Below are 576716 nucleotides of genomic sequence, written 5' to 3' on the forward strand. Positions count from 1 at the left end.
ATGCTGACTATGCATGGTAGTTTTTTTGTGAGCTCACCATTGTGATTATAAATTTAGCTGTGCTGCCAGAGTGGGAAGAATCCAGATGTCCTTGGAGTGTTTGTCCTCTGAACATGATGGTGTTGTGGTAAGGGGTGTGGCTATGTGACTGGGCTCCTGCTTTGGCAGTAGCGCTGACACTGTTCTTCAAAATGACATCTGAGGGAGGGACCTTTCACCAAATGCATCACAGTCTCATCAAGTGTTGGAGTCTGCCCAGATTAATGGGGCTGAGAGCTGATTATGCAGGGCTGTACATCATGTCTGTCTAACTGCCTGCTGCTCTCCCTGCCTGTCAATGATCCACCCTCCTATATCCTATCCTTCCATGGAAAAAAGCAGAAAGTGGCAGTCGCCCTCAGCAAGAACGACTCCCATGGTTTACCCCCAGACTTAAGCAATATGATGTGGTTGAGCAGTTTGTCATTTATCTCTGCATAAAGTACAGGTTTGGTGAAACATCACCACTACCCCGAGTACTATACTCACTTGTAAAGCCATCAATCTTTCTGTTGGCCTTTGTTGATACAAACACATACCTCATATTAATGAACTATGCTGAGACACAGTGTACAGAGGGAGCATGTATGAGGAGTCATCTGTGGAATGTCTGAGAACAAACAATATTTTTTAAAAATGTGCAAAAAAAGTCATAATGCATGGTCTGTGTGGCAGCCTTGTAGTTTTAATTCATGACAGTGTCAGACTGTAAAGTTTAAAGTGTAATTAAATGGATTGGAGCTGCTATTATACAGGTATTTTACAACTCCTAAGGCCTAACTGCTGAGTTGGGCTACCTGCATGTGTAAATTACCTCTGTCGCTGCACCCTGTGAGCCCAACCCTGTGTGGGGGATGGATTAATCTTCCCAGCACATTATTGAATGTGTTCCCTTGCTTGGGAGCAACCGATAAATTGTGCTTGTCACAATGGCCCTGCACCTGCTCTCCATAGCCTTGGAATTTCTAACAAAGCATCACATTTCTGAACACAGCACTCGGGGCTATAAAAAAAATAGAGTCACAACATGGATAGAAAATGCGTGAGGAAGCTCTGGTGTGGTGGGGGTGGACTAGGGAGGAGGAGGGGTAGAACGCAGTAAAGAGAGGTTTATTGACCCAGTTGTTGCTTTAAATTGTATACCACACCTCATGCAAACACCTGCGCTCCAAAGCTCCCCTTCAAAAAAGTGTTTACAATTTTGAAATCACCGCTGATCAAAAAGGATGATCAGAGTAAATGAAAAAAACTATAAAGAAAGGTCCTATAATGACCTGCAACAGATTATACTGGTGTACCTAATAAAGTGGCTACTGAGCACAGCAAGAACATGCTGCTTTAACAATTTCCCATCTTAGCTAAGAAAACTATTATACAATTCAATATTGAAATAGCTCTATTAATATTACACATGCACTTTTGTATTTGCCGACAAAACTGCTGTGCTTCTGAGCTGTGGGAAAGAAATGGTGCCTGGTAACCAATATTTGATTGTGTTGCAAAGTCCTCATTAAGGTTTGAGTAAAAGAGATTGCATTGCATGTTCAATGAATCATTCTCACGATGAAGTTTTGTGTAAGCATCTAGTGCAATATTTGATTTTTACATCTAAAATGAGCCTTTCTTAAAAACAATGTTGAGTGTTTACTTCTAAGATTGAGTTTCTGATACAAAGCTCTAGATAATGATTTTATTACAAATGCTGTATTTAGCTGACTCTCTTATCGAAAGTGTCTTACAATGAGTGGGAGGATGGCCTTTTTATGTCTTTTGTTTGTTTTTGTTTTTATGTTCGCAAGATACTTCGGTGCGACTTGGCTGTTGATGGGACTGAATATACAGATGCCATACAGCCTCCTGCAGTAGATACCCTGGGCATTGCAACTTTAATGGTTTCACATGATTCTCATAGAAGTGAGATCCTTGGCTATTAACAGCAATGAACAGTCCACTGAGCAGAATTAGGCAGGCAGTTCAATCTGATACGCTTAAATACACATCCACTATGAATATTTCACATCTGGAAACAAACACAACTGAATCAATGGACTCCCTTTACATCCTTTGCAGTGTTCAAACAGCTCCTGCAAGCTTATTTTTCAACCAGTCTTCCCACACCATTTCAATGCAATTATTGTCATCCAAATCAATATTTTGTACACTACACTGAACTCACTAAAGACTATTGAGTTCATGAAAATGTTGGAAATCTGATCTGATTTCCCCCGCTTTGTTTAGTTGCTCCTGGACTCACAAACGTCCTCATATACAAATCATAACTTATAGTTTTTGCTGAATGGGTGTGTGAGCCTAAGATGCTCTGTATATGCATGCATGATTTGTACAGAGGTATGTGGCGTAAAAGTGCTTTTTCCACTTTCACCAATAGGGGGAGCTTGCACACTTGTCATCACCTGCTCTTTTTAGTCTTCATCATGCATCTTTATTCATGCTCCACCATATAGCCCCTTTACAGCCTTTGTTTTACTCTCCACCTTAAAAGGTCATGTGCTGTACATTTTCATTGCTTTTGTGTGTTTTGTCACATTAGTTGTCAGTGATTTGCAGTGTTCACACAGCAGTGATTAGTCTGCTTCATTGTCGAGTCACTGAAAATATGGGTTTTCTTGAACAGGACCATTGACAACAGTTAAATGAATTTCACTACATCTCCTACTCCATCTTCACCCTCGTCATTCCTGTCTCTTTGTTTTCACTCACTCACTTCTCACTCTGTCTTTGCTTCCTCCGCCAACCACCATCCACCCCCACTCCCCACCCTGGCTGCACTCATGCAGTTTCATCCCCAGAGGTGAAGAGCAGACTCCTATAATTACCCAAGTGTCTGTGAAATGAATCATTGGGCGGCTGATTGAGCTGCATGATGGGAAACATCCATCCTGAGTAGTACGACTGAGTGTTCTCAGCCCTCTACCCCATCTCTCTGCTGAAGCCCATGGCTGGCACATGTGCATACTCAATGCCACTGCTGAGAGAGACAGGGTGTGGTCTGCAACCACCGCGTGCTGTAGCAGAAACCATGACAGCTGACAGGGAAATGTAGTAATCATGAACACTGTTACATAAACACCACCAACATCACCTGGATTACTGTTCTTGTACAGTAGTAGCGCTCAGAACTGCCCCACCCTACCATGAGAATGGCACACCTTTGCCGATGTTGCAGCGCATTTGTGCCGCAGCGTTACATCTGCTACAGTATAATGTTTGTAGGGGGCACTCATCTTGCCCGCAGCTTTGCCACAGACTGTAGCATCGTGTCGTGGGATGTAATGTCACATCACACTGTATTAAGATTGTACAGTGCACCATCAGCACCATCAAGTAGCTGATGATCTTTAAAAACTGCAAAGCGCATAAGACGGCATGTGATCGTGGTTTAATATAGTTACCACCAAACAATGTAAAATATTCTGCTCTGCTTGTAATAGGAGGGAGAGGAGAGGCAGAGATGGCTATCTCTCCTTCCCGCAGTGGCTTGTCGATGTGAAACAATCAGGACTAATCAATTTAGCAGATTAACAAAGCACATTAGAATCCATTAAATAAATGTATACACTATGTGTAAAATGTAAACTTTGTTTTTTCTCACTGACAGCGTGTCACTGTGATTGTGTGTGTTCTTGTATTTGACTGGACTGTTTGTATGCTGTTGTATTTCTTGGATTGGTGTGTCGTTGCTCCAGACTGTGTGTTGACTGCTGACTTCAAGGCTCTGTTGAAATCAGGATGGCCACTTGTTCTGCATCCTGAAATTTCATGCAAAAGTCAGGGAAATATTTTAAATTTTTTGTGCGTGGAAAAACATGTGTGTGTGTCGGCATCAACAGGGACAAAGAGACAGTCCATTCTCACCTGTTGCCTGTCTTTTGTTTTTGAAATGCTAACGGCTGCCTGTGGAGAAGTTCTGGGCAATGGTTTGAGGAATAACTAGACTTTAACCAGTGATGGTACACTCATCACATGTAATGTGATGAGTATACCAATCTGGCACAGAACTACTAAACAGTTACTGTGCACTACACCATTCATGGCTGTGGAAGCAGAACAGGTGCTAAACACCAAAGCTGTGTATGAGTCACAGGCATGCCTTGTGGAGGCAGACAAGATAAATGGCATTTTGGAGGCTTTCCAGATAAACACTGAAGATTGGGAAAGGATTTATTTTAAAATTTGAACAGTTAGCATCCCAAATGTTTGCTGAGTGTTGTTAAAAGAATAGGTGATGTAGCACTCCACAGGCAGAAGCGCCTTCAGTGTTATCAGTGGATTTTGGCCATCAGTGTTTCCTTTTGTTCAGAACAGACAAACTCTTTTGCGAAGAATCACATCTCCAAAATCCTGTACAGTGCACAGCTGGCAGGATGCCTTCATGGTTGTATGCTTATCTAAACCATGTTTTGTATTTGTTTAATGATGAAATGACTATTGACAGACTTTATTTAAGGGCCAATATTTTGCATGTCGACTTGTTTGCTCTGGACTTCTCCTTGTATACCGCTAAATGAATGTGCCACCCGTGAACCTATTTAGAAATTGCTCCCCTATAGTCCTTCAAAACCATAACATTATTTATGTGAGGCATGTGACTTGTTGTAAGTAAATGTTTCACAACTTGACAACGTGATCAACCTCAACAGGAACTGCTCTCACTGCTCTCTGAGCCGACCAGAGCAGATCGTTCTAGAGTTGCCTGATGATTTCCCATGAGAAATAAACGACAGGACTGTTTACATGATTCACTGGTTTAAGTTCCTGGGGACCATGATCTTAGATACCTACGGATGTGATAACGCCTCCATCTTCAAAGCTTCATGAAAGATAATCAGCGGATACCCAAATACAAATATTGAACTGTTAAAAATGGCCACAACATTTTAATGCGGTTCACTTTCATGCCACCTTCCCTACTTCATGATTTCCATATTTAAAGAGCAGCTCAACACTTAGTCTTAAAGCACTGCTTCATACAGTGATTGTCCAGGCGTGCCAGCGTAGAAACTGTCCACAGCTAAGTATGTAAGTTTGCATATATACAAATGGGACAATGTGAAAGCCTTCCAGGAAAGACTGCCCAAAGTAAGTTGTGCTTCATGATCTCCATTTGAATGAGTATTGTCTGACCTTGTTCATGATGTGTGTCTTTGGGTGGGACCAAGCTGAACAACTATAAACACTTTTGACTTCCAACATCATCAGTCGAAATGTTCTAAGGACCAATTTGTTTAGAGTATATCCACCTTTACTTTTGGAACTTTGACTCCTTCATTTTAACTTTACATTTTGTTTTGTTCAGATAATACCACAATCATTTTCAGTGAAAAGTTAATTTTACACCAATTTAAATATTTCACACAAAGTAAGAGACAGTTTAAGAATAATTACAGATCAAAGGGGACACATTAAAATTATATTTCTGTTGTGATGCAACTTGAAACATACTCTGTAATTTTCTATAACCTTGGTAACATTGATATTTACTGTGGGTGATGTTGTTATTGAAAGCTATGTGGGAATTGTTTATTTGTTCCACATGTAACATGTGGAACAAATAAACATGTGTATCCTGTATCCTTGCAGCCTGTTTTGAGTAAGTCCTGTGCTAAATCGTTAATTTCTTGCATCCACTACATCAAGAGAAAGTCACTTACAGACACTTTCAGAGATGCAAGTCCGCAATACAACTTCAGTCATATTTGTGCTCAGCAGTTTAGCTTAAACTCAAGACTCAAAGCTTTGGTTTGCTCTCTCAGAGCTCAGTACGCCTGCTGCTTTGATGCTGACTCTGTGCTCACAGAGACGAAGAGAGATAGGGGGACAAACAGTGTGTGACAACAGCCCTTCTCCCTGGCTGGCATTAGACATGGGAGTTTATACTGGGGAGAGGATGAGTGCTGTGACAAAGTCAGTAGGACAGAGGGGGAATGGGGACTGCATGGACTTCATTGTTTAATTAGACTTTACTTCATGGCATGCCAAGCCAAATGAAAAAAAGAGGAAAAAGGGATTGAGGAAAAAAAAGCCTGACATTCTTGGCCAGAACTCATTGTCACAGACTGTGATGGGCTCATGAGATTCTGGTGAGTTGCCGATAGTGTTGTCATTGTAGAGTTTGCAATTCTGTTCAAAGCCGAGACTTTGCACACAACAATGTCAGTTTTTACATTTAATTTCATTATTTATTTATTTATTTATTTAAAACTTGCTGGTAGAGTCATTCAATATGACACTGAGCATTTCATTTTCCGTGCTTCCTTATGTCTCTGAACCACCTCAGAAATGTCACTCCTTGGTCACACCCAGATCAAAGAAGTTATTAAGATATCAGATTTTAGAGCTCCGCAGTTGTCATTTTGGGGTAAGATGGCAAAGCTTATCTATTTTTTCATGAGTTAATCTAATTTTGTTGTCATTGAATGCTGTCCATATCACAGTGGCGAGTGTGAGTAATAGAGATCCTGCTCAGTATCATCTCTTTGGCCAGTAAGGCTTCAGGTATGACTGGAGGCTCTGACATGACTGGACATTTTTGTTCTGAAAACCTCTATGCAGGTGTAATGGGACATATGAGTTTTCCTCTGGTCTTATGAAGCAATGTAGATGGTTTCATAGTTGATTTTTGACTGAAAATATTGTTCACTGTCTGTTAAGGGATATTAAGAACAGTAACAAACCGTCAGCTGAATGTATGAATCTTTTACCTCCAGTAGTTCAAGATCTGAACTTGTTGCAATGATGTAAACTCTGGATGTGTTCAGGACAACCAGACGACATTGTTGGATGACAGTCACACTGAAAGTGAAGAGTGCCTTTTTCTAATTGATTCCAATGGGTTTGAAGCTTTAGTGCTCTGTTAATGTGCTCTGGATGTTGCACATTTTGGCCACCTGGCATATCTTGTGTTTTTGGTGGAGGGCTTCAATATCTTGAGTTGAAAGGAGGTAAACTAAATCTATAAACTCTCTATATCACAGTTTTTTTTCCTGCTGTCAAATTGAAAGAGTACAAGGACAGTCCTGCCCAACTAAACCACTAAGAACAAGAGGGCAGGTGGGAGGCTTGGAGCTCTTGTGGCCATACCAGTCCATATTGTGGTTTAGAGCTGCTAAGGCATAGCAGTCAGTCTTGCTTTTTGACATGCAGTAGACTTGACATTTTGAACTAGAAAATGTGCAGAATGTATATTTGAGCCTTGTGTCAAGTTGTTCTTTGACTTCCATCGCTCCACTGCACATTACTGTATGAAAAGGTAGTAGATATCCCCTACAGGCTTGTATCCATATACTGTAATTCACTAGCACACCTGATTTGCAGTACCACTGATTGAAGAGCGATTCCCACCTGTCTTGAGAAATTGACAGTGCGGTGTTCTGTGACATCTGTTTGCTGTTGCTGGGTACTCTGGGTAATCCAGTGCATTTGTATGGAGTAGCATCCTGACAACTGCAGTGGCTCCCCAGCAGCCTGAGAGGGATTATGACTGTGCAGTTGATATACCTGACTATTGTCAGAACCAGCACCTCCACCCACGCACACTTCAGCACAATGTCAGCCAGCCATCACGTCAGGCTGAAGAAGAATAATCTCTCAAAATATTAAGGTCCTTCTTGGCTTTATCGTTTACACTCTTTTTTCATAATTTCACGCTGTTCCCAAGTCTGCATCCAGTGAACATGCATACTTCTTTTCCGAAGGAGATAGTGAGAAAAAGGATGGAAAATGTTAACATCAGCTTCCATTTTAATTAATTTGTGCTTTTGTTGACTGGTATACACAATATTTCTGTCCTCAAGAAGGGCCATACGTATATTAAATTTTTCATATGGATTCTGCTCTGAAACAAACAAAATATATTACTTCTAGTTTTTTCTATGTTTAATGCATTACTTCTTGAATATAAGTGCTTATGAGGCCTGATAAGGTCTGTGATATGTGACACAGAGTGTAATATCACTGCTGTAGCCATCCCTTGACTAGCCAGTGTCTGAGATTGGGACAAAATGCCTGCAAGGATAAGCTGCACAAGGCAGTTTGAGTGTGATGGCGTGAGAGAATTGGTACAGATTTATTGAATTTTCAATAGAAAAGGGACAAAAACACTCAAATAAAATCCTACGGGCTATTTTCCTATAGCGTGGTATTTATGACTTTTGTGGAAATGTGCCCTCAATAAGAAGTGAGTGGCATAGATTTGTGCATTTGTCTGTAGGCAGTGTTGTAATTATGAACCCCCATCACCGTGCTAAGAAGGGTCTGAGAGAGGGCCAGTCACGCTGCATCCAAAATGACTTCAGTGCTGCCTTTATTCTCCTGTCACACTGAAATTGTTATATTAAGTCTTTCTTTCCATTTGCTTCCCTTTATTGCAATATGATTTACATATGCTGTGGTTTGCAAAGAAAATTCTGAAGTGATACAAAGGAGTGAAATGTGTTCAGAATATGTGCATTGTTTCACATGTGTGGGGGTGGGATGTATTTTATGTCTGGGGATGTATTTTGTGAGTGTAACATAATGCAAATATCTGCATTCTTACATTGTTACATTTTAGTTCTGGTCTGTTTTGTGTTTACAGGCTCAGACTGAGAGGAGTAAAACAAGTATTAAAAATAAGATAACTCAATGATTGGACCACTCTCGTGTTATCCTGCATCATTAGCGTTACATGGACCCATGTGGGGAAATAAATTTCGGTGGCTGACAGCAGGTCGTACAGCATTTGCTTCTTATCTGTTTATCTCCTCTGGTGTCAAACAGAGCTCATGAAAAAATAACAGATCATGAGCATCATTAGTTGAGACTGTAGCTGGCTCATAAGTATTTAATGAGGAACTGCCAAGATAGACAGAGTAGGACACAAGCATTTGTTTGAAGTCCTTTTCACTCCCTGATGTATGACTGTATGACCAAACTATCCACATAAATGCTGCTTGTCCAGATCACTTATAAGATCACTTCCTTCACAAGTCACAATTGGCAAATGTATTTGATAGTACTGTACAAAGTAAAATCACACATCTGCATATTGCAAAATCTTGTTGCATTGGTGTCATGCCACAAACAAGCTGCACCAGAGCCCACTTAGAAACCAGACCAAGACCCACCTTTTCGCTGTTTAGTCTAGACCAGAGTTTGAGCCTGACTTTTTAAATTAGCCGATGAAATGAACATATGTATATATTTGAGCTTCTGTACCAGAGTTTCTGAATGCTCTTTTTAATATTTTCCTCTTGATTCCACCATTATTCTGATCTAGACCTTATAGAGTACAACATTTCAATTGGATAACAAAGCCCCCCCCCCCCATAGTTCCTCTTCTTAACAATGGCAGCTCTAATCACCATAAATTGATATTTTAAATCCCAAGTCTGGAGCTTCATTAAAGTGGTGTCAGGGGCAATAATAAATATCTTTAAAGTAGGAACAAATGTCTTAAGTAATGGCTTTAATCCAATTCATATCATCATGTTCTCTTGTGGAAGCTATTAAATTATTGTGATTGGCATATACCTCTTTGTCTGGAGGCTAAAATGAGAAACAACCCATATTTTTGTTAAGCATGATATGAAAGCATTAACTCTTACCAGCAAACCTGACAGAACAGGGCTCCTGGGGGCGAGTTAATACAAAATGATCACATTTTCACTCATAATCAATATTGGTCAGTGACAGTGGTCCCCTATTTTTCATCCCGCCAGTTGTCTGGAGAGAATGATATGTGGCTCTTTCCTGGTAAAGGGCCCTCTCAGCGACTTGGAGATGGAAATGGCATTTTTAACAAGTGGCCTGGGAAGCTATTGATTTTGGTGCCATTTCTGGGACTGCAGTTTCTATGCCCTGAGAGCCACTCAAACCATCTATGCCTGTTGGAGTGAAAGCAGGAATATTGAAATTGTGTCCACTGTTGTATGTTGTTTTGTTTGGAACATTTACTGTCCATTTATCATGATGCCACTTTTTGTTGACTTTGTCTGACTGCTGTCGTATGTTTGTAGTTTAAGTTGAGCTACCTGGGCAAATACATAGAAATAGCAACTGTTTGTTACTAAAGTTGTGTTGTTCTGCCTTTACATATGTTTACATATTTGAAAACCTCACAAATACTGTGCATCTGTTTTTTCACGCAGCTGGTGAAATTAGTGAGCTTAATTGAATATTTGCAGTCTTTGTACAATCGTTTTGGACAGCATTTTAGCTATTGTGGTTCATGATAGACAGGATATGGAAAATTGTGTGACCCTTATCACTAGTGGGCTTCCAGCTGTCAGAGATATACTTTAATATACAAGGTATTTGTCCAAGTAGGACATAAATTGGGACAAGACAGCATCTTCAGGTGCAGCTGAGTATACCTTCAGAGCCAATTAAAGGCAGGGAGGACAAAAATAGGTAGTGAAAAATGTAACTTTTTTCAGTTTTGATTCTATATTATCCTCTCACATCATCAGTTATAAAATAACAATGAAATCAGACAAAACTGATGTCGTAACTATTGTATGACTAGATATGTGTGTTGTTTTTTCACATTTCAAAAAAACTGATCAAAAGTGGCCTTTTCTTATACGATGGATGCTACAAATCTCCTGTCATGGACTACATTGAAAACACTGCTATTTAAAAGATCAGATTCTGAGAGGTAATACGGGATTCTGTCTGCCCTGCTCATAATTTGTAGGAAGGATATTCTGCACAGCTCCTTGTTAAGTTGACGACAGGCATGGCTCACTTTTGCAGCTTATTTCCCCTATGACATCTCTCACTCATCGCTCCCAAGCCTGCTATATAATCTTGTATCCTTGAGAGCAGAAGCAGTCTAGTAGCTCAGCAGCATCAGCAGCATAACAACCCAGATTGTATTTGCAACCTTGTAGGTCATCACCCAATCAGAGAGTGGCACCAGACGCTTAGGATGTCCAAAGCTGATCCACAGGACTGGGATCTGGGCCACTCATGGCATCAACCAAAGAATAAGGCTGCTATTCCTCTGTATGTTTCTTATTGATTGTTAGTATCAGAAACACAACTTCTTTGAGTGAGAAAAAAATGTACAGTTATTTAAATTTAAAAAAGTCACATGTATCTCATATAAATGTAAATGTAGCTCCAAGTATTGTTATTATCGGTATAGAAGAGTTTACTGGAGAGAAGTCTTTGTAGCGCTTAAATTGCTGACTGTAGGCTCCACAAAACCCATACCTGAGATGTTCTGCCTTGATACACTTACCCAGTTTTTTATGTAACTGATGGTTTAATGCAAGACAGAAGTTAGCATGAACTACCTGCTGGCACACATCTCTTTGCCAGATGGTAGATTCACCTGGGTAAACAGATTTGCTGAGTCTGATTGTGTTATCCTGGTGTGAAGGCCCGCAGAGACACAGCTGGCAGGGAAGAAAATTGTGTATTTGATCTGTGGCTCGGGTGTTAAAATCTGCATTAAAGGAGGTGGGATTTGCCATCATAATAAACTTATTAACAATTATATGTGTGATAAGGTGTTGAGTCTGTAGCAGTTGTATCTTGAATGTCCATAACATGTCAGTATAAGTGGTATTTGACTGAAGAAAATATGGATGTTCTATGCCTAACACTGCACAGGAGGCGTAGCGTGAGCAGCATGTTTGCAGAGCAGCAGCCGCAATAGCATCAGTGCTCTGTACACCGGATGCGTTTAGGCACAGTTTTGAGTATAGGTCACCCATATTTTGGCAATGCTCAGAGCTCAATACACAGTCACTGTAAAATAGAAGCATATCTGTTCTGTCAGACGTGCGTGAGACAGATGACTGAAAAACATATCTGAAACTCTGTCTGTGTAGACACCATAAGGAGGTTCCACTATATGTTCATTAGTCACGTTTATGTCATTTTTGAAATGTCAGATTATCCAGCCTTGCACATTGATTGTCCATAGTACATGGCCTGTCACAGGTTTGTTGGCTTACGTTAGTGAATGATTATGGCAGTGTTTGGTTATGTGCTGGGCATTTTCAACTCCTGTCTGATAGCTGTGTGTATCAGGAGTTTTTGGGCAGCCAGGCATATAACAAGAAAGTTGACACAGAAGATGACAAGACACAATGTGCAGTCTGATTTCTATTCTGCAAAGTTTTTTGTTCAGTTTCACAGTGTCCCCCTGTCATTCAGTGAGAGCAGAGACAGCCTCTTTTAGTTGGGCTGTCAAGATTTCATAGTGAGATATAATTATGTGCTTCTAAGTCATTTCTTTAACAATTTATTTTTCAAAGTTTTTAAACAAAGAGGAAATAAAGTATAATAATGTCAGACACAAAAATAGAGTTAAAATATGATTACAGAAGAATAAAACTCAAAACTCTTACAATGGAAATATAAAAGGTAAAATGAATGGAAATGACACTTTCTGTAAAAATATGCTCAGAGGGGTGATGCTAAAAATCACATTGCAGTCAGTCACCTAAAATGTAATTACACTCGGATTTCTGGCCTATTCAAGGTTTGGTCTAAATCTACATTTGAACACTGGTAACAGGCCAGCCCTGTGCTAATGCAATAGCCTCTTGAAACTGGGTGCTAGTTGACAGATGGGGTACAGAAAACTACCAAAATGGCTGAACAGATGTCTTCAACCACTGCTGCAGTATATTCACTGCTCCTCTGTCCATCCATGCTTTCAGTATAATCCAAAGTCACATTGCTTTAACTCTTAATTGGAAATAGCATTTTTAGCCATATATTTTGATCTGTTTCAGCTCCGTATGGTTATAACCTGTGTTACAGCCTTTTGACTGACAGGAGAACAAGACAGGACAGTATGAACATAAAGTGAACAAAATCTTGCAGGTTCACTCTTGGAAAAAAAAAAAAAAAAAAAAATGTAACAACAGTAACAATAAACATGTCAGACGTATCTTAATATTTAAAAGTAAATCTTGAATATGGAAATAATCTCATATATGGAGTTAACCAGGAAGATATAACTGAACTGATGTAGAGATCTGCTCAGAGCCAGTGCTGTTTCTGCAGATTTAATTACATTTTGTTTATTCTAGGTTTTACTGCCCTCATACAGAGCAAACAAGTCCCTCCATCATAGATGGACAGCAAAAATGTACATTTTGCCTGTCAAGCTTCACAAAAGCATTTTCTCTGATCTTAGGGTAACTCAACATTGTATAAATGCTTACAGAAGCATCAATTTTCATTGCTCATTAATTACCTAATTACTTCCCAACTGTCTTTGTTTCAAATGATGGCTTACTGACCAAGAGGGCAAGTCCACCAGCTGGTGTCTGAAAACAACCTATTAATCCTTTGTCACCGCAGTGTTATGCACCTGCCAACAATGGTGGCCGATGCAACTCTTATCACAACTCTTATCACAGCTTTGTTTTTCAGGAAGCAAATTGTGGAGTATACTATTAAGTCATATAGGATAGTATAGTCACTATAAAACAACACAATTCAACACCTCTTTTTTCAGCAAACACTGAACATCATAACCTTAATGGAAGTAAAAAAAGAAATGTAATCAAAAATTATTTATAGATTAAATAACCAGGTGGGAAATACCAGTTTTTTTTTTTCCAATCTAGTAAACTGAAAACTGGACAAATCAAGGTACTTCATTATGTTGATGCAAAAATCCTCATTCATTATTTACCACTTGCACAGACTAGCTTTTGTGTAGCTTTTATTAGCCATTATCTGGAAGGAAAATTTGATTTAATCTGTGGCCTCTACAGTGAGGCAAGTGTTTGGGTGCATTTTGGATTTTAGAATCTCTCGGGGAAGGTAGGGTGACATGACTCATACAATATGCAAGCTTTGGAAAAAAGAAGGTGAGGTATTTTAGGAATACTACAAACAGCAGGTTTGCATCATATGGCATCATCGACTAATGTTGAGGTGGCGCAGCAAACCCCTTTATTAGCAATTTTTACAGAGTTTTGACTGGTGCCAAGAAAATCGCTGCTCTGTAGCCTGTTTTATTTCAGTAGACCAGCGCCCCATGCAGTAGGGTTGTCAATGAGTGATTTGCACAATTGAGCCAAGTCACACCATGCCCACTCCCTGGCTTTTAACTTAGAAAGCAGTGATGCAGCTACACTGGGAGACATGGGAACAAATCAGGGAAGCCTTGAGAAGAGCCACCAGAGTAGAGTAGCAGTCACCTGTGACATGTGAACATCATGAACAACTCAGTCTTTGTCACCTTTACTTGTTAACAAATGACTAGCAGCTTGAATCTCATGTTCTGAAAACTATAGTAATTTAACAATGCTAAACAGATGAAAAACACGAATTAGTTGTTTCACACTGTTGCAGATGAGTCGCAGCTTACAACATCAGATCACTAATAATGCTGCTAACATGCTAGGGGCTGCACATCTGGACAGCTTTAAAAACATTTAGTATTTTACACATATCCTCAGCCTAGCTGCTTGGTGAGTTCTGCAGCCACCTTCTATGTCACGACTGCTTGGAAGGATTAGGCGAATCACCGCAGCTAATCATGCCCTGGAGGAGAAACGGGCCACTGCAGTTGCCACCTCACATGTCGAAGACTGATGTGACCATCAGATGGAATAGCGTCTTCCACATGCTGGACAGATTCCTCAAACTACCGGCCATTTGCACTCCTCTCCTCTCTTTGCAGGTGAGAATAAGTGCAGTTGACATTTGCACACTAATCCAAATTGACATCTCCAAAGCATGATAGGGAGGGGTCTCAAGATACTGAGAGCAGCAGCTATCATCATGTCCACGGAGAGGACACTTAATATTGTCAAAGACTGCACCTCTGCTTCATGACAGAAAGAGGCTTTGGTTGTGCTGACACACCCGTTGTTTGGGAAATTAAACAGGGGATGCATATAAAGTTGGCTAAGAGATGCACCACTGTGCATGAGATGACCATTCTCCACACAGCCTCTTTCCTTAACCCGAGGTTATATGCTCCAAGGTGATTGCTGAGATTTTATCTTTTATCTTGGGGGCGGGGGAGAACTACTATATATAAAAGACATTAAGACTTAATCTGGAAGTGTTTTTTTTTTTTTTTTTTTGCCTGTCTCTTCAACTGCTGCAGGAGACGATGGGGGCAGTGCTGAAAAATCAAATCACCCAAGTTCACGTTTAGATGAAGGACATGCCCTGAAAAGAAAAAGTATCTGCATTGGCGGATTTAGTGAGTAAGACATTCACTGAGGTCAGAATAAAAGCTGAGTCTGGCAGCAACACAGCAAAGGAGCTGAAGACGTTCATGGAAACCTTCCAACTGCCACTCTTGGACAATCCCATCAGCTTGCAGAGGTCTCAAGAGGCAGTCTTTCCCCGAGTGACCAAGTTATCCAAACCGTATTTGTGCACCCCTGATACTTGCATTGCAGTGTAGTCGTATATATTGTACACTGTGATACACTGTGAAAGGAGCAATCCAGAGTGTGTGGACCAACTTCTGTATCTGCAAAAGAATCCAGACATTCCAGACATTAGTGGTGGTCAGTAAATTACACTCCCATCAGTAAGTTTAAAAGGCAGGAATTGTATTTTTCAGCTAAACGGAGCACAGTTCTTGTCTGTTCAGATGACAGAACATTATAGCTAAATGGAACAGTCCTTGTGTTTGGTTTATTTGTTTTTTCCTGCTGCAGTTCTTCATTATTTTTCTATAAACACAAGACTGTAACATGTTTACAGATTATTGCAGTAAACATTTTCAAATAAGAAGCTGAGCAGTCCCACCCTTTTTTTCTCTGCTTTATTTTTTCCATCAGTGACCTTCATCCAGACAAGTTAGCTTCACTGCCAGTTATGTTTTTTTTATGCCAGTTTAGTGGACTAAACACATACAGTGGACTAAAGCCAGACAGAAAATAGAGCTGCTTTTTACATTTATTGGATCCAGAAGCCATTCGGAATAAACTCTTTAGATTTCCAAACACTCCTACTCATACTCATCTGCCATTTCATATCTTTGTACAAACCTGCATATCAGGATCAGTACAGATGTAATGAACAGTGAAGTGAAATGCTATTCTATGTGAGCACCAATGCATATACAATGTAATTTGAGAGTCAGCAAGACTTATGTGCACACTCAGCCAGGAGCCGTCAAGTGTGAGACTAAACAGCCTTACGAACAAAATCAGCTTTTTATGATTTTTCCATAGCACTCTTTTCAAAGAAATATTAGATACTATTGATGCTTAGTGTGTGTTTGAACAATACTATTATGACATGACATTAAAGGCTGTGGAGTAACAAAACCAAATTAGGGCACTTCCACAGACCCATGGACCCATCGCTTCTGTTAACCCTGTTACCATGCGAGGACCATTGTGTCAGAAAATATACCTAAAAGAGATCATTTGCAGTTGCAGGGCCAGATTTTCTTTTCCCCGCGCCATGGATCTACCTTTCATAAAATTATATTTTACTTTAATAGTTTAAATCAATGTTTTTTGTCATCACAAACCTTCCAGAAGCCTTTCAGATTTCAGATCCAGATAATTGTAATTGCATTCAGATTTCAAGCAGTGCTCATTCTCAAAAATGATTGACTGTGGCAGCATAGCAACCACTTGACCATCACCATGGGCGAGATGATAATCACTCTCGTGTCCTTGTGTCCTCTGTTGTTGTTACATGTCGCTCATTAAAGTTGCTTAGTGTGGGGCCGGGCCACAGCTGTACATGTGCGGCCATATGCAGGGATCCTCCTGTCCTTTCTCCTGTTTGACACATAAGCTCTGCTGGTGCCAGATGAGCTCTCACTGACAGCTGGATGTAGGCTGGTCAATCCTCACGGGTTCACCTGTCAGCCTGTGTTTCTGTTTGCCTTCTAAAGCAACGCTGACACTTCCTCTGTCCCTCTCCTCTACTCCTCTGCTGTCACTCTTTCTCCTCTCCTTCACCTTCTCACTGACTCACTGACTTCTATCACCAGTACGGGGTTAATCATGTAGCTGCATGGCTAGGCCACTTGTCTTTCCAACATATCAGCTCCTCCTACAGTGTTTATCTGTTTAGCTTGTCTGTATCCCTAGTTCCCCTTATTCCAGCGTACGCTCCTTGTATGACTTCTGCTCCAAAGGTTTATATCTCTAGTCGCACAGTATGATAGCTGTCTCGTCACACAGGATGTTTAGGCTGGTTTCTGTCTCAGCAGAAATGAGATAAGAGGATTGTTGACTAAATAGTCATCAATGTGCAGTACAGTAATTGGTTTATACAGTTTATACAGAACATTACATACACAATTCATATTTTTGGGGAGCAGTGATATAGGCAAGAAGTTGTTCTGTGAAAAGTAGTCTGTAGCCAGGTCAGTGGCCATTTATGTGAAGGGCTAAACCCAGAAATTCATTGCCTCATAGCTCACATGGTTGTGAACTTTTCTTTTGTCATTTGTCAATGTTAAAAAAGCCACTATCGGCTCACTCAGTCTAATTTCATCTTGGACAACAGATTTTTATATTCAGCCACTACTGGCTGTCATGCTGTCAGATCAGATTTGTCTGGAAAGTTGCTTTGAAGTGTATTTCAAGCCATCTAGCTATGTACAAAGTTTGGTGCAAATTGGACAGCAAACAAAGAAAAGCCTTTGGTCAAAATTGTTAATAACTATATGGACCAAATTAGACAAAATTACTTTGAGTGGTCAGTGAAAATTGTAAATTGAACCAAGAGTATAGGTTTGATGGCCTTTGAAAGACAGAACCTCTCAAAACGTGGATCACTGTAAATGACCTTCTTCATGTTAAGAATGAATTAAATGTAAAATGAAAGGGTTGCTTTGTTGCAACTGTTTCCAGAAGTCAAGCTCTGACATGATGATTGTACACTACCTGGCCAGTGCAGAAATGACAGACCGCTAAAGGCAGTTATGTCCCTTAAACACATGCAGTATATCCTTAAAATATTCAGGAACATTTCCTGAATTGGTTTGTGTGTGAATGAGAACAGGTATCAATATTCAGGGAAATCCATGCCGCCAATTTCCCACCTCAAGACCCAGTGGAAAATGCTAATACAGCCATGTTGTGAATGAAAACAATAACAATGCAGGGACAAGCACGTAAAGGGTAATGTCTGTGATGAAAGACACGTTCATGTGGAGCAAGGGAACCAATCACATGACTCCGCTGATGATGAATTAGAATCTGCCACTTGTTGACAGTTAGGTCACAAATATCTTACTTGTCTCACAAACTTGATTCATATTAGATACATGACAACAGTACAGGACAAAAGCAGCTCCTCGCCTGCCATGTTCCTGAAATCAATAAGAGACGTCTTGTGCTGCGTACATGTACATCTAGTTATATACCATGTATCAAGACTGAGTCCCTACATCAGCGGCCAAGGTTTGATTCCAGCCAAGGCCATTTGCTGCATGTCATCCCCTCTATCTCCTCTGCTTTTCCTCTCTCCCTCATTTGTCACCATTATAAATAAAGCAGAAATTAGCTATTAAACATTTGACACATATATTGCTGGGTATGACATGCTGTTTGTACACAGTCTTTTTGATCACATTGCATTTGGTCTTGTTTCATTTTACTATTGGGCCATGTTTTGTTTGCTTAGTCTCAATGTTTTTCATTTGATTTTCTTACCTAACAAAATGTCATAATAATTAATCTGTGTATCTTTTTCATCTTAATTTGATTAATTGCTCTTCTGCAGAGTTTGTATGTGAACAAATGGCAGAAGGACACGTCATTTATCAACAAAATCCGCTTTGGGTATTAAAGTTCAAATAACAACAGCATGAGAATGATTAATGCTGCCAACAAAGTGTAATAAGTCACACCATAAAAAACAGAAGAAAACCTGCTTGTCTTGTTTATGCACACTTTAACTACACTGTATAGCACATACACAGTGTGAAACTTACACAAATACGTGGACACATCCTTTGGGCTAACTCTTGTGAATGTAGTGACAATACATACAATCTGCCAGTAGTGTGCATTTTGCTATGAATAGCATTTCAGGATCTTTAGGAAAAGAAAAATCAAATTAGAAGAGTTTTACATTGTGGGCAACAAACACACAGCTTTATAGATTTGAGGGGCACAAAATTTTAACCATGCGGTGGAATCAATCAGCCAGTGTTTAACCACACATCTGCGTGAGAGGAAAATTAATTCACCTGTGAATCATCTTTGTGCATCCTTTTCAAATGAAGCTTGCCTTCTCAAGCAGAACAGAATGCAAGATTTGATCATAAAGCAAAGGGCTAACATTTTTGTCACAATTTTACTAACTCTTTTGGTTTATTTAGTCCATCTGTGTGACAAGGATTTGAAAGCAATTAAGAGTTTAATTATTGGTACTTGGCTTGAAATTACTTGTAAATAACAAATCTCACAGAATAGGAAATGTCTGAAGGTTAATGCAACAGAAACGACTGAATTAAACAGTATACGATTATTCTCTTATTGTAGTTACACTAAGATTCACTTTTCAGATACAGTGTTCCACCTCTGTTATCACTGTATCTCAAGCTCATCTTCGATTTCCTTGCCGGTATCCTGGCGTTAATGCTAATTGTATGCCGTATCAGTGGAGACAGTAAAGGTGATGGCTAGCCTGAGTGGACTTCTGTCCTGTATAAAACCCTATCTCCAGATGGGCCAAGGAAGATTTAGTGACGAGTGAAGGGGTCTTTTAAATGAGTGAGTGCTGGAAATGTGGAGACACATCTCCCCACCCAGCCATTTGGACTGGAATGGCAGAGAGGTGAGCACTGAGGTCCTGTCCATTTGGAAGACTGACAGCGCGATCAGAAGCGTCTTAATCACATCTGGTTGTCTCGTTAATCAAAGGAAGTACTATTGTTAAATGTTATGCCTCTGTCCATCAATGCACCAGTGCATTTCCGTTAATAATTTGGCTAACCTTCAAGGAAAGTTCTTTCAGTGAACACATGGAAGGAAAAGCTTGCAGTTGATCTGCAATCCATTTTATTTTTTAGTTTGCAAATCATAAGCCAACATTTTCAAGTGCTAAGACGGGGGCAATTATGTGGTTTAGAGTTTGACAGGTTTGATTCAGATGACATTGGAGTTTTTGAAGCATGAATATTTTTGTTAAATGAAAGTGTCCAGAACCAGTTACTGAAAATGGTTAACCCTTTAAAGTTACACAGCATTTATTTGGGGCATTAGTATTGATTATAACAGAATCCAGCATAATTTTTTACATGGAATTTTGTCACATACCAGTCAGATTTCCAAAGCAATTTATTGTTTCCATGTAGTGCTAAGTGTTTTTAATTGAGGTGCTTCTTCATTAGAAATAAAAAACTTGACCTTTGTAAAAAACATCAAAATAACCAAATACTGTATCTCAAAGTAAATGCAGCTGAAGCAAGATGAATGTCCTATATTTACTTATTGAACTGATATTAGATGACAATTCAAAAATTCCTTCCCTCCCTTTGTTAGGCCTTTGCTGTAGGATAAGATAAGATAGAACTTTATTAATCCCATGCTGGTGAAGTGAAGTTGTTCACTTCCAGCCAGCAAAGTATAAAAAGAGAGGCATAGAAAGATCAAAAAGGCTTTTGTGGTAATTTTCCCTTCCAGAATATTTCTGATAATGTACATTTCTACTGTTATTATCAAGACTGGATACAGCATTTTGAATGTTAGCTGGAGTTTTCTCCTGCAGCTCATGGTATCGCACCAAGAAAGCTCACCACTGAGCAGTAAATGGCGATTTGCGGACATGGTTGGACTCCTTCTATCTCACTGCAATGATCTTTCCACTCTGTTACATTGCACTCATTTCCATAAGACTTCATTCATCTTTCTAACTGCTATGACCTTTCAACTGTACAAGGCTAGGGTCCTGAACACCTGTCCACTTACTAGCCGACTACTCAGAACTGTGGCACTGAAGACCCCTCCTGAATGCCTTCCCCTTTTAGCTTATGGTGTAGTTCAATCATTGCAGTTAATAGACAGATTTCTCTGCCTAGGGGGGCAACAACATAAATTCTTAATAAAAAATTGATTCACAGAATCAATAATCACCAATCAATACATTGCAATGTAACACTGGCCCTTGGATTTAGATGTGTATTTTATCAGACCCTCTTCTCTCTTTCACTCTGTCTTGCTCCCATTCCCCGCAGCATAATATTATGTTATTATGTTGACTGAGAAAGGCAAACAATAGGTTGTTTTCAACTAGTGGAAACATGTTGACATCTCTGTACAGTAAGTTGAGGTTCAGCCAAAGACAAACAACCAACACGGACTCATGATGAGCGTCGGCATGCAGCCAGCTATGACCAGATGACAAGCAATTTATCTCCGAAACATTCATATTCAGCCTTGCATCATCATTGCAGTCCATGTGATAAATGCATTGTGGTCAGCTTTGTTTCTGGCAGCTTCTTTCTCTCAGTGCAATTTGTAGACTAAGTCATAGCTTTGTTTGGGATCAGGTTTTTGTATATATAAGCTTTTTCATTAAAAAAACCATGAAAAATAAAAGCCCAATAAGAAACAGAAATGTAAAAACCCACATTTGCTGGTGAGTTTCAACCGACTTTCTGCAACCTTCAAGTTGGACTCATAAAAGCTGGCTAACTGTCACCCCTGTCAGCACAGTCTGAGAGGTGGACGAGACATGTCATCTCGACAAAATTTAAAATGTGTTTTGAGGCCCCCTAGCTGAGTGGCTGCCACTCTTTCTCATCGGCAGGCAGATTTAATGCCCAACACTACTCCCGAGAGCAGTGGCCCAACCCCAGCACATCAAGGGGTGTATTTCTTTCTATCTCTCTCCATCTCTCTCTCTGTGTATCTGCAAAGGGACCCAGGTGGGGATATTGTGGAGCTGAACCTTGAATTCCCTCCAGAATGTTTCTATAGGTCAGAAGTTTGACCTCTCTGCTTCCCGTTGAAGGGATCTGAATAGGAATTATGTGTTATGAATGTGTTTGCTACAGCTATACAGGAACCAACACTAGATCATAATAAACAGTGTCTGCATCCACTGGCGTGATGGTGCTCCACATTCTCAATTGTAGTTCAGTAGCATAAGTTCATAGCTTAAACAACTGTGTATTATTATTTGAAATCTAACATCACATTTCAGAGAAACTTACATCAAGCAATTGGCCATTTAGAGCAATTACATATGCATGTAGATTTGGCTGAACATGCTCTTCTCTTCCCTCAACAAACAAACCGTATATGAACAGTACACATTAGTGATGTAAAACATACTGAAAAAAACTGCAACTGCAAATGAGGTTGGTATGAGGGCATGTACACTTGTGTGAGTATGATTGGATGTTATTCGCTAGCTGGTGGGTGAACACATGATAGTGAGGCATAAATGAAGCTGCTAAGTAGCTGAAGAAGGCTTGATGCAATATTTCACTTCTGTGCTGAGATAACTGATCGATTAGTTGATCAACAACAAATTGATAACCAATAATTATGATAACGGTTGAGGAATTTTTGGGTTTTGGTCATGCAAAGCAAGGAAAACAACAAAAATATTAACTTAGTACTGGAAACTTGTGAGTGTCATTTTTCACTATTTTCTGTCATTTTATAGACCAAGTGAGTGCTTGATTACTCGAAAAATACCAACTGAATGTTTAACTGATAATGAAAATAATCCACAGTGCAGCCCTTTTCCGTATTGTTCACTTCATTACTGAAGCTCGAATCTCAAAATCCTTAACTTTGTGTATGCTGCCATCCTCTTCGGCTGCAAGAGATTATGTAAATTACAGCAATGATCAGGAAGCCATTGTGACAGAGACAGTGTGGAAGTCTGTTTATTTAAATAAGCCAATGCAAAAGTTAGAAAATGTGCCCCGAGCTAAGTGTGTTACCACTGTCCTTATGCTGTTGATTTTACACATGGGAATACAAGCATGGTTTGAAATACTGCCAGTTTACTGGCTCTGAGTATTGGCAGCGGGCAGTGTTGTCAGTCAGGACAGGAGTTTCCTGACAGTCGATCAACATTTTTCAGTAGCAAAATATAGATGTACAATAGCAACTTGCTGGTATTTATCAGTCAGACAAACATTTTCTCTTGCACCAGTGTGTTAAAAGCAGACACATTTTCAATATACCCCCTGTATGTGTGAATAAGTGAAGAGTAGTAGGCTACATTTTGCTCCCCATATGAAAAGTGATCCCATTTTCTGGAAGAGAGCAAAAGAGTGTGGGGCAAAAAGAATATCATTATGGAAACACCTGACTTCAGTCTGAGTGCATTTCTCTCCTGCTGTTATTTCTGCATAGTCAGGATAGAAGGGGGTAGATTTCATATTGACTGGCTTATTATACTCATTCAATTTGCAGTGATCAAAAGTGTTACTGAAATGGAAGGATGAGCTGTAGGCTTGGGTGACTGTATGGATGCTGGGCTGGCAGCTCCAATAAAGCCTGAGGGGGCTCAAGTCTACCTGGAAGTGTCTGGGAGATGATGTGATTGTTGCTGATGATATGGGGTAATGGATGTGTATAGCTTTCAATCTACTGCCAGTCTCTCCTTCTCCTCTGTCTGTCGCCGGGAATCCTATTTTGTAAACACCTCCAGAAAGTTAGTCTGAGAGACTTGGTGTCTCACTCCGTCTATCTGACTAAATACCACTCCCACAATGCTTTGGGTGTGTGTTTTTACAATGACAGCTTCCTATGCTGATCCCAGACCACCTTTTGGCATTTCTGCCACAGTTATTTTGTGCTAATAAATAACCCCAGTGAAGTTGCTTTATATTCGTAGAGCAAACAAGCCTCCAGACTCTATACAGCTGATGATCGATTGGCCAACAGTCTAGTAGTTTGCAAATGTACAGTATTCAAATGAATGAGACTGTGCAACAGCCTGAAGCTAAACTGAGGTAATGATTTATGTCTTGTGGCACATTGACTACAGATAAGTACAGCCCATTTCTCACCTTTCCATAACATTGACTATTTTGGTTCTTTTCTACTTGATGCACCAGTTTATGATAGATACAATGGGTAGATGTTGTGTACATATGTGCAGTGAAATGATAAAATTCATGGCATCAGTGTTAAATGACAGATGGTAACAGATGTAATGGTTATAACGTGTCAGACTGAAAACAATTATTGATGTATTCTTAACTACTGATACTGATGACTGAAACCAAAATAACTGAAAATATAATATTAAGTGCTCTGATCTTGCACTGTACATTGCAAAGAAAGTAGCCATAATTGAAGGTAAATGTAAAGTTATGCTCACCTACACCTGAATTTCCAGACAACTTCAAGTGTTGTTTTCCTTAAGATCAACAAGCAGTACTACATGATGCTTGTTAAGACATTAATATCATCAAGCTTCAAATTTTTACCTGGAAACCATCGGTTAAATTGACAAATGTCATCAGAAAATTTCATTAGCCTTTAACAGTACAATTAATTGAATTTTACTAGATCTGAATATAGGCACATGTCTCTATCAGTGTGTAAAACTGTATCGTTAGCTCAGCAGCCAAAGTGGAGATTTAGAGCAGTGTAATGTGCAGGCTGTCAGATATCTTTATCTTTGATAATGTCATGTGTTACTTTTTTGGTAGGTTCTCATTGCTGCCGTAAGTAGGCAACCACTTTTGAGTGTCATTACAATTACTTTTGAGAGCAATTGAAAAGTAAAGTCAAGTACCGTCACTGACGTAGCGAACTGTTCAGCAGAACCACAGCTCCTTTGAGGGTGGAGACTGTGACAGCTTTGGTCTACTTCTAAGGGTCTACATCATCACAGGCTGGTGAATTTATTCACAGGCTGCCAGCTTTCAAGTTGCAATGCTTTTAAAACTTTATTCGGCTTTTCTATTTCCCCTTTGCTTTTTCCTCCATTTTCAAATGAACACACTGCAGCTTCATTGTACAGTGTCAGTGTAAATGTAGATACCTGCTACATAACTGTAATCTCTGATAGCTTTATCACAATCATGTGTTCTGTAAAATGTGACAGAGATGCAGGTGTGACAGTGTCATTTTAATAGCATCATGATACCAGCACATTTCAGGACATTGTTATTAACAAATGAATGATTACAAACTAGTATTGCTGCATTCTAGTCATGTGCACTGAATACTGAAAATGGAAATTTCGTTCTGCAGACGACAGTTGAGAGCGTAATTGAGATTTTATAGTGTTTTGAGATATGAGAGCGACACAGAGAAAGAGGAGGAGTGAGAGTTGAGAGCTGGGACTGTTGAAATGTGTTATTTAATTGAGTGTGTGACACAGAGCATACAGTGCTGTTGGCCAGAAGAGCTGGTGACCTTCACCGGTGACACCTGTGATCGGGTGGAACTCTTCAGCCAAAATGGGGAGAGGAACTCTGTCCACATATGTCCATGTACTGTTCCTCTCCACCCCACTAATGGAGACCAGAGTAGCAATAAATTGATTTTTCTCATTACAGGTTCATAATTCACTTCAATTGGTCATTGTGATTGTAAACAAACATTGTTTGTGCTGTAATGGCTTATAGCAGGGTACAAATTATTCCTGTTAAAGTCTGCGTCACCTATCTGCTCTGGTTGCAACAGTTCCCCTGAACAATAATGTTACTTCTGCCTTGTTTTTCTTCTATTTTATCCCGTAGGTGTGACCAAATTTAATTTTACTTGGTTATTACTTGTTGTTGAACCCCTTTGTTCACTAACACAGTCAATGACAAGAAATATAAAACATGTTGCTTATGTTTTGCTGTATTTTCTTGATCACTTCAAAGTAATTTAGTAAGAAAAGCCATTACAACACAATGTTAATGTCATGCACCTTTGCAATTATGGTGTAATCATACTGACCCTATTACCCCATTAGTTACCATTAACTAACTAATGGGGTGATAGTTCCAGTCTCATGCTACCTGTTGAAAGACTTTTTCCAATTTACTGATGTAGAAACACGACGATTTTCTAGTGTAAGATCACAGTATTAAAGGTCCTTCATACCTGTACTATGACACAAATGTTTTTATTTTATGTTGCTTGTTTTATCTCTACCTGGACTCAGTTGAATTGTACAGACTGTTTTAGTTGATAAGTCCCTTACTTTTCGTAGCTTTATTGCAGCTGCTAGAGAAAGGACAAATGACATCTTTATCATTCTTACTGGTACATAGTCGGGTGGCATCATGTAATTCCCACCTGAGCTCCACCTACCTGCGACCTGAGCAGAGGTCTAATTAGCTGCAATAATTAAAAACACTGGTGTGGGTGTGCAGGGCCCTGAAACGGTGACAGCACTGCTGCTGCAGTAGTAGTGTGTTACATGCACCATTATAAATGAAGAATGAATATTAGCAAATCATTGCTCCTCAGACATCGAGTACACTGCAAACATAATTAATGGAAAAGTAAATAACACAAAATAAATTTTGGTATGTGAAATAATGTAAAACTACAAAGACGTATATTATATATCGATATGAAGTTATGTGACATTTATGTAAATATGTGAATATTAATTTATATATATTCCTCTACTTTAATAAGTTCTCAAGTGCAGTTTAAACTAATCTTCTCTAGTTTTTAAAAGGCACTTTCATTGGATTATTAATATTCCAATTTTTTTTTTCTCCCTGTTAAAAGGGTTTTTTTGGGGATCTAAGGACAGTTTGTTTTGTGCTGTTCAGGCTTTAAAGCCCTTTGAGTCAGATTCTGATTTATTATATTTGGCTGTATAAATAAATTGAGTTTACTTGACTTGATTGATGATTAATAATGATGTGATGTCACTGATCTTGACACCAGCCATAAAAATCAAATGTGTTCAAAATAATCTCAGTGAAAGCAACAGCAAACAGTTGGATCTAGAGGCAAACACTTCAATATGTGTCCACTAATAATGCCATATTTTACGTAACATTTTTGGCCATAGTTAAAAAGCCTGATGCCATTAATACGATTTGCCATTTTCAGTTCCAGCTGTTGAGAGGAGAAAGTTGTTTGGTGTGAAGGGGAACAAGTGATTGATGCTTATGGAGACAATAGAAAAGCTCAGCACACGGTAGCAGTTTGGGTGGGTCTCAGAAATGGAGGAAAGCCTCAGGCTGGAGCAACGCTGCCACCAGAATACCATATAAGCATGACACTGTTGCTTTTTTTAGCACCTGCTTTCCAGTTTGCAATGCTCTATTAGACAAAATGTCCATCTGCCAATATATTCAGAATGCACTATGGAGGTTATTAACATGCCCTTGGCAAAAAGGGTTTAGCTCTGTGGGGCAAGAATCTCCATAAATCCCAGCAGAGGCAGTTTTATTACAGGTTGTAAATAGAAGCCCCTGCCATATTTTATGACAGCCATCACTAACTCATTCTGATTCTTATTACCTCTCTGTTCTTTGACTTGCGGGACCATTCACAGACACATTCTGTGCACAAGTTTATGCGGTATAAAGGATTGATTGTAAAGGAGTTTATTCCTGATGTAATTGCGCCTTCAGCTTGCGCCACACTTTTGACTCTGACTGCTGTTTTCATGTACATTATAACAAGCCCAGCCTGTTTCTGAATGGTAACGTATAAAATTTACATATGGATGCCTGTACCAGCAGCGTGATTGAAGAGCTCTTTAGTGCAGCATGTTATGAAGGTGCAGAACACAATACATTTTTGATTAGCTTACAAAATTAGATCATCCGCAGTAGGTTTTGAAGGAAGCACATACATTTGCTTTTCAGAAATACAGCAATTGTTAAATTCTAACTGATTTAAAAGGACATTACATATCAATGCATTGTATAGGCATATGTATGTAGTTTTGTAAAGAAGTGGCATGACCTGTAATCAAAATCCACCTGCAGTATATTTCTTAATGGACATTGCTTTACCATTGCTTTAGCCGTTATGATTTCCAGGTCTCGCAGTAATCATTCATCTGACAGAGCAGCCAGGCACATGTGTACAATGCAATCATATTTACTAATCATCTTCTACAAGCGCCGCTCATTTCCAATCTGGCTTGTTTACTTATTCGAATTGGCTGACGGAGAGTTAATCTGCTTATGATCTTTAAAATTTGGTTGCCAGGAGCCATACTGGGAGTAGTGCTCTATTCAGGTATTTTGCTTTGTTGTCCATAATCTATACATTTCTGTATTAAAATGTAAACACAAGCAAACAGACTGGCATGGCTGTCCTAGCCTTGATATATTTGCCATGCCAATGTTGGTGATTTAAAATTCAGGGAAAGACAGCATTCAGCTGCTAATAAAAGAAAGGCTCCACACTGATTATTTGGTTGAAAGTTGCTGGGCTCTGATTCTGGTAAATTATAATTAGAACGTTAATCATTACCCAGAGATTAGCATTGCAGGAGAAATAATCATTTCACTGCCGCACAACAGTCATTTCAAGAGAGACAAACAACCAAATCTATTCCATTATAGACTTCCAAACTACACCCCTGTCCTGTGCTGGGACACACATGGGCGGAGTGAATGGGGATGGATGGTTGGATTAGGAATGCCGGGAGCGAGTAGATTATCCAGTATCTGGGCAGGCAGATGCGCAGAGGAGAAAACGACTACACAAAGAGCCAGATCTCCATCAGGGGATCAATTCATGGTGCTCGCTCTGTCACTTCCTGTGAAAAAGCAAATTTCATGGTGTGTTTTCAGGAGGGCGGTGTCGGAAAAACATCAAGAAGACATTTTCTCTCTCTCTGTCTCTCTTCTTTCAGCTCTCCTCTTTTTTTTCTCTTCTGCTCTTCAGCTGTTTCCTCTCTACACACACACCTACTCTCCATTTTTGGGTTCAGTTTAAAGACGTAAGTGCAAATACACTGTCTTCTCTCGCACACATGCACAGTTACACTTAAGACATGAGCGCATGCAGTAACCTATATTTGCTGAGTATGGTGAATGCCTATGTGTAAATTTTTTAAGAGGTTTAGCCAGTGAGAGCTGGAATGAGTGTTGCTGTTGGCTGAGTTTCTCAGCCCGGGGCCCCCTTGCCTCGCTCCCCCATTTTGCCCAGTAGAGCTTCATCCTTATCGCTGTCCTGCACCCCATCACTGCTGAAGCTGGGCTCCTCTCCTGCTTGACCACATTTATCCAAGGGGCTCTTGTCTGGGGGTGATAAGCTGTCAGACTTACCAGTATGGATGTAGGGGTTCCCACATCCCCTCTTCACTCTACTCCACTTTACTCCTTCCACAGTAGTAGTGACTGCTTGGTGACAGTCAACAATACTCCTGTGCATGTTTTTTTCTGTACATCTGCCTTGACTCTCACACAATGCACAGGTTCCCGTCTTATCTCTCTAATCCCCCCCCCCCCCGTCTGTATCTTGGTATTGTATTAAAGAGACGGAAAGTGTTTTGAAGCAAAAACAACTTTGAATGGTTAGTGTAATGGCCTCAAAGGGACCTTATACAAAGACAGTGAATGCTAATTCCAGCTACCCTTCACCAGATTTATGTCTGTGTGAACTAATTTTACACAAGAGGCAGCAGGCATCAAAGTCTGTCCCTTTTATCCATTGATGACACACACACAGAGTTTGTTTTTGAAACATCTGTGCTGTTTTCCTCCTTCTGAACTTTGTATTCAGAACTTTTCCCACATAATTGTTAATATATCTTCCACAGATTCATGTGTTGTTGTGTTATTTGGCTGCTTATTAGAGGGGCTCTGATGCACACTAGCTTTTAGATTAGCCTTGGTTTGGTAAACGTAAAACAGCTCTCAGCTCTTTAATGTTGAACTGTGATAAATTTAGTGCTCACTGTGGGAATAAGAGTTTTACCTTTTAAGGTGTAAATGAACACTGTGCACTAGTTGCAGCAAGACTACTGCCATTATAACAACGATTGTTATTTTCAAGGTTCTTGCTCTTCACCCGTGGTTTATGAAGGAGTACAGCCATGGGACACAGACTGTAACAAGCTGTCACTGTAGACCACTTACTATTTAGCACAAGCTGCACCACATGCTCCATGTATTTTCAGGTTGTCCTCCACTAACTGCCTGCATCTAAGCTATTTGGTGCTTAGCCTTGCCAGCATCATTTAGATGTGGAGCCCAAGGTACCACGCCAGGCTCTTTATATGCAAAAAGAATAAGCTCTGAGGTTTACTGTTAAACAGAAAAAGCTCCAGGCTACTGATGAAAAACTCCTACTTAGAGGTGTAGACATGCAGGAATATACATGCAGGATATATTGTTGCATTCGCTTTGAATTTACCTTGTCTTGTGCAGATTTGCTTTGTAATTTTATAACTCAGTTAACAGGGGACTGTCATACTTCAGAATTACATACTTTAGCTATAGCCCAGAGAGAAGCAAACATTGTGCTTGTTTATCAGTCATCAGAAATGCGTATTGCTGACAGATGCTCCTGCTGGTGTCTTAGAGAAAATACACATCTCTTTCTTCATGTGCAGAAAGCTCAATTATACTTCCTGGTGTAGTTGCTGGTTGTTACGAAGAGATAGCAAGATAACATGAAGGAATTGTCGGGGGGCAGGTAGTAAACGAGTGAAGATTATGTGCATTCAAGATATTAATTTGTGCTGCGTATAAAAGATTATAGACTTGATCATGGGTTTCCTCAGGAGCTGTAATTAGGACATTAAAGCCATGGTGTGTGTACGAGACAGCCTGCTCATACTCCCTGCTTGTGAAGTACCTGTTTTATGAACTTAGGAGCATAACAGACTTGGAGGATCGTTGGAGAAATGTGGATGGTATCTAGATGAAGAGTGGGCCTTAGAAAGTCATGGCGGTGTCAGGTAATCAATCAGAATATGCATTTTTTAATTTGTTAACGTGTTTATGTTGGTTCTCTTGTCTTGGAGAAGCTTTTCAACAGCTTTTAACGGTTTTCTATTGCAGCGCAGCCACAAGCACTAACTTGGAGTGACTGTGAGGAGGTTGTGTTGTAAGACAACTACTGTAGTACGAATGTGGGATATGTGATTGTTCTTTTCTCTGCGGAGTGTAGAGCTGATGTGATTAGTTGATAAACAGAAATTATTAACTGTGCTGATAATTGCTTAATTCATCATTTAACAAGCGAAGAAACTAACTACTCTCTGGTACCAGCATCTCAAATGTGAACATCTGCATTCGCACAATTGTAAATTTAATATCTTTGAGTTTTGGTCTGCTGAAAAAAATAGAAAATGTCAGCTCAGGCTATGAGAAATGCAGTTTTCACTATTTGTGACTTTCTATTCGCAGAATAATAAATTGCAGATTAACTGACAATAAAGATAACCATTCTTTGCAGAGCTTGTGGAGTGACATGACTTCATTAGCTCTCTAGCTGTCCACAACAGCTTCAAATTGTACTGTTATTGGCATGGCATGGTCTCTGATCCACAAACATGACTTATACCACATTTTCTTTTAGTTCTAGCTCCAAATGCAGATATCAAATCACATGGTAGACTACACTTTCTCAAGTCCTGTAGAAACAAATATTTGTACGTTGTACAGGACAAGCTCTGATGTTATCATGTTAGTTCTAAAATGCAGATGTTCCAAATAAACACATCTCTCCACAATGATTTTGTTTGACTTTGTGTGCACTGGTTCAGGGATATTTAGCACACTTTTTTGACCATGAGCTGTCACAGCAAAGGGGGGTGGGGGGTGGGTCAACAGGCGAGAACCCTACAATTTTCTCACCAGAGTGCTCTTTTTTGATCTCCTACTCTTTTTCCAGCCCTCTCTTTCTCCCTCTCTCCTTGCTCCATTGCCCCTCGTGAAGCCTAGCACCTTACTTTGGCAAGAGTGGTGCAATCTCCATGCACCTCTTACTGATAAAAACATCTCTACAAATATGGACCTTGGCTTTCCTTTACTTTGCTCACCAACTGCCTGTTATTCTTTCTTGCCTGTTTGTTGGTTTACACTACCAGGCAGCCTCAGTCCAACACACCCCTGAAGAATTATTTCTAGAGCGTAGAAGGTGGATTGCGCTACCACCTCTCGTCTCCTCTGTGATGTGAAGCTCTAAGCGAAAGACAGAGCTCAGAGGAATGAATTCCCTCTGAAACCCAGAGTTAGGAGGGCAGGAAATAATTCAGCAGCTCCAGCAGCAGCATCGGCATCAACAGCGGTGGCAGCAGTGAGCGTGAGAGAGACGGAGAGAGAGGGAGTGTGTGTGAGTGTGTGAGTGTGTGTGTGTGAGAGAGCTTGAGTGAGAGCGAGTTCCTATGCACTGTGCCGAGCGTAGCTGAGCCGTGCCGTCGCGTGGCAAGCTGTGTGTTCCCGTTTGGTTCCTGTGCGCTCTGGTGAGGCAGAGCTTACAGAAGGGAGAGATGCAGCTTCCCTCGGAGCTCCAGCATCAGTGAAACACCAGCACCCAGCCGGGGCGTCACAGAGCAGCATGGTAGGACTAGAGACCCACTGCTGACACCAGCGTGACTGACGATGACAGCCCACGCGTGGGTTACCATGCGCCACAGCCGCGCCACTCTAGGAGGAAACACAGCCATGTGAAAGTGACTCGGCTGCCAGCAACTCTTGGACATGTTTTCCAGGGCAAACTCTGGATTTCTTTCTGTGTTTGAACTTGTTTTTTTTCTCTTGGTGCTGTCTGGCTGTCCCGAACTCACCTATCAGGCAAGGACTAAAGGCAGATGGAACAAGGGGGGTAAGTGATGATGGGCAGCCATGGTTGATGTTTGTAATGTTAAATTTGGGTTTGTGATGTTGAGCTGCGCTGTAGCTGTATGTTTTTAAATGGGCTGAAGATTTGATGGACATTTTCAGGTGATCGTGGGGCGGGACAGCGTTAAAATTTTGGATCATACGTTCTCATCACAGATTGACCTTGCCTAAAAACACTTTTGGATTTGGATGTTTTGTGCCACCGTATTTAGATGCATGTTAAAGTCTGGACTTCCACATACTGTTCATCCTCTGGTATGCTGTTGTCTCTACATTTATGACTCACTGTGGCAGCTGAGGTGTGTTCAAAGAAAGCTGTTTTGAACACTGGAGGAAGTGATGACCACTAACATCCACTGAATGTTTTTTTCTAACTTTTTGGTGCTAGCCAGTGTATGCCTATCTAACAGTGAACGCTGAAGTTAATGTTTTTTCACAGTTTGTAGGTTTTTCATCACTCTTGTACTATTCAGCTGCTTTCTTTTAGTGCTTTAAGGGTAAATTTTGAAAGCTTTCCACTTACGTTCTCTCTCACAAACACACACACATACACACACACGCACCCCCTTCCCTGTCTGTATGGCATAGTGTGTTGATCGAGATCACATTTATACGTGTGCCTTGGAATGTTTGGTTGGCAGGACATGCCACCAGTGTCTTCAATCTGTGATATTTGGTTTAAAGACTTAGATCACCAGTCTTGAGGAGAGGTGTTAATAAATCATCTCAGCCCCTCCGTGGGAGCGGTCCTCTCACCTCTCTTGTAGCATTTAATCCCCTTTGTCGGATTAAAGGAACCTCTAATCTTAGTGCTAGTGCACAGTGAGAAGGCTGAGAGATGCTCCCTGCAGCCTATCGGCATTGTTAGCACTCGAAGCTCGCGCTCTGTGGGATGTGTGTGTCTTCAAAGAGGCAGTGTGACCGCGGTGATCTATTTAATGATTCCTTGCCACTTTGCTATTGCTCTTGTTCCTCGCCTGTTCTCTACTTTACATTTCTTCAAATGGACCTCTTTTGCACCTTCCTTTTACTGTGTCCACGCACTTCTCACCAACACATCATTACCACACAGAAGTTCTAACATAATGACTTGGACCACGCTCTTAGATTGATATTACCCACTCTCAAGTGTAGGGTAATGATAGAATTTCTGCTTTGATGTCCATTTCTGATCTTACTTTAATAAGTTCATATGTGTATAAATTGTTTCAGTTCACAGAAAATAGAAAAAATAGGTCATACAAATTCACAATCATTTCGTTTTCTAGATTTTTGCTGTCACTGTGACAACAACCTGCTATACGGAAAAATTTCAGATGGAACGAGAGAGGACATAAAGTTTCTTTCTGCCAGAGCTTATCAAAAACAACATGCATTTCCAACCCAATTTTTGAATCACTTGAAATGATGGATGAAATGTGTTCAAGGTTGGAATTTGATGTGTTTGGCGCAAATATGAATCAGAATCTGTAAACCAAGGGTAAAAGCGGATACTGTATGAAATCCCAGCGATCACTGGCCTCCTGTGAAATGGAGGGCAGTGACCTCCCTTGGTGTAATTAGGCCATAGACTACATCCCTTTCTGTGCACAGTTGAACAAATCATTCCACACCCATACTCTGAATCCTAACCTCACTTGTTTAATTATGGTTTTGTGACATGTTTGGAAAGACTAATATTTCACATAATTAAGATAAGATTTGTGCAGGGTTGACAAATGTTAATGGATCCCCTGTCATTACCTATAGAAGATATTGGGTCGGAATAGCTATTTAACATTTCATTCGCCTGCTGGCATAGTGACATTCGATATCTGTCACCAGCGGCAATTTTCATTGACTGTAAATTGCAATCCATTATCACATTTAACAAAATAAATTTCATGCTTGTCATTTACAACTGCACAATTTTAGCTAAATTATCAATACTGTGTGTTCTGTTATTATTTATGTAATTAAGAACACACTGGAGGTGTGCATGCAGAATGCATAGCTGCTTGGTAATGCTAAGTTGTTAAAGCTCAACAAAGGACGTCACCTATAATTTTCCATAAACGTGAACCATGGATTGAAGCGATTATCCATGCAAAATCAATGGTTTTAATATCAACATTTACCTTTTATTTTCTTGAAAGATGTCTGAACATCTTTTCTCACACAAAGATCAGCGGGTCTTGTCATCTTGAATTTCTGCCAGTGAGCACATTTTCCAATGGTGACCTGGAGGAACAATGATGAACAGAACTTTGTCAGACCACTTGTGCAGTCTAAATAGGCTTGTTACCATCCTAGAAGCTTCAAGGCTATAAAGTTTTCACAGCTACTGTACCTGTCGAGCCTACAGGGGATTGGGTGATTCTGGGTGGAGCATTACTTCAATGGTGGATGTTGAAAGCCAGGTCATATTTAAATCACTGAATTGCAATAGACCAAAAGGTTGCAGTTTCACATAATTATACATGTATACAAATGTAGACATACATGCATTGGTTGGATGACATTTTTTAAAAATTAAATACCAGAAGATTATGTAACTTTTGGGATAGGAGGTCCATTATATAAGATGAAAGAAATTAGCAATAAAAATTGAAGGTGTAAATTGTGTTTTCTAAGATCAGAAACATGAATGCCTAAATATACATATATAGACTTACAAACCCTCCCTTAAAACACACCAGGAAGGTTCAGTAAGACATGGAAAACATTACATTTTAGGGTAAAACCAGCATATACAAACAGAGTTTTAAGTTTGTACAGATGAGTTTGCTGTATACTTATGATTCTGCGTGACCAAACCATGTTTCACTTTGACTTTCAGCCAACCTTGCACAGCCTGATGTACTGTATGCTGACTGTGGGTAGTCAGTGGATTAACACCAGGTGTACCAGCTGTGGTATGGTGACAGTTGCAACAGAACGTTATTTATTGTCCTCCCATCTCTAGAGAGTGGAGCACGAATTCTGAAGGTCTTGTGATCCAGAAACAACCCACTTACTTCCTATGCATGATGTCTGACATCACCCAGAATCCAGCAAATTACTGTTCCTTTATATTCTCATACCACCCTGCAGAGAGAACCTCCGTAACTAATATCACACAGGCGACTGGATCAGGGGCAGCAGAGATTGAAGGGAGCCTGGCAGTAGGAGGGAAATCCAATTGGATGTATAACAATCCCACTAAACTACAATAAATGGTAATATGAAGACAGTACCAGGTGGAGAGAAGCCTGGCTATGTTTGCACAGAGCTCTGAAGACAAACGATGTGTGGAATAGCAGAGGTTTAGAAACAGGGTCATTTTTTGTAATGTTCTCAACATCTGATTTACTAAACAGGGGCCCACTGAGGCAGTCAGTGAAAGAGTAATGGTAAAGAGAAGTGACCAACACCTATTACAGAAATACCTTTCACACTCCTCTGTCTCCCACGGCTGTGTGTATCTGACCATCTGGGATGGAAGTGAGAGAGTATCAGATTTATAGACCAGGAGAGGAGAGCAGGAATTAATATTACCACTCCCTACTCACACAGGAATAGTGTAGCCTACTACACATCAACAGCCCACATTGCTTACTTCATCACTGTGTCTGCACATGCTCCATAACTGTGCAATTAAGAAGAGCTATTCAGGGCTGCTCAGATAACGAGAGAATAAAACAACCATCTTCAGTAGGCTGAAAATGTTCCTTAACAGCATTAACTTTAATACATTTATTGAGAGTGCCTGAAATGCATTGAATTTGCATCTCTTTAAATAATTAAATTCACTATTTAACGATGAAGTCATGAAGTTATTTAAATAGGGGCCAACCCTAACTTTGAGAGACTTGTAAAAGCAAGTCAAACATGGCCAGAAACACAAGCCGTCAGGCAGTCACACAGGTTTTAAACAAACCACAGCTTAGCAAAGATTATTTAGAGGAGAAAACAGAGGTGAGCAGAAAATATTATTCCCAAGCCATCTGTTGATAATATCCATCACAGTTTACAGAACTTTCTAGTTCACTTTTAACCTACTTTATTTGCTGTAGTCATTCGTGCACCTTGTTCTCCTGTGTCATGAGGGATTATTGAAGTGCTCTGCAACATAGTTTGTCCATTTTTCTTAAGACTTAAGTTGATTGTTTTATGAATCAGTCCTCTCTTTATATAGAATTACTCTTAAAGGTTGTCATCTCCACCCCCACCCCAACATGCCACTTGTGCCCTGGCCATTGCAGAAAGGCAGAACTAGCTGCAGGGATAGAAATATTATACAAACTAATGGGGGGAAAATTAGGCAACAGCCTGACAGAAAAATTAAATCACTGTCATTACTTTCAATTAATATGTTTTGACTCATGTCTTGGGGCAGGGAGCGCAGCAATGGCTGTCATACAGCGAGGGAAAATCGCTCACTATCTGTTCCTGTGACGTTTCGCTGACATACTGTGACTCAGTTTGGTTTCACTGGTGAGAACTCTTGAGAGCAGCATCCCATGTATGCTAATATACAAAATGTAGGCTGAATTTTCAGTCCTTCCGAACATTTGATTTCATGAACAAAATGTTTACAAGACTGCCAGCGAGCACATTTATAATGAAGCAGACTTTGCTCTCCCATAATTACTCAATCATGATGAAAAAGGCTAGAAAGGCAGAAAATGTGCCTGCTGTTCCCCGTTCAATCCAATTTGATCATTAAGCTTTGTGCCACTCCAAGTTGAGAAGAATCGGTTTCTCAAATGTGCTTGCCTTAATTTTGTACGCCTACGCCTTGTTAGAAATAAATGTAATGTGTACAATCTGAAGTGTGGGCGATATTAGAGATGCAGTGGTAACAAGATTGTGTCAAGATTAGGTAAATGTTGTCACTACCGAATTTAGAGCGGCAGAAAGATATTATCAAATCCAGTGCTAAGAAAATAAGTATTGTGTGATTTGTGCTATAGCATTGCTTGGCCTTACTATAAGGTATTGTAAAAAAAAAAAAATCCTGATATGCAGCTTACATCCATGTAAAGTAGACACGCTTATAAATATTGAGAATTCAGAGATCATAATTATCATAACATTAACATAGAATTAGTTGAATAGAAAGAAACATATTCTTCTTCTGTACAATACTCATAAGGAAAAGACAGTTAACGCTCTCCAAGATGTGTTCACTTGATGATTGAGTTTAGTTTTCAGACATTTTGACTTGTCATAGTAAGAAATGCACAGATGTTGCTAATGGCATTACCTATGTCCCTGTAAATGATGGTGGTTTGACAGTGAGCCAGCATGCACAACACCAGGATCCTGAACCTCAGCAGCTAAATGGAATCCAGCCATCATTTATTTCATTATTTACACCTGTGCTTTCCCACTGCGACGTGTCACAGTATTCATATGAGCTGGTCTTCAGCCTCTGACTTTCCGTGTGTTTGTTCACGTCGTTTGGCTTTCTGTGTCCGTCTGAATAATTTTACAGCAGGTTATTGTGTGAGGCTGCCCATTGGGCATTTGTCTGAGCTCTCTTTGTCTTGATGTTACTATTTTGATGTCCAGTTCAGCAGAGTAACCTCTTAATTGATTTCACTGATTACATTTGAATATAGAGCCTGAACCTATTTAACCTCAATGATCTTCACCAATTTCAAGATAAAGTTGTCTTCAAGCCAGTCAGCCTGAAGGTAACTGAATGTAAAGATAACACTGGGTGAAAGTGTGAAAATGTTTGTAAATTACTCCTATTGCAACATATTTTATTTCTGTTATTGGTATTAATATTAATAATAATTTGGCTCCTTTGTAACAGACATTTTTTCTTTAGTAGCTGCCAGTCATAATAATAAAGATTCCACAATACAGCAGGTTAAATATCCTTGATGTCATACATTTAAACAAATACATTTTATTTTAGCACGTAGCTTTCCTAATCCTTTACATGAGGGATTTATCATCTGGTAAAAAAAAATTAAAAAGAAAGAAAAAAGTTGTGTATTGGATTAATCTGAAGACAGATTAGTTATTGTGGGCAATTAGAGACTGAGGCTGTGAAATAACTGATTCAGTAAATTGGTGAAGTGCCATCGCTGGGTATTGCACTTCCTCCTCTTCACCACCCCAACCCCCAACCCTTATACAGTGCAGCTTAATTGCCACATTCCAGTCGCACGTCCTCTAATGAAGCGGATTTCTAATTGCAGTGGAAATTAACACTTTACAATAACAGTGTTTTATGGGTGAATTTCAGACTGTAAATATGACATCTTAGCATGATGGATAGATGTGGGTGCGTTTTACTGCCTGGGACCCTTTCACCCTGTCATTCCCTGACTTGGCTCCAACCAAGTTGCAGAGTATCTGCTTGATCACATGTGAGGTTGGTCCATGTGTAATAGTGTATGCATGAATGCCCAACTGAGTTACATATCTTTCCAATTTTGCTTCTCTTGCTCTCATTTTCTCACAAGAGATGGTCGTGCTGATGATCGTGATGGAACACAATTTTTGCTGTTTAAATGTATGATTTGAATAGTTGTAATGCAGCAATAGCACTGAAGTAGTGTGCAGAGGAGAAAATGTAAAGCTTCTTCTTTAACTTCTCATCCAAGGCATTTGCTTTTGGGGAAATTTTTGTTATTTCCATGTGTCAGCAGCTAAGGAAAGAGTAACATCACAGATTCTCTGCCCAATTGAATTTTTCTGCTGTTGCCAGGAAGATGACGCTGTCATGGTCAGAAACAGGAATCCTTCACAAAGCATTCACTAGACAGAACTACATCTCCGTAAGCTTTTTTTTTTTTTGTTTTGTTTTGTTGTTTTTTTTTTTTTACCTTATCTGTGACTCTCTGCCTCACTCTAACTCACTTTCTTTTCACATACCTCCTTACCTCTCTTTGCTCTCAGCAATAAAACTTTAAAGAGATAAGAAGCTTTTTTCTATTTCAGGGTCACCATTAGCCTGAATAATGCATTGACAAGAGAAGAGCAGTTTGAGTTCTATGGAGGATAGAAGCACAGCCTTCAATTAAATTATACATCATTATCACAGCTGGTAAGCCTGGTGCGACGGTACCCTCTCCATCCTCCTCTAAATGTTCCATGTTACTGTCTTGTCCAATATTGTGTGTCAAGCAACCGCCTCTTCCTGAGCCAGCACAGAGCTGGGAGGCAGATAAGGCCGCCTGTGCTGGAGGTGCGCATTAAAAAAACGGGAACAGTCTAATGCCAGGGACATTGCTTAAAGGAACATACTGGTGTTATTCTGACTTCCTGTCATTAACAGAGATTGTCCCTATCTTTAATAGTCACCGTCGTCTGGTGTGATGTGTGTTTAGTGGATCGCTCATTAAAAATCTCAGCTCGATGTTCAGTCAGATGGTCACATAACCTCATGTGAGAGCCCACAGGTGAACAAATCTTGAGAGTTGAGAATTCTTTTGTCAACATGTTTCCAAGGTCAAGAGTTAACTTTGACACATAAATTTCTTTCTCTTTAGTCATGGAATCTATAAATCTGATGGACAGATTTAGTTGGAATACGTGCAATGAAAGTCAGGAGTACCACTAATTTTACAGCATGTCATAACATACAGGAAGTTACTATAGTCAGTCCTCTGATGGCCAACTCGAAACAGTCAGGTTCTGCCATCAAGGCAGTTTTTGTGTCGTGTGGATAAACTACATTTGAACTTGTAGTATCTTCTTCATGCTCAGGTTGTCTAAATCCTGACCAATGCTTCCAGCTATAACGGATCCACACTGATATCTGATAACCATCAAATGGCACCAGTATGGTTCTTTGTAGTAGCTGTAGGGAGCATGTTAGGTCAGATGTGGATCCATGGAAAGTAAAGGGGGCTATGTTTTGCCTCCCACCCGTGCAGTAGCAAGTATGTCCAACCAGATGCTGAATGCCGTTTTGGACCCCAGGAGATGCAACGAAAAGCTCTGGCTTAATATGTCAGTGCAGTATTTATATGAAGCAAGGGATTTTCACTGCCAGATTAAGGTGTCTACAAGGGCCCTCTTTACATTTTGCATTAGCCTGCATCTTATCCAGAGCCTTCTCTTCCCCTCAGAAAGATGTCATCCAAATTGCACGTTCAAAGCCATTTTTAAAAATGTGCCTTTTGGGTGGATTCTTGTATGTTAGCTTATTATGTTAGCGTATATTAGCTGTGCATCCATGGTGATTTTTGTCATTAAGCTCAATCGATAATGTGAGATGTTGGGTCAAACAGACTCCTGGGCCACATCCTACAGTAGAAATGTGAGCATTTGGAAACATTAACATTTGAACTTTGTTGTCTTGGCTTTCTGCTTTTGAAATAGTCATCAATAATTTAATCGTACTAATGACTAATTATCTGGTCCTCCATTGCTCATTTCTAGTAGAAACAATTTTTCCACTCAGACAATGGTGAGGAAATTCATCAGCCAGTGGTGTTAGCAAATGTGTTTTGGGTGATGAAGCTAAAATCTTATAATCAGAGAAGGCTGTCATTCATAACATTTGAATAAACTGTAAACAGCTATTCTGCTTATTTCAGGGTGGAGGAGGTATTTTTGTTTATTGTGTTTAAAGAAAAAGAAGGGAGTGTTGTGGACAAGCTAATGCTGATCAAAGTAAAGCAGTTAATGTCTGTTCTGAAGAAGTCATTGTAGAAAAACACAACTGTCAAGATACATCTGCTGTATTCTCAAAGAACTGAAAGCTGGAGTTGAGAAGGACATTCTAAAGTGTGTTATTACCTGCCCTGTATTAGTGCTGCATTATTAACATTGTCCTTAGCCCACTGGTTAATTAACCCCAAAGACCTTAATTTACTGACGAATAATGCATAACAATGGATTAACTTCCTGTTCTCATTACTAAGATTGATTGATTAAAATCACAGCTGCTTTATCGGTCATGTTTAAATATGACCATATTATCAGTGAGTTGCCATTATTGAGTTACCACCAGCAGTGAACTCAAGCAGCACAGTTTCAGTTTTCTCAAGTATTCCTGTCCCTCATGCTGAAAGAGCAGACACATGCATGACTTGTTGTTTCTACTCAGACTTGCTTGTAGTTCCATCTTTGTTAATACATTTGATGCACAGACTTTGTCTTGTAGCAGCCAGTTTGTTGGAAAAAACGTTCAAACATTTATGAAACCACAGTCTTGGGTCGTACAGTGAAAGTAGAGGAAGAAAAACTTGGTTAAGGCTTATTTTGAATCCTGTGGTCAATATTTGTTTTCATTGTTTAGATATTCTCCCTAAAATACATTATTTGATGCAGTTTATTTGAAATGAGAACACAAGAGGTTTTGTGTCAGGTACAGTATGTGCAAGAGAATTACACATTTACTTAAGATGATCTTAATTTACTTTACAAAGGAACCTTTGTCAGGGTTTATGCCAAGATTGTTTCCATCATACTGTACATGCTTGTTTCTGCACCAGCACAGCTGAAAAGTGGGTGAAAGATCTTAAAAGAAGCTAGTATCAGCAAGAAAAAAAACACATTGTACAACTTCTTCACAAATACAGATATGACTGGGAGAAAGGCAAGAGTGGTTTCTGTGGTCTGACTATATTGAGATTAGAGATGTGGATTTTTCAAGCTCTGGAAAACTAACTTTTACACTTGTAAAACAGATTTTTCATTATTTAGTAGTAGTATATGTATGAAGGCTTCTAACGGCATGGAAGCAAGTTATGACATGATTGTAGACATTTGAAGTTAGGTGTTCTTAGATAAGGACCATTGAAATCAGCCTGTGCCAGAGTAATTTGGTTGTTGTGATAAGAGGTTTGTTTTTACAATATTTGGAATTACCCCTGCTGTGGATGTATTCCAGATGGATTTTGAGTTCCTGCCTTTTAACTGGACCTCCACTGACACAGCAACCCTGTAAATGTCTGAGTCAGACGTTGAATGAAGAAAAACCTCTCAAAGTACCTGCAGAATATGTTTTCCCATTTTGTGTGTTGTCAATTTGAGAAAGAATTCGAAGGAGTGTAATGGCTAATGGAATGTAGGGTGAAAGAAAGACCTTCATTATATTCGTAACAATAAGAAATCCAACTGTTTGGGCTTATACTCAGCTGTTACGCCGTATAACTTTCAATTATAAAAACAAGTGATTGTATAATAAACAGCTGCGTGTTAGTGTGACCATGATATTCTTAGTGAACGCTGTGCTCCTGTGACTTTGCAGGTTGTCACTCTAAAGTCATATTTAGTGCAGCATTATGCCTCTGTGCACTTTGTGTAGCTGGATTAGACTGTTTATTGTCCAATTTATCATGTTCAGTTTGCCTGCCGTGAAAAATATCTCCCTATCTCTGAATACGTAATGGCTCTGCTTTGCAAATACAGCTAGAGGAATATTAACAAGTGATCTTGCAATCTTCCAGCTGATGCCCTGCTAAGGTTCGAGAGCACGCTTTCCTGCTGAGACTAAAATAACTTCAAGAATATTAACCTGAAGGCAATGAGCATAAAACAAAGTAATTCTCAGGACATTGCTTTACCTGCCAAGGATCATTTTCTGCTGAAGCCTATAAAATGTATGAAATGAAAAATGTTGAATCACTATGAACTTCAATCTATGGTTTCTTCTGTGTTGTAACCCTTCCAGCAGAGGTTTCTCACCTTTGCTTTCGGGCGTAATGGGTGGCTATGATGCAATAGCAGCATGAAGTAATATAAGGGCATGGATGCTTTGAAAGATGAGATGGAAGTCTGCACACTGAGGCTGGATTAAGAGTTTAATGACTGGTAAAATTGTGGCATTTCGTCCAAGGTGACCCCTGTGGAGAGATGATCATGCCAAAGCTAGATGAAAAGTGAAGGTAATCCTTTCTTCCTCATTTCTAGATAGCTGTCACCAGCACAGGCTTTGTCACCAAGGCCCAAGGCATGTAATTACACTTTTATTGGCTTTTGGGAGACTGCATCATTCATTTAAAGAATAATCTCACTTGTGAGCACAAGCCACAGTACAAATAGATCATACCTGCATGAAAGCCTCTTGTTCTGACTCGCTGCAGTTTAATGGACTTTTATGAATCTAAGTTTGATGCATTGTTAATAGTGTGCAGGGTGTTAATACCTGAGTGTTATCCAGAAGTCATCCCTCTCTCCTCTTCAGTTGGGCGTTTTGCGAGTTGAATAGCAAGGCCATATGAGTGTGACAGCAGCAGCATGCGAGTGTCTGGGTCTACTGCCAACCAGCCTTGACACCATTAGCTCCGGTGACACATTAAGGTTCTGTTTGCCTTGTAATTTGTTTTGTCTGTCAGTTTGATGGATGTCTTGTTTGCCGGCACTTCCTCACACATTGGAAAACGGTGGCTCGAGGACATTGTTAAACGAACTTCAAAAAGAGAAGCAGAAGGCATTTGTTTTCTCCAAACAGGTTTTTTGTGTTAATGGGTGTGTGCAACATTGTCTCGACTCTGTGCCACGCCAGACTCTGGATAATTAAAGGTGAAAAGCTAATTTGAGGAGAAAGGCAGGGAGGGTCCAGAGGCTTGACTGAGCTAGAAATAGAGATCCCAGTGACATTCTTAGTGGAGTACATTTCTTGGTTTATGTCGGGGTGGAAATCTTGGGGCTGGCCACTGCATGGCTTGCAGTTAAAGACAGTAAAACCACCATAATGTCAATTTCATCTGCTCTTTCTTGCTCTAAATGAATGCTGGTACCCCGGTACATTATTTCTACCATGAAGCAGCCACCACTAATTCCACTGCATATCCTTTGTTCACACTATTGACCTCACCTCTGTGACTGAGCAGCACCGCAATATCCATAAAACTGCAGTTAAGCACACTTGAAGAGGTGTAGAGGTGCGACAAAGAATGGCTTCACCTGTTTCTGCTCAGATGACAGGCCAGGCAACCGAGAGCCACTTGCCTCCAGCTGTGCAGTGTGGGAAGCCATCAGATCCCTCCACCCAGACCGCTCAGCTGAGGAAACGTTACAGCTCCACCACCGGCTCAGCTTAATGAACCACCTCACCATTACCTACAAGTAATGCCCCAGAAGGTGTGAGAATGAATAGCACAGCCCACACTTTACTTGGTGCTCCAGTCTAAGCCCTTTTCTGACATGGGAAATGTAACATTGCTGGCTTCATGTGTTTAAATAATGGCCTTTGGTCATTAAGACACAGGTGAGTTCAAGCAGATGTTTCTTTAAGCTTTATTTATTCAGACATGACAGGAGAGTGATATTTGCCACTGGGAGCGTAATAGTGAGCAGTGTCACTGCTTCAAAACAGCTGGAGTTGAACAGTAATGATCATCAAGATAGACAGATAGATATGATGGACATTCCGGTCTGATTATTGTTGGTCTATGGTTTTGTTTTGTTCCTCTGCTTCTAAATTAGGTGGAAAACAATGTGCATCTAATTTCTCTCTATATTCAATTGGCTTATTCAGGCTCGTAGTGACTTCTACAGTACTTAAAATTCAGTTGGACACTTATTCAGGGGTGAAGACAGACATGAATGTAAGGAGGAGCATGTCTAAAAGACACTTTCGTGTGTTGGCATGTCATCATTGGTGCATACAAGCATGGTAAATATGAGCAACTAAAGACACTATAAACATACGGAGATGATGAGACTTTAGCCCTTTTTGTTCCAAAGTGCAGAAAATGCAGATGACAGCGCAGAATACAGTCAGGTGGCCATCTTCAATGCATACTATTATTAGTGGAGGTAGGGAACACTGTGTGGTGGGATATCAGGTGCCACTATAGTCCTTTGTTCTGGCAGCTCCAGTTGACAGTGTGAGAAAGCAGAGACCATGGAAGCAAGCTTACTCAGTTTCAAAACTTGACTGAGGTATGTAAGTCCTGTGTGTCATTGCTCTTGACTCTTTTCCCCCAGTGGTTTCATTTGTTACCACAGGCCTTGAAATTTGAGAGACTGTGAAGAGCAGTGTAAGACTGTAACAGACATATCACCGTCTCAAAGCCATGGCTTCCTCTCCTTTTTTTCCACACGTGGAGAAGATAATATGTTACAGCTGAATCTTTTCACTGCTCTAATCCGTGGAGCAGGGGATGAAATCTTATTTAGGGATCAGCACCAGTGCATCACTGCCATGATAGCAACAACATGCAACTCTGCAAGCTCCTTTTAAGAGCATTAGATCCTAGGAATGAATCAGTCAGCAAAAATACCTCTTGGCTCAATTTTTTTCAATTAGAACAGAAACAGCCAAGATGCTGCAGTCGTAGAGTATGTTACTACAATGGCCATGTCTTAATCTCTCCATTTATTCACAGTATCATCCATACCAGCCATTAAATATTTCTATACATTAAACGCCTACTTGCATTGCCATAGCAAAAGTATTTGAGACACAGAGCCTTGGATTATTCAAATACAAAAGCTTTGTGAATGAGCTTTGATTTTGTATGCGTTTGTTTCTTTTTCTGTCCTTTTGAATCTGAAGCCAAGCTTGTCTCAGTAGGATATGCAAATTTAGAAGAAGAATGGCTGTCTGGCTCCCTGAGAAGCTCTTATCCTTGACTGTAGCTTCAGTGCTGAATAGAGGAAGAAGATTTTAATGCTCTATAAGGTGTTGTTTGGACAAACTTACATTTGTGCAGTCAAATAAATGTTTGTTTGCTGTCTGAAGAACATTACTGGACCCTTTGGTAGAGATTAAAGTGTTTGTGTGTCTCTGTTCTGTTGTCGATGGTCTGAATAACTTTGTCTAATCTATAAATAGTCATCTGTTATCCCATTGTCTGTCAACTCTCTTATCGTCATCTTATTTTATGTCCTGACGAGCAAGTCTTAGTTTGAATAACACCTGCTCGTACAATAGAAAGGAGGGCACCTCACTTCATATCGTGCAGAATCATTGGAGGCTGAACTTGCTACTCTGCTACACTTGCATAGCAAATAAGGGTCTCCAAGGAGCCATGAAAAGCTGGTGGAAAGTGTCACTGCCTGTAAACGGGAGCTCAGGAGAGGTGTTACACTGCAAAGAGCCGAGAAGTAAAACTGCAGAGCTGCAATTTGACAAGCAGGTTCAGTCTTTGTGTGACTCAAGTAGCTGCTGACTGTGATTGTTCACCACAGAAAAACTCCAGCGGTCTCACTTTTGTTGTGAATAATGCTTGAAATGTTCCCAGCACTTATTTGGACAGCTTCTGAGATTCAGCTATTCAGTTTGTCGATCCTGACAAAATCTTTTTGCAGTCAACATGCGTTTGCGATTAAGAAGACACCATTAGCATATTGGAGCACTGTTCCAATTAATGAAGATAATTTCATCCATGCCCACACATGCCCCAGATCTGTGCTCAGTGGCAGCCTACAGTACCAGCTGAGAGGATAGACTCTGACTCTAACAGATGAATGAGCAGATGTGAGTTGACAGTCTGCGACCAGAGGTGAATCTAATGATGGGGATATTATTAAAAAAAAAACAACCCACTTACACCCCAAAATCACAAGGGCTTCACTTCTAACAATTGAATGCTTTATTCTGATATGTTTATCAGCTACTTATAAGCCAAGATATTGTATTTGTTTTAATATGGCTATCTTTTATTTTCTGCCAGCTTCTATCTTTTTGACTAGGTTTTAATTATATATAATATGAATGTTAATTCAAAAATGTACAACTTTAAACAAGGTAAACCATGACCTATTACTTAAGAGTAATTGATGAATATCCTCGCCTCTCACTTTTAGTTTTTAAGCTCTCCACAGGCACCCAAGCAGATGCAGGAGCACGATACATATTCATCATAGTGGTACTGTAACTGTGCATCTACTGTGGCTTAAATGCACTACAGATTTCCAAACAGATGGTAACAGAGTGGCTTATTGTGGTAGATGAGGCCCGAATGTTCTCAATCCACTTAGCTGTACTGTACAGTGGCTTGAATGAAGTAGGTGCAGTGCTACTGTAAATAGGCCATCATGATCACATATGAATATTTTATTGTATGTGCTGTAATGGGTTACTTCAGTGAGCCTCGAGGGAAGAGCATTTTTTAAACTGGACTTCCTGGTACACAGCAACCATGGCTGCTCTGTACGTTTACCCCTTGTAAATAATCCTGTAACTATTAATAATTGAAATAATTGTCTCGACCCAATGTTTATATAACTGTGGACAACGACTACTAATATTGACCATGTTTGTGCCATTAGTAGAGGAGTTTTAGTGTTTTGTTGGTTTTTACTTTACTCTTTTGTTCTTTCTAGTCTTGAATTGCCTCACATTTCAAAAATAAGTTACTTTTTGGCAGCAGTTTGAGAAAGCCTTGCTGAGCATGAGCCTGTGGTTGAAGACATCTTAAACATATTGTAAACTCATTTGAGTTGCATAATGACGCATGCATTGTACCGTTTATGTTGCTAAACTGACCATATAGCATTTCTCTAGCCTTACCAACCACTCAAAGCCCTTTATAACATAAGCAAGTATTAACCTGAGCATGCACACATTCATACACTGGTTGCAGCGGCTGCCATGCAAGGTGCCACATGCTCATCAGGATGCTCATCAGGAGCGATAACCATTCACATGCACCGCTCTTGCCCAAGGATACTTCGACATGTACACTGCAGGGGCCAGGGATCAGTGGTTTGATCCCTGAATCCTGCAGTGAATGATCGCTTTACCTCCTAAGCCACAGCCCCCCCCCCCCCCCAAAAAAAATGGGCACAAATCCATTTGCTGGCTGTTGAACATGTTGGGCAAATGCTGTTTGTTTGAATTTGTACTTGTTTGTCCATTTTGTGATGCCAAAGGGTGGGTGGAACAGCAATATTTGTACTGGTTACATCAGGGAATTGCTCTTCTGTCTGCTACAATTGGTGCCTCTGGTCATCAAAATTAGACAGAATACTTGACTACACCCATGCACTCTGGTATCCCGATTCTGTGGCTGTTGTTGCACTTGGTTTCAGGTCCAATTGTCATACCCCTTCACCTGCTACTGCTACTCATCTTCAAAGCGAGTGAAAGTACAGAAAATGTCGCTACATTTTGCATGCATGTCTTTCTTAAGGAAATGGCATACTATCCGAAGAAGACAAAATGATCACCTTTTGTTGCCAATTCATTTCCATCAGAACTACTCTTGTTGGTTTAAGTCCCCGACTCAGTAAAACCAGACAAGAGGCAAAGGGGGTGGATTTATCCTCAACCCCGTCCCATTGGGATGACGAGCTGTCTTTGTTATCTTACACCCAGCATCAAACTCCTGATCCCAATCATAGCCTTTTTTTTTATCTGTCCATGCTCTGAGAGCACACTACTCCCCCACGTCACCCCAACTGCTCCAACATTGCTCCTCAGATTAGAGAACTCGCCAGCTCTCAGCTTTATCTACCACTGTTCCCAACCAAACAAAATTGGCTCCAGAGGGTAGTGGGAAGGAGAATCACGAGGAGACGAGACAGGCTGGCTTTATCTTAATCAGCAGCAGACATTAAAAAGTTACACAGAATTAGTTTTTTCTCGCTTCTCTCTGACTAGGGTCATTAGGGTTAACTCTGTAAAGAAAGGATGGGGTGTAGGAGAGATTTGTCTCAGTATGCTCTGACTTGAAGTACAAGGCTTCAAGGACATCAGTGAATTGAATACACCTGGTAAAACATGGTGGGATAAGCATGAAAAGAATCAATATGATGCTTAACAGCAGTTTCTGTTTTGGTTCTGATGTCAAGGGGCTCCTGAGGAATGTCTAATGCATAATCAGTTTTTCATTATTATCAAATGTCAGTTTCATAACTTGAAAATTTTGCTTTACACATAGTCTCACTGCAGATTGTGTGGGCGAACAATGCTCTGTTCTTAGATGTGTCAATATCCTTTAACATTCATTCTTGTGCAGAACTCAAGAGATATTCCCATTATTTTCTTGGCATCTGACTAGTGCAGTACATAACACACTCTCCATCCACTGTGACCAATGGAAAACTGATACAGTAAATAATAAAGTGATGGAGGCTTGGTAAGCAGGTTGGATATGTGAAAGATGTGGATAGAATCAGCTGTGATAGAACTAATGGTGTACACATCTGCTTGACCAAGCATCAAATTTGAACCCTACCCTAACCCTTTGAAGGAGGTATGGGTATGATTTGATCTTGGCTAGATGTAAATGCATTCTGTATAGTTTGACCATGTTTTCAAGATAAAAATATGCCTAACAAGTTGAAAGGTCACCTAGCGCTGCAAGCCTAGCAGAAAGCTACTGGTATTAACTAGTATGTCTTTTTTGAAATGAAGTTTAGGTTAAATTGGATGGGAGCCATCTAAGGACCAAGGAGGAAATATGTTGCTTAATAGCAATAGATATTTTCACTGCCCTTGACCACCAAATCCAGCAGCTCCGTCTATCTAATGTGCAAATTCAGATCCAGTCATAATGCAGGCAGAATTGTGATAACGAGGACCCTTATTAATACCAAGACCCATGATCAGACATCATTATTGAGATAAAGCACCCTGACACAGACCACTTTTCAGTCAGAGACCACATTTTGATAGCAGGTGGAAAGCTAACAAAAAGACTAAAAGTCTTTTGCTTATTTGGAGATTATATTACAAATCACGTGTCACTTTACTACAAAAGGTTCTTAAATGGGTGTGGGGCTGAATGGTGCATTAAAAATGGACCTATTTTACATTAAAGGCTCTTTTAAATAATGTTTCTCATTCTTGTCAGTTCTCACATAATGGATTGTCCTGGTTTAAATCGTTTAAATCCAACAGTCACTTACGATTTAAATGTGATGAAAAAGTCAGTGCAGTAGTGTCCCTGTGGCCAGGATCCAAAAAGATGAACTTCAAACATGACAGTGAAGGGCAGGGGTTATGGACAGTACCAAGTCCCTCATCAAAATTTTGATTGAAACCATAAGACAGTGACAGATTCACTGTGACCTTGACCCGAGCTGACATGACTGGGGTGAGCCAGTCAAAATGCCTCACCCATGACGAGCTCTCAGCTCCGTCGAAGGGCTGACCTAACTGGCATGTTTCTCTTTCCCTCTTTATCATTAGCCGAGACACAGCCTTGCTGCATCTCCTCCACTCATCCTCCATAACTCAATTCTCTGTAACCCTTCACATCAGACCTCCCATTTGGCCTAATTTTCCCATGAGCTGCATGTATTAATCAAGCCCAAGGCCTGATTGACAGGAGTTATCACCAGTGGATCAGTTCAGCACTGCCTATCTGGGCCTTTCCGTCTGACTAGGAGACTATCAGAGCTTCTGCTATCTCTTGCGCCTGCAGCCAGTGTCTACCATGAGGAAGGGCTGCTACTTTTGTGGCTCTCTCTTATCTCTTCCATTTTTAAACATCCCACAATCAAATAGCCTGTAGCATTTCCTGGCTAATTGCCAGAGGATAATAAATTGCAAAATCCCCCCAGCAACCCCCATCTTCTTCCTTCACCTCCATCTCTGGAACTCATTGGCAGCAGGTAGCTAATAATCCGCTTCATTGCCACCGCTCGTATTCACCTGACTGTAAGCACATCCAGTGTTCGGTTACATGTTGAGTGACCCACTTTAATGGAAACTGTACCTGAATCCGTGAAACACATCAAACAAATGGAAAATTATCCTAAGCATCATTAGGCTACACTGGCACTCTGTCTGCCAAGATGGAAATTTGGAGCACTGGGGCTGAGCTGGAGTTTTCATTTAAAGATATTGGTCTCTCTCATTGCCCCAATTTACAGGATTACTATCTTTCCATTATGAGCCGGTTATGTTAAACCAGATTTACTGTATTTAAACAGATGGCATACGAGGGTGTCAATTTTGCATGACAGGATTAGGTTCATCTCGCCATTTGGGTGTCTTTTAAAAAGCAGCTGAATATTAAAACACGAGAGCATTAGGCAAGATGCTTGCATGCAGTCTTGCTGAGTGTAGTGCTGAGGGGTGATAATTACGGGGGATACACCCTTGGTCGTAATAATGTAAGGCTTAATTATTCTTTGAAAAAGAAATGTTGCCTTTGGGCGACTGATGATCTCAACTCCAGCATTTAATCTAAGCCTTATCTAGATTCCTATAGTCTTTAATGGCTGTAATTCAGCATTTGTAAGCTTTCGGATATTAAACAACATTGGCCCATTGAGATTTATCTGTGTCAGGATGTTCTCTCTGATTATCAATTTAACACAAGCAATCTTCATTTTGATGCAAGTGTGACAGTTTGTTATTAACTGTATTAACTCATTTTGTAACCCCCCACACGCAAAGCCCTGTAACCCACACATGCACTCAAGCATACTCTATTTGTTTGAAATTTCCACACTGAGGGGTGGTAAAACATTGATCTAATGTTTTGGCATGAGAAGTGAAGGGTTTTTCATGTTTTCTATACAACAATGTGCCTCAGATTATGTCGGTGTTTGGATTATACACTTTTGAGGTCTCCAAGATTGGCACCAAAATGTGGATTGTTTTGAGCATCATCTCTGTTTGACTCATGATCAAAGCTGTTGTGAAGCATTTGATGGATACATACATATAAACTGGTTACAGCTGGCAATGAGCCTTTGTATTTGTGATTAGAAAGCACTTTATTTGGTTACTTTCAAATCTCATAGACCAATAGTTGAGCTGTTATTTTTTGCAGTAATATTGCAGATTAGTTTGAAGGTTTCGGGACATGAGATTCAGGTCTTTGTTACTGTAGATGAAGTGACAGTATTAGCATGGTGCAGTACAAAAATTAATTTCTTACAGAAAGTTATTGTTATGCAGTTACAGAGCCGCTAAGAAGAGTTGTCAGGCTCATTGTTTATTTTTGTTCAGTCAGTGTTTGTGATTATGAATAACACCTGGGTTATTCATGGGTTGACTGAGCATGAAATAAACTGTCCTGTCTCACACTCGCACCATCTCACACACACACACACACACACACACACACACACACACACACACACACACACACACACACACACACACACACACACATGTGCAACCACAGTCTCATACCACTATCTACTGAGCAGCTCCACTGTAGCAGTTGGGGATAAAAGCAGAGTGCCATTTCAGTGCAGTTACAGTGCAGAAATAAATAGCCCCAAATGTAATATAAGGCAGTGACAACTAGGAGAATTTTACCTTTGATTTAAAAGAACAGATGTCGGATCTTTCAGATGTTTGCTGCAGATATGAAGTGTACTGAAACTAAAAGCTGCTTCAGCAAGCTTTGTTTAAACTCTCAGAAGAGTATCCAGACCAGCTCCGCGTCATTTCAAAGATTTGTTATACAGAAGCTGAGCTGAGATGTACAGCATTCTGCTAAGAAATGAAGTTAGCAATTAAGTAACTAAAACCAATATTAGAAAATCAGTCTGTTGATGCACACGTACTAGTAAGAGTGCATGAAACTGAGAACTGAAGTGCACAAAAATTGTCTGATTGGTCATTGATTAGTCCTTTTGAGGAGACCTGTGAGTTATTATTATTATTATTATTATTATTATTATTATTATTATTATTATTGTTATTTTGCTACATGTTGATGTGATAACTCTAAAAAACAAACTTGTTTTGTTTACTTTAGGCCTGTGAGAAACAGAGTATTTGGAATTTCAAAAAATACCACCCGTATAGTCTCAGAGCAGTAACAATAACATAATACTTCAGAGCAAGAACTTCATCTGTGTTTCAGTGGTGTGTCCTCTAGAGTAAGTACTATGCTGTACCTGTCATTAGGGGATCCCTGTTGTAACCCCCCAGTCATCCTTCTTACCATTGCTCCGTCCCAGTTCCCCCTCCCTTTTTCCTCTGGGTGCTAATTAATGTGTGGAGGAGGCTGAGAAGTTAACCAGCAGCCACATAAAGCAGCATCTCTGTGTCTCCATGGCTCCTCCCAGGACAGGGGATGCTACTTTTGAATCCACCTGAACACAGACCCACATGCAGACACTGATGTTCACACTGGTCTTATCCTTATTCTCTCAGCTGTCGTTTGTACTCGCTTTATTTTTGATTTCACTTATTTCTCACTCACATACACATGCTGACACACATATACAATATATATTCTTCAAATTATAATTTACCAAATGCAAAGCTAAACCATGTGCCTTCATAAGGGAATAGCTGAAACCACTCTGACTCTCTTCCTACAAACTTGATACTTCGGTGCTCACATGCTATCTCTGCTCTAAATCAGGTCTTACTCAGCTGGAATAGGAAATGTCATTACTTGGGGTCACAAAATATATAATTGAAACCTATTTCTCAAAAGTCAAACACCACATATTTCATATAGTCAAATGTTTTAAATTATAAGATTTCTATGATACATTTTTGTCGCAGTTTTTGTATTAAAATGCATATTTGAGAAGAATATTGTCATAGAGCACAACTGCTCCTTATCGTGTGAGAATGAGTTTGCTTTGAGGGGGCAGTGCTTGAGTCAGGATGTAGGCTGGAGCACCTGCTCACATTCACTTGCCTAGCTGTTAATGCTGAGTCGTGACAATGTCGCAGAAGTGTGTCTCAGCCATTTTAGCACACACAATTGAGTCTGGTTTCTTTCATGCCTTTAAAAAGCAAAAATTTGACAAACCAAAATTCATTCTAATCCATCTTTAGCTGGCTTTACAAACTTCATTTATTTGACTTGATGCATTTAATTGTGGAAATACTGTCCTTCCCTGCTGACAGTACTTGTTTAACATTCATAAAAATTACTTGAACAAAAAAGATGATACATGCACAATCCAACTGATTAATAAAGCACATAACAGTAATGGACAGAAATGTTCTTAATGAACAGCCTTTTCCATACTCAGTGGATACCAGCACTTATTTTATTAAGTGACCTGTAGTGTGGCTTCAGGAAACCACATAATCAACATTTTAAATGCAAACATAGCCCTAATTATAAAGTAAACATGCTTTGGACTGGAGGCTCGATTTAGACAAGCAAAATGACCATGTTTTCTGCCACTGATAGTATATTATTTGTATCACAGAAATTTAAAGTATAGTTTAAAGTAAGTACAAGTACAATTTAAAGTAAAGCTTAAATGTTCTAATGTGTGTATGTGGAGTTGGTGCATGTGTAAATGTCTGTTTGAGGTCACAGGGCTAACTATTATGGCTAGCTGGCATAATAACATTTAATCAGTCTTAATAAGAATTATGAATAATTTGTTTGGATCATGGCAGCTTCTGGAAGGAATATATAGAACATAAAGAATGCAGCCACTTACAAAGGAAGTTATTTGCTAATGTTTGTGTATAGCAAGTGGTGGATGCATTATTGAAGTCTTACCGTGCTGCGTGTAATAAATCCTCTTGACTCCTATTATTCATTGCATAATGGCTTCCATTCATCATTGAAAACATGAGGTAAATTAGTTGCTGGAACCTGGTGTTTGGCTCGAAGGCTTCTCTGAAAAAATCTTTCTAAGTATCTGTCCATTAGTTAATTTCTGTAAGAAAAGACAAACTTTTATTATGTATAGGCCTTTGTAGAGACTGCATTTGCACTTGAACAATATGATATCTCCATACACTGACATATGGTGCAACTATTGAGATATTTGCCAGACCTCACACGTTGTACTCATGAGATAATCTCACATTTCCTTCTCATGAATGCCGTATTCTTTTTAGATCATCACGTTGCTCAGATGAAATATGTCCGTCTCCTCCCATTATATTCAACCCTTCCCCCAAAATGATAATTAAACGAGGAATGCGTCAGAAAGCCTAGAATTAAAGCACTTAATTATGCATCCTTCACACATTAATCTTTCATGATTTGGGAATCAACATTCTTAATTATTCAAAACTGCAAAATGTATGAAAAGTTAAATGTGGAAAAGGCAGAACAGATGAATACCGGGATAAGAAAAAACAAAATGCACACAGAGGTGGTGAAGTAAAGGTCTAACACTGCATAGTGTGCAGCAAGGTTTGTCTCTCCCCACTCATCATTCAGTCAAAAATGTGCACCAGGGAAGAAGACCAGGTTTTAATTATCTGATAAAAAGTTAATGCAGGGCAGATGAACAGAATTACCTAAGTGGTGCAGAAGAGATCTTTGACCTGGAACAGCAGTCCAGCTGGGGACTTAGACCAGTGGGGACAGACAGAGGGTCTAATTTGGCAATCGTGTTGGATCAAATTAAAACTGAAGTTACAGAAAGTGAACAGAGTGTAGAAAATGAAAAATATCCATGGTGTTTTTCTAATTTGATCTGTCCAGTTACTCCAGCATCATATCTAGGATGGAGAGTAGCCTTTATGCAGTGTTTGGAATTGTTTTATGTTGTTTGACATTAAATTGTTTATTCCACATAATGTGAGAATGAAAATTAATTAATTAAATCCCTTTTAAATGGTTGCAAAAGATGAAAGGCCACATTTTATTCCATCCATATTTCAACAAAGACAAGCCCTTTTATGTTTGTTACAAGGTCACGCTAATGCTGCATATGCTCTTTCTGTTGATTTGTGTATATATACAAACAATGAATGCATTTCCACACCCCTGTGTTGTGCATGTACATGGGTTTCAAGTTTATGTATTCTGAAGGTCCATTCGAGGGTAAAAGTGGAAGAAAACATTGACCTGTACTTCTGAAATCTTTTGTAGTCTGACAGTGACTGTAAACCACTACCCCAGGAAAAGAGTTGTTACTGTGGCTGGAGGTCACCCAGGCAGGTCTGTTGGGGTGACACAAGGGCTCCCAGCATGATTTCTGGCCACTGCTGCTTCTACTGCAGGCCACCATAACAAAGACACTGGCCCGAGCCAGCACTTGGCCTCTCTCTCTGGCCCTCGAAGGCACTCACAAACACATGTGCACTTGTGTACGTGTGCATATACACATAACTGTGCATGAGAGTTGACCAAGGTTCCCCATGAGGGTCTTGGCCTGTCATCTGACAAAGCCTAACAATAGCAGTGAGCAGATGCCTGGGTTCCAGGGCCAAACAGATGGATGGGCCAAGTGGCTTTGGATAAGAATCACCCTCCTAACCCATAAAGGCAGCTTGGGGTTCTGGCTGTCAGGGTGCTATGTTTTTAGATAAATTAGCACAGCGAGAGGAAAAACAGTGGGCTTTGCAAAAGTCCAGGAACAGCTTGCAGGAAGGCAGGCATAAAAGAAAGGCTTGCTTAGGGCCCAGATTCCCACCAAGTTTAATCCCTCACCCATTGCTTGGAAGGCTAGAAGTGAGAGCCAGTATCTCTCCATGAGGGACTGAAATATTAGAGCAGTTATAAACCATCAGGGTTGTCTGTACCATGGCTGACAGGCCAACTTGAAATGGCCACTAGATTTAGGGTGCCACGGGCAGTGTGACAATAAAAAGACACATCACAGGACAGCGTACCTGATTAAAAGCAAACATAACAGCCTCTACCACCTACTTGCTGTTTGTGAATTCCAGCTACTCTTCCAAGCTTCTGTTTTTGTTTTGTTTTTTTGCTTTGTGTGCTATTTCCACATGTGCTTTACTTTGTTTCACCGCATCTTCCAAGGCATAGCAACCATAAAAACCCTGTGATATTTGGAGTCCAGTGTAAGAGAACCTTCCCCTTCAAGGAGTGTCAGTGTGCTGCTGATGCTACACTGCAGGCCTATGATGAGGCCTGTGTTGGCAGGGAGCTGTAATTTGAGGAAGAGGAGGTGCTTGCTGTCTGACCCCTGGCTTGTCAGGCAACCCTTGCAGCATGCACAGTATTGAAACTCTGGCAGTCACACAGGGAGGGGCAGGCGGCATAATGGCCCTGAGTGGAGTGGGAAAGGGTGCTTAGCCAGGGTAATTTAGGAGCAGGACATACGGATGGGATTGGGGGCAGAGAAGAGACTCTGCAGGGCAGCAGTGATTAGACAGAAGGGGATCTCTTGAGTGCCGCAATGGAACTTGGCCACCATGTTAGAAGAGGGGGAGAAGAGGGGAACCCACCTTGTGACTTCATCAAAAGGGGTGAAAATGGAAAGGGTGCTGACCGTAGAGTTTGGGGTTTCCATAATCAAAGGGCTCTTCTGAAGTCCTAATGACACTGCTGATCAGGCTGTTTGTCAAAAAGCAAGTAGGACACCAGGTTGCTACGCTCAGTGAAAATGTCGCCTGCGGTCAGCAATGTACAGTAAAGGTTTTCCCAGAGGATAAGGATACGGGAAGGTAAACTATGACAAGCCAAGTACTGTAATGCTACACTGCATCATCAGGCCCTGATCACACACCATCACAAGAATTAAGAAATAGGACAAGTCATCACACAGTGGAGCTACAGAGTGGTTAAATAAACACTTTGAGGTTCAAGAGGTCAGTGTTGATAACGTGAGGAAACAATGAATGCGTGGGAATTTACTACAGGCGATTTGACGGCAGGATGTTGCACACCTATCAAACCCAGCAATGAATACACAATGCCTGCAGTCGTTGAGCCCCCTGGCTCTTATTTATCTGAAGGTAGAACATAAATGGAAAACTGCAAATGGCACTGAGTAGCTGCCTGCTGCCCATGTCTGTGTGGACATTAAGTGTAATGAAAGCCACACGTCTCCTGTCTGGACGGGTTGGAAATGATGCAGCTCAAATGAACCTGCCTCTCAGTTAAATGTTTTCACACTTCACACTCCATTATGGTGGTGCTGTTGTGAGCGGCTCCAGGTGAGCAGCAGGGATGAAGGTTGTCAGTAGCAGACAGGGGCTGCGGTCCTTAGAGTGGGAGTGGGAGAAAGGAATGGGAATGGAGCCACAGCTCATTGGGAACATCAGCCTGCTGCCGGGAGGACAGGGAACATGACTCATTAGGTATGGGCCTCTGCACTTTCTATACTGAGCTGCATGTTAATGTAGGGAAGACATGGCTGAACTGGGACTGTGGTCCTACAGATGACAATGCTAGAGAATTGAAAAATGTTGTGGCTATATTGTAGCATATGGTGGATTTGGCATCACACACTGCAACCTTCTAACAAACTGGTGGTTATAATCTATTGAACAAAAGCATGACATCATGTAATGTCAACCGTTTGATGTGCTTTTATCTGAGTTTTACAGGGAACATTTACAGGAAAGATCACATGATTGATTTGAATAGTTAATGAGAAGAAAGTCTTGGATCAAATACATTATGACCATTGAAGAGCATGTGAGCCCTGATGGACATTGAAGGAGAGTGAAAACCTTTATCATACTAACGAGGGATATTATCCATACTTTCCAGGCTCTAGAACATTGAAAATTTTACACTTGACATTAATTGCCTTTCTCAAGCACAGAAAACCTTTTTTTTTTTTTCTTTTTTTTTTTTTCAACCTCAAGAGTGTCATTATATGAGGCTGAGTTAAATATCAAGGGGGCTGGTAATGAATGTAGACAGGAGTCAACCAAAAGTTTTCTATCTACAAGGTTGAGATGTCAATAAGAAGCTCTTGTGATGGCATTTGCCATTAAAGAGACAGACACACACCATTCCTGTGTGTTATGTAGGAATGCAGACAAGGCGACATCAATCCAGTCACATTACGAGGAATAAACCGCCCTGTAAACGATTACTCCCCATCAAATACATGCCGGTGAACTGTGTTTAAACACCACAAAACAAATGAGAGCTTGTTTGCTCTTGAATTTTCTTTCTTTTCTTGGCAAAGACTAATTAGATGCTGGAGGATACATCTGATTAAACAACACGCCACTCTCACAATTAAATGTCATGTGCAATTACGATGAGAGGAGTGACTGATCCTCATACCACGTAGCCCATTTGCATGTATCTTTCCATCGTCCTACCAGCTCTTCTTGTTTAGCTTCATCTTGACCTTCGTAAAGGCAGAGATTGTGGAACATGTCTGATTATTGGTCAGAGCAAGAAACCCTTTGAGAATTTAGGGCACTGTATACAGCACGTAGCATTTACAACAGTGCAATACATTTGGCATTTGATTTCACGTTTAATCATAACTCAATTCATGAGGACTGAGTGCTAACTATTCTCTAATCTTTAAGAATAAGGCAGAATATTCTTTATTTTTCTTATTTTCAACAAATCCTGTGCAATCCTTGTGCAATTGAAAATGCGTCGCTCATATATATGATCCTAATAGTTTTGGGTCAGTAATAGAGATCTATGGCACAGCTACATCAGGCTTTGATTGCACAGCAAATACTTTTCATTCATTGTTGGTTTTGGTCTTTTCATAGGATCTACATTGAAAATAAAGAATGTATATTGTGTCACCGGGCTTGTATTTTAGTTGTACATTAGATAGAATACTTTGTGTTGCTGATGATCCTATATTCCAAGCAGAGGTGTCCCAGTTTTAAGCAGATTTATGTAAGGTTTACAGTCCCCAACTGAGGTAGAAAGCATTCCCTCCGGGCAAAACTCCCACTCACTCACACCAAAGTGAACAACAACAACAACAACTAAAAGTGAGGTCCCTTTGCAAGTTGCCTCGAGCCTTGCAAGCTTTCCGCTACATTGTTGTTGTGTTTTGCTTGTTTCTCACCTGCAGTGATCATATTTTAACGTTATTCTTAGGGTGTCTCAGTTGTCACAGTCTCTTCTTGCACCGCAGGCTGGGAGTTAGACTTAAGCCACAATGCCAGGAGCACCTGGACTACACCTGAGTCTGCTGCCTTATGGCATATTTCATACATATCGTATCATTTTGTCCCATCTAGAATCCTTTTGAAGAGGCAGTTGCTACTGAGGTGCTTTTGATTTGACTCACATGAGGTGACCGTTTCCTTTATCACAGTCTATCCTGCAACAGTTAATCTCAAGAGGGCTCCTTTAGATTCCCACCCATCCTGCTGCACCGCTGTGATCAGTCACCTGTTCTCTGTTTCACACAAAGCTTGCGTGGGCCGGGCAGAGTGTTCATCCCTAGCACTGCCATATCGTTGGGAGAGGGTGTTTTCCCCAGAGTAATCCTGATTTACTCCTCCATAGAGCCGGCACACTGCTGCCTCGATGGCTGTGGAGTTGTAGCATACAGCTAGATCCACCCTTCTCCTCCTCTCTCTCGCACATTACCCCACCGATGGTACATGCTCTTCATCTGTTTCCAGAGGTGAGATTTGGAATCGGGTGGGAGTGTGTCCAATGGCATTAACCCACAGTGGAGCTTGAATCACAGATTAGAGCAGAGGAGGGACTGTGCAGAGTGGGGCTGGGTGGGAGGTGATACAGTGTTGAGATGGGGCTTCGGGCGCCTGGGGAGGGTGGACAGCTCTCATCGGGGCCAGCAGGGATAGAGAAATAATACAGAGATGTGGGGCTTGAAATCCAGAAAGGGATAGGCTTAAATCTTCTGCTATTGAGATGGAGCTTTGGGGCTAATAAAGGATTCCCTTGAAGGAAGAGTGAGAGCTCGGCAGCTTCCAGAGTTTGTAGTGTCCCTGCTGGTGCCAGAGCAGACCAATTTATCATCTGTGTTCCCTCTGAAAGCTGCCACATTCATGGAGGAGGCAAATTTGCCTTCATGTCTGTGTAGTTTTGTCACAACTTATACTGACCTGTCAGTGTGTTCTCAAATGTGTCTCCTTGAACCAGCTTTAAAGTGCCATATTGAGACGTACTGAAGCACCTAACTTGAAGAGCTCAAAAAATGAATATTATTTGTCAGTATTTTGAGATAGATCCTCTTTTCCTCTCCTCTCCTAACACTAATAGCAGTTTTATTAATGCTAGTCGCACTTCTTGTTGCTGTTTATCTATTTGATTTGACATGATTACTGTGATGAGTTTTCAAATATTCCATTAGGCTACTGCGAGGCAGCTTTTATTACAACATATATGATGATCTGATACATGAATTTGCTACAAAGAAGAATTAGAACACAGTTAAAAAGGTTTAAAGAAGTAACTTATGTTTTGTGTTTTGCTGTTTTTATGTCCAGTGTCTTTAAACTATGACAAACAAAAACTATATTGCTTAAATACATGGATCACTTGTAGACAGAAATCAATAATCAGTGTATCATTATTTTACCTCATGTCATAGATCTGCTGTTGCACATGCTGCTGAAAACTAGTTGTACTTTCACATCCTCTGTTTCTTACAGCGTTAATGTTAGTCAGGAAGAAAAAAAACAACCGTACAGACATTATTTACATTTGGGTGAACTTTCAAAATGGTAAATACATCAATCTTGTAAGTCCTGCTCTTTGTGTGTGTGTGTGTGTGTGTGTGTGTGTGTGTGTGTTTGTGTCTGTGTGTGTGTGTCTGTCTGTGTCTGTGTCTGTGTGTGTGTGTCTCTATGGGTGAATGAGTCCATCAGTCTTCTTTGCACTCATTAATAAGAGTCAGGTTCATAAATAACAGGACTGGGAGGGGCTGGTATTTGCATGGCAGTGCTACCCTCATGTCACCAGCACATTAAACCCAGTGCAGAGTCTGTTTATACCTGTCCACAAGTTACCCCACTGCAAACTGAGAACCATCAGGAGGTCTGGCAATAAGGAGGCACTTGAACAGTATAAGCAAGCAATTCAAAATGTGTAATTTTTTTGCAGCTCAGAAACCAAAATGTATTCAATTTGCAATGGTAATAAACAGCCTACATTTTAATTTTTTTGCTTAATTGATCACAGCTTGTGTCAAATGAATTATAAGAACTGTTAGCAATTAATTTTGTTGATGGAATAATTGATTAAGTGACAAATCATTTCAGCACCAATTGCCATCGTTGTGTTTAAAGTGCTATGATTGCTCTGCTTTATATCATTATAGATTGAATACTTCTTGGATTTGAACTGTTGGTCAGATGTCAGATGGGCATTTCACATCATTTTCTGACATTTTATAGGCTAAGCAAATATTTAATTAGAAAAAAAAAACAATCAACAGATTACTTGATGAACAAAACAATCATGAGTTGCACCCGTAGTTTGAATCTCATCTTCTTCACACCACCTGGCATCAGCATTACCAACAGTTATTCCTTAAGGAGCCGAACCTGTCTCCTAACAAGTACTGAAATTAGGACAACTAGCCTGCACCAGCCAGTTATTTACACTGCACTGAGCCAAGTAGTCATTATTATTCAAATTCATTCAATTGCAGAAGTGGGGGGAGAGTGGTCTTATGAAGATGAGGAATTGCAGATAATTAGCAGGGAGGCATTTTGTTTGAACCCAGCCACTTCGACTTGGGATGCGCTACGAAGGTTGGGTGATAAACAAGCGATGGAAAAACACAAGGGGGAAGAGAAAAAAGACAACAAGCTCTTTCATCTAAACCCGCACAGAGATAAGTCTAAGGAATAATCAACTGTTGTGTTGCGAGTAGACAGCTGTGGAATTAGCCATCTCCAATCTGATTGTCCCCAGCACTTTAATTCCTAATGCAGATAAATATGGCTCTGAAGTCCCTGGGAGAGTGTGGCTGCAGCAGCCCTGGGTCTGGCCATCTAACAGCTTCTGTCTAAATGGCTTTGACTGTCGATGAAACGAGGCTGTGGCAGCGGCACTGATGTGATGTTAGCTCGCTCCCTGTTTGTCTGTCTGTCTGCTTGTTGTTCGCTATAGGTATCATTGTTTCCATTCCATTTCACAGCAATCGGCCTTGGTGAGGGAAAAGTGCTTTTCTATCCTTGAGCTGTGTCTTTGTCATATCAAGGCCTCTAGCTTGAGCTGCAGATTCTTTATAAGCCATAGAATGTGTGTGTGCATGACCCTGTGTGTGTGTGTTTATGCTTTATCTACAGTATGTGCCTATAGTTGCTGCAGTTTAACTCCATGGTGCATGGTTTTTTAATGTGTGTGTGTGTGTCAGTGTGTAAAATGTGCTTGTGTGCACTGAATATATTGAGAATGCTGATGGATCTATTTTAGGCTAAAAGAGCCTCTGTCAAAAGGAGTTGCATTAGTATGACAACAGACATTCAAGGCTTGTTGAAAGCACAGTCACTGGAATAAAGAATCTTTTATCAAATCCAAGCCAGCACTTTTTACAAATTGTATGCAAACACCTTTCTTGTGCTCTTTTATTTTTCAAAACTGACAAAACATATTTTGTGTGGCTATTTGAATTGCCTGTTTTCTTTGGGTACATTTTTTTGATGGATGCGTATTCAGGTAGCTGCTGATAGTGCCTGGTTTTGATTTAGTGAGCGTGTCCTCAGTAAAGCAAAATTTTATCCAAACACGTTTATGCAACTGTACAACTCTGACAATGTTTCCAGTTGATTCCTTTTCGGCTTTAATTGCATCCTGATAACCAGGGTAGGACGGTGCTAGAAGTAATTAATCACACACCCCTTTTTGTGAGTACATTTATAACACACGAGCAGACCCACACAGACGCACACACACACACACAGGGCTGTGGCAAGGTGATCAATCAACCTGCGACAATGTTCCAAACACACCATCATTCCCTCCATGGCTGCCTTTATCAACAGGCTAATTTGTCTCACTCTGTACCTCAAACATCATGAGTCCTCACACATTTAGCCCCACACCTTTCCCTTTTATCTTCCTACCCACCACTTAATACAGCAATTAGAGAGCTGTGGAGGTTGCAGCTTCCTATTAACTCTTGCCAGCTCAGCCTAGTTGCCACAATCACATACTGTAACCTGTAGCCTGCTGTGACAGCTACAGTGTTCAGCTGACAAGTCGATAGCTACCTCGGATCAGTTGTGCTTCCTCTACCTCCTTCTCTTCTTTTCACAACACAGATCTCCTTGTGACATTATTTCTTGCGTGCTAGGCTCATCGATCTTCCTGCTCACAATTCTACCATCTCATATGCAGTCTCACTGGGTTGATAAAGCAATCAGCACTACAGTAGCATTTAGTAGGTAAACATATTAGCAGTGCTGCTGTGCTCTCTCTCCCCCTCCCCCTTTCTTTCCTTTATAGTTGCCCACACCTCGTTTCTTGGCTCCACGTTTCTCTCCTCCGCTCTGTCCCTTGCTCTCGCTTACTTTTCTGCTTTCATGTGCTCTCCTGCTCTTGTTCTGCCCTCGTACTCCAATCTTTCATGTTGATTTCAAAACTGGCAAGTCCACAGATGAAAAGTGGAAAGGAGCTGGTTGAAGAGAGCCAATTTCCTTGTCTCTTGTGAAGATTAGCTGAGGCTCATTGGAACGTATGCTTTGTGTTAAAGAGTTTGCCAAATGACAGAACACGGTTGGGGGATTCATAATTATCTTTTCATTACTGTGCATGTATAATGACTGCCCCCATTATAAAACTCAAGACTATGTACACAATTACATTACCCCAGACAGCGCTGAAACAGGTGCGTCTATTGTACATTACAGAACGTGGTCATTTTCTCTATTTGTTCATTTGAACGACTGACTGACTCAAATGTGATGTTTTACAAATAACATTGCACACATATACAGCATGTTCGTACACGACCGTAGCTTCAAGGACAAAATGAAAGCAGTTTTCTTGATCGAGGGACCAAAGCTGTTTGCAGCATTTACCATATTATCTGAATTATGTGTAACTCTGAGAATCAGGGAGACCTGATGGTGAATAAATACTTATAGAGGGTAGGGTATCTGTTCTGGCATGTAGCCTCTAGGTGTTATGAATTGCTGTAGATCACCATACAATGCTATAGCAAAAGTGTTGTCTTCTTTTCCTGGTTTACCTGCTATTGCTGTCTGATGTCAAACAAGGTATGAAATACATGCATGTTTTTTTTAATCTGAATGAAAGTTTAACAGATTTGGCAATCACAGGAGAAGCAGACTGATAAGCCAGGGAACCGTCCATATGTCAGCATTACGTTTGCGCTTTTGCAGTTTTTTACGCTGCCTATAAAAAACAAAAAATGTAAATTCCCTTCCTGTTGGTCCCAATCTTACAGATCTTGTGCATTACATTGGGAGAATAATTTTTGGTTTGTAATTGTGTTTGTCTCGCTGAGAAAATGTGAGCCAATGCAAACAGACTCGCCATTTGAGTGCACGTGTGCACATACGTACACATGCTTCTGCCCATAGTGCCAAGTGGTACAGATGCGAGCGAGGACTGGGTTTATGGGTTTTTGAATGAGGATGGGATAGAGCAAATGGGTGGTTTGACTGTAGTATTTCTGTCATCGCACCACAAACAGAAAAACAACAGGACTGCAGGCTTGTGAATAGACTCCGTTATTAACCCCATAAATCACTGGGCTGCTGATGGTTTCCATATATGAGACAATTCATCAGATTTTCTCCCTCTCTTTCTCATTTGCAGTCACACACACTCTCTCCGTCTCTCTCACTCACTCGCACACACAAACAAGCGCACACATGTACACATGTACAAACACATAAGCTTGAAAAATGGCCATTGTTGCAAATCTTCGGCACAGTAGCATGACATTGCATCTTGGTCACCATCACTGTTTTGTTCGATTTCATTTTCCTGCATATCCACACTGAGAGGGAGAGTTTCTCTCAGAAATCCATCACACTCTTGCTGTTTCTAACTAATGGTGTAAGACAAGGCATTTGCCACTTGGGCTACTTGGCTACTAAGATAAAAGATACTCTGCCCATGAATAATCCTGGTGATTCTCATGGTTCCTCTGAAAAAATAGAGGGTAGATAAGATTATTGGTAATGAAGAGGAATGGATTGAGGCAAAACAGAGGGAAGTGGGAGGGGGTCTTAACTCCATGACCAGCAGCTTTGTGATAGTGATTTAAGAGGTCAGAGAAGGAAGATAAAGGCTTGTGCATTATTAATGCTGAAGGGCTCTAACTGGATGTGATTGGAAGTTTCTGCTGGCGTTCCTGCTGAAGAAAAACGAAAATTCATCAAAGTGCTGTGTGTGTATGTGTGTTCCCACACACTACCTCATGAAATGATATATTTGAATCTTTATTTGAGTCCCATCCTGTGTTGCATAGTGCAAAAATAGCACAAAGCTAAGACCTCTTTATTTTTTGCTAGGTGTACGTGAAAAGATCTAAATGCATCAAAATGAATTTTTAAACTCAGTTGTGCAGAAAGTGAGCCTTTGTTTTCTCTGCTGCCTTGATTTCAAAAAAATAATCACTTCTATTGGTGTTTGTGGAAAGGGGGAATGTTTATCTCCAAGTGAGGAAAGTTTGTACACGGAGCGGCGGTGAGATGGCAAACTGTGTCAGTGGAGCACAGTCAGGTCCATGTGCGTGTGGATTGGTCCTGTGAATGTGTGGGTTCACCTGTGTGTGCTGTACATATTTGTATGTGTGTTTGCGTGCGAGATTGAGTGTAAGCTTGCGGTTAGCTGTCGCCCCCGGTGCAGATTGATGGTTTACAGACAGGTAATTTATGACCTCTCGGTTTGGCAGGAAGAAGGGTGACACGCGACTTTCCCCGCAGATAAATAAGCGCTGCTCAGGGGTCCACATCACCTCACCCCTGCATGTTTGTGAGACCAGATTTCGCTCTCAGTCTTTTTTTGTTTATTTATTTTTTGTCTTCTCAAACAAGTCACAGCTTTTTGCTGGTCTTCTCATCTCGCTTTCTTCATTTCTTTTCTTTCATTCTCCACACAATTCAACAAGTTTTTTTTCCTCTGTGCCCCTCTTTTAATACTGTGTACCCTCCTACCCTTTACTATCCTGTTCCTCTCCCACCTCTGCTTGTCTTTGTTTTGCCCGCTCTCTCAGCAGGGAGCTGGGGACTTTGACACGCCAGCCATCATTTACAGGAATATGGTGTGAAAATCGATCTCATGGACAACCCTGCTGCAACAGTAAATTTGGGAGCGAGGGCTGCAGATTAATTTCAAGGTCTTTTTGGGTGAAACACATGGCCTGTCTGAAATGGGCAGAACATATGAAGGTGTGATATCATATTGTAATTTATCATGTGGCTATAGTCTCTGCCGTCCGCATGTCTGTGCCAGAGGTTTATTGAGGGGACAAGACAGTTTCATTTGAGCTGAAATAAACATCAAATGGTGGCCTAGCTCAATCAATCCCTTTGTCCAGCCAAGTAATTCTTCCCCTGAGAGGGAAGCTGTAGTGAGGCGGGCAGGAGCAGGAAGTTGCATGGCAGAAAGGGAGAGAGATGTGTGAGCAGAGGTTGACTGATGGATGGGGAAGTTATTACACCGCTGGGAGGACGTGTCATTTATTGCCAGTTGCTTGTCTCGCATTGCCTCTTGTTTCTTTTATGGCAGTGATTACAGAGCGGATGCATGGACAAACAGCTCCCCCAGAGATCCCCATCAGCCATATAAAACACGTGCACACAGGCACTCACACAAACTAGATTTTAACCTTCCACAGCAAGCCGAGCCACAGTCAGGACGGTCACGACAGCGTGCGGGTAGAGCGAGGAAGTCATCAGGAAAAGTTACATTTGTCAGGTCTGCTACAGGACCTTGTCTGTCCCTGTTGTGATGCCGTGCTAAAGCTACAGTCCATCAGACCTTGAACAAGTTCTGCTTCACTCTACCAGGGACTTGTTAACAAGCACAAAACCTGTTCGGACATGACGCATTAGTGAGCCTGTTGAAGACCATGGCTCTTTCCCAGATCAGTCAAGCAAAATGTCTATAGTGGAGCCGGATGAAATAGCAAAAGCATGATGTGTTTCAAAAGTAGAGATATTAATCTACAGTATTTGTGTATTTTCTCTACCAAGTGTCAATTCTTTAGCAAGAGCTATTTCTTGTCAGGATAATAACATAATCAGCCTTTACTAAATGTGTATTTGCTGTGATCTGTACATATATTTCACAAAAAATCCTAACTCAAAAGAGACACCACATCTCATCGTCTTCATCAGCAGATGGAGTTCACTCACTTGATAACAGATGTTCTTATATTGGGAGTCATAACACCCATCTCTGTTCAGAGATGATCTTGTGCATTGTCTGAGGTCAATATAAATTAAAATAATTTTAGTATTAGAAACAATTTCCTGCAAATTATGTAATGCAAAGCAAAACTTATTAAATCTGAAATGTTTCTAAACACAGGCAGCTGTACAAAAACTTTGCCTACACAAACTAAAGTCTACGATTGGCCAAATTATGATTTCTAAATGTCTGATTAAAGAATGAGTAAACAATATCATGAACATTCATGGTCAGCTATTTGACAGTTTTCAACTCTTTGTGCTAAATTACACATTTCAGTTGGTTTTGAGGTGTGGTACAAAAGCCTTAGTCGAGAAAGACTGTGCCACACACCTTCCCTCTGCTCAGCATCCCTGAGTAAGTGACCACAAAAGGCAAATCGCTGGCTATGGCTGCGCTTCCTCCACGCCATGGTAACAAGAGGGATGCAGCAGGACAGATGCAGCCTGAATGTACAGCCCAACCCAGCCCTAATTTTCTATCCAAGGACAATGGCAATTTAGTAGTGGCTGTTTCTGACACTGTGCCAAGCCATGCTCTCCTTTGTTGTCCTATTTTTCATAATAACACTTTCTTCCAGGGCTAAACAATAACAGAAGGGAGGGACTTTAATAAGCCTCCATCTCAGCCCTGTGCAGCTCAGGGGCTTGTGGCAACAGTAAGTGTGTGTATTTATTATTGATGGCTAGCACCTTGGCCCTGTGTTTGCAGTGGAGGAACGGAACAGGAGAGAAACCAGGTCATCTACTGCACAATGCCGGAGGCCCAGCTGACTCACCCAACCAGCTTTATTGCATTATTATTGCATTTCTTTCATTACTGCTATCGCCTGCCTTTTCAATACCTCTGGCTTGGAGTCACAGTTCCCATAGAGTTTACCTTATGGCCTCATGGAGAGCCACTTCTCACTACTACATCTACTCTATTACACACACACTCATGCCTTACTGTTTCTCTCCTCTCAATCTTAACATCCCCCCACCCGTCTTTTTTTCTTCCCTCCCTTCTCCAGAGTTATTTTTCTCCTCTTTGAAGAACAGCGATAACGATTTGCCTTGGAAACACACCACTTCTTTTCACTTCGGTTAAGTTGCTTCAAGCCATAATTTGCTGAATCAAAAAGGGATGTTTTGCTGCAAACGTTTACTCTTGGGTAATATTCTGGCCTAGTGGATGATTATTTTCCGTTTAACAGCCTGGTTTTACACATAGGTCTGTGTTGTGGGTGCAATTACGATGGACAGAACATTGCTGAAAATTATGTTTTGAGGTCAAACACAAAGTAAACACCTCAGATAAACCACATTGACCCCCTGTGTGTAGTTTATGTTTTAAAGGGATACATTAACTTGTGTTGCTGGAATTTTATTATATTACATCTAACACCCACATGTTTCAGGTGAGTTCATTATAATCTGTGGGTTGAAGAGAATGATCACCGAGTTTGTAAACACTGAGGCAGAGCATTTTTACCCCAGTCATAGTACTCTTTCTGTCTCAGAGAAGGCAGTCGTGGGTGTTTGATCTCATTAATGTGGTGATTAAGTGTTCATTGTCTCGTATTTTTCAACTAGAGAAGATTTTACTCTTTTATGTGCCCGTGAATTGTGAATGTAATGGTGCTAAATGATACCATCACGTCCTGCATGAGCCATTACTGTTTCAGGGTAATTGTGTTTCCCGGAATTAGCAGTAGGTCAGCCCATTGTATTATTACACCCAGTGATCATGGAGATGAATACTGCACTGTGAAATGCTTCCTTTTCAAACATGTAAAATTCACTCTCAAAACAGAATAAATGCAGCGCACTTTGCTCAACCATTCCACCTTGCTTTGCAGTCATCCACAATTTGATTTTGTGCTGATATTTATGTTCTTGACATTTGTCATTGTTGTTGTTTAGTACTGTGTATTTGTACTTAATGCAAGGGAGTTTTTTAAGCATTTTATTTTTTTGGCATTTTGGCTTTATTTGAAAGTGATAGTAGAGAGAGACAGGAGAGAGCACAGAGAGGAGATGATACATGGTATGTCCTCGGCCAGGTGAGCTACTTGGGTGCTCCAGCACAAGGGGTTATGTTGGTGATGATTGCAGTCCTGCTGTAAATGTGTTGGACATAGTTTTGGGTTTATAATTCAATGCTGGATATCACCCCTTGATACCGTCACCAAACCAAACGGACGTATCGTACATGATTAGATAACGTACTTTAGTGATATTTCCCCAAGTTCTGCCTGCAGTCTTTTGACGATCTTAGTGTTTACGGTCTTTCGTTCAGATTCTGATGTAGAGAGGATATTGAAGTGTTTGCCTTGTCCTAGCCATTGAAAAGAAAACTGCTGCCTTGAAATCAATGGCCGAAGTAATCATGTTTATGCTGTCTGTCATTGTGGCAGAGAGTGGCTAGCAGCAGGTTTGGGAAATGGAAATGGCTTTGCTCAATGTGTTGTAATGAAAAGGATAAAATTCCTTTCTTTAACTTTCTTAATGTCATAATTGTCATCAGTCTCAACTGGCATCAGAGGCTTGCATGAGAAAACTCAAGCACCCCAGGAAGCCCAATCACAGGACTTGCAGTCTCTTCATGGTATCTGCATCTTTTTCCCATGTGTAGTTTACTTACTTTTTAGAAGGTGCATGTCAGCCACCGGAAAGCGTTTACAGGCTACATGCTTAGGCTCCATAGCTACAACACAACTATCTGTTCAGCTTGGCTACATCAGAGCACATACTGATCAGGCAAGATTAGTGCTCAGGACGTAGAGCCAGTGGTCCACATCCGATGGCTGTGCAATTGGTATATGTGTGTGTGTGTGTGTGTGTGTGTGTGTGTGTGTGTGTGTGTGTGTGTGTGTGTGTGTGTGTGTGTGTGTGTGTGTGTGCATGCGTGCATGTGTGTGGGTGAGTGGTTAGTAGACTAGAAAAACGGGATATAAATGCCGTCCATTTACAGGATCTTTTCTCATCGAAAATAAAATATCCAAGGCCAATCTATCTTTGATTAAAGTAAAAGTTTTTATCCAAATCAAAGCCAAAATTTATCAAAGTTTTAATCCTGTGAATGATAGAGACATTTGCCATACTGTGAAGTACTACTGGCTCTCATGTTTTTCTTTATTAATAGCAAAGAGTCATTTTTGTAGCCATTGGTTTTACAAGTGGATATGGATAAAGTATGAATATTAGTTGGGAGTATATGTCTATCAATTTATTTGGGAATTTTACACTATTTTCTTATATTTACGAAACTTAATGATTGAATGATTAATGGAAAAAATAATGAAAAGAAGAATCAATAGTGAAAATAAATGTTAGTTGCAGCCTGAATGAAGTTTTCAGTCCATATCTGGAATGCTACTTTGCCAACGGCCAATTTACCCAGGCTGTCTATGCTCATCCTGTGGCCACTCTCTCTTATTTATTTTGAAGTGTATGTGTGTATGCTCCGTCTCATAAACTGCTCCATCCTGGCTGTGTTTAATGGAAGAGCCAGGGCCACTAGAGGCCATTCAAGGCCAGAGGTGACCAGCAGCCACACGTTCCTTGGGTCAGTCATAATTAGCCGGCCTGCAGCCTGGGGGCTCCATAAAAATGAGATAGGTCATCTCAATCTCCGGTCGTCTTAGCCAAGCTTTTTCCTGCGCTAGTTTTAAATGTGTTCAGTGACCTCCAACCAAGTGCTTCCATAAAACACCATGCAGTGTCCCTGGGCAGTCAAGACTCAGTCATGTTGTTTTTTTCCTCTATGAATGTTTCCAAAACTACTGATGCATGAAGCTGCATGAAGGCGTCAACGTAATATTGTGTCTGCCCTGTTCTCCATTAAATATTTTAGACTCTTTCTGAATCATCCAGGCACAGTCGTGTTCCCCTCATTACACCAGCACAATGCAGTTCATCTTTATTACAACATAGAAACCTGCATACCTAACTAATAATAATGAATAGTCTCACAGCAAGCTTTGATCAGAGGAATAGCAATTGAGGATTATGTAACAAAAGCACTTTTCTATTTCGTGTGTTTAACTTGCATCAGGTTGAGTTCTGGGGGAGATGTCTTGTTTTGTATTGTGATCATTAAGGCTACGATTATGACCTGTACATAAGATATAGCTGACTCTCTTTTAATTGCAATATAGTTCTCATTTACAGCAGTCAGACTGGAGGATTATGGGCTCTGCACAATAAATTGGCAAGACCAATAGCAGAAGAAGATGCAAAAGAGGAAAATACAGGATATAATTATGTTTTACATGTCATAAAATTGAGGTCAGAATATATCTCGGTGTCAGTGGATCAGGGCAGCGAGGTTCACATTAGCAGTGAGAAACATGGCTTTTATTCTCAAGACTACACGCACTTGATGAAACCATCGTTGATTTGGTCCCACAGTGTATCCTTTTGAAATCTTCCGCTCTGTGTTGTCTAGCACTAACTTGCTCTCCTCGTGTCATTTTTAACTTGTCTTGCTAAGCTCATCATTTATTTTCAGACTCCCATAATATTCAGACAGTGATGTCTTTTATGGCTATTATTAGAAATGGTGTCTGTCTTCAGAAGCTGGCACAAAAGTGTGAGTGGTCCCTTGGGCACTGTTTCATATCAAGGTTAACTTGTAGTGATTAGGATAAGGAGATGAGTAGTTGCCATGGGGATGAAGGAAACGGCAGTGGAGAGGACGATAAGCCCGGAGTGACAGAAGTCTGATGTTTCTTTTGCTCTGTATACAACAAAGCTAATCTGAATGCTGCTCATATGTACTATTTTCCCTCAAAACGTTTTCCTTGGCTGCATTAGTCTGATTTGATGACGTAAACAAATAGATGCCTCTTACATAATGATCGTAGTACAAATTACCAGTGCTGACGTGAAATAATAATGGTATTAAACACAGTAGTATAATAAAAAGAATACATGTTTTTGATCATCTAAAATACATGCACTAAAGAGTAATTTCATCAATGCTTAAGCAATTCCATGATTGTTTTGGGAAATTTAACAGCAGCCTGACAGATCGTTCAAAACCAATCAAGGCTCTTATTATTTTCCATTCACTGATGAGTTTTGGTTGGCCGACTGATCTATAGCTTTGGGAATTCAGCCATCTGTCATTGAAAAATATGTTGTTCGGAACATGAGCCACTTGATCTAGGTCAATCTTAATGACATTCAAACATTACTGTGCATTAAGCAAATGTAATTGCCCTCTGATACTTAGTGAAGAATACTGTATGTACTGTAGTGTAAGCAATGAGAAGATCAATAATCTAAAGCCTGTCTTGGATGTGAATAGCTATTCTTTAACTCATTTTAGTGACTGTTAAAGGGTCTTTCTGTAAATCCCCTTTAAATCATAATCCCAAATTATGTAAAAACCCTAATCGCAGTCTGTTACTATCAACTGGGTCATCTTCATTCATTAAAAAAAAAACATGTATTAGCTAAGAGATGGCTCTGAATGATGCAGTTTTAAAACAAATATTTAACTATTTTTCATTTTGACCATTTGTATAATGTCATGTAGGCTGAGTCGACTTTCTCATGGCACCTACTCCTTCCATGGAGTTGATCCGAAATCCTCTTCAGCATACTTTTCCCTTGGCAGTGCCCTGAACACTGCGTGGATAATCCTTGGAGGAGAGGGCTAACGCCCCCAGATCGCCCCATGAGAGGCCCTATCCTCGCATCCCTAAAGCAGAGCTCGCTCTCCTCCCTGGTGCCATCCCCAGCAACACAATAATTAATGAGCTCAACCAGCCTATCACTGCAGAAACCTCCCTCCCCATTCTCCATTATCCACATCATGCAATGATAATTTGACTTACGTAGGTGCTAATTTCATATAAGTTAAAAGGCAATTAGGAAAATGTGTCTTTTTGACGGGCAGAGGGATTAATGCTAAGCTGTGATGCCACCAGTCTTCAGAGGGTGCGGGCTTATAGTGGGTATGAAGGCCCTTGCCTGGCAACATCCATTATCGGTCATCACATTAATAACCCCATATTTCACATCTCCATTTGATGTGCTACATTTAATTAAAGTGCGAGGTTGTGTGACGAATTAATGCCTAATTGGAAAGCACCTTTTGAACATTCCCTTTGCCCTACACCACATGTGGTTAGTTACGGGGTGAGAGAAGTTGTCTCATTTCTTTTCTTAAAACAAAATTCAGCCTACTTTTGTTAATGTTTCCACACTGCTAAAATGGACAAATTTTGTAATAAACACATATTCCAAGAGATGCATTTGCATCACCGTACCAATATACAATATTCTACATTTCTTTCACATTTCTCAAAGAAAGCACATGCCCTCATTAATGCTGCAGTGTTTTCTAGTGCCGTGTTGGTGCTAAGTTTAGAAGGCATGTTACATGTGAGAATACCAAATACACACACCCAGCTCACCTGCCTGCTGAAAGTAAAGGTAAAAGCCCGGTCTACTGTCATTGATATTACACATGATTTAAAATGTGGACAACTGGCCTCCATCTCCTGTTTGGAATCTTAAACATCTGCCATTCCAGATTAGTTTAAAGCTCATAAAAATGTAAATCTACCATACAGGGGTGGAGTGTGTGTAGGAAATGATTTATAAATACCTCAGACAAACTGTATATTTCTCATGCATTTATTTCTCCCTTTGATGGGTGGAGGCTGAGAATTGGAGCTAATCTGACATTTCATAAATCTCCGACTATTTAGGGAGATATGCGAAGATAGCGGTATTATTTCCTCAGCATTCCCATAGCAGTGGGAGAACGATTATCATGGATTTGTGGAGAAGTGGTGTTAACGAGTTTACTCACACTGTTTAGAGACTAAAAAGCAATTTTAACCTCTGCAATAACCATGCAGGTTATTGAAATACGGTGTATGCTCAGCGGGAGTTCCTCGATTCTACATATTCCTGCAGACGTTTGGCGATTGTTTCACCTGATGTTCTGTTTATGTAAATCCAGTCTCTCCTGCCTGGACTGTTGGTCTTTTGTTCTGCTCTGAAGGAGATCTAACTAATTAAATTTATGTTTAAGTGCACCAGGCAAACTAAGTCCCATTAGAAACAAGTTAGCTCCATTGACTCTCTCGCCTTGTGCCAAATTGAAACCTCACTTCAGAGTCACACTATGCCTGTCACTCCGTTAGATGTCACGACAGTCATGTTTTTCCTGTGTGACTGCGTTTCCTGTCCCACACCCAGCCTGCATCATGCCCTCATGTCTGCATTTTCTCATCATTTGTACCTCACGCTGTGTAGTAATGACTCCCTGGGACTTGATTAATGGAAGTATTGATTTTATTGTTAAATGTGAGATTAGATGCATGGACTCCAGCACTATTCATCAAAAATCACTGGCATATAATTAAAATGTCTGTTTATATTTTATGACTGTACACATTTATTGAACTCATGTTGGTATTATTTTACCCACAGGACAATGATACTGTGTGATAACAGAGCGCAAAGGTTGAACACTGATATTCATCTTTGGTGGTGAGGTTTATCTGAAAATAGATAAGATGTGGCTGATAGGAAGCATACAAAATGTTTGTGTAAAATAAGTCTTTATTATTCAGATGCACAAAGTGTCACTAGCTACTTCAGCTTTTTATTTTAGGAGATCTGTTATGGGTGTTTGTATATTGCTCTCATTGCAATACATCATCCCCATTCAAGCTCCGTCTGTGACACAGACCTGAGATTAAAAAAAAGAAGATTCATAATAAAATATAACTTCCAAAATGCTCAAACGGGCTTGAAAATAAAAATATAAGCACTTAATGTTTTAAGGAAACATGGGTCACTTTGACTCTTCAATTGAAGTCGGGTGACATTTCCCTTTGTATATTTAACAAAAGTGTTACTTTAAGAACATAATCTTTAACAGAATTACAAAAGCTGAATTACACAGTAAAAGCTAATAACCTTTTGGGAACTGCCTCGTTTTTAGAGTGCGCCATGCTTTTATCTCCGAGTGAGTCACCTGATCCACTTTCTCTTTCCTGATAACATCCTCCACTCTTGGTACTTTCTCCCTTGTCCATCATCCCTGCTACAGCTATAAAAAACCCACACATACCCACCCCCACACATACACACACACACACACACACACACACACACACACACACACACACACAGAGACCATTTCTAGGTACTGGGATTATGGACTGTGTCCCAATGCATCCATATTTCAGAGTTGTATCTCTGGTGTCACTCTACATCTTGTCCGTGGAAGCAACATGGAGGATCCAGCTCGTGTTTAAGCGTGTTTATGTTGCTGACCCAGTTACTGGGTTCTCGAAGCGTTGGATACGTGAACAGGGTGGGGCAGCAGCGTAGGCATCATTTATTTCAATTTAGCTCTCCATTGCAAAGTGTGCATACATACATTGAGGTGTACATGGCAACAAATGCACACACTGACACAAACACCTCTACATGCATGTGCATCTGACATGCGCTTTGCAGCTTAACGAGGCCTTGGGCTTTTCATGTGATCCTCACCATAGATAAATGTATTAAATGTAAATGTATGCATTACTCTGTGCTACACACTAGGCATGCACAACTATCAGGCTTCTATAGATGCTGGAAAGTAGCTACACGGTTATAATACAAGTGAGTTCATGATTGATGGATAATTGAAGACCTAAACTGTGCAGAGGAAGTGGTTGGATAACCAGTGGAGGATAGAACCATGAGGAATGCTTTAGCGTTTCATTTAAAATCCAAGGTATTCAATAATGTAGAGAGCCCTTTGAAAGCTCGGTCGAGTATTCAAGTACAGAGGTTGTCAACAGTGTTGGGAAAGTTAAAGGCACAGCTTGTACCGAGCAGTGTTTGTAGCGGGTTTGGAAACCTGTGTGTGTGTGTGTGTGTGTGTGTGTGTGTGTGTGTGTGTGTGTGTGTGTGAGAGAGAGTGTGAGTGTGATAGAGCAGTGTATGCCATGGTAGGATATGGTGAAATCACATGAAATAACAATGTGGCATCTCCTTATGTTTAAGATTCCTGGTGCTTTTGCATTTCTGTTGCGTTACCTGCCACGATGTTTTTTCTTATTTATTCCTTTAAGACCTACATGTGACCTGCTAAAATGTAGCTACCATGTTTCCTAGAAATACTGCTCCATCTACAAACACTCAGTAGGTCATTTGAACAATCAAGTGCATCCGTCTCTGATGAAGTCACCATCAGTTTTCAGACAGTGTTCATCCATGTAACAGGAATATTTGAGTTCCTGTGTGGTTTGTTTATATCTCTTTACATTTCTTGCACTACACGTCATGTGAATGATGTTTGAATTTCCGAGTCCTGCTGTTTTGTCCTTTAAGTCAGGGTGAGTGGACTGTTGTTCCCAAATGTTCCAGCGTGTTTGTTGTACTGAAAATGTAAAATGCATCACTTCAGCAGGCCTCCCCTGCTGCGTGGTTATAACAGAACTTTGTTAACATGAACTTAGTAGAGGTCAAATCAGTATTCCGTTTCATCTGTTGGTGGTTAATTAGAAAAATAAGCAGATTTCATCGATAACAAAAATAATTGTTAGTTGCAGCCCTAAATTCATTATCCTCAACTTTTGAAAGAATCATATTGTGATAAGATGATCATATAGTCTTCTGCACAGCAATGCAGTGAACTCAACACACTCCCAGTAAAGGTTTAACACAGTGGGTCCCTTTTTGTGTGGGCATCAAGCAAAACCAAAGCTTTACAGTGAGGCGCAGACAGTCTTCAACTGCATCCTTAGGAGCACATCAACCATACAGACATATACTAGGTTTCAACTCAGTCTTGTTAATTTAACTGTGGCAGCTTCCTCCTGTAAAGTGCCCTGCTAAGTGTTTGGACCCATAATAACCATCCTGCGATACTATCGTTAAAAAAAAGACCCGTCATTATGCCGCCTGTGCTTTTTTACACAGGACCAAACAACATTGGCATGTAGCGATTCTGACTCACCCTTTTCGCACAGATGTTACTACCTCTGCCGGTGGCTTAAAGGCAGACCAACAATGCCCCCCCATCTTGTGTTTGTACGTGTTATACAGAACAGTGAGGTGTAATAACGGTGCAACATTCCCGCCTTGAACAGGCTGTGGAAAAGGGGCTACAGACTGCTGGAGCCTCGCCCAGGAATTAGCCATATCATCACATGTGAAGAAGCTACTGACTGTTCTCAATAGAGACACTCTGCTGCATTGACACCCCCACCGCCTTCACACACACACACATCAACACACACAGGCACAGCTCATTCACCATCATTGAGAATTGTTTTTCTTAAGAGAGAGATGTTTACTCTCTGTTGTATCAGCAACAGGTGTGTCGCCTCACGAGGAACAACTGTATCTTTCACAACCTGTTTATCAGCTTTAAGATGGTTTATCATCTCCGTCTCACTCACACAAGTCTGTGCAGGTAATTATTGAATGATGCATGCTGCATACTTTACCCTTGATCTCGCTGACAACACATCCATCTGTCTGTCCTTCATAATCCTGCTGTCACTGAACCTGTGACACCACATGTCCTTGCTATAAAGCTTGTTGCTCAGTCTGTATTCTGAGATTGATGTATTCACAAACCTTTACTGATGTCTCTCTGTGCGTCTCCCCTGCTAAGCTGGAAAGTCTCATTCTGCAGGAGTTACAGATGTTAAGAATAGTACTGTCATCAGCGGGTTGTGTCTCTGGGCCTGTGTTCAGGCTCCTGTTGGGTCTCTGCGGTAATTGTCATGATGGTCTCACTCTGAAACTAAGCCAGACAGCTGACATCATTGACCAGCTCCTCTCTCTCTCATCTGCTGTCAGGATGACACCATCCCATCCCTCCTTCCACACGTGGCTCAGCAGAAGACCAAGTGAGTTAGCTGGTCTTGGCAGTGTTGGCTGTGGAAGTAATTAGAATGCACACTTCTTAGGTCTTTACATAGATATGCTAATCCACTCCATTAATCTTGTCCCCTTGCATGTTAACGTGGGAGCCAGATGCTGCACCAGTTGCTCCCCACACTCTGAACTGTTAATGCTTCCCTGTTTTGCTAGGGGAGACCAATCTGGTGGAAAATAATCAAGGCTGCCTGGCCAGGACATCACTATGGTAACTTCCCATGACCCCCCAGTGCGTAGGATCAGAGCTATCTGTAGATTAATTAGGCTGACTGCTACGAATCCTCCCCTTCCCATCGCCCCCTGTCAGTGGGCTTCACTCTGGCCGCTGGTTATACAGTGACTCATTGATTGGATTGGTCCTCCCCACTTCCTCTGTAGCAGTACGACAATTTACAAGTCAGTTGTTTATCTGAACAACAGTCTGAAGTGAATGAATTGAATCATATTGCCAAAGAACTGAATCGAACGTTCAAATCTCGGGGCTATATGATTCTGTGCAGTTCAAAGTGAGCATGTGAGCTTGTGATGGAGTTGCTTGCTTCAGAGAAATCATATTAAACTGACTCACTCACATTTGGCAGCATCATATCAGTTCATGTTATGGACCCAAACTTCCAAAAAGTTCCGATCTTGGGCTCAGTAGCAGTGTGAAAGTAAGCTGCTGAGCCACTAAATCTTCCAGAGCTGCTCATCCAAAAAGGTTGTTACACCACTTTTCCCTTGTAATTTGTCATCTCTTCATAAATATGTTAGTGCGTCTCATAATTATTTTATAGGCTTATAATTCAAATATACTTAATTCATAAGTTCATCATAGGCTTTATTTTGAGACTTTCTCTCAATGTCATGTGAATAATGATTTTTAGTATTACCCAATTTTGCAAACAAAGCACATTGTCTAGCCTGGAATAATACATTTATTTGCGCTCATCTACCTGTCTCATGAGACAGTAACACACAGTAGATGTGCAAAATCTGTTCATTGTATCCTCTAATTAAAAAATGTTACACCTTAATTAATGTGCAAATCCATCAGAGATATTAATTGAGGTGAGTAACATCTAACTATACTTAATATATAATTGTATGAAGATGGTTAAATTTGTCATTCTTTGAAATGTTCCAAACTGATCCTGAAAAAAATCACGCAAAAAAAATCTGTATCTTACTTTGAGCAACAAAGTACCCCACAGTGGCTATTAGAAGTGATGTGTACTTTACACGCCTGCAGCTACTTCACAGTAAAAGCCTTTCATTGCTGCCAATGACTGCTGTGCTGCTTGAATTCAAATGTAATGCCTGATGGGAACTTGTGAATTTCTTGTTTCCTACACGACAGTAAGTAATAAACGAACAATACAGTAGTATGCAATTAACTGCTCAGAGTCACAAAAAGATGAGTCACTTCATGTTTATGAAAGATGAAAATGTTACATTTTTATCAAGTGAAAGTACCACCAGGATGTATATTATTGTGTTTATTAGTTTTTTTTCTTGTTGTTTTTTTGTTTGTTCTCTCATCATAGGTTAAGAAAATACATTGGGCCTAGGTTTTCTTACAGACCTCTTTGGAGACCTAAAATAATTAAAATCCTTACATAAACAAATGCAACATAAAACCAAAGAAATATATACAAGAAAAATGGGAATTGCTGCTTCTGAATGCACAGGCAAGATTGTGGGGTTTACCGTACATAAAAATTCAGACCATAGATGAAGAGGTTTACTCTGGTAATTAAAAACTGCTCAGTACATAACACACACTGCCCTACTGTTTATCCACTGTGTAAATTCATGTCAGCAGTAGTCGTATAATTTGTTTTGCCAGCTGCAGTTGGAGTGTTCTGGGGATTTACTTCAGTAAGTGTACATTTCCCTCCACGGCATTGTAGCCACTGTGGACCACTGACCATCTCTGCAAGCCGATCAAGCCACTTTATCAGCTTTTATCAGGTGATGTGCTGTTTCACCGGGTTGGGGTGGGGGAGAGTGAGGGAGAGGGCTTGTTTTCTTTTTTCACTTCATGCTTTGGTAGCCACGGCTTTGTTGACCAGGGTCTGTCTGCATGTGTACTTTGGACTTGACATGAGGACAGTGCAGGATCAGTGGGAGAATCAGTGGAACAGAACTTGACAAGAGAACATGAAGGTTCCCTTTGGAGGAGGTTAGACAGAAAAAGACTCCCTGTGGGGGAAACATTTCATTCAGTGTTTGTTTTATCCTTTGCTAGTTCTTGTTTTACCTCAGTTGAGTCCTGATGCGTGATTGCAGACAGCCTCTCAAAAGTCTCTACAGCCGTGTTTCCATCAACGTATTTTTATGCGCATTTTGAAGTATTGCATTAGAAAAGGTTGATGGATACTGCAAAATTAGATTGGTAAAAAATTATTTAATTTTGCAGACAAGTTTTTATGCTCGCTTCAGGTGGCTTTTGCCTTTTTCAAAAAGGTGTTAATGCGCTTAATGGAAGATGGAACACCTTTTCCGAATAAGTTCTGATGTTAGCGAACGTTTAACTCATATGACTGATCTGTTTTTTCTGCTCCGAGAGAGAAGAAGCTGAAGCTTTTTGTCTTGAGTGTAACCACTTACTTACGGGGGAACTGTACCCGTGCAGCTCATTAACTAGAAAATCTTAACAGAAGTTTTGCATTACACAGGCAGTAATTGTATAACTTGTACAATCGATGGTTTTTGTACTTTGCACAATATCACAGACTGAAAACACTTAAAAAACACTTGGCCACCAACAAAAATCGTTTTATTGGCTGCCAAGAACCATCAGACCTGTCAAAAAGATCAACAATTGAGAAATTAAAATCAGTTTTGTTGTGGTTCAGGTTGTTTGGCCACTGTTGTGTGATGGCGAGCAGACAGTGCAGCATCCCATCAACAGAAAATGAAGAATTAATGTTGTACAGCTCAGCAACGCTAAGCTTGCTTCATTGGAGAAAGGGACCACAAAAGAACACAAACAACAGACTGTTTTTGACATCAGATCAGAGGCAAACAAAGAGCAGGACATTTGTTTTGCTATAATATACACGCCTTTGTTTTTGCATTTTTTTGGGGGGGATATTTTCAATGCATGTCTATAGGATCCTTACAGTTGTGTTAAATGAAAACAAGCTTTTGCAAATATGACAAGAGGGAACAACATGAAAATTGGCTATTTACAAATCATTTTAAACAGATATTTCCTATTAAGGCTTAAATAAATGAATACACATCGAGGTGAATGATTCACATATCAGACTGGTGTAATATAGGGGCACAATGTTGATGTTGGTCTTGATACTGTTAAGGAATCTGTGTGTAATACTGATAAGCTTGCCAATACACAGTACAGGTCACTCCTAATTTGGGAATATTTTTCCACGACACTATAAATAGTAGCATGACCATCTTTGTCCTTATTAAGGGATTTCATAAGATGTCATTGACTGCTCCTGCAGTGAAACAGGATCATTACTAGTTTCATATTCAAATGATGATTACCTTTTGAAAGTTTACTGACGTGCTCTGACTACAGAAACACTGTGAACATTGACGTGTGTGTAAATATATAATCTGCTCTGCAAACCCAGATTTGTCACTTGGCTGCAGGATCCCTTGCATGGCTGGCAGTGTCACTGTGTGAGATGGCTGCTGTTGTGATGGGTAGTTGATTATGGCTCATCTGCCTGCCAGCACCCTCAATCAACATCCACAACTAAAGGGATGAGGAAGAGGGATGTTTATTTGGGCCTGGATTCTGTAAATGCCAGTGTGGATACATAAGCCCCGTGCCTTATTTCCAAGCTCAACTTTCTCTGCTTTCTCTCTCCCCGACTCCCTCTTTCATGCTCCTTCTCATTCTCTCCCTGTCAGCTTTCTACTCCGCTTCCCCTTCCTCAGTCCCTACGCCACAATCAGAGAGAAATGTTTATGAGCCAAGCTTGAAATCATGACCCAAGCCACCCTGTCCCACGTCTCTGTCACCTGATGTATTTTTCTCCAACCTCCTGTCTCTGTGCCAGAGTAAAATTGGCCAACCCTTAACATCTCCTACAGCCCCACCAGACAACCTCCTCCCTTTCCCCCTAGCCTGGCTCAACCCAGGCTGCCAGTCTGCTGGGCTGTTCTGTGCTCTACACGCTCCAGTGCACTGTCGGCTGGTGACAGGCTATTTGGGATTTACCCACTGCTGCTGTGCCTGTCTCTTCATCTGCAGCCTTTCATGGCAGTAAAAAGCAGTCTCTCCTCCCCCTTATCCTTTTCCTCCTGTCTCTTCCCCCCTCACCCTTCAGCTCAACTCATTCCACCATCCTCCCGCTGCCCACCCCCCCTTCCACTCCCGCCATATCTGCTCCTAATCCCATCCTGCTAAAGACTGTAATTGAGCAGTGCGGCATGCTGGGATTAGGACTGTTATTGGGGATATTCTCATTGCAGGAGAAATTTGGGTGAAAGTGTGGGCAACTGGAATCTACTGACACTCAGATGTGAGCAGATGGTTAGGGAATGTGTCGTGTAGCGGGAAGGGAGGGGGGTGAGTATTCAGAGGCGGGGTCGGCCAAGGAAACTGCCGTCACTGGACCCCCGTTCTGACAAGGTCGATCTCCAGGTCACTGCTGATATCCAACAAACTGACAGAAAATCCATGAAACCATAACGCTTAAACAATAAAACATCAGCTCCTACAGCCCAATTTGACATCAGATCACTGAACAATGATGGACATATAGTATTCTCCATATAGTATCTAACATTTAGAATTACTTTTCGCCAGAACTGTGGAGGCCATTTGAGTGATTGATGGCTTTTAATAGCAATCAGTATGAATCCGTGGCATGCCATCTGATCTGCTAGGAGCAGAGAAAAACTTATGGCCTGGCACGACTGGGTCTGTGGTGGAGATTTACTGGTTGGCAAGTAGCAGTGCTGGTTGTTTAGATGTGTTTGCCAATTCCTATTGATCAGGTCTTTGGCCCTTGATCCTGTATTTTGAAGCAACCCCCTTTTTTATTCTCCATCAGGAGATAAGATAAAAGAGGCTACACAGAAGGACTGATACGGAGTTGATTTTTCCCTTGCTCCCTGAGTTAATTGAGGGATTTGCCATGACCCAGATGAATATTGATTCCTAATGGAAACCAGACTTCAATTGGCAAGTAGGTCGTGCAGGCCATTGAAGTAGTCAATGAAAAAAGGGCGTTGATGCATCTGGCAACGACCAAACCGGTTGAATGTCTTTCGTAACATGTGATGCAAACTGTACATTTGCATTGAAGCGTGCATTGGCCAAGTTGTCATGTGGCCAGCATGAGGTGGGATGTGTGTTTAAACTCTTTAGGATTTAAAAAGTCTTGCAAACTGCTGTGGAATAATCAAGTTTATTTCCCTGTACTTTGTAAGCTGCTTAAGTCCTGTGCCAGCTTAGCATTGCCATATTAACATCACCCAGTGAGACAGCTCTGACAAGCTCCCTTCCTCCACAGTTGCCTCCTGCTCCTACTGCCTGACTGGCACTGTGGAACAAAAAAAAAAAAAAAGAAAATCTTATGAAATGACACACACAACCACATGAATACACATGTGCACACACCTTTTGCCACACACATGCACACACTTAAATACACTTTAATCAGACGTGGTTTTATGTACTTTACATCGAAGCTTTGCATTTTGATATCAAGCAGCACTTATACAAATGCTAACGGTGCCAAAACTAGGGTTTTTTTTCTTACCTAAATGATAGGAAAAAAATCTAGCTGAGGTATGTAAATGTGATGATTGACAAAGCTTAATGTCATGTTACCGGCTGATCAACACCATTTGTCTCCCCTCCTGTCCCTGGCTGAATTCCCTGTTTCTTCGCTGCTGAGTTTGTACTTCTGTGCCAGTGTAAATGAAGGGATGTGGAGAGGGAGGATTAAAAAGTCACTGTTAAGCAAACACACAACGCAGTTTAATGCATCAGGCGATTAATTAATGACATGTCATGTAAGTAGTTAGCATTACATGATCTTGTATGAAACCAGTTGCCCTATGCCTTTGATGAGTATGCTTGTTAAGTTTGGAAAGCTGCTGAACAGTCGCTATGAATGTAAATACTGTAAATACTGTTGTGGCTTGGATCCCTAAATGAACATGTAGTGGTGCTTATTTATTATTACTGTCTGCTAGATGTGGTAAAACAGTGGTAGCAGCCGCTTATGTGAAAGAGTAAGTTACAGCAACATAGTGTGACACCTGAAGCTGTGGAGTGCCGCTTTCACCGGATCTGTGCGCCTGTCTCGACAAAGTAAAACTGACAAATGATGTCAAATGTCTTTTGTGAGGTGTAAGACACTGTTGCTTAGATGTTCAAGCTAAATTAAACTGTGTTCGACCGAGTGCAATTATAGCAAATGTCAAGTGTGTCAGGGCGAGAATGGTGTGGGTGAATACTCTTACAGAATGGTATTAGGTTTTGTTCAAACTATGTAAAAGTTATTGATTTGATTGCTGTCAGGTGTAGTTTGGGCCCCAAGGGCATTGAAGTTTGACCAGGTTTTAGGAGGTAAAGAAAAGAATGAAGACGAGGTTTGTTTGTTGTTTTCATATGACGGCACAGTGTGAACATGAGCAATTTCTCTCTTCTGAGACATGATGTGAACATGGGATGAGCCTCAGCTTATGACAGGTCCAGCCTTTTGGCTCCTCTCCTGTCAGTGACTAAATTTAACATGCATAAGCCTCTTACCAATACAGAGGCAAACAAGATGGACTTGTTCGTACAAAACAAAGGTATCATTATTATTGCTTGAAGGAATATGCCCGCAAAATTATGTCTGCCTGTCAAACTGATTTCAGAGGCAGTGTAAAGCAATAAATTTGGAAAGTGAAAATGTAATTCTATTCATGACATTCTATATTCCCTCAATATTGTAACACTATATTATGTGCCTGGCTTGTTTTCCTCTGGAGGCTCTCTCGTCTCAAAACCTTCTTTTTTACATAATATAGACATTATAATGGTATAAAGAGTACTCTACATCTTCATATTGCCTTCTACCAACAATTTGCCCCTTTTAAGCTATTCCTATTGCCCACATTTGAACATAAAACCAAATATTTACAACAGTCCCCATCTTTTCTCAGCGAATGATGGCAGCAGGAATGGAGCCTAGCGTTACTGTGTAATTTATAATATGTAATGTATGATTTGTCTGGGTAATGAGAACAGAGCTCTTTTCTAAGCTATTCCACCCACTGAATGCCCTGATTGATTAGGACCCGGCGACGCAAACTCGGTGGGTTCTAATGCTTTGGACCTAAGCTGGAATATTAACGTAGATGTATTACAATAAAATATTCACCTTCTTGTGTCATATAAATCACAAAGTGGGCAGAGATTACAGTGAATGTGGCACTGGTGTGATCAGGGTCAGCCCATTTTCTCCTTTCTCTCGCTGCTTCCCCTCCTTCTCTGTCTGGCTCCCTCTCTGCCGAGACAGTAGGAGCATGTCAAAGACAGACCACAGGGTGGGGTAGGAGGACACATAACCAGCCATATGTCTTCACTCTGCAGCACAGCAGCCATGGGGGGAGATCAGGCTCCTGCCTAGTCCATCACACAGTTTGTGTACGAATGGACACACTGCTTAATTAATATATGTATATGTGTGTGTGTGTGTGTGGCAGACATACACATATACACATACATGCATAAATATACATACACATACACACACACATATATATGATGTGGAGGGACTGTTTTTCAGGGATAAAGGTTTTGCTTTACAGTCCTTTGTTTGATATTTTCCTACAAGAGAAACATTAAGATAAACAAAATTAATGACATGCATTATAAAACCGAAAAGACATGCATTAGTACTTAATAGGTTTCGATACCCATATGCATTCCCTTTGTGTAGCAGTATATCCCATCATGTGGGCGCTATACTGTGCCCTGAGGCTGTACTGTAGGTGAGTAATGGGGGTGCAAATGTAAATGCTGGGTTTGGGAAACCGTTCAATCATGGATTCATGCTGAGACCTTAAATATTCAACTGGAATTTCAGTTTGACATAAACTTTCCAAAAACTGACAAGAGAGACGTATTAACACAGCCAATCCCAAGGGTAAAACAAAAGGGGCTGAACAATGCCTAAACCCACACAGACACACAGACAAACACACACACACACACACACACACATACATACATACATACACACACGCACGCACACACACACACACACACGCTCTAGACAGGAAGACAAACAGTTTCCCCGATCAGCGTGCCACATTAATGCAATTTAGAGATGAGTAACAACGAGAAACAGACAGCATATTATCAACTAATGGCTTTGGTTTCGCAATCCATCTAACAGCAAATGTGCACGTTGATATAAATAACATTACCAACCATGCTTGAAAAAAAAAAATATGTCCACAGCAAAGAAATTATCGTGCAACATCAGATGCAAAGAGCAGTTTGTTAAGAAATGAATGAAATAGGTGAGGTTGGGCTCTGATGTTTAAATTGGACAAAGCGTAGACATAAAACATGGACAGCTTGTGTTTAAACTCAGACTTGCTTTAAAGCCGTTGCCAGTTGTATGACATGACATAGACAGCTGACATCAAAACAAGAGCAGCATAATAAGGTTTGTGTGTCTCTGTGTGTCTTGACAGCAGTCGGATTCATCAGTCAACAATATAAATCCCTCGAGTTTCCCAGAGTGACACATTTTATTGGTTCCTTACAACTTTTTTCCTCCGTCACCAAATACTGGTGTCAGTCAAACATGTTCAGGTTCGATGAGATCAGTGACTGAAATGTGACTGATGATGGCAATTATAGCTTAGTAATCATGTTTAAATTGTGCTTCTTATCTCAGGATTCATCGTATGTTCTTCATAAATTGCGCTGATTCACAAATTGTCTCGATCCAGACAGCATATTGTCACAAAAAATTTGTCTCACTGTAGGTAAATTGCCAGAAATCTGTTATTTTTCTTCCTGACAGCAATATGGAATTCTGCAATACGTGATCTGGTTTTCTCTCACTCAAGGATCCAGCAATCAGCAGAATTCGTTGTGCTGTGCTCGACGACCATTAAAAAGAGCCAGGTAAAAATACAGAGTTGCACATTAACAAGAAGGAATGAGATGTAAGTTTCACAGTCTGACTTTCAGCCTGCAGCAGTGAGCATTCCTGAAAATGACAGCCTGAGTGTCTGTGGGTTATTACTGCGCCCGTCCTCCCAGGATGGGTGCTGGTGGCAGGGGCTGCTCAGAGGTAGAGGAAAACTAACAGGATTAACAACTCCATCCCCCACTCACCCACTTTGGCCCTCACATGTGCATATAAGAGGCCATTTCTATGGTAATGCACTGTTTACATGAATGTGAAAAATCTATTATTTGCCATTTTAGCCATAAAAGCAAATGACACATTGTGTGTGTGTGTTTTTTTTTTCTACTTCACCAGATTCCTATCAGTTTTGTGCCTGTTTTTAGTTTCCAGCGGAAATCAAATTTATGTCCACACTCTTGATAAAACAGACCCCGAGGATAGTAAATAACTGCAGTGCAATCTCACTCCCATCTGAGGAAGCTTTCCCCTCCGTACAGCTGGCTCATCTACAACATCTTTGCATTCATTCATATTTTTAAAATAAGACATTCTTCTTCTTCCCCAGTTCATCTTTGAAACATTACTTTTTTAAAGTGGTTTCCCAGCACATTTACAACAGTCCTATTCATGATATTCACAAAGAGGGAGCTAGAATAACAACCGCTAACATAATAAACAGCTGTAGACACATGGAATACACATGGAGAGTTATTTTCAAACCTCTGTATGATGAACTGGGGCGTCATGTGGAAAACATGTCTGACCAGTAAGGTGTACTTCCTGGTCAGACATTTCTTTCTAAACATATATTTTACTTGTCACTGAGCCACATCTAAATAGTGTTTTTGTTGTTTTTCCACACTTACACGTTTTTCAAGCTGTCCAAAGTCTAAATATCTGTAGGCTAACACATACAACACAGCTATACCCCGATGACAGCTAGAGAAGTTAAGACCTCAGCAGGGTGGTGCTGTTTTCTACAGAGATCCTTCACTTAAAACCCCAGTGTAAAAATAGTAAAAATGTTCCAGCATCTAGACATCTGATGATGACATCTGCCATCTTTCCAATGATTCTGCCATATAAACGTGTGGAATATTTTACCTCTCTTTTGTTTACAAAAGTACAGAAGGTTGTCCAGCTATTTTGTCAGATAGTGGCACCCACTGAAATGTGTTCTTTGTGACTTAACAGAGGTCTGTTTTTGTGCCTCCACCTAGTAAAGCCACCAAAATTGTTCCTCATGCTTGGGCAATAAGAGGTGGTCTGTGCAGCAGCAAATACAAATTCAATTTCAGAGCAAACAATAAAATTGCACGTTGCTGCGATCTGCATAAACACAACCTGCCTCAGCCACTCCATCCACCTTAGTGCAAGCAGTTTCCTTTGGAGCCGTGACATTACATACAAACCATGCAATCTTGGAGTGGGCACAAAAACATGACTTGTGTCAAACAACATTTGTTAATGTTACCACCAGCTTTGCACCAGTATGTGCCATTTGAGGCCATTGTGTTTTGTTTCCTCTCTGTATTGAGTGAGGCATTTATTTTGTTCAGTGTCATGGCTAATGTGTTCTTCCACGAAGCAGCGTGTCAGTTAATTTACACATTGTAAATATTCTGCATATGTTTAAATGCATACTGAGGCTACAAAGAAATTATAATGATCCTTAACTGTGTCACAAAACCCAGTGACATTTGTCATCATGTTTGAACGCGTTAAGTTGTTGGCATTGACAGTGTCTTTACCAATTCTGATTTTGCTCTGAATGAGTGCATTCCCTCAGTTAATGTTCAGAGTGTCTGCGTGTTGGTTACACAACCCTGAGGGTTTAACTGGTTGGCATTGCTCCACATGGAGGGGAGACTTGTGAGTTGGCTGCTGTCATGTCTGCTAATAAAGACATCACATCCAATGGGCACGCATGCTCACATCCTTGGTTGGCATGACAAATAAAACCATTAACCCTACATCCCAAAGCAGCCATTTTGATTGATGCGCGAGCAAAAGCGAATCAAGCGTATGCGTGGATGTTTGTGTGCATGTGTGTGTTTAGACCCACAGTGGTCTTTATTGCTGTGACCTTTCTCGTCTGTATGCAGCTGGTCAGCATTCCAATTAAAAATGGAAATGTTGCATGAGATGACAGTGGTGTCGAAGCTTGGATCAGGTCTTTGTTTGATGGCTCCACAGATTTACAGAGCAGTTTTAGTGCATGCACATGGGGTGCTCATGATATATCACCAGGTGGCAGCATTTATGTACAGAATAAGCAGGAGCTGCAGTGGATCTGAATTCCTGCACTCAACCCTGTAGACCCCTGTAGCTTGCAAAGATATGGTTTTGGATTTGATGCATTTCATATTATAAGTAAAAAAAAAAAAAAAATCTAATTTCTGAGGATGAGCTACCCCAATGTCTCATAATTAAAAAATGGAAGACATTTAATGTGGATAAAAATTTAATGGCTCATTCATAATTTACAACAACAGATGGGCATTCTGGCACATGGGATTGGATGCATGTGAAATGCTGTCACTTTGCAGGCGTTGTGTGCTTTGTATGATTATAAAGTGATGGGGTCATTTTTTTCTGTTTACCCTGAAAATTATCTACTGTCCTCAGTATAACTGGGGTGTGTTTTTGAGCATGAAATAAACAGTTGCTGGAGGTCAGTGGTCACTTTAGAAATTATGAAGTAAATACACATGATGGTTGCTTTCATGCAGCAGTCAAAGGAACTGTGCTTTTCTTTCTGGTACCAGCAAGTTGTCCAACTTTCTCATCTTTTTTCTGTGTATTTCGTACCAGCAGGGACTCTCTTATTTACTGCTTTAATTGATGCGGAGCACACTCGCCAACAGCATTAATGATTTAGAATGTTCGAGTGAGTGTGGTGCCAGATATCAGTGTAAGACAGTTTAACTCTTGTTGTTAGATCATGCTCCAAACTGACAGATGCACTCACACATTTATTGTCCTTTTTACCAATAGAGAGAGTGAACTGTGGCTATGCATGTCACCATTAAAACTGTCATTAAACAGATTGCCAATTACACATCTCCTGCGTTTCACCCCTACTGGCTCCCACAACTCCCTTTCAGATTGCCCTTCAGTCTGTAAATGCTGTGTGACCCACAAGCACTGCACAGGACTGAATGTGTATCTGACTGTTTTAATAAAGGAAATTGCAGTCAGAACACTCTGGACCCAAATCAGATTTGAGTGATGATGATTTGACTTACGGCAAGACATGCTGAGAAGTCTTTGTGTCCTGTGCTGAATGTGCGTGTGCGTGGGTACGTGCTCGCACACACACACGTACATACGTGTGATTTGTTGGGCTGATTGCATTAGGTGCGAGGAGTTAGTCCCTGTGGAGGAGCCACATGCTCGTTGTACCCCAGCTGTAGCCGAGATCTAATATTCCTCCACCAGCACCATTATGTCCTTGATGGGCCAAACCCAATCTTCTGCTTCTTTGTGTCTGCCTGGCAGGGTGGAGAACAGAGCGAGACATTGTGTGAGAAAGCACATCATATGCAATATTCATTTCTTATGAAGTAGACTTGCAGTCTTGGCTGGTAGGGAACTTAAACTGAACGTTTTTCTGTTTCTTATACTGTCATGTGGGTTCCTGAGAGGTCAAACACAGGTCTGAAGAATGACACTTTAAAAGATGACTGACCAAGGTTTGAATCACGGTCATATAGTGCACTCAGGTTTTTTTTCTTCTATTGTGTTTCGTCTGCTGAGGTAGACAGCTAACCTCTCGGCCACTGTTTTGTTAATTCTCTCAGTTCAGAGGATCGCGGTGCATCCATTTCTGTTTGTACTGTAGCTGATGTGTAGTTGATGTTTTGCCTGAGGCTTTTTGCAGCAATCGTTGCAGAGGCAGGGTGTAGTGTGGGTGGGCCAGACAGAGGGCACTGTCGTTACTTCTCTTAAAATGTCCACAGTGAAAGCCCCCATTAGTAAGCATTCAAGTTCTGCTCAATAACTCCATCCACCCAAACAGCAGCCCTGACAAACAGAGAAGCATCGTCCTCACTCTGCGCACATCAGTTTCAGTCAGCCAATTCGGTCTTCATTTTAATATGCCCCACCATGCCAGATGGTCTAAGTGCAAGTTATATTCCCTGTACAACAGCTGTTGCATTTGTCTAGCATATAATGAAAAGACTCTGTCTATTTTAAGAGACACAGTCCTTTCTGATCCCTCTGTATGCTTCTGTTATAAAGGAGAAATTGCCCTTTTTAGTGTGTAATCTCACTCCATTGTTTCCACTGATTTCCATTATTGTCGTCAATTCATAAGCAATTAGGAGGGTGCCATGTTAGATTGACAGTAGCAAGTGGAGGAGCAATTAACAGCAGCAGCTGGTTAGAGAAAAAGATGGAGACTGTGTCATCTGTGAGGGACAAAAAGCAAACTCTGTCAGTGCAAATGCTTCATCTTGGTACAAGCTGATGCTGCAGTTGCATATTACAGAGTGGTATACATTTTTATATTTGCAGTAGTTGAAGTGGTATGTTATTGTATTGATACTGTAGTTGAAATGAAAGTTTAGTTTTTTAACTCGATAGTAAGCTGATGTTTAGATTAGATTCTTTTCTTCAGATAAAAGGAAATTTAGATTTACTGTCTTTACGCTTGGATTGGAGACAGTTAAAACATGAACAAGTGACCTTACACGTGTTTGGATTGTGGAAGAAAACCTGCAAACACCTCAGGTGAAGAAAAATCATAATTAAGTGCAGTTCTACGTAAAGTGAGTCTTCTTGAAGGTGTATAATATCTTCACCAGCAAAGTCATCTCATCCTGATATTCATCCCCTTCTGTATGTGTGATGATATGATGCTCTGCTATACGTGTGTTTGACGGTTTGATGAGTCGTTTCATCCCCTACAGTTTGTTTTGGATTTATCTTTGTTTGCATGCTGGTCGTGTATTTGCAGATTTTTGAAATAGATATTTATTTTCTAAAACAAGAGGGACCATTACGTTACATCAAACACCTCTATCAGATATGCCAGTGCTTCTGGAGAAAATATTTGGTTATTTGAATGATTGGGCAACTGCTTCCCCTCATACTTACTTTGTTGCTATGGTAACGCTTCATTCTGGCACTACAGCGAAGGCTATTGAAGATAAATTGCCCATTTGCCACATGTTGGCTCTTTTGCCATATGTGCTCATTTCTGACACCAGATTTATGTGCACATATGAGCAGCAGTTAAGATACTATTTCTTTATCCGGAGGTGCAGATTCATTTCACCGATGACCTGCTTGTTTACCAACATCTGCTTAATTAACCTCCTGCCTTGGCTGCAGAGGAGCCGTCCCAGCAGAGTACCAGGCGCCATTCCCCAAACCCAAACAGCTGCCAACTGGCCGGCAGGTGACCGCATAAACCTCTGGACCCAGGACAAGATTGATCACTCCGATGGCACCTCAGAATTCAAATGCGTGAGATGATTGCTATAGTGATTGGACGCCGCTAATAAACAGCGGGCTATATTCGGGAGAGCATCTCCCACTGGGTCATTTAGAGTCCACCGCGTCCAAACATGGCAGCTCTATAGCCAGATGTTTGATAAACAGACTCACTTCTACTGCCAAGTGTCTGAGCTGTAGTAGCCTTAAAATTATTGTTTAATTAGTGAGCCCAAACATTAATATGTTTCTGTGGCATTCTGTTATTTATAGGCTTTTTCAGACCCATGCATCTTTTCTCTCCATTGTTTTGTGTTTTTTTTTGCTTTAGGGAATTATATTCTTTTACTTTTGTGGTGTTCTCACTTTTGAAGTTGTTTAGATGATACGGCTCTTTTTCTTACAGTCTGACAGCTTGTGTACATTACTCTGCTGGATGCGGTTGTAGCGATGTCACGACTCGCCCAGACAGTTAACTTCACGAGGAAAATGTTATTGCACCTGAAAGGAATGGTGGAACATAATTAAATAAAGCAACATATGGGTTGTGGATGCCACAGCTTGCAGTAGTTTTCTGGCCACACTGATTTTTCATACATCCGACCTCAGTGTGGTTTTAAATATCACATGACCTGGTGCTTTCCTGCTCTTCTCTTTGGTCTTCATCACTTTTAAGTTTCCTTACATTTGTTAATAATGTATCTCCTCCACGTCTGGGGTGGAACAAACGAAATATTTATTCAGAAACTTGTGTTTCCATCAGTTTTGAAATGTCAGTTTGACTATTGCAGCTTTGTCATCCTGATATGTTTATCACTTTGATTTGGACCAAGATTTAATTTGATTTTGATTGATTACTTGTTTGGTTGATTGGATGGATGATTGAATTGCCTGTTGGTGACATTCATGGACAAATTGAGGCTGAGATGTGGACATTGTCAAGTTCAGTGACGTTTGTGCCATTTGCTGCAGTCTGCTGTTTCATTTGGCCTCATCAGACCCTGCAGGAGTTGAGATGACTGTAATTATCGACACATTTGCGACTGGATCTGGAGTAGAGAGATGTAGCCTGTCCAGTTTAGGCTTAGGTAGTGAACAAATAAATCAAATAGGAGAATTCTGACACATCAGGATCTTTAACTCTATAAAATGTATTATTTGTGAAAAGCAAGGGTGTTTAGTAGAAGGAGAAGTTGTCATCAAAGCAGCTGGTTTGACGGATAAACTGGGTAGGAAGCAGTAAACCTGATTTATTAAGCTTTTGTTTTTAATTCTACCCCTCAAATATTCTGCATCATGAAGCTTTTTGAGTCAGCACACGTGCTTCACCCACTTCACCCACATCTTTGCATCTCACTAGACTTCATGGCTTCATGTCATGACTAGATATGACCCGATATCTATCCATGTAATAATAATGGTATGACAAATCTCTTATGGATTCCAATCATGAAATATTAAAAACTGCAAAAAGTGATTATTGAGAAATTACATTGTTCTCAATATTCACTTCATGTGCTGGAATTATATAAAATGTTTTATTGATGTAATTTAAGCCCCTCTCAAATGTTTTGAACATGGCTTTAGGACATAGATGAACTTGTGCTGATTGCGAGAGAAAAGGCAATAAGAACAAAGAGGTGGGGAGTAACCTTTGAAGATGATCTTCTTTGTCACCTCTCTTTGCCACCGGCGATGTTTCTAGTGAGGCAAAAGCTAATTTCATTAAGACATGGGGGATGGGTTGTGTTCGCCTCAGAGTTGAGCTTGCGTTATATCATTATAGACTTCATCAGTGTTTCGGCGAGACGAACAGAATGATCAATATATAGTTCTGCAGACGCTCATACCAAAACAGGCTACCTGGCTAAGTAAAATCAAATGCATGCGTGCATGATGCAACCACTGAAATCACACAGGGATTTGGAACCTCACTGGTTCAAGGTGTTTGTGTGGGCAGTAATAGGAGTGAGAGCTTCTGCTTTCTTTAATCTACTTTCTGCCTCTCCTGCTTCTATCATTGTCCTCCCAGCACTTGGGTGAGCGGTGCAAGGTAGACTGGAAGGGTGAAGCACTCAGAACATGACTTTATCTCTTTTCACCAGCTGCTCTCTGCTCCCATCTATAGAGGGAGCAGGGGAGGAGATTGCAATGCAGTGCAGCGGTGCTGTCGCAGGGCTAACCCTGAAAAAAGGCCTTCAAATGAGTCACAGTGACACTAAGTCCCACCGCAATGGAAACTGGGGGGTGGGGGGGTGGGGTTACTGCAAACCAATAATTATGGCTTACCTTTACTTTGTGCCCCAACATGGCTGATTGAGCTGCAGTATAACCTCAGCCAGTGTCACTATACTGCATATTTTTATGTTTACCCAGGCATAGTCCTCCTGCTGTACACACTAGTGATAATGATACTGATGGAACATATTAAGTAGCGAAAGGGTGCGGCTCAGTCTGCCTTAGATTAAACTTTAGGCTTTTTATTTAACCAGTTTATGTTTAAATTAAAACTTGACTAAAGTGCACATAATGTAACCGTGGTTGTGTGTTAACGTGTGTGTGTGTGTGTGTGTGTGTGTGTGTGTGTGTGTGTGTGTGTGTGTGTGTGTGTGTGTGTGTGTGTGTGTGTGTGAGATGCAGAGCGAACATAAGCCTGAACAGGGGGAGGGGAGTAACGGTGCCCTCTGCTATTTCTAGTCAACATGTTAATTAAAGAATTATTAGCACTGTTCTGCATGTAGTCAGACGCTGGTGATTAAAATGAAAAGCTATGTTCAGCCTTTTTTGTTCTAATCTATGAAGCTGAGCCTCTGACATGTAATCACAGCTGTGGAATCATTTAGATTGGAGTTCCTCTTACATTAAAACATCTCATTTAAATACTGCTGCCATCGGATCCAACTTAGTATAGAGCAAAATGCCTTGGTTTGAGCTCACCTACTCTAATGCCAGTCACAGCGGAGGTAGATAGATGGTAAACTCTGGTATGCACAGAAATACGTGAAATCTATTGATTCACTGATAAAGTGGATGGAGATAAAGTGGTCCCCTGAATCACAAGTTGAGCAAAGCATTTGTTACCAACTCCTGATTCAGCCCAGTTGCAAGAGTAAAATGCTGGCATTCGCTTCTGCAAACCACAGATATGTTAAATTTGTACGTTTCATATACATCATATAAACTTTTCCACATAGGTATCAAAGCAACGTAGATCAGGTTACCAGTACATGAGCTGAGTTTCTCATTAGGAGGAGGAGATGATGACAGTGATTGATGATTTTGTGGCTACAAACCTGTGTATTTTAAGCCAAAACATGATCTTTTCCTAATTACAACCAAGTGGTTTTTGTGTCTAACCGGACCTTAACCACAGCATTGTCACAGCATAGAATTTAAATTGAAACACAAAGTTTGAATGTAAAGAAATGTAATGTCGCAGTATATCCACGGTTTGCAGAAATCTACAGTGGCAGCAATGGGATTTACTGGTTCTTCTTTCCTTTAGATTCAGCCATAAACATCCATTTGTCTGACTGTACATGAATCAGGATAACTCTTGATGAAAATAGATAAAAACACTGAGCCTTTATACAGTATGTGAAGGGCAGTAGATGTGTAGGTAGGCAGTGTTTGGGTGTGTGCTGATTTTCAAACATAAAAAACCGTAACATACAACACTGTCGGCAGGCTTTTGGAGTAAAAGTGACCCCAAACAGACTTTTGATTTGGATATTCGATAATTGAAGTGCTTGAGTTGACTGGCTGGTGACAGTCCAGATTTTAGGATCCTATTTCCAAACAGGGTTTTGGGAAATAGAGTCAGGAGAAATGGGATCACAGCGCATTATTACTGCTTTAACATTACAGGATTTGCTACTTAGACTAAATGCTGGATTAGTGCGGGGAAAATGCCAGTAGCTTGCAGATATTTCCAGGAATGCAAACATTTAGAAAACATTATGTGCAGACATGGAAGCATGCATACCTGTTTTGCAAATGTTTTTTGAACGGGTGTGTACCTGTGTGCATGGATATGTGCGTGAACGTGCACATGTGGCCTTGTGTCTCTCCCGTACCTGTGTCGAGGCAGGGCAGCCTTGCTGTCTTGTTTGCCTGGCCATGGCAGAGCAGCAGTCGCTGCTTGGCTCACACACCAGCTGCTGTCACATTTCAGGACACACTGACTCACTCAGTTTATACCCTTCACTGCCCATACACCTCCTCGGGCTTTTCACCTCTCTCATGGGTAACTCAAGTGACATCACTGAATATGGAGATAATAAAAGGGCTCAGTATACAAGGGCTTCATTTTCTCACAACAGTCCTCAACAACAGTTGTTAACGTCCAGAGCTAAAAAAAAAAAAAGAACCATTACAGAAATTCAAATGGTTTGAATTAAAGATCTCACGTACTAAAACATGTTATATTAATGCTGCTGAGCTGTGTAGTGTCCACCTAATAAATGGAAGTCCAGTGTTCACTTTAAGCTTTGTTTTGGTCTCCACCAAACAGTGAGAAAAAGCACCGGTTCTTTAGCTTGATAGATGCTCGACTGTGCTCACCAGCTAGTCTCTAATGTTGTCTGTTTGCTGTTTGGTGTCGCACAGGTGCTGCGCAGTGGGTTCATTATTGCTGTTTGTCAGAAAAAAGCTGCCTGGTGCTGCTGGAAATGAGGTCGTGGAGAGTGGAGTTGTGGGCTGAAGAACCAAAGCAATGATCCAAAGTAGACCAAAAGGCTCAAGGGACCCGTGGACTAAACAGGACTGTAGAGTCGAGTAATAATTACAAGCAGTCTTGCTCAGATTACCAACTGTAGTCATTAGTTTCATTGTTAAAAAAAAAAAAATATTGATTAGCAAAGCTTGCACTGTAGGCCTGCCTGTGGTTAATTGTTCAGTGTGTTTGTACATATTGTCTGTTTGATGATGTTATTTATGTCACTGTTGCCTCTCACAAGACTTCAGGTTTCAATGAGTCAAATAAACTTTGGAATTTTTGTCCACAAAGAGAGGGACAAAAACCAAAATCTAGACATATATTGCTTGTTATTATTAATGAAGCTGCAGGGATTTGGTGACAATAAGCAGGCTTTATTGGTATACCATGTCTTGAGCTGGAGTGTTAGAGGTTATTCAAACAAACCCCCTTAAACCAAACACAGCTCTGTTTCTGTTTACCAGCGTTAATGCTCTGTTATTTAGTGCCACGGGCCCACAGGGAGCAGGGTTCGTCTGCGGGGTGAATATTCATTTGAGACTGACACCTGAGACTCACAAGCTTCTCACAGAGCACATCCTCATTCTTCATTAGCGATGTGATGGATGCACGGTAGTGAGTGCATTTCAGTGAAATATCCACCGTCATCCACACATTCATTATTCACCACTGTGTTTATTCCATTATTCCACGTTATTGTCTGTGTAGCTTTGCAGAAATATGCTTGATAATTAGGAAATGCTGTTGTTTGTAAAAGTGACACGGTGCAAGGCAAACAGCGTGGTACTGCGGTTAAATATTTTAAATGCAGCAATACTGTCGAGGTCATGAGAACAAGGTTAACAACAAAAGTAACACTGTACCACAACAATGTGTTATACCACAACATTTAGATTGAACAGTGTAATTTCCCATCATGTTAGTGCACTGGGAGGCATAGAATTGCAGCGCCCATGCTTTTGAGCTTCCCCAGAATCTCTATTGTGTGGAATATAATGAAGGCATTGAGTGCTTCATGAAATCCATTTCCCTCTAGATCAATCTGGCCTAATGTCATCTGTCTCATTCACATCTAACTGCCCAGGACTGTATTAATAATTGCATCGGCTGTATTGATTTCTATTGACCGTCAGAGTAGCCTGTGTGAAACACTGTAGTCTTCAAGCGGCCTGACCCTAAATCAAGTGACATCTCATTAGAACAGACAGTGGCTCTTAAACAGATCTTTTCCAGCTATAAAAATGGAAATGGGAAATGGCTACTAACATAAAAGCAGATTGTTTCTTCATTCTTTGCTGATATGTCATTTACCAAGTAAGTCAATATGTCCCCTCTGAGGTTAACAAAAGGTGTCTTGTTCATTTTTTTTTTTCTTTTGTTATTAATTTACCTGAACACATTTTTTTCTTTTTATTATACTCACTGGCAAATTTACAAGGGATACCCACCTTGTTTTGCATTCAGACTAGACTGGCTTGTGTCACTTATTGATACCATGAAGTAATGCGTTTTTTGCAGATGTTGTGGCCAAAACATTTGTCTTCTGGGTTGAGGTTGTTCAAGCTATTGTAGTAAAATTAAACTGCTGTCATTTTCCTGGAACGGTGTAAAAAAATTAGCTTATTTGGCCGTTCTCCTCTGAGGTCTCACATTGACAAGATATTTGTTTGTTCCTACAGAGCAGCTGCTGAATGTTTTCTTACTTTAAGTTATGGCACCATTCTGTTAGCTCCACATGCTGAATTGTGTGGAAATCTTGGGAGCGTTTCTGTCTGAGATACAGAGACCAATGCATATGGTCAAACATCAGTCAGACCACATTCAAAGCCATGTAGTTCACAGATCTCTATCTTGCATCCCCAGTAGTTTAAAAGGGTACTCCACTGCTGGAAAGATGTTTTATATATATATAAAATCGGTGTGGCTGCCTTTTGAAATTGGTGCCGCATGACCAGAGAAAACAGAGAAGAAGGGCTGTGGCTGTGTGTGCTAGCTGGCAAAAGTCGTGATGAGGCAAAATGCATCATCTGGCGGATATTTGCAGCAAATGAGCAGGGAGGTGTGGGTGCAGGCAACATGGAGGGAAGTTTAACACTGCTCGTTTGTATATGCTACTCACATTGCAATTATGCAATGCCTGTTAAAAATCTGCAAAGTTGTGCTTTTAATAGTTACTAGATATTTTGTTTAAATACATTACAACGTAGAAAGTAGAGTTTAAATGGAGTGAGTAGTTCTTATAATTTCAGCTCTGGTTCATGCTAACTTTGCAGTCGCAAATCCAGCAAAACATCATACATGGCAGCAAGCAGTGCGTGTCCTCTAAAGCTTTCAGAAGCATCAGTCATTGTAAATGCTACTCAGAGAAAGTAGAGTCCTGGTTGAGTTATTGTCACTAACTGCGCTGGGATCTACTTCAAGGGAAACATAACAAACTAGCTGTCTGTTCATCTCCACACAGCCGTTTGTTTGCATGTGTGAGGCTGATGGTGGCTGTCGTTTCACTGTGTGGTTCTGCTGAAGAAGTGGTGGCAAAAAAAACCTTGTTTATGTTATTGTCTACTGAATTTGCCTTTAACAACCTTATCATACCTGCATAAATATATACTATTTATGTGTACAATATATATCATTCAGTTGTTCTATGGTGTATGTAGCCTAATTTTCTCTTTTCCTTTCTTGTTTTGCCTCCGGATGACTCCTTCTGCGACCTTACCCCGACTAGGTAAGTGCACGAATACATTTACATTTATCATATTCCGTTGCAGGAATTGATGTGTGTAATAAACCAAAGGAAACATTGGAAGGTGTCATCAATTGATCAAACATCACAGTGGAAAGAGGGCAGGACCTGTGGTTGTGAGGACTCATTTCTTTCTCAGTATAATGAGTCGCTGCTGACTGACTGCCACCACAAGTTAATCTTCTTCTTTGGTCTTGTATTCACTGTAAAACAAAACAACAAAAAAACATACCTAACTTCACGTTGAATGGTTCATTCATGTCTTGTCTACTGAGTTTATACCTTCTTTATTGTCACAACACGTTCAGTGGAGTAGATAACTTTAATAATGTAGGCATGTCCTGTCAAAGGTAATTAATTTCATATTCATATTGTTTTAAACTTGATACTTTCGGACATATTTACCATCTTAAATACCTTATTTCACCCCTTGCATTGAACATAAGTTGAAATTATATAAAAGACAAACCACACGTGCCACTGAAATTGACAGAATAGATGTTTAAGACTTACCAGGATTAACAGTTGAGACAATGACCCTTTTTTTTTTTTTTACAGTGCAGCTCAGGCCAATATAAAGGATAATCTGTGACTGGATCTGGTGCTAAATGAGTGCTTTATGATTCTGTGCTGCTCTCTCATGGCTGAGCTCGATTCAGTAATGAGTTAATAATGAAATTTGGGTTGGTGGATGCTGGGTAATGTGGCTAAGCAATGCACCGTGGTCCATGGCGTATGCTCACTTGCCTGTTGGGCCCTGGGCTCTGATGAAACCCCCACAGGTTTTAATATTAGAGCAGAGGCCAGCATTGGGGAGTTGGGCTAACGCAACCTTATTGCCTTCTGATAAAAGAATATTGACAAAGGATAGACATTTCCCACATCTCAGCTAAGGTGCACATATGTCATGATTAATGATTAATGAGATAAATAACCTATCTAATGTCTCTGTAATAATTCTCTCTAATTTAACAATATGGCCATTCGGTCTCTGTGCTCCCCTCTCGATCACCTCCCCTTTACATTCCAATCTTTCCATCAGACCGTTCTGCTGAAAGCAGCAAAATGAGAGCGCTCGTTTTCAAGTTTAATAGTCATTAGATTTGTAACAGAGTGACAGCTTCATGAATCCAGAAAGCTCCTTTATTGTGTTAGTATGCTCAACCTTGTAAATTCTTTTGTGACTCTTTGTAAATTTAAAGCATCAATTACACCGTGTAGTAAAGATCCGAGATAAATCTGCGTGGTGAAAGCGTCGCTGTGTGTTCACACGGAGATTGCGGTTGATCTTGCACATATCCTGAACCAGCCATGCATTGGAAAGAAAATCTCACCGTGTTGTCAGTATGTAAATGCATTTGTATTCATCTCACTACTTTCATGATTGATTGACTATAAAATGTAAATGCGCGTCCCCAGACAGTTCATCCTCAGCATAATTCCACGATGCCGTTGAATACGACTGCATCAGACCTGAAATTATTGCATGAACGTATGTATACTAAACACTGTTTCAATAAACAATCCATCAGCCCTCTAATGTCACTTGAAATGAATATGTTGCCTCGTTGGAGTTTCACCTTGGTCTTTGCTCGGCTTTCTCTTGCTTTTGAGGATAAGAAGCTGTTTATGTGGGAGTCAAGCCAATATAGCTACCATTGCCTCCACAATCTTTCCCTTAGATATAAGCCACTTTCCTGCACTGCCCGAGTCAAGCCCACCTAATCCACTGTGTACTTGCCTGCCTTCCTCCTTTGCTGCAGCAGCGGCGGTGACACTGGGCATGTATACAGCACGGGGCCACATAAAGGCTACCTCCACCTAAGGGGAAGAGGAGCCCCTGTAATGACTAGTTGAGAGAGGTGGATGAAAGGAGCGCAGCAGAGAATAGAGACCAGAGAGCGAGCTCGGCTGACCCGAGGATCACGCTCGGGTTTGGCCCCTTGGGGTTTAGATCACAACCAATTGTAGCAGCCCCACTGCCCGGGCCTCACACACACAGCATGTTCTGAAGAGGGCTGTTCACAACCCCTCTACAACCCTGCTGCTACCTTTCCATAACAGCCAAGGCGGAGGGTCTACAGGGATACGGCATTAAGAAAGAATTAGACCCTAGTGCGCCTTAGAATGCCCTAGGTGATATTACTATTAAAAACTGCCCTTTGTATTTGTCACACCATTAGAGTCTAACTTATTTTCACTTTACTGTAATGTTTCAAAGGGTTTTCCCCCTCTGCCTCTGTTAATATGCCCTGCACTGTCAAAGCACAAGCAACCCTAGCCCCCAACAGTTTTCTGTGAATCTCATTTAAATGGAAATTGTACAATTATAACCCCTGTGAAACTCTACCACTGTGATGGGAGAACTAAGACTTTTTTATGTCAAACATGCATTTTTGGTAATGCAATTAGCGATGCTGAGTTTCTTCTCTCTTTACTGTCAGGAGGGGAGATTGCTTTAGGTGTGTTTTCCCTCTAAATGCACTATAGCAAAGATAATGGCAGCTATCAAGCTTTTTTTTTTTTTTTTCCACGAGGCCCACACACAGGGGGCTACGAGACAGAGTTGTGGTAGTAATCTTCTTTCCTGCATGACTCCCACCTTTAACTGGGCTAGGTATGGCCTGCTGGCACAATAGCTTCACCACTTATCATAACCACCTGCCATTTACTCTCAAACACAATCTTATTGTCTGACTAGGTAATTACTGTGTTTGTTTCCACATTGTTGTGTCTCCACCATGCTGATAGTCATGTCCAGAGATGACAGCTACTGCTGGTTCTCCATAGACTCTGCAGCGATGTGCCATATGCGCCTCTCCAATATTATTTATCTTTTTGCTGAATCCAAAGCACCCTGAAGAGACAAACATGTATCACATCTTGTTTTTATGCTTATGTGCAACCCACACATCCCGTTTCTTTTTATGTTTTTCTTTTCTGTAAATTGAGTCAATGAAGTGGTGGGGGCTGTCAAACACTGAGCGACTCTTCTTCCATTCGAAACACAGGAAGACTCCTCAGGTACGCTCGTGAGCACCGAGATGGGTTTCATGACCTGTCTTTTTCCCAGCATGGCTACAGCTGCAAGATGTTTACTTCAGGCCTTTCCATAAATACAAGGTTTCTCAACTGACCGGGATTAGCGCTGTGGGGAAGGGAGGTTCTACGAAAGGGGATGGGAGTGGAATGCGGTTTTTGGGGGTAAAAAGCAGCTGTTTGAAGACCGTAAAAACTTCCATGATGTAGGTCCTGTGTACTTGATAATGATGACCCTGGATCCCATTACTCCAGAATCAGGGAGTCAACATCTATGCCCTGCAATTTAGAAGCAGGATTCCAGTCTGTAATGAGAGGCCCCTGGTCTCGGCTGCACGGGATAGTCATGTGATACAGGAAGTCACCCCGGCTCCAGGTCACACAACAAACACCTCGGTGTGACAGTTACACACTGTCCATCCATTACGTGTATGGTTGTAGACAGGTCTACAGCAGTATACAGACCTTAAATTATAGTCGAATATTATATTTAAGGTTAAAATCCTTCAAGTGGAAAAAACGTCCATGGCTTAGTGAGCGATTGTGAAGTACCAGATCTTTTTTTGACACCTGAAGATGCAGCTTTCGTAGTTGTGGTTGAATTTGATCTAGAAGTGGGTCATGGTGTTGTAATGTTTTTAAAACACAATCATAAAATTTAAGTTACAAGGGATAGTATTGTTTTTCTTCTCTTGCATTAAAAGAATCATGACTGAGCAAATCATCTCTACTTTTTTCATGTTGGGGTTTTAAAATATTTATTTTAACAAATATTAAATCTGGCTTTCAGTCCTATAATCATTTGTTGTCTTAAAAAGCAGGTAGATTTGAATGTATTTAGTCATTTAATGATAAAATATTGTACATCTGACTGATGTTGCAGAAGCCAATGGATTATATTATGACTACAATTTGAAACAGACCATCAGATCCACGTAGTGAATGTTATTTTTAAAGTAACCTTTCTGAAAGTGAATCACAGTGCGTGATGTCAGGAGGACAGCCTGTATCGCTCATCTCAAGGGGCAGCTGATAAAATAATTTGAAGGAAGGACAATTGGTCTCTACTGAATTTTAAAACTCATTTACTGTCTTTTGCCATTTTTTGACAGATGGAGAAGTGGCAATTTTGTTTAGCTCCCCGAAGACTAAACAAATGAAATGTTGGGGGGGGGGGGTTACTGACGAGCTTCTGTGACTGAATTAACACCACCCTTTCCATAATTGCTCTCGAGTAGGTGCTGTAGGTTTCAGCTCGATAGACCCTGCCATCTTGTGCACACAGATTTAGCCAGACCCTGACCCCTCACAGCTGTAATTCACATCAGGATTAGATTTCTCCTCATGCTTCCTCCATATTTTCTTCTGTTATATATATATATATATGAAACTCCATTTAGGTGCTGGCACTGTCCTCACTCAGTTGATAATACAGTTTATTAAAACCCACCATGGTGGGTTTGGTGGAATGGAGGTCACATAGGAGACTCTAACCTGTGTCATCTATAATTCATTGTCAGAATATGCTCTTCTTAGTGGGATTAAAGTTTAATAACTTGACAGACTCTGTAAATACCCCTTTGTGCAGGGCTAGTGTCTTGCCTTGTGAAGGGACCGGTGCAGGAGCTAGATCTCGTGCTGAGTAGGGGGCTGGGAGAGATGGGGAGTATGTGCTGGGGGAGAGGAGGTGCAGTAAGCCCAGGTTAAGCCCTGAGAGCCCACCGTCAGCAGGCCGGTCTCCTGCATAAGGACAAGCCCCAGCTGAAATGTGTTTCCCTGCAGATAAGGTCCAGTCCAGAATAGGGGCATGGATGAGATGTGGCCCCTATCTGTTATGGTTCTTATTGTGTGGGCGAGAGATTAGGTTAGGGGAAATGTAATGCCTCTGTGAAGGAGTTTTGCTACGTCTGTACCTACTGTAGTAATTTGGGTGAGGTTAGACAGGGTTGAGGACATACTGTCTACAGTTGTTGGGAGTCATAGAGTTGGAGTTTTACAATCTAATCATACAGAACAGTACATTAAGCTAAACTGCATATCATGTGCAGCATAAAAGTTTCTACACGGCACGTGTCTTTAGAGCACGACCGAAGATAAATACATGCTTTTATATATTTTATTGTAGCTGTTTTGGATTTTACAGTCTCGCAGGAGTCTGTTTTGCAGCCTGACTGTCATTGGCTGGCCCTGTCATCATTATTAGGTCTGTCTTGTTTATGGCTGCATTTAGCCAGTGGACTAGGTGGGGTCACAGAAAGGAAACAAGCTCTATTTGGCCATCGCTCAGTGCTTGTTAAAAATAACAGCTTCGCTGCAGCACCAACCCTCAGTGTTGCTACAGTAAAGTAAAGCTCTGCTATCAGTAACTGAGTTATCAGTAACAGATCTCTGATGTGGCTGGACATCATAGCACCGCTTCAGTGTAATGACCTTTCTCCTGCATCCTTTTGCACTTAAGAGGTTCATGTTTCGATCAGGCTTGTGGACATTTGCCAGTGCCTGATTGCTAAGCAGCAGTGTTTTGACATTCCTAGAAATCTCTTGAAGTACTATAAGTCTGATAGTCCAGGCTCAGATTCAGCTTTCGTTGGATGTGTTTGGCACCAGACCAACCAATTAACCTCCCTAAACGGCAGGCTGGATTGTTTGAAATCCTTTTCGTCACATTTAGACCCCCTGTGGTTTCTATCAGGGAACAACGAGTAAGAAGTGATGCCTAGTATGGATGTGTGTGTGCATGCAGGGTACTACTGCACGGAAGCAAGGAGTTCAAGGTGTAGTGTCTGAGCTATGGCCGCATAATTTCGTTTTCTCTTTAATATTGCTTGAACTCCCTTTTAAAGCTATGGACATGTAAATGTATTTCTGCCATTTTCCCCCTCGGTGGCCCCTCTCTTTCAGGTTTATGGAACACATTATGGTCTAATTGCTTTGATTTGGATCCCGCTTGTAAAACCAAACCTTGTGGTGGTGCTCTTTACACCATCTCCTCACTTCAAAGGAAAACCTTCTATCCCTCCCAACCCCCCTATTTACAGTTGTGGCTAGGTGAGCAGGAAGAAGCGGTTCCCTTCAGACCCATCTCCTCTGATGTAGGCACTAAATTGCAATTATTCATGATGGACGGGTCAGAAAAGCCTTTCCTTCCTCACAAAACTCAGTTCACCTCCACTCTATTGTTGTCTTTCATGCAAGTAACATGAATGTATGTGTTCTCCTAAGTGTCTCTCTCTCTCTCTCTCTCTCTCTCTCTCTCTCTCTCTCTCTCTCTCTCTCTCTCTCTGTGTGTGTGTGTGTGTGTGTGTGTGTGTGTGTGTGTGTGTGTGTGTGTGTGTGTGTGTGCGTGTGTGCGTATGCATGCTGTGGTGGTCTTGTGATTTTACCACATAAAACAACTTGTGTTCTGGGTCTCTTGGGGGTTGATCCTTTGACATAGAATAGATTAAATGGTAGAAGAGTGTATGCTCCGTGTGCTGCAATGGGCAAGTGAGCAAGCAGTACAACAGCCAGGTAATGCTAGTGTAATGCATTCCCACCACACCTCTGTTGCGACTCTGAATATATGGCCAATAGCTACACTGCAGCTCTGAATGAGCCTTTAAATGTTGCCTTGTAATTTGCTGCAAGCCTTGTGGCTTGTGTTACAGTTCAGTGTTGGGTAATTCACACAATACTAGCAGAGCTGCTTAAGGAAAGGTGAAATACTGTGCTTGTTTGTGTCACTGTTATTGCAGATGAAATGTCGAAACCCAGTCATGTATTTTCAGTCATAAAAAGCTGTTGTTACTTCCTCTTCTAATGCAGTTTTCCTGAAACTTGCAGGCTCCCACTATTCCAAAATCTATCAGAAACAGCCTGCAGAAACGATCTGCTGGCTGGACTAACATACTAAATCATGTAGATAATATATTTCAGTTTTTAAATACATGGTTTTATCTTTCAAGTCCTCGTCAAATTAGATGAGGACTATTTTGGGACAGTTTGCGTAAGTTCTGTGCTTTTTTTAGCTCCCGATGCAGAGAAGACATGAAAGACAACTTATGTCACGAATGACAGGAAACTTTGTGCAGCTTTATCCTTAAATTAATTTCAGGCATAATGGAAGTAATTATAATACAACTGCAGCAGCAGTGACTCATGTTTGGATAAAGGGAATTATGCTCATTCTTCAACATGATGTACTCTATTAGTCAAAGCACTGATATGGCTCTTTTACCTGTTACATGCTTTTTATAAACTGTTTGAAACCGGGCAAACATAAAGTGGGAACAAAAAGCAAAATCAGTAAAATAAGTATGGAACATTTATTGGCGAGTGTAGATGGTCCATGGGCATTAATGTCAAAAAACTGCATTAGTTATTCTAAGTAGTGTACAGCAATATGAGCACTCTAAATTATAAATGCAATGCATTCACTCGATTATTGATTTGATTTGATCTATTGATTTAGAGGTGATGTAATGGGACTCTTTTGAATACTGGCCTCGGTTTGCACAAATTTTAGCCTTTCTTCTTAACCGAATTAGAGTCCTCTCTTTGTTCTTTTGGCTGTAGGATTGTTTTGTGCGGCCATTTATCTTCATTCAGAAAACAATTGCGGTGTAACCAGGATGCTTCCTGTCTCCATTGTTTTCCCCAGTTGTGTTCATTTGTCTCAGATATGAGCACTTTTTTCAGAGAACATATTATGTACAGTTGTACAAATCCAGAATATCTTATTTCCTGACACCCAATCATAGATTCATACAAGAAGAATAGAATCCAGTAATTTCTTACCATCTGTAGTAGTAAAATGTGCTCTGCTCTGTGGCATCCTTTGTAAACATTACTGTCAGAATCCAGTAGAGGGCACATTTTGCTAGTTGCTTGTCTCTTTCAAATCACTTTGTTTTTAAATGTACCATACACCCTGCTCTCTCTTACTCTGCTGTGACTGAACACAAAATAAGAGAGATATTGAACTCACATCACAGAAATGACTGGATGAAAGCATTGTTGAACACTTAAACCTACCAGTAGTTTTTTTTCATTTCCACATACTGCACAACTGATTGATTTTTCAGACTATTTCTGTTGTGTTTTTCAGTTTGTCTCTGCTGGGTCAGACCTATGATTTGAGCTGGAAGAATGAGCCATTTGGTATCTGTGTTAAGTAAGAAAAAGTAGAAAGAAAAGTAAACATTTGGCCTCACGGTTTGACTTACACCGTGTTCTTACACGCAGAGCCTTTCCTCAGACCCCACTTTAAAGGCCAGACTGTAAATCATCTGCGGTGTACCTGCATTTAAGTTAAAATATGAGAAGCATAGCGACTACCTTGGCCAGCTCTCTGTTAAACACACACCCAATTTATGACCACCATCATGGCAGTCCAGGGAGAAGAGCTCGGCATTGTGGCTGCACAGCAGAGGGAGTGTGTACAGCAGTCCCAGTCACAAAGGCCTTCAATGCTTGAAATTCAAAGATCCATTTTGAATGCCAAACTTTGAAATCCTCAGAATACATCTATTTTAAGCCTCTTGAACAAGCTGAGCATCTGGTTTCTTTTAGTATCGCTGTGTTGCTTTTCATAGAAGAGATATGTCACTTCGAGATCACGGTACTGAGAGTTCATGGCACCATTAGAGGAGGTTCACTGTGTGGGTTGCTGCTCTTCCCAGAACTGCAACAGCTTGCAAGGGCAGATGTATTAAATACCTTTCCGTACTGAGATTTTGATTTGTATCATGAATGTATGAATTGATTTATTGCTCTTTTGCTACATTTACAGCAAATAAGAATATCAGATCACAGCTTGTGTTACTCAAATGCATCTTTTCTTCAGAGATGTTTCTGCTTTTGTAAAAAGTGCCATGACTGCATTCGTGTAAACATAGTTTTGTAAATAGTAGTAAATCTTGACTATACTTCTTCCATCTGTATAGCTGTGTGTCATGGACAAAACTATCTTGATATAGCAGTACCTAAAGCAGCAATTTGGTGATTACAGATTTTCACAAAATCATCCTTAAAAAGACGCAAGAAAACCAATATTGTGTAATAAAATGTAGCACTTGTAATGAATACATTTGAGTATTAGTGGAGAGGTGACTATTCAGCACTGTAGTAAGGAATAGTGGAGAGTTTGAAAGCCTGTTGTGTTGACATACTTCCTCACAGCCTGTGTAATGTCACACATGAAAGACAACCTGCTGTTAAGAAGACAGAGCGCAGCAGATACACATCAGTAAAAAAAAGCTCTAGAGATGGTGCCAAAAAGACCTACTTGAATGGGAAGCAGTTTGTAATGTGGAACATGTCCAAAACATTTTTTTTTCTAGACTGAGGTATCCAACATGAGGTGAACTTGCATACTCACTACCCAGCAACTGCATACAGCCATTAATGTGTGTGAAGAAGGTGTCGCACTGCATGAGATTGCAGTGTTGGCAAATGGTGGTTACACCAGATACTGACTCAAAAAAAAAAAAAATATCTGTAGGACTCATAATGTGAAGTTCATGTTTTAGAATGACCTTTTATCAAAACCATATTACATAGAAACCTATGTAATAATGATGCTGTTTAATCTGCGTCTTGATATGCCACAGCTCTCAGGTGGATGGATTATCTTGCTTGAATCACAGCACAAGTGCCTGCATGGGAGCTTGAATCCTACTTCAGTTAGTACACAGTGATCTTCCATATACTGTAGACTTAACCATGTATAAGCTTAACACATAATTCTGAACAGTGATGAAGCAGTTTTACTGGAAGAATCGGATAATGAAAAAGTGATGGGCCTGTTTCATCCAAAGAGAAGTGAGAATTCATCCAAGCCACTCACTTCTCTTATGCCCCCTATGTTCATTTCTTGGGTATCATTGTTAGGTTTAGCAGGCTACAGGACCCAAAATGCCAAACTTAAGCAGAGAGGACTTGAGATCGGCAAGGTAGTTGCTTCTGTTCAGTCAATGTCAGTGATTTTCCAAACGTGAGGAAGGCTTGAAGAGGAGTAGTCCAGACGAGAGTTCATTCAGCCTTTTCCAAGGAGGCAGATAGACAGGGCATGGACAGAGACAGGTGAGGGCAAGGCACCTGACCACATACGAAAAGCAAGAGTCAGGAAGGCCAGCAAGCAGGCAAGGTAAACAGAGCAAAAATATACTTAGGCATAGTTTCAGGAGTCTCAGTCATTACCATGTAGCATAACAGACCATTAAACAAACACTGAGTGGAGAGCTGGTGCTTAGATACTGTGGAGGTACGTGAGTCTTGATTGAATGAGTGCAGCTGCGCTCAGGGGAGGAGGAGGCCGAGCCCAACCTGTCAGCCACGCCCTCCAGCAAAACTCACACCTGACAGACATGGGAGAGACAGACAGGAGACAGAGGGAGAGGGGACACACAAGGGAAAAGGAGGGGAAAATGTGGATCATGACCAGCTTCTCAGGGACAGAAACAACAGCTCTTACTGTAGAATAAATGACTTCTTTGTAGCTGTCCACTTATTTTCTTTAATTTTTTCCGCTTCCCTCTGATAAAACCCTTTATAAACCAAAGCAGCAGCATGATTCTCAGCCAATCAAATGATCAATGATTACTGATTTCTTTTCGTTTCCAGGAACATTTATCTTGAGAATGGCAAACAGCTCCATTTTCCACTGCGAACAGTCTCCTTTTCCAAGTCAGATCCTTCTGTCTGCATCATGGTCCAGAACTCCATTTACACATGTATCACATCATACTATTTCACCTCACATCGCAGTGGCAATAATGCCACTTGTTAGTGCTTGATTATATCCTTAGGACAGATCGGACAGTGACCACCTTCCTGCTGCAAACTAATCAGCTCCAAAAAATTACTTATTGATCCCAGGCCAGACCAAGGAGGGGGATTTAGTGGTGGGGTCAGTGGGAGGGCCTGTGTTGCCTGATTGCCAGGCAGCATTTCTGAATCATGAAAACACACACAAATACATACACATCCATGCATGTGTTGTGCCTGTTCACGTTTTACCCAAAATGAATCAATTGCAGCCCTAACATGTGCTTCTAATAAGCTTTCATTTCATAAAAACATCACAGATATGACAGTAACTGGATCTGGTTTCATATGGAATACTCCCTTGGCACAACATGTCTTCCCTTTAAAATACATAAATTGGAAATGGATTTTTTCATATATGCTGTGCATGACATTTAGCTCCGAAAAGTAATATGATGGGACTGGAATTGAAAAATCATCTCCAGCAGGAATGCTCACTGTATGATCCTTTTGAGTTTTGTAATAGCTCACTGTGGGAGTTCAGACATGTATTGAAGTGCTGAAGGGTTTTTATATCAAGTCTGAACAACATTTATTTCTATGCTGCATTTTATTGATGTTACATAGTAAATGCGTTATCATATGCAGTTAGAGCTCACCAATATACTTTTCAGGTACAGCTTCGCACACACTGTTTGACCAAACCATGGTCTGCATGTTTTCCCTGTACTGTTCCCATGGCATGCCAGCTCTCATTCCAGACAGCATTGATCGGATCTTTTAGAGATGAATGGATTAATTACAGGCAGTGAGAGGAGACGAAATACAGTCTGGCGTGGGGACGAATGGAATTGAGGGCTGGGATTGAGAAAGCCATTAAGGCAAATTGAGGGCATTAATGACTGTAACACTGCCAGGGGGCCCCAGTGGCCCACCCTTTTCCCTGGCACCGTGGCTGTGTAATGGCTTCCTCAGCTGCTCTCTTCTGGCATTGGCTGAGCAGTGGCAGTGTGGCTGACAAGATGTTCTTTTCCACACCTCTGAGACTTCATGAGGTCTCAAAGAGGCCGCTGTCAGAAACCACAAGAACCACCTGCACCACACTGGAGATGCAGTGCAGGTTGTGATTACTAATTACAGTATATTTAACCACGGACACTGATGATTAATACTGTTTATGAAAACACTATACAAATACCATCATTTATGAGAAATACAGTGATGTTGTGTGGCTTATTCATTTCTGTCTGATAGAGTGGGCAAATAGATCATGTAAAGGAATACAGCAAACTCCACAAAATGTAAAGCCCATGCCTTGCAGTGTATCATGAAGCACAGAAGACTTCAATAAATTATGAATAGCAAAAGGAAATATGGGCCTTGTGTATCTTATTAAACAACATGAAATATGAATAACAATCAATTATGGTGCGCTTATAGACTTAACACACCACCACTGTAACATGGACATAAGTCTCTTCATAGTCATGTGTGTGATTTATAATTCACAATTCACCCACACTGATATCATATAGTTGCATCTGAGTATGCATTATGCCACCAGTGAATGTTCTGCACACGTCATTGATGTAAGAATCAATAATAATAATTAATATTAATAATAATAGCTCTGTGCTCCTCTTTGTTCTTCTCTTGTAAGTTTGTTTCACCCTTCTCAATGTCTAGGCCGTTTAAATCTAATCTAGCTGAACACATTACTCTGCTCACACAGCCCCCAGCTGAATGTAGCAACTCATAAAATCCCAATATTTCAGCCATATTGATTCCTCTGGTAAAATTGGTCTGAGCTATGAATGTGCTGCAGCACTGTACACTGAAATGTTTTGCAGCCGTGGGGGAAAAGAATGAGGGTGACCTTGAATGTTTTTTTCCCCCCTCTCTTACTTTCATATCAGTTTTTTTCATTCTCCCTTTTAGCACTGTTTCATGGTCTTTCTGATATCCTCATGCACGCTGACCTACGGCACAGTATTCACATTCTCTTAACCTGAATTACACTCTCTATTCAATCCTTCTCAAAAGAGAAAAATATTTGGATTTGTTCCTAACTTTGATCGAGGAAACGACATGAAGCAGTTCTTGTTTGATCTCTGGTTCAGATCATTTATTTGATGGTTTCTCTGCTTCCTTTCATCTTTTTAGCTCCTTCAGCAAGAGTTCACTCAGATGGAAAGTACGTTATGTGCTTGTACGTGATCCCTGACCAGGATTTCAATAGTACGCTGCTGCATTTCTCTTACAGCACACTGACTATACACTACGCTTTGGTGATATGGAATGTAGCATGCAGAGACAGCCTCTCATAATGGAATAACCTTACAATAGTTTTAGCTTCACTTGCACTTTATCCCCCTCTTCACTTCATGAGTAGAGACAACTGCTACAGCTGGCTGTTTACTTTTTACAGACATCAATGAACTTTATTAGCACCACAGCTGTGGTTTACAGCCAGCACAAGGCATGGGAATCATTAGGATTATATTGATACCGCTGTCAATACATGTTTTCTTTCATGGGATACTGCTAGCTGTTCATGCAGAGAGAGAAAGAATTAGTGTGTTAGATCTAGACTATGACTGTCTAGTTTGCGCATGATTGTGTCACCATTGTAATAAACATACACGTAGTTTTAGCTGTGTTATCTTTAGCTTTGCTTTACAGTTAGCCTGATCTGCAGAGCCTTTTAGCCTGTCACCTTTAACTGCAGTCCACATAATATAAAGACACACTCATCATTACTGTAGAGATACAGGCCGCAGTTTAATTCTGAGAAAACCGAAGCTTTAACATTCTGACTGAAAAATATCTGGCAGCAATTAAGGCCTGATCTTCAGCCTAATTAGTACTGATAGGTGTCATGCAAAGCATGTGCATGTGTATGCATGTATGAGTGGCAGGTGCATTCCTTCATTATGTCCATGTCACATTGTAACCTCCGTGCTGATGGCTGTTTTTCTCTCTATGCATTGTTTGTCAAGTCAACCACTCAGTGCATTTCAGTTGCAGAGTGCCCACAGGTTTGACAGTCTAAGTGGACGTAGCAGCGATACAAAGTGTTCCTCCAACTTTTTTCTGGCCACAATACTTGATTGTGATTTGGGAAAAAAGAAAAGTCCGACCAATTGTAGCGGTGCACTAGCGGTCAGAGTTATAAGTCTAATGTTGAACTGTAATAAAGCAAAGGGGTGAGACCCAAACTCAGTAGAGACTGATTGAAGGAAGTAGGAAATTGCGTGCCAGGATCTTCAGCAGCAGGTCCATTGTGGTGAAATTCTGCAGCCCCAGAAAAAAGTTCCACCTGATGGAAATAAATTGGCTGGGGGAGTCAGTGCTGAGCGGGAGTCTCTAAAGGCAGACCCAGCTTCTAAATGGCTCAATTTAGCTTTTGTGGGAGCCAGGAACCAGAGCAGGTCACTGCCCCACAACCCGCCACAGTGGAAATCAATAGGTAGTTTCAGAACAAGGGGCCTTATTAAAACAGGTCCTTCTCTGTGAGGTGTTTGGATGACACTGTCTCACAGAAATCATTAAGCTCAGCTCAAACTGCTCACCACGTTTAAATTGTTGCAATCCCTTTTGACCCACACATCCTCTCTTGTTTTCTCTTATGTCCTCTTCTTGATCCTGAAGATAGTGGGAGTACAATTACAATCTGCTGTAATTGTGGCATACCAGAGACTGTATAGACACTTCCAGTTTATAGCTAGCACACAATGTTGAGCACAAAATAAATTCCCCAAATACAGCCGCAATAAATATCAACAAAAAAGGATAAAAAGGGAGGAAAAACAATATGAATGGGTTCAGTTACAATGCCACAGGTAATGCTTCGAATAAAGTTTATTTTGATGCTCCTTATCTAACAACTTGTACATCTTTTTGTGTTTAAAGTTAGCAAATATAGATGTTTTCTATCACCTGCTCTCTCCCTCTTCTATCTTTGTCTCTCTTTCATTGTAAAGGTAACAACCTCATGCTTTCAGAGCAGAGATGACCTTTTCCATTTTATGTGTCAGGCAGTAATGGCACACAGTAAAGTCTCAAGGCCAGCAGCACTGCACAGCAGTGTAGTAAAATCCAAATAATGTTCTTGACCCAAGGCCACATGCCCACACACTCATTCTGTTTACTTCATCGAGGGCTGTAACACCAGCCACAGCAACAACGGAAACACCCTGAACATGGCGAATGAGTCTTCAAGCAGCTAATTTCTGTCTTGATCATTTTTAAATGTAGGTTATTTGAGTCCCAGTGCAGAGCTTTTTCTCTCCCATGTGACTGCATCTGCATTGTGATTTTGTTTGTTTGGTTTTACTTCCATTCTCAATTTAGAATATAATTCACTCCTGCAGGGAGTGCATTTATAATTTACGGTTGTGTATTGTAACATGGTTGCATGTTCTCGCTTCTGTTTTGTTTTGTGTTAACTGTAAATCAAAACAAGGAAAGAGGACGCATCAAAGTGCCAAGCTAGCGCATTAAATTAACCCAAACACAAATATATGCAATGACAAATACGAGCACGAACACATGCAAATACACAACTACATACAAAAATATAGTCTCTACATTGATTTGTGTACTACATCCATACACGCTGTCTACTGTTCTTTTTGCCTCTGTGTGGCAGAACAGCCAAAGCAGGTCTCCTAGCATCACTGCAAGAAACTGTTTCCATCAGCTTTTACTGCATCACGTCTTTATGGATGATTGTGTCTGCTGTCTGTTTCAAATCCGTGTTGATACAGTATGTACAAATGCAAAATGCACATGAAAACAGTTTGATAGATACGTGCTTATATTGAATAACAGCCTGAATACCAAAGATAAATATGCATGCAAAATGCACTTGGTTTTTGATTAAATCAAGTATCTGAAAACTCGGCCTCTGGGGGGAAATGGACAGGGAACTTGAAGGGGGGGATCATGATGGTGAAAGAGGAGTAGCTTTGATGCAGCTGCTAATCAGTAACCAACCACCTGCCAAACGTAAATTTGAAATCATTCAACTTTTATGATGCCAAAAAATCAGCAGGCAGTTCGGAAGTGCTTGGACCATCGCAGTCGAGACTCAGTGTGGGTCAACACTGTGAAGGGAGGGGGAGGTTGTTACTCAGAGAGGCACATAGAGATGGTGCCAGAAACCAAATGGTGCTGAGTCTGGTTAATGTTGTAACAACAGAGAGTTATCCAGAGGAATCAGCATCTAATTTTATTCGCCCAGATGTGGCCTTCTTGTAGTTTCGTGGTAAAACCAGATGTCTGTTTTCTACTCTTTCTGTAGCGGTAATTTACTTTGCACTGCTAGCACAATTGAGACCCACTAACCCATTTTTATTAATTACTGAAGAAAATAATTTATGCATATATAACATCATGTTCTGAACAGATTCAACCTACACTTGTTGGACACTTTAAACTAAGCAGTCAGATACAAAAACTGTGCATAAACAATGGCAGATGCACTGCTCTGGCTTAAACACATTCTGCTGCTGTGATGCGATGTGAGAAATCATCTCAGGTTCTTACAGCTGATGGAAATGTGAATATACACACAACTAGTAAAATGTAGATTCAGTCACTGTAGTAAGCAGAACAAATGTTTGAGGCAGAATTTGTAATGTGTCTGGAATAAAAGAGAGAGCGAACATCTAGTGTCTGTTGTTACAGCTTAGAACTGAATAAAGAGCTATTCTTGGAGAAGGAGACAGTATGATACAGCGTGGCTTGAAAGTAAGCCAGATTAGACAACAAAGGCAACGGAAAACAGTAATTTAGTGCTGCATTAAAACAGATTATGGAATGCGCAAAAATGCTCTTTGATGATTGCTTACAACTTTGATGTTTACCAGCTTCAGTGAATGTACGATGTACAGTATCTGAGAAAAATATCATCTTTGATGGATGGTAGGTTTAAGCAGAACCGCAGTCTCGCTAAGCTTCCCATTGTTTGGCCTCATTCTTTCACCTTTTACTGCGCTCTGCCGCACAAATAAATGAGCGGAAAACACAGCGTTACCTTTCCTTTGTGCAAACCTAGTATGTAAATGAGGAGTTTGACTAATGGAGTTTGTTTTGTTTTCCAATTAGACATCCCATTGCTGCTTAAAACACCCAAAGTTTTGCAGTACCAGTCAGCATACGTTGTGTAACATGTTTAGAGTTGTTTGCAATATTTGAAATAGAATAAAACACCATAAATAAAGTGAAATTATGATTAAGATGCCATGTAACCATAAAGCATTTTAAGTACCAATGCCGCATTTTTGTATTGATGACATCATGGATTTATAGGCTCCTCTTTGAACAGCCTTTGTGTATTCATAGCTTTCAGGTCTGTTTGGCTTAATGTCCCAGTGCTGCCAGCAGTATTTGTGGCACGGTGTGAAAGCTGACTTCTTCGGTGCTCAGACTCGGCCTGTAATGGCTCTGTTGGGACAGCGTGAAAGTGCTTCTTCAGCGCTCATTAATGGAGCAAATTGAACAGGTCTCCCGGCCTACCTCTATAATGAGGGCCCCCTCTTCTCTGCCCCCCACTCCCACCATCATCCTGCAGTCTATTGTTCACCTACAGTTAGGGTCAGAGCTGCCGAGCAGTAATTGTATCACTCTGACCCTCTTTTGGTTTTTATTTTGTCACAGGGACCTGCTCTTTATTGGGTGCAGGCCATCCCTCAGGTTGTAAAAGCCACGGTGCCCCTCCTCCAGTACCTAGGGACAGGGGTGCTGCCTGCCTGCCTGCCTGCCTGCCTGCCTGCCAGCGATCAATATGCCACTGTCGTTAACTGGATTTGTTGCTGTGGCGCTTGCTTATGAGGCAGCAATTAGAGTGTGAAGTGGCAAGGCCAGGGTATGAGGCTGTGGCCGAGCGAGGCTCAGCCCTGGGGGGTGGATGGAAATGTCAGGGGCACAAGCCCGGTTTCATTAGGGCCTGAAGAGACTATGATGATCCATACTGTCTGTGTAATTCATTTGGCCGAAGGGGGTTAGAATTATTTGTGGGAGACAGTTAGCAAACACAGAAAGAGGTCACAGGTTAGGAGTGGCTGTGGAAACTTGCTTGCTGTGAAATCCACTTACACCCTGTGGAATCCACTTACATACCTCCATTGTTTTATTACCGGATCAGTGGTCGAGGGGAGCTTAGCCTGAATGATACAGCTGAGCTGCAGCCTCTTGTCATGCAGCAACTCATTTGTCATTTACAAATCAATCAATCCATCAGTTAGGTGTTCAACATACAGTCTGTCCTGAATGTTTTGTGGTTACACATTTTGCCAGTCCTGACTTAAACGTCAGCACCTGCTGCTTGTAGGCCTGTTTTGTGTTTCTGTTAGTGTGTGCGTGAGTTCATACCTAAAAATAATTACAGGCTTGGACGGTCACTTCCAGCGTCATCTGTGTCAGACCATCACTCAGCTCAGATTGGTGACATTGAGACATTTTTGGCGGTTGGGGTGCCTGAGGGCCCCCAAGTGTCTCACCCCAAAAAGGGTCATGGTGTCCCTGATCGAGCATGGGGAAGGGGTGCCCTAATGTGTCATTTGGGACTGACTCTGACCTAAGGCTCTAAATCACTTTCCATTTTGGGGGACAATTAAGTTTGAACCTCTGATGTGCACTGCCCTCAATTGATTTCTGTCGATAGCACTCAGCATGCAGGGGCGGGGCTGTCTGTTTAAGTGGAATACCCCTCAGTTTTAAAGTCGATGTCTTTTATTCAAGGCGGTGGTCATGGCCAGTCCAAAAGGCATTGATAAATGAGAGACTAGACATCTAAAATTCCCATTTGTCAATTCATAACAGTGTATGGTCAAGCTGCTTTGGTAAACTTGCTTGTACTTATGGGATCAAATGAGCTTGCTGCTACAGTGTGACTATTCTTCATTTACAACCACAGCAAGTCATCCTGGGTAGTGTCACAGTGCTTCATGGAGCTCTACATAACACCATCGCACACTAAAGCCTGCAACAAATTTCAGTTTCTGGCAATAGAGGACAACAGATGTTCAAACTGTCCCAGGCCACAGACTTACCAAATCCAAATATTGAAATTAATGTCTCTCCCCTTCCTCACACCTGAGTGGAAGTGAGGAATAAAGCAGACAATTGAAAGGCCGCAAGGGGGTAATATTGTTTTTCTAGTCATGATTACAGCCAGTTTACAGTGTACAGAGGGGACAGGGCGATTGAAAAGGTTTAAGTAGGGATGAGATAAGTGGTGAGAGGAGCAGCTCTGGGCTCTGTTCCAAAAGTGAGTGCATAGTTGAGAGTATAATGGGGTTCATATTTAGAGTTTAATCTTGACTGTGGAAAAAAAAAAAGAAACAGCTTTTTAGCAGATTAAAGCAGAGTTTTATTTGTATAAACTGTTTGTACACATTCATATTCCCAGAAAATGGGGTTTTGTTCCAATAGCTACATTATAATGTTCAGTGTTAAAGTTTACACTCCATCACACTGAGTTCAGAGTGAAACTGTATTAAACATAATGCTGTATTGGATATATCTGATTATTTGTAAGAGAGAGACACATTGTTTGTACATTAGTACATACAAATTGTTGTACAAAGTCTGATGACAGTGCTGTTGAAGGAATCAAAGTGGAGAGTTGGAAAACTTTGCCCCTTTTTTTACTTCCTGATACTTGAATCTATCTAAGATTGCAGCCCAGAATCTTGCTATCATCCAAGTCCTCCATCACAGTCCTCACGGCTGTCCGCTGCAGTCTAAAGTATGTACAGGAGAATTCAATTCAGTTCGAGACTTTTCCATGACTGAGTGAGCTGCTGCTCTGCAAACCACGTATTTTCCATCTGCGATCTATAGAGGGCAGGCAGAAAAGAATGAGCACCTGTAAAAGGCGAAGCTATCCGATATCTAATGTAATGCAGTACAAAAACACGGCTTTTAACACAGAGATACTACCTTTGTGAAACTTGCAGTATAATGTGATTTCCACTGTACATTTGCTAACTGCTGACACAGAAAATAAATCACATGACTTCCAACAATTGAATAGTTTAGCAATCCCTAAATACTGTTTATTGATCGCATGCCACCACTACAGAAGGAGGTTTAATTAAACTCTTATTTCATGCTCACACCCACTCTGCCTCCTCTAACAAAGAATAAGAAATATTTACCGCAGCTAATACGAGGAGATATTCTCAGTGATATTAAACAGGAATATCTGCTACGCATTCAGTAAAAACCCATTTTGGTAACAGAGAAATTCATATTTATAGTATAGGCTACAATAATATACTGTAGAGGACGTGAGAGCAGTAATGCAGATGCAATAAAACACAGTATGTCAACACAACCAGTCATGGATTGTGCATGATATGCTAGCTTGAGGCAAAGTGCTACTACCAGCTGATCTGAAAACCTTTCCAAATCTCATTCTCCTCTCATTAAAAACCCATTTATTTAGTTAAATTTGCCAGTGGAAATAAACTTTAGAATGGGACATATTCAGTGCATATGTCTTTTACAAGGATTAAATCATGTGAGAAACTCACCGGTTAACAGTGTTATATATAATAATGATTAATGATGGTATTTAGAATTAGTTAGATATTTCAATGGGCTGTGCTTCCCTTCTTGTAAAGTTTTATTCTCCTCAACAAGACTTGTAAATTCTTGTGCCATGATTGAGGATGCTCATGCCAAGTCTGGGGGAGACTTGATGGTTCTTTGCAATAATGTTCTTAATGAGGGCGAAGGAAATTACTATGAATAAATGATGCTGATGGCTTAAATAAACCCATTTGTTTGGGTTACTTTGGTGTTTATGAGACCAGCTGTGCCATTTCAGGATTTCCTGTGGGGGTAATGAAAATACATAACTTCCCATTTTAACGCAGACCATTGTATATAGAAGATTGACACAGTCGGTCTCTCATGCCAAATATGAAACCAGTCCTCTCACTCTTTATGGTCTGGTCAGTTGTGCAGGACCAAGGGATTTACAAACCAGAGGCTCAGAGCCTTGCTAATGATGTCTGTAGCTGTGGGTCTGAGGAGGAGGACTGGAGAGAGGAAGGACAATGTCTTAACTGATAATGAGGTTGGAGAGATACTTGAGAAGCTCTTGTCCTCCCTTCCCGTCGTTCCCTCCCGTCTGACTCGTCACAGCTCAAGTATTCACTTCTCACTCATTAGCGGCTGCTGCCCATCGTTCACTGGAGCAAACTGTTTACCCTGCCCTGTCATGACAATGACTAGCACCCTGTTATCAAGGTCTACCCTAGATGGGGGATGACAGCTGAGATGAGTTTCCACAGAGGCAGATTAAGCGGCTGTGTTCAGGAAAAAAGCAGGGCAGCTAATTAGCTACAGTTCTCAGGACCCTGGGAGTGGGCTGTTTTTCACCTAGACAGGGAAATACCATTAATGACAGGAATGTGGTAGAAGGAAAAGGGCTGGAATACCTAATAAGAGTGGGAGGATGACATAAAATGGAAAAATGGAAGGAGGAGACAGATCATCCTTGAAAGTTTGCTTTGGATTCCCAGCAACTGAACTCTTAGTGTACTTTATAAATTCTCTTTTGACATTTGTGAGTTTCTTCGTAGTGTCTTTGAAATAGCCTTTTCAGGGGAAAATAGATGAAACCACTGGCGAGGCTAAATATAAAAGTTCATCTGCTGTAGGAATTTTTGTGTCATTGCATTGATAAGTTGTTGCACAGTATTTTCTTTGCTGCAGCATCATCGTATTTCATTTTGCAGTATGGTTGGCTAAAGAAGAAAATATGAAAATCCCTGAAATCCTTCTCAACTGTCTCTTATTATGAGCTGTGGGATCTTATGTGAACGCACTTTTTTTTCTCCTCTTTTTTTTTTTGAGTTTTGGTTATTTGACAAGTGGGTGGGGCTCAGTTGGAAAAAGGTGATGTCATATATTTGCTCCAATCAGAGTTAAGCAACATTGTGATCAACATGTTAAGTGTTCTGGGGTCATTCCATTATGTTGCCATGAAACTGCACCCACAGAAACTGATAGGCTGTGTTTTATCTAAGGAATGCTTGTTTTCCCGAATTTTGATTGCTGCTTATTTAGTCAACAAGAAACCAAGATTTCAGGGGCTGTAAGGTTTTTATCTAGAAATTAGAAACCCAGAAATTGCCTTGTAGTTGCTGCATGTTCACATAAATTGACAAACAAAATCACACACAGATTGCTAGTTTATTCACTACTTCACACAACATGAACGTGAGAGAGAGAACAAGAAATGACAGAGCTGAACTCAATGTGAAAAGCAAGAATTCCTATACAGTAATCCCCAGTTTTGCAACATTTGATAGGGTGCCTCTATCTCACTTCCTGTGCCTCTCACTTAGCGCAGAGGAAGACGGGGCGATGCATTACATACAGAGTTTATGTCCTGCTGATAGAAGCCTCTCTCCACGTCGAGCTCAGGTGTCATGTCCTCCGTACTTCCTCCGTCTGTCCAGCCTCCTCCTTAAGCCCCTCTGAGGGAGTATCAGAGAGTCCAGAATTTAACGTGTGACACTGACATCCATTAAATGTTTTATTGCTCTGAATGAATCCAGATCTGCTGTGTTACGTCTCCAAAAAACTTGGGTTCTTGTAAATGTCTCCCTGTTCCATGTATCATTTTAAAGCCACAAGCCTAAATAGCAAAAGCAGTCCTCATTTCTGAGACTCCGCCAGCACTCTGGGTGTACGCGTGTTCAGAGACTTTGCTGAGTCCTTACTCAGTAGCCATATAACCTTTTTGTAGCTGCGTGAATATAATTCGCTCCTGAGCGGAGTGATTTGCATTGTTGGACAATGCATCATCGTGAGGGGTTTGTCACTTTTTCAGCGTAATGTGATATTGGGTTGTGTGTATTAAAGAGTGGAGAGGAGGGAAACAGAGATATCTAATAGATCTATGGACTCTGTGTCAAGCTGGAACTGAATCTGTGAAACTTGCTAAGTAAGAAAGTAATATTTCAGCAAATGTTAACGCGCATGTAGTGATGTGTTTATGAGTTATGAGTGTGCTGCACTGTGTGTGTGTGTGTGTGTGTGTGTGTGTGTGTGTGTGTGTTTGTGGCTGTCACTGCTTTGTATAGAAATGATTGTGTCAGGGTGTATGCCTATGTGGGTGTTATTGCCGAGGATAGTGCGCAGCAGAGCACAGCTTAATATCTATGTTTGACATAGAGGCCCATTAATAAGGGCCTGATCCGAGTCCAGTGACAGGACTGCTGACAGAGGAGGATCATGGGGAAGAATCATACCCTGCTGAGGGAGCCTGGGCTGCAGGTAGGCCCATTCTGCCTTCCCCAGGTGTCATTACGGATGCTGGGGAGGGAGCACAGGAGGGAGGGCCGCTACTGACATCTACATTAATCACCCCTCCACACATCTCCCTCCCTCTCCGCACGCAGCCACCCCCCACCTCCAGCTCCTAATCATCCCCACACAGAGACCCAAACCCAGTAAGGGGATACTCAGCCATGAAAGATATCCAGCTAAGAGCTCCCCAAATACCACTCTGATCTGATCATGAGTGATGCTGCTACCTGAACCTCTGACCTGCCTCACAATTAAAAACACTTTCCTCTTTCTCCCCCCGACACGTACATAGAGACAGATGCAGCTCGGCTCAAACTGCACATTCTGTCACTGTCTGCGTTTGATTCACAGTTTGCATTTGAATTGGATCTTAGTTACATGCTATTAAAGTGCAGAAAATGTCTCTGCTGGAATGTGTCTCCAAACCCCCAGAGTGTGTGCTGCTGCTGTTGTACACACTCGTGATTGTCTGGAAGATATCACACTCTCCACTTGGGGACCCCCTATTGATCCTCAGCTGTGCTTTTATCTCCAAAAAAATTACAGCACTCCAGCACTTTATGCTCATGCTGCTTCACTATAAACTGAGGAACTGAATAAAAGATCTGTAATCATTTACATGAAAAATTAGAGGATGCAGTTTTTAAAGTCAGTCTTCGATATCAGTCCTCAGTGAACCGCTGACAGTGTCTCTGTCTTGTTGTAAGCTGTTATTTTGTGTGTTATATATCAATAGAAGAATTTATTTCACAGATTTTTCCACAAAGGTCAGTGGATTTTGGGGATCAGCTTGACTGATTTAAGTCATGTCACTTGAGCAGTGGATGGGGATGGATGTGGGTCACGCCAAACAACCTTCCTAATGAATGGTTCCACCCAGGATCCATCAATGAGCAGATGTTCTGAGGACAATAATGGGAAATTATCTGATTGATTATTAGTTTTGATTCAATTAAAAACACATAATTGCAGAAAAATGTGACAGTAATTGTGGCGTGATTAGTTTAGGTTAAAACAAATGATCCATTTCAGCATCTGGTGGTGGACTCAGATCGTCTTTGCTGAGATAAAAAGGGGTCGTAATTTCCATGTTTTTAATATCCTTGCCTTCGTCTGTGTTGTTGATATAATCGTTCCGAAGCACCACTCTTGCTTTGCTTTCCCCTCAGTGACGTCACACTTATTTATGTGTTTACACCTCATCTGCATGCTCTCCGTTTTTGAAATGAAAGAACTAATCAACCCAGCACACCCTGTTTGTCAGTAATATTACGAATGGCACCCTAATAGAAGATCTGTGATGTTTTTCCAACTGTGGAATGAAGCATAAGCTCATATTATCGTGTCCGTGAGTTATCGGTCCGTGGCTTAACCATCTCATTTTTATGTAACATGCCTTGCCCTGAGTAAACACAGCCTCCAGTTTAATTAAAATAAATCCACTTTCAGCTGATATTTGGAAACCGGCAGAATATCACTGCCTCCACTACAGATACAGTGATTGAAAGGGGGAAATAAAAGGCTGAGCTTGAGGAAGAATTATGCTCTACTTACTTTTCCATCAATGGAGCCATACACTCCATTGTTTATGTTTGAAGTGTGTGTTTCTTCTTAGTAAATTACCTTTATCCAATTCCCTTTTTTCTCTCTTTTATTTGCCTTGAACCCTCAGCAACACTGATGACACAATAAATTTCTATTTCACTGTGTGTGTGTGTGTGTGTGTGTGTGTGTGTGTGTGTGTGTGTGTGTGTGTGTGTGTGTGTGTGTGTGTGTGTGTGTGGTGTTGCACGCCTCTGGTGGAATCTAGGACACTATGGAGGCACTGAGAAGACAGCATTTGCATGCAGCTCACAAACATATTAAAATATGAAGACAAATCACTGTGTCTGGCCAGCTGACAGCGCCGCCTGCAATGGGAGCAAGCTCGCAAACTTACAACATGTCGCAGTTCCCAGTAAGGACTTTATTGGGCAAGCTTGAACATGAGGCAAACAAACAGGGGGGGGGAGAAAAGCATGAACAGTCAAAGCTATTATTAAAGGCAATAGAAGTGGTTCCCTTTGCCAAAGCCATCCTGTCATGGTGTTAGCCTCTATAGTTTTTTTTTTTTTTTATTGGGAGAGTATGGTTTTCACAGACACCTTCAGGGCACATACTGTGAGTTCTGATGGCTTTGTTCTATGGCTGACTTTGATGCCAGTCGTAAAGTGGGAGATCCAAGCCTTTGGTTATGTTCCTTCTAGTTGCTCTTCAGGTAAAAACAAAGGGGGCAACCTGTTAGATTGATCTTACATCTCTTCATGTTTGTGGCCATGCTTTATTTTTCTTATATTTCTAAATGTGTTCATTTAATGTTGCAAACAGCTACAGTATTTACATTCTGGCAGTTATATGAGTGAAATAGTGAAGCAGTTTCCATTTGGTGTGCTCTGTGGGGAAAGAAAAAGACAATAGTGGCTTCTTCTTCCTATTTTTATTTTTCTTATTATTATTTCATTTACCTTGAAGCGATGCTGTAATTAAGCTTTATGTAGTTCCAAAACATACCAATTATTTAATTTTTAATTACTTTGTGCTGAATGAGCTCTTCTGATGTGGTATTTATCAAATCTGCTTCATTCTCTTGCTGAAAGTAACACAAAAATGCCTGTGATGCCACAGTTATCTTTTATCAATCACGTTGCTTTATTAAAATATTCCTGCTGGCGCTGCATATGCTGTCTCCTGCTTTTACACCACTTGATAGCGCAGTATTAAAAGGCCTTGTGACAAGACGATTGCTATAACTGACACCAGTAGGGGGAGCTCACAGCTCATAGCTCACTCTATAATAAACTGGTGAGGCAACATGAAGAAGGTTGCTGGGCAGGCGTGCAGACCACATTTCAGAGCCCCCCTCCCTTCCATTTCTGAACCTCAGCATGTCTTTGGTCCTGACTGCTGTGTTCAATCACATTACCTAAATTTGTTCTTAAAAATTGGATTTTTGTGATTTTCTTGTGTACTGTCTTTGTCTACAGCCTTTGCCCTGAAAAACACACACATGTATGCAACATTGGTATGCAGAGAGGCTGCCTCTCCCCTCATCTTGGCGCAGGGGCTCGGTCAATCAGTCATTGATTTCTGACAGAGATCATATTTACAATTCCGCTTCAATATCTCAATACATTAACATTACCGTGCTGTTCAGCATCTTCTTTCCTAGCTGCATACATACAAATGTGCAGCCTATTGATTAGTAATTTTACCATAACCTGAGATTGTGAACTATGATTTCTAATCAAATCATCTGCCTTATTCTCTTTTTCCAAACGATTTTTCCATATGTGATTCTATGATATCTGTTGGCTTTTCCCCCACAATTCCCCACTAATGTTGTCGTAAATAAGTGGGTTCAAACAATCCAGATATTTTCAAATAAGATTTATTCTCCAATATCATCAGTATAGTGCTCACATTTATGTGAAGTACACAGAGTTTATGTGGGTTTATCCTCCACTCCAGTACATCTGTTTAAGATGAGGATCTTACCTGTAAGACGGCTCGCTCGCCTATAGTCTTCATTTCTTCCTAACTACAGACGGATTTGGAGTGAGATCCAAGCCCTCCTAGACTTTTCCTTCCCCTCAGTCTACTTCTCTCTACCCTTATCGCTGCTGTCTTCCCCCACCGGTCCGTGTTTGGTGCAAGTGTGTCAAGCTTCAGAGTGGTGGGCTGCGGGGCTGTGCCGGGTGCGCGTCGACCGTGCGCTCCTAGCGGCAGCGCTGTAGAGACCGAACAGCAGAGACAGAGAAGAGGATGTTCAAGTGACTTGTAGAATGACTGTACATTTACTGCGCTTTATCCCATGCAAAGCACATGGGTCTTTTGGGAGCAGCTTCCCGTTTGTTGGCCTAGTAACACAACTTTTTGGGAATGCGCCGAGAGCTGAAGGCTGGTTTCCAGTCAGTGTCAGCCGAGCCATGTGTTGAACTGTGGAGACATCGCTGAAGATTTGAGAGGTGCCAGAGACGCGTCCTAAGGAAGCGAGGACCTGCGGAGAAGTGCACTGCCAACGTTTGTTTGCCACTGTGGACTTCTTACCTCGCAGGCTCTGTGGGCTTCAGCTTGTAGATCATCTTGGAGAATTAGCAGAAATTGCGGATGAACTCGCGGGGCAGGCTGGGGTGATACTCAAAGACCGAGAGTTTGGTTTCAAGGTTTGGTGGATATGAACACCCCGAACAGCTCCCGGTGACCTACTGTGAAATGGATCCTCTTCATTTCTGGACATTGAAACTGGCTTTTGTCAGTAACTAGGACCTCTCCATAAGTCCCAAAAAACACGGAGTAGCTTTGCGTGTCATTTTGGACATATTTTTCTGCAGTGAATTCGAGGATTTGCGCGCCCGCCGTGGATGTTTAATATGCTAGTATGGGTCCGCTAGCGTTCATCCTTGTTGGTGGATTACTGTATTTTCAAGTTGATGGTAAGTTGCCTTGCGTGTGTCGTTGTGCTAAAAAGAAGCTTTTTATATCAGTTCAAATAGTTCTGTTTTGCACAGACTTCGCCAGACACTGCCCTTGGTACCCAACTTGTCATTTTAAACCAGTTTTGATTTGTAAACAGTATTATAAACGTATGTTGTTGGACTTGTTTTGCAGGAAAAAATAACATTTCATTACTTCATTGACTTTTGATTACTGAAGACAGTTCGATGAACGTTGTTCATCTTGTGGTGTTGTAATTTAAATCAGTTTCTAATCATGGCAGCGATTATTTTAAATGATATGTGAATATATATTTGTTCTTTTAACACAGCACACATGGAAGTAAAAGCCTGCGTGAGCAAGCAGCTGAATTCAACAGATAACCCCAGTGCAGCTAATATTTGCCTTTCAGGAGGTTAAAATTAGGGCAGAGATGAGTTGATTTTCTTTCTTTCTTACTGTGCAACAGATAGAAGGAGCAGCGTTCAGCCTGTGTTTCAAGTTGTAAATATGATTGACAGATAATCATTTATTGTGACAGTAAGGACCAGTTAGAAAATGGGTTTCCAGTGCTTATTTTTCCTCTTCCAGTCAGTGTAAAGCAAAAAACTCCGAGCATGAATGATTCTCAGGCTCTGCTACAGTGGCTACAGGTTATCTTTCAAATGCAAATGTGGACAGCATTTTGTTCAAGGTTTCTTTTTTATTTATTTATTAATGGCAAACAAATCCCAAATATTTGTGTGTATTCAGACGGCACAAATTAAAGACAAAGTAGTCTAACACAACAGAAAGTTCAGTCCTGTGGATGGGAGGGTCACTGGCTTGCAGGTGTTTGGCAAAAGTGCTGTGAACGCCCTGTCTCTGCACTGTAGTAGATGATACTGCTGTGGTCTTTTCGCTTTCGGATTTCAGTGCTGCAATTGTGTGGTGTAAGCCGGCTTAAATCCAAGATGGGACAGTGCCCCGCTTTATTATTCCCATTTGTTTGATTAAACTTTAATAATGATGCAAATGAGATTGGTACTGTTTAATTTCTGCAGCCAAAAGCCTCGGTCCTCTCCGTCCAGTCTGCTGCTGAGTGCTAAATCAGCATGTTTTTTTTTAGTGATTTTACAAGGCTTCATGGGATTCTGAGCCACTGACCTACAGGAGGACTGGTTTCACAGAGGAATTAAAACAGCTTCAACGGCAGACTTAATGTGATGACTCACATCAATCATCAAAATCGGAGAGTAGGAGGGCGTAGATGACAGAAATCGTGATTTTGTCCAACCTGTGACTGGTGGAATGATGACAGGGATCGAGATGTATTGCTTCTAAAATGCATGAAATCTTTGTGTGATTGAATTTTTAGTGCTATTTTTGAATTGGACACACCTTTTCACCTTTGTCTCTCTCTCACACGCACACACACGCACACACCTGCACAAAGAGGGCCTCATAATCATAGAATGAGGAAATAATTTTTCTGACCAGTCACACACACACACGCACACACCGAGACATTATATCAGCACCACGATGTGAGCGATGATTCACACGTGTTTGCTCTGTATTGTTTGTACAACTTAGCAGAATGTAAGGCTGAGTTTTTGTTGTCACTGAATGCAAGAGCCTGCAAGGCCCCATTTTTCTTTTCTTTCACCTGTCAACTCCCGCTTTTGTTCTTCACAGCTGCGAGTTTAGGGTCTGAAACAGTCCTCATGCCTTCTGCAGTTAGCAAATCAAGTCCCTTTTCTGCTGGGATTTGAATATTTTCCTTTTACCTTTTTTTGGTGTCTTTCACTGTGTTCAGCCAAACCCACTGGTTGCTAAGCAGTGGCTGATGGCATTGCTGGCTGTCCAGAGGGAGAGGGTGCACAACTCCCAGGGAGCACTGGATCTTCCCAATCATTTGCTTGTCACCCTCCACCCCCCCTCCTCTTTGCCTCCACCTCCATCCCTGCAGAGCCCACCCATCACCCAGCCCTTTTCAGAGGTAATCTGAGGGTCCTTGGAGAGGGAGGAGCTTCCTCTAAGAGTCCACTTAGGCAGACAAAAAGGTCTGGAGTTGTATTCACTGGGCAGCATTGCCAACAAAGCCAAGCCTTGTGAATGGCGTCAGTCACTGTTTAGTGTGGTGTGATTAATACTGCTAGTGTGTAGGAGAGGGGAGAAAAGGTGAGATGGAAAGAGAGTCGGGGGAGAAGCTTAGTGTGTGTTGGGTGTTGTTGCCAGGGTTGGAGGAGAGGGGATTGTTCTGAGACCTGAGAGAGGACTGCAAGAATCTGATTGATTGCATTAGAAGACATTTCCAGGAATACACCAGTCAGCAGCTGCATGGTTATCTCTTAAACTGCTCCGTGCTGCTTTTGAAGCTGGATTAGAACATACTTTGCATAGTGGACATGCACTCCTGACCCTGTGCTATTCTGAGAGCTCCTGCATGCTTGTGTCTGATGTAGGAGCTGGTGACATCACATCCATCCTGGGTGACACACTGGGAGGTGCTGAAATATGGTCCAACTTGAATCTGTCTTAGAGGCCAAGGAGACGGTCGCTTGGGGTCTTCGGTGGTGTAGACAGTGTGCAGCTCTCTATCTGCCGGCAGGGTTGTGGTTTCATCAATGCTGAGCCAAGAGAAACTCAAACCCGGAAAGTGGTTGTGTATGTGTTGGGAGAAAGGAGGAGGGGAGGGGGAGGTGGAATGACTGTAATCAAATGTAAAAATTGAGAGAAGAGTTGTTTAACAACACAATCTTTTAAAGGAAAATGGTGAGATGAGGCTTTATTACCAAAGCACCCGGAGACTAACAGCTCTGTTGATGGTCATGATTGAATGAGAGAGGTTTAAAGTACTGCCCTATAATGGAAAGTAAGCCCAGATTAAAATAGTCTAGGTGAATGATGAGCCAGGCTGAGGTCATTGTGTAAGAGCCATTGTGATGTCTCGCCCCAAATGTGATTGTTCTGCTTGAGTTGGCAGCGTTTAGGCAACGTTATTGTAATTGCGGTTCATTTGCTGGAATGGGGCTGCTGTAATGATGAACCCTCATCTGAGATCTACAGGAAGCTATCTCTACTGTCTCCCACGGTCTCATCACTGTCAAGGCAGCGAATTGCCTCTGCATCAAAGAGCGCTGCTGTTTATTCTGTGATTAACATCAAAAATGAGTGCAGAATAAAGACAAAGGTAGTGATGATAAGAGGAAGTGAGTGAACAGGGAACAAAGAATGAGGTGAACACTTGTCCAATGAAAATCAGCTTACAGGCCCTTGTGCGTGTGCGTGTGTGTGTGAGTAATAAGTGTTACTTGACCAGTGATGAAGGCCTGTCAACTCATATGATATTTTAACAGCCAAGTCTGGCTTCTCTGTGGATCACATTTCAGCAGCCATCAACTCCACAAGCTCAGGATAGAAGAGAACAGACTCTGAGCTCTGCATACTTCTGTTAAGTCCAAAGTACTGATCTGTGATCACTCAAAAATAAAAGGATTCACAGCTGTTTTACATTCTGGGATCATACTGGTTAATGCCTCTACATTTTCATAGTGCAGAAGTGGGAGAGAAAATGTCAGCGCCAGGCAATGCACATGGCTGCTTTTGCTGTAAAACCAGCAGAATTCAGGGGAGGTAATACCACTTTTCCCTGGTTTACCTCTGCTTTATTAAGTCCCAGCCAAGCATGCTGCTGACATTTACAGAGCAGAAAAAGCCCTAATGCCTTGATGCTTTCGCCTAAAGAAACAAAGACAAAAATAAGGATGAGAGATTACAACAGGAGGAGACACAGGTTGAGCATTAACAGGTAGGCGGCAGTAAAGGATAAGTATCTGTCTTCATAGATTTATATTTCCAAACTTCCCCGCACCCGTCTCGTTCACTCATCTCTCACTCACACACACGCTAACTATCCATCGCTGCCGTTGTCCATGAGGGTGGAATTCAAACATTGAGTGGGCTGTTGTACACCTGCGGTGGCAGTATAGTGGGTGTGTGTGTAGAGGCAGGGATTGGGGAGGAGTGATGTGATGAATTGAGCATGCTGACTATAAGGATAAGCAAGCAGCCAGGGCCTTCACCTGTCTCACACACCTGTACTTACAGAATACACACCTGTGCTTTCCCTTCTGGGCCCCTAGACACAGATATAATCCTTGCTCTATTCCCTCACTGCCTGTGTTTGCCAACAGCCGATTAAAGGTTTTAGGCAGGCCAACAGACAGAAAACGTTAATCTAATTACTGTTATATAATCCCTGATGATTAGATGATAGGGAATGAACCTTTATTGATCAATGGTAAATACCCAGCCAGCAGTTACAATTCAAACTGCTTCTGTGTAGGAGTGTGGATCTGATGAGTATTCTTATCTCTGCAAAACTTGATTATCTTAAGAGCATGCCAAAATGCAGTGAGAAGAGAGTGCAGCACAAGCCTGTGATGCCTTAAACTTGCCGGAAGAGACAGAATGTTGTTGCCTTATCAGTGTTTTTATGTCACATGCTACGCTGAAATGACGTGTTTGGGGAAGCATCTAATTACTCTGTATCCCATTGTCCTCACTCTGCCCTCTGGTTGGCTGTCTCGCAGCAACCTTCAGATAAAAGGGAGGGATGTCAAGGTTGAAGGACTCACAGAAGTACATAACAACTGTATAACTACACATGCTCACGAGTGTGAGCCCATGTGCACACTGTAAACACACAGAGAAAAGCACAAATGCATTCTGTGGTTGCTTTGCAAGAGGAACCAGTAAGGAGACAGGACATACATTGTGTTGTATGTACCTGTTAATGGTGTGTTTCTGGCCATGATCATATTCCTTCTTTTTTGCATTTGCAGTCAATAACAGGCTGCCTTGTTCTTCATTGCCAAGAGTTTGTGTGATGGTTGTACCTGAGCTGAATGTGTCTCACCAGTGAGGTCAGGCCTGGTGATAAAAATGCATGAGCTGTCTCTCAGTGTGAGATGTGTGAAGATAGACAGCTAGAGCATGACACTCAAGCACACATCTGTCACACACAGCAGTTGTCCAGCGCAGCTGTAGTGCTGCTCAGAATGGTGGAGCCAGTGAATAAGTGTCTTGTTCCACCATCTTCATCACCAGCCATGGATCACCCAGCCATGACAGCTTGGTACCTTTTCTGCCCTGCAACTAACTGGAGAATCTCACCGTATCAGAGTACATAGACTCCTCACGATGCACCATGACTTACCAAACCAGTGTTTTAGTGTGAAAACTATAGTGACCCGGAGATCATCAGAAGAGGCTGACATCTTGTGAACAGACTGATGTCTCCTTGCATGTCGATGAGGCCATCTCAGCATTTTCAGTACTGTCAAGTTGGCTCCCCAGCCCAATATATGAGCACTGATGTGCTCATATTGCTGGGGCTTTTTATGAATTACAAAAACTGTGTGATGATTTTGCCTTATTTGGTTACATAGTGTTTCCTGACATCTATTTCTAAATAACCCTGTTGTGTAATCAGTCTGTCTACGTGCTAAAATGTGCTGTAATATGCTAAATTATGTTAACAGTTCAATTGCAAATAATGACTGTCAGGCCAAGCAGCCTGATTTCACAGCATTCTCATTATAAGATGGAAGATGATCACATTAATACGTACATAATAATTTGATAAGTAGTACGACTTGTATGTCAGTGCTGTGGAAATCAGTTCCTGTTGTGTGCCTGCTGCACACACATGGCACCACACTGCTTTGTAAGCTGATCCACCATGACCAGGCGTGAGTTGATTTACTGTATATAATGGCTCCTGGTGAGACTGGCTTTGTGGCTGAAGTCTCAGTGTGGAACACGGCACAAGCCAAGTGTCACAACCATTGCGGCGGATAGGAAGAAAGCCTTAATCGCATCCTTGAACGTTTGAACTCTCCTGTTTCACTTCCAGGATGGTGATGATTTTTCTGGAGAGCTGCTCACAGACATTTGTCATGTAGAGCCCCGGTAACACCCAGCCAGTGGTAGAATTATGAAATGTAGTGAGTGCATGTGTGTGAATGTGTTTGTGAGCACCATTAATAACCATCACAGCCCATTGTTTTTTGTGTTAACCTGAATTTATGGGGCTGAGTAAATTGAATAAGTCCTTCATCCACTTACTGCTTGCACCCTTGACCCTGTCACCCTAAGCCAGACCAGATGAAGTGTCCCATGGAATAGAAATTTCATAAATCTTGACTTGGTATGCTGTACCTTAAAAAAAACCAAACACAAACAGTGAGCTATGAGGGCCATTTGATTACCTCGCTCTGCTCTCTGAATCCATCACTTGAATGGTGTGTGGTTACAGCTCTTATTCCTCATGTTCTCATGCAGGGCTAAAGACCAGTGAGTGGCTGGAGGTGGTGACTGCCCTCATTGACATGCAGGGACACTGCAATGTGTTCACAACAGGTCAGCACCCATGGTGCACCTCCAATTATCCACTCATCTCTCAATACAGTGTATTGTGGACACCTGAAGGCCTCGTCCTCCACCCTCCCCTCCCCTTTGCCTTCATTTCTAAAGCAATAAAGCGCTTATTTATTTTGCCCTATTCAATGTGCTGAGCCAGCTCAGCAATGCAGGTAAAGAGATTACAATGCTTGAGGGAGAATCAATTGATGCCGTTCATTTCATTGCACTTCCCTCAGTAGGAACTGTTTAGAGTAGCACAGGCTTGAAGGAAGTGAACTGTTGTGAAAGTAAAATTTTGTGCCCAGCTCACAGACACACATAGACACAGATATGTATTTGGAGAACACCAACATAACAAATTGCTGCTTGTTTATCTGATTTTATAGCACATTTACAGTGATTAAAGTGATCATAGAAAAGTGTGCTCCACTGCCATGTTTTTCTATTGATGACCACTGCTGGACTGGAGCAAATGGACATTAACTTAAGTCAAGGGCTCCTCTGCAGTAGTCTACGAGGAAGGGGAGACTATTCATCATTCAATTCACCTCTTTAATTTTTACTTCTTGTTCTGGGATTTGAATCATTGATTTTCCACACACACGAACACATCTTCAATAGCAAGGTTACTGCCATAGTCCAAAGCAGAGGCAGGTAAGAACAGGCTGCTCAGAGGGATGTGCAGGAAAAGAGAGACAGCTGAAGAAGGTGGGGAGGTGCAGCGAGCGACATGCTTGAATGGCCCTTTATTGGAAATCATTTAATCTGCATCACACAGTTTAGTGTCTCTACCAGTGGCCTTACAGTCCCACAGAGCTAGAGCTGTACTCCTTACACTAATCATACCATATAAAGAGAGCAAGCAGCACCCTTATCAACACATTGCACTTCACCAAAGAGGTCTAAACTGTCCCTATGTCTCACTCATTTCTCTCCTCTACTCTCTTCTTTCAAGTCTCAGCTCTTCTGAGGCATCTTGTCTGCTGAAACATCAGCCTTTCTGTTCATGGCTACTAATGGTATAATGACGAGTGAGGATGAGAGTCGTTTAGAGAGAAAAACAAGGGTGAAACTGCTTGAAATGCAAGCTATGTGAATCGGCCCTTTGCAGCAAAATCAGATATTCTATTTCCCACAGCAATCTATTTATATATTCCAACTGCATGGGGGAGAGAGGGCAAATACACAGATGCAGAGTCAATATGACCCCAACACACCACTGCCCGAAATACACTCAGAGTGGAATTCTATCTGATATTTGTTGGGAGGCCAGCATGGATGCAGTGAGATGTTGAGAGAAGCTCCTAGAATTACCCTTGTGTTTGCTTTCAGAGTATAGATTGTAGCTTGAGAGAGGAGGAGGAGGGGGACAGTAGAGTAGCAGAGCACTGAGGTGGAACAGAGCCCATCATGCGAGCTTGCTACCTAGCTAGCTCCAAATCCCCTCTCTTGCAACAGAAGATGAAACAAAATAATCTGCTCGCCACCTGTGAACACCCTTTATTTCACTTTCTCTGTCTTCACTTTGAGGACTTTGCTGGCTGGCTATATGCGGTGGGCTGAGATGGATTCCCGGTTGTCTTCGGCGACACCTCACTGAGATGAGCTATATGTCTGGCGTTGCGTTATAGTGTGGCTCATGTGCTGTGACGCCACTGACAGCCCACCGTAAAGAAGATGAATCTTGGGTGCAGAACGGGCCGCTTGCAAGTGTCACGGCAGGCCAGTGCAGAGGCGAGGGCGACCAGTAACATCATTCTGTCGCCACCCCCGGTTCCCCCCCGCTGCTGTCTCACATTTCCCTTTTGATGACATGACGGATATGACTGTGTCACCCTTGCAGCGAGGGGAGGATGTAACAGGACAGGGAGCAAGTGAAGGAGACAGAGAGATATTGGGGAGGGGGAGGCAGAGATATATAGAGAGCAGGAGATGGAGTGGGAGGTTGAGGGGAGGTAGAGAGAGCCAGGAGAAGAGGGAAGCAAAGGGGAGAATATATTTCAGAATGGACAACAAGGATCTAATGCATAATTCATTCCTTCTGAAATTTCTTTCAGGCTCTCATTTTTCTTTTTTGTTTTGTTTTTGGTACAGTTTTATATTCTCCCAGCTCGCCGGGTTTCAGCACTTTCTGCCTGAAATGCCGCTGCCACTGCAGTATCCACATCACAGTGTTGCTGCGTCTTGGCCCGGACCCTTGGTTTTCATGTTTGATGTTTTATGGAGCCTCAGCGACTGGAACTTTTTTCGCCGTGGTCTGAGGTTGCCGTTGGTTACCTGTGATCAGCGCACATGTCTGTTGGCAGAATAACTAATATCTCTTTGGGGAGCCCTTCCTTTTATGCTCTGGCTGAGACTGGTGTGGGTATTGATTTGGTTGGTGGGCTAGAATTTCTCCTGGGAGCTAATAAAAATAATTACAGAAAGATCATCAAAGGCCTGACCTTCTGTTGCACACATGAATAAATATGTGACAAAGATAATAGAAAAGACGCCTTCTATGTGTGTGGTCAGTGGGATATGAGGTGGAGGAAGCTGTTATCATAGTTCAAGTGGTGTTTTTATCTTGGATTTCACCAAGTTTGACCTATTTTTGTTTAACTGTTAAACTTTTATATGTCTCTCGTTATTTGTCAGTGATAAATGTGAAGTGTGATATCTGGGAGATAGAAAAAAACACTACAGAGTGAGATAGCATGCTGCAGAACTACACTTTTCTTGGATAGCAGTGTTGGAAAATTGCATCCGATTTCAGTGAAGCTGACATAAGCAGACTGAAAGAAAAGGCAGAAAAGAATCAGCTTCTGGTTCAGTAATCCCTCTCTGATTTCATTCTCTGCCTGTGCGCTTGTTTGTTTGTTCTCTGGTTCCTGCTTTCCTTCAGGAGTGGATGACTGCGCAGCAGTGCTGAAAAGTAATGGTGGTGTTATTGCAGACAGGGGGAAACACAGCATTTTGATTGGAGCGTGTGCCCTGAGACCCAGTGAAGTGCACTCGCCTCAGATCAGAGAGCACTTGATTGCACAGCACCAATGATCGCATTAAAAGGGCAACAGAAAGCCCATTTACTGCAAAGAGAGTGAGAAAGGGGGCCCAATAGGAAGCTGAAAATTGACTTTCACTTCTTCAGGAGCTTGGTCTGATGGCCGGGCCGTGGGGATTTACTGTACATGACTCTTTTTATTTGATCTTTTTGGGCAGCTTCTCCAGGACATGGGAGCCACATGAGGCCACAGTAAAACTCTCTCTCACACACAAATGAATGTACAAACATTTTAGTTTGTGCTTTTGAAAGTGAAACTTGCCCAACAACAGGCTGGGTGTCCATGTTGAGGTTAGCCAGCATTGAGATTGATGTGCCTCTTTTAAAACACATTCCATGGCATATGGATGTGCCTTTAACCTTCTCTACCTGTACACCTGACTACCTCCACTCAGGAAGGACACTGACCAGTCACGTCTGGCCCTCTGTGCACCCGGCTCAGCTTTTTCTGGCAGTGAAAGGACAATTGTAGAGGCATCTGCTGTGTTCATTTCCACCGGAAAAGGGAGAGCAGATGGAGACTCAAGGTTTAAGTGATTAGACGGCAGTAGATTGGAATACAAATTGGATTTAAAGAAATTAGACTGATATAAATCGAATGGAGTCGCCCCAGTTTAGTGCTGTGCATGCGCATTGGCCTTAGTGAAAAGCCACCGCAGGGTCTGTGGATTATGAGCGAAACAGATGCTCCAATGAGATAAGAATAAATGTGCATTTGACACTCCATCTGAGGGAGATGGGGGTCTCCATGTCCGTCCTTTATCTTCCCCACCATTTATCAATGTCACAGTGTTAATTACTGCTTCATTTATTTAGTCACTTACTGCCAGAATACAGACTTGCCCCTCTGCCCCTGTGCTGACAGCGAAACTGACTGCTTGCTAGATTTCTGTTACCTGCCCACTGGTGAAAGTAATTGGGTTAAAAACTGCCAGCAACACAGGTTTTTGTTCCACCACCAATTGTGCATCTTCAGTTTTAATGCCATTAAGATTAGATCATGTTCTCTGGGAGCAGGATATCACTGCCCCCTCAACTACAAACCCCTGTCTGTAGCCCCACTTAGAGCAAGACACTAGGCCTGATCACTAATCAATGACAGGGAAATGGAGGGAATTAGCCCAAATTAGGAAGAAGAGAGAACAGACTACCTCCTGTTCAGGGGTCAATATGCCACTGTCTGATGCCTGATCCCTTTTAAGACAAATGGTGGACGAGTACACATTTACACAGAGTGTTTTTGCATGTATGTGTGTGTAAATGTGTGCACACACATTCACCACACAGTCTTTGAAGTGTATTTTGTGCTGATCAGTGGGTTTCTAACTGCGCCTGTCCTTCTGCCCAGAGACTCTTGGGCAGGAAAGACCAGGGTACAGCGTGCCCTGGTTTCCCCTGGGAGGTTTAAGTATAAGGGGTAGTGGAACATGTGCAAACCCAGGCAAACAAAGAGCTGGAACCTCTGCTGTTTTGCCTCCATCCCATGTTGAAATTAGTCCTTACATAAGCACAAAGGCGTATGTGGTACACTGCTCTTCTGTGCAGCAGGCATCGTCCTATTACCCCGCTGCACTGCCCCGGGGAAGGGCACAGTCATCAACTCAGCTCAATCACATGCACACCTGCAACAACTAATTTTAAGACAAAGAGCCCCGCGCTCTCCTTAAAGCAACACTGACTGGTTAACATTTGGCTGCCAACTGAATCAGAGTTATTGATGGGGTATTGAATGCGGTTCAAAAGCAAGAGGATAAAGAAAGGGCTGTTGGAAAAGTTTCCCTTATTCCCCATTCCCCTTACTGTGTCTTTGATTGTTTGATGCTGGATCAAACTATTTGATTGTTGCATGGTTCCCAGGGCCTCTGTGATGTAAATGCATGTGTGTGGCCTACAGCATCTTATCTCTGTGGTTAAGACCTGGGCACAGACACACAGAGCACCCTGACTCGGGGAGCATTATCTTAGCTGCCAGACTCCCAGGGCTCACCCACTGCAAGCCCTAATAAAAGGGAGTGGGCCAAGGTTTTCAGCCACAGGGGATTAGCATTTGACATCAATCTAGACCCCGGCATTCATATTCACATCACATGTACACTTCTACAACAGTGGACTCAACTGTTTTACTTATTTGCACCCCACTGAAAACAAAATATATAATTTGGGTGTGTGTATGGCTCAGATGTAAACTGACTGTACGTCTGCATTCACAGTTCACCCATAATTCCCCACAACCCTTTGCAGATAGGGTTGAGAAGATCAGATGGCTGCTATTTGGCTGGCCTGAAATGGTGATTAAAGGGTCCAATACATGTTTTTTTTACACCCGTCTAACCTAAGATAAGCTGTGCTAACTATTAGTTAGAGTCATCCATGTCTGGATATCAGTGGCAGTAAGCTACGGGAAAGAGCTCTTATGTTCTTCTGCCCAGCAGTGTTGATTTTGGCACCTAATTTTGAATTGATATTTTTCACATTTTAGCAGAGCACTGGCTGTTTTCAGGATTTCTCCCAGATGTTTGGCTGTCTGCTTTTGCACTGTTTCATCTTCAGTGGGATTGTAGCAATATTAAGCTAGTCCATACTTCATTTTTGTAGTTGTCCGTCTTTTGCAATCCTGGTGGTTTTTATGTCAAAGTGAAAATTGTAGTATGTCTTCATGGTTTTGTTTAGAAATGTTACTGTTTTTTTTAGTTATGTTATTATATACTTATTATTCTGCTATATATTATGTATATTTTATGTCATTTTATTTGTTATGGAAAAAAGGTCAGCAGCAAATATTTTTTGTGACAGTTTTCATTGATAAAATAAACTCTGGAGCTGAGCCACATCCTGTAGTTCCTGTGGTATCTTGAGGCTTTTCCCAGCCAGATTGGACATGTGATCTGTTACTTTTAGTTGTGTTTATTAATTTAGCCCACGTTTTCTCTATTTTTCAAATCTTGTTCTTGCTGGCTGTTATGTTAATGGAAGCGGCTTTTGACTTGAGCAGGCCTTTTTATATTCAAATATCAAGCTAAAACAATGCTAAAAGTCCATATGCTGTTCCTGAGTGATTAATCGCATCTCCTCTTTCTCCCCCAGGATCCCGTCTGCGCCAGGAGGACTCCCCACCCCGGATTGTGGAGCACCCCTCTGACCTGATTGTCTCCAAAGGGGAGCCTGCCACTCTGAACTGTAAAGCAGAGGGACGGCCAACCCCGACAGTGGAGTGGTACAAGGATGGAGAGCGGGTGGAAACGGACAAAGATGACCCACGTTCCCACCGCATGCTGCTGCCCAGTGGCTCGCTTTTCTTCCTTCGCATCGTTCATGGACGACGGAGCAAACCGGATGAGGGAGCCTACGTCTGCGTGGCCCGGAACTACCTGGGAGAAGCTGTCAGCCGTAACGCATCTTTGGAAGTAGCATGTAAGTCAGGACTCTGTCCTATCTCTTGTTAATTTTTCCTCTTTTAGAGATACTAATTGAACGTGTCCTGCCGCCAACAACTACAATCTTTTTTCCCATTTATGCATAATAGAAAATTAAATTCTCTGGGCTGGAGGGAATAACAGTAAACAAATCGATGCTTAAAATAACACTATCTTAAGAGCTGATTTGATCTTGCTTTTGGTGTTCCCTAAAAGACTATAATGATTTCCTGTAGGTCTTAAAGGTACAGTTAAGTTCCATTGTGATCTTACTATGTGTGATATTGTTTGTTGGCATAATGAGTTGTGCAGAATGAGGTTTGCCTTTAGCTACTGTCAGACTATAGGCACATGATGGCATGGCAGACATGGGTCTCTCACAGGTGGGTGGGGGTTGAACATCAGGCACAGATCAAAGTCCTGATGGACACTTGACACAGGCCGCCTGGCCTGTGTTGGTGAACACTGACAGGCAGAACCTGAGCTTTGGGTCAAATTACCTTTGAAGATGAGCCCCCAGCCCCCAGAAGTCTCAGGCTGGCCTTCCTATTCAGTGGCTCTCAGGAACCTCAGCTGCCCATAATTTGGAGTGAAAAGTCTCCAAGTGCTTATGTTGTTTCAACTGGTGGTACTTTTAGTAACATAGTCCTGGGTTTCAGACACTGTACTATGTGTTTTTAGTCATATTCACAGATGTTTTTTGGATGCCTCACTTGATTTGTGTGATTTGGCGTGAAGAGGAGACTTTGAATCCCATATCCTGAAACTGAACTCTCAAGGCATTGTAGCGTTAGCTGTAATTAACTTCTGTCAGCAATTAAACTGAATGTGAAGCTCTCATTCTCATTAGTAAACATAAAACAAGTAATCCTTTTGCGAATTAGATGTTTGACAATGAGCAGAAGAGACAGCAGAAATACTATCTGCCACACAGTAAAGAAGACCTGTAACTGTTTTTCCAATGTGATTACAATGATCAGTGGTAGTAGAATGAGTAGTTGGTTTGTGATCCTTGGGAAATGGACTTTGTGTGATGGAGAGGAGGGGGTTGGTCTCCACCTCTGATCCAGTCCCCTGCCTCCCTGAGGGCCTTCCAGCAGCCCCCAGGTGCTAACTGCGTGACCGAAGCTTGATCTATCGATTGCTGTAAGAGGGCTCTCCCAGTCTAAATGAAAATTCATGAAAAATTGATAAAGTCTCCAGATTATTTTATTTTTCCCTTCTCTCACTGTTTCTTCTTAGTCTTTATTTTGAGTGCTCTCTCTAATTTAATGTGGGTTGAGCAGCAGAGGGGGTTGAATAGAGGCACTGACTGCTTGAGTGGCTTAAAGGTTGATGGGTGACAGGTCAGGAGGCCATGAACGAAGGGATAAGGAAGAGCTTGCAAGGTGAAGAAATAAGAACACACATATGATAGGGTGATACTGGGGTTGAGAGAGAGAGGTTCAGGTCAAAGCCTCAGGCCATAGTCTGAGCAAACAAGGATACAGATCTGTACCTTGTACCTACCATTCTGACACAAAAGTACACCATAATCACTGGACACCACATCGTACTCGCCAAACAAATGTGCATATATACACAAATAGCTTACCAGTCAAAGATGTCCTACGTGTGGCCTCTTGGCATTTAATAAGCTTTCTCACTGGACTTCCTGGTTAGTTTTTCATCTGTTCTGCTCCAATACAGCCAACCAGGAGCATCTATGTGCATAGACGAACCAACCAGTGGGGAGGGGAACATTTTTAAATGAGTTCCAATGACCCCATCTACATTTAATAGTTCACCGAAGTGACGTTAAACCTTCCAGTACCATTTATAGGTAAACTGATACTGGCCCTATGCTAATTGACACAGTTTTGCCGACATTGACGTGACCTGAGACACTCATAGTTTGAGAATGACAGCAGTGTTGCCCTGATCGAGATGGTGTGTGGGTGTAGGAAATGGTTGTGCTGCTGCCTCGAGAGCAGTTCAACAGGGACAGTCACTTGATTGTGCTGTGACATGTGCAGGGAAGTTTTATTAAAGTAGAATATTGTTGATATGAATTATTTCATTATGAACAGATCAGAGCCCTCAGAGCTACTTCACAGCTAATGGAGGAGATGAGGAAAAAGAAATAATACGCAGGCAGGTATTATAATAAGACTTAATGACTTGTTGCAACTTTAATGGCAAGTAATCTAATGGATATTGAGTAGGAATGTCCCAAAGCTGATCTGCAGGATTGGTGTCTGACCCAATCAAGTGTCTGGCCTAGAGCACCAGAGTGGACAGAATCAGCACAGCTCCATTATTGTTTTGCCATCGTGCTATTTTCTTTGTTTGAGTGAACTCTCTCTTCTGCTCTCTTTCACTCCATCTCCCTTCAGTACACAGTAGTATTTGTCTGTCTTCTTACACATAAAATAGTAATGTTCCAATTATTTATAAAATTTATATAAATAGTAAGTATTCAGTGACAATAAAAATGAGGTAATGACCAATTATACAATTGAAAGATATTGCCATTGGGAGTGTATTTTTCTCCGTGTATTTTTATTTTCCTAGAAATAAGGCAATCAGACATCCCAAAGTGAAGAGAAGGCCATTTTGTGGAGCGCTTCATGCCCGGTTTGTTTTGGGCCCTGGGCTTTCTTGGCTTTCTCTTTCAGTCAGGTCTTCAGGGGACTGGGGGAGCAGAAGGGGGTGGGGTGCTAAATCCCACTGCATTGGCTTACTGCAGTGATTAGCTTTATCAGGTCCTGACATCCGTCTAGTGATTGTAAAGCCATAGCTAATCGCACAAGAAAAAGCAGCATTTAAATCTATATCCATGTTGAACTGGGCTTGTGTGCATGATATGTCTTGCCCCCCCACCCCACCCTGAGTCTTCTACCTCCCTCTCCCCCTCCCTCTCGTATTGAACACACCTTTGCCCCCCTTCCATTCACGAGTGGTTGAGCAGGACCCTGGTGAGATAATTGAATTGCAGCTCTGAAACAGATTGAACTCAGTGTCCACTGAGCAGAGTTGCGCTGCTGCATGCTGGACATCAAGCTGGGCAGCACTCACCACTCTCTCTGTTTGAGGAGGAAAGGTGGAGCAGAGAGGAAGAGGGGGAAGAGGCCTCAGAGAGGTGCCTCTGCATTATTAATGTGGGCCAGATTGGGGGGACTTGTGCGGTTACACTGCATAGTCTTTCAAACATGCCTCCTTTAAGTGTTGGATGTTGAACACACATTGTTCACAAATGGGGGGGTAAGAGCATGAACTGCCTTATGTTATAAGTCCACGGTGTGTTTGCGGAGTGTGAGGATAATGATCAGACATCACTTTACTGCATTTGGGAAGTGATTTCTTGATAGTTGTTGTTCCCTGTCCTGTAGTGCAGAAGATAGAGAAACGTATTGCCCAGAGGGTATCTGAGCAGTCTGAGCTTTGTCTATTTTATTCCTCTGCCCGTGCTCTCCAGAACTGACTGCAGGCCAGCTCTATGGGATGGATATGCTGCATATACGATGTGCCCCCTTTTCTCTTTTCAGAACAAACTGGGTCAATGAGCAGGTTCATAAATCATTGTGAAGCCTGTGTCAGAAAAGCTAGCTGCAGCCGCCGCTGAATAAATTGCTAGCACTGCGGATATCTGTGTATATGTAAGTGTGACAAGGCACACCTGGGGCGATAGGATTCCAAGGAAAATGTTAATTGGCCCCATCTTTTCAGGTGGATGGGTAACACACATGCATAGTGCTCCAGATAGAAGCGTGAGGAGTGAACAGTTGCACTTCTAATTGAGTGTCGAATGTGACTCTGGCCCTCTGACATGTATGTGGTTGCATATGTTTTAAATGTGTGTTATCGTCTCAGGGGAGAGGCATTGCAAAGGAATGAAGGCGCAGAATCTGTATCCATTGCTACTTCGTTCAGTTTGTAACCTTTAAAAATGCAAATGACACCCAAATGAAACAGATGACTTGGGTTTGTTCTAAATGCCGCTTGGAATGGGATTGAATGACTTTTAAAAAGGTCCTTTGATATCATCTAATGTACCACTTCTGCAATTAAGTGAATCGTTAGGTAGCATTTGGTGCTCGTACAACAAGGTAATTAGCAGGAAAATAGAGTTGGGAGAGGTGTGAGTGGTGAAGAGAGGAGGAGGGTACCAAGCTGTTCCTGTTGTGTCCAGCATGAGGGGAAGCTAATAAAGGGACAGGCCAGGAGGAGCAGGCCAGGTGGGGAGTCAGGAGCCGCACTGCAGAGGCTTTCACAAGCTCATCTGGACTCATTATTCCATTTCAGAAATGAGAAAATGGAGTGACAAGTGCACACAAACAACAGACACACACACACTCTCACACAGAAGTGTACACAAACACCTGCCCTCACGCTCGTATAAACCCCGGTAGGCTGAGGTTTAATCTGCGCTGAAGTCCTTGAGAAATAATGAAGGGTAATGAAGGAAGCAGCAACAATGCAACCATTATAGCACATTAATGATGCATGCTGCAGTTAGGAAATAAAACACAGTCTCAAAAACTGAGCACAGTCTAATTTGTATTTAAATACGTTTTACTGTCACAGCAAATCTCAGTGTGTGTGTTTACGTGGTGGGAGTTGAGGGTCAGTCCTTAGATTTTTCTGCACCTTGAATGGCTCAGTTTAGCAAAGTGTTTTTCCCCATTCTGTATTCCCATTTTAAAATTTCTTTAAACTATATCCTCAGTATTACTGAACATAAAACCCTAAGACTCTTTCAGATGCCGTAATGATCTGATAGAATTATGTTACGACCCCCAGTTTCACAACGCCCATTGGGACACTGTGTAAAACATAATTAAAACAGAACGCAATCATTTGCAAAACAACTGTTTATCGACAACAGTTTCCCAAACTGTTCCTGAACCCACGTAGTAATATCCTTCATACAATCATGTGCTCACAAAGTGGTGAACCTCGCTCCATCCTCGCTTGTGAGTGACTGAGCCTTTCCAGGATGCCCCTTGATGATACCCAGTGATGATACTATGACCTGTTACCAATGAACCTGTTTACCTGTGGAATGTTCCAAACAGGTGTTTATTCCACAACTTTCCCAGTCTTTAGCTGCTCCTGTCCCAGCGTGCTTGAAACATTTTCTGGCATCACAGAGATGCCAGCAATTTATACATGAGAAATCACCTTTTGTCTGTTATTTTGGCATGGCAGGTGGGTCTAAATGCTACAATACCCATGAGCCTCAGCTGAGGAGAGGCCAGTTCCGCCTCTTTACATTTTGATATTAAAAAAAAGTAATCAGAATGACTTTTTTCATTAATTACACAGCACTTTTGATATTTTCTTGCTGAAAGTGGTCAAGTTCAGTGCAGAAAGAAGTAATGATATGGCAGAGGAAAAGCAAAAAGTGTAGATACAGGAAAGGTGAGAGTGTTGTCGTGCGATAAGAGAGATGGTGAGAGCAGGCGAGGGTGTGAGAAATACCTTCCCCTGATAAACTGTGAGAGAGGGAAAAATCCCTGATTAAATGTGTCAGCTCTGTGTCTGTGCTGCTGGAGTTTGCTGACCTCTGTGAAGAGGTGTTGTTATCTGTTGGGATTTACTCACACGATTTCCAAAATGCTCACACACAGTTCTCACCAGCCATATGCAGCCGCATGCAGATTGTTCTCCCCTTTATCAGCCGCAGATGGCACCAGCAAATGAGGAGCTCCCGCCACAACCCAACTCCCGTGCAGTGCGTGGAAAGAGAATGGCCTGCAGAAATGGAACAGAAATTTGGAAAACTCTCACAGGGAGATAAATCATAGGAATACATGACAGTCACTACCAGGACTCTGACCTTTCACTGTCACACACACAAACTAGCACATTCACACACACACATGATATATCCTGAGACTGCACTTTTGCTATCCTCAACGGGCCTTGTGTCCCAGCTCTGACCTCCCCAGCTCCACCAAGGGAAATAGACTGCCTGTGTTACCTTCTTACCTTCAGAGGAAGAGAGTGTAGTGCTGAAGATGGGAAATATAGCACACCTTGACCATGGTGCTCCGTGGCTAAATAATGACAGCTATAATGGAGGAGTGCAGCAAGGGCTGAGGGCAAAGATGGAAAGTGTGGTGAGAAGGTGCATGAAGATAACAAAGAGGTGGAACACTTAATGAGATCCAAGTTTTGGATGACCTTTGACCATCTTTCCCTGCCCCTTATCACTCTCTTGCTCCCCCCTTCTCTCACCCTCCACCTCTCTACTTCCACCATTGTGTCACCTTCAAGTGTATAAACTGGATTAAACAAGTGTGTGGCGCTCCGTCACGGATGCCACGGCCCGTCAGCAAAGGAGTGAGCCATCAAGCAGAGAATGCTGAGCCAGCCACTTCTCACGCCCATTAGTGCCCGGCAAGATGAAGCACCCGTCGCACCGGGTTTTGTTGTGTTTCTTTTATACACCCTACTCTCGCTCCTTCACTCTCTCCCTCTTTCTCTCTTTATAGTGACACTGTTATTGATGGCCTCTTCGCTCTTACAATGCGGGGCTATTGCTTTGTCTCTCCTGTCTGCCTGAGTTTTGCTGCCTCTCTCCTCGTTCTCCTTGCTCCCTCTACCCATGTCTCATCACCCGTGCTTCACACTCTGGGTGCTCGCTCCGCAGTGACTGAAAAATAAATCTTTGCATTAACATCGAGTCCCTAAATTGTACAAGCTTGGTGGCATTGTTGTAAAAAGTAAGCACTTTCAGACAAGCACATTCTCTAAAATGAACTTACCTTACCTTGCTGCTTCTTTTATTCTCATCAGACAGTTGTAGATATAGACTGAGCTGTAAATTATTGAAATCTGTCTGCAGGCTGATTATTGATCAGCCCTAAAACACAGACAGGCTCAGAGGCTCCTGCTTTCATGGGTGGATTACACTTTGATTTCTGGTTTAAAATCGACTTATGGTTGTAATTTATTCAAGCCCCGCGCAGCTTGCAGTTTTTAGTTAGCAGATTTATTTTGATTATCATCAACATATCTTCCAAAATGTACTCCACTTTATAAGTCTATTAATCTGCTCTCCAGGCGGTGTGTAGATAACCTAACACATGGACTTTCCAGCTCTAAGTCTATGTTAAATTGTTGTGCAGGAGTGTTATTTACCAGCATAGATGAATATGTCTGATACCACTCTATTTGCTGTCAAGTGAGCGAAGGGACAAGTGAGTGATAATAATATTAATCGAAAAATTTGACCCTGAGTGAAATCCCTGTAGACTGCTCCATTCTGAGGGTGGCTTGCCATTGAGTCCAGCCAGGATTGGATCCTCTGACCCCTGGAGAACCCTTTGCCCTCTCCTATCCACCCCAGATCTCTGTCAAACCATAATTCCTTAACCCAGCGCTCCCCTCCGATGAATGTGTCCCTGTAGTGACTGACCTCCCCCACCCACCTTCCTTGCTCTCTCTGAGACCCTCTGAGACTGCCAGAGATGGTAATCCATCATACGGAGCTGGGGAGGAGGTGACAGGGTGGAGGGCTGAAGTTCAGCCGCTAGCTGATATGGGTTTGAATCGAATGCCTCTGAAATTGATTCACCCTCTGGTGTGTGGAGTGGTGTGTTGTTTCTGCACTGATGTTCCTGGTTCAAATGCCCATTATTTCCTTGGTTACTTTCACACACACACCCTTAAACACACATTCATTCACACGCATACATGCCTTTGCGCAACACTGTGTGGTGCACAATGCTGCTGGGGATTGCTCTTGTGCAAAGGTCACGACTCTGCCAGACCCAAGATTTAGTCTGTTTATTTTGGGTTACGACTGTCACACTGCACACTGGCACTCTGATGGATATGTATTGCATACTTACACACAGGTACCCAACACATACTGACACAAGTGCACTAGCTCACACAAAAATACTTCAGGTAAATTTCTTTTGTGGCTGTTTTTCTAGTTGTACAAACATTAAGGACAGTCCCTCCTTAAAGTAGCCCTTTGGGAACATGGGAGAATTTCAGCTTCATTAGATTCTCAACTGAACTGTGTGGATGGAGAGGAAGTAGGAAACTGGGGGAAGGGAGAATGGGAATACATGCGCCACAATTTGCAAACTGGCCAATGGAAGTTGAAAGTTTGTGGTGTAGAATTTTGTCGGCTTTTAGAAAAAACAAACTAAAAATATGAACATTGTGTTGTTAATGAATAATTATTATTTATTCTTTTATTGCTGTCCCTTGCACTGTTACCAGGCTTCGCTTGACCCTGGGCTGTGGCAGAGTTATGGTGGATCTGGATGTGTTATGACTTGATGATCTCTCAATGGCGTAGACAGATATTGTGTTTGGCTTGGATTACATTTGCTGTAAGGGACACCTATGAGCCACCAGAGCCCTCAACAGCTGCAGGCCAGAGTTGAAACCTGATCATCCAGTTTCTGCTGTCTCCCTCTCTCCCCGTCTCCCACCCTCTATCGCTCTCTTTCCTCTTTCCCCTTTTCCACTCCCTCCCCCATCCATTTCCTTTCCTGCTGTTTGAAAGTGATACTCAAAGCGTTTTGATCACTTTCAAAAGTGAAGGGAGACAAGATCAAATGTTTAAGTGTGGTTTCTAAGACAGCTGTGGTTGCATTCCATTTTACAGAATGACCTTAACATGACTGTGCCGCTGCATCCATTGGGCATATCAGCAGAGGAAGTTGGGTGGCTGCTGTGTCTAGTTGAAGGTGACCTTGTGTGTTGCAGAGTTAATGGCTTCCCATTTTGATGTGGAGTGTGTCCTAACTGCTGCCCCTGCCTGTTAGACTGTTCTGGGATCTGTCCCAGGCTTGGCCGAGGTGAAGGAGGGGACGCCGAGGTTTGATGTTGTTCATTCAGCAGCCACCCGTTCACTGTAGGAGCCACTGCATCCCATCCGTTAAGAAGTAAACGTCACAGGCTCTCAGCTTCAGGACCGGCAAAGACATGATGTGATAGAGGGAAACAGGCTACCTCAGTAATGTGTGATGCAGTGTGACCAGGTGCAGTGAGATGACATCACATGGTGAATGAGACTGGGAGCTGCGGTATGTGTGACCACCTGCTTCTGCAGCTGGGAGGATGATTAGCAGCTAGCCAGGCTGATTATTAACCATCCAGACACTCATCCAGCCAAACGGACAGACAGACAGACTGGACCACTGACAGACATTCCACATTGCCAGATATGAGCTTGCACATTGGTTGGCACAGTAGAGACCAAACAGACTTGCCCAGACCACTTAAGCACTAGTGTGGCCAAAGGCCAGCTGAATAGAAATCAGAACATCCTATTCAAATGCTAAGCAGAATCTTATCTCAGTGCCTCTTGGTGCTGGCCCCTGTGCTCTACACTGTCCCGGGCAAAGCTATTAATGAGCATGCAGGTACTTCCCCTGTTTGCTGCGTTTCATTGTGGATGAGTTAAGATAGGTGCATGGTCACTTGTCTGTATGTTTCTCTTTGCTTGCTGTTGAGGAGAAACTCATACGGTGTAGTATTTGGGAAGATACTGCTTGAGTAAAATTCAAAGAAATCTAACTTGTTGTTAGCGCATCTCCAGTGATTACTGTTGATGTGTTAAGTCTTAAGTCAACAATGCCATCCACAACAGTACCTACCACCCAGTGTGACAGAAATGAAGGCAGTGAATCATCTTAAGCGTGGTTATAATTGCAGGGATTTGTCTTGGATCCACCGAGATCTTCTTATTTCACAGGAAATGAAATCTAAAGACACTGAGTGATCACCAGGGGGTGTGTGGCTAACTGATGAGCGCGCTCATTTGACTCCACCGATCTTTAAAAGCCATTAACGCTCTCCTGTTTCATGCACAAATTAGACCTCCACACACAAAGGCACACAGGCACAGCAGCACATAGATGTTTGGAACTCGTACACAAGACAGGCACATATGCACGTGCCAAAACCCCCCATACACACACATTTTGTAACAGACTCCAAACTCCCTCTATGTCGTCCAACTTGCATGATAAACGTTTGCCCATTTGAAGCCTAAATGGCACAGTAAGGGAAAAATGAACCCCAAGACGCACGGGACGCGTTGTAATGGAGCTGAAAAGAACAGCTTAATTGGCCAACATAAGCCATGCCCAAGCATTAACTGTGAAATTTACATGTTTTTTTTTCCCGTCTTTCTTTTAAAGGTCCCCGTGGTGTTCATGTGGAACAGACACATGAATTACGACTCTGACACTTCATGAATATCGATTTGGCTGCTGTTGCTGTGCAGGAGGTTATGGAAAACCATATTATTCAAAACATGTTGAGTGGGATACATCTGCAATTAGTCAGTTGTTAGTTTATGCAACTAATGTGTTATTAGTTTAATTGCTTGTTTTTGGTAATTAACTTCTCTCTCACACACATCCTTGCTCTGTGAAAAACACCCTTAACATTAAAGCTGAACTATAATTAAGAAATATTGTGGACACACTGTTAATTATTTTCATGAGCCCTGAATCTAAAATGTTAAATATGAGGATATGGTAAATTGCTCTTCCTAACAGAATCTCAGACTTCAAGCAGAAGGGAGGTGTCCACATGATTTAGCGCCATTCATGTCGGTACAGGGGGTTGATAGGCCAGTTATACCTCTGAGTCCCGATATGCTGACCTTTGGCCACCTCTGGATGTGACCCCTGACTGACCATCGATTGACCATCATCTGACCCCATAGCTTGAAAACAGAGCTGCACACGGGTCCATTTGGCAGTCTGGAGAGCATCTCTAGCATGCGCTGCTAATACAGTTACCCTAGTGTTATTGGGAGATGTATGAAAGGAGAAATAGCCTGGGAAGGAAGGGTTATTCCTGTGTCAGAGGAAGAAAAGCACGGCTAATTCAATTACAGGCTAAGGGATATGAGCATCTGTCAGTTAATTCATTCTTATAGTACTCAAGTTCTGTTGTTATTGCAGTAACCTCAAAACTAGATTGCCACCAGTTTTAACTCTTACTTAACTTAAATTGAGCCCGGATTGGTATTTTGACATATAAAGACCTTTACCCCCTTTATTTACTATGCGTTTTATCATTTTACACAACAAAAGGTCTTTTCTGCTTTGTGAGACATTTTGTGAAACCAAACCCTGCACAATCCCTCTACATTTGCTGGGCGCTCAGACCAGATTCTGCTATCTCTTCTCAGCATCTTGCCATTCTTCAACCCCCATCCCTCCTCCATTTCTCCCTTATCCCCTAAACTGCTGTTCCCTAACTGTCTGTAGATGATAGCATTTTCATCCTAGCAGGCAAAGCGCCCATACCCATACCCATCCCCATCCCCATCCCCCTTCTTGCTATGAAAAATCAAATAGCAACCCTAGTGACTGACTGCTAATGAAATTATCAGGACTTCTCATAAACCTTAATAAGTAACTTGACTTGATAAAGGACACTGATGAGGGCAGGAGGCAGCAATGAGATTGGGAGGAAAAAACAGGGGGATATATCATTTATCTCAAAATCACTCGACGGTGCCAACCGGGGTGTTGATTGTCATAAATATTCTTGGACCTTCAATTTTCACCCACATGCCCCACCCCCAACTCACCCCGCAAGAGCATCTCACCTCCTCTGACTGCATCCATGTGCCAGCAACACCACCCTCAGTCCTCTCTGCCTGTCTGTCTGTCTGTCTCTTTTCTCCAACGCAGCAGGGGGATGGTTGGCCCAAGATCGTGGCATCATTAACTTTGAGTGGCAGACGTTAGACGTGCGGAGGGATGTCCTGTCCCACCCCCTGCTGGGTGTCCCTCAACCCCCATCACTCCTTCCTGTCATCCTCCGTTTCTGCGTTTCTTGCCTCTTCTCCCCCAAGCATCCATCCACAGATTTCATACACTTGATGCTCAGTCAAGGGTGAATGAGAGGGCGCATTAAGGGATGCATATCCAATTTCTCCATCATGGGTGTGTCGTATGATTGTTGACGTTCATGTGCACAATTGGTATTAGACGTATTCATGTGTATGTGTAGTGGTGGGGGTAGAATTGTTGACATTTATACAACTGTCTAACTATTGCACTGTTGTGACTCTGGCTCTTTGTAACAGTGAGGAGAGTCCACTACCACACAGTGTCAGGAGTATTTGTTGTTACCACCAGTGTGGCACGTGCTGCTGATCTCCCTGTGGTGCAACGCCCTGTCTCATTAATCACAAGCCCTGTGCTGGAGCCTTGACAACCCACAACCTGGTGGCCTACCACCTCCCCTCATGTATACTGGGAAGGCTCTGCACCATTATCTGCTCACAGGAACAAGGCAGCACAGCAATGACAGCTGCCAGTGGTCATTTGAACCAGCCCCCCTTTTCAGTTGAAACTCCTCACTTCATGTATCCCCCACCAAGCTTTTTGGCTTTCTCTCATCTCGGGTTCACAAGTTTTGAACCACCGGGGCAAAGGTCAGTGGATTTGCCAGGTCGTCACGGCAACTCTCTTCAACATCAGATGTCAAGAGAGTTGGCTGACCATGACGAAGGCAGGCAGAGAGCGCTGCTTGGCCCACCGCTTCCTTCTGGAGATCACAGGAAGCAGGACAGGAGGGAGAGAACAGTGTTTTTGTTAAGCATACTCTCTCCCTCTTCCTTGGCTTCAGTCGCTGTCTGGAGTGCTGAGGATTGTGGCAGAGAGGTATATAAATGTTCATGGGGGGAGTGTTAAGGGCTTGTTGGGGTCCAAGTCAGGCTTGTACTGTGGGGTGCTGGGGCTCAGAGCGGTGGCGTGGTCTAGTTGTGTCATGAGCATGTAGCTGAGCTGTCACTTGTCTCTAATTGGCTTAGATCAGCTCACGAGAGGCTCAAAGCTCACTGACCCACCCTCTCCTTCTCCATCTCTCTCTCTACCCCTCTCTCATTAGCTTTTGTTCTTCTGCCAAGCTAAGACAATGGTCTCCACATGGTCCTTTCCATTGAACCGTTCAATCCAAAATCTCTCTCTCCTTCCAGCAGGCCTGTCGCTTTCTCTGCCTTTGTGTATGTCCTGTTCTGAAGCTAAATCTTGCAAGTAGCAGACTACTAAAATGATGAGAGAGGATGCAGAGGGCATCTTGATCTAATCCTGATTGGAGACCTGATTGATCTTGGCCCTGGGGTCGTCACAGGGTCAATACATGAACTGATGATAACATGGTTCATCTTAAGGGAATAAACCAATCATGGCATTTTCACATGCCATTGCACCACCTATCAATCCAAACAACAATTCATATCAGTCATCTCCACTATTACAGTTTAAGATGTAGCCTTGCACGTCATTTACCTGTGCTGTGATCAGTCAACCATTCTGTGTTCTGCCAGATTGGGTGTACCTTCTTGGGCAGTGTAGGATTTACGATGTGCCACAAGGGTTCAGGGAATGACCCTGTAGTGTGCATCCCTGACGATGTTCTAATTGGATAGGGTGACCTTTCTTCACTGTAATTTTGAAGCGTTCTTGGTCTTTGGGGGTGGGAACAGATTAAAAAGCAGCAGGGGTGGGCTGATTGATGTGTGCTGTGGTTGGTGTGGTTGTGGATGGACAGTGACAGGTAGAGGGACAGTAACATATGAGTCTGCAGCTGTTGAATGGGAAAGGATGCTCAGACTGATAGATGGGAGGTGGCCACAGCCAGGCTGACTGATTGCTACCTTCTGGTACATCATTCCTTACGAATACTATGCATGCTGTGGTTGAGTGGTGGGGGAAGTTGCTTGTTTGATTTCTATATACATCAGGGGTGTGCCATGTCATGTAATTCATGATAATACCTGTATAATTTTAACATGATACAAGAAAATGACAACATATTAAGTTTTTACGTCATGACTATGTAGAGCATCAACATGAACGGTAAAGTGAAAGTAATGTTAGAAGTTAGTTCCCAAAAAGGGAGCAACCTCGGTAATGCTGAAGTATTTTAAAACATTGATAATGAGACACGAGGGGTGCCTTAGGATGTGTTTTATTGAGCTCATTGATTGACTGAATGAATTGAATGTCCACTTCTTTGTGGTTAATCAGAGAATCACGTCGCAATGTCGAGAAAATTAAAACAAGTTGGGAGAGTAATGGTGAATGAACAATCAGCCACAGTCAGGTCGGGACATGTGGAGAAAAATTCACTATACAGTACACATGGATGTGTCATATAAAGCACATTCATATTTATATATATTCCATCATAATGCATGCATATCATTACCAAAACAATGCCCAGCTATATCTTACTATTTCGTGGATATAAATGCAGTTTGTGGCTGTGTGTGTGTGTGTGTGTGTGTGTGTGTGTGTGTTTGCGATTTACTGTGTGTTTTTCCCTGATTTTGGCTGTTATTTTGCTCTGCATTCATGTATAGCACTGTCACTGCGCTCAAAAAGCTCCCGGCATATATTTATTTATTTCGTCGATATGAAATTTGCTTTGCTTTTCTTTGTAGCCAGAATGGGTTGAAGTGTGGTGAATGGGTTGTTTTGGTGCATTGACTGGTGGATCCTATTTTGACGGCGTATGAAGCTGGAACTAATTCCTGCATATTTATTTGGCTCGGACTAAGCAACCTAAGCACTATTTCCACTTAATATTCCAAGGCATGCGGACAGGAACAGCCTATTGGTGATAGCCTCATGCAGCCTTTGGAAGATTTTAAGTGGAAAAATTCAGGAGCCTCAGAATGTCAAAACAATTTATTCCCTTGCAAATTAGCATGGATGCATGCGTCAGTTTAAGGCGTTAGGATTTGCTTTTCCAGCTGTCTTTTGTTATTTTATGTCATTTAGTCTCAGGCTAATATCTGAAAGCTGTGCAAAATGGCGAGAGGAAATAATCCACTCAATAACAGATACTGTCATGATATTGCAGTTCACTAAATTTATCATTGTGTTAATTACTGTCAAAACTTTGCCTGCTGAATTCAGTTTTAATGCTTGATATACATGGACGGTCTTACTGTAAATTAGTTGTTGAGTCTGAGTGTTTCATTGTATGTACAATACAGAATGTAGCTCTCACATGATGGATCTTTCCTCTGCTCTGATCAGGCTGATTCTATGACCACTGATCGCTATGCACCTGTCATTGATATCGTCACTCAAACACCCAGCCTCTGTTAAAACCCTTTATTTTGTTCCTGCATCTCATCCAACGTGGACAGAAAAGGGTAAAAAGATAAAAGAGCATGAGGAGGAAAGAGAGAGCCCCCCCCCCCCCCCCAACCTCCACCAGGCTTGAGGTGCTTTTGTTGTGGACTCCATCTGAAAAGATCAGCTTTAACAACCTAAGCAAATATCCATGAAAAGGCTTGTGAAGGGAGGGCCTTGAACCTTCTGTCGAACAGGTGTGTTTTATAGCACTGTATTTGTCCTTTGGTCTTAAATGCTCTACAGTCCCACATTGTGTGTGTGCGTGCGTGTGTGTGTTTTCCTCCGTGGCTGAAGCTCCACTGTAGCGGTGAGCCAGTCCCAGCAGGAGGACTGCAGTCAACCTTGTGCCATGTGAGAGCTGCGGGAAGCGGACTAACGAGGTGTCCAGGCAGCTGACGGCTTTGTCCTGCCTCCTGTGAGTGGCGATGGCACAAAGCGTGTCCTGCAGAGAGTCCTGTCTGTTCTTTGTGTCTGCCTTTCTCCTCTGCCCAGCACTTTGGGTTACAAAAGGAGGCTGTATGAGGCAGCATTGTGGCATCAGGTGGATGAGATGCTGCGCCTGTCCCCCGTTTCCCTCCTCCCATCCGTCTCCTCTCTAGACCACAAAAAAGCATATAGTCTTGAGTCTTGAATAGCTGTGAATTTGTGTCTCATGCAGTCAGTAGGCTCCCGTCCCATTTTCACTGAAGCCTTGACAAATAACTATCATTTTATTAGATTCCCCATCCCCTTTCCTTGTTCGATCTAGCCTTTCTTTCCTCTCCTTTCTGTCACATTATGCTGAAGTGAGTGATGATCCAGAGGACAGGCGGTTCTCTGTCATGTGTTTGCCGCTTGTATTTGTTCAGTCTGCCATCTTCCTCTCTTTGCTCTCTTCTCTAATTTATGAACTGCCACACTTGAGTGGGCCTAGGGCCTATTAAAACCAGCACATCGCCTGTGTTTGTCCTGGCCTTTCCTGCTCCACAGGAAGCTCATCTAGAGCCTGCACTAGTTAATGCCACTGCAGGGGGTGAGCAAGAAACATGGACACCTCTGTGGATCCTCTGCCCACTGGAGGGAGAGGTTCAGCGCTTCTTTTAAAAGGCCAAAGTCATTTGTTTTTGTTGTTTTCTGTCTCCCAGGGATTGTTTAGAGAGAAAAAGACAGCAAGGGAGATGAAGAGTGAAAGGGAGTAGGAGCAAACAATGGAACATGCCTTTCTCTCAGGAATCTCTTTGTAGATGGTGTGATGTTTCTCATCTGGACCATTGGACTGAAAGCTATACTTTGCTGTTGTTCTACATTCATGGGCCTCTGATGAGTTTCCTCTTCACTTTGTTTCTCTTAACAACAGTTTAAAACATTAGGCAAAAAATCTGAACATTGATGCATTTTATATGTTTACATTGCTCACCTTTTAGGCCTCTTTAGTGCTATAAATCAAACTTTGCCAACACCATTTGTGTGCATGGCCCTGTAAATCTCTATTAATATTTAATCATCGGGACAGCAGGTCTGAATAATGGTCTTAGGATTTATGTTACCTCAGAACAAAGACTCTGAGCTTTGATCCTTCAACCTGTGTTACAGCCTTCTCTAATGGCCACAGCTACAATTGCTGTGGTGATTCAGCTTCATGAGCTGGGTATCCATATGGAAGCTCCAGTCATGTAGAAGCAGACACCAGTTCTAACAATCCACACTGTAGGCATCAAACAGCATGTTCACATTCAAAGCACAGCATCACTGCAATGTTTTGTATGTGAATACCACTCGCTGAGCTCAACCACAGTGTTTCCATATTGTCACAGTAATCGGATTTAAAACACAGGAACACAGGGGCAGACTACCAAGAGAGAACCACAAAAAATCACAGAAAGGTTGGGATGGAATCCCAAAGGACTACAAATCCCTTCTCTCAAATCTCATTGTTTGGAAACCATGAAACCGGATTCCTGTAACAAGTCTCTGATCAGTGGAGATTCAACCCAAAGGACTCAATTAGACCATAACGGCCCTTTCTGACCAGGCCTTTATTTTGCCTCCTTACTTCTCCTACCATGCTGCCACCACTGCAGTGGAGCTGTCTAACGTCCCCAGATTGGGAGCCTGGCCATACAGCACTCTACACAATCACATCACTCAGCCTTTGCCCCTGTCATTACACACTAACAGCATAAATCCACACCAGGATGTGTGTATGCATGCATGCAGTATTTGTGTTGCTTCCCAGTAAACCTGTGGCACTCCCCTTGACTTTGTGTTTTAATTGGCAGCACGAGTACAGTAAACGTATATTTAAAACACTGGCAGAAAATAGCAGTTACTGAAAAATCCCTGCAGTCAGAGGCAGTAATCCAGAATTTAATTTCAGTCATTTTGCCCTCCTTCACTTATGATTAGAGTGAATTATGATAATTTCTTGATTATGGTTTGGCCCCTGCCTGTGAGCCTGAGGACACTCCTTGTCTGAGCTCAACAGAAGATGGCAATGGGGAGTATGTGCAACCCACTGGGTCTGCAGTGTCAAACACTTCCTTTCAGATTCCATAAACACAAGCTGTACTTCGTGTTTGTCTTCAACTTACCCTGCTGTTGCAGTAGCACATGATGGCAATGTGGCAGGTATTTTTCTTTTTTTTTGTTCTTTTTTTTTTTCATTCAAATCAGTATTTGCAGAAATATTTAACAATGTGGTTCAACATCAGGTTTGTGCAAGTTACCTCAAAGGTATCTCCAAAGAGTGAGATGAAATAGGTATAAGAAAGATGGGAAACAAGGAATTGCTTGGCTGATATTATGGTTGCAAGAATTATTGTGTGTTTGATAATGAGTGAGTCTATGTGTGAGTGCAGTGAAGCATCAGCAGTCGGGTCAGCAATCTCCGTAACTTGGCTTCCATTGTCTGGAAACCCGATACCAAATCGCTCATTCACATTCAATCAGCGATTCAATCAGTGATTCAGATAACGCAAGCTGGGTCATACACATCGCTTTCCTCACAAGAAAGTCAATTAGAGCGTCATTTAAAAGGCAAAATTAGTTGTTATAGATTTAATAGGTGACCGTGGCTGTGGCAGACTGGGCAGAGCCTGGTAGACAGTGGTTGGAGGTCCATGGGGAAATGGACGCCTGCTCGCTAAAGCCCACTCGTAATGACTTGTGTTTAGTCTTGATAATGTCTTCTAATTAGATAATCAAAGACAATGGCCTTCTGCACACACCTCCCTTCATAGCAGCTTCTGCCTGCTTCATTGAACAGCAGCTCAGAGTGTAAAGCCTCGAAATTCCCATTCACTCTCATCACTGGTGGACACACCTGGATGGGTTCAGTGTATGCCCGCAGCAAGATGTACAACACTTAATTTGTTGAATTAATGTTAATGGACGCATGAACAAAAAATATGCAATGATCTGTGTTATAAAACATGTAAGAGGACAATAAAATATTACAAAAGTAATACACTTCATCCCATGCGAGGTGTCCACACTGGTCAGAAGGTCGATATAAAGAACCTCTGGGCTGGACAGGCTGGAAAAACAGAGCATTGACAAAGTGTCTCAGCACCCCTTGGAGCTGCCATCATTGGGTGAGTAATACTCTGTTTTCTCCATAATCAATTAGTAAGCCTTCATTAGCTAGGCCATTCATTATGTTGGCGTGTCAGGGACGGGACATGGTGCAGTGGTCGCCCCTGGGATGGGCACGTCACTGGGTGCTGATACATGACGAGGCTCTACAATCGCTCTTGCATCTAAAGAGGACACAGCCATTACTCTGTTGCACAGCCAAGCAAGCATTACTGTGCATGGCCAAATCAACATTACTTTGTTGTTACACCGCCAGCCAAGTAAGTATTATTCATTTTAGCTGCACAGCTAAGTAAATATTATTTACTGCTCAAACACAACTAAATATTCATTACACTATATTGTTAAAACCATTTGAGCTAATTTATTTTTCAACCAGAAAAGCGATGTCTTCTCAACATGGCTGTTTATTCGGGAGGTGAATGCTTATAGTACATATTTGGGGATCTTTAAGATGAGAAAGTGCAAGCAGCCCTGCTGCTGGCTTTTAGCTTGAACTACATAGTAAGACATCCTAAACATATCCCAATTACTCTGGTTTCTCACAGCCCTTGTGAATATTACAGTAGCTTGTGAGCTGCACTAGGAATCATTAATGTAAAACAGATGTTAGACACATTCCCTGGTGCACCAGCTCTCATCGCTGGAGCCTTTACCACTTCAGCATCAACTCTTGTGCTTGTTTGGATGCATTTTTAATAGAAACATTCTAATATGTATACGTGTGTGTGGGTTGGTGTGTCAGTGTTAAAGGGCAGTGTTAAAGATGCCCACAGCACAGTGTGGGCCCTCTCTCTGTGTGTAATGGCCTGTGCTATAGAATTATGATGAGGGGCAGACAGAGATTAAAAGAGTAAGATATTGAATGGCCCTATGATGGATGAGAGCTGTTTGGGGATCAATTAAACAATAAGAAATTAATTCTGCCAGCGACATGCTCATTAGGGACTTGGTGAAAGGGAGGCAAGGGGGAGACAGAAATGTGTCACTGCTATATTTTATTAATTTTGTCCTTGCATTTTTATCCACGCGTAAGCTTGGAGGGGATCATGTGTTTGGGCGCGTCCGTGTGTGTATAAACTACTGGACTATCAGCCTAATATTTTTTATGTCCATTTATGACCGTCTGCTCAAGGACCTCTCATGGTTGCAGTGATTCACTGGTTTTGAAAAACGTATTTTATTGACTGTTCTGTTATGGGCTGCAAGTGATCAACAGCTGCTTCACCCACATGACCCCAGACACATGTGGCGGAGATCTGCACTCTACTGAGTGCACTCTTCTTTTGGAGAATGTAGACATTCTGCAGTAGCAGTTTTATTTTGCACATACACAACATTTATTATTTAGCAACACTGAACCTGATATGATATGTACTCACAATAGGTCACTAAGTGTTTGACATGCGGTGTAGATGTCAAAGACATGTTTGTACACTGCCACTCTCCAGATCTTCCCTTTATTTTTACCATATTGATGACCTTGTTTAAAGGCCACAGCTAAGAGTTTTTTTCCTTCTCCCACTGAAAAGAAGGTGCAATCAACCTTGGACTCTATAGTGCGGTTGTGTCTTTGTGTTGCCCACTGCAGCTAGATTTGGCTAAGCAGAGAAACAGACGAAAGTCAACTAATTACGGGAGCAGCTTGTATCAAAGGGCCGCTGAGCGCTGCAGATACGGGAGCCAACAGATGTGAGTAACAGCTGCCATGTTGAGTGTCAACCTTCTCGGTGCTGTCAGTCTCCATTTGCCCTGTGCACGAGTAAATAATGTGTTGTCTTAATTCATTTGCCTCTGCTTGCAACAGCCGGCGTGTAATGGATTCTAATATTAAACATGATCCTGTTCCAGTGTGCAATTAGTGTGTAGCTCCACCTATTAACACTTACATATTAATGGCGTCTCCCAGAGTTTGCTGAATGATGGTTGTGGGCCTAGTCGTTGTAGGAGTGGGGCACACCAATTGGCAGGCGCCAGTGGTTGGGGACCCATCAGTCTGCCTGCCAATGGAGGCACTATGGAACTTCTGTGGTGCTGTGGCAGAGCCAACACAACAGCCCCCCACTCCCCCCACCCCCATAGGGAAGGCTATCCTGATGCGCTGGCTCAGGGGGTGGGCACACAGACGGACAGGCGGGGCACGTTGCCAAACTGGGCCAGGCCCACTCTGTGCGCTATCTGTCTGTGTGTGCAAATGTCTGCTTGGGGGGGTTGATGTGGATGGACTGCTAAGTGGAAGTTCAGAGGATGGTGTAGGGGTGTGGCTGCTAAGCGAGAGTGGTCGAGGGTGCGCTGCGTACAGATGGGATGCAGCATTTGCTTGCTGAGCAGATGTTTTAGGGGTGTATGTTTGTCTAGGGGGTGTGACATGGTCATTGAAGGGCAGTCAGGGGACTATTGAGGGGACATTTGTTGTTGAGTCTGTTGCTCTTCTGAGGCTACTCATACAAAAATGCTAAAGGTGAGGCTGGAGACTTGACTTCTGGCAGTGAACTCTGCTCTCCATCATAGCACTAACCCTTTGCCCTTTCTTACAAATATTCATGTCTTTTCTCTAATCAGATGACTTGCCTCCTTTATGCCATTTTAGGACTATGTGTTTGTTGAAGAAGCACATTGTTTTTTTTTTTTACTTCAGCCTGGAAGTTAGAGGCATTGATTAGGTATATGCATTATAGCACTCCTTTCATCCACCAGCCTATTTGTCTGTCTGCTGTGGTGTGCTATCCTTTGGTGCACAGCAAAAAACAGATTTGAGTTTTCATTAAGGCAGAAAAACTGTCAGATTCTTGACAGCTTTTGATCTGGACATATTCTCCGATACAGTGGAAACAAACACCAAGATCAAGCCTAGAAACTCTCCCTCTCATCTCTATCACTCTTTTTCCATCATTCTGGTGCTCTGTGTTTCTTTCCACATTCATGCTTCACCTGTAGTCGAGAAGAAGGGCTCCTGTGCTTGCTTGGAGCTGTTTTTCATATTTGGTGGAGCTTTTTTATAATTGGCGGATAGAGACTGGTCTTTGAGTATGGATCATGGCTCTGTAATGACTCTCTCTGTGTGCATGGGTGTGTGTGCAGGGTGTAGACCAGCGCTGAATGGGAATGAGATGAATGCTGGGTGGAAATGAATTTCTAAAGGCCATGGTGCTTCATCACGGGCCCAGCACTGCCCGTCCCACTCCTGCCTGAATAACACCGGAATTATCACTCAGAGGGAGGAGAGAGCGATGAATACCTCCAGCTACTACACCCTGGGGACTATGGTACCCCCTGCCCCTCCCTGTCTCTTTCTCTTCTACACACACACACACACACACACACACACACACACACACACACGTATGAATGTACTGCACACATATGAATGCACTGCACACTCACACAGGTTGGGATTGGGGGGGGCATTATGCACTAATGGTGCGCTCCATTAATCATACAATGATGAAGGCCATTTCCTTTATTTAATTGGCTGCCAGTATCTCAGTGTCTTTGTTGCATGTCATTTCATACTCTTGCTGGAATATGCTTGTGTGTGCTCCACTCTTTTAGCTAGCAGAGTGCTGCATGAGGGTATGGCTGAGAGCTCTACAGACACATCAAACAAGTGTGTTTTGTATCTGCTCGCTGCATATCGCTAATAGACTGGGAAAACAAACCTCTATTTCTGTCGTGCAGTTTTTCCACAGAATGTACCAGCATTCAGTTTGTCTTAAGTTACTTAATTTATTTGAAGATGCAGTTGTAGATAAAAAAATTTTTCATAATTTAATCAGTAATTATCATTTGTTTAACATCCAACTACTCAGGGAGCTGTTTCTGTTGAACGCTAACAAAACCATATTTAATGTTGTTTAAATGCTAGTGGAGCAGATGCTACTTTGGAAGTGAGGTGGGACCAGGAATTTACCCGACTACAGTGTCATATGAAAGAATCAAACGTGTCCAGGCGTGTCATACAGAGGTTTCTTGAGTGATAAAGGTATAAATAAGTTCATGTGTCCGTCCAGTCCTCCAGATGCCTTTTCTTGTCATCAACTTTATTCTTTAGTTTGGCTCCAGTTGTTGCAGTTGTTTTCATTGTTGTTAATAAGAAGAGATAGGTGGATAAAAAAAGGAAAAAGGTCTACTTTGTGTCTACAGTTGGGTGGGTTGCTATTAGGCTATAAATATGTAAGTGTTATTAAGGAACATGTAGCAGTGAACGCTTAGATGAGTCCAAATAAGTAGAGGAAGGGGTTACTGAGGGGTAAAGACCGCACACCCACACTCTCATGAAGGCAAAGGCCGAATGTACACCAATAAAAGCCTGTGCATATTTTCAATAGGTATCAAAATTAATGTGTTGATTTGCAGATGGTGCTTTGGAGTAACTTTTGTTACTCGTGGCATGCTAAAATAGATTATTGTGCAGTAATAGAGGCTGCACTCCAAGCTCTATCCTTCACACACCACAGGAAATAGTAGTTTGTGCGCCACTGAATAGATTTTACCTGGCTGGTAGGTGACATTTTTCTCCACAGGTGACAAACTAATAGAGCCACATGCTCATAAAAATGAAAGTGTTTGTGATAGGCTAACAGCAATTACATATGAATTATGTTAGCAATTAGATATGTCTGATTCATTGTACCATTCTGCATTGTAAGTTTGAAAGCCGTATTTATCTGTCAGTGATGTGTGCCAACACAATTGCCTGCTTGAAGAACCACTGTGGGCATGATAGTGCAAGCTTATTTGCCCACAGTAGGAGATATTGATAGAAAACAACAAAACCATGTTTTTTTGAGACCATAACTATTCAGAAATGAATATTCATGTTAATTTCCGAAACATATTCAATACACAGTCTTTTGTGTTGCAGCTAATTAGACAAGACAGCTCTCACATTGTAACAATATGGGAAGCAAAAACATAGAGTATGCAGTTATGTTCTACTTACAAAGGCTTTTTTGATTCACAAAACACTTGGTCGCAGTTTTACACAGGCATGTCTATTATCATAATGCATACTGCCTGTTCACAGTGTGGAGAGGAGCACATGAGAGGAGAAATGCTGCAGTTGGCTTGTTTTGCTCTTTGAAGGCTGAAGGAGGGCATGGCAATATTTACTGAGAGAGTGCCCCCCCTTGGTCCCACCCTGCTAGGCTGGCGTTTGAGCTTCACAGCCGGGGGATGTGTTTTGCACCAGTACATCTCTTCTCCCTCCCCCTCTCCTCAATCCCCCTCCCGCAAGCCCTCTACAGACATGCTGCACAGGGACACCCACTTCCTCATTAAAAAACCAACAGCCATTAATGTTAGATGAGGGCAAGAGGAGCTGGAGGAGGGAGAGCAGAGAGAAAGAGGGAGGTGTTTTCCCCTTGATCGACTCCTAAGGATGCATGATGAATCCTCACAGACGCACAGGCCGACATGCTGAGAAAGGGGAGGAGATGAGAGGCTGCAGACATTTTTCCCAAAGACAGACAGACTGACAGACATAATCGAGGTCTTATAAAATGGCTGCAGCATCTCACGCACACACACAATCTGACAGACTGATAAATAGATCAGAGATTGAAACAGAAAAGAAGTGAAAAGACTTGCATGACTGCAGGAAGCATCGTTAATGACAGACTTGTTCAAAAACACGTGTTTCCCTCCCTTTCTCCCCGTCTCTCTCTCACACAATGAATATGGAGGCAGCTAGTGCCCTGTATAGATGGACTGTTAATACCCAATATGCCCCCGCTGTGAGGTCTTAAATTGGGAGGCTCCCTGGAGTGTAAGAAAAGTGACAGGGAGAGGAGGGGTAATACCATCTCAGCCATGAATCTGGGGTTGGAGTGGAGAGACCTGGCTTGGAACTCAAACATAAGCAAACATGCACGTGCACACCCAAATGCAATAAACAGTTCACAAATATCTGCCGTTGCTATGCGTTGTTTTGTTATAAGAGTGCTGAGGGCTCTTCACACTCACAGCAGCTTAGACTGTAATGGTCAATTCCCACTGGCCTTCGACCAATCTGCTGAGACCCGCCACTCGATTCCACATCTACCTTTCCAATTGTGATAGACAGTTTGGTCCAGGGAATCAATCCCATCAATTTTGGGTTTGACCCCAGCTGTGCAATGTGTAAAGACTTAAGCACACACGCTCAGGATTTAAACTCGGGCTTATTTAGATATTTACATGCCAGGAGTTTATGTATGTCATGGAGCTTTTCCTTTGCTGTGGTCATGAGGATCACCATTGTGCGCTCCATGTGTGTTGATGTGTGTGGGAGGAAATTGGGGTCATTGTTATTCCACTGTTTTTACACAGAACCTCCAGGAAGAAGCACAGATTACAGCCCAAAGCAACGTGGGTGGATGTTTCGGAGGGTGTGTGTACAGTTGCATTGGTGTGTGTCTGCTACACATATGTGTGTGAGCGCTCATATTTTCTTTCCACATATTCATCCAGAATCATTGGGGTTGCACGGAGAGTTCCAGAGCCCTGATGAGAAGGGGGGCTGTGGCTGCGGAGCTGTAGCCCTATAGCGGTGGCTGGTCTGTGGGGAGCTTACTGTGTGTGTGCGTGTCTGCAGGCCCTGTCTGTGTGCATAGAGCTGGGGGAGACAGAGACGGAGAGAGCGGGCAACCAGAGCTAGCTGGCTGGGTAATGAATTTACTCCTGCGGCACTCTTTAAAGCATAATTACACTCATCAAAGCCAGGAAGGCCTGTCTCGCCCACTGACTCCTAGCTAAAACAAAGGCAGAGCAAAAACACCATGGCTTAATTCTCTTTCCATATTACCATACCACAGTCACCACTGCTAACCACAAAATCATTTTTTACGTCTTTTTCTGTCTTTAGCCAAAGTGCAGGCTGTAAATCAGATTTTTCTGTGTAGAAATGACCGAAAGTAACAATTTGTGGCCGAAGAGCATAAATACTCTAAGTTCAACCAATTTGAATACAGAAAGTCTTTCTGTCCTTAAAGACTTTCTGTCCTTAAAGACTGCATCCATCAGTTCCCTCAGCATCACCAGTACATTCCTGATTACTTGATCAAACTTCCAATTTTAACTATGTATAAGATACCTGGTTCTCAATGTCCCTCTTTGATTCTGTTCTCAAATTCAACCCCACGTTCCTCTTACGATCACTGTCCACCCCCCCTTGTCACCCCTTGATCCCCAGCCTCCCTTCACCTCCAATTTCTGTGGGAAAAGGTCAAGGTTGTGTGTGAGCATTTGGTTGCGTGTCCAGGCACATGTGGAGTGTGTGCGGTAAGCATACAGAGAGAAACCCAGCTACACCTGTTCTAGCTTTGGTGACGAAAGGGGGGCAGAGACGCACCACCCAGCTTTAAGACTGGGATACAGGGGATCAGACACTGCTGGGTCAACATTAATTCACACTGACGTAAACACACATGTGCACACACATTCATGAATACATGTGCAGTCTCACGCATGAGCAAACTCTCAATCATCTCCTTTTTTGCAGTTTTGTAATGAGATTCTTTTAGTCCTACAGTTATTTTATTGAAGGCATAACTGTATTACTGTATTAATGGAGGCTTCTGTTGCATATTTGGTGTCACTGACACATACATTAGCAACTTATCATGATAATGACTACCAGCACCAGTACAGATCAGCCCACAAGAATTTGCCAGAGGACAGATGTGGCTGACAACTGTGGGTATACCGCTATTACAGCCCTCCAGATAAGTGCCTCTCTCAAGAGTCACACTTCTGTAAAACATGGAGCAAAAACAACCACTGCTTTGATAAGTAGACACACTTGAGATACATGTAGCTCATAATTTGAACCGTCATGATTTGACATAATAAAACTTGTGTGAGAAATTCATTTTGAGCGTCCTACGCAGGTATGTATGAGGAAAGAATGTTATATGACATGATAAAATGCTATAGAACAATAAAATCTTTCCTATAAACTCTATGTAGTCTATAGGAAAGAGAGCGAAGGTAGTGAATTTATTGTGTGTGCTTTTGTTGTGTGTATTTGTGCAGGGTGTGTTTAGTCTAATTACTGCAGCCCTCTGCTTGGTGAAGTGATTTACACGTTTTTCTCCACCGGGTTTTTGGTAAATTTGAGATAAGCTCTCTCTCTCCCTCCCTCTGTCCTCTCTCTCTCTCTCTCCCTCCCTCTTTCTCTCTCGATCTTCCCTCCAACTCACCATAATAAACAGTTTCAGTGTTTTGTTTTCCTCCGCAAGGCCTTTGTGTCTCTTGAGGATTTATCATCTGCCCACAGTGTTTTAGGGGTCTTAATCTCCTACCATTTGATTACTACCAGCTAATTAAACAGAGAGGATGCCAAGCAGGTGACAGAGGGATGGAACAGTGAGGTGGCATCAGCTCCTGTCTGGAAGCCAGGACTTCTTTTTTGTCCTCTGCTCCAGTTGCCATAGTCTGCACAAACAGTCGAAGTATGCTTTATTTGCATATTATAACTGTACTCATATGAATTGTAGTGTATGCGGTGCACCAAATCACATATCTGTCCACTGAGCCAAGTTGTTTTTCTTCTTGGTTAAATAGACCTAGTTTTTATTTCGCTGTGCGCTTGCTACTGGACTGCCGGAGGCCAGCAGGAGGGAGGAGTGCTGGATTTCAAGGCTCTGGGAATAAGGAACTGCTGACATCAGCATCCAAAAGCCATATTAGTTAGAAGGAATGGATCACAGTGAAAAAAAAGTGCTTATAGGTTTATTCCTCTAACAATTGGAATTGGATGCAGTCTTTTTTTCTCAGTTTTCTCCCTCACAAAGTTCAGTGTCCCTTATGAATTTTTAGCAGCAGGTACAAAATCTTTAGCCGTGCATTTATTGGTTGTGACACCTTGCTCACCCATGAGGTTGCTTAAACAGAGGAGTGAAATGATGGCGCACAGATATGAAGGGGACAATGATAAATGTCACAGATGACAATGAGTTTGTCACAGCTGAGAGATGCCCTTTTCCCCAGTCCCTCAGCAGAGATGCTCTCTTCACAGGTCTCAATCCCTTGTCAAGTGGTTAAACCTGCACATCCATATGCATGCTCCTACACATGAAACAGCGTGCATCTGCTTGTCCTGCTTCGCGGCTGCCCTAGTAGACAGGCAGACAGGATGTCCTTAGCCCCAAGGCCAGTGAGACGACACAGGATCTGCTGACCGGGAGAAAGGGGCCGCCAAGATCCTCGGGGCAGACTGATGCACTGCTGTGGATGAACTGCTGCATCGAGTTGACAAAGTAGACTCGGTCAGCACATCATCAGAATGATTTTCAGATTGACTTCTTTTGACAATTCACCAATTTACTCTCTTATGGGAATGTGCATTCATCAAGGGGATAAAGATTGTGGTAGCTCTTAAGGTGAGCCTGCTGAAAGACCACTTACATATCCCCTCATTATATTCCTTTATAAGGCAGACAAGCACATCTTTAGGCTTTAATTATAGTTCGTCAAATAGATAATTCACCACCACTGAAGATACATCAAACTGTACCTGCTTAATTAGGCATTTATTGGGGTTAAGTGTGAGCAAGAAGCTTTGCAATGAAACAACCCCTATTCCGTTTCATTTTTAATCATCAATAAATATGGGTAATGGGGTTAACAGGGTTTATTTTTGTTCTTACTTTGCAATCATGTTGCTTTTCATTTTCAATTCCACAGAAAATGCAGTATATGCCATGCACAATTTTACCTCCGTCTAATCACAACCAGAATCATCTGTCAGACTGCTATCCATTAACCATGGGAGAGAGTTGTTGCTTACTGTAGGTACTATCGTGAATGGGTTGAATTATTAACAGTGCAATCTTTTTTATATTTATCAAAGTTCTGTAAATAAATTCTTTTTAAATTATGTTTCTATATGGTGCTTTAATGCTGCACTTCAATGATAATAAAACCCAGTATCTGAAATATGGAATGCCACCAGCAACACTTAATTAATCTTAATTGCTTTGAAACAAGCCAGCCTGCAGAATCGCCTCGTTTTTCTAAACGACTCTTCCCTCAACAATATTGCATACAACCATTTTTCCCCCTGTCTTTCCTGGCGTGATGAAATGCGCTTTCCATTGCTATCTATCCCTTATCCACTCTGTTCCGCCACACACTCTTTTCTCCGGTTGAGGAAAAGCTTTCGGAGGCTGCCAGAGCAGACCCGTCATCTGCTGGCAGTCTATTTGCTGTTGTTGGTGGGGGATGAGTAATGGCAGCACCACTGTCCTTATCACCAGTCCACACACCTGCACTCCTCCCTGCACCACACACTTAATTGCCCCTCCGCTCCCCCCACCTCCACCCCTGCTTCAGACCCTGATATCTGCTTATGCCTCACATTCCTGGATAGAGGCCTTATGTCCATTAGTGCCATGGCTGCATGGGATTTATAGCTTTGCTATGGAAGCTAGGAAACAGCATTTCGGGTTCTGTGTGGCAGGAGATGCTGGTGAACTGGTTGGGAGGCTCTTGTTTTTTGAGCATGGGAAGGGGGCACTCTTATCCTCCTGTACAGTGATTGTGCTGAAGAAAAGGAGTGGTGACATTTGCCTATGGTTTTCAGTACTGACAGATTGCTCGCGGTCAGGGTCAAAGCTGGCATACCACAGAGGAAAACAATGAGGCAGAGAGAGCATAAGACAAATAAAAACAGAAGGCGTGGAGGAGCATTGAAGTGATGTCCACACAGAGTCAGACAGATCCTCCCAGAGTGAGGGTCACAACAAGGTGGATGCAAATAGAACAATGGGCCCTCATGCACGTGCCATAAACATGCACAAGCGGTTGCGGTCTCTCGGCTCACTCTGATGCATACATTGTCAACAGCCAAGCAGATTTTTACCACTTAAACTTAATACGCTCCAGTTAGCTTTGAAAGAATTAAGCTCAGTACTCGTTTTCTTTTTTTTTTTTCCACTCTTTCCACTTGTTGGCTAGACCACAGTACAGCTTAGGACTATCCAACCATTTTTAAATTGTTCTGTATTAGTTCAATTAAGCAAATATCCACATCCCAGCTGCAGAAGTGGCGTTATGCTATGTTTAAACACTGTGACCTTGTTCTACTGAAAATTGAGTGGACTGTGAAGCAGAGTGAACCTGCCCCCTTTCTTCATGGCTCCTTGTATCCAAATCATTGCACCTTGTCCCTCAGTGCTCATTTGAAATAAATGTTTTTCGTTGTGTTGACAGTCATGATGTCCAGTCATCGCTTTGACAGCAGAGAAGACCACAGCACATACTGTATGTTTGTTTATGTGGGAGGTGCGAGACCAACGAGCAGGAACTTCATGTAGGCTTTGTTGAGATCTTTCCTTCCATGGCAGCATTATTTTGGTTTGTTGAAAGGTAATTGGAGAACCATTTGAAGTCCTGTGGTGGTAGACTCCTCAGGCCCACTCCTCCTTTGACAGGCCTGTAATAGCCTTGTCTCTCAGTCACCAGGAGACCAGTAGCCTTGGCCTCAATCCATCCTCTTGTGAAAGAAGTCTCTCAAGAGACCGTGATTGTACCTTAAGAGATTGTGTCTATGTACATCTGTCTTCCTAAAAATGGAGAACTAGGATGGGGGTATTGGCTTGGATAGGAGCTTATCTTCCCTGATAAATGCACTTGAATGCATTTAGTCTCCTTCAAAGTGTCTTTTCTCTCTTAGCTGCAAATGTTGCAGTTACGATGAATGAATATTAGTGTACTCTCATAGCATGTTTCTTTTTCTGTCCTCTATGGGTCATTACACAAAGAAGGTGCAACGAAAAAACCTGAGACATGCAAAGCATTTCTGTGTATGAGATTGATTGCAGACAGTTTGCTCAAACAAGCAGCATTCTCAAATAGAGACAATGGCAGCAGCGGCTGCAGCTCTGGCCTATAAAAAGCAGCAGCAACAGCTCTAGTATCCATTTAAGAGTATCCATCGTCCTCTGACCAAATGCCCCAGAGAGCACCTCCATTAGGGCTCCAGCTGGACACAGTAGCAACCACAGTTACACTTTTGTCCTGCCACCAGCCTTTCAGGTCAGGAGGGTGCTAAGAGGCTCCTATTGGCAACCCACCTTTCCCCAGTGATAAATATCTAGGAGCTCACTGGATGACACCAAATTTTTCATCATTAATCCGGCCCATTATGAGGCTGTTTCCCCAGCATTGATCCCCAGTCCAGTCCAGCTGACGCAGCCCCTCCAGGGTGGATGCGGGGGGGTCACTGGGGGAACTGGGACATAGCCAGGCTACCCAGTCAAGTGCAGGGTAGGAAAGCTAGTATAAACACAGATGTGAAGTGTTGCCCGTGCGTACTAATCACCCTATACTGTATGTTTAAACATACACACATACAAACACAATTGAATACAACCACACACATGAAAATATAAACACAAGATGCTGTGTTGGATGAAACTGGATATCTGTGAGAAATAGGATGTTGAGAATCAGGGCCAGATGTCCAGGTGTTTGCTGATAGTAAAGCCTTAATTACATTCACATGCTGAGAGACAGTTGCTCCCCATTACGTTTTATAAACACACATACTGTACATACACACACCAGTGAGCCCAGAGGGCAGATGCACAGCCATTGTCTTTTAATTTCATTCTTTACTTTTCCCCGTATTGCTCTCCTTTACCCCTCCTGTCCAGCCCAGTTGAGATTGGCCTGCTGTTGTGCGCTCCCAGTATTCCAGAAAATGAGATGAACAGAATGCATTATATCCCACTGGGGAGAGACGTCAAGTAGGGAGATTTACCTTCTTTTTACAAATGATATCAAATCAGGGAACCTAAAGTCTGTCAGCTGTGAAATTACTGCTCATCCGGGTCTTTCTTGTTTCTGCCCGCAGAAAGAGAGAGCCGTAGAGACTGTTAGAGAGGAGCAATGGAGTAGAGAATAGGATGGGAAGGTATTTGGCTCAGCATGTGTTCCCTGTCTCCCATCTTCCTCTTCTCTGCCATCAACTGTTGAAGACAATCTTGCCAAGGCTGATTGTGTGTCCACCTCCTTTGATGAAGGCAGGTACAGAGATTGTCATCGGGCCACATGGAGGCAGTGAGCTTTGCCTCCAGGCTAACAGCTGGGTCTGCTGAGGTTCACTCCACTTTAAATGTCTCTCTTTACTTTTGTTTGTACACAGAAGATTGCTTTGTGATAGCCAACGCAAATTCTTTGCCAAACACTTCCTTTATCCATTAGCCTTTGCCTTCACATTACAACATAAACATGCAGAGACGATCACCGTTAGTGGTGTAATAGAGCTGTATGTAGCCTTACCATCCATATAGCTCTCTGGCAGACCAGTCCTTATTGGTGTTGTGACAGCCAGCTCGGTCAGAGTGGTGTGGTGGTGGCAGAGTTGCGTCTAGAGGGGAGGGGGTCAGATGGACGAGGTAATTACCCGGATCAGTGAGCATGAAGGTGGGGCCATGGACCGCTGTCATCACCGGGCTAACAGCTGGAGGCTAAAGCCCCTTCAACAGCTGGGTGATTACATACGCACACACAAGCGCACACAAACGCATGCGCACAGTCCACAAGAATTATCATCACCTGTGCTGAAAAGAGACAAGTGGCCGGTGCTGTGATAATCAATGGCACAGCCAGCCAACTGCTTTCCTCTTTCTTTACAATGCTGCGCACTCCATGAAGAAAACAATGAACATACACGATCCTCTTTGTCACACTGTTCATACGGTCATTAAGGTTGTTTGAGAACGTGACCTCCTCCATCTCCTCTCGTCTTGCTGTGTGTTTTTGAGCTGTTGACATCCCTCTCTCGCTCTTTTCTCCTCCCACATGAGGAGAATAGAGACATTAATGGAGCTGGCAGTCCTACTGTGTGAGTTATTACTCTGCTCTTTCCCTAATGGAGAAAAATTTAATTATCAGCTAATTTGCTGTGTTGTCTCTAGTGACATGAAGTTCCCCATAGTGTCGGCTCCCATTAAATGCTCTGCTTTGACTCCTTTATTCAGACACAGGGAGTCAAGAATCCAGGTAGACACAATGAAATTCTGAGCAAATTCTCCTTTTGTGGCACATATGACACACAACACACTATGTGTTGGCAACTTTGTATACTTCTGCATCCCAATACCAGCTTCAACTTCAGGTTGTATTCAGATCTGATCCAAGGCAACGTGACATGAGATGATGGAAGTGAGTTTTGATAATCAATCCTCTATATGTCCACAGTGGGGTTTTCTCATCTGTGTGCCAAGTGTGTCACACAAACTGCAGTTTTCTTAAATTCCTCTCACAGTAAATTGGTCTAACTTCATGATTACACAAGACAAGATAAAGTAGGAGAAACACTAAATCTGTGAAATAAATAATTCAGTCTCCTCTGAGAACTGCACACAATAGACCTCTTTTTAAAAATAAGGGACCTGCATTAAACCTTCACATTCTGTCTTATTGCCATCCACTAAGTATCTTCCATAGTGTTGCTCATTTATCTGTCTGTCTCTGCTTGTAACCACTGGGTATAATAATAGTCAGCAGTGGAGCCGTCTTCCCTCCACATATAATGTGGATGTCATCCAGTGGGACCATTAAAACAATGTGTTATGATTGGGCGTCTTGAGCAGTGAAAGGGATTGATTTCCATTTACCCCCCATTAAATCCTCAGACATCTGGCGTGCCTTTGCCAGCACATTTCCAACTCCTCCTTTTTGTTTTCTGCTGAAATATTCAGGAGTACCTCTAGCTTCTGTGCTCTTACTACCTCCCTGTCAAAATACACCCAACCTAATTGACTTATTTATTTAGGTTTAGGATGTGTGTGTACGCTATGCACTAATTGTTAATAATCCTTAGACAGCTGAATCAAAATGAGGTGATGTTATGTGACGTGCCTGCGTGATTGTTTTACCCCTCACTGTGTGAGTGTGGTTTTTGCGTACTTGTGACTGGCTGTGTGAGGCTCTGCGAAGGCTGATTTTGTGTTGCTGTATGTCAGACCTGCAGGCCAAGCGTAAAGATGGAGGGGGCACATGAAAAATGCATGATAATCATCCCACCACAGTGCACACAAAATCCTAATTGGAGAGAGGGTCCCCTCCCTATTTGTGTACAGAGAGGCACCAACAGAAGTGGTGTAGCCAGTTCATTAGACCTTTGTTTTATCTTTACTCTAAGATGCTTGGCTTGGCTTTTGTTTTGCCGCAGAGCCAAAAAACTGCTCTGCATTCAACACAATCGTTAGACATTGAAATAGTACACATGTTTATTTAGGGTGATGTGTTTTTGTGTTGTATTTTTGACTGCTACTTAACAGGCAGTATTTATGTTTTTAACTTGTTCCTCATGCTAATTTCTTTTCTTTTCATTTTACCAAGAAAAGCGCTCCAGTTTCACCATCTTCAATCTGAATATTCTAGTGGCTGTTATTGAATTTAGCCTAAAGCTCTGTCAAAAGGGGTGTAAATATATGGGTCAGGAGTGAGAAGTGTTTGGCCACCCCCGGCTCTGCTCTCTCAGCCATTAGAACAAACACCACACAGCTGCTTATCCATGCATGCCTCGCCTGCAACACGGTATCTTATCAGCTGAGAAGCCACACTGGCCAAATCAATTAGAGCCTGTGAATATCTATGGATCTGCAGTGTGAAAGCATCAACAACCCTCCAGCTCCTCCTGAGAACAGCCAAATTAATAACTCTAAGTGGATAATGCCCTTGCTCCTATCAACATCAAAATTGAATTCTTGCAAACAGCTGAAATATGGCCAGGGCATGTAGCACTGCGGTAGTCAGCATTACAGGCTTTTGCTCTGATAGCTTGGTATCCTCAAGCCCTGCTCTGCACATTGAAATTCAAAATGCAAATTCTTAACAGTATCTAATTGGCAGGGGGTGTTTAACATAAAAGTCTTCCTGAAACCATTTCTTTCCAGACTCTCTGAGTTCAGCGTTGGTTCTCCACTGAGTGGCTCTGTTGAACAAAGAGACTATGAGCAAGGATCTACAGTGTGGGTAAAGACTCACGTCGAGCAGAAACCAAAGTCGAGTCCACTGGCTAGCTGTGAAACTGGGGACTCTTGGGGAGGGGCGGAGGACCAACAGTGCTCATGAAATAAATGGAAAGGACAGAATAAGTGCTTTTACATAATACATGGTAACATGAGAGCCAGCAGAGCCCTCCTCCCCCTTTTTTTAATGCCCACTGACTGTTGAGATCTCATTGCAATCTCTCATTTGTGCCTGTTTTAACCACTGTGGGTCATCTGTGGTGCCAGGAGCACCACAACACTCATTCAGAGGGTCCTTGTGTTGGCACCACTTAGACTGGTCTCATTCGCATGAGCTGTGATAGATGCATTTGAATAGTCAGGATGATAAGGCCTTTTTCCTCTGTATCTTCAGCAGTATTGGAAGAAGCAGTACTTCGACTCATTCAGTTGTTTGTCCCTGGAGTTTGTTAAAGTTAATCTGGCTCTGATTAGCTCTTTTAATAAGATGAAGTGTCTGCTCTCTGGAGTGGTTTATTCTTCCCAGGGAACAGGCTTCTATGGGTTTTCCATGTTGTACTTTCCAAGGACTTAATGTTATGTTTTACACCCTATCATAAATTCAACTCGACAATGACCCTGATTCACACACAACCACCGGCCTTATCCCGTTCAATCTGTTGAAGTCATTGAAGTTTTGCTCATTTCAAGGTCGTAGACTTCCCGATCATAGTGCCCTCCTTCATTTGCTTCATTTCACTCTTCTCCACCATGAGTGGATAGTCAGACTAAGTAGTTCTTGTCTTTGTGCGTCTCCAGTACGTCATCTAAAATAGCCCTTGAAACTGCCGAGAAGAAATAGATAAAATGTTTTTTCAACTCTTAAAAGCTGCAGCATGGACAACAAGGGCACCGCCCTCTCTTTTTCAATGTCAAAAGATGACTAGTGGCAGCTAAGTCAGAAACAGCTTAAGTGGAAAAGATGAAATAGTGGCAAATAAACTGCCATTGATAGAATACAAGGGGAAAAAATGTTGCTATGTGTAGCCAAGCAAACCAAAACAGTGCTCCCTCAAATTCATATAAAACATGTGAATCCATTTGAAATTGTGTCATAAATCTTCTAAGACTCTATCATTTTGTTGTAAGTAGGGATGTTATGTATTCACATATCTCACCTCAGTCTTTCCCACTTGTCTTTTCAATGGAAACCGGCAAATACTCAGTTTAGCTGTACTGATTTCCTTGGCCACAAATTCAGCAGTGTTTTAAAGTGGTCAATGAGGCGGATGAGGGGTTAAGAAAGCTGCTGTCTATCCTCTCCTTTGTCCTCCTCACACAGCAATGGTATGTGAAGTTATTGGGGTCCACCGTGATCTGATAGAAGGGGGATGGGGTCAGGTAATCCACTGGCCTGCCTGCAAACACTCTTTCATGCTAGGCTGCCTTTCAATAAATAAGAAATGTTCTCTCCCTCACCAATATAATATTAACCTGATCTCGTCCATGGAGAGTTTGGGGGCTACCTCCTTGGTTAGGGGCGGTAGAAAGGCCTCCAGGCCACAGTGCTAATGGATACACACGTACACAGTGTTTGAGGATTAGACAAAAGCCCATCTAGGGGGAATATAGCCCAGGAAAGCAGAGGGGGGTTGTAGAAAGTAAAGGCATCTAATTTCTACCCATTTCAACAACAAGTCACCACCACGTCTTTACCTGGCAAGTTCACAGTGCACAATCAAGACTAATGTGATTCATATAGAAATAAAAACAATGTGATTATCAGTGAAATTCTCGGACAGAAGGGGGCTGATTAAAATTGTCTGATCTGAGACAGAGAGAGCTGAAACTGAAATGTGGATCAAGCCGAGCTGGAGAGATGTTGCAGCCCTCTGTAGCAGCGGCTTCATGCAGTGTTTACCTTTGAATCTCTCTCCCTTTTTCTCCTCCTAAATTCACTTTTCTCTGGAAGACAATCTATTGGTCACAGTCTGGGAGTAAAGCAGCACGGCTTAGGCCACAGAGGATGAGCTCCATCCCAAGCAGGTGCTAGTGGACTCACTCTCTTTCAGAGTCAGTGGCAAATACCAACACTCTCATTCAGCTGATTCAAATCATTATGAGGATTATACAAGATAAAATATTATGCTGGAGACACAAAGAATAATTGCTAATGGTGGCTTTAGAATGGCCTCATTCTGGAAATGAGAATGAGGGTGACAGAGAATATTTCAAGTCTTTATCTTGAGCTTTCATTAATGCGAGTTTAATGGAAAGGATGCTGAGAGAGGAATGTTAATTATGGCCATTCATTTTTTCACCGAGCAGTGAGCTGAGGATGGTTCCACCGGAACAAAGATGATTCAGACTTCTTGTTCTCATAACCTGCGTTTGTGTGCCGACAGAGCCGATCTGTCTTGTTGCATGTTAATGTCACCCACAATTGACTGCTTATAAGAATCCACGTTAATACATCCAATTCGTATTCTTAGTGCAGGACATGCTTCTAGATAGCTTTTTATGCCTGTAGTCAATCAATAGTCATGTAGAATATTGATCTACGTTGTGAGGCAAGAGGATACAAAATCTTAACCAAGTACCTTTTATGTTTATCTCCACCGGGCTCTGATACATTGGAAAATCTGTCTGAAATGTTGAGTTTGTGCCTTGGTGTGTAGAGGAATGCAGATGTGGTGGTGAATGCAGAGTGGATGCACCATTGTTCGCTGTGTGGAACTCGTCTATAATTTACAGGGTCTCCACCCCTCTCCGTCACTAATGGATGGGGATGTCTGCTCGGAGACTGAGCGGGGCGTTAAGATAGGCTGGAGGATTGCCTCTTGAAGACCCCCCTCCACCGCCATAGCAGATAAAGAAAGCCCACTTCAATTTGGTGCATGTCTAGTCCACGCAATGGGTTACCAAAGACACCGAGACAAATCTTGAATACAGCGCTAAGGTTTTGAGGTGGGACATATCTCATGAGGGTAGATGTTTGAGAGAGGGGTGGTGGGGAAAGATGTGTGTTGGGGGTGTACAATGTGGAGTGTACACAGATCATTACCATCCCCTATAGCTCCAGGGCTCGTCATGCTGAAGGCAGGCAGATTGAAAGGGCTAATGGGAGCCAGGGTGATGCTGTGTGGAGTAATTTAGTGCAGGAGGCGTGGTGGTTGAGAGCAAGGCAGGGGGAGAAGGAGCTCTTAATCCTCATCATAAAAAAAGAGATATACAATTTCACCTTAGCGTGGGGGTGCACCTTCGATACATTGAGGACAGGTGCTCAGCTGAGAGAATGATGGAGGTCACTGCGGCCCCTAGGCTATATTGAAATGACTGTATGCCAGTGCTGGCTATTCCTCTCTGTGTAGTGTCAGCTCAAAAGAGAACCGCCTTTGTTGTTGGCCCATTCATAGCCTTGACACCAGATGTGAGTGTCAGCCACAGGATGAAGAACAGCTGCTGTGGGGTTAGAATGGTATGGCCTGGGTAAAAATACTCATCATGTTTGCATGTGAAGTTCAGTGGCCATGGTGATAGCATGCAGTGGCTGCTAAGGCTAGGCTGATTGGGCTGGGATGGGCTGGGCCAGACTAGAATTTGGGCTGAGATAGATTTGTCAGGATGCACAGGACTGGGAGGAACAACAAGCAACGCGATGTCCACAGCAGCCATCTGAAACACTCCATCGCACAGTAGCTTAAATGTTACAATACGCTCACTCTGACTGACATTCACTTTTCCTTTTATTATTCATTTATTTGCTCTGCTCTTAGATGGACTAACCTCACTCTTCACTTATTTATACAGAGAGACAGAGACATTTCGCTCCTTCTGGCAGAGGAAGGATCAAGAAACAGGGGTTCCGTCCAGATAGCTTTAGGCAGCGCCGTGTGATGAGAGCCTGATGAAATCATTGTTTGAATCTGAAGGACACAGAGGAAGCTGTCTGAAACAGTTAGAATCAATTTAATTTGAGCTTTGGGATCAAAGGCAGGCCTCTGGGCTGCTCAGTATTTTTAGTGCTGCCTTTAAAGCCATCAGTCATTTTCAATCCTGATTAACTTATGGAAATCACAAGCTATTTTTGAGGTGTTAATTCTCATTAGATTTCTGATGGCTAGACGATGACTGATGCATAAGCACGTTGATGTTGACTGAAATGGGGTCTGCCATTGATTTTTGTGTATATACTAAAAGCTGTGTTGTTTTACATTCATTTAGGCTCTGTGACTTCGTAAAACTTTACATAATGTAGGTCTATGTGGTTGTATGTTTAGTGATGCTGCAGACATTGGTGCGAAAAGGCCTTCACACACAGTAGTTGCTCAGTGACTCGTGAGATATCTCCAGTAGTGGCATACTCCTTCGTACATAACACTTCATGAAAGCATTTTCATTTCATACATAATGTTCTCGGTATTGTATGGAGTGCTTTTGAAAGGTTAGATGTTGTGTCTGACCTATTAAGAGGTGGCCTGAGGACAGATCACTCTAGCTCGGGACCAACAACATAGCTGTGGACAAAGCTACTGATAGAATCTGTGCCCCCCCCTTTGAGAAGAACAGAGGTGCCATTGAATGTGCACATGAACCCGCAAGACATAGAAGTGTATTAGTATTTATAAGAGCAAGAGAGTGAACACACTCCAGTGCACCAGGATTAGCTTGTGTGGCCTGGTGGGCAACCTGCTGTTTTCTGCATCATTTCCAACCTGGGTGTTTTCAGAGGAAGATTAGGACAAGGCCAGATTGTTGAGTAATTGGTGGAGAGAGGCTGCGGCTCCCTATGATCCCATCACAGTCTTCACACCTCACTGGCATTCCCCCGAGACCAGTGTCATACAGATAGGAGTGAGAGCTGCATATATGTGTGCGTTTACGTCAGCGTGAGTGTGCATTTGCATTCATGTGACAGAAAAACAACAGAATGGGATGCAGATAAAGATTGCTGAGAAACAGACTCAATATGGAGATGATATGTAGATTTTCCTTACCCAGACGTGTCCTAATTTTAATTTTTCACTTACAAAAAGAAAATACGACATCTCTGCCTGTGATGTTGGTGTGCGTGAATGGAAGCTGTCAGTGCTGGAAGTCTCTTGACCTGTGCGCCTGTCCTGGGGTTCACGCCTGGATATGCAATCTTTCCTCAGCTAGCCCCCATTGGCTTCTTTTCTTCCCCCCTTTGATCTCAGACGGATAAATTCTGCCTGGCTGCCCCTCCGTCAGAGGAAAACCCAATGGTGGGTTAGGCAAGGTCATGTGGAGAGAGTGACACAGTCAGGGTAAGAGACAAAGATAGAGAGTGAAGAGACTGAGCTAGACCGGCAACAAAAAAGTCAAATTCACCTCTCTTTTTCATCTCAGATGAAGTCTTTTACATCGTGCTGTCGTGTTTGGCCCATTTTTGCCGTTCAAACCAATCAGAGTATTAAAAAAAAAAAGATTTAATATTAAGACTTTCTTTACAACCAGCAAACAAGTCCAAATTCCCTGTTAAGACTAGTGGATCCCAGAGATTAGCAGACATAATACTAGTAACAGGCTAGGGCAATATGCTCCCTGATACCATCTACTTCAGCTTCCTTATCTGGACTTTTCCCTGCCTTACCTGCCAGCCCACATCGCCTGTCCTTATGTATATTTGCTTAGTGGTTAAAAAGACACTGAGGCCACTGTCGTGTTATCATCCAGCAGGGCTCTTTATTTATTTACCTGTCTATCCTCTCTGATTCTGCTCATGTATTCCCTCTGTCCCTGACTCTGTTTCCTTTGAAGTAGGTCATTTTATAGATGGGAAAGGTCATTCCCTCTGACTCCCTTGTGCACTGTCTTATTCTATCTATCTATCCATCTATCTGTCTATCTATCTATCTGTCTATCCATTGATCTGTCTATCCACCTGTTTGTCTTTCTATTGTTGTAAACAACTGGTTGGAGTGGGTGAAGGAGGGGGAGACTGAGACAGGAAATATTATTGGACAGCAATGCTAATATGCAGATAATGCTGTTAGCGCTGTGCAGTGGCAATGCTGGTGAATGAGTTGCTGTCAGGGGCACTCTGCTCTGACGGGCCTGTTGACAGTCTGTCTACGTGTGTGTGTGTGTGCGCACGTTTTGAGAGGGGGACAGCTCAGCTTTGTCACTCTCTCAGCACTTGGCCTTATGGGCACACGGCTGTATGACTGCAATTAGCAGCCCCTGGCATCCCCTGCATGTGCTCACACACATGCATCGTTACGGACATGCAGATCATTTTTGTGGAGACACAAATGCGCACACACATGAATCGGACATATGGACACAAACGTGGAGCCTATATGGCCAACAAGGCTGTTCAGTTTCAACTGTGCTTACGCTTTACATTGGTAAACCGTCTTTTGCCAGACAAAGGTTGATGAGTTCTTATGAAATCTCAGCAGTCTGTGTCTGTTAAGGTGCCTTAGATGAGTAGTTATTTTTATAGTCCTTTGAAGATTTTGTTATTTTGTTCCTTTCTTTTGGAGACCTTTGTCATAACAAGTGCTGAAGAGGTGGGGAGGAATGGATGTGGACACAGATGCCCCTTTTTGTCTGTCGATTACAGTAGTGGTCTTCTACACAGCTACAGGCATACAGGAAGACACAGTAGGTGTGAGGTTGGAGGTTTGACCTAACCACCAAAAGCTTCACCTTCCCCCTCAAGTCCTCCTCCATCCTGACTGACATCCCTCTATGGGCCTGTACCCCCAGCAGCGATGGTCAATAAATCCCTGCCTGATCCAGCACTTCAAAAACAACCATCCCCAGTTCCTGCTCAAGCCAACAGCGTCATGAATAACAATTAACACCCTCCAAAAACAGCAGTAACCTCCGATAACTCCAGTCTATCTGGCTTCTGGGGTGCATTTGCATTAATGATTTCTCTGCCTTCCTCAGTCTCTGTCTCTCAGCCGCTATCGCTTTGTCCCTCTGCTCTTCTGTATCTCTTTTTTTTTTCCATGAGCCCTGTGTATCTTAGCCAATGTATGCCCTCTTTTAAATGTGTATCTGACAATCATGGCTGCAACATACTGTAGCTACAAAACACACTGATGACAGTTCTTATTGGAAAGATTGTATTTATTTTCCCCCACCTTGATTTTGTGCCAGGAAACTCGAGTAGTAAACAATATTAGGTATTTTAGACGATGAGTGAACCCTGTCTGTTCCAGTGCAGTGGTTAAGAGACAGCATGCATCTTAGAGTGAAAATAAAATGCTTACTCACACACTGTTTCATATTTATGTACCCTTGTACTCTGCCTAATGTTTCCCTCTTGTCTCTTCTCTCTCCTTCCTGCCGCTCTTCTCTGATGACACCGCCCTTTCCCAAATCTCATCATTCAGGTGAGTCATGTTTTTTTCCTGTTCAGTCATTTCATCTTTATTCTAGAAGGAAACGCTCTTACAACTGATTGTATTTAAAGTTTGCTCCTCATCTGATTTGTCTGTAAGAGATGAGACACCGCTGAGTAAGGTTTACTTTGCCCTGTGCTCATTATAAATCATACGAACCAGGTGTAAATGCAGTTCCACAGTTTTCACCGCACTTATACGGTAACACACTCAGAAACACACTCACACTCACACGCATGTAAACACATACAGTATGTGAACATGCAGACATGCACACCTCAGTCACACCCACACCCATAACTGCTGTCTGAATAAGCTGATGAGTACTAGAATTGTCCCAAGGGATCTGGCTGAAATAACTGTGATATTCCTTTGAAGGCCCCTTTCGAGAGCAAAGTAATGAACACTTTCAGCATGGAGCCTGCATTTTGTGCTGTGAAATTGTCGTGTGGTGAAATGAACAAAATGGGATTTAGACTAGCTTTCTGGGGAGCACATCCCCCACACTCCACACCCACTCCTCCTTCTGGTTTTACCAACTTTGCTCATCTACCTCAGGTGCCTGTTCTCCCCACCTCTTTTTCCTCTTCTTCTATCTCTCCTTCACCATCCCATTTCCCCTCCCCTTCATGGTTTCCATATTTTTGCCCTCATGCATCTCCCTTGCTCCCTCCTTCTCCTCTCCCCCTCCCCTCTATCCTTGTCTCCATATGCTGTGTCTGGGCTCGTTTACATGGCTGGAGGAAAGGAAAAGGAGAGGAGAGGAGAGGGCTAGTCTGAATTATACATGCAGCAGCAGTAGTGCACCAATCCAGTCGGGACCCACCAGATGCTTGCCCTCCAGATTCACTGCTTTTGTCTCTTTTGCCTCTCTCAACATGCACTTGTTGTATCCGTGTCTTTTCTATTGTCTGTGTGTGTTTTACGTGTGGCCCTGTTTAATAATTTTAGAATGGTCACAATATTTGTCGTACAAGGACGTCGGTTCTGAGAAGAAACTGCGTTCATGTTTGCATCGCAATCAACAGGACTGCTGCTGAGCTTGCATGTAGTTTTATTTCGCCTTCTTCCCTCACTCATGTCTATCATATGCATGAACTGTACCTTTCTACTGGGTCCTGGGGTTAGTGGCTCCTATTTCTCAGGTGAACCCCTCCAGTGTCAGATGTGTGTGTCTGCAGCATGTATGTGTGCGTATGTGTGTTCCTGTATGTGTGACAGGGAGATTTACATGCTCTAATGATGAGGGATCAGGGTGAGGACAGGTCCTGTCAGCACCCCTAATGAGAGAGGGCCTGTAGCCCGGGGCCAGGCTAAAGAATTGGAGAGGAATATGGATGGGGGATGGGGGTCGCTCTAAGCAGTGGGGGGGTCTAAGGCGACAGAGGATGGCATCTGTCTTTGGTGACACTGCCCTCATGGCTATTTCACAGCACCCGTCCTGAATTCCTCTGTACAGAAATGATGTGGATACAAGAAAGGGGTACCTCTACTCTGTTGAAGAGGGCTACTGATTAGAGCTGTTAGACTCAAGGATTGAAGCCTCTTCACTCAGACACACAATGTCATCCCGCTGTCTCAGCTCTGCTAAATTATGCTGCTTATTGATTCAGAATTCAGCTGTAACAACCCCATGCTGGATAACTGGGTTCGGACTGAAAATATATAAATGAATAAAATCAAGGATCTAGAGTGACTTCTAATGTTTATAATTTATTGGCACTTACCAGTAGATGTTTATTGATTAAAACAGATGCAGACAATCACCAGTTTTGTGTGAAGGTATTTTTTTTAATGTTTGCTCCAAGACGAGTCAGAATCCCAGGGATTAGTTGAGTCTTATACTAAGCCTCTAAAGACGCCCTGTAGACCTGAGTAGTTTCTCTACACTCACCTCCACCTGAGGGACTTTCTTCTCAGCTCTACATTAGTGTGAGAAGCTGGTGTAACATCACACCTATTCTCTACCTCAGGCACTCAAGCCAAATGTGTCTAAGCCAGAAATGGCAAGACTGACCTCTCCGCTGGCTCCTGTGCCCCAGATGGGCTCAGCTGGACTCCACTACCCACGGACATAGTACACACATGCTTGCTCCACTTGCCCACACACACAGCACAATAAAGAAACCCTAAACAGACTATCATGGTTTTGTTAGTCATATCAGACTGATATATTCTGCATTTTGTTTCCTTTTGTGTAAGTGCTGCAGGGTCATCAAAATCTCCCTAATAACTTAATGATATAGTTGAGAAAACATAGTGCATTACAGCAGGCCATTGACTTGACCTCTGACATCTGAAACATCCGCAGGGCATGCCCTGGCTGTTGGGAGATCTCCCATGATACACTGAGGCCACTCTCTGTCCACACATGTTGCTGTATGCCTTTGCTAAAGGCCATTGAAAATGCAGCTAATGAGTGTGAGGGGATGGCCAGGATTAACCCTCTTTAGCATCCCACCATCTATCTGCCTGTCTGGCTCTGCCTCACTGAGCCGCTGAAAAAAGACAATCAATAGCTTGAGATATGTCACACAGAGCTACTGATTTGATCCACCACAAGAGGCATTTTGAGAAAAAGAAAGCATGTCTTTTGCTGACAAAAAAATAACCACTACTTGCAGCTCAGTCGCCAAAACAAAATATTGGCATTGTATGTTTCTGCAAACCCCGGATATGTTAAATTTGTACATTTCATTTGTATCATATCAACGTTTCTACAACATGTAGCAAAGTGGTGGAGTTCAGATTACGTGTTCTGTGTATGAGCTGGGGATGGTGGTGGTGGTAGGACAGCGAGGCAAGACAACTGCAAAGCAGCAGACCGCTGTTCGAGCCGTGTTTCTTGCAGCAAAACTGGGTATTTTTAAGAATACGTCGGGACGTTTTCCAGCCATGTTTGTGGCAGCCAACCTGGGTATTTTAAGCCAAAACATGATTCCTCTCCTAACCCAAACCAAGTGGTGTTTGTGCCTAAACCTAACCAGACCTTAACCACAGCATTGTCACAACATAAAGTGGTAAAGAAATGTAAAGTTTCGACATATCCGTGGTTTGCAGAACCTTACAATGCCAACATTTATTCTAGCAATTGGGTTGCTATTTGTGCATTGCCACTGTCATGCAGCATTTACAGTATACTGTATAGCAGCCGTCATGGTGGTCCCAGTTTGGCAAAAATCAGAGAGGATAAGCATTAGAGAGCCGTTTGCAGAGAGCAGCCCAGTGTTGCCACATGCAGCAGGCAGGGCCCTGTGCAGGGATGTGTTCTGGGCCTGGCTTCACCACATCAGTAGAGGAGGCCTCATCCAACAGCCCTGCCTCCTTGCTCCTCTCCACCTCCTAACCCAGAGACCGAGCCCAGGCCCTTCCTCCACTGCTCTAATTATAACAGGAGCTCCACAATCTGTAATTTATAAGTCTAAAACACTGTAATTAACTACAGCTTTTATAGGGAGTCATAAATAATGCCAGGCCCTTTTTATAAAGCTAACTTCTCTGCTCTGCTCTTTCCTCGCTTGCTCTGGGTTTGTTTCGAGGTAACATGGGGGGACCTGGGACTATTATTCAAACCACCCACCTCATCCAACCCCATAACATCCCGCTCATGCAGACAGCCTCAAAGACTTTTTCTGACTGGTGTGGGGGATTTTGTGGGGTTACCCAACAACATTACGTCAGAACATCTTGTCAAGTCCTGCCAGTTTTGGAATGTTTGACTCAAGGGTGGGGGCGGGGGGACTTGAAGGACGTTGGCTTAATATGTATTTTGTGTTACTGGAAATGTTTCTAAGTGCGGTAAGGGATCCCTCCAAGTGATCCTGATATACTTGTCTTTAGAATAGTGATGTAATTAATGACTCAAACAGAGCAAGACAGAAAACCACAGAAGGCCAGGAAAATGTTACCATATGGTTGAAGTAAAGACAGATTTCACTATAATGCCCTGAGAAAAATATAGGACACAGTGACAAAACACACACACACATATATATACACACACAGTTTTCAGGAGGCTATATTTTATGCAGTGTAGTCTGGTTTCTGTGCAGTTAAAAAAATCCCCCACTGTCTCTCCCCGCTTTTTTATAGACATTTTACTCGTGCAGTAGCAGATTTTTTTGAGTCAGATATGCAAGGAAGATGATGGTGCATATGGATGATGGTTCCTGCTGTAATCAGTCGTATTGTCTGACGGCTGTTTTCCTCTCCGCCTGTTTGGGTGGCTGGTGATTTATGTGCTGGTCTTTACATTTAGTCCTTAGGGAGGGACAGCCACCGAACAGCTCGACTCAGCATTCTTCTCCTGTCACAACCAGCCTTCCAACTTGTTCCTCAGACACCACAAAACAACCCGTGCAGAGAAAAATGACCCCCTCCCTCTACGACAGAAAATAATCCACGTGTTTTGTATGAGAAAAGGTTAACAAAAGTGAGATACATAGTGAGGCACAAAACAACAGCAAACAAAACAGAGTGTAACAAAGCCCAAGGCTGAGGGGAGACAGAGAGGTGAAGTATGGGATAAAGAATGGGCCACCCTGGGCACAAGGAAAACTCTCAGCACCCACTCCCCAGGACTCAACAGACAATAGTCCATCTGCTAGAGACACACAGGCGCTTTCAGTCTACAGAAAAGCCCCTCGTTTGGATTCAGCCTCCCAGTATCTTTCTCTCTCCTCCCTTTCCGACCACCCAGACACTGCCGCCGCCCCATCTCCCCGCTCTCACACATCACACATATGCAGTATATGATTATAGTCCTCCCTGTCTTACGGCCCTGCCTCCAGTTTTTTTAGTATCCACTGGAGACAGATCCAACTGATAGTTCAAGGCAGACAGAAGCTCTGTTCTATTGCTGCTTAAACCCTTCTCTTTAGCGGACTATTCAGCTTGGAATCAATTAATCTCAAACCTGCCTGGTAAAATGCCTGCAGGAAGGATTTTAGTTGAAACTGGAATTTTTTTTTTTTTTTTTTTTTTTTCCAAAAAATGCACAGCTGAGAATTCAGTTTTAGGTGTTATGAAGAGCTAAATAGAATACTGATCCATTCCAGGGACACTTTCTAGATTAAAAGGAACCTCTTAAACAGATTTTTTTCCCCTTTACTTTTGAAGATGCATATAATAAATGTGCACACATATGTCTGTCTGCTCGGCAGTCTGTGGTCCTGCTTGTTTGTTTGTGCCTTTGTGTGAGCAGCGCTGTGGCTGGGACGGAGTGCCGTCCTCAGCAGAGCAGTTGGGCCTCCTGAGATGTGGCTCTGGGGTTTCCTGTGCTCCCTTGCTATGCCATGGTCTTTAATGACAATATGGTGGCCCAGGCAGTGGCAGCTCCTCTGAGAGAGAGAGGGGAGCGGGGGGGCTAAGGCAAGGGCTGATTAGCAAAGAAGCCAAAGATGTTTACCAGGCTTTACTGCGCACTGTTTTAACCCCTATCAGGCACTCCATGGAGATTAGGCTTTCATTTTGACTCTGCCAGAGTATATGCAGCTTATCTTAGCTTAGCTTTCACCAGCTTCACTGATTCCTGATCTGATATGAAATAATCTAACTTTGCTGTTGGTTTTTGTTGCAATTATTCATTTGACAACTATTAAATCTAAATTCAGATCATAGGGTAACCAGTTCTTCTAACCTCACCAGCTCTCCGTACCATCCACCAGGCTCCTAAGGAGTCCTGGGATGTTGTGGCCTCGATTCCAAATGTTTTTAGTGGGTTTTCAAAATGGGTTTTAGTCATAATGTGGTTGGCCACTTGCCACTGGTCCCGCACTGATTCTGGTAGGATAACTAAAGCAAAATGTGTGTATGTGTATGCGCGCGCCTGTGTTTGTATGTTCTTGTGGATGTTACAACCAGAAAGCTCTTGACGTGAAGTAGATGTTAATCCTCCCTCTAACTAAGCTGCAAGCTCTTGGGTATAATTTGAACCCATCCAATCTAAATCTCAGCGTGCCTCTTCGCTAAGTGGTAGGTTGTGGACTGCAGTTTCCGTCTGTGCGTGGCAGCTTTTCTCTGATGACATGATGTGTTGACCCTCCTTCTTGTGTTCCATGCATCGGGCTGCTGGTTGCGCAGTCGCGTAATCCGGAAATGAGTAAGTGGCAGCGAGTGGGGATGTTCTCTTTAAAGCTTAGCTATCTGCTTAGCAGTGATGAGAGGGTTCAGTCTAGGCATGAGAGAAGCTCAGCACATCCCTGTGGTCTTACTCCTGCCACAGCCACTTCTCAGGGACAGACAGAATGGATGCTGGCAGACGAGGACAAGCCTCCTCCTGTTCCTGCTTCACACTAGTTCACCACAAATGACTCTCTATGGCAACACACACCTGTGGGAGGAACAACAACTGCCTGTGTGACTACGGTTATTGTGTTTACCAGAAAGAAAGACAAGCTACTAATCACTATATAGTGTATTTTATACCTCAGATAAAAATGCAAATATATTCTTTACAGAGCTTAATTTACTCCCTGCTCTTTTCATTATTAAACATCAAACCACATAGTGCTCTGAACGCACTAACATCTGCCTTGGGAGATTTGTGTACCGTGTGGGGTGATGCTGTATCTGTAATAACTATAATCAAATCAATGACAGTAAATATGTCTCTTGAGCTGAGCAGGCTTGGCATTAATGACAGAAGTGTTGAGATGTAGCAGTATGCCGAAGAAAGGGACTAGATGATTTATTTGCTGAGGAAATCGCTGTCACAGCAGCACTGCTCTCAGCCCCTTCTCTGGAGCCCAGTGGGCCAATTAGACCAGCCTCGAATCCAAGGTGTACAACACCTAACTATGCCACCAGAGAGTAGACGCACAGACAACACAGACCGGCTGCTGTCATGCACATTTCAGTCGCAGAAACTCTCGCGCATTTCCATTTTGCATTCTTGTCAACCTCCCCTCCGTCTTGGTTTGTCTCCCCCTCTTTCTCTCCTGTGTGGTACCTGCTCCACTGTGGGATCATCGGGCAGTATGGCTGCATGGCTGTTGCCATATAGTCGCTGCCATGCTCAGGCGATTAGGCCTCATTATGAAGACATTTGTGCAACACTAATTAACGAGCCTGTTGTGTTGCCTCTCAGCCTCCTCTCTCCTTCCCTCTCATGTCCCTGCTTAAGTTCGAGCTGTGGTCTTCCACCTGTTCCACAGCCTGACGTTTGCCCTTGCACTGTGGCAGCGACCAGATTGTAGACTTCACACTGTGGCTCCACTCCTGTACCCAAGTGTTGACAGTTAATTTGACTTCACCTTCATCAAGAGCAACAGTAAATCAGAAATGCTGTGACACTCAATCAGTGAAGACTGGCAGTGTGTCAAACATGGCTGTGCGGATGTTTGACACCGTTTTGATCAGATTTTCATCTGTATGCTTTGGTCCCACACTGTGGCTGATTATACAGATTATACGTGCTCCGACTAGCCAGTCAAACGGCCAGTCAGTCACTCCAACAGACCTGTCTAGCAGCTGTTGGAAAGGGACAGCCTTCTGATCACTGCACGGTTATGCACACAGAAGAAGAGGCCTGATGTCGTCCATTCAGACCATAAAGCATGTTCATATCTAAAAGAAGCTCAACAGACGGGTCTCCATGTTCTGTTGTTGCCACCGGCCTTCCCTTGACAGCAGCACCATTAGCAACTGGTGTCAGAGCAAGGGCAAATCTGGGCGGGAATGGATGGTCTCCTGGGGGAGAGCGGGAGGCTATATGGTGGCTGAGGACGAGGGGGATGGGTGTCATATTACAAATCATCAAACAAAGCAATGAGATTACCGCCAGTAACCGGTTTTAATATCAGAGCTCGGTTATTGCCAGAGTCTCCACAGTGCCACCTTAAAAATGTCAAACATGATTTAAAAGGTTATTACACTGCCTAGTGGGGAAGACAAGACATTCTCTCCTTCTTCTTTCAGCTGTGTGATTTTTAAAATAAATCTCTATATTCTCTCTCTCCGCTCAGCCAATCCTGTCTAGATTCTGACGAGTATACAGTGAAAGAGAGAAATATCAAAAAATAAAACACATTACACTCATCTCATAAGAGTGTCAGCTACGATGCTCCAAAGCCAGTCTTCCAAATGGAAGTCTTGGGAAACCTACAATCTACGCTATCCTGCACTGATCTCAATGTGGGGTCTGTGTGGTCTCATTTTGGCTCTTGTCGTGATAGGAGCCTATTGTGTTCCCTGTGTGATTGTGCTATGATCTAAACACACGGGGAGCCGCCAGTCCTGTTGTCTCCCAGTGTTGTTGCCGGGGGGGCCCCTGTTGGAACAGGCCTGCCCCTGGTAAGGCCTTTGATACTCACAAGAACCATTACATGTCTTGTTCAAGCACATTAGTTCCAGTGTTGACAAGGGACGACTCAGGAGGACTGAGGAGGACTGGGGTGGCCTGTACCTTGATGTTGGTCTCAGGAAAAACCTTAGTCAGACTAGAGAGCAAAACAGGCTTGATTTGCAGAGCCCAGGCTGGGGTCAAAAAGGCTATAATTTGCCTCCGCTCCAATCCCTCATATCCACTGCTTGGTGTCCCTCTTGAGCATTATTTTTCCTCAAGCCACAGCATGCTGTGTAAGTCTGAGTAGCATGCATATGCAATGATTTCTGAATTCCCATGCACCTGCTCTCTCCTCCCTGCTGCTTCTACATATCTAGGCCCCTCAGGGGAAGAACGGAACTGATATTCTTGCCACCCCACCTCTCCCTCACTCTCCCACCCATCACCACCACCCTCCATCTCCTGCTCCTCACTCATTCCCCTCCTGCTGGAATGCCAGCATGAGATGATATGTTTGACAAAATACAACAAAATAAAATAGATGCATGATAATCCAACCTGCTGAACTGGGCCAATATATGAATCAGACATTACACTGTGATTTAATCATTTTCATCTCGTTCGCTCTGCGATATGTTTGTATGATTACCTGAGCTGCTTTAAATAATCCCTCATTTTAACACCTCCATTTGGTGATCATTGTGTCTTAGTACCTGTGTCAGACTGGTGCAGTGAAGTCTTTGTTCCAGGTTTGAATCAACTTCAGCTTCTTAACAGAGAATTACATGGTACATAGAAGTGTTTGGACCCCTGGGGACACAGTTGCTCTGTATGTGTCTATGAGTTGAGCCAGCAGGCTGTGCCCTGCACATTCTGCTCTTTTTGTCTCTGATCAGCAGGTTTGCGGTGTGGCATGTTGAAGTGGTGTGTGCTCATTTCCAAATTTGTTTGCTTCATAAATCACTGGCTTTCTCCGTAGTACACTGAGAGAGGAAACTGGCAGGGAGTGAAAAAGCGCTCTTTAAACACCCCCCAGCTGCTCAGCTGTCCTACACCGGGGAACCTCCTCATGCACAAGCAAAGACTTACGCAGTGCAAATTGAACTAATCCATCAAAACTGGGTACAATTTGTTTAACCTTCCCCTGTCAGATATTTAATGGCTCTGTCATTACATGTAGGGAAATGCCACATATACTGTTCCAACTAGTTCAAGAGCTACAGATATGAGAACAGGTAGGAAGATGCATGTTGTGTATATGCATAGACCGAGTGACTAAAACAGTACTGGTTTTTTTTGTGGGAGGTGTGTTAAAGGGAATAGAAGATTGCTGCAGAGAACACAGTAGCAAAGACACTTAGACAAGAATCAAAGAGAATGCAGGAGAAAGCGAGTATGCAGAGAAGTGGAAAAAAGTGCAGGAATAATAAAACAGTCTCTCTGGCAGGCAGCCAGGCAGAGTGTGAGGCCAGGGTTCAGATAAAAAGAAGAATAGGAGACTTGGAAGTCAGCCAGTCAGATTTCACAGTTTTTTTTACTCCCCCTTCTCCTCCCCCCATTTATTGTCAGTGCCAAGATCTTTTGTCAGAAAGTAATGGAAACTCCCTTGTAGCTAGTGTTCCAATAGTAGAGTAAAAGAGGGTTTTTTGAAAGGCCATTTTGATTGCTGTTGTCTTACATGTACACTGTGTATGGTTTGCTGTGGTAGAGTCAACACAATTCTTCTCTGTATTTGACACCCTTTGAGGAGGCCGTTTTCTGTGAAATGTTTCAGCTGAACTTTACCTGTCCACTACCAGTGGACTTCCTGTGTGACTCCCATGTGTATGGGTAGAGAAAGTAAAAGAGCAATATTCACCAGCCACCACTGAGGTGGAGACTATAACAAAAAAAAGAAAAAAAAAAAAAAAGGTTTTCTTGGTGGCAAAAAGTAGTAGACTGGCCAGCTTCCATGTGTGAATTTGACAGTGTGAATGCGAAGTAAAGAGGTGCTGAAAAACATCATTCTCAGTTGACCTTCCCTGCATAAAGTAAAGGATTGCAAAAAACAATGTGTGCCCTGCCTCCCAAACACCAACCATGAAAGGAGAGAAGATGCATGGCATAGAAATAGCAGCCTGCTTGTGCAGTTGACACAATGCCCCACAATGACACTTATTAAATCGTAACAAGCCCCCCCTTGGCACCCCATCCTTGCCCCTGCAGCCCCCGCCTCCTTCCAGAGCCCAGAGGTTTGTCAGAGCACCAACAGGAAAATGCTGACATCGTGGGCTGCTGCTGTTCCTTGTTATTGCAGCCCACATCTCAGAGCTGTCAGGGGCTAGCTGGTGGTGATGTGGGGAAATTGGACTGACTGCTTTCTGGAGGGCATTCCTCCCCTGCTGTGCCCTGACCTGAAATATGAGAGAAAGGCCACTAGTCAGTGGACCATCACCTGCTGTAGTACTTGGAGAAACAATGGCAATTGTACCTTAACTAGAGGCAGCAGTAGCCAGTGTTTGGATGGCAAAGTTTATTTAAGAAAGGAAGCGCACATCTTAGCTCTTTTTCCTCTGCCCTCTCTCTTCCAGCTGAAGTGAGAGGAGTCTTAAGAGAGAGGGATCTTGAACAGAGCTCACCAGTGGAAAGAATTTATCTGTGATTAGTAGAAGATTGGATAAACTAATCCTTGGGAGCTACTTCAAGGCTCCTCAGTCCCTCCTCCAGGGGGACAGAGGCCTGAGTGTGTCAGGCTCACGTCCAAATATCCACACACACGCACACACACACACAAACACACACACACACACATGCTCACACATACAAACACAAACCAGTATAAACAGAAATACAAACTAAAAAGGTTCTGTCATTAAACAAGGCTTTGCAATAATGCAAATGTATGCAGATAAACTTGTGTTCACACACAGGCACACACTGAAACACGCACATTCACGCACTACCCTCAAAATCCCTTCTCCACCACCTGCTAACCCACATCCATAATGTTTTCCTCTCCCCTGCAGCTCATCAGGGATTAGGGAAATTGCCTGGAATGAAAGAAATATGTTCTTTGATGGCCCCTTTTCATGCATATGGTGGCACAAGACGCAGCTGGAGGTTCTTTCTGGAGCCAAGGGAAAGAGTTCAGCTGTAGAAAACCCAAACACAGCGAATGGCGGGGCGTTGTGTCCTGTTTTGTCATTGTTTCAACATAGATCTTCTTGCATGTCATCTTTGTAGTGCTTACTATCATGCAGGTTATCCACTATTTATACTCAGTAGACTTCAGTGGGAATGTTATGGATTAGGCATCAGTTTTAACGTTCACCATGTACAGCTTCATATTCTCTGAGCAGATGTTTAGTGAATTGGGACATCCTTTAACCCAAGTTTTGCCCTTCTCTAATCTAATTGGCCCTCCAGCCTGCAGACCTGCTGGAACATTTTTCTGTGGTTTTACATGATGCAGCTTTAGTTTCACAAAGTCCACATGGCTTCTCCCTCATTTGTACCACATGTAGGCAGCACAGCTCACGCTGCATGGCCAATTGGATGCCAGCAGCCTGATGGTGAGGGTAGAGGTAATGACCCCCTGTGCATGCGTGGGTGGGGCTGAGAGGGCAGACGAGCGGGTAGTGGTCTATAATTGTACGCAGTGTGACTGCGTGTTGAGGTTTTCAATCGGCCCATCTCTACTTGATGGTCTGCAAAAGCTGTGTATCCTGTTGGGGGCGCTGGGGACTGGGGAGGTAATTGAAGGGTTTTAGTAAGGCCTGCCATTGTACCGCACAACAAGTTCAGGTTTATCACCACAGGAGGGCAATACATAAGATCTTTTTCGGATAGTGTGAGAAATGTCCGAGTAACCAAACCTCACGCTTCCTGGGAAGGAGGATAATTATACAAGATCATTTTTCTACATTGCCACCGTAACATGAAATATGCAGTAATGTGTGTTGAATTACATCTTCCCTCTATGGCCAGTTGTAAGTTATAAGCTGTATTATTGTTGTAGGGAGACAGTTAATGATGTGAAGGCGAGAAGATGTAATCAGTTTAATTGTCAAGGAGAGATGTATGCAGCTATGGGTCATTTTTATGCACCCACTCTTCATTTGGCTGGCTCTGCATCAGTCAATGGCAGTCCTTGTGTACATCGATCTGTTAACAACGTGCATATATTGACCGGCTGTGCAGTCACTCTCATCCTTATGCATTTCCTTACCTATGGCCTTTACACAGCCACATTTAGGCATTATCGTGATAAACATGTTCTGCTGCTGTAAGTAGAGACGGAGAACAGCGTATAGACTCTGACAGCATTCAGGCCATCATGCAATCTTCCAGAAACTGATTTATTATAATCAGATTTCTTATCTAATATTCATTTGTAGGTGCAAATTAGTAATAAGAGCCCTCAAATTATTACCTTTGATATCTATGTGGGTCTGTATGTGGATACTTCTCAGGGAATATGATATTTTCTGCTTTTTTGGTTTTATTAGCAATCAGGAGTTTATTTTTTTTTTTTTTTTTTCGTTCTAAGCAGTTCTTTGCTCTCCATCCGTCTGCCTCTTTCTCTCTCTGTCATTCACTTAAGGATAAACATCCCGTTTTGTGTGTCTTTCTGTGGGCTCCGCTTGGATGTTTGCTTTGTTTTAACCACAGCAGAGAGGCTTTGATCATTTAGAGATGGACTTTGCTTATTTTAGGACATGTATTTCAAGGGTGTGCTAATGATGACCGCAGAAGCAGATGTACACAGCAGATACTATAGTGTACAAAGAAGCCAGAGAGAATGGGACGAATCATATAGAGTACATGTGTGTATGTATACATCTGTGTGCCTGTTGGCCTGTTTCTTAATTGTGAAAATTATACTGTTAGTTTGGAGTACAATGTGGACTAGTCCTCACAATCCCAGTGCAAAGGAGTGTGGCCGTTTTGTTGCCCCAGTGAAATGAAGGGTGGAAAGGAGGGGAAAAAGGCTGGATTTGAAATGGACTCCAAGCCAGGAACCCAGGGCTTGGTCCAAGAACCACAACCAGGCCAGAGTTACTCCTCTGTGGTCACCCCAGCCTTGTAGCGTCCTGGCACAGGCCAGTGGCACAGAAATAACAGCAAAGAAAAGGGAAGTCATTATGGGCCTGGTTTAGCGCTCACATTGAATTATTATGATGGCATCCAAAATAAACATGCACACCACAGTTTGTTGGTTTATAAGAGAAGGGGAAAAATAATCGAGGTAGAAAAATAAATGCAATTATAAAAACTGGCACCACATTTCCTTTGAAATCTGAAATTTTCTAATTTTGTTCTAATTCTGTTCTTTTAGCCAAGAGAGTTAGCAGGAGGCCCCTGAAATACTATGATGTTGGAGTGTTGTTATAGAAAGGGGAAGTGTGGAATAAATCTATGAACAGACTGAATGGATTCCTGAGGACATCAGTGAAGAAACGTATGTACATTTTGGCAAAGTAGCATTGTACAGTTGTGCAGACGTGCACACAGACACACACGTACAAACACAGCTGCACATAGCACATAAGTAACAGAGACTCTGAATCCATTGTGTCCCCTACTCTGCTAATGGAGGGCTCCTATCTTCTTAGTCCCACAGGAAAGTTGTGCTGTATACCTTCCCATTGTGAGGTTTATCTCTTGTTTATGGGTCAGAGAATATCTCTGCAACCACAACAACTAACCCTTAAAAACTCTCCCACAAACCACACAGGGTCGCAAGCAATTAACTGAGCTGAGCCCAACACATAAGCTGCCTCCATCAGGGCGTCGGGAGAGAGGCAGAAAGACAGCACTTGCATGGGGTCCTGGGATGGTGACTGCCCTGGGGGCTTTTGGAATTGATTGGATATCCTTACTTAGGAATGACCAAGCTTCTCTAAGCACTTAGCATGTTGACCTAAGATAGATGAGGCCAGTGTCCTCGTGGCAATTTCCGCACAAATCCACTTCTACAGCACTCGACTTCAGTCTGCAGCTCCTGTTCGCTTTGGCTCTCCGTGCTTCAAGAGAGTGGAGATGAATGAAATGACATTGGGGTGGTGCCTCTCCCCCTTCATCTGTCTTACCCCTCATTCTGTTGAAGAGCAGCATAATGCTCGCCCCAAGATCACAGCATCAGGGCTGCAGCGTGAAACCAAATATCTGTGGAGGGTAATGAAGTAGATGAATAATAAATTTGGGAGTGCATCATGTGGTGCCAGGATCCTGGAGTAGGCAGGGGCAGTGTGGTGTATGAGGGCCTCTCTGCTCAGGGGTCAGAGTCCACACAGTTGGATGGGCGCCAGCACAGTGCAGATCAACAACAGATGAACGGGAGCATTCTGATGTAGTAAAGCAATACTGTGAATTATGGGAAAACCTGATATCATTAGACATTTCTTAACATAATTTAATTCCAAAATTGACACAAACTGCTATTTCATATCATGTGTTGTCATATTTTATGTCAAAGTTGACCGAATGCAGACCCCTATAAAGCAGTACTGCGTTGTGGTGTATTGCTTAATGTTGAAGCTGTCTGTTCTTGTGACAGTCAAGTGAGTTTGCAAATATGATTTAGTACCTGGACGTGTATTCATGCCTTTTGACATGCAGAACTACCTCTGATTGTTCTCCTATCATTTTACAGGACCAGCTTTTATGTTGCATTCAGTGTTATTTAATGGATCAAGTTTTCAATGCTAAGGGGAAGAATACTGTATAATAGGATATCATTGCTTCAGTTGCAGTTTCGCCTTGGGGATGCAGGTGTAACACTTTCACTTGAGAAATATTTCCTTAATGATTCCCTGTGACATTTTTAGGCCATTGTCGGCTGTCTCATTTTTTTTTTTAAACAATGAAAAAGCTTAATACAAATCTCTCTCACCCTCTCCGTCTCTCTCTTTTTGGTGTTTCTTGTGTGTGTTCAGCTTCATACCCAAGAAGAGATGCACTCCTCAGTCTTAAATGTGGATAATTGTGTTTCTGAGTCAGTGGAAAAAGACAGAAATGTCTATTCATTTTGCTCTGAGCAGGTGTCTCACCAAATGGAGTTGCCCAGTCTGGCCAAAGCTAGCATGCAGTGTAAGCATTATTCATATAAAAATGCCTGCTGTCTGTTGATAGGAAGTAAAATGTAAACGCCACAAATGTATGCTGCAAGTGTGGAAGATGTCTTTGACAACCATACAATATGTAATAAATAGTAATTTTCCGGTAGGCCAAAGGCTCTATACATAGCTTATTATTGTGTTAAAAATCACACAGCCAGACTATCACACCACAGACACACAACACCTTTTAGCCCCACATCCCAATGTATACCCCCATCGCCTTTAGCCTGCAAGTGGATGTCAGTTCACGGGAATTTAAATTGTTTTTCTTGGCCTCAAACAATGGAATGATAATGGATAATGGTGATCCGCCAGGCATAAAGAGGGAAAAGAGAAAGAAAATGGTCAAGGTTGAGAGAGTAAATTTCCCGGGGTCAGAGGTCTAGGGATTAGCAGATGTCAGAAAGAAAGCTGGGAGGATGGGGTGATGCTGGGGTGGAGGGGGAAAGAGGTAGAGGGCATGTAGAAGTGGGGTAGGGAATATGATAGTGGTCTCAGACTGGGTTCTAACAGTAACCCCAGGTCACGGTTAGTTCTTCTTCGACCTATGGGAAATGTAAGGTTTGCATTGCTTTCTTTCTTACTGGAAATTGCTGTTGCTGCCTGTCTGCTTTCTATTTGCTTCTAACTAAACAGTTGTTTTCTGTTTTTCATGTCTGTTCCTGGCAATCCTTTTGTCGTCTGCTGTACCCTTGCCTTCCATAGGTAAGTGAAACATCAACAATATTCATTCACAGTAAAAATCACACACAGAAATGTTGTGCAGCACAGACAGAACCTTCAAAAGGATATAGTTGTTGATAGAGAGAGAGATCTTGACAGCTAGCAGAAGGCCAAAAAGAGCAGTCCCTTGGTTTACAACTAATTCCTTTAACAGGATTTTCAACATATGTTTTCATGCCCACCAAATTACACACTTAAACAAGGATCCTACTCAATCCTCCCAGGCTGAGCAGTTAATATTTGTTCTGAGGACCCGTCTGTGTGTGTTTAAGCCCAGCTGGGATCCTGCTGAGTGCAGAGGGAGCGGGACGCTGAAGAGAAAGTAAAATCTAGAAAATCAGCTTAATTGGCTTAAATTAAAACGGCACAGGAGAAATTGGAGTGGATGCAGAGTGAGGTTATCTGGAACGCTGCACTACAAATGCATGAATGTGTGGGAGGGCACCGCAGCAACTTGCTAGTGTAACCTTCCTTCCTCCCGCTTCCTTGGCACCAGATGGGCTCCCTGAGTGAGGAGCAGCTGAGGGCTTTGATGAGCCCTGTGTGGAGATGTGAAAGAGGCCCCACCTTCCATACATGTAGCTCCATTAGGGAGGTGGTGGTATACAGGCCTTGGGAGGGCTGTTAAACTTTCATCTACAGTCGTCCTCCCACCCTCCACAGCTGGTTCAGCCCATATCCGGGGTCCCAGAGAGGCCAAGGGTGGGGTCACCAACCCTTGTATAGCAATAAAACATACATCACTTCCACAGAGGAAGGAGTTTTCTCCTCTACTTTCTCTCCTGCCATTATTTTTTGCACAATTTTCTTTTTTAGCTCCCTCTCCTCACAATTATTTGGAGTATGGACAAACTCTCTCTCTTCTCTCCCCTCAACGTATTGCTCTTTGTCTGGCTTTCTTCCACCTACACTTCACTTACAGTCTGATTTCACTCTAACTTTCTGTCAAGAGGCAAGTAAAGATCTCCTCTGTCCGGTCCACATGTTGAGTATCACACTCCTTGCTGTCAGTGTGTCTCAATTTTTGTTTTATTTTATTTTTTTTTTTACCAGCAAACAACATTCCTCCTAGCTTGGTGTTATCTCCCCAGGGTCACTGTCAGGGAGGAAGGGAGGTGATCCAGACAGACTCCATCTTGCTGGACCACAGTCCTGATAGCAGCTAGTGAGGATCTCCTTTGTTATGGAGACGGAGAGACACCGAGAGCAGACAAATCCTCAGACAAACAATATAATGACTGAAAGTGTAGTGGTTTATATCTCTGTGGACTAGTGCAGTAGTAGAGACATGCCCCTTCTGCTGATACACTGATTTATATGTACATTTATCATAATGGTACAAAACTTCAGCTAAACATGCTGTCCAGAGCAGGTGTTTGCAGTAACCAGTTAACAGTGGGCCGTATAAGATTGTATGCCTGCAGTTCACTGATAAGAGGCAGCAGTCTGATGATGGAATTGATGAGTCGGGAAACATTTCTTCTTTAGCAAAGTTCAAGTTCAAACCACAGTGACAGCACAGCTCAGGTGTGTTTGAACAAGACACCGAATCACTGTCGGTTTGCAGAATTCTGGTTGACTCTAAACATTGACTACACAGTGGAAAGCATCCAAAAGTGCAATGACTCAGCAGGGTACAATACACAAAATAAAAGCAATCCAAAAACACAAGTCAAACAGTTCTGTTTGTCTGTGCACACACAGTGCAACAGGGGCTTTATATTGTCGGGCTTTTTTTATTTTGATTTTTTTACTCCTCTCCAGAGGCATTTGATGACATAACCAGAGCGAATGAGGGAAAAGAGAGAGGAAATGACCATCCATAAACATGGCATGTTTCATCTGCTCTGTTGTGATTATTGGAGGAGGCAGAGGAGGTTGTCTGCTGAACATCTTTAATGGCTATCTACTCGTTCTCTGTGACTGTCTGGACAGGCTGACACCCCGTATCTCGGTGAAGCTGTCCAAGTCTGCCAGCAGGGATTCTCCCAGCCTAAATCTCTGAAAGATTCAAATTTGCTTCGTGTGTGTGTGTTGCTGTGAATATGCGTAGCATTGTAGCATTTGTATGTTGCACGTAGAACTGGCACTTTACCCTATTTCATCCACTTCATGTTCATCAGCCCCAAGTTTTAGCTGTGTGGTTATGTGTTCCGAAATCTTGAACTGGAAACTTGGACAATCAGGAGTCGTGCTGTACCAACACTGAGTAAACCGAGAGCTCCAGTGTGAAATCACACGCTGAACAGTTTTTCATAAAGCGTGTTTCGCCTGGTAGACATGCACACTCAGTACTTAAATTACACTGCAGGTATTCTAATTGGAAAATTGCCCCGACTTGATTTGCATGTTTGTGATACAGCGAATTAGAAGCTAAAGAAAAGGCGAAGAATGCTCCACCAACCAAAACACTCCATTGAAGCCTATACTACAACTGCTATTGTTAGTAACATAATTAGAACATATATGTTGAATTATTTGCAAGGCTTCTATTATAATGAGTTCAAGTTAAGAGCTCTGGGTTTAAAAAATACGAAAAAAAAGTTCCATATTTTTCAGCTCTTCATTAAGTATATATTTGCAACACATGAGTCTAACTTTAATCTGCATATGTTCATCAGTGTGTTTTTTACTTTGCATAATGTATATGCATCACATAGAAGTAGGTAGGAGAGGATTAGCTATCAGGCTTTGCAGTGGCCCTCTCATCCTCTTTTTCATTTCTTCTCCACATTATACTCCTTAACGCTTGAAAAGTTTCTTTTCTCAGATGAGCTGTCGCAGCTCAGCCATATACCATATACTTGTCATCTCTGCCAATCGGCACCAGCTTTTAGTGCTGGAAGAAAACCTGAAAACTTTCCAGAAGTAGTTTTGAATTCCCCGGTTAACCTCACCTGTGTTTCCTCTGGCTTTGATTTCTCGTCCCTCTGACTCAACGGATGGAGAGGGCAGAAGAGGGTATAAGATTTAGACAGCTTTATCTCCCTAGCCAAGCTGCAGTGGAACTCTGAACTGCCTGCTTGCTAACCCTGTCAGGACCAGACAGAGGACTCTGGTGGAATGAGACCTGAGGATGACTTGTGTGTCACTCTTGGCTTATATCCTCTCCCTTCACTGCATGAAAGCCTCAGGCTTAATCGGGAGGCAAGCTGAAACACACAGTGCAGGGAGTAACATTCCTGACATTGCTGCATGAGCCAGTCAGAGGTAATTGTTTATTTGAATATTCCGGTGCACGACAGCTTCCCCATGTCAATTGCTCAGAAAACAAATTACGATGAGCAGCGCTGTTGTGAAAAATTCGGTGGTAAATGGAGCTGAAAGGCTCGATGTGCAGAACTTGGCAGAAATTCCTGCAGTTCATAGTACACACAGGCTTTTTTCTCTCTTACCTATAGGAAAATGCAATCATGCCCTGACCCGAGGATTTAACCTGTTTACAAAGTTTAACCTGCAGGCTAAGGAGAACACACAAAGTGGAATTAGCAAAGTAGTCCAAGTAAACACAGAAGACCTTGAATTGCCATATTTCGGTAATAGTTAACTACACTAGATGTTCTCCCGTGGTCTTTGCCCTGATGGTCATGTCCACATAGAATGTCAGTGTCTGGCAGCAAAGGCATCAAAGACTGTTTACCCATCAAACAGTCACTGCGGAGTGGGAGATGTTTATTTGGCCCTGGACTCTCATTCAGCTAATAGGCAGGGCTTCACTCTTGATGAATTGTCAAAAAGAAAGTGCCACATTCCTCCTCTGGTGGCACTTTGAGAGTGTTATTGCTTTTTATTGCTTTCCTCCCTTAATGAGTGGAAGGGAGCCCAATTACCAGCAGAGGCCATCAGGTTTCATCTCTGTAACACATTTCAACCGGCGAGTATTATTATTGTTCATTAGGTTAGGGCCAGAATCTGCGTAGCTAATGAGAAAGCTCAGCAGCCAAGAACCCTCATGTACCAACAAGACCACAATTCAATTAATTATAACATATTGTCTAATAATGCCTTGAGAGAGATGGGCAATCATCAGTTCGTATTTCCCTTTTTTCTTCTTCCTTTAAAGAAACATCTGAGTAAGTTGCAGTGTGGGCCGTGTTTGTTTTAACAGCAGCTCTCAGAAGGGGTTGAGTTTGGTAGAGGACTGTTGAAAGAGAGCTCTGTGTGTTTGTTGGCAATGAGAGGAGATTGGGACTGGAGGAGGCCTGCCAACACTGCTGTTTAAGTACACACAGTGTTATTGGGTTACTCCAGCGGGGGTGGGAGTAGATTTGGTGGGCTCGGATTAGCATGGGGGCAGAGAGCGGACAGCTGGGTGTTTCTGGTGGCACAGGATGGGGCTAGGCTTGCGTTTCCGTGTGTCCCCGAGAGGGAAACAGCGAAGACGAGAGAAAGAAAGAGGAAAAGGAGCATGCACGGCCGCTTTAACGGCCGCAGCTCAACCATTCTCCCCGCCACATTTACTCCTCCTTTCGGGGCCATTTCTCATTTACAGTCTGTGGTGTAAACAGGGAACGACTTCCCTTGGTATGAGAGGGCTTCAGGTGAAAAACAGAGGCTATCACCTCCATCTCCATCCCCAGTGACTCACCTCATATTCCAGTCTACCAGTCCTGAGCTCGCCAAGGTCTAATTAGCTCACCGGCACAGAACGCAGGCAGAGTAATTGCGCTGAGTGTGAAAACTCAGCCTGTAGCAACCTGGCTTGTGTACACATGAGGCTGCTCAAATAACGTGGTGCAGTGGCAGTCGGCCACCACAATCTTCTCTCCTTTATTTATTCACTTACTCAGTCACTTAGCCTTGCTTGTCATCCTCGCTCTGACGCTTAATCAGATTTACCACGCAGTTAGAACTGTTTCAGCCTTTATTTTGTTCTCTGTGGCTTTACTGCTTTTTTATTTGGAGCTGTCAATCTTTCTTTGCTTCTTTTTTCCCATCTCTCTTGTGGTTCTATGTTTTTCATCATCTTCCTCTTAGTGACTCTCTGACGGTGAGTGGTGTAATTTGGGTCATGATTTGATCCATTAGATGCATGAGGATCTTTTTCAGCTAATTGCTGTATTCTTTTTGGAAAGACCAGAGGTTGAGTCAGCGATTGCTGACCCTGGGGGCTGTCAGTCCTCTCAGAAATCCTGTTTCTGACTGGCACGGGTTCAGTCATGCTGTAAATAGTAGCAGTTATTTATACAACTCTGCTAATGTGACAACATGACTTTTTAGGGATTGAAATGAGAGTAACTACAGTGCACTTAGGAAATTGTGCAGTGGCTTTGAATGTAAGCAACAACAAAATACCACAAACACTTTAAAAAATCCAGTTTTGACACATGTTCAAACTCAAACACATGGAGAGCTCTCACGCTGAAACAGCAAAACAAGGGAGGGTAAGTCTTTTTCGAAATAAATGGAGAGACTATTCACTCCCCCCTGAGACGGCAGTATTTAGTAATGTCACCTGGGGCAAGCGGGGAGGGGTGAGAAGCCAGGGGGGTGAATATGGAGCCATCTAACCTTCACCATCCTTCATCCTGATGGCTGGTTTAAAGGAGGAAGGAGGGGGGAAAAAAGGAAGCCAGATTGGAGAGGAGGACAGTTGGAGCACGGGGGGACTCAGACCAGGCTTCCTGCTATGATGGATAGAGGATGTTTAAAGAGAAAAGAGCAGTTGATGCTAGTGTGGCTGTGGAGCAAAGGAATAAAAGAAAGACTGAATAAAATGATTCATCACTAGGGAAAAGGTATTAGTCTGATTGAAGGACCAGTAACAAGAGTAAAAGAGAGGGAGGGTTTGAGGGGGAGTCGGGGGCAAGAGGGAGTGACATAATCTCAGAGGTGTAAAGGTGAGGATTTGGTAAAAGAAGGAATTAACGCCGGCTGGCAGATGGAGCGTATTCCAGGGAACGTTAAATAATCACGCTGAGTCGAAAGAGAACGGGGAGAAATGGGTATTGTTTTGTCTTATCCCGTGCCTTCAAAGTGCCATTTTTTTCCTGCTGTCTGTCTAGTGGTGGGTCGTGGGTGTTAGGGGGATTATGAGTTTTGCCAGGCAGACCAGGGTTAAGATGAATGGTTGTCCTTTTGGATCCAAGATGGTCATTATCATTCCCGCATGGTGCCGCCAGATAAAGCCTCCAAAGCCTTTTTGATTCACATGGGTTTGTTGTCCGTCTCGTTTTTCTTTTGTTTCTTTGTCTTCTCAGTAAGAGCAGTACTATTTTATACCTGCTCCTGGCACAGAGTGAAGCCCCGTTTCTTACTTCTGCGTACATCATTTCTCAGTCAGTTCCAATAGATATAAATAAAACAATAGCAGTTTCCATTTAAAGTTACTGCCTAGAAATAATTTTGGGTGGAAACTGATCTAGAAATGATTAATCAGATAGACGCTGAACAGAGAATTAATCAATTGTAATTCTGACAATAGATTCTTTTTTAATGTAGAGGCATTCTTACTTGGCAGATAAAAGTAACGCTTTTTCTTTTAAGTCTCACAAAAGCTAATATTTTGTCTGTCTGATGAATTAAATGGTAAGTGTACTGAAGTCCTGGTGAGCCTAAGTGACCAAATGACTGAGAAATATGTCAGCAGGTTAAAAATAAATGGATTTAACTGTTTCTTCTGGCCCTATTTACTCTTGCCACTCTAAAAGCACAATTGTTTCCAAAAAGGAAAGTATTCATCGGCTTTGTTATGTGCAGCATTCTCTGCTTTTTTGACTCATTGACATAGACAGTCCTTGGCCAACCATTATTTTTGTCTATAGTGAGACACAACAATAAACGTGTTTCCATCTGTTGCCTTGGTAGCAAATAACAGGGTTTAAAACCATTTCTCACATGGATTCCCTTAATGGCTATCTCTGTCTCATTCTTCTTCAATCAGAGGCCAGTGTGATTAGCCGTGTCAGTCACTGGTGAAAGCCCCTCGTACACAGTGCTGCTGCAGTTGTCTCTCTGAATAGACTTGGGAGGAAGCTCTCCAGTGGCAGTCTGGACACTGGAGCCATTCATATTCACATCCTCTGTTGTAGTGTCACTTCAGTATTGTGGTATGGGGAAACATGTTGACATTGCTCTCCACAGGATCATTGTCAGTCTTTGTGCTGTCCATTAAGGCCGAGCTGCACATTACTCTCAGCAAATAATAATACACTAAGGCTCGCTACATGAGTCTCTTGGATGAAAATGGGCTTTAACTGACAAGGAGATGAAATGTCAGACAGTCGGTTCACTGGCAAATGTAGCTGGTTTGGACAATTTCTGTTGAGGCTGTGACCGTATGTACTGTATGTTCATGTTGACAGTTAGTGGTGATCTACGTTCATGCATGGTGATGATGAATGTCTCTATTTGTTCAGGTGAAGAAGACGATAGACTGTAATGGACTTTGTTTCAGCCTTTGGCCCATACTGTATCCTCCTCCTTTGTGCCGCCCATGTTTGCTCAGCAATGGACACAGGCCTCAGCTAAGAGCATCTGGGGTGCTATGATTAAGTATTAATTCAGGCGTGTGATCGATTTCCCTCCAGCTGCTGCAAAAGAACTGAACACAGAGGGCAATGTTCAAATCCTGACTCGGATTAGTGTTCAACAAGAGATCTTTTTTTTTTCTTTTTTTCCCTGTTTTGCTCTGGGCTTAATGTACAATATTCAATGCTGAACTGACCAGACAGACCACACACAAAGAAATGTCTTCTCTGGTATCATCAAGATACCAGAGAAGACTGTATACTTTTTGTATTTCCCTCTAGAAATATGAGCATCAAACAGTCGTCAGATGTTTTAGAAATATCACTTCCACACAACGATTCTTTGTGTCTTCTGTTCATCAAACGGATGCTATAGTGCTTAATTTTTATCATTCAGTGTTTCTCAGAGTAGTAAACAGGCTGTGTCTGAGACATGTATCCCTATCCCTTCAATTCTCCCTCTGCAGATCGCTTGATCTCTGACCCCCGCTCAGGATAGATTGACACTCATGCCACTCAGTCAGTGGAGAGGCCTCCCCACCGCACCTCTAACCCTGCAGGTCACCAATTAGGCTGTGCGTCCGTCATCCAGCCAGCCACTGCAGACCCCCCTTTTCCTGTAGATGATACCCTGCCACATGGAGGCCATATTGGTCCTGTCCATTTGTCTTCATCAGGCCCTATCACAGTGGAGGCCTCCCTAGCCCCATAGGGGACCCCCATCTCTGGTCATGTCTCACTCACTGCCTCTAACATTCCCTGAGAGGTCCATGCATATTCTCATTAACCCTTACCTTGACAATCACCTGATAGCAGGTACGATGGCAGCCTATTACATTGAAGCAGTTGTTCTTAGCATGATAATGAAGAGGGGGAATGGGTTGCAGACAGAGGACAGCACAATGGATCAGGGTGGCTTTGAAGGGGCCATGGTGCACTGGAGCGTACAGTAGGGCTTTGCAGGCCAGTATATTTCTCTGGAATTGGAGGATGTGAAACAAGACTGAAACGGCAGGCAGAGGCCAGTTAATGGGCCTGTCAACACAGCCAACCTCGCTTTGAGTTTACTGTTTTAGTATCATTTTCTGTGGCTGCGTGTGCCTGAGTGTGTATTTCTGACCATGTGAGCATACATGTGTGTGCATACGGGTGCATGAGGGCCCGCTCCCTCATCACTCAAGTTGAATGGATGTCAGCCAGCAGTGAAATTAGACTGTCTCTCCCTCAGTGGTGGACTGTCACTACTGAGATGGAAGAAGGGTGAGCGGTCTGGTCCCAAGGCACTTTTAGTGGAGGCCCATTTTGAAGCATTTAATGTTTGACACACACTGACACACTGTCAAAAGCACAATGACCTACAAACAGCCATACTCTCCATCATAAAGGTATGGCAAAGCCACAGCAGCGGGCCACATATTCAAAGTCATACCGCCATTAAATCAGGCAAGCAGTGACTCTCTATTTTATCTAAATGCCTCTATTTGGCACCAACTCAAAAACTAGCTGCTCAAATTCCAGTAAGCCAATCCATTTGTTTGCCTGACACAGTGTGGACAATACCTTTTGTTACTCCAATGCAATGATTTTTGGACTGAGGTTTTAATCATATTCTTGAGCCAGGGGGTAGAATCCATCCACTCGTCATGGATTTTACATTGTTTTTAGGTTTCCATTGGCATTCCCCATCACTCTTCATGTTCTGAACATCCATTATACAACTCACTTTTTTACTCCTTTTCCTCTTTCCATCCCACATGTTCAACATTTATTCCCATTCTTTGACAAACACTTGTTAAACTCATTCATTTCAGTGTGCAGAGAAGCAGACGGGGGGCAGAAACAGCCGCAGACGTGCAGCATGTTGTGAGTTTATGGTGATATTGCTCATGCACTCCCTATAGCATCTCTTTGTCTGACGGCTAAGTGGAGTGAGGTTACAGTCTCTTATTTTATCAGGCTTTTACCACTCCTCCGCTTCTCCCTCTGTCCCATTACAGGTCATCCTGCGGCATCTCCCGCCGCTGCGCTTAAATGTTTAAAAGCCTTTTCCCCTTCAGCTTTACTGTTTGTTTACCTATTTGTTATGTTACCATGCCTCTCATTTATATGGTCTGTTGTAATATTATTCTATCTCTCCCTTTTCTCTTTTTATATCTGGCTTGTTTTTTTATACTCTGTTTGTGAGCGCTGATGAGAGTGCCTAGCCAGGTGCTTGGCCTGGCATTTATACGAGTCTACCATTGATCCTAAAACTCGCACCAGACCAAATATTTCCACTGAGAATTGGAGAAAGCCACTTTTCCTTACATACTATATGTCTGTTAATTTATACAGTTATTTGATTCTTCAGCTCCCATTCTCAGCCTACCCTATGATCCTCTTGTTTATATAAGGTCTGGTTGTCCTTGTAGATTTAGCCACTTTAATTTGCGGTTGCCCATAAATGCTGTCTTGATTCACGGCTGGTAATTTAGCGCGTGGCCAGGAGGGGAGTGGACAGGCCCTGGTTCCTGCTCATTAATAGCAGGGCTGCGACGGAGAGAGAGTGGAAAGTCTTCCAGGCTCCATTGATTCATCGTCTCCATGCTGCATACTGATGCAAGCAGCCCTAATGCCCTAGTTCGACAACCTTCCTGGGCAGAGGGAGCGTGAGGAAGAGAGACAAAAACTGTCTTGGCCTGACACAGATTACTGTCTCCACTAAATAGCCTCGCCCTTTCCCACTCCAGTTACACCACCACTCTCCAGAGAGCTGACTGCCCTGTGCAGGGTCCATGTTTTGGTCTCTTAAGTTTTCACCAGCTGTCAGTGAGTCTTAGTCATCTCAGAGTTATGTGTTTTGACACATGGCTTGAGAACAAAGAGGTGTGTTTAGCAGGTGTCTCCACCATGTAGCATTTGAAACCCCCAGTTTGTAATTTGTTGGTGGTACGTGCGTAGAGCGAGACCTGATGAAGACTAATGGTTCATTAGCTTCCACTAAATCAGAGTTGATGTTCAGTGAAAACAGTCATGACCCTTATGGCCCCTCCAGACACCCAGGGGTTCAGGCAACTGAACCCTAAGGGGTGAAAGGTCGACTAAAACAGTTAACAGAGCAAGAGTCACACCTGACCTGACCCCGCCGCAACCTGAGAGGCCACTGCTAATCTGTCACTTCAGACCCACACATTTTGACACAGGACACACACAAATACAAGGTTATGAGCACTGGAGGAGGCTATAGAAGGACTGTCATCTCACTGTAACTGTGGGGTGCAGAGGTTATCAGACCCCTTCATTGCTGTGGAAGCAACAGCATCACACACATGAGTCACACTAACTCTACATATACTTTAACTTAAAGACCCCCAGCAAAAGTCAACAGTTTTACTGTAAATAAAATTTTTGGGATGATATTGTTGGTTTGCCTTATATAAAGCAGCAACTCTGACCAATAAGCACAGCAACAGATACTTCAACAGATTAATTGGGGCTGAGAAACATATGCATATGTTTATTTTAGAGCTCCTTTCTTCTCCAACAAAGAGCCTAGTTCTGCCAGCCTTGATGCACCCCTGTGCTCCAGTATGGTGGCTATGTGTCTGGCTGGCCTATGTGTCAGGGCTGTTGAGGCCCTGTCTCCTCTCCAGGGAGTCTTCTTCCACTTGCTCACTTCATCCCCCTGCTGTTGCTGCCCTGTGGGACACAGAGGCACACAGAGCCCAGATTGAGCCACTCTTGCTTGGCCCTGCTCCATTCCTCCAACGACGCTAATTACATCTCAAATGGTAATAGATGAGGCCTCGTTAGCAGCTCTCACTCCCTTGAAAGATTCACAAACATACATCAGAGGGGCCACTGATCGGTCTGAGCTCCCTCCTTCAAAGGCTGGACTTCACAGGGAGCTGGGGGCCCGATTCGCTAATTACTCCTGCAGTTCCACACTGCTGCCCTGTGTACCGCCTGCACCAAGCAGACAGCTTTTCTCGCATCACCAGCGCTACTCTCAGACAGGCCTACCCTCAAACTCAGGCCAAACTACAAAGGCGTGTTAAATCTATAATTCAATGATGAAATTAGCTCTGTGTCTATTTCTGTCTCCCCGTAAACCAGCTGCCAATGCCATGACACTGCAGAAATCATTTCTGTCATATTCACTGACAGTTTTAACCTCAATTTTGGAAACTCCTGCATGTTAGACAAAGAAATACGATGTCATTATAGTTCTTGGAGAAAAAAATGCTGACATCTCAGTATTAAGTATGTCATTAGTGCTCACCCTTACAAAATTAGCCTAATTAAGGCTAGACTTCGTTATTAAATTATCCTACCACAAAGCATGTCATTTGCTGTGCTCAGTATTAGAAATGTAATTTTATTCTGCAGAGATCCACTTAATGGGATGAAAATAGATCTAAAGTTCCGACTGTGTTCACTCAAGTGTGTCATCACTTTCTCTGGTGTGTGTGTGTGGATGTCTGTGTATATACATGCTTGCTTATGCATTTTTCCAGTTTTCTGAAAAAATACATTGATTGTATTTTTGTTTGTTAGTTCTGCATAATTTTCACTGTTACCTGTTGAAAGCCTCTGGGCCAAAGGATGCAATGAGGAGAAGCTGCTCCTCTGGCTTGTTAAGTCTATGTGCATATAAGATACTGACTGGTATATACGTCTGTCAGGATCTTTATCGGTTCAGAACTGTGGTTGGGCTCTCTTCATTGTTTAAGTGATTAAATTCCACAGAATCCCATTAAATTTCATTATCATTTGTGTTTTATTCACGCTGTTGTGAAGGATGGAGCCAAGAAGAAGATTAGACACTGCTCTAATTGTGGTGTGGTTTACAGTGGGCCTGTTTGCCTACATCGATCCGCTGTGAGAAATAATAATAAAAATGGAAGCAAAGCAATGCAGGGAAGGAAGAGGCGGCAAGCGAGCAGGGCTCGTTACTGAAGGAATGATGTATTGATCGCGTCTGACAGGGTGCTGTGGACCGATCAATTCTGATGGGCAAGAGGAGCCTGTTAGGAGATTCTCCTGGGTCGTCAGGGTCACTCAGACAACAGGCAATGAGAGAGAAATTAACTCATCAAGGAAAAGGGCTAGATGGAAAGATGGATGGATGCATGAATAATCAAGAGAAAAAAACGTTCGGGTTATGTATAAGATAATGTAGTATGGTATCACAAGGTGAGGAGAGGAATGCATTATTGGGCTGAGACATACAATTAAACCTCCCACTCCTGACCTGTTCCATACTGGTGTGTGAAAACAAACACTCATTCTGTCCTGCCCAGCCTTTCTGTAGATGGTAAACAGCTGCCTGCTTTTTGACTCTGTTTTACATGATTTAAAGTAAGGCAGCTCAACAGAAAGAGGAATGCATTCTATCAAAATTGCGATTAATTACTCAAGAGTGAAGAACAACCCACTGTCGAAATGGTGAATAGTTTTAGATAATGAGGGGAAAATAAAGCAGAAAAGAGGAGTAATGATGGTGGAGATACGCTATCATCTGTCTCTGCTGTCCAGAATCCATCCAGGAAGCCTTTCTCCTTTCCCCTTGAGTACTCTATGCCTGGCCTTGCCCAAGCTAATTGATAGCCTGTACGTTAATTTAAGTCAGACATGAGTGGCTGCTATTAATGAAGGTTGAATTTGCTGGCCTGACAGTGAAGTGAGGGCTCACGGGAAAGTGATCTACAGCTTGAGGCACAGTCTAGAGGCAGATGCTGGAGTGGTGTAGAGTAGAGAAGCCATTACATTTCAAGAAGGCATTCACTGTGAACTCAGAATGAATCCATTTTCACAGTAAAATTACCCCTATAAATTGGTCTAGGACCCATTTTCAGTGCGTAGAGTAGAAATGCGAGCAAAGTTTTCCTCCTCGATCGCTTGGACAAAACTCATAGAGGATAATTATGAGGTGGGCAGGAGGGGTCACTCTACAGTGGCAATCATAAGATTGTTTTGTTTGTGCCTTATCCACGAAGATCGATCGGCCCGTCCACACTGGCAGGCCATTTGCATTTAGCTCCCATAATTGCCGGCATTAATAGCACACATATTTACGTTGTATTGTCAGCCATGAAGTGATTATGGTAATCAGCAGATGAATTCGAAAAGGCAATTTTAAACTGCTGTGTTTTTCTCAAATGAGTTGATCGACTTCAATCATCTGAGTGCTCTGTGGAAGAGTGGCCATGAATTATCTGTGTTAATGACAGGTTTTTAGCTGGGCATGGGTGTTTGCACTAAAATGTGACAAAGCAAATACACATGCGTTATTTGTTTCAGCATGTTTGTCAGTAGCACGGCGCTGCTGGGTCATGTTGATGTAAAACACGCAACAATTACCTGGTGAGATCAGACTCCTGTGGAGAATGCTAAGTGCTGGTTGTCACTGTGGCACGGTGAGGTCAGGGGTCCCTTTCCTCGGCAGAGTGCTCACATGTCACCTTTCTGCTATTTAAACAGAGGCTCTTTGCCCCCTCTCCTCTTATCTCCCTCCTTCTTTCCCCCTCCCATTTCTCCGCCCCTCCCCTCCTGCCCTCATATTTAATTCAGTAGTCGGTGCAGTAGGACTACTGTGTGTGGGTTACTTCTTAAAGTCGGGTCTAGAGCAGGGGCTGACCATTTTGGCCCCTTTCTTAATAGTAGCTGTAATAACAATGGTGCTCCCATTGACCAAAAACCATCTTCAATGGCTCATTAATGTAAGACAAAGCTTGGAAGTAGTAGACATTTTAAGCATCATTATTTGTTTTTATTTGAGTGTGTGCAGTAACGGGGTGGGAGTGCAGAGGTCCATACTGAAATTGCACGTAGAGGAAGCAGTCATGCATGAGTGGAGCTCCTCACTCCTCATTTAAAGACCTCTTTTGGAGGAGGAGGATGCTTTCTTGTGGCTTGTTATGCTTCCCCCACATTCAGACATGCTGTATGAAAATACAGCTCTCCATCCCTGCTATCATGGATTCAGTTATTCAGTTATTCATGGCTTGAGGCTGAATAATGAAAGATGGTGAAAAAACACTTCACTCTGTTTCTCTCTCTGCCTCTCGCTTTTTCTCGTCTCTCGACTGGATTGCTACTTAGTTTTTGACTCCTATTGAGCAGGGGCATCTCCACTATCAGCGAAGTCAATAGTATTGGGAAGAATGTCACGAAAATGACCTCTGATATTCAATAATGCTAATGCAAATTGAAAATGATTAGCTAATCGATACTAATCAAATTGTCTAAATCACTGTCACACAAATACACAGCTATGCACACAAGCGTTTTCTATGCGCTTTCTCTGTGCAGAATCCTATATGTTTTTAAGCTATTTTCCAACTGTATGGTTTGGTGAGAGCCTCAGCATCTTGACAGTGATCTGTGCCATAAAAGAGCCCGGAGTGATGCAGCACATGAATACAGAACTCGCTCTTTTTATGGTTGCGGTGGAGCAGAGGCTTGCATGCCATGGCGGCTGTGATTGCCACCACTCTTTTCTGCTCTTTTATGTGGTTGTGGGAGATGGAGGTGTTTGAAGACAGGGATAAGGCTGGTGTTGTGACGCTGTCAGCCACCACTTCATTCTTCAGCTACAGTCATTTGAAGGCAAGAAATCCGGCTCTGAGACGTGCTGAGCAGACACGGGGAAACAGCCATAACCTTTGTTTAATTACAATTGATGCAGAGTGAGACACAGTTTTTGCATCAGAGATGTAAACGCATGATCATTTGTGTTGAAAGAAACACAGCATGTAGTGTGTGATGTGTAGTGGGTCGTTGGTTATTAGGGAAGGCTTTGCCTCTGTTTTCATGTATGGGGTCATGAATAAGCCTCTCCCAAAAGAGACACAGTGATTTTCTACTCTTGATTAAGCCTCTTATGGAGAACACATTAACCCAGAATGCATGATCACAGTAATTTATAGCCCCTTACTCCTTAATTCTCCATGTGTACCTGCTTGGCTGTGTGTGTCCAGCAGGGGGCAGACCACCAGACATGCAAAACACAATCTTGTGGAGGCTGTTATCTGTATGTGTAGCTCTAACTGAGAGAACTGATAAAACCACACACGCTAATTGGGTTTTACAGCAGCTACAGTCTCACAATGCTCTTTCATTACCCAGGGGACAGTGCGTCTGGTTGTTTCTGTGTTCAGACATACAGGGCGTTTGCAGAATCTGTGTGTGTGTGTGTGTGTGTGTGTGTGTGTGTGTGTGTGTGTGTGTGTGTGTGTGTGTGCGTGTGTGTGTGCATGTGTGTGAGTTAGGGTCTGCTTGTATGTGCCTGTATCACAGATATGTGTCAACCACCCCCACTGATCTGAGAGTGCAGTGTCTGCGTGCAATCAGAAATTCCAGCGGCGGTAAGAAAAACGGCTCAAGTGGTGTCTGCAGCCACACTAGATGTCCACCACAACTAGAAGTCCCTCCTAATGGCTCCCCACCGTCCTGCTTTCTGGGATTAGACACGACGATTTCAAATGTCATTGTATCTCAGTGACCTTTCAAGGACCTGGAATTAATCAAAGAAAAAATGTGCCTTCTGCCTTAAATGGCAGGAATAGTCACCTTTGATCCAAGCATTAGATTGAATTGTCTTCAGAACCGAAGTGATTTTAGGACGGTTCAGAGGCTATGTTTACTGTAAAACGTCTGTTTCTTGAAATCAGTAGCATTTATGGTTCTTGCTTTTACCTTTAGGAGTACTAGGCACAGTTTCTGATTTGAATAATGTATTCTGTATGATAATGTATATTAAGATACATCAAATACGGAGACAGAAGCAAGAAATCACTAATGTAGTTGTAATTATAGGGAGAACATAGGGAATTAAAAATGTAGGGAATTTCCTTAAAAGAAAAGCTCCATTTAAACCAAACATTTCTTCATCATCCATTTATTATGACAATTCTCTATATGTTGTACAATTGCCCAAGGTCAAATTTCACATTTTTGAGTGTTCATCTGACCAGCTGTGCACTGACTAAAAGATGTATGAATGAGAAAATGGGGTTAACTAATATTACAGACTGCTGATGTGGTGGCGAGGTAAGATAAAGCAGTGGTCTCTGCGCACATGTGAAACTGTGGGTCTGGAACTGCTGCATGGAGAACTGCAGGGCCTCTCTGGCTCTGTAGGTCGATGATTGAGAAAGCTGAAAGCAGCACTACCGGAGCCCATCTGATCAGGCACATTTTGAATGTGCACTAGTTTCCTCAATTATAGATTCTCAATGATCACTTAATGTCTAAGATTTGTCTGCATCCCTATTGTGGTAGAGTAGTAAAGCTTTGTTTCCTGTTATCAACGAACATCCTTTAATGCCCTTAATGTTCTCTGTGGTTAAAAGACACCTGAGAATAGCACTTGATTTTATCTAGTTATTACTATACATACACATAGCTTCAATATCAGACACTCATGATCATCATTCACAGCAGATATGTAGCAGACCACAGCCATACCACTCCTCCCTCCTCCCACCTTCTATCTTTAGCAGTTCTGGCCCAGTAGTTCTAGCTCATTGAGTTATTAGCTAATTGCCAGGTGAAATCAGTATTGATTGTGTGTTGCTCAGCAGCTAGTGGTAATAGCAGTATATAGCTGGTCACAAACTGGATTCTGCTTCTGGGTGATATGAAAGCTGGCGACTGTAAAGATAAAGGACACTGCGTGGGTGGAAGTGGAAATGCTTGTCCTTGCGCACACATCAATACACACACACACAGTGTCTTTTTAGCGTTGTGTCTTTGCTGCAGAATCTGTGCCCTGGAGAGCTGTGGGATCACTGTGCTGTGCTGCTGTTGAGCCACTGTCTTGTCCTTGCTATGTAGGTCATCGGTGCCCTCCAACGATATCTTATCCCATCTGCAGTGCAGTCAATACTGTTGACAGAACTCCAAATAGCTTCGGATTAGAAGTTGCCTCATTAACTTTGTTCCTTTGCCTACATGATTAACCTCACATCTTCAGCCTACAGAGATGTATTGGACAAGTTTGTAGTACCAACACAGTATGAAACAGTACTGTTTAATCTGCCTTTTTGATGTGGTGCCTGAGAAAATTTAAGGGGGCTGGGAATGGGATAAACCACGAGGAAAGGAATGGAGAGGTTTAAAAAAAAAAAGGAGGGCTGAGGGGCATAACAGGAATGGTTTAGACACAGTGCTCTGCACTGATCCTGAGCATGGCAGCCAGTGGTGTGTTTCAGATTGTTTTCCATTTGCATGATAATATGAGCATGGATTGACTCACACACAGGCACACACACACACACACACACACACACACACCAGGGTTATTACATGCAGACTGACGGTTCCAGCAGGCCAGATTACCTGAGTGAGTATCCTGGGTTTTTACTCCATGCCCTGAAATGAATGAAATTCCCCCCATTAGCACACAGGTTACATAAGCCCGGTGTACAGGTATATCCAGCTGCACTGAGGCAGTAAGCTGATTACAGATGGAACTAACACAATTACTCCTCTGTAATGTAATTAACATGAATTGGATTGTGAAATAAGCAACTGGACTGTCATGCAGATTCTCTCAAGATGTAGAGCTCCACTACAGAATGACGCCAGAGAAGCTATAGCTTCAATAAATCATTTAAACGCTCCGCTGAGATAGTTAATGTCAGTGCATTTCAGCACACATGCTGCACACATTGGAGCGCATTTAAATGTACAAACGTGAAATCAGCTATACAGTAAATCGTCTGTGTGTGTGTGTGGGTGGGTGTCTTTGTTGTCTCCTAGGATTTTTTTTTAATCTGATCAATGCATTAATGGACTGTATATGGGCAAAACTCTCTTTCAGTACAGTATAGAGTGATCAGTTTGTTATTAGTGCTGCTGGTGTGTTGCTCTGTCATGTGCTGGGCAACTGCTTTTCATACAAACTGACAGCCTCTGCAGCACAGACACTTGAAGCTGTAATTTGTGTGTGTGTGAGTGTGTGATACTTAGGTGAGCCTAATGTAGCAGTGATTTGCTGAGCAGGCAGCAGCACGGCTACAATTTATTCCAAGTATTTAGATGTTATGTGCAGCATTCAATCATGCTCCCGCAGATGCGCATAAAGTAAAGCACATCTTCAGGATGATAGTGGTGCTGGTTGTACAGAGGGGAATTTTCAGAGGCACATTCTGACTAAATGGTGAATTTCTTCTTTCCCCTCAATCATAAACAGCTCACATCTACACACTGGGATATGGAGACGGAGAAAAAAATCCCTGTCCATGGGTGAGGCTGTTGTAAAGGTCATCTCCGTATCCAGTTAAATTTTTGCTCTTCCTCAAGAGTTAAGATCTATAAAGTGATCAATAAATCTCTTTAAATGTCTCTGCATGTAGGCTGCATGTGATTTAACACCCCGCCACATCTGCTGCCTGCTTTCTGTTCACCACGCTGACAGATCTCAACCTTCATCTGCTCACAAATCTAACTGTATCAGCCCCCACCCGACCCTCCCACCTAGAAAATGGCCAGACCTTTACATTTGATGGATATCAGAACTGGTTCAAAGTCCTCTGTAAGGTTCTGGTCCAGAACCGCCAAATGATTCCTGGTATGGAAGATGTGTCACCTGTGATCTACAGTGGAGAACAAAGTGTCCTTAGGTGTGGGATTCTTCCTTTCAGGCAGTATTGATTGAAGAAAAGATGATCTGAGGAGGCCATTAGGAGGATTGAGGAGGGGGAAACAGGCGAGGAAGGACTGTGATGAACACCTCTCTAATCATTATGCCACATACAGCACTGCCTCCAGCATCAGCCACGCACACACACAAACGCAGACAGCCCGACAGTAAAGTAGGATTAGTTCAGAATGTGCAGCAGTTGTGTGAGATCAATTGTGTTTAGATTTTTATTTGTGCCCATTTTCTGCCGCCATGTTGTGGGACTGGCTCTGCATCTGCACCAAAACACACATGACTGCACACCACTGATGGGTGGGGCTCTGTCACAATGAGCACAAGGAGACACAGTAATGACAAACACACAAGCACAGTGAATTTTTATGGTGTCTCCCAGTATCTTCTTGGTCCAGGCATGTAGATTGACGTCTAGGGAGGGATGCTGAGTCCAGTAAACTGGGCTATCTACAGCTGTTGTAAACACCTCTTTTCCTCCTCCTGCCTGTCCTGCAGGACAGTGTGGAGCACACTTGCACTTGGGGCTCATCAGACCAAGCTAGATAAAAGCTGCTCAACTCCAGCAGAGAGCTTAATTAAAACGAGCCTGCCATCACAGAGTGACACCTTTTACAAGCTCCTAACGGCTCTCTGCTCGCCGTTACTGCCAATCCAATTATAGACCAAAACAATAAAATAGATTCAGAAGGAGCTGCAGCAAATAGGCTAGCATAAAGAAAAAGAGGGGGGGTGCTATTAAAGATTATATGAAGATTCGCACAGTGAACTGCACAACAAGGCTGCAGGGGTTTCATTTTCACCAGAGATGCCCGCGTAAGTATGCCACACCGGATAAGCTACTCAGCTTCTGTCTGTGTGTGTGCAGTCTCTGAGGAAATATACCCCTGTTCTCTCAGCCTGGACACAGTTCAGCAGCATCCTACGGATTATCTTTCCCTGTGGAAGGTCACTACTCCAATGTCATTAGGCCAGAGCTCGCACAAATCTGCTGAAGACACGCATACAAACAGCATTTCTGATTTTTTTCTTTTTTTCATGTCAGGCAACTTTCTATCTGAGTGGCTTCTGAAACTGCTCCTTTTTTTTCAATGGAGTTACTCCTGTAGTGCGGCAGTGTGTCACAGCTGGACATGTGACATCTGTTACACTCGAGCAGCTACATGAGAAAACTGTGGGGTGTTACACATATTAACTGTAACACTGCAGGAGAGACGGAGAGGAAGAAAAATAATGAGATATTAAGACATGGTTTGAGGTGGTGTAGGAGGAGAACAAGATGAAAGATGAAAGGCTGGTGTTTTGTTCTGTAGGTGTTGGGAAAGTCATGTGAGTATGCCTTGAATTCAGAGACTTGTAGGTTCCCTTGGATAGTTTTAGATAGTTTAGATTGTTTGGTAACTCATGACCAAAAAGCTAATGAGAGTCTTCGCAACACGATGGAGAGAGAGCAGAGCCGCTAAATGGAGTTTGCCTTCAAGGTGTTCAGATGTTCAAAAATACTGCGTACTAACTCTCAATATGCCTACTCAGCCACTCTTTGTGTAGCTCTATTACACGCCTAATCATAAAACGCCAGCAGCGTCCGTACCATATTATTTATCATGTTATGTTGATAGGACACATGCGATAGGAGACGAAGAGAGAAGACATTAGCAGGAGACATTTGCCTGTCTGCCTGAGTGCTCCACTTCCTCTCCCTTTCTTCTTCTCACTTTACTTCCTCTCCACTCTTCCTTTACCCGATGCAGGAGTAGACCCACCTGCTCCATCATGATGCCTCACTACCTCTGTCTGTGCTGTCTCTGTGCTGGAATTGGCAGGAAATCAATCCCGCTCTCATCTACAACCCCCTCCATACCCCCCTCCCGCTCCTCCTCCCTCCCCTTCTCCTTCCCTCACGTCTTACTCCCCCTCCCGGCTGTAAAGTGTCCATTCTGGACTGAGCACAAGCATCAGCACAACATCATGCCTTATCAGAGCAGGCACAAAGACCCATGGGCACATTGTTCGTCAGTATCAGCCAGCTCCAGTTTCAGCACACTCTCTGCATCTGCCAAGCCCCCCAAACACATGCATGACCATAAACAAGACAACAGAAGGAAAACTGGAGTGGCTACCAAATTCATTTTTGGGCAAAATGTGTCTTAAATTGTAGGGCCTGTTAATTACAGAGCCCTATGAGAATAGAAACAGATAGAAAGGAGGATACAGCACATCGTTATTTATTATGCAAATGTATTCCATTTTAGACACAATTAAGTGATTAGAAAGCTGTCGCTCTCTGCTCTCTTTCTTCTCATTGTCCTTACTTGTCTTTTTCTTTGCTTTTCAGCATATTACTGTAATGAAGCCATTACTTCTTCAAGTGAATTTTAATGAGTTTTTAACTAACATTTTAATGAGCTATACATTACCATAAAGCATGGATTAGGCTAAATTGAATTGTGTCCGTGTGTGTGAAAATGCGTGTGTGTGTGTGTGTGTGTGTGTGTGTGTGTGTGTGTGTGTGTGTGTGTGTGTGTGTGTGTGTGTGTGTGTTGGTATTGTCAAAGGGTGTAAAGGAAAGAGGTTCATTAAGAGTTAATTATATTGTTTCTCAGGAGCAGCACTGCACATTTTTCCTGGATCGGCCAGCAGAATCACCCACTGCTGTGGTCTTACTGTCATTACTGCGCTGCCCAGGGGCTTGTTAGGCTAAATTAGGGGTGCTGTTTGAAAAATGAGCTTTGAACGGGGCTGCTGTTTAAATAAGGATGTTTGTTTAGGCTTATCTACTGAATCAGAGAAAGAAGCACAGTATGCGGTATGAGTTTGATGGAATGCACTCCATTCATTTACAGTCAGCCCCATCGATTCAGCACCTTTGTACTCCTCTCTGCATTTTGACCTTGATCAGGTATCCTCTCGTCATCCCCTGTTGTGTTGTGTTATGTCTTGCCTCTAGTCTCACAGCCGTCTCAGTAGAGCTCATATGCCCCGTCTCTTTTATTCCATCCAAGGCCGTGTTAAAGATGCACATTTCATAGGATATCACCACCTGTGTTTTCCCCCCAACTATGGTATCACTGCCGGCCATATGATTCTCTTCACCTTCACTCTTTTCCATATTTCCTGCATCTTATCTGTGAAAGTGACAATGTTATTTACAATCCCTGAGCTCGGGATTTGCAGATAGGGAGAATGGTGGCCTAGATCATATCGGGCTTGGCCATGGTCTGTGGAGAATGATCAGTTGTGCATGTATATGGCTTCATCTGCAAAACCTCATCTGCAGTCAGAGCAGAGAAAGCCCTGACAAGCCAGAGAAAGTGAATGGAGGGGGCAGAATGCAACGCATGGGACAGCGCTGTGGGATTGGAAGAAATTGATGAACTGAGAGGAGGGAAGAAAAGGAAAGACAGAGAATGACCCCCAATGGTGAGAGGAGAGAATAAGACAGACAGAGAGAGATGGTGATGAGTTGGCTTAATGATGAGAGCCGCCTCTCAGTTCTCACAGGAGGTACAGCCTTGGGCACCGCCAGCCGGCCATATTTTTGCAGCTGTTTCTCTGGTGTGACGTGCGACCCCTCAGTGGAGGAATATAGGGGATATGTGTGAACCTGCTGCTTGCCTGCCTGCTGAGGGGGTAATTTCTGCATCTGGATGGGGTTCAAAGGTTAGCTTTGGCCGGTGGGAGGGCAAATGAGGGAGTCTGAGCTGGAGGAAAAGCTTGCATCCAGACAAATGGAGCACATCTCCTTTCACAGTGGAGTATATAGTGTAGTATTTTCCTTCTGCCTTCAGCATCAAAAGTAATACAAAACATCAATGACACCACATAGAGTGGGTTTGTTATGTTTTGTCAAGTGACATATATATTGTCTCTCTTCTCTAAGGGTGGAATTGAAAATGGCGGTATTGTAATAGCACTCTACCGGATGAAGCACAAAAAGCACTCAAATAAAATGATATTATAGCTTGGAGCTACCTCTCTACAGCTCTCCCAGTTTGTGTGTGTGTGCATGGTTTATTTTCTAATCAGAGTGTGTGTAGAAGGTGGTGGGTCTGGGTGTTGGGGTATGGCCCCGGGCTTCTAGCTGTTGTAATCTCTCTCTGTGTTTCTTAGCCCCTAACCCAGGAGAATATCTATGAAAGCATGGAGGGTCTTTTTCTCCAGTAAATAGGGAGGGAAAAGTAATAACAAGCACACAAACATTCACATTTGCAGTATTGAAAAAAGATACCAAGCCCTGCAGCTTTTAAGAGATGTTTCACAGTTTGTCAGGCTTGTGTGTAGGTTTGTGTGTGTGTGTGTGTGTGTGTGTGTGTGTGTGTGTGTGTGTGTGTGTGTGTGTGTGTGTGTGAATGTCTATCAAAGGGATGTGAACGGAGGAGAAGAATTTGGTTTTAGACATCAGTCTGTGGTGTCATGGCAGTGAGCGCAACCTTTGTGAACCGAAGCTAGGTGCGCTCCTGTAGGTGAATGCATTTGTCAGCACTTATCTCAGTATGCAGGCTGGACGCTTCAGTCAAGGCTCCCCACTAATCTTACCGACAAGCAGTGTCACCCTCCAGTGAGTAATATCTTGGGTGGGAGAAGAGGGTGCACCGTACAAAATATCTCTCCTCACCTTGTCCTTGCCCTGCCACCTCTGTGCTATGATGCCGGGTGTTTGTGCTGTCATGTATCTGCGTCGGGATGATTTTTTTGTGTGCTGAGTCTATCTTCGCTAAGGACACACAAATGCTCACACACAGGTAGACCTCCATAATGGTTGCTGGCACAGGCCTCCTCTACCAATGTAGGACAATCTGGTTTACAAAGTAACTGTGTGGGTGTCTCCTTTGTGTTTTAGTTTGGCAGAGACCTCCACTCTCAACCCCTTGGCTATTTCACAGCGCTAGTTGTAACCTGACTCCCTCCCCTTTAAGTCTGAAGTGTTGAAACAGTGCCAGCTGAAAGAGCTGCAAATTTGCCATGCTTTGCCCCCTGCCTGATGCTCCTTCATTCAAATCAGCCCACTCGTCTGATATTTGGGAAATAAATAAATAAATTAAACACGTGAGGCAAAGACAGATTAATATTATTCAGATATGGGTTCTTTTTAGCCTGCAGCCGGATTGACAGATGTAGCACTTGCCAACTGAGGGGTGTAAATGTAAAAATATATAAATATTAATAAGCAAGTAAGCAAGAAGGCAGAGTTTGGGGCCTGCTGGAACTCAATGGGAGGTGTTTTCAGTGGAAGAAGAGCTGAGTGTTTCAAGGGGATAGAAAGGCAATTACCTTACGTCTGTTAGCTGATTCGGGCCTGAATGCCTACAGGGCCTCAGAGTTGGAGCATAGTTCAGCTTCTGACAGCAAATGCAGAGACCCACTTAATGATAACAGATGCAACTCGCACATATTAAGAGAGAAAAGAAGTCATGTTGTGATTCTCATATAAAAGCATTCACTTGCTTTATGATCCCTGCATAGTGTAGTTCAGGGCGTGGAGGTGCCTGCAGGCAGCAGTGGGAGAGGTACATGCTCGTCCTGTAATGAAGCAAAGCAAACGTTACGCTGAGGTGATGAACATTAGAGCTGTGTGTGTGCTTCAAGCATAGGAGGTTGACCTCGATGACTGTGGCCTTGTAGCGAGGATTAGATAGTGACTAAAGCATATTTGGATTGGACCCTCCCCTCATTTACTTAATAAATGTATCAGTTCAGAGTGTTGTTTTGGTATTAACAAGGCCTGAACCAACACGCAGGGTATAATCCATTCACCAGTGTCATCTGTTTGTTTGCTTGTAGCTCTTTGTCACCAGGTGTTTATCCTGTCCTCAACAAGTGTGTGTATATTGTATTTTATTTGCTAGAGTTTGCAGCTGCTCTCTTTTTATTTTCCTGTTTTTTACATTCTGTGCATTTATTTAGATTGCAGGGTCGGGATGCATTTACTGTGACATGCTGTGCAGTTTTAGATCAGATTAGACAGTGTGGCACAAGCGCCGTAATGATGCACCTAATGTGTGTTTCTTTTGTCACTGTTCTGTTTCAAAGGAAATTGATTCTGACAGCATCCCATGGGTGCTAGCAATGAATGGAAAGGAGCAATTAAATCCAATGTGATCTTGAAAACAACAGGCAGTGTATGGTCCAAACCAGGCTATGATTTTAAACAGCAGGACTCCTGTTTGTAATGCAAATACAGAGAGCCCAGTGGCGGTGGCTGTTATGCCCACCCTGGCCAGGGGGTCGACAACTCTGGAGCTGGCTAATTACCTTAGCTCTTTAGATTAGCGGGCAGCCCTGTGTGTGAGAGAGAAAACCTCTACCTCTACCTCTTCTATATTCCCTCCTGTTTACCCCTGAGTAAAGGTTTCATTGGAATTCATGTCACACAAGAGTCCCACTCTGTACCCCTGTGCATCCCCAGGATAATTGGGTTGAAAGCTTCCTCTCTTCCTCTGTCCCGCTCTCCCTTGGTCTAAATAAATAAATAAATAAATACGAAGACAATGGCTGCGTGGCTTTCTGTAGAGAGTGTAAGAAGAGTGAATGAAGAGATGAGAGAAGCCTGGAGCGCAGGGACCAGTTATCCCCTCTTATAATCCCAGCCCTCCCCACCATGGTCCCCAGTGCCATGTGGAATTTACATAAGGACCTGTGGTGCTGCCCTTAATTTAGCCCTCCTCAAGCATCTTCAAACATCCTCCAACAAGCTGAGCCTTTTTATTCTTCAGAGGAATCATGTGTCCCTCACTGGATGGACAGTGCTGAAGCTGAATTCCTGAAGTGCTGCTCCACAGATTAGATCTATTGTACATCAAATGGAGAAAGATCTGTTTGAGTACAAACAGGAGGAGTGACCTCCAGTTTGTACCTTTGAACCTTTTTTTAAACAACATTTGGTATGATGAATGTTCACTCACTGGTGTAGAAGTGGTATCCTGCTCTGAATACACAATTGACTGAGGGTTTAATTTCTTACAGTTTGTTTAGTATGTTTGTGCCTTCACATTTGTGTGTGTGTGTGTGTGTGTGTGTGTGTGTGTGTGTGTGTGTGTGTGTGTGTGTGTGTGTGTGAGACGGCAGCTCTCCTTGTTTGATAATGAGCTTGTGTTGTGTGTTTCACTGAACACTATGCAGGGTGAGAGGCTATCTCTGTGATGAAAGGCCTACCTGAGGGTGATTAGATACAAGGCCACAGTTGTTCATCAGACCACCCACTGTTTTTTTTTTAATGTGTGCGTATGTGTATAAGTGTGTTGGCGCATATCTGGTTGTGTGTGTGTGTGTGTGTGTGTGTGTGTGTGTGTACATGCCAAGGAAAGTGAAGCAGTGTTGCACCCCTGTGAGCTCTCACATGTGAATGACACCAGGCTTCAGGGCATTCTGTCTCTGTTTGTTCTACTACCTCCACAGGGACCTACATTAGCTCCAATTAGCTTTCACTTGTGCTTGCCTTGTCAGATGAAGCTGCACATCCCATTTAAATAGCCACAGTGAAAGCTGCATACATTCATGCTGTGTTGTGCACACACCTTAATACATAAAAAGGATGGTGAACTTTAACATTTAGATGTGTAAGTGCATACAGCTGCACTCTTTCTTAACAGTTTCCTCCTTTTTTCCCCCACAGTGCTGCGAGATGACTTCAGACAAAACCCTACAGACGTGGTGGTGGCAGCAGGAGAGCCAGCAATCCTCGAGTGTGTTCCCCCAAGAGGCCATCCTGAACCCACCATCTACTGGAAGAAAGACAAAGTGCGAATTGATGACAAGGATGACAGGATCACTGTGAGTACTGCTACCATCTGTTTCAATACCTGGACTGAATAGGAAGAGCTGCTGTCAATGGAAATATTGTTGTGTTGGACACATAGGAGTAAAGCTAATGAAGGATTCTTACTAATATTCATTATTATTATTATGTTTTCCATCAGATTCGAGGAGGGAAACTCATGATCTCCAACACAAGAAAGAGCGACGCTGGCATGTACATCTGTGTGGGTACCAACATGGTTGGAGAGAGGGACAGCGAGACAGCACAAGTCACAGTGTTTGGTAAGCTTTATTTCTCCTGTTCTCTGTGAATGACACACTGTAAACTGAATTTTTAAGAGAGGAAACTGAGTAGACAGAGGGGATCATTCTGTAGGAAGAGGCCACTGTGTACATGCACTGCATATGGACCATTACATTATAAAAAGATCTATTTCTATCCTCTCTGCCCATCCTGCAGAGCGGCCAACCTTCCTCCGGAGGCCCATCAACCAGGTGGTCCTGGAGGAGGAGATGGTGGAGTTCCGCTGCCAGGTACAAGGAGACCCTCAGCCAAATGTACGCTGGAGGAAAGACGACATTGATGTTCCTCGTGGGAGGTATGTACATCTACAAGAATATTCCCAGAACGAGCTTTATTTTGAGGAGGAAAAGTTTCTGCAGACAGTAATAAGATGATGGCTCATATGAGTAAATGGTTCACTCTCCCTGTCTTTATGAGCAACCACTTTTGAGTGTATGTGTGTGTGTGTGTGTGTGTGTGTGTGTGTGTGTGTGTGTGTGTGTGTGTGTTTGTTTGTGTGTGTTTTGCATACTGGTATGTGTGCGTGTAACACTAATGTGACAGGCTGCACCTTATGCAAAGGAGCTGTGAAAGCCTTGATGTCAGTCTGAGTGACTGTTTCAAACTAATGATAACTCACACTGCAGGCTCTCACCTGGCCTGGCTGCCAGGGGCCATTAAATAGCTCTGTTAGGCTGTACACAGTGCATTTTACACATTCAGGATAAAATGACTCCACCCTTAAATGCCCAAGAAGACAGCTCCCACAGCCATAACGGGGTTAGAAGGTGTCTTGTGTCAAGGAAGGGGCTGCATGAAGATAAACAGATATTGAGCTAGACAATTAAAACTGAGTGACAGGTAAGTGGGCAGGGAGGCTGAAAAGTAGACATTGAGACAAGCAGGAAAAAATCTGGCACATTGAAAAGCAGACAGGTAGAGAGAGAGAGAGAATGACAGGAGATAGGAAGAGACAGAGTATAGCAGCTGACATGGCCCTCAAGTGTCTGTGTACAGGTGCAGCTGTTCAGGTGAAATCTGGGCACCTCAGAAACCTGGAAGATAATCGCTCCCTCCCTTACACATTTAACCCCCATTCAGCCTGCGTCCCCCTGCTGACACTTGCATTCACTCACAGTTGCGAAAACAGAGACTGATGAAAGAATAAAAGTCTGTAATTTACTGAGACATGCTAGCGCCACTGCCAGCTTTGGTCTGTCTCACTTCCTGTAAATAGCCACTGATGATGTAGTGATACCGTTCATGTTGTGTCCTGTGTGTCGGCCTGTTGCGTCACTGTGACTCAGTGGACTCAGCAGCAGTGTCATGGTCAGGAGTGGACTTCAAAGAGACCAGCATTCTGTCCACAGCCAGCAAGTCAGTCGCAAACTGCTTGGATCACCTCATGAAACATACACTCAGTAGACCTGACATCTCTCAAGGCTAGAGCAGAGCTGAGCGTGGGCGGGTTGTTTGTGTCTGATAAGGATTTGGTTCACTGGGCAGTGGGACACGAGTGCTGTGCCAAAGCAAACACATAAAAGTATTTCACTCATGTCTTTGATAGGGAGTTGGCTCTGGAAATGAGTTCATTTTGTACACTAATTAACAGATTTATTACGGAGTAGGATGAGTGTCATGTGCCTGTGTCCTTGCTAAACTGTACCATCCCTTTGAAGTTCGGCCTTTTTTGGATATGAGGAAAGAACTGAACACATGAAAAAGACACTGCCAAAATAAATAAGCAATAAATATTGCAGTGTTTCTAATTACACTGTGAGAGCTTTTGTTTTTCTGGCTATATTTAATTCTCCAGTTTAGCTTTGAAGCAGAAAACAAGCGCGAAGACTGAGATATTCTAATTCTGACATTTTCTGCTGCCTTTGTTGCGTGCCAAAAAGAAGACTCCTCATATTGTTAAGTGACGAACTGTTCCTGCTTTCTCTGCTGCTTATCCTCACTTAATAAACATCAAACACGGCCTCTCTCCGACAGACAGAAGAATTGTTTAAAATCCCACGAAAGAATAGTTTCCAGTTTGATAACTGCTCTGAAGAAGAAGAAATACAAACAGCTACTGCAGCACAGCCATTGTGTCATTACACTGTGGGCGTCTGTAGCTGTATCAGTGCCAGTCTTCACCACAGGAATAAAAGACAACTAAAGATCAAGCAATTGTATATTCAGTGGGAAGGGGTCTTTGTTTGCTCTTTATCCGAAAAGGTTACACTGTCCTTATTATTATGATAAGCTGTAGAAAGAGAGAGACTTCATAAGGCTGCTCCTTCTTTGCCATCAAATTGTTTTAACTTGTCTTTGCTGGTCCCTTAACACGCATCGTGCATGCCTGTGTCTTTTTGTGGATGTTTGTGTGTGTGCAACTTTTGTACCAGGAAGAAGGGAAATGGAGCCTCAGCTGAGTAAACAGGTCTTTAATATGCTCAGTGGCTCCAGCAGCCTCCCAGGCAAACACGCGCATACTGGCACATAGACATAAAGCACGCCAGGATGGCACTGCCTTCAGTCTCTGTAGAATAGACGAGGAGATAGAGACAGCACGAGAACAGTTTCAATTAGAGGACAAAGACAATGGCGCTGCTCTTTTACCTCTGTGTGGGTGTTGCACTGAGTTTTTAAAGACTAAATTAAAATCAGCCTGCAAGCTCATCTACTCTAGGGCACTTGCCAAGAGGCTTTGGTACAGCAGTGTCATAAAATGGGTCAGTTCTATATTTTTCAGTGTACATTATGATGAGAAATCCCAAGACATATCCCTGTGAAACCATTCAAATTACAGTCTGGCACATGTCAGAGTGAATAGCTAATAATGTCAAGGAACAACAGGTGCATTATTACTGCAGATGCATTGATTATGATGGAAATTTAGATGATTTTTGTATGATAGGACAAGATTTGTATGGACTCTTGGACCTTATTCCAAGAAAAGATTTAGGTTAAATTGTTTGCATGCATTGTGTCTCTTCTATTTCTGTTTGCATCCTATGGAGTGCAGTCCTTTTAATAACTCATCACTTAACCTTAGAAAATATTTATGGTACACACTTGTAGGCATGTACATACAAGTTCACAAAAGCCCTATTCGGACAAGATTAATATCCCAGGTGGAGGGGGCGGTGGCACACTCATCCTGCTGGACTATATTTCAGCTTGTGCCAAATTTAAGCTTTGGGTTCTTGAAGAGACAAAGATCTCATCTTTTTTTATATTGTTATTCATGTAACGGTACAGTAAGGAGAGAACGGGAGTGTGTGAGGTGATAGTGTTAAATACATGTAGTCCACCAGACACAAAAATTAGTTATATGAAGGCAGACTAGCCGAGACAGAATAATTACCTGAAGCGGAAATTAGATCAGGCCATTCGTTGAGCTTGCAGGTTCTTATTTTTCATAATGGCTTTTCTTTTTTCCTTCATCATCTGGGTTCCCAAATAGGAGTTTATATTGACATCAGGTCAGGAAAAAGCATTTCTGCCTCCTCCATTGGTACACAGAACTCTGTGTGCTGAGCTAATGAAACTCTAAAGTCTCTCAGGGTGGGGCTTAAATAATGAAAGGAACAATAAGTGTGCCGAAAAACAGGAGTTAGTTGGGGCTTTAATTATTACCAGCATAGAAGGAGAAAAATCACATGTGCTCCAGGCGGGATTAAAATCACTGACCAGCACATGTAATATTAAAATCACCCAACCTCCCCCAGAGAAATAAAGCTGGTTCAAATGGGGCTCATTCTTTTTGCCAATATACATAAGATTAGATTCAGATGGTAGTGTCCTCCCGAGGGAAAGTCTTTGCATGTGTCATCAAGCAGGTAGACTGTAGCATGTGTCTGAAAATGCTACGAAACTTCAATGGAGTTTATTTAAAGTGTATATACAGGACATGGTATATCTACAATGCCCTTCCATAATGAGGCTAAATTTACATCCTACACATTTGGAAATGCGTAAACAAGAAAATGTATTATTTGTAAGAGTGTCTTCATTTGGAATAATATCACTATCAGATTAATTTCCGTCTGTCAGGCATCTCTGCATAATCTTGGGAAAGCACACAATGGCTGCTCGCACATTAGAGAGCTTTGTGTCTCCAAATGAAAGAGTTTTACTCTTGAATCCCAGTGAAAAGACTTGGGCAGTGTATGTTATCTCCTGCTGCCTACCAGCTCAGTGTGTGGTCCCCTTTGCCTCCTTTGGTTTACCTCTCCCTCCTCATTTGCTTTGGACCCTTGTGCCCTCTCCTGTGCCTTATCAGAGCCCCTTTGGTCTTGCAGTCTATCTGTATTCAGGCCTTGTGTCCCCGTTGACCTCCAAAGCACAGCCCCTGCAACATTCAGCAGAAAAGGCTTTCTTTCTGACTCAATCCCTTTGTGGTGTGTGTGTGTGGGTGTGGGTGTGTGTATGATAGAGGTGTGTGGGTCATGCTGTTTGAGAGAGCTGTTAAAGCTAGTGTGACAGGCACGCCCGTGTTATGCTGACCATCCAGTTTCAGTGATTTCTCACCTCTGCAACTCAGCAGAATGAAAATACAGCAGGATACGGTTCCTGTCTCCATTACTTCCCCTGATATATAAGTGGATACATCTGGTATTTATGTGGGGGCTGTTGATTGGAATGGCAGTAGGATGATCAAGAGTATACTTTATTTTTATCTGTATTGACACTGATTATCCCAACAAGCACGGTGACTAAAATAATAATCCAGTGCAAAACGGGAAGCCGTTCAGCTGGGCTTTCATGATGTATCTGTTTTTTTCAGATATCTTCATGAATGATAGAAAAATACGCCGAACACAGACACAAAAATACAAATGCTCACAAATAGAGAAAGAGGAAGAATTGCTTCCAGGCATGGGTCAGTGAGCTGTACTTTGCCGATTCTGTTTCTCTATCTACAACATTTTCCAGTACAACCATGCCGTCTGCTCCAGACCACTTCCACTAAGTAAAGACTGCACTGCCGTCACTGTTTCTCTGGAACTGAGGTGAAGCAGCTCTTTTCAAGGCAAATTTAGGATCAATTGGCTTCCCACAAACCCCCAGCCAGACCATGAGGGCTGAAATCTCCCCAAACTGATCTTTGATTAATGTGGGATAAGGTGATGAATGACAGTCAGGCTGATGGGAAGGTCATGACCCTGCTAAGGCCTGAAAAGTGCCAAGAAGCAGTGGAGCTCTGGCGAAAGACCTTGCAGAAGAAAGATGAGAAGCAATAGTGGTTAATTGATTCCCTCTCATGGGTGACAAGGCATGGACAGGTAGACTCCAGTTCTTTTGATCTGGAGGAGGTAAAGTAGCAGTCAGATGGTGTGAAACTGGATCAGAGTGTCAGAATGAAATGGAGCAGAGAGGGGACTTTGTGTCAGAGCAGCCAGGCCAGAGAGCAGCCTGGAATTAGTCCTCTGCTGTATCTTGAGTCTGACTCATGCGCTCAGAGTTGGCACACAACGCTTCTGCCGACCGCCGGCTCCATTCATATGTACACACAGAGGCGAGGCAGATAAGATCCTCTCAGGTTGAGTCATTTTGTGGATAACTGTACACACACATTCAGTCTTCCATACAACCAAGAGATAAGATTCTCTTAATGTGAGTGAATTGGCACAAGTCTGAAGGTGGAACACGGGTGAGTGTGCTCCTGACAGACAGTCTTAAGGCAAATCCTTGAAGATGATCCGGAGGATTTTTGAGATGTAATGCTTTTAAAGTGTGTCCAATAAAGTTTTCATCCCTGCACAGCCCTCTCTGCACAGCAAACACATCGGGTTGACAACCCAGAAAAATGCTGCTTTGTCTTGGCATTTGCTTACATTCCCATCACTCCTCATCTGCCTTCATGAGCGAATGACTCTGCACATGTGTGGATATGTGTTGGATGATTGTATACTTTGTGAGGGTGTGTGTGTGTGTGTGTGTGTGTGTGTGTGTGTGTGTGTGTGTGTATGTGTGTATGTGTGTGCGCGTGCATGCGTGTGTACAGTGTGCCTTTTCTAGTTGAAAAAGAGGTAGAGTCCAGTGGGGTTTGGCTCTCCTATCCTTTCCACAGCCCTTGTACATGCGCAATTACATTCCTCCTCTAATAGAGAACAGAGCTCTATCCAAATCCAGTCTCAATAAAGAGCTACTGTTCCCTCTCTGTGTGTACTTACGTGTGTGTGTGGTCACACTACCTCTTATCCCTGAGTATTTCCACTCATCTTGTCATCTAGGCTGATTCCATATAGGAAGTTGATTACAGATTGATTGGGCTCATGTTTCCCACTAATAAGTCATGGACCAGCCTGAGGTTCTGTTTGAGAGATTGATGGAGACAGGACCAAGAACAATAAGCATGCTGTCTAGTAGGTGCGTTCGTGGGTTATTCGCATGGCAACGACTTGGTCCTGCAGATGTCCGGCTGTGGGAACCTGTATGGCCAGTTGAACTGTTTGTGGTTATATGAGTAATTACAACATCTGCAGTTCTCTAAACAACTTGAAAGACCAAAATTGATCTGGAAGCTGGACTGTATTGTCCCAATATATGCTGTGAAGCAAAGAGAAGAAGCTCAACAAACTACCCTGTCGGTTGTTGTAATGTTTTGTGAATATTTGTTTAACTATCAACTTTTAAGTCAATTTGCTGCTAGCTATTTAGTGTTTGAACTTCTGTAGGTAGCTAACAGTATCATGGTTTGTTCTACATAGTTGAAGGAAATGCCAGCCTAATAACTCTGTAATCTCACTTGCTGGCATCCTTTTTAGACATAGTAGCCTCCTACCATGTCTAAAAATGGCTCTTCATATGGTGAGGTTAGTTGAACGCTTTGGTCAAGACTTGAATATCTCAGCAACTATTGACAGATTACATGTATAATGTATTCATTGTCCCCAAAGGATCAATTCTATTGAATTTTGTGATCATCTGACTTTTCCTATAACACCACCATGAGGTAGACATATGTGATTTTGAGTGAAATGGCCCAAGAATTGTTGGATGGATTAGCATAGAATATGGTGCGGACATTTGTGGCAATGAGAGGATGAATCCTAATGATAAACCCTTGACTTTTCATCTCCTGCCAATGGCATCAGCATTGACATTGTAAACATATTTGAGTGCTGATGTCCACACAGCTGCTGCTAGCATGACTGTAGACTTTCAGTGTTGTTTTTACGGTAATGATAATGTGTGTTGGAGGTTAACTTTTGAGGCTGGAGTGAAAAAGACAGTTAGATTGGAGGTTAAATATGTCAGAGACAAGTTGGAAGAAATTGAGTTGTAGCAGCCAATGTCTGAAGTGAAGCATTGCTTTGTTGAAACAGAGCTGGTAATGGTATGATGATTGAGCATATTGGGAAAAACATCCCTGTCCACTTGCTCTCATCATGGCTTGTTAGGGAGTCACAGTGTTTTAACTTGTCCCTGCCACTCTTTTGCTCATCTCCACCTCCTCTTACAAGTCAGGAGTGCGTGTTGAGCTACCCTTCGTAGCCGGAGGGCAGCGTATGGGAGGACTCTCTTTCTATTAGCTTGTTTGTTTTTCATCTGACAACAGGCTTGTCCCAAAAGGTGCTGTCTCATTCCTTTGGATGCCACTCACTCAGTTTCAACAATAAATGCTTTATTCACCTCCCCAATGATTACCTGAACTGTACATCCCCTCTCACTAGAACAAAGCATTCAGTCATGACTCAGTCAAATAATCATTATGACTCTTTAAGTACCTGTGCAGAGAGGAGGAACTGGCAGTCAAAGTTATGGAATGTGCTTCAATAAAGCTGCCTTTGAATGCTTGCTCAGGAAATGTCATAACAGCAGGTGAAAAAAACAAGACATGGATAGACAGGACAGATTAGTTATGCAGCTGCCAGTGGCAAGCAGCCATCAGTGCACCTGATGGTTGTGCAGAGGGGTCTTTCCCACTCTGAGGCAAATCGACCATAGCTCACTGTTACTGCAACGTCACATCAGAAATGACCTCTGTAAGCCACAATTTGTTACCATATCTAGTTGTTCAGCGTATTATCCAGAGTAAACACTGTTATCCAACTTCATACTGTGTACTATTGCGTATTTACCATCAACAGTCCTCCTAAAGAAACCAGATGAATCCTTTAACAAGTTTCAAATGTGTAGACAAATTCTAATGTAGCTTATTCCTCTGTGCCATAGAGCTCTACTGTCATCCAAAAGCTATTAAAAACACATAAAGGAGTCATGCTGTTGCATATTTCTTCATTATCTTGGAACATGACCAGTGTAGTTTGTTCTGTAACAACTGTGACTGCATTTTCAATCTCAGGAGGTTTGCTCAGTGTTGGACAGACATCACTGCTCTGGGTTCTTTTATGTGTTTTTAATAGTTGTTGGACTACAAGTTTGGAGTTTTATGGAACAGAGGCATAAGACGTAATAAAAGGGTAATATAACGCCAGGCTCGTCCTTTAAAGCCCTTATGTGGATTTGAAAAAATCTGACTTTGGGGAATCTGCACATTTTAAAGGCTTAAAAGCAACACATGGGCTGCACCAATTTCACTTGGATTGTCTATTTTCTCTACAAAACAATAATTACAAATATTCCATAATCACACAGAAATTCTACACAAGGGCTTTAAAGGAGCAAACATTGTGTCAGGCTCTGATAGAGTGGCCCTTTATCTGTTCATCTCAACTCCGTTCTCAGTGTCTGTGAGTGACAGACTGTGGACAGCAGAAGGTTGTCAGGCTGACAGACCATCATCACGCAGCCCTACCACCCCCACCAGCACACTGCTTACACACTGCCAGGGCAGCACCCCCTTCAATTACAGACTGGAACCACATACCAGACCAGCATCATCCAACTGTCAACTGCCATACAATTCATACAGGTCTAAGCACACATGCAACCATCTGCAAAGGCACATAAACACAAACATTTGACTACTGCAGTGGAATTGAAAATCGGGCCAGCTTTGCCATAGCATACTTGCTGTATTGATTCAGTCAGTTGCTTTACAATAAGAAGGTGTAGCTCTGTATAGATTTATTGCAACCATACATTCAGGCATTAACAGCAGATACACAATGGCACCGTAATGTGCACACACAAAGCTGTGAATATGGTTTAAACATATATACACAGAGAGGGAAACATCTCATGAATTTTGAACGAGTTTTGAGGGTTCCAACTGAACGCACACCTCTCTGTGTACTGTCTGTCATTGCTGAATAATTGATCCTCCTCCTTACAATCTCCATTTGTCAGAATGAATAGTTATGCTCCTTTGTACCTCTCCAAGAGGAAATTCACTTTCCACGGCTACTGCGAGACGGTTCAACAGGCTCGGCTGAGATACTGTAGCACGTCTTATTTGTCACAGGGTTAATGTTTTATCTGAATTTACAGTATTTGCATTTAATGCTGAACAGGCAACCTCAATTTCATGATGTTACTTCTTTGTTGACAGATATGAGATCAAGTATGACAAGGACGACTATGTGCTGAGAGTGAAGAAGGCTTCTGTTAACGACGAGGGGACGTTCACCTGTGTGGCAGAAAACCGCGTGGGCAAGCTGGAGGCCTCCGCCACTCTCACAGTCAGAGGTACAAAACACCTTTGTCCTGTGTTATTTTTTCGCATTAGCGCATATCAACACTTAGAGAAGCCATGGACCACTGAGGCTGTTATACTTGTACACCAATATGATGTTTAGATTGACCGTTTGCTCCATAGGGTCCCCTTTGCACAAACGGATATCCAGAATGCTGACTCCCACAGCCAAGAGAGATGTAGACAGTCTATGAATCCCTTTAATTATTTACATTTCCAAGTGCAGCGTTGACACACTCTGACGCCTTACGCCCCAACCCCCCTCACCCGTCATGGTGGACTGCTAGCCACGCTACCCTCCATGCTGTAACCACCCAGTCAGCAAAACCATTTCACAGATTACTGATGCACACCGCCAGTCCCACACCTGGGGTTTACAAGGTTAATAAAAACATTCTAACCATAATTTTCCCTCTTTTCACCACTCTTCTTCCCATTAAACCCAAGTGTTTAAGGTCTCTGTGGAGTCCTTTAGAGCAACACAGGGGGCCAGAGGGAGGTAAAACGAGGTCTGGGTTGTTTTTATTCTTTTTGGAAAGTGGATCTGTGAAAGTGGCATCTTAGTGTTTTCATTGACCGTGAGGACACATACAGTAACACAGAGGAAACACTGGGGAATCACTACCTGCACCAACTCACCTGGATGGAGTGTTTCAGAAGCTCTGGTCTCTGACTGTAACCCACATGCACTTATTCTTTGAAATGCCCTCTCTCTTCCTCTTGCTCTCTTTTTTCTGCTCTGTCCATCAGCACGTAGAATTGTAGATCTCATTAATGCAGACAGCACAGGTCCAGTAGTTATTGTCTCTGACAAGTAGAATTGGCTGCCCCTACAGGTGTGAATGCAGTTGAACATGTCTGACCACCAGGGGGCGCTCACACCAGACTGCCTTTAACATTCAGGTGTCTGACAAACAGAGACCTTGAGTGTATCACTTAGTCTGTCAGATGGACAAAAGCTACTGGATCCTCTCTGCCATGCTTACCCTGTGCCAGAAATATGTTGGCCCCAACACAACACGTCATTCATTCTGACTTTGATTTCTTTTTGTCTTATTTTATTATGTTTGTTCTGTTCCTCTTCTCCTGTTTTATATGTTTGTGTGTCTGTGTCTTAATTTGTTCCTTTTGTGTATCCACTCCTCCATTGTTGTGTCTCCAGCTCGCCCTGTCGGTAAGTACCCATCCTTCTGATTTGATTCCATCCTGCATGCCCTCTCCATACACCCTACTGCATTTGACTGCTTGACAATCAGTTACCATTGCTGTTAACATTACTGTATTTGACTAACACAGGTGTTAAATCACATTGTATACACTCAGATTATTGTTTGCAAATAGTTATGTAGTCTGTGTAGATTTTACAGCTCAATGCAGCCAGATACACTTATCCTGCAACAGCTCGACAGAACTCAGAGGCAAAGCTCTGAGGAAACAAGTTATTTTCATATGGCTTCCAAGGTTTATCAGTATTCATAATATTGTATGTAGAAATAACTTTAAATGCATTATGATACTAACGCCATCGTTACTAATGTGACAGTAATCAGTCTATAACTTTGTAATGAAAGTTGCTCCATATGAACGTTTTGATTTAAAAAATCATCATTTAGTGCACATTCTTTTCTGTAGGTTTGTATTTTTACCACTTACACCTGAACTCCCCGTGCAGTTGACTGAATGACACTGCTGTAGCTCTGAGCTGAAGTCACTATAGAATCTACAGCCTGCCCTTTACAATAACTGTGTAGGTTGGCAGTCTCATAGTCTCAGGCATTGTCATCTCATATGGTCCAGGACGTGTTTAACTTGCAAGTCTTGTGGCCATCTGTGGATTTTTGGAACACAAAGCTGAGATCTGTTTGTTTTGGACGCGCTTCTTTCCTTCTGTGCCCCACGACACAGAGCCGGGAATCTCATTTTATTTCCCTGTAGAGTGGGAAAAGGTCAGGGCAGAACCAAATTTGATACACTTACGATGCTAAATTGTTAGAGGAAGTGAATGAAAATGGGCATCTGGAGAGAAAGGTGTGCTTTTTGAGAGCAGAAACGGGAGGAGTGCAGGAACAAGAAACATGCATCAGGACAAAGAAGGGAGAGGAAAATGGCAGAAGTGTGTGTGTTCAGACAGGCTTGACTGGCAGAAAAACCCAGACACTGCCTCAGTGGCAGGACTTTGGTTGGCAAAACAGCAGTGAATGTTCTGCAATTGTCAAACTGTCAGCTTTCAAGAAGATGGAGTAAATTACACATTCACTCTGCCTGTGGGAAGCGACAGTAATTGCCGTCAACTTCTGAATAAAATATGATTGAACGTGGGATTTTAAAGGAGGAGGCTTCTCAGTTTGTGTGCCTGGGTCTACTGAATGTCAGCCTCTCTGTCCATTTGTTCTTTTCACCCTGGCTGCTGTTTTATGCTGAGCCCTCTCCAAACCAGGCAGGTCGGACTTGTCATGAATTAAATATGGACACCTGATCATGTGTTTCCTTAGGAGGGGACAGGAAGGAGCCTCTCACATGTCATTAAGGCTCTCTGAATCAAAACAGGGCCAGTGTGAGTTAGCCCAGGGCCAGGCTGTGAAACTGTCACACACTGACTTCCTCTTGATTTGTCTGAGTTTTTGATCTATTTTTCTCTGTGGGCCTTCCTCTCCTTTTTAGGTCCACCCCCTCACATCCCCCAGAAGAATTTCATTCCTTTTCCTTTTTTTTTTTTTTCCTTTTTTGAAAGTAGTGCCACAGGTACTGAATGAGCCCAAGACTAAACCCAGGCAAAGCTAAGCAAACCCAAATTAGATATTTTCCTCAAATTCAAACAGTGGATTTGAGGTTTTGACCAGTTACTACTGGGTCAAGTGCAGCAGGAGACATTTTTACGTCATTGGATATGTTGCAAAAAGCCTCCAGTGATGCCAAATTATTGGCTACAATAAAGATGATTCACAACCAGATTTCTTTCTTTTACGAAGTTTGATGAAATCTTGCCGAACCACAAATGTTTGTTTTTGATGTGCAGCTGCAAAAAATTATCCATACAAGCAGAAAACAATTAGAAACCTCAAAAACATTCATGTTATTTAATCCTGTTTGACAGTACTGACATACCTGACTATAAGGTGTTAAAGCATATTTTTAGTTAGTAGTTAGTAATGCAGTTTTCTGGATGGAGCAGAGGAAGTGAAGGGAGGGAACTGAGTCCTTGCCAGAGCATGATTTAGGAGCCCTGTATGAGGCCCAGCATTGTGAGAGCCACAAGATATCCAAGCTGCAGAAGGCCAAACGGGAAGGCAGTAAATCTGTAGCCATCTGTACCATTCCCAACTGTGTGTATCTTTGACAAATACACACCCCCAAAAAGGGATTACATGGAGAAACCAGCCAAATGGGAAGAGTTTGGCCTTACTGGAACCAGCTGGCTTGTCAGTGAAAGGACTTACAAAGAAATCAAAAGAAACAGAAAGGGTGCAAGATGTTGCATTGCAACAATTCAGATTTTTTTGCTCTTTGTCAGAGATTTTTATAACAATCTGTAGACATTTCTCAACTATTCATTTTGTCTGTAGAAAGAAAATGTCAAATATCTGTTGGTATAAAGTAATAAAGTTCATCGTGGGCATAGAAACACACTATACACCCTTATTTTCCCAACTATATGCACTCAATCGATCAGCCTTTGCTTGTTAATTACAAAAAATAACTGTAAATGTTGCTTGAGAGCGTGGAGCAGTGAGGGAAAGGTGACCTGAAATCCCGCCTCCCTAACCACCAACAGGAAAATGGTCAGGGAGTGAAGAGAGGCAACACTGCACAGCAAAAGAACTTGTACCTAATCTCTAAACTCCTCTCTCTTTATTATTGAACTGCATCTGTCAAGTTGTCAGTCAGAAATGTCTCACTCTGTCCTGAGTGTGTGACAACTGGTCTGGCTCCTGATGGAGTTGTGAATATTGACTGAGAAAGCTTCACACTGCGATTTCAAAATTTGATAGCTCTTCAAGCCCCTTCTCTCTTTGATGGAGAGGTGTTAGCTTGAAGTGTGGTGAACACAGAAATAGTCTTTTCTGTCTCTCACTCCCTCACTTTGACACAACTTTGATCAGAAATACTCTGCAGATAATGACTTTTACACGCGATGCATTCTGACTAAATCTCACATGTGGAAAGTCAGACATGGTTAACCCTTGTGTGTCTTTACCTGTTATTAGTTTTGGATGTGTTCAGGGCATGGGTGTGCCTTTGTGTGTTGTCTCAGATCTAAATGCCATTGTGACCAAGGCGCTTCCCCGTGTGAATGCCAATGTGACTGTCATTCATTCAGCCTCAGCCTCACCTGGATGAATGGCCAACCTGGTTACCATGGCAATGATAGTCATTGGTGTTCCTCCTCTGTTCAGAGCCATTTGAGAGCGAAAGAGGGATATAACGCTGCATGGAAGCTCTGTACCGCACTCCCATTTTGATTTGACTGTGTGGTATATTGCTTGTTTTTTGCTTGAAATCCCCAAGCCCCAATAATCTCCAGCACTGATGTTTGGCCTCACTGTGTGCCACTGCTCTGCTAACACTGGTGTTTTTGCCCTTTGACTTCAGCTGCGCCCCAGTTTGTCATCCGCCCAAGGGACCAAATCGTGGCTCAAGGCCGCACAGCCACCTTCCCTTGTGAAACCAAAGGAAACCCTCAGCCTGCTGTCTTCTGGCAGAAAGAGGGGAGTCAGGTAAGGGCAAACAATTGTACACATGAAAATATTTGTGTCTTTTTTTCATTATTTCTTACATGTGAAACTACTGCATATTGCTCTCTTAGCTGCTGTCTGCACTTTGTTTGGATTCCCTCGGCTGCATGCACAATAGCTGAGCACTTATGAGCCCCCTGCCCTGCACATACAGACATGCACTTACACACAGCAATTCAAACTACACTATCTGTCATCAGTATCTTTACTACAGACACAGATACACCTTTGTTCTCAGCAGCCGCCAAACGACAGTGTGCCTGGCAAAGTGCTAATCGGTTTCCTGTGACCCTGCGCTGATAAGAACGATCCTATCCCTCACTCAAGCAGATAACCCATTCAAATACCTGGGTGTCCTCACAACGCTCAACAACAGTGCCAATTAGGAGCCTGTTGGGGCTTGTAGATGAGCCAGAGATATGATTCAGCTCTGGCTAAGGTTCAAACACACACACAGCCTGTAGGCCAACAATCACAGCAAAGTTCTCTGTAAAACAGTGAACAGAAGTGAGACACATGTTTACATGTTCACACAAACATCACCCAGAATACCCCTCACCAATGTGCAACCTAAAGCCGATGACTCAGTAACTCTGAGTAATTTGTGAACTTCGAGCAGATTTCTATCGTGTGTCTCACGTTGTCATTAAAGATGAGCCTTTTGAAATGAATGCACTACAAACACTTCTGTGCAAGCAGTTGCACGTCCTCGCCATCTCTGCACTCGTCTCCGTCCTCGTGTTTATGGATGTTTTCTCTACCTCACCCACACTGACGTACAAAAGGTATAAAGGTATTTGTCAAGAGAACAAATTAATGCTAATTCACAACAGTAATTAAATGACAGAAAGGCCTTTTTTTCTCACACTTGAGGATAATGGAGTGTACGTCTCTCGTGCTGGAGATGCGTAAAGCCTATTTTTTTTTTTTTTAACAAAAAAAAACAACAACAACAACATAATTTGTTGCATTTAAGTGAGTAGGTGTCATTAAATCCAACTAATGTATTTGCTGGTTGCCTTTGGCGATCATAATAATAAAAAAAAAATGGATAAAAAAGAATGAGCTGGGATAGAGTGTCTGATGTTTTATCAGCTTAATCAGTGCTCTGATTCTGTGTATTAACTCTGGAATATGCAGGATTGAATATCCTCTCTTCTGTAGTATTAGACTCAGTTTAAGTTCAGCTCATATGGGGTGGTCTCTGTGGCTAAAAGAGCAGCTCAGGACTGCTGTGGAATTGAAGCAGAAAGGAAAGCAGTCATGAAGCCAACAAGAGCAAAAGTTGCCTTCATAACACAGTGGAGCCTCTGGCTTGGCCCAGGAATAAGTATGAAACCAAGCCATCAGACTCTATACATGCTGGCCAGTTTGTGAGGTTGGTTAACCAAGTGATAGATGCAATTGTTCATACTGTAGCTGTGATAGTCTGATCTGTGTGTATGTGAGTGTGCACAGAACGTGTGAGTTTGGTGGTGTGACTGTTTTGTCATTTTTCCAGGTTGTACTGCTTCCACATTCTCGCTAATTGGCTGTTTGTTCCTCTTCCTGCAGAATTTGCTCTTTCCCAACCAACCCCAGCAGCCCAACAGTCGCTTCTCAGTGTCACCCAGCGGAGACCTCACCATTTCATCTGTGCAGCGGGCAGATGCTGGTTACTATATCTGCCAGGCCCTGACCGTTGCAGGCAGTATCCTCGCCAAGGCTCAACTGGAGGTCACAGATGGTGAGGGAAAACTGACGCCTCACTTCTTCTTCTTTCATGCCAGCACACTACAGCACACGAGCACACGCCTTAGAACCACTGCGAATGTGGTGAAGTGCATATGTGCACAGACGTGCTTTCAATATGCATGTTTGATTCTCTCCAACATGCATTACAAAGAGCAGATTTATAGCGACATCAGTGACATCTGACTAAAGTTTGTCATGGTTTTATTGTAAAGGCTTCCTTCCCTTGCTGAGTTTATATAAGAATTTGGCCTTTAAGAACTTTGAAAGTATACACACAAGCGCAAATGATGTTTTTGAATTCCATGTGCAGAAATAAATTCAGCTTCGGTGTGAGAAATGCCGGTATGCCCATGACCTTCAGTTACTGTGTTTTTGCAGTACGCTCCTTGTTTCATTTTTTTCCTGACACAATTTAATTAAAATTTTCTACTTTTCCTTTTGGAAAGGAAATAAAGCGTTGCCCTTGAGTTCCTTCAAGTTTAATGATCAGCGTTTGGGTGAGTGGGCGAGGTGCAAGCATGTGTGTGTGAGGGAGGGAGCAAGAGAAAGAGGGGGGACATGATTGAGTGATTGAGTGACAATGGTTTTCTGTGGAATGAATTATGTGGTCCTCCAAGGTGTGGGAGCGTCTATCTTGCCACCACAACCCTGGCTGTTGTGATGGCAAGATAGACGGCTATCCATATGTCTGCTGAAGTACCTGCTAGCAGAGAGGACACTTTTTTCAATATTTTGTCTGAGGCAGGAATGGTTCTGTTGCACAAACAAAATGTTCATGTCCATCAGTTGCCAACAACATACAGTTACATTTTACAGCCAAATACTCAAATATTTTTCTCTTTAAACCTTTCGGATATTCTTCTTGCTAAATGTGCAACAAAAGGCATGTTTGCCTGACAGGTGTTCGGCAGGTCTAAAAGAAAAAGAGGGAGAGAAGGAAAGAGTACAGAAGGGCCAGGGTGAGGTCATGGCCACACCTGCCACAGTCTTCATGTGATTTACTGCCCTGAGCCGACAACAGACTGTGGAGTTCAAGGAGATCTGTAATGAGAAATTCCTGATCCAGAGACCCAAGGCCTTAGTTGAGCGTTGCCTCCTCCCTCAGTCACTCCTACATGCCATCAACACATACATCAGATGCATCAAATCCCTGAACCAAGCAGTGTTTTATGCTTGCACATGCTTCAGTCAAAACTAGCCAAAACTTACGGTCTTCTCTTTAGGATTAGGAAAGCATTGAAGTTTTGAACTTAATTTAAAACATCGGCTAACAAACAAAGTAATTCAGGCTATTTAGTAATGAAACCAAATGCTTTATTCTTGCTGATAATGTTAATGTAAATCTTTAAGTGAAGGCAGACAGAAAACTTCCCGAGTGTGTTTATGACGTAAGATAAACTACAACACAGCCGGTTCCTGGCCAGTAGCAGGTGCTTTGAATCCTCTTTGGCTTAGTGTCTGATTTACATCATCCCTTTTGATTCATATGATTGGATTCGGCCTAATATAAACATTCCAGGGGATTAAAACAATAAGTGAAATATAATTGCTGAAATTGATTTATGACATTTGGCTCGTGGTGGATAGTATATCGGGTTTCTGCACAGTTTTTCTTTTTCTGTCTTTGGTGACCCAAAGCGAGGGGTGCAAAAGTCTATTACTTGGAATCACTTCCTTTTGTCAGATGTAGCTGCAAGAGAGAAAATGGGGATGGAAACGAGGGTGTGATAATGTGTTGAAAGGTTACTGAGGTAGACTTGGTAATTAGCCCCTGCAGGTCTACCATCATTAATCCATACCTTCTAATTAATGTGGGTTCTGTGATGCCAGGGGGACTCCACATTATTCAACTCTAAATATATAAACTGCCTGTGTGTTAGAGTGCTAACTCGCTCCGAGATCACCTCTGACATACCCACTATTTCATAGAAGGAAGCCACAGGCTTTTTTTGGCACATTATAACAAATGAATTAGATCATGTAAATGGAATTCATCACGGCATTAGCATTCATCTGAAGTGAAGCAAGAACAAAATATAAAAAGGTTGTCTTTTCTCATTGTTTCGTGTCAAAGTTAAGCTCTGTTTACACATCATAGGAGCATCATGAGGTGGTTTCAGTAACATTTAGTATCTGAAGTTCACCTTTTATTGTGCCCCACGCTGCACATAATGAAGTATTTATCTGAACCACACTGAGTCAATAGGCAAGAGTCTCACCGCTAAATTGTACCACAGAGTCTAGAGTAGTGTATAAAAATAAGGCTTCCCAGGCAGTAACTGGAAGCTGCTTAGCATCCCTCTGCCACATCAATGAAACTCGAAAACTCTACTCAGCTGTTCTTTCCCTGCTTCCTGGAAATACAGGATATGGTCATTGTTCTGTGGTGCAATTACAAGACCTGCAGAGAAAATAGTCTATTTTATGATAGATACCCACATCCACCCCCAGTGCATTTTATGATCAATGCTGTCACTCAGTTTATTTTACAGTCATACGCCTGATGTGAACACCATCATCCATCTGAACTTCAGAGTGATAGAATGTGTTTCTCTTTGTAACACAGTTCTCACAGACAGGCCGCCACCCATCATTCGCCAAGGCCCGTCCAATCAGACCCTCGGGGTGGACAGTGTGGCACTGCTGAAGTGCCAGGCATCAGGAGACCCCATCCCCTCCATCAGCTGGCTGAAGGATGGGGTCAGTCTGCTGGGGAAGGACCCCCGCATGTCCCTGCAGGAGCTGGGGAGTCTGCAGATCAAAAACATCAAGGTGAAGCATTTCATCAGTCTTATTGGTGTTAAAGACTAATCAGTTTGTGCTAATATGCCAATAATGTTTAACATTTCTAAGATTATATGCATTTGTATAGTCCTGCTTGCAACACTGCAGGATACAAGCTTGTGTAGCATTCACAGAGTGAAGCATAACTTCAACAAGCATGCTACCATAGTGCCTTAAAGAGATGAAACCGCAGCATTGATTTTTTTTTTTTTTAATTGTTTGATAGTATCACTTAGTGGCACGGCAGCTCCAACTGGGCTCAGCTGTGCAGGGTTGGATGGATTCCAGCTGTAGGGTAGAAACATGTATGCACTTACAGATATATACACACATGTGTGCACACGTACGCGTTTAGAGTAGATTAAATTTAAAAGGCTCAGTCCTCCTTTCCCCACTCGGGGGCCTCGGTGGAATATCTATTACGCTTGACAAAGCTGCCGACCACTGACATGTTATTTAATAAATGGAAGGAAGGCACAGGGACAAAAACCAACAAACAACCAAAGTTCCTAAGAGGGATGGAGAGACAAGCCAGCTGTCATCAGTCCAGGGGGTTCCAGCGGCCCACCCTAAATTAATTAGTGTGGCTTTGTTGTGGTCGGCAGGACAGTGGGGAAATAAGGAGGGGGAGTGGAAAAGTGATGGAAGGGTGGTGAGTAGAAAATGGAATTCATTAGGAAATTAACGTCAGCACTTTGAGGCACTCACAAATGACACACAATTTAGCCAGCACAGGGCTAGCTCATGAAGTCAGCCCATCACTTTTCAGTATTTCAGAGATAGGAAGATTATATGTATTCAGTCATTGCTGCTGCTTTAAGAATGTGTGAAATGAAAGGCCTTTCCACTAAAAGTGTCATGAGTGGAGTCATTATGCTCAGTGTGTCAAGGCTGTTAGTGTTGTGTGTGTGCATATGTTTGTTTTGAGACATGTATAAATACATGTGTATTCTATCGTACACCAGCTTTCAGACTCTGGGATCTACACATGTGTGGCCACCAGTTCGAGCGGTGAAACATCGTGGAGTGCTTTCTTGGAAGTCAAAGGTACAACATGCCATAATGATTCCATGCAAAAATGTTTTTCAACTTGTCAGCTTTAGCTTCCTTAAGAGAAAGTGGCTTTTCTCTCCATCCATTCAGAATCAGGTGGAGTGATGGTCATGAAAAACCACGATGAGAATGAGCTTCCAGGCCCGCCATCCAAACCTCAGGTCACTGATGTCACCAAGAATAGCGTGTCTTTGTCCTGGCAGCCTGGGATGGCTGGAGCATCACCTGTCTCCTCTTTTGTTATTGAGGCTTTCAGGTTTGTGACATCAAACCCTCGCTCACCATTGAATAGCCCTGTAGCCTTGGTATTGGTATAACCGTAGATTGCGGGTACAAATATATTGCACCATGTGAAAGGATATTGAAAAATAGAATAAAATCTTTTTTTTCTCTTGCATTACAGTCAATCAGTGAGCAACAGCTGGCAGACAGTAGCTGATCATATCAAAACCACCCAGTTCACCGTCAAAGGTCTCCGTCCCAACACCATCTACCTGTTCATGGTCCGAGCAGTCAACAGCCAGGGCCTGAGTGATCCGAGCCCCATGTCCGATCCTGTCAGAACACAAGGTACCTTACACAACATTAACGTGAAAGGAATTCATTATACTGACTGTTTATTGAATGTGTGTATGTGTCATAATCTCTTTCACTGTTGCTATGTGGTTTTCTTTTTTGCTGAGAATAATTTCTGTTTCCACTGATAGAGTAAGGTCACTGTGCCCCACTTCAAAGTGTGATACTTATCAGCCCCCTCTCAGCAGTCTGCATTGAATAGCCATACTGAAACATTACAGACCTTTCCAGAGGTCAAATTCTCCTTCTCAGTCCAGCTCATTAAGGCTACACTTAAGCAATTATGTAAAATAAGCGTGTCTACTTTTGGAAGGCCTAACTGAGTTAGTGCTATCCCTGCTATGTTAATGATCATAACAGGAGAAAATGACTGCCTCCAAACCCAAAGAAGATTTGATTACGGTGCTGGACAGACCACAGTCTCCAGATTACATTGATATGATAAGTCCCCGGCATAAATACATAAAAAAAAGCGTCATTTGGCCAAGCTCTGTTAGATGCAAGCCAAAGAGTGTAAAAGAAGAGCTGATTTGAATTGAAGCATATCTCTTTCCTGCTGAGGTGAAGGTCTTGAGATGATTTATAGACGTGTTTATTGACAATGGCATGCATTGATGACAAATTGATTTTTCACTTCTTTTTAACTGTGTTTGGCCCGTCTTGCCCTATTAGTGTGGCCTGTGATTCATGAGTCTGTTGGGTTCTCTGAATGAAGCTTTTTGAAATATAATTTCCTCTCGTTTTTTTTTTTTTTTTTTGCTTCCTTTCAATAAATAACTCAAAATGTGGCTCACTTCAACCGCGCTCAGTATCTCATACACTGGAGTTTTTTTTTATAGCTTGTAACTTGAAACACATGCATGTACAAACTGGGAAATGAGCTGGAAAATAGTGTCACAGTGTCCATTCATCTCCTATCCAATATGTCTGGGGCCATGCATTCATGGTTCATTCGTTGATGTGGTTGTTCAGTCTGCCCCATAAGTGCAGACAAGTCACACATCTGAAGAACTTTGCCCATCCGAGTCTTCTTTCTTTCCTCCAAAACCAGACAAGTGCCTTAACACAAAATACAATGAGGTCATTTTAATGTAGATGAAGTTGCTCCTTTCAAATGAAGCCGTGATAACCAAGTGTACGTTTCTTTGTTGAAACCGATTGGTCTATTCAGTCGCTCTTTTCCAATTCCACTTCTGATGGTGATAAAGCAGGTTTTATTGTAAAAAATGGAGTGAACTCTGTGAAAACCAAGTGGAGGAGAGTGGGCAACAGTGTATTTTACCACCCCTCTCTCTCTCTCTTTTTCTCATGTTTCTTTCTTGATTTCTCTTAGATATAAGTCCTCCAGCTCAGGGTGTCGACCACAGGCATGTACAGAAGGAGCTCGGTGAGGTCATAGTTCGGTTGCACAACCCGGTTGTCCTGAGTCCCACAACCATTCAGGTCACGTGGACGGTAAGTGCAGCCTGTGGCTTTGCATACAGGACAGAACTATATTTAACTAATGCCACACCTTCAGCAAGTGCATCATTTTCATTTGCACAGCTCGACTCTTAACATTGGAAAAACTTAGATATATAAAATCGTTCAATTTGTATGTGGTTTTTTTAATCTCTCTGCATTCTTTTTACATCTTTGATTTTGTAGAATTGAGTCGTAAAGTCGAGATAGTTGATACGAAAGATCCCTCTTTGAAGCCAAAAAGGTGCTCCTTGAGGCTACCATTTGTTTTATCTCTGGAAATTTTAGTCAGGTTGTTCCCTGAGACAGCAGCTTTGAAATATTGTAATTGGTGCCTTAAAAGTAACTGAACATCAAATAGCTGGGAAATTGTTTCTCTTAACCGCACTGAACATCAAAAGAGATGTCAGAGACACGTGGTTGTTCATCAGCCTTCCATATGTCTTCACTGGCTTCCCTCTTAAAACACAGACTTTACAGAGACAAAATTAGATTGAAATGAATGTTTGTGGTTGAACTGTATTTTCTGAACAGTTTTTCTGTTTTCCTCCTGCCTTGAGATGATGCATCAAACTTCTTGTACACTGTATACATGTAAACAGTACAAACACACACCTGCCAATGTCCCAAAATTTGACATTTTTATTAAAATGTGAAATCAGCTGCAGCCTTTGCTAAAATGATTTTTCATTGGAATGTATGGTAATGAGGACAAAAACACCATTTATATTATTCAAAGCTGAGGTGCTGGTTTATTTTGATTGTGGCGCTGTACATCACTCATGTCCAGGTATTTACAGTGCACATGCCTATTTCCTTTTTCAAACGAACCGCATTAGCAGTTTTCCTGGTGACATGTTTATTGACCCCTGTAATAAGTCTCACCCCAAGACTTGGTAGCTAATTTAATGGTAAAGCCTTGCTTTATGATTGTAATGTACAATCAATGCAAAACATGGCTACCTAATCAATCAGGGGCCCTTTCAGTAAACAGAGGGGCCACTCTCAGAGAGCTTTTATATTCCCAAATCATTCCATTAGTAAAAGTCACACATCCATTTTGCTGATTTACTCGGGCTACACTGGCGAAAAACAGCTGCTTAATATCCCACTTGAAAGCCCCGCTCACTTCTTCTACTGTTAACAAGCCATTACAATGAGTTATGCGGCCGCTCCTCCTCTGCATAAATTCAGCTTTTTCTGTCTAGCTAAATGGGCTCAAGTTTTAAGGGAGGGGTCCTTTGTGGGTTGCAGGGGGCTATCAGACTTCCAGTCTCTCCGTCTTTTCTATGGGACAGAACTGCTGTTATCACCTCTGCTGTGTATTCACCTCATGTCCCCACAGTGTCTGTATTTGTTGCTGCATGACATTTTCATACTTGAAGCCTATATTAAATGTGGGGGATGTGCTTTCCAGTGTCACTAGTTAGTATTTATGATACATAGGAGACATGCATATGTCCTTTAAGGTGGCATTAAGGAAGGTCTGTTTAGTAGAGGAGGGGGCATTTTGGTGCTGGGAGCTGGGAGAATGAGGTAATGTCAAGGTGTTAATTGAGCTAAGTGTGTCATAGCAGGTGATAAAAGGCCCATTAGACGAGTAACAGCCTCTAAAGTGTCAGGGATGCAATCCTGTGAGAAATAACATTGCAGAAAAACATCCGTTTATATTATCTAGCGGCTGGCCCAAGATAGCATCTACCAATCTCCCCTGCACCGTTCTTTTTGCTCTGAAATGCAACAGTAATCTTGTCTTCATTCTCTTTCTCAGGTGGATCGTCAGTCCCAGTTCATCCAGGGTTACAGAGTTCTCTACAGGCAGACATCAGGACTGCCTGCACCAGGACCCTGGCAGACTCAGGATGTGAAGGTCCCTTCTGAGCGCAGCGTCATCCTCTCTGCGCTTAAAAAGGGCATTGTGTATGAGATCAAGGTCCGCCCTTATTTCAACGAGTTTCAAGGCATGGACAGTGAATCCAGAACGGCACGGACGACTGAAGAAGGTAGGAAGATGAAGAGCGTGCTGAGTATTTATGTCAGAAGCAATACAGCATAGTGAGTCAAACACTGGTGCGTCCACACCAATGCGGCATGACGGGTGACACGTGACCCCATAGGCTGCTTTCGTGTTGTTTTTTGTCGTAATATCACAGGCGCCGCTGCCCCTCCCTTTGATACTGAGAACTGAGGGTGTATGCTGTATGTGTGAATGCGTGTGTATGTGTTCATGCATATTTGTGCCTGTCTGTCTGACCTTCCTGCTGTGCCTTTTTTGTTTATGATTGGTGGTGTTAGTGCCAACCTTCTTCTAATCCATCACCCAGCAGCCACAGGCCTGAGCTGTGATTGGACGCAAGACACACTTCCTCCTGCGAATATGATCTGTCGCCCAAAGCTTGATTCATACAGGCTCTGACAAGGCTACAGAGCAGTGTGGCACAATATCTCTCTCACACACACACACACACAGGTCTGTGTTTGGATGGATTTACTATTTTGACCTATGCCAAAACAGAAATGCATCCAACAGCACTGCACCAGCCTCGCTTCAACCTTCGAGTCTAATAACTGAAATTAAATTATGATGTGATCTGAAGTAAAGACACGCAATATGTGCGTACAACAGCAGAAAAAGACAAATACAGACCCTTTATACTGGAGACAAAGCCCATCTTGCCACAACATATTTAGGCCTGCATGTATAAGAGACAGTTCACATCCTGTCGGTGTGACAGGCCCATTTATTTTCCCTTCCTCAAAGGGACCATATCTCCTGTGGCCAGCCAGTGTACGCATGGCTGTAGCGGAACTGCCATCACATTACAGCTGTCCCCAACATACACACACTCACACACGCACACACACAGTAAACACACACGACATGCCAGCGCACCACCTATCCCCAAGGCCCCAGAACCTGCATGTCCTAGCTATTACCAATGCTGATAACTCTCCCTGCTTCTGCTCTATCTACATCCCAGTCCTTCAGAGAGCTTGACCACTTTCTATTTCTGTCACAACCCCACCGCTGTGCCTGGCCATAGCTGATACACCCTCAAACACACAGCTCTAGGCTCCTCAGAGGCTGTGGGACTACTGAGAAGGGCAGCTAGATGGATAGAGAAGTCTCTTTCAGAGGGTGATTAAAACTTAGGTTGTCCATTAGCTAACACAATTAGAGAGACCCCAGAGCAGGTCCAGGCGGATGCAGGGTTACAGTATGCTCAGTGTTCCAATGCTCTGTCCATCTTTGTAGTCTCCCCCTCCTCTTTCACACATTCCCTCCCTCTCCATCTGGACAGTCATGTCGTGGCTGATAAATGAACTTCAGCCACGGCTGCCGTCTGATTCCCTCTGAAAGATTGTCTGAGAAGGCACGAAGGAGGCCCATCTTTTATGCCAAATAGTGCTTATTTAGGGGGTAGGGAAGTCAGTGATGGTTGTATAAACGTTCATTTGTAGAGGACTGATCTTCATCCTCGTTGATGGGTATCTCTGGGGAAGGTCTTTACATTAGCTATTGTCTTCTCCTTTTTTGTTTGGATATGATATGTTCGTATTCCTTCGCCATGCGGCAGAGCACTGTGTGTGCGTAAGAGACAGGGGGTCACATTCCTGCCTGACATACATCACTCCGCTAATGGCTCTATTAGCACACCCTCTGAGGCCTCTAATGAAAAATGTGTATTGTTTAGTGCAAATATGCATGATAATAAGCTGCTAAATCATTCATAACATTAACTTTGAACGACATTGTCTCTGATGGCTGCTGTGCTCCAATCCAGCACTTTGTCACCTGCACGTAATGCAGCGTTGGAGAGCCCTGAGCATGATGGTTGATCAGATGCTCCCTTGGTAGATTGTTTCTAATCTGGCCAAGGTGTTGGGTTCATCATTGGGCCCATTCATCTTCCACCATGCCAGCGCCTCCAGGCTCTCTGGGGGCCAGTGTGGCCAATCGCGCTGAGGGATGAGCACAGATCTACAGGGTGACACGTGCCATTTTGGATGGAGGCGAGGTGAGGGAAGGCAGCCCAGGAGTAATTGACCTGTCAGTATTCTGCTGTGGTGCCACTCTCCTGCCAGCCACTGCGGAAATGAGAAAACATTATTTTTAAAACGTTATTTCCAGTTTGGCCAACTGTTATTTATTTTTCCTCTGTTAGCCCTTGTGGGGTCAGAAGATTGTTGCCATCAGAATAACAACAGAGTGAGGTTTATGAAAGCTTGACTTGTCTCGTTTCTATCCACTCTCTGTCTACCTGTGGACAGAGCCGATTCATTTAGATGTGCCTCGCTCTGAAGCTCCCCTCTGATCCTTACATACTGGCTTTAGTTTCATCTGGCTGATCGATGGAATCAGTCAATATGTTTACAGAGACCATGTTCCCTTTGTGCGAAATGTATTTTTTTTATATTTCCTCCTTGTCTGTGTTTCATCCTATAAGCTCATTGACCCACTTGCCACCCTGGCTTGGTCAGTGTTGGAATCTTAGCTTTAGAGCACTTGTCTGACTATGCCTCACTGTCTTTCCACAAATCAATACTAGTATTCTTTCTGCAAATCCACCAGGCTGGAGCAAAGGATGTATTAGATATTAAATCAGAGTGAAATGTTCAAGAAAGACTATGGCCATGTTAGAGCTGCCCTGATCTTCATGTAAATCCCCCTCTAATGAGACATCTTGACAGCCTTCAGCCACCTGTGCCATCCCCGAAGCATAACATTCCTCAGAAAAGAATGTGTGTGTCTGTTTTTGCGGTGTGTACTTGTGCATACATATTAATGTGCTCCTGTTCAAACAAATGCAGATGTGCAGTACTGCTGTGCTTCCCACTATTCTTGTTTGTAAGGATTAAATATTCTTCTGCTGCCTGAACTGCAGAATAGCATCTTTTATTGTTGACCTGGTTGTTTTGTGCCTTCTCTTTCAGCTCCCAGTGCCCCTCCTCAGCAGGTAACAGTCCTGACTGTGGGAAACCAGAACAGCACATCCATTAGCATCTCCTGGGACCCGCCTCCACCAGACCATCAGAACGGCATCATACAAGAGTACAAGGTTTGTCTCAGCGAATCAGCATGGATTCTCATTTAACTTATCCAAAGCCAAGTGGAATCAACTGCCTCTCTATTTTTTCCCTCTCTGCGTCAGATATGGTGTCTAGGGAATGAGACACGTTTCCATGTAAATAAGACGGTGGATGCAGCCATACGCTCAGTGGTGGTGGGCGGGCTGCAGGTGGGAGTGGTGTACCGGGTGGAAGTGGCTGCCAGTACAAGTGCAGGGGTTGGAGTCAAGAGTGACCCTCAGTCTATCATCATTGGTAAGATGGACTGATAACAAGCATTCACAACTTTTCAACTTCCACTTTGTTTTTCTCTACGCTAACATCAGTGTTCACAAAGAATAATGTTGTATTTGAGTGTTCGTGGGTGCCAAAGAACAAAGAGTGTGAATATTTTCAATGACTACTAGGAACTACCGAATGCATGATATTGTTAAAATACTACTGTTTTGATATGTGGCCTGACCACATATGATTTATGTGGAGCTGAAGCAGATTGTGCCTGATTTGACCCATAACTGATGGCTTGGCCTGTAGCATGTTCTTATTTCCCCAGTGTCACTCACATAATCCATCTCTGAGAGCAGAGCCTCAAGCTTGGAGCCATAATATATTGTGTGTTTGCCTGTCTGTGGATGTGTGAATGGGCGTGTGTTCATGTGGTTACACAGTAATATGAAGATGAAGAGCACTGGTGCAACTTTGCATGCATGCACATATAATATTTATCTTAATGAGTGTGTATGTCTTCCTGTCAGTGTGTGGGAAGATCTGTTTGTGCTCTTATCAACCTCCAAGAAATAGTGTCATGCAGGCTTGTCAGGGTGAGCTGCGTTTGGAGATCAATACAGGCTAGGATCCTCTCATTTCACATGGTGTGTTTTACCAGCACTGGAGTGAATTAGGGCCTGAGCTAACAGCCTGCTCACCTGGGGTTTGTTATAAGCTTTTAGGCTTTGTCTTTTTCAGTCCGTACATTATATTTCACTGCACATCCTTTAGATCTATGTCCTGCTACCTCGGTCAATATCTCACATATAATTCATCAGACCTACTTCCTTTGAGCTTAATCTAGCTCTAACCCTGTCTTGATGTATCTATAGGTGTTCTTTACGCACAGTGAAGAAGTGGAGCATTCTCAAACCCTTCAGTGTCAGACGGCCGATTGTTTTAGCTTTCACCTTGAAGCAGCAGATCATGCACGACAGCATTGTTATTTCCTGTTTTTCTCCAGCAACCGTCCACCCAGCAAAGCATTAATGTTCCCTGTTTATTCCTGTGCCCTTAGGTAAGGAGTTTCGAGATGTGATTATACATGGAAACCGGAACAACAGCATCACAGAACAGATCACTGATGTGGTGAAACAGCCTGCTTTTATCGCCGGTATTGGAGGGGCCTGCTGGGTCATCCTCATGGGCTTCAGCATCTGGCTCTATTGGAGGAGAAAGAAGAGAAAGGGCCTGAGCAACTACGCAGGTTAGATTGATCATATTCTCGTAGTCACCCGTGCAAATTTACACTGACATTCTGCTCTTGTGCCTTAGCAAACAATCAAAAATTCTTCTACAGTTCAACATTTTTTTTCTCTCTGTTAAAGCAACCACGATATCGTCTTCCAGTCTTAATTAGTACAGTTTTGATGAAGAAGTAGCTTGTAGTGAGGTTGCATTGGCTACAGTGTTAAAGCTCAACAGGGAGACAGATGTCAGCGTGAGTCACTTCCAGAGGACTACAGTTTTTGACAAATCCACCCACGGTGTTGGTTAATAGCCCAGGGTGGTCGAGCTGAGTGGGCAGACTGGACTCTGCTGGTCACTGAAGCTGGAGTCCGTCCAGCTCTCCTCCCACACGCCGACCCTGACATCTTACTGAATGACCCCCAGTCAATACAAGCAACCACCAAGTCGACGTACACTGCCAAGGGTACAAGATTTAATTAGAGAGCAGAAAATGCTAATGAGCATGACACATTAGTGCAGCACAATATTCTCACATTAGCTCTCGCCATATTAGCAATATATTCAAGAGAAAAACATATTCATGGAGCAGTTTTTTTCTTATTTTTAGCAAGTCAAAAAGAGCATGTGGCAGCTACTGTAAGCTGGCTTGGTTAATTTGCTCTTCATTTCTGTTTGTTACATTTATGTGTTTGTGTGTTCTTTGGTTTGTGCCACCGTCTCTACACCTCTGTGGCCTCTGAGCTGGCTGCTTTCCTGGCTGTCGCTCTGCACACTGGGTGACGATGTGGTCCTTCTTTCTCCAACCCTCAGCGCCTCTCAGCTTGACCCCGTCCCCAGCGTGCAGATACCCCTAAAGCACCGCTTATCTCTGCAGGCTTTTAACGCACAACTTCTCTGTCTTCTTGTTTTGCAGTTCAGTCCTTCACCTTCACCCCTGCAGGTACTGTTCATTTGTCCTGTCTCCTCACCCCACCTCAGCGCAGATTCATCTCCTGCCCGCTTATATATGCTTGGATTGTCAGACTGATGGTCATGGCTAATACAAATCCAAACTTCATAACCATGAAGGCAGTTTAACCTACCAGAGAAGCAAATCAAAGAAATTAAGATTTGTTATTGGCCACGACCAAAGTCCTTCAAACTTAAGCCCTTATTCCTGCCCAACCTACAGCCTTATTTACATATTGTGTTGTATTTATGTGTGTGTCTGTTGTGGCTACGTGATTTTGAATGACGTTTCATCCTGTCTTGTGTATCTTTTTTCGTGGCAGTCTTGTGGTACAGGGTAAGACTGTCCACTTCCCTCTTCCACCAATAATCTTATTCATCTTTGTTTTCTTTTCAAGACTCGGATCGTGTTGTAATTTACATATTTGTTCTCCATAGGTGTCAGTTAGGCAGCTGGCTGGTGTGTTTGATTTTTTCCCCTTTTCCTTCCATTTACTTTTTGTGTTCTTCACTTGATTTCCCTCACCGCTTTGACGCTACCTTGGCTAAATTTCTTTTGTTCAATGGCAAAATTGAGCCATTTTGAATGGTGTAACAGTGTTATATTTTCACCGTCTGGCCTCTGCTGAATTAAGTGGTATCAATACAGTACAAGTCAACCTGTCTGTGGATGGAGTGGATTGGGAAAGGAGTCGCTTGTTAAGACACTGAGCAGTTGGATGTAAGGAGAAGTTAAAAAGGCATTACTGATGAATATGTAAATCATGCCTAGAGGCCTCTGTACAGTACAGTATCAGTGTATCTGATAGCTGTGGTACAACGAGTCAGGGGTCAGCACTGTGCCCTTCCCTCTGTTTCCTGGATTTACTGACAGCTTTAACTAATACAATTTTTTTGGTAAAGTATACATGTAGCCATGGGGTCCCTGCGGAGCTTACAGCCAAAAACCCAATTAACTCTGGCCTTTCCACAACAGCTGTAACAACAGATTATGGAACACATTAATGTATTAGTGAAACTTGTCTGGTTTTAAATTGCGAGCACACCTCAGAGAAGCCATAGAGGAAGCGGGTTATCTCGCTAAAAGAGTTCTGAGTGGCAAACACCAACAAGGTCAAATATAGTAGAGATTATAGAGTTAGAGTGAGGTGATATTTAGAACACGAGCCAGAGTGCTGCTGAAGAGTCTCACAGTGCTGCTCTTCTCTGTATTGACAATTAGTTGATGTATCGAGAGTGTCCTGTCTCAGCCTCCTAAAGCTGTCAGTACATGAGAGGTAAATCACTACGCTGTAGAGGCACACGGCCAGCAGGAAGGAGATTTGATGGAATTTTTATACGCTGATTATGTCCACCCCCCCTTAATGCTTATTAAAGGGGATTAATCTGTATTCATATTGGAGAAAGTGCTTATCTGGAAGACGGAGGCGAGAAGCACAGCTATGCCGCCGTGTCACTCCGGCTAACATAAAAGTATTCCACAGCAGCACAGAAATGTGCCTGAGCACAGATAGGGACTTCAGAGGCCTTCCCGCTGCACAGCCTCCCCTCAACTCCACCTCCTTCTCCTGTCAGTCCTCCCTCAAACGACAGAGAATTCTCTAATGCAAGTTTGTTGGTGGTGGAACAAAGAGAAATGGCTTTAGCTATGACTGAATAAGGAATGCCAACTCTGTCTCGAGCTGTCAAAGCTATATTTTTTTCAGGCAGACCTGCAATGTTTGTTTTATCTGTGTAAAACTTTTGTGAACAGTATTTTAATTCCACTCGCTGATATTCAGATGCTTAAACCTTAATGCAGTAAATAAACTATCAACTGTTCCGGCGTGCATGCTAGACACATTTTAAACTGTTTCTTTTGTTTAAAATCCTTCAATTCTGTTCATGAGAGGGCAAATTGGATTAAGTGAGCTTAGGTAATGTTGATGATGCCTTAAAACATCCTGTCAGCAGCCTTTGTAATCTAATGTGGGAGTTTCCTCTCCCTGTCATCTCTGTTACTACGTCACCCACAGAAAAGCCCCCTCTCTCTCGCCCATGCCTGGGCTTGCAGTGGAATCAACTTGAATGAAACAGAAAAGAGAGGAGGAATGTTCAGCCTCCTTTTCTCTTTAATCTCCATCTGTGGAACAAATGAGCCAAATTACCAACAGCTCTCCTTCTCCCTCTTGAGTAAACCAGCTCTCTTTTTCCCTCTTTTTTTTTTTTTTTCCCTCATCGGTATGCGGTGATTTCCAAAACTCTTGCTGCTTTTCTGTGTTTCCTGTGATCCATTGAAGTTCTTACATGCTTAGAACTCCCGATGCTGCTTTGTCATCATGGTTGTTGAACAGAGATGAAATGGATCCTTCACAGTAGTCTCTCACTTTGAGCCGCGGAGTTTTACTAGCCACTGACATAGAGCATGGCCCTTGTTATCTATAGATCACTGTAATGGAACAGGCTACATGTATGGCTTCTGGGGAGCCCTGTTTGCTGAAGGATCAGTAACTCAACCTCGACGCTTGCAGATAGAAAACTCAACGTGATTAATGAGCCCTCTGCCTTTTCTAATCATTTTTTGGCTGAGATTTAATCACAAATCTGATAATAACTCAGCAGCAAAATAAGAAAGATGAAATGAGTTTTGCCTCTCATCAGGCATCTTGTCCTTGAGGAACACATGACGTCTCCACTTATGCAAAGCCAAGCAAAGCAGTATGCAATCCTCATCATTGCACTTTTTTTTTTTTAATTTTCATGAAAGGTATTGGACGCAGAGGGACATCTGCATCCCTTAGTGAAACCATCAACTATCTAGCCGTGTAAGAAAAAGTGAGCAGATGAAAACATAGCTGCTGAAGGGCAAACTGGACAATACTAAACAGACAATGCCTCTTATCTTAATTGTGGAAATAAATCCTGGTTGTTTACTATCTGTTATACTCGAAAACTTAATATCTGGCTTTGTCTTTTTTCCTCCATCTTTTTCCTCTGTCTTTCATTTCTGACTGTAGTGACATTCCAGAGAGTTGATGGTGGTCTGATGAGCAATGGAAGGTGAGTGTCCCTCCAGAACAAGAGAAACGCTGATCAATTTCTGAGTGCAATATCACAAGGAAATTAAAAAAAAATAATCTTTCCGCCATTATTATTTCATTTCCTTGTCCTAAGCTCTACATGTCTAACACAACCTTTTCCTCCACAGTCATGCATCAAGTCTACGGCAAGCTCCTTTTGATTCTAACGCTGATAAATGACTGATAGATTGATAGATAACCAATACCTGTTTGTGTGCCTGCCATGCAAACCGCCGTGCAAATATACATTTCTACCACATCTCCGTTCATGCATCGATAGATGAACTCATAAATCTCCTCAACAGAATTAACAGAAACAATTTAAGCAGAGAGTGCTTTTATTTTGTCATTTATCTTCCGCTGCTGGCTACAGGCAACCCACAAGCCCTCTGGAGTGATAAATTTGCCTGTCACCTTGCGTGGGCGGCTGGGATCTGAGCACATGTAATAATGTAAAAATAATTACCCAGGGGAGAGATGTGTGGAGGTACCCTGCTTGCACCCCCATACAGCCTGCTCCATTTCACTGTGTGTTGGTGAAAGAGAGAGGGGTTACAGAGACTAGGGCACATCTCAATGACACCAGTTACTGAGCCTTTGTGGGTATTCAAGAGACTCCCTTGAGAATCCCGGGCTTCTGTCTATCTACTGCTTATCACACCTGACTAGGTAAAGCCTCCAGATCTCAAACACTCAGCGTGAGATTGCCAACTAAATCTGACCCTGTGTGTCTCTGGGCTTTTGGGAATGTGTCTGTTCTGCAGTCTGGTTGCAGCGTTTTTATATTTATGCCCTTTTTTCTTTCCATTTTTTTCCCTCTCTGTGTGCGTACGCTGGATGCCACAACGGACAATTTTGCCTATATTGTTCTGTGAGCTGCCAGCATGCTCTCAATGAATTAGCCACGCTACTTGCTATGCCTTTTCTCATCTACTTTCAGCTGTAGTGTTTTTCCTTCAATTTTCCACATAAGTGGGTCTGATTCTCACCCCAGCGAATGGGATTTGAAATGTCTGTATTTGTGTTGCTCTATATTTGTCATATCTTTAGTCAGTAGCAGCGACTGCCACAATTTTCACCACACTGGAAAAGGATGCAGTCTGGAACTCTTATTCTAACATGCGCCTCTGATCCGTTAGTCACTCTAGTGCCATCAAATCCCAGATGTTGCAACTTGCCCATCTGCCCTGAGAGTGAAAATGTGTAGCAGAGTATCAGAGGAAAATGTGTTCATTTGTTACATGAGATGTTTATTGCATTAATTAGACAATAGCAAATGAAGCCGCGTCTGTTCCCAGTTTCTCATTGGCTGCTGCCAAATTGCCCTGACTGAACAATTACACTTAATCGATCACAAAATAAATGATTCATGGAAGATGAATAGGCTGCAGATTGGTAGACCTGGACGATTTGACTTTGGCTGCTCAATTGAAATTGATAAAAGCCGATAAGGGCTCATTCCTTATCCACCTGCCAATAGGGAGATGGTAATTAGGAGGTAGTAATAACTTCCTATCTTGGCACTGATCAATATTTTAGCAAAGCAGATTCCCTCCTATAGGCGGGGAGAATGGGCTGAGCATTGCAGTGAACAGGTTTCACTGACACTGTTGCTATGGAGATTCCTTTACATCCCAGGATCTGAATGCTAAATGACAGCATGTTCACTGAGAGTTAATCTAGAAAGTAATCTGTGTTTCCCATTGCTCTAAGTGTTGGCTAATGTCGAGACTTTTAATCCGAGTTCCATTCACCAGTCTGCAGGGCCATAAGCACCTGATTTATGAAGTTGCTCTGAATTAATATCTCTCACTTGGCTTATTTATGAGAAGCTCAGTGTCAGGCATCTTAGGCAGTATTTATGGTTTCCTACCCATCACAAGTAACTGAAATTTCTAACAGGAAGACGAAATGCTCCAAATCAAATTTTATCGGCCAAGGTTACCATCCATCCTACGCTGGGCAGGGATTAAAAGTTAGGTGTTGACTTTTCATTAGACGTATGACCCGGTGTCCAACCCCCACCCGCACACACAAACACACATGGAAGAAGAAATCAGTCTTATTCTAATTATCCTGAGCAGAAATACTGCTGTGTGATAAATACAAGGACGACACAGCAATTTCCACTGTCAGATTCTTGTCTTTCAAATGGTCTTTCTCTAGTGGGCTGGGGGAGGACTCGCTGGAGCACACACGACAAGTGAGACAAGTAATGGGACAAAGGCATGGTTTTTTACTTTAGGTGGTGTACATATGTGTTGTAGCCTTGCTTTAGTAAACAAAAGAGAATAATGTCCTCTTCTTTTTCAGCTGCTTGGAATTTTTAGTCTGACAGATGTTAAGCGCACGAGAGGCGGGGAGGAGGGGCAGAAAGAGGAGGTGGAGGTGTGTAAGGGGAAAATAAAGGAAAATAGGGTTAGGGAAAGATGGTATGGCAAGAGAGAATGATGGCAGCTGGGGGAACATGGCAGCTAGAAACAGAGGTAGGAAGGACGGAGAGAGATGTATTACCCCATAAAAGTGCATCTGTCTGATGCACAGCCATCAATTTGAATGACTTGTCTCCCCCGAGGGCCTGTTTTGGCATTCAGAAACCACAGCGAGGGCTCTTAGCTTGCCAGGGCTGCAGTTCATTTGGACTCCTCTCCTCTGTGGAACGGCTCCTCTCATTAGAACCTGTGGCTGAGGGAGAGACTGACTGCAGCACGCCCATTACCTGCCCTTGTCCTCAGGGCTTGACTCTCTCCCGGTCCCTCAGAGCCAACATGCCACCACACTGGAGCTAAGACAAAAAACCCCATCAGGAATGCCCGGCTGCTAACTACGATGCTCCGCAGCCTCTCAGAGCACACATATGTATCTGTACGCTGCTGTGTACAGCACTGCCGGGCACTGACAGCAGGGCATGCTGTGTTTCAGAGAAGACAGTGCCATCCGTTTCATCACATGTGGAGCTTGTCTAACTACTGCGGGGGGGTGATTTCTCAGGGAAAAATGAATACAATCAAAATACTTCAAATACTTTTGTTTACTTAAATTGTGTTTATTTTGTATCCTTCCTCTACTGAGGTAAACTAGTGATTATACATTCTTAAATTTTCTTTGCATTTTAATCAATTTCAATGCAAAGTGGGGCATGACATATCAATTAAGTGCCACATTAACAAAAGCATTTAAGGCCATCTCTCATTCTCATTTAACACCATCTGTGTTACCCACAGTAACAAGCCTCAGACGTGATTGTACAGTAAAGTGGCCCTAATGGCCTCCCAGCAGTCACCCATGACAGGTTAAAGTCTTAATGGCTGCTTTTTATGGGTCTCACCCCCTCAGGAGGGACACAACACCTGTTAAATGGAGCTGCCCTCTCCCATATGCAGGCATCCCACAAGTGGGCCGGGGCATCATGGTGGGGCTAGAGCTGAGGTTTGAAGTCTCATCAAATAAGATTTAGACTGTCTGGACATCACCACAAGGGGTTGATGGGAAAACACAGCAGAATGAACATGATATTAATGAATAAGGAAACAGTATACATGTGGGTGTCCATGTGCACTGCTGCACATGTGTGCTGAGAGCAAATGCATGCATTAGTGTCTCCACAGTGTGATTTTGCATTAATAACTCAGGGAATGTGACAAAGACACAGCAGGAGGAACAGAGAGATAAAGGGCTGTGTCTGCCTGAAGGAATTCCAACTTTGTGGGAGAAGAAATTTAGCCGCATAGTATTTTGCCCTATCTCAGGAGTGTTTCGTTAGCCCCAGTGGGTTACAGCAAGCTTATCTCACACAAACACACATTCTTGTGTACAAACTGAGATTTAAACATATGTTGGATTTTTTTTTTTTTTTTGTCTTCACATTGTCTCGCTGCTGATTGCTGTCATGTTTTTTTGTTCATTATTTCTGAATCCAGTAACATGAAGCAGAATTAAACCATGGATAATAATGTTTTTTGTTCGTTTGTTCTTTGCATAGACTCTTTGGTATTAATGTAGTTTTACATCTTATGTTTAATCCATTGTTTCATCCTGTGTTTCCGCCTAGCCGGCCAGGCCTGCTGAATGCCAGTGACCCAGGTTACCCCTGGTTAGCGGACTCTTGGCCAGCCACCAGCCTGCCTGTCAACAGCAGCTCCGGGGGACCCAATGACCTGAGTAACTTTGGCCGAGGAGGTGAGTGCCCTGGTGCTCTCACCGGTGCTTTGACAAGAGACCATAAGAGAAGAAAGATGATGGCCTGCCTTCCTTTCTGTTCTACATGAGCTACTCTTGTTCATCATGTACATATATGCATGCAAATATGCATATTCCACGTGTGTTTGGGTGTATATTTATATATCACAGCAGAGGACAGCTAGAGCATTAACAGCAGGGCCTCCACTGTCACCAGGCTGAGTAATGGCAAATAATCCAGCCTGGTGTCATGGCCCATACCTCAGAGCAAGAGAATGTGAGGCGAGAGACGGGCAGAGGAGCAGGGGGTGGATGGGTGTTTGAAAGGATGGTCTTGAGCAGCCAGTCGTGAAGGACAGGCGCAGCTTGACTGGCGCAGATGCGGACACTTCCGCCACGGCTCTACATCATCTCCCCTTCACTGGGCATGCAAACCATGCACTACGGAGAGAGCCTGCTTTCTCTTTCCCGAGCTCCACCTCTCTCTCTGCCACCCACCCTTCCTCTGTCATCACACACACATGCAGAGCAGCAGCATTATCCCTCATGTGTATGAACAGAGAAATGAGGGGAGTGAGGGAGGGGAATGAGAAAAACCTTTTAAGTGTGATTCCATAACACTCCAGGACCTCATGAACTTGAATCCCAGGTCACTCAAGGCGTGATGTACAGGGATAGTCCTCTTATCTTCATCTGCCATTTCTATTTAAATACTCCATTTATTTTAGACCACAGCTAGACTCCTCTCTTCCTCTTTTTCAGATCTCCCCACTGGGCAAGGGGATAAGACAGGCACCATGCTCTCTGATGGAGCCATCTACAGCAGCATAGACTTCACCACCAAAGCCAACTACAACAGCCCTGGCCAAACATCCCAGGCCACTCCCTACGCCACCACCCAGATCCTCCACTCCAGCAGCATCCACGAGCTGGCTGTGGACCTGCCCGAGGCCCAGTGGAAGGCCTCACTCCAGGCCAAGCAGGAGATGGCCAACCTGGGGTACTCCCTGCCTGACAAGAACTCCTGCAACAACAGTAAGTCACAGTGAGACAGTGAGTGTGCTAATGGCAATCTGTGGGGATGCTGTTGCCCTCACAAGTGTTTTTAGAGTATGTATGATAGTGAATTAACCCAGATCACAAGCCACAAATTTACAGTTGCAACAAGATGGCCATTTGGAATTGAAACTTTTCCACCAAAAGTATTTGAAGCCTTTCCAAACCCACTGCGGTTGGGAGGAGTTTGTCTTAAAAAGAATCATTTTCCCCCAGCAGACATCATCTTGGTTTCTCTCCAAGGTTGAATAAACATCTCATGAAGGAGTACTGCAGTTGAGTCATCCATCCATTTCCTTGCTGGGTTTTCATGGTGGTACCACTCCTCCTTCAGGTTCAGAGTAATTGCCAATCCATTTTAGTTTGACTAATATTTAAGAAAATAATCCACTTTAATTACTGTGGATTTGATGCAGGATTTTTTAAAGCCGGGCAGAGTTTCATACTTAAGGTGTAATGAGTGTTCTCCGCTGTGTTCTTATACATATTTATGATCTCATTTTCCAACAGTCTAAAACAGATTAATTATAGTTTTTACATATTTCTCCCTGGCATTATTTTAAGAGGTATGATTATCTATGATTATATCTCTCTGAAGGGGGCAAATATTGAATTAAAATCTCCACTATTGACTCGTTCATCCAATTTCATGAGTTGAGTTTGTGAAAGACTAGTGCGATGTTTTTCAAATCAACAACAAATCATATTTGTCCTGCAAATGTGTTGTCTGTTGCATACAAATCAAAGTGAATGAGTGGTTGAACATGTACTTCCTGTTGAATGTATGAATCCTGAATATGTCCTGCTTGCTCAATGCTCTAACTGCATGTTTGCATGTGCTTGTGCTAACTGCCAAACACCTGATGCCACTGTGATTTTTGCCCTTTAACCCCCACTGTAGCCCTCCTTTTCATTCCTGACTACCGATTGGCCGAAGGATTGTCTAATAGAATACCACACAACCAATCACAAGATTTCAGCACCACCAGCTCTCACAACAGCTCAGAGCGAAGCGGCAGTCTCTCAGGTTGGTTTACGCAGAAGAGAATCTTACAAAGCACACTGGGACTCTCTCTGGGGTTCTGCCGCTTGACTTTATGATTGACTGATGTCTTAATTGCTTTATTGATCGGTTATTTGCATGTACTAACCTGACAAGGAAATTTTTTATGAACACAGTCCCTCAACCTCACCAGAGATGCTTTGCTCACTCAGCTCCCACTGCTTACAGTGTATCACATGTAAATGCTGTAAAGTCATTTTTTTTAATTTCTATGGGGTTCTGAGTACAATAGCTACTACTGTATATAGCCATATTGTGATACTTGATAAGAGTCGACAGCTTATTGGACCATAAAGAAACAGGACATTTAAATCAGAGAGAAGGAATAATACTATGATCTCCTGACAGAATATGGCTCCAAGTGCTAATGCTGGGTTTCTGCCATTGCTGCTGGTCCTTGTAAAGGCTTTGTCTCTCACTGTGTGAGTGAGCAGACGGGAATAGGGGCAAAGGGAGTCTTTCAGACAGAGTAGACGATATATACACACACACACACACACACCATTAGAGATGCTTGGCTGGGTAAAGTGGCAAAAATACCTCCCTTTTTCCCTCTTCTCCTAATGGTGGCTGACTACACTAAAACCCATGTTCAGAGAATTACAATGTCATTTATAGGACACCAAGGCAGCCCTCTGCCTGCCTCCCCTCCACTCTCCTCTTTTATCTAGTTACAAGCCACTGCTTTAACTGGTCTCTAATTCAATGCTCTGGCACACAGTGGGCTGGAAAGAAGGATGTGAAGTGGCCATGCCTTACAGGCAGATTCTTCCCATAGACACGAAGGTTACTGAGGGCCCAGACTGGGCTTGGCACACGCTGTTATAATTTCATGAGATGAAGAGAAAACATAATTAACAAAAAAGATCCCTGCGCAGTACAATATGTCAGAAAATGTGCTTTGAATGAATGACTCAACATGTTGGGAAATACGCTTGTTCGTTTTCTTGCTGAGAGTTGGATAAGAAGATCGATACCTCTGTACACTAAATAAGCTACAGCCAGCAGCCTGTTAGCTTAGCTTAGCATAAAGACTGGAAGCAGAGGGAAACCATTAGCCTGACTGTCCAAAGGTAACAAAATCCACCTTATAGCACATAATGTCATGTCAAACCATGGCTTTTGTACGGATTAAACAAACAAGATGCAACATAGAAATTACTGAACTTCAACCTTTGGTTCATTTTGTTACCAGTGGACAGAAAAATGTTGAACTGTTTCTTTAATCAGGTTCTTATGAGTTAAGTAAGAAAGAATATAGATGCATGTCATTTGAAATATAGTAAAATATATTGTTTTCAGAAATCACCCACCGCGTGTTTGATGATAAAAATTAAGTATCTAATTAAGAGTGACAGAGATAATAAGTAAGTATTAATGGTGCCTAGACCTACTATTTTGAACAGGAGGTAAGCACTAAAAGGAGTTTTTGTATTCTATACTGTATGGTTTATACTGTGTACTTTACAACAGTGATGGAAATCTGTACAAGCTAAAATTTGGTTCAGACTTCAACCAAAGCAAACTCAGCATTTGAACAGGGGACAAGTCGAAGCTTCAGTGTCTTGCTCTCCCTCAGAGGAGATGGAGGGAATAAAGAATGTCAGGTCTGAAGGAGGAGAGCAGGATGAAAAGAAACAGAAATAGAGCAGCTTTCATGGCAGGATGGATCTCCACTGGGGACGTGAAGCTGCTCATTAAAACCTCTCTTAGTGTAGGGGAGAAAGTGGTAGCTGGTGTTTTCTGTGTTTTCTGTATCAGTTAGAGACCCAGAGGGCTCCCGCAGTCCCTCACACTCTGTGAAGCTCCGTGATTATGGGAAGTCCACGCTTGTGTGTGACATATTGTGCTCCTGCAGTCTCCATATGTGTTGCTTCTCACCTCATTATGTAACATGTCGTGGGTTTTTTTAGCAAAGAAATGATGATACATGACTTTCAGTTATTTTCATGTCCTTTTTGAGACGGTTCTCCCACTCAGAAGTTATATCTGGCTGCTCAGTCTTTCTCGAGTCTCTGCTCTGTGGCTTTCCCCCTCAGCACTGACGCACCCAATGAAAACAAAGCAAGCTCAAGGCTATGCAGCCCTGCAGTTATAGGCTGGGAGCGCCCAAACCTTGCGTATAAATACCCAACGCTGAATCTATATTTAGTATGAGTTTCCCTTTGAAGAGAGGCCCAGTTTTGTCAGAGGAGATGGGTTCGCTGTGTAATTCCTGTATAGCTCCTAGCCACAGCCTCTCTCTGTATTTTTCATATTTGGGGTGAGCTGTTGTAATTCCAGTGCCAGACCATCCTTCCCTAGAAGAGGCTCATTTACAATATTGATGGCTGGTCTTGTGTGGATGGACTAAGGATGATTGAACAATCACGTCAGCTCACCATTTATTGGTAAAAGTTAAGCGTCGCCCAGAGGTACGATTAGGAAACCCAATTACTTTCAGACTATACTTACGCTGTGGTGCCGCCTGCCTTGGGCTTACAGTTGTTTCTTTTATTACTTCCATTCTTTATTAATCTTATTCTGACACCTCTTCTGTCTCCTCAAGCCTGATATTTCCTCTCCTGCCCAGCATTTTTACCACGCTCATCTTTGAAATGCTTTTGTTTTTCTTGCTGGTAAAAGACTTATAATGGCAACATTATCAGACTCTTCTGGACTCAAAGCATTTTGCACAGTTTTTTTATTTCTCTGCCATCTGGTGTCCATAAAATCAATAGCAGTGTACCTCATTGCTTCTGTGCTGTATGTGTCTTTCGATGACAGTGATCCACTTTTTGCCGTGCCTCAGTCAAGGCAGTTTATTAGATTACATTAGAGTGCACAGTGTTATGTTGCACAAGATGCAGTATTGGCAGCTTTTTTGTGGCACTGGGAAAAGTGATTACAGGCCTTTGGCAGCGAAGGCTAACCAACAGATGACAGATACAAATGTGTTCAAGAGAGTTTCCCAAAGATGGCTGTCACTAGTCTGTGTGGCTGGTGACGTCAGTTTGAGGTATTTCCTGGATAGAGATTTAAGAGGCACTGCAGCCTGCCACAGATGGATTTATATATGCAAATGCTGTACAGTATGTCTCCCTGGTTCCCTTTCATGTGCACATCTCAGAAACATGAGAGAAAAGTCATACATTAATAAACCTCCATGCTCAAAAGTTAATGGTATAGGATTACACAACATGGAGACGCTATGCAGTGTGTGATGGACTTGATAGAAATAGTGAGGCAATATGAGATGCAAGAAGATGAAAACTAGAGTCTACGTGTATCAGTTTGACCAAGTATAGATTTTGTACTGAATTGAGGTACCACTCAATCTTGGCATGATTTGTTTTCAGTATTTCAGAATACTGCCTATATTGAGAGACTAAAATCTTGTGTTGGAGCAAAAATTATTGACTTGCCACCTCTATGTACAAACTTAACATCGCAATTTACCCTTGAAAGACACCTTGCACACAATAGATGAAACAGCTGTGACTTATCTCAGCTTTCTGTATGAATTAATCTTATCTTTTGTCATATTGGCATCCTTTCTCACCCAAGTATTTAAGCAATGACGTTCAGAATATGATATACCAAAGTAGTTGTAGTACCATTTAGCACCTTTTATTAGTTGCTTTTAATGGATATTTTTTATGTATATGTTAGGCAGACCTGAAAAAATGATTAGTCACTTCCTCAGCAGAAAAATTGTCTACAATTTTAGGTTTAGGTCATTTTTTCTAACACAAATGCAGAACACCCCCTATCACTTGTGAGAATATGCTACTTGTCTTTGTCCTTTTTGATAGTAAACTAAATATCTTGAACTTTAGGAAATTGTGACATTTTTTACTAAATATGTAGTTTGTGTTTTTGTTGATAAGCTTCAGAACAAACTGGGCTTGTATTTTCAGTTGTATGTTGACGTAACCAGAGTAAGAGTTTATTTTCCACCGTTTTCCACTGTGTGTATTCTGTATATACCTCAACTCAAAAACACATTTGGGAAGTCAAATATGTTTTGGAGGAAAAAAAGCTTTCTTTCACAGTGATCAAATCGTATAAAAGCCGGTATTGACCTGGCTGGCAGATTTATAAAGATGGATGGGACAGAGGAGAATCTGGTGTTGGAGGGATATGAGTTGAAATGGATGGGGTTAGCGGCTCTCCGGTGTAATAAAAGAAATGAAAGTAGTAATAGACTCTCAGTGAATTCCATTAGGGACACACTGACACTACACAAGCCATTCATTATGATGATGCTGTGAAGTGAGATATTTCATTGTGGAACCCAAAGCCTAGTGTTAAAGGGGACACTGAGGGATGGGTGGAGCACAAAGGTCTGCCTCTGCCTCGTTTACTGCCGTTCTCTCCTGTTTCTATGGAGATTTGAGTCTTTTCAGCCAATTAATCAATGGAAGCATGCTTTTCATCAGGCAACCTTGAGCTTTTCAGCCAAAGCACTGACAGGCAGGAGCCCATTGAAATGTTGTGTTTGAAATTTTGTATGATTTTCCAAGGGTGTGTTGAAACGAGTCCAAGGATCTGTAATCTAGGTAGCACTTTTGAATTAAATTGAGCCCCTTTAAATTTCTCCATTGTCACGGCAAAAGCAGCTACCGTAATTTGCAATGCTACCCCACTGTGTATTAGTTTTTAATTGATTTTGTTTTACAATCTAATTTTCAATGATTGTGGCTCTTAAATACATCCCTTCCTTTTGTAGGTGGGAAGGGAGGAAAGAAGAAGAAGACCAAGGCTGGCTCCAAACCCAGTAAAGCCAATGGGTCCAACTGGGCCAATGTCCCCCTGCCCCCTCCCCCTGTACACCCCCTCCCTGGCACCGAGATGGACCATTATCCCAATGAGCATCATGAAGGAGGAGGGTATGTCCACGAGTGATGTGAACAAATATGAATATATTGTTCAGATATGAGCAGATGATGCACTCTGTACGTATATGAAAACATATTTGTGCAGTAGTGTTTTATTATTTTGCTGAGTACAGGATTAAACTTTTTATTTCGTGATCAGATATTGAAGTCTGGCACTTGGCGCAACTTGAAAGAATACATGAAGCTCAAATCAAAAGTGCATGCAAAATAAGCTTTCCAGATTTTTGTCAATACCTTTCTCATTTATTTTCATAGACACTTCGAGCCAATTCAATTTTCATCTGGACCTCCTCCCATTATATACACAACCTCCAGTTTAAAAACAAATCATGCAATACAGTCCAATTCAATTCTGACTCACGTATTTCCACCCAGGCCATTAAAGGTTACACAGCTTTTATTTAGGCTTAATTTAGCCTCCCTTTTAGATTTTTTAAAACTGTTTTCAGACGCAGAATACTGTAAAATAGCAGTACAAAACAATTGAATGTAGAAGATGAAGAAGGATTTTATAATAATATAATTGCTACCTCTGTTGTAGATGCACTTGAGCTTTCATATTACTGTCATTCTATGTTTTCCCCTCTGACTACATCAGCCGTACAGAATCTATGAGCAACACCGCGCATTTCTGTGTGTAATAACAGGCTTCAGCTCTGTTTTCTCTGCTGCTAATTACCGTACAACTGTACATCTGGAGAAGAGTGAAGGATCAATGTGTGTAGTCTCCACAGGCAGTCAGATATACACACACACACACACTCACTTACACAGGCTCTCACACAAAGACTCATATACAGATGGCTGCAGATCAAACTATCTGCCGATCCTGTCTTCAATCTATGGGATGGCTCCATGACTTGAAAATAAATGAAGGGGAAGTAAAACAATGTTCGAGCAGTCTCCTGCTGCTACTGGCTCGTAGACACACAGATGGTTTCAGATTAATCTATTTGCTGAATTCCACAGAGGAGAAAAAGTCATAATTGCATTGTTTCATAAGGAAAGATGCGAGACAAACAGAGTGGGAGATTTCCACCAGCAGATTGTTATCCATCTCTGAGTCTGAAGTAGATGTAAAAAGCTGCCAGAGTCCTTATATGTGTTTGACGCAGTACCAATCTCCTTTTTGTCTGTATATACATTAATTACACGACTTTTTAAGATCAGCTGACACATTTTTATATTTCATTTAGTGTAGTGAAGTCAACAGAAGCTCAGACATACTCCACTGTGGGCTCAAAGTGACAGAAGCTTTTCTCAGTGTTAGTGTGTGTCTCTCTCTTTGGTCCAGTAGGTGCGATGTCCTCTCATTCCCATTTCCAATCTGGGAGAGTCATCTGCTTTAATAGGCTGTCTGGCAAATGAAGAGTCCTGTGCACTGTAAATCTGAGGCTGCTCTTAATGGCAGCAGATTAAAACAGTTATGTCCTATGGAGTGTGCACTGACAAATTTCTTTAATGAACATTTTCTTTATGACTAGTATTATTTCAGCATGTATAAGCACAGCTATGAGGAAGTGAAGCCTGACTACCTCCATAATTCTACTCAGGACTGTCGTATAACAAATTCCAACAAAAGTTGGACAAGGTCACAAAGCTCTAATCCTTGCACATAAGAATTTCTCATTAAATGTTTATATTATTACATTGTATGCTACTCCTTCCCTTTGCAGTAACCTTTTATATTTATAGACATCGGCAGTATCACACACCTTATTGTAGTTCAGCTTCTGTCCATATGTTTTTGTCCCATTTTCTTCTCTTATTATGAGCTGAAATCTAGATGATCAGAGTAGAGCTGAAGTAATTAGCTGATTAATCATTTAGTCGATTGACAGTAAATTTTTGTCATATGTGATTTTGTCATACGTGTATGAAAGCATACTTAAGATGGGTTGGGTTTTGGAGTTTTGACTGTTGACTCTTGGACACTGAGAGAATAAACTGTAGATTAATCATTAATAAAAAATATTGCAACCCCAGATCAGACTAAAGATTGCACACACAGTTCCACTTATCGACTGTGAGAACGTTTGTGTGAGTAAACGTCTCTTCTCATGTCAGGTATGAGAGCGATGGCTGGGGTCCGCCCATGCCCGTGCAGACCTATCTCCACCAGGGCATGGAGGATGAGCTGGAGGAAGAGGAGGAGAGGGTTCCCACCCCGCCCATCCGAGGGGTCGCCTCTTCCCCAGCTGCGGTGTCGTTTGGACAGCAGTCCACAGCCACCCTCACCCCTTCCCCCCGGGACGAGATGCAGCCCATGCTCCAGGCCCATTTGGATGAACTGACCAGAGCGTACCAAATGGACATGGCAAAGCAGACATGGTAAACGCTGCAGTATTAAAACTTACTGTAGTTAAAGGACATTCTTTGAATATGCAATTATCTCATTTACATCTGTCTGTAAAGATGTATTGCTATAATTTATAACATGTGTTGTTGTCATTTAAAAATGTTTACTGTACGTTGTGCGTGTATCGCAGCCAGGATATATTTTGGTCCCGCAGTATTCTTCCTGTCAACTGTGTGTGCAGTGGAGATAAACCCATTAATCATTTTATTTTAATGGGCCCATGCTACCACTTAGGCGACTACTGTATTTTCTTCACTCTGAGAGACACAGTTTCTTACCCACGGTTGTTTACTCCCCCCACACCCATACGGCACATTCCATTGTTGTTGTGCTCATGCAAGTCAGATGAAGGCCATGCTTCATTCTGTCGGCAACGCAGAGAGAATGAGAGACTGCCGTTCATTCATAATAGTGAAGTGGGGGGAGACAGGAAAGCCTTGTCAGGAAGGAGATGTCATGTTACCCGGTAATGACTATGTTGGTTAGAGAGCATCTCTGACAACACCAGAGGGCCAGTAATTACAACCAATTCCCACTGCAAAACGCGTAAAAGACATTGCTCTCCTCAAACAAACGTGGCTGTCAGCAGAGTGGGCTGCCACTGAGGTGACAGCCATGTGTCGACAGGCCTGGGGAGCGTGCCTTTGTACCATCTACAGCAGCAATTAGTGGGTCATTGTGTTGGCATGCAAGCGGCACTGTAGAATTAGTGGAATTTTCCAAATTTATTCAGCACTTCACATATGAAAGAGGTCTCTAAAATTAGCTCCGCATACATCCTTATTTTTTCACCGTTCTGTGGCATAGAAACTACTGAATATTCCCATCACTCCCTCTATATTCATCATTCCTCCGCATTCCTTCATAAATACTGTAGAACATATGTAAATTCCAGTAGAGTGATGTGTATGTGTAATATGTACGAACGTCTCTTCCTCCCTCTCCCAGGCACATGCAGGTAGGCTCGCTTCCTCCCCAGGCTCCGGCTCCTCCAGTGGGCTACGTGTCGAGCACAATGGTTTCTGACCTGGAGACGGACCTGCCCGATGAGGACGACGAGGAGGAGGAAGAGGAGGAGGATGAAGGCTACGGAGCCAGGCATCCCCGCGGTATTGAGCACACACCAGGGTCTAGCATGGACAACCTGGACAGCTCTTTAACAGGTTAGGCCATTTTGAAGTGAATTGTGGATATTGGGGCTCTTCTTCGTTGGTGCACATATGTTAACGGTGTTGTAATTCCTTTTGTGCGATACATTGGTATATATCTGTACAATTGTTCTGTTATTTTATACAGTGATAACCATAGTTGCACTATGTTCTAATGACTCTGAATGGGAAAACATTCAGCTCCCATTGTCGTTACAGCTTGTCTTACAGTTAATGGATTGTTGTTCATGACATGTTCGTAATCAGTCTGCTATGCGTACATTTTTATGTGAACATGCTTACTGAGTGTCCCTTAATCAAGTTTTTTAAGCACTTTTGGCAGACTCCGGGGAATTATAATTATCATTTCCGAAAAGAGATAAGAACATCCATGAATTTTAAACAGGATAGCGAGAGGGAAATTAAGAGGAGGGAGAGGCATGGCGAGCAGGGGAGAGTGACTGTGATTTAACTCGTGCACAGCGCCGGAGCCAGCACCACCCATATCTTCCCGAGGAGATTTGAAATAAATTTCACGTGCGGCATATTCCATTCCAGACTAGAGGCACCATTTCCATTTTTACAACTCACTGAAAACTTTTACAGCCGTCTGTCAGGGGGACGTATGAAGGGCATGACATTGCAGCGGCAGAGCTGCGTTCTGGACTGCTGCTCTCACACTGACCAGACCGCACTATCCATCTGTAAACTAGAGGGTAAAACATTAAAAAATGTGTGGCGTTTTGCTATCACGCACTAAAGGGACAAGCTTTGATGCTGTGTAGTGTAGCCCCGTGACACTGTGTATCTATCAGGCCCTCCAATAAAGTCTGCTTAATCCTAAAAAATAAAATCTATACTGGGAAATTTATGGGTGGAAAGAAACAGAGAGCAAGCAGAAAATACACTGTATCTGAAGGTAGAGGAGCTGAGCCAGCTGAGGGTGGAAGCATGAGAATAAGAGGGTTGACAGCGCTGCTTGTTGGTCTACCCCGTCAGTGGCAGCCCTAAAGAGTAGTTTTCCATACGATGATGGAACAGTGGTTTTGGTAATGCTGACACATGCTACTGCTGATGTATTTGGAGGAATATAAAGCAGCAACTGGGCTCTAATCTACTGCATCTCTCCTCCACTGTATTACTTTGAAGACAGCACTATTTCTTCTTATCTCTTCGCAAGTCTGCCTCGCACCCCCTCGTTTGACAACACAGACACGGTCCCAGCTCCAGGGTTAGCGGGAGGGAGAGAGGGAGGATAGGGGAAGCCGCCGAGATTTATTGTGACCACTATTTTGAGGCTGCGCAAGTCGGGGAGGGTGGGAGTGAGATTCGAGCCTCGCTTGATAGATTTGTCATTGTTTTAATAATATGGAAATAGGTCTGTTTTCATAATGTTACACCAAAGGCCAGTAAATCAAACATTTTCACTGATGCCCCAGAAAAAAAAACATAAAACACCATCCTTCTCCTTGGGGACCATTTTTCATGAGCAGATTGTCTGCACAGACTTTCCAACGTGTTATTCTATGCTCTGAGATAATGCAACACATTTTTTAGGTCGATAAATGTAAATCCTTATGTTGTGCAGGGTATTGAAAAGCCATGTCACGGTTGAGCCAGAGAGATGAAGTGAACACACAGGTATTACCTGGCTTTGCGTGTAGGCGCTATAGGTCGTGTGAAGCTGAGGTGTGGTAGCAGTGAGGCTGTTATGCTTACAATGAGCTGAAAGCTGGGCTGTTCTGGCCGATTACTCGCTCGTAAAGCCTTGCCAGGTTTGTGAGGAGCGGGGTCACGTCTCCTGACGGCAGGTAGAGACGCCTGCTCGTCAGGGGGAATGATTTTCCTGCTTAACGACATGCAGATTAGGGCTTCCGTCTGTATAAATCAGTTTTAGTGGCAGGAGGGACCTGGCCTGGCTTTTACTGTCCCCCAACCATCTCCCGTTTACTGGCCTTGCTCTATCAGTGCGTGGAGCACAGGAGGTGTCAGCCAGTGGATTTTAGAGTACATGGCTTGGCCCATTGCTCTGGTTCAAGACACGATAAAATGACAGAGCCGTAGTGCAAACCTTGGTCAGGAGCTGCAGAAAAAAAAAATCCACGTTTCTAGGGCAAAATGGAAACTAGATTGAATTTTTTATCAAATTATATTACAATGATCACAGTTTGATTGGACTGCTATTTCTGAGAATAGAAGTGCTCCAGAGGTTCAGCAGAGAAAGTGGCAGTTAGTGCAACTGAAAAGTCATTCTGTGATGTGATTTGCTGAGGCAGTGTTCCTTCGCTGAGCCGGAGGAGTTGGAAGCTTCAGTGCTTTGGCTGGCACTGCCTATACTTCAATATCTGCTCTATTCTTTGTGGGAGGATTGGACCCAGCGGAATTGCTGTCTTTCTTTCTTAGAGAAAAACTCTTAGAAAAGAATTTCAAAGAAAATAGCTCGGCAAGATGGAGGGCTCGAAGTAGTTACTGCCTTGGATTTCAGTTAGCGCTGTAAAAATGGGTTGTGTAAGGGGTTCTCTACCTAATGCAAGCTTATATTTTATAGAAGTTTCCATTAATCTGAGAGAATTTTACTGCAATAGGAGCGAAAAGCTGTTGCAACTTTAGCTGTCGTAGGTGCAATTCCCTGAAGTCACACCCGGTGACTGAGTAACCACCTCTTTGAGACGTATGGTTAAAGATGAAGAGACTCGCAGATGGGGAAGCTGGAAATCTCTTTGAAGGGGTTTTCCCAGCGTATCTGGATAAATAAACCACAATCACATGACCAAGTCTTGTGCATAATTTTAAATGTGTATTGTATTGCGAAAGGAAATACCAGCCGAGAGACCAAACGCTTACTACTGCAGCTGAAATAAGTGTGAGTGGTCTGAACTCTGCCAACCTTCCTGGCCAGGATTATGCTACCTTTTGTATCACACTGACCTTTTAATAAGTCCTGCTGCTAACTTTTTGTCCCCATCGCACCCCGTACAACCTTTACCCTCACACCTCCCCGGCTCTCTGTTCCACCAGTCTGTTCAATCACATCACTCTTGTGTTCTGTGTGAGGGAGGGATGGAGTGTGTGAGCAGAGCACTTGGGTTTGTGCCACTTGAGCAAAGTCTGCCAAACCAGTCCCACTGAAAGCTGTCACATTAGCCGACTGTTCTCTGTGTTTTTGCTTGCCAAAGTGGCATATTTTTATTGGCGCGCTGATACTTTTTATATTTAAAGTGCTGGCCTGGCTTTTATGTGAAGAAAAAAAAATATCAAAGCATGAAGAAACACTTACAGCAGCACAGATATAGAAGCTGAAAGTCTTAAGATATGTACACATCTTATCTATGTTTGCACATTCAGTCGTGTGGAATACACAGGTATGTTTCAGTCTACGGTATTGATTTAATCTCCTATATTTTAATCATCTTTAACGGAACATATAGTATATGAGTATATATATGAAAAGAGGTGTTTATGCTAATTTTATGTTCAGATTCTCTGTTTTCTTTAAATTATACCACCTTTCAGACAGTGGTGGCTGTGCATTTGTCAACAGGAATAAAAAAGAAATCTGCGTGTGTATACCACCAGGTGTTTGATTCAATACAATGTTTTGTGAGATGCTTCATCTGTGTCACCTGAGGCAGTTTTGTAGCTAACTCGGCTCTGCGCAGGTGTGCTCATTGTTCTCTATCAAAAGAAGAGCAAAATCAGTTGATGCAAGTCCTGCTGTTCCACTGTCTACATTGTGGTGTGCGTGTGTGCGCGTACGTGTGTGTGTGTGTGCACAATGTATGTTCTGCGTGTGTTTGTACTGGATGAAAGAGGACAGGCCAGGACAGAATGACTGCACAAAAGCGCTCACCTGCAAGAACAAAAATGCCCTGCAGCAAATATGAAATCGTTTAAGTGTGGGATGTTAATATTGTAAATACATTCATCCATCTGAATGAGAAATCACAGCACCTATGTTCAAAATGTCAGATAATGTGCCCTCCGAGCTGGAAGAGTATGAACGTGATATGGCTGAATTTGAGCGGTGTGAAGCAAAAAGTCAGTCACACTTGCAGTCGAACGCACTCAGTCACACGTTTGCTGAAAACCTGCGGTGTTCCACAGGTTCCATGGTGAATGGGTGGGGCTCAGCCTCGGAGGATGACCGTAATTTCTCCAGCCATAGGTCCAGTTTGGGCAGTTCGTCCGATGGCTCCATCTTTACCCACTGCAGCTTTGCCCAGGCCCTGGTGGCCGCTGCAGACAAGGCAGGCTACCGCCTGGAGGGCACTAGCCTCAGCAAGAGAGGTTGGTGTGTGGAGACCGGCCATCCACTGCGGGACTGGAACTTGATGATTTGTTCCTTTCTGCTCTGATTCCTCCTCCTGTCATCCATCGGCTCATGTTTTCCCCTTAACGTTGGCTTGAGATTTCCTCTCTGCTGCTTGCGGACGCTGTGCCAGGGTTGTGCATGGCAACTGTTGTACATGGCTGGACTCTCCTTGTCCTTAATTTTAACTCAGCTCCTCTATAACTCATCTGGCTTCGCACTCTGGTTTTCCTGGGTTCAATGAGTAATAAATGGGTGATATGTTATACTTATAACAATGACCTTTTACAGGCTTTTAGCAGACTGCTTTCTCTTCTAATGAAAACCGTTGGCTTCTGATAGGTTTTTGGATCTTGATTGATAACCTCTGCACTTCTTGATGACAGCCTTAGCTCCACTGTTGACGTGTTGGCTCCTTCATGTCTTTATTTACCAGTTGGCCTGTGGTCCTGTTTCCTTCTTGCAGGTAAAGGCTTGTCCCACAGGCCCCGGCCCAGCAGCCCATTCTCAACAGATGGCAGCACAGTCGGCACACACAGCTTGGGCCACCAGAGGGCCACCAGGCCCACACGCAAACCCCGAAGCCAGGGCACAGCACCCCACCGGAGAGATGCTGGTGCAGACGGTGAGGCAGTGACTGAAAACACATTTTAAATAGTTTATGAAGAAAGTGCTCTAAAACATCTGTTGTTGTTTTATAAACAAGAAGTTGTATCAATATGAAAAATAATATTGGATGAACATGTGTCCAGTGTTCGGTTTTTTACAAACTGCATTTTCTCAGTAATTTCTGGCCTCAGTCGATTCATTCTCTGTGTTTCCCCTTTGGCACAGACCTACCTCCTCCCCCTGAGCCTCCTCCCTGTCAGGGGCAGGGTCGTATCCAGGGGGCCCGCAGCATAAGCAGCATGGTACCCCCCACAGATAGGAAGGCTTCATCTCTGGAGCGCCCGCCTATGTCAGGAGCCCTGTGTGGGCCGGAAGACGTGAAGAGCTCCATCGACAGACAGACACGCACTTCTCTGGAACATCATCGCCAAGCTCAAGACAGGCTGGGCTCCATGGACCGAGCTGATGATGGGCGCAGGGGACACAAGACAGGTACAGCTGAAATGAAATCTGGAGGCATGCAAACGTGCTTCAGAAGGTTTCGACGGACTGTGTTTTCATGAACTAAAGTACATTTTGACCTGCTTGTGGTGGAGGATGAAAAGTCAGGCGATCATGAAACTTATTCGGATTCTTTCCTTGGAAATCGATCCAATGGTTGTTGGCACAGTATAATCTGTAGCAAACGTTGAAGCATCAGATGTGTGGACGGACTGTCGACTGACATCTCCATCAGTAGAGTCATGCTGCTAGCAGGGCTACAAAAAGTTCAGGGAAGCCAGTCACACATCTTTTTAGTGTAGTGCACTCCATGCTTCACACAACCACCCACTCTATTTCCTTCTAAAAATCCAGGGCTGTTATGTGTAATATACTGCACAGCAGTTCTCCACCATTTTCCAACCAGACAAGATCCTTTTTATTTTGCTTATTTACAACTATTCATTACTAAGGAAATGAAACAAGTAGGCTTTACAACCTGAACAAGTTCCTGTGCATGACTGAAGTATTTGATTGAATAAAGAGATAATTCATCGCATTATTTCATGTATCAATTGCCTATCCTGTGGCAATTGGGGTTTTTTCCTAAGTTATTGTGTTGAAGTTAGCTTTCATGCTGCGTTGAGACTGGGCTCCCATGAACAGATTGCACTGTCTGCCACTTGCTCTGGTTTCCAGAATGCCTCCCTCAGCCTCCCCAATGCCCCTGTAACTGTTGCCAATATGGGCCCGCTCCGCTCCAAGTAAGGCAGGAGGCCCGAGCAACTGAAATGCACTCTAATCGCTTCAGCTTTCTTTTCTCACACAAACAGCAGCCACTCTACGCCCCATCTGTGTGTGTCAGCATTCATGTGTACGTGCGTGTCCGCATGTGTGTTTGTGGCCATTTGAGATCCCCATGCTGTGCGCTCTGCGCTCTTTGTGCCAGGACTTACTCAGACAGTTAATCTGAGACTGTGAGACAAAGACAGGTGCCACAATCAGCATCTTTACAAAAAAACCCATAGGTGAATTCCCATATGTGTCAGAGTGCTGACTGATTCACAGTAGAATCCACTGAGGTCGGGGCATCCTCTATTACAGTCATTAGCGGAGCAGTGGGGAGCGGTTTGATGAGATTTCACGCAATGACTGAGACTGCTGAGGGTCAATGTTATGTTGCCCTGCAGCAGGGGGTTCCACAGCAGCCAGTGGTCCCTCTGTTATTGTATTTACCCCCTCAAAAGGCTGGTAGCTGCAAGGCCATGTGTGAGGCTGAGAGTCCTCTCTGTGGCACGCCCTGGCATAGCCTGTTGGCACCGCCATTCTGCAGATGTCAGGAGGAGTGGGTGGGTGTCGGGTTTGCAAAGTGCTCTTTGTCTCCGTGCATCAGATGTTAGATGTGTTTCGCTGCAACAATAAAAGTCACACATTGTGTCTGGTGTTTGAACTTCAAGTGTGCCTTTCGATCTGTCTTTCTCAGAGGACGGGTGCCTGCCATACAACAAACCATCCTTCCCCTCTCCTGGGGGCCACAGCTCCTCCGGCACAGCCTCCTCCAAGGGCTCGACGGGGCCACGCAAGGCCGAGGGTCCACGACAGCCACAACAGTGGACCGCCTCAGAGCACGCTGAATTCCTGGGGACCAACGGACAGGGACAGTACACGGGGGAGTTATGTGAGTATTTCAGTGTGTTGGATGTTTTACAGCAGGGTTTTACGATATAGGACGCTGCATTATAGCCAAAAAAGTCCAGTTTTGTTGTCCAACAACTGTGACCATAATATGACCATAACCACTTCTTGCCAAACAACAGTTTATCCATCCGCTCAGTCATTCTGTGTAGCTTTGGTTGACTCACAACTTCAGTCTGTACGAGGTCACTACACCTGGCTGATGTTCACTGAGAAATAGTCCCTAAAACTTTAAGAGCTTTAAGAGCTTTATGTCTGTCTGGTAACTCTGTCCCCTGCCCCGGTCTTCCACTACACTGAGATCTAACGTAAGCTGGAGTTAAATTACTCGTATGTGTCAGCGTACTTGGCCAGCGAAGTTGACTCTGATTCTGGTTTATGTTAAGCAAATGATCTCCTGGCTCCAGCTCTGACATGAGAGTGCGCTGCAGAAACTCAGCTCTCAAAAGCAAGAATAAAAAGCTGTAAAATGAGGGGTGGTGATGATTTTCTTTTTAAAAGAGCCCACAGTTGTCTCAAAGTAGTGCTGCTGCACTAAAAACACATACAGTTGTCTGGATGCAAAGAACTTCTGACTTCGACAAAGCAGTTTTGTACTTTTCAGTGTCGATCAAACAGCTGGAAATTTCTGGTTTCAAGCATTAAGTTACTGAGAACCAGCAATAAAATGTCAAACAAGTCATAATATCTTAGATAATTAAGGACGAAAAGGCTCGAAACACGTGAAATGTTCAAACATAAAATCTGCGTGATGAGACGATGCATCTTGTCAAACAAAAACAAGCTTTTATTGCCTTGATTTTAGACATTTCACCTTACTTAGATTTAGCTTTTTGCAGTGCGGCGTCATTCGTCTCATCTGATTCCTGGAAAGAAAGCGAATGAGAGTATCTCTTCAAATAAACATCCTCAATTGTGACATTTTTTTTTCCTTTTGTTCCCCTCGCTTCCCACAGAGTGATCTGCCCGGGATGTGAATTGGAATAAACCTGGTCTGTCCTCAAAAGAATGACGCCCTCCCAGCCGGGGCAATGAACTTTGTCGTCCTCGTCTGTGTGTCCTCAGAGGGAGGGAGCGCAGCAGAGGGCACAGCAGAGAGAAGCAGTGTCACAGAACTGTAAATGTGATGTATAGACACAGACATACTGTACATCTCACTATGTTTTCGTCCTCAAGAAAATATTTTCCACCTCCTACCTTACTGTAATTTTCTTTTTGTTAGAAAAAGGCAAGTTAAAAAAAAAAAAGAAAACATCTATATGAGAACAAACTTTCTGGTAACTGTCCTTGGGGGGGGGGGGGGGGGGGGGATTTTGTTTGCTGTAAATATATTCTTTAACTTGTTGTTGCATTGCTATGCAAGCCTAATTCAGTTTGAGCTTTTTATTTCCATATACAGGAACAGTTGGTTTTATCTGGTTATTTGTATTATATGTGAATTGAGTGGCTGTTGTGCCATAAGATAATTGTTTTATAATCCATTGTTTGTTAATAGTTACCATTAATTATTATCATTATTATTAATTATTGTTTTTGCACTGCAATTTTTGGTGATAAGCACAAAAAACATAGCTCCTGCTGACATGAAGAACCGGAAGAATATGTGAAGAGGAGTTTCTGTACTGTAAAGTAAAGAGAAGAAAATTATATACTAATGTACAGAGAGATATTAAAGAGTAAGGCTTTGCTCACAGACAGCAACAAATACGGCACCTGTTTCCAAAGGGGAGACTAATTGGGTGGCAGACACACAAGGTTCCCGAGGGTCTGAAGGGCAGACGTGAGGCTGGAGGAATTGTACACAGTGGATGCTGTATTACTGTAGGTGATTATTTAATTCTGAAGAACTGTCCTAAAACAATAGCTTGATATCAGAAACACTTAGTGCTCGATGTTTTTCTCGTTTTCACAAGCAGATTTTTTTATTATTTTTATACGAGGGTCTCCGAGCATTTCAAGTTTTGTTTTTATGATTTACTGCCTAAATAATTTTACTACACTGAGTTTACGCTCCTCATTCAGTATAATAGCACACTACCCATAAAACAGTCAAAAAGGGAGGGGGGGGGGGGTCGGTGAAATCTGTCTGCATGCTGTAGTTCACTCGAAGCACTTACAGAGGCAGATTTATGATTCTTCTATTGCCTTAATAGGTAAGCAGACATCACAGACAAAGGAGTATTTCTTGTGATTAGCAGCAGTGATACTCCCGAGCCTACCTTAAATATCCGTGGAGCAACATAAGTCGTTTACATATTTTATGTTTTAGATTTTATGTCTTGAATTCCATCCATTTTAATATTGTTTGCTTTTTAGAGCACTTACTGTTTTATGTTTGTTTCATCATCTGCGGTACGATATCAGCCCAGGACACACTGAGCTGTTCGGTCCAGCTAAGTGCTGCTAAAATTAGGTCATCTGTTAAAGCAGTTGTTGCTCTAAAGGTCGGTGCCTCACTTTCCAATACGCTCTGATCAGCACAGTCTCGTGTCGATAACTTTGAGAAGAAACAGTGTGTGTACGATTTACAATGTAGCTTTGAGTCACTGTTTGGGAGTGATAACGGAGAAAAGCCTTGTACGTTAACAAGCAGGTCCCACTGCCTCCATGTCTACAGCCACAGTGTGGAGCAGAACACTTTCTATCCGCCTGACCGCCACAAACACACACTTATCATCCGCCGCTTTCGACTTCTCAGCCTCTGAATCTCGATTTTGGTCTTTTCAGACAATTTTTATTGGTTGTCCTTTTTTAATGAAAAGCTTGTTCCTTTGTATGCCTTTTATGGACTCCAAAACGCTGCTTACAACAATGTTTTCAATATTAATGTTCAGGATTTTTGTGGTTCAATGACTGTTTGTTTTGTCCTTTTTTGTACTGCTAATGTTGATAAAAGGGGGGTGGAAACTAAAGGCCGTCAGATGCTGTTGTACTGTTGTCGTCATGCCATCGTCATTTTATATCATCCACCCAGTGGCCAGTGTTCTGGAAATGAGGTGCAAAGAGTATCTCAGGTTATTTTACATTCTGGTGGTGTTTATGTATGTGTATATATGTGTATATATCCATACGCATCTCCACTCGATTATGCCATTCCATGTTCATTGACAGAAATATCCCTCTCATGTCCGATTCTGTCGTCCCCTCTTTTCTTTTCTGCTGTGGATTTTGATTCTGAGTATAATGTGCTGGTTCATCCACCTTAAGACAAGATGTCAGTAAAAGAACATACCAAATTAAGATTGATATTTCTAATGTCTAATGCGTTTTAGTGTCTCTTTAATACTCATTGTTTTCTTTCAAATCAGTGTCGTTTTGTATTTATTAAAATGATAATAAAAGTATATTGTGAAATATGCATAAAGATTCGTGGAATATAAAACGTGTTTTTTTTTGTTTTTGTTTTTTTTTTGTTCCTTGTAAAGTTTGCTGTCAGAGGCGAGCAGCGAGGCCATAAGGAGATGATAGGCCCACTGTGCTCACAGCGCGGTGAAACGCCGGGTCAGTAGTCGTCTGAGTCACTCTTCGTCCTGCATGTTCACTGCACTGCTCCTCTCATGTCGAAACTAAAGAAACTTAAAACCTTTTTGAACACAAGGAGCAAAAAACGCTCACAATTTGCCTGTCAAGTCAATAGAGAAAACATCTTTTTGGAAGGATGAAAGTACTTTGGCTTTCCCTCTCTTTTGTTCATTTTCTCAATATTGTTGATTCTTTGTAGCCTATCTGTGTGTTGCCTTTTTGCTATAAAAGAGGATTAAAAATGACAAAAAGAGAAAGTTGTAGGGTGAAGTCTTTCTGTACAGTAAGGGGCGAGGTGACGCCCCGATCCAATGGCATTTCTACAGTACAATACATTCTGCTTTCCTTTCTTTTTGTTTCTGTAAACCACCTTCTGTATTCACTTGCATGTCCTTGTCCAAGAAGAGAGTGGATCAAGAAAATAAACTTTTACAGTCTCATTCCCATGTCCTGTAAGATAAATCCATGTTCTTTTATTTCCTTGTACCTGGATCAATATCAAATAAAATATTTTTGAAAAATGAAAACGCCTAAAGTTTGTCCTTGATAGAGACAGACGGGTCCAAACTGGGTGTTCAAAATAATAACGGAGGGGATGCATAGTCATTGTATATGTATATAAATATTTCAGTTTCTGTAGGGTTCTTCCTCATACTGCAGCTACAACATGCCCCCTCTGATATCTCATTAGTGTTTGACTCAGCAACAACATGTATGCACTTACTTTGTGGTGTGTGTGTGTGTGTGTGTGTTTGCGAAAGAGCTCCTGACTCAGCTGTGCTTTTATGTCAGACCAATCCCTACCTTGATCCTTCTCGAGGAGCAGCTTCAAACACAAATCCAAATCTCCTAAATCACTGAGACAAGCCGCTTGCTTTCAAGCTCCCTTACACAGAAATGCTGCAGAGCTGCATGCACGAAACGAGGAGCAGCTTCTGCATCAGCGTCACGTGCAAATATAAATGAACAAGAAACAGCTTGTTCGCCATCGTCTTCATCTCTCCTTCAAACGTTTCCATGTTCCTCTCAGTCTTTCCGTGCTCCATATGTACCAAACTTAAGGGTGATGTGATCTCCAAGCAAGCAGTGACACGTGCCTGCTGCTGCTGTGTTATTGGACTGAGTGTGTTTGTCTGAGCTGATGGTTCCTCTCTGCTGCACAGCCCATGAAATGGTCCGGTTTCTTCAGGAAAGGCCGAGTGCTGTATGAGAAGAGCTGCCTTACAGGAGGCCAGCTCTGTGCCTGTAGACCTGGACCTGGTGATGGACCCTCTGCAGCTGGAGCCGTGCCATAAAAGTGGGAGAACTACATGCCAGTTCATTACACAAAGAGTGCTTCCACTTCTTGTCCACGATGGAGGCCAGCTCCAGTGGGCAGTCTGTGTTCCACATGCTAATGGGCCTCATGGCGACTTGCCCGCTCGCCAGAGATCTGCTCTGCAGCCTCTTCTAACTGGTTTGTGAGCAGATGTTTGGTACGACTGAAGAATTCAACAATGGATTTGCTTTTTTGGTCCAATCTCCTGGTGGGAGAGGAAGTCAGGGTTCACTGTTGTTTAACTTCTCCCTGTGAATTTGACACAATCTTGTGTCCGTCAGGAGGCAGGGCTGCACACTTAAGTGAAATATTGTTGATATTACAATATGGCCAAGTCCAGTATCCAAATCACAGGAGCTGCAGTTTTTTCATAAACATACCATTGTAATAAAGCTTTGTGGTGCTGTGAATCATATTCTCCAGATGTAAGGGAACATGCTTGTTTGGTTCAGACTGCAGCAAGAATAACATCATCATCATTTTTATATATGTAGTGTATATATATTTTTTAGTTAAAGTTAAATGAAAAACATATTATTTGGCTCAATATGTGTTATCTGTAATATGATTCCCCCCCCAGGTGCAGACTTTACCATCAGGCCAGGTGGGCATCTGTAAGGGCATCTAACTAAAAGACCCCTAACAGCTGAAAACAATGTATATTATTACTGTCACAATCATCTTGTTTATATATAAGGTCACGTGAATCATGTGAATCATTCAGAAAATGCCCTGAAGGTGATTATTTTATCATCTTCCTCATCTTCACCCACAAACACATCAGTGGACTATTCCATCAGGGCACAGTCCCACCTGCCAATCAAGAGCACCTGAGCTCGATCATTTCCTGCCATGTTTCCGCACTTTGACGCAAATGGTCGACAAGAACTGTGTAAAAGTGAAACGTTGGTTTTCTGTGAATAACAAGCGAAAATAAGCTTAAAGGAGGCAGAAGAGGAAACATGTTTGAGGCACAGGTGTCGTGGATTGTGGCCGGAGTTTGTTGAGGAGGAAACACCTGGAGGAAGGTAAGACGCCGTGGTTTGTGACTTCAGGAGAGGCTTGGATGAGGCCTGGTGGTTTCTGCGCTGCTTTACGTGAATGTTTGTAAATCCATAAGTGCCTCACAGGCCTGCGGTGTGTTTTCATGTCCCCCTGCTCCATGTTGTTTCCTGTATTGACAAAGTTTGCGGAGCTTTGCGTTTGTTTTGCGGAGATGCGTGGAAGCGATCTGATATCACGACTCTTTGAAGCAGACGCAGTGAAGAACCCTCTTAAAGCTGATGAGCACTGAGGATGAAGGCCTCTGTGCTGCTCCTTCATCTGCAGGGGCGGCGTCTCATTTCTGTTTATTTCAGGTCAGCGCATGTTACAAGCTGAGATTCATGTGTCTCAAAGAAAAATGTTGGACGTTTAGGGACATTAAAGCCTCTCTTGCAGTTGTGTTGCTTCCTGATGCCGAACATGGGCCCATGCCAGCTGTGTGGACGTGTTTCCAGCAGGTCTTTGAATGTTGGTGAAGCCGTGTTTGGTCTGTAGGTGAGCTTTCTGTTGATGGAGGCAACTCATTAAATTTCATCTGCTGCTGCTGTGAGAGGAGCTGCAGTGGATCCCAGAGTGGAATATGAAGGGTGGAGAAATGTCGGTGGTGGGGTCAGTCCATACATACATGTGGACCATAGAGGGTGGGATCCTTTGGTTTGGTCTTAATTCCGTATCTCATGGAAATGAGATGTTTCCCTCTGTGTTGTGTAAACATGGATGCTTTTGTGCTGTGAAGCTTGATGTGTGATTTCTTTTGTCGGACCATTAATTTTGTGTCATTTCTCTCCGTGATGAGTGATTTTAAAGGTTACCTCTTCGTTTTAAACCTATTACATGAGAGAATCTGCTGGCATTGGTGAATAATGACATGTCGTACAGCTGACCGGTTGAGCACAGTTTCAGTTCCTCTCCAGATTTTCAGTTTCTGGCTCTCATCTCAGACTCACTGTCCCTCCTCAGCTGCACTCTTCTTGGCTCTCCTCCCTCCATCTGAAAAACATGTTTTTGCAAATTTCTCCCGAGCTCCCGTCCTTATTTTTGAACCATGGCTGGCACTGGGGGGGTGACATAAAAGAGTTTATTTCTGCACTTGTTTATTTGTTAGCTAATGTATCAGAGCATTTGATGTGACGCTGCAGCGCTCTGCAGTCAGAGAGCACGCGGGGTTTCCTCACTGCGCTCATGTCTGAATCTTAAAAATAGCCCCCTGTTCATCTGTGCAAACCAGCTTATTTACACTTGTTTACTTTAGTGTCAGGTTTAATTTTAGCCAGATTTAATTAAATTCGGGTACAAGGTTGCGCTGCTGACAGGAGTGATCTTTTCTTACCTGCCTTTGCACTGCAGTCACGGTGATGGTACTTTTCTGTTTGAAGTGCCTGTTGTGCACGTTAAAGCCCTGTTTGAGGCCATTAGAAGTCATTCACATGGCCAAAAAAATCAGGTTTTCTGGCAAAGATGAAGCTGTTTAGAGCTCTTTCTCTTAATCCCTTTAACCCCGATCATGAAAGATTTCTTACATGATGTGAAAGAAACCAGATACTGCAGAACTGAGAGCGACGTTGGAGGTGGAACCCTTCTCTTTCTGAATTGGGGGTTCATTAATGCGTAAAACAACCCCCACACGGGTCAAACAGTAATGTTACATGAATATCTCATTTTCATGATACGTCTCTGGAATGGTTGGGAGGTTTTTGCATTCACATTCATAGAAAAGGTTCAGCGATCTAAAGTGACCCTTTAAACAAACCCATCACCGCAGACTAGGAAGGAGCTGCTCCCATTTCACACCTCTTCCTCTGCCTGCGCCTGGGGGCCGGGACGAGTAATGACTGCTCCGCTCCTTTGCCAACAAAGCAACTTTCCCTCTCCACTCCCATCTTTTATTTCCAACTGTTTACCAGTGTGCACTCATCCACCTCTTCCTCATTTCTCACCTCCGCCAGAATGCGCAGCAAATATGCAGTTTGCGGTGATGTACCTGTTTGTCTGCATACTCCCAGAAGCCTGCGCTTTCATACGGCTGTGTGATTGTTGCATCAGGCGCTGGTGGAGGTGGTCTGCGGAGAGAGTGAAAAGCTGGTTAGCCAGGCAGAAGGAAATAAGCTTTACTCAGCAAATACATCCTGCAGTAAGATACAAGTTATCCAGAGTGAGTGTGTGCGTGCGCTTTGATGTTTGCAGCAGTGGGAGAAAGGAGCTGCTCTGTGTGTGTGTGTGTGTGTGTGTGTGTGTGTGTGTGTGTGTGATGAAAGGAAGCATCTACTCCTCGTGCTGCAGGATTCCCCCCCCCCCCCCCCCCCCCCCGCTTCTCCTCGCCTTTGTTTCTGGACTGGTGACAATGAGTGGAGGTGAGAGGGCAGCAGTACCAATGCAACACCATTCATCACACATGTCAAACATCTAGACCAGCTGCTGGGGACAAGCAGCAGAAATTAGCATTTCATCCCTCTCTCGCGCTCCGTGTCTGCCTTTATCTCTCTATATATTTCCTTCATAGCTCCACATTTGATAAATGACTTCAGAAGCTGCATCATTTTCCACCTGTTTGTGGGGAAACGCGGCATTATTGACCAACACTTTGCATATATTGAGCTTTGTGTCACAGAACAGACTAGTTGGGCTGGTTGCGTGCAGTTCTTCATTGATAAGACTGCGAGCCTGGAGTGATATTGACCATCTAACTGGTTAATGTTGAGAATAGAATCAGATTTTCCTCCATTAATTGATTGATTGTTCTAAGCATCTGAAGTAGTGACAGATGCTTATTTCCTAGAGCCCAAAATGACACCTTCAGATGTATTATTTGCTCCAGCAAACCTGAAGATATTAATTTGTTGATTTATATTCATCCTCACATTGGAGAAGCTGGAACCTGAATGTTTGTTTTTTCTGCTTACAATCAGTACAAACAGTTATTGATGAATTTTCTGTCACTCGATTAATCGTTTGAGTTGTTATCTTTTCTTACCTAAAATATTCAGCTTGTGCACAGACGCTGTGCCTTCTACGTCCTGCGCAACACAGTAAAAACTTAAATAACTGCAAACTAAAACTCACTGTAGTTAAATACATCAGCTGCTGGTCATTTATTATGCTCTTTACTAATAAGTAACTTGTGGAGTGATTTCATGTTAAAGCAAGAGGAAAAACAAATTTGTTGTTCAGAACATCCTCACAAACATGGAAATCTTGGGGAAAAAAAATTCAGTTCACAGAGCAAATCTGAAGATGCGTTATGCTCCACACAGGAGGCGTTTCAGCCACGTTTTTCAGTCGTCCGTCTCGTGAGCGCCTGCTGGAACAAATACACTTCTAATTTAATCATTCGGCCTTCTGTACAGACACGAATCTGCTTGCATTTTACTCACACTAGCACATAATATAATACACATTTTTTTAAGCTTCAAAACTTCATTTTCTTCCTTTTTCCCTGCTGTGATTGTGTTTTCAGCTCTGAGCGCTGCTGAAACGCAGGTGACCTACGGCTCAGTACTGTGCCTGAACGCATCCTGTGCAGACACAGACTGAGGACTGAGGGGTGCGAATCGTATCGTATCCTGCTGCTTAATATCAACTATGAATCTGTTTGTATGATCATGATCTTTAAGACTGTTGCTTTTGACATGTTAAGCGATCAGATAACTTTGCAGCTCACTCAGAGATGATTTGGCTTCGTCGGAGCCGTGTTACTTGTTTCATGTTGCTTTTATGAGTTGCATGTTAGAGTGCTGATTACCAGACCCCTTTGTGCTGCTAATTGGCATCATTGTCACGGCTCAACCTCATGAGAACTCTGTGGGACTGCTTGTAATTCTCTTGTAAGTTTTGTCATTTGTTATTGTCCTTTAGTTATGTGAGTTGAAGTCATTTTGCATGAGATCTGTACGTTGTTCTGTGTGTCTGGATGGGTGGATGGATGTGGAGTGGGCGTGGGCGTTACATTTCACCTTGCAGTCTTTTCAGAGGGGTCTATTCATACAAGCTGGGAGCAGAGATGTTCATGAAAGCGGAGAGATTTTATTCAAGAGAAAAGAAAACTCTGGCTGTCAGAAATAAGCAGTAATTGTCATGTATTGTAATGGCATCCAGGCAAGGTAAGAGCTGTTGAAAATCACCCACTGCGTGCATGATTTTACTCTGTTGACTGAATAGTTTGTGTGAATGTGTGTGTTAGCGCACCGCTCTGCCGCTAGATGTTTTACACTGTTTGTGAGTGCAGACTTTTAGGTGCGAGGCATCCTGTGTGCTTTTAGCATTGCTGCTAGCGCGGATGGCTTGATGAACAATCTCTTAATCAAAGCTTAATTGTTTAGCATGATCCTGAGTGACCCGCATAATGGAACCCCCCCCACCCCCACCACACCCTCAACCCCCCTTGATTAATGATGTGTGTTAACGAACACAGTGGGAGACACCCCAAAACCTTGTCTGCCTCTCGTTAATTAAAGACTGGGTCCGGCAATTATGCAGTACAATGTCATGGAAATAAAAAGAGAAACCTGGAAGTTAACTGATGTTTGTCTTGTAGCTGTGTGACTGCACTGTTTTGTTAATATTAAATTATCTTCAGCTGATTGTCGGTGAGGTTTTTGGATGTTTATGGAAGCAGAGAAACAAGAGATTGTATTTTAGATTCTATGATTGTGTCCTGCAGTCTGTATCTAAAGCAATCAAAGAGTACATAAGGTAAAAAGATAAATTCAGAAATGTTTCTTCTGACTGCGAGCCCAAACCACACGTGTCCCTCTGCCTGTCCTTCAAATCTTGTCCACGAAAAAGAAGCGTTTCTAAACCCACGCGCTGCCTTCTGCTAGAAAAACACACCGAAGGAAAAAAAACAGCTTCGCCAAGGCCAGCTTTTGTCTCTGGTTGTATGAAGTGGGGCGGAAATATGCAAAACTATCCTTTTTTGCCTTTCAGACACACACACACACACACACACGGACAGGGATAAAGGATGAGATATATATTTTTAAAGCCTAACTTTTGTGGAAGCTCGCTCATGTTTTTCACACAGTAGCTCTTCATCATGTGTGATAGGCAGAGCTGTGCAGGCAGGAGTCGCTGCCAAGGACTCGCGCTGAAAATCTGCCCTCGTCTTTTGAATGCTGCAAAGCTGTTTTCAATGGCGCTGGAACATAATAAACTTAAAAAAATAAACATTAAACTCCAGAATAAAAAAAAAACAGATTCAATCCAGTCGCAGTTTTTGGAGCGCGGTACACACGTTATTTGATTGCTAGATATTCCTCCCATGACACATAACATTTTCCACGCTTGATTTCCTGCTGCAGCATTTAAAGCGGAGCACGCCGGTGGAGACGAAGCCTTGGTCTTTTAATCCTGATAATGTTCTTGCTTCTTCATCTGCTGCATGTTGCCATGAAGTGATGCAGCCAGGGAGGAGCACAATTACTGGCCTCGAAGCATGAATGTCACCACTCTCTGAGGCATAATCAGGTAATCACCCCCAAGACGGGCAAGGTCACTGTGGACACACGCTGCCCAAACACTTATCTGCTCCAGCTCAGGCCACACAGGAGGCAGCAGACGGGCTGGAGAGGAGGAGGAAGGGATAATGGAGATTATGTAAAAGGGATATTTCATATTATCCTGCATCTCTAATCTGTTTTGGGACTTAAATGTCAACTTTGCTCGATTATTTATCAGATGCACTATACAGGTTGCAAAACCTGAGCGTGGTTTGACCGCTCCGTGGATCTGTGGCTCCCTGATGAGGCTAGAGATGTACCTGCGCACCTTCTCAAAATCCCTCTTCAGTTCCTCCTCTTTCCACTCATTACTTCGGTCACGGACAATAGCAGATGGTGCAGCTGCCGGTTTAATTGTCTATATTACTGAGGCATCTGCTTTCTGCTTTTTTAATCCAGAACACAGTGGCATTATGCAGGCAGTTTGAAATAATCAACAAAAAAAACCTCTTTTTCTCTCAGATTGTAGTAACGGCAGTCTTGTAGCTCCCAGCAAATTACAATTTGATGCCACAGTAACCTAAAATCTCACACCTCGGCTCGTGTTACTCCGATAAAACAACAAAAAATAATATTAAACATTATTGTGTGGGTTTGTTTTCATCTTGCCATCTGCCTCACATGTGTCTCTTACACCTGAACGTCTGTAAATGAGGGAAGGAGGATCCCTGTGGCTCTGTTCAGTTATTTTCTTAGCTGGTGAGATGTGTTGCACCGAGCTGAGGCTCAGGGAGAAAACAGCAGATGTTAGACTCTGACAATCCTTTCTGCCTTGGATCTGCAACAACAAAGTAGCTGAGGGAAAATGTCATCTGCGCATCATCCCTGACAGCCCGGCATGAATGAATAATTACTCTGCTTTGACTCAGGTCAGGGAGAAGAAGGTTTAGAAACCTCTAACCCTCTTACCTTGAAGCCCTTTCAAATGGGAAGCCCTGCATCATGGCATGTGATAAGAGGCTGACACTGAGGAGGCTGTGACATGCCGAGATCCTTCGGAAATAAAAAGATTTTTCTTGTGGCAAAACGCTCGGGGAAATGAAACGATTCACCCCAGCGGTTCAGTACGTGCTCTTCCTCAAAACGACGAGATGGGGGACATGGGGTTCATCTCTGAAGAGGAGGGGGGTGAGGGATGAACGTCGGAGGATTGGCTGGCTGTGCTGAGCTAACTGCTGTCGTGTCAGGAAGGAAGCGTGGCTCCACAAATGCATCATTGTCACCATTATGCTTAATAATTTGAATGACATCTCTGTGCATGACTCAAAGGCACTTGTATAGGGGCTGACGGGGTTATTAGAAATGACTCCCCCAATGATGCGTGTCACTGAAGCAGCAAATTAACATGAGGAGATGGAGGCATGTTAAAAGCAGCAGAGAAAGGGAGATGGAGGCAGAAGGGAGAGATGTGAAGGGGAACAGCGATAGATGCGGAGAAAGATGTTGCTATTTTCACCCTCTTTGTTAGCTGAGACGCTCTGGTTGTGGTGTTCCAGCTCCTGCTCTGTTAAAGCTTTTTTTTTCTTTCTGAACACCAGGTGCTCCTATTGTGATAAATGATTCTCAACTGTGCCGAACAATAGCAGAGGCACCCAGACATATCCCTCATCAAATAGTTCCACAGCTCCTCTTCCACAAACTACACAATAAGCACACTGGATTGTGCTGGCGGCTGTTTGTCTTCCCTCCGTACGACTGAAGGCTATTTTCATTTCCTGTTTGCCATGTCGCCTGGAAGCTCGTTCATTGGCCAGTTTCTTGTCCGTCACCCCTCTTTATCTAAATTTCCTGTTCTCCTCTTCCTCTCCGCTGCTCCTTTTACATCCCGCTTCCTCCTTCCTGCTCTTTGCTCGGCTCCTTTGTTTCCCTGTCTCCCGTCTCTGACAGCAAACAAGGCTTGATACATGTACAGTGGCTTCACCTTTTTCCACCCAGTAATTTATGCTGTCAGGAGTTTTCCTCTGTTTGGATGGCCGGGCTTTCATGTGTGTGCAGAGCAGTATCTTGGGGTGTTGACATGTTCCTCCGTGTTCAGCATGAAACAGACTGCAGCGGGTAATTGATGGAGGTTTACTGCCACAGGCTGCACAGTGCAAACTGGGAGCAGCCCCACCAGTTAGATTAGCAGGTTGGGAGCAGAGAGTTGATCTCAGCAAAGGGTTGATGATGTAAACATCAGCAGGGACGATGCTGTTTGTTGAAGACGCTGCACGATGACGCAGCTGCTGCTTTAATACAAAACTCCTGCAATAAACCCTTTTCTCCATGAAGGTTGTCGTCCTCAGTGTTTGCTGTTTATGTCAGTGAGAGTGGACTGAATATCAGAGGCACTTCTCAGGATAACACAATGCACCATAATGAGAGCTTCTTCAGTATCTGTCTGCACGCTTTCCATTGTGATCCTCCTCAGCAGACGTGTTTGTCCAGTTGTCACCGAATTGCAGATGTTTTGAAGGATTTCTCGTCCATGTTTGAGAATAAGTTGAGACTGAAAGTTCATTTTTGACCTCAGAAAATGGACTTTGTCGTACGATTGTTCTGTCTACTCATTTTTCCAAGGTAAAAATATTTTTTGAGGATTTTATGGCTTTAGTAGCTTGTTAGCAATGGAGAAATGATAGAAAACAAAGGGAGAGCTTTAACAGCCTCTTGCCAGATGCAAACCAGGGATGTTGATGGCCGACGCCCTTTGGTACCACGAGGATTAATTTTCTATTTTGTCCATTAACTCTAAACCCCTCTGAAGCAGTTTTTACAAAAAACTGAACAGCATAGCCTTCATGAAACTTGCTGTCACAGCGTGAAAATAATATGACCACCTGTAAGTTTGTTTTTCACCACAAAATAACTGCGTTCAGTTGTCAAATATCACCTCAGGCTGTGGTCATATGTTTGATATGCCATCAGATAAATGGGATCAAACCCCCTGTTTATCTGCAACTTGTTGATCCAGGACCTGAAGAATCGTCTCGAAGCCCCTCTGCCTCCATAAATCTACGGAGGAGCTCGTATCCATCTTTATGTCGGCACAACACCTACAGTATATTCTTCTAATGACTTGCGTTCTCCCACACCCACATCTCCCAGCCGCCCTCACTCCCCCCCACACAATAGTCCCGTTCAGCATTCAGCCCGGCACGCTGGCCAGGATTCTGCCGAAGTGATAAAACCCCATTTATCAGCTGGAAGCGTCCGCAGACTGCAGATATATCCAATCTCTGTGCTTTTGATGCCAGGGTCACGCCAGTATGACTCTGGCTGACTTACTGAACCCCCAGTGGTTACCCGCTCAAGCTCAAGATCTCATTACCAAGTGGTGTTACTTGCTAATGAATTTGTCTCTAATCATGTTATTTGTAAGTGCCTCACACAACTTTGGGTAAAACATGCGCAGCTCTCCCAACAGGAACAAAAATAAAACGTCTCTCTGTGGGATTTATTCCTCAGAAAACAACTCTGCAATCCATATTTTTTGTGGTTGATTTGGCAGTTTATTTCAGACGCATCTAATAGGAATCCTAATTGGAACAGTGTTGAAACAGTTGAGTGATGAAAACCATTTGGATTTTATTTTCATTATTTATTCATTCCCCATTTAAAGCAGCCAAAGCCACGGTTGTAAACTACAGGATTTTCTCTTCCTCCCATCCGAAGCCTGAGCTTCACATACTACGTCCCACCTTAAGGCTGATTACCAGACCTGTTAACATTCGATCATAAATGTTACATGTATGTAATAAAGCTTTTGAAATTGTGCAGCAGCAGCATTGTTCTAATCGCTTTGCAAATATTGCCCCAGAGGAATAAAAATCGCATCACGCTTAGATCCAATTTGTGCTACACTCACCAATTACTTTCACGGTCCACTTCCCGTCTAATACAGAAAGGCCAGATTATCAGCTGGATGTCTGGCTGCTGCACACCCTAATTACAAACACAAATTGGAAAAACGCAACTTGTGACAAAAAATGTAGCGTGTGATTTGTCCTCTTTCCAAGAAAAATATTTGCACTACTTCAACTCTGTTTCCTCAAGGAGATGACTGGTCTCTGGGAAACCAAGGCCTACTTATGTAAAATGTGACGAGTTTTTGATCTTTACGTTGTTTCTGTAATCAGATGAAGCTGTAACATGGATGCACTGTGTCTAATTGGGTTGATGTATAATTAATCCAAACATACTACCCGCAGTTCATTACATGACTGATTAAGAGGATATACAGAAGAAAAGCCAGAACATTAAGTTATCAAATATAATGAAGTGCTCTGAAGAGCTGTGGAGATCTACAGAGGACTAGTTTGAGTAGACTTAACATACTTTTAGGGCACAGTGACCCACTGTAAACTGACTGCTGCGCTCCACTTGCAGCCTGTTTTACTCTTTATTTTCCTCCCTACTGGATGCACAAACTTCAGGCCTGGACTCTTAATGTGGACTCTGAGGGTCCAACCTACAGAAGTGCTTTGAGGAGCACATGAACAGTTTTTAGGTGGTTCTTGCAGCCAGTGTTGAGCTTTAATCACACAAGGGATATTTAGGGCTGCAAATAATGATTATTTTTTTGCTTGGGCAAGTGAGAAAAATAATAAATTGATTAATTTGATGGACTCATCAATTATTTAGTGAGTTGCAGCTGATCTGAAAACATATTTTAAACTCATTCCATTTTAATGCATCACATCTCAGATGATAAACAGTCAGTTTGATCAGTGAGAGACTTAACAATACATATGCAGGCAAACTTTAGTTAAAATCAGCGGCCGGAGATGAAGCACGTCACAAACTCTTCAGAAATGATTTTTGTGACATGCCTCTCCTTCTGCATAACTGAGTTCACACCTGTCAAATTCAAAGCAAACCCTCACGAGACAAAAACGTCTCAGATGGAGTCACAGAGAGCCCAGGGCTGCAGGTACGACTGTGAGCGAGTCGGGGAGCTGGTAGAGACAGCAGACTTCAGGAGATGGATGCGTCCTGCCTCTGGATAAATTGGCTGCCGGAAACTTTGTGAAAGGAAAAGCTCGGATGTTAGAGTGGCAATGATGGAGAGATGAAGAGGAGGGAAAGATGGGGCGAGGGTCAAAAGGGAAGAGGCAATGAGGTGAAAATTTGGAGGAGGCCAAGGTCAGTGTTAAACATCTCATTGAGGGCTGGAGATTGGGGGAGAACAAAAGACCCTCAGAGGCAGGAGAACACATGAAGATGAAGGCGGCTTAGATTCAGTTATGCACAGAGAAAGCCACACGGCATCAGATTTATATTCTGGAATAAATCTACTGCACAGTCAACAACAAATGGTTATTAAAGCTACAACTACAGTCATTGCCATTTTCATAATGACCGTGTTTTTGTTTTTAGTGCCTTATATGCTTCACTTGTACTGCATATCTCCCGTGAACTACATCATAAACACTACAGCAACCTCGGTGCTGAACAATGACTGGCTTGCATTCAGAACAATAAAGGAAAGAGCCACACTGTAGAATAGCAATTATTCAAAGGATCTGGCAGGTCTGATAAAATGAATGAAACCTTATGACTTGGCAAACTGGCTTCATGGTTAATGCAAGACTTCCTGGATGGAGGTGGAAGTTATTGGAGGACTGTTCCCCCTGCGGGATACTAAAGTGATTTGGCCATACTCTGCAGATGTCTGCCGTATAGAGGAAGAGATAGTAGCTGTCTGCAGCAGGATGGATGAGATGAGGAAATGAGAGAGACATAGACCAGGGACCGGCCTATGACTGGGATGCCAATGACGGTATTAAAGGAGTGATGCCAAGAATGGCGAGCAGAGGAAAGACGCGACGGTTGCATCTCCATTTCTGCTCCAGTTGCTGGCAGCGGTTGATCTTATCCGAGCAATTCAGAGGATCACCTAGTATAGACAGAAGATAAATTGGCATCCCCGTAATTGCCTGAACCTTTAACCTGGAGGCAGGAAGTGGTCACTTTACCCTGGGAGGTCTAATGTTTGGCCTCTATCATAGACCAGCATCAGCTATTGACACACTGCAGTAATGGCCTACCTTAGGGCTGGTAGCTCCGCACAGAGTAATGATGACCCATGCTCGCCTGCGAGGCACTGCTTTTCTTCTCATCGATGCAATTACTGCACTGAGGCATGGCTGGACAAAAGCCCCCACAGCAAGGCGGAAGATCACAATTCCCTGTTGTTCCTCTTACCGCCGGTCCTAAAGCAGAAAACACCTCCAAGAACAGCAGTGACTTGGTGTTCAAGTGTGAAGCTAATTGGTTAATCTGTAACATTGAAATGGATATAGGGGATGCTCTGCGCGCAGGTTGTCGTGATGCATTAATTATTGTTGACGCTCATCCGTGTTTAGCCCCCACCGGTGAAAAATGAGATGACAAAAGAGGTAATTTCCTCTTTCTCTCAAGATGGTGTGTAATTGTGTGAGGTACAGTGAGGGGGGTGGGGGTCTGTGTGAGACCTCTCCCTCCCCGTTCCTTCTGACAAAGGCTTTAATTCACCATAATTATACAGATGGATTGAAATATACAGCAAGACAGGGAATCACTCCAATTATGCGGAGTTGATTAAAACTTGGACCCCATGCCAGGGTGTTGCAGGAGCACGGGAGGAGGCGCGATGCGCGCCGTAGAAGCGCTGAACACATCAGACCAGTTAACATCTGCACCAGGAAGACCAAAGTATTTCTCAAACCACGACTAAGCTGAAAGGAAACAATATACAGTTTGATGGTCTGCCGCATAAGGGCGAGTTTCTGCTCTTGACAGGAGGCAAACTCCTCCTGTTGAAATCTCACCGCCTCCTAATGAAGATGGATCAATGCTATTCATTTGCTGACAACCACATACAGTGTGCGGCACAGCCCATCTCCTGTGTTGTGTCACTGCGTATAGCTACAGCATTTACGTGCAGCGGTGGGAATAACTCTTCGACATCTGGAGACCACGGTCAGCAGAGGAGAACGAGGAAGAGACAAAGACAGGGAGGAAAGAACTGGAGATGGAGAATAAAAGAGAAACAAAGAGAATGAGAGAGAGCGAGAGAAAGATCACAAATAGGGAGGAACAGAGTGAAAAGGGCAAGACATTTGTCACCCTCTCCTACAGGACCATAGGAAGAAAGAACAATATCATTAATCTCCTGACATTTCAATATTGTATTAACCTTTCTTGTGGAATTCTCTGGGCTCATTAGTCTTTTTTTGAGGGGGAGAAAAATAATAATCGATAGAACAAGCGCTGGACACGATCTAGAAATATGCTGCAGTCAAATAACATACAACCTCAAGCCAGTCATATGACGCCCTCCTGTCTTTAGCAACCAGCTCGCTTTTACATCCGCTGGTTAAAATACAAACATATCAAACGGAGAGATAAATGGAGGTGAAAGGGTGTAGCTGTTGCTCTCCAGTAGGTCATAAAAGAGAAAAATTGCCGGGCTGTAAAACAACAGCTTCAGATGGCGACAGGGCACATCAGCCGTCTTAACGCGAGGAGGAAAAAGCCCCCAAGGCCACACAAAGCGTGATGAACCCATGTCTCATCTCCCCCGCTCAGTCAGTCAGCGGCCTGTCAGCAATGCAAAGATAGAAAGAGAAGGTTGAATCGAGGCAGGATGGTGCCCACACCCTTAAAACTCCACCATCCTCCCTTCCCTGTAACACCTCCGCCGCCTCTCACCCATGTCCTCACCTTCCATCCATCAATGCCTGCAGAACACCAGCCATTCAAATCACCAGCACGCCCCAGGTCATTTCACTAAGAAAACAGCCTAATTCGTCCCCATTATGTGCCCTCGCTGAGCATCAAGCACCGCCGGGCCTTTTGTCTGTCATCATTTAGCCTCTATGATTGGTCGCTTCACTGTTTTTGTTATGAAAGCACGGTGCCATCGTGTGTTTGCATTCCTAACCTCGGGGTGGAGTCGCCTGAGTTCAGCGCTGTCATTACAGGTGAACCTAACAGCTTGACTAAGACAAGAGCCGTCTAATTGGTTTGCTTGGCTTCACATGGAAATGAGTGTGGGGGGGGGGCAGGTTCACACACCTACACCATATTTCTGTGTGGGGGGATTTTAATTTGTATTCTATTTTGTAGTTTAGCGAAATCAATCATATTTATGACGGCATAAATTTCGTATTGGACAGCAGCCTGAGTGAGAATCCGCGGGGAGTAGACAAAATAACATGAACGCTTGATGGAAAAAGGACTCTTGGGTAATAGATGGAGATGTTGCTGTTATGTTACTTATTAGGCCTTTGCAGATGTTGCAAAGCAATGAGCTGCACTGTTTTATGGCAGTGTAGGACTAACAGAATGTTTGCATAAATGTGAAATACCTCGTTGGGTATTTAATTTACTGCATTAGCCCCAAAACAGACATTCCCATCTGTGTTTTTTTCTCAGTTAAATTTCCCAAACATGTAGATGTTCCTGTAGTCAGTGCTTAGTCAAGTATTTGATTAGAGTATTGACAGATGATCTTGATAATCAATTATTTATTTATGAGGCAGAAATATTTGCTGGCTCCTGTTTCTTAAATAATAAATAAATTCTGTGTCAGTGTAAAGTGAATATATGTGGGTTTTGAACTGTTGGTTGGAGGAAAAAAAGGCTGTTTGAAAACATCATCAAACTTTTGAACAACTGAGAGGCAAAGTTAGGTAGTTAGTTGCTGTCCTGCATGATTTATATGTTGTGTGTAATCGTACTTTGATCACCTTAATTACAGATTTAAACTGTGTGAGTCTGAAGTCACCATTGCAGACACATCTTCCAAGGTGGGAATCTCTGCGTCATGATTCGATTCTCATTTCCACAGTTTGTTTTGTGAGGTGTTGCAGTGTGTGTTGGTCAGCCGGGGTGGTTTGTTAGCGCTGGAGTTCGGTGCTTCACTCTTCTAATGTCAATCGTCAACCTCAAAATAACTGGAGCGTGTGATTGTTGCACATCGTCTGTCTCCTTCCTCGGTTGGTCAACCTTTAGCTTATGAAGCACTGAGACGATACGAATCGCGATACTGATGTGAATCAGTTATTTATTTCTTCTCGTCCACCCCTGAAAGGTGTGTCCTGTATTCTGGGCGGTGCTCATCAGATACTTTGTTTTTGACTCTTTGTCTTTGCACTGTGACTGTGTTTTGAATATATTTTGTACATGTTGATGGATGAAAGCCTTCCTGTGAACACACTGAATAATTCAGCCCTTTTTTTCCCGTCTGATATTTGCAGTTTAGCCGCACACGTTCCGGCCTCTTCCTGTTAGGTGCCTTCTCCACGCCGTGTACATAATTAGTGCAGTGCGTCTGGTAAATTAATCCACTAATCAAAAAGCTTATAGCAGTATTCATAATTATCATAAGCACTTTGATAAAGAGCATTACTCAGTGGTGATATTGAATGTGAGACGGTGAGATCAGCTCGCGGATGTGAAGAGGACAGCGGAGAAAGAGCTGAGGGAGGAAGATTCCAGGGGACGGCGCGAGGAGGCTATATTCCTCTGGGTTAATTGTGCGGACCCCATCGGCACTAAATAAGGATGGTTAGAATGACTGGCTAAGTGACAAATGGATGTACAAATCACCCAGATTACTTCCCAGTTATTAAAAAAACTGGGATTTGGCCGGCTTCCACGCTGCCTCTCTCATTACGTCTGGCAGTCTCTCCACTGACGGCTATCTTTTACAATAACTCATCTCAGTTCGGTTTTCACAAGTCGAAACAAGCCTAAGTGTTTAACATTGATTAAAAACAACTTTTTGTAATGATGTGAAATTGTGATGAGTTGCTTGGTGAGATCATTAAACGTAAATGAGTTTTGATTGATCGTCTGAAGAGGTGGCGTTTGACCTGCAGCTGTAGTGTAAATGGCTGTGGAGAGGTGCTGGTAAGCTGTCTAAACACTGTGCACCTGTGATGACGGGTTCCTCGCCGGCGTTCTCGCGCAGGGAAGCGACAGTAGGATGAGTTGTCAGACAGTGCACAGCTGTTCACTTAATTACCTCCTAGTTTGGGAAGGAGGTTAATGAAGCAGTTTGGCGATCAGAAATGAGACAGCCTGAATGTGCACAAAAGAAATTAGTTTCTGGCTGCTGGGACAGAGTTGAAAGCAACAGCAGTTTAAATTATTGATTGCAAAACAACTGAAACACTGAAGGCATAAAGAAAGAGGAAGCTGGAAGAGGAGGAGAGGTTAGTGTGCTTTATGCATTTGTACGTGTTTAGCATATTTCTATACAGAGTAATTAGGCGTCATACTGACATTGGCATGTTAAATCGGATGAGTCTTTGTCTTTAAATGTACTTCCTTCTGAGAAATTAGACTAATTCATTCACTCGAAACTTGCATTTGTTGGCTGGGAAGACGGTGAACCTCATTGGTGCAGGTGCTATTTCTCAGTAATCAGTGATCCACTGGGGATCGTTTGTTGTTTTTAAGTTTGCAAATATTATTTATATTTTAACCCTGACCATACTCTGTCATCTGTTTCTGTTTAGTGGCTTAATCTACCGTGTGACAGACATTTTTTTGCTGTAGCTAAATGAAAGATTTGGTCTTAAAGGTGTTTTTTCACAATGTACAGTAATTATACGTTTAAGCCGTATTTATGCATCTTAATAATGTGTTAGATGTGCCACAAACTGTACCGATACAGGCTAATTAGTGCTGCAACTGACATGATTGTCTAATTAATCAGTTAACAGAATAGTTAAAAATGTCCATCACTATTTCCCAGAGCTGCTAGCACATTTGGTGTATTCTCCAAAATCGGTACAATAGCGAAGTCGGGGAGGAAAAATATATTCCCCTTCCCCCAGCTTTAATGTTGTTGACATGCCACTACAGCTGCGAGCCTTCCCCCGAGCGCACAGGTAGCGTTTCTGTAAGGACCAGACCAGAGACCATCCAGCCTCATCGTGCATATTCATGCCATTATGGGGCGAGTAACCCTGGCAGCCAGTGGATCTGCTTAATGTCCTTAATCACCTGCATCTCATTGTGCGGCCTGGACACACCTCCACTCATTAAAATGATGGATGGAGGCATAAGGGGATGCTCTCCCCTGTTCCAAATTTGTACTTGTTTAGAAAGGTGCTTATTAGAGAACACCTGGGGGAATGAAGGGGGGGAGAGCTGAGGAGGAGGACAGTGGGGCTTCAGACCCCACAGTTATCACAGCTAAATCATACAAACATCACTGAATTATACTGATATGTCTCTAATAGTTAATTTGTAGTAAATATCAAAAATCAGAGCAAATTAGATTTTATTGCTAAAGAGAACAACTATGTGTTTGTGTAATTCGTGTAAAAATGCTGTTATTTTTGATTAATTCCCGAATTTTACTTTAAAAAAACCCACCAAATTAAATGTCTTTAAACAGCAAAAAGTCCACTAATTGTAGCAGTGAATGAGTCTCGCCGTCGTGGAGTCTCTCATTGCTCTGATGGCTTTCAGCGGTCGGTCTCTCGAGGCTCCAGGATGTTGAGGTGGGCAGCACCAGTCATTAGCTTGTAAAAACAGGACTTCCATTCCCACTCTTTGAGGCTTGGGAGGGAGTATAAAAGGGAGGAACCATCTCTCTTTCTTCATCACTGATGTTTGAATAAGCCAGACAGACAGCAGTTGACATTAAAGACTCCCATAGGCCAGGTTATTGCCTGTGTGAGAACAAGCAGTAGGCAGGTTAGATGTAATAAACTGGAACAAATGTATTTCGGTCTCCAATTAGGATAAGTCCCTGTCTGGAGTCGATCTGTGGCGGCACTGTCATCTTCTGTTTTTATGGATATTTTGTTTAGCTGCGTCAGCAGCCACCCCGCCGACCGCTGAGTGATGAGAAATAAGATGAGTACAGTGTTCGCTGTCTTATGTAACCTCATTGAAGCCTTCTTCCGCCTAATTGGCAGCAATCTAGGCCTGTCAAATTGAATATAATCCCTTCATCGTTGGTTTTCTTCCCTCTATGGCTTCAAATGCCTCACTGAATGACATGGGATGCTGATACTGTTAGTAATGGAGGACACTAATGGACCTGGCATTAGGTAATACATTTGAATAGCTACTGTACAGAACAGTAATAGCTGTGTGGCCTCAGAGGAGAGGATATTGATGGTTCCCTCCTTGACTGTGACGTTGAAGTACATGGTGTCCTTCCGTGATCTCAAATTAGGATGCAATAGCTGCACTGAGCTTTATTATGATGCTTTTCAATTACAGCTACGATAAACGTGTCAATAAAACACATTTATGAGTTTTATGAATAGTGTTTCATGTCACCACAAATGTTAGTGTACTTTGCACTTATAGTTAATAACCGCAAGCTAAATCAGAAATTTAAGTTGCTTTCGTTTTCCAGTGTCGGGCTGTGATAGTTTTATACCAACAAATCTCATGAAAATCCTAAAACCAGCGATGAATTGATCCTCCACTGCTCCGTGAACGAGCCACTCTGTTGCACTCTTACCATGAACATGGGCACTGTTTGTTTTAAGTCACTCCCATGTTGATGGTAAATAGTCCTCATGCAGCTACAAATATGCTGCTGCGGTTTCAATCTGAGTGACATACATTAGATCATTACTCATTTAAGATGATCAACAACAGCGACTGAGATCACTGGTGCAGGTGCATGTGATGAAACAGTGATGTGGGCTCACATCTGTGTGTAATAGTTGCAGATAAGCTGCCTCAGGACTCACAATCAGTGAAATTGCACCTTTTCTTTGCTGTTTTTCATGGACAGGTCTAAAGCCTGGAGCAGGAACAAGTATTGATATGCGAAGAGATGATTGAGGATGTGTGTGCATCCTTTTATGGTGCTGCTAACTGTGTGAATGGAAATGAGGCTTGTGCATGTGCACCCAGTGTCCTATGCATGCACACGGCTTCATAAGTATGATTAGAAAAAGGTGTGTATGAATGAGATTTTTAGTCAGACTAAACCCTTATGCTGTAAATATGAGTCACCACCAGCGTGTATTGATCCCCAACAAATGTGAAAAATAACTTTGTGAAAATGGTTAAATTTTGTGTGACGCTTTGTCGGTTTTGCCCTTTTCTTTGTGGGATTTGTTGAGATTAAGAGACTTAAAGTCTGATCCTTTCCTTTCAGAGACAAAATGACAAACATCACATGTATAGTTTGAACTTTTTTATTCGTCTTTTTTTTTAGTTCTTTTTCCTTTTTTTGCTTTACGAAACAAATGTTTGCAGATGTCCTATGAATAAACAACAGCACCCTTTCTCCTTAAAAAACAGGGGTCCGTCACCCCCGCCTCTTCAAGAAAAGAGACTCTTCTTGTCCAATTACAACCTCTCCAGGTTCCCAAAGTGACTCTTACTTCCTGTATTTGACATTCATTTAAGTGCATTAGTAGACAACAGAACCATTTCGATTAATGTGCAATAGCTGAGTTTATGGTCAATGCGAAAAGATATTTACATTGCAGCTATGAATCACATTAACTGTCTTTTTCATCACTTGAGCTCGCGTCAGAACCGGAGAGGGAGACAATCACAACGCAAGGAGTCTCCTTTCAAGCACAGCCTTCGTAAACAGCAACCTTTACCTACATCATCATCATCATCATCATCAGGATTAACTAGACTCTTTTGTCATACCTGTTTTCCTCCAGTAAGACAAAAAGGTTAATAGATAGAATGGTTTAAAATAAAGTTTAGTGATTGTGCTTTTAAAACCAAAGTAAAACAAATAACAAACATTGACGACAACACGAAACGTAACAGTGCATTACAAAAAACCAAATAAAAGAAAAAAAGAAATCCCAAAGTGGCACTTTCTTGGGGCAGCTAAATAATATAGCAATTTACAACATGGATGGAAATGATAAAATAATAATTATATTTACTGGCATAATAAAATTAGAATTCGCAAAATAAACAAGGAAGACAAATTTGAGGTACCACAATGGGTAAAACAAGAGGACATCATGTATACAAGTATATTTACAGACAGTCCACCCCTCTCTGCTTGCAGCTATTTTATTACAGTAACTTGTGACTGTGGGGGCTCCCAGTTCTTGTCAAGGCAAGCTGAGTCATGTCAATGTCTGGAGCAGGATTTCACTCCATATTGCATTGGAATTAAACATAAATATACTACTGCGTATTTTGTTTTGAATGCACCATTCTTTTATCTTCAGACACTCTTTCCTTTTTTTAATGGACATAGAAAATGATAAGTTAGAAAAAAAACCCCATTGGTCTGTTTTCCAGATGTAAAGAAACACTACTGATGGACAGTATGATGGCAGCCAACATGAAATACTGAGATATTTAAAATTGTAAGAGAAACGATGGTGCTCCACTTTGAAAAATCAGGACAGTCCCTCGATTTCCTCTTCTGTTCTTCAGCTTTCTACCATCTGGAGGAAAAACAACAATAAAAACAAACATGTTGGTTAGCGTCCATCTTTAATAACTAGAGCCCACTGATGCAACAGCTGATCGGCTTCGTGCAGATATCTTAGTATCTGTAGATACAGGAGCCTCACTTGTGATCGACTGAGCCTTTCCAGGATGCCCCTTTCATAGCCAATCACGACACTATCACCTGTTACCAATGCACCTGTTTACCTGTGGAATGTTCCAAACAGGTGTTTTTGGAGCATTCCACATCTTTCCCAGTCTTTAGTTACTCCTGTGCCAACAAGTGTTTGAAACATGTTGCTGCATCGAAATTCAGAATGAGTGTATATTTACAGAAAGCAATAAAGTTTAAAGTCTTTGTACTGTGTTCAGTTAAATATCAGTCAAAAGGATTGCAAATGGTTGCATTTTGTTTTTATTCAGTCCTTGGAGTCATAATTCAGAAACAGTGTGACTATGAGATCGAAGTTGATTATTAGTGTAAAATGATTTTCTGTATACATCCTGGTCACACTTATGGTAACTATCAGCCTGTGCTGGGGCTGCGTTTGTCTCTCAGATGTGTTCAAGGTTAGTGTGATGGATGACAGTCTGTACCTCTAGCTCTTCATCTCCTGCTTGGAAGGCCCCCGTGGTGTTGAGGCCCATGTCTGCAGGGTTCCTGCGGCCTCCTTCTCTCCGCCGGCCCCCCGAGCCCCTGGAGGACATGGAGCTGGAGGAGCTTGGGTCTCGGGGGCTGTTGACTGTGGGGAACTGTGGTCGGCTGTAGGGCAGAATGTCCTCTGAACCTGTGGGCAAAGGACAGTGATGGGAGGAACTGAGACCTGCATAATGAGAAATGCTGCACATGGCATTGAGGGATTCCCTCGCGTCGTATTTGCTGTTGTACCTGCTTGTTGGCGTGCCCTGCTGCCGGTGCTACCCTCATTTTTATTCCCTTTCCCTCCATAAGCAGTCTTTTGTCTCTCCTGCGCATCTTTGCGTTCAGACGAGCTGGTTCTGGGGTCCGAGCCCTCTCGGGGCCGACAGCTCCCCGTTCCTCCTCTCTTGTCTCGACCCTCACCTGCTTTGGGGGAAATCACTCCCCGGCCCTCCAGCGCTGCCTTGGAGGGGTGTGTAGGCGACTTAAGCACTGCTGGAGGTGGGATGGGTGGAGGTGGGAGATCTGAAGGATAAACACAGGAAGCAAGAACACATTAACCGCCAACATCAATAACCAGGGTTTAGATAATTGCACAAGACTGAGGAACAAGAATCTGTGTACTCTTGAAACTTCAGTGTGTATCATCTGTCACTCAGTTGTCTCACACCTGCAAGGTGATACACAAACACAGCTGCAGTGTGTGTACATAGACTCAGATCTGTACACACGGCTACGCCGAACGGAAACTCCTCTGTGCAGACAGTAAACAGAACAGATGACATTAGAGATGCCCGATCTGGCCGGAGAGTTATGAGATTTGTGCGAGGAAGAGGAGAGCGTGACGGTCAGCAGCTGGCTCCCTGACCCGCTCGACTTCCCCTGTCGATGAATCAATGCTGCATGTCCTTGAGCCATTATTCATATGAGGCCAGCCAGCGGGCCGCCTAGCCTCTCACACATCACACAGCCATCTAAACAAAACGGCGAGAGAAAAGCCTTGTCTGCCCGCGATCGATGGCTTTTCATCTTCTAATCAGCTTCCGACCTGAAGGATGGCTTTATCGGAGGCCAGACTCGTAATCCACACCGGATTATAAAGTTAATAAACGTATGAAAGCGCCAACTCTAACGCCTTGCTCACAGATCTCGAAGCCTACCGAGCGCTCTTCAGACTGTGAAACTTTGTGAAGAATCAAGGCTTTTTGTTTTTTATTATTTTATGAAAGGCTAATGGGGCAGGCGGTGTCTTTGCTGTGTCTTGTTGGCAGAATGAGGCAGCTTCAATACACTCTTCTGATTATCCACCACCTCCGTCCACTCCTCCTGAATACAAAAGGGGGGCCATCAATACCATAGAGCAGAGAGGCGTCTGCAGTTTTTTAATATCTCTCTTGCCTCCTGAGTCCTGCCTCAGCCTGAGTCTGATCAATGCCACAGTCTGTGAGATATAGCTCAGTACACAGGAGGAGCGGAGCGCCTGTTAGATTTATGAGGAAATATCGGTGATGACAGAGCTCAGGTCTGAAAAGTGTCTCTGGGCTTCCCAAGGAGGGTGCGTCAGAGGGCCCGGCGGTTAATTAGGCAGACAAGGCTGAGACAGATCAAAAGAGACAGGGAAGGGTTAAGTTCAGAGAGGAGATAGACAAAGGCACAGGAGTCAAACGCAATATGAATCATGGTGGGGTGGGGGGGGGCTTATAACTTGGGTGTTTCCACATTCACTGTGCAAACAAGAGTGAAATGAGTAGGTCAAAGAGGTGTAAGGGGGGGTGGAAGCGGGCTGCTTCCCTTATTTGTTGACTTGTTTTTCTGGCTTTTTTATTGCCGCGTTAACTGATGGTATTTATGTGCATTTATGGTGACGCTGCCTGCGCAGTGGTCCCAGGCAGAGAGGTGTGAGACATGAAACACATTACAGAAACACACATTCCAGCATGTTGTGTGTGTGGGCGTAGCAGACATGGCGAGTGTTTCCTTCCTCCTTTAAATTTTCTGAGATCACCTTCCCTCACCTATCACCTCAGCACTAGTCTTCCAGACCACAGACGTGATATGTAGGATGGGGGCTGAAGTGGAGACAAAGGGGGGGAGGGGGGGAGGCAATAACCTCCAAATGAAAAACAATCCATTCAGATCAAATGCAATCAGTAGGAGGGCTGATGGACAGACAGAGCTGCAGAGCTGTCAGTCCGCCCCCTCGCTGCTCAAACAAAGACTGAGGAGAGGGGAGCACGGGAGAGGAGGAGAGGGATGGAGAGATCACTCCAAAGGGAGGGGCAGCGGATGGGGAAGAAGCCAGGATATAAGGATGATGGCAGGAGGGGAGGGGGGCTGGATTTTCTGCAGTGATATAGCTGGTCTGGCTCCCAGTGAGCTAGATATTAAATCTCCCTGCCAAGTGCTTCCAACACTCAAGGACACCTGACACTAAGAGGAGAGCCAGCTCTGGGACAGCACATAGAGTACACAGCCGAGTGAGCGTGTGCACACTCACATACAGATACGTTCCACAAAAAAAAAAAAGATCTGTCCACAACATCAAAGCAGAGACCAAAGAGCCAGAAAAAGCGGCTTTCCGCTGGTAGGCTGTGTGTTGTGAAGAATGGCGCTGTAAAAAGTCAATTGCTCTTTTACTTAACAAGGTTAAAGCTTTTCCTTCTGTGTACAGCTGCTCTGGTATTTAGCCCCTGTTTGGTTTATGTTCGGGCCCCGCTCAGTAAAAGGTGGCACTTCAGTGAGAGCCAGAGCACCTGGATCAATTTCATTAGTGGCTAGAGTGGAGAGACATCCCAGTGTCAGCACAGCCAAGCTGGGCAGAGCTCCCCTGAGACCACCCCCTCCACCGCCACTCGCCCGATCTGTTCAGCACCGTCACAGATCAGGAGTGATGCCATGTATGCACATGAGAGAAGATGATTAAAACTTTGGCTCAAAGCACATTCATACTCAGTTGTTTGCGGACACTACATCACACTAAGCTGCACTTTTCCCTTCGATATCTGTGGCGGGAATCGAGGGGGAACCACTGACACAGACCGGCCATCTGTGGACTTGTGGGATACAGCTAACCTGCTACCACATGTATGACTCCCTCACAGTCTGTTGGCTCTATTACGTCCCTCGTTCCTTTCACAGATAATCATGCGAACAGCAAACTTAATTTATAGTTGACAATATTCAGGATATTGAAATTTAACTCATGATTTGTCTTTAAATTGAACTCCAGACCTGAATTCAGCGTCCACTGCACAGAGTATTGAACAAGACATTTATACCAGCATAATGACAAACCTGGTTACTGCACAGCATCTAGCTTCAGTGTCTAGTTAAAGCAGTTAGTTACAGTGTCTAGTTTCTACTGTGTTATCTATGTTTAACATGTGTTTAACATTTGCTAACATACATTACATCTGTGCAGTATTACATATCTTTTTACTGTGCATATATATTCTTTTTTCTACTGTGCAATAGTACACAACACTGTATATTATCATTATCTTCCAGGCGCAATTCAATTATTCAAGGCAATATTATTTTTATACTCTTTTTTGTGTATAATGTACAAAGTACAAAGAGTTGATTTTATCCCTTTTTATTGTCTATTTGTTTTTTTCTACATCTCCTTTTTATTCTTTCCATTAATGCTGTCTGTACTATCTTTATTTCCCCACTGTGGGATCAGTAAAGTTATCTTAGCTCTTAGCACCTAGTATTGATCTATGAGAAATAATGCATGATTTTTACACAATTTCTTGCATTTTGAAAATGTTTTGAACTTTTTTGGATTATTGTGTTTTCATAATGCTGAAATGTAATCATATGTGTACCTTCATTATAGGCTTCACGTCGCTGGTTCCCTGGATGAGCCGCTGGATGCTGTTTCTGCTTCTTAGGAGGCCTCCTGTGTACAGCTGCCATACTCATGTTACTGTCTGTAGACACGGGGCTGCCAGGACGGTGGCCTGACGGGTTTATTTGGTATTTTCGTGCTGAGAAAAGAAACAGAGGAACAGTTTGCTTTTACCATTCCTCAAGTTTCTTGTGGAAACATTTCTCATGAATGTGGCCGACCATGTGAAACCTACCTGAGGCTCCTCCGACTTCGTGGCCCTGTGTGTTGGGATATTTGGCCACCCGGAGGCCTGAATACTCTGCAGCTGCAGCAACCGCTTGAGCAAAGTCAGCATCAGTGAAGAAGGATCCATCTGACGAGCTGACGGCGCTGGACCTCCCCGAGGAGACATTATCCTCCTCAGAAGCCGACCCCCATCCGTTGATCATGGAGCCGGTCACCGAGCTCTCCAGGTCGCCCATGCTGGACGCGGGTGTCTGTTCTAGCCCTCGTAGCAGCAACCTTCGCGGATGCATCTGGGGGTGGTGAGGGTGTGTGTGGGGGTGGGTGTGGTGGTAGTGCATCTTGGCCACCTCTGCATCTGTCTCGTCACCTTCCTCCTCCTCTTCCTCCAGTATGTCCTCCTCCTCCTCCATGCCGTCAGTGTCCAAGGCCAACGGGCTGGTGATGTACCCATATGTGTGTGAAGGAGAGAGGGGCCTTGGAGGGGGTGGGGGGCTCACAGCATGACGCCTGCAAGAGGTGAGAAACACACGATGTCAGAATCCCATCAAATGTTGAATATTTTGGTTGAATTATGCAGAAAAAGTTTGTAAAATACACCAGTCAGTTTTTTGCATGTTTTAGCCAATTAACTACAAATCACATGTATTTTACATTAAATTCAGAATTGATCATGTTGTGCAGATGTCAGATCCAGAAACTAACTAATATGAAAACATAAATTTCAACAATAATGTGAATTTGATAGGCTCTTTTTGTGAAATGGCTGATGTTGAACAGTTCAGTCCTGAATTTATGATGATGTGGTTTCTGTTCCTGCTCACAGCTGGATTACCACACAATGATAATATCACTTGGACCAAAAATAAAATGGACTGCATTTTAACTGTGATATATTACAAACAACTTTCAGATCGCTGGTAGTTGATTTTTATGCTGTACTGAAATGAACTGAAACAAATGGCTCCCTGGACGGTAAGAAATCAATCTAAAAGCTCAGATACGCTTTTGAAAAATGGCCGACAGTGCTGTATAATATACAGAATTTGGAGTTAATGGGCTAAAACATGGAAAACACTTGTGAATTTCAAATACTTGGGAGATTTCTCAATGTGGCTTTAGAGAAGAGTATTTCATGAACATTTTTACTTCTTCTTTTGCTACTTGTTACGCTTCCCGTACCTGCGTTCATGGCTGTCATGTGCATCCTGGAGCATCGGCTGCATCTCCTCCTGGGGTGAGGGGGTGAGGGTGGCTGTGGACTGGTGACTGTAAGATACAGCGGCAGGGGAAGAGGCTGCCCCTCGGATGGGAGGCGTGGGTCCTCTCTCCATCTCCTCTTCCTCCTCCAGCTCATCAGGCTGCAGGTACATGTGAGAGGGGGGCATGGGGCACTGCATGTCTGGGTCACAGCTGCCAACAGAGAGAAACAAGCCTCATTACCTTCATATCCCTCACAGAAAAACATGAATGTTTTCATATACTGAAGCCAGGAAAACATGCACTAAATATTCATGCCACCCTTCTATCAAGGTTTGACATGAGTCTAGCACTAATAGATAGAAAACCCTTGGGGCACATGCTTGCAATGAACACGAGAACCAGGAGAAAAGGCAGGAAGAATGAACGAGTATTTAAATACAGTGTGTGCACGCCTGTCAGATTGTCTGCGTCTTTGTGTCTGTGCAGACATGTCCCACCTTTCTTCCATCGATAGAGAGTACTCCTCTGTGCTCCGACTCGGGGGTGGGTTTGCAGGGGGAGGGGGCAGAAGGTCAGCCCAATTCATTGTGCTCTGTTTGGGTAGTTTGGGGGTGCGCACTCCTTTCTTCTGACCCTGACTCCCTGCTCAAAAATGGGGGGAAAAAAAGCACTCCATCAGTCACCAGACACCTACAGAAACACGGACTTACATTCGCTCTGTCTCAGACAAACACATCAATTATTAATGTTGAAGAAATCGCAAGGTAATGAGTAAGGAATTGACAGCGGATAAAATGCATTAACAAGACTGGCTGACAAAGAAAAGATCATTTTACATGTGAGAGTGCAAAGGCTAATGCAACCCTCCACTTTATGCAAGTGTGCTCACATGCCTCTCGGTTATTAAATGATGGGAAATACTATAAAAGGCAGTCATTTTCCTACAGCGGTATTAACCAGCACCAAGAGAAAAGGTAGGAAGAAAAAGGCAGAAAAGGGGCCAATTAATACCAAACTATTAGAATTGTGAACCAATGAGCTGTGAGGTGCAGTGAGCATTAAAGGCTTCTCCTTAATGGCTTGAACTTCAAACGCAATATCAGAATGGATACATGGCATTAAGGTGGCAGTGTTGCATGCCGTCTGCGATGTGTTATCATTTGTCCTTGTCCACAGACGGACATTGAGGCCCTGATGAAATTAGGTTGCTCCATACTGGAATTAAAGTAAAGCCAATTAATGAAAGCAATGGAAACTATGCAAGGACAAACAGAGAAATGAAATAGGAAGCACAAAACAAAACAGTGCCAAAATACCCTTCTATCGAATTTGCTATAAACATCCCTCGGATGACATTGCACGCAGAGAACAAAAGACACAAGCAAACGCCGGGCACGCCTTTGTTTTGAGGCATTGTTGTCACTTTCCTCTTCTCTCTATATTCAGCAATTTTCCACTTTCTGAAGGCATCTCCCTTTCAATTCCTCTTCAAGATAGGCTGACATGGAAATTAATCAAATTACCATTTTAAAGCATGCATATTAGCGTCTCAAAGTGATTTATTGCTTTTGAGCAAAAATGGGATTTTCAAATGGAGCTTGGGGGGGTGCGTATGTGATTATATGGTTCACAACAATAATAAGCTGGGAAAATACTTTGGCAGTTAAATTAAAAAGAGCACAAAAAGTAAAACTCCAAACAACCTCAGGAGAGAGAAAGAGCCTGTGGATGTGTTGATTTTATAACCTCTGAATGCCCTTCTCCTCAGTGCCCCCACCCTCTTACCGGAGGTGCTACTGCTGCCTCGGTCGGAGCTGTTGTAGGAGCCTCCAGTGTGGCTGTCATGGGTCTGGTTGTAGGGGATGGTCGCTGGCATTGGGCTGTCGCCTCCTCTGTAGCGGTCTGAGGGTGAGGAGAATGGAGTGTATTGTTAGTGTGAAAGAAACTTTAAAACAAATCAAGCAGGAACTGCACTTCGTCAGTTGTGGAAAACCACCTCTCAAAGGAAATGATCGCAGCGTACAGTGTTACACATGACAAGAGGCATGCAGCTCATGCTTCATCGTTTCAGGTGAGTTTGTGAACACATGCAACATCTGCAGAAAAATCTCAAAACTATCACCCCAGATGTGGTTCCTCTCTGCAGGTACAACATGGTGATGATAGCTTTGTTCAAAGCGTCTAAAGATCCAAGAGTTGTCTGTCTTTCCTTTAGAAATCTAACACCAAAGATAAACCCTCACACCTGCCTTCATTACAGAAGGACAACCCAGATACCGTTTGACGACAGCAATTCAGCCCTGGCCCAAAAAGATTACAGATGATTGCATGGAGGGTGATGAGGGGTTACATGAATGCCATACAGACAGGCAGAAAGAAAGAGTGATGACGCCTATGTTGACTGAAAAGCAGCGAGACAGAACCAAGGAAAATATGAGCATGAAACTCTTCTACAGGCTTCCACAGTGAGGCTGGAAGAGCCGGGAGAGGAGAGAACAGAGGGAAAAATCAAGTGGAGGAAGATCATGGCTCGGAGTTGACCTCTTTAACCATGGCTGCCGGGTATTCCACACACTCACCCTTGTTCAGCTTGTTTTGCTCCATGATGTTGTATTGCAGCTGGGAGCCCATTTCCTGTTTCTGCTGTTGGACTGGGGTGGGCTTCCAGCAGTGTTTTTCATTCACCTCCCCTCCAACCCCGAGTCCGCCTCCGCTCCCTCCGGTTCCTCGATCTGTGTTCATGTTGTTGCCCATGATGGAGGACTGGATGAGCTGGGTGGTGGCGTACGGTGTCGGCTGGCCCCCCGGACCCACAAACCGGCCTTCTTTCAGGTTTGGGCTGTTGAAGGTCTTCATCTCATTGATCTTGTTGGACAAGTCTACATCTCCATAGACTCCTGACTCTGGCACAATGAGGTTGGTCTGCTTGTTTTCCATCTGGTTGTTATAATTGGCGATGCAGTCGGCTGGAGAACATGAGGAGGGTATTTAGTCAATCTCGTCTACTGCTGATCAGCTTAGCAGCAGTATGCCAGTTCGGTAAAAGCTTTGAAACAATAGGGCATCATCTGATCTACTGCAGAGCTGAAAGCAGTTATTTGAGGAAAGTGAAATACATTTACATATTAATTTCAAGCTTTTGAGAGATCGCTGTGCCCACCGGAGAGATATTTCTATTTCGGTTTAAAGTCCCGGTTTTGTTTGCCAAATGATGATCTACTTTAGGTGAGTGACACAGGTGGTATTACACCTTCTCAGTCTCACCCGTGACTCAGTGTGGGTGTCATCTCTGTTCTTTTCCATCTGACAGTGGGAGCGTCTTTGCTCATTGAGAGGGACAGAGAGACATGTCTGTATCAAAGACCTGGAATGAGGCGCGCAGTAAAAGCACAGCTCCACTGACAGATCCAATTTTCCCTGGCTCATAAAATATTCAAATCCTCCAGCAGATCTGAGAGCCAGCCTTGCAGTAAATACCAAGGACGGCCATAGGTGCATGCTGCTCGTGCCATGCGCCTCACATTTCAGCGGCACGGAACAGCTCGACACTTCAAAGGTTGATGTGTGAAAGCGCCCCTATGGCTGAGATAAAGGGACATTAACTCCTATTTCTTTGCTCTGTCACCTAGTCACTGATCCTCTTAATGTTCACAGAGTTTAGGTTTGGCACACACACAAAGCATGCGTCTGGCAAGCTCCTTAGTGTCATACAGCGGGGCGTCATGCGAAGAGTGAGGGCTGCCTTTAGCCTGTTATTCCCTGTTAAACATCTCGCACTGTGTTAAGGTAGGGTTAAACACTCCAACCTCAGAAGGGTGATTAGCACAAAGAAAAAACTGAACTTGATGACTATAAAGTGTACAAAATGAATTATTAATCCTCACTGGCAAAGGTTTGGATGTAAGAAGAAACTATTGCATGGCTGGACGGATATTAGGCCGAACAGCTGGATAGGAATTATGGGCTGCCCTTAAAGGCACAGTCCCAAAGTGCATAATTTAGGACATAAAGCATTTCATTGCGGTCCAAGTTTCCGAGGCTTGAGTCGTTTAAGACTTGGGTCACAGCTGAAAATTAATAACATTAAGTTCTGTCATCCAAGCTGAAGTTTTTGGCTGCAAGTGTATCTGTTGAGATAGGTCACTGTGTGTGTGTGTGTGTGTGTGTGTGTAGCAGAGTATAAGATCTTGAGGCCAGATTTGTTCCCTTTTGTTGACAAGTGTGCAAGTGCTGAATAAACTGAAAGGCCACCTGGTCGTCTCCTTCCCTTTTTTCCTCTCCGCCTACCCTGCTTTTCTTCGTCTCATTCACGCTCTGTACCTCCACGCATACGTTTCACTGTATGCTTGTGCATACACTTATTCTTCTCTCTCCCTCCTCCATCTGGTCTTCCAGGTGCACCTTTTTCCCCTCTATCATCCTCTCTTCCTCTGCTTATGGCCACCGTCTGCAGTCCAGCCTTGACCTCTTCGCCCGCTGCACATTTCTTAAATAACTGAGCACTTAGGGGAAATTACATTACCGGCTATAACAACAGTATGGAAATCAGCAGAGCAATTCGATTAGCAACAGAGTAGAGCCATAAGCCCCTCTCAGTGCGCTCCTTTTATTTCCTTCCTAAAACAGCTCTACTTTAACCTCAGATAAATCAAACACACAAGCACACAGCCACTCTTAATCCTAATATTTCTTCAGGTTTTTCGTGTGGAGACCTACAGAAAGGAGAGCTACACAGTACAGCTCTCCAGGGAGCTAACCCAGATATCAGATTTTACTTCCTTTTGCACTGCAGATTCCCCCAGCTCCTCCATTTCTTATCTCCGCAGTTATTTTGTCAAGGACTGCATCGTTGCGTTTGAGGGAAGTGTTTATTCTGGTTGGTGCCCGTGCATGGTAGCGCCGACACTACGTACCTGGACGGCTGTATGTTGCCAAGTTGCTGTCGCTGTTGCCGTTGCCTGCAGTGCAGCAGTTGATGCTGCAGTCATTGTGGTTGGAGCAGGAGTTGGGCCATGTGTCAGCCAGCCAGGGTTGAGTGGCAGATTCCCCGATGTTTAGCAAACCAGGCCTGCAAAAAAAGGAAAAAAAAAGGGGACCAAATGGTTAACAATAGTAAGAGACTAAGCCAACACCACAATGACATTTATGTGAATGAACTCAGACACCCACAGTAACACAATATTTGAAATAGAAGATTATGTTGAGTTTATTTATCCAGCAGCTGAGAATAAGAAAAATAGAAATCCGGCTTTAGTGCTTTTTGCCTTTTGGCCACACACACACACACACACACACACACACACACACACACACACACACACAGGCCCAGGGAGCACATTAGAAAAAAGCCCAGCTAAATAAATTGTGTGTGCTTGACTTGCCCACAGCCGATGACACTTTCCCTGAGCCCTCGTGAACATTAGCGATCCGCCTGGATTAGACAGCCAGATAAAATTCACTCCCAGTGTTGCGAAATGCGCGTCCTGAACAGCCAGTGAACCACAAATACTCCCCGACTACATTCCACGGTGTCGTACAACATCTCTATCATTTTAAAAGCTTTTTTAGCTGTACAGAAGGAAAGAAAAGAAGCTATGCAGACCGGTCCTTCACATCTTCCTCTGGCCATCCATCTCTATTGTTTCTGTGTCTTACTCCAATTTCCTGGGCTTTAATCCCAACACAATACAAGATCACTGGTTTAACAGGATTCTACTGTACAGCCTGACCTCAGGCCAACCAGTGAGTGTTAAAAGAGCTGAGAATAAATCGCTTCCTATTGCTCATGAGATGAATCAATCTAACATACAAAGTGAGTGCAGGCCACTCTACCCGGGCCATACATTGTTACAGTATTCAAATGGCCACAGAACGACTCCCAGTTTGCATATCCCAACACTGAATTAGCATCGAATTACGTTTCCTCATTCCCCCTCAAATGACTCATTTCTTGGATTCATTTTTGGTAATGAACACATTTGTCTTGTACAGCCAAATACGATCTCACAATAGCCCCTCAATCACGCCGGCAGTCGTATGTTGATATTGAATAGCCATTGTCTTTGTGCAGAGCTGACACAGCCGTGCTGCATATGGGATTCAATCACAGAACTGGATAATATAATGAATATGGATTTACTGCTGGTGGCTCCAAGCTAACTGTTCATTAACAATGCACACAAATGTACACTTACACAGTATTGTGTACATTCTGTAGAAAGAGGGGGCAACACATGAAAAATATTTCCTCTTTTTTTCTTCTGCATACTCAGTTTTCACCATTAACCTGCTGTATGAAAACATGCCAAATGCCATCCAGTGGATATACAAATGTGTATTAGCAAGTAGATGCAGTGTTTACCATCCCTAATTCTGCACTGTCTCGCTGTTTGTGCACAGTGCACCATTCCTCAGCACGAAGAGGTGTGGCTTTACTGCCGTGTGTGTGCGCGGATCTACATTTATGTTTTAGGGTGAAGCTATGGCACAGCCTTGTGGTTGGATGTGGCTCTCCACCATATAGGATGAGGATGGGCTCCTGGCACACTCCATGGGGCTTTGTTCCTGTTAGCATAACATACTTATTGCACCTCCTTACCCCTCCTCAGCTCTCTGCTGCCTAAGAAAGTCACAGCACTCCCCCTAGTGTTTGTTGAGGAAAAGTACACTTGCCCATCCCTACTCATGTATTCAGGCAGGTTTGGCATCCTGATGCATTTGCTATCAGATTCTAATCATTCAGTTTCCCAAAATGTGTTTTAATATTTGAAACGTTATCATACACACTCTTACTAAAAACAGTAAATGAGCTCTTACCTTCCAGCGCTGCTTACACCTTCTCCACCTCTCTGATACGCCACTGAAAAGAGAGGAAATAATGAGTTCCCAATAACGATTTCACAATTATTACAAATGTCATCACATCGCCATCTCTTTGCCATTGTCACATAAGGTCAACATGACATTACTCATTGTACGTGTGCTATTATATCAGTTAAATGAGGTTATGAATGAATGTGTGTTGTATCATTTCAGGTGAGTCACGCACACACAGCAACAGGAGCAGGAGCAGGAGGAGGATATGTAAGAGGCTTATGAGGAACAGAGATGCAGAGCTCTTTGGTTTTCTGGCTCGGGGTTCAGTGTGTTTGAAGCTCCGCATGCTGGAAGTTGGACTCTTTCAAGGAGCTCTAAGCTGCTGGTGTGTGAAGGAGAGATAAACTTCCAACTTTAATTACAATCTCTTCCCTGAGAGGAGAGAAGGTGGAAGAGGGGTAGGTAGGGCCTCAGCTGTGTCGATTCCCTGTCTCTTTTTCAAAACAGGAAGTGCGGTTTTGGTCTTTGCATGCAGCCAGAGGAGCTCAAAGATTAGCTCTCTCCAATGCAAACCAAAGCATCACAATCTGGTTTTAGATTCAAATCAGCATAATGCACTGTAACGTCCTGGTTTTACACGGGGCAACAGGGCAGAGATTTTCTTCTTAAAGAGACAGAAACCCAAACCACACAAGCGAGGAGTGTGATTCACCTGAGAGGTTTCCAACTGATCATGAAACAAGCTTGTTATTGCAAAAGTTATTCTAGACTGATTGCAAGCCTCGAGGCAGACCGAAACAACGGTGCTACTGTTTAGATACGACCTCTGCACAGACAGGATCAGCCAGCATTACCACAAACACAAACTGTACTGCATTGTCTCTCTCACTCTTCTCCTCCTGCTCTCACTTTACTTCCTCTCGCCCATTCCATCGCACTAAGCGCTGCCAACACCCCTGACGCACCTCGAGGGAACAAAGAACTTCAGGCGGATGAAAGTCCACGAGTGAAAGAAAAATGGAGGAGAGGACTGTACAAACAAAGTCGCGGGGAGAAAAAGATAGCGAGGCACAGAGAGCTTTTCTTTTAACTGTTTTACACCGTGTCACTTCAATTCACAGATAACCTCTTTAGCTCTGCTGCCGCTTGCTTACCTAATTGGTGTGTTGGAGTGCTGCTGGTGTGTCATTCTCTTAAATCCCATCTGAGGTTGCTCACAGCCCTTTGATCAAGTTACCACTAGTTTGAACAACTCCTCGGTGGTGTGGCCTGCTGCTCTGTACGCGTGACGTTCTGACACGACCCAAACATTTGGTGGAACGTTTATTTCTTACTAGATCTTTAAACCGTGCCAACGACGAGCCCCTTTGACTTACAGTTAATTGCTCTCATCTATTAGGACTATTAAAGGAAGTGTTTCACAAATGTCCTGACAGGGCTGGTGCTCGTGTACTGTTTTGTGCATGAGCAAAAACTGACTGTACAGAGTGAAAATAAATCTGTGCTTACCTGTTGGTGTGAAAGTAAAGGACGGCACTGTAGGGACAGAAAAGTAAAGGAAATCGAGTTATTGTGCGTCAGCGCTGTCTGGAATTAGTTCCTGCGACATCATTTCTATGCTTCATCGCCGCATTGTTTCTGTTAAAGTACATAAATCCACAAAAAGCAGTTTAGCCTGTATTCACACGCTACTCGCTGCCCCCCAGTCTTTGATCCTGGCAGACATCTCCGGACCACAACTGGGGGAAAGTGAGTGTTGAGCCAGCTGCTGGTTCAAATCCTTGCCCAGACTGTCAGAGGCCTGCTGGGCAGGGGTCACACACTGGGGAGATATCTGTTGCTATCTCTAACACTCACATCATCACCCAGCCAGCTCAATTACTCACACTTTTGCATGGAAGGGGCCCTCGTGCAGAACATCAGCCTACTGCAGGCAGACTGAGATTCTGTACTGGCTGTTGTGAACTGAGGGTACCTTCTATAAAACATGCTTTGTTTGTTGTTGACCTCTTTGAAGAAGTGAAGAACGCTCCAGTATTCACAGCAGTTGATGCAATGTTGCACCATGCTGACGGTCAGCCACTGCACTGCCTTAACTATGTGCATTTTAGAAATGCTGCTGCCCGCCTGCAACCCCCAGTATAAGCATCTGAGAGGGACGTCTGAGAAGAAAGACACTGCTGTTGTCATATTTTCGTTTCCTCAAACAATTCATTCATACAGAACCTGTGCCAACAAATGTCCTCTAAATGCCACAATCATCTTATCATGTTCTCCTCTTGACGCTCAAACAAGTCTGAAGATGTGAGCAGTTGGGTGGCTTTTATCTCTTTTATGACTGCCTTTGAAGAGGAGACTGAGTAACGCTCGGTGGGCAAAACAGTCTGTGACAAATGTAAACGTGACCGAAATGCATAAATCAGGTTTCTGTTCTCACACAGGACCGCCACGTATGTTTAATCCGCGGTTAGATGAAGCTGTAACTGGGCTACGACTCTGTTGAGTAATTATCTGGATGCTGCAATCTCAAGCTTTTAGCTGATTTGTTTGGATTATTTCAGTTATGAGATATTTTACAGGACTTCTGCAGCACGGCGTAATAAAATTTATATTGCCCAATGTTGAAATTTCCATTAGTTTTGATCAACACAAGACTACCATAAGGTTTGCATGGCTGCATTCCTTGGCAGGGAAATAAGAAGCAGCGTTTTCTGAGTTTACAAATTTAAATATGTAGTCTGTTCAAAGCAGCATGAGCACACACTGCAGCAAGTCCCATTTCAACCTATTTCACCCTGAGTGCAGATTGTTGCTTCATGTGGTTGCAATTATACTCTTTTCAAAACATTCTTAGTTACCAGTTCCAACAAAGACCATGGCCTCTTGTGGTCTGGGTGCACAAGGAGGAGGAGGAGGAGGAGGAGGAGGAGGAAGAGGGCAAGGAGGGGGAGCATGTCTGCCTACTGTGCCCCTCAAGAGATCTGTGAGTTTATGTGAGTAACCATCAACATATAGAATCACAGAGAGCAGGAGGGTAACCTCAGTCTACACAGTCAGCTCTACCGCCTGGCCACAGGTCATTACTGCACTCATGAAGTCTCCAATGTTCTTCATCCCTCTGAAGAACCTGTTTGTAAGTTACTTTGATCAAAACGACACAGCGCTGTTTGATTCCCTATGAGGCTTTTTGTTTGGATGAAGATTTCTCAGACTGTACATTGTTTCCATCGCAAAACTAACTTACTGTATGTAAGGTTAGTGTGTTACCAGACTTACAGTTAAATCAAGACATCATTCAAAATGTTCTGACCGTTACAGACCACACAGGAATGTCTAAAAGACCACTGAGCTTACAGAAAAGCTTTGCTGACTTAAAATTCCCACTATTAGCACGGCTGCAGTGGGTTCAGAGCACGGATCGGCTGCATTTCCTACGTGACAGCCACAGATTAGCAACAGCTAAGTCAGTCTATTGTCTGTGTGTGGCTCAAGGCTGAAGCGTGGATCTCCTCTAACCCGAGCGTCAGCGGTAAACCTGAGCCCCGGAGTGGGGACAGTGCAGGTAGAGCTCACAGGCAGCAGCTGCACAGCCCAAGGCCACACATTAAGCCAGCCCACACATAAATGAGACTCAGAAAGAAAGGCTAATAGCTCTCTTTATACTCCAACTATTGTGGGCAGAGGTTGGGCATGTCATGAACCCTGTCACTTTGACTCAAGTCAGGTAAAAACCCACCGCGTTACACTGTGGCTACTCTAAGAGGGTTGAAAGGCAGCCCAAACACATATTCTCTGATTTCTTAAAACATATGGTAAGTAGACACTTTCAACAGGATTGCTCAATGCTCAACTCGTCCATATCTAACCGGCCCTCTCTGAAAGGACAGCAAGAGCTCTTCAAGCATGTGAAAATGTCGGCGTGTCCTTGATAACGAGGGATTACTGCAAGATATTCTCTCTTCCCCTGCACAGTCAGGAGGGAGTTGCTAAAAGGGGAGTTGTTGGACCTCAAAATGTTCTTTACTGGAAACACTCTTCACACACCCTTGCAGAATCAGCGTGACAGAGGTACAAAAAAGAAATAAAAGATGTCTTCATGCAGCACACTCAGCGGGAGCTCACATCACATCTTAAAGTACTCTACTGGAGAGTACTTTCAGTTAGACTTCACCTAGAGCGCTCTACAAAGACATCTCTCTGTGAGTGACAGGCAGGATGTGAGGTGGGTTGGCAGCATGTGGGATGAAGAAGGTGGAGGGGACTGGCTTGAAACAGCAATAAACACAGTGCCACACTAAGAAACACTGCTCTGCATTTTCTCACCAAATTTTGTAAACGAGAAACCTCTAACCTGAAAACAGCGCTGCAAATCAGAGACTCGAGCGGATATTCCTGCCAGCGTTCATGTACTGACCTTTGCGTATGCCTGCATAGCTGCTGGAGAGGCCGTTCCTCTTCTTTCGGTGTCTGTACAACCAGATGCTGAAGACCATGAGGATGATCCAGCAGGCAGCTCCTATGCCTGCTATAAAGGCCGGCTGCTTGACCACATCCGAGATCTGCTGGGACAGGGGGTTCTCCTGGCTCACAGACTCCGTCATCCGCCCCGATGCATCTGAGGAGGGGAAGGATCGGTGGAGATGTGAGCGAAGATTAGAAAGGATAAAGGTACATTTGGAAATTTTGGATAGCACATGTGAAATGAAGGCAGTTAGGAGTGTGACAACAGGGGGGAGAAGAGGAAAAATATTGAGTGGAAAAACCTGAAATAGTGAAAATCTGTTTCAAATAAATGAAGTGTGCGTGGAACATAAATACGAACACTCGCACAAAACAATTCTTCATCTCAGTGGGTGCCTACGAAGCCAGAGTTTTGGAAATGGAGACGTTTCTCTCTATTATTCACAAGGCTTTCATGGCAAATCCCACTCAACGGTGGCAGGTGAACAGACGAAAGCAACCAAAGACATTCAAACACAGCCCGTGTGCCACGCAAGCCTGACGGAACCGCACAGGAAAACACAGAGAGGCGTCATTTACAGCGAGCGATGGCTGTTTCGTAATCATATAAATAAATCCAATGAGATCATCCCTCAAATACAGACACCCGGGTAATTAGCAAACTGAGGCACATCTGTGGAAAGCTGAGGTGTGAATGCCTTTAAGCTGTTTCTACTGTGAAACGCACTGGAAAGGCACCGTCTGCACCGCGGCTCACAACAACCAGCTCTCGGTCTGTTTTTCTCATCTGTCTATTCTCTCTGTGCTTCTCCCTCATGCGTGATACATGAAAGACTTCTCCGGGTCGCCCCACCCCCTGCCATTCTGAAATTTCTTCATGTTTGTGTTGCTTTGTCCTCATCTCTTTTCTCAAGTCTTTCATGCTCTAGCCTCTACCAACTCTCTAAGCCAGAGGCAAAAACACTCCCCCAGTGAAACCAGCTCCCTGCCTTTACCCCTGCACATCCTTCTGTCTTTGTCTCAGCCGCTCAGTCCATGTCTCCATTCCACTGCCTGTCTTCTCAATTTGTGGTTCTGTCTGGCCGAGTGAACGGAGCATGCCAATGTGACTAAGCAGCCCACAAGGGACTGTACAGGTATCTGCGCTGTGATGACGCATACAAGCTCAGAGTGTGACAAATGCATTTGGGTGAAGCGCTGGTCCCCAAGGCACATTGTTCCACTCCAGTGTTGGAACATGGCAACAATCACCACAGGAGCTCTTCAAGGGAGAGAAATTGTATCAGTCACAGCCAGTGCTTCTTCATGCCCATCCCAGCCCACTCAATCACACATTAAAAACCAGATGGACTTCTCCCTCGCTCTGCCTCATCCTGCTATTCATGTGTTTTCCATCGCTCTCCCGTGTAGGCCAGCTCAGAGCTTTAGGGAATAAAAACTGACAAAACATCTCAACATGTCTGTCGGTCTAGACTAAAAGGACAAAAGGCAAGAAATAAATTAGAACAGCTAGCCACAAAGCAGTCTGCACTGTGTTTCTTAGCATTAACAGCATGTCACGTCTCAGCCCAGAGTGCAGGATTCAGCTTTGCCTTTGTTGTTTGAGGCGAAGCGGAGGCAGAAAACATTGCATCCTTGACTGTGTAGTGGAGCAGGGTGTGGCAGCTCAACAGCTCAACAGCTCTGCCACACAGGAATTTAATGTGCTGGTGTTGATCACAATGCCAGCTACTGCAGCGGAGACGTTTCACAAAAACTGCCAAAGCTCTCTGTCATTCAAACTCATCATACTCTTCCGTGGCAAGTGTGATGATGTTTGTATAACAGTAATCACCTTGATTACAGCTTTTAAGCATCGCTCTTGATAATGAAAGGGAAAGCAGGCAGAGGCTTGAATCATGTCCGTCACTACAAAGAAAGGAATTACATAATTGTCTGAGCACTTGGCAGAAAGTCATATTACTGAAAAGCTCTTAATTTGAGATGACTGGATTAATGCCATAATTATTTGTCAGATGGTTTGGTTCCATTCTGTGTGTGAGGATTGCCAGAGGACAAACACACGGAGACACAGCAAATGCATCCACTAGAGGGAAAAACAAAATAATTGTATGACCTCCACTGAGAGAGAAATAAAGGTTGTTTCAACCCACCAAGCTGGAAGAAGGTGATGTCGCTCTTGACTCCGGGACCCGCCCCGGTGCTGGCTGCTACCTCCACGCTGTAGCGGATCCCTGGGGCCAGACTGGGAATCAGCACGGATAAGGTTGAGCCGTCAACTGTGCGGTTGATGTGGTACCTGCTCTCATTCCCCAAGCACCAAATCTGCCATAACAGAGACAAAGAGACAGTGGAGATTGAGGCAGTGTTATGAGGGTTTCCTGACAACGTTCAGCTTGGTAGCCGCCACCAACCTGTGTCCTTATAATTGGTTGGCGCTGCTATTGCAGCATTTTGGCGCACTGTGGGTATTGCGTTACATCTCTGAGGTAGGAAAACATTTCACAGCGTGGCTTTATGTTTTACAGGCTGTGCTCAACACAGGGTCAGTATTAGCTGAGGTAGCCATAACACGTCTCGGTGTAGCCTTAAGCCCATGAAAACAAATGGGGATCAGTAATCACCCCCATAACCCAATTTCAGCAGAAGCTAAGTGCTGTCACTCCCAGGAAGGAGAGCAGTCTCGCAGGCTGACTCAAACCAGGGTTACAAAGAGAGGTACACATTCGCCTCAGCATGAGACCTGGAGACCTCCATGTCCTGAAGCCCTGACATTCTGCTTTCTTTACCCCCCACCGCCTCCCACCAGTTAACTAGGTTAACGTCCACATTTCCTTGGGTGTGCGCTTCACATGTGTGCTTGTGCGTGTTTGCACTTCTGTGATGGAACTACAAAGGCCTGAAATTTCCTGTGTATCTTAAAAATTGCGGTGAGCGGAAGAGCCGCTAGGGACCGGGCTCGGTAATGAGCAGGGAACGCTCTCGAGCTGAACTTAAAAACCATGAAATTACTCTAAAGCCTATCACCAGAAAACATTTACCTGGAAAATTAACAGTGGCTTAACTTTTTACCAGCTCTGCCTCGTCTCCCCTTCCTCCACTAACCTACATTCCCTGTGACACAGAAAGGCTTTTCAATTAAAATACAGGACTCCCACAGCATAATGTATGAGAGGACAGCACTGTCCAAAGTGGGGCCATTACAAAAAGAGCATACATTATCAAGGATGGAGGAGGACAGCGGGACTGAGAGGGGTGCTATAGGTTGAAGGATGCATTAGCAGAGTCCCAGACCGAAGAAATGACCGGAATATTAATGGCAGTTGGTCTCCTCATTGTTATGTCCTCGGTCACTCTTATGGCTTGTTGTCCTCTATACTCCATTATCTGCCACTGCTAAATAAAACCTACCCTACAGTTGAGGATTATGTAGCTGTTCACTCTTTAAATATTGAATTCTTTTTATTTCAATTTGTATCAATACAAGTTAAAATACACTTTCTGTAAAATAAAGACCAAACATTTTGTCTCCGCTAAACACACTTTGATCATTAGAGGGAAACATTAGAGGGATACCTCTCAATAATTACCACAGAAGATTCTCCTTACTACTGTTCAGAAGATGTGTGAGTCTACCATCACCACCAGATGGCACTGTTTCACAACAGTTCTCACCAGTTCCCCTGATTTCTACTCCTTTACTCTCCCGTCTGAGTCTCTCATCACAGAGGGAGAGCAGTGAGGAGTGTACAAAGGTGTGCCTCAACCAGGAATTCATTACCTTTCCATGTGCATTGTCTCTATCTGCTATCCACTCTGTTCATGTCTCCTTTGTGTCTCCACAGTATGAGTCCCACTTGCTCAGACCTGAGGTATCTGCAAGCTGTTTTTTTTTGTGCGGGTGTGTTACCTTGTACTCCTGGACCACCCCATTCTGCTCCTCTTCCTGAGGTGGTTGCCAGGAGACCACGATGGCGGTCCCATTGTCCCCGCTCTCCGTCACTGTAACCTCACGAGGTGGGGCGCTGGGGGCTGAGGGGGGTAGACAAAAGACCCACACCATATATGAGATGCATTTTTGTTGATAACTGCATACAGTCTCTCCCTGCCTCATCCCGCTTAGCTGCCAGAATTTGTCCTTTTTATCTCTGTGTGAGTGTGAAGCTGAGGTGAGAACAAAGGACTAATAATCAAAATTATGAAGCTTTTATCTGAGTGTATTTCACACAAGTGCTTTTGTGGCTAAACATAAGCAAATAACTGTTTACTCAGAACAGACAGGGAGTTATTATGGTGGCGTGTACGGTGGTGTGTGAACGCCAACCTGTGGTCCACCCGTAATTAAACTGAAATAATTATGAATGCAACATAAAAGACGTAATCACTGTCTGAATGTTGCCAAAAAGGCGTTTTTTTCACTTTATAGGGAACAAACATTATGTTAAGAGCTACGAAAACAATTATCAACAAAATTGAGAACAAAGGAGAATCCAGCAGAAAAAGATCAAAACACTCCCACACATGCAACACACACAAAAATCTCTATGCTAAACACACTTTTCCTCTGAACTGTGCGCTGCAGATTGAAATTTGCAGTTGGGTTTCAACCAAACCTCACGAGACTGCCACAACCACACCCTATGACAAATTAGTGTAACACTTGCACTGGAGTGTTGTGTATAGGTTTCCATAGGCTTTTAAAGAGCTGAACATGCACCCTAGCATGCTTGAATACACCCCATTTGAACATAACATAATCCTGCCCTCGCTGCCTGCTGTGAACAGCTGCTGTACGCTCTCACACATGCAAGCTGTGCATATAAAATTGTGTAAACATGAAAACATGCATGCACACACGCAAGCACCAAAGCAAACTCTCACACAGTCGTACGCATACACATACACATCCCCCCACCTTCCTCCAGCGTCTTGCCAATTTTAACATCACTGTCTGTTCCCTGGAATTCATTGAAGAAGGGGCGGACTTTGAACTCATATGTGACTCCTTTCCGAAGCTGTGTCACAACAGCGCTGTCCTCCCCGGGGGTGCGCACCTCGAACACGGCCCACTCGCTCCTCTGCAGCCCCTCCGGTGATGGCCTGTACATCACCTTGTAGCCCTGGATGTACTGCGACTGCTGCTCCACCTAGTGAATGGCACGGGAACACAGACGGTGTCAGCTTGACTTGATTAGCTGCTTCACAGTTCACAGTGGAAAGTGATACAGTCATGTAATAGATTGTAGCATCACTGGGCAGCGATGGATCAGTGAACTGATACACCAGGCGCTGCACAGAATGGGGTGCTAACTCATCACATCACCCCTCGGTTTATCCATCCACATCTACATCTCTTTTTGACTGTCTGTCTATGCGCCATTTGGAGCAGCAGCGAATTGTGCAAACCACAGTATGAGGTCATTGGCCAGAGGTTCCTCTAAGTCTGGAGCTGGTTAAATAGGGCCCAGGCTCCCAGAACAGCCTGTCTCATCCTGTCCTGCTCTCCAGTGTACCAACTGGCTGCTGAAGTTAAGGAAGAGGGGGAAAGTGGATCTCTAAACAGAGCACCAGAAGATGAGAATACAACAAGTTAAACGGCATCAGCTAAATAAAAAGAATAAACATAATTAGAAAGGATTTGTCTGTTAGTTTAGTTTAAGGATAATTAATGTTGCTTTGTGATCCCACATGGAGAAAAGAATAACACCTAACCAGTATGCTAATATCCCTACGAGTCCCTGTGGAAGGCGAGCAGCACTGGCTTGTAAAGATTTTAGTGATTTCTTTATCCCCTGTAAAATATGCTGCCGGCTCAGGTGGTCTTCATTAGCCCGAAAACTGCGCAACCATTTACCACAACACAAAGGAAAACGTAAAACCAAGAAACTCCACATTGGGAATAGATTTAGCCCACAAAACAAGGAAACCGTGGCGCTGAACTATAATGTCAGCCTCTGTCATGTCATGTGTTTTTCTGGAACATTCCAAGGAGGCAGGGTAACTGGGCAGTAATGTTTTAAATCAGTCTTGACATGTCAGTATCCTTTTCACGTTTGCTCAGTCCCATTCATCACTCACTGTGGCACTCCATAATACCTGGGAAAGCAGGCCTTCCGTCAAAAGGCAAAACAGAGACGGTCTTACCCTTCAGAGAGCCATCCCACAGACTAAAATCTACTATGTAAGGTGGACAGCCATAGTGTATAATAATGTATAATAATGATGGTGAATGTTAGCACTTCATATTCAGCCTGTAACAGCACCAGAAGAAGAAACGGCACCATAAGCTTCCACTTCTACTTCTTCCTCTCCCACCTATCGGTTTTAACATCTGTAAGCCATTTCCACTTAAGAGCATGAGTTGGCCACCTCTTCCTTCTCACTTGTATTATTTTAACAGCCGTCGAGTGTTTTCAATCTGAGAGGGCACAGACTGGCACGCCACACACTGCTATATGGTACTGCATGGCCAACAGAAGGCTGCGCTCTTTACTCTGGCTTTTGGGCAGATGAGGGGTCCACTGTGGGCAAAGCTGCAGGTTTTTGGTCTCTGGCCAGTCCACCAGCTCAGGCTCATGCCAGATGGACACTAAGAACACTTGGACTGTGTTCCAGGCTCCTCTCTGCAGTGTCCTTCCTCTGTAGGGTGCGAGGACGTTGGAGCCTTCGCTCGGCTGAGTGGCCTGACAAATTGACCGTAGGCATATCACTAAACTAACCTTGGAGCTTTGGTGACCAGCTATACCAATGATCCATCTGGCAATCGGTAGCTGGCTGCAGCTGTCTTAAGAAAAAGATGAGACAATGGCGCATTCATGGAGAAAATTATACTCACTGTCCACTGGACCCTGACAGATGAGGAGGAGAGAATGGTGGGATTGTGCAGGTGAATGACCACTTCTCCCAACTCCCTTTGGATCTGACGATGGTCCACACCCTGGCTGGTTGGGGGGATATCTGTATGCAGAAGAGCAGACAACAAAAATTCATGCTGTTGCCTTAAGCAAGAGAAAATCCAAAACACTGCTGCACTGTATATCCAGTTCAGATCAGTAAGAAGGCAGTTCTCACCTTGTGTTTTCACAGCATCAGTGATAGGACTGGGATCACTCAGCCCGTAGGCATTGGCTGCCCGTACCAAGAAGAGGTAGACTGCGCTGGGCTTTAAGCCCTTCAGTACAAATGACTCAGTTTTCACATGCTCTGCCAAGGTCTGCCAGCTGCTCCCTGATGCATGACTGTGGACACGCAACACAGAGAATTAAGGTTTAAAAGGTTTCGCTGAGGCCACGCAGTTATTCTGGTTTATTGATCGTCCAGCTGATTAATTTTACCTGAAGGCCTCTATTACATAGGAGGTGGGTGTGGCTCCAGCATTGAGATTAGGTTTCCAGGAAAGGGCGACGGAGGTGCGGGTGACGTCCGTGACCTCAGGTTTGGAAGGGGCACTGGGGATCAGGTTCGGGTCAGTGGGTCTGTTTGGCTGGACTGGGACTCCAAACTCTTAATGCAGAACAGACAGAAGGGAAAATACGAGGAAGAATGTATTTTATTGCTATTTCCAAGCAAAGGCATGCAAAACATCACCAAGGGAAAGTGGAATAAGAATATTAGAACACATCAAGCAATCCAAAAAAAATGTACACTTGTCATTGGAAAACTTAACATCGCTACTGGGCTTCGGCTTACCGTGGACCTCTAAGAAGGCTTTCCAAGACGCCTCTCCACTGGGCGTGGAGGCGATGCAGGTGTAGGTGCCAGTGTCACCAAGCTGGAGGAGGAAAGGGGAGGAAATGTGGTTACATGGAAATTATTCAAATGTGTGCCACAGTTGCCTGAAGTGGAAGCTGTCTCTTTCCACCTCTTGCCCACAACCACTGCTCTGCTTATACATTCTGGTGGAGTCTGCAGCAGGCAGCTGTCATTGCCTGATAATCGCAATATTATCTCTTTCATAGCAGAAACTGGGGGAAAACAGCTGGAAAGGCCAAGTGGCAAACCATTCCTAGTTAAATGGAGAAGATTTTCACAGGATCATAGACTAATTGGAGACCTTTTCTCTTTCTACAATCCCCTGAGTACCAAACACGGCAGCTCTGTGTAACAGATGTGGTGACGATCTGTGCTGAAGATATATGGTTGAACCTCGATTTCTGCAAGTGAGGATCACTGAAACTTTAGAGGGCCAGTATGCATCGTTGACCTACGGTGTAGTAATTTTGTAGCTTAGTTACATTATAGTTCAGAAGCTACAACAGCAGAAAGTGCTTAAAGAGCTCGTACCTCTCTCTACCAAGGATGACGTTTGTTATTTTAACAATGGAAAATCTGCATTAAATCTGAATCTGCATCAAATACACATACAGTACAGACAGACACTCATGTGGTACATGTGCCAGACAGTGAAAGAGAGCTGAAAAAAATGTGAGTTCTCTGGAATATTCTTGGATTGACACCTGGATTTTGGATCCAGAGCCAACACAAACCATTTGTTGCTCGGCTCATGGCCTGCATTTCCACTGAATTTCATTGAAATCGGTTGACAGGTTTTTTCAGATATTCTTCTAGCCAACAGGATAATAAACATAACTAACACAAAACATAACCCTGTTGGCAAAGGTATATAGCATATTGTCACCATGCTGCATTTCTAAAGATGTCTGCTGCGTCAACTGCAGTCAAAATCTGTGGGTACGACAAAAATCCTTTTGTGGTTTGTGGGTGATGCAAAAGTATGCAAAGGGCTACTGTGCTGAACAGAAAGAGATAAACAGTTTGAATAACTGAATATGAACATGACCCTTGAGGTGTGTATTTATTTGTCTGGCAGGTAAAAAAAAAAGAATTAAAATTCAATAACGACGACACTGAACACTCACGCGACCACGTTAATGAATTACCTCACGCATCAAAAACATCTTCATTAAAAAGGTGTCAGGGAGAAATGACAAGTTCATTAATGTAAAGTGCCTGCGGAGTTTGCTCGGCTCCAGCAGGAGAGCGGCTCAGACGCATCGCCTCCTGCCTGCCTCGCACTGGCGGCCCAATCACACTGCAATCTTGTCACCACAAGACATGCCAGCATTCATCAGAACGCCGCAAACTGACGCGAACTCTGACCCCGTGACGCCTCCATCTGGAAGACACGTCAGCACCCCCTACTCGTCTCTCTGTAAGAGTGTGTTCAGCATCACACAGCTCGCCATCACACACACACACACACACACACACACACACACACACACACACACACACACGCTGACACGTAGAATTACACACAAAACCCACTGTGCTCGCTGACTGACAGGAACTAGACCGTTCGACTTCACAGACTCTGTTTCAAACCCACGACAACTAACTGACAGCCCACTGAGGGCTGGCTGCTGGCAGGGAACACATGCCTTATTTACCAACCAGCAGGGGTTTGCCCAGCACATTATGGATGCGATATGGACAACTTTGAAGTTGATTTGAATGGATTTAGACATTAAAGGCGGCCAAATAAAAAAAAAATATTTAAAACATAATTATATTTCTATATAAATATATATAGAAATGCCAGGCAAGGTTAGACATTCACGGTCGAATTACAAACTCCAAATGCCGCTGCAGAGTAATGGCTGCTGTGCTGTATATTTGCTCGCTGTTCAAAGGGGATCTGAGCATGTTCGTATGTGTGCAGGTGTCTTACCTTTGCATAGCGTATCTGCAATGCGCCTGTGTCCAGCTGTTTGACCCTGGAGTCGTGCGTGGACACCAAAACACCATCCTTCCTCCACAGGATGGTGGGGGCGGGGTTTCCTGATGCCACGCAGGTGAGGATCACGGTGCCGTCCACAGCGACTGTCTGATTGGTCGGGCCCTGTTTGATAACTGGTGGCGGGCGATCGGACACGACTGTGGGAGGAGGAGAAGGGGCAATTATGTGGAGAGGTTGGAGGAGAAAAACTGTGAAGGTGTTTGCATGCTGTGGCAGAGATTATAGCCAGCTTGTGTAGGAAAACACACAAAAGGCAGAGAATGGCGAGCATCTGACAAACAATGTGTAGCAATGTAAGCAGGCGAAAACGGCAAGGGGAGGGGGAGAGGGATTAAATCCAATTTCAAGAACTGGAAACAATTTTCTAATCATTCAGCAGCAGGAGTCGAACTTAGCCAAATAAAAGCAGCGTAATTAAAATGAAACAGCGTCAGATACTTCAGGTTTCTCGCTGCAGCTCTTCCAGACGCCTGGCACTACCCACATGAACGCTCACGGCCAACAATCCCCTTGCCCATCCCCCAGGCATAAAACACAAAACGAGGGAGAAAACGCTTACAAAAACATCCAGCCAGAACAGACAATGTGTATTAGCATGAGGACGTCTAAACTCCGCCTCCCTGCCTCCCAGCCTGTGAACCTTTGGCGCTCAACCAGTCAACATAAACGACAAAGTCAAAGAGAGAAAGAGCGAATTGACAGAAAGAGGAAGGCTGTAATGTGGAGAAGAGACGGGAGGCAAAGGGAGAAGATGTCAAAGAGACTTTATAATTACATGAACCCTATGCTTTTTTTTTCATTTGTATTTAGCCTCTGCTGCGTGTGTTTCATCCTCGTTCCTTGTTGTTTGCCTCGTTCTGATTATTAGTATCACTCATAGCACTATTGATGAGCACTGCTGTCAGCCCCACTGATTTACTAGCAAGTTACATTCAGTGCGGAGCAATTTAATAACTATCTAACACAGTGTAAAGGCAGCACATAATGATGCATGCATCCATGCATAGATCTTCAGAGCCGCGCTGCGGAGTAATCTCTGGGCTGCTTTGTATTTGCTTTTGTGTCGGGGCTGGTGCAATTACTAAAACATTGTCAGCACGACCTGTAATTACCAGATCTGCCTACGGAGAAGTGGTGGCCTCAGAGCGGCCTGCTCACTTTAATAACTGTTATTATTATCCAGAGAGCATGACAGAATGAGAGAGAGAAGCGGGGAGAGAGATATAGAGCATGCCATTGTAGGGCTGACACGAAGAAGGACATTTGGTAAATGAAGAGATGAATCTAGGTGTGTCGTAGAAAAAAATAGTAGCTGCCCAGATCTCTGCGGGAATGGTGGAAATGAAGCCAAGGCTAGTCCACCAGGCTGACAGGGATTGGCTAGTGGAGTAATTAGAGGACCCAATCCAGACCTCACCACACAGCCACAGTCTTCCAACGGTAGACAGCAGCAAGCCAGCCATGGAATACCAAAGGAGACATTAGCCAGTGTGAAGCCTGCGAAGCCAAATACTGAGCCACGGTCTGGGTGCACAGGCACCAGAGAGTCTCTACCTCTGACAGGAACACACTGAACAGGCCAGACCAAACCTCACAAACCTCAATTTGGATATTAATATGCTCTGCAGCACTACCACAGCATTTCAGATGAACGGCATTATCCTCATGAGCCAAAGATTATCTGAAATACCAACATTTATCCACTCAAGTCTTCTTTCAGCGTTCCGATTCCCTCTGAGGCTTTGCTGTGTGCAGAAACTGCGTTGAAAGAATGAAAGGTTGCTTACCATCAGTTACCTCTAGCAGAGCCTTGGTAATTACACTGCCAGCGATGTTGAGGGCCTGGCAGATATAGTACCCCATGTCTGAGCGTTCAGCATCAGTGATGGTCAGGTCCCCAGTCTGGGATACAGAAAATCGACTGAAGGGTTGAGGAGGTTGGTAGGAGAAGAGCAGGTTCTGTGGGGAATAACACGGATCACATGAAGTCAGACTCTGATTCACAGCTCGAATAAGCTAATTGGCCAGCTACACGCATGCATGCATCTGTCTTACAATATCAGCAAACAGTTCTTTCCAAAGCTCTGAATGAGGATGCTAGCATATTCTCTAACTGGACAAAGAGCCATTTTGAAATAAAAAACCTTTATTCTAGTTTATTTTGTTTACCTGACTGCCTTCCTGCTGCCAGAAAATGGCTGGCTGTGGGTTTCCAGTGGCTTCGCACTGGAAGGTGACAGTTCTGCCAACCCCAACCACCTGGTTCCTTGGTCTCACCACAAATGCCGGGGGCACTGGAGGACAGCCATGAGAATGGTTAGCCATTGAATAGACAAACATACCATAGTATATTATTATAGTTATCATAATATTACAGTTACATGTGGTCTGGCTTATTTGAATGAAAGACAAAAGAAATTTGACTGCAGCTACGGTGCCTGTATTCAAATCTGTTGGAACAATTCAGGCTCTCTTTCAAAACTTTGGACCGTTTGTGCACAGCAGATTAAACAGTAGGCTGATCAGCTTCAAAATGCAGGCATATTATAGTTGTAATGAATAGAAACAAAAAAAATACAGGGTTACTCCCATGCCCCCTCATTTGCATGGGCAAGGGCATGGACCATTAAAATTTACATGGAAATGGGAAATAAATTTGAGCCATCTGTCCATGCTGACACCCTCCAATAGCTCAGGCCTCAACCAGGATGCAGTATCCATGCATCTTAATGACCAATGTCATCCATGCAGGCCTTGCTGGTCTAATAGGCCATTTATGTGAGGAGACACACCCTCAATGTAGAGGTCCAGGGGCAGGCCAGCTTACATCTACACTGTACTTTAAAGAGGAGTCTGAATACATCCTCAAATATCATAAATCAGCTGGCGTTTTAATTATTTCTATACAGCACCTGTGTCAAGTAAAGCAATCTGAAAGCTGTCATTTGAAATACAGACTTAATCTGTCCACCAATGCGACGGGGTGTTTGGTAATGCATAAACGGAGAAATAATAGAATGAAATGATGCAGCTTTACCTTGGAGGCCCAAGCTGAGCATATTTTTACCCATTAATGTCCTTTTGTCACTGTTGCCCATGACAACAGAAACATGAGTGCTGATTGGAGGGTGGAGAAGTGATGGGAGGAGGATGGAGGGGGGTTGTGACAGCTTCCTGTCTCTGTCAGGGCGGTGAATAGGTGACGGGTGACATTTCAACTTACCAGACACGACTAAAAAGGAAACAAAAGCACAACAACAAAAAACCCGAAGATGAATAAATAAACAACAAACAGCATGACATTAAGATGAGAGATAAGGAAAATAACAATGTGATGTCCATGGGTTCAAATAATCATGTTCTTGTTATTCTATGAATAAAAGATATGTCATATTTCACCCTCGGCTCAAGACCCAGGGGACATGATAAACACGGCAAAGGATAATTACCATGAGTGATCAGGAATGCATTAAAATCACACACACAGGACAATACTGAAGAATTCAACATTCCTTCCCAGTCCTGGGACACGTTCAAGGACAAGAAAAATGTTGGATTAAGTAAAAGGTCAAAAAAAAAAAAAGAGGCACACAGACAATACCATGAAACACACAAGACAGATGTTTTATGCTTAGCAACATCATGCTTTGTTTGCTTTCCTCCTCTCTTTCCAGCTGCTGTGTGAAGGTGAATCTCCCCTGTACCCTTAATGAGGTTGAGAGCACCCTGAGGAGCAGCGAGATCACAGTCCTTCAAACACAGCCTCGCAAATATGAGCCTGATTCATAAAACCAAGGTGAATGTTAACCGTCAGTCTTTGGCCATAAATCTCCCTCGGCCAATCACTCACCTTATCTAATCTGTCTGCTTCAACGGCTCCCACGGAAACATAAATGCTGTCAGTCAGAGTAATGACCCACCCCTCCCTCCTCCCCCTGCTGGCCTTTAAAATGCAGATAAGACTTACATCAAACACTCCCAGAAGAAGACGCTCACCGCTATCCGTGTGCGAGAGGCTCTAGATGCACACAATCATGAGAACAGACACGCCCACAGATGCTCAAGCCCCCTAAAACACAGACACACATCCATTCATGTGTGTCTGAGCCTTTAATTAGGTAACCCTACCTCTCCCATGCTGCTGTGATCACAGTTGTGGACCTGGAGGGAGAGGTGAGCCTTAAATCTGACCGGGCTACTTTGTTGTGGGCTTTCCGCTAGCTCACAGCACAAGAGAGGCGGGGGGGGGGGGGGGGGGGGGTCTCTATCAATAAGCTAATCAGAGCAGCTGAGGAGAACACACTGAGCACTGTGGCCTCCAGCCCAATAGGAGGCAGGCTACGTACCAAAGAGCACAGCAGAGATATTAATGGGGATTTGAGCAGCGCTGCTGTTCAGTGGGCCTGACATCAACACGAGAGCACGACTGCACGCGGAGGATTTAGCATGATTAATAGCAGCTCCCATCGGGAGGTCTGTAGCATGTTTTAGATGTTCTGTCCCTCTCTCAGATTTTGTGTACCGTCCGTCAGCTGAAGTGTGGCGCTCACAACACAGCGAGGGTCTATCTGATGGTGAGGCTGCAGACAGGAAAGCTCCTCTCATTCACTCTTTTGGCAGCAGCTCCAAGTGTCCTTCCAGACACTTAACATGGGTTATTAGCAACGCCGCTCTGTGGACTACTATTCCATTCAAGACCTTTCTATACGTAAATCAATGCTCACAGCAAACTTAACCAGCCGAGAGAAAAAAAAAAGACTTGTTGATTTTCTGAATTCTGTCCAATACGGTCTGAAATATTTACATTCCTATGGTTGAAGTCCACTGGTGAGGCTTAATTAAGAAATACAGTATAAACATCATCCAACCACAGCAGAGCCAGATCAAAATGCCTTTGTGTTCTTACATCTCTGAAAACACACAGTCTCACATGTTCACGCACCCTCAGAATAGCTGAACAGCCCATCTCACTGAGGCATTCTCATGTGGCTTAGATTAATGATTTTACGATGAAACTATAAAAGCGGCTGGTGACTCGGCCAATTGTGACTGTCTCCCATCAATCAATGAAATATTTCACTCGACATATTTACGAGTCCAAAGGAGGTGTAGTAGACTGACAAACACGCGCGCAAGACAATAATTCACTGATTAAGTTAGTAACGAGGGCAGGGCACGTTGAAAGAAAAACAGCCCGAGGCACCGCTTCCACAATGTCGACATTGTTCGCTGACAATCGGAGCATGGAAGGTGTGAAAATCCCCCTCTGTCCACACAGAGCTGGATTCTACTCAGAAACCGTTAAAAGGGATTTGCTTTGTAGGACAATATCTGAAATATTAAGTGTGCTGCTATAGGTTTAATACAATTTGCACATACCATATTTCAGCGATAAACAAAGTGCATAATAACGCTGTGGGGAAAGGCGTCTATATTTAACCAGTCCTTTCAGAAGTCCTATTTTAATTCCACTGGTTTTATAGTCCATTTACACAGCAGATTTAGCAGAGAAAGCTGAGTTCAAAGAGTATTTACATTAATTCCACTTCAGCCTTCAATATCGGATTACCCATTTGTGGTGCAGTTCTCTCTGCCATAAGCTCACTACCGCTGGAATTATATAATTCAGCTGCTCGGTTATTCTTATGCAGCGGCTCTGCAGTCTTGCCATAGTTTAATGCAGAGTGACAGCATTGCCCACTAAGCACACAGACCAAACTCCTGCCCCCCACATTACTGTTGTCTTCACTACTACAGCGACATCTCGATACCTATACATCGTTTCTCCTACTTTGGCCTGTTCAGACCTACAATTACCCGGCTTTTCTTTCCTTTCTTATGCCCGCATCTGTAATTAGAAGCATGTCATTTCCGGGCGTGGGACTGTGGCCTGCTTGTCTTTAATTAGCTGGACTACTCAGTGCCCACAGCCTCCCTGGCCTCCTCATGTCCTGGTCTGGTTCTGAAGCACGGGGATCTGGAGACTAGAGAGAAATGGTTCTAGGAACTCTGAAAGCTTGGAGGTTCAGGCATCAGTCAGATTCAACCATGAGAGAGGAACAAGGATTCCAGTGATTCATGCTACGGCGCTCACCTGATCTTACACTCCAAGAAAGACATTTGTCCCCTTAAATCTATGGCAGGGGTTCTTCTTTGCTGGAGTAAAATCAGTTTAAGTGCTTTTACTTCCGTTTTCATGCCTTTCTAACTCTTATTATGACATGGGGGGGGGTTGAAAGGCATAATGTATGAAGAAAGGGTCAGTGCTTCACTTCTGCATGCAGGCAGCAGGGAATTGGCCTGAGGTTAAGACGTTTCATTTCCACAGAGGACAAGGGAGATTTTAGCATTTCAAATATGTTTCTAAGCCTGGAGAAGAGCTTATTGAACCAGCGCATCAATGCTGTTCCCTTTCATTAACTAAGCTTTCATCTGGGAGAAGGAAAGAGTGAAAAAAGGCAATAAGAGAAGCGGATATATTGACGGGTGTATTGACAGGAGTGCCTAATGTTGCTGTTCAAACCAATCTAAAGATTGTTGTCTTGTGGAGAAAATCAAGAAATAATTGCAAAGGGTGGCCATGTGAAGATGAAGTATCTGTGTGTGTGGGGGGGGGCTGGCAGAGGAATAAAATTGCCTTGTCTCTTTATATCTCTGCTGTGCTGATGGCTGGGAGTGACATTAATATGATTGAACTCACCACAGAAACCTCCCCCCCTGTATCCTCTTCACCACAATCGCCCCCCAGCCCCAGTTCCCAACCCGTTCTGCCTCAGCGGTGAGCCGCCACCGAGACCAACATACTCACTGTCCTTCCATCCAATCCTCATCTCCCGTGCGCTAAGCCTCCGCCTCCTTCCCTCCATTCTTCTCTCACGCGACTCCTAACATTCCCATTAGTTTGCCGTTAAATGGCCCCTGTGTTCCTCTGACTCTCAGGAGGGTATGGGGGTGATCCCAGCCCCCCAGTTCCTCTGAATGGTGTCTTTCTGAATGTTCACACTGTGTGACCAGCTGCTTTATATTCCAACTGTGTTAATAAGATGTCCAAAGGAAAGGGCCACAGGAGACACAAGAATATTCCATTGGATCAAAAATAGTACTGTATGTCTTAAAACATGAAGGAAGACAGGCCTCTGGAGAAATGCCACTTGTATAGGGCAAATGAAATCGATCGCTGTTGAGCTCCCATGTGCACAACTCTACGGCTGTTATGGATTTTTGCGTTTCATTTTATTAGAAATCAATCGGCTAATTGAGAGAGAATAGTTGAAAGTGATGACCGTGTAGTGCTAAAGCTGAGGGCTATTATCGCAATGCGGCTGGGCTAAATTGCATTTGAATCAAGCTGCACAGTAACCCAAAGAGGAAATGAATTCACACCAGCTGTCCAAGGGGCTGTAAATGATCAATTTGGCCAAACAGAAAAGGTATTCTGTATTACCGTGGACGGTGAGCGTGGCCGACGCTTCCGCCTTGCCCACCATGTTCTCGGCCACGCAGGTGTAGGAGCCGACATCAGCTGAGGTCAGACGGCGGATCTTCAGGGTGTGGTCCTCGCGAATCTCATATCTGGGTTGAAACAGGTTTAACAAATGTTGTCAAACACACAGAAACTTTGCAGACTGAGTGCGATGTGCGTCAGCTGACGACAGACAAAAGCGAGCAGAGGAACAAAACAGACAGGGAGCGGGTGAGGGAGGGAGGCATTGTGTTATGAAAGAAGACCAGTCGGTGAGTCATACCTTCCTTTGGGCAGGTCACCATCGTCTTTCCTCCAGCGCACGGTGGGAACTGGGTCGCCACGGGCCTCACACCTGAACTCTACACTCTGGTCCACTAACACCACCTGGCTGCCCGGGCGACGCACGAAGCTGGGGCGCTCTGCGAAGATAAAAACGGCACGCGAATGAGCGATCACAGCAGCACTGGACTAATGATGTGATTAAGGTAGAGTCATTAAATCTGTTGCTTTCATTTCCTCAATAAATCTCGGTTTTGCTCTTTGCAGTCAGGCTTCAGAGCCAAGTATGAAACTCAATTGAAAACTGAATGAAGCCCAGCGGAAAAAGCCGTCTTGAAAATAATGTTAATGTAAATCATTTAGATTTAGGTCCTGTGAGGTGTCCTGGAATGAAAACGAGGAAATAATTGACTTGAGTTTGTCTACAGAGCCTCGACAGGACAAAGTTATAAGCAATTTATGGTAATAACGCACATTAAATAAGAAAAAATATAGTCCAGACAGTAGACATAAGTCATAAGGACAGGAAACTACTTAGTGGTACAGTATATGGTTTTAATTACACAAGACAAGGCAGTGGATTAATTGAAGACAGAGAGAGTCTGTCCTCTCCTGTCACCTTGTTGACCCCATCACCCTCAAATCCAGCTCAGATTCTCCAACAGTGCAGGGTCACCACAGCACTTCCCCATGTTCATCTTTATATCGCAAGAAAGTTGCTGTGAACGCATCAGACTTGGGCTCCAAAAACTCACCAGGGTGGTTTATGATTAACCTCAGTTCCTGGGTTACAATACTCTGATGGACAAACACAAAAGCTCGGAGCTGGCCTGGTTTAAGCCCTGACAGTATTATTTCAGAGCAATTATTCATCTTCACAAAACCGGCTTTGTCGCCGTTCCGTCTGACAGATTGTAAGAGGTCTCTGAGGAGGAGAGGTGGAGGAAGTGAAAAAGCTGCCAATAAAATCAGGAGTCTGGACATGTTCTCTGCTTGGACACAGCAGAGTATCGGGGTCAGAGGTCACTCATGGTGAAATAAGGTGCTGCTGGTCACAGGAGAGAAGCTGCTGGGGCCAGCGTGGGATTCATAGTTAAGTGTGAGATTAGAGGTCATCTCACACTCTATCTGATAAAGGTCAGCGACACCATTCAGCTCCCTGAGAGACAGACAATCAAAGCTTAACATCTGGATTCTGTTTCTCACTGCAGACAAACAGAAAAAAAATGTGTGTGTGTGCATGTTTGTGGCTTGGACGCGCACAGACAGTAAAGCAGACAACAGATTGAGATACTCCAATAGAGAAAGGGATTAATTACCGAGCACTGTGAGTTCAGCAATTTCACTCTCTCGTTCCCCAACCATGTTGGTGCCAACGCACACGTACTTCCCAGCGTCACTCTTCCGGGCATTTGTGATCATCAGCTTCCCTCCACGTATCTGAGGGAATAGAAGAGGAAGAGGTGAGAGGCGAAACATGGAGAGAAAAAAACAGCGATATTAGAGTGTGAGAGACACTTGGGGAAAGCGGTTGACACGGAGAAAACAGAAAACAGCATAGCTCAACCATTACAAAACATTTCCTGATTGCATTTAAGAATGCCTGTGAGCATTTACTTACCAAAAAGCCATTACAACACCACGATGAAATGTACTCACAAACACATAATGGCTTGGTGCTGAGGAGCGTTTTTTTATTGGGTTTTTGCTCTGCGCTTACAGAGATAGAGACCAGCTCTCTCACCACTTCTAGCTGTTCCCACTCAGCCTCCACTCGAAGTCTAAATCACTATCGGTCGGCCTCTTCCTCCTCAGGGTAAGCTGAGCCAAAGAACACTTTCTCAATCCAACACAACCGCAGGTCCCTGAGGGAACACCTGAGGCACTGCAGGACGGCAAGCACTTTTCCAGTCACCACAAAGAGCTTCAGGACACTTCTGTCGGGAGTGTATGAAAGAAAAGGTTTCTCGGAATTTTTTTTTTGTGTGTGCATACAGCTACAAGTGAGAGCAAGTGAACATACATTCAAGCACACACACCCAGCAGTCAGTGTGTGTTTGTCCAGGTGAATGTCATGTCTGTTATTTCCCAGGGCTTTGATTACAGGCCAGAGGAGGTGCTTTGTTCTCAGGCAGTCAGAAAGGCAGCCCCGGCCCCAGCCCAGGCCCCTCAGCCCTTCTCTCAGCTCACAACCATGCCAGTCAGCGCCGAGACAGACAATAGCATGGTGCACCAGTGATCTCTGTGCCTTGATGGGGCTTAAGGTTTTAAATGTGCACATCAGCCTGCAAGACCAGGACCGCCACCTGCAAGCAGGTAATCGATACCCTCATTAGAGACACAGTGACAGAGAACTTGACACGCAATATTGCAAAGATCTGCTATCCCTGCGAGTGCCGTGTTAAACTCAAGCTCTGCTGCATGTGTTTTCACTTGCAAGCTAAGATATATCTCAGAAGAATCTACACCGCTGAACTTTAAATACAGTCAAGTTTTCATCACCTGGACGTGAGAGACAAACTTAAAACGGCGTGCGTGGCAAGATTTTCTAAAGTCGCCAGTGTAAGTCTGAAATTCATCAGGGACAGCGTTACAACCGGACACATTCCTCTGGTTCTGACGCATTCCTCAGCCCTTCACCCCTGTTTAATATTCATGGAAAAGCAGGAGGCAGAGGGACTTGAAGAGGCTGCGGAAGCCTGGCTTATTTAGGGAACCCCGCGGTGCAGGAGGGGTTTGAAGTATCATTATGTTACTGTTTGTTTGAGGAAAGGCTTAACAGCTAAAACACTGTGACACTCACAAAGCACAAGGTCAGGGCAGACCATACAGCAGAGAAAGAGGGGGGTGTGCTGTTGGGTCCGCAGAGCTTTGACATGAGGATCCACTTAAGGCCCCGTCCACTCTATCCATATTCTTACCTCTGTGTGTCTGTGGCAGTTTCCCATTCTCCACAGGCATATTTGGAGTGCCAGAGCAGCAGGGACTCTGAGAGCTGGCTAAAGTAAATGAATGCAGCGGCGGCAGCCCTCTTTTTCTCTGCATGCATATCCTCTCCACACAACACAGCGAAGCACACAGGCAGCTGAAAGCCCCAACAATCTGACCATTATCCCTGCATTACAGGGAGATGGCTCTATCCTGTTGCCTTTTGTCTCATGTCATTTGGCAATGCTGATAATGAAAAAGCCCCTATTCAGCATGCACTCTGTTGGTATTCACACAGCAGTTCATTTTCCAGGCTGATAATTAGCCACAACTATTGCACAGAAGGAGGAGGACAATGTGCTGCATTTTGGCCATTTATGATGTTGCTGACAGACTCTTGTTTTAAGCAGACGACGGCGTAAAAACGGGCATTTTTCCCGCTTATGTTTATTTATCGTTTACTTGTTGTTCCTGAAAGACCTGTTTGATGAAGTTGAGAGGAGAGTGGCCAGCTGCTGACAGGGTAATAGACCTACCTCACTTTTCATGGCTCAGTGGGGAAACATTTCACAACCGCCCCACATGAAGTCATGAATATATGTGAGATGGCACACAGCATGTCGTTGGTGTTTACATACAGCTGACTAAAATAGATAGAAAAACAGAAGGGTTCCTTCTGATGTGTCTGCCTCCCTCTGAAGTTCGCTCCCTCCTCCTCCTTATGCTGTGGCAACCAAAGACAAGCCGACCCATCCCAGCGAAGTGCGGTGCAGAGATAAAAAAAATCCCCGCTGCAGGTGGTTTGGGACCTCGCTCTGATCAACAGTGATCACCAAGGAGACTGCACGTTCCAGCATGTTGCATGGGGGCCAGACAAGCTCAGCTGTTCATCACATTATACAGATTCCACCCTCTGCTGCTCTCTTTAAAGCCCAATATTCACTCATACCAAATTTACTACAACATAAACAAACTCTGGACAGCGCCCCATGATGTCCTGGTTCTAATACAACGTGACCCGCTGACATGGGCGTGCACAGGACGCCGTCTGTCACCGCCGTTGATTATACATACTTAGTGCTACTTTAAAAGTGGTCTTTCGGGAGGGCCCAGTCTGTGAGGTTTCGTGCTTGACAGGAAGTTTACAGTGAGCTACACCAGCTGGTCCACGCAGCACTGTTAAATCCAGCAGAGGCTGTTTTCAGGTCCATGCAAGGCCCAACGCTGCTGCAGGCTACAAGGACACAGTCTGTGTCACAGCAACAGTGTTCACAACGTTCACTCGAAGGATTTCACCCATCAGTGCACAAAGTCACGTATACAGCAGCAAGAACAAGTCCTCACGTCCACCATGCAGGGGTTGGGATGGCTGTAAGTGCAGAAATGACGTATAAACAAGAGAAGTAATTGTATAGAAGGGAAAGATCAAACGGCCAACATGACTGTCTTCAATGCTGGTTTAGGAAAAATGGGATGTTTAATTTTTCCTAAAATACCATCTACAGTGTGGCAGTGGGAACAAATGGGTAGTAAGGTGTCAACACAGTAAATACACGATACGATCTCAATGTGTAGAAAACACAAGACAGACGATTCAAAGGCCACACAAGTTCCCTGTGTGTCATAGAGGTTTTGTGCTTATCTGTAACTACAGTCTTAACTGACGGACAGATGTGATTTGATCCACTTGAAACTAGATTACGGGCTTGTTTCTTTCAGCTATGCTGCTCAGCGCTCAGATGCTGACTCTCGATCTTCTGCCTGTGCAGCTTAGAAAAGATAGAAAGAATACTCACACACTGTTTGGGAGTCTGAACTGCGATCAACGTGCCCAACCTCAGCTGACCCTCACTGAGCAAAACTGTGTTTAGTCATGTAAAGTCCATCGCTCAAGACAGCCAGCAGCCATAAATCACTGTTTTAACTCACAGAGTAATGAAAATGCATTGAGCACAACTAGCCCGGGCTGGATTTCAGCGCTACGCTACAGGCATACAGAGTGGAACATCTTTATTACTCTATGTTGTATTTATTATCTGGGGAAGATTTGATTTTCCATGACTGTACTGTGAAGTTAGTCATCGTCAGCACTTGGAGGCCAAACTATTTGACTGCTCAACAACTGCACAACGTGCAGAACCTTAAAACCCCACCAGTCAGACTGTGAAAATGGGATCCAGCCCCACAGCTAACTACTTCCCCCTCACTAGCTGCTTGCGTGCTGAGTCAGAGTCTTGTATTTCCCTTAAGCACGTATCCAATCAGTATAATCAAACACAATTAAAAGTCTCTTCCTGCTCAAGGAAAACCACGATGGACACCAAGTCGTGTTTGGTTGAAACAGTATGAGCTAAGGTTATTCGAGCGAACATGCAGAGCTGATTGACGGGGCAGCACTGGCTGTGCTGTTGTTTTAATTAAAGCTGAATAATTGGAGGTTTGGTTGCGAGTCAAATGTAGGGAGTTGTTTGGATTCTGCAGGCGCTGCTGCTGCTGCTGAGCACAACTTTCTCCTCTTCGATTCTAGTCAGCTCATTTCTCCCTCCTGATCCGCGCTTCTCCTGGTTGATTTCATCAGCGGGTCATCCCAAATCAATGCCCTGCTGCTGACTGATGGAGCAAGACTTATTCTATCTACCTCAGTCATTAAAGGTTGTAGCCACCAAAATGGGCTGCTTTGGGTTTGGTAATTGCTATACGTGAATAATGAGCCAAATAAATCAATCTTTTAACAAACACTGATGTGCTGGTAATGACTTGACCTGCATCACTGGGTCACTCTATCTCATACATTTCAACACATCAACCTTATATACATCAGGCATCAGTAGATTGGCCTACGTGTCAGCAATAACAATGCTGAAGTGACTGAAGTTTCCAGAAAAAAAAAAAAAAGTCTTACAGTGATCCTCTCATCTCGGTCGTCGATGTTTATCCCGTCTTTTTTCCATGATATGGTGGGTTCAGGATGTCCACGTGGAGGCTGACACTCCAGGACCGCTGGCTCGCCTGCTGCCACGATTACATCTGCAGGGTTTTGTCTGAAGTCATCACGTAGAACTGCAGGAAAGCAGAGAGAGGGAGAAAAGAAAAAAAATGAACAAAATGTCAACAAAATCACAGCACTTACAGCTGTTACCTGCCGCAATTACAAAGCTAAAGGCAGCTAGTAAAACAGCAGTCAAGGTGTTTTGAAACACATCATTAATCCTGCACAGATGACACAATGTAAGGCACACATCACTACTGATTTTCTGCACATAGCCTACCACGAAAACTGACAATCCCACTAAAATCTCCTCACAGCGTCTAATAATAGCTAAATAAAAACAGGTGTGTATGGTCTACCCTTACATAGGTGCTGTTTTCAATGGCCTGCTTTCTTCTATATAACCACACTATCAATAAGCTTTACAACAGCGAGGATAAGCTGTGCCCATCAACATCCTGAATAGTGATGACCTTCCTCTTTGTTGACCGAAGCACACACACATATAATCATGCACACAAATACACACACACACACTTCACGACACCCTGATCATCGCCTCTCCATCATCACTTCTTCATCGCTCCCTGACGCTCCATATTTACATCCTCTGCGCTCATACAAGCGTGCTGCCTTAACATTGATGAAAATCCACATTAGATCCAATCCAACACTGGAGCCTTGCTAAGGACTTTGGTTGGATAAGATTCCTATTTGCATCAATTTTCCCTGGTAGAGGTGCTGTGAAAAAGATGACACAGCAATGGATTTTCATTATTGGGACATGAGAGGCCCGCAGCTTCTCATAGGTCTAATTTGATACTGAATGGATGTGGGGGTTTCAAGAGATGAACGGAGCAATTCTGATTTTCATTTGGGGCTGAATGCAAAATTACAAAACCTGCCTCACCTAAATTCATTAGTCTTTGCCTGCCTGCCTGCCTTATCAGAATATCACATCAACATCATTGCTAACCAGTAGCTCCACAAAGCAGATCAATGCATATCTATTTTCTGAGGGGCAGCAGAACCATGTATCTCTGGAATCCATATCTCCAGCGTTCAAGATAACCTGGAGGTTTATTGAGAGGGGAGAAAGTAATGAAAAAGCAACAAGCTCCCTTCTGCACACACTGTGCCAGTAATCATTTTCCCAGCTTTGCTGTATATACGTATAAAAACATATGAAAATAGTGCTTGTAAATTTCAGGCTGAAATTCAGGCCACACACAAAGCCCACAAGGTCAGCACAGTGTGTGCATGTGAATGGCTAACCTTGTTCATGTATGGAAAAGTAATGTGAATGAGGGCTTGTGTCTGTGTTCTGGGGGGAAAAACAAGCTTTTGCCGTCTATTGTCTCACGCTCCTCAGCTTGCTCGAAAGTCACCTCAGTCACAGATCAAAGTCAAGCTCACCCCAGGACCCCTCACCTACTGACAGCCAACAAATTCCTCACTAAACCCTTTAAGCACTTAATTGGTCATTGCTGAGCCCAGATACTGCTCTCTGCCTCTCGTAGCGAGGAGTGGGAATCCAGTCCAACAGTAGGAACCTGGTTTTGGTGTAAGATGGGTGGTAATAGCTTCCCCAGTCCTTCGCTGCATAATCACACCCACATCGCTGTAAGTGTAAACGTTACATTGCCTCGTCTCAATTCTTAAGCATAGGAAGAGTATTTATCAGAAACAAAGCAAAAGGGTTCCTCAGATATTCTGCGGCTCGTACAGTATGCTGCTGCCGCCTGTGAGTGGGAGGCACACCTCCACAGATAAATGCACAGCGCGCTCTGCACAGACAGATAACCATTATGTGTGTGACCCCCTAAATTTTCTACACTCACTCTGATCCAAGTCAAACTCAGCAGTGCAGCTGCACGGTGAGTGAGCTCATTTGGCGCAGTCAAAAGCAGATACAGCCATCCAGGAATGCAAATGTAAACACTAAACATCCGATCCATTAGAGCACCAGCTGCATCTGAAGAAACACTGTCTCGCTTTGTATCAGCAGGGTCACCTTGTTCTGAGGAGCGCTATTGTAAAAGTCAGCCTTGAGTTTCAAGGTGAGTGAAGCATTGGAGCTGCTGTGGCCACATTCACAAGTGATTTTTCTTTCTTTGTGTTTTTTTTTTTTGTTAAATGAGTATAAAAGTGGAAGCAACAGCTGGTTACAGTTGCTGAGAAACACTGTGTTGATCATGAGCGTGTACTCTTAAGAATTAAAAGAGTGTGTGGGAGAATTCATGCTTCTCCTGCACAGCTAAGGCAGAGCCTGCAATAAATGCTCGGGTGAGTAACTTTAACTCTGACATTAAGTGCACATCGTCTCCTCTCAGCAGGTCTCTACCCCCCCTGCTGGCCTCGCTGTAACTCTTTCAGCTAACATGCAGATGCATGTGTCCCTCTGGAAAATAAAAAGGGATGTTTGGTGGGGAAAAGAGGAAAAATAGGGATGCTGCACCGACTAGCTGGAGGCCTGAGGGAGAGCTGGCATCATCCAGTGTTTACACCAACAGCGCGGTGACCTCCACCCCTCCTTAACAGCACTCACTCCCCCACCTCGCTGCCCTCTCTCCTCCTCCAAACCAACACCTCTTTGTTATAAACACAGCTGAGTGCAGCGCAGCAGACAGCCCCGAACATCTGCGTAGTGAAAAACAAAATCCTCTGGGATGGAGGCAGAATGAGCAAGAATGAGACAGAGGCCGCCAGACAGTCTGTCAGACAGACAGACAGACAGACAGACTCAGATCTGGATGGGGTACAAAGCCCCAACTCTTCCGCCAAAAGCCCTGTCAGATCCGGAGCTGTGGTGGAATCGGTTGCCTCTGGCCCCCCTGGTTTAAATAAGACATCCAGCGTCCCTCCTTCCTGTATACATACTGCATAAGGCCCCGCTCGCCTGCCTCCCTGCCTGTTCCTGTTCTAGGACCCAGAATTGGGTGAAAGAATGGGAGAGGGAGGCTCTCACGCTGTGTGCTGTCCTTAAAGTGAGTGTGTGTGTGTGTGTGTGTGTGTGTGTGGTGTGGTCTGTGTTTGGGATAATGAGCCTGCTCTACCATTCTGTCTCTCTAGTGAGCCTGCAGCTGTCCCCTAGCAGATAATATTTCCTGCGCTATTAACAGGGAGGCCAACCTCAATGTGTGTGTGAGAGTGTGTGTGTTTGTGTGTGTACAGAGAGAGATTTTCAGTTTGTAGCTTAATATGTGGAAATGGGCCAAAGTCACAGGTCCCAGCATGAAGACGCCTCTTTGTCCGTCCTGGATTTGCTCAAATATGCTGATGACAGGATGAAACGGAGTGAATATCCGGACCTGGACAGATATCAATACGCTTTGTCAAGGTAAAGGGATCTATTTTGCATTGCGTTTCCTCTTTTCAGTGCGCTAAGAACAACACACATCCTATCTCATCTGGCTGACATGCCTCGCTGCAAGACAAACAGCTGACTGTGCATAAAACAACCATATCTATCCAAGCAGAGGTTTAGTTTGCAGTGGCAAGAATCTGTTGGGCCCTGCCAAGCCCAGTCTAACAACACTCTACTGTACTGTGTGATAAATCGCTCCCCAGGTCCACAGTAGCAAATTGGAGCTATGCTGAAGCTAACGCAATTAGCTGCCATCATTTCTTACGCCCAAACCCTCCTTTAAAGGTCAGCTGAGATGGCTGCACTCAGCTCTGAAAGCTCCCAGGTTCATCACCCCCCCCAAACGATCCCCTGTCCACCCACACACACACAGACACACACATGCGTGCACACAGACACAAAGAAACACACTCTTTTCCTCAGGAAATTGAAAACAGATGTTTAAATGTCAAATTAAAATGAGATTCCCGTGCTGGCCCTCCAACATTAATGAAAATGAAGACTTAATGCCACACACAAGTCTGGGTGGGAAGATCAGATGAGCTTTGTTCTGAGGAAATTAAACCAAGTACAACAAGCTTCCCCGCAAATCTTTGGAAGGATACAAAAACAGACCCACCAGGGAATTAAAGATTTATCATAAGGCACCCAGAGTCAATCCTGCAGAGACACAGAGCACAGCATGGGTCTTGCCTTTGGCTTTGGATTTTTCCTTCAAACAAAATGGACATGGCTAGTCCCTGAAGGGAAACAGACATGAACGATAACAGCAGGGAAACGGTACTAAAGAGAGGGAGAAGAACAGATGACGCGAGAGACAGTGAGAGATAATCCATTTCTCTTCTCTGTGGTCTCTCCTCCTGGTTTGAAGGTAGTTCTGCGTCTTTTAAACTCAACAAATTTGCTCTGTTCGCTTTAAAAGCCGCCTCAATGTCAGACTCTCGGGGGTCCAATGTCATCAAATATTACCTGAGGACATAAAGTGGGGATGAATGGACAGTGAGACACTGAGAAAATATCAAAAGGCTAAGCAGCTCCAGATGTTCATCTTTAGCAGAACCGCTATCCCTATTTACTGCCTCTATGATGCAGCAACGAGCCAAGTCAACAAGAACAAAATATAAAAAAAAAGAAAAGGTCAAAGCAGGGATGTTTCACTGATATTTTGCATGTAAAGAAAGCAGTCCCACATTCACAGCAGCTGCAGCACATTAAAATTCTGGTCAAATGACAAATTTAGGAGTATTAAAACAGGGCTTATATTGCCTGAGCTCCCCTCCAGTCCATTTCTACTTACTGTACAACATAATTCCTCTGCCCCCTCATGACTGTTGTTTGTGCCATAAGCAAAAATCTGCCTTATTCACAGTGCAGCTGTGCTGTGTGCTAAACCCTTCCATATCGATGCTCTTCACCTTGCCCCCAGCTCTGTCCTGTGGGACAAACACCTCTCATTCTCCCCCTCCACGAATCTCCCACTTTGTCTCTAAATTTCTCTCTCCCCTCTCAGCATTTGACCCCCTTATCTTACCTCTCTCTCAGCTCACACACACACTGAGCAGCTTACATCAAAGACAGGCTCGTAGCGATGGTGTGTTAACCCGGGCCACTCTGTTGCAAAGGCTGCTGCAGGTGGATGATTCGCCAACGGCGTGCGTACAGTGTGTGTATGTTTTTGCGCTGCATAAATCTGTAGTTTTGCTAGTGGGTGTGAAGATATAACAGGACTCCTGCTGTACTCTGGAGAATCACTGCCTCCCTGCTCTCCCTCCTCCCACTCATTCCCTCGTTCCCCCTTGACCCCACCACCACAGAGATGAGATTGGACACGGCAGACTCCCCTCTCTTTCTCAATCTGGCTCTCGTTCTTCTGCTCTGAGCTCATGCCCTCTTTCCCACCCTGCAGACACTCCGTCCCGTCCTGCAGCATGCAGGCTGCACTGAGCATGCCCATAACACTGTCAGGGATGGATGACTACGGATATAAACTTCACAGCTACGTACACATACACAAATACAGAGATAAAACTGACATGAAAGGAAGTTGTAGATAATAGTGGACATGACAATAAAGCCACTGCACACTTTCGACAGCGAAATGTTTTGTTCTTTTAGAATTAAATTTATAGCTTCACATTTATTTCCAAATGCCGCACTGATAAATCATGTAGAAAACAATAGAACCTCTCTAGACAACCGTGACATTCAATATCAGGTCACATCTGCAGAGTTACACTGGTTAAAAATACTTGACAGGCTAAGTGCCTGGTTGACCGAAAGACACCTTGTGGACACCCGTAAATATGTCAACAAGAGGAGACAGACTATTACCCGCCTGGCCTTTAGGGTTTGCACCTGCACACCCTGAATGCCGTGAGGTCATCCTCCAGACTCAGATGTGATGTCATGTCACTGAACCGAGACAGGATGCCCCTATTAGCTCTTATAAACATTCAGAGCCGGAACAATAAACCATGTGAGTTCATTAGTAAATAAACAAAACACAGGCGTACATGTGCCTGTCAGCATGTTCCCTCAACTTGTCTTACTTGCTATGGTATAAAGATCGAGCTTCACTGAAGCAAGAAAATCACTGAAGACATCTCGACATTTGCAGATCAGATGAGACCGTGACTCCGTGCTTTCATCAGCATCCACACAACGAGCAGCACATGTGCTACAAACTGTAGAGATATACAGACGCAAATGTAAACGGCGCCATGTAGGGAAAAGAATCAGGCCGGTGTGTGGACCGAAGCTGGGCTAAGGCGAGGGGGTGGAAAGGCATTTCCACTGTGCCGTGCCAGGTGATTACAGTCTAGGTGCCCGGTCCAGACCAGGTGATCTACAGTCACTCGCTGCGGCCCGGCGAGCGGAGTGCAGAGGGTTCAGCCTCAGCGCTTCATCCTCCGCGTTACACACTACAGCAAACACATGCAGACCTCATGTGCATTAGTATCCAACAGCAATTATGTCTGTACATAAAGAAACACAAACATCTGCACACACAGGCGCGCGCGCACACACACACCACATAAAGGGAACTTCACCCCACAGCCGCGCAGACAGAGAGGCCATTGAGTGCCTGTGTTTGTTTAAATGGTCATAAGTCTTCTCGTCAGGCTTGGAGAGAGAGGTGGCGTTTGGCGAACACGGGGAAAGGCACAGAGGGCAGAAGGGAGGGCAGGTTTACGCGAGTGACTGAGTGAGTGAGTGACTTGGCACCTCATAGTTCAATAAACAGTGCCGGTTTGATTGGAGTGCCGGGTGAGCAGGAGTTTGACTAAAATAAAGAGTGTTTCGAGTGCTGGGGCTGAACAGGCAGGAATGTCGGAGGAAAAAAAAACCCACAGCTCGAGAACGACCCTCTGTGAACAGAAATGTTATAAAAAGCAGAAATACAAATCCCATAAAATCCTGATAGGAACAACCGCCGCCATAATGCAAACTGTGTAATAAACATCTGTATGGGATTATCACATTTAAAAGTAATTATTGAAAGACACAGACGAGCCATTTGTGGATTTGTCAGCTTCTGACAGATCAGCTCATACACTGCACATATGAAAGCAATTTCAAGGCTGTTGTTATTCTGAAGGAGAGTGTGTTACCTGTAGTGGAAACACAGCATCGAGCAGCATTGTTACTACACGCACAGAGTCATGTATAGTTTTCTCATTAGGGGCTGGCCAAGCAAAATTAAATATTCTGTTTGCACAGCATAGAGCTGATGCCAATTGAATTCACTGTTTCCATTATCAAACAGTGTTTTAGCAGTTTCACAAGGCAATAAAATAATAATGAGGGAGATAAAGGAGGGAGAAGCAGGTAAATCGACGTATTTTACAAGTACAGAATTCTTCATTTTGCAGCAGCCAACACTGAGCTGCCAGTACTTAAAGGACCAGTGTGTAAGATTTAGCGGGATCTATTGGCAGAATACAGCAGAAATGGGATATAATATTCCTAAGCATGTTTTCATGAGTGAATAATCACCTAAAAATGAGAATGGCTGTTTTTGGGACGTCAGAATGAGCTCTTCATATCTACACAGAGAGTGGAGTCTGCCCTGTTCCTACAGCAGCCCAGTATGGACAAACCAAACACTGGCTCTAAAGACGGGCTCGCTGGCATTATTTGTGAGTTTCATGGCCACTGTAGGTTCGGGAGGTAAGGGGTTTTCACCACACACTGGTCCTTTAAAGACACATGTCTATGAAGTGTCCTCATTTATAGGTGGAGCTCTCCTGCCTCCTCCCTGAGGACAAGGAGGAATTGAAAACCCCAGTAACCCAGCTCACTCTCATCACTCACTGTGAAGTCTTAAGCCTCGAGGCCTCTGCATGGAGGTACAAAAGAGCAGATGTAACACTATAGTTCACACACACACGTACACCTGTACAGTATGTTTTCTCATTCTCTGTCTCTTTCTCCCTCTCACACACAACAAGCACTGAGGCCACGGGGCTGTGGCCTGCCCTCTGTGAACTGTGTCAGGAGCGTAACCTGCTTCCTGCGTACGTGTACGTACACAAAATGAAATACGGTTGTGGCATCCAGGCAGATCTTAAAGGCAGGTGAAGAGTAATGCATTTGCAGGCCGAATATGACGAATCTCCACATTCTGAGCAACATTTCATCTTAATGGACAATTCAAAATGTCTCAGAGTTTGTCTTACAGAGCGCGTCTGCATGTCGACTTTCTTGCACGCCATGTGTCTGTTATTATGACAATGATTGATACGCCTCGGGGTAAGTATTTTCCTAATAAGGGTCTTTCTTATTGACCTCAACATAAATGTTTCCACTGGAACTACTTCGTACTGAAGAAACGCTTCCCATGAATTCGCTGACAGTGTTGTTCTGTGGATTATCCAGAGTAATGGGGACATCGATTCTGTTGCTGCTGAATTTTTTAAATGTAATTCTTCAACGCTGCGAGCACCATAAACAAAATCCACTTCCTTTGTATTGGAGTAGAGGCAGACCTCTCACAGATATCTCAAAGCCTGGCCTTCTAAAAGCAGCTATGTGCAGGGCGAGATGCTCCCTGAGGTAAGTGAGAAAATATGTTTTTTGTAATTTGGGTGAATTGAGCCTGTATGACCCTCTATCTTTGCCTCTAAATCTTTCACTCTTTTCTCAGCGCCGCTCTCTCGTCTCTGCCTGCGTTCAGCTTTACTAGGCTGTGCTAGTCTGTCTGAGTCTTCACACTGTAATGGGATTTTACACAGCACACAACTGGTGAGTATATGCAGATTGCACATTTGTCACCATAGAATGCTCATTATAGTAAATCCCTTTACCTCCAGAAAAGCAGGCGAGAGCCGTGGAATATCTTTATCCACTTGTGCCTAAACCCCGCTACGTGTTTTACACAGCTCAGTTCACATTGTGTCAGTTATGTTTGCTGACAATATCTCACTGTGAGCTTCCCTCCAGTCCGTGTGGCCCCACCGGCTAACCCTCTCCCAGCATCTGCAAAGATGAGGGCCTTATTAAAACAATCTTCCCAATTAACATTCCTGGCCCCTGGAGCCCCACCAGCCCTCCCCGTAGACCTCCTCCAGATCTGACCCCCTCCTCAGCCATACATTGACAAAGAAGCTGTGTATGACCCAGAGCAGCCACGGGACCCTTGAATATGACTGGCCTACGAGGGGGATGTGAGGCAACTTGTTTTTCCTTCCAGAGGAACCGAAATCTGTGCGGTTGTCTGTTTTTGCATGTGTGTTTGTTTGTGCGTTCATCTGTGTGTGTGAGGACGAGGGAGAGAGAGAGAGGGGACGACACAGGAATAACCTGGCGGCGCTGTCGCCGTAAACGCTAATTTGATGTGACATACAATGATATGGGCTCATTTGCACAGGGTGGATAGCTCGTGATCCCGGGCGGGAAGGAGTAAGTACTGTAAGAGGAGCCTGTCAGCCAGCTAACTCACACCATCAGAGAAATTACATCCATAAACACAGCCTGCTTTCCTGCAGAGTGCCATTTGACCTGCCGCTTACTCTCATCTGAGCATTTTGGAACATCTGCGGCAGATCTTTTCACTTCTCTATTAGCCCGAGATCTCACGGCCAGATTACGAGGCGCTCCCCAGTCTCGCGCTTATCTTCCCAAAACAAAGATATATTATCGACAAACAGCGGAGAACGATACAGTGTTATTCTATAGTGGCGCTGTGCAAACAGGACCCGGGCAGGGGGGAATGAGATCCTGGTGTGGAGATGAGACCCTCTACAGTGACTGCGGGTCTGGCTTTGCTTCGTGTCAGAGATAACGGAGATCACAAACATCATGCAGCTCCCGCTCGCCTCAGCTCATTCGGACGTTCCAGCGGCTAGCATGCAGCAACTTCCACTGCTCCGGCACAGTTTGGCTGCGTGTAGGAGGTCTGTGTGAGCGCTCATGTGCAAGCAGGTGTGTTTGCTTGTGTTTTAGTTCTCCCTAGTGATTATGCTGCCAGTTTGTTTGGGCTACACCTTATTAATGCACATTTAATGAGAACCAGCGGACATGCGGTACGCGGATGTTCTCTCTGCAGAATATGTCAAATAAACTAATTCAAAGCAGAGAAGTTAGAAGTCTCACTTTCATCTTAAATTGGTGTAATGGAAATTTTAGCCTAACACACTTAGTTTCCAATGAAGGCCTAATTTAATAGAGGTTTAGGAAACAGTAGGAGTGAGCGATTGTTGCGGAGAACAGCGTGTCTCGGTCGGGACAGGACCATAAACTAGGATTACATCAGCGGCTGTTGCGGAGGTGACTGAGGAAGAGTAATATGATAGCGGCTGTGTGGAGGGAAACAGGCAGGCACAGAGGAAAACGGGAAAGGAAAAAACACTAGGGGATCCAATGTAATGTTACAGCAGATCCCTCAGCCTTTCGTCATGGCCACTTTCATTTCCACCATGCTGATCCTTCTCCAATCACTTTACCAGGCACAGGGGAGACAGGGCAGACAGGGAAGGAAGGAGGAAGAGGGCCAGAGAGAGGAAAAGGTTGTACAGGTTAAGTAAAAGCGTGGAAGTGGGGGGGTCCTCCAGAGATATAGGGCACAGGAATGTTAAAGAGGGTGAAACAAAGCAAATAACGGCGCTGGGATCCAAACATGTGCTGCAGCTCCAGAGGGGCACATCTTTCTCTGATCAGATGCCGTCCCCTTTCCAATGGTTTCCACATGGACCCTAAACTCTCCCAGATGGACCCTGGGAAGATGAAAAGATGTCCATATCCCTATCTAAGAGGGGATCTGTTACAGTGGGAAGAGATACCGAAAGGAACGGAGCGAGGGAATGCTGTCAGAGATAGTGTGCCAGAAAGAAATAAGAGAGTTGAAATTTCATCTTTGGCACTTGCGCACCACGTGAGCGTACACGCCTGCGCCATCATTGCAACACTCTGGTGCTATAGCTTTTCACTGCATTTGTCAAGTTGTCCATCATGTCATATCAAGCACGGCTGATGCCAAGGAGGAGGTTTTTTTTAAGTGTGGCAGAAATTACCCTGATCCCTGTGAAATTGACACTGTGTAAGGTTTCAAGACTTATGTTAAGCCCTGGATTTTCCATCTTTACATTTTCATTAAAAGAGGCACAGACACAAGAAAAGTGCCTTCGTAGTTCTTTTTTTTTTCTCCTTTGTTTTATGGTATACTTTGCTACTGTTAACATGGCTGAAACATCCTGGTGAGCTGATTTATGATCCCTCTCCCCAGGGTACAAAGCCAAGCCCAGCAGCGGGGGAAATTTAAGGCTGCTGCACCAGCTCCACTCAGAGAGGACTCTAAAATATCTGCTAGATTTATTGAAGTGGGAGAGAAATCTTTTTCTCCTCTGAGGTACTGCGTTCCTCTTGCTACTATAAAGCTTGGCAGCTTGAGACTAGCCTGATGAATATAGGGGGAGAGTCAAGGTGCACTGTGTCTAAAAATATTTTGCGTGGTGATTTTGGTTTCGTAATCCGTATTTGCGCCTCGGCACTGACTCGGCCCGTCCATTAAAGTCTGTCCTCTCCATCTTTTTGTCCTCGGTAAAGCTTTCCTGAAGCTCGCCGTGAGAGGAAACTCCACCTTTAAGTTTTTTTTTCAATCCACCTCTCAAGTGGAGAAATTTCTCTCTAGTGAAAAGCAACTAACTCATACAGCCGTCCATTAAAATCACATCTGTTTACGTTCATACTGCAATGTTCTGATGGCCGTAGTGTAAAACGGCATGAGATTGAAAAATTGCTAAGAGATGATGGACAACTGCTTGCTTCAGGGGGTGACATTAAAGGGAATATCAAATACTGATCTCATATCATTTCAATCCCATCCCCAGTCGGCTCTCTCTGTAATGCAGTGGGTGATGGGTCTAGAAAAAAGTAAAATATATAAATAAACACCTAATCACATTGAAGAAGATTCCTCTGGAGACAAACCCTGACAAGGATGATATGAAACCGATCACATGTACAACACAATGAACTTATTAAAGATCAGCCATTGGTACGTTTCAATTTTCTTTTCATAAAGGGAACTTATCCTCCTGGTTCTCATTTCCATTTTATTTTCTCCTTTTCAGTGTTGCTCAATCTGTTGTGGCTGTAAGTAGGAGTGATTTGTTTTGAAATTTCATGCATAGATGAGGAAGCTTTAAACCCTGACCCGCAAGCCTTAAGTCTTCCCCCACTCCTCCTCCTCTGCACTGTTTTGCTGAGCAGGTGTCTACAGGGACGACCATCGGAAGCAGCAACCTCTAGTTCACCCCTTCTTGAAAATAAAAGCCCACTCAACACGGATGCCATTCTCAACATCTAGAGGCATGTGGTCAGCCCAAAGGCCCGGTGCAACGTAGACAGATTACTCTGAAAGGAAAAGAGGAGCCCATCTGGAGCAGGAGGGGCGGGGAGCGAGGGGAAGAGGAAATTTAAGAAATGGAGGAGAAAGAAGCGGTTGGATGATTTGGAGGATAAGGGAATGCACCACGGAAAGACCGAGAAGTTTTGGGGGGGTGGGATGGAGGCAGATGTTTGAGTCTTTCTGCCAAAGGGGGATGCATGGATGCGTTAGAGATCTGAACTGCGCCGACTTGGGTGTGCTGTATAAATCAGGCTATGAAAGGGGTGAGACAAGGTAAAACAAGAGCCCATGTGAAGGACAAGCTGATCCTCGTCAGTCCAGACTATTCAAGAGAAAAACACTCGATTACACGTGAAATATCAAATTAGAGCTCGATCAGTATGACACATAATTCCATTCTGGCTGCTGGATGCTTGGCTGAGATTGCAGTGTGTGTGTGTGTGTGTGTGTGTGTGTGTGTGTGTGTGTGTGTGTGTGTGTGCCTCCAGGTTCCACACACATTTGAGGGAGTGACAAGTTCAGTGTGTGTTTGAGGTCAGCAGCCCTGTGTACACATACACCAACGTGTTAAGAGCTGCCGGGTTGTGTGGTCAGTGGTACATCTCATTAGAACCTGCTGACCCAACCGGTTCACCGCACTCACAGAGCAGCAGAGCTGGGGCGTATAGCAAGCAAGCGTGAAAGCAAACATGAAACGCTCCTCTGTGCCAGCAAACAAACTGTCCCCTGGCAGAGAGAGAGAGAGCGAGCGAGTGTGAGATCAACAAGCAGGGGAAGAAGCCCCCACAACCATCATGCTCTCCCGTCAGTATCTCTTCAACAAACTGAACATCATCGGCACTGAGAGGTCAGGACTCGGCGAACAGATAAACCCTTCCTCCGTTTTCCCCGGCTCCCCTGAGATAAGACGTGCCTATCGTGCCTCACACGGGGAGACAGCTTACCGCAAAATGCTGCCACCGCCTCCCCTGTGAGCAAATCATCAAATAAATCCATGTTTAGTTTCTGCCAAGCCCAAATATGCCAACATAGCCGTGATAAGAGTGCGTGCAGCTAAAAAGCTACATTGTGCTCAACAAAGGGGAAACAAGCAAGTCAGGGTGAGGATGTGATGAGGCTTGTTGCCCTCTGGAGCAGCAGATGAGGGCGTTCAGTTTGTTGTGGAGAAGAGCAAAATAAAACAGCATCATGTGGGTGAAACCTGCCTGGGAGCACAGGCCATATGGGTGACATCAATACTGTCCATCCACCATTTCAGCTGAGCATAGTGTTACAGTCTGCAGGACTGTAAATCAGCAGTGGCAGTATGCAGCGGCAGTAAAGCAGTATGCGGGGTGTATTACATGATACTTCTACTTCATTCCACCTGATTCGCATTGTTTTGATATGTGGGATGAAACTGGCACACCAGGGTTGCATTATGTTGGAAGGAAAACTGCACATATTTTAACTTCCCCTGCAACCAACTCGGTCTGCCCACAGAGTTTAGCACTGATTCCAAACACCCCCCCCTGCAGTACCAGAGTCCACATGCCTTCTATTGTCTGAGTCCCAACCATGTTGTCTGTATCTGGGAGAGATAGCATCGCAGTAAGCCCTCTCTGTGGAGATCTGTGGCTTTCTGAGACCTTCAGAGCCCGTGGAAGGCAGCACACCTGCACGCCAGACAATAGCAATGGCTCCTATAGATTGTGCTGGTCTTTGAAGTGGCGATGGATGCGAGCTCAATACCTCAGGCTCTGTGGTTTCAGCACGCAGCCTTTGTGATGAGAGACAGCTTTGAGATGAGACAACCGGCGCTTTTAAGGACGTTCAAGTGTTCGGTTGACCAGCCATTCCACATCAGACAAGGTGCTCGCATGAGAGGCACACAAAGCAAAAATTAAGAGGGTGTCTGAAGGCGGTACGTGCTTCGGTGCTCACCCTCTGCGGTCTGATCTGCCAAATTTTCATAGCACAGTTAATTGGCACGGGGTCAGGTAACAAAACAGAGACAGGGAAAATATACATGTGAGGGGGACACAAATCATGGAAGATGACCCGAGAGCTTCGGTATGTTTGGGCTGTGGAGGGAAAACACCACACAGACAGAACTTTACATTCCACACCAGAGTATCACAGCCACATCTAATATCTCTTCTGTCAGTCTGTGGTGTCAGCCCATTGTCTAACAGGCCTCCTAAGCATAAACTAGCTGTGAAATATGACATCATAAAAAGCAGTGGGTTTTTCGATTATGAAGCGGCTATGAATTATTCAGCGGTGACTGATGGTGATATTTTTCTCTCCATCTTTCTGCTTCCATCCCTGTCTCACAGCTTTTTCTCTCTACATTTGTGTCCTCTTTCAATCCTGTGGGATGTGTAGCACCACTGCTGAGGGAAGATCTGGACAAAGAAAGTCTGGAAAACATGGGAGTGTGACACTGTGACTGACTGGTGCTAAAGTGGATGCCTCACCTCTTGACAGGGCTACAACAAAGTCAAGTGAGTGGAAACCTTGACTGGTAAACAGAGACATCCCAAGCATGCCAGACGCTGGTCCGGTGTCAACACTGTCATCATGTGGCTAAAAACCCGGCAGTGTTGTCCTTACAATCCCACCGTCTGACCCTTTATCTGTCACCATCTATTTGACTATACCTTCTTAACTACACACCATCAACACAGGGCCTTAGAATAATAACTCTTTTCCTGCACATCACAGCGGTTTACTTTGCTTGCCTAAGCGTGACACTGTTGGAGTCACTGGGGAATGAGCCAGTCACAGGAGTGCATCTTCCCCGAGTGCTGACAGACAGGGCCATACAGTATGTCTCTGCATAGTGATGAGTAACGATCTCTCTGGGGGTCTGCGTTGCTGCATCTCATACATACACACATACATTTCACTGTACATCCTGCTTTCGAGCTGCACAGCAGTGCATACAGGAACAAAAGCAGACAGTTCAACTACATGGTCTGCTTTTGACGTCAATACCTAAAAAACCATGCAACAGCACCTTACAATGTTCAATGTAAAGATGTTTGGGAGGGTGCCTTTTTAGACCAGCTGCTGCCCAAATTTAGACATTACAGCTACCTTACTGTATTACTGCATCTGTTCTCGGCGGTTGGTGCTGGTTATCAAGTGGTGGTCTGTTTACTTTGTAAGCAACACAGTTGAGAAACAGTGTCAGCTCATAATGTTAGGCAGAGCCAGGCTTGGGTTGTTAATCCACTCTCAATACGTGTTTTACATGCTGGAAACAAACTTCTTACATGGAGTTGACTGCACAAATAAAGTTTTTTTGGCAGGAGCCTGCAGCCAGCGAATTCATTTTAAGCGAGTGGACATTCAGACAAAGCCTGAAACCAGCTTGAAGTCCAGACAGAAATCTGTGAATATTTACTTGGCCCACTTCCAGTTAAACATTTTGGCCTGCACTTAAGGTCGCCAAGGAAATGTGCATTATACGTGTTTATAAAACATTTGTTTTCACCGTCTACTCCCTCATATGGTGTCAGTGATTACTGGGCCAGATGTTGGGTATCACTGATTTAAGCTGGGAAGTACATGTGAGGACAAGACTCTGGGAGTCATTGTCCTCTCCTTTATCTTCACTGTGTTTTCTCTGATTCACCAGAACATAATCATGGTGTGCCAGTCCAATACACACAGGCACAGGGCCAGCCACAGAGGAGGATACAATCCATGAAAACTTCATTTCCTGACGCAAAACACATTGTTTTCTTCTTTTCTGTAATAACTCCAGTAATGAGAAAGAAAATGAAATAACTTCTAGGAATACGTGAAGCATGACAGCTATTCACCAACTAGGCCACGTGCTCTGATTCCCTATCTGTTTCATTCAGGCCTTCACGTGTAAGCATGCACATACTGTATTAGCAATGCCACACAGATAGAAGCGGGACACCGGGCGCACTGCTGCAAAAACACTGCTGAGCCTCTCACTAATGTACTCCAAATTATGTGCTTCAAACGAGTCACCACCACTAACAAAAGCCATTGTTTAGAATGGCTGAAGTAAGGACAGGCAGTGATCAACCTGAATGGTGTAGTAAGAGCAATCTACGGCCACTCCACATGAAACAGAAGAGCGATGCCCCGGCTGATGAGGCCCTCCACCTTCTCATCTGTCCACTAAAAGCCCTCTGCCACTGCTTCATGCATGCATCCCCATCCACCCACACCCTGTATAAGCCAATAATGAGCCCTGCACTAATGCATAGGAACAACACAATTAAATCCAAAACGGACAACTCCCCACTCCAGTCCAGGCATGAGCATTCAAGAGAGTGCTCATCGTGCTGATGTGTTAGTGCTTACGAGGATGTGAGCTTGACCACTCGTGCATGTATATCTGTGTGTGTTTGCTCTAAGAAGCAGAGCAGAGTGGACAGCACCGGCCAGCAGCCCTCTGACCTGTGGCCTGAAGGCCTGCTTTAAGACGGCAGTGCTGGTTTGCAGTAAGTTCCTCCCTCTGGCACAGAACCCTTTGGCAGGTCACCATGAAACACACAAGCCACAGGCACATGGATCTGATCCAGGATGCCACGCTTGGTTTGAACTCTCTCTTGACAAAGAGGAAAAAAATAATTTCCCTCCAGAAAATCCTGGAAGAAAGGGAACCAAGGAACCGAGGAACAGTTCAGCAGTGTGCTGCACTGTACTCAAAGAAATCCAAATCAGATTTCCGCTCTGACAGGCAAACCTCAGCTCACAATAATAGTTTCACAGAAGCAACATTTGCTTCTCTCCACACTGTGTGTGAGTTAAATTGTCTACACAATGGCTCATTTGTTTTGGCCCTGATATATTTGTCTTCTTCTGTCTCTTTTTTCTTTGGGCCAAGAAGAAAATCATTCTTGGTTTCTGTGCTGCCTCGCCTTTCCCCATTTCTGTCACAGCTATTATTTCATGAAATCTGACTCCTGGTATTCCGTTTCTTTTCAATTTCCTTTTCAGCAAAGCCCGAGCATTCCCGCCTTCCATGTCAACCACCTCCTAGTTCAGAGTACAATGTGCCAAAAATATCTCAGTACCAAGAGGCAATCTTAAAACTACATTCAATTAAATTTGCCATTCCAGTTCAAAATAGAAGGAACAAGCTTTGCTTGTTCACAAAAAATACAAAAACCACCCATCCCGGGATCTCAGTCAGCCTTTGTTCTACAACCCTGTCAGTCTATTTATTTACTCCTCTGAGTTTCGTTTGAGTACTTGTTTTGGACAGGCAACATGAGCTCAACAGACTACCAAGGAGTCCCTGACAGCCCTCCCATGATTTCCTTTCCCCAAAGATAATATACACTCTAATGTAGAAGAAGAAAGATGCTAATTGACCTGAAATCAAAGCTAATTGGCTTCTATTTAGCCTCTTCCTGTCCTACAGCAGAGCGGACACTGGGGGAATATTCCATGGTCCAATTCACAGAATACCACCAACAAATAAGCAGTAATGAGCAGAGGGGAGTGTGATAGCTGGACTCTATCTGTATCCGCAGGGTGGGGGGTGAGCCCCTGGCTGAGCTGCTGGGTACAGACGACCTGACCTGTGTTTGCCTGCATGCTGCATGATGCAGCCTGGGCTGATAGATATCTCTGTTGCTGGCAGTTCCCACCATAAAGTCTCATTCAAACTACCATACTTCACCAGAGGGGCCACCCCCCGACCTGCCCCCAGCTCCCCATGGATCATTTTCTAGATTTCTTTTCCGGCATGATGCTGTAATACTTCCTCTGTGTGTGTTTGAATGTATGTGTGACCGAGGGCATAATTCACATTGGGGGAAAAAATGGATCTCCCCCTCACTTTTTAAAAAACTTACTTTCGTTCTTCAACTTTCTGTGTTTTCAATTTGACTTTCTAAAACACTCTGGCAAGTCTTGCACATATTTTTTAGGAAAATAATCTTATATCTGTGGTTTGAATTCTAGTCTGCAGTGTGAAATTCATAGTCGACTGTGAAATTAAAAACATGTGAGAGCTGAGCAGTGACTAAAGATAAAGCAGTAAAAGGACAGGGAACGTTTTATTAAACAATGCAAATACAAGATGTTAATTAAATGACTCTTTCAGTCGAATTGTGTGTGGTTCAATAAGGTCGGTGTATTCATAACATAGGAAATAACATATTTCTGATACATTTGTTAGACCATTATTGTACCATCATCATGGAAAGCACTGTAACAAATTCTATAATATGTTAGACTGTTCGAGTGATACACTTTTGTGTTTTTCTTTCTTTTTTTGATAACGAATCGGTGGATTCATTTGCCACCTCCCCTTCTACAAGCAAACTTGTGCCCTATTCCGTGACTGTTTACTGAATAATGTGTGTATGGCCCCAAGAGCTAAGTTGATTTGATTTTATCGAAGCTCCACGGGTGCAGCGAAGAGACAACGCAGAGCAAGATACTCAACGTGATCTACGAGGTGCAAAGGCAGAAAAATTCACAGAACACAGTGATGGGTAATAAAACAAATGAAGCAAGACTCAAATGCTGCTTGCGCCACTGTGGCTACATGACCTACATCTGTAGAGTGGAGGAATGCTGATCCTTATCTAATGTAGGATATGGCCTGAGGACAAGACAAGTCATCTTGGCACACAAACCTCTGTTATTCACTGTAATCTTCTCCTTCACAGTGTTTTCAGCTACAAGAGGGAGCTTCAGAGTCGCTGAGTGTGCCGCTTTAATTGATGCGGCGATAGAGTTTGATTCATGTTACATTCTCCAAGGAGGACCGTGAAGTATCCGATGAGAGCCCGGCCTGGGTTACATTAAAGGCATTCCCGTGAACCCTCAGCACTCCACAGCACAGGATCCCAGTCTCTGTTTCTCCCTTCCAGACAGATGCCCAAGTCATTGTTTTTCTGAGCCTGCTTTTCAGAGAGAAAACCCGATCCCACTGGCTGCCAGTGTCACCAGTGGCCCCCCGTCCTCCCTTGTCATTCAATCCCATCTCCCCTCCTTTCAGGAATGCACTTCAGTCACTCTTTCTTATTCTCCCTCTCTCTTTTCTCCGGACCGTGGTGCCCTAGGCAGTCTGGGGGCAGTGTGTGTTTGGCTGTCCCAGATCTATTCATCCTCTGTGGTGAAACAGGATACAGTGACCTCCTCTGTGTCCGGTGGTCTCCATCCCAGGCTCCTGTCTGCTAAGTGTCAGAGATCAAGAACCTGTGCGGGGAGGGGGAGGTAACTCGATGGCTGGTCAGGAGACAAGCCAAGAACATGAGCCTGTTGGGCACCACAGAGAGATGACACAGGATCTGAGTGAATGGACCAGCAGGAATGTTTTGCAGTGAATTTATGTACAACACTTTGGACCGAATTCTCAGAGCCATCTGTTGTGCTGTCATCGTTTGACCCCCTCGGACAAAGCGGGAGCGTATATCCAGGATCCAAACCACGGCTAATAAACAATGCAGATTGGTCAAACATGCCATACCGTACCTCTGCAGGGGATATGCACATAAAATAGTCCATTTCTATGCTATTTTAACACACTGTGACATACTTCAGCACTGCGAGCAAATCCCTCGCTTCCCATTAATGTACAAAACTAGGGGCAATTACACGAAGGGTTCCTCCATTATAAAAGGGGAACATATGACACCCCCTACCTCATGAAACATGACAACCTCTCTGCACCCTACATTAGCATAATGTACGTTGACCACGTGAGACGCAATTTGTCTGGAAAATCTTTCCCCCCACAGGTTTATTATTGAAAGTGTGCCCATTAAAAACAACTGAATTTCCATCTCAATTGGCTCACCATAAGGTACAGTGTTGGCAGTCTTTGAAAGAGTAATTGGATCTATTAAGGCAGGAAAAAAACGTGAGAGACTGTAAGATGCATGTTCTTTGTGTGCAGGGTTTGTGTGTGTGTGTGTATGTGTGTAAGTAGATGTCTGTGTAAATGCCAGTACATGTCGGTTGGTGACTTTTTCTGCTGCACGAGCAGAACAATGGTTAATTGGGACCATTTCAGATAAAGTTTCTTCATTTAGTATTCTTTGCTGCAAGTCAATTTAATGCCAATTCCTGACAAGAGCAGCACCGAGCAGACACTTGAATGCAGCTCTGTCACATGAATGTTCCTGGCAGTAATAATGACCATGTTAGAGGGCTTTTTGTTATTTCTTATTAAAAAAAATGAATCCATAACCTTGTTTTTACACAGTCAATTCTATTTAATAGGAAGCTCAAGATGCAATCATCATTATTAATGATGCTAATCTCCAATAATTTATTCTTCTGTATGATTAGCTGCTGTGTCACGACCCAGTCAGGCTGTCGATGAGGACAATCACACATGTGCTACTGCAGGAACACGCTTGTATTTTCTGCTAGGTGGCAGAGGATAAAGTGAATGAATAAGAGCAACTAGGATGATCCATGGGTAGACTGGTCACCTGTGTGCAGCAGCTTAGTGATGTGAATCCATTTGCAGTTTAGCCTCAATAAAAGTCCCTTTAACTTTGCAGCACCTGCAGCTCTGGGCAACTCATCTAGCCAATGTTAACAAGCCAAACAGGAGTTTTGCTCTGTGATAAATCTGAGCACAGTCAGAGAAAAGCTCCTCCAACCAGCCCTTCCCTTATGATAAATGAACAAGCCGGCAAAAGACCTTGAAACATGGGGGTTACTAGGCAATGCCACAGACCTATCTGTCTCAATTGTGTTCAACGGCCTGTGATTTCTATGGGTCCATGCCGGAATGAGTGTGTCTCTGCGTGTATACCCCAAAAAGAATGAATGCCGTAAAGCCATTACCTCTCTGAAATGGTGGCCCAATTATGACAGTCTCCTTCAGCATGCAGCCTTGCAAAACCAAACTCCATGAAATTGATTACCCGCACACCTGGACCTCATTTGTGACTCTACTTTTCCTGCTCTCCCCTATCGCCCACTCTCTGCTGGGCCCTGTTCAATTCCAACCAACAGAAAACAAATGCTTTAAAGACGCATACATGTAAAGTAATGGAATATTAAATCCTAGGAACCGAGGCAACAATGCACAGAAATGCAAAGAGAATTAATTTTTGCTGAGATGTGAGAAAACCCAACAATAGCTTTTTCAGACCCATCTGAGACAAAGAGAGGGCGAGGGAGAGAGATAGAGAAAGCCAGAGAAGGAAGAAAGAGAGGGCAGGAGATGAATTTCCAGATAATGAATAATCACCTGGCTCCCAGCACGGCCCTTCCTGCTATCATTAGCAACCCTGAGTCTTTTATTCCCTCATTCTATTCTGTACTCCTTCTTTACAAGACACCCCCCCCCCCCCCCCACAACCGCCGCTTCAGATTGACCTCCTCCATTAGGCTCAAGGTTACTGGGGCGGGCACAAGGGCATTCCTTTGAGAGAAACAGCAACGCTTGGCTGCCACTAAATAAATAGAGATGTTTTATGGGTGTTGGTGACAGTAAAACTGTATGAGATGACAAATCTGCCAGTTGGGCTCTTCGGAATACACACAGGGGAAATGCGTTTTATAGCTGAAGTACGGATGAATACTGAGAGGTTTTACAACAGTTAATCATCTTTCAAAATATACCACTGCACCCGCATTTTTATTCATTGAGAGATCGGGAATGGCTGAAAGAACCCAGTGGTTATACGGCCCAAATTCAGCATTAAAGATACAGAGAATACACAATCAGCCTGCAGGAAGCCAGTGATGGTATTTCAGTGTCCCTGCTATTCCCCCATCCTGTGCCTGCCTTTGGTTCTTGCACTTTTACTGTGCTTCACTGTGGTGTCTTATAATGAGATCTCAGTTCTCAGTGACTGATCAGGCAGGGAGATGGGGGTGGAGGTGGATGGGTGGAGAAGGGACTGTTGTCTCACTCCCTCACAGCTCCTGGAAGAAAAGGCCTATTTATGTCCTGTTGTTGACCTCCGTCTCACAGTGTGAAAACCTCTGGGGACTCCCTCCGCTCTCCATCTCTCCATCCTTCCGCCTGTCCATTCCTCCCCTCATTGCTGACTGCCTGGTAGCTACGCATATCTGCTGATAATGTTACAAGGCTCTTCCCCCTCACAGGGATACCTTACGGGGAAGGGGGATGACAACATAGTCCAGTCAAATTGCACACAGATGGCTTATATCACTGGCTGTTTTCAAAGAAGCACAAATGTTGAGTTATTCTTCTCTGGGTCCAGGTTCTTGACTTGATCTTAGTCTTTTTTTTTTCTTTGATGGACCCCAGGGACCGTCTGATCTCCGACTCAGCGAGCTGAAATGCAATGTCTCCATTGTGCAGTGGATGTACTGATAGACTGCAGCTAGGAAAACAAAGTACTGTTCGGACAAAAAAAAACTCCCAAGAATGGCAGCCGGTGGTAGGCACACACTGGGGAAAAAATGACTGCAAAACAAAGGTTAGGCAGGGAATGTGGATGTGTGTGTGAGGTAAGACAAGTAGTCACGCGGTGGTGGGTCCCGCAGCGCAGTAGCTGTTGAGTAAGCCTGGCGTACGGCTGACTGCGAGGCGACCTCTCCTGTCTCTCCTGACTGTTGTTTTGCATTCTTCATAATTAGAAGCGCCCAAGCATGCCAGGCATTCCTAATAGAGGTGTTTTACACCAGCGGCTGACACCATCACTCAATCTGAAGCCAGTGGTCCTTTCCCAAAGGTCAACAGCTCAGCCTTCTCCCTCCTTCGAGCTACCTCCTTCCCAGAGATGGGGGGGGGGGGGCCCTCTTCAGTGTGACAAAGCCACACGCCTCCTTTTGTTCCCCACCTCCTGCCATACCTCTGTAAACCCTGACAACCAACACTAGCCCTGGGTACTAGTTAAACTAAGGCTCCCTACAGAGACGGATGACTCCTCTGCTCCCCATACCGATGAAGACGGATGCTAAGCATGAATTATTAAGGGCCAGAGTGGAATATTTTGATATTGAACCCCTTATGAATAATTCCAGCAGGGCTACCCCAAAATGAATTACCTTGTTCTCCATGTACTGCAGAGGGAGATACTCCTCTTTGTCTCCAGGGGTTCAGGTAGTGGAGGGAAATGTTGGATGCAATATAGTGAACATAAAAATCCATCTCGTACTGATATTTGGTATTGTGAGCGAGAGGAGAAAAGCCAGAGCTGCGATGTATTTGGACAGTGCAGGATTGTAGATTCCCTTTGATCCAGTGGTCAAAGACGGGTCCACAGAGAGACTCACACTGGGATGAGAAGTGCACCGAATGCAGAGGGGGGCTGGGGAGAGCCAATGATTGGGATGCGAGGGTTGGGATTGCATGCCCAATTATCTAGCAGGCAAGGAGAGAAGGGAGCTGGCCAATTAGAGGAATAGGGGAGAAACCTCTGCCACAGACCTAGCATATACCCCCACAGAGAGAGAGAGAGACAGGCAAGCAGACAGAAACCTATAGAGACATAGGAAAGAAGGGAAACTGGAAAAAGGTCAAGACACAATATGTTTCTCTAACACCATGTTGAAAGGTGAAGGAAAAGATGGAAAGGTGTTTTTCTCTGTGCATGTAGGGGAGAAATGCTGCTTCTTGCACATGAGTTTATATATTACTGAATGCTTCATTATGAAAGATTCATGACTAGTTCTGCTGAAAAACATTCTTATTTTTGCACGAGTGAACTGGAGTAAAATCATACGTTTCACCTGTTTTTAATTCCCTGGCGTCATTTCAGGACTTTGCTGTGCGGCTTTCCGCTGTTAAAGGAGTATACTGTGTGCTGAAGGAACACTGGAATATAATTACTATTCAGTACACTATCTGATGACAGTCAGCTCAAGAAAAAAATGATGATTATAACCTTAGAGAAACTGCAGCCAGCCAAATACTTGATTGAATAACACTTAATAGGGTTATTACTTAATAAATAATGTCATGTATCCTCCTCTACAAAAGCTCTCTGTGCCACTGCCAGCGAGGTTTACTATAATTTAGACAGAGGTTGACTGTAATTACACTCTCTCTTAAAGAAACTTGTCAAAGTGACTCGGGATTAAATCCAGGGGTAAACAAAGAGGAGGACAAAGTCTGCTTTTACTAAGACAGCGCGGTCCTGTCTTTCTCTGGATATTTCATTCGCTGTCAAGTGGAAAGATGCCGTTTTAATGAGAGTCCTTCAGCACATCTGGAGCACAGATAAATGGAACAATTAAGAATCATCCATTCTCACTTTCTAATTAAGGGGGTCAACGACTTATTGACTTTCAGAACATAACTAATTGTTCAGGTGAACAGTACTTAAACTCCTTGAAAGTCCAATATAAGGTAATTTGTTTCTTGTTTCAGATTCAATGATTGGAGATTTAGTAAAAGCACATGCTGGATAGTGAAGATTAAAAGTTGTTTTTGAAGATATGCGCTGACAATTACTCATTTATTGCGCTCAAGCACAGGCATGAAAAATGGAGTAAAATATAAGCTGCACTAACTTAGTCATTCACCCACAACAAGCACAACTGAAGTCACCTAAAACCCCCAACACTTACAATACCTCAGTGCTAGGAAAACCTCGTATTCCAGCAAACGCTATCAATATTTGTGGTAACCCATAAACCTGCGGCCTACCTTCACCATTCCTCAATTATCTGATCACTTTCATCATTTCTATGCCCTGACAATAAAGAGTGATTCCTCACTCACTTCAGGAATGTCTGGTGCCTTCTCAATGTCTCATTTAAGTCTAAGCAAATTGAGGGGTTTTGAGCTAAACAGCCCTGCACTCCGTGGCCAAGTCAAGTCCAAACAGCGGATTTTGTCGTTTCAGAGCAACTGTATAATTTCTGACACCGCAGGAATGAAGCCACAACTCTAAACTGAGACAATGCTCACTCACTCTGAAAGAGGAGCACTGCTGTCCTGAAGTCTGTCCTGCTGTTCTGCTATCATACGCTGTGGTAGCAGGAAATGGTCTTCACCGCAATCAACAGTGTGGCAGTCTCCTTCTAGGCACGTGCACTGCAGATTATCATCTGCTCCCAAGACTGGAGGACATGCCCCATAATCATCAAAGCAGCAGCAGCCTCCGTTCTGTCCCTCAGTAATGCTCCTCTCTGGTGCACAGAAACATTGAGGTGCTGCAACCAGGGTATTAAAGACCTCAGTCCTCTCGTCTTACAGCTGGCAGCCAGTACAAAGGCTGTCGCAAGCCAATAATTAGTCACAGGTCCACTTCACACGCCTGCCTTGACCCCTGATCTTTTTTACTCACCACTACTTCCTGTGAGCATATTTAGGGTCCTGTTGTAAATGGCTCTTTGATCAGGGAGCAGCACAGATGTTTAATACATGCAAAGCCATTAGTCGTCCTTTGTGCCTTAATACATCATAATTTGGAGTTAAGCAGACAAAGGTCAAGAGGGCACTGTGGCCTGACCTGGGAAGGCCCTTGGCGCTTGATCAGTGGTCAGTCTTTAACAAGCCTCTTGAAGGACAGCCAGCTCAGAGAGGGGTGGCAGGGGGCTGCTCGCCGATGTGCAAAGTAACACAATTTACTTCACATCAGAACAGAGATTAGAAGCAAATGGGAAAAGGACAGGATCATCAGTCTTTTAGCCCTCAGGCCCACTCCTCCTTCTTGCATAGTCATTTCCACGGCTCCTGTGTAATTGTGCTAAATAGAAATCATGCAGAGAATGAGCTGAAACGAAGCATGTTGTCAGTCTTTCCACATAATGTGTGAAAGAAGAAAACATTTAAGGATGGTGCTGAGAACGTGTGCATTTGGTCAAACCTTTGCTCTGTCCTCTGGCCCTCTGCTTCACTCTAATCCACCTCTCACGTCACATCGCATGAATTATATTGAACAAATGAAATCTTATAGCATGGGACGTATTTGCTTACAATAGAGGAAATGCTGCAATAAAAAGTGCACATAGTGGGCCCTTTTCATTTCAGGTCACACAAATAAAGAGCTGAATTACTGCAGGCACACAGATGGGTCCAGCGTAAATCATCTGAGGAGCAGCAGTGTGTTCGATGTGCTGATGTGGATATCAAACAAAGACATCAATAAAAACGAGTACAAAGTCTGAAAGCACATTATGAACTACGCTTTAAATAAATCAATCTATTTCTATGCGGTGGCAAAATAGCTATTTCTTTGTCAGCAATTACAAAGCCGCATGAGCATTCACTAAAAGTCATTCATCATCAAATGCTGTGATATATGCAGAACCAAATAGCTCTAATAATTCCAGCCCCTTCCCCAGTACTCAGAGGACACTATAAAAACTTGAGACAGATAAAACAAGATGTCTAAGCACAGTATGAGGAATGGGGGGGGGGTTGGGGGGGGGATTGGAGGGTGGCATCTGGACAGATTAAGATGCAGGATCAGCCCAGCATCTGTCTTTTGTGTCCTCGGTCTTGAAGAAGACCTCGGACTGCGCATCTTTCTGATTGTAATCTGCGGGTGACCGCAATCAATGAAGGCCTCTGTTTGCCAGATCAATGGAGGACAACGGTAGGTGATAGGAATTTATCATGCTGGAGTGGTTTTCGTGTGAGTGTGTGTGTGTGTGTGTGTTACATAATCACAATGCATCAGAACACAACAGCCCCCCCACTGCCACTCATCTGACTGACTAGAAGACAAGAAGGATGATTGGCAATTGTCCCTCTCACCAATCACACCCCAGGAGCTGCATCTATAATCAAGGATGAACATACTCACTCACACACACACACACACACACACACAGACAGTAATCTATTTTTAAAAATAGAAACTGGTTTTAAAATATAACTCATCAAATGTTTCGTTCTAGTTAACCTTCATGTGTTTTAAAAAGAGTTCCAGTATTTCAAGTTTTGCTGAGTGCAGAAGAACAACCGGGATGATTATCTGGAGTCAAATAAGAAGGCGAGGAGCAAACGAAGGGAGCAGTGTCCATCCATAAAAGGCTGGCCTCGAAGAGATGAGAGGAGAGAATGTAGGTTACTAATCCTCCCAAATTAAAGGCATAAAAGAGATTATGTCTACCAAAGCTCTCACTTCTAGGCCAGCACGCTGCTATCCCCTCTACTCTCAGCTTGACTTACTTTTTGTGTACTCAAACAATTTTCTCTATCCCACTTAAGTTTGAGCGTGCAGTGCATAAAGATAACATAGATCAGATGTGTGTCATTGAAACGCGGTAATGAAAAGCCAAAGTAGTAGCTCATGGAAATTTGTGTAAGCAAAGTCTTAAATCTTGCTCAAATTCTAAACACTGTACACAAACGCATGTACACACTGTGGCACATATGCGCCGAGCGTGCGCGCACTGTGCACGCTCGCCTAACACCACCATGAACACACTGCAATTAGCATAATAAACTGTGTGGAAAGCACCATAGGAAAGATGCTGTTGATGATTTACCAAGGGAATATAGCCCACGGAATACGGTGGGTTCACTGGAATATGTGTGTAAACACCACTTAGACGCATTTAACTCCCTTCTAACACCTGTCTAAACACGGCACAACATCCAAATGGCTGTTTATGCTCAAGCGTAACGCCACTGACCTTGCTTTCATCCTTGGGAGAATTTTAAAATAGAAAACCTCATCCAGCTTGTGCATATGTTTAACACACATGCATGCTGACCTAGCTTCAAAGGCGAGCACGTTTCAGAAGTAGCTATTTAAGAGGAGCTGTAGCGTCAAAGTATGGAAAAGAACCCCCCCCCCCCACACTGACCTGACTATTTTGAGTCATGAACTCTCACCTTTAGACAAGGACATGTCAAACTTTGAACAAAACCAAACGCTAACCGAGTTTAACAGCAAAGGTCTTGACTTGCAAGTAAAGAAACCGGTCATTAATCAGGCCGTAATCACATGTGGCTGATCGGTAAGCAGGCTAAACACTCTGCATCATATGTGGACCATGTCTAAGTGAGTGAGAGAATGCCCTTCCAGTCTACAAAGCATTGGCTGCTCCTTTTCATGTAATGAAGCTATGCAATGCCGCTGCTCATGGCGAACAGCGCGAAGATGAGGGTAAATACCATCGACTCCCAGCTGTGTCTGCTCGCCTCACTGAAGGAGCAATGGAGAGAAAAGAGAACGCGAACATAAGACCAGGGAGCAGATAACCCGGAGAAGTATGTGCTCCTCCAGCATGACGGTTATTTGCATGCGGGCCAAAGAGAGGAGGAAGGAAGGGAAACTACAGAGAGCAGAACGCACCGTGAATCCACCTCCGTCCCAGGTAATGACAGAGCAGAGCTTCAAAATGAGTAGGTGCGGAGAAACATGTGGAAAGACAAGTGACTTAAATAGGGAGAGAGGAGGAAGGAAGAACTCACAGACAGATATGTAGCTGTGAACTGCCTTTCTGCCTTTTTTTTTTTTTCTCATATAAAGGAAAAGTTACCCAAAGTTCCCCTTGAAGAGAAATGTTCAAAAGAGGGAGGATATCCTCAAATGCCTGGCGCTCTTTTATTGTAAACCTAATTATCACTAACATATCTGTCAGAGAAAGAGGCCTCAAAGAAGAGTTTTGTCAGAGAAAATACATAAAAGATTAGAAGAGCGGAAACCAGAGGAAATATTCACTTTGATGAGAACACATTTATGCTAGTTATGGACGTCTCTCCCCGTGTAGTATTTTCATTGCCCTCCCCCGTGTTTGGTGAGATTTTAAGGTCTTCTGGAATCTCCCAAATCTCTGTCGGCAGGAGAGCGGCTTTGAGAGCAACCACATCCCAGGGGAAACGTATGATGAGAATGCTTTCATCCCTCGGAAAACGGTCTCTCTCTGTGAGAAGTTTATCATAACACCGCCGCCTTGAATACACAGAGAGGTTCAACCCCTGAAGAGGCGGCGGAGCTCGGACGCTTCTGATCACCGAGAGGTGACTGTTTACAGGTGTAAAAACTGTGAAGGAAGACATAAATAAAAGCCTTATTTCTGTGAAAGTCATTACCTCTGATGATGGCACAGGGCTCATTACCAGCAACACTATTATCTTGTGTGATTATGTCTGCCCGCCTCATCTCTCACCCTCTCCCTCCCAGCGTTTCGGAGAGGTTAAGAGGGAGGTCATCTGTTATTAAGAGAGAAATCATCTGGGTGTCTGACCACCACCTGGATGCGGGACAGTGCTGATAACAGGCGCTTTGTGCACAAAATTGACACAGACAAATTAATTGTATCAATGTCCATTTATCTGATAGAAAGGTAAATTCATGTACAAATAGACAAAACGCGTGTTAACACAACATACAGAAAAAGCCAAACACACCCCCGACAGACCTGTCCGGCCACATAGCTCTACTCTCAGCTCCACACGACACGGAATCCCTTTATATGATAATTCGCCATGGTTGACGTGCTGGAACCCAGATAAGCCAAGTCAGGCTGAGAAGATAAATGTGACAGGGTTTGCAGGGGATCACTGCTAACATATATGGAGTTTATTTGGGGACAGTCTGGCGTGAAAGTGAGGATATGGCCCAGTGATCTTCCTTGTTCCAGGTGAGGGCTTTGGCTATTACATTCATTACAGCAGCAGCTGACGTCCATGCACACGGGGACCACGGCAAAGATCGGGAGCGTTCTCACAAAAGTGACGGGCAGAGAGCAGCACTTGAGTCTTCAATTTAATGTTTCAGAATAATTTAACAACCCAAGAACCTTTGTTTATCTGGGGAAGGCTGATAAACACACATGCTCATGTTGAGCAATGCAGTGTTTCACATTCACACCTGGGGCCTGACGACAGTCTGTAACTGTTGGCCGCTGACCAGCTCCACTAGTGCAGCTGAAGTTAAGCACATCTCAAAAGCAGCTGTCGAAAAAGCACAGAGCACGAAGGCAGCAGTGGAGCGGAAACAAAGAAATGAAACTGGCATGCTTAGAGAGACAAAATAGTCCTTTTTTCTGCAAAGAAAAAGGAAGACTGAGGAGATCAACCTTGGTAAAAGTGAGCCAGAGACGCATCCTTATTCTGATGATGATAGGTAAGCAATTCCCTCCCATGCTCTGGTAGCAAATCCTGACAATGCACATAACTTATGTGACTGAAAGTGTGCAGCAGGTCATCTACTGTAGCAAGTGTGAATGATAACCTATTATGGATAATGGATCCTCATATATTGCTATAGTAAAGATAGCTCAGGTCACAAGGCCAACCTTGGCACCCAATTTCACTGCCATATATATATATATATATACACACACACATCAGTAAAAACAGCTTAGTGATGAAACAGATGATACACAGGGATAAAAGGTTATTCCTCCGAGTCCACCAGCTTGTATTCGCTTCCATCAGTGGAGTCAGCCATCAGTGGGCTTTTTTTCCTGTCCCAGGGACACTTAGTGATTTCACTGAAGGTAAGACATTACAGTCAGGAATAATAGCATGACTACAGGCAGGAAAACTCAAGGATCTTCTGCTGATGGATGAAGAGACCGTCAGCTGCTGTGGAACACTGCTGATACGCAGCTAACTGCAACCAACGGGGAGCAATTAGTTATTAGGGACTACAATCATTCACACTTACCTGAGGATAGTGATTAAGTATCTTTCAGCACTCCCCATCTTAGCTCGGAGAGTGTGTGTGTGTGTGTGTGTTTGGGGGTGGGGGGGCATATAGAGGGAGGAGAGAGAGATTGCGCACACATCCCATCAGACTTTGAGGTATGGTGATGAAGTGTGGCAAACAGACCTTATTAACACAGAGCAAAGCTTTGAGGCCCTCCTCGGCCCATCTCCACCAAAACACAAGACAAACAGGGTGACCCCGGTTTAACCCCGGACCTGTCCATCCATCACCCAGCAGCGTGCGCACACACACACACACACACCAGCGAAGCCCATATCTCTGCACTGTCGACATCAGCCCTACCCTGCGGAGGGATCCATGCTGCTTCACTCCATTAGCAGCTCCAGTTCACACACACAGTTCACACCACGAGCAATCCAACAATCTGACGGCGCTCCCAAATTTGAACAGGCTCATATGATTTCTTCATTTTCAAAGAAAAGTGCTTGCAAATTGACAGCAAACTGTAAACTTGAAGATTTAATGGCTTCCCACCTGCTTGTTAAGAGAGCTGGAATAGTGAATGTGTGCCACACTAAAAAAAAAAAAAAAAAAAAAGAAATTTCCTGGAACATGTTTTGACTGTGGAAACGTACTTTCCAATATTTACTAGAAATTTCTTTATCTTTTGACGAGCGGTATTACTGCCAATGTTCCCTCTGATCTCCTCGGCTTCTCCAGCTCTGTTTATTATATTTCTCAACTGTGGGTATCAAGCTGGCTAGTTAGATGGTCCTTCCATTCCTCAAGACACCAGACAGACAGATAAAAGATAAGGGCTTAGACAGTCAGACGTGGTCAGTAAGGCAGAGGAAATCCCTATCATTTGTCTGAGGCCCTGCAGACGTATGTTCAAGCTCAAGTCTCGACCCCCCGATCTCGCTGTTCGCCTTCTCTCACTAGCGTAAGGTTCATGCGGAGGTGAGGGCTCCTACCTCCCCTCTCTTTCCAGTGACCCCTTGCTCCCTGTGCGTCTCAGTGCAACAGACCCCCTCAGGGATTGACCTCTTTCCCCTACGAACAACACACACACACACACACACACATTGCTTTTATGTGCTCTGCAGGTGTTGCAACACACTGTCAAGCATACAAATTCCCAGCACATGCACACAAACACAATAAGAACGCCAACAAAGGGCAAGAGACAGACCAGGGTGATGGTTCGGGCATTGTTCCTTTTCCAGGAACAAAAACAGATACGAGCTCTCAGTGCTCTTACTCTGCATGTTTTTCAAGCTGGAGAGGCGGTAGATCTCGTTTGACAATAACTATGCTGAGTGTGGTTGAAAAACATCCTTTCTTACCCCGGGCTGTTGATTCAAATAGCAGGTACGGTCTGTACCCTATTGTTCACAAGTGGATTTTGAGGATTTAGACAGCACCCGATGAGCCAAAACCTTTCAGAGGACGTAATTATTGTAATTTGATCTTGAATGGCGCAACAACAGAAGAAAAACTAGTATTGTTGCTTGGTGGGAGGGCTTCTCAGGGCAAGGGGCAGGCAGACCTGGGATGACCCTGTGATGCATAGAGAGAACTATCAGTCAAAATGCCAGACTGACTTTAAATCACCAAACATTTCACTGCTGCGCCTGTCTCCTAACACATGTGTTGAAGGATATTTCACAGTGTGACTGTCCAGGTCAGTGTATTCCCATTTCCCTCCCATCCATCACCCCCGCAAATATATCCTGGTTTTCTTGACTTTTCAACCAAGTAGTGCAGTAAAAAAAGAGCTCAGAAAAACCCAACTCAGCAACTATTTGTGTCTTTGTCATTCCCCCGAGGGAGCAGACTGCCACTGCCCCTGATGAACTGATAGCTGTGTATGTGTGTATCTCACAGCCGGTCATGACCAACCAGTCTTGAAATAGGGGTACGCTCCATTATGCTACAGCTGCACATGAATGCAGTTACCCTGTGCATACACACAGATAACGCCATGCAGGGCAGAGAAGCTCATCAATGTTCATCATCCATAATCAATAACAGACAGCATTAAGTTTTCTCATCCATGAAAAAATAATAAGTGATTTTTAACCATATACCTTGTGTCACTGCAAGCAGAGACGGCATTGTGCCCTGGCCCAGCTGCCTCACCTCTCAGTGCCCTGGCAGCACCCCCTGGGCCTGTGGTGGTAATGAGAGGGCAAGGGGACAGGCGGCCTGGGTTCACCCATGGAGCAGGGGGCAGGGGGCAGGCGAGGGAGGCCAAAGGATATGCAGGCCGGAGGTGCATGCTAAAAAGGCATCAATTACAAATTCTATTGCCAGCATTCTTTGTCGGTCCCATCACAGCTAATAGAATAGCTCTGTGATCCAAAGACCCTGCTGAGCACAGAAAATCTAAGGGGAGAGTTCTGCATATCTTAATCCCTCCGTCAAAGGCAGCACATCTCAACACTAACTGTTCTTGTCACCTTTGGCGGGGGAAGGCCGATTGGAGGAGGGGATTTCTTTCCATCATGGACAAGTGTGAGAGGAGAGATGAGCAGAAGAATGCTCCTCATTTGAATATTTTAACATATTACAACGAGTCAAATTTATATCTAACCTTAACGCGCAGATGTTTTAGATGGCGAGAAAGAGAGAGTGTGTGTTGTGTTCTTTACTCCTGCGACTGCAGTTCACCCCCCCACAGGACTGTGGGATAAGTGACAGCTTGGGCCCATCACTAAGATGAATGGTTCTGTCCTACACAAGGCCTTTTAATTAGCTCCACAAGCTGCCTTTTATAAAGAGCACACACACAGAAATGCACCCGCACACACATGGTATGATGCACATGTGCTCACAAACGTGCCCACAAGAAAATGCAAAGACACATCTAGAAAAATACAAACTTTCGCTTTTGGGGAAGTTTGAATGGATACATATTTTTCCTATTTTTGTCACAGTATGTGCCAAAAACACAAGCACACGAACAACGGACAACAAATACCTTGGATTAAACCCCAGCCCCCATCTATGTATAACCAAAAATGTGGGCGTTAAAAAGTCATTTCCGCTGGGTGAGATCAATCCATCATCAATTTAGCGGTAGGAAAAAGAGGGGGGCTGCAGCAGTGGACTGGGGGAGGCACTGGAGGGACGAGCAGCCTGGTAACCAGACGGGTACCATCAAGACTGGGATAGGAAGCAAGAGATCACACTCCTCCTCCTCTGGCTCCCTTTCATTCCCTCCCTTGTCCCTTCTTCTCCTCCTCCAAGAATCTTGCTCCACACATGGTCGGGAAAGGAGAGCCCCATCCACCATTAGAGTGTGGGTGGGGTTATAACAGGGCCTGGGAAGGCTACAACCAACCACCAAGGGCTGTTCCAATTACAGAGTGACTGATACCAGATGATGAAGCTTGTGGCATCTCACATTAACATCCACCATATCCGCAGCATCTGCCCAGATGAAGGGCCATGGAGGGACCCTGAGCTCCACGCACACACAGTACCATCCAATTAGTGGGGCTGCCAGCCATCCAGCATCACGCTGGAGGCTGGAAAAAAGAAAGACTGCCTGAGTGGGACTCCGTCGAACCTGAGCCACTGAGCAAAGAAGCTGCAATTGTGCTACATGCTTTCATCAGGAAAAGGTCCTTTGTTGGGCAGCAGCATACGGACTGTTCGAGTGTGTGAGATGGAAAGTCATAGAGAAAGAAAGAAAGAAAGAAAGAAAGAAAGACTGAGCGAGACGTCATTTGTTTTTATTTGATACAGCCTGAGACGGTCGGTGAAGTGCACATAATGGCTTGATCTGTCAAGCTCTTCCTCTGGAATGTTCCCCTCCTCTTCCTCCTTACCTTACTCGTTCAACCACTCAGACACACACACACACACACACAAACGCAAAACACACAGACAATAAAAGCAGCAAAGGGGCTTACAGTACATCTGTCACACTGCTGGAGCAAACACTGTAGCCTCACAAGACACCACCAGCTGTTATGGAGCCTGACTCAAGGTTTGTTTATAGCCCTTTGTTTTCTCTGCCCTGTCTTTCTCTCCTCAATTTCAATTTACTCAGATACACGCTAACACAAAGGAGGGCAGTGTGTCAACGCCCACAGGCCTTTGAAGTGCAGGCTGAATGTTAGTTTAGACATCTGAGAGCGGCTTCAGAGTGAGCACGCTCTCCCCTCAGTCTGCTCTGCACCCATTTATTGCACACATTTGGCAAGATATAGGACACTCAAGAGTAATAGGAAAGGATGGAAAACACTCCACCGCTTGCTGCCCAATTGGACCGCAGATATGAAGGTACAACAAGAGCAGTCTGACAGGGAGAAAAAAAAGCCAGCGCACTTTTAAAAAATGAAGCACTAAAATATATTGAAGACCTTGGAGTGGTACGCATTTCCACCACTCACTTCCTAACCTGCTCCACATGGAAATAAAATAATCTTTATCAGATCTACTTTAAATACTGACAGTCCTACAAATCTGTCAGGTGTGCTGTGAGTAACTGCATTCCATTCACTCAATCCTGACATTCTCTGCCCGCATGGAAAATGGTCATAGCTGCCGGGCAAGTCAAACAGATTTGATTTCACTCATATCTAGTAACAGTACGTTTTTCTTCCTCCTGCGCTGGCTGTAACAGAATATGCCTTGTTCCCCTTGGCCTCGGGAGAAGTCTTCTGCCTAGCAGGGCCAGAGATGGACGGAGAGAACCCTGACTGACTGTGGCTGGCGGCGGGTCTGTGGGGAGCAGGCTCATCAGCAGTCTATTGGAGAGGGAAAGAGGGATGGATGGATAGGGAGGAGGAGGGAGGGAGGTAGGGAAGGGGGGGGAATCAATGAGCCGGCCAAGTGAATCCTTTCTCTGGTGTGAGCTGGTCCAAATTTCCCTTTCCTCCCTTCTGCTTTAAGGAATGGTCCACAGCACTCCAGTCGCAGAAACGCTCAAAAGAAAAGATATCTAGAGACAGATATTACAAACAATCTTGGGAGGACAAAGAACCCGATCTTATACCCACTGGGACAGACAACTTTCCTTAGTTTTGCAGCAAAAAGCTACTCCAAACTTATTATTATGAGAAGGTTATAGTGCTCGATATATCTACAGGCGCAAAAATATACCAAAACCAATATGACTGAAAGAGCCATGGGGTGCTTCTTCAAACACATCCATATACAGTGTTCTCTCATGAGGGATTTATTCATTTCATTAAATACACAGACTCTCCATTTTCTTTTGTTTCCTCACATCGGCATCTCTTGCAAGGTTGTCTCCGTATGCACCGAATCCTTGAGTCTGAGTTGTCAGTATGTGCGAAATGTAAAGTCCTGATCGTGATGAAACACGGAGAAGCTGGACTCCTGGGGGATGATGGTAAAAGACAGCGTCCCCTGACAAGTGCCCTGTCACCTCTTTGGAGACATCTCGGGAAAACAGACATATGAAAGAAGAGCTCTTTCTCCAACTGAAGAAGACATTCTGCATTTCAAGCTGGAGGCAAAATACATCAAGTAGCAGTATCACCCAGGTCTGCCAAAGTCTAGATTGTAATCCTACTTGTTAGTCATGTGTTCAAAGGGCATCTCTGTTACCACCATCATTATGACAGACTGCATTAGTCAAGCCGGCATTAGGACACTTAACCTCTGCCCACACAGTCAGCAAATGGCCTAATCGATTCCTTCAGATCAGTAAAGAATGGCAAACAATGGCCAACCATCACTGTGAGCTCTGTGTTGAGGGCAAGGCCGAAAGCCTCTCCCACAAGGTCAATATTGGAGCCACTCTACTGATAAGGAACCAATGGGAGAGATAAAGAGAGGGCAGAGGCGCTGAAGGGTTGACGGTGCGGGACTTTCCAGTCAGCCTGATTCACAGAGAAGAAGACCGCACGTCCTGTTTGTGATTATCCATCTGGCTAGGTTCAGAGTCCTGGATGTAAGAGGTTGGACAGATTCGACTCAGGCTGAAGGCTCCTGTTTGATAAAATGTAGAGGGGATCACAAAGGGGCCCTGCTTCACACAACCTAGATCTCCAAAGTGGCAGCATTCGTTCTGACTCTTGTCAACAAGACCGTGTCACCGTGATTCAGGCTTCATCTATCTGAAAGGGCCATGTTTGATGAAAGGACAGCTGTCATAGTGGGGGACCGGCATAAGTACTATGATGACAGAGTGATGCTGAGAGAAAAGGAGGACATGTAGCTGAGGGGCACTTAGGAGCCATGGACCAAGGGGGCCAGGATATTGTTCGTCAACGCGACTAAGCCCACAGGGCTCACAGAAAACAGTCTGGCTCTCATTTAGCCTGTCCCTGTCTCTCCAGTTAGAACCGCAGTAAAACAACCATTTAAAAAGAGATTTACTGATATGCTGCGAGTTTTCACCCCACATTTAAAAGGTCATTGGGTCAAGAGCAAGTTGATTTCAACTGGAACATTACTGAACCGATGTTCATATCAACTTACATGTCCATAAGATGAAACTCAAGAAGTCTTCATGGAGACAATGACGAATACATGCATGTTTACACTGTATGCAAAGGTCATGCAAATCATTTCACTGGAGGACCACCTGCTTCAATGGAAACTCCTGCTTAAAGCTGGACCGTTGTGCGAGTGTTACTGTAATGACAGTTAGAGTCTCTCATTCCAGCGAAGACCCAGTAAATCCGGTCTGTTTATCAAAGTAAAATTCATGTGTGAACAGTCTCTAGACAGAAGCCTCGAGCACTCCATCCAAAAAGAGCTACACTCACCAGATCCTGATACAGTAAAGCACCACAGACCGGCTGGGTTGTTGAGCATAAGCATGCTATCTACAGGTCACTGACATTTTGCTGGCAGTATTTCTAGGAATATATGTTTCCATTTTCCAGATTTCACTCACTGCTATTTGAAGGCACCAATGTGTGAGTTGGCTAGCATAGCCTAAAGTCAAAAAAAAAAAAAAAAAGGAAACGTTGAACAAGCCAAGAAATTAAAATTAACCGAGACAGTAGCAGAAGAAAACGCAGCAAACATTGGCATGTGTCTTGTTGGTTTAGAGTAACATGCAATCAACTTATTTTCTCCTTTTCATCTTTTTTTCCTGACAGGGGCCTGCAAACAAAACTGCCTCGCTCGAACAATAGAGCCGTGATTGTTGTGGGCATAAAGTGAAACTTATCTGTCATGTAGCTCCCTTCCAGTACGCAGCGCTGAAGCACTGAGAAGGAAAAGAAAAGCCAAAAAATGTCCCTCTGGTACAATGTCTGCCTTTGTCAAACTGCAGGCTGATACATAGCAAACAAAATGGTAAATGTTGGAGCAATGAAACTGAATCCCTGCTCGTTGCTCAGAGCGAGGCCTAACCTGCTCCGTGCTTTGGCAGACTCTTCATGTGTCTTGGGAGAGGAAAGTAAAAGAACGTCCAAAAAAGCATTTTCACTGCTTTAAAAAAATACCTAGCTGTTATCAATTTAAACTATTTTCTAAACTATATCTGCCCTCTCAGTCTGTCAGAGGAACGAGCGGTATGCAAAAAAAATTTGACAGATATTGCGATTGGAAGCGCACGAGTCACGATTTTAGAGGGAATGGTCATTTTTGCATTTGCACTGAAAAAAACCTGAAAGTGATGACGATGTGATTTTTACTGTGGTGTGTTCCACCTCTGTCGCACCACAATGCTTCATTCATAATGTAATATTGCGATTTCGCTAATATTCCTATTAACTGCTCAGCCCGAGTTTGTTGCATGCATTTGCTTTTGCTAACCAGATGAACCAACAGTATTTCGACATTTGCTCCTCTGGTGACAAGCCTATGTTTGACTTTTTGGTTAAGGTCATGTGCTCTGTTTGGATTTGGTCTCAGACTGCCAACACATGCAGCACATATCCATAACTCACTCAGCTGGCTCAGTGAAGGACCCAAGGCAGAGAATGTTTCTTTAGTCCAAGTGAAAAAAAAAAAAAAAAAGCTGAGATGATGGAGGCACAGGACGCATAATGACTACTTTCTCTGTTTGTCAAAACTATCTAAAGGTCCCCTGGATTTGGATGATGGCCCTCCTAGATGAATGGACTTTGATATTTACATGAGGAAAGCCAGACCGTTCCTCCTATCTCAAGGGACAATGATTTGGTACCAGTCTTTGACATACTTGACCAGATTCAGAGCTCTGGCCGTGTTCAGTCGCCCACTGAGAATATCCAGATTTATCCTCTTTCACAAAATCTCAGGCAGGGATACAAATTACATGTGACATCACATTGTAAAGACATTGAGCAGAACAGCAGCATGGAAGGAGGCATGGACAGGAGGAAGGAGAAGATGAAAGGAGGCACCAGGATGTCACAGTGAGTCTATTGTGGATTTTTTCAAGACCCAACGTGCCCCATTGTAGAGGGAAATCAACCGTGCCTTCCTGTGCATGTCTGGTAATGAGGGTGTCCAACCAAGCTAACAACTACCACCCAAACAGACCAACACACACACACACACAAAGCCACACACAAAGCCAAACACATGCAAAGCAACATTGTCAAGACGCTTTTATTACTGAAAGCAGCTTTGCTTAGTCTACCTATTCACATTGTATAGTCCTGGTCCATAAATAGATGCGGCCAAATGGTACAACATAAACTTAAGACAGAGTCATGTCCCTCAGCAGCATCTGCCATGGAGTAAATCTGCCCACAGCCTGCAGCTGTCAACAGGAAGCCCAGAATGACCTCCACACACACACTCTCAAAGAGTCAGACACACTCAGAATTACACACACCCACACACACACCAGTCTTTCATCTGTCCACGGTTGGCCCGAGTCCAGCAGTATATATCTGTTCCACTCTCTCATAATAAAAGATAATATTCGGTCTTCAGCGCCATTCCGGGCTATTATTACAGGAAAAAGGAATTAGTGAAATAAATTCTGTCAGTGCACTCTTAGAAATATGTAAATGAAAAAAAGTGCTATTGAACATTTCGTAAACACATGCTATATTTAACTGCAGTGCCAGCCCACATACCCCGTAGCACAGTGCTGACAAATGCGTGCTCTCAAAGGATGGAAGGGTTTCTGGTTTTTGTCACTGCAATAGCTCCTAGCACTTCAAGTGCTATGTCTAGATTGTCAGTTTGCTCATATTTTCCCCCCAGACTGTTGGCGGAAAATTTACAAGAACGTTTTTAACAGTTTGTTATTTCATGGGCTGGCAGAGTCAGTTTTGCTAAGAGCCTTGTAAATGTCTTTTAGGACCTCTGATAATCAGGGGGACTACAGGCACTTCTGAGAGTGGAGAACATGAAAGTAGCTGTTTCCAAGAATCTATCATGGAAAGACAGAGGGAGAGGAGTAAAGTAATTGGTGTGTGTGCATGGGTGTAACCACCCTCACTCTTCGGGCTGTATCAGGAAGCATCCTGTCATGTTTCATAAGTTTCCATTTTTCCTATCACATCATGAATATAAGACAAGCTGCTGCAGTATTTACTGTGCAGACGGGTGTTTGAAAAAGCGTTGTAAGTGACAGCTGAAGCAACTGCCCTGAACAATCCCATCTTTCATCAGTCTTCATTAAATACACAACTGAACTGAACAGAGTCAACACCCTTGATGAAACAACAGGAAGAGAAAACACGCACACACACACCCTCGTGTGCACTCCCAACACACACGAGTGCAGTCAAGACAGACCAACAGTGATCCATTAACAGTAATGAGCATATACTAGTCAGAGCGATCTCAGGGTCTGACAGCGGTAGAGAGACGGGGGGGGGGGGCACCCTGTGTCAGTGCCAACCTGCCATCTGCACCAGCACCGGCTGAGTTAATGAGGGGATTAGGCCCACATGCACAGCCCTGGGACAGGGCCCCTAACATGCCACCAGCAGGAGCCCACCACACCAGCACTTTAATATGGAAAACATGACAGAGGCAAGGTGGGCTACTGCACACATGCTGAGCAGAAACCCCACTGACTGCCGACGTGCAAGGGCATGCGGGTTGTCTGTTTGGCCATTCCTTTATGCATGAGATTGTGTACCTCTGTGTGTACCTGTGTGTGCCAGGATGCTTGTGTGCATTTGTGTGAGGATGATGTGCTAATAAAGGAACATGAAGCAAGCTACAATTGAGCACTCGGCACAGGGAACAGTGGGGATCAGAGGGGCTCTCTCCTCATCTGGCACAGACAAAAGAGCAGCTTGATTAAAGGAAAAACAGGAGGCAAAACAAACCTGTTCGCCTAGAAAAGATTAATATGAGGAAAAAAGGGACAATCCCTTGAACAAAGCAGGAAAATGTTAGCAGCTCTGTCAGGCAGTGACCCCAGCCAGCGATGGGAGCACACCACTATTTACACCCAACACACTATCAGCACACCCAACCACCTCTTGATACTGCATGTCCTGAGGCAGCCAACCCCTTTACACCACTCCACGAGGAGCACAGGGGCCTTAAGGCCTTCCCGGCAAAGTAGCGACACCTTTATGTGTCACTGGCTTCCTCCTTACGGCCATCACCACCTCCGCTCAACCCACGAGGCTGAACTAGTGTTCTGTGGCAGAGCAGGTGAGGAGAGGCGAGCTACGGCCAAGGACTCAAATGCCAAAGAGCGACAGATAAAATTACTTTCCGAAAGGTTGATCACTAAATAAATGAACGGATAAATGAATAAATCCACTGACCTTGGGTGCAATTAGCCCTTAATTACTGCACACTATGTGCCCTGGGAGGTGCATTAATTAAAAGAGGATAATGGAAAGCAACAAGGGAGGCACTGAGCGGAAATACCTGCCAGCAAAAGCGATCCACCACAAGCATCCCGCATGAAGATTTTTGTGAGAACAATGCTGTGCATCTACATTGTATGACAGTGTAGTACGGAGTTGGTGCGTTGGGGGGGAGAGACAACAAAATAAAAGTAAAAACATGAGGGGAAAAAAGAGTGGTTGGCATTGTAGACCAACACTCAAACCTCAGCTTACCATTTATTATTATAGGTTTGGGAAGTAATGAAATGTGAAATCACAAAAAACACTAATATGCCACCGAATATGCCCACCATTATAGGTATTATCCGCAAACATCTACCAGCAGTCGTGTTGGACATTTTAATTCAAACCTTGCATGCCCAATATTGCCTCCTGACCACAGGGAGGAAACTTTAACATCTAGTAAAATTGGGTCTTGGCAAACCCGTTAATTTGCCCTGTCCCCCCCTTTTACTCTGTCTGTGTCTGAGCTTGTTTCTGTCCACAAACTGCTGCTGGTTCTGCTTCCTTGACAAAGATGGACATTCTTTCCTCCTCCTTTGCATTACGGCTGTGGAAACCATCATTATCCTGCCCACCACCCACACTGCAGCACTCCTCTGAGAGACAGAGCCCAGTCCGTATACACATCCAACAGTCAGGCGTAACCATAAGCTGTTGCCTTTCTGCTGTGTGAGGCTACATCAGTCTTAGGGATTAAGTGCCAGTCTTCCCATGAAACCAGAGGACAGTTATGTTTATGTCCTGACCATCCCTTTCTCCTCCCCCTGCCCCCCCCCCCGGTCTGTCTGTCTCTCCACACTGGCTGATCAAGGCCCTGGGAGCCCTGTAATAACAGTCTGTTTAGACACTCATCACTGATTGTCAATTAGAGCTTCTGTCTCCTGTGACCCCCCCAGCACACAGAGACTTTAAGGAGCTGTTGACAGGCTCAGTCGTCTCTACCTGGTTAGTCACCGTGCTATTTAAAGACCACGTCACCTCAAAACATCCCCGAACTGCTGAGTGTCTCCAGAGCTGCTGAGACAAACGGCCACAGAAACAATGTTAGCAGGCAACCAATGAACAGTAATGCACAAAGCCAGGGCATAATGGCCGAACGCAGTATGTGTTAAAAAATAAAATCACTGGCACTCTCTGATATTGAATGAGTCATCACTATTTAACCAAAGCCTAATAAAGAAAAAACAGACCCCAGAACACACTCAAATGGAATGAATGGCATGGCTTTTCAGTGCCTCATATACAGCCTATCAGAGGGCTGGCAGAGGTGGGGGAACATTGTCCAGCGGTGGTGTTTTATTGGGGGCTTGTATTTGTTAATGTGTCTAGGCTCCAATGCTGCTGAGAGAGAGAAAGCCTAACAGAGAGGCTGTTGTGCATGGCTCTGGCTGAGCTCCACTGTCCCCTCCAGCCAAACTACCATATTCACACTTTGTTATAAAGCCTTATGAACTGGGGCCACTCTGTGTGGGTGAATAGTCACTCTACCTCTTCACACACACTACTTTTTTTTTTAGAGTTCACAGTGTCAGCTGGGCTGAGAGCAATTGTTCCAGTGAGAGTGCTTTTGCTTTATTTCCATCACTTTTTCTTGTCCAGCCTTCCCCTGTGTCTTTCCGGGCTCCTGAATAGCTGCCTACACCCTCTCTTTCATGGTGTCCTCACTGTTGCTGGAACAGTGACGCCTGGGCAGGACCTGGGTCTTAAATAAGGGCTTGAGGCCTGACACATGTGGCCTGCGAACTGACAGCAGCTTTGTGAGGCAAAGGGGGGGGTGGGAGTTGGGGGCCAGGGGCCAGGGACACTTCAGGGAAAAGAGACAAGCTGAAGGAGCCCCTTGAGAAACAGGCTGGGCCAACAACCACCACAACACCTCAACAAGGGCTCCAGTCATCCAGCGGAGTCGAGCTGGAAGGAAAGGAAGAAACGGTACCACCGCTTGATGCCAACAGGAATCAAGAAACGCCACGTAAAGAGGCAGAAGAGGAACACTAGGGCGGAGGAAAACCTGAAAGGGAGGTTGGGCAGATGATGGACAGAGGGTTGGAGAAAGGGAGAAAGAAGGTGAGGGGAGAATGAAAGCAACCAAACTAAATTGGTGAGATAAAAGCTCCAAAGAAACCCCTTTTCTGTTTCTGTCACAGACAGGAAGCTGGAATAAACTGTGAGGGAAACAACCTGGGTACAGGCTGAGAAAAAGGGATGTTGTGAAGAAATGGGAGCAGACAGGTGAGAGAGGAGAAGAGAGCAGAGCTTGAAAGTGTGTTGTGTGTCACAACACATTGCTGCACATACCGTGGTATCTGTGAAAAGGCCGGCAGGGAGATAAACAACTCCAGCAGACACGCTAAAAAAGCAGCCAGAAATAGTTCACCGTGACAGCAGGGAGATGACAAAGATAACAACAAATTAAAGTTAAGCTGCCCAAGAGAGTCACTTTTTTTTTTTAGATTTAGATCCGGATCAGCAAAATGTCTGCGTCGCAACAAAAAGGCATTAACGACTGTGTTACTGGTTATCACCTATAGGATTTCAGCAAAAGCTCTCCAAAGCTGAAAGAACTTCAGTGGGAGGGGAAAAGACAAGGCGAGGAGGAGGAGTGGGTGGTTTTCCAGGACAGCAGACAAAGAGAAAGACAATTACAGAGGCTCTAAAAATCTATTCAGTGCGTTTTGCTGGGAACAGTTCCTCCTCCATCTCTCTCCCTCAGTAGCTGTGCTCTCCTCTGGCTCCATCCCAGCCTAATCCTCCACTTCAGCGCTATCTCAGATGATTTCACAGTTGTCACTGAACGCTGAATTTCCTCTTTCTTTCCACAAACGTTAACTAGGGGACATGCCAAGATGGCGCCGAGATTGTGAAGCGACTGGGGGATTGCCTCTCAAACTGGAACCGTTTCCCTCACGGTTGTTAGCATTCTCCACAACAGCGAGTTAAAACACTTGGCCGACGGCGTCATTTAGCAGGTGAAAACATCCAGACTGAGGCTGCTGCGTGAGGAGTGGCCACGCCAGCTAATGTCCTTCACTTAATGTTCGAACCATCAACGTTTCTCTAACGAGACAAGAGACCCTCTGTGAAGCCGGGGACCCGCGTCACACCCTCACATGCACAGGCGAACTGAAGGTCATGTTGACATCCCCACCTGTCCCAAAGCGATCATCTACTGTCCACACATTATGATGGGAGTCGTGTCTCTGGCCGGTCTTCAAGGGACTGCGCCTGAGCTGACTCTCTGTCTAATTACAGTTTGAGCGGCCACTGTCTTTCCTGCAGCTAATGTGGATCTGACACTAAATCCTGCCTTAACGAGCCATGCAATCTATCTGACAGAAAGGGGAAAAAAAACATACAGCTGTGCAACATGGCCAGTTTGGATAACAAGACAAGAGACGGTAGCTAATGGTTTAAAATGCCGCTGAACATTAAATCCCCTCTGTCATGTTCACAATTGTGTCCATTGATTCCCTTCTACAGCTGCAGCACTGTTTTGTTCCCCAACCTTCAGATCTCTTGAGCTTTATGCCATGAAGCTATGCCACTGGTATGCGACTACTCTGGGCGGCGGAGTGAATTAGGTTTGAAACGGGGTCAGAAGAACTACGCTGGGGCAATGTTCTTGGCATAGACAGCGCCATGTGTTACCCGGCTGGTTACCACTACACACAGAGGAGCGAGGTGTGGTAACAGTAAACAGCCCAGACACAGGAATGCACAGGGCAGTAAAACGCTATACAGCGCCATTCATCACAGCACCCAGAGCTCAGCAGGGGCACAAATATCGTTTCCCCCACACGCCCTGTTCCACAAACAGATTTAAGCATACTTTCAGTCCCCCAATGTCTATAATTCTCCCCCATGTGCCTTACTGTCTATAAGCGACTGTCCGGCATGCTCCCCGTCTGTCACTGATGTGCTTGTCATGAAGTTTGTTTATTAATAGCTCAGTGGGTAAACAATTTGAGGTTTAGCGTGATGCCACATGGGCCATGGCGGCGGATTCCAGAGGGGTCACCTCTGGGACAGAACCTCGGAAAATGGCTCCAGAGTGGAGGGGTGCAGCAGCTGAGGGTTAATAGCCTCATACGAAAAGATGGAAACCATGTTTTCAGGACAGGCTGGAGGACAAAAGTCATCACTTTGAATGACACTGCCATAAATTGCACTGCGCTGATAGGCAATGATGATAACATATGAGTCAACATTTGTATGGACTAACCTGGTCGATTCAATAAAAAGCAAGTGGCTGTGACCAATGAGAGGAGGTGCGGTCCATATACACCGCCATGGATCATTTAGTCCACCATCAACAGAGCCGGGCGGCAGAGCTAAAGCGCGTGTGACATTCAGGAGTTGGAGGTGTGTGTGTGTGTGTGTGTGTGCGTGTGTGTGTTCATACCCCGAGTGAACAAACTCCTCCAAAGGTTCTGGTGATAAATCCAAACATTTCTTGACTTAAACACAACATAAATCCAGTCTCCGAGCCAGTCGGCAACAAACAGCCTCAGGGACAGATGTGCAACAAAAAAAAGGCAGAGAGTGACAGCCGGCAATCTATTCTCTGCTCACCGTGTCCCTCCTCATGGCGAGGACGATCGGCGTTTATCTCACTAAAGACTCTGAACTTTCAGCTTCCACTTTCTCCGGTTTCCTAGAAGCCACATGGCAAAAAACGCAGCATGTGTGAGATCCACACACTCCGTATGTAGCTACATGTAATGTGCTCTTTCCATTCTTTCACAGAGTCCCAAGGATATTGGATAGGCAAATGATTTAACAAAGAGCTGGGATTAGAATGGCGTGGAACAAGGTGCTTGAAGCGAAAACCAAAAAAAAGGAAACAATGAGCGATAAGGACGACTGTGCAGGGAAGATAATTAATGAATGGCTGCATCAAATAATACAAGCTGGAACAGTGGGACCTCTTGTCCTACTTCTGCTGCGTATTACACACACACACACACAAACAAGAGGGAGGAGGAAGAATTAAGAAGCGGCTACGAAAGGAATTTAATAGCGATTTACCAACACGCTTTCCCATAAAAATGTCTTCAGGAAACAGAACATAGAACGGCGCGGGTCATTGAGGAACACAATGAAAACAGAGAAGACGCTGGCAGACAGGGACATTCTTACAAAAACGATGGCGAGGCCACACTGCGTTTGAAAATAAATACTGGTCAAATAGCGGTAGAACGCAGAACTTTGGGTGATGTGGGGCTGGGGTCAGCAGGGTTCAGGGGTTCGGTCCTGCAGAGAGGGGTTTCAGAGTTCACTTTTATTTGTTGGGCTGTGTCAGCGAGTCAGCGCCACAGAGGAAACAGACGTGCTCTGAAAAAACTGGACAGGGCCAAACGGTCTGAGAACTGTTTTATATGGAAATCCTGACAGCGCGTTTGCAATGAAAATGCAAGTCAGACCAGGACAAAAAAAAAAAAAAGGGGGCAGATAATGAAGCCGGTTTCCAGAGGTGCATATTTACTACACGACGTGATTTGTAAATTAATATTCAAATATATTCAGTTCATGGGTCCTGCCTTGAATTGCATTACAAGAGAGGTAATTTTTCCAGTGTTGAGAAAGTGCCTTATTCCTGTGGCAGGTAATTGAGAGCAGCGATGTGAATAGACTGTCGGATATGGTGAAGGCCTGACTCTCCCTTCAGCGTCAATGTCTCTCTGAGGCCCAGGAAAGAACCATTGTTCCATCAAGGGACACAAAAAAGGGATTAATTTGAATTTGGTTTACAATGCCATGCCTTTCAAGTTAATCCATCTGGCCTGTGCCCCGGAGTTGCCGGCTACTCCCTCCATTCCCCATTCAGTCTGCCAGCGCTCTTTGTCTACAGGAGGGGTAAATGTCAACTCTACCACTGCCCGGGCAGAGAGAGTCCTGAGAGATGCTGAGCCAGAGAGAGAAAATGAAGACAGAGGGAAAATAGCCCACAATTACACGCAGAAAAAATGCTGTTTTCCCATTCTTTAAGCTGATTTTTGACAATTACTAATCAGACTTTCACGTCTACTCCGTGTTACATATGTATGTGTATTCTATATTCACTACGATCTATCCAATGATGATATACAGAATGAAAATCTCTCTGAACGCAGGGGAATTATGCACAGCACTGCTGTAATTTGGCTTGAACAGATGGAGATCTGGCATTCAGATTTTGTAAACAACAGGCTGCGTGGAAAAAAAATAGTCATGTCCTTCCTTCCTGTGTAAGTTAGTAAGTGGCCTGCTTTAAGTGGCACCCCTGCTGAGAGTGTTAAGATGAGTCTGCCCATACATCCATCACGTCCGTTCTCTCCTCTCCCGCCTAGAAATTACTATAAAGAGGTCAGCGCCAGGCATTTCAGTTGCTGTTTGTTTGTCGGCTTCTTTCATTATTTCTTAAAAATGCACTTTGTCATTTAAACTCTATCCATCTTTCACATTTTCCAAATGCTGTGGCATTAAAAATTAAAAACATGGATGTGGTAAATTGTGCCTCTGAAAAACAGAGCAAAAATAAAAGAGCAGAACTACAGTACTTCATGCTGTCATTTCTAAACTTACTGCTCACACATTGTGGTGGTTTCGAACAAAGCATCCAGAACTTTTTATGCATCCCTGGTATACAGTACTCAGGAAGCTGCAATGACCCAAAAATCATAAAATCTAATTTTACTGCAGAGTGGTTTGGAGAATAGAGTGAGAGGGTGACTGTGAGGCTGCAACGGGAGAAGCATCTACAGGGAAAACACACTGAGCTCCAGGGCACACAATGAAAGACGATTAAAAAAACCCCTTGCTACCATCACGGGGGAAGATAATAGCATTGCCTCTCCTTTGCTGTCTCCTGTATCCTGTGTCTGCTTCCAGAGGGACGGTCAGACCGCTGACCTGTGTTTTTGCTGCACAGCTCCCAGTGCACCCCTGAAGGACACACATCTCTACAGATCAACAGAGGACAAAGCTGAACAGTTGCAGCAGACATCTGCAAGGCAAGTGTGATGTGGAGACACAACTGAGGGATGCAGATGGGCTTTTTGAAGTCTCCTGGCTGTTACCTAGTTAACAAGCCATTCAATTAGCACGCGCGGCAATCCACAGCAACAAATATTACTAAACACAGAAAAATGGCTCGTTTGGAGCCGAACTTAATTAATGCAATTTATCTTGATCCCGAGAGAGCTCAGTAAAATACAGATAATATATACAAAGAACAACGGAGAGGAAACACAGATTTTAATTAGAGATGTTTTATCAAACAACTCTACCGTCTCAGCTTATGTCCTCCTGGCGCCACTTAAATACTCCTCTGCATTAATCAGGGGGCTCACTGTAAAGTACATTATGCACAGAGGATGTCAGCATAACTCTCCACAGATTCTAAAACATGGCACCAATTCTCTCCTGTTTCCTCACTTAACTTCAGCTCTAATAACAGTTCTTCTTACTTTGTCCTTATTACTGCGAAGAGCTTTTTTTAAAGCAGCGTAAGAGCCGGACGAGCCAATACGAAACAAAGACGAACAAAGCCCGTTCTGATATTTTATTTATACACAGCTGTATGCTGTGCACAGAGATTTTCAAAGGCGGGGAGATAATGATGCCACACAATTTTAGATCCATACCAACTTAAAAGGTATTGTCAAATTGAGAGTCAAAACAATGCAACCACCTTCTAAATGCATTTAAAATCTGACAACGGTCCTTAAGAAAACCTCAACAGAATGAGAAAAAAAAGCCTAATTAAATTAAGATAAATACAATTGCAGAAGGCCAACTGCGATGCCTGAGGGGGGCACTGTACTCCAATTACAGGTTTGTTTGTTTTTTAGGTCAAATCTCAGTAGTATGGCGAGGATTTAACTAATATTCAATTACACAGTGGCTTAGTTCTAATATAAGCCAGCAGATTTAGTTGTCGGTCAGAGTTTGACAGCATGCAGCATGTAAAACTAGAATAAACGGACACACTGTTGTGGCCATGACATGTGTTTAACCTACAAAGATCCTGCATCCTGCTCGCACTTCCTCGTACACAAGCATGCTGTCAACATTGTTTACAGGGGTCTGTTTCACAGGCCTGAAAGCGTCCGTTTTCTGGCCAGTGTCAGAAGTCAGATTGTGCCTTACATGCTGTGATTTCTATGATGCTGCTTCTCTTCAGGGCTAAATTTCAAACCTGTGTACTGTAGAGCCAGAGGTACGACACATTGTGGGGACGACAACTGGAGAAATGCAGCGTGCACAGCTCCCCGCACAGTAAAGTGGTGGATCGAGGCAGACAGCTCATTCCGCCCCCCTCTCATACACCATTAGTCCTGGCGGTGTGTTGCACATTCCAGCCCCCCTGAGTGTGTCAGGGAAGTGGGGCCCCTCCACTGCGGATCCATCTATAGAGTGCTAATCCACCGCTGGGCCATGCAAAACAGGGGACGACCAAACATAAATAAATAAGAATGAGCTGAATCTCGGTCCACTTTTCCCATTTCAATCAAGTGCTGGGATGGAAACCAGAGAGCACGGTCACATTCAGGGGTCAGTCCAGGCTCGATTAGAAAGCCCCTCACTGAAAACAGTGAGTGATTATTTTTAAGCCCTTAGAGTGTCTCTCCCCGCTGGCTGAGGAGTGGGGAAGTGGGGCTCAGGACGATAAAAGAAAAAAGTCCCTTTGCCCCCCAAAACCTCCCCGCACCGGCTGTCAAAATGTACAAAGTTTATAAACAGAGACAGACGGGATTAAAGGTGCAAGGAGGGAGGTCAAAGAGAAGGGAGACTGAGGACCTCCAACTCTCTCGCTGACAGATACCAGTCACCAGCGAGCGCCAAGCGGAGGCTGATCACCGAGACCACACTGCTGCGGAAAAAAATACCGAGGACTGCAAGACCAGTAATGTCTGGAAACTAAAACCCACTCCATTTATTCTTATCACTCGCTTAGCATTCGGTTCTGTGCCAGTATGCACAGTATAATGATAGGCACCACACTGAGGGAAAAAGAGTGGAAAGAGTGGAATACATGGTAGCGTTAGTGGTTTATATACCCCTGGAGCATTATCATATAAATGGTTGTTACTGTACAGTAAAAACCCAGCTTTTAAAATGATAGCAGCTGAGGCTCAGAGAGGGAGGGATGTATCCTGAACATAAGTGCTCTTCAGGGACACTATCCCTGCTTTTTGTCTACTACATCAAAGAGATGCTGCTGAAGAGCCTCTATTTCCATTGCTGAACAGTATGTACTTTGTCTCTGAAACTTCCTCGCTTCGTCCCTGATGCTGTCCATGCGCCTGTACGACAGGTGCGCGGGTTCGTGCAAACGAACGATCCTGCACCTGGTTATGTCACGTTTCCGATGGTTTCTAATCACTAAGCCGCTCTCAGCACGCGCTTGGCTCCCGTAAATAAATGAAGCATCTTAGAAAGCGGCGCTCTATTTGTGAACTGGGGATCACTCAGAGTATTTCATTAAAACTCTGCTTGATAGCTCAGTTCATCTGATTACCTTGATGACATTCAGCTAGTTTTATGCTCTCCAGCTGTACGCTATCAACGCACTGCGTCCATCTACTTTCACTCATCACCCAAAGTGTAATTCCAGCCTGAGCGATACGCGCAGCACAACAAAATTTCATTATCCCAATGCCAATCCCTGTAATTTTGGCAAATGTAGTGATGACACTTCTTTGGATCAGGAACAAAGAAATAATGTTGGTTAAAGAAGGGCAGCTGAGGGCAGTTGTTGTAGTTCAGCGATGCAGCGTGCATGGTGGGCGAAGCGCGGTCCATGAAATATGAGTCATTTTTATTCTCTTTCTAAGTTAACTACCGATCGCTGTCCACGTCTCGCTGTTGCTGACCCGAGGGCCAGACTGTGGCATTGTCCATATCAGAGTTAAACGTCTCTGGCCTGGACCAATAGAGGAGGCACTCAGTCAGTCAGCCAATTACAAGCCAATGCTGTCAGCAGGACAGAGTGATGCTGAAGCTCCCTGATGAATACAGACGTGTCGAGGATATAAATCGGTTTCATCTGGTGTCTGTCCATACGTCCAGAGCGCACACACACAAGCACGCACAAACTTAGAGCACTCACACTCTCTCTCTCTCACACTCACACACACACACACACACACACACACACACACACACACACACACACGCACACACGCACCCGCACCCCTGCTGAAAGATGTTCCCTCGGGTCTCATTCGTCTCACTTTGTTCCACAAACTCACTTGTGATCATTGGCAAAAAAAAACCCCAAAGTGAGCATCTGTTTAACTTAGTTCTACAGGAGAGCACCAGAACAGTCTTTTAACTGAACATCAAAGCTGACTGATGAATATGGTCCCTACAGTACTTAGCGATTATAAGCACTCGCTGCAGATCACGTGGAGATACAGGAGGAGAGGAACGATGATTTCTGTATGGAAGACGCTGACAACGAGGCATTGAGTTGTGCACCTTGTGACGGGGTTCTCACCATGGCTCAGATTTAACATTTCATGAGTTTTCATGACTATAATGAAGAATTTTTGTGAGCCCCAAACTGTATTCTGTCCTGTTCTGCAGAGGTTGCAGCTCTAAAGTGAAAAACAGTCTCATTGTGCAACATCTGGGTTCGCTGAAGAGAAGAATCAGCTGCAAACTACCAGCTTAAGTTGGAAAAACAATTCTATTAAAATTCCACATTTGAAAAATAGAGTGATAATCCTTGACTTGAAATGTATTAAATCCACTGACGTTCCCTGCCTGCTCAAAGATCTTCCAAAACCCAGTGACCAATGGGAAGCCTGTTAAGATAAAACACCGAATTCCTCACAAAAAGCCAGATTCTCGAGGTAATACAGGTGTGCATTTAATGTCCAGTCTATCATTTCCACCCAGCAAACCTTGCCTAAAAGCCGGACAGATGCTCATTCTGCATCCGCGGCTGAGAGGATTAACAGACGAGCTAAGGGAGAGTCTTATCTCACCTTGCACAGATAAATCAGACGGATACGCGCTGCTCAGAGAGCGCAGGGAGGAAGACGGGGCATCTGAACAGAAAAGCCACACACAGTGTCCTCGCCAGACTGTTTGTTTAAAACCTGCTTTAAGGGTTTATGCTCCGCTCCGCCTGCCTTCAGGAAAGAGCGGCCAATGGCCACGGGCTCCAGGCTTGTTTGGAATGGATGAAATGGTCACCTTGATCTCTTCTCCTGTGACAGTTTCCAGACAACGTGAGACAAAAAAGCTGTCTGCTGAGAACTTGGCTGAGATTTTCTCTCCCTCTGACCAGCCTCTCTGATTTTTCACCTCTCTTGGGAATATCCTGGCACCCTCTAACGTGTGCTTGTCTTGCAATTGGACAGACTCGCTGTTTTTACCAAGTCTGGAAACAACAATCTGGCATATGAACCTTTGGAATCAAATTCACACATAAATGTACAAAAACACTGAAATGACATGCTGCCCATGGTTACACTCATTTGCAGGAGGGAAACTGGATTTCTGCAAAACTGTGACATCTCCATCTGACTGACACACTGTGGCGTACACACTGTCGTAATTCGTGCGCACAGACTTAAATGTGCAGTTCTGTATCACAAAAAGTCATTGCTGACATTTCCCTTGTGTCCTGGAGTACATGCCAAAGTGAGTTTTATAGGACTCTTTACAACTTTATGGTCAAGATGAATAACAGTTGATGTTCAAAATGAATATATTTATAGTCATATGAGGACAGCTATAATAACGTCCGTGTGTCTGGAGGACAAAGCTGGCTTTATGTGGCTTCGCCTGAGGGGAAATAGTTGGAATCTTATGCGGGATGAAAGGAAACCATATTTTCTGATACAATTCAAGCTTGAAAGTACTGCAGCAGAAATTCTTTTTGTGGCAAAGTGAATCAAAAAAGAGTGGAAGCAGTGTGTGATCTAGTCATTGCAAAGGACTTGTTCTTGCAGCGCTGCTTTTTTTTTCCTCTGTTATTTCCAGAAAATAGCGTTGCCACTCGTAGGAAGGACGAATAACGAGCATATGCCTCCAGCATGGGAGGAGACACTGAACAGTGAATCTCAGTGCTAAACGGTGCGTGAATAATTAAACTACACAAGCATAACTGTTACTTCACTACGGCCAAAAAATCCCCCAAAACAATTTGCATGAAGTGGCGGGGGTGTGTGTGAACCACCCCAAGCAATTAGAAATTATTGATTTGCAGAATTGTCTCGACAACTGTTAATTACAAGAGCTTCACACCTGATGAGGTGCACATTTCAGAGGGAATACACTGACAGGATTCTTGAAAGAGTCAATGTGCATAAATGATGACATATGTGTGGCCGATGGGCTGGAGGTAAGTGTAATTATGGTCTTGAAGGGATATTCAATGTCATTACGGGACTACTTTAACAGCTGATTAGATCACGAATACATTCCCATCACTGTGATTTATATGAGGTGGAGGCTATAACTTGTAATCAAGACAGTTGGGGAATAACATATACAGAGAAAGGAGGAGAGTGAATACAGATGGTGCCGGTGAACGGAGCTCTTTCATCTTAAAACAGTGTCATTTATTTTTGCATATGAAAAAGTTCCCCCGCCGTAAAGGTGACCTCTGGGGCGTGAAACATCAATGGATCAGGTGCAGGCCAACTGTTCCATTGAAGGTGGGAAGCTGAAAGGAATCATGGCAACTTCAAAGAAACCGCTGGTACAACACGGAGAAAAAAGAGAGCACTTATAACAGTTGACATCAATCAATAATGGTCTAAGAAATGGATTCCAATTCTGCTGACCAAAAGCGGCGCTGGAGGGAAATCTCTATTCTGAGTGTCCACCAGAGCGCGATGGCCACGCAGAGTTTAAGAGCACGAATTACATTTAAGAGCAACTTGCATTGTGAACAAACTCCTCTGAGCCGAGGGGTGAAAGCCAGCTGTCAGGCCACAGTGGCAACTGAGTGCCTCACCACTGAGGACGGCGTCTGTTTGCCAGCAGCAAATAACCGCCTCTGGCCCATTTAGTGCCATCTCTTCTTTTCTGCAAACAAAAGCAGTCGGCCACTGAGATGACACGAGCTCTTCTCAGTGGCTACCACTCCACCGCCCGATCAAACACAAAGCTGGATGTGGAACGAGCCCAAAGCCAACACAGTAAAGGACTCTGAACTAACCAGAGTACATGAACACTACATCCTGCCAGACCAACACAGAGGAATTTTAAGTCCCTTCTGTTTTGGCTCATTTGTTATCCCGGCATCTGCTTTGCATGGAAAAGTGTTCATTGGTCATGAAATCAAGTTTCTGAGAGAAGCAAACTTAACACAATCAAATACCCAGAACTTTCAGACAAGAACAGGAAATGTTAAGTGTGCTATTTGTCAGTTTTAGAGCGTTTTAATAGTCGATAAAATATGCAAGATCTGCAGTCATGACAGAAATATTAACATTAGTCTTTAGCAGCGCGGCAGAGGCGAAATCCAAAGTCACAGAAAAAGGCTGCGAGGCAGGTAAGCAAGCAACAGACAACGCAAACATCAGACTGAGTGACATGAAAAGACCACTCCTTAAGTCTGAACTGGGTCAGAACAGGAATCAACCTGCTAGGCGTTCACAGATTATTGCTACACACTGAAGCCATAACACAGAGGAAGAAAAATCTTCAAGTGGAAAAGACTGGTATAAAATGGCCCGATGCCACGGGGCTGCCAGTGAGCAGAGGAAAAAAAAAGAACAAGGAAGCTACAAAAAAGAGCCCAGGTATGAGAGTTGAGACCGACTTTAGGGAGATATCTCAGCTGGCAAGTGCTCAAACAACCACCAAATGCAGGCGCATGTAGCTATAAACACACACGCACTCACAAACAAATGTCACACAAACAGGCATATCACACTCTCAGGGACACGCACGCATACATTCTGTGGCAGCACGCGTATAGCAAGAGAGTTGCCAGCTGTCGGAGATCTTTGAGAGAACAGAACACCACCTGTCCCCTTATCTTCCTCCGTCGAGCCAAGAGAGGCTCTCCGTCCAACTGGAGCCACCTCCATCTACTCTCTCATACCAAGCTTAATTGCAGCTCGTCCGCTATTTTCTATTCAACAATTTATCCCTGTCTTTGTTGTTGCTTCCCATCGCTCCTTCTGTGCGTTTGATCTCCGAGCACCAGACTCCAATTATTTTAAACCACATCAAGGCTTTTCTGACGAGAGAGTAATCCACATGTTGTACCTGGAGTCCCGCTGGTGAGGAGACCTGATGAGGTTGAGATCTGGGTTAAGGTGGACACTGGTGCCAGATGTTGCTGCTGTTGTTGCCAGAGAGGAATTCGGCCATCGGGTCAGTGACAGTGGGTGTATGTGATGGGGTGCAAGGTCAACATTTCTCTTCCTCTGTGTTTACACTATCTCACTCTTTCACCTCTCTCCTCTCCGTGCCATTGTTTTGCTTTAGGTTAGCTGAGCGTTCGGGTGCAGACAGATTGATAGAAGGCAGGCTGAAGCATGGGCAAACTCCAACCACTGCTGAACCTGGTTCTGCTGATTTCTGTGTAAACACAAGCCAATGCCATACCCCCACAGAACCTTGAGATTAAGCATGGAGGCAGCAGGTTTTGGGCCTAAGTGATAGCACAATCAGTCCTGGCTGGCAGGGTTAAAACTGACTCAGCTCTGCTACAGTCCAGCCGTGATGTTGAGCAGTGCTAATGACAGCCTTGCTTGAAGCTGTTAAAGTCGGGGAGAGTTCTCTCAATCTGTGCTGGCAGCTAGACGGCCACCCGTCAAATAAAAGCAGTATGTGCAGTTTCCAGGTAACCAGCCGTAGTGAGAATGTGTATATGATGGCAGCGCTAATGGGCCAGAGTTCCTCTGAGAAACGCGCACACACACACACACACACACACACACCTTCCTGCTCATACTGTACACACACACTGCACAGGAGCACTTTAGCTTGGGAAAGAGTAGTGGAAGAAATGAATGATGGTCCAAACAGCTGTCTGGGAGTTATGGTCTGAATCGTGGAGGCCAGGCTGGTGTTTTGCAGACAACCGGAGCAGCACTACAGCAGATGGAGGTCACCACCGGGTAGTATAGTTAAAATTAACCCGACAGCTTAGCATGAATTAAGCTGGGCCCCTGGGCAGGGAGCCTGCATCCCACAGGATTGAGGCAGGAGCCGGGCAGGGAGCACCAGGCCGGTGGAGACCAGACCGCAGCTGAGGAAAGGTTTCAGGAAATCAGCAGGGTCCCCTCTTTCTCAGAGAAGTCGCTCCAGCTCTGAAGGTTGAAAATGAATTTACATGGCAGTGGTGAACCTTGGGTAATGTGATTAAATCCTGGCAACACACTGAGCGATGATTAACTTATTCTCTACCCTCTCTGTGCCCTTCCATGCTGCTTCTTGCATCTCTGTCAGGCAATCAATAAGCTATTATAGCTCCAAACAGTGGGGCAAATTAACTTACAGCTCCACCTGCAGAGTCGGCACTCTCCACTAATCCCATTGGCAGGGAAAAACGAGACTGGACGCAAAGGCCAGGTCCCGAGATCATCTGCTACCACATCGTGATTGTCGGCATGATGCTCACTGAGTCCAGAGTCCAAACGAAGCACCAGAGGTTACGTTGTAAGGCTGGAGGGGAAGTGGCGAGTAATGCCTGACCGTATCAGCGAGTAATGCTGCCCTAGGAGGACAACCCGATTCCAAAAAAGGTGGGACTGAAGTGTTCCTGAGCTCATGTAGTAACATCCTTCATACAATCATGTGCTCACAAAGTGGTGAACCTCGCTGCATCCTCACTTGAGAACGACTGAGCCTTTCCAGGATGCCCCTTTCACACCCAATCATGATACTATCACCCGTTACCAATGAACCTGTTTACCTGTGGAACGTTCCAAACAGGTGTTGTTGGAGCGTTCCACATCTTTCCCAGTCTTTAGTTGCTCCAGTCCCAACTTGTTTGAAACGTGTTGCTGGAATCAAACTCAGAATAAGCAGATATTTACACAACAGATGAAGTTGACGTATCTGTCAAAAAGAATTGGCAAATGATCAATTTCCGTATAATTTATGTTTTGCACAGCATCTCAACTCATGGTTGTATAAAACTAAAGTGGCATCGGTGAGTAAGCTATTTTGAGCGAAGTGAAGAACTCTGGGAAAAGGACTTGCCACATCCCGCCTGGTCACTGAAGGGCTTTCTATCCCATCCATCAGATGGGAGCCAATCGGCTAAATGGAGCTGAGGCACCACTGACAGATTAGAATCTGATCCCAGTGCACGACAGAGAGGGAGAGAGGTCTGGAAGGGAGAATAGAAATGTCACCCCCGAGCCTAACAGCAGCACCATGGTCATACAATACCGGGCCTCACTGAGTCAGATGTCAGCTATTTCAAACTCACCCACAGCAACTGACTACTGTTTGAATTCTGAATGGATCCTCTCCATTTTTCTCCTTTTACACATGACGTCCCCCTGTCTGTCTTTTATGCGACTCTTTGCAGGATATGGTTACACGGAGATCCTTTTGTGTCCTTGCCACACCCTGTTTAGAAAGGTCACGCAGGCACAAAGAAGAGGTGAGAGTGTATCTGTTCTATTCATCGCTCAGTCAAGCCGCCCTTCTCTTTATGGGCCTAATTAGACTATTGTACATGTTTACATACACTCCACTGAGGACGATTATGTACCCGCACATGTAGTTAAGCCTGAGGTGCATAAACAACATTCTTGAAGCTAATAAGATGAAACAGATGCTTAAACAAGTGAGACAAAAGATACGAGCTGCATGCTTTCAGTTATGTTCACTGCTGGTTGATGGTTCATCCCTTTCTTTTTATGTCTTTTGTCATTAGTGCGTCATTACTGCGGTAATGGAGTCAATCCCTTCATTTGTAACGTGAGACCTAGCGTGCTGAATATCTTGGGCTTAGAAATGGCCTGCTAGCATTACAGAAAGCTCAGGCTAACAGAAAGCTTGCATAAGATCTACACCGTGACAATGAGCCACGACTCGCACTCGTATTTTAGGACGCACCCTCGTGTCCGTGACACGACAAGGACAAACTCATTTTCTCTCAATTGTTGCTTTAATGATCAGATTAGCTCCCACAGCAACCAAGGACAATTAGATGACAACTGAATTCCATCATGTATGCCCCGTTTGCATCTGTCATTGACGGATGGCGCGGCTGCGACTATCCGTAGTCAGCAGCAAGTAGACTTTCCTTTCATTTGTAGTCGGATAGCACAAGGCAGATCGTTATCAGTGTTTGGGTCTGCTGCTTAGCTCATCAGCTCTTCCTGTCTGTCTTGCTCCAGGCTCAGCAACATGCTACAACTCTGATAAAATTTCAGATGCCTTTTTACCCATCCCTTCTCCTTCACAAGGGCCTAGGAAATAAACCCCGTCTCTCTCGTTGTTTTCTGTCTATCAATTCACAGGAGACTGAGAGAGGGAAGGAACACGGTGGGGAAAATGCGGAGGGAGAAACAGAAATAGAGAGGAGAGGGGAAGAGAGGATAGCATGTTCGAAAGGGAACATAGATCAGATAAAGGCTGGTATAGCACAGTCATGGCCCAGACACCGTTTCCTGTGCTATCAGTCCATTGAACCTGAGCAGAATCAGTTCGTCTTCCTATGGCCACTGTTGTTCAACCAAAACTCTGCCTCTCAACACCTCCACAAACCCCACACATCAACAAATTACAGCTACCATCCATTTCAGGGATAAAACTAATGTGTGTGCCATATACATACATCAGTAACACCACAGGTCATTATAAATGTGAATATCCATAATCTAGTATGTGCAGATATACTGAATGTTGTTTTCTTTGCATGCTTGTCAAGTATGTGTCTGACATGTCTCTGCTCTTGTTTTGTACCCTTGCTGTACTTTAACCAAGCTAGATGTCTGCACTAGAGGCCTGCTGAAAAACTATCAATAGGTGATGAATTGATTTTCTGTCTTCTGGGAGTAAAGAGTGCAGACAAGAAAACAGGCCATCACAAGGTCCATGCAGGCTCACCCAGGGTGGACAGACTGTGGCCCTTGAGCACATTTTTCTAACTTTGCCAAAATGTTAGCTGAAAATCCCTGAAGTTCCCGTCTCCAAACCCCTTAATCCTCCCTAACTCCATCGTCTCGGATCGAGGAGCATGATAGAAGGTTTCAAGTGAGGGCTTAACCCAGGTTTAATAACCAGAGCATGTCGGCAGAGCAGAACGCCTCGTCATATGACCAGACACCAGAATGCAAGCACACACGTACGCATGCACGAACCTCACAGACACATAAACACACATACGCACAGCCTCTCTGGCCACAGGAGAGGCTCAGACCAAGAGGAGATTACGCCTCACAACAAGAGTAATACCCGGGTCTCCGCAGAAGAAGTGGAGATTAGAGTCAGCAGCATACATTCATCTGGTTCTCACAAGCACTGACACACAGCTTACCACCAAGAGCATTTATCACACGTGGAGCAGAGCCAAAAGCACGCCTCAAACAAAATATGGAAACATGTTGATAAAAGATGCACACACTCAAACAATAAAGATGTTTTTAAGAGGGGAGGAAGTGAAAGTATTCTGCTATCAGCGGTCCTCCTGAGTGGTGGTGCAGGACCACTGGACTCAAGAGCTCACACATTCTATCTTATCTGCTCTAGTCTAGCACTTCATAATGTTAATATCATACTTCAGTGTCCTGGGACCCTGCTGCCTTCTTTCCCATGATCCTGTTCTGTACTACAGCCAGAGGCAAGGATTACATAGAGATGAATACGCAGTCACTGTGACGACAGAGAGGAAAAAAAAGGTCTGACGCACAGGAGTTTAGGGAGGTGTCCAGGCACCCAAACAGAAAGCGGTGCAGCAGCTCTGTTTTTTCAAAGACATCCCGAGGTATCTGTACACCGCCACGGTGTGGAAATGGATCAACGGCGAAAGCCTTCGCAGAAACAGGGGAAAGTGCTTAAAGTGGTCTCCATATGTCAGCATTCCCTCCCTTGTTAACAGAGCCCAGCCATTTCCTACGTGAACGCACACTGAGCGGAGATCCGAAAGGCAGAAACAAAGCGGATGCGTTCAGCACGTCTACTGCATTTCATTCTCTATCTTTAGAGAGAGATCAATCCTATATTTAATACTCAAATATCTATCACACTAAAGGGACAGACTCAGGCTTACGCCATCTGAAGAAGTATTTTATGTCGCCATTAAAGAGTACAGCGCTCAGCGGGGCTCTGTATTTATGGTTCAATTTCCTCCAAAATTCCACCGTGACAATCTGATAATGCAGATGATAAGATACAGAGCGCGAATCACATCTCACACTGTGCTCCGCTTTGTCTTCACCCTCTGCTTTCTGTAAGAGGAACAGGGACGGGAGGGGGGATGAAGGGGGTTCTGGGGCGCTTTTGGAGGCCGTGTCTGCCCTGTCTTTCCCGGCCCAGTGGGCTGTCAGAGACGGGTGGAGCATGGAGTGATTGATGGGACTTTGAGCAGGCTCCTTTACCCATGTCTGTACACCTGCCCCTTTAGCTCATGTACACCCTCCTTCATACAACACTCTGCTAGTCACTGCTCACTAGAGCAGCGTGGACACACTGGCAGATTGATTGAATCAAACACACACACACACGGACACACTCACACACTCCCCAAATGCAGGAAGTCTTGCCTCACCCAATCTTGTTATTTCCATGGTTTCATTCTGTATATGAACCAATCCATTCATACGACTTTCTCTCACTCTGCAGGGTGTGAGATTCTCTTTAGGCTTGGTGCCAGTGTTCGCTTTAAAACCACACAAAGCACCTAAAACTCTGTTAAAAAGCTGCCCTGCTTCCCGGCTCTGGCTCTTATCCGCTGCTACGCTGCTCTCTTTCCCGTGGTGAGCATTTTCAGCGCTTGGCCTCGCATCTAGCCGGCAGTATTCGCTCTGGCGGGGGAGGGCTGTGTGTGGGCGAGGCTACGCTTTTGTGTTTGTGAACAACCATGCTCTAAAAATCCCCAAATCACTATGACATTTGACACATTTTCACATGACTGAGAGAGACACGAGCATCTTTTTTCTCTTCACTCCAGGCAGCTGTCACTGCAGGGAGTGACATCTGCATTTTGGGTCAATTATGTCAGCCAATATCTTTCAGCGTGTGTCTCAGGCATCTTTAGTGAAAATGGGTGAAGTTTCGAGGTACGTATCCAGGTCACTAATGAGCACGGCATGCTACGAGAGACACCGCACATTTTTGAAATGCAGGTCTTGCTGCCTGTCGCAGAAATTCTCCACTGAAAAAAGCATTTAGGTATCGACCAAATGCAGCAAATAGATGCTGCAGGTCTAATTACATGGATTGCATTGATTTATGCAAACACCCTGAAGTGCTAAATACGCTAAGTTCAACAGACCACACGCAGCACGCATGATAAAAATCACTATCTGCATATATGGATTAATAGAAGACTAATTGAAATGCATGTGTGGAATACATCTCAAGACTGCGGAGGTTTCACAAAGATGGCGCTGACAGCTATGTGCTTGGGGGGTTGGGTTAATTAGATAGTAGCCAGTTGTTTCCCATGTACTGTAATTTCAAGAGTAACAGCACTGGATTGAGATGAGCCTTGAACACACACGCAGCAACTCTTAAACTAAAAGAATCTGTTTAATCAATAATGTTTGTTTCAAAGTCAATGCAAAACTTTTTACACTGTATGAAGGTTTTCTTAGAGAGAAAGAGGTCAGCTTTGACAGCCACACACACACACACACACACACACACACACCACCAGGCTTTGAGAGTGCGGAAGGGTCTGCATTCCAGCATAAAACAGATTGGAGTGGAGGCCAAGGAGAGTCTGTGGTGTGGAGCCCACGCCTCAGCTGCATGTTGACTCATGAAGCAGACCCTGGCTGTGCCGTTTGCACCAATTTGCTCTGAACCTCCCTGAGACAAATAACTGCCACAGAGCTGTAACACACTCTGCCTCCAGTCCCCTGGCAGCTCGCCAGCACACTCAATGCTGCTTCTGCTGGGGTTAGCTGTCCTGATTTTTTTTCTCCTTCAGCTCTCGCTCTCTCGTTCTGTGCTGGGGTTTTCTTTTCTCTCTACCTCACTCCCTGTTTCTTCCCCGTCACCTAATAGACTCGTTTAATGTTTAGGACGTACTACGTGTTCGCGTAGCAGGAAAAGGGGGTTAAAATAACAGAAATGGAGGGAGAGGTGTGAGCCAGTCAGTGAAAACAGAGAGCTGCTGCACTAGAATGGCACACTTGTAATAATTTAACGAAAGGCAAACACCCTGGCAAATAAATAATTACTGTGCCTCCACCTTTAACACCCTGTTTTCAATCGCAGGGTTTGTTCTCAACAGTGGAGAAATAATGCAGAGGAAAGAGCAGATATGGGTGAGGACAGGGATGACAGAAACGTGAGATGGACTAAACTCAGTTGTTATGTGTCAAGAGGAGGGGTTGTGCTGAAGGGGGCAGCACAAAGACCCAGAGTCTCTGAGAGCTAACAGATGTCCTACAAGGGATTTCCTGCATGAGAGACAGGCAAGTCCTCAGATCAGTGGGAGGTGGCCATGCTGCCTTTAGACTGGCGCATGCCAGCCAACTGTCCTCCGCTCTGCAGATGACCCTCAGGCGTGGCCCCAAATCTGTCAGGATGAACTCTGCCTCCTTCGACACATCCAAAGCCCTGACCTTCCCCCTCGAATCAGAGAGTGAGCGAGACCAGCTGGCAGCACGCGGTGAGAGAGATTTCACAGAAGCATCCAGATCAATGCGATTGTGCGATAAACTTGGCTGAAAAGAGTTATATGCCATGGACCAAATTCAAGTAAACATCACTTTGCTTCTGTTGTTAGTGGCTGTAAAAAGTAAACCCTGCCTCTGGAGAGAGGAGTGTGTGTGTGTGGATATAAGGCCTACAGCCAACCCTGTGCGGTCAGCACTGTGCAGGCAGCCAGGCCACTAGACAGCAGGCCCTGAGGTTATCGCCTGCTCAAGTGGAGCAGTGTGCCGTCCATTACCTCACTTTGCTATCTCCGCATCCAGGAAAAGAGAAACAAGCTATTCATAGAGCCTCTCAGGGCCTCACGCAGAGCACTGGGGAAAGGAAATTACTGTGACATATCACAGAATATACAGAATACTGCACACACATTGTTCCCATGTAACTCTCTTAGTGATTGCGGATTGTCTGGTGAAAACATGGCCGCAATGTTTCAAACACAGTTTCAGTAACAGCGGAGGACTAAAGTCAACGTGGCCTTCCTCTCGATTCCTTATCGACTGGCAGCCGTTGAGCACAAAGGAAGTTCATTATTTGACGTCAAACATCCATAATACAAAGAAAATAATAACATGATAGGAAAATAATCCTATCTTGAGCTTGTTGGAATACACAAGGCAAACAGGATTCATGGTAAATGCATTAGCCCACGCTCTGGGTTAAGAATCTCAGATAGAAAGATTGCGGGCTGTGCTGTACATGTGGTTAATGATAAACCAAACAAACTGGGTTAGCTCTCCTAGCCTGACAAAACAGGACTTGTTGAAACTTGGATTATGTTAACAATCGCTGGTGAGTAAGGGAAACTGTAAAAGCCAGGCTCTTAGAATAACATCTCCAAAAAACGTTGTGTTTTTAGCTTTTAACGTGAAAACATTAGAGGAGGAGAGCTCGGCAAAGTAAACACAATTAAAACCACCACTTCCTGCATTGGACTGGAAATTAAACGCCTGGTTGTTCCCTCGACTTTGCTCCGAATCTGAGTAAAAGGCCCTGTCGACAACGCTCGGCTCACAGCAGTTAAGGTATGACAAGCATCTTGAATGACAACACGGGATGCGAAACGCTCTAAAACCTTCTTCTATGCCCTCATGAGTCAGATTTATGGCTTGTAGTTTCTCCGCTCTGGAGTTTAAACGCAGCCTCGTAAAGAAATTTCAGTGCGTCTGGGCCTTTTCTTTCTCTACGGCCTTTTTCCTTCGGCAGGGTTCCATCCCGGTTGCTCCGACAACATAATTATACGTAGTTAAGCAAGAGCTGCAGAGAGGGGAGCGAGAGACACCGGCTAAGCGAGGGGAGAGAGAGGGCTGGAGCGCAGTGGCTTGTCATTATGGGTCTGTTTGAACCTTATACAGAATAAGCAGCCCAAAGTTGAGACTGAGCCAACGCTACTCTGTACTCTGGTCCTCGCGAGTCCCGCCAAGTGTCTTGTTTTTCTACTTGAAAACCCACCTCTGAAATAAACACTGTATATCATTTACTACTAGGGAAAATATTTTTAGCATTCTGATCTGTGGAAACTTGTAGTATGCGCCAAACACTTGAGTTCTCTTGTATTTTTTTTTATATTCATATTTTATAAAATTACTTTGCCTCTAAAGTAGTTTAGATAATTACATTTGAATTGTGCAGAGTTGTAATTTTACCGTTGACAGGCTTGGCTAGCATTAAATGCTGCAGGGTACATGAGGACAGCACACCAGCTGGACCACCACCCTGTACTCTGCACTGCATTACGGCAGCTCATCTCCTCTCTGATCATCTGAGGCCAGAGCTCTACTCTCACCTTCACAGCAGGGCTCATGGAGCACACCATAAAAATCCAGTGTATGAACAAGAGGCCTGTAAAGGTCTCCGATCTGATGCTTCTTTATATTGAATATTGAAAAGCGCATCTGTTGTCGCATCTGTATACTCCAGCTTCAATCTGAAAATACACGGCAAGCAGCGACACCTCATGCTGAAGACCATTGCCCTCAGAGAGCTCATGCCCACCCCTGCAACCGTCCACACTCCCCATCCACTCGCACACGTACACGTCCAAACACACACACACACACACACACACACACACTCACACAACTCTTTCTTTCCCCATCTTGATTAGATTACAGTGAGCGGCTTGGTGACAGCCTCTGGGCATGCTAGAAGAGCGGTTGATATCTGAGCCCTCCTCCTCCTCAGCCTTCACTCTCAGCGAGTCAAGAGAGCAAAGAGATAATATATCTGAAGAGCTGACCTCACCAACGAAAGCAGCCTTTAAATAATCATGGGAACAAATTTGTCAACACAGGTCACCCCTCACAAAAGAGACTAAATGGTTTAGAAAGACGATTTTCTCTTCCTGCGCTGCGTATCCCTTCACTCCAAATCTACTCCTTGATAACATGGTTCCAAGCCTGCCTGTTGACCCTGGAGATGCTTAAATCCACTTTACATCAAAGCTAGACTGTGGTTGCATGAGTGTAGCAGACAATAAGAAGAATCTGTGATACTTCATCTAAATGAGTGGGAAAGCTCTTCATTAATAGATGACTAAACAGATGCAATGATTGCATTCCTTTCCATATAAAACCTCATATCTATCCCTCTGACAAAAAGCAGAAGCGGGGCCAAAACAGAAAGAGCTTTGTTCCCATTGTAGCTCCTGACCACCTACCGAGGGCCCTTTAGAGAGGCACTCACCCTGGAATGATCAGGCCACTTCTCCCCCCAAGGCTCCGCAGGTCTACGGAGACCACTGGGCCAAACACATCCTGCCCATCTCCTAAGAGATTATCCAACTCAATGAACACATTGAGCACAGAAACACTGGAGGAAACCGGAGCCTGCTATTCAGCTGCATCTAAACCCACACTCCTCCATTCACACCCACACTGGAGGGGAAGAAGGAATAGGAAGACATGCTGCACTTACTGGCTACTTCCAGGGAGGCGTTGTGGCTCACTGCCTCTCCCAGGTAGTTGCGGGCGACGCAGACGTAGGAACCCTCGTCCGGCTTGCTCCGTCGTCCGTGGACGATGCGTAGAAAGAAGAGGGAGCCACTGGGCAGCAGCATGCGCTGCGAACGGGGATTGTCCCTGTCTGTTTCCACCCGCTCTCCATCCTTGTACCACTCCACTGTCGGGGTTGGCCGCCCCTCTGCTTTACAGTTCAGAGTGGCGGGCTCCCCTTTGGAAACAATCAGGTCAGACGGGTGCTCCACAATCCGGGGTGGGGTGTCCTCTTGGCGCAGACGGGATCCTGAGAAGAAATGACAAAAAAAAAATTTAAGTTGACAGGATTTGTAAGGATTTATACCTTTTCAGTGGGCTTTGAAGTCCATATTTAACCAACTAAAATGTGCAACATGTTGTGGAGTGTCTTAACAACTACACCTTACTCTGAATATGAATGTATCTAATTAGCAACTGATAACAGGCATCTTTGAAATACCTAGTAGAAATAAGCATTCCATTCAACTGTGGTGGCGATCTGTTGAATAGAGCACAAAGTCGAGTCTGGTCGCTCTGTTTAATTCAGCCTTTGCAGATGGACTCACAGCGCAGTCAAATTAATGAGCAGAGCAAATGAGGCCCAAACACAGGAGATGTCAGTGTTTTATACACAGTGAGGACTGCAAGGTCAGGGACATGCAGTGAGCAGCACATTAGCTCGAATGGTATAAAAAAAAACACGTTACAGGACGATCAGAGAAATTCAGGCCATCTTATCCCGGTCTATTCTTGTTCTTTGAGTGATTGAAGCCTAAAACTTTCCATTACACTTCTCTTTAAAGTTCCACATAAATATTTATGTTCATGTCACAAACGTCAACCTATCGTGCCTTTTTGTGCTTTTCACAATACTCAACTTATGAGTATTGACGCTGGAGTATCCACCAAAAAACATTCATATACATTCATCACATTCACATACAGACAATGTAATTTGGAAGTCAAGAAACATATTTTTTTAAGGCACAATAACAGGTACTGCTGCAAGCAGCGAAGACCAAATAAACTACCGACCTGCGAGTAAAGTCACCCTTTAATTACAGTAACAGCTCCTTTTGTGAAGCTTAGCACTGCTCCAGCTCTGTGACTCTGTCATTTCCCAGATCAAAGAGCAAAAAAGGAGGAAACAGTAAACAAGAGTATGACTTAAAGGTAAAAGGAAATTAAGAGATAGCAGATAAGATACAGATGTACTGCACAGCTTAGCGACAAAGAAGGAGCAAAGACTGCACCGCTGAAGGGAGACAGCAGCCAACAGCAGTGCCAAGGGGGTTCACACCCCAGCACTATCTCAGGCCATTACTGTTGCTCTTTCTGACCAGTCAGCTGTGGCTATCAAACCTGCTTTACATACAAATTAGCTTCCTGTTGTTAATTCCTGAAGGATGGGACTTGGTGGCTGTGGATGCATTGTGTGCCTGCACACAATGTGCATGCGTGTGTGTGTGTGTCTTTGTAAGAGAGAGAGAGAGAGTTTGTCTTTGCTCCTCATATCTCCCAGCATAGGGCCTTTGGATCCCATTCAGCACCAATTAAAGAGAGTCGGGTCTAATTGGAGGCAGAGGCCTGCAATTAATTTACCCAGCATCCCGTGAACTCACCACACTGCCTCATTTCTCTGCCCTCCACCCACCCCCCCATTACCCTAGAAATCTGGTGCTGAGAAGGCAACTTCTTATGGTCGCCGTATCTTTTAGGTAAAGTCAGCATAATCGCTGACAGCTCTCTGGAAGATTAATCACTTCAGAGCAAATGTGTAGTACGGTGAATTAAATATAATTAATCCAGTACCCCGATGAAGGACATCATGATCGTAAGTCTATTCAAGTCATTACCAGACATTTATGACAGGGCAGACTTCTTGACTTTGCATCCTCTACACCTGTTGTCCTCACGTGACTCTAGCTCCTCTTTTGGGATATAGTTTCATGTTTATAAGCTGCACATGTGCGGCCATGTATGGCTGCAAAAAAAAAAAAAGCTGCTTGATAAGCAACAATAAGAAAGGCTTCTGGTTATTCTGTCACACAAAGACTTACTTTCAGACAGCCTACTGGTGAGAATAATTAAATAAGATCCTGTGCTTAAAATGGTGCAATATGACAGATGCAGCGCCGTGGATTTTATGCCAGAGACCACCGTATTCAAAATTTGCCAGTCGACTAACAACCACTCTATTTGCAGCGAACAGACGAAAGCCAATCAGTTGGTGAATAACCATTTAGTGGCAACAAGACAAATAAGACAAAGTCTCAGACAGAAATCCCTGTAATTCTGAAACTGCTTCGCTCCTGTGTGTCACTCACTCTGTGGGTATGAAAACATATCTGTGGAGATTAAAGCATTTCTAAAAGACAGACAGAAACAGATGGAGAATTAGAGAGAGTGGCATATAAAGCCTTTAGCAAGAATGAACTAGTCTGCTATCTGATGCTGAATAATGTTTCTAAAAAAAAAAAAAAAAACATATCTGTGCTTCCTGGCAATTGGAGCTGCCTGAACCACTCCGAGGCTAATTAACCCCCATTTGTAACCTGCTCCCGTCACACGTTTTTGAACCTACAGACCGTATGCTAACGAGGAGCAGCCCTTTGGTCGGGCAGCATACTGGGACACAGAGCTGAGCTAACGCTCCTCATGATGCTAGCATATGCAGGCCCATTACCACCACAGCAACTGCACTGCTACCGCCGCCCTTCACCAGACAAGGCAGGCTAATATGTTTTATTAAAGAGGACTTTGAAGAGCTGCGCCGCTATCTGCTCTGCCTGTTCCCTTCCTGATTTAGATAGCTCCTCTCTAATTTGAAATGGTCTGAAGTTCGGGGTTTTATGGGGGAACCATTAACTATTTAGATGCGGCCCACTGTGAGGAGAGCTGTGCAGCCGGCAGTGCTGTGTTTGATCAGCGGCTGTTTACTGTAGATGATTACGCCAGATCTGCATGATTAAGATGGAGGCTGAGAACACAATATATACAGTAGGTTACAGTATCCTGTTACATGGAAGCTGGTAAATAAATATTCAGCAGGTCATAGAGAAAACTAACAAGTACTGTGTGGTTCCTGGGAGTGTGTGTGTGTGTGTGTGTGTGTGTGTGTGTGTTTTGAGCAGCGAGTGGGTACCAGCATAAATCACTTACACAATGATATTATGTTTTCCTTATCCCTGATAGAATTCATTATGTGTATATATATGTGTGTGTGTGTGTGTGTGTGTGTGTGTCTGATCCCCACGGCCACTCTGAATGACCCAGGTTACTTCAGCTCCATTACCCCTCACCAGGGGAAAAAGACAGAGGCGGCGTAAAGGATGATTCTGTCATGCCTGCCGTGCCTCGCTCTACAGGTGGATGCTTTTAGAAGGAGGCCAGCGAGCTGACTTCAGTCCTTCCCTACAGCACGCACTGAAAACTGAAAACCAGATCTGTGACAGAGACAAGAGAGGAGCGGAGTTCGCACTTCACCACTGAACCAAGCCGTTCAGAGTCTCTTTCTCGCTTCGCTTTCAGTCGTCTAACCCTCCCTTTATTTCAAAGCGCTGCCCTTCCTTCTCCTCTGCTGCTTTCAACCGCCCTCTCTCCTATTTTCTATCCCCCTCGTCCCCCCTTCTTCGCTCCCAGACAGAAAATGTGAGATGAGCCAACGCAATACACCGCCTCACCAAAGGGAAGCTGGGACTTCTACTGCAAGGATCTGATCGATTGGAGCCTGAGGCAAGATTCTCCTTCTCCCTTTACCCTCTCACTTGCTGGAGAGCTCTGCGTTTCTTTTTTCTCATTTACTCACACACAAACACAAAGTTAAACTCTGCTCAAGGGAACCTTCGCTTGCTGTGGAGGTAATTAAGAAAACCTACAATTCTGTGACTTTTCTCTCACTGCCAAAAGCAATCTCTGTAATAAACAACAAACCACGAGAGCCCAACAGCACCGAGCACGCTGAACTGAGCAGCCTCAGATTCATCCACACAGCCACCACAAGGGTCCAGACCCAGACACTGACCCATGTGCACACAGCGTCTCTATGTATCCTCGCATTCATGTAGACCTCTTCGGTAATTTGCCCTCTCCGGTATTCCATTAAAAGACCGGGCATGATCACGAGACGGTTCTCGGGAATCCAAGGTCATTCGGCTGTCCAACAGGCATACACTGTATATTAATTTTGGCTCCCAGCTTCACATTGATTCATCTGTGTCTTCAGGCGAAACTTGATTTTCACCCTGCAACATGAGTTGATGAACTGTGAATCTATATTTGATGAGATAAGCCTGCTTCCTCAATCTGATAAAAAATAATATGCATAAGAGACAGGCTGCTCCCGACCATGCAAATATATGAGAATATAATGTCACCTACTGAGCAGGGCCCTCACGCTCCCTTGGACTTCATTAGAAGTCAATCAGATTTGGGGGTGCTGAGAGAAACTCATATCATACTAAATATTGGGCAACACTGATGGTTTTCGTATTAATTGAAATGGCCAGGCTGATTTATATCTAAGAGTTATTAACAACAAATTTCAAATGTTTTGCAGACAGCAAACTTGATCGCCAATACACCGTTTTTCATAGCAGCCACGGCAACAGAAATGCGGCGCAGTGAGAATACAGCCATTTTAAACAGTATATAACCTGCATACTGAGCATTCAACCGCTTGTTCATATGAAAGCTGAGCTGAGACTCATCTGTCACCCATCTGCAGTGTCGTTCACTCACTTCACTGATGAACCTGAGAATTATACACAGCTGCATAAGGCTTCACCATCAAAGGAAATTCTTGTCTCACATCTCCACCTCTGCACATATGCATGCTCCTTCTCTCCCCCTCTTGCTGCAAGAAATAGCATAATGCACTATGACATGAATGGATAAAAAAGTAAATCCTCACACATATCCAATACCCCGCCTTGGCACCATTACTCCCTATCGAGACTATTGATACGACAAGAGCTTCACTATCAATTGTGCATACTTACACAATAATTCCCAGAGTTACTAATGGAACAATTACTGAGGACATTTAGTGTAAATGGCCGCGACGCCAACTGCAACAAAATGCAATAAAATCTTGTTTGTGGCGCTACAGAGCTCATGTGTCCGGGAGGAAGCGATCGATCCAACTACTCTGACTGAAAGCACAGAAGACGACCCTGGAACTGCAACCTAGACTCCGAGCAGCCTCAGGACAAGAAAAACCCAGACAGGGTCAGCTCTATCAGAGGCAGGGTCATTCCTTAAACACAGCACGTTTGCCCTTTGCAATTAAAAGCTCATGTAGCCCCACAGGCAACATCAAGTGTGCTACATTTTTATTACTAATCACTCTGCATAAAGATGTAGAGAAGCTGAGAGGCAGGCGCAAAAACAGACAAAACAATCACCTGGCTGAGGTAATAAGCTCAGGTCCAGTGATTTTCCTCACTTAACAAGCAAATGTGCCTCCGTCTCCCACGCCTCCTTTCCATGGCTCCCGTGTGAGGCGGAGGAAAGGAGCCAGGCACCTGCCCTTTACCCCAGAGAACCCACAGGGGAGAGGGACAGTGAGGTGATTTAGACCTGCAGAGGCCCCCCTGACGTAGGGACACGGGATGATGCGTCTACTTCCCTGAATGATAAAAACAAACGATCCCAGCCTGGATTGCATTGCATGTGATTAAATAAGCAATATTGTGGTAAAGTTCAATTTCCCCCCACAAAAATGCTCAAGGTCGCAGAATCTCATAAAGACAGATGCGAGCATTGAGAGGTGTTGCAGCAGCCTGAGCCATATCATTATGCCATATCAGATGTCCAGCTGAGCAAAGAGAGAGATATGGAATATTTGCCTGTGATAAGGAAGACCGAGCACAGCAGGGCACTCCCTATCTACAGTGCCATTAATCTGTGATTAGGGGACTTAAGAGGGATTTATGGCAGAGATAAGAGCAGAGGGTGTGTCCCTTGGGGTAGCCAGGCGGAGACTGAAGCCACGCCTGCTCGGGACGGTGCCGGCCAGCAAATGACTGAGAGCAGAAGAAAAGGCACCCTTTTCTGTTGAATTAGAGACGATAACGGAGAGAGAGGGCAGAGATAAGAGGGAGAAACAGAGGGAGAGACGGAAGCCCGGAGAAAAGGCAAGGTACCGCGCTCCTGCTGATCAGATGACATTAACAGCAAAGTGAAACTGAATCTTTCCCCGTTTCCACGTCAGGATCCCACCCTGGAATGCGGCGCATGAATGACTTTGCCAGTTGCATCAGATCAGACCTGTTTTTAATGTTACACAAGGCTATCACTTACACTCCTAAGAGGCAGGATTAGAGCCCTGTGTGCGAGTGTGTGTGGGGACCCAGAGGTGGGGCGAAGGAGGGGGATGATGGATATCTTTATGGCCTCTTTCTTTCCTCATCTCTTTGTCTCCGTTTACCAAACAGAACGGGGTACGGTTACCTCGCTGATACTGCAGCAGCACTTGAGAACAGATCGGTTTCCAAAAAAATAGTACCATCATCCAATTTTGTGCTTTTTCAATCAAAGCAAAGCTGAAACACACTACCCAAGAGTTTATACACAACACTGCAACCCAACACTACACTATTTGATTGTTTGGCGGTATGTGCTGTTATAGAAGCTAAGTCTACACGCTCACAGATGATTACAATGCTCCTATTGATATTTGAGTGTAATATGGCTTCTGCAGACTGTAATGCAAACATGACACAAAGCTCCTTTGTTATTTCTATGGCCGAGACATTGAACAAGGTTAAGGAAGTAATCAGAAACAGTCCACAGACTGTGGTAATCCCAGCACGGTTTATTTAATGGTCATTAATGTCAAACAAATGCGAACGTCTGATAGACAGGAAATGGTACCATTGGTTAAATGTAAGACCGATGACTTTAAACCACAAAACCTGCTCCAGTTTTCAGCTGTTTTGCAAATGGGGAATATTAACTATTAAGATGTGTGAGTGTCACGTCATAATCACTGTTGTTGCCTTTGATGTTCATTTGCCAAATACAATAAAGGGCTGACAAATCTGCTGACGATACCAAAAACAAGCTGCACTCCCTGCTTTGCTTAGGGCCACAGGTTGTGGTATAATCACAGGATGATCAGGATGGGATCCAACAAAGCCCCCCCAAGGCCTGGAGCACCAGCCCCAGTCCTGGTTGTGTCAGCTGGGAAACACATCCCTGGCTCTCCCCCGGTAATGCAGGCCAGGCTCGGGGTGAGACAGCCCCAGCAGAGCGCTCCTTTGGGAGGCTGGGGTCCATCCTGCTCTGGGGCCCCCATCTGGAGTTATGACAATAGGAGCAGTATTTCCCCTTCTGCTCCAGGCTTGTCCCAAATGGGCGTGTCACATTTGGAAAACACCAGGCATGAGCGCAAGTATGATAAAGGAGTGTTGATGCTCACCAAACACCTCTTAAATCAACCAACGACAACAAGGATATCTTTGTTTTTTCTGTCTTTAAAAGCTCTTTGTTTTTTATGGAAGCTCATGGATCAAAGTTATGAATGGAAACTCCACACAGAAGGACGGTTTGTTCATTAATAATACAAAGCTTTCCCCTCACAATTTAAATATCCATAGTAGTTTCACATAAATTGGCAGCAACATAACAACAGGGAGTAACTGTGAGAAGGCACGACAAGCGGAAAATATACAATACAAAATAATGAATTTTCAACAGAAACCCAGGGGACACAATTGTGGATGAGTTGTAGCTCCTCCTGATGCCAAGCTGCTCCAGTGAGCGTCATTAGACACAAATAAAAGCTGTCAAACTCTGCAGAAGGTCATGAGGGCAGAATTCATTCCTGCAGGATAAACGCAGTTCCTATGCTTTATTATATCCATTCACTGACACAAGGAGGAAACCTGTGGTGGAAATGACTGGAATGCTTGTTAGGAAGCTGCCTGTCAAATTGGCTCTGGAGAGCATGCAGGCAGATGGGCTGAACAGAGCAGGGAGGACGCAAGCAGCCTTTATGCGTGTGTGTCAGTCTGTCTGGTATCCATCTATCAATCCGTCCACACGGTGCATGTCTGCGTGCGACTTTGAGCAGACTCGCAGACTCCTCAGGTTGACCCTGCATATTCACAGCGATGACCTAAGACGAAAATCTGGCCCACACTTCTCATGAAAGAAACACTGGTGTTGAGGTTGTCGTTCCATCAGCGGAGCAGAGATCCCAGGAAAAGAGGTGGAATTAAAACATGCCAGGCTTAGACCCGCAATTTGGACGCTTCCGCAGGCGGTAAAGTCAAGGTTTGGAGCGCGAGGAGGGGGGATTACGCAAAAAAGGAGCACAAGGGAGTGCGAGTGGGCAATTACTTCTTGTTTTTGTTTTCCAGCGTTGCCTGTTTTTAATGAGGTTTGACCAGTGCGTTCTCAGTGATACATCAAAGCAGCGTGCAACAGCAGGATGGGAGAAGCAGCGGTAATTGAATACGCTGCTACATTTATTTCCTAACAGGGGACATCGGGTGTCTCGCTGCTGACTTCTTCTCGGAGGAGCTGCCAAACTTGAAATCCTCAAGAGATTAATAAATTAGATTTCAGCAGAACAATTTGTTAAGTATTTTGAAAAACAAATATACAGTTAAAAGCAGGGATTATAAGCATGCTTTCAACACGAGCAGACAGGTATGGCTCTATGGCGCACATTACTACGCGGTGAGTGGGAACACCACTCCAGGGTTAATGTAAACAAAACAACATGCTTAATTTAATTTAAAATCTGCTGTCTGCTCAGTTTTGTGTCCATTAACAATATGGTGCGGTGGTCTGCTCTTCCCAAGGTCACTCTCTGGACCGGCTGCAGTATTTCCGTTCTGTGACCAGCGATGAGAGGACTGGGATAGGTGGCGGAGAGTCGGGGAGGGGCCGGCGAGCAGCGAGGGGGAAGACGGCCCAGCACACTCAGCTGGCACAGCCCAGCCACAGGGAGTATGGCATTTGGGCTCACTGCCAAGAAAAAGAACAGCTCTGAAGAGATGCCAAAGTGAATCGGGGCAGGCACGGCCAAAAAGCACCTAATGCTTTTTAAATGTTATTTAGTTGATGGCAGCGGCTGATACAGGCCTACTGTTGGACCGGTGTTATATTACAGTCCCTGCGAGCAGAGCTGATGACCTTATGTAGGCTATTCTAAATGTTCGGCCAAACGCATTCTGAAGCAAATCTCAGACAGCTGGGTGTTGAAAGGGAATTTCAGTTACAGCATTCAGGCGAGGGTACAGCGGTAATGTCTGAGTGCAGAAACTTGGCACATTTCCATTCAGTACCCTTTAGGTTAAAAGGGTAAGCACGGAGCACATAGCACCGGGCTGTCAATGTGTGAAAGCTTGTGCATGTGCATGCATACTGTATATGTGACGGCGGTTCATAGAGTGTAGCTGTGGATACAAGGTATTATTAAAGTGAAACGTGGCTCCCAGAGGCATAGCGTAGGTTAAGACTCAGTGGAGCCAGTTTCTCATGTGGCAAGATCCCAGAGACACCAGCATGGGCCTGCTGAGTGGGGCATGGCCCGAGTCCAGCCAAATGGAACACAAATCGCCCCAAACTGTTCAAAACCTGGCCTGGAAAAATGAGAGTGGGATGTAAGGCATGCCATGTGATGCACAGTAAATATTTGGTCAAAATTAATGAAGGGGCGAAGTCTGCCAGGAAGCCTTTTTCTAGACGTCCACAGAGGGGAGACTGTGCCCAGTCTGGCATTAAAATTAAATTTCCTTCTGCAGACAACTGCTCACTGGCCTGTCTGCTTTCCAGCACCCACTTACCACCACGTCCTCTGCTCCAAACACACACCAACTGTCCAGGTACACAGTGTATCTAACCAAGTACTGTTTTTTTTTTTGTTTTTTTGTTTTTTTTATGCGAGAGCTGAAAATGACTTGATCATGAATGTATCCCAGTTCCTTAATTCCCATCTGTCAGTTTCCTCCACCTGACAGCAGAAATACTGTCAGACATCTGAAAAAAAGAAGAGCTGTCTTCCTCCGGAGTTGGAGACGGAGGGGGAGGGGGAAATCAGATCTGCGCAAGACAGCTGTGATGACAAATGCAAGAGACAAAATATCCCTATCGCCAACAGCCTTTCAAACTGTTTCGTAAGTGGAAATAACCACCCGGAGGATATCTCTTCTTCTTTCCACTGATACTGAATTACATCGATCTTTCCAACATCTCAAAAAGTGATCAACGCTGAGGCAGCCAATACAGAGCCAGGGTTTATAGATAACCCTTCATATCCATCGTTTATGCTTTATTGGTACCTATAAAGAAGGCTGTAGTCTGCCCTGTCACACTGAAAGAGACAAATACAACATGAATGCCAATGCAAAGCCCATGTATGCAGTGGATGTCTGAATTAAAAGCAAACGGAAAGAAAACTGGCAGCTCCATCAAAGTCAAAGGCTAAAGAAAACAATTTGAGTAATTCTTGTTTTGGTTACCCAGAAAGATGGAGCCAAATACACTTCAAGATGTCGAACGGTTCCCCATCATTATCATTAAAGCCATGAGCAGAGGTGCAGACAAAATTGAATAGCACGCTCTGAATAGGGGACATAATGAGTGAAGGATAAACACCGGCTGTCAGCACTGAGCGTCAGAAAGAACCACAACAGTCAAGTAGGACAGCGTTTATCACAGAGCTCTTTCAGACATTTTGCAACAATGACTGAGCCAAAAAAAAGTTGAGATTACTGAAGCCAAGTGCATGTAGGGAAATAGATGTGAGGCTCTAAAACCTTAAGTGCACTTCTAATAGTTTGAACTACGAAGCTTTCCGATTAGGACTTGGTGACAGACGCGCAGCCAAATGCAAAAGCAATCTTGTGCTTAAAGCCTGAAGAACCTGTCTCACACCCGGTGACTACAATTGTTATTCAATTAGAGCTTTCATTGTATAAGCAGAGAGCAGGGGACGTGGGAGGGAGAGAGAGCGACTGCGAGGGGAGGGAGGATTGTACCGAGAAAGGAGACCCAAATAGTGAGAGTTTTTCAAAATTGAAAAGCAGTTTAAAATCCCACGGCTTTGAGCGGAAGTCAAAAGTATCACTCCTGTTCAAAGGGTTCGACGGTGTTTGGGCGTCTTCCCACGAGGAAGCAGCACCATGCACATTATCTACAGCGAAAAACTGTTTGGGATTATTGTGTTCATTTCAACGGTGACATCAGAGTTAAGGAAAATGTCACCAATTTGCAGAAAGTGGGTAAGCCTGATAATAGATCGGGATTAGAGTTAATCTCCCAACTCAGAGCGCCTGTGTATTTACATGTTGGAATTCACCCGGTTGTTTGGTTCCCCCTCACCATGGTTACAGTCGAATGGTGGGAGCGGCTCCAAAAGCGGTCCTATAATACTGAATTTCAAGGTCACCTTCTCATTAATTATGTTTTCCAGCACTTCCTCTTAAATAGAGCGCACCCCTCCTACTTTTATCAGCCTTTGTGTGACAGAATTAGCCCCCAGGAACTCCCAGAAAGTTGCTGATGAAGCATCAGGATGAGAGCGGCTTTTGAACATAAATCTCCTAATGCATCAATTGCACTGTGTGGATTAAAAAAAAAAGTTTCAAATTTAAAATAAACAGGAATTAATGTTTGATGGGGGGGGGGGGGGGGGGGCTTGTCACCGGAGGGAATCTTAAATACGACAGTATAGCAAAGAGGGGGAGGAACCAAAGACATTAATCAACTAATTAGCAGTCTCTCTTTTAACTGCTAATTTAATCTATTCCTCTCAGCCTCTTTAATGGTATTTTCCCCTGTCAGTTATAACGAAAGAGAGGTTTAGCATTTCAAAAGTGTATCCAGGCCTTGCAGTGAGAGGGTAATAGAATGGTCACAGAGGCTGGGAGGAGGCCTGAGCTCAGGGGGCGAGAAAGAAAAGAAGGATACTGGGGAAAGGCTGTCCTCAATGCCACCTCTCAGTCTCCCCAGTGGAGAAAATGAAAGGGAGGGGAGGTCTGAGCCTTTTTAAAATGCACAAGGCAGAGCACCCCACGGTAGCATGGCTTCCCCACCACAGCAAACGCCAGGCCCAGGGCAAGGCCACTGGGAGCTCCTGAGCGCGCACAATTCAGACACATGAGGGATGCTGGCCGTCGAACGCCGAGCCAAACCCTCAATGCCACACTGAAGCTTTGCACCAGGAGCGTTTATTTACTCAGCACTTCTAAAACTCAACCTCACCTCTCCCCAGATGTCCACCTTCAAAAAGGAAAAAAAAAAAACCCTACCAGCGTCCTTGCCTCACACTTTTCCACCACTATCACCCTAATCAGCACATTCTCTGCCATGAGGGACCAGTAAGAATATGCAATGTGAGCACAGATCAAGAGTATTCCCAAAGCTGGTGTATCATGGCATGTTTGACTGCTCCGTCCTCCCCTTCGTCCTCCGCTCTCCCCCCTCCATCCCCCCTACACACCCCGGGGTAGCCTTTGTGCAGCCGCACCCCCCTCACACACTCCTCACACACCCTCAATCCCTCGTGAACCATTCTCTTCCCCTCCTCCATGCCTTACAATCGCCCCGTTAAGGCGACACAATGCAGCCTCCCCATCCCCACAGGCTTTTTTCTGCGTGTCGGCCTGCTTTATTTAAGAAAGGCTCTGCACTGACCGGCCACAAAAAAAGGCAAGTCTTAAAAAATTGGGCCAAAACAAAAAAGTGCGGGGGATGGGTAAGAGGATGAAGAGATTCCTTAAGCCCCCTTTCGCCACCCCACACATACACAAACACACTCCCACCTCTCCGTCTTCCCTTCGCGCTCACATCTTTATTAGTGGAGTCACGGGGAAGCTAATCCACGGCGATGCTAGATTGAGTAAACATGCATATTTGATGCAGAATCACATGTGGATTCGCTTTACAGAGGTTGCTCATGCGTTACTGCGTCTGCGATGCAAACTTTTTGCATCCTCCATAACAGGAAGCAAAGCTGTGGGAATTCTAGAGGCGCCATTTCTGAAGCCAGACAGAAACCAGACGACACCTTTCATCCTATAAGGAGAAAGCATTTATAACTTCAGCACCGAGTCTCAACGGGGAATGTTTGTCCTCCACTTCATCTGTCAGAGCATGATGCATTTACTATACTGAATGACCCACGAGTCCAATATCCTGGACACGCCTGCTGCTTTCTAGTATCAGCCAGCTCCAGACTAAAAAGCTTATATGAAGTTATGTTCCACAGTATTCTTAGTGTAGACGGCTTAACTCCGTCTGGCTATACGTTTTTAGAGCTTACACTGATGGACAATTTGACAGACAAAGTGATGCTTGCTAAATAAGCCATTCCAACATTATCAGCAAGCTGTGAGCAGAAGTTCTGGCTGTCTGAACTGAAGGCTGGTGAGACACCAGTTAATGCCTGAGGAGTTTGAAATACCAAGAGGTTGACACACTGGGCACTGGGATCTATCTCCAGTTTTACAAAATTGTCTAAATCCTCAGATTCTCCGTGCAGACATGCGTATCAGCCAAGCTGCAGCCACGGCGAATTACAAACTATTGACGTCAGATGGATTTGTTAATTAATCCAATTAAGCAGTGCTTTTAGGTCATTAAAGGAAGAGCAGTTTGGGGAAAGCAGATCATTAAGAGTCACTGCCTAATTATCTGCCCTCAAACAAACTGCTTTGAAATGTTTATATAGTCAGTCATTAATGACTTAGTCCCAGTTCTCAGGAACAGGAAGAGGACACGGGCTGCCCTCCCACATTCCTCCATGTGGTTTCACTAAGCCAAAGTCTGCCTAATCCTGGATCTTAGGGTGTAAAACCCTGCTTGATTTGGATTAGGATCAGATTAATGTGTATTAGTGGAAGTTATAGAGATATAGCTTTATGGGGATCGTCACCGCAAACAGGTGTGAGGTTTTTTTCACCTTCGGGAAAGAGGCGACACAGAGGACTCTTTCCCATTATGTTTCTCCAGACACCCTCTGCCCTCACACAGCATCAGTTCAGAGGGCCACACAACATTATTTTAAGGCTATTTGCAATACCAGAACACAAATTCACAAAACTGATGAAAAAGAAGTGGGTAACTGTGAGAGACGGTGAGGAGAAGAGGCTGGCTTTAATGAGTATGTTTTCAGGCTGTGTGAAAGGTAATCGTAAGAAGACAGCAGACAGAGATGGGTCTCACCTGTGGTCTCTGGTCATTAATTGGCCCTGGAGCCTGCTGTGTCCTGTCAGATCATCATGATGTAGGAGGTGGAAGGCTCTGCAATTTATCAGCACTTACGAGTCAATTTGTCAAGACCTCAACAGCAAGGTGCTGCTGAGGCTGGGGCTGATTAGCAGGGCAGCACTCCCACTGCCCATATTTTTATCAGCACTGTTACATACTCACTTCTGCACACTGCAAGGCCTGAATATAATGACCAGAGAGCTAGCAACAAAGCGGAAGTACAATCTTAATACAGGAGTCTGATACTTGCCTTAATTCCTGAATCGTTTCTTTTAAATATATAAATATATATAAACTAGCGCTCCGGACGTTAGCTCGATGCTAACACATAATGGGAATTGCCATTAACATGCTAACGAAAATTAGCATCGCGATATTGTCTTAACAAACGTTGCATTTTACTTCACATGCTTAACTTAAAACATGTGGGCTCATGCTTACTTACTTACTGGCATATATCTCCTATGCTCTGTGGAAACAGTTGCTGACTTCACGTTGCTAATTCAATTTGCCACTCCGCCGCTTTTACGCTCCACACTGGCCAAGCTACAGCAGCCTCAAAGGGTCAAAACTCGAACAAACTCAAAAGATCAAAATTTAAACTTCCCAATGGGCTTAATTACACAGCCACCACTTTATATGTACCACTTTATATGCAGTCAGTCCAACTTTTTGAAAAGAGTTAATATCAGAGTTTGTTTAACATTTGAAGGATGTTAATTTAGAGATGGAACGCGTGTCACATTTGTGCTGTGTGCAGGTTTCAGTGGCACCATTCATTTGGCCTAATGTCTTAATTATTATTTTCTTATGGCACTTGCTTGATGAGCAGAAACAGCTGAATGTAGCCGTTCACTTCAAAGAGTATTTTATTTACCGCTGTTATAAGCAGTACAGCAATGATGCTGCTGAGATAAAACTAAACAGACTGAATGACATGTGATGTGCATTGTATTTGGAAATATGACTCAGGATATAAACAGTAAATCTTAATAAACTTGAAACATGATTATTGAATTGCAATACTTGTATAATGGCAAACTTAAAGAATTGCAATACACATCATAACTGCAGCCAAGTATCGTATTAGTACCAATTTGGGAGATAAGCATATTGTCCTGGCTCTACTGTACATCGTTCTAACAGCCCTTATCGCCTCAGAGTAAGCCAGAGTGTCATTTTGAGTGCGAGAAGTATAGTCACCTCTTGCCCTCATCGAAATGGTACCTCTGAGGTGAATATAAGGTCTGACGAGCACTTGGAGGAGAGATAACAACCATTTAGTGAGCAGCAGGAGGACAGATCGCCTGATAACAGGGCTACACATGATAGATGAAGGTATCAATTTACAACCTTCAGACGGGGCAGGGCAGCAATACGCAAGTCATCACAAGTTTGACAAGGGCAAAGGTCATCTCATCTCTGTCCATCTGTTTCACACTTACAAGTAATATAAAAAAAACTTTGTTACAGCCATGCCAGAAACGTGACAATAACCTTGATATTATCCTCAGAGATGTTACTAAATACCGTTAAGGGTTAACTTCAGAGATCTGATACCTTCCCTACACTGGAATGAAGTTGTTAGCCCTCCAATTAGCAGCAAATATGAAATCTTTTCCTGGCAAGTGGCGTGTAATCCAATTTTCCTGACACTAGTGTCTAATCCGAGACCAATCCTTTGAGTATCTGCTGTCCAGTCCATCTCTTATTAGCAGGCCCTATTCTCACGCCTCTCCCCAGAAAACATCCCCACAGCTAGGCGTAATTGGAAACCCTTGTGTCTGCCAGTCTTTCTCACAGGACAGGACCATTAGCGGCTCAGCCCAGGCTCAGGATCTGGCCGAGGGTGGAGCAGATGGAGCCACCACCCAGGTCTAAACGCTCACCTCTGACCCTACTTCCTGTTTAGGTGCTACAGCGTTTCCTCAAAACGGCTGCGGTGTCACAGGCTTTTCCCATCGCAGCACCTCTGCCTCTCTACAGAAAACAAAGGCCCAATTCAGGAAACCAATCAGGAAGCACGATTAACATTTGAATGTGGATGATGAAACTCTGCACAAAGACATCGACTCAGGACGGGATGAACGCGGCCACCAGACACAGAATTAAGACCTTTCAGTCTGAGCGTGATTGAGATCCCGAGCATTTACACTCCTGCAGAAAGACTTTGCTTATCGGGACATCTGAAAACAGATTTTGGACCAGTCCAAGAGTTTAGACAGGCAGGCCTTGATGGCTTTTCAGCTTTAAACTTGAAAACAATGACACTGTTACTGAGGTAATTATATAATGTAGGTGTGTTGGAGTAGAAGAGGGCCTGGACATCACTGCTTTTACTCTGGTACAGTAGATTTGTTAGGATTATATTTAAAGTAAATGTTCTACCTTGTAAATGTTGGTCTCAAACATTTCTTTCTTTCAAACAGATTTGGTGTAAAACGCTCCGCTAGCTTCCATTTAAGATGCACTTTTCCTAATGTCTCATAATAGGGTGGCAGGCATTTGCTTCCTCATAACTCAGAAGCCACTGACCTGGAAAACCCCTGCTATAATGGTGCAGGGACTCTATAGAGACATCCACGAGATGGGTGAGGAGGAATAAAGAGTAAGATAATAAAGAAGAACACAAGAAGACAAAAGCGACTGAAAACAAGCTGTTTTAGCTCCACACAAATGCAGAAATGGCTGAAAAGCTCAATTAAAACAAGACTAACAGTGAAAAACAACATGGGGGAAGCCATTAGAGGTGCTGCAGATTTTCATTTCAAAAACATGAACAAAAATGTTGCACTCAGCAATAAGAGCCGTTCATGAGCAGAACTGCGACATACATGGAAACATGGTGTCCATGGGGGCTCCTGCTGTCCGCATGAAGGATGATAGCTGCTCTCTCTCTCTACACTCATCCCACATGGATTCAGCACTTTATGTGTGCTCAGCTCTTAAAAGTTAGAAAACCCTGAGAGTTTTTGGTCAAGAGAGGAACATTTCACTGTTGTGTGTTGTTGAATGATCTTCAAAGCAAAATGAGGAGAGAGGAGCCTCTGACACAGATCAGACCAAGGCCTAAAACACACTGGCTCAATGTTCAGAAAGTCTTTTTTTTAAGATGGGAAAGTTTGGGTCTACATTTGCCTTGCAGCACCCATTTTTCACTGAGAAAGCATCTACATTTTGATATGATTTCAAATGCACTGTAGTCCGACTGAATAACTGCATAAGCCCTGTAGCTTCACAAATGATTAAAGAGATAAATTGGAAATTTTCTTCTCTGACTTTTCTTTCTTTCCAAATTCAACTTTTGAAGCTCAAATGAAAGGTCACGGCTCACAGACGACTGCTGAATAGCAGACTTACCTGAGCACACATGGAGAATTCCTAACAGAAATACAAATCCAATAGAAGTTGGAGACATAATTCAACGTCTCTCTTATGAGAAATGTTCTTGAGTAATCCAAATTATTCAGAAAGCAATGTAGGCATCCGCTCCTTCATGTCAAACTGCAAAAACAAAATCTTAGAATCCAGAGTTTGAAAATGTAACACCCAGATTTTGGTTTGTGAGTCACTAAAACCCAAAATGTCATAACAGTCCAAAAGCAGTTTATCAAGAGCTTGCTTTGGCTTCTTGTAATGGATGAGAAGAAGGGTTCAAAAGATGGAAAAAAATAATGTAAAACAGTTCCAAACAGCACGCAATTTCAACACATGCTCTGTTCCAGTAGTTCAGCTGAACTGGATGATCGCATGTGTTCAAACTGAGCAGAGAAGTGGTTGAGCTCTATCCTTTCCTTGCATTCATCCCGTTGCTGCTGTGCGCTCACACCAGCCAGCCGATCTCATTCAAATCATTCAGCTCCTTTGTGCAAAATAATAAAAAAAGAGCGACAAAATAACAAATCCACTGTGACTTAAAGTTGGGAGAAAAGTGAGGAAAAATAACGCGAGAGCTCGTTGTAGTCCACGCTGAGAGGCTCTGTCCCAGCAGTCACATTATTTCAGTTCAGCTTTGAATCTGTCACTTGAGATCGGAAACTTTGCGACTTAGTCCTGTCCTCCCTCATCCGCCGGATCCAGACGCAAGATCAGCGCAACTTTTCCATCACTTTTCCGCCGGTGCTCCTCTGCCGCGACTCCGACTGATCCGCGCAGACCCCGAACCTCAGGCGAGAGGGGGCAAATACGGGCTCATATTCCCAGCATTTCATTCAAGGAAAGCGCAGCGCCTCGTCAATTGGTATGCGAGTTCCTACCCCCACCATAGACCCGACAATGTTTCCCAGAGAAGAAATTTAACCTCTTCCCGCCTGGATCCCACCGCGCGGCGCAGCTCCACAGCGCGCACTGGCAGCCTGTGCTGGATTTTCTCGAACTGTGGCCAATAATAAGAGAAACCTTCTAAAACTATTCAGACATGTTGGTTTTATTCTTTGTGCGGTTCATGGCTAAAAACAAATGTAACAGCCTATTCCAGTGATATTCCTGCAGGGACTTACACTATGTTTTCGGAACTCAGTAGTTATTATATAATGGTTAAAAATAGGCTATTGGAGGTTTTATTTTGTCTGCCGTGGTTTCATACTCCATTAATATTTCAGTATTACAAACTAGATGTGCTATTAAGTCATATTTTTATCATTCTGAAATGTATTACAGGACAAAAATCATCAAACTAGACAAACATGAGGTATTGTGAAGGTGTACCATTTTCATTCCACACACTTTGTGATACATGTAAAACCCTCCTCCTCTAGACTACATGCAACTCTTTATAGCCCGTATTAGACTGAGAATTCATAACAGCAAAAAACAGCAAACCTCGTATAAGCCTATAATATAATATATATAATGCATTATATGCAAATAGAAATCCAAAGAAAACAACCTAGAGTTATGCAGTCAGTGCTCCATGACTACATATGGTTAAGTCAAATCTGGTTTGACAATTTATCTGCTGATCCATGTTCCTAATTTAACATTTTCCCCGATGTGACATAAACTCGGGACTTACCCACATAAAAATGTGTTTCTCATCTCTTTTTTCCCCAGTTCTGACTTCAATGAGCCCAGCTTTCTCTGCAGTGCTGTGATAAATTCATCCTATAGCCTCCTGCCATTTCTTTGAACCCCTGATCACCACTAACTTTAGACACAGAGCACCTCTTTTAGATCTGACGAGTATAATTTATAAGTGTGCAAGGTACCTTGCATTAAAAGAGCTGAAGTTTGGGGAAAACTTGAATGACTAAAAAGAACAGCTGAAAGACTTTTACGTCCACAGTTCAGCTCAGCTCAAAGCGTCTGACTGAGCATTTGTTACCAAACAGCGCCCTCCAGTGAAGACTGTCTGAACTGAGAGGACCCGTTTCCATCAGGGGGAACTGCATAAGGTTTGACAGCTACGGAGTGTTAGTGACACATTAGCCTTCAAGCCCAGAGGTTTTCAAAGTGTGTCAAAATACTTTAGTGATGGTTCAGTGTTGTCGGCTGAACAGTGGAGAATCATCATATTTATTCTGTCGCAGCACTAATTTACACTGACTGAAATAAGGAGTCGAACTAATCTGTGCTGAATTCATTCCAATCCACTTTCTCAAACTTGAGCACGCGCTTTCTTTAATTCATTTTCATTGGGTGCAAGGACTAATGTTTCAATACAGTATGCATCCTCATCAGAGGGAAATAAACTGTCTAAACAGCCCTCATGAGCACATCTTTTTCAGCAGGACTGCAGCAACACTCCAGGTAGCACATTGGACAGTAAACATATAAATTTAGTCTTTAACAAATAAGGAAGAAAGGAAGTTATTCTACAAACGAAAAGATCAACATTAATAATCATACGAATAGAAATAATATCACCCTGCTGTTTGCTCCAAAAAATATGCTTAAATCTATTTTAAGCAATCTGAATTTTCCTACCTTTTCAGTGACCTTTGCACGTCTCTGTACAAAGGTCACTTCATGATGACCTTTCATGATGCTGACAGCTACTCGGCTGACATATTGAGACAAAAGTCTGTCTCTCACCTCTGAGCATGTTTTTATTTCTCATTCACCCATGTGTGCATTATATTACGGTTTTACGCACTCCATTCCCACTCAGCCCTCATGTGCCCTGTTTTCCTGAAAGCTTTTACAGCCCCGGATCTGTAAAGTGGCTGTTCAGCTGAATACCATGAATTGAACAGTAAAATTTCCTCTTGCCAGCAGCGGGGGAACTGTAACATAGAAGCAATTATCAGCAAAGTCCTCATTTAGACCCACCGGGAGAGGAGGTAGTCTGGGAAGGCTAATTGTTACAAGAGGATGTGAGGATTTCAAATTTTTGATGTAGCACAGCAAAGAAAAAATGCAAAAATGAAACAGTGTCGCACAAAACAGTCACTGTTACCACAGATCACTTGCAGAGCTCTCATCTGTTTTTTCCACATTACGTGCAAATAATAGAATAGTAGGAAAAGAATGTGGAAAAAAAATAAAAAGAGACAGATATCAGGAAATTGTTCTCATGTTCCACTGTTCGATTTCAAAGACCATCCCACCCTAAAAAGGATACACATGCTCAAGCTACTCATTGAACTCTGCACATGGCCCCACCTGTGTCACCACATTTTCCTAGTTTAATGTTGCATCAAACCATTTTGTATTCAGGTTCGGTTTCATCCTCCCTCTATGGTTGACAAAAAAGGAAAAAAATCCCACAGAATGTGCAAGTTAGGACGACTGAGCTCCATGAACAGGGAGGCTTCGCTGTCCTCTTTCTCCCCTCCCTTGCAACCTTGATCAGACCAGCAGAGGCAGGAAAAATGACATATTGTCAGAGCTGTGATGGCATTGGAGATAGCGGCGAGCTTTTAACACCACAGCCAAGAATACACAGGGTACAAAAGGACGAAAAAAACTTCCCTGGACTGCAAAGTGCTCCAAGGCTTTAATACGCTTTAATAACCACTCAAGAGAACCAAAACAACTTTGCATGTCAAAGACTTGATGAGTCATTATTTTTGGATGACACTTACGCAATATAGCACTTTTTGTACTTACTGTGAGAGACGTGGTTACATTTGTGCGGTTTATTGTGGGAGTGCCTCAGAGTCTGATGGTTTTGGTGAAGTCCAAAATTATTCGGCAGCCGTTTGCACCAGTGAGACTTCGGTAACCCAGAGAGGCGATGGGCCCGGTGAGGACCCTTATGGTCTTTAGGAACTCCCAGCATGACCAGCATGGCAAACAGCAGCACCAGCAAACACGCAATCTGCATGTTGATGTGTGTGGACGACCCAGGGCCAGCAGATGTGCATGTAACTAACATACAAACTCTCTAGTTCAGTGGCTGCAGATTGGCATTCCTTGAAAAGTGGTAAATAATAAAATATCAGTCCAAAGATCCTCGTGAAAATGTTCAAAAACAGAAACAAACTGCAAACATCGCCGCACTTCCCACCATGAGTCCTTCATGCTGCTTCTCTTGAGATCTGCCAAATACATAAACCCCTGCAGTCTTGGCCAGTCTCCTAAATCCAGTGACAATGTTTCCCCCCAGAGTACGATGGGATCTTAATGAGGGCAGCTCTGTATACAATGTGCATGGTGAAGTTCACTCCCCTCTCCATCTCGCCATCTAATCGCTCAATGGCGAGACTGTCTCTCATCTTCCCGGCGTTTTGATCTCTGATAATTCTCCTTTTAATATTCAAAAGGAGTTTGTGGACGTTCCGTCTTTTCTTATGATGTTTCTATGCATGCAGCAGGACGGGGGTCCCTGTAGGCTGCATGCTGTGTCCCCTTTCAGCTGTGCTGGACTCCTCACAAAACCTAGGCCCCCTCAGCACAGAGGTGACGGGGTGACACACGGGCGGGGTAAAGCGAAGGAGCCCGCATTCCCTTTTCCCTAACTAAGACTATTTAATGGCTTTCATTCCCATCTCACCAGCGTACCAAACAAGATGGCATAAAACAAAACCTTTCCTCTTTGAAAAGATGCTCCCTGTTGAGAGGCAAACAAAACACTCTTTCCCAATGGACAGAAAAGTAAGAACACTTCTCTATCCTCAGAAAAAAGTGGCGCATTTTGGAATTTCACACTCCACAGGCTTAAGTTCTACCTCCTGAATATGTTAGGAAGTAAACAGAAACTTGTCAAAGTTGCAGTAGAGTCACCTTGGACAGAATGTGGCAGTCAGGTACAGTATGTTTGAGCTCCCTTCACAGGCACTTTAGCTGGATGGTTACCATACTTCACTTGCCTCACATTCACTTCAGCCTTTTATCATTCGTGTCTTGTCCTTGAGGAGCCATCCTTTTATTTATTCATTGTGCTGCTTTTCTTTTTATAAGACAGCAATTCATATTTGTAGTCTCTGTGAGTTGGCAGTGGGCAGCACGTCTCCAAGGTGTTTTGAAAAGATAAACACAAATAACATGAAGTAAAGGGACTGCCTTTGATTGAGCTCCTTTAACGTTTTCCAAGACAATCAGTAAACAGCTGCAGGGTAGCTCTGTCCTGTTTCAGGTTTTGGGCTGTGATCCAGTTAAACAAGTAGCCCATCACAAATCAGAAGCAGTATCTAGGATGAGTGAACCAGTCAGGAGAGCGATGTCCTCTGACAAGAAAGGGCAAGACTCTCAGGGCTGTTTTATGCTCATGACCAGATCTGAAGCTGTGTGGAATAGAAATCTGTACAAAACTCTGCCTTTTTCATTTTAAAACTGAGTCCTCACGAACCTCGATGGAGGACCAAAGGCTTAAAATAGAGGAGTGTAAACACATGGAATTGCATTTACAACACAGAGCCAACATTTATCCAGCCTCTCGCAACATATGGAAATCTCTTATTTCCAAAACTTCCTGCAAGAACTAACTGTTGCATGATGGATATGTGTGGTCGAGGGGAATCTGCAGGATATATCATGTTAAATGGAGGCTGCTTTGTCATGCAGTGGGCGTGCGAGGAGGAGAAGTCCTCCTGCTCTGTCATGGTGCTCTTGAGAATGAGATGATTTTCAGGTGGCATGACAGATGGTTAGCATGGGACCAACAACGTCCGAAAGGAAGGGGTGAGAGACGAGATGTGATGTGAAGGTGGAGAGGAGAGATGACCTGAACTCCTGAGGAAGTTAGGTCATATTGGTGTTACTGTGTCACTGCTAAAAGAGGCAACAAATCATTTCTGATTGGCCGAGTGGTGAGGCTTCAGAAGCACAAACCGTGCCACAGCCAACTGCACCAGCTCCTGCCATCATAAGAAATCTGTTTGACTTGAAAAATATGAAAAACATAGTTGAGGTTAATGAATATGAGTTTAAGGGTAATGAACATGCCATCAGTATTTGACACTTGTCTTCAATCTAGTTAAAGGCTGAGGAGTTAAATTCGAATCACAGCTGGCCTGTCAGAGTAAAACCAACCATAGACCTTGACACATATCAGCACAGACTGAAAGTGAAGCACTAAGTGCAGCCTTGTCATATTTCTGGAACATCTACGACAGAAATCTCAGTGATTGTCAGGCCATTTCCCCTGCCTGTCCACTGTGGACAATATTCTGGCCCTTCAGCTCTCCACAAAAGGCCAAGAATGTATAATTCTGGGCTCAATCCCAGAATAAACACAATTAGCCCACTGAAATGAACCCCAGAAACAAGCCAAAAAGTCTTTCAAAAACTGGACAAGACTAAAAATGTCTCTTGTCACTATTATATTGAGAGTTTGCCAGAGAGTACAGAAAGGGATAGGCGACACAAAGCAAGTAGGATGCAAAGAAGAAGAAACAAAACATAAACAGAAGAGTGAGAACATTCTTCTTCTCACTATAGCCTCTCTGTTCAGCTTTCAGACCTGATAAAAAAAAGACAGGGGTCCAGTGAAAGAAAATGACGGAGAACTAAACAAATCTGTTTCTGTTCAAGGAATGCCCCCATGCATGACGCTGCTGCAAGAAATGTGAGGCGAGGAGGGGGGGGCAGACACTGAGGAGAAAGAAAGAGGGGGAAGCTTCACAGGATGCCGCGACGAGGTTTGCAGCACAAAGCAGAATGAGGCGATAAACAGGCTGTTGCTTTTCCGCTTGCCTGCGCACACTGAATCCCTCTTTCCCTGTGTCTTTTAATGGGCCTCACATTAGCATCTGTTTAGCGTCAGCTTCGACATGGCCTGTGGAGGCTGATTAAAATAACCCAGCTATCACATAACATACTGGCAGCAACATCAAAATACAGTCAGACGCTGGGATATTTGCAGCAGCAGACGTTCAGGAAGTTGAATATTCTACACTTCAGTTGTCAGAAAAAAACGTTTATGCGTTGCTTGTGCTCAGACTCTCCTCCTGTGAGATGATGGTCCATATGGAAAGGTCTGAAGTTTATTGTGCTCGTAACAAGCATTCAACACTAAGATTACTGCACTTCAGCGCTACGGTATTCAATTTGTGCATTTCCATGTGTGGCTGCACAAGCGTAACAAGAAGATTTAATCACAATTAGACAATATTAAAGCATCTCTGACTGTCCTTGAATTGCTCTTCCTCTCATTTGTTGGGTGACCTGCGTCTCACTCCTTCCCTCACAGAAATGCATAAAGGCAGAAACAAGCCGCATTGTGTTTCATGCTTAATTGACTTAATTGGTTTAGAGACAGGAGAGCTTTAATAAGCGACAGTGGGGCTCAGGGTAACTGAGCCAAGAGATTCCTTTGTTCTTATCACTGCTGGACCTCGGCCAATCACACGGCAGCAGGATACAAGGCAAGATCCTGACCAAGAGCACAGCAACATGCTGACCATTGTTTAACTGAAAACACCATCAGTTCCTGCTCAGATCTCTTAATTATTTTAAAGTCATACAAGGCAGCTGCATTATATGCTGTATGTGAGCTTCAGTTGTAAAGCTTTGAAAAGGCTCCTCGATCAGTGACAGACGAGACGGCCATTTTAGTGTCCCATTAAAGAGAACCACTTACACATTCAGGACATTGTCACCAGTGTGAAACTATACAACTGAAACAAATGTCAAGTTCTCAGACTCCAGACTAAAGGAAGAAGAGTTAAATTGTTGATCAAATATTCACAAATTGTCGCGCTTGTGTGTGTTCAGATCAGTTTGTCCAAAGCCGATTCGCCTTTCACGGAAATCACACTTTGCATTTTAAGACCACTGCACATTATTAATAATGCTCAGAGTCTCCTGCCACACCAGCATCTCTACAAGGCTGCGTTTTTGGTGCTTTGAGCTAAATGCTAACATCATCATGCTAACATGCTCACAAAGACAACGCTAACAGCTGAGGCTGATTGAGATGTCCTTAGTTTTCAAGGTATTTGGTCGTAAACCAAAGAATGAATTCAAAATTTGACCTGATAATGGCAAAAGATGAAAAGTTAAGGGATCACGGACTAATTTAAAATTCATCCTGAGGGGAATTAATGTGGTCAGATCACTCAAAATCAGAAAGTCTACCTGCAACCTGCTGTGGCTCAGGTGGTGGAGCGGTCGTCCACATCTGTGAATGGTTATTTTATTCGCGATGAGCAGGTGGCAGCTTGCCACCAGTGCATGAATGTGTGTGTGTGAATGGGTGAATGCTGGCTCATGTTGTAAAGCGCTAAGACTAGAAAAGTGCTTTAGAAAAGCAGTTCATTCCAGTCACTGTGGAGGAAAAGTCAGAAGACCACAGAAGTCAGTAGGCTTCATTCTCTAGGATCCATGAATATCTACACACAATTTCATGGCAATCCTTCCAGTAGCTGTTGAGATATTTCAGTCTGGGCCAAACTGGTGGACCGAATGACCGATTTTGCCATCTCAGGAGCCACACTGCTTCTGTGGCTAAAAAGTCAGTTAGCGTCCAATTTGAAATACTTTCTGAAGGTTTTATGGGTTAGATAAACATTTCAAATTCAAATGACTTGGTTTCCTACATGTTTTATTTCATATTCCTGAAAAGAAATGAATCAAATAATAAAAACACGAGTTGTTCTTTCAATATTCTAACAAACCTCAACTGCAAACCCAAACTCCCACAGAGCTGAGAACTGATGGGACATTAATATTTTTTTTTTCTCAAAGTTATTTCTCTCAGAAACTTTCCAGAACTATACTTAAAATATCATTCTGCAGAAGTTGTGGTTTCAATGGGGACTTAGAGCCAACAGCAGTGACTGATCTCTCTCTGAAGACCCCGAGCAGAGAAAAATGCAAAGACACTGCTCATGCTCCAAGAATTCCCCGTCCCTCAAATAAAAAGCCTATTCTTTCGTTCTCTCTCCTCTGCTGCTATCAGCTGCCAAAACAAACTAGCACTGTGATGAATGTAATAAATATGATCGATGGGATATTTGGCGCTGCTGACCTCACACCACGCGCCAGAGTCCAGGGAGCAGGTGCTGCTCAGATTTACAGCCTGCTGCACCCCCCATCTCATGATATTCTGCTCCCTCACACAGACGCTGAGCCCTGCTGAGACGCAGTCACACTGCTGAGTCTCCACAGAGCCTCCAAGACACAAGCTTAATACTTCATGTGCAACATGACTATGCATGAATCATATCTCCACTAATAAAACCAGCAATGATTTAACAGACCATCAAGCTGCCAGTCACGGCAGACAGTTATTGGAGTCATTTCTGCAGGGAGGACTTGACGGGCTGTTAGTGAGGTGGAGAAGCACTCCTTATGTGTTTGCTCACAAAGATGGCTGAGCAACAAAGCTGAGACGCTGCTTAGGGTGAGTTGTTTAAAAAAGCTTTACAAGGGATGTACCGTAGCTGTCAAAGTACTTTATATTACCAGCAAAATTAAATCCATGGATGTGTGTTTAAAAGTACTGTAAACAATGCAACACGTAAATGATCAGGACTGTATAAACAGTATACACTCAAATCAGTCAAATACAATCTGCGATGGATACCTCTAAGACTGGTGGAGTGCAGCCCTGTGTCTACTGGTACTTTGAAAATAGAGGACTGGGAAACAGGCCTTTGGAGCACTTCACACTTGAAGTGATTCGATTATGCACTTAACACTCCTGACTCTCCTCTGCAAAAATGACAAACTCTGATGAAGCTGTGGCTAAAATTCGACAGTGACTTGGACTTCATGAAGCACGCCTTGTGCTTGCCCAGCATGAAGCCACAGCTGCTACATACGACTAACATCATATCAGTCTCAGATGGTGTTTTACTGTTCCCTCCTTGCTGTACTTCACAGAGCAGTTGTGACTTCTCTTGGCAAATAATGCTGTTAAGCTCAGATGATATGGAACGCACTAGTTTGTGACCATAGACGTGTAAAAAAGCTGGACACGGAGGGCCTGGTATGGACACTGTTGTTGCTTTATGGAATGTAGCTACTCTTGAGCACTTCATGACAGGTACAACAAAGTGCTTTGAAATGCGAGCAGATCATCAGAATCTATTTTTGAAAACAAGCGATCTATGCAACTCCAAATCATTATTTCTTAAATGTGTTACAAGCAGCATACTGTGGGTGTCTGGCTCTGGAGCCACAGCATTTCCTCCTCCCCGTTGAGATGGTGAAGAATGTGACCCATTTATATCCTAAGAAAACACTTATTATCCTTTCACTAAGAAATTAAGTGTGTTTGACGGGGCAGGAGCCGCTGATTATTAGCGCTTAGCAAAACCCTATCCAATCTTCTTCGCAATTATCATGAGGACACTAGAAACGTGAATCTGAATATTCTAATTTGATTCTCACCTCATAGTCTTTGTGCTTTCGACCCCTGCGCACTTGTGCTAACTCCCATCTCAAATCTTACCCCCACTCCAGTGCCTCTTGACCACATTACTCCTCTTTCTTTCCTGAGAAGAACGGCTAATAGACTCATTTCCAGGGACATTGCTACACTAAGCTGTGCGGATGAGGGAGATGAAAAGATATTGGATGGGGAACAAAAAAACCTTTACTGGCCTCAGCAGCACAGAGGCTGTTGGGAAGCTGCGTGTAGGACATTAGTGCATGGTTATAACCAATTATACCTCAAGTGAATTGCTCTTCCAAGCGTGGCCAGGGATCTTTCTCTATTGTTGCATTGGTAGGAAATGAGTGTGCTGTACTGGGAATAATATGCAAGAGTACAGCTACCTGAGTGTGTAGCGCTCTCTCTGCTTCCTGTATCATGATTACCATGGCACTAAGGCTGATGAACGCAGGTGAATGTCATAGAGACGTGACACGCTGATGCTGTGGTGACTCTTGGGTAATATATGTGAGGGTGACGCTGTCAAGGAAATTGGTTTTCAGGGTGTGGACTCAAGGCCGGCGCTACAGCCCAGTAATGAGAGCAAAGGACGAATATAGAGTAGAGCTCTCGATCTCTCTCATGGTAAAGCTGTCAGTGGCATGTATTCAGACACAGAGTGCTCCACCGCTGCATCAATAAGAGGAAAACAGGCGCCTGGTCTCCACCCACTATCACGGTGCTTCTGCAATATTTCCAATGCAAAATGTACATATTGAGCAAATCTAGAAGCATTTTTAATTACTCACAGAGTTCATGAGAAAGTGTCAGCAAATCCATCTGTTTACGTATCGCTTCAGTATTTGTTCTTTTCTGCAGGATGCTTCGGCGCCATCCCTCTATTCTCCCCAAGCTTTTCTCCATAAAGAATGCCACATTTAACCACAGCTGCGACCTTACAAAAAGTAACACTCACAACTGGCTTTGTATATTGAATTTTGTGGCATATTGGATGACACATTCTTACTGAAGCATAAATAAGGCTTAAGGCTAATGTATACTTGAGTGAAAATGTGTCATGTGACAAAGTGTCAGCTGACAGAACCGTGTCACACAACACTTTGAATTCATAGCTCGGTGAGGGCATGTGTTCTCACTATGGCAGCCAGAGGTCAAGCTCAACTGACGATTGTTTATATCGTTTGAGAACTGCCAGCATGCTTAAATGTTGGATATTTTGAAAAGTGGATGAAGAAGGATCCCCATCTTTAACAGAACTGTTGTGATGTCATTATAAACCCCAAAGAGCATGTTGACTGTTGGTACTTGCACTAGTCTGGTGGATGTTTTTGGTACTTGCTGTTATGCTCTGTACTTTCACAGGGCTTTCCAAAAAATGCAGTATGTGATATTACAAAAAAGTGAACAACATCAAAACTGCCTTTGAGATACAGTGCTGCATCATTTATGTCCTGCAACATGTTGACAAGCACTTTTTCGCTGAAGTATAAATTAGGTTCAAGTGCTCTGAGTCCTGTGTGAGCAGCTTACCAAAATCATACATAAACTGTCTTCATCTTTATCAGAGTTCATTTTTTCAGCAAAGAAATGTGGAAAAACAGCTTGCATCTTACAGTGTGTTGATGGATATTTCTAAGCTACTGAGCCACCTCTGTGATTGTTCTGCAATATTAACCTTGACTCCACAGCTCTCACTTATAATTGACTTTGCTCTAACATGACCCATATGCATGTCCGTCGATACAGTGGACAGATTTGTCGACAATCAGGGATAGCGCTTTGAGATAAGATGACAATAGGGTATTACAGTATCCTGGACCCCTCTATTCTGCAGTCAATCAGGTGTTGACAGTGTGGCAACCTTCGATTCCCTCACTCCCTCCCTATCTTTATTTCCATAACCTGACAAATAGAGCAGCTCTCTGAAGTTGCCATCCTTTGTGATCTGTGACAAACGCAGGGGTAGCTGTCAGCAGAGGGGGAGGATATGAGCGCTGATGTGCTCTCTGAAGTCACGCTCAGCCTTTCATGTCGAGGCAGAAGAACCAAAGACCTGTCTCCTCCGTGTGTGTCGGCCTGCCAAGCGGCGGCTAGCAAAGTGTAAATGTGAGAGTTTTAGTATGCCTCTCTAATCCACTGCCTTCACACAGGTCAGCCTCATTTATTATGAATGTGAAGTTCTGTGCAAAGCTCTTTGATATCGGGAAACAATTTAGAGCTGGCTGAGAGTCAATGTCTTGGGGGACCAATAAAAAACACTTTTAATGTATTGCGAACTTCAGATCAGCATGTGGTTCCTTATAAAATTCACAGTAGGCTGTATTAATCCCAGGTGGCTACCATACAAGACATTACCGTGTCATTGCCTTGCACTGTGCCAGCTGTTTTTAGTTTTATATGAGGGAAAAAATGGGTCAGGTTACAGTATTCGTCACACTGATGCATGCACTGATGCACTCATTATTCCAGAGTAAAATAAGCACAACAAGAGGCCATGGTGGACAGACGACAAGGACATGCTGCCCTTCTTCCTCAAGGTCATGTGAAGGAGTGAGACCGGGTGAACAAGTTTACGTATAAATCAATGAACCAGTTTCTGTTCACTGAGATCACAGGGCCATTAAACACCTAAAAGATTCTTCACTGTAACGCTTCAAAGTGCACTCCAAACTGGCAGCTGTCAAGATTATCCTCACGTTCCATCCGGTCACGCTCCCTGAAAATGGAGTCTTTGGCAGCCGCCCACTTTGTTCTATCAGCGGCAGACTGAGGTATTAGGGCACATTAGTCTCATTTCCAATTCACTGACTGGGCCAGATCAATTTCCTTCATTTTCATGCACAGATGGGATTAAATGGCCAGATTAAAGATGAACTCCTGGCAGTGTCCACCGGACGGATTTATCACTCTAAAGATGAACCCAAATGCAGCGAGGCAGGTATGACATGATTTTCCTCCTTAAACCCTCACAAGCAGGCCGAGTCTGTTGAAAACTGGGAACTTGGACCACATGCTAAACTCTAAATTGAAGGATTCCTGTACTAATGTTGTTTGGGCTCAAACTTTTGAAATATCTTGGCATCCCTGATAAAAGGCGCAGCATGCCACTGATGATAATTGTCTGGTTTTATTGGTTGTTGTCTGAATTTCAAGCAAAATAAAATCTAGAGCTGGCGAGCTTCTGCACACAGTGATGAACAACAATACAGTCGTGACAATTCATTTGGACTTCCTTCTTCCTGAAGCTGTGTGAGGTCCAGTAAATCAGCGAGGGAGGTCCTCACTGGGACGGCACACTGAGAGCACTTTTACCTTCACTCTGGGGGACGAGCCCCTCAAAAAACCCAACCAAAACACGTGCGTCATCACTAATTTTCTCCAGACTTGAATCCTTTGTGTGTGCAAGTCAGTCCCTCAGGTGAAGACCCCGTTTACGGGTCCTCATTTCTCTACAGAGCCCTGTGGTCTGGGGCAATGCCAACTACATGAACTGGTGCACATGAGGTGATGCTGTGTGCCTCCTTTCTCCACAGTTCTCCTCTTTCAGCGCTCAAAACTAAGAAACTCTTTGCAGCAGCCACAACATGAAGAACATGTTTGAATATATTTGCCATGGAGACATGTGGAAAGCTTATTTACTCTGTCCAAAGACTTTTCAACTGTGGGAGAATTTCTGTTTGAAAAAGGGCTCCCCCAAGTGCATTCTGTAATCCTTTTGATTACGATTCTCGATAAAGTATATAATCTACATATATACATATATATAGTGTGTATACCCAGTAACAGGTTTGTATATCTAGTGTGATAGAAAACACATGCTTCCTGATTACATGTGAAATGAAGTTTCTCATGATCAGTTAACAAAGTTTATCCATGTCTTGATTCAGTGCAAGAAGATTGCTTTAATGTAACCCAAATTCATTTCTTCATCTAGGAGCAACTTGACGTTTCCCAGGTGTTATGTATGTATGCATGTACGTACGCAAGGACACATTAAGAATCATGGGAAAGCAGCAGCAGTACCTGTGTAGCCCAAAGAGTTGTCATCCTCCTGTTCGGTGGTGGGAGCTGGTGTTGCCCCTTCGCTGGCCCCTTCCTGAGCGACTCCCGTCTCTGTCAACAATAACACCACAGGGACTGAGAACCCAGACGCATTCTGCCAAGTTTCCCCACCCACGGTCCAAACCTCTAGCCCTCCGCATCCTTGACACAAGCAGAGAGCGAACACACAAAGAAGTGTCGCCCTCCATCCTTGTAAACTCTGCCTCCGTCTGCAGAATCCAAACACCCACATTGCAGTAAACAATCAAACATCCACAATCACAACAGTTGTGAGTAATCCAAGTGTGTCTAAGGGAAACAAAATGATAGTCAATCAGCCGTTTGTTATAGATCCATCAGAGCGATGTGTTGATGCAGGCTCAGCGGGAGGTTGTTCTGTTGTCCTGTGCTGGGCTTGAGTGTAAGTCTGTGGGTGTAAAACAGAGTCATCTCCCGTATCAATAGCCATAAGTGGCTGCACCCCTAAGGGAGCACATGGGCAGGACAGAGGAGGGAGGGCCAGGGCACACTCTGCATGATTGACAACGCCACTCTGCATGCACACACACCGTGCACACACTCCTGATGCAAATACAATGATGCGCCATTAATTGCTAATCAGCTCCTTTTGATTCGGGCCCGTCTTTGTGCCTGTGTCTTCTTTAGAGTGACAGGTTGAGCGTGTGCGACAGGAGGTGTGTGGGCGGGACAGTGGGGGGAGGCGAGTAAAAGAGAGGCCAAGAGGGCCGGGGTGTATATGGCTTACGGGGGAATCAGGAGCCCAACTGTGCCCTTATGATGGCTCTGTGTGAAATAAATCAGACTCAGCCATGCCCATTCTCTTTGTGGCCCACTGACAAGGGGTTAATTTGGGCCGGGTGGTCGGGGTGAGGGGGTGAGAGGAATCTTAATCAAAGAGCATCCAACCCCTTTAGCTAACTGAGTGGCAGTCTGTCGGAAGTATCTGCTTCCTCAATGAGATCTGGCATCACTTCTGATAAATAGCAGACGGGCAGACAGAATCGTTCACTGGAGAGTACTTTAGATCACCAGAGTGTGAAGACGAGGGTGACCGGTCATTTCATTTGCCCCTCCCACCATTAGAGAACTGACAGCGCACATCTACGCAGACTTTCCAAACCCCCAAACCCCACTTTACAACAGTTTTAAGGCTTATTTATAAGAGTAAACACAAAAAAGACATTCAAAATTCAGTGATCATGCCCCCCCACTGCTCCTGTAGTGTTGCACTTAATGTGACAGTTAAAGGGCCTCATGCTGGGCACAGCCTATTATCTGGCACTACTGTGCTTGTCTGTTTATCCAAACAGCAGCATCTGACTGACAACACTACAGGAGAGCAGAGTCTCTGAGTCACACAAGCAGCAAGCGACCACGCAGGTTACTCAGTCATGCACACGAACGAATGCAATGAAACACGTAACACATGAGATGAGAACGTAATGGACGTGAAGGAACACAGATGTCACGGCACCAGTCATATGTCATATGTGTTTTCAGTCTGTTTAAAGCAGACAAATTAAACCCAAATGCAACATCTGCAAAAACAGTTTGGCACTGACAACAATTAAAGGCTGGAGCAAGGATCAAAATACACATATGTTCAAAAACAAGGAGTCTTTTATATGCTACCACTGACAAGCATGTACAATCCAACTCAAACACAAAAGCTGACTGATGTCGTCCAGTGTTTAAACAATAGTTGGACACACTGATTGACTGGACGTAATAGTCTCATAGAAACACTAAATAAATATTAAGCCTATGAATGGAGAAGGAAAGTTCTTCTCCTGATAATTAGCTTTCATGAGGTAAGAAAAACAGCCTTGTTTTCAGCTTTGTGTCATTAATTTTTGAGCTACCCGAACTGAGTATTTAAATGGTAATTTAGCGCAAGATTTACATTAATCCTTCAGCTTATCTGAAAAATTAAAAATTGCCAAATTTTGAAATGCATGGTTTCCACTGGACAGCTTACTGGCGTGTTCAGCACATCCTCTGAGCTGTTTTCATTAGTTGTCATAGAGATGGTCTTCATTGTCTACATCAACAAGATGTGGTCCTGACAGAGCCAGGAAGTGGACTTTGAGTTCAGATCATTTCCTCAAACTAATAGAACAATTTAGTTTATGTAACTATTAAGATACAATTCCAGACAAAGTGTATTTGATGTATTTGCATTGTGTATTATATATTCTCTTTATGTCTTCATGTGGACCTCTGTCTGATCCCTGGGTGGTCCACAGCCAGAAGTCTAATTAGAGGCCACTTCAGAGGTCATTAACAGGTGGTGTACCCAGATACCCCTGGGGGATCAGGACAGAAAGTCAAGACCTCACTGCGCCTCTTTTACCCTCAATAATGCATCCAGCCCCTGCTCCCCAGTCGACTAATTAATGGGGCACATGTGCAGATAACTGACAAAGGCCCCCCACCCCTTCAGTCATTCCTCCTGGGCCCCAGACTATTGGGGCTTTTCCATTGGCACCTTTGGCCAAACCATGCCACGTGGATTTGCGTTTCCATTAAGAGTTTAAAAGCGAGCCGAGTCGGGTCAAAGAACTCCCAACTGCCTCCAAGTGGGTTGCGGTGACGTAAGATGGGCTTCATCATCAGCCAGGAATGATCCAGTGACATGCTTCAATAACCTTGCTGCTGTTGCCAGACATAACAGATTCTTCATCAGTTTAAATCATCCCGTCTCCGTTTTTCAAGCAATCAGCAGCTGATGCCAAGTAATCGTAACAACAGCCTGAAAATCCATGACGATAAGTCGCTGGCCGCCAACAACTGCTGCATAGTGCAATAGTTACGAGCGCTAAAGAGAGGGTTGCTTTTAAACATCATCGACTCAGGACAAGCGCATCAGTTAGAGACGCACCTGGAGGTGGGTAGCTCTGTTGTAACTGCGATGCAAGCTGCCATGCTGGGCTGACACACCGAGTCAAACCAAGGCAAGCCAAGCCAGCACATGTGTATGGAAAAGGACTCTTTAGGTCCTGGCCCCGAGCCCTCCTCAAACATGTCCTCTTTTCTGGGTCGCAGGCTTTTCTTCATGGATGAATCCACAGGGCCCCATGCAGGCTTTTGGCTCTGTTTCTGTACTGTAGTCATAAATTATGAGGTCTATTGGAACTAGATTTGACTTGAGCTGCTGCAACACTGAGGCGATGTGGACCCAATCAGCACTTGAGGCCCTGCACAACCTGACATGACAATAAACCTGATGTCTAACTTATTGCCCCTGTAGCCGAGGCTGTTTAGTTTGACAAATGCTGCAAGCTCTTAATAGATGTGAATGTAGAAGCTGGAGAAGCTTGCTGTTGTCTCATTGTTATCTTGTCATGTATTGGCAGCGGCGCTCTGGCCCTGGCAGCCTGTATAAATGATGGATGGGCTTAAAATGATGAGTGCGGGGTGTCTGACTCTGGGGCTTGTTAACAGGACTGACTGATTGTTTGCTGTAGTTGTAAGTTCCTTCACACGCCCCGTTTAGAGAGGTGGCATGTTTCTGCAGCATGACCTCAAGCAATTTCAGTGATTAAATTGGTTTCTTGGAAAACGCTCTCCCCTAACATCTGTTTACTTTTTGTCTGATGACAGAGAGAAAATATGAACAGCCAACAAGAATGCTCATTGCAGCGCAGATTTCCTGTCTTTTATTTGTAGCCTTCATTGTGCAAGTTGAACATTTAAACGAGGTCCCTGCTCCCGAACATATGACCAACAGCACCATTTTCAGAGTCTCTTCATCATTTTTGACCTGGATGCAATCGTCTTCACCTTTCCTGAAGACAGACAAAAGGAGACAAACGGTGCAAAGTCTTTAAAAAAAAAGTGTTTTTCAGCAGAAGCTATTCTGCCCGCTTCATCTGTTTCCACAGCACCATTACACTAATTTCCATTTTGATTACACTTCCTTTGTTTTCTGCATGACTAATGGAGTTTTAATCTGGCCTTGAGATAATACATACACACAGTGAGCACACACCGCTGCAGAGAAGACGAAAAGGACAAAGTCAAAGCGTTTTTTTTTGTCTATAACTCTTAAAATAACTAAGGCTCTCTCTCTCTCTCTCTCTCTCAAAAAAAAAAAAAAACTTTACAGGAAACATTTAACCGCAAAGCCCTTGAGATTCAAGTCCAGAGATGAATAACATGCTGTGTGAATAAGGAGACGGTCTACCAGCAAGCAAAGAACAACTCAAACATCAACTTACAATCTTTGCATTGCTTTAAAAAGAAACTATAATATATACATTACCTCCCTAGACATTACACACACCACATCTAAGTGAAGACGTGGTGTCCAACCAAACTGTTGAGACAGATGGGAAATACACATATTCGCTTACTTACGGATTATTAGCAGCTGGAATCTCTGCTCATAGCCACAATAAGACCCCAGGAAGTTACTGCTGCTGGCACATAACCCCCCCTGTGTTGACCATAGTCTTTTTTTCACACTTTGGCTTTTATACACATTCAACAAATGAGATAAAATATATTGACTGGTGAGCTTTACAGGTGCTGATTTTGGGACCTTTAGAGAGAACCAGGCTAGCGGTTTCCCCCCGATTCCAGTCTTTATGCTAAGCTAAGCTATCCGGCTGCTGGCTGTAACTTTTACTGTATAGGCATGAAAGTTCTACAGATCTTCTCATCTGGCAAGAAGGTGAAGTAGTTCCCAAACTTTTCATTGAAGGCAAGAATAAAAAATTGTTAAGTTGTGCTGCAGCTGTCGTGAGAAAGTGGAGCAAATGACACACACTCTCACACACTTCAGCTCTACATATAGATTGACTGTTAACTTTCATTATGTATGAAACTCTGCCTCCGCAGCCACTGTAAAGTATATTAATAGCTAATTGATACCTTTAACTGCAGAGATGAAATAATTACTGTGGCAGAGTTGTGTACCATATTCTAGATCACTTCAGAGGGAAAAGTTTATACACCATGATATGTATCATTACTGTATATATTTTAGGTTACACTGCCAAGCCCGACTCATAACCTGCAATAAATAGCTCTTTTCATGTGCTCATTATAATTGGCTGTAAAGGATTATTATACAATTTATTAACAATTTAAAACATGAAGATTGATTATTAGTATGTTGTAAGAGAGAGTGTGGCTTTCATGCTGGAAAATTCTAGACACAATTTATGTTTTTTTTTTTACGTGTTACTGAAAGAACGAATGGAAAAGAAAGCGAGAGGGGGAGAGATGTGATTATGTCCCAGCGCCAGTTTAACTTTACATTAACTTTACACGCTGTCATAATGTTTTCAACAGCTATTTCAGATTCTAGCCATGATACTGACAAACTGCAATAATGAGGACTACTGTATATTAGTTCCCATGTGTGAACTGCAGTGTAAATTTCAGCAAAGGTTAACTGACTTTGCAGATACTTTCCACTAAACCCTCTGATGTCCCGACAGCCATAGTTTCACTGCTCATTGCACCAGCTGGAGGAAGCATCAGTACAGTGACAAGCAGATAACCACTCTGGAGCCAGTTTATGAATGAATGCCTGCACGCAGGATTTTGCTGCTGACAGTTACACGACACTGTGTGCGTTGTGTTTCCTCCCAAACACGGTTTCGCTGGTTACAAACCCTGCGGTAAATGCACGCACGTCAGTCCTCAAAGCTGGAATGTGACTCATCTCTGCACGCACGATGGGTTGATTGTGGTGAAATAAAAGTGCAAAAGTCAAGGAAGAAATATGTGCTAATTCACTGACTGATAGATTTGCTTGGAGGGCATCAGCTACCAACCACAAAAAGGAAAACAGAGAGATCAGTTCCAGGATAAATACTGCTGATTGGATTGAGAGGTGCTAAATATTGCATGGTCACTTGACTGCAAGTCTGCTTGGAACTGAACAATTAAACAGAAGTTCAGTGCATTAGCAGCTCACACTGTAAGCGTCACAGCTGCTGTTGGGATTGTTTAATCCCTGGTGAGTGAGTGTGTTAAATTCAAAGAAGGGCTTTTTGTGGATCGCCTTCCACGGATATCTCGTTCCCACACCTCAGCATTACGTAATATGTATTCTTATTCCTTCTTGAAACTTTGCTTCTTGGCTTTGTTTGACAACACTGATGTCAAATAAGTTCAAAGCCTGCAAGGAGTCTGAACTTGCTCTGACATCCCGGTGGAGCTGAGGCAAGCATCCTCCAAGCTGCCAAAAGCCCAGATGTCCATCTTTATGACGGTGGGATACTCTTTTCTGGCCAGAGAGAGAGACAGATTCAAGGAAGAGGAACGGAGAGAAAGCACAAGAGGCCTCTCTTAGGTGAGAAAAATGAGGTCTCTCGAGGATTGAAAGTGCTGTAGCCAAGGTGAACAACTTCTGAATGCTTGTTGTGGATCAGTCTGATCTGGCGTCTGCAGCTCATGAGTCACACCACCACAGCCGGCAGACAAGTGACCTTCTAAGACTTCTCACTGTGAAACCTGCTTTTTGAAAGTACTGCATCTTGCACTCCACTCAAATAATATGAGACATCTTTACATTTGGGGCTGATTTGACTGAGTAATGACAGTTTATACTTGTTTTCTCTTCATTTATCTTGTCCTTCATCTGAATAAATATCACAATCCCTCTTCTGTACCCCAATTAGAAAGAAGACAAGAGATAAAAGGAGGGAAAAAAGCGCCATGTATAAGACATAAGAGGAACTGGAAGATTATGACTATGGCAAATGAGTTTAGAGGGCTGTGGAGCAGATAATTCAGACCTCATTTCAAGGCTGTGGCACATCACACAATGATGCTACCTTTCCCTGCTCTTTGATTCGCTTAATCAGGCACATGTGCCCTAAACACACACACACACACACACACACACACACACACACACACACACACACACATAAATTCAAAGGCAAGGGAAACAGCCCTCAAACTGAATTCACATATGTTTTTTGTATAATCTTTGAAAATTCCATCAATATGTTAATGTGAACAATTCTTTCCCAAACCTAGAGACCAAACCCGAGCCTCTAATCTGCCATCCCTCCCAGCGACATTTTCTGGAGCTGCTCCATTGACAAAGTCTGACTTTCCATGCACAAGGCAAACTTCGCTTGAGCTTTTATATTTAAATGAGATGTATTCCAAAGTAGTGGTAACTGTTTTCAGCCACCAAATGTCACCATAACCGCTTGACTCGTGACTCCAAGACTTGTTTGTGACATTGTTTTGATGTTTTTAAAAATCTAACTGTCCTGGTTAAGACGTAAATATAGTTGTTTATCATCCTCAGCTCGATTGGGTTTTCTTTTTTTTTTTTTCCAGGATTTTGAAGTCAAGTCATAAAGTGCAAAACGTTGCACATCCAATCAAAGCCAGCAAACGCTCTTGACATCAAACCCAAGGGAGGTTAGGGTTATGACGGTCGTTAAAGGGTTCGACATCAAAAACGTTTGTCCGCTATGATTGGATGGAAAACGTGACTTGACTTCGCCATCCTAGGAAAACATATTTTGTTCACCTGTGCCCTCAGTGACTGACAAAGTGCCTGGCAAATGCCTCGAGGCTGTTTGTGCCATTAATGTGAGCCAAGGGGAATTCCACAAGTTTTTAATTAGACATCCAGAGAGGGAAAAGATCCACCAGTGATGCATAGCCTTCAGTCTTTGATGTGATGACACGCGCCTTTCAGTTCACACAAGGCACACCTATTAATCTCTTTCTTCTCTCAAGCTGTGTTATGGTCAAAACAAATGAGCAAACACTAAATGCACCTTGGTTTGGAAGTTATTGCCTCACACAAGCAAACAATTACTGCTGCATATTATGGCTTTTTCCTAACCTGTTCTTTGAAAACACACACACACAGTAGACAATGGAGCTTCTGGTGAATACGTCCATATATTTATTTGCACATTTTCTTTATTTCTAGGCTCTTATTTTTTAAGAGAGATCATCTCTATATATGGTTCTAATATTTAAATGTGCAAAACATACAGTATTTATATTAGGAAATATTTTCATTATGCCTTTTCCAATTTTTTTTACATAAAACATGAGCCACAGAAATACTACAAAAACTTTAAAAATCTAAAAATACCAATAAAAGAACTTTGACAGAATAAAAAGTGTCTAAAAGTAATGTGGATGACAAAGGCAATTCCTGGACATTGAAGGCTTTAAATCACATGGACTCAGCTCTAAATTCAGCACACATTAGATGTCACTTCATTGTGGTAGATGTTGTCTTTGTCCTCAAGTCTCACAAAATGCACCTTTAATCATGAATCAACATGACATTCAACAAAGACAACAAATCTACAGCATGTCGGCTGCTCGGTGAGGCTGCACTTACTAACATGCTCAAAATGAAAATGCTAACAGGTATACTGTTTTTACTGTGTTTGCAGGATGACATTTAAACACAAAGCAAAGCAGAGGCTCATGGGAAAGTCATTAGTTCTGCAGGTATATAGTCATAAATCAAAGTATTAGACAAAATAACAGTTGAAAAGTCACCAAAGTTACTACAATTTATCCTGAGAGGAACCTGAATGTCTGTACCAAATTTCATGACATCCTGTCATTACAGAGGCTCTTCACTCTGAGTCACAACCTCGCGGTGGTGCTAGATGAAAAGTCGGGTGTTCATCAAAGTCAGAAGGATTTATTCTCTGTGATCATCCAGAGTTTCACAGTTGTGTCTAATAGACATTTCCATCCAAAGAGCCAAAAATATAGAGCTAACTTATGACAGGTTTCTTGTCAGATTCATATATTGGAGTACTTCTATTGGGGGAGCCTGAAGTTAGGGCTCAAACTGTGAAAACTAATACACACTTGCTCCACAGCTCTTCTCTGGTTGTTGTTTAGAAACATGCACACTGGGCACTCTGCACACAGCAGTTCAGTCATGACTTCAAGGGAATGATTATGTTCATTTTTCTGTGATTGCCTGTGTCACAGTTCAGTCACCATCTGATCTGAAGTCAAGCAAATTGAACAAACAGCAGGCGCTATCTCCCTTTCCCAGCCTCTCTCTCCCTGCGCCGACACACACACACACACAGACACACACACTCTCATTCCACCACGGACTGGTGCTTGTCAGGGAGGAACATGTGTATGCTAATTTACTGGAGCACACACCAACTATTCACAGTCCAATGAGAGAGTGCAGATAAACCAACTTATGCTCTCAATATGTCTAGTTCTGATTAGAGGAGATGGAAATGAGGCCCTGAGAAGATGTGTGGTGAGAACATTGCAGGCATGCAGCCAGTTTCTGCGCACTCCTGAAGAGAAAGCTAACAATCTCAGTAGACAGCCAGATCAATACTGGCAGCTTAGGTAGCAGAGACAGAGCCAGGATCTTAGTGCTCTTTGCTACATGTCCACAGATGTGCAAAGTAGTTTGTGAGACCGCACGGGGACCGTGAAGACAGTCCAAATCTGCAGGCTAACATGACAAACATCGCTCGTCTTCTGTTGTTCTGAGTTACATTAGTTTACAGCTGGGAACAAGGATGAAATGTCAGCAAGCCGGTGGCATGCCTTTGATTGTGGTCTATGTGACACTTGGACCACTCTGACACTTCTCAAGTGTGCCAAACAGTCATGCACAATCTGTGATAGCATTTTCAGTCCAGAAAACCCAGAGATCAGTGTTTCAGACATCCACTGAGTCACTGCAGAGGAATGTAAGAGAAGTTGTTGGTAAGCCAGCTGAGATTAGACCCATTCATGGTCTTGTCTGTTGTTAAAAGAACGCCTTTGGCATTGGCAGGATAGTTGTGTTAAAAGAAAGACAAATGATGTGTTAACGTATACAGAAAAGAAATTCATTAGGCTGGCGAGTGAAAAAGGGGCTCAGGATGAAGGACATGTAGGCTGCATCACCTAAGGCAAGTTCTGAGTCAAAATTCTTCAGGATGAAGGCTGGATCACGATTTACAATGTGAGAACTCACCGTCTGCTTTCTCTGACAGCTTCAGCAGTACATTTTTCCCCTGTGGTATTCATAGAAACACTTGTAAAGCAGTCAAGTGTCTTTTTTTAAAAATGTCCAGTGGATTTTAGAAAAAGATATCAATCCAACCACCTCTCAAAGGTAAGAAAAGTCTTTTATGAACAACACTGTGCATGGCTGCAGACAACGTGACCTCAAACACACCTCTGAAACAAAGTCTTTCCATGCAATCCTTCCAACTGTCACTTCACTAAATCAAAGCTTGTTTCAACCTAATATCCTGCCGGGGGTGTTCAGATGACGACATAATTATAGGTTATAAAACAATTCTGAATATTTCATTACGCATTTGCTCTAATTCATGTCAGTACAAAAATCTTGTCATATACATTTCAACACATCTACTGACCTTCCACTTTATATATCTTATATTATGATAATTATCAATGTAAGATAAATGAGTCTACTTTTATGAAGAGTACTCTGTGTACACCACATAGACTGCAGAATGAGTCATATGCACTTGTATATGGAAATGGCTGCATACCAGCTGTGATCTCCATGCCCATAATTCATATGGAAATGACATCAAGAGGAGCCTCATATGGGACCATATAATGTCTTGTTTGTTATCTTAGCATGCTCCCGACTGCCACAATTATTCAAAATGCAGTTGCATCAGCTGCTGTTTGCTATTATTCTCTCACTGTGTCACACAGCTGTCTTGATCATCTTCATGGGAAATTAAACATTTCCTTTGATGTTTCCTCTTAAATCAGCAAGCCCTGAAATATAGATGCAGCTGCTCATATTAGCAAGGAAATAATAGAATATTATTTATTTTTGAAAAGCTATGATTGTCCAACAAACCCTGCAACGGGCTTCTTGGACATGATGATTTTTGCTCGCAACAAAGCAGTGGTGTCACATGACACACGGGAATGCTGAAGCCAGAGGCCGTGAGAGGCGGATCGTAAATCCCGAAAAGGCAAGAAATGCAACAAAAGACAAAGTGCAACTCTCCACACCTCCTGTCGAGGCCTCATACAGCCCTCCCTTCTGTCACCCCTTCACCCACACAAAATCAGCCAGATTTATTAGTGGCAGGTGACTTTCTGGATTGCAGCTAGGTTATGGACTGATGTGCTACAGTGCAGGGTATTACATTACCATCTGTTTGCGTTAAGCTTGGACACATAAAAAAAAAAAAAAAAAAAAAAATCGAGTGCACTTTTATTCCAAAGAAACTCGTCATTCTGTCCTTGAAAGCTGAGAATGTAATACGTGGTTGCAGTGAGTACAAAGCAGAATAGAACTGTTCCTGCTTTATTGCAGCAAATCCACAGCATTGTAAATCATACAAGACGCTAACAACATTTTGTTACATTCATGCATTCAAGAGGGCTGCAGAGGGGGAAACGAATGCCACGGTGTCAGACATCTGGCGGTAATATGTCCAATACTGCCTTCATGCGGTGTGGGACTATTTCTGTGCTGCTTCTCTTTTCTCCTGCAACAGTGCAGAAGTCTCAATGCTGACTAGACTGTTTCCAAAATGTTTGCAAAATTAAGAACGTACATACAACAATGTGGTGACATAATTATCCAAATGATCGAATGTATGCCGCTCTAGATAATCACCAGTCGTCGTTTTACCCACAGTAATTTCAAAATGAAGACACAAAGAGACGGCTCAGTATAATAATACTGACCTTGTCTTGTTCCAGATTTCCAATCAGCAAATTAATTAGAGGGGTTCATTTTAGGTTTTATGGTGTGAGGCTCCTCTGCCAGTCTTTATTAGTTGTGATTAGTGCCACCGCCATGACTGGCCTCTCACTGAGTCATAAGCTGTGGGTGATTCCTCTATTGTTCTATTAACGCTGCACTCATAAAAGCCAGCAATGTATTGCTATCTTGGCATTACAGAGGTGAGTGATGTTACAGCGAGAGAGACAATACCATCTAATTTTATTTCCTGCTACTTTATAAATGTTGAAACAGGCAAAAAAAATCTACATGGGCCTGTTTGAGAGTGAATACCTTGAGGTGTAATTTTCTGCAGTTAAATGTGAGACTGCCACATATGGTGACAATGAAGCTCCATTTAGCATTACAAATGTAATCTACACTCAACCTTGGATTGCGCATCTCCTCCGATGATGCCAACTGACGTCGACTTCAAACCCAAAGAAAATCTCCCTTCCGTCTGTGTTGTGGAAACAGATGGCTCGAATATCTCCACGCAGATGCAAAACACAAGCCCACCAGTGTTTTGTGAGCAATGTATTTCCATCATGACCGTGCTGATGCTGGTAGACAGAGCTGGGGATTGTTGTGAGGAAATGATGTGTGCAAATGCTGCGTCAGCGACGGAGGGATGCTGATGCGAAGACCGTCTCGCTTCCCGCCATGGGAGACCAACCACTGACACAGCTGGATTGCGCTTACACTGACGTGGATTTGCCGCAGCAGGCAGCCGTGCAGACAGGCGGAATTTGAAAAGTTATTAAGCTGCTTTCCAAAAACATTCTGTGGGAGAAAATATGTTTTTGTTTATTCAGTGTTGCTTGGAAAGGTTCTACAAGCTCAAGGGTTGTAAAAATGTAAAGGAAGAGCAACCATAAACACCTTCAAATGAAATGAAAGTTGCAGTTACTCTCAAGAATTGTCTTCACAGTCAGATGAGGTCTTCCATTAAAATTGTAAAGAACTGCCATCTGGGATCACATCAGATTGGCCAAAATTCAACAGTTACAAAACAGTTATCCCTCAGCTCCAATCTGGCCATTTCTGCTTGTGCAGCTCATAAACCTCCACTTGCGCAACTCTCAGCCATGATGCCTCTGGTCAATGCCGTGACCAAATGTGCCGGAGACAGACATAACAACAGAGTGCCTTGGGCTTAAAGATGTTCTGCTCTCTGGAGGTGCGAGTCCTCTCCTGTAATTACCACTTCATCAGTGAAGTAAAAGGAAAACAGAGGCCCCAGAACATTTTTGTCTGGGATGGTAAACAGCTTGGCCTGTCTTTGCTGTGGTTGGACGGTAGACTTTGCTGCTGTCAGCCAGACAGACTGCCTGCCCTATATGCATTTATGTTTAAACAGTATGTATTTCTGGAACCCAAAAGAGAGACTATCTCATCAGTTAAAATGGTAATGAAAGAGCTGGCAGACTGATACAGTTGAAGTCATTGTGTCAAACATGAAAATTTGAATGTATATGCAGAACTGTGCAGAATTTCTATTTCTATGGCAAGAAGCATAGAGCTAAAGAAGCCTAAATATATATATAAGTAAAAAGGACAGTTGAGAAAAACACCAGTTTCAATCTGCCCTCCATTCAGGACTGACACACTTCCAGATTGAGGAATCAGGCAGGAAGCATCACTGCAGACCCCTCTCATCCTGGACACAGCCTGTTCTAACCTCTCCCCTCGGGTAGGTGCTACAGATCACTGAACGCCAAACCAACCAGACACAAAAACAGTTTTTTCCCACAAGCCGTCACCCTGATGAACAGTTAGCAGTCATACAGTGTCAGTAATGCTCTGACAGCAAACATCCACGACTGGCCGTTTATCATCCACAGTTTTAACAGGTGCACTCATCATTCTTTGTATTTACTGTGTATTTCAGATTTTTTGCACTCACTTTGGTATAGCCAGTTCTCTTGTACTACACTTCTTGTCACTGCTTACGGCACCGTTGGCCTGGTGAGGGTGCAGGCGACCGTTTCTCTCCTGATGCACACGGTATTGGCAGTCTTTCATCACTTTCCAACGAGAAGCTTCACCATGAAGGTATAACATGTCCAAAGGTTCACATCACCCTGTCCAGATACACCTCTTTGACCAAGCCATGATCCCACACTGGCTTTCTTTTCACAAACAGTGCCAACTGTTTCACATGGATTACATCACCAAACTGCAGGGAGTGGAAAACACGGTGTATATGAACACTGGATGATGCCTTTGTTTCTGTTGCTTCAATATAGGTGCATTTGTCCATCAAATGTGGCTGCATCTGCTGCTAATTTTTAATATATATAAAATTATAGAGCTACCCAGTCCTGTTATCATACATTACCATAATGCATTGCTCTTTATACCCAACCAGTTAGGGGGAGTCATTATGTGAACCGTTAATAGTTAATATCTAACATCTGTTTGGTCTGCCATGCCACAAGCAATCTGGACAAATAAATACATAAATAAAATGGCATCCACTTTATATAATCTGCACTATCCATACTTTCAGTTTGGTGTGAATGTGGACTCACACTGTTATGCAAATGTGATTGTAAATGCAATACAGCTTGTCAGCATGAAAGCTGACAGGAGGGCCAAGAATGGTTGAAGGTCTACAAAATAAAAGGCATCAAAGTAACGGCTGTCGGGTCTGAAAGAGTATACAAATGAGAAGTAAAAGCATGTGCTCTTTCTGCCCCTTTTATTTGTCATTTTATATGTCTCAGATCCAGATGTGGAAACCAGGGCATCCGTATGTGCAAACATTTGCCTGTAAAAATCTCGAAGTGAAAGTGGCGTGAAAAAGGAGAAATAAAACATCAAGGAGTGGTAGGAGTGGCAGCATTTGATTTTTAACCTTTAAAGACCTGCCTCAGCTCTTAACGACCCTTGACCCGACATATCCTCAGAATCGCAGATCCCTGCATTTTCACTCTGGCTCACGTCTGACAGAGCTCCATATTTATGGACCATGTCCGATCAGTGTCCACCTGCTGTTTCACTTCTCTCTGCTAAAAAGTTAAAATTCTTCCTAAAATTCACAGAATCCAAGGGTTTTTTTCTTTCAGTGACAACAGAAAACATCCAAGGACTCGCAGTCTTAGCACAACACCCATAAAAATTTGCACAGTGACTTCCTGTGCAGCATTAAGGAACCACAAAACAGGCTTAGATGCATTATAAGATGCCGCCTTCTGTGAAACACAGATATTTCCTGTAGCTCAGGTTTTATATATGCTGAGATAATCAGTCATTTCATGCACAGCTGATGAATGCTGAGATGCTGACCCAGGGCTTTACCTGATTCCATCTTGACCTTCCTTCTCCCATTAACCAGCCCACCACACCACCAACTGACCTTCCACAGCCTCGTTCGTGCCTGTGTGTGTGAGACACACACGCTAACAGATTCTCAGCTCACTTAATTAAAAAATGCTTGAACCTCCTGGAGTCTTGGAGAGAGCAAAAGGGGAAAGGTGAAAGAGGGAAAGAACAGATTGAAAAAAAAAAACAAAACAGAAAAGAAAACATCTGGCTCTGGTGCTCGTTAACACCTCTAATGGTGAATTACAGGGCGAGTATGAATGATGAGAATGAGCTTTTAAAATTAGATAAGATTGGATGTTTGTCATATATAGAACAAAGAGAGACGGACAAGGAGGAAAAAAGAAAGAAAGATTTGGACTTTGCTAAAGGGATCCACCCGAGGTATCACAAATTCCTTATACATGCATGTGCAATTAATGTTTTACACGACTGTGAAGGTCTACTGGTTTGAACTGTGTTTCTGATGACAGCATGTCTGTGGTTACGACTGTCTGGACTCCATCTGGCCTCTGACCCAAACCACAGGATTCAGTCCACAGCCCATTAGCACTCGTTCATTCCCTACAGCTACAGTACACTGGGCTGCATGTCGCTGTTGCCATCTATTGGATACAAGAGTTCATATCACTACATATGCAACTCCCACGGAAAATAATTCATGTGAGCTGCAGTTAAAACTGTTCTTTATAATGTCAGTGTTGGTGCAGATGCAAATACAAAGCAGAAACTTGCTCACAAGGAGGTCTCATCAGTTCATGCAAATGAAACCACAGACTTATCTAGGCTGAAACCTACTATATGCAGACAAACCGTACTTTCAACGACACATGGCTCATTTGTCATGACAGCCTTCCAGACTATTTTTGTCACACAAACCACAAATGTAATAAAAGACAATCTGTCTACATCTTTCTTTACTTTTCTTGCAGTAAAAAGCAGCAATGGTATCCAAATTTTAAATTGTTTCCATGAAAAAACACTGGTATATCTGAAATAAGTAAGTGTGTTGCACACTGATTGAATTCTGAGATGCAGCCAGTCATATTTCTGTGGCTCCTATTAGCATCCCCAAGCAGAGTAAATCAGCCATGAATCCTATAATCTTCCTCATCCATCATAAGGATGAGGCCATGTCAGGGAGCAGAACCAAAACCTCAGCTGGTGGTCTGTTCTGCGCACTTACAAGTACAAACTTGACCAAAGCTCGTAGTCATGCATGAATACTGTAAATATTGTCTATCAATTATGGATGATTATGACATCTTGAAGAGGGTCGGTCCATCTACTTGCAGCAAGACAGCTAGCCCACTCCTGAGTCATCGTTTGACTTGTCCAGCAAATTGTTGTGAGAACTTGGAGGGAGAGGATGTGAAAAGCGGAGAGTAAAGTTTCAGGCGTTGAGGAAAAGGATTGCACGGAGGGACATATCTAAGCTTTGTGGACTCGAGGAGACAACTTGTCACTAAAAATAGAAAACGGGATATTTTATTTATCATGTACGCACACTCACGCAGAAGCACACGCATACACACATTCAAATCCTGCTTAATGTATTAGTCCTACTGTGGGTTCATGCACTGGCCGGTGTGTGTGTGTGTGTGTGTGTGTGTGTGAGAGATGTCAAAGAGATAGAGACTGTGTGCCTACAAAAGTGCAAAATCTTGCTCTGTGAGAGGGAGAAGCGCTGCCTTAGAAAAGATTTAGTCTCAGGTAGCAAATAACAGCAGGTGACATTATCATTTATATCAGCAGGCTGTCCTCATGCATATCACCGTCTCCTTTGTGGGCCGCCAAATGGAACCGTTGTGTGCAGGCTGCAGCCTGCCACATCCAGCATCCAAGAGATGAGTGAGATAAACCCATACACATTTTTACAGGTAACATTTTCACATTTTAGTGGCCGTTAAAGATAAAGCAGTTTTTCTATTGGCTGGATAAGGTGAAATGATTAGAAAACACTAACATGACACAAGAAAAAGGTTATGGTGATTATATCATGATGTCGGCTGGGATGTGACAGTAAAAAAGAAAAAAAAAAACATTAATAAGAAACATTTTAATGATGTTGGAATGCCTCTGACTTCATCCGGCGTTGTATTCAACAACTCTTGAGGGAAATATCTGCCTTTTTAGCAGCTAAATGCTTCACTGTCTTTACTGCTGTCTGCTGCATCTGGAAAGGACGCTGATGAGAGTGGTGGGAGAAAATCAGAACAATGAGGATGAGGGCTGTAAAACTAAACTCCTTCATACACACCTGTAGTCCTCTGATCCACTAACAAAGCCGAAAACAGAGTGGCTAAAGTTGCATTTGTCAGAAAACCGTCTTATGTTTGAAATGTGATCCTGGATTCAGAGCTAGAATCCAAAGCAGCACTGCACACCTGCACTTCCAGTCATGTTGACTCAGTGTAACTTGTAACTGCATATTAGAGTTCATGAGCGTGACTCTCCGGGTTCACCGAGAGGTTCTGGTAAACGACAGCACAGACTTTTAACAACGCCTTGAATTTATTACTCCTGCTGTAAAAATGCATGTGTGATCGATGAAATTGACTGACAGGGACAGTGTATATCAGTGTTTGTGTTAAGCACTGCATGAGCAGCATCTGTGGTGCAAGAGAAGAGGTTAGGGTGCAGAACAACTCAAGCTGTAAGTCGAAAAATAGTCCTTCATTTTTTATTTCATCAGCAGCTACAAATCAAAGCTTTACGTTGCACATTACATCCTGCTGCACAGAGTTTAGAAATGGTGCTGGCTTTTGTTAAAGTATATAGCTCACATATCACTTCCACCTTATTCGCTGCTCTATAGAAATCCAGAGAGACTATTTTCAAAAATGAAAACCAGTCATAGCGATTGAAGATACTGTAGAATCCATGATTTTATTTTAAAATAGTAAACCAAAATCCCTACATTTCCTCACCGTTCACTGTCATCTGAAACTCATCTTTCAGCTGTGTTGAGTTAAACATTATTCACAGTAAACTGAGAAGAACTGTGGGATTTGAGCCCACTATTGTACTTTGCAGAGTTAGCAAGTATATCTTCAAGTAGCTAAATATAACAGCGAACTCAAGACTCAGTGTCATTGCCATCTAAACCTGTGAAAGATATTGCTTTTCATGCCACCCTCACACCAGCTCATGTCTCCTTGGGAAGGCAAGCGACCTGCTTTACGTTGACTTAGTGCCTCTTCCATCCCATTCCAGTCATTTAATCTTGGAACAGTATCAAGATAGCGATCTCCCTTTAACCTCCACAGAGGGGACGGACACAAAGGGACACACTGGCCACTTCATCACTCAGCGTCAGGCAGTGGTGGCATGCCAAACAATCCCATTAGCCCAAAGCCAAAAGCTCAGGGACAGCAGCCACGTATGTCCTGAATCAACCGCAGCTCTCTGCTCATTTGAACATCCTCTCTCCTCCCAACATCCATGCACTCATGTGTCAGCATGTATAATGAACACACTCAGAGCTGCACCCAGCTTTTACTCGGAGGAAATAGGCAGCCACATCACTCTGAGTAGCTTTTTACAACTCAACACTGATCAATTAATGACTACGAATGAGACCCTCAGAGATATTCATACAGGAATATTAGAGTGATGCTGAGAGAAAGAGGAGCGTGGGGAGAAGGATAATAAACTATGAATTGCAACTCACAGCAAATCCAACAGCAGAGAGGCACTTTCGCAATCACGTCCATATTGATACCTCTTAAAGCTGGCAACACGGGCCAAGGTCGCTGGCCTCATATAGACGATTTATTTCTCTCTCATATCCAGGTGCCACAGAGAAATGAGCTGAGACTCAAGCAGCAACCAGAGTAATCAAAGTGGCACACAATGTTTAGTGCTTCCTGGATCTTACTTCACAAGTCCAGGGAATGAAGAGGAATAGCAAAACAAAGCAAAAGGCGGAAAAGGTGTTGACCCTGTTTGTCTTTTCAAAAGCTGAAAAAAAAAATGCAAGAAGAAGAGAAGGAAAGAACGCAAAGGAGAAGGAAAGTGTAGCAGAGGGAGGAGGAGTTACTCACGGCTCCTGTCACCTTTCCACCTCCAGCTTCCCTTGTGCTTTCCCGAGCCGTCTCCTGGCACACAGACTCCACTCAGCACCCCCGCCAGCACCACCAGCAGCAGCAGGGGCATCCGCCCGGTGGACATGCCTGCCTCCGAAGCTTGTATCGGGGCTACAGCAGAGAGACGAGGGCCATGGGGAGTGCTGTCCCACACTCGGTCATATCTCACACAGCTCTGTGGAGAGATCCAAAACAACAACACCACCTCCTCCTCCCGCTCGGCTTCCCCTGGAGCGTCAGCCCTGGCCCAAGACACTGAAGCCTCAGAGGGGTCACACACCCACCGCAGACACCCTCCTCCTCCTCCTCCTCCTCCTGATGCTGTGGAATGATCCTTCTGAGGGCAGTAACTTCACAGACCGACTGTAATTCCAGCATTGGTATACAGGCAAAGCAAGCCTGAATTTCTGGATCTCCACTCGGAAATATTGATCTGGTCTTTTTTTCCTCTCCCTGCACTCGTCCTCTTCCTCTTTTTCAGTGAGACAGGGAGTCTTGGTCAAAGCCTCAAAATGAGTTCAGTAGTAACACCTCCCCTGAGCAGAGACTGCACAGGAGGTAACAAACCGTTTCCCCTCTTGCAGAGCAGGAGTTGTTCAGGTCACAGTGTGAACCGCTGACACCGACAGTGACACACTGATCCAGCAGCAGCCAACCCTTGTCACCTGCACCAGGCAGTGACTGAATGAGTGAGTGTGTCCAGGAGTGTGTGTAAATGCATGTGTGTCCTCCCCCGCTCTCTTCATCCACCTACCACTCGTCTCAGATCACATGAGGCAGTGTTGATATGAAAATAAGGAATAAATCACAGAGATCAGTTCAGTACAGAGCAGCCTTGACTTTGTCAACAGAGCGTCTGAGAGAGAGAGAGAGAGTACATCCAGCAAAGGAGGGAGGGAGGGAGGGAGGGAGATACGGAGGAGAGAGACTGAGTGAGACAAGCGTGGGGGGTGTGAATAACAATTTCTCAAGTGCAATGGCTCTTGCGCTTTTGCACGCTCATGATGCTCGCTCATGAGTGTGTTTTCATCGTGGACACCCTCACAGCATGACTGAGCGCGACGGTTGGAACCTGTGCACGAATATCTGTGTGTGTGTGTGTGTGTGTGTGTGTGTGTGTGTGCTACTGAAGCACTCATCTAACACGTTCCCAGCTTTAAAACAAAACAATAACAAAGACAAAAAAGCTGTTGTACCTGCATTCCCAACCCACGGACTTACCCAACATGCACCTGTATAGACAAGTACGCAGACCAGTTTGACTGGGAGATAATGTGTGTGTGTGACAGTTAATCTGTAATTGCTGCAAATTGATACCTGCACCACAGTTTAGAAAAGATTTATTGGCTTTACAAAACAGTTACACTATGATTCAATGTGCATACGTAAGCTAAAACAGCTTATTTCAAATGTAGAGCTGAAACGGTTTCATCTGCTCATCAACGGGAATAATTTCCTGTCGTGAAATCAAAATCTGAAGAAGACTGAAAGTATTTACTTTGCAGGCACTGTACTGCAGGTCTGTGATGAGTATAATATCTTGCACTGGCTCCTTTTTAGTGACGATAAGCCAGTAACTTAGACTAAAACAGTAAGTTTAAACAGCTTTAGGCTGATTTAGGTACACTTAAAGGGAATGTGTTAAAGTTCTATATGAAATAAATGAATCACATTTTAGCTTAATCTGTAAAACAAGACAGGAAGTGTAGTTGCACAGTCGTTCGCACCTGCAAGACTTCATTCATGAACAAAAGGCAGAAAGTGAATGATGTGAGAAAGACGTGGTAATTTTGTGGTAGAAAGTGTGTGTTTAAAATGGGTACACTGCATTGATATATACAGTACACAGATACAGAAACACACTGTGTATGCAAGCACACACACCACAAATCTATTTTTGTAAAAAAAAAAAACTAAAAAAAAACAGCTCAGCAGGTCTGGGTTTAGAGTTACACTGCTCATTTCCTCCGCCTGTCTGGGCTGTCAGGAGGCAGGTGAGTGCAGGTTAACGTGGGAAACTGGAGGTGTCAGCAGCAACCCCCCACCTCTGCCCTCCACCGTGTCTCTCTCATTTGCCCTTCATTACTCATTGGTGCAAAATGCCATCACGGAGCGTAAACTGCTCCTAAACAAACATGATATAATCCAAGTAAATGGGAATTTTTCAGTCTTTAAGACCAAAACACAAATCTGTGTGGCGACTTTTGTCACAAGCAGTTAGAAAAAACAGTGTGATTGTCCCTCTACTTACTAATACTGTCCTCACATTAAGCCTTATCTCCTGATGTTCTTAGTTTGTTGAATAATGCGGACAATGCCCTACAAAAGTGCCCCTATTCGTCAGTCATGTAATCCTGATGTAGTGGCCCTTAAGGACCATGCTCCTGGAGATGTAATTAATCGCGTTACATTAGCCACTGATGGAAGTCTGATTGAAACAGCTCTCTAATGATTAGGTCTCTGGAATAATTACCACTGCAGTGAGGACGGGGCACTTCAACCCCTCAGGACGCCAATCTGACTCTCCTACTACCTGCTAAATGTCACCACTAATGCCAATTGCTTCGAGAGTTGGACAATGCAATGCAAATTCTATGCAGGGAGAATAAATGGCGTGGCAAGTTAGAACAGAGGCAGCATTTACAAACTGTCCACATGTAGCCTAATGTGTATGTTTTTAAGGTGTAGTGTATCTGTTTTAATATGCAGCCTGAGAGAGAGATTTGCCTTGCGTTTACTCGGAGCCAAAGGGCGGATGGCGAAAACACACCAACAACTTTCTTTGTCAGGTTTCAGAGAATAGATACATTGATAAAAGATGATTACATCAGCTCTCAGCCGTTATTATAGACTTAAGCTGGGTTCTTTGGTTTTGTGCGTCAAAGAGAGGCAAGCATCAACATGTGAAACTCATATTTTATTGGATCCCAGCTGAGCTGCACACATGTGAGACACTTGCGGTTGTGCATTTTCCATTTCTTACTGCTTTACAATTCAAATTGCTCCCATTTAGTCCTTTCTCAGCAAATGCCGTATCTACTATATTATTTAACTATTCAGATAGGTCATTGTATATTAATCAGAGGGTTATACATGTCATTCTAACATGCACCGAACAATATATTATGCCAAATTGAATTTATTGGCCTGACATGACTGCTGTATTGTGTGCGTGTGTGTGTGTGTTCAGCTGGCAGAAAAGCTGCACAGCTGTGTGGGCACTTCACTGAAAAATTAAAAACAGTGCACAAATAAGTCACATACATACTGTATAAAGTCACTCACATAATCACACATGGTGACTAGCTCTGGCAGTTTTTCTAATTAACATTAAAATTATGGGTAATGTCGCAGCTGGCTACCATGAAAGTGCTGCCAGGCTACATGTAGCTTTCACTTGTGTTTTCTAAACTCATCCTGAGGTCATTGTAACAACCCGACCCAAAGGGTACGAGTACAGTAGAGTACAGTAAACCTAAGAGAGACGTTGTCATTTGGACTCTGATTCTGGTGACGCTGCTCCTCCTGATCTTGAACCAAATACTGAATAGAACAGCCTCCATAACTCCATTAACACCGTTGGCTGATCTCTGGCACATCCTTGGACTTGTTTATCTCCATTTATGTGCTGCATCTGTCAGAATCCTCTTTGTCTCTTTGGAGATCACAGGTCCTGCACACATCCTGGCAGCTGCAGTGCCCTACGGGGTCAAACCTCTGCCTTATCTTGTCATCCTCTACGCGCTCCCAGGTGTTTGTGTCAACAATAAGGCACACCTTATCTTTCAGCCCCGCGCTGACCCTCAACCAAATTGTATCTCACAGACTGCCTTGAAGGGATGAAAGCATGGTTGAGGCACAGTTTTCCTCAGCTGAATACCAGGTCCAACACTGGCCCAGAACATACTTCTCCTTTTTCGAAAAGACCATTGCTTCTTTAACTGTGGAACAAGTCTTGGTGTAAGGTTTGATGCACAATTAACCCTTGAGAACAGCTTCAAAAACCCTCCAAGACCCTCCTCCTTGACTACTCCAGGCTCCATTCCATCTTGATCTCAGCTGCAGAGGGGCCTCATCAGGAGTTATATTCAGCACAATGCTGCTAAACAGAGAGTGAAAACACTATCAAACCCTTTTTGTCCCAGCTGGCTCCCCATCTCCTTCACCTGACTGTTCAGTGCAGCTACAGACTTGCAGCACCCTCCCTGAAACTGCTCACTCATGCAATCCTCGAAACCTCCCATCAAATGACTACCTCCAGGACTAAGCATGATAAAATGCTTATGCTTAAAAAAGTATTAAAATGCTTAGTATTAGTATTATATCCCTGTGCTCATGCTGAAGTGGAGCAACAGCAACGTACGTGCTCTGGCTGGAAGTTGCTGCCTGATGGTGCTGAGTAGCACACACACACACACACACACACACACACACACACACACACACACACACACACACACACACACACACATATCACTTCTAGAAGCCATGAGATTTTATCTGTGTGACATTATGGATGAAAATGATGACGCCCAGTTCCAAGTGTAACATGCCCCGTCAAAGTGGTGGAGGAATTATTATTTTTTCCTTATCTTACTTGTAATTATCTTATTTTCTTTGTAAGCTTCATATTTAACAATATTACTCTCTCGAGGTTAATATGTAATTTCTGTCAAGCAGAAAGCTGACACAGAGAAAACGTAATGGAAGATTATTGCATGGCTGTGTTTCAGAGCGTGCATCTCTCACAGCTCAGGCGCCACAAGCCTTGAAAATTAGATCCCCTTCGTATTCTCTTCCCCTCTCTCTCTCTCTTTCTCTCTCTCTCTCTCGTGTCAGTATGGTGTTTGCGAAGCTCGCATTCTGGCCCCTCGTAGTTCTGTGATGTGACAGCAGGGTTGATGGGCGGCGCAGAGACACCCAGCAGGGATGAACAGGCGGACGACTGGACATTAGCACACAGCTTGGAGCACAGCAAGAGATTCAGGGGGGGACTGGCACCCACTCGGTGACACTCACACATGCGGGAAAAATCGGAGCTGGCCCATGGGAAGACAAGCTACAGTGGAGTCAGAAATTTCAATTTCAACACTTGACGATTCGACTTTCTGTTGCTGGACTTGACACAAAGAAATGAACACGCGGCACAGATACTCAAGTCAGTGGCACCCACAGGGGGTGACATCTTATCCTTGAAGTGAAATTAATCTGAATGCTAATATCATTACACACGTATATATTATTTCCTTTTACGCCACCAAGAGCGCATGGTCCTACTCTGGTAGTTAAAAGAAACATTTGACATTTTGGAAAATATGCTTATTTGCTGTCTGAAAGTTAGATAAGACTGACACCACTCTCATATCTGTACAGAAAGTGTGAAGCTACAGCCAGCAGTCACTTATCTTAGCTGAGCACAAAGAGTTAAAACAGGCAGAAAAGTCACCTCCTTTTCATATAATTTAAACAATCAAGATATAATGTGTTAATTAGCGAGCCTTAGAAGTGCTGGTAGAGGATTTTGTTACATTTAGGCAGAGCCAGGAGAGCTGCTTCCGCCGGTTTCCAGTGACTAAGATGAGATAAGCAGCTGCTGTGTGTCGCTTCATATTTAACAGAAAGACATGAGAGTTCTATCTATCTTCTCATCCAACTCTCTGCAAGAAGAAAGTCTTTCCAACTAGTTCTTTAAGTTAGAAGCACCCACAGTGGTGCCAGTCAAAATATGTGCTTTTGTAACTTTAGAAGACAATAGCGTACAGGATGTCTTTTTCGGTGCATTTGATTAGAATTTTAATTATAGTTCTCTGGAGGAAGGCAGATGGAGCATAAATTAGCCATCAGGACTCTGGTTGAACAGTGACACTGTGTGATGACAGATTTTTTTTTTCCCAACCTATATACCACAGATCCAAGCGGTTCATATTTCATTGCTGTCTCAGCCTCAAGAATGCAGAGAGAAATCAGGATCCATCCACATTTATAGAGCTGGGGTGTCAACCTGGGCTAAGAGTTACTGCATGACACGCAGCTCTGTGACATCTAATCTACAGGTTGTAAATACAGTTCAGCAGAGGATCTGCGCTGGTGCTTCTGTGTGAGCGAGCAGTAACACTGTGCTGTGCTTGGAAAACGCGTATTAATGCTGCAGAGGCCCTGCTGTTTCTGAGCGACTTATGTTCAGCATGTACGGGGGATGATAAACAGGACCACACCCAGGATTCCTTGCACGGCCAGGTTACGATTCCTCGCTCAATCAACACCACTGTACCGCCCACAGCCCCCGCCTCCTATCTGTCTTTTCCAATACACACACACACACACACACGCACACACACCCCGCCACTCAGCAATCAATGAGAGGTCACAGGAGGAACCTGGCTGAAGGTTAATGTGTGGAGGGAAAACACACGTGATCACTTGCAGAGACATGGAGGGATAAAAAAAAAAACTTGCACACATTCACTGCAGCAACACATTTTGAGCCTTTTCTAAGAAAGCACTTTAGACTGAAATGTGTTATTTCTTCACGTACACTCGCACACTTCCCATGTTCCCTGAGAAATAATACAGTAAATGTGCACTGGAAGGGGTCGCTCCATTTGTGTGGCTGTAGTTTAGTACGAGGTTGTATGGAGGTTAGCTGTGATTGCAGCAGCTTTGGAAAAAAATGCGTCGGTTTTCTCAAATTGCAAGTCAAAGAGCAAACTGAAGCGTGCTGATGGGTCAAAGTATTCACTGTATTGGTCTGATAAAATACGGATCTTTCATGATATCTACAGTCTGCAGGTTCTGAAGTGTTAAGATTCATCCTAACATTGACATTCAAGAGAATAACTGAATACAGCAGGCTGGTGTTTATATCATGAGATTTTATGACAACAAACTGCTGCACTTACACAAGCATCTGCTCTTTTATAGAGACAAACAGGGCTAATACCATTCGCCTCCACACCCTCCACCCCCAAAGTCCTGGTTTCATTCCCTGTAATGGCTGTCGTCAGCGGTCTCACCTTGCAGCGAGATTCCACCCTGCAGCACTATCGGCCAGATCGCACAACACACTGTGATTTACAGCTGCTGCTGCTGCAGGGCCATCTGGACCATAACCACTCCTGAACACTCAGCATTAGACTCTCCATACCTCTCTCTCTCTCTTTTACTCTCTCAGTACATGCTCTGTACACTTGAGCAAACCTAAAACTACTTTTCACCCTTATTCATTTGTACTGTAACAACTATACATGCCTCAAATATTGAATAAAGAATAACTGGAGTTGTTATAGAATACTGAGTTTGGGTAATGTCTTGGACAATTTAAGCTCTCCCTTTCTGTCCCTCTCTAGTAAAAACCTACACAGAAGGGTGCGTTAACGCTCACAGCGAGGGTGAATATGTTCATCTCCTTTAAAAACTTCACACAAAAAGAGCTGCCAGGGTTCAGTTCAGTTGCAAATCATGTTTGATGCGAGCCTGAAAAAGTCCACACTGTTACCACTGCAGGGGTCCCTTGAGTGAGGCTGCACTAAAGACACCTGCACCCTCTGCAGAGTCTTTCGCAGAGTCCACACAAAATCCATGGGAACACGCCATCTGAACCCAGACACACTGGTACTGGCTTTCCCCCAAGTACACAGGTGATAATCACAAAACCCTCAGTGTAAATGTCCCTCATTCATGATTATGAGAGTGTCATAACTGTGGATCTGCATCTTTGAATGCTCTGTACCTCCGATTCAATGTGTCTCTAAAGAGCCTCCTGCTGCAGTTTGTGCTCACTGGAGTGTGTGATGAGAAGCAGGTGAAACATCTGGTGTCATATAAAAGGTGTTAGAGCATTAAGAGCTCAGCCGTACAAGTTTCAAGAGGGCTGCCAAACAGCAGATGTAAGGAGGGTGCTTGTTGAGGTCAACTGCTGTAATATGACTGTCGCCCAGCAGGAGGCAGTGTTGGATTCAGTCAATATTAAGACGCGCCACCTCAGCCACTGGTTCCACCTCAGGGAGACAAGGGGCGCTCCAGGCAGATCAGGGTTTAGGTGCTGAAGTGACACCTGGCAGCTGGATCCGGATTTAGACCCTTTTAGATTAGACTGTAAAACAGCCGCTCTCTATCTACAAGATCGCTTACACCACGGATTGATTGGAATAAATTATTCACAGATCGTCAACGTACACAACCGTCTGTCCTCTAAGAGCTTCAAGGACGAGCACTTTCTTGAGTCGATCAGTCAGAGGAGAGGAGCACGTGAGACACACAGTCACACTGAACGGTGCTGTCATTGACAGGGCAGCGATCTGATTGGTTGTAGGACGGTCACAATGCACAAAGCAGAGAACGACAACATATCTCTCTGATTATTCTTCCGTTACACTATGTTACTGAAAAACATGAAGTCTGAAACACGAGTCGGCTCCAGATATCGAATAAAACTTAAACTCTATTGCTTCTGGACAGCTGTGGACATGCAGAGACGAGGACAGTGGCTTCACTTTTATGACTATCTTTATTCCTTACTGGTTTTAAATGTCCATCTCAACTTTGAAAACCTCAGCAGAAGATGTCCTTGTGTGTGTATATGTATACACACATGCATACACGTGCTGTCTCATGAGTGTGTGTGTGTGTGTGTGTGTGTGTGTAAATTTTGTGTTGCACAGAGGGACACTTCCAACAAAACTGCATCTCATTGTCTTTTGTGCCGCAGCTACAATATTGCATACGCTACAAACGAATCTCTAAAGGGCTGCAAAAGTTATCCACATAAAACATTTACATCATAAAATTGTATGGGAATCCACTCACACATAAAATAAAGATATTGAAGATATATTTATTTGTAAATCAAACTTTAGTACCTGCTGCTGTATGAGGCAGAAGATAATGGGAAGGATATATGAAATACACCTTCTGGCCAGGAGGTGGCACTCTCTGCAAACAAATGGCTCCATATCTTGAACTGGGATCTGGTACTCGCTGATTCACCTGGTGCGCATGTTTGCGGCCTCATTCAGTGCCTATTGTTCACTGAAGTTCAAACTGAATTATTTAAACCTTTCAGTTTATAAGAGAGGAGCAGGAGGAGCCAGTCAGCTCGCCACTTTTTACATGGACAGCAGTGATGAAGGAGAAGATAAGGAGAAAAGGAGATGTCACAGTTGGATTCATTCATTATTCAAAATGGTCACACAGTATTTTATTCATGTATCTTTAACTCAAGCCCCTGTCTTGGTATTGATGTCAGGCTACACGATGCATATTACTTCACTGTCTTTGTGTGACTTATCATTAATAGTTTTGAGGTTTAATTCTGTATATGTTCATTTTTCCATGAAAAATCTGGAGTGCTTCATTTCCAGCTTACATTGTTAAAAAGTGACGTTGCTGTCACTTCCAAAAGAGGGCAGTAGAGTCTCGTGTTGTGAGACCGCCTCAGCTTCGTCTCAGCTCTGACTGCTCATGCTACTCTGTCCTCCTCCTGCTGTTTCATTGGGACTAATTACAGTGTCCTTCATGAACAGGAAAATGTTAATGATTGATCTAGTTTGTTCCCAAATTGATACCAAAATGGCTGCATTGGGCAAGAGTTCGCAAATTGGTCAAAGTAAACACACATGCATACCTGCTGACATAACGTTCGCATTAAATACTCAAGTCTCTGTCTCCTCCTGTCCCTCCAGACCCCCTATCTGCTTGATTTTCCCACTCTTTTACACTGTTTCCTCTTTCTCTCTCTCTGAATTGACAGACCAATAAGCCTTTAATCCCTTTAATACAAACTTCCAACAGAATCGCTTTTTAATTGCATAAAATAAACAGTGAATGCGTAACCAGATCTCCTCTCAGGATAGATTTAGCTCAGTTACCGACAGCGGATTAAGTTGAAAAGTAAGCCTGCAAGTTATTTTGAGGAAAAAAGGATGGAAGAGAGCGGCGAAAAGCACAGGATGTCACAGTAATTCCTGTGCAGATAGGAGTTAGCCAACACATGAGGAGAATAATCATATGGAGATGATGGTGGCGGCTCTGTGATTAATGGGCCCATTTTCTTTGCACAGCTTGGATAGTGGGCCTACTTGGCCCCATTAGGAAAAAGCCTAAAGCCACCCGGTTTCTCTGTATGCCATTCATCAGGCAGATACGAGCAACAGAAAAGGTTTATTCTCACACATCCATGAAATATGCACTATGGAATATACAGAAACACATTCCTATTTCCCTTTTATGATGCTTTTTGATATGATCTATGCATCTGAATGCCTGTATCAGAGGCTATCATGTCTCCAGTATTCAGACTGAGACAGGAAGACGAGACATGGCCAAGCTCCTATCTCCTCATAATTGGTTCTACCTGCTGTGCAGAATTGGAGGCAGGAACATACTTGTGTATTTCCTTCCTTGTTTGATGGACTGCAGGGCTCAAGAGCGGCAAACACTGGCCAGACAGCCACACAGACATGCCAGTGTCCCTTTTAGAGCCGTATGCAAATCCACTGTTAAATTTCATTTTTCTAATCCCTTTAATCAGAAACAGGGGAATAAAGCCAGCTGGTAGGAACCCATGTTAAGATGTAATTAAGCATCTGATTGAATTTCAGTGCATACCAGAGTGTGTGTGTGCCAAGGCGAGAGCAGTAGTAGGAGGAGGGGGTAGAAGATAGATGGGGGAGGGAGGGATGGGCACTTGTACACCAGATTGAGCGTTGGGGTTGGTGGGGGGACACATTGCCCGGCGACGGGGGACCTGGAGCTCGCGGCGGGCTTGGTATTTTCCAGCATGCTCCACTGCATGAGTGAGCAGCGATCAGAGGCACATTTTTATACATTACTTGGAAGGCTCCCATGTCAATCATCTCCCTGCTGGCATTGGAATGGCTTTCTCCTGCTTGAATCTCAACATACGGTCCCAGAAAATAGACACAAATGGCGTCAGGACAAGTCGCCTCTATCAGCAAATACTTGAAGAAAAGCAGTGCAGAGGTTGTTACGGTGCATTGTCTGTTAAGTAAATTCTGACACAGCTTTGCCTCTTCTGTTTTGTTCAACATGGGTTTGCTATCACCACGTACGACTCCTTTTGGGGTCAGTGTTGACAGATATACTGCATGCACATATTCTGCAGCCCACCTGGGAACTGGCCGAACATGTAACCTAATCCATGTCTAGTGGGGAGAGCGCGCGCGCGCGCGCGCGCACACACACACACACACACACACACAGACAAAAAAGCGGGGTCTGTAATGAAATTCATTCACTCAAAATGTATTCACTCCCAGACAGAGACAATATAAAGGCTGGTCTGTGGAGAGGGAAGAGCTGTCACACCAGTTTAGTTGGGTTTGGATATAGAAAAGATCCATTACTGAGGCCTTTCATCACCAAACACTGCATGCAACCTGTGGTGCTCTGAAGCAGAGCGGGAGCAGGGGAGGGGGTGGGTCATGGAGAAAAGAAAGGGACACAAAGACAGGTGACAGAACTTGACAGGTCATCATGTGTGTGCCCTCCCACCGTCCTTTCCCAGCCATCCTTCACCCTTGCTCTGTCAGCGCCCAAGGCCCATCTGGTGAACAAGCTGCCTGCTGATGAACAGGGTTGAAGGCACCCAGACTATAGAGCCTGACCTCAACTGCTCCAAATGCGATGCTACTCAATACTGGTGGAGGATATTATTGAGATTACTGCATCATTTGCATGCAACTAATCATTTCTAACCTCACACCTAAGCTTAACAAGGCCAATGTTGTCAAAAATGTGCCGTTTCAAATGTCAAATACTGCATTTGCAGCAGTTGCACCTTTCTTCAGCCTCCCTCTTCTATGGACTCTATTAAATGGACAAATCTTGCTTCACAGCAAGTCTACATATATTTTCTTATGCAGCAGTTTGATAAACTGCCTTTGGAGGTTTTTCTAATTTACTTCTGGAGTAAATCTGCACATAGGGACATGCGACTTGCTTTGTTGTGGTAACAACATGTAAGATGAGAGTTTGGCATTGAAAGTCTCCTTCTGTCGTTAACATCGACAGATTTAACGCCATGTTTTTCCAACAATTTCTTGTATTTGTTGGTAACTGTAGGTAGCTCTTTGTACACAAACCATAAAGAGAAGAGGAACTATTATGTGTTTGTTTATGATTCATTGTTGGACATTCGCAGCCTCTTTCAGGGAGACAAAAGGACACAGGTAAGCAGTAGTTCAGAGGAAGGTGATGTATGATCAAACGTGAAAGCAGTATTGATTTTCCTCAATTGTGTTTGCTCCGTTTGCCACTATTAAATATGGATTCTGTGCGACTGCCATCTTGACTTTGTCTTGAAATTGACACTCTCTCTATAAAGGGCTATAGCTTTTTCAATAAAGCCCTGTGTCAAGAGAGAGATCGGCCTGACACAGCCAGAGACTGCACGTTTGATTTGCTTCAGAGGCAGCACATCAATGCCAGAGCAGCGCTCAGGTTAAAGCATGTCAAGACCAGCAGCAAGAGAGAGTGCATGGATGACAGAAAACCAGTGAGGAGGAGGAGGGGAATGTTGTCTTAAAAAGGACATTTTTATTGAGATTATTAATGCCCTCTGCCCATATGTCCATGTGTGCATGCGTTTAATGACAAAAAGGTTGTGATAGTAATAGGCATGGTAAGTGACCCCCCTCTAAAGACTTGCTCCAAAAATAAACATACAAGGCCCAGTAAGTGGAGGAGATTAATCTTTGTTAAATTGTGCTATGGCACTACCCCAATCCCCAGTGATGGTGACACTGTTTCCCACACACTCCTTAGGTACTGCAGCTCAACTACAGGCCTTCAGCATAATAATACTAATAATAAGTTTATTTATAGAGAACCTTTCAAGAACAGACGTCACAAAGTGCTCCACAAAAGAAAATAAAGCATAATCAGGAAAAACCTGGCTAACTGCTGAGGAAGGTGAGTAGGAACAGTTGGATTATTAAAGGGAAACATCCACAGTTTCTCAAAGCATAATGTATGCATTTGAAAATAAATAACATTTTATGGACATAAATGAAACAGGCCCTTTAGCAAAATAACAGTATATGTCAAAACACTCTATTCCTTCTGTTAGAACAAAAGCCAATAACCCATAAACCAATGGAGCGGCCGCTAAGTAAGCACCTTCATTTAAAAACTATATCCTGAGGTTAAAACATCTTTTACTGATTCCTCTAAAGGAGGAGCACGTCCATGAGTTGTGGCAGTGGCCACACGACAAACGCTCTCTGAAGCATCCATAATTGCAAAACATCCCATTCACTGCCGGTCCTGCCTTTGTCTGGAGATGAATAAATCCAGGCTGATCGCCATCTAATGCACCGTTTAAAGCCATTGCTTGTGACAAATTGTACATTATCCTGGATGCCATGTCCTTGTGAAGCTGTTCCTGCATCGTGACATCTATTAGACACGTTTGTTTGATTAATCAAAGAGCTTTTCGGAGCATTTCATTTTTTTCAAACATATACTTTGATTATTGGCAAGTTAGCAATGGATATTTAATGAAATAGCGAAACAGTCAAGATTAGAAACTCTATTTTTAGGGGCTTAAAGGAAAATTTGAAGGCTACAAAAAGCAATGAATCACATTCAAAAAATGTGGATATGCAGACACAGTGAACACGAGATTTTCAATAATCACATGTGTGTAATGTTTGTGTGTTCACATACTTGTGTGTCCATTCTGCACTGATTGACAGGTCTTCAGACTAAATCTAAGCACTCTGAAAGTGTTGTTTACATCTCTCGTGTTTGTAAAATAAAGTATGAATTTAATTTCAACTGCAGCTGCAGCTGTCATGGCTTGTAATCTTCTTGTAAAAGCAGTAAGAAATGTGCTAGGGCAACATGCTAGATGCACATTAAAGACCACACATTTTGACCTTCAGATTAGTACACATAGACTCACAGATGTATCAGTATTGAAATATGCAGACACACACACACACGCGCGCACACACATGGGCAAGTATATGCCCATACAGGTATGTTATCCCTACAAAACCGGTCTCATTATTCTGTGTCCCCTGACATTTCAGCACCGCGGAGAGCTCCCATATTAATCTTGAACTGTGCGTCTCCTTTTCCCTCCACATCCCTGCCCCTAATGACAGTTTTATCATAACTTATTATTACTGCCCCAAACCTGAGCTGAAATTATGTAAATGCGGCATGTTTGGTGCAGAAAACATCTTTATGTTTTGCTCAATGGTCGCTCAAGCGGGAATCTAATTCTGCTCGCCGACAGCCTAAATGAATCGGCTTGTTACGGTTTGAATAATGGTCTATGCAGCGGGGTCGGCTGGCTGAAGGTTGAGAAGGAGAGACCCACTTAGTTAGGTGCCACCTTATCGGATTGTACCCCCGCCTCATTCATTACCTTCCATCACTTCCCTCATTTGCAATAAGCAATATCATTACAGGATGATTTGCCTCAAATGTGGGGTTGAAGTAACATCTCGAGGCAGGAATAACTGCTCCAAAATTTGTAATTTGGGCTGCAATATAGGCTGGTAATAAAGCTTCAAATTCACTCTCATCCACGCACCCTGCCCTCTTTGTTTTGCCTCTCTCTCTTTCTCGCTCTCGCACACACATCAAGACAGGCAATAAAGTGGAGAATAACACAACACCTTGGTTTAATAAGATTTTCTTGAATGAGCTACGTCTTAATTGCCATAAAAGCATTACAGGTGTCCAAAGTCCCTTCTTCTGTCCCGTCTTTCTGACGCTCATTCTCTCCATTTATCTCTCTGTTTGTCTCCCCCTCCTAACAGGCCTATTTGCAGTCAGTGGCACCAGTCTCTGGCCATCCTATTTATTTAGGTAGTTAACTGAGCAGCCTCACAAGCAGCAGGCCTGATTTCCAATTACGCCTAATTCTTCAGGCTGTGAGAACGTCTCTGGCCTTGAGAAGCTCCTGTCGTCATGTGTGAGAGCCTCCAACCCTGGAAGGCTACGCAGACAATATCTGTTCATCATGGGTGATCTACATGCGGAGCTTTGGATCTATACATGGAAAGATTTCTCCCCCTCCCCATTTATCCTTTGATTCACTATATACTTGGCAGAAAGTAGGTTGAGTTAAAACCAGCGAGCAGGGGTTCTGGGTACAGTTATTTCAGCCTCATTTTGACAACTTGGACTGGCTTAGCAAGAGCATATCCCTCCACCTCTCCTGCCACTGTGTGGTAAACCATTGGTGGGCACGTCTAATGTCTTAATGGTATCCCACGTGATGAAATCCAATCCTCTGTAATTAGATAAATGTCCCCTAACAACCGTTTCAGTGCGTGCTAGCACGGTTAAGTGTGTGAGGCGCAATAAATTACCAGCTCCTGATGAAATTAAAAAGATCACACACCTATTTTGATAACTAAGCCTCCTTCCCTATCGTCCATCACTCACAAGTTCACCCAGGGAGCAAAATAAAATGAGACAAGAATGCAAAGTATGACTTGTGATATGTCTTCCTGGTTGACATTTAGCACCCAGCACTTCATTTTCTGCTTGAAAATGTCACTCGAAGAAATTAAAAGTTTCTAAAACCCTGCCCTTTGCTGCATGGTTGATACTAAAACAGTTGTTTTGGAGATGGGGCTGCTCAGGTGAGACCAAGAGGAAGCCAATACGATCAGGTATCACAGATATGAAATTAAACTGTAGCAAAAGAAAGTTTGTAGCTGGAGTAAAGGGTGCAGCTGGTGATTCTCATGATGAACCCATACTGTTTGCTGTTGTGATAAAAATCACAAGTGCAAACACAAGACAGATCGTCTGACTGCTGCTTGTCTGCCACAAGGTGTGTGTGATGGGGGATGGGGGTTTAGTGGTGGTGGTGGGTGTGGGCTGCTGGGGCAACAGACAACAAACAGAAGGATACAAAGACAGCTTGCTAGACAGAAAGAGCCCCACACCTGCAGACTTGTCAAATTTGGAAGTGGATAGAAGTGCCTGTCGGAGGGGCATTTCTCCCCTTTTCGTCTGCACGGTCATTGATCGTGAGACAGTTGAGGATCCGCACAATAGCCTGCAGGCAGGGACAGATGGGTCGGTGCTGCTGGAGCACACCGGCAGCTCCAACTCTGCCTCTGCTTCTGGGGCCAGCTGATCCCAGATGGGTGGGAGGACAGGGGACATTGAATTATGAGTGATGCAAAGCCACTGGGTAAGCATGCCGGAGCATTTGTCATGATTTGAGTAGGTGTGTGGCTTTGGGAATAGCTTTTCAGTGCATGGCGGCACTGACAAAGTGATAGAAAAATAAACAAATAAATACATATCCACCGTGACTCCGAGCTTGATTTCCCTACATGCTCATGGAGATGTGCACATCAAGTGTGGAGGACAAAGGAAGTCTACTGAGAGAGCGTTTCAAACTGTGTTTAAGCTTTTTCAATCTCCAGGTGTGCTTGTTATGTCTTAGTCTTTTCCTTGTTTTCCAGTTCTGTGTCAGACATTCGGCGTTCTCTAAAAATAAACAAAGAATGGCCTCTCACCTGTCTTGGCACACACACAAAACCATGCTAGCACACACATATAATACAGCCTCCTCTATCGCTGCTGAACCGCAGGCAACTTCTTATTCTGTAGGCACGTCTGTATTTATAGGTGAGCGGAGCTGGAGTGCTTCTCCTTGGCTCTAGGTCAGGGGTTTTGTCCGCCAGGGACACAGACTTCTGCAGGCTTCTCAGTGCTCTAATGGGGCACAGAGGGAGAAGAGGTTTCAGCCGGGACTATCTACCTCCTGTGGCAAGCTTAATTGGGTATAAAGAGATGTAGCCCTCCCTGTGCTCTCCACCTTAGGGTATGATATGTTTAAGTAAAGGCTTTAGATTTGGCGTGTGGGTTAAGGCTTGCTTTGCCTGGAAGGGAAGGACGACGACGCCCGAGTCTTTGTATTCTTGAAGTGTGCAGGACATTACTCTCAGATGAGCCGTTTTCAGTTTTTCCTGATGACCACGGTGGTGCACTTAGGGGTCTGTTGGAATTACCCCTGTTTCAAGGGGAAACTGGCCTTTACATTGATGAATGGACTAGAATGTCACCGCTCTCCCGCTTTCTTCAATTCCTTCTTTAAACAGATAAATCAAGTCAGAAGCCATTGGATGTGTAACAGCACTGGGGCATTTCCAGGGGTACTACTGAACATAAAGCCTCCACACACACACGGAAAAAAACAATCCCAATAAAAAGGTGGATAAATCACTTTGAATCTGCAGGTCAATACTATTGAACAATAAACGTCTTTTTCACCATTGTCTCATCAGTGGTCAGAGAGGGGCTGCCAGGTGGAATGTGGTGGGGGATGGCTCAGCATGGAGGAAAGTGTTAATGTGTGTTAATACACTAAAAGCCATGGGGCCTTTTCGAGGTGATGGATTGTCACTACTAAATTAGTGTGTTTGACAGTTCTAGTGCCGCACTGTAGGTCAGGGAGGAGCTGTCAGCCATGGCAGGTAAAGACGGCCGGAGAAGTTAGCTTTAGGTGTGTGATAAAAACTGAGAGGAGCCAAAAAGCACACAGACGCGCAGTCGGCCAAAACTCATAGATACATGAGAATGATACTCTATCCAGAACACACGGTTACACTGAAGCACAAGTGAAGCATTACCGCCAGAGCCTTCGGTGTCCATCAGTAGAGCGGTTGGAGCAGTTTTTGGGATACATATCTTATCCTGGCTCCAGGAACCTGGATAAGCCCTTATCTCAGTTTTGAGACCCTGAATGAGCCGTACTCTACTGTGACATGTAAACAGCTTATCAAGGTTTCTGATCATTGCATCATGTGGGCAGATGCCTTCTCATTTCATGTTATTTTAATAGTCAGGAAAGCAAAAGAAATATGATAAACTATCTAAGCTCCATACTGAATAAAAGGGGAAGCTTTACAGCTGTAATGTGGAGAATAAATTGAAATGTTGCTCCTGACTTCCATTACTGCTGATCAGCTGAAGAGAATAAATCAAGCAGAGCAATAAATGTTGTGGTAAATTAAATAAACTCAGTTCGTCCTCAAATGTACAAAGAAAAGAAAGACTGGCTTTGAGATATTGAGAAATCAGGAACACACCTGGCTATGAAATGTGCTAAAGTGTTATGTGGACACCTGCGCACCAGAGGCGAATTTCACCATTTCTGAATTTAAATAAGAAATTACAGACACAAAGCCCAAAAGACAAGCATCCACAATCAGAAACCTGCAAATCACGTAAACAGGGACATGAACAGGTTTGTCATTTTCCATGTAAACGCCGAATGAGCAAAAACAGGTCATGAATCAAAACTAGTGTGCATGTAAACATGGATCAACTCAATGAATTTGGTAACAAAACTAAGAGCCCCAGTCATCCTAGCAGCTCTGTACTTGTGCAATTCACCCTAACAGGACATGAACGCCTGTGCATAATTTCCTGGCAATCCATCAAACAGTTGTTGAGTTATTTCAGTCTGGACTGACCGACAGGATGACATTACCATCCCTTGAGCCATGATGATGCATGAGTAAAAAAACACATAGAGAGGAGAACAGTTCAGATATATAAAGCTAAGACAGACAGATAAACAGCAGAGACCAGCTTCGGAAAATGCGGATTTGCACAGAGAAACATAATTTTGATGCTATTTTGACACACATTAGGACAGCGCAGTCTGTTTCCTCATTACACTTTCTGTTTCCAGACATGGGGAAAATTCCTCAGCGCTAGACCCAGCATAACCACATGACTGATGGCAAATCAATGCTAAGCAGCCCAGTTCTCATTGAACATATGGCAGGAGAGCAGAAACATCTGGAAATGTCAAGACTTCTGAAAGCATACACCAGCCAATTGACAGGTACAAATACAGTACACAGAGAAAAAAATGGGTGTTGTTGATTGTAAAAAGCTGACTCGGCTAACACGCCACAAGCCCAACAAAGAAAGTAATGAAATAGATTGAAACCAAAGTAAATCTTTACTGCAGACGTCTGGAGCGCTGATGTGGAATAGCAGTGAGGGTGTTTGACGGCACATGTCAGATGTGCTGAGGACATGTCATGCTGGAGTGATGTGAGCCCTGTCAGCTCCAAACCTCGTCCCAGAGCGCTGCGTCAGCTTCCTCACTATTGATTGTCAGGCTTCTTTGGGGAATTTGGCTGGATTCGTTGTTGCGGGAGCAGCAAAACCAATCGAACGGAGAAATCAGATGTATAAATAAGCAATGTTCTGCATGAGGGCGCCCAGGAATGACACAATGACATAGTCACCTTGACATAACCCTGCAGCTCCCTCCCAGAGCAATCAGTGGTGGCCAGTGCTGTAAAGCTCTTTCACACTGACACACTCACGTCCCTAATGACTATCCATGTGCTTTTAAATAGACAGAGTGCCAGTGTCTTTCACTGGCTTCAGTTGGAGGCTTTTTTTCAAAATGGCAGGGAAATTTCTCCATCGATTTATATCGCTACTATAAAATTATAAGACAAGTGTTAAATCTGTCATTAAAGGCCTCATTAAAGTCTGTAATTGCTAAGCTGGATACATTTGGTGCTGTTAAAAAGAGAGCGTCCTGCCATTCATTATTGTTACTGTCACAGGGTATCTGAGAGGAGCACTGTGACATCTACAAGCTTCTTTAAACAAACCTCGTCTGAGCTCTGAGAAAACACGTGATGAGGGACTAAAATCTGGACCCGTGCTTCAAGTTTCTTCAGTTGTTTAACTGAAAGTGACAAAAGAAGATGGATGAAAGATTGAAATTTGGGATTTATTCATTCCACAGGTGCCAATGTGCCCTTTAAGGAGATCCCAGCAGCTTGAGCAAAAAGGCAAGAAAACCACTTCAATTAATTTCCCTCTGAAGGTAAATCACATTTCATCACAGCTCATGAGCAACTTTCTCTTCCAATTCACTAACTCATCTCTCTGGAAAGATAAACACAAGACTCTTTCTTCGAAGCAGCCAAGTTAGCAAAAAAACACGTGAATGGAAGATTAAAGGGCATTGTCTAAAATGGGACTTCATCGTTAGATTGAGTTCAGCACTGTTGACTGATCTCATCACTATGCTTTGCTTACTGCTGTTGCAGCTTGCTGGGTCAGGAAACATGAGCTCAGCACCTTGGCCTCTCCCTCAGACATGCACAGAATGGCCATGTCAGCACACTCTGAGGGCAGTTTCCACCACGGTCCACTTGTTCAGCATGCAAAAATGTTTACCATGCTTCACTGTGGCTGTACAGAAAGTGAACATCATTTCACAGTATACTTTGCAAAGCACAAGAGCCTTTAGAGAGACGACAAGTCCACTGTGCAACAGCATGAAAGCCCAGCACACAGCTAAATCTCTGCTCTCAAGAATGAGAAAAAAAGCAATAAAATAGGGGAAATATTACTAAAAATAAGCAAAATTATCTGCATTCAAAACAAGAACATTTCATGTACCAAGGAAAAACATCTAGTCTCAAAGAACCCGCAATTATCTTAAAAGAAGTGCAGCCAGACTAAAAACAAGTACATTTGTCTGGATACAAGGAAATTATGGAAGTTCTAGTTTAAAGCATCAAGTTACTCAACCAGTAATAAAATCCCAGTAAGAAGTTATAATATCTTATTAAGATAATTAAGGACAAAAAACCTTCCAAACATAAAAACTGCCTGGTAAGAAGATATACCTTGTCAGACACAAACCAGAACTCTGTAGTTTGGTTCTCTGGTAGTTCTATTTCGAATCAGTAACAGGTAAAGATGAGCCACCCCGTGGGTCTCTCAGGCCCACCTCCACTCAGCACACTCATCAAACACAAGTGATTAGATGAGTGGTGTATGGGTGGAAGCCTCGGAGAGCCCGGCCACCCTTTCCTCTGAGCTCATAACCCCGGGAGGTCAGGATGAAGAGAGAGAAGGGTGAGAACAAGGCAAAAGATACTTCGAATGACAGTTCACTGACAGCAAGATTAATGACCCGACACACAAAGGCCTGGAGCAGCGCAGCCTTTTGATAAGACACTCTGGACCCCCTCCGCCACCTGGCCGCAATCCATATAAATCGAAGTTTTGTAGATTCCAGTGGCCAATTAATGAGCGGCCCTGGCAAATGACAGTGTCGCTCGCGCCCTCCCGTCCCCGCTGGCACTTCATCTAGATAATCTGATACTGTATCAGAGGCGCAAAGAAGAAAAAAGACCTGTCAGAGATTGTGAAGGGCAGTTATCTATGGTAATGTGCTGGTTTTAGGACGGGCGGGTGAAGTGGAATGTGTGAGTAACTCGGCATGTGTGTGCGTACGTTGGCGTTGGGCAATTTATGAGCAGAGCAGAGGTAAGTGGGCAGGTTGAAGGCCTCTTCAGCGCTGTTGTTCATATGGAAATGAGAAGTAATGAAGTCAACACTGTCAACTTCACATCTCTCGGCATTGTCATAGTGATAAAGGGCACTAGAGGTAATTAATTTCAGTCCAAATACTGAATACAGAATGGCATGGAAATGATGCCACAGACACTGAAGAGGCTGCGTTGCGCCATTGTCAAGTTTTATATCCTCACAAATCTGTCACAGTACAGAAGTCTTATACCATTAATAAGTGCACATACTATCCGTTTTCCCGTGAGCATATGCAAATGAAAGAGCAAAGTGTGAGTATCACAGCCTTGCTAAATCTCTGGGGCCAGATGCAAAAAAACTCTGTTGAAGAAGCCAGTAAAAGTCTGTTTATGCACAAAGGCAGCATATGCATAAGCAGTGTTTGCACCAAGTGTGTAATCCTCTGCATACATATTGTTATACATCTCATTATAGGGTATATCTCACTCATCATGCAGCTCAATCATTGTGAAATTATGCACATGTGCAGGAGGCCCAGTCCCACAGTCAGCCACAGATGGATGCTGACACACCCACATTTTAACCATGTTTGCACATAAAACAGACTCGTTCCGTCGTTCATCTGGCGCAGCGACGCCCTTTAACGCCGCCACAGCAGCCTTTGTGCCGTTACACGCAGCTACTATGCACCAGCATGTTGTGAGCTGCAACAGCCTATTGATTGATAACCAAGCCAAATTTATAACCTGATGTGTGTTATTATTTCAGAAATTACTGTGATTTCACTGACGACATCTAAGCCTCTTTAGATGCGGTTCAGGAAAATAAATGTTTAAGTAAAAGGGATGAAGTCTAGACGCCCTAAACCAAATAAATAGTTCAAATTCCCTTTTCATATAATCCATCTCTTTGCCACTGGTATGTTTCACCCTCACCTCAGCTCACTTCTGAGGTTAATGCATGCATGCTGTTAAGCCTGTTTGGATGAAGCTTGTTTCTAAAGGGCAGGCTCGTATTTTTAAATCTTAAAACAGTTCTCACATTAACAAAGTATCAGTGGCTGTAATTATTTCTCCTGTTATACTGATGCTGCAATTCCAGTGCAAGTGATGGGGGGAAAATGAGGCTGGAAAACAAGTGGTTAACTTCAAAAGTTATGGTCTTATTTAGCACAAAATTCCCTCTTTGTGTTTCTACACCGCAGCTCAACAAGTGCACAGTCCTGAAACATAAAGAGGGAATTTTGCACCACAAAGATTCTAACTTTGGTGTCTAACATCAAAAACAGACAGTCATCACTTTAGACTTTATCAGATTAAGATCTGGATATAGCTCTTGATGAGTTTTACATTTTACAACAGATCTCAGAGCTTCGAAGAAGTTTGTAAACATCTGGGGATGACAATTCAACATCTAAACACGCGAGCCTAATGAAGCTTGTATCTGTGTCTGCACAGGACCACTAATTGCCTGAAAGCTGACTTTTTAACAACCACCAGCTGCAACTGTTAAACCTAATAAACAGAAATTCTCAAATGGTGGCAATTAACTATCCATCAAGTCCACTCAGGCATAAAAATCAGCGACTAATATCAATGTTATACCAGTAAAATGGGTGTGAAGGATATATCAATACATCAGTTTGAATAGCTGCCGCTCACGGGGCACTGTAACCTTCAAGCTACGCCTCGTGCAGTCAACTCCACAGAGCTGATAAAAGTGAATGCTGAGTACACAGCTGCACTTGTGCACCAAAGCCTGAAGGTGTGACAGACATAGGCAATAAAACTCAGCAAAGAATGGCAAGAAGGCAGAGGCAGCTCCGTTCTCTCCCTCGCCCTTACTGTCAGAGACATGACATTAATATGAGGGCGAGAGGGAGAGAGCGGGGGGAAGTGCATCATATGAGGGGGGAGAAAAGGAGCAGAGAGAGAGGCTGACACTTGACATAAGTCACCCGAATGCAGTCGGGGCTCTACCGACATCAGCGTCATCATCATCGCCATCACCACCCAGCTGTCTATACAAACAAATGTGTGCTGAATGCACAAGGTGTGTGTGTAGGTGTGAGAGGGTTTTTACAGCGTGTGCCCGTGTCAGACTGAGCGTGTGGGGGTTTTCCCTTTTTCTTGAATGTTGTGGCCCGGCTGTGTGTGTTTAACCCCCCATACTTGGCCCTGCCATAGGTCTCCTCATCCAGGCAATCACATGACAGAGGCCAACGTCCTCTCAGCATCCTTGAACGGCGGTGATGGGCACCCCGCCAGTGACTGATCACTCGCTCGTTCCCTCTCGTCAGCACTTTCGCTCATCCAGCTCGTCATCAGTGCTCCGCGGTAATAAAACCAATGTCATTCTGCTCCTTGTGAAGTTCACATGGAGAGATAAGGGTAGAAAAGCTGCCACTGGCTTTTTGTTCCAAATTAATTTCCCGCAGTCTTTGTGTACACCATTTCCTGGGTGGCATTTAGTGCTGACAGCGAGCTAATCTCATGTTGCCTTCCTGATTTCAACCTTCATTAGCAAAATTTGCTGCTTTAAAGCCATTTCCCATTTTATTGTCAGGTGTGTGTATATGTGTGTTTCTAAATGGAAATAATTGATCAGGTGCGGTTGTTCTGGAGCAACAGGAGCAGCTCTTTCGTTAATTAAAGCTGCATGTGGCTGCCGTAAACATTAGGGAAATGGGGCTGTACATCAGGCTTAATACCTGGACATGATCATCAGCGCAGGGACTTTGTCCAGGGAAATCTCTTACTGACCATCAAACCAAGGCTTTGCTGCTGCTTAGAGCACGTCGTCCATCCGGACAGGGAAAGTATGATGCCGTGATGTCCACATGAGAGTTCAGGGAGAGATAGCAGTCATACATTGAGTGAAAAATTTTGGCAGCGTCTGGCCACAGCTCACAGAGCTGAGACAGGCCTGTTTTCTCTTTTAATCTATCTGCTTACCGACCATTATATCAAAACAGGAAAATGCCTTAAGTCTAGACAGTGCCGCTATCTCCCAGCATCCCCTAACATTTCTTATCCAAATCGTTACGTGTGCAGTAGACAGCAGTATGTTGGAACTGGGCTACGAGTGCCTGTGGAGATTATGAGGGTGCAGGTGGGACAACAACATTAAGAGGAGATAAGGGAAACTCATAAAATAGCAACGCTTCATTTCCTAAAAACACAAGGGATGCCAGGGCTACCTGACAGACTACTATCAGCGGGACTGTAGAATCATAGCCTGGTTATCGTCTCTGTAAATGGAAAGGTAGACCGGGACCATAGGCAGCTGTGGCTGGAATGTTGATGCTGATATGCAGGCGAACTTTTCCAGTGAGAGCTGAAATGTCGCTGTCACCGAATTAGCAAGCAATTCAGTCCTATCAAGCCTCAAATGGGGGATGAGCACGGAAGTGAAGTTACCACATTCTGTTCGTGACTTTAAAGCTTCTTTCAGTCTGCATCCACATTCTCTCCATGCACCTGACCTTCTGCTTTGGAAGCACAATGCACATTAATATTTCATGTCACCAACACAGATACACAAACACACCTCAGTGTTGGGAAGTCTCTACAGCACAGCATACAGCATGGCTACCTCCTCAGTGTTTTACAGTGCATTCGCACGAACAGACGCTGCGTCTTTAAGACGCATTTATGCTCCCTGAAAGTTTTCATGCTTTACGATTTTGAATCAAAATGAGATTTAATGTGTCTTTTTTGACATTAAGCAACGTAAAAACGATTGAGATCTCTACAAAATGAGCTCAATCAATTATATTAAATACAAAATACTAGTTTTCAAAAGTACTGTGTTCACCCCCTTTTGATAGGACACACCTAAACCATCACTGGTGCAGCCACTAGGTTTTAGAGGTCACATAATTATCTAATATGAGCAATAAAACAAACCTCCACTACTTTTAAAGACACTATATAAAGAAGCAAGCAGTCTGTTGTCTTTCACAAGCTTTGAGCCCGTTACTCACATGCTCAGTCCCGATTGGACAGTCATTTTCTCACATTGCTACTGTACAGTGTAGAAGGAAGTAGCTCATTTCCCAACGGCTCATTAAAGTTATATAAAGTTATATAAAGATCTGGGCGGCCGCTGCAGCGAGAGTCAGTTGTTCCTCCATTTTTTCTGAAGTACTCTGATGTGGCAGAATAGAAAACTATGTACTTTTGTTTCACGAGGGAATCAAAGCAAACGTAACTGGTTGGTGCTGGGTTGTCACTTCTGTGCAGAGGACATTTGCATGAAGTTGAACTCTTTCATCTTTTGTGTCTTTAAATAGTAGCAGTGGGCTGCATCGGCATGCTGTTCAACTGACTTTTGAGCCCGTCGCATCTCAAGTGTTAAAGTATGTGTACGTGTGATAGAATTAATGGCAGCAGCAGTGTACTGAAACATGAGATCACTTGGATTTATTTTTCAGAGGCAGCAGCTGTATTAACTTTTTAACTGCTTCTTCTATCAGTATACATTGAATCTGAGCTCTAGCATCTCCAAATAGCTGTATTTTACATATTGGACTAATTCTACCTAAACCATAGATGGATAGTGAACAAGGCACCCACAGGTGGATCCAACCCCCCGAGCTGGATGTTGCCGTTTTCACTTAGACAGCAGCTGAAAAAAAGAAAAATGAGCAGACCCCTCCTTCCTCGTCTCCTCTTCCTCATCGATTGTCTGCATGTCTGTGCCTCAGTGTCTCGTGGCAGCAAAAGCCAAAGTGATGGAGACAAAAGGCGGTTTGGGTATTAATTCAGCGCTCACGTCCTCTTTTAGGATCCTTTCACATGCAAAACGCCGGGCTGTGCGTTGGGCAGAAGGGGACGCTGACAATTACAGCCTCGCATTGAGCCACCGTTGGAGACTCACACTTCAGACTGATTGACAAATGAAAAGGGCTGAAATAGCTTCCATTAAAAACAGCCACTTGCCAGAATAGGGGGATCATCTCCAATATCTTGTCTGAAATGGGAAACGGAAAAGATGAGCGTGCATGAGAAATTGAGCTCACAATTCAGTATTTTACAAAGGCCGTTTAGGCTGCATGCACAGAATACCCCGCGGTAATGCAGAGGCTTTAAAGCTCAAATTCAATGGAACATTAAGATAAAGCAGCGACTTTCTGGGGAGGATCTGCAACCAACTGTTCCTTCCACTCAATTTAAAAACTTTTCCTACTGTGCTAACTAATCCACTCCCCTGTACATACACAGATGCACATAAATGAGGGATGCACACAAACGTACACTGATTAGCCAAAATTGCCTCGTTCATAAAACAAAAATCAACAAATATGTCTGGAAATCTCTGCATGCGATTCTGCAGGAGACAAGCAGAGATGTTCATTGTCCTGCCAAGCACGTAGACCGATAGATTTCCAATCATGGATGTTGCTCAATTTGTCTGCTAGTCCCTCAGTATACCCAATCTACACAGCATACAGAGTACAGAATCCAAATCAACAGTTTGTGGAGACGGATGCCTGTTGAGCACCTCATCACATGTGAAACCAGAATGACGTGGCTCCCGTGTGTGTGAGAATTGACAATGTTATCTTGCTGAGACTGAATGTGTAATGCTTGGTCTAACGTTTAAAAAAGTCTACTCTCCTTTCAATCTTGAATTTCCAGTTCAGATGTGCCTGAATAAAGGTGCTGCCCATCGGAAAAAAACAACAAAGATATGCAGAGGAGTGTTTCAGTTGCATGAATGTTTCTTGAAGGCAAAGATGTAGTGGAGTGGAGTGCAGTGGTACTATTACTGTTCAATTAGAGGAGTAAAAGAACTGGCAAATGAAGACTATAATTTAAAGTTTGGCCCTCAGGTTGTGTAGCCTGAAGAGCAGCACCTGCAATCTGGAGGCAAGACAGCATCCACAGTGATTTTGCAGAAGTCCTCAGGGCAAAAAGTAAAACTTATAACCCATTAACATGCATGAACAAAAGTACACCAAAACAGTCAATATGGCAAGGAAGAATCAGTCGTACTGTGGAGTGCATGAGATGCTGGTAGCCAGAGACACAACACAGGTATAAATAACAAGTACTTGTGTCTGCGAGCACAAACAGCTGCAGGGGAGTGCCGTGTGCTGCTGTAGGAGCACAAACAGGTTCTTTAATGGAGAGAGGGATGTGAGGAGAAATTCATTTGCGAGATGACACTCTCCTGCAGCCCCACAGCACAAACCTCGTGAGAGGGATGTTGTGGCTCAGAGGATGGGGAGCGGTGCGGGGGGGGTTTATGTGTGTGCGTGGTGGGGTATGTGTGTGTAGGAAGGGGGGTGGGGGGGCAGATTGAGGAATGGGGTGAAAAGATGCAGAGGTGCCTGTGTCATGTCTCTATGGAAATCAATAAACTCTGCTGTGCTGCATGCACAGCACACCGTTTCACGCATGCATACAAGTACACACACACAAACACACACAAAGCACAGGGCGGGAAGAGGTATAAAAGAGCTGCATGCAGAGAAAACGTGCAGCGATTCTGTGACTCTATTATCTCTTCCCATATTGCCTTGTATTTAATCTAAAAGCAATGATATAGGATGGGAAGTGATTTCATTCTGTTTGTCACATTCAAATGCGTCCAAACACATTTTTATCAATAAAATCCTTATTAAAACCACTCACTGTGTCATATAGTATGAATATTCAATAAAAACTTTCTATTGCTGCTTGAAGGATCTTCTGATTTAGATGAGGAAACGCCTCAAACAAGCTTTCCGAACTGTTCGGTAGAATGCGTAAGAGGCTGTTGATGCATGTGTAGGTGGTAATGACTACTAAATTAGTCAGCGTTTTTTATGATGACATTACAACTTCAGCCGTTTCTGTTGATCTTGCTTAAACTGCTGGAAATGGCTTGCACACACTTGTGGGCTCAAAGCATCTGCTGTTATTAAAGTGTCTAATTAGACTTAACCTTGATGTCTCTTTATTTTATTATTTTTCTTTTTTAGGAGTGGCGATTTATCTTTCGGTCCCTCACAGGAAGTGCGACCTGCCCTAAATCTCACCTTCCCCTTGGACTAACTTTGTAGATCCAGCCTTAACAGTAGCGATGGGGTTCAAGGTAAAGTCACAGTGGATACGTGTGAAGCTGGAGCCGAAGGAGTGGAATAAAGAAACAGCACACTCAAGCTCAGGACATCAAATTTCAAGCCTGGGAGCAAAATATGAAAGAAAAAAAAAAAATCCAAAAGCTGGCTGTGTACAAAGACACCCCCTGACACACACACAAACACACACCTCCATGACAAAAAGACAAATGCCCAGAAAATAAAAGGAGGAGAATAGTAAAAAAAACAAATGTCCAAACCTCCTGGAGCAGATTTTTCATCATTAAATGATGGCCTGAGGGCAGAGGGAGTATGATGAGGAAACACTGGCTTGTGCCCTGCTCTGTAATTAAATGGTGGCTGGATGGAGTATGAGGCAGGGAGATGATAAGCACTGGGCTCTGTGCCCCAGGACAGAGGAATATTGTCAGATGCTTTAAACAATACTGTTATCTGTGAGAAAAGTCGCTTTAGAAAAACAAAGATGGAAGACAGATTGCAACTGTTCTCTAATGGAATCACTGCAGCCTACAACGTAAAGGACGCATATTTACATTAACTAAACCCACATATGAGAGCACAACACAGAGAAAAACATCATAATTATAAAGCAGCAATGTTCATTTGAAATATGCTCAATAAAATGAGTCATTTTGCAGATAAATTGGCACACAAGATAAAGCAGATTTAAAGTGGGAAACATAAAAATGAAAATCTGTAAGGAAGCGTACAACTGTGCATTGGCCTAAGTGCTTTAAAAGATGAAGGATAAGTCAGGAAATTTGTCTTTTTTCACATTAGAAACAGACAAACGTGGATACCATTACACTGGTATCTGGTAACTTAGCTTCCTAGATTGGAGCTTCTCCACTTTATATACCTTCAATGATAAGTGGAGGGTCTAACCAAGATCAACATCATAATCTTTTAAGCATTTATGGGACTGCATTCCCGTTCAGTAAATATGATCATGTGGAAATGTGACACCAAAACAAAAATATATTTAGCAGTGGCCAAAGCCATAGCACACATATGACTACAGGTAGGTGATAGCCTACAGCCATGCTAACAGCTCTGTGAGGTTGTACTTCTGCACAGCAGTGCTTTGAGCGAAATGCTAATGCTAACATGCTAACATTCCTTCAATGAGAGTGTTAACATGCTGTTTAAGCCTTTATATATATATAGTTACCATGTTCACCATCTTACTCTATTAATATGCTAACTAACATTTTCAATGCAATTGGCACACAACAAGAAGTCCAGCTTATGGGAATGTCATAAGTTTTGCAGCTATTTGGTCATGAATTTTAATAATTTACCAAATGACAACACTGGATGAGAAGTTACCATTCAACGGGACATGAATGTCAATCCATCTAAATAGCTGTTGAGATGTTTCACTTAAAAATACAACCTCAGCGCCATGCTTGAAATCACAAAAATAACAGGGATAACAGACAAGTTACTTCCATCTTATCTTAGTTCTTCTATGGGACATTAAGGCCTTCAGATCTGAGTGATTGGTCCTGCGTCAAATCCTGAGTGTGCATATCAGTTTACAGTGCAGCCATAGTCCACATTCAGTCACCAAGAAGCACAAGACATGTGATTGATGTCGTGTCCACACACGCCCCAATAATGAGTTTCATTCCAGTGCAAAAAACTGCATGTTTTGACTCCATTAGACACAAGTGCAAACATGTTGCTCCCTGAACACAAATACTACCATATATCACACTTAGTGGTGTTGCAAGACATTGAACCACCAACAAGAAACAACACAGTTTTCAATGCATGACTGAAGAAACTATAGTGTCGGGAAAGAAAGTGAAAAGGAAAATAATGCACGAGTGACGACTGGGAAAAGCACATGTACAATTTCAACTGACAAGGCCAAGATTGGTTTGCCAGGAGAAATTAGTGTGGACAGTGTTCAGAGAAAGGGTCTTGTCTCAGCCTTTTTTTTTTTTTTTTGACAGAGCTTTTTAATACCTCTTAATGGAACAAATGGTGTCAGTAAATTGTATCATTCTCCAAAAAAAAAACAAAAACAAAAAACAGTCCGTCAGAAGAATTTCATTATATGAAATGGCAAGCTTTCAATCCTTTTCCTTCTTCAGTAATGACACAAACTCCCTTGAGAAAGAAGAATAAAGCACAGCGGTGAAATGAGGATTTTTCACCTAAATACAATCACGGGGCATTTTGCAAAGTGCTGTTTAAAGCAATCAGGAATCACTCTTGAAAGTTGGCAAGGAGTGAAAAATACTTTGTTTTTAAAGTCAGGATATTTTATTTTGACTTTTTCATTGGTAAAAAGCTTTCGTCTGCCCTTTGCCAAAGCAGAGATTGTTGTATCGCTGCCAGTCGGGTTTCGAATTCTCTCAATGGGGAATGAAGATGAGTACAGTCATCCCTGAAAAATGGCTGGGACTCCATGGAGTCACGCGACTGATGCCAAAGTAGACTGCTTCATTTTTCTGGCTTCAGCTTCAAATTAGATCAGACACCAGAAACGACCTTCAGATATCAGCATAGCCAATATGCTGACTAGGATGCATCCGAGAAAAAGGCCAGTGATCAAGATTTATGGAGTGAGGCTGCGCTGTGTGTCAAGAGTGATACGTGTCTCATCAACGGTGAAATGAAATGTCAAATTAGTTTGTGTGAGGGCGTGTGCGTTTCAGCTTGGCTGCAAGAATGCTCTAATGGCTGCTTGTACACAAGATCGGGAGACAAAGAGACAAAGAATTTGCAGTCAAATAGCACCCAAAGCGAGAGAATGGAGGCAAAGTGTGAGTGTCAAATAGGGTGCTTATAGTGCAGAACACTAATAAGGGAAACGTCAGCAGGACAGCGGCAGCAGATCCATTCTCCTCCAGGCTCCGTCTTGGCAGTACCTGTTATAAACTTTCTCTGCCGTCTTGCACAATTGGTTCTGTAATTTAAAAAGGTCAGCATGGCTCTTGTGTAATTCAATACTCTCATGGTGCTGTATTAACCACATATTTAATCACCCTCGAGGTGGTGTGCCAGCTGAATACTGAATGTGAAGAGAAGAGGTAGAACCCGCAGCACAGCTCTCTCACCTGATACATGTGACTCACTGTATGTGGGAGGAGGAACAGTTTAGCCGTGACTGTGTTTCCACGTTAGTTGAAAAAAACATCAGGTAAACTGAATGTTTTCAGTAAGAAATTCATCTTCAGGATGGTTTAAAATAAAACTGGCTGTTTGGTGGAAAGGAGTTTGTTTTAATTTGTTTGCACAAATAAAGCAAGATGAGTAGATTCAGTTCAGCAGTCAGAGCACTGGATGAAATATCTTGCGTTATGGAATTTGGGGCAAGTTCACCAATGAAAAACCGTCGGTCTCCCCACTGTGAGACACACAGAGCCATAGATATTGCACCTTTCCTACATTATAATTGCCCATAAAAGACAAACGTCTGCATGATTGAGATAAATAATTCCATTAATCCCACAATTCATGAGAAATAACATGAAATCAGTGATGCAAAGCAGATTATTTTAGGCTAAACTATAAAACACATTTTATACGGCTCTGTCCACCCACCCCCAACTTGAAAAATATGAGGCACCTGTTGCACTGAGGCTGGCAGAGCATTATGGGAAATGAATGATACTTCTCCCAAGAAAACCAATCGCCAGGTAAATTACAGTGGCAGGGAGCCACTTTATTATCTTTAAATAGAAGACTCATGCATGTGGCTCAGTATACTGCACATATGGCATGCTCAGCTGAGTGGATGAAACAGGTCGGCAACGCGGCGCCAAGTGAAGAGAAAAGATGAATGAATGTGCTCGTGTGTGGAAATTAACAGCAGCCGATTCACCTGTTTGTCTCCTTCTGATTGGGCTGATTCTGCAAAACCCATGATTATGTTCAATGAGAGTGTTTTTCAGATTCTTGCTTTTCACAATATGCGCATGGCAACTGCGGCTATGGTTAAGGTGGAGTTAGGGCGATGCCACTAGATCAGTTGGTTAAGGTCTAAGTTACTTGGGCTCTTGCCCAAAAATCAGATATACTACACACCTGTCCATCACCCTGACTTCCCTACGTAGCTACAGACAGGGCACACCCCTTCCTGTATTAGCACTGAAAGTTGGCACTGGATGTAAATTATAAAGTGCATAATAGAAATAAAATTCCCAGCGTATATCCTCCCATTATCTAAATTTTTTTTGCCACAGTCAGACAGTGTGCACAGGATAGTGGCTCATTACTCACGAACCAGAGAAAGTTAATAAAGTCGCTCAGACAACCCAGAGGATGAAAACACCTTTTATAAAAAGGGAACAGGGAGTCATTGCTTTTGGGAGCTGCCAGCATTTACTTTAAGGCAAGGAAATTAAAAGAGCTGTCAGTCTGCGAGTATGCAAAGGAATAAAATCAAAGTGATGCTTTGACATTTCTCTCTCACTGAGACACAGTGGAAGGAAGACACGCGGCCCTGGCGGAATTTGACTTTTCCGCATCTCGATATTTGTGACAGTTTCTTTACTATGCTGACACATTTGCAGAAAAGTACAATTCATGACTTAAATCTGACATCCCTCTCTGGTTTGGGTGAATTGTCACAGAAGCTGAACACCTTGCTTGAGGCATCAAGTGCCTTACATAAGAAAGAATATCTATTTTCAAATCTTTGTTCCCAACTCCAAAACACTCACAGATACGTCATTCCGCGCTTACAATTCTTGTGGGTATCACCTTGAATCTTTTTAGCTGTAACTAGAGCAGAATATGAGTTGCACGCGATAGAGATAAGAAAAGCCCTTGGTTATTACAGTTTGATGCCATCGGAGTTTTAAGCAACTGTCAATTCACCACGAGCTGAATTCAATCCTACTATAGCTCTAACTGCTGCCAGTCAGAGATTCTGCTCCAAGGCTGTGATTGAAAGCATTTTTGCCAAGGTAGTGATCCCTCACCTGTGCACACACATGCTCACACATACACCATTAAATCAGAGTACAGGGAGCCACACAGTGCTCTCTGCTTGACAAGTAAATTGCTTCCTAGATCGTGTTAACAAAAGAAGATATGGAGAGAAAGAAGGTGGTGGCATGAACATGGTTAAAGAAACTGAATAAAAAGGCAAGAGAATGATGCAAAGCAGTCACAATAAGGTGAAAGCTGAAAGCAGCGAGTGTGAAATGCTTTGCTGTGAAGGGCTGCGTGGACCTGTTGTTCTGTCTGCTGAGAGCTGGGTGGGAAAGCAGAGAAGTCAACATGGTGTGACTGAGACTGTCAGTCATGGTGACAATGACCCACAGGTTATTCTCTTATCCGCGGCAGGGAGACATTTCAGTAACATCTGGAACCAAATTTTTTAGGTATAACAGAGCCATGCAAAAACATGTGAAACTTGAAAAAAATCTGAGTACATGGCCTAGAAAGTGTAGATTAATCAAGGCAAAGCTGAGCAATATTTCGAGGAAAAGCATCTTTGGCTGGTAAAAACTTTTATGAAAGAAAAAGTACACATTTCTTTCACCTCAGTGGCAGAACACAATGACATATTGCTTTGCGAAAGTGGAGCCAGGAATGACTTTTTTCATTTTACCTCTAACTCTCAAACGAGGTTTCCTATTTCTTAACTTGACATGTTGGGAAGATCTGAAACACATTGTTCACCTCGTGAACTTGTAACTTTTTGACAGAAGAGGCACAGTGCCTCAAAAATACATTTCAGGCTAAATGCAAACAAGGCCCAAAACACTTAACCACCAGATGCCACATCCATTCAACACTCTCCTCTGTTTAATCCAACATGTGCAGCACTGCAAAAGCCCAGAGCACTCAATAAAACTGACCAGCGTGAAGAATATTTTTAGCCTTTCTAATTTATTAAGAGTACATCATTAAGAAGCAGAATAGATATTCAGTCAGAGCTTCATAGCACCACCAGTCTGTCTCTACATTTAAGAGTAGGCTTAAAACTTTGCTTTTTAATAAAGCTTATAGTTAGGGCTGGCTCAGGCTGGCCTTGGATGAGCCCTGAGTTATGCTGCTATAGGATTAGACTGTCAAGGGACCTCCAATGATACACCGAGCTCCTCTGTTCTTCTCTCCCTTTCCACCTGTACGATTTCATGTTCTACCGAGGCATGTTACTAACTTAGCTTCTTCCCCGGAGTCTTTGTGCTTTGTCATCGTGCAGGTTCTCATGGATAGTGGTTGAACCTGGATTGTGGATTATAGCTGCGTCTTCTGCCATGGCCGTGCCTGACATCCACTGCAACTGCTGCTACTATTAGTAATACATCCAGTATTATTACATCCATAGAGCTGCATTACGTACATATACTTTCTGTTACCAATACGTACATAGATCAGACACATAAATATATATGTATATACTATGCTATATATACTACATATAGTTAAGAGTCTATTGTTAAGGCGGTCACTGTTATTGTGATTGCATTTCTGTCTCTGTCTCTAACCCAACCGGTCGAGGCAGATGGCCGCCCACCCAGACGCCTGGTTCTGCCTGAGGTTTCTGCTTGTTAAAAGGAAGTTTTTCCTCGCCACTGTTGCCAAGTGCTTGCTCACGAGGGAATTGTTAGGTCTCCGTCGACAAAGAGTACGATTTGTACCAGCTCTACATTGAAAGTGTCCTGAGACATTTTCTTTTGTGATTTGGCTCTATATAAATAAAATTGAATTGATCTGAAATTGGATTTTTAATAACTAACAAATGTCCCAAACATCCGCCATCCATTGAATTTGCGTATATGCTTAGCAGGGTACCCTGCAGTCTTTCTCTGCAGGCCGTGTATATCCTGGACAGGTGCTGTATCTTCTAGCCAATAAAAAACAGTTGTACACTTTGTGAGTTTCATGGTTGCAAGCTGTGCAACTCGGTTTACTGTATAATGGTACAGCTACACAAATGCTTACAAGTGAGCTCTCCAAGAAAATCTTTTGTTGAAGACTGTAAAACTGTAGACTACATGAGAATAAATGCTGATATGTGCTAAGATCAATGTTGCCATTCTGGTGCCAAACTCTTGTAAGTAGATAAAAAATAGATCAGAGTGAAAAGGTGTCAAGACGTCATAGTCAGACAATCTCACAGACGGACAGACACACAATGATAAACTATGATGATGGGGCCAGACCATGAAGTCTTTGGCACTGATGAGAAGACATGCCAGTGCAGAGAAATATGACACGTCTTACCTGGGACTAAAGGAACCTCTTGGCCCTGGGCCAGTCTGAGCAGAACCATTATGAGGAGGGGCGTGGCCCCTGACCACATGCCATGCATTACGAAGCTCACTGTCCTGGCATCACTCGGCATCAATCTGTGGGAGAAAAACATAAAACATTTAAAGAGCGGTTGTGTGTTGGATATCCCTCTGTTCAATGGGTGGCAAGAAGAACAAAGGAAAACGGATATTCAATTTATTGTGCAAATTACAATGAAATGCCAGAGTGCAGGAGAAAACAATTACTGCAACAGCATGACCACAATACATAAAACATCTCATTTCTAATGGCATTTAGAATTAGTGAATACAAAGCAGCTTTCATGAGAAATGACTAACAATTCTCTGTGGAGTCCCTTTACGTTGTAATGGTATGCTAGTTGAATCCATAATTCATAATCCTATGAGAGTTCAGTCTCAATCTCTGTTGTTTCTCTTACCCAGTATCTCCTTTTGTTTATTCACACACACACACAGACACACAGACACAGACACACAGACACACACACACACAACAAATGCCTCTGTGTCAAATAGATTTCAGACAGGTGAGACAAAAGCGTCAGAGTTTAGTGGTGTGTGTGAGACGATGCCGCCTTGCTGACATCACCTGCACACAGTGACAGGGACCGTCTGTAGCATGGAAATAAATCTGAGGATTCTCTGGATCAGCCATCTGTGGAACAACCTGTTCACCCTTGTTTGATTACATCCAGCAGGCCGGGCAGCCTCGGCTGCTCCGTCTCCTGGTCTTTCACCGTGTCCCTCTCTCTCTCTTTCATGCTTCCTCCTCTGCACTGTTATGCACTGTGATTTTCTCTTCGCAGCCCCCTTTCCCAGGCATGACATACCCCTTGAATTGGATATGCTTCAGCTAAAATATGATGGACCTGGCTTTATCATAAATTCCAAGGCTCTACAGCAGTGACTGAGTCTTGTCAAGCCTTGCATCTTTTGAGACGATGAAGAGCGTTAACATCGACTCTCCACGGTAAAAAGGTGAATGCAAGCGATAATGAAAGTGGGGAAAATGCTCACTTTGCAAGGGACACTACACCACATCTTTCCTCCTGCTGTAGACTATGTTCTCCTAGCAATCATGTGTTAAATGTGCCTTTAATTCTTTAAAAAATGTCCATGTGCTTTAATGCATGTAACACCAAATGGACCCACTATTTGCAGCTTATTAGTGGTAGCTTCTTCTCTCCATGCCATCCTTTTTCTTTCTGTCTCTCTCACTCTCCTTTCTGTAATAGGTCTGCAGGAGAAAGAAGGCACAAGCATACCAATTTACTCTTATAGCTTCTTTTTTCTCTTATCTTTGGTTACTCAGTGGACACTCTTGCACTCCTTTGTATGCATGTCTTGTTCTCAGAATTAGAAGAGCCTGAAAAGGCTGTCTGTCAGATCTCAACCATGGGGAGCTCATTGTTGCAGGGGGTGTTATCATCACCTCTCATTCCTCCTGTGTCACAGCAGAGCCAAAGAATTATATGTCCTATTTGCACAATTGCCCCATTTGCATGTGATGATGACAAGCGTATTCCCAGCTAAATGTGCGATAAAGAGGTTCCTGTAGTTAGACTGAAAGATTCCAGTGCTTTCACTCTGCCTGGCCACCTGAACCAGCAGCACAGCGATATCCTGGAGGAGCAGCAGGCTAGGTCCCTCCATTTTTCTCGATAATTGTGTCAGATAAACTCACTGCATCATCCTCTTGCAGGCAATCTGATAAATACGCAATTACCAGTCAGCGGATGGCTGTGACAAGTGGCCACCAAGGGTCTTTGGGTTGGGAATGTGGGATACGTTGAGATGGCCTCCTCGACCCAGAAGCAAGTGGTGCGGAGCTGGATTCGTGATTCAGCTCATCACCCTGTTCCATTTGATTAATGAATTGACAGATTAGAGTTAAAGGAAGATTTATTTGAGTCCTCCCCTCTAGAAACCACAAACACGTATGCGAAGATGCATCACAGTCCAATCAATGCTTATTCCCCTGTACTCATTATCAAGCCCGCCTCCATCAAAGAAATGAACATGTTTTACAAGACTTGTTTCAGTGGCCTCCTCTGCGTTCACTACAAATTCAGTGCGAGAGGAATGAAAGGCCCTTATTGTCTCCCTTTATCTGACTCAATGACTGCTGAATGGATTGAAGCCAATTAATCTGGCAGTGACAAGAAGCATTACTGCTGGCTCAGTGACCAACTCCCACAAAAGACAGGAACCAACAGCAGAACAGTCATTGCCCACAAATTGATTTTCGGATGCCTACTAAACCAAAGCGATGTCATTCAAAACCTCCGGTTTCTCACTGTGACTCTTCCACACGACCCAAGCAGCTGAACTCAACAGAGATGAGACAAGTGTGGGCAAGGTATCATTGTTACCGCGGATGAACACACACACACAACTTTTCCCATTTATCTTCCAAACGCCTGAAGTTCCTTACTGAGATGTGGTGCTCATGTGCAGCATCCTTGAACCCCGACAAAGCTCAGATGAAATGTTTAAAAGGAGGATTTGCAGGCAACTTAAGGGCAAGCTAGTTGGAGGCCTCTGAGAATATGATTGAGCTTCATGTTACCTCTGACTGGGACCTCTACTCCTCACTGCTTAATCTGTTTCCCTTTCATCTTCTGCCTTTGTGCTTCTGAAGCACGCTGCACATTCTTACACTGTCAAACCAGAAGCAAGGCAGAGCAGGAAGCAAAAGTATGGAGAAGCAACAAAGAGGACAGGAGAGCAAATACAGCAAGTACAAACATGCTGAAGAGGATTTTTACAAAGTGGCCATTTTATTAGGTACACATGTGAAGTCTAATGCAATCCAATAATACTGCTTTGCAAAAGTTGTTATTAAAAAATTGTATGTTTTTAGCATTGCATTCATAATGTAGCACTCTGTTAACTATTACCTCAATAAAATAAATATACAATCAAATAAACACATTTCCAACAATATAAACAAAAACTAAACATTACAACTTTGTAAAGGTAGAATATATGACAGAGCTGTTGTTGGATTGTATATTCTTTTGCAAAAACAACCATTTGAAAAATAGTTTCAAATTATGCAAATATATTCGTCAAAAATTATATAACGCTTCAGCAGTGTCACATGGCCAAATCAACTGGGTATTGTCCAAAATTCTGCATTTTTAGTATAAAAGTCTCACTGGTGATTCTTTCCTCTGCAGTGGAGGGATACATCCGGAAGTCAAATGCAGATTTGTTTTCAGGACACAACACCAGCAATAAACCTACACACGACTAACAGGACAAACATGCCCACTTGGTTTTGTCAACTCACGCTGTTGAGTATTAGCTTTGCTGAAACAACTGGGAATGCATATTTGCATGGAACGAGGGCTGCAGACATTGTCCTTAAATTATGACAATCTTGTCGCGTAAAAAAGGAATCACTTAATGACAGTTACAAGCACAGTGTCCAGAAACTATCTCTGATCAGGTCAACATTCTGCATTTGTATCGCTATTCTGCATTTATTCAACATAGGTGGGGGCACCTGGAACTGGCCTTGCCTGCATCACTATTATAAAGTGGGATTTCTTTTTCTAAGTTGAACATTTGTGCAGTACTTTGCTTTGCTGAACAAGAAAGAAAGTCACTTCTTTACAAGTTCTATACAACCAATATTGCATTTTCCTGCACTGCTAGTACTCACCCACCCACAAGTTTTGTGAAATTCAAGTTCAGTATTAACTTCAAAGTTTTAGACCCCAGAGTTCAGCATTAACGTATGCCTCTATAGTTCTATAAGAGTCTTGTAAAACGCAGTTGCAGGTACAGCACCAGAGGGCTGAAAAAAGAGAGGGCACAGGGACTGCACACTGCCTGATGAATCATTGGCTGCAGTTCACTGTGGGAGCAACAACATACTCACTTAAACAACTCTTTAAAGGACCTGGATGCATTATTATTTCTATGGGACTAGGACTGGGTTGTGCTATTTGTAAATCCATTTCTATGTTTTTATGTAGTTCTTTCTAATTACTGGCGAATTTCAAACAATTACTAAATTGTGTTCCACCATTAGGAGTATAACCCTTTACACATCTATGCATGACTTTGCTTTATTATGTGCATACTGTACATAGAGAGATGTAAATATGTATTTCTTCATGCAGCTAAGAGCAAGAGAGACATCTCTCTCTCTCTTATGGAAGATAATTCCATGGTGCTTAACTAAATCTTTCCAGTTTCGTTACCATTCAAGGCCTGTGTAGTCAAAATGTGACTAGAAATAATGGTGACGTAAACAGCCTTTAACTCTTATATTGTTACAGTCTGCTGCGAGTCCAGCTGGTCCAGATCGCTGGTCTAAATACAACTAATCCTTATGAAAGATATCATATGTGTGGTGCTACCTGTTTTTAATCAGTGATGATCAAATCTCCACTTTTAACTTTCTAACGATTCCAGATTTAAATCTACAAACTGGTGCAACCGACTCCAGAGCGCTTGTCCAAAGCCACACAATGACATGGATGACGGAGCAGCAGAAATGACGGGAGTTTCTCTTCAAGCATAGTCCCACATGCAAATCTACTTAAGTGTGTGTTGTTGTGCTATGTCAGCGTCATGTTTTGATGGATAGTTCCTTTGCCTCTCAAGCACTGTGTTCTCTATGTCAGCATGGCTACTCCTTCCTCATAAAAATGCCAGCACTGGATTAAGCATCTCACATTCACAGTACATTATGGCCCCTCACTTCATTACAATAAAAGGATTAACCTGCCTGGGATCTGCGAAGTGATGGGTGAGGAAGGTAGACGAGATGTGGCTGAACTGTCCTTCCCCCTTAACGTAGCCTGCATCTCTTGCGCTCCTCCAAGTTGAGCTGCTAATCATCAGCGCTCCTGTGGGGGCCACAGTACAGACTGTGGCAACACACAGGAACGGGAGACAAATATGAAGCCATTAGGACACCCTGCAGTTGACTTACATAATGGCATATGCTCCATCCATTCCACAGGGAAAGACCGTCTGTCATGTGGTGCAGCCTTGTCACTAGAATTGTTTTTAATGCTGGAAACTATTTCAGAAACAGTTTGGTGTGGCCTGGATGGAAGTTTTATATTCTGGGATAGAAGTTAACATTTCTATAATTTAATAGGGGGGAAAGGGTCTCTTTATCCAAAACTGGCGAAATGATGGAGATATGAGAAAAAAGTCAAATTAGAATAAATTAGAAAGTGCCGAAAGCACTCCAGCGTGACTGAGGAGATGGGCCTGGTCACACGAGGCCTCCCCACAGCGATCCGTCGTCTCATGAATGTGATCTGTGATAAATTAAAAGCTGATTATTTCTTGGAGGGAGAAGCCAAGCGCTTGGCCCCCAGCCCCCTCGCTGGCGGTGATGGATTAGTCCACAGTCTGCACTACGGACCTGTCCCCACTGACTGCACAGCCGTGGACGCCACAGGCCTAAGTGCCTCCTACCAAGATGCCATATATGACAACTCTTAATTTATTTGAATAAATGCTCCGGCATCTCTTTAAAGGACACTTCCATTTGTTCACGAGACAGATGGATGGTTCTTTGATTTTTTTCTAAAGTAATATTACCATACAAACATCCAGCCCTATTTAGCACCGATACACTATATAGACATATTTTCAAAAGCTGGACAAGAGTTAACTGTTCCCTCAAACAATGATAGATTTTCTGCTGTCAAGAAAACTGGGATTTATTAAGTACCAACCCAACTGTATTCCACTTGAGCAACATCAGCTTATGGACGGTAAGCTTCATGATTGAAAGCAGAATGTTTCTCATGTTTTGTGTTAAATTTCTTAGCTGTAACATGATATGCACCAAGAGCAGCATGACGGGCGCAACAGACAGGCTGTCATGCCCCCCTATTAAAGAGTATTGTTGCAGTCAGAGAGCAGCAGGCAGCTGTAGGTTCTGTGGCCGAGCTCAGGTGCACAGTCCATGAGCTTCCACGAAGCTGAGGTTTTTACATTATGGTCCCATTCTCATGTGTCCTCACCACTTTGCCTGGGTCGGCATCATTTGGACGGCCTACAGTGCAATTTGTCTGCAGTGATTGGCTCTGCCCGAGTGGGAACAAAGGCGGTCAGTCTGGCTGTTGTGTCTTTTTGTGTCTCATATGTCAGAAGTCTGCAGCACAAACAATGCAGCAACTGCCGAGAGCACAGCAATCATTATCTGCTGTTGAATGGCTGTGATTATCCTGCCGCAATCATAACTCTAATTACAAAAGTTGCTTTGTAAGCAGGTGGATTATGCAATGTTAATTGCTTGTGCACAATGCAGCAAGCGCATGTTCAAATGCCACTCACCATTGTGCCCTGCACAAAAGCAGCACAGGTTTTACCCTCTGCCATATGTAAAGCAATGCCACATCCTTTGATGGCTGGTTGAAACCTTCACGGTACAATCACGTACCTTCTTGTCATTAATGATATTTCATTGATAATAGTTGTAATGAATCACACTTTACTTGATTATCTGACATGATCCAATATGTCTGTGCTCATAGCTCTAATTGATGAACCTCATCCCATAAACTGGTGTATCTCATTACTCAATCTCATCTACATTATCAGCTTTAGGAAGCTGACCTTGTAGGTACAGTATGTTCAGGACTTTAGAGAAAAACACTCGCCTTGTTCCTGTGTATAGATACTTCACTGACCTGGTCACAGCCACCGTAAAAGGAACCAGAAACATATTGTGTGGATATGATTTTAAAAATCTACAATTAAAACTGATCAAAACTTGACTTAGGCAGACCAACCATTGTACTAACCTCACATTTCACTTCAAGGCTAACGAGCATAGATTGTAACCCACTTTCAGTGCTGAATTTTTCAACACACAAAAGCAGCGAAGGCGTTGACATTTGCATTTTGTCGCAATACAGAGCTGAAAGATGTGAGTTCACTCAAAGATTCTCTAAACAGAAGCTAGACACGGGATGATTTTCCCCAAGCACAGCAACGGCAGCCTTTTTTGCATTAATCACCATAAAGGTGCACTTTACCAGCCCCACTCTGGCAAATTAAATCGTCAGAATAATATCTCCATCATTGCTGTATTTCTGTACTCTGACACGAGCATCTATCTGGCTTTGGAAAGCAGTGCGGCAGGGCCTGCCAACTCGGAAAGACCTGAAACCACAGAGCAATAAAAAGTGACATCAGCAATGGGAAAGTTAATAGTGTGTTTCAGATGCACTTTCTGGAGGACAGGAGTAGCAGAGGTTTCATTCACTGTAAGTGACAGTGGCTGGCAATCTCCCTCTGCCTCCCATATGCCCTTATGAATTTCAACCTGCTCTCTGTAATAACTTATAAATAGGTAAGGCTTCCACAGGGGCCTATGTGACAGACTGTAACGTCGGAGCATCCACTGCATTTACAGTCTCTGTACAGATCATAGTAACAGCTTGTTTTGCTTATTCATCTATTCAATGCGATGTCTGATTGCAGCTGGCAGTTCCCTCGTGTTGTGCATTGTAAGACGCGTCACAATGATGGTTGTGTAAGGCTGTTTATTTCACATGAGCCCATTTCTTACTTTGAGGAGCTCATTTCAGCACAGCTGTCACAGAAGGCCTCAAGCTGAATAAACAGAATACAGAAACACACAGACAGAGTGATGACAACATGACTGCAGGCGTCTGTTTCAAATTGGGCCACAGGCACATTTTCCTCCAAACGTTTCTTCCAAAGTACATGTTCTGCTGCTCGTTAATAATCTGACATACCCCTTATTGCCTGTGGAGTGAGTTCTATTGCATCGTTTATCTTTGCAGGTAAAGTAAACCTGATTGTCATCAGAGCATTACAGCGTAAGACAGCTAATTCTGCAAAGAGAGATAAAAAATACAGATGCCTCACTCACTGTTATACTATAAAACACAGGCTATCAGCTATTATGCCATCAATACTCTGGATCTGTATTTATAAGAATTACACTTAACAATACTCTCAAGAAACAGCTAAAAGTGAAGAACAAAACACATTTATTAAGTGATTTATTCCGACTTACAGCACCCATCAGACATTATTGATCACATGTGTGCTGGGAGCAGGAACAGCCAATCAGAGGTTGTTTGTTCATACTTAAAAAACAACATCCCTACATTTTACTCAGTCATATCTTCTTCTGCAAAAACGTGTGATTACACTTGGAGGTGTTTGATTTGTGTGAAATTTTAATATCTCCAGTAGCAGTTAACATACAAATCTAATACATTCATATTCTCTAAATATATCAGAAGGGATGGAAAAAAGGCTGAAATAGAATCTAGGTGGAAATGAGACTGAATCGGGTAAGAACTTATTTCATGATAAGGAGAATTTCACACCGAGCAACAAAGATGGACAGAAGCTAAATCGATGCTATCATGAATTCTTGTTGTTGGCAGCTCTGATGACATCATCAGGCTTTTTCCACGCTGTGTTTTTGGGGTTATCTGGATCTGGGCTTGGAGACTTGGAGTTCCAAACATGGGGGGATGGAGGATCTAATGAAAGATCAGCAGCATCAGTCTTGTCAGGAAGTGGCCCTAAATGATAAATGTTTACATTCAGGTGACAAGACATAGTCTGTGTAGGAAGAAGGTCCACAAAGCAGTGGGCGTTAACGCTGGAGAGTTGCTTCGAGTCGATTTAATTTATTTTAAAAGCATGACCACAACCGGTTCTCAAACATTAAACAGGTGTTTATTACCGTTACCATGATGATGAAGGTCCTCGAAAGTACTTTTTTCAGCCTCAACCATAATCTTACCCTAAAACTAGCCAAGTTGGAGCATCAACAGTTTGTGAAAGCACCGACAGATAATGCCATCTTGCTAATAGGGACGCAAGATCAGAGAGCGCTCCCGTGAGTCTTTTGAGAGGGCACGTTTAATAATTTGGAAGACTTGTTAAATGAAAGTTGCTGTTGTGTTGCATTATGGGTAAGTCATGATACCTCTGCCTTTGCTGCTTTGAGTTTGACCATTCTGTCTCTTGTGAGTAGACCAACTTCATGCATGTGTGATAATGAAACTCAGTGCAACACTAAACTGCTGGAAAGCACCTTTAACCTACTGAAGAGATCTGTGGAGCTCTGTAATTGTGAAGCTGAAGTCAAATGAAACTTGATAGATTTCCTATATCTTATATAATGACGTGTAAGAGTGAAAGTGAAGGATTTTTACTTTTATCTTTCACTACAAGTCCAGATCTTTCAGCCCAAAACTGGCCCTGGTGTCAAAAAACCCTTCAAGTCATACTGTACATCTCAGGAGATGAACTACTTTAAATCAAAGCTGTGAAATTGGTATAGTTCCTCCTCTCCCTTGCAACATTCAGACTAGTGGCCTTGGCAACCCGTAGCGGAAAGACTTTTACGCTCCAGCAAGCAGTAGACAAAGATCAAATGTGTGATATGAGACATGAAAACTATACAGGGATAAACATCTGCAGCTGCAAAGATCGCCACAGAGCAGGAAAGAAAGGAAAAAAAAACTCAGGTAGATAATGAGAACACAGTGGGTTTGAACTGCCTTCGCGCTGACAGACAGGAGCACTGGTCCTGAACTTGTACGTGGTTCAACAAGCCTCTGACATGGTGAGCCCTTCTCCTCGGGACTGTCAGCCTTCAGCAGAGCACATCATCTCTCCATGAGGATTTCATCACATTAGCCTAAGCCGGGCGCACAGATAGGCGCGGCAGCAGCTATAGTGTATCAACCACAGGCAGACACACAATCACCAATTAGAGCCATCACACACACTGTAATTAGCAAGACTGACTGATTTGAGCTTGTGTAAAATGTATTCATATTATCCAGATTACAAATAAGCACATTCATCTAATTAGCTCGCATAGCTCACGAGCTTAATTAAAGTTAATACATTATGATACCCCAAAATCCAGAGATTACAATGCTCCAAGGTTCTAGTTAATTAGAGTATTCACACATTGACAGGCAGGGATCCCAGCCTCCCTCTCCCTCAGCCAATTAAAAGTGAGGGTCAAAGTGGGCGAAAACTTTCTCTCCTCTTCGTTTTTCTCAGATTTTTCTACGAGCATCTTCATACGTGAATGCGCTCAAGGTAACATTCTTCCTACTCCTGAAAACTCTTGTTCTTCTGCCAGAACATCTTTTTCTGCCTCCAATCTTTCCCGTCTTTGTTGCTTGAAATGATACTACCAGCCAAGTCAAATTGGCAATTACAGAGCCTGTCATCCACACAGCTCCGCCTTAGTGTTTGTTTACAGAAAGCTTACAAAAAGGGCATTTTCAGATTCCTCCCTCTGTATTTATCTTGACTGTGGCAGGCGAACACGGAGAACACTGAACTGAATATTCATTGTACGGCAGAGGACTTTCACACTTCGTGGAATTAACTTTGCACTCACATGCTCTGCGAAGCTGCATTAACATAAAGTGGATCATTACAGTATTGCATGGCTACCGGGCCAACTTCGTTATTAATGGGGGGAGGGGGGGTGTGTGCATCTGAAAAGAAAGCGCCCACGTTAATTTGTTGTCAGGATCTGGGTATAAATCAGAAAGAGCAGAATGCTGCCTCCTGAGATGTTGCCCTTATTACTGTGAATCTCTTCCTCTCAAGAACGGGTAACGCCCACACTGCACTAAAACGGAGACACACATGCTTGCACACACACTGAAATCTCCACTGTGTTTTATAATTTCAGAGCGTATGAGGACAGAGGCATCAAAGGAATAAAATCACACTGTATCTCCACCTCCATTAATAAGATATCAGGAGAGAAATACAGTGAAGACAAAACATTGGATTGCAAAATTTGCACACCTAAAACAACTTTTTTGTTGAGAGTTAGATGAGAAGATTGAAACCACTCTCACATTCATATGATATGTATCTGCAGCAGCTGGTTAGCTTAGCATACAGGCTGGAAACAAGGGGGAAACAGCTAACCTGGTTGTGTTTTGAGGTAACAAAATCTACCTTGTAGCCCCTCTAAAGCTAATTAACACGTTAAGGGGTTGTGTTTTTCTTATGGCAACCTCACAGAGACAACAAGACTTTAGGAAGCTCCCTGCCAAGAAACAGTAGATCAGAAGATTCTGTTATCTTCAGACAGAGCCAGGCTAGCTGTTTCCCCCTGCCTCCAGTCTTTATGCTAAGCTAAGCTAACCGTCTGCCAGCTGTAGCTTTAGATTAAACGAACAGATGTAAGGCTGGTACCAATCATCTCATCCAACTCTCACCAAGAAGGCAGATAAACATATTTTATTCAAACATTATATGAACTCTATAGACTATACTAACAATAAACTAACCCTTTAAGAGGCTATGACAGTGTATTTATAACATCAGGACAAGTGCATATATCATTTCATATTTCTCTGGCCTAGAAAGTGTTTCAGGAAGGAGGCCAACCAGTTTTGAGTATGCGCCGAGTTGAAGAAATAGAGGAAAGGGGTTGGAGAGGTGCAATCTTTCAATTTTATGGCTTGACTACTGATTTTGTTTTGTTTTTTTCTTCTACAGGAACAATGCACATTGATCAGCACTGTGTAAACGTGCCAGTGTTAGCCAAGTGGATAATTTTTAAATGCTGTCCCTCAGCTAGATGTTAAATTGTCCATCATAATAACAACAAAACAAACGTGCAAAATCGTGACAGAAAAACACAAAGCAGCTACATAAAAGATGAAAAGCTAAACCAGAGTTATGCACAGTAGGAAATATATGAAACAATCAGGGCAAGCAGGCATGTTTGTCATGTTGCCATGTCTTTTTTAAGCCTAGGCTCTAATTTCCCAAGCTGGAAAAAAGTGTGTAATGCTGTAAAAGCTTGTATTACAGAATAATGCTGCCAACAGTTATGGATATTCATTAAATCCTCTTAAATGACTTCTTAAAATATACTTAAAGCACCTGGTTTTTGACAAACCTGAAATATACTGTAGTGAATCCTCATTGACTGTCACAAGGTCTTTATCTTTTAATGCCGTTAAATTCTCGTAACACCATGGCAATGCTCGAGTCAGAGATGCTCTTCTATCAAACGTTTGCTGATTTGTTTTCGAACTTCAAGGACACGAAAGAAAATAAAAAATATATAAATATCATCACTTAAGTCGATTTAACAGTGTAGATGAGAAAGAGCCATCCATGGCACCTAAATAAGACATGTAGAGGGCTGCAGGTGTTTCTATTGATAGCGTAGCATTAAAGGTACAAAATTCACGTCTATGGAAGGCTAGCATGATCCAACAGGGAAAAGGGGAAAACGTACACAATATCTATTGTAGTATAAATATATCCAAATGTATATAAATAACCAAAGTATTTTTTGTCATGTTGTCTCTCTGTTGGCAGAAAAAGCATCATCATCATTGGTTAGCTTGCTAGCTTGTCAGTAAATTCAATCAATCCCATATTACATTGAAGAAAAATTAAGAGATCAAAAGATGAGTTGAGTCAGGCGGAGCATTAATTCATTCAGCATCACTTTGTTGGACGTAAAGGAAAAGACAAGATGATGTGAGTGAGACAGTAAAGACAGAACTCAGTGTACGTTTTATGCTAAACAGAGTTACAGCAGGCAAATACTTAAACGGCTCAAAAGACTTGCTAAAGACCTCGCATGCTAAAAGATGCAAAAGCTGTGTGAAAACAGGTGCACCTCCTAAACAAAGTTACTCTTTGCTAAATTTAAGAGGCAATTATGCATTATATCAGCGACTCAGTAAAACCTGGGGCTTTGCCATATTTGCACTGAAGCAAAACGGCACTCCTCTAAGGCACAAAGATATCAACTTAACTGACAGTGACAACTCCGCAAGACTTAGAGAGACAAAGTGACTATTTTTTGAAGATGACAGCGAGTTGTGCCATATTCATCATCATCAGGGATGGAACAATGGAAAAGACACCCATGATGATGATTTTCAATCAGCCAACAACTAAAGATAGCATGCTACTAATAATACACTCAATTAACACACTGATCGAAGTTGGTGTCAAGCTCCTGCATGATATACTGTTGTGTTGGTGGACAGTGGTTTGCATGACTTAGATTCTACCTTGCATGTATAAGGTATCCATGTTTGCTTCTTAGACACTCTCATACTATTGTCAAGTTGGATTTATTGCTTTAAAAATTCTCTTTGTTCTGCTTAGTTTCTATGAAGACTACGGCTTCCATAGACGTGAAGATTTCTTCTTTAAATCAACAGTTGAAGCAAAAAGAAACTATTGAAAAATTGGATCAATGAAATAATATATTTACAAGACTGGATACATATCATGTGAATGAATTGCTTCTTCATTTGTCTTCTACACAAAATAATCCAACGATGCGTACACATGTTCCTGTGCACTTACTCACTTACACCGAAATGAAGGAGCACACGTGCACACAGACAAACGCAGACACACAACCTCACAGACAGACTCAGAGGGTATTCCTGTCTCCTGCACCCTGATGTAGATGGATGCCCCTGGCTGCTGATCCTGAATCTACATTAGGTCATTACGATAAGCAGCGTGGCCCAACGAAGCCCGCAAAGAGGAGGGAACAGAGCAGCTTGGGAGGAGAACTACTCTCCCAGCCCTGTGGGGAAACAACCTTGACACAGTCATCTGTCTTAGTTACACAGGAGTTAGACCTACTGACACACAGACAGAGGAAGCGGGCCAGCCCCTGCAATCGCTGCTATGTTGTTATGATACTGCATTAAAGGAACTAATAGAGTGCATCTAGAAATATTGAAAATATCACAAGGAGAAAAAGAGGTTTGGCTGAATATAATGGATGACAAAAGCATTAGGGTGTTGGGGGTTGTTGTTTCTTGGTCAGCTGCTGGCAAGGGTGCAGCAAGGTTAGAAATAACCTCGCTTCAACACAGGTGACTTCTGACCCTGGGCGGCAGGTGAAGGTAATATGGGGAGGTTGAGGGTGGACCGGGTCACGACGGAGAGACATACAGTGATGAGAGAGTCTGGGGAGGAAGGGGGGGGAGAAAAGGCGGGACAAGGGCGTCGCTGCAGTGAGCTCTCACTCAGTCACCCCGGGGCTGGCTGTGTTTACGGAGCTGTCAGTCACGTGGTGAGGCCTCGCCCAGGGGACCCGGGCCACCAGGGCGATGAGAAAATAATAGCTCCTTCTGTCAGAGCTTCGAGGGACAGGGGTCTGATGGACACCACTGGGAATTGGAGCCAGCCTCCGGGACACATCCCGTCCTCCACTTAAATACTGGCAGGATAGACACACACACACACAGGACAAGGGGGAGCAATAACATACCAGTCTCATCAGTGATATCAATACCCATGCTAAGAACCCTCAATATGTGTGACGTCCTCGGTGATATTGCTGAGAAGCTTGAAGTAAAAGCGACCAAGTTTAAAGAGGTCATTGCACTTGTGAAGTAAACAAACAGGTTAAGATATTTTTAGGAGGTCTTAAAGGATGATGCAGCCTTTATTTTCTTTTCTGGCAAAATGACCTTAGTGACAATGTTGCTGGTGACAAAGGACTTTCTCGGTAAACACTTTCAGTGCATTTTCAAAACTTAAACTTGAAGAAGCGACTTCCAGGAAAAATAACAAAAATACTCATGAGCCCTCTCTATAATTGGATATTCGCTCATTGTCCCCTGTGTGTGCTTTTAGGACAGCATAGCTCACCAGTACAATGTCAGTCAGCTCTAAAATCTCCAATGTGCAAGCATGCTTGAATGCACTGACAAGGAGTGTTCACAGTGCTCTCAATCCAACTTAACAATAAGGAAATCCATACAGGCGAAAAATGTGATTGATTGATCTCGAAACATTTCCAAGTGCAAGTTAATTGTCATATTGCAGCGAATTAATGACGATCAATGGCTGCCTGGCATGAAGGAGATCAATCTGTGTTGAAAAATGTGTGTTGGAAGATGGTCTTGTGTGAAGTTTACACAATTTGTAGTGAATGGGATTAAACTCCCGATTTGCTTCTAAAGCAAAATAGTGCCAAACTTGACAAAAGACAGTGAGGCAGACAAGCCCACATAAGGACTGCAGCGTAGAGAAATACAGTCTCGCTGTATAAAAGAGCTCCAGTATGGCCCTCGGTGATGAGCGGGATTGGAAACCACTACTCCATCCATAAAATCTGACTTTAAATCAGGCTGAACCTCCATTAAAAGGGTTGAAAGATAGCCTAGTGGAGCTCATCATTAGTACAAACACTCAGAAATCATGGGGTAGCATCTGTTTTCTGCACATCCTCCCACATCAATGCTAGGAGCAGTAGGCCTCAGGGAAGGGGGGCACACAGAGGGCTATTCCCCTGTCCCTTACCATGAATAACAATCTCTACCTCCAGGTAATTAAAGGGGACAAACGATGTTCACGGGGCCACGCCAGCCCATCATTAAGCAAAGCAACTATTGCACCGGGCATGTGTATACACATGAGGAGAAATAGGCTCTTCACACATCAGTCCAGGGAAAATAATGGCCATTGATTTTGAGGAGAAAGGAGGAGAGGACAGAGGGAGAGAGTACATTTCACTATATCTATTACACAGATTAACCCATGTATCTTTTTATCTACCTGGCTCAATGCAACGCTGCACATTTTCTGCTTTGTTCTCAGCTGCCTTAAATGGGGCGTTTGCTGCCTTTGTCTGTGCCGGGAGCCTGGACAAGACGCTGTGCTCCTTCCTGATAACTTGGCCTCTGCTGTGGGTTACCACTGATTCTGCACACACACTAGAGAGACTTGCAGAAACACACAAAAGCAGATGTTCACGCATTCTCACCGCTCTGATTATTCACATTCATGTATGCGGGTGGGTTTTTACATCATACAAATGAATGCGCAGGCACACGCAAACACCGTACATATGAATTTGTTTCAAAATTAGAGCAGAGCAGACATCTGAGACACAGACAACACACACCAGCCAACTGTGTACTCTTCCTCATCCCATTTGGAATTGGGTATTGACATCAAACACTGTGCTGCTGCTGAGCATGCACAAACTTTGCCACCATGTTTAAAGATACTGCATAAGACAAACAAGAGCATGCAAATAATAGCCTGCATCCTGAATCCAAGCTAACATGGACACACTGCAGCAGTGACCTTGTGTTTTTGTGCTCTTGATGGATTACTTATCCAGTCTTGTCATTGTGGTGCACCATAAAAGGCACATTATTCATGATATTATGTATGTTATGGGTAACACATAGCACATGTTAAGACTGGCAGTTGAGGGACTCTCATCCAAAGCAAAATAACTACAGTGGTTAGTGGTGATCAGTGATATCAGAAGAACTGGAAAGGTAGAAAGTCGAGCTGGGGGAGGAGGCAGAGGCAGAAAAAGAATAAAGGGGAGGACACTACTCTGCTAAACTCGTTCCTCATTAGACATTTGCTGCCTCATTCCCATATTTCAGACTGTGTCCGAGTACAGGACGGTCCCAAATCAAAAGACACTTTAAAAACCTCAGGAATGAAAAACACCCCAAGTACAGCTCAGCGCCTCCCACTGAGATCCAAGCTGTTTTATGACTTTAAAACCTGCTAAATAATGCAGCACCTTACAGCAGGAAGAAACACAAAATAATAGACCAGAGATGTCCCACCAAACTCTGGGTAGTGTGGGTGCCTACCAACAGATGTAGGGGATGCACAGGCTGTAATATAGAGTTATGATCACAGCATGGTAGAAAACATCATATTAAATATACGGGATGAAGCAGTAACTGAAATTTACTCTTGCTACTCCAACTATTCATATTAAAGTTGAAGTTTGGACTCTTAGGTTTCTATTCCACTCAGAAAAGCTTGTGAGCTAGGCTAATTAGGCTAAAGAAATAAAGACATGAGTGGAAGCTACAAAGCTTAGCTTGCTAACGAACAGAAGCCGAGAACAGCCGTGCTTGCAGTTATTATCTTTTTCAATTCTGTCTCAAGATCACGAGTTAATTGTGTCTGCATCTCGAGGAGGTGAGCTTTGTTATATCGAGATAATCGAACAGTCAGAAAACAAATTGCTTATGTTTAGCAGAGATCAGCGGTGCCATGCCAGCATGCACAGATCGTGTCTTGATCGTGTCTAAGCTGAAAATGTCTATGTGGCTATAAATATGTTAATAAAAGGCCAGGGTCTCAGTCAACAGGTGTCTGTAGGCTACGGGGAGATGCCCTTAATAACATCTTAATAGGCTTTATTTTTTGCAGTTGCTGGCTGAAGCAGAGCACGTTGGTCAACCTCTCATCGATGGCAACTATGAAACAAGATTGTCTGCTCCAATGATCTAACTCTAAACCAAACGCACATTTTTAAGGTCTCCATAATTATGCCATGACCTCCAGAAATCTGCCTTTTGTTTTCTCGAGATAGCAAGATAGATGAACCCGTTACAGTGAGAAACAGACTTTGTTATCTTGAGATAAAATAATTAACGAGTGATCTCAAGATAACGGCATTCACAAAATATTTCCAAACGATGCCGTTCTCGGCTTTCTTACTAATGTCTGCATAGGCAGCCACAGGAGGGGTTTGTCTCATTACAATCAGACGCCAAAGGATTGACCAAAGATTAGGTCGTTTTGGTGATTACAATTCTGACCAAATCCAAATATTCATTTAAATTTAATCTTGACTTTAACCTTCGGCATAACCCAAACTAAAAATCTCCTCTGTGGTCCTCAGCATCTCGAGGTTGATAGTGAACAACAAAAGCTTTTTGCATCCACAAAATGCTTTTCTGAGCATTTACATGTATCTGTAAGCTTTTCAATATACGTAAGCCTTGTTCATGCTGAGGTGGCTCACAGGCCAGGAGCTTATCGCCCAGTGCAGGGGCATGAAGCAGCTTACGGCAGGTGTACAACACAAGCCCCTGGATAGGACAGCAATCTATCACAAAGGCTTACTCCCAATACATTTCCTTTAATGCTAAGTGGCAAGCAGCTCAGGACTGGCTGCCATTTTTTAGAAATATTTGTTACAGCGAGGCGTGGGACTGAGCGTCTTAGTGCCGACTACTACTGATGAAGATCATACTTTACATGGGTTGCATTACTGTGACTTGTGGAGCAGTAAATGCACAGTTATCCTGAGAAATCATAGAGTACAGCATCAGCCACATTTTCTATCTTTTCTATTTCACACTTTATGGAGCTGTACATCGGTATGACATTACGGATGTGGGAATGGAGCAAATTCCACATCCATGACTGTACGTTCATACGCGGTAAACACAAGCCAAACTGGCTCAGCAAACAGGGATAACTGACAGCAGGAAATCAGTGATAGCCCTCATGAATAAAACCACAGCCATATCAGCATCCCCATAGTTTGAGATGTATTCTGCCATAACTGGAACTGGCAAAAGTCTGAGTAAGTGCTTGGAAATTACTGATGCATGAGCTATCGGCTAACTAGCTGTGCACATACAGGCAGAGTAACTCATGAGTTTTTTTGTAGAGCAATCTTGCAGGTACTTAACAGTATTAATCTCCATGTGCTGCAGATTGTCTGTTTGATTTACACAACACTGAATCTCCTTGAGAGCCAACAGAAGATATCTTAATCCACGCCTTTGATCACCGTCTCCTCCATCCCATCTCCCCCTCTCTTCGACTCCACAGCATCCATCCTCCTCTTCTTGCCCTGTTGTTGTTGCTGCTCAGTTATTCTTTATTCACAGCATATTATTCTACTGATGTCCTCAGTGCATTCGAGGGTCTTTTTGCAGCATGACAAATCAACATAAAAAAGGAAATCACGATTGAAAGAGGAAACCGTCCCCATAATTAGGCTGTAAAAAATAATTCAATTATTTGCATGAGGAATAATTGTTGAATTAAATAAAAATTCAAAGCTGGTTATTATACACCATTGCCTCATGGCATACAGTAAGTATAGGAAAAGTAATTAGAAATTGAAATCCGCTTCCAGTGTGTCCCCACCAGCAGATGAATGTCAAAATCCGACCAGCAAACATGCCCCAACTCCCTCTAGACATGACTAATTGACTTGCCACCATGGGTGACTGACATGCCATCCGGAGGGCACCATAATGGCCGTGTCATGAGGGAATGATGAGACCTGCCGACAGCTAGCAGCGCTCGACCTTTTGCGTGTGAGGTCGGGTGTCAGAGGGAACAGGATCTCCCTGTTGTTGGACCCACAGCCTCGGGGGTCTGCGGGGATGAGCCACAGACGACGGGGAACTGGAGCTTTTCAATCAAGCAACCTTGCAGGACAGTGATTTCATTCGGAACGGCATTGAAATGAAAAATAAAAACAATAAAACAGAACTCAATCGTCAGCAGCCTCAGGGCACTCAAACATCTTGAGGGTGGAGGGAAGATGAAGGAGAGTGATGGTAACTTCCTCTTTCATTTTCACCTAACAAACGGTTATTATTGTGTTCTTTCTATAGCAGAGATATTTTCTGGGTTATAAATATTTCTGATTTGGAGTGCAGGTTTGTAGCATTCTTTAGATATATTTCAATCTTGTGTACCAGTGAATAAGTGAGAAAGAGTCTTTCTACAAACATGAAATGTGACCGCAAACACTGTCATAATTCTACAACACACTTCTGGGGGATTTATAAAAGAAATGTCTGTGTGCCTTTCAAAGAATCTTTATTCACACATTAGTTAGTGTTGCTGGTTTTGCTCACTGGGTATTAATGTCTTATTCATTTTCTGCCTCCTGTCTTATTTCCAAATATCACTAATCCTGTTAGATGAAATCTATTAATGTTCTGCTTTGGCTGCCACACACAAAATTCCAAGTCTGCCCATAAGCCCCAAATTTGCCATGAAGGCATATCTGGTCCGCCTCTCTGGATTAGAGAGATTTACCCAGGCAGCCAGACATGTGTGACCAGCAGTTCACATTGGGCAAAGTCACCCGTCCCACAAACAAAAGCAAGAATAAAGCGATTTCCATTTCTGCCATTATTCTCCTTGAATATGCGCCTAATTTCTCATTCATTCCTATTCTGTATCTGATCTCGGTTTTTGGACTTAATTAGTGCCATCTTGATCCCGCGTGATATGTCATATTCAGGATGAGGCCGTGACAAAGAAAATTACAACGTACTGATGTGCAGACCAGATGTGCAGTGAAAAGGAAAAGATAACTCTGCACCAAAGAAGAGAAAATGTTATTGAAAGGCATTTTTTCATTGTCATGTAATAAATGGAAAACAATCACAAAAGAATAATTGATAACTTAATGGAATCATGATAATATGACAGAAAGAGTCTCAGCCAGATAAAATCACCTTAAAACCAAGAGGCCTTGCATGAGGAATATTATTATTGTCAATAATAATGTATGGTCGACATGAAAAAGAAAAAGTCTCAAGTGAAGCTTGATGCTTTTCCTGCAAAATAGGCATAAATTGGGGATGTGTTGAAAGCCATCTCTTCCATCACTGCAACTGACGGAGATAGCAAAAAGATTAAAAGAAAGGCTCTTCGCTTCTCTGGGAAAGTGAATCAATCCGAACCACAGTGGCAAACGCTGCCAGAGACCGGTAAGAAGCACACAATACCACACAGGGATGACTACAACACAGCCTGAAGCATGAGCAGGAGGAGAAAAATATGAAGCGATGCCACAGCAGCAGCAGCAGCAGCAGCAACAGCGTGGACGGCACTCCACATCTGTCCACAGGAATCCTCACAGCCATGTTGTAAATCTCAGAGAAGTGCAGAGCGTCGGATTAGTGACAGTAGCAGTCACAGAGAGGAGGCTCCTCACGGTGGGTGACAGGGACCCTTTACACCTGAGCTTCTTCTGACAACACATGAAAAATACACTCGCCTTCCTCTTTACTTTGGCTGGTATCGGGAAAGTTATGGACAATATAAAATACACAGAGGTGCAGAATGTTTCACTATTGTGTGCAAAGTATGCGCTACAAGTTCATGATAAGTGGAACACTACAGCAAAGCAAGGGTCCATGAAAAAACTGGTTTCAGCGTCACACCGTTACATACATTCGGACATAATATCTAATTCTAGAATAAGTAGCCTCCTGATACCTAAAATGTGACTGCTGGGGTAAATTAAAGAGAGATACAGCTTCTCGCTGGCTTTCACTGAAGGGACTCGGGCTTTTAGAATTGCTTCTGTTTCCATTCAAACTGCATTGATTCATTGTCCCTCACTGTCCGGTGCAATCCCTGCTGAGACGCTGCTTTCAGTGCGGCAAGGCTGAGTTACGTGCACCCCCCTCCCTCCCCCCCAAACCGTGGATCATTCATTCCCTGCAGGCTGATAGATAAATGGCCTGGTAGCGTTCAGACTTTAAATCAGAATTCCTCTCAGAAACATATCTGCGTGCGCTTTATTCCTGTCGATCTTCTCTCTGTGATGCGACAGGCCATGTGGCCAGTTGGGAAACTTTCAGCACCGCAGACAGGGGACAGCTCCGCCAGAGCAGCACGAGCGTCCTGTCAGTCAGTCTGTCAACAGGCTGCCTTGACAGGTAACAGACACACCTGTCAAATCACAACAAGACACGACACAAGCTGTGGAAGGAGCGAGTGTGTTTTTCGCGGGACACCATGATGTGCACTCAGATAGATAAGATCACATACAAGATTTGCTGTTTGAGTATTTTGTCTTGCGCACTGTGGGGACAGAAGTCTGTCTGCTCCGGATTTGCGTAAAGGCACCATGCTTTACGCATAGCCTAATGCGAGCTGGTGCGTCTAAGCTGTATCTATAAGCAGTACAACTGCAGCCGAGCCTGTATGAATCATGCAGACAACACCGCACAGCCAGCCTCCACACTGGAAGAAAGACCAACACGCACCATTTTTAACCAAACTGCTGCGCTCGTCTGAGCACTTGCAGCATTCTTTCCAGACACAAGTGAAATCCAACTTACCTCTCCAAAACGATGCGAGGGCTGCTGCACGTGGTTGTCCCTTAACAGCAGAAGTGATCCATACCGGCAAGTCCGTGAAACTTTTATTCGCGGCGCACGTTGTAGAGAAGGAAAACCGTGGAAATGTGCAGCCTACAACTCCGAACCGGGCGACTTGTGCGGACGCTGGATATCCTTCTCTCTAGGAACAAAGCATCGGAAACTCGAACCAAAGCAGTGTCCTTTGATAAAGCTAATCCTTCAGGGTGGAAAAAGAAAATCCCGTGCCGTTATGTACAGTGCAGTTAGTACAGCGGTGGAGAGCCAGCGCATACAAATCTGTCCATGCTTCTCCTGCAGGGAGCATCCGCGTCAGCCTCCCTGGGTCCTAAAGCTGCGCTAAACTAATGACACCGGCATCGCCGTCAGTTCCTGTCAGACTGGAGCCTGCCAGCCTCTGAAAATCACTGGTTCTCAAATGACAGCAGTGAGAGATGCGTGCAGTTCTTTACTGTGTCCCAAACACTCATTCAAAATGTAATTCAAGACATTTTTCAGCAGTGTTGTTTTCTCACAGAATGACCTATTTGAGCCATTTTTAGACCTGCTGCTGTGCGAACCTTTGACTGGTCAAAGTGAATCTTTTGCGGTGAATTTATTTGACGCTTTCAGAACAAACTTCCGGATCAATAGCTAATTCATCATGAAGTGCAGGAAAACAAGCTAAGCTCTGGAGAAGCTGCCCACTTCAATAATCAGGCGTGCCATCAACCACCTTCTCAACAGCTACTGTGTGGCTGCAGGTCAGTTTAGAGGCCTGGCAGTCGGCGCAGCCTCACCTTGATGCTTTGTCTCAGGATTTAGATCAATCTGAACTCACCCACCAGCAGAGCCACTGATGAGTTTTTCCACCTGAAAATAAAATACCAGCCTCCCCTCCTGCCAGATAAGATGTGTGAAACTTCCAACATGTAAGCCTAGTTTTTGTGAAACGTTTCTCAAATCAGCTGAAGAATCACATCCCTTAAACACAACACTTGATTGTGACCATGCTTCCCTCATGTGCGCCCCAACCCTAACCCCTAACCCCTAACCCTAAGAGCGTAGGATAAAGCAGAATTTAAATGGGAAGGCGTGGCGATTAATTGATGTCTCCTCAATTGCTTTTCTCATCTCATACATTTTTAAACGCCCGTGAAAAACACAGTGACGCATGACGAAAAGGCTCACCAAATTGAAAGCTGAGCCCAGATTCTTCATCATTGTTATCTGAAGAAGAAGAGTGACCTATTCATACATTTTGATTAGTTCAGATATATAATGTAAAATATGTAGAAATTGATGCAGTAACCCATTAAGCTGTCAATGTGTGTCTCATTTGGCTGATAGAAATAGGCGCCTGATGTGATGCAAAAAGTTCATTTCTAAGTATTTGGTGTTTTCATCACTTAGAAGATGCGAGCGCTTTAGAAATACAGCACAGACAACACATTAATGGCATTCAGAAAGCTCCACACTTAATGCATATCTGCTGGTTATCTCTCACAATCTAAGAGGAAGTTTCTTTTTTCTGCCTCTGTCTAAGGAAAATCTTGATAGGACAAAAGATTCTATTTGGCTCCAAAATTGAATTTCAGTATTGATGCATTTATGTATTCCATCATCCTCTTGGATCAGTCCATCAATTCATGCATTATACTTTTCATTTCTCTGTCTCCCTGTTTGCCTATTCAATGCCAAGCCATTTTGCACTCTAGTATTCTTTTTTTTTTTTTTTTTTTTTTTACAATCTCATGTATTTCTATGAGGGTAAATACGGATGTAACCTCTCCCCCTGTCAATCACTGCTGGGGCTGGCTTTTTGAAATGGATTGAGCAGACATTCAGGTTGCTCCTCGTCTCTCCCTGCATCTTAACTGGCCTGTCTGGTGTGGCTAAAAGCGGAGAGAGGTCGTGCCCAGAGGGAGTGGTGGACGCCAATCAGTCCTAATTCTAACCACGAACTCATAATCCCACACACGGACCTTTAGTAACCTCATCATCTGCGAGTTGCATATGGTGTCTGTTTGGCGCGAGTGCCAACTGGGTTAGTCTTTCATGTCTAAATTGATTTAAATGCATCAAAGCGATAAGAAGCGGTGTCTGTTCACTTGTTTAATAACAATTATGCTTCATTATATTTTAGGGTAATTAAATTTAATTAGGTTTCAAGGTCCTTGTATGGAGGCTAACATGACAAATGGCTGTCAATATTGAACTGGACAACTGCGCACTGCTGGAATACAGTGGGTTTTTTCCAGCATCCCACCGATGAGCAGCACAGGTGTGAGCAGTGCCAGTAGGAACACTGCAGTGGATCACCTGAGTCATATTCGTTTATGATAAACAAAATGTTGTTTTTCTGCTAAGTCATTTAGGCTTTAACTTATATTAAGTTGTTCAAAAAGACAACTTAATACACACCCCAGCTCCATAAAATGTCCTGTAAACCTGAGCTGAAATCCTGCAAATACTGGATGTATTCGTCATCCTCATTTTTCCTCAGCATTCACCAGAACCAGGATTCGTGATCACTTGTGGTGAAACTGGTTAAAAGAATTGGTGTGGTGGTGGTAGTTTACGGGCGTAACTTAGCCAACTAATTGAGAAACATTAGTGACTAATTAATCCACTCAGCCATTCCTGAAGAAAAACACAACCTGATACGACGTTATCACCTCATCATGTAATTATAGACCCAGTGAATCCGGTATTCCCTCTCAGTTAGGCTGTGTTTTTGGTCTGCATGAGCTCCTGAGGGAAATATCTTTCGCTGCTAAATGCTCCATTATGTTCACCAGCTAGTTGTTGGGGTTGAGCAGGCAGTGTGCAGAGGGTTTATCAAAGCTTCTCACTAAAACAACTACTGCCTGCTGCATCTGGAGACATGATTGATCAGGAAAACCAAAACAATTAACTTTAATTAATTAAAAAAAGAGATTAATTAATTAAAAGAGATAAAACAGAGTCAGGTGATAACTCTAAGTTTGTTATTACTTCAGTATGAAGTAAGTGGGAGAAACGATTATAGGTTATAATTGCATCGCTTAAGATTTTCATCCATGTCGTTGTTGTTTTATAATAATAGTAATAATTTTGGGCCCATGCAACAATCCTTTTGTCACTGACATGCCAGCGTAGGTCCTGCTTCATGTCAGAATGTGATTTCGAGAGGCAGCTAAAGTTCAAATCCATTTACATTCACTGTGTGTGCCTGGATGGAGAAGAAAAACTGAGGAGTCAGCTGCTGAAACTGTGCTTGATATGCAGGACAAGCGCCTACATCTGCAACTTGTTAATCATATAAAACCATAAAGCAATGACACACAATGAGGTCAAGCATAAATCTTAAATAGGGGAATAATACTCCATCTTTTATTCATTTTTTGTTCAAGCACACAGGTGCTGCCGCGGAGAAAAGCTATGTACGATGCAGGTATCTCAGGTATAAATATGAAATGCTATACTGTGTTTGAAATATCTGTTGATGGGATTGAGAAGAGCTGCTGGTAGTTAGTGTGATAACGTATGCAAACCACTGTCTGGTACACTGTGTTGAGCTGATGGTGTGGCAGGTGGTAGGTGGGAGAGCGTGAGATTAAACTTTTCACTGATTCTAACGGGACTTTTAGCAGAGATCTGATCGTGGCATCTATTCTTTTATGTTCTTTGAAGATGATGCACCATCAACCATAACTGCCTCCAGCACACTAAGGTCTAAATTTCACAGGTACTTGATGAAATGATGAATGAAGAATTTTATGCTTTTCAGTTCAGCTACCTTGCAGCAATACTTCTGAAGAAATGAGTGTGTGTATGGGTGTGTGCATGTGTGTGTGTGTGTGTGTGTGTGTGGCAGGATGACAGATGGAGAGAAAAGAAGCAGAAGCAGTTGCAGATGGGCATTGCTTGACTTGAACATTAACTTGTAGACAGACCGACACAGGTCAGCTTTCCAGGAAGACTGCCACATGTTCGGCTTAACCAGCCAGAAATATCACGCTGCTATTCCAATGCAAAAACACTTCAATCCACACACACACGCATGCACACACACACACACACACACACACACACACACACACACACAGTGAATAATGAGAGCACTGGACAGAGGTGCCTCATCATTACGCTGTGGGCAAGTCTGAGAAACAGTGCTTCAATATCTGCTTTTACAACATGCATAGTGATTTATCGTATAAGATGGGTTGGCCAGAAAAATGCACGACTGTAAGTGAACAGTAACAATTGCTCTACCAGCTGGTCAAAGGTCAGTGAGAGAGTGTTGTCAGACGAGGCAGACTTTGGAGGCGGAAACAGACTCTAAATACGTGAAATGTAACCTCCCTGAGGAGTAAGGTGCCAAAGCTGGCGCACTCAGTTGAAAAGTACCAATTAGATATAGTTGGACTCACTTTTGCTCACCGCCTCGGCTAACAACAGGGGGGTGACCCCTCTCCTTGTTAGGACATGTCCAAGGCGTGATGTTTTGGACAAATCTGGCAGTACTTAAAAGTTTTTTTTCCAGTTGTGGTGAGAAAAACTGTGCACATGGGCCAAATGGCAGTTCAGTGTAGGAAAAGAAATCACCGGGTAACTCACAACAACATGATATTATTACAACTTTTTACCTGTGGTAATGCTGTCATTGCAATACAAACGATCGTACAATACAGAATATATTGTAAGAGAATTTTCTTCAGTGTAGTGCATCATATTTGTGTAACTAATGAAGAAGTACCGCTGGAAAAAGCAGGATTTAAACCTACAGTGTATATACAGGGATTTCCCAATTTGGGATCAATAAAGTACATCCATCCATCTATCTTTCTTCACTGTATTATGAAGAGCTTCAGTTTCAGAGTTTTGTGGACAGCTCAGATTTAACAGTGAGTACTAAAGTGCTGGAGTCATTTCAAAGTCAAACAGCCACAATCTGGCAAAAAACCTGAACTGCAATAAAGCAAAAAAACAGAAGAGAATTCTAAATTCTGCAGAAAAAGGAAAGAAATGCTTCTGCCTCAATAACGCATCACAAAGTATCGAGATACTTGTGCCAGTAACACATTGCAATACCCAGCCTACATGGCGACAGTGGGTGGAGTGCTGGATGAAGCCCAATCTAAAGACTGTGCCATACAAAAGAGAAACGCACTCTTGTAACAGAACGACTGAGAGGGGGTCAAAAATGAATGTATTTCCCAATGCTTTCATGTAGAAAATGTTTTCAAATCAAATGTACCGTATGTGCATTTATACCAACGTCCCTGCAAACTTTCATTGATTTTATCGGTATTACTTATGTACTTTGATATAATACATCAAAGCAGAGTTTCAATTTGGCTGCCATTAATCTGCTATAAAATAATGGAAGTTTATCATTGTTTGCAAATTTAAGCAACAAAACTACAGTCATTGTGCTGCATTTGAAGGGCTGAGTGGATCCTTGTCCGTGTGCTTTAACATGAAAGTGAGCCAAACATCGTCCGTAAACGTAACATAATTCTATGGCACCGTTGTTGAAGACTCTTGGTTTGCTCATTCTTTCTGTGACACACACATTGCAGGAAGAGCGATCACTACACCGAATTTCTCTTCACTGCATCCCTGAGCTGCAAAAAGGGCACAGCTCAGATAAAAGCAGAGCTGTTTGAAGGCCTGCTGGCTTGGTGCTCAGTGGGAAAAAGACATGAAATGCAGTATGTGTCAGAGGTTTTCATCTGTCATCCCCTCTTTTTTTGAGTGCTGTGTAGTTGTGTTTTGAATTCTGTCCCGGGGTGGTCTCCTCTCCTATCTGACTGGGGTGGATGGAGAAGAGAAAGTCATGCTCTGGCCTCGTCTAAAGTCTCGCATGATCTTCCATCACAGAACGAGGCCTCTGAGCTGATTTCAGACTCCCTTGCTTCTTCCTGCGGTCCTAATTGCTTGGCCCACTTATGACTGCGACGCTGTCATCTCACCTCACGACAGCTCCGAGCGAGCCGGCATCTGACACAGGATGGCAAAACTGTCCCCCCCCCTCCCCCCCCCCCCTCAACCTCCCTACCCCAAATAAAAGACCCCGGTCTTCTATCCAAGTACCACATTCACAAAAGAGCAAAAATAGTTGTCATAAATTGATCACAGAGTTGACAGCATTGTGTTTTTGTGTTATTCCCACTTCCTCCTGCCTGTGGAAGTCTACAGCCCTGCAGTAGAAGCTGCCTTGTTTGTTTGTTTTGTGGTTTTATGAAATGTATGCTGTAGGCCACAGTTAACAAACATCCAACAGTATAAAAAAAAAAATCTTGCATTAGCATATATGTAACAAACAGGCGAAGCGGGAGAGTTTCTCCCCCACTGTAAATTCAAGATAATCTAATAAACAAGCTCCTTAGAAATCAGCCATGGAGACTGAGGGAGCGCTTTGAGCTAAACGCTAACTTCGGCATGCTAACATGCTCATAATGAAAATGCTAACATGCTGGTGTTTAGCGGGTTTAATATCGACTGTACAATATCTAACATTTGCAGATGCAGAGCTACCAACTGACCGACTGACTGAGTGTAATTTCTATCCCTGAAACCTGACAGGAGCAGAAAAGTATGAATAAAAAAACTAAGATTATAAAATGAACACGTAAACGTCTGGTGTACTTAATACTCCTATGACTGCTGGACTTTAAATTCTGGGAGGATTGTTTGTTTTCCTGATCCCTGGAATTACATGACGGGCCTCTTCACGCATGAATTCAACATGAAACAGACTCAGAGGACACGTGCACAAATACTATAGAAGCAGATTTCAGGCACAGCACCTCCATTGTGGAAGGAGAAAGGAAAAACTGACCATAAAGTAATTCTCTATATAATAGTGTTGCTGGAGTTTTGACTACTATAAGTTACAAATACACACATACGCAGAAACACTTTAATAAACTTGTTGAGAAAACTACCTGGGATGTTACACTAAAAGAGACTGCTTGCCTCAGTAATTTCTGACCACAGACCTTTCTCCTGGCAGGTATCTTGTCTTGGCAAACACAGGTGCAGCAAAGAACATTAATAATGGCTGCATTCCATTTAGTTATGCCAGCGCCAGGGTCCCCAGTATTGTCAATGCTGGCTCCCTGGCGTGTTTTACTGCGCCATCGCACTGGAAGTGAGCCATCATTAACGTTACACCTGTGCTTCTCCTACGACGAGTCAAAATGTCTGCTGTGAAAATGATTTATTTGGTTCATAGACAGCATTGTTTTTAGCCAAAGCAACTCAGTCGATTTCACCATAAAGCTGTTTGCGGTCTTCATACCATTAGCTGCAAATGCAATAAAGCACAATGCAGGAGGGGATTGTAGTCAATGCTATTGCGATAGATTCCCCTCAAAACTCTAGATTGGATTTTTATTATGGTTTCCGCAGTGCACAAAATCCATAGGCATTGGGTATTTCATAGGCGAGCGTCAAAGTTTTACCATTCAGCTGGGATGGCCACAGCATCACAGAGGGAGACCCTACCAATCGCCATCTCCCCGGCAAATAGCTTCTTGTATTGGAAGTTAATTCTGCCACGGAATTAAATTATGAACCATGTCCAAACAAATTAACGTCAAGCTGCAAGCAGGTGTGCTTTTTCATGTTTTTTTGACAGGTTGAGGGCATTAGTAATCTAACGCATGAGCCCTCTCTCCTCTTAGCTCGAGGGGGGGGGGCCCAGCTTCCAAGTAATACCCCCGCTGCCCCCGCAACTCCAATTCCCATTTCAGAGGCCGCTGCTGTGGAGGCACATGGGGGAGAGAGGTACTACACTGCAGAGGGATAGATTAATGTGCCACCTGAATGTGGATCTATAGAGAGCGGTTCTCATCCCTGTCCCAAAAGCCGGAGCAGAAAATATTATCAAACACATCTCACCGGGGATTTACCTGTTAAAACATTTATTCTCACTTTCAATTACAATTTGGTTTCTCATCACCAAGAGAAGAAAATTACCATGTATGATGTTGCCATGGGATATAGAGATAAATTGAGCCTGATACCCAGTTTGATATTGCTAAGCAAATAATCCTGATACGAGTGAAAATGTTCAGTGTGCTTTTTCCAATCTTCCAGTATTGAGTTAAAGCTCATGTGACGGAGCGACATGACAAATGATAGATTGATAGCAGGGCTTTTCGCCATAGTTCAGTGGGAGACAGACACTATTCCCTGTCTGCTCCTCTGGGAGAACACACTCCTCAGACACCAGCTATTGATCTAGCAGGTTGAAATTGGGGGAATAAGTGTTTAACTGATAGTCAATGGACGAAGAGTCCCGGGGTCTCATAACCAAGTCACTTGAACGTGATATTTTACACACGTGTTTACAGGCTCCTCGTTTTGCACAATTAATAAAATATGCATGTGTTGCTCACTCTGGCTGCTGACTGCTGCCTCATTATATTGATTATGTACCCAATATTTTGACAACAGTTGACAAATAACCCAGATATTTAACTCTAATGCTGTGTCTGGAGAGCCTGCCTGCAGCCTGCGCAACAGCTCAAAATACTTGAAATGAGGAAAAGTCCGTATTAAGCTGATAAAACAATATAATGAGAACAGCATGTACAGTAAACATGATGTTGAATGGTGTAAGTTTGTTTATGTTTATGTTTGTTTGTTCATCTGGGGCCAAAATTAGCTTAAATACAAGTAAGTTGACTATGTAGGAAAACATACGGTTCATTTCTTTATCTGTTAATTATATGTTTGTTCATGCGTAGCCCAGGGAGCACTTAACACGTGAAATATTCCCTTGTTTGGTGTCATGGAAATGCTGTAAACTTCACACTGGGTGTTTTCAGAGGAAAAAAAGAAAGAAAAGCAATTGGTTGACTTTGCCAATATCAACAAAAGCACAGGGTTAAATGCATCCTTATTTCTCCTGCATATGGTCTGAGCCACCATTTGAAGTCTTACATTGTCTTGATAGCTGAGCTTTTCTTTGCAGAGGAATATCCCAAAATACTCATTTTATGAGTGATTCCATGAGAAAAATCCAACCTTGACTTCGCTTGTCACGCAGCAACTGCAGGTTAGTGTTGTGAAGGTTAGTGGACCCCCCCCCCCCCCGACACTATCTGTACTTTTCACTAAAAAGCAAAAGGGCTGGTGTGGAGAGCCACATGAATGCTGAAAGAGGCTCTCATTGGAACAGTACTTTGAAGGGGCGGGGAAAGGTCAGTGTAGGCCTTTTAATTATGATGAACAAAGCACAGCTTGTTAAGTAAATAAAACATAATGAACGTGGAAACAGGAGATTCCCTCATGGCCACGGAGGCTTGATCCGACTCCATCTCTGCTCTTGGAGAGGTTAAATATTTTTGTCAGCCTAATTAGTCTGTTTGGTAAAAGTTTTCAGACAAATTCATCAGCAGTCCGCAGCCGCGCGAGGAGGAGGTGAAATTTAACTCTCTTGTTATTCTAAACATGATTTATTTGGCATTTCTCTGCTCTCGGCCCCTCTTCTTCAAACAAAAGCGACATGTTTGCGCTGCCTCACTGTGATCTTCCATGTAAATAACGTTGCCAGCTAAGCTCAAACACATTTGCATTCTCACATCGCTCTAATATGATCCGAGAACCCTGCACAGACTTTGAGCTTCATAAAGATACGTACAGTTGCAAGCGAGAAGCCGAGGCAGGAAGAGGAGACTGAAGCAGAGAGTACATAATGAACATAAACCCTGCGCCCTCCTCCTGCTCGAGTGGTAGGCCAGCAGACATAATGTACAGTCGGAGGAGGTTAGCAGTAATACTGAGGGGAGGAGAAGATTGAACCAGTCTAGGCTTGAACAGGTGGTTATCTGTGGCAGAATCACTTGTGAAAGGAGCTTTTGCCCTTTGATAGAGAGAAGATGAAGGGTACGGATAAGAAATGGTTATTGATTGGTGGTCGCTTTATCTGCTTCAACCCCAATGACCAGACAATGCAATCTAACTTGGTCCAGAAAGGTGCAAAGGTGCTGATGGGTTTTTCAGAGTGCTTTATTCTCATTTGTACAGTTTAAATGATCTCAATTTTGTTATCTTGCATCAGAGGCATTCCACCTCGTGCCTGTTCTTGTCTTGTAGTTCACTTGAAAATTAAAAACAGTTTATTGCAAGACATTGGTGAACAGCTCCCCTTGTCAATATTTTTATATTAATAGAAAAAAATGCATAAGGGGTGGCTTTCACTTAGCACATTTCAACTCATTGTCTTGCCTTTACAGCTAAAACGTTGCAGTTTCATGTAAAAAAGCTCTGTCTTTTTAGCTGCTAAAAGCTCCACTATGTTCACCAGCTAGTCTCTAACTTTCTCTGTGTGCTATTTGATGCTGAGCAGGTAGTGAACAGTGGGTTTTTAAAGCCTTTTTGCTGAAGACGAGTGATGAGAGTGAACCAAAACAGTAAAAGGGAAGCTGAAGTGAGGTGATCACCGTCTGTGGACTCATCACTATGAGAAACACCTCTCAAATAGAAGCAGTGATACAGTACAATCCATTACTCCTACAAAAATATTGATTATAGCCACTTTAATATTTTACATGAACCACTTTCCATGGTTGCTCTTTTATTGCGGCAGCCTGAACGTCTTGTGAAATCCGGCGCACTCAAACACATTTTCCGTTGCAGGAATTTACTTTAGTTTGGCTTCACTGATCAAACCTGAATCAAAAACATCCATACTGCCTGGCTGCTCTCAACTATAGCTTATTAAGTGTGATTGCTTGAACAAAATGCATGAGGCGGATTGCATTTGCATCCTCTAACACATTACCATTCAATAAACAGAAAGCACTGGTATCATGGGAGATGTGTGGTTTATAATGAGCAGCCACAATGCTGTTCTCAAACGTCCCATAGCACACAAAATGCACAAATCCAGATATATACAATCAAGCAGAGTGTACACACACACACACACACACACACACACACCATAAAGTCAATGAGTGCGCTCCAATAAAAAGACTCTGCTCTCACTTCCCCTCTCTACAAGCAAAGATCATTTTGGGAACACTGATGGAATATGGTGAGCCCATGTGGCTCGAGGTGGATATCAATTAAAATGATGTATGGCCCCAGTGTTTTCTAATTGGGACATGGCGATGTATTTAATAACACACATTAGAAACCTAATTAGAAGTAAATTGAGCTGCATCCCATTGTCTACTAATCAACACAGTGGATTGAGTGGAGAAAGAAGCTCACTTGGAAGGTCTCTGTGTTTTAAAATGTTTACATTTCCAGAGACGTCCATTTGTTTTGTCCGACTCGCTTTGGGCAGCTTCTGTTTCAGCAGTGCTTTATCGAGCTCCGGGTTGAGCAATTTGCTAGTCACCAAATAATCATGCTGCATCCTGTGACCATAAAACTTTAATGGCGTAATTTAAATCACTCTCCATCTGTTAAGAAATAAATAAGAACTTCTTTGATATATTTGATACATTTCATGTATCTACGAAATAGATTCATCATGATAAATCGTTGACACTTTGTGTAAAGCCTGAATGCAGTTACCCTCGAATGATCCGACACGCTGGACTTCTCAGCGACCGCAGAATGATTGAGGAAGAACAATAAGGGAAAGAAAAGGCAGTGCTCCAGATTATGTTTTCACCTTGTCGCTGAAAATCATGTCCCCTTGTGTAACTAGGTGATTGCCAATTGTGACTTCATCTAAGAGTGAGAAACGAAGAAGTCAAATCAATCACAGTATCACCCCCAATAAAGAAACAAAGCTTTTTCACTTGGCAGGAGGTGCCTTCCGTCACAGATAATTGGAATATGCATGAAAAGGATGTAAAGTAAAAAGGACCATATGACCTTTCCAGTGAATTATTAGTACATGTGTCATTTGAACAAAGGCAGCATGGCAGAATTACTGTGGAGCCCCGACATCGTATTTCTTACATACTGGGATAAACACAATCTCTTTGCTGTTGCATTTTTCTCCACTAATGCTCATTATGGAGGATCATTTTAAGGCAGAAAAAGAAGTATCTGCATCACAGGATGTTGGATTAAAACAAGGCTTTTGTGCTGTTTTACTGTGAGGTCAGAATACTGTAAATACTAGTCATACAACCATGCTGACTCCGACATAAAAAAAACCCCTCTGAGCACATTTTATGGATTGGAGAAGCGTTTGACAAGCTCTCTGCAACCGGATGCTTCAGTATAAAGGATTATGTGTTTTATGGGGCCTGGTCTGAGCAGCTGATTTGCTCCTATAAACATGCACTACGATTTAGCCCAAGGCGTGCATTGGAAAGGTTATCCAATCACCTTTTTTTGAAAGCATCCCTCAGTGTGAGCGAATGTCTCGGCCGATGCAGCGCAGTCATACTGTAGCAATGCAAAACGCATCCATGGAGGACAGGTGAGGGCGCTTCTGCCTGAAAATATTCCTTTGTCGTCTTACACTTTTCTGTTTTCCCCCAAACAAGCCGCACAACTCTCTCTCTGCATTTTCTCACTTATTCTCAAATGCGAGTAAACACACCCACGTATTGATCGCAAACTCACTTGTACTGTATTGGTTATCTATATGGTAATGAAGGGCCGCATGTCTCATTTTATTATTTCATCTTTCTCTGTCTCCTCATTACAACAGTACAGAGCTGTGAACACCTCCTGTGTATCTAGATAAGGCTATTTGAATGGATAACACATTCTCCTCTACATACAGTACAAAGGGTTATCTTTAAAAGAGCAAGCCCACCTGCTCCAACAAAGCCATTCATCATTGTAGCGCTGTAAGTCCTTTGTCTTGGGTGGATAATTAGCATATCTTTACCAAGCAATCCCTTATTTAGAGGCAGAAAGATAGATAGATGGATATTATCTGTCGGACAAGTTAAAATGTCAGAAGGAATACCATCGCCGGGTACATTTAGAGAAGCACTTAAACACGGGGCCACATAATGAGGGGACTTTCTGACTTTGGCACAATCCTCAATCTCGTTTATATTGAAGTCCAGAATGTAATGTGCTGACATACTGCAGTGGAGTCACAGCTCGAATATTCACTGGATGCTTTCTCCCATCCCTGATCACCTTCCAGCGTCTCCCTCCTTTTTTGTACAGATGAATAAATCTGCAGCGCACCACAAACAAAGTCCAAAGGGAGCTATAAGCGCCTCACCATAAAGAGATTTGTGAGTGTAGACTTGAAAGGTGGCTGTAAAAAGGAGAAAAAACAAAAGTTTACGGTTTGCTTCTTCACGGAAAACAAAGGCTGTCGTCAGTTAGCGTTAGAGTCCACAGTGAAATAAACCATCAAATTATCATTAGACACTTCAACTCCTGCAGAATAATCCACTTCTCCGCTGTCCATCTGCGTGCTCAGTATGTTCCAAACTGTCCCGTTTTTTGCTAAATTTCTTGGCTAAATACATTGCTTCTGTCTCAATTCTTGCATACCCAGTCAAGATCCAAACCTGTCCCCAAGATACTATGTTTATATACTTCTAATGTGCAACAGCAAATACATACGGGGCAAACATAACAAAGAAACTGAATTAAAGTTTATTTGGACCTTGACATTGTTCGTCTGTTTTCCCTGAAATATCTGTTCTTGAAATACAATACCTGCACAGAGCAGCTAAAGCATTATTTATCACATTACCATGGAGGTTTGCATTAATCATAATTTGTTTAAACATGAAAACTTCTGGAGGGCATGGACAAACTACACGTTTCGACGTTTAATTCTACTTCTGTACGGCTCGTCCTTCATTGGAATAATACTGCCGGTGAACATAATCAAGGCAGCAATTACATTTATTGTCAAATTTGGTAAACAAATGAGTAGTAGAGACAGAAAGATGAAACGCCATGAAACTGACCACATCCTTCACCCCCCTCAATCACTTTTTACATCCACCTTTCAATCTCCAAAGGAAATTTTTAGGTGGTGCATTACTCCCACTAATCCTTTTCTATAAAGCAGCACGACAATGGCAGCAGGAGATTCCGGTACCTTCAGCCTTTCACTGGAATAATTTCCCTGCTTCAGCAGTGAATGCTCTGCACATTTCAGCATTCTGTGCTCACTCTTACCTTCGCTCGTGGTCAGATGAACGTAATGAGGGGGCAGGTGTAATTACTGAGTTGTGACAAAGTCACTCTTTCCGTGCTTCAGGCCTTGTGCTGGCGGCGGTAAATATAGCTAATTACATCCTCTGCTCCACAGCCTCTTTATCTAAACTCAGCAAGACACAGACCTGCCCACCCAGCACTTCATTACTGTGAACCAACCTAATAGGGACCTGATGTTTTTAACCACCCTCAGAAATTGGTTTATATCTGTCAGCAGCATGTTACAAAATGCCAAAGGACTGATCCAACATATTTCAATCAGACTCATAAATGCCTCAGAAAGCTCAGACACAAAGTACTATTATGTTACAGTTCATATGTTTGCATCTTTTCAGCAGCTCTTAGAATTACTCTCTCTACCTTTTAGACAAATGTGTTGCTTTGTGTTTGTGATAAAAATACCTGATTACAGGTGTGATTTCATATATTTAAAGTCAAATCCAAACCTTCTTCAGCTGCTCCGAATTCTGTGGAGGCTGTTTGGGAGGAGGAACTCGGGTATGTACTTGAACGTGTGCATCCCTCATCTGTCTGCACCAGACATGGGTCGATTCAATGTAAAGTTGTTTACCGCACTTATTGAACCAAAGTCAGGTTTTTCAACATTTAGGACAATACTGACCCCTCTTGTAAAAAGTGGCCCCAAACAGCTGTAAACCATGTGCGTATGTTTTGGTCATGTACCTCTGCATAACCTACTTTGACAGAGGTAACTGAGACATTCATGGCGTTTAATTCCATCACTGCTCTGCTCTGTTTGGCACCCCTCAGTTGCCTTTGGCCTCGAGGGAGTCTGGTCGCTTCTGTAACATTATTGGCTGGATGTCTGATACTAATGAGATGAAAATCACCAACACCACCTTCTCACACCTTTTCTGATTTTCTCAGAAAAGAACTGCGATAATCTCTTCCAAGAAATCTAAAAAGATGCGGGAGGCTTTCTTTGCCGACACGGAGAAAAACACCTTCCCAATTACCCCTGAATAAAATCCCATTTTATCCATTTTATCTTACTATTTGTTTTCATCTGTTTATTTGTATTCTGACCTGAAAGGTAAAGTTATTATGTTTACTTTAATATGTGAAATATACATATACGCAGTCGTCCCTGTGATGATTTGTAATATCTACATTTCTAAAACAAGAACAAATTTGCTGAATAAAGCAGTAAACACAAGTTGTTTAGTTGAGATATCTTGATTCAACTTCCATTTGCTTTATATAACTCAAAGAGACTGACCTGAACTGAAACTTGGAAACTTAACTTTTCAGAAACCTTATTTTAAATGCAACACGCCACTTTAAGCCTTACATATTCAAATAGATGCAGTTTGAAGACTGCCATTAAAGCTGTCAAACTCTTCTCCCCACCTGAGCTGCATGGTGCCACAACATTTCTTTACCTAATTCTTGTTTTGGTTGACAACACTGGACTCAAGGAGCAAGAAAAAAAAGCTCTTGAGTGTCTGACAGGAATGAATGAGAGGGAAAAAGTCGTGCCTGCCATCAGCTCTTTCGCAGCCAGTCCCAAGGTCAATAGTTTCTGCACAGGAGCGGGAACAAGAACGAGAGGGAGCGAGCGAGAAGGGCTGAATTTCACACAGTTCAACTTCTTCATTCTGGATCACATTATACTGTATGAAAGGAGGATCATCAGGATGACATGGAATTCATTCCCCGTAATTCCTCTGCCATATCTGTGATAGAGTACATCTCATTTACAGTAACAGACAGAATTAATTTTCGCCTTGATTCAAACCAGGCCGATGCCTATTTCACACACTTGACTTTTCACCTGAGCCTGAATATACACAGTCTGGCATTTAATTAAATGGCCATCTAGTGCATATGAACTTGTTATGTATATTCAAATTAATCATAAAACTCTCACATACTTTATTTTCCATTACTCTTGTTGAGCAATAAACCATTAATCACCTTATTACGGCAATCTAATTACATGTGACAGAGGCGAGTGAAGTGTAAATTCAGCAGCTCGGAGGTGTTTATGTTTAAAGGTCAGGTGTAAACCCAGCGCCTGCAGGGAGCTACTGCTAGCTTTTGCAGCTAAACAGCAGCTTTCACAGCTAAAATGCGCCGTACAGTACGCGCCGCCTGGCCACTTGAACATGCACTCACGCCATGTTAACGTCAGCATGTTTGACAGGTCAGATTGTTCAGACTGAGGAGCCCATTGATTGCACTGCAGACACATCTGTGCCGAGAAGCCCACAGATGTGAAACCTGAGAGGGCATCAGGCAAACAGGTCGGCACGAACAGCGCTCATTTAGCAAAGGAAGACGGGGAGCAATCATGAATGGGCACAGTTGTGATCATTGTGTGAAACGTTCTCATTTCTCACACCCGCTGTCATGCTCATTCACATTCCAGCCACACACACACACACACACACACACACACACACACACACACACACACACACACACACACACACGCCTGTGTCTCACACACCGCTGTATCCCTGCTCTTATCTTTCTCATTCTCCAACTCAACCCTGCCTGATTCCCTGTGGAAACTGGAGGTCATTGGAAGGGAGAGAGAGAATCTGTAACTCTCTCTCTCTATTAGTAACAAAAGATTAGTAACAAGCAACACACTCATGTCAACCCAAGCCATTTTATTTCCCTAAACCTGGCCAATTTCACATGTTTGTCCAGTACGCCTGCCTGCTATTGGTACACTCCAATGGTCCAATATGTTAGTTTTGGGAGTTATTTGCAAATTCTGATATTGCGCACTGAGCTCACACTGCTGCCGTAACTGACTACAGCACAGAGATGTTGTATGGGGGAGGTCTTGGTGCTTGGTACTGGAATTTTCCCCTCAGGAACATACATGTATACACCGCATGCTATATATTATGATACATATTATACGTAATAGGATATGATAGAAAGTAGAGAATCAAGCCTGGAAAGCAAACATTTTAAGAATTCAGACATGTTCTCTGCAAAAATGCTGTCATTTATCTTCATTTATGCCATCAGTGGAAGCAAAAATCTTCTGCTCATTTCACACACATAGATCTGCATCATTTGCTATGCGGTTGCTACCAGAAGCACAATGAGTTTGTTTTCCACTCAAGCAAACACAGATCGGCTTCCTTTACTATTTACTACGTTTTCCCTCCCTCTCTCTCTGTCTCCATCTCTCCAGACAGTCGCAGTGCTCCCTGCCTCATCTTCATTTGGATCTCCCTGTTTGGAAATAAATCACATTCATAGAGGGAACACACACACACAAACACACACACACACACACACACACACACACACACACACACACAAAGGTTATGGTCAATCAAACCCCATGTCCTCATGGGTCACACATACCAACTAAAAGCCCCTGCACACACATACATTTTCTCTGTCTCACTGTTTCTTTGTTTTCTCTCTCTCTCTCTCTCTCTCACACACACACACACACTCTCGCTTTCTCTCCACCATTCATTAACCGACAGCTCGAGACTCTCCCAGGTGGAATCGTTGGGAGGCGGAGGATTTGCATTTGTATTTTTCCAATATCTCCTCTGGACGGAGGATCATGAGCTTACCGTGAGAGAGAGAAGACACAGGCAGGACTGCAGCAGACTGACATTTGCTCGAGACATTCATCTCCTCTCATCTTGTTCTTTTTAGAATTTGAGAGAGGGTGTTTGTTAGTGGCTGCGGGGAAGGGCATTGTTGTTGAGGGGATGATGGGTTCGCTCTACCTCGTTGCATACTGGGAGGAAAAACACGCAGTTCACGCCTGAGGTCGCACACATGTGAATACAGCTGTCCTTGTTAGCTGGAGCTAAACAGAGACAAAGGGCTGCTGCTGTCACGCTGTTGCCAGACTAAGATCTCCTGGATGCTGAAATTTCTGTTTGGGGAATAAGACGCTTAAATGAGCATGAACTTCACTCCGCTGAGTCATAGTCTGGAAAGTTGACCCTGAGCAAAACCAAACTTGAAAGATAAATGTTACACAGGAAGCTGATCTGTATTTTGATCCTCTCTTGCCAAGTTTCTGTAATGTTTTTCCCTTCAGTAAGAACCCCTGGACATTGATCAGAGTGGAACAGCATCCATCGCCTTCAGCAGGTTATACATTAGTTATTATATAACCTCTTGACTTCTGATAGCTGTGCATTTCTGTTTCACTGGGTCTATCCTTTCTGAGAAAGTGTAAGACTGGAATTGATGCAGGTGCACACACTCAGCCGAAGTGAGTGAAGGACAGAAGGTCAATCACACTACATGGCCTGTACTGCTGCTTAGTAAAGGGCACACTACGTTACACTGGTTTGTATGTTGTTTATTTGGTTCCCTGTTAGCTGCTGTATCACATGTCACACATACAGAGTGACAATTCAAATCCATTACACCATGACGTTGGAAATTTAGCACACAACAGCTACACTCATATCAAAACCACCAAATTTTGGTTTATTGCTAATCACACAGGCTTTGTCACAAGGTGAACAATTACAGTGTTCGGGCATTAGCTGAAACGACTGATGTCCTTTTTCCACAGGACAAGAACACTCAGATAGACATTAACTTGACAAATCAGAATGACATGAGATCTATTACGTGCAAAATCACATTACATAGAACATTAGATACAACACGAGAGGACAGGCACAGTAAGATGCAATGAGGAAGACTACAAGGCAAAAGCTGTTTAACCTGAAATCAGATTTCTGAAGACGATTTTTCAGTAATGTTTTATAACAAGTCATCCTTTTAAGTAATCTGCTGAGGGAGTGGACTCCTACATTCACACTGAACTGATTGAATTTCTTGTAGTTTTGAACAATATAAACTGCCCTCTTGCTGCTAGTAAACCAGTTATGTGTATCAATGCTAAAAGTATTTTTTTTTTGTATAAAATGTATGGGGTCTTTACCATTATGACATTCTGCATAAAAGTAAGTAATGAATAATAATAATCTGCTTTTAACATCAAGCCGAGAGAGACGTTCATGCAACACTTACTCCTAATAAACAGCGAGGAACCGTGCGAGCTACAAGCTGTGTGGTGAAACAAGAATGTACCAGTTATTTGCAGCTGTAAGTTAGACAATAATGTGCAAATGCGCACACACACGCACCATTTGTGTCAACACCTGCAAGGCTCCAGACAATAAAAACACACTTTGCAGGGCCTGGCAGTTCAATTTGCATTCACTCTGTGTGCATACTAAATAAAAATAATCAAGGTTACAGGAACATTATCTCACATCCACAGTCCAGCTGTGTAAATTAACTCACACTGCGTCTTACTATTGCATGGCCTAATAATAATCCATCATAGGTATTTGTTGCAAATATTCGACCTACTGTGAGCGCAGACATGATCTGAGCTAATTTTTCAAATTGAAAGTACAATTCAAACTGAGCACTTCTAGATTGTTGGAGTATTGTTGAGAGGAAATGACAGAATGGGTTTGCATGTTATTAGACACATGATTTAGTGGATTAGAGGACAGTTATAGTCCACACAGATATGAAAAACTTCTGAATTGTGAAATCATGTGTGACTGTGACTTAGACTATAAGACAACTTATCTATTCTTAGTGAATGCAGGGAGGAAGAAGAAAACTGGAAAGATTGGGCTTTTATGCTGGAGGCTAGAGATAAGATAATCTCATTCATAGTTTGATTTTTGTGCAGAACAGAACGGTGCAGAGGCAAATAGCCTGTGGTCAGAAACGTACAAAGAGCAGCCAGGAGTTAAATAGGAATTTTGCAGCTGGGGGATCTATTCTTGATTTTACACTGAGCTCTACTGGACTGATCTGTTCTGTCTGGCACAGGTACAGCAGGGGCTCAAACCCTACTGGAGGTGCCAGAGCTCAGTAACAACTGTCCTTAAGCTTGATGTAGCTCCATTCAGTGACTGGTGTCAGCCTATAGCAAGATGGTTTATCATTCCAATTAGACCTATAAGGGGATTCATTGAGGACTATGGATTAGTCGCCACTGGGAGACATTCACTGTTCCACAGTCTGACCCTATCAACTTCAGATTAATTGCAACCCTGCCCCACAGCACAGTTTCGTCATTCAGATTAGTCACACTGACCAAAGACTGAACACTAGTCTGATGTTGAACTGTTTTTAAACCAATGATGGCAGCTACGGAAATGTTAAAAGTTTGAGAAACCCATCATAGGACAACCTGTTTTTTTCAACCATTGGTACAATTGTACAGCTTGTGCATCATCAAGTCAGGCATCCATTCAAATATGGCTCAAAGTTGCAATAAATTGCACATTTCAATCCACTTCTGCCCTGCGACTATCAGGAGTCAGTTCTTTGAGATAAACCAACATGTTCTCACTCCCAACTCGTCACATACAAATGCTTGGTCAGCACCTCTTTACTGTAATTTTTCAATGTGCAAGGTAGTCCGATAAACTTGTATTCTCACTCCAAATGGATCAAATAATGTGAGCAAGAAAGGTCCACATTTGGAGGAGGGTGGGGTGGTTGGATGGGAGAAACTGGATTTTCATCCAGGATATCGCCTCCCTTGACCTTGAAGTTTCATTACAGTTATGTGATGCAGATAATAGCCATAATAATAACCATAATAACCACTCTAGATATTGTATCAAAGCATTGATAGTCGTGCAACAAAATAACATGAACTATCAACACTGAGGAATGGAGTCAAATATGTTGCGTGACATTCGATTCTTTCAGCTCTACTTCCTGAAATCAAAGCATGCACAGACTCAGACCTGCCCTGGATGTGCCATGCAGCATGTATGATGTTGTTTATATTCAACCCAACTCATTAAATGGATGCAGTTTCATCATTTGTCCAGTGCAATCACTCTTAGGTTAAAAACCTGGGAGAGTAGGTGTTGCACAACTTGATGCAACACACTCTCAGAAAAGATCAGTGTTGAGGGCAAGCTGTTGTTCGTGGTGTCAGGATACTGTGAATCTGTATCATCCACACTGATTTGTACAAAGCTAAGTTGAATCTTATTATGATGGTGACACTGACACTGCACTGACAGCCAGCAAACACTGTAACACGTGACATTACGATACAGAAACACTTCATATGAATGTTGACTTGATGTAGGCATCAGAAATGTTAAAGGTAGGCAAGATTACAGTTTCCTTGGTGCAAATTGGGGAATTTTACAATTACAAGTCACAATTGCAAGGATAATATGATCATGGCCATTGTTAAAATAAACCATCTTTCACTGTTGGTAACAAATGAACAGCTACTCTATCTTCCATGTCTGAAACACATTCGCCTCTCTATGAGGTTTTGTAGCTGCATTGACATCATGCCACGGCAGCCTTTGCATCTTATTGACAAGAGTCATCATCATCACCATCATCGTCATCATCATCACACAGCCACTGGATGTAGCTTGTCAGCCATAATTATTATTATTATTACTTCACTGAAAAAAGCTGATAAACAAACATCTATTTTCAGCTGCCACCGAATGAAGAAACTGGAAATGTGGTCTGCAGGTTGGAGTCTGACTGTGCTGTGGTCAGGAACAATTTCAACACTTCAGGAGGGTTGAAGCCTTGACTGTAATCATTAGCAGGGACGAGGGGGCATTTATGGTGTCGTGCAGCTTTCTGAGATGTTTTCATGTCTGGAACTTGCTTTCAAACGTGGCGCTCATGTATTATAAGCCTCCTGCATGTAGACACACATTGTGCACCCACACAAAATGTGCTGCCAATGAAATTACCAGTATGAAGGAACATGACTTAGTTCTGAGTAAATGTAGCTGCACTGACTTGTGTTTACTTATCCTGACTGTCTATAGGAAACTCTGCTGCTGCTATGATCTGGGTTAAATACAAAAAAATGCCACGTGTGATAAAGAGTAAAGGTTTGAGGGTTTGAGGTAAACACTCGAGGCTTAAAGTCCCGACGCCCGGCCCCTGACCTCTACTTGTGAGGACAGTCTGAAAGGTGCAGTAACATTTGAGCGTGTTAGGCTAACATTCACCTGGTTCAAGGTGCGGAAGAGCTCTGAACATACACACCTGCTGACACCCTCCTGCAAGAGAACAAGCAGCAAGTAGTAGCAGCAGTAGTATCAAGAGGATCCGCAGTGCAGGAGGATTGGGCTGTTCCTGAGTCTGGGTAAGGGAAATGTACCTTTGAAGGTTAATGATAGGGCTTCACAAATTTGCAAGCAAGGCATTGGAACTTATAAAGAGGCACAACTAATCAATCTCAATCTTTAAATATCTTCAAAAACGTCAATCAACAGCTGCATCCAGTTTGTACAGTCTGTGATCGACTCGTCCTGAGAAGTGTTGATTGCCAAGTTGCTTTGTCCTCACATCTGTGCAAACAAAGCACAGTAACTGACATGAGGACAACTTTCAGCACCTCCACACAAAGGGAAAACAGGAATACGTGTCCTCTTCAGTTTACTGGAATGTTTTCTCATTTTGGGGATTTTGTGAAGTGTGAACTCTCAGAGATGGATTCCTGGAGACACAGACAAAACTATCAGCTTGAATCCTCTCGTACTTTGTTTGAATACGTTCAAAGTTGCATTGAGTTGTGAAGGGGTGACGCACAGCCATCCACAACCACATTACCGACATGGAGAAGCCGGCGGGAGAGAGGCTATTGATTGTGTCACCTTTCCACAGGCTCCGGGCTGTGAGGGCTCTTTGTGAGTCCGGCTCTCTGTGGAGGACTCAGGCACTTGTACATGAAAAGATTCAGTGTATAAAGCAGCTGGGCCTGAAGGGGAAAGCAGCACGGGGCTACAAACTCCCCTTTTATGTCCTGCTGTCTCTCTCCCTCTGCATGTCTTACTCTCTCTGTCACTCCTGCCTCTGTCTTGCTCGTTCTCCTCTGTCTCCTCTACTTGCTCGCTCAGCCTTCGAGGGTTGTCATTGGGTCTGGCCAACAATATCTCATCCTTTAATTCTCTAATTTGGCAATTCTTCTAAGAAACGCTGTCTCCACTCACGCACTGATGGTCATGTAACAGAACAGACAGAGGTGTGTTTCTGGCAATAATGTGTAAGGTTGCTGTTTCCATGTTCAGATATGAAGGCAGTGGTTGGAGCTGGTTTCTGTGGCAACAGCAGTGCAGCCGTTACCGGCCAGATGGCTTCAATGGAGCTGTTTTACTGTGAACAGAGGTGCTTAAGTGGCGCACTCTCACTTTAATTTGGTTTAGGATTGGACCTGTATTGTAAAAAGAATTCCTTTTGTCATTTTCCCTATTATGCCCTTGTCAGAGAGGCTAATTAGCTCACTCGAAAATGTTTTACAGAAGCCAGGCAGGTGCTTTTACAAAAAATGAGATGAAGCCCATGAGGCCATTTTTACACCACTGAGGCTGGAGTCATCTGCATTAAAAGCCAGCAATCAGCCTGCAATTACAGTGTAACCTCAGCTAATGGTTCTGAAGAGTCCACTCAAATTCTGTTTACACGGTACACACATTCGGCAGGTGCTGCGATATACGGGTCAAGTTCAGTTTTGATAGAGAAAAATAAAAATACCAAAACAACCAATCATGAGGTGGGAGGTAAACATTTCAAAACTGGATTTCACAAACATGATGACTGTTATTTTTGTCTAAAAGGCCTAAATTACAATTTGGGAGACTTCAACTTCAGTTCATTTAAATCGCACATCGCCCAGAGAGTCTCTGTACACTTTACAAATGAGTAAACATCAGAAAACACATGGTATTACATGAAAAGTGTAAACACAAACACAGGTAAGGAGGAAAAATGACTTTAATGACAAAATAACTGCTCTACTAAAAAGTCTGGATTTAAAGTAAAAACTAAAATTCTTGATGTTTTGATGAACTTCACTGAAAATCTTGATACCCAAATTTACCTCCTTTATCTGATACCTCTTCAGTGAATCTTACCGTGCACCAAAAATTATACAAGCACACAGAATGTTTTTCAATTTTACTTGAGATATCAAAGTTTTTAAAGATACCAAATATGTCGGGCTGAATTTCCACTGATGCACTGATGCTCCCCAAGGTGGTAAAAAAAAGTTTCCTCAGTCATCATTCATGCTCAGGTCTCCCAGAAAATCTATATGAACTGGAAAAGTAAAGAGGCTCTGGATTAATGGGGGAAACTGCAGAGCAAAATCTTAAATCTGCTTGTTAAGGAAGGAGACGCATGTTAATCCTGCGCTGCCTTTGTTTGAATTCTGATGAACTAATTGGACATGTTGGACTAACATCACAGCCACACATGATCAAGGCCAACTGGTTTATTCTGAGCATTTCTGGACCCAGAGTTCAATTAGTCATTTTCTCACTACTTGTTGTATAGTATTTACACCTTCTTCTTGTACCTCAGCTACATCAGTCTCTGAACTGGACTCAGCAGAGGACTCTCACTCCTGCTGTGCTGATAAGGATTATATTTATCACAGCAATGGATACCTCATTAATTTCTCCAGAAATACCATCTGGGGACAACATCAGACTGCGGTGCTACTTGAACAAGGCCAACACACCATAAACTTTCTAATCAACCCGGCGTACACACACCCTCAAAAAACAAACCTTGCTCATGCTCCTCTCCGTGTTCAAACGATGCTGTGAACTCACAAAGCCACTTAAAGTCACAGAGGAAAAGGTCAAGCTGATTGAAGGGAAAACGACCTGGCTCAATGGTACGTGGCTGCAGTAACAAGCGCATTCGGCTGCCTTCTGAAGATGCTGAATTGCATTATCCACCTTGTCAGGTTGGAGACGCAGTCAGTCCACCCACTGACCTGTTGTGTGAGATGTAATTATCCGCTGCAGTTCTTCTGCTGCGTTATGGGTAATTGATGCTTATTTCCTCAGGAAGGGTTGAAATCTGTATTGATTGTCAGCTTAAGCAGGCCAAGTTTATCACCTGGCTCTCTTCCTCCTCCCTGAGGAATCAATACAAATTTCACCCAACAACCTCCTTCACCCATCTTCACCATCCTAAGAACTGAGGGTCCCACTCATGCTTATCTACTCTCTAATTCACAATGCCGTCATAGCATACTGCATCACAAAGCTCTACTTTAGCCTCTTAACTCCCTGCTCATGAAATCTAATTACAGCCTCACTCACTAATCTGGAATTAATTCACTTTAGATGAAGGTGATTGATAACAGCCCATGGAAAAGTCACCTAGGTCACCCGTCAACAGTCTGACTTCACTGTGAATAAAGGGGTTGAACTTGACTGATCAGGACTATTCCCGATGACCGTCAATCTATGGGAAATGATGTCTGCAAACATTACATGTATTTATATATCAGCGAGGCTTTCCTAAAGTAGAAACAGGCAACTTTTCACCCCAACGAGTGTTACTGTTGGCGCCGCCGTCACAGACACAACCCGATTGCTTTCCATTTTCCACAGAGCACAGCAGCTCCCAAAAACACAGGATACACCGCATTCATTTCCAAATGTCCGTGAAGGACACCACTGTGGAAATAAGAGAGAAGAAAGAGGCATGTTCACCGAAGAGGTAAAGGGGAAATTGTATATTGAGTAATAACATAGTTTGAATTTCCATTTCCTTGTACTAAGTTATGCGATTCATTGTTGATACTGATGTTGTCATTTCTGTCGTGTAAACCTTTGCTGCACAACAAATTTCCTCCAATTGGGAAATAAAGATAACCTTGAGCCTTAGTTTGTGTATTGCTTTGCCCAGAGTAACGACAGAGGGGGGCGGTGGCGGGGCGGAGGGGGGAGTAGAGGAAAACATTAGGAGTAAAACTGTGAGTTCATTCATTCATTTAATCTTTAATGGGAGCCTGGTCTCATTTGTCACACCCCAGACGCTGAAGGGTACCTCGTGCATCTGTATGAGGCTTTCAGCTAACTCCACTGTAAACAAATCTGCAACAATATTATCTGAGTAAAGTGATGTAGTATAAAGAGCAAGAAAGTCCGCAGATGGAGGGAGCTGGGCTGATGGATTAATTAGGTAATGAGTGAGCTTTAGAGGAGGTACGAGGTGCAGTTTGTTACCTTTGGAGTCAGGCTAGCTCTTTCCCTCCTCTTTACGCCTCACACCAATTACTTTCATTGTCGATTAATCTGTCGACAATTTTCTTGATTAATCGATTATTTGTTATGTCAGAAAATGGTTAAAAAACATCTATTAGTGTTTCCCAAAGACCAGGATGATGCCGACAGATGCCTTGTTTTGTCCACAACCCAAAAATATTCAGTTTACTGTCACAGAGGAGTGAAGAAACCAGAACATTTAAGAAGCTGGAATCAGAGAGTTTTAACTTTTGGATCCATTGAAAAATTACTCTGATTTTTGATTAACTGATGAATGTACCCATTGACACCTATCATTATTAGTCACTTAATCATTGCAACTCTAGAGCTAAGATAGCCACCTGCTGGCTGTGGCTTCAGTTTTGCCGAAATCTCAAACAGTTCCTTTAAAACCTGTGTAAAAATATTCTTTTTTATTATTATAATTTTTTATACAGTTTTCACGGCCATCCCAACACAACAGCTCCCTCCCGGTTTTAACAGCTAAACAGCTCTTCCCATCAGTGACTGATGGTGACGGAGATACAGTGGAACACACTGAACAATGATATGGGCCATATCTTTCCATACAGCTGACAACAATCTAAGATGGAGTCTGTGGCTGATGAACACCTCCTCCCCTGTAGAGTAATAACACTCGCTGAGCCAGAACCTCAGAGAGAAAAGCTGCAGGGCAGGAGGGTTGAGCATCCCTGCCTGTCTGTAGAATAGAGCCTCATGAAGTGGCTCCAGGGGACAGACTAAATGATGAGGTGAGGATAGCTGGCCTCTCCTTTGCTCTGCTCTCCAGCATATGATGCACCCTTTTAAATGGTCAGTTCATCCAAATTTGGAAGAAGAAAAGAAAGACATTCAAATTGCACATTTCCAAAATATAACAGATCCCATTATTCTGGATAACGACAGAAAACACTGTCAGTAGTATTTTGTCCTGCAGAAATCATCTGGTGTGACCCAAATTCACCCCAGACAATTTAAAATTAAATGAGAAAATATGTTGTTTGGAACCTTCTGATCTGAGTCCCCCATACTGGCAGGGCGACACCATTTGTCTTCCAAAACTGTTTTCTGATCTGACACCATTAAGGTTTGGTTCGCTTGAGCTACGACAACGAATCATGGTTTGGGTTCAAATAGCTGCATGTTTCAAAGTTTGGAAACATGTGATCATGGTTAAAAGAAACCAGCGCTGACTGTCAGAAGAAGAAAGGAAGCGAGCAGCAAAACTCGTCCAACTGTCCCTCCGTCCTATGCGTCACTTTGGAACAACGTCCTCTGACTTCTTCCTTTGCCGACAACCACCAAGAGTCAGAATTATAACAACAGTGAGAAAACTTCGTCTCTTGAAGGTAAAATGTTTTATTATTTGCTGAAACAAACATAGACTTTTTTCTTGAGAGGACACTCAGAAAAACATTGTCATTTTGTCATGTTATAAACACTTGAAACAAAATTCCACTTCTATTGGGGTGAAGTCCTCAATCTCAGAGATGAGTAATTCATAATCCGGACAAAGCAAACCAAAACTACTGTATCTGCATGGATAGATACCACGAGAGCCACTAGAGAAAATAAGTTGTTGGTTCTTGATAAATCTAATTATTTCCTTCAAAGTTCCTACATCAGAGTATGTTTTTGTTATGGCTTGAAGGATACTTAATCTCAATCAGCAAAGCCTGTGAAGACTGGAATGAAGAGCAGCATTACTGTGGGCAAACGCAACCACAGAGGAAGATTTCTACCTGGAGGCCAAATAACAAATACTTGAACTCAGATGCTCTGGGTTCATCCTTTCCCTTTTTAAAACAGGGGAGATACACACAAGTTTTACAGTCCTATAATACAGTATACTATACTACTGTGATAGGATGACATCCAGACGACCAGCGAGCTCTTCACTCAAGATCAGCTCAGACACGAGAACAGAAAAAATGACAAAGATGGAGAGATAATGGGCCAAAGGCAAAGCGTCACACTTCAGACTTAATGGACTCTAATGACTCCATTTAGACACTTCATTTTGCCTCGTTGAATGAATAAAACACAAACTGTTTTGGTAAGAGCTTTGGGTAAAGGAGACAAAGCCCAATTACGGCCAAAAACAGCAGTAACTTCATGACAGTGGAATTACTTTGAAGAGGGAAATGACACTAAAGCAGATGCTGGTGAGGCTAATATCTTTGTACTGATGTCACTGAACAGAAGCTGTACAATCGTGTATTACAATTTTCTGGATGACTATGTTATTGTGCATCAATGGATATAGGTATCATATGGTAAAGGCTGTTTTGTATAGACTCTGACTGATACACAAGTATAATGGATGGATGTTTTAAGAGTGTAATTCTACAGGAGGATAAAAGCTGTGATGTTGGCCTGACGTGCATTTGTATTTTTCATCTCCGCAACAAAGCTTTGCACTCGATCTCGGGTGTCCTGGGTGGGACTGAGTCAGTATCACTCTGTCGACAGTGGAAGAGGAAGAAAAGGAAAGAAAGGAGGAGAACAAAGACATGAGACAGGCTTAGTCATCCATCTGCGAGATAATAGTGATGTCGAGGTATTTCTGATGTCTCAAATTACCGTCATGTAACTTTGTAGAAATTAATGAGTTATGAAGTATGCACACAAAGAAAACCTCTTTGCAACCTAATCCGGCATCTCATGCTGAGCAGTGCTGTCATGCCTCACATGCTTCTCTATTCATACGACCGTGATGAATATGCCTCGTTTCGCTTTCTTCTTCTCCTCAGGAGTGTTGAAGTGATCTCTCTGCAATAAATAAATTGTGTCTGATTATTCATCCATTAAAAGTTTTGTTTTTAATCAGCAGACATACCTAACAGTCTTTTTTGTTAACCCCATGTGGCAGATTCATGAACAACAGACACTGAATGTTGCTCTCTGTCAAGAAAAAAGCCAATTTTCTAACAAAGACTTGACATCAGACAGATTCTTGATGTGGAGATTACCTAAAAATCCCAGAAAAAAATGAAACAGCACAGTAGCGTCGGGAAGGTTGGGGATTATTTTGGCTCAGTATGTTCCAGGTCAAAGTTTTGGCAGTTTTAAGTATTCTGCGGTGTGGATCTTTCAGGCCTTTAACCTTTAACCATCAACCATCACTAAACTCTGCCAGTCCACTGTGACTTTGGCACATCAACAAATCTGGTGAGGCCCGAAGTGCCCAAGCTGTCTTGTCAGTATTTTTCAGCATACAGGAAGAGTTAATGTATGGGTCAGTATACCACTGATGCTATACTGGGTTAGCGTTACCCAGTACCCATGGTAAGAAAAAACAAAAGAGAACCAACTGGTTTGATGAGTGTCCATATTATTCTTTAAGATTACTGTTCAGTTAATAATACAAAACTAAAACATAGTAGGGTTGAGATCTGTCTTAATACTCCTCTAATAACAATTATGCTCACTCTCTTATATTTTACAAACAGAGTAGTAAGAGTAAATTTGTGACGTTTTAAGGTAAAACTTGAGTTTGTGGTGTCTATCAATCCATCATCTGTCGTTTCAATGGTTATCCGATAGTTTTCTGCCCATTGCTCTTGGGTAAAGTTACCCCAGTATTGCATCTGTGTTACACTGATTTTTAGTGTGTTGCAGGAAAAGATGAGACACCTTGTATCTGTGGGATTTGGAGTGCGAGGCTGCGGCTATTGCCTGGAAGCAGCATGCGGCAGTGCAGACCTGGTACATATCAAATTCTAAAAGGTCTCAGTAGAGACGACTTTTTCTTAACGCTACACTACGGGACTGTTGATAGAGAGAGGTTCTGCTCAACATCAGGCTGTGAAGTTCAGTGATTATCTATTTAATCTGTAACTAAACCTGCAGCAGAGCCATAAACTCACCAACATTTTATTTACACAGTGCAACGTGTTGGGTTGAAAGATCGAGCAGCTCCCCGCCTCTGCCTCTTTTTGTCAGTAATGAGGCGAGGGACTCGTCGAGCTGGCAGCCCACTCAGGGTGCGCTATAGTGGGCAGACACCCTTTGATGGCTGCTGATGAGTGGGGAACGTCCCGAGCCACTGGGGTGAGAGTTGGCAGGATGCAGGGTCTGTCCAGATGGGGTCTCATCTGTCCCTTGCCTGCCACCCCCCCTCCAACTCTGCAGACCAGCTTCCCTGCACACAATAGGACAGACCAGCAACAGACTCTCATCTCAAATCACACCAAATGAAGATGAGAGGTGTCTGGTACATCAAAAGTTTCCCTGATTGCCAGCCATCTCAGAGAGAGATCCATCACTGACATTTAGAGTTTGTCTGATGGCCAGAGATGGAAAGGTTAGATTTTAGATGTCTGACGCTGAACTGCACTGCAGGGGTGCAGCAGACATGCGAGGAAAAACAGAATATAAATTGGTGAATATCAATAGGCAAATAAAAAGAGCAAACAAAGATTGAATTCATAAAGAGCAATGAAAAAGTTATATTGTAGCAGGACAGTGAGATGCTAATGGGATTTTCCTTTCTCTCCTGTGCGATGAATATGTCAGTTTCCTTATCAGTACTTTTAAATCCCCAAGGGTGGAGCTTAAATGTTGGAAGAAGTCGATGGAATTCCACAACTATAGCCAGCAGCAAACCATTTTCCTCATCTGGCTGGAGAATAATAAAGCACAGAATAGAAAAAAAAAAAAACCTCATTTGTAAGTCGCTCCTCAGACTGGGCTCCTATTTTGCACATGATAACATCACCAAACAATGGCTGCTGCTAACTGTTTATCAAATTGAGTTTTCTTCACTCACAATGAAGGGAAAACAGCCTCTTCCCGTGGACACTATCATTTCAGAATACATTGTTAGACAAAAAGCAATTATTGATATGGAAATGCTTTGACTGGTCACAGTAATTGAAATCACATTTCACAGTTTCCTTGCATCATTTTACAGTTTTATACTTTTACTATAGATGTCTGAATCCTGGATTTAACAGAGTAAAGTGGAAAAAAGTTTGTTTAAAGGAAACAACAACAGAACTCTCACTGTAAATCTATATCTTGTTATTGGGGATTGTGATTTCTCACTCAGAGCCTGGCTCTAATCAAAATGTGCGTCACACACGGCTTGAAGATTAGGTACATTTCATGATGCCATGTACAAAGAATTAACGTTTAATTGATATGACGACAAGAATCTTCTCCCAAGTGACCAAAGATAACACACAAATGGTAATATGATTAATGCAAAAGGGACATTTTTAATGGAAGAACACCACAAAACAAACCTCCATGACATGATCCATCCGTGCCCTTCCCCACCCACTGTGTTTACAAATCAGTATTGCTCCTGTCCACTGGGAACTGCAGGCAGCAATGATTTCCGATGCATAGCGGATCCCTCCACCATCCTTCCTTTGAAAGCCCACACTAATTCCCCTTCCCCATGCACACTGAGCTAAGCAGGGTTCCCAATGGACCAGGTCCGTGCAGAGCAGGGTTACAGCTGAGCTGACTGGCCAAGCATGGGAGTCAATCGATGCAAATCACTGAGAAACTTCCACCAAGAACAATAGGGCAGATGCAGTCGTAACAGCAGTATGCTCGTGGCTATTTTTCCAGCCAGTTCATCACTCATCAATGCACCGCAAACCTCCATTTTAACCACTGAGGTCACTGCCTCAAAGATCCCTGAAAACATGTTTAGCACATGATACTGCATGTGCTGTGGTGGTGAAAGTGCCAAAGCAGCGAACATAGCAGCCGTGGATAACAGAACCTTATTATGTTATTCACACAAGTAATGACACAAGTCCACAGTGTTGCGGAACTGAGCTCACACAATTAACCTGCTGCCAGAGAATGAAAGTAATCAACCCCAGCAAATCAAAACGTATAATTAAAATGCAAATCCTCAGGGTCTTTACAACTCTAAATGGATTATTTCAAATTACCTGTCATAAAAAGTGGCATTAATATTGCATCCACTACTAAAAGTTTGGAGATAGGCGGGAGCATGAGTAAGTAAATATTGGAGTCTGGAGGAGGACTGTGGATTTCTGGAAGCCATGTTTGCCGACTCTATCCATGTATTTATGAATTGCTGCCGATGTGAGCTGAATCTGCTAGATTTACTCATTCTGATAGAGACTTCTAACACTGGAAGTTAGCATATTTGAAATGGGATAATATCAAATAACAAATAAAGCAAAAGGCCCCCTGCCCCTCCAGCATAAGAGCAAATTGACAGAGGCGTTCATCTTTGCATTCCTATTCATGTTTTGTTGTTATGTTGTTGTTTTATCTGTGTGGTCATTTTGTATTTCGTTCCGTGCTCTTTTCAAGTCTCTTTGTAGTCGTTTTGCATCGCTTTGTAGATGGTTTGTACAACCATGATCCCAAAAAAGTTAGGATGCTGTGTAAAGCATAAATAAAAACAGAATGCAATCATCTGCTTTCTGTTTACAGACGATGCACATTCCCGAGCTCATGTAGTAATATCCGTTATACAATCCATGTGCTCACAAAGTGGTGAACCTGGCTGCATCCTCGCTTGTGAACGACTGAGCCTTTCCAGGATGCCCCTTTCATACTCAATCATGATCCTCTCACCTGTTACCAATGAACCTGTTTACCTGTGGAATGTTCCAAACAGGTGTTTTTGGAGCATTCCACATCTTTCCCAGTCTTTAGTTGCTCCTGTCCCAAAATATAACATGTTAGCATCAAATTCAGAATAAGCAGATATTTCCAAAAGTCAATGAAGCTGATGAGCTCAAGTTATTAAATATTTTGTCTTTGTACTGTTTTCACCTTTTTTTTAATCTGGGTTGAACTTCTGACCCAGGGACCTGTGCCAAATCAGCCAGTTCAATCATCTATCCACGAACGTACTGCATGACAATTAAACTGCAGCAGATATATATTCACCTGGAATCTGGTGCTTTTTATGCTGATGTTGAAGTTCAAAAAACAAATTGACTACAAACGAGACCAAACACAGATCATTCCGTGCTTTATGTCCCTTCTCATAATGAAAGCTAAACAGTACATTGAGTCAGCGGCGGACTCCTCGGCCATCTGCTGGCGCTGCAAGTGAATCGGTAGTTTAAAACGAGCACAGTGGCTGAGCCCATGTGTCTGTTGTTTCACTGTCTCATGGCGAGCATGGGGGAGGGCTGTCTCTTGTCTCATCACTGTCACCGCCGAATTGAAATGAAGCGTGTCTCGGCTGTTGGGGGTTGGCAGAAAGATCAGGGTATTGCTCATTTTGCTTAGCAGATTACCGAGGGGGGGGGGGGGGGGGGCGTTGGAAGGTATTATGAAGAGTGATGAGCAGGAGTAGGAGGATCACTAAGATGTAAAGTGCTTCATCTTGTGCCTCACTGAGCAGTGAAGAGATGGGGGCCAAACAGGTGGTAGAACTCTCCATCAGAGACTTCACACAGTCTGAGCATCTTGACTCAAGGAACTCAATTCAAACTGTGTGGGCAAGCGTGTATCCGCTGATTAGTTCCACTTGTTCTGTCCGCACTGAACATGAGATCTTGGATAAATATTATTGATATTGCTCAAATGAATTATTTATCATGTTGGGCAGCAGAGGGCTCCTTTAGGGTAAGATAAAAGAATAAGAGAAGGAAGAGCATGTTTAATAAATGTGCGGATGTGTCGTGATTCTCTGTTGAATGACGGTAATAATAATAGTGAAATGATATCAAGCTGACTTGGAACCGGCCTGATTATGTCAATAATGTATTAAGAAACCTGATCCTAGATAAACTCAGTTCTGGGTGCACCGCAGTGTCGCAATGCTGCCTTGAAGGCAAAGAAGCATGACGTTAGAAGCCATGAAAACCTTAATATGAATGCATGACACTCAATTTCTGCTAGAAAAGCCGGAGAGCATCTTTGGTTATTTCACACGAAAGACAGCTTCTGTAATTTTTCTTTTTGTTTGACCAGATGATAAAAGTTGGCCTGATTTTTGTGTTCAATCTGTGTGCATCCAGGATTAATCTATTCAAATTCCCCGCAAATCAATGTTGAATAAAACTGAGATTAAACCAAGTTTGGCAAAGTCATCCACGGTCTCCTGCAGTGTTACATGAGAGAGCCGTCTCCTGATATCTTCTTCTTGAGTCCCATACAATAATCTCCTGCCCTCTTTAATTACCAACCCGTCAGGTACAGCACCAGGCTAAAGCATTTCTCACGCCAATCATTATTTCAACTAAATCCACTGGCAGTTTAAAGTGCCAGCAGTAATTGCCAAGACAGCTCTTGAAATGAAATGATTAAATATAGCTACTGTATGAGTCGACCTGTGAAAGTCTAAGGCTGACAGTGTGTGGAATTAACCAGTGGCAGCACCTTGAGTCACAGCAACAATTCAACATCCTCAAGCAAATTGGAATGACTGAAAGAATGACTTATCTATGTATGAGCATGGCTGTCACACCTCGGGGAAGTGATTCTGCATTAAATTGCTTGCTGTGATTGAAAATAATGCAGTGACTGCAGGACACTAGGCCCTGGACAGATGGGTTTTCTTCATCAGAGCCTACAAGCTACAGCCAAGCACACAAGAGAGACATTGTAGACTGTTTGTCTCACAATGTGTTGTATCTCGCAGAGTTGAAAGTGCACATTTTGTCATGAGGGTGTACAGATAAACATTCAGGCACGGGTGCTAAAATTTGTCTCCTCCAGGCTCTCTGGTATGGATTAAAAGTGTGGATGTTATCTTCCTGATGTCTAGACAGGTGGCAAGCAAAGCCCGGAGTCACACAGCCAGCCACCTCTCAGCCACCTGCCTGCTTTCTGTACATCTACAGCCTGAGGCAGACTGGAGGACAATGGGCACTTAAAAGCCTGAGAGTAACCTGCAGCACAATGAGATGACGGCGGGGAAGGCAAACACACACACGCGCGCACACAAACACACGTGCGCACACACAATTAAACAACAACCTCAAGGTCAGCAGCCTTATCTTTCTGAGAGAAGAGCTGTCCATCCGAGTCCGGCTGTGACATTGTCAAACATTTACAGCTGCTCATGTGTTATACTGATCTCTGCATGCATGTTTGATCACCCCCCACCACCTTCCTCTATCTGCCTGCATGCCCCTGTGGGAGCAAAGATGCATAAAAGATTTGCACTGCTTATGCTGAAAGCGCTGCTGTTTTATTTCGCATTTACTGTCATGTTCTCCAACACTGAACTCGCAGCCCGAACAGGTTTCCTCGACATGGTGGTGTTTGAAACAGCCAACAGTTGGAGATCGCTTCAGCTTTTTACAGATTTTTGGTACAAAAACGTGTCTCCATGCTGTTACCCATTTCTGGATCAAAACAGGCTTTAAACTGCAATAATGACGGTCCAGTGGGACAGTTGCAGTTTGGCCCTCTCTGGGGTAATGTGTGCAGATGATCAGTCAGCCAGACTAAAGCAAGGTAGGGGGGCAGCCGGTCTATGCAGCTCATGTCTGTGTCCCACTGCTGGACCGGCCTCCAGCTGAAGCACTTCCATGGCACTGCTCATATGAAAGTGTTTGCTGCCGTGGTGGTAGTGACGATTATGTTATTACAGTGTTGATCATTAGTAATGGAGAAGGAGGGTAAGATAAATTAACTAAATGCCATGAATTGGATTGAGCACTGCTGCTGTGTAGTGATATATGTGCAAGGTTTTAATGAGTTGTATAGATTATTACAAAGGTAGTAATGTCGTTTTGTTGTAATTAATATTTTATTGAGGTTTGAACAGGAGAAAAAAAAGATCCATGGCCACTCATTCATCCATGCTGACACATATGGTTTGACAACTAAACAAGGCTGAATAAAAACACAGAAATGAAGATAAATAAGGGTGAAAAATAATAAAAATGTCTGACTCACGTCAGGAAAACATTCTCCAAGAAGCATTCGCTGCAGAGTCTCTCAACCTTTGAGTCCTGTTACCCTTTATTGACAGAAAATGTTTACTTACGACCCCTCGTCACAGGTCACGCACATGCCTGACCTGCGAGTTGTTAATGTTTCCCAAATGAATGAGGTTTTCTGACTTTGGCACTCTCTTCTCTCTACAGCAGAGTGCTCTTCAAGAAACAGGCGCAGGCGTTCCTGTAATATAAAAGGACAGTCTATTTGGCTGACCGAGATGAAATCGTAACTCCTCGCTTTAAAATGTCAGTGGCTTCATCAAAAATCCACATTTTTGCAGTGACTGGCTCGTACTCACTGCAAAAATAACCTGCTGGATATTATTCCACCAGCCTCTTACATCTGGACATGACTTATGGTTGCATTATATGAAGTGACGCCTGCAAGCCACTTCAGGCAGACATCTTGCTGCAACACTCATGACACACTTTACTCACTGCTGTGCATCCACCTGTGGGCTCTGCTGCCCACGTGGGAGAGTTTATTATCATCACAGCCTGGATGCCAAATATAAACTCCATGCATACTGTGTATTCACTTGATATTAAGTTTTCCCACATGAGTTAGAAGAGGCACAATCTCAACAGTCCACAACATAACTGTTATGTCTTTAATTTGTGTTATAACAGTGAAGTATAACCATGTCGCATGCCAAGAAAGAAGAACAGAAGCAATTAGATTAAGTGTTTTAGTAAAGCCAGTGCCTTTGTACCTCAATGGCTCACTTTTCAACCACACATGCCCATAAAAAGATATGTGAAGCAAATGCAGGGAGGGAACATCGGAGCAGAGAGATCTATATTTGCTGCACCATTACTGTAACCTGCAGGATGACTTTTTAATGCCACCACTCTTCTGCAGTGGATCAGTGGAGATCAAAGGGAAATCTATTAGAATGGGAGTCTAAAAGCAGCAGAAAGAGTCCCTGATCAGGACCAGGATCAGAATGATCTCTGCTTGAAGAGTATATTTGCACTGAAAACTGCCGCCTTATCAGAGGCGGTCACCTTTATTCCTGAGGAATGTTAATTTGCAGTTGGTGCAGAGAGAGAAAGTGGAACCGCAGCTATGTTCTATGAAACAAATGGTCTACAAATAATAAAGAAATGATAAAATGATGCATTAAGGATTCGCATTTTGGACCAGAATGCAACTGTGATTACAGGGATGAATGTAACCACAAGGATGGCATCTGAGGTAAAAGCTCTGAGGCAGCAATTGGTGTTTGTTTCAATGTTTAGGTGACAAGACTGACTTTTGAAACAAGTGTTTACAGAGGTGCACAGGGCTGCTGCCAATCCACCCTGTTGTGGCTGTCATGTTTCCTCACTCTGGTCTCATGGAGCTCTTTACTGGAGAGCGGCTGACAGCTAGCTCCCCTGTACAGACTCTGAGTTTTGTCAGTGACACATTTTCTGGAACACATTTTGAGGTATTAGGCTCCAATATGCCGCCTTATGAGCAGGGACTTTTCATGCTGGATCAGCAGACAATCAAGGGCAATGCACAAATCAGTATGAGTGTTGTCCTATTGACAGATATTTGAAATTGTACATAATTAAATCCCATTGAATAGATGCAGATTAAGAACCTTACCAATGTTCATTTCGTAGGTTTGAGCCAAACAGGATGTGATTGAGAGGCAACATTCAGAAAATTCAGAAATTACCAAAAATTAAAGGGTTACTCTCTCACACACACATTTTTTTAAAGGATGATCAAGGATGAAGTATCAGTCACTTTTAGTTTCTAGTATGAGTCAAGCCCGAACATGCTGCATCCCTCACTTCCCATAATGCATGCTGATAACACATTTCATTAGAAATAACACCCATAACTTTGGAGCTCCTGTTTGTAACAAAGACTTCTTTTTATGAATTTCAAGTCTCAAGGCAGAATTGAGACAACCCTGATGACATCACAGGGGTTATTTTCTCATACTTTACCGTTAGACATTCAATAGAAAACAGGTGCTTAAATGTCTCAGTTAAATCACACACTCCGTTACAGAGGAGCATGCTGATCTGATGGATTGTCAGTGTTGGCTGTTGAGGTATCTGTCATCTGCAAACTGCACTTAAAAGATAAACTAAGGAGACAGATATAGGCCAATACTCTACAGACTGTTCATTGGATATATTCCATTTGCCAAGTAATAAGATCATAATTCTGTCTCTGTCCCTGAAGTTGATAGTCGAAGCACAGACAGAATAACTGCATAGCAGCAATGCTTGAAAAACAAATGGAGAAAATGTGTGAATAAATCATAACCTCTGTTTTGTTCATATTTCATTAAATAAGTGGCTATCAGTCATGAACAAGCGCAGCAGAAGAATGTAGCCCAAGTCTCAGCCACTGAAAGTCGTCTACCAAAACATATCAAGCCCTACTTTTCCACATGAAAGGAGCAGACAAACCTCAAAAGACTGCAGAGCTGAAGCGTGCACAGCGAAGACAACTGCACCACAGACATTCTCCTCCGAAACCAGACTCGGCTGTTTGCCTTTAAAATGACATCTGAACATCGTAAGAGGAGACTGACGTTACAGCACACTGCAATCACGAACAATGCTGTATGTCACACACGACACAGCTCTGATAAACTACTATTACTTTCTCTGCAATGCATTCACTTTCCTTTCAAACCATTAGACAACTTCTAGCAAACAGTAGAAAAACATGGATGCCAGCAATCATGTTCTGAAGGGTCTTTTCTGTTGTATTACTTTAAATAACATCTGAATGGATGTACTGCATTGTGTGTTTGTCAGTGATCAAGACACATTTTATATATATATATATATGGCTTAACTGAACTTAAATTACGACTTCCACTCCATTAGCATTTTCATTCAAGTCATTTTCATTCAAGCAAACTCATTTTTCTATTAAAAAAAAAGTAAAGTCAAAGCTTAACTTTAAGAAATTGGAAAGACAATGGAAGTCAATGCAGTCTGGCTACAGCTGACCTAATGTGCCCCTTGTTTATTTTTTGAGTTTAGCCATCTTGCCACAGACAGTTTTGGAGGGCCCATAAATGATGTATTACGATAGTCTGGGTGAGATGAAGGTTGTGTTTTTCTGCATCATTCTGGGTCAAAAATAGGTGAGCTTTGGGAATGTTTCACAAATGAAAGAGATGTTTTTGTAATGGTGTAAGGTGGGCTTTGAAACTTCATAACTTATTATTTATAAGTTTGTATTTCATCATATTAAGGTCTATTCTTTATATATTTAGTGCTTTAAGACAGATTGCTGGTTTTAGGACACTCAGCGGGAGCGTTAGGTCATCATTACTCACAGATAAAAAGTGAAACCGCACAGTTTTCTGACTGTGTTTTGGACTTCTGGAATATAGAGGTGAAAAGCAGCATTTCCCAATGAAGACTCACAAACCCTATTTTGTTTTCATGTACAGGCAGAAGTCAGTGGTGGATAAACCGTGTTTTGAAAGCCGCTGTACAAACTTTACATCAAAACCCAAAATGACCTCTACACTCAGTGCTTCTGGTTTGATTTGCTTTGATGAACTGACACGTTTAGTTTTCTAAGACTTTCCTTTCCACCTTCATTTAGCTTTTAAAAACTTGTTAACGGCAGATAAGCAGGTTGTAATTGAGGTCCCGGGGTCGTCAGGCTCAGTAGAAATGTCTTAATGAGAGTCGTTAGCATGTAGCTTTGATACATACTGTAAACATGTAATAAAGTAAAGCAAAAAAAAAGTTTCAAATGTGAGATGATGATTATTGCATTTAAGTTGCTTTAGTAATTTAATGTCAATCAAGCTCTTGATTTAAATGACAATGTTATTCGCGCCTCATGCCACATGGGTGGAGCTTCAACAGATTAGGCCCCATAAACCAAAATCTGTCATTATAATGGAGGCTTTATGTGTTAATTGTTATCAGGCTACTGATGTGACTGTTAGTTATAGGGGAGTGGTAATGAATGGATGTTTCCCTTTACAGGTTTAATTTAGCTCCCCTAAAACTAGTAGGGTCATTAAGTCTGAGATCAGGGCAGCGGTCATTAAAGTCATGGGAGCCATTAAAGTGGGGAAAGAACCTTTATCAGAATCTCCTTCTCCGCCCTCCCTGCTTCTTCTGCGTGCTCAATGCAGCATGAAGGGAAAACACTGCTTTATGGGAGCAGCAAGGGCGGCATCATGCATGCTTGCCTTCCATGGACCTTTTACGGCAACTTCCCCAATTAACTTTAATGGCCAATAATATCATTTTATGCTTTTCACTCTATTCTCTCAATTCAAACTCCTGCATGAATCCATATTACGCTCCTCCGCGCCCTCCTGTCCTGCACAGCCAGCTCCTCCGCCTCCGTTCTTCTCCTCCTTTTTCACCTCTCCAGACCTGCAGTGTCAATGGTTTAAATGGATTGCTCACACAGCCAGTTAACCTTCTCATCCCATAAAAAGTATAATTGGTTTACTATAGAAAGGAGCCTTTTCCATGCTAGGGATAATCCCTCAGCTTGATTAATGCTTCTCTAATCAATTGGTGTCTGGGAGACCCGCCTCTTCAGTCACATCCTGTAAAGGGGAACAGCTGGCCTTTCTAAAGGTCACAGAGAGGGGGTCACCCGGGGTCAGAAGGGCTGATGGATCAAGCAGGGGGTGTCAAACCACTTACACACATTAACAAAACTCCTGGGGTATTTTTAGGGAGTCATCAAAGAGTGTGTAAAGTAATAACAAGGTTTATGTTGCATTTCTGTGTGTGTGTGTGTGTGTGTGTGTGTGTGTGTGTGTGTGTGTGTGTGGTGTGGTCAAGCACGTGTACGTTTACGACTCAAAATGGCTCAATGAAAAGCAGCCATTTTGACAAAAGATTATGATTACAAGGAAAGCGGTCATATTTTTAAGCTGCGGGGATTTAACAGAAACGGCTTTGAATTAGAAATGAGTTCACGAAGGGTAAAGGTTAAGTTTAGGTGTAGAGATGAGGGTGAAGGTTAAGGTCGCAGGGTCAAGGCTTTGTAATAGGATCTCCCCAAAAAGTGTATTGCAAGCATGCGTCTGTGTGTGTATGTTTACCATGCGCGCACTGAGTTCACGCACATGTGTCAACCTGCACAAAACTACTCAGTCTATATACGCCACAAAAAACAAAGAGACGGAGGGAAATACTTCATTTGGTTGAAATTGCTCCAGGATGTCTTGTGCATTGACATCACGCAGAATGAGAAAAGATCCCCGGGTGTATTGCTCTTGTAATTTTCTCTTCAAACAGGACGGGCTATCATCCTCGCAGCCAGCGCTGCTGAGGGGGTTTGTGCTCCATTCACAGCAGATTTGAATAACACTTGGAAATTGACACAGAGCCTGCTGCGATGTATGAATATCAATGTCACCTCTGACAGAGTAGAATGGCAGGCTGGGAAATATCAATTCATTATGAGTTTTGGATTGGGACGAACTATTTCACTTTGAACATACCTGATGTGTTTTTCCCCATGTGAGCATGAGTAGCCTGCATATTCTCTGTGGAAGCGTCCTGGTGACAGTGAAGTTATCTTCACAAAACACTGTGATCAATATACGATTTTGCCGCTGACAGACATGTAAAGATGACCACGCTGAACAAGATGTCACCCCGAGGACTTTGGATAGTAAATAATGAATCACTGCATTAGTACAATGTCTGTTGTATACATTAGCATTCAAAGTGGACAACTAAATTACTTTGAATCTATACGTGTCGTCTGCCAGGCTGAGAAGACGTATGCTTTTGTCTCTGACATGTTCGTCGTGACTTAAAAGAGACAAAATAACGGACCTCACTTACTCTTAGCTTTGATAGACTGGTGGGCAAAGCTAGAAATGAATGGGGCATTAATCTTAGAGATATGTTGATGCTAATAACCAAAGAGGATGTAACGGAGGGCAGTGATGAATTATCTCTCAAATCATTGGTTAAAGATGTTTTGCAGCCATCAGTTTACCAGCTTATTCTGTGCCTTTCCCGCTTTTTTCAGCCCTTCAACTTTCCACGGGGTGTCACAGCTGATCGGCTGGTGATTTAGTTAAACTTGTAAACAACAGCAGCCATCTGTCTCCATCAACTTTAATAACAGCTCAATGCTTATTCCCTTATTTATAAGAATCCGGAGCGCAAGGCAGCAGGCGCTCTGTGTTGGCATAGGGGGAAATCACAGCACAGCCCGTGTTAGTATGCACATACATGCCTCTCCTGCACACAGACTCACTGCGACAAAACTGCAGTGAGAGATGGGGGAGATGGTGAAACGGGAGTGGGGGATGGATAAAGAAGGGGGGGGAAACAGGGAGGGAGATCTGTTTCTGAATACTCTCAGCATCTCCTTGAGGTCAGTGGTTTGGACTCTTGCATGCGGGGAGAGATGCGGAGAAGCATAAATAGGCACAAAACAGATCTTTAATTGGAGCACAGCAAGGTGCACAGAATAATTATTTCCCCACACACAAGAAAATACAATTGATTTGCAGTGGATCTGCAGAGAACTAGCAAGCGAGCCCTTCATTGTTTTGTTTTATTATTAATGCTCTTGAGCCAATGGGCTGTGGAATATGCATTGAGTGACCTGCCCTTCCCTCTTCTTATGCTAATCGTCATTGACATTTCCTGCACACAGCACACCCGTCCTGGCCCCTCTGCAGTGGACCAGAAAACCACCGAACATTAGCAACAATAAAATCCCTCAAACGGTGCAATAATCCACCCTGAGACATTACCATACTGGAATTACAGCCGTCCATATGGTGTAACGTTGACCCCGTATCTCTGAAAAGATTTTGTTGTCATCGCGAAGGCTTTGACGGTCAGGTATTCTTTGTATGTGAAGGGCTACAGCGTTCATCTTCTGCCCATTTATCATTCCTGTCCACTTTTCCCCAGTCCTCCATTCATCTATCCGTCTATTCATCTCTCCATCCATCAGTTCATATCGCCTTTGTTCCACATGTGGATCCATCTGTCACGGCCTCGGTGATGCCTGTGCTCTTATATATATAGACATCTCAGTCCAACCGTCCACCTTTTTCAAATTGCGTAAAATACACAATTTTTAGACCGTTTTTCTTAAATGTCAGCTTACAGAAAAAGCTTTTCACTGATTTTTCTTGGGAGACCATCATTTTGCCCATCACTATGGCAAAGACTAAGTGGAAAGCAATTTATGCTCCATGGCTTACGGTTGATGCAATTCCTTTGATTATATTCGGGGTATACTTTGGCACCACGAGTCCAGGCCAACTGAGGGGTCTCTGTTGGAATTAGAGCCACAATATGTCCTTCAGACTGTATTATTGCTGGTATTATTTCTCCTGAATCATCCCGTAGCTTCTGCAGGGGGAGAAAAAGGATCATGCTGGAGAGGTGAGGAAGTGTGATTTTCTGGTTCAAAGAATCCAACTCCCATCCCAGCCACTCCTGCTCCTTTTTCCCCACTTTGCTGCCAACTCAGTCTTTTTCTTCTGTTAGAACTTTTAACAGACTAAAATCGGTCTTCGCCTGAGATTTAAACACATTAAGAGTGAATTTAAATCAAGCTGCTAAGGAAACAAAACGTGCTTCGCCTCTATAATGTCAAGGTTTACCTGCGCCAAGTAACACAGCTGCCACAGCCACTGTCTTTCTTGATCTTACTTGTAAAAACTATTATTTTGTGATCAAAACAAGGGGATCAATGAGTAGATGGAGATGGAATAACAACCAAGCTAATTGGATTTCCTGGCTCCAATACAAGCCAATTAACCTTACACTGAGGCAATTAACAGTGAATGGAGTGGTTCAATATCACAGAAGTGAGGCCCCCAGAAGTTATTTGCAGAATAGTTTATCTCTATTGAACTGCATGGTGCCAGTCTTGTAGCAGGCAATCCACTCAGCCTAAGCTGTAACCACCTCTGTACTAACCGGAAAATGTGACCCGGTGCCATGTCATCATTTAATGATGATTCATGCCAGGCTTTCTGCCCCTGCAGTTGGATACTCCTAACCTCTCTGCATGTTAATGATGACTTTCCTTTTCGGCTGGGTGCTGTAGGTTCATCCAGGACAAAGAGTGGTGCAAGGGTTTATACATGCCTCACTAGAGACCCTCCGCAGACCTTGCTGTGATGAACACATGATTAGGGAGACAAATGATATTAGGGCCAATCATCTCCCGCCCTCTGTGGTCATTAAAACACCACACAGCAACAATAGATCAGTACTAATTGGATGCAGAATATGACCATAACAACACATTATTCCCATCAATCACTGAGTCTGTCTTTGAGGAGAACTTGAGTTGACCTCATGATTTACATCGTGGTTGTTGTGCAGCTATAAAAGTCAGATGGTCACTGGGTCTGTTGTTCCGGGAAAGAGATCTCTGTTGTTGTTGGTGGTGTTTACATGGAATTAGATCCGGATTAGCTCCACAGTGCGGTTCATAACATGCTAAGTGGCATCTAATGCACAACAGCTGTGTTGGAAAATCATGTGAAAGAAAAGAGTTTTGCTAATTTCTCCTGGTTTGAAATCTGGTCTAATTTTGCTATTTTGTTCTTTTGATAGCTTCTTGCTGTTTGCTTGATACTTTCTGAAACAATTCTCTGCTATTTTTTCCAAATAGTTTTTAGGTATTTTGCCTTCATTTGACAGTGAAAGCAGGGATACAGAGAGGAGATGCAGGGAGAGAGTGACAAACCAGGGACAACGCAGCTAGAAAGAGAACATGCACATTTCCCAAAGTATGTGGCCACTCCTTTGACACACATATGATGTGTTTTTCTTCAAGGTTTTGAAGAAACTCATAGTCTGAATAGGAGACTTGAACTATCTGATCTGCCTGCCTTATCCCCTGCAACTTTTCTTGGTCAGAAGTTGGGAATAATCACTTATTTTGCATTGCCAATCTGTTTTGTTTTTTCCTTTTCTATCTCATTTCAAGGATGTTTTTTATGAATTATTGTTGTGGTAATTGTCTTGGTGTTTGAGATTTGCCTTCTCTTTTTGACTGCTGCTCCAGCCTGTGGCCTAATATGAAAATGTGTTGTTTGACATTGTAAATTTGATGTCTGCAAGGGTCTGTATCTGTAGCCTTGGTTCTCTAATAAAGTCAGTGCTGGCAGTGAGCAGGGATTCAACCTTTTCTTTCACCTCACATTATCATAAAAATACATTTTAAAAACCCTTAAAAACATTGCAAAATATACAGTGTTGGGCTTTCCAAAAGGGTCCAGGTGCGATGGCGCCTTTGGCAAATCCATCTGTAACAATGTGCTGCCTCTCATTAAGAACATAGCATTTATCACAACACCTCTGTTGATCAGCATGGGATGTACTCCTTCTGGACCAAGAGGAAACATGCAGTCTACCTCCCCTGCAACACCTTTTTTTCTTTTTTTTTTCTTTTTTTTTGGCTCTCACTCAATAAGCTTCTTTCTTTGAAAATCAATTTAGGCATGCTTCTCACAGTTCAAGCCAACCCAAGGTGAAAATGGAAACAGGGAAATGTATGATACTTATTTTTTAATGCTTATCTTCAGACATAGGTACCTTATTATGGGCAAATTATGATATATATAGTATCTTTAGATCCTTTTACACAAGCTGCTAAACATAACCTTGTAATCGGTACAGTTCTAACACTCCCAGAAGGAAGTTGGCTCTGGAAAAACACAGATTTTTACATCTAAGGAAAATCACACCTTCAGATACTTCGGGTAATGATAAGGCTACAATTGCTTCTCGGGGTATTATCAATAAATGTGGCAGGCAGTCTCCAAGCTCTAAATGACCTCCTGACCCAATGGCACTGCCCTCATACCTGTCTTCCTCCCCAACCTCAGACATTATCATCAGGTCAGAGGTACACAACCAATCACACGTCAAACGGAATTGGCAAGTACAGAAAGTATGGGAATTCAATGGCAATGCATCGTGATGACGTTTCCTCGCTTCTGTCAAAAACCTGACAGCCAATTGGGCTGAATCCAATAAAGGTTGAGCCAAGGATGCAATGGCTGGTTCAGTGGTCAAATAAGAAGTCAGAGTTCCAAGACAGAGGATTAAAACCTGGACAGGTGTGAAGTTGAAACAAATTGCTAACGGATTATTGACAGGAAAGGCGAAGGTTTTCATATGATTGCTGTGGTGATGGAAGATGGACAACCCTTCAGAATGCTGAGTAAAAAGTAAAGACAGGAAACAAAGCTGACAACCATCAGACAGGGCGGGGGGAAATACCACTGTGGTCAATGACGGACAGCTCTAAAAGCAGCTATCATCCTTGCAATAAGACGTGAGCTCAGATAAGAATATTTCAGATTTCATATTCTTTAAAGGCTTGGTGTGTAAGAATTAGCCACCTGAGATCACTCCCAACAAATAGGGGACAGCATGTCACCAGAATAACTAGCTACAAGCTGCTGTTAGCTAATTAGCTCAGTTAGCTGTGCAGCTAGTGGCCCTGTAAGATGAGCCTGCCCCTTTCTCAGACCCTATTGCAATGTCCCAAATCCTTTGTTTTGTATGACGAGCAGCCCAAAACCCAAAGTCGTCACACTTGAGAAGCTGGAACCAGGGAGAGTTTTAGCTTTTTTTGCTTTATGAATATAGAAATAATCAATCAAAATAGTTGGAAATTTTAATTTTCAAATGATTGATGAATCAATTAACTGACCATTCTGGCGTGGTAGCAAACAGGTGAACTATAATGAAGTTTTAAATGGCTGATTGACCTTTAATTCTCTTGACCCAATACAGACATTTAGTCCAGACACTGTCTTTAAAAAAGCAGCCACTGTTTGAGAGAAAAAGTGATCCGGCAGGAGGTGCTCTGATCAAGTGTGGAACAGTTGGTGGTGCAAACAGGATGACGGATAGGACCCTCTGAAGATATGGGCTGAAATTAGATTGGAAGTGTCCATTAATTTGTGTGACAGAAAGCTCTCCTGGATTGTCAGCATGATCTCACCTGTTAGATGACCCACATGAAAAGGGCTGACAGGTTGGTTCTCTCTTCCATTCACGACTCTGTCATATTACCTTCAAGTAGTCACTCTAGAAAACTGTCAGGCTGGAGCGCAGAGTGTGACTCCTGCAAAGATTTCATATGTTCGTGAAATGTTATGTTGTCTAAAAAGCCCTAATAATTCTGGCATTGAAAAGTGCTGATCTGTGTTCAGAGAAGGCTGCCAAATACATCCGTCACTATGCCAAGTCACAATCAAGCCAAGAGACATAAACTGCTTAGTTAAAGGCAAATTAAGAGACCATGCTGGGGTTTACTCGTTTTGCACAATTAACTACAAATCACCATTACTGCCCAATCATTTTCCAAAACGGCAAGTTTTGAGATTGTTTGGCTTTTACCTTTGCTTTTTTGTCTTTACATTTTATTTTATTATGCTATAGAATTAAAATGTTAAACAGTTTTATTGCAGCTGTTTGTTTGTCAGTGCTTTTGTTTGGAGCATATGCAGTTGCAAGCAATGATGTTTCTTCATGTGGCTGGGCCTCTTTAATATGACATTTTAATGTCATTTATTAGAAATATTTGGACTTGTTTTTCGAACCAGAACACAAAATCTAGGGACAAAAACATGTTAAACCATTTAATGCGTGCTTCCACTGAACTGTGTTAATCCTTTTGGTGATTTTTATTTATTTAATTGGACGTTGCTTCATCGTAAAGTAAGTAAAGCCATTTGTTTGGTCCTAATTAATGACTTAAATCTAAAATCCCACATATGAAAGTCACAAGTTCTGAAAGATTTTTTTATCCTGATGTCATATTTTGTTGTTTAAAGATCAGACGTTTCCAGTTGCTGACTTGCAGCCCTGTCCTCTGTACAATGTCATCTTTGAGCTATTGAAAGTACAAGAAGGAAGAGGTAGGTCAAGTCTAAAAGTGAGTCTCTGAAATCCAGAAATCCCACCAGCGGGCAAAGTAACTGCTGAGTCACTGGCGACAACTTTATCAAATCCCTGATGATTTATTACGGCCATTTGTGCTATGGGCCAGTAAAATCTTACTTAATGCACCTTTAAGGTACAACAGGGCTGTAAAAACACCTTAGGGCGATGTTAAATCTTTTATGTGTGTGATTGGGGCAGCCTCTGCTTTTTCCCCTCGCCTCTGAGTCTCACGTTCTGCAGCTACAGTATGATCGCGACGACCGTTGTTGAAGGGCACTCTCGATGAGTTTATTAGAAAGTATCATCAAATGGCACTCAACCCCAACATCTGACAACTCACAGGTGAGTAACTCCCTTTAAAATAATAGTTTGTCCTTCAAAAACTACCGCCAAAGGCAGAGATATGGTGGCATAGTGGTCCAGTGGCATAAAATGTTTTAGCACCCTTCATAAAACAGCACTTTCTTCTGTGTCCCTCTTTGAAACATCTATTTTTCTTTGGGATCTAATGGGTCTCGTTGGAACCCCTAATTGGCAGTCACTGTGCCCGCTGTCCTTTGAGCTGCGCTTGCTATAGGGGGGGATTTTTGAGCGTTCAAACCGGCTTTGAAGTCCTCAAAAGTGAATTCTCTCCTCACTGCTGTGGCAGCAGAAAGAGCAATGACCAGATGGGATCATAATTGAATGGGAGAGGTATAAATGGTGCCAGTGTCATAAGTCTACAACACTGCACTGTGAGTGCACAGGAGTGGCTTCTCATTATTACCCTGGCTAAACTAGCGCCAAAGCCTCCACAAAGGCAGACAATGTTCACTCAGCTCCTATTCCATATGGACCTTCATGCCTCTGTCAGTCTATCAGAGCACTTGATGTTCAGAGGGAGAGAGCAGCCTTTCATGTCTTCCCTTCACATTTCCGTTAAGCAAACTCAAATTGTTAATTGGCTCTTATTTTAAGCTCCACTGGACCACCTTCACAAGTCCAACAATGCTTTTCCTTCCACATTCTCAGTCTGCACAAATCTCCCAAATGACCTGATAACTAAAGGTGAAATCAGCATGTTCATTATCACTGATGGCTTTGATATGGTTCATTTGATGGGTTGTAATGTAATCTCAATGCATTTTGTCATGTGATAAAAACAATGGAGCCTTACACAAATAACTACATTTTCTTTTCACAGTAACTCCCACTTGAATGTAAATTGGCTATTACTAAGATGCTGATGTACAAAGTCGAAAGACACAACTAGAAGTCACCTGGGGCAGCGCAAACTGACGCAAAGATGCGTTCATGCGAGTTGGAAATGTGCCAAAACTGTTTGGTGGAAAAAAAACCCACATGGTCCTGTGGTCAAATTCACGCGACTGACACAAGGTGAAAACTCATTTTGCCTTCTGTCTGAACACACCTTTAAAGGCTGCTTTGCTTTAGCTCGATGTGCCTAATAAACTGAAACTGAGTGTAGCTAAACACATCAGTGTTTCACTCTAAAATCATTTTCTTTCTAATTTCTATACTCTTTTTCTTTCTCGCGAGTAAAATGGAAAACAGCAATCCTTTCCTCTATTGAACGTATTAGAATATAATATAGAGGAAGAACACAGAGAGCATTCAGCGGAAACAATGACTGATATCCAGTACACGGCGGCAAAATGTGCTCAGGATTACTGTTATTATCAAGGGTCAACGCTCAAACAAAACATATTCAGCTATAAATGTTCTGTTTAATGCTATCAACTAAAACCCTCACATTCCCCTGCACTCTACAAGATGAATCCATTGACCCTCTCTCTATGGCTCCTGCAGGAGTAGGTCTTACAGTCTGAGAAACAAAAGCTGGGGCATAGATGGCTGTTCAGCAGATAGGATTAGGCTGTAAGTCTTCAAAGAAGTCCCTCTCCACCAAAGCTGCTCACTTCAGTAATGCTAATGCTGTTTATCTTTTCTTATCCGTTTTTTGCCTCTGCCCCTCTTTCTCTCCTTCACCTGCGAGTAGCGAGGAGGGGTAAAACATCATTTCAGCAGTAACACTTCAGTGAAAATACACTGACAGGTGCATATTTACAGAGGGGGTGTTTAATGCTGACCCTCAGAGTGGGCCAGCTTTAATGCAGCATCTTTGCCTGAGGCGAGGCCAAGGGACCCTCATCCTGTCAGCGAACCCCTCCTCTCTGCCTCCATTTCATTTGAGCTTTTATGCTGAAAAACTACCTCTCGCTCCCTCTACTTCACCCCCTCATATCAACACACACTCACACAGGCCTCTGGGGAAAATAATCATTTAATGAAAACCTTTTTTAATGCCATTTTCTTCCTGTGCTGTCTTTATGAAGTGCTCAGGGAGCTGCTGTCATGCAATCAGTCAAATGTGCCCTCTATCAAAATAAATCTAAGAGAGATTGATATGTGTATTATTATTGACTAAAGAGTAGAATAGCTTAAAGTTCTACCTGGTAAAACATACATCAATTTGAATGCTATTGATAACTATCTGGGGAGTGAATTTTTAGCATGTGTTAGAAAATTAATCAGCTAACAGTAAGCCTCTCGCTTAACAGTGTAGTTTCTAGTTAGTCCGCAGAGCTGTCAGGCATGGAGAATTCAATGCAAGGCAGCTGACAAGCAATTAATATCAATTACAGGACGGACGTGTGTGAATGTGACTTCACAGATGACTGTAGTTCCCACGTTTATACGTTAGGAAGCCACACAGCCTTGCTGGCAAATGGAACCCATATATAATCGAGTCCAATGCACTGTATTTCACACTCCACTAAAGGCGCTGAAAAGCAGGATTTAAGAGTCTCGAAACCATGGGTTCCCGTGCAAAAAGCCATCATGGTAGCCACTGCTATCGGTCTCCTCATAATTGTCCTCGTGGACTTTTCTCTTTCACTGTGAATTGGTGAGAGTGACTGGCTTTGTGCACACAGTCTGATCATGGCAACAAAGGGAGGGAAGCAGTCGAGTGAACAAAGCATTATGTAATCAATATTGCTGGTCAGTCACAACAGAGAGAGGTGCTGATCTGTTGACTGAAGACTGTTTACATAGATTTTATTTTCTCACGCTGCAGATGTCAAAGGAAAAACTGAGCCAGGAGGAAACTAAGAAGCACTTCCACATCGACAAAAAAAATGGGAAGTACAGTCCAAAGAAGAACGAGAGCTGGATGAAGGCACCCTGGAAGGCGCAGGGGCAGCGATCCATGTCAGAGCAGAGCAAGGTCAAGGCCAAGCTTGCTTATCTCTGTAAATTAAAAGTGTCGTCTTGAACGATGGACGGATGATTTCAATTAAATTGTGGAGTGTATGTAAGCAAGAGCTCAGGAGTCTCTGAAGAACAAACACTGCAGCTCTATTGCTTTCACATCATTCCCTGCTGTGACTAAAACCTTTGATGGTCCCTACAGGTTGAGCCGATGCCCTCTGGGCAAACACAAATGACTAGTGACTGGAATTTAGATATAATTTTGGTCAGATAATGTTTCTTAAAGGTCTATCATTGTTATGGCAACAACTCTTGGTTTTAAATTATGCTACCTGTAGATTTTTATTACAAATACAAGAGGACAACGTGCTGTTTAATATTCCTCAGTATTTGTTATGTAGCAGTGGTCCATTTCACATGCTGTCTCTACTGGGGGAGAAGAACTGTGTGATAGTGTTCATGTTCTTGTCTTAATTTGTGCAAAATGCATAACCTATTACGCAGAGAAAACATATATATATATATATATATGAATCAATGGAAGTACATTGTAATTGTAAATTTAGTATAAATTGAATAACTTCGGTTAAATAATGTCAGCTTTGACCTTCCATATCAGCCACAAAAAGTGATTTAACCTTGGCGTGCAGATCGAAAAAATCAAATCAGTCAAAATATGACATTAATCAATGGCTTGGATCTAAAATCTGATTGGTTTTCTGATTGATTTTTGAGCTATCCTGAGTAATTCTAAAGGCCTCACAGCGCTCTTCATACTTTGTTGACATTGTATTATTAATTTCTGTGATTAACACTGACAGTTTTGTCCCCTTTGCTATGAAGGAGACACATGTATTGACACACAGAGATACAGAAAATGTGTCAACAGAATTTCCTTTTTCATATTGGCAGTAATGATGTGGTTTGCAAACATTTGGACATGAAAATGAAAATTGGACTGCTGAATTTAAATGTCCGAATACATTATGCGCACAAATGTGGGGAATGAAATTGAAATTTGTTGAACAACATCAATGGGGTAATGTCAGCTCAACTCTGTAGTTGAACTTAGATGTAAAACATGTAACTGTGTTTTCCGTGACAAACACCATTCAGACAGCATTATTTTCTGAACTGAAGAAAGTGCTCCCACACAGATTGGATTAATGAACATTTCTCAGGCAAACAGGCTTGAAAGACTTGGTGTGTAAGCATGCATATTAATGTATATGCATGTCTGCAATGATTGCTGGTGATATCTAAGAGCTGAGATCTGACGGCGTGATCTGACGGATTGACCTTTGTTCAAAAAGTGGCAGCTGTCACTCTGTCCAAGCATCAGTAACAACCTGACCTTCACAAGATGTTTGTTGTTTAAACACCAGCCCTCTGCCGCCGAGGCCTTTATTCTGAAGATGTCCTCGAATGTCTTTAAAATTAACTTTCATTTAAAAATGTGAAGAGATCCAAGTTGCCTTTCTTAGACTTTAAATTACTGAAGAGGTGAATAGTTTGTTTTCACCACCATTAGGTCCAGCGTGTTTGGATTGTCAGCTGGCCTAATTAAAGCGATTTCATGGTTGCCACATTTTGGGGGGTGTGGGGGGGAATTTAATCTGAAATGCTCCACTGTGCTTATGCAAACCCTCAAAATTAAAAGCACATCCCTTAAAATTAGCTTCATTTGGTTTTTCTCCCCCAAGTTTGAAAGCTTTGCCTTAGGTAAACTGATGTGCCACCCTCTAGTGGAGCTGAACGTGAGCATTTATTCTTCATAATCACATTTGGTTAAAACCTAATTGGCAGAGGCAAGGAGGCATAAATTGAGGGACAACAAAAGCTACAACAAATATAATTAGATCAATGCTGGCAAAATTAGTCCATGCTATCAGAAGCACATTTAAATAGGATGAAGAGGGTGAAGAAAATGCAATGAACAAAAAGCCCGATAAGCAACTGGACAAAGAGAAAAGACCCCCATAAGTGCCCTGCCCTTAAATGCTGCATGGAATAATATGTTAAATGCCAAGACAAGAAGCAGCTCCTATGAAGCATTGCACTTCAGGCTCTTCCCCTCCCTTCGCAATTAGACTCTAGCACATCAGTTAACCTGCATACATATTCATATCCCATCATGAGGCAGATCCATGACCAGGTGCAGCTCTGCAGTCTCTATGCAGCACAAAAGACAGAGTTCCTCCACCGGGGAAGCGGCGAGGCTGCAGGCCTCACACTGCAACCACCACCCGAACTGACGAGAAAGAAGTGTCGGCGGAGCTTGAGGCTCATTTAAGACATCCCTGCCGTCTGATGGGTGTCACCTTTGTCTCCCTCCGACACCATCAAGGCCCCTTTTAATGAAACTGGACTGCTTGTTCTGCTCTGCAAGCCCTTTGATATTGTCCACAGGAGCCTTATACAATAGCTTGATGTTAATTGTGGCTAATAAATCCACCTTTCCCCCCCGCTTCCTCCTCCGTCCGCAATCTCACACCCGGACCTGATCGGTGCCTGGAACACCCTGGATCGCTGCCAGGGAGCAGAGACGCACAAGTGTAATGAAAACACACAGTGGCAGATACGCACACACATTCACACATTCATGTTAATTATTTGTTTAATAAATATGCAATAACTACAGTTCCTGGAGCGATAACAGATCCATCTCCGTGCTGCATGTCTCTACAGCAGTCAGACTAGCGAGTGGGCTTTCAGTGATACTTTCCCTGAAACTCCTGCAGCCGTTATATTCTCCACTGACTGGATGTTCACATTTGTTACTGAGTCCAGAG

At 43.3% G+C, this 576716-nt stretch overlaps 2 protein-coding genes across 13 annotated transcripts; one reads left to right on the top strand and one right to left on the bottom strand.

Moving 5' to 3' along the window:
* Positions 1-32490: 32490 nt before the first annotated feature.
* robo2 (roundabout, axon guidance receptor, homolog 2 (Drosophila)) lies at positions 32491-282630 on the top strand. Of its 9 annotated transcripts, none has more exons than XM_076734797.1 (30): positions 32491-32684; positions 141536-141862; positions 226721-226878; positions 227025-227145; positions 227324-227462; positions 236598-236734; positions 237904-237915; positions 241332-241456; positions 243029-243200; positions 245775-245980; positions 246958-247039; positions 247136-247301; positions 247449-247615; positions 248955-249076; positions 250854-251085; positions 254018-254142; positions 254236-254407; positions 255438-255626; positions 256524-256550; positions 259555-259597; positions 263669-263796; positions 264559-264831; positions 265754-265879; positions 270627-270786; positions 272863-273126; positions 274103-274317; positions 279078-279236; positions 279446-279712; positions 281184-281378; positions 282352-282630. In XM_076734797.1, coding segments are annotated over exons 1-30 (4635 nt in total). In that variant the 5' UTR covers positions 32491-32560; the 3' UTR covers positions 282354-282630. The 9 variants fall into 9 exon arrangements, with proteins under 9 accessions (XP_076590912.1, XP_076590919.1, XP_076590914.1 ...); XM_076734802.1 differs by lacking the exon at positions 32491-32684 and adding an exon at positions 128861-128996; XM_076734804.1 differs by lacking the exon at positions 265754-265879.
* Positions 282631-305906: 23276 nt separating this feature from the next.
* Positions 305907-522960, bottom strand: robo1 (roundabout, axon guidance receptor, homolog 1 (Drosophila)). Of its 4 annotated transcripts, XM_076734888.1 has the most exons (31): positions 522711-522960; positions 500768-500892; positions 446002-446091; positions 413971-414297; positions 347692-347849; positions 343181-343301; positions 341863-342001; positions 341562-341689; positions 336287-336411; positions 335905-336076; positions 334049-334254; positions 332047-332128; positions 331692-331860; positions 331429-331595; positions 331193-331314; positions 329273-329504; positions 328268-328389; positions 326511-326682; positions 324311-324511; positions 321406-321432; positions 319897-319939; positions 317994-318148; positions 315660-316046; positions 314866-314982; positions 313578-313722; positions 313060-313290; positions 311888-312387; positions 311630-311791; positions 308049-308324; positions 307757-307947; positions 305907-307155 (listed from the first exon to the last, which is right to left on the bottom strand). In XM_076734888.1, exons 2-31 carry the CDS (start codon positions 500886-500888, stop codon positions 307141-307143), a joined length of 5103 nt encoding a protein of 1700 aa, XP_076591003.1. In that variant the 5' UTR covers positions 500889-500892; positions 522711-522960; the 3' UTR covers positions 305907-307140. The 4 variants fall into 4 exon arrangements, with proteins under 4 accessions (XP_076591003.1, XP_076591005.1, XP_076591004.1 ...); XM_076734890.1 differs by lacking the exons at positions 446002-446091; positions 500768-500892; positions 522711-522960 and adding an exon at positions 465130-465319; XM_076734889.1 differs by lacking the exons at positions 446002-446091; positions 500768-500892; positions 522711-522960 and adding an exon at positions 465118-465319.
* Between the last annotated feature and the right edge of the window lie 53756 nt (positions 522961-576716).

The sequence above is a fragment of the Chaetodon auriga genome, chromosome 7, assembly GCF_051107435.1.
Source record: "Chaetodon auriga isolate fChaAug3 chromosome 7, fChaAug3.hap1, whole genome shotgun sequence".
Classification (NCBI taxonomy): Eukaryota; Metazoa; Chordata; class Actinopteri; order Chaetodontiformes; family Chaetodontidae; genus Chaetodon; species Chaetodon auriga.

Excerpts from the sequence above, each read along its gene's own strand:
- robo1 (XM_076734888.1), bottom strand. The coding sequence starts at position 500,888 with ATGCCGAGTGATGCCAGGACAGTGAGCTTCGTAATGCATGGCATGTGG. Across the intron at positions 336,077-336,286 it reads GGCAGCAGGAAGGCAGTCAG|AACCTGCTCTTCTCCTACCA; the intron begins GTAAACAAAATA and ends TATTCCCCACAG. Across the intron at positions 331,596-331,691 it reads TATGTAATAGAGGCCTTCAG|TCATGCATCAGGGAGCAGCT; the intron begins GTAAAATTAATC and ends GCGTGTCCACAG.
- robo2 (XM_076734797.1), top strand. The coding sequence starts at position 32,561 with ATGTTTTCCAGGGCAAACTCTGGATTTCTTTCTGTGTTTGAACTTGTT. Across the intron at positions 226,879-227,024 it reads ACAAGGATGACAGGATCACT|ATTCGAGGAGGGAAACTCAT; the intron begins GTGAGTACTGCT and ends GTTTTCCATCAG. Across the intron at positions 273,127-274,102 it reads GACATGGCAAAGCAGACATG|GCACATGCAGGTAGGCTCGC; the intron begins GTAAACGCTGCA and ends TCCCTCTCCCAG.